The sequence below is a fragment of the Schistocerca nitens genome, chromosome 2 (genome assembly GCF_023898315.1).
Source record: "Schistocerca nitens isolate TAMUIC-IGC-003100 chromosome 2, iqSchNite1.1, whole genome shotgun sequence".
NCBI classification, from domain to species: Eukaryota; Metazoa; Arthropoda; class Insecta; order Orthoptera; family Acrididae; genus Schistocerca; species Schistocerca nitens.
In genome coordinates, this window is record NC_064615.1 from 626,596,033 (window position 1) to 627,159,487 (window position 563,455).

Below are 563,455 nucleotides of genomic sequence, written 5' to 3' on the forward strand. Positions count from 1 at the left end.
AAGTTCCCTTGCCGGTCTAGGAATGGTAGAACGATGGGTTCGATGACGGTTTGGATGTATCGTGCACTATTCAGTGTCCCCTCGACGATCACCAGTGGTGTACGGCTAGTGTAGGAGATCGCTCCCCACACCATGATGCCGGGTGTTGGCCCTGTGTGCCTCGGTCGTATGCAGTCCTGATTGTGGCGCTCACCTGCACGGCGCCAAACACGCATACGACCATCATTGGCACCAAGGCAGAAGCGACTCTCATCGCTGAAGACGACACGTCTCCATTCGTCCCTCCATTCACGCCTGTCGCGACACCACTGGAGGCGGGCTGCACGATGTTGGGGCGTGAGAGGAAGACGGCCTAACGGTGTGCGGGACCGTAGCCCAGCTTCATGGAGACGGTTGCGAATGGTCCTCGCCGATACCCCAGGAGCAACAGTGTCCCTAATTTGCTGGGAAGTGGCGGTGCGGTCCCCTACGGCACTGCGTAGGATCCTACGGTCTTGGCTTACATCCGTGCGTCGCTGCGGTCCGGTCCCAGGTCGACAGGCACGTGCACCTTCCGCCGACCACTGGCGACAACATCGATGTACTGTGGAGACCTCACGCCCCACGTGTTGAGCAATTCGGCGGTACGTCCATCTGGCCTCCCGCATGCCCACTATACGCCCTCGCTCAAAGTCCGTCAACTGCACATACGGTTCACGTCCACGCTGTCGCGGCATGCTACCAGTGTTAAAGACTGCGATGGAGCTCCGTATGCCACGGCAAACTGGCTGACACTGACGGCGGCGGTGTACAAATGCTGCGCAGCTAGCGCCATTCGACGGCCAACACCGCGGTTCCTGGTGTGTCCGCTGTGCCGTGCGTGTGATCATTGCTTGTACAGCCCTCTCGCAGTGTCCGGAGCAAGTATGGTGGGTCTGACACACCGGTGTCAATGTGTTCTTTTTTCCATTTCCAGGAGTGTATGTATTGGCTATCTATGCAAATTCCCAGTTGGAAGTAAGTTTGCTATTAATTCAGATAGAACACTGCTGTATAAATTGAGATCATGCCTTATGACATGTAGTCCGTAGTCTTGTCATAATGCTGTGACATAATCTCTTCTGGTTTTGTATTTATTATGACTCAAAATCACCCCCTGCCCCCTTGCCTCCACCATTTAGTCACTATTTATTTTACTTATACCCTTGACCATACCTCCTCACCTTCTCATTGCTCTTGCACAATCCAACCCCCCCCCCCCCCCCAACGAACATTCCGTATATGAAATTAAGTCAAATCTGTTGAAGAAATCATCAGCCAAATCATGAGGACAAAGACACAGAATGGCTTCCATTCTGTGGTGCAATGGGTAAGTTAGAATGTAAACAGGCAAGGAATCAGAGGAGTCTTTTTGTCACCAAGGAAAATTAAAGAAAGGTTGTGACCTGACAAACATACTCTCAGGCTCTGTGTACGAGGGATTTATAATATTCCTTGTGAGTATGGTATCAGCTATGTGGGACAGCCTATATAAACTACTGCTAATTGCTGTGTTGATCATCACCTCAAGCATGAAAAAATGAAAATCAATAGTTTCTGAGAACTGTTTACTGAGTAAATGCAAGATAGCCTTTAAGAAGATGAGGATCTGGCCCATATTTCTAGCTGTTGGGTCTCTGTAATTATGGAAGCAGCTGAAATTAGACTGTATGATCACAACAATACATACACTGACTATGTAATTATCAGTTTATTTATTTGCTATTTTCTAATACAAGAACAGACCACATGTTGCACATGAGGCAGTATATATGAATATAACACAATATTTTCACACAATTTCAAATTAATTAGTATAATTAAGCAATGCGTGTAAGCATGCACGTCGGAAAGAAAAATTACATAGAAAAACTTCACATAGTTCACCACCTATTACAAGTGACGGCACTGCAAGCTATGCCGGACAGCTTGCAAAAATGTGACCTACGGATGCAGAGGGTGTTGCTTTAGCATATGCTTCCTCCATGATGTAATTTAGCCAACTGCACTGTCCACTGGGTGTAAGTGTGAACCTCATTAATTTTATGACAGTCAGACTTGGCCCCTGACAATAGTGATGTGGAATCTTATGAGAGAACTTTTTATCAACATGAATAAGATTATTGTGTAAAAGTGATAGTTTGACATCTTACAGAAGCCTTCTCATTGTCCTTAAGTTTTACACTCTCATGTCAATATATTAACCCCCTAATTTTATTTGGTGTTAATAAGAAGTGTGAATTTAGGATTATTTGTGAAATTAAATGCCATAATACTTGCATAGACTGTTTCTCTGCCTTGGATTCAGAACAGAAATTTACATTCTGGTGCAAAATCAGAATTTTATCTGTGATGGATGGTGCTGATCTCCATGACTGTTCCTTTATTTAACACCCTGTAGTCTAACAGGTTGCTGGCAGGCATCAGACAGAAAACTGGAAACCCCAGATATTAAATAAATGTAACTACTTCTGAAACAGCGATTTACTGCCATATGGAGTTCTACTCCACAGACAGCCACTGCCAATGGGTCTGAGGATGACCACATAAGTGGTTGAACCAATGCCCACAAATAAATTCAAATTGTGATCGAGAATGATTTAAAGTAAATTATCCAAAATAAATATAAAGTAAAAGAGTATCTCATTAGCCTCCTCTCCTATAATTAATCATAATGTTTGGACTCAAGGATGCATGTACTGGATAACAGTAATGTTCATATTAAACAGATTATTAACTTTACAGTTATACAAACAGCTGATGGTGCTCTCTAAAAATTATAAAATGGTTTGTATGAACTATTAGAGGAAACAACAGTTGAGAAAAAAAACTATTTCTAGCTTTCTGTACTCGTAGTTCCTTCCTCTGGGAAGATGAATACATTTGGGAAGACGGAATGAGGGGTGTGTCGTTCAGACCACAAGTTGAGAGAAACCCACCTGTATTGAACACTGATGCAATTCATTCTGGAGTACCACTTGAATTTTTGGGATTCCCACCAGATCAGTTTAAGGAAGAAACCTAGCAGTTCAGAAGTGGGCGTCTAGATTTCTTACTGGTAGGCTCAATCAACATGCAAGTATTATGGAGATGCTTCGTGAACTCAAATGAGAAAACCTTGGACAAACATGTTCTTTACATGGAACACTATTGAGAAAATTTAGAGAAATGTCATACAAGGTACCCATCACCACATACCGTATTGTAGCTAGCAGACTAGGTCCTTTGTTTGTAATACAGAATATGGAAAAGAACTATGAGTGAACGTCTAATACATTAAAACATACGGTATCACTCTGAAACTTTGTGATTTATTTTAAATGTTTTGTTACACATTTCACTGTAACTGATAAACTTTGATTACCAGTGACCTACATCTATAACAGCCTCACGATTTGGAGATGTGAGTATTGTCTACACCTATTAATAATTCCTCATTCAGCATTGTTTTTCACAATGCCATATGAACATAACCCGGATTCTGGAAAACTAGATAATGTATAGGAAGATGCAGTTCGTGCATAACACTGACATATAGTTTTTTGTTTACATAACAACGACCAAAATTGAAGCATAACTCATACTTTTCCAGAAGCACAATATTGAGACCCCCCCCCCCCCCCCCTGGAAATCTATGGACTTCTCTATAATGTTGTCTGAGGCCTAAGTTAGTTGAAGGGTGATAATTTCGTTAGTTGTGGAGCTCGTAAAGATTGAGTGCGAGATAATTGTTGTGGTGACAAACGGACATATGGCATTGCCAAATATTTACGTTTGCGTTATATTTGAAGGTACCATATTTATCGCACTTCTCGCACTAACACCTAAAAGAACAAGGTGAAATCGGAAAAATATAATTAATGAAAAAGCATTCAAAAATATTTTGATATATATTATGAAAAATGTCATACATAAACTGCAGAAAATGCAAGGAATATGTATGTAACTTTTACATATATTTGGTCCGCAATTGCCACAGCTGCAACCGGGTTAGTCTGTCACCGCATTCGCGATTATTTGCATCCGAACCAAGTTTTTACATTTGATTCCCATAAGTTAAGCTCCATTGAATAATCTGGACTTATTTGACGTTCCAGAATGACAGCTGTGTGCAGATCTACATGTAATGGCTTTTTACACAACGTCGCTAATGTCGATAGATCTCATTACCCTTCTTGTGACCAGGCGGCACTGCTACACAAGTTCTGTCTCCCTGATGACGTCATGAGCCTCAACCAATCAGCAGACCCAATTCCTTGGCGTCCCCTATAGTTCAATTCTTTTATCTTGGCGGCTCGCGCATGCCCGCCTAGACGCGGGAGATTGCTGCGTTGCCAGTTGCACACGACGCACGCGCCAAGAGAAGCAGCGCCATAGTATAGCATAGTTCGCAAGCTTACGTTTAGGGGGGAGCGCGCAGTTCATGAAGTAAAGCCACCACGGCCGCATTAACCCTTTCGCTGCTACAAAGACGTGCCCCCTGCATTCCGCGCTGTGGGCGATTTTGTCACTGCACTGCTCGCCTGTGCAGACACATTGTGTTCCGACTGCTTTGACACTCTTTATCATTCGATTCCTAAAAAACTATTTTGCTCAAAAATTAGATTTTTACCTATCTTCTTGACTGATACCTTCCCCCCATAAATGACTTAATTTTGTTTCGATGTTCAACGCAGTTATTATGCAGCATTAAATATAGTAAACCATTGCACGAAATTTTGAAGAGTTTGCAGAGGTAAAGTCCATAGAGTATACTTTCCGGATGGTCGATTTTAGTTGCCACAACGTTGAGAATGAAATGTGGACAAGATACCTATATATTTCATTTAAGTACCACATAAGTGTTGTATGTAATATTCAGAAGTATTCCACCTTTCGCGACTGTAACAAAAGTTTTACTTACACTGGGCACGATATACCGTCTGTCAGTGAAGTGCTCAGAGCTATGTCAAATATAATTTTGTGTGTGGCACACACAAACAGCATTTATTTGCTAAAACACTGATGAACCAACACAAACGTTGAATATTGTGCTACCACAGCACAAAACTACGAAAGGTGACTTAGCAATGGAGGACACAAAATACAATCCTCTTATGATGCTTCAAAAGAGAGAAACGCATCTGGTCTAAATAAGTCGCTTATTACAGTTGCAGAAGAGGGATACATTTCAATACCATTGGTAAAACTGCGACTGTGGAACAAAAACAAGAAATAGAACATGAACACCATTGTGTATGTGCCATACCTTTTCACCTTTCACTTTAAAACAAAAGCCAAACGCGCCCTGTGTAAATAAAACTTTTATTACAGTCGCGAAAGACGGAATATTTCTCAATATTACATACGACACCTATGTGGTACTTAAATTAAATGAGATATTGTTATACAGTAAATATTATATGAAATTTAGGTATCTTGTCCACATTTCATTCTCAACATTGTGGCAACTAAAATCGACCATATGGAAAGTATACGCTATGGACTTTTACCTCTGCAAACTCTTCAAAATTTCGTGCAATGGTTTACTACATTTAATGCTACACATCAAAACAAAATTAAGTCATTTATGGGGGGACGGTATCAGTCAAGAAGACGTGTAAAAATCAAATTTTTTGGCCAAATAGTTTTTGTGAAATCGAATGATAAGTGTGTCAAAGCAGTGGGAACACCATGTGTCTACACAGGCGAGAAGTGCAGTGATGACAAAATCGCGCACAGCGCGGAATGCGGGGAGCACTTGTCTGCAGGAGCGAAAAAGTTAATGAAGAGGCAAAGCACTAGAAATTTCATTCAAATGAATAAAGATCGTGAAGTAAGGCACTCCAATATTGTTTTTAAATAAAGAAAATATTAAGCACCTCATAAGGTTTGAATTCGTAACCTTTCACTTGGGAGCCCAACACCTTAACCGTTCCGCTACATCGGCTCATCGAACAGTGTAACTCCATAAGGACTCTAACAGCTCACGCAACTACTTATAAACACTGTTGGTAAGACTATGAATTACTCACGCTTCGTCGAAGTACAATAGGAAATAAACAATTACCGCTGTTCTTTATTGCAAAAAAGCAGTTCGTGAGATTCAAACAAACACCTTTCCTTGCTATCGCCTGAATTAGGAGTCTTATTGTTTGTTTGGTTTAATTAATTAATAGAATATGAAGCAATTGGTATAAAGAATGCTTTTTCCAAACTTTCTATAAAAGAAAATCTGCTATCAAGACATTGCTTTTGTTCTATTACTGTATTTATGACTGAACGTTTCTAAAACTGAAGAGACTCGTCCGTGCTCTGCACTGCAGTCCAGATCTGGCAACGTCGTTCTCTGTTCATTGGCTGACTGTGTTTTCTGACGTCAGATGCGCAGAACGAACCTAAACTCGGCCGCCAAGATATATGACGCGCACTTTAGACGCAAGTTAGTACACGTGATGTAGTCAGCTAACAGCAACATCACTGTTAAGAAGCACGAACACTCAAACAAAGAAAGTTAATAGTTTAAATTAATATACATAGTGTTGCTACAAGAAAAGGTTAATAAGGTGCAAGAGAAGCTAATCTTTCGCATATACTGTTGATTTTTTTGCGCGTGTAACACTTTAAGATATGTCACACAAATGTGCCAGTAAAATTTTTAATAATGACATAAATGTCTGATCTTCAGGGTTCGAAATTCTTCTAAAGGGCGCGTCATCAGAGTTGATTTTTAAATGAGAGTCAAACGCTCTGCGATTTAAGAAATTCATGGTACATTCTTGCACATAGTTCAACTTACGTAAAAGGACATTTACCTTGAAAGTAACGCTTTTCAAACCACTATTCACATTATTTTCCCGCGAACTGTTAGAAATAGGTTCGTTTCAGCGGTTGCCAGAAAGCGCAGATAACAGGCGACACCGCGCTAGGGTAACTATCATGAAGTAGGAATCCCTTATGTACGTACGTGTAAAACACTGAAAGATCATACATTACGCCGTAAAAGAAACAAGACGTCAGAGGATACTGCAAGAGCATCGGAATTTCGTGAACAATATTAAAATATGCATATTTAAAGTGCATACTTTAAGTACACATTCGTATGTCCGGATTCCCAATGAAGTAGACCTCGACCTGATATTAAGCTTTTCAGTGTGGTTTTCGGGATGTAAATTTTCTTGGAGCACCAGTACTGTATTATATCATGTTTGGTTCTTTATTATGACATAATGCCATACCGGTACGTGCTAGAAAATGAAAATGTGCACTTGAAATGCAGCGAACAGTTGAAACTAGTCAGTACTGTGGAATTAAACATTTCGTTTCAAATACATTGACTGCCTCTTCGGGAAAGGTTAACAAAAGTCAAATTTCTTTACCAGACAGACAAAAATAACTTCATTGTTGAGCAAGGCGATTAATGTCAGAAAGGTGGAAATAAAATAAAATCTGAAACTAATGACATATTTTGGCCTTCCGTAATTATGTGGATGTGTTTTAATTCACTTGATAGCTTCCGGCCAGAGATTCCGTTTTGTTTTCATTTGACGTGTAAACGAAGGGGGAACAGCAAAATCACTAAATGTAAACACGGGTCATGTGGAGACTACCCACTATAACTCAAACTGCTCTGCGCATCAGCCCCGGATCTACATTTGCGAACGGAGTCAATACTAAAAAAAATCTAATTTTCAAAATATGTTCATCTTGTAGCGCACATCTTTCTGAAAAGTCAAACATAAAACATATGTATTCGAGGAAATGTAAGACATATTATTTGGTCTTAAGTATGCCAAAGTGCACTGCCACGCCTCTTCATAAAGCATTTTTCTACCGTACGTCCAAACTGTATTCAGGCGAGTGGAAATTGAAATGTCCTGTGGTGCCTCTCCTGCTCCCAGTCGGCCGGTTTGACAGCCTGCCCCTCTTTTTTAACACTCGCAATTAATAGCGGATGGGATTATTTATAATCGAGAGAACAAGAACTCTTCAGAAAGTCTGAACTCTTATTACCTATTAGTTAATAACTTGCTCTTTTGTGTGACATAAAACTAAATATAGGCTATATAAAACAAATACTGACAAGAGATAAGCAAGAAAGTACACATTTCTTCAAACCTTAGCTCCTAGCATTTTTTTTTTCTCTCTAATCTTGCTACAGCTTTACATGGCGTGCTTTCCTTTCTGCGAAAATCTATTACCTCATCAAAGTTCGTCAAACGTTTTGCTACATGAAAAATCGAAATGTCATTATCTAATACTGAAAAAGCTGTTAATACAAATAATACCCGAGACTGGTGTGGTTTCTCGATCTGATTACGTCTATTTTGTCACTGTCTGCTAGATAAAACAAAATAGGCCTTTCTAATATGGCAGCAATTTTGTAACAAACCAAATAAACGATACTATTTTGGCACAAATGGCCACTTAAATGACACGACAGAATATAATCCACGAAGTACCAATATGAAATGCCTATTAGTCCGACTACAAGCAAAAGGCTTTACGTTAGGAAATAGTTTCACATTTCATTCATACGCACCAGCTTCTCAAGCATGAGATCGAAAAGTAGTATTACGAAATTTTTTATATTTGGAATCGTCTTATTCTTCCATAATTTGTGTGATGTCCCCGTTTCTTCTCCTTCCTCGTTCTAACAAACTTGTCATCACCAATTCTGTAGCTATTGCTGCCATTGTCAAAATTTGTTCGCCGATTAACTTCACTAAACCTATCAGAATCATAGGTTTAGTCATCCTGCGATTATTTGCCGGTTAGACGTAATTACGTGTTCGAACAACACGTTTTCTGAGTTACTTCCAGAATAGAACTTACGCGTCTGCTAGCCGGGGACTGTACAACTGGTCCTTACTAGTGTAGCGATCTGGCCAAAAATTTTCTGTCAAAATTTCATTTTCTTGGATACACCGAGAAGATAGTACGTAATCTTTCTCACCTGTTATTCCTGTTAGTCGTTAATTTGAGTTCTGGTAGTCTGAATCTTATGGATTTCGCTAGTAATTATAACAATGCTGATCATTCGCAAACCCAATCAACCACATAATCAGACAGCGATTGGCATTCATCCGTTCGGCTTTACTCCCTCAGCTCGTATTGCCCCGCCCCCTTTTGTCTGCGGAAAGTTTATTTCTAGATGCGACGAGGACTCTCCTGACAGACACATCACGTACACTATGCCTGCATTCAAAAGTCAACTTATGATTCATTCAGAAATCAACTTAAAATATGTTCAAAAATGTTCAAAAACCAACAGGGAAGCGTTTCAAGATCATATGAATAATCGATATACAGACGCGCGCTGGATGCTCGGCGCTTTGTGAAACAAGTTTCTTTCCCTCAAGAATATGAATTTGGCGCCCCCTTTTCCCGGTAGCATCTAGCTGCTTGCTGCGACTGCTTGCACAGCCAACAGCCACATTCCTGTAGCCAGAAGCGGGAGAATCTACTACTCAAACGTGACTGAACTGCGCAAGCGCATGAGCCCGCGCGTAGCTGCTAAAACATATCGAATGTAAACAGTTGCGACTTCACGCTCATTGGAAGCAATTTGTTGTTATGAAGCACTGCAGAGTCTTCCTAAAGCCTTTGACACATTTTCAATTGGCAGACGCTTGCATGAGCACTGTGTGTCGTTGTTGTATATGGCGCATTTCCTTTGCAGTTTAAGTTATTTTCGTTTGTTCTCTCGTTTATGCTTTATTGTTGAAGTATTATTCTGCAGTAGCGGGATACATTAATATCCTTTGTTAGAGTATCGGTTCTTACCAGTCAAAATTACAAAAATTTAACTGAAAACTCAAACAATGAAAAATTCCCCGAATTCTAAAAATATCCCGGGTTTTTCCCGGTTTAAAAAATTCCAGGGTTTTTCCCGGATCTCCCGGATCGTATACACCCTGCATTGTCACCTCCCCTCACTTCAGAAGCCCACTGTCCCCCAAAACTAGTCTTCAAATACCATAGATAAATCGTAGCTAAAATCCAATCTTAACTGAAACAACATTAGCCACCTATATTACACACCGAACATAATAAATACTGATTACTTCCTAGGCGTATCAAACATTAGGTATCTAGCCGCCTCCTCTCTTTGCCCATCCCTTCCCTGGGTTCTTTCTTATTTTTATTCCTACTTCCTAAGGAATTGCTCCTTTCCGAGTATAAGGACTGGATAACATTTCCCCACGTCCGACTCTATTGTGGCAATATTCCCACTCGCTTCACTGTGACCTTTTTTTTTTTTTTTTTTTTGCAATGCCATTGTATTTGCTCGCTGGATCCTTCTCCACACTTACTTCCCTTTCTCACAAATTTCTGGACTGAATCACTGTCCCGGCCGCCCTTTCATCTAATTGTAGAGAATGATGCTGCCATCTTTTTCCCATAGAACACCTCAAATGCTGACAATATTGAGCTAGTGTGTACATTGGAGTTCACTCCCTACAAAGTTGAAATATGTATCCCAATCTGAATTATGTGCATTCATGTAATAACGTAGCATCTTCCCAATCACCAGATGAACTTGCTCTGTTCCGTTAGCTTGAGGATGAAATGGACTTGTTCTTAATTTTTTTGCTCTTAGCTACCAACAGAACTCTTTCATCAGGTCTGACATGAAGTTTGACCCGTGGTCCATAACTGTTGTCCCCAGCAGCCCAAACGTCTGTATGCTCATGTTCAGCAATGGTCGTATAATTGTGACTGCCTGTTGGTCTGGCATTGCACCATCTCTGCGTAATGAGGAAAATAATCTGTTGTAGTTGGCAGAAAACGATTAATTACTGGTATCCAGTTGAATGATCCTATTATGTCCAAGTCAATAAAGCTAAATGGTTTTGCAGTTTCTTTCGACCTTTGCAGTAGCACCCGTTTCCCGTACATATCTGCCTGCTAGGTACACTCTACACAAATTCTAATGTATTGATCCACATCAATTTTTCTACCCTCAACCAGTATTTCTCTGCCTCTCTCCAATTCATTGCTTTGCAATCCCCCTGACCATGCAAGACATGATCATACATCTCGTGTAACACATTTCTTTCAACACTCCTAGTATAACAACTTACTGACCTAATTTTGGCTCTCCGTACAACGAACCACCAAGCACAATGAACTGCTGCTGGTGCTAGCTGTATTGCTTACTTTCCTCATTGTTGTTCTTTGCAGCCAGCCATTCTTCAAAAGTCCTGACCAAGTGTTTTATCACCACTGTCTTTCTCCTCAATCTGACAATATTTATGTATTTCTTTCCAGGTTTGTGGTGTATTTCATACTCGAGTTCACTGAGTTTCAATGTACATCTTGTCAATCCACTGGATGGGTCCTTCAGACCTAGTAACAACCACTACAAAGCAGCAAGGTCCATCACTACTTTGAATTTTCTGCTGTATAGGTAACACCGAAAATATGTTAATCCATACAGCAAGCTAACCATCTTTCTCTCTGTTGTGGATTAATTACCCTCTGCTCCATTTAACTGCCTTGATGCAAGAGCAACAGGATGTTCCTGACCATCCATTCACTTAACCAAACCACATGATTTTCTGCATCACATCACAATATGAACTCCTGAAAATCAGGAAACAGCAACACTGGAAGATGGTATCTGTTCTTTCAGACATGTCCGAAAGAACAGATGTGTCCGAAAGAACAGATGTGTCCGAAAGAACAGATGTGTCCGAAAGAACAGATGTGTCCGAAAGAACAGATGTGTCCGAAAGAACAGATGTGTCCGAAAGAACAGATGTGTCCGAAAGAACAGATATGTCCGAAAGAACAGATATGACTGAAGGATAGATACCATCTTCATATAGGTAAGGCTTACCGGTCAATGTTCTTCTTCGGTGCGGATGCACTCACATTGCTCAATCACTTACGGGAATCGGTAGATTGACTGCCGTAAGAAATGAGTATAGCGGGCAGGGGCGCTACAAATGTAGTGTGTCGACAGTAAATGTGTGTGTGTCTTAGGGAATGTGCCAGTGATATGTCCCTGCAGTCACATTGTCCTCTGTGTGCTCGATGGCTGAGTCGGATAGGGCGTCTCCCATGTAAGCAGAAGATCCCGGGTTTGATTCGCGGTTGGGGCACACATTTTCAACTGTCCCTGTTGATTCTCAATGCGTGTAAGCAGCTAATGTTTTGGACTTCATTGTATAAGGGGCGTTCGAAAAGAAACAAGCTGGAGGCATTATGGAAACCAGTACTTGTATGTTAGAATTATTGACCCTGGCTGTTGAGACAGTTGTCCCACTGCGACACAAGGTGGTGAATGGCCGTCTCATAAAATTCCCTCAGAGCCTTTTTAAGAGGACCAAAAACGGGGTAATCACAGGGAGAGAGGTCTGGTCTGCATGGAGGGTGGCCAAGAACCTCCCCTTTGAATTTCTGCAGGAGTGCCGTGATTGTGTTGGCCATACGAGGCTTTGCATTGTCATGGAGCAGAATGACCCCAGCGGTGAGATTGCCTGGTCATTTTCATTTGATCGCTTGGCAAAGGGTGGTCAATGTTTGCAAGTAACGCTGGGCATTCACCATTGTCCCGTGCTGCAGGAAGTGAATCAGAAGATTACGCCTTAAAGAGGCTCTGAGGGGCAAACTATTCACTCCATACAACGATGTCCAGCTGTACGTGCGTAACTGGTTAACATCACAGCCTTGGAAATTTTATGAAAGCCAGCCATTCTGCAACATATTAAAACCTCCACCCTAAAAGACAAAGGACATGCGCTAAAACCTACATAGAAGTATAAAACCCACTCACACGGATAACATGTAAAACTAAAGCTGCTGTGGGGGCATTGTCACCTAACCCGAAGGCAGGGTGCTGGGAAACTTTAAAGTCTGCCACAGAGCGGCTAAAAGTGGGCAGTCCAGCAAGAGGTGGACGACTGTCATTTGGGAGCCACAGTGACACTAAGGTGGGTCCTCGCGATGGACTAGGTAACCATGCGTTAGACAGGTATAGCCAATGTACAGCCAGCAGAGGAAAACCGATTCCCTGCGAGAGGCCTTCATGGAAGACTTCCACACATTCATAGAGTCCTTAATGACACGCAGTTTGTTGTGCGTACTGTTATGCCATTCATAGTCTCCTTAATGACACGCAGTTTGTTGTGCCTGCTGTTATGTCATTCCGTCTCCCAAATCTGGAAAACCCTGTGGTGTAAGACAGAACGCATGTCAGCTTTGGAGATGCCTATCTCCAGAAGCGGTTTCCGCGTCGCCTGTTTGGTCAACATGTCAGCAAGTTCGTTGCCGGGGATTCCGACGTGTCCTTGAGGCCACACAAACACCACAGAACAGCGGGACTGTTCCAGGGCATAGATGGCCTCCTGAATGGAACCTACCAGAGAGTGGCGATAGCTTGTAGGTCGTTAGCTTGTAGGCTGCTCAATGAGTCAGTACATGGGAGAAATGACTCGCCAGGGCATGAGCGGATGTACTCAAGAGCACGAGATATGGTCACCAGCTCCGCAGTGAAAACAATGCAGCCAACTGGCAAGGAGTGCTGCTCAATATGTCCCCCATGAACATATGCGAAGCCTACATGACCATCAGCCATTGAGCCATTGGTGTAAACCACTTCAGAGCCCCAGAACACGTCAAGAATCGAGAGGAAGTGACAGCGGAGTGCGGCGGGGTTAACAAAGTCCTTAGGGCCATGCAAAAGGTCCAGACGAAGCTGCGGCCAAGGCGTACACCATGGATGCGTACGTGAACTTACCGCAAGTAGAGGTGGTAAAGGGAAGGACTCCAGTTCGGAGAGAAGGGACCGCATGTGAACCGCAATCATTAGCCCCGATCTGGGCCGCCGATGCGGGAGATGGACTGCCGCGGGTGGGAAAAGGAGGCGGTAATTCGGATGTCAGGGGAACTATGAATGTGTGCTGTGTAACTGGTGAACAGTTGCGCACGTCTGATCTGCAGTGGAGGGACACCAGCCTCCATCAGTACGCTGTTCACCGGACTCGTCCTAAAAGCTCCTGTCGCTAATCGAACCCCACAGTGGTGCAAAGGGTCGAGTAAATGCAATGCTGAAGGTGCTGCCGAACCATAAACCACACTCCCATAGTCAATTTGGGATTGGACAAGGGCTCTGTAGAGCTGCAGCAGCAAAATGGCTCTGAGCACTATGGGACTTAACTACTGTGGTCATCAGTCCCCTAGAACTTAGAACTACTTAAACCTAACTAACCTAAGGACATCACACACATCCATGCCCGAGGCAGGATTCGAACCTGCGACCGTAGCAGTCGCGCGGTTCCGGACTGCGCGCCTAGAACCGCTAGACCACCGCGGCCGGCTGCAGCAGCATACAGCGATCTACACCCAAACTGGTGGTGTTCAGGCAATGGAGGGCATTGAGGTACTGCCAGCACTTCTACTTAAGCTGATGAAGATGAGGGAGCCAAGTCAATCGAGCATGAAAAACCAGTCCTAGGAACTGATAAGTCTCCACTACAGTGAGTGGATCGTGATTAACTTTAAGTGCGGGTTCCCGATTAACGGTACGACGCTGACAGAAGTGCATGACACATGACTGCAGCTGAAAACTGGAAGCTGTGGGCTAGAGCCCACGACTGCGCCCTGTGGATGGCTCCCTGGAGGTGCCACTCAGCAACAACAGTACTGGAGCAGCAGTATGAAATGCAGAAATCGTCTGCATACAGAGAAGGTGAGACGGAGGGCCCCGACAGCTGCTGCTACACCACTAATGGCCACTGAAAATAGAGAGACACAATACAGAGCCCTGAGGAACTCCATTCTCCTGGATATGGATGGAACTATGGGAGTCACCAACTTGGACAAGGAAAGAACGGAGTGAGAGGAAGTTTTGGATAAAAATCGGGAGTGGTCCCCAGAGACCCCACTCTTACAATGTGGCAAGGATATGATGTCACCAATCCGTGTTGTATGCTTCACGTAAGTCAAAAAAGACGGCAATCAGGTGTTGCCATCTGGAAAAGGCTGTTCGGATGGCAGACTAGATGGACACAAGATTATCAGTGGTAGAGCAAGCCTAGTGGAAGCCGCCCTGAAATGGAGCCAGTAAGCCACGTGACTCCAGGACCCAACCCGACGGCCAACATACCATACATTCCAGAATTTTAGTGAGGCTGATGGGCCAATAGCAATCCACATCAAGCTGGTTTTTACCGGGTTTGAGCACCAGAATGATGGTGCTCTCCCGCCATTGCAATGAAAAGATGCCATCGCACCAGATCCGGTTGAAGATGACGAGAAGATATCACTTGTAGTCAGATGAGAGATGTTTAATCATCAGGCCCAAGAGCTGTGTCGGGGCAATGTGCAAGGACACTGCGGAGCTCCCACTCTGTAAATGGGGCATTATAGGATTCACTGCAACATGTAGTAAATGAGAGGACATTCCCTTCCAGCCGCCGTTTGAGTGTGTGAAAGGCTGGGGGGTAATTCTCCGATGCAGAGGCTCGAGCAAAGTGCTCAACAATCGCGTTTGCGTCGGTACATAACCGCCATTTATGGTACCACCAGGGACAGCTGCTGGGGTCTAGTACCCGAAAAGACGTTTGATCTTTGCCCAGACTTGGGAAGGTGACATGTGGCACCCAGTGGTGGAGACATATCTCTCCCAACACTACTTCCTTTATTTGATAAGGTAGCAAACATGGGCACAGAGCCGTTTAAAGGCTGTGAGGTGCTCAAGAGAAGGGTGCTGCTTATGCCACTGTAGAGCTCGCCGATGCTCCCTTAATTGCTTCAGTGACTTCCGGTGAACACCAAGGGACTGCCTTATGCCACGGGTACCCTAAAGAGTGAGGGATCGCATTTTCTGCCGCAGAAACAATTGTGCTAGTCACCTTCTCAACCATCACATTCAAGTTACCATGTGGTGGAGATTCAGCAGTGACAGCAGAGGTGAAAGTTCCCCAGTCCCCCTTGTTCAAAGCCCATCTGGGCAGGTGTCCACTGGAGCAGTGACAGGAAGATGGGGAAGTGGTCACTACCACACAGGTCGTCATGTACGGTTCCTGCAATATCCCTTATAGCCGCGGACAGCAGGGGTCCTCGTTGCTGGGAACCAGGTTTCCTGGAGGGCAATGCAGATAGCAGGTGTAAAGCGTAACAGTTGTCGTAGCTCAGCCAGGCGTTGGAAAAAACCGCCGCAATTCCACTGGAGGATGACATCGTGAGACTGGGAAGACATGGAACATTCAATGAGGCAGTTAACGCCTAAGAGTCACCTGCTGCCACCGATTTATTGCCTGAGCAGTCTATATCCATTGTGCCTGAGGGTCTGGCAAGATCTAGGTCCTCAGCGGACGCCAAAGTCTCCACCCCACCTTCAGCCGCAGAGCTTGTAGGTAGCAGTGGTGAAGGTGCCACTGTGATTTCCTTGGTCTTAGGGGTTTTCTTTTTGGATTTCTCTTGCTGCTCCTTGGGTTTCCCTGGCTGGGAGGACTTCACTGGCTCAGTCTCCGGGACTGAGGATGAGTGTGAAGCCCTACAACCAGCTGCTTTTGGGCTCTTCAGCCACTGGCAGGTGTCGTCTTTCCCCCTAGAAGAAAAGAGTGAGCCAAGGGACACCTTCCCAGCGAGAGAAGCTGAAGAAGACTTACGCTTCTCCAGCTTAGAAGTTGGGACGGACGTCCCCAATGGTTTGGGGGGGGGGGGGAGGGTTGTTGCTCCTGAAGTAGGTGGTGCAGGAGCAACAGGGAGGGAAATACCCCTCACCATCAAGGGGGCACGTGTAGTCTTCTGGCTCTGAGAAGTGACCTGGGTTGGCAGAGCTGCTTGCGCCAGAACTGTTGTAGCACTGGCATTCAAATTTTCTCTTAGCGTTAGTAAGTCAGTCTGTCCAGGGTCTTGTACTCCATGATTTTCCTTTCTTTCTGGAGAATCCTGCAGTCAGGTGAGCAAGGCGAATGGTGCTCTCCACAGCTGACACAGATGGGAGGCGGGGCACACGGAGTATTGGGATGTGACGGGCATCAGCAATCTCGGAATGTGACGCTGGAAATACAGCGGGAAGACATATGGGCGAACTTCCAGCACTTAAAGCACTGCATCAGGGTAGGGATATAGGGCTTTACATCACACCGGTAGACTATCAGCTTGATCTTCTCTGGCAATGTATCACCCTGAAAGGCCAAGATGAAGGCACCGGTGACAACTAGATTATCCTTCGGACCCCGGTGGACACGCCGGACGAAATGTACACCTCGCCGCTCTAAATTGGCGCGCAGCTCATCGTCGGACTGCAAAAGAAGGTCTCTGCGAAATATCATACCCTGCACCATATTTAAGCTCTTATGGGGCATGATGGTTACAGAAACATCCTCCAGCTTGTCACAAGCGAGTAATTCCCGTGACTTGGCAGAGGATGCTGTTTTGATGAAGACTAACCCAGATCTCATTTTGGACCAGCCCTCCACCTCCCCAAACTTGTCCTCTAAATGCTCAACAAAAAACTGAGGCTTCATTGTCATGAAAGATTCCCTATCAGCTCTCTAACATAGAAGGTACCGGGGTGAATAAGATCCGCTGCCATCCTTAGCCTGACATTCCTCCCATTGCGTGGCCAGGGAGGGGAATGATTTGAGGTTGTACTTCTGTGCGTTGAATTGAGCTCGTGATCGCTTAGAGACTGCTGGTGTTTCACCACCAGCAAGAGATGACGGATTACACTTCATCACGTGTCATCCGCCCTGATGCCACCCACTCCGACCAGGGGCCCACCCCACGGGCGCCACCCAGCCGCAGAAAGGCCACCTGGCAGGATGGCCATTGCCGGGAGTCCCGATGCCCCAGGAGGATGGGCATCTACCCCTTGGCATACGTGAGGAGTTAACGGCGCAGGCATCAGCAGAGCGATCCCTGTGTGGTCATGGGGTTACAACCAACAGGGTACATGGTGGCCCCACCACAACGGACTAGCTACCTTGCTGGATATCAGGTGCAAAAGAGTCCATGGTCATCATTGACGCAGAAATCGACACTGCATAGTGGAAAACGCACACAGGTAGGTTTCCTCGCCCAAGAGATGGAGAATGTGCAGGACTGCAATGCAACGATGAGAATGTGGGCTAAAGATGTCAATGCACAATGGACATGATGCACCTTCTAAGGCGCCCTTCCCCAATTGGCTCACTCTTCGGGAAAATTTTGAAGAATGGGGGTCAAACCCTACAGGGGACCATCATATAAAGGCTGAAATGTGTGAAACTGCTTGTAGTCGTCTTGTACGACAGACAGGAATACCTCGGGCCTATTCTAACCCCAGAACCTGCAGGGGGACTTTAGGAACTGAGAGTCATATGCAAAGTTAATTCTACATATTGCAAGGCAACATACACAAATACTATGCATTTCCACAATACTTTGTGAGTTATGTTGGACAGTACATTGTCTTAAGCAACACTATATGAACACAATAGTGAGAAAAGGATAGACTGCTACTCATCATAGAGTGAAGATGTTTAGTCACGCAACTTTCAACAAAAAGGCCTTCTGAAATAGACACCTCCCCCCCCCCCCCCACATACACACATTCATTCAGGCAAATTCAACTGATATGCATGACCACTGTCTCTGGCTACTGAGGCCAGTCAGAGACAGTTGTCATGTATGTATGAGCTGTTGTGTATGAATGTGTGTGTATGTATGATGTCTAATACCGAATAAAGCCTTTTGGCTGAAAGTTTACTTGTTTAGCAGGCTCTTTGTTGTACCTGTCTGCAACTAAACATCCTCACTATGTGGCGAATAGCAATTTATCCTGGATTTTCCATTGTTTTGCTGTATGAGCAAAGTTTAAAATGGTTGCCAAAAATATTGTGCACAAATTAACAGGGGCAATTTGCGGAGCACAACTAGAAGCAGTTATGACTTCAGCACTTGGCTTGTGATACGCTATGATCAAATGTGTATGCCCTGTACGGTGTAAATCATACCATAACAAAGCAATAGATGTAACTATCAACACAACATGTCACATCATTACAGAAGGTCTACAGCCCACTCCTAAAGGGAAGGTGGAATTGCTCATCCTGAGATTCTATGAGAGGAAGTACCCAGGAAAAGACAAGACCAAAGCAATAACATCTGAAGTTTGTCTAGTTAGCAGCAAGCATTTTCATTTCTGAAGTTGACAAAGTTTTATTCTGACAAACGAGGCACTCCCTGCAAATGAGACTAAAAATGTCATGAATTATGAGTAATATCTGACAGAGGACTCCCTCGTGATCACACACACATGGACTATCTAAATGCATTAAAAAAAAGTCTCATGTCATAGGAAACGCAAGTAATCTCCAGAGATGGTAGTCCCAGTTTTAAATCTGTGGTTTGTAGCTGTGGGGCTTGCAGTATTGCCTCTGGCCAGTCTTGTGCAGGACAACTTGAGAAAAATGATTATTATTGCACTTAAGGTTATAATGTTCTGATCCACAGTTGTTTAAGATTTAAAATGTTTACGCAGGGTGTGCAAAAAGAATGACCCAATTTTAAATAGAATTATTTATTAGGAAGAAGGGCTTAACACCAACAAATTCCGCACTAAATTACTCAGAAACGACAGAAGTTTATAAAAATCCATCACACATGTTCAATATGTCCTCCATTGGATGCATGGACAACATCTAGCCGATACCCGAATTCATCCCAAACTGAGCGTAAGGTGTCTTCTGTCACTGAAGCTACAGCAGCTGATATTCTTGTTTTTAGTTCATCAATGTACGAGGTGAGAGAGGAATGTAAACACATTGTTTAACATATCCCCACAGGAAGAAATCACATGATGTTAAGTCAGGGGACCTAGGAGGGCAAGAGTGTAAAGCCTGGTCTCGCGGTCCTGTATGCCCTATACAATGTTGAGGCGTGTTGGCATTGAGGAAACTGCACACGTCCAGGTTGTAACACCATGGCTCTAATGATCTATTTTGCCTTTGTTTCATTTAATGTTACATCATTGAGCTTCTGTAAATGTGTTTGTTTGAATCGATAACATAAAATTGTATACTCCTTTCTTTGTACAAACTTTGATATCATGATTTGATTGTATGCTGTGTAGCATATCTCTCGTTTAAATGCTTTGACCCATTTGGAGGGAACAAAACTTACTGTATATGATTGTAATTTTGTGTGAATAATTTTTGGTAGAAATGTCAATATGTGCAAATGTTCTGTTTTGTTTAAAATGATTGTTTACTGTTATGTAAACTGCTGATCCTCACTTAGGAATCTTAGTAATTTTGTGTATAAAAGGTGTACTGGTTCCCCTCGGAACAGTGTAGCGCGCGCAAATTGTGGTTGGCCTAGGCAGAAAAGGTGGAACTGATAGTCAGTCGGGGACGAGCCAGCAGTCAGAGATGAGCTACGAGTCCGTGCACTGCCATGTAAAAGATGCATATTGTGCTGGTTCCGAGAGCGGCTTTTCCTGCTACTTTCCAATGCCTCGGATGGATGGATAAATAGCTGGAACTATTCTGGAATTTGTATCTGTCGTCGCCACCAAGAAATGACATAGTCCAGCAATTCAGTCTGCGAATCCACCTACCAACATGCAGTTGCCACCACGTTGTGCAATCACTGTAACGTAATACTACAATGATGTACAGTGAAGGATCAGCTTAATGGATGTGTTATTGTGCTCAAATATAAGGTAATTTATATCTGAATTTATGTACTAACCTTGATTTTTCTCCTCATCATAACACCTCTCAGGTTCCTTTCCGTTTGAACTAAAGTAATCACCGAGTGTCCCTACTGAAAGAACTTTTATGACCAATGTTATGCTAATTAATACCTCTTGAACTTAGTAAAAAGAAAGTTAAAGTTAATGTAGCAAGAGAGTGAGTTAAAGTAAATATTGTTTGCTGAAAATAATTTTCCTATTAAAACTGCTTATTAAAGTGCTGTTGCCAACTGCAAAATTAAAAGTTCTTAAGGCTGAGGCTTCTAAAGTTTTGCTTAGCTAATGATCACCTTGATATCTGTAGTAAATTCTAAAAGGTGAGCCAGTTTCTTGCAATTTTGTTAACATTGTGTTTCGATGTAGTAAAAGTGAGAAAGCTGCAGTTGTGAAACGTTATACACTCTTGTTTGCTATGTGTTTGTCTCTCTTGTGTATTAGAAGTGCATATTAATAGTAATGTTATAAAGACCATTCACTTTGTGTAAGACCTGAAAGTAATAGTGTGTTTCGGTAGCTGTTATAATTTTGCAAATAGTTTGTGCTGCTCCAACTGTTAGTTTCAATCTTACCGTAAACATATGAGTGTGTCAGAGTTCATTGCACTCGCGTGTGGCCAAGTATAGGTTGTGTTTATCCGTTAAATTTACTAATAACCATTTTCTTCAACGAGAATGTTAATCATTCTTTTGCCTAGTTAAGCTGGCGACCGTTTTCCATTATCAGTTAAACAGTGCAGATAGGCAAAATTTTGTTTGTTACTGTTCAAACATTTACGTAATTTTGACTCTCATTTCCGATAAGCCACCTCTGTTAGGTACAACACGGTCAACATAACAAAATTCCTCTCAGAGGGTAACACTGCTCTGTCACTTTATACCATAGTTGCTTTAACAAGATAGTGTTACTTCACGACCTGCTTCCAACTTTAAGGTTATGCTATAACAGTAGCAGACAGGAGTGTTATACGTGGCTTTTCCGTGACAGGACTGATTTGTTCTGTTGGGGCATCGTACGTGCTAAGCCAAACTTGGTATTTGATTGAATAAGCTACGTAAATACGCTGTTGTAGTGTTATAAGATCAGTGCTCGTAGCAACATCTGACAGATTTTTTCTGAAACTCTAGACCAGGCCAATTACATCTAGCACTTTTTCTGTTACCTAGAAACATTTGTCTTAATATTATTACAAGTTAAGATCGGGTCATTCTTTTTGGGACACCCTGTATTTTATAAGTAGTTAAAATTTGTGTTGTAGGTTTCCTTCCAAATTGATAACTAAACAAGCCCGCAGGGAAATTTAAGTAGGTAGTAGATAGGGAAAGGATAGTAACATACGTGACAAAATGAAGTGGTACAAAATAAGAAACCACGATTACGAAATATGTATTATGAGTAATTTGACTAGATAGTAGATTGCTGCAGGATTCGTTAGCAAAACAAAGAAAGGTCTTCGGTTCCTGATGACAGTTAGTAGCTGTGTAGTCCACTGTTTATTCTGATGTGCTTAATCCATACCCATTCTGTGCAACACATATTCACTCTGTGTGACAATTTGATACAGTTAGTTCTCTCAAAAATGGAAATTTTGCAACAGAAGGACTGTCGAACCTTGCCACAGATATCAGTAAATGAAGGCTGAATTCTATGGACACATTTATAGACTCCCATTTTCAATGCTACCTCACCAAGATTTTGACACACATTGCAAAACTGAAGAACGTTCCATGGATAGAAGAAGTCAAATATGACTTGGAAAAGTCACAGATAGGAACATTGGACATACTAGACAGGAAACTTTACCGTGAGAAGATAAATAGATGGGTAGTAAAGCCAGAGAATGAAGACACTAAAAGATCAGGGACCAAGTGGTCAGAGGAAAGGAAAAAAGCACAAAGCGAAAGAATAAAAGCTATATGGGCTATTACAAAAGTGAATCATAAATGTACTGCATGATTCGACAGGGTTCAGAGGCACTTTTTAATAATGCATTAAAAGAAAGACCTTTTTGCTGTTTTGTTATAATTAAGACAGGGTAATTTGTATGTGATGCCAACATACGCACAAGGTATTTCATCCTGAGATGCATTTCAGTACATAGCGATAATTACAATAAAGCATTTTGGATAGGTTCCATAAATGATAAAATATGTCGTTTAAAGATGGTGGTGTATAGAAGTTTTTCCTAATGTAATTTCTCTCAATACTTCAGACCAAATTTTTTATAATGCTTTTACTTTGAAGACAATGAATGTAATGTACTTTGCAACTGATGAGGAAGAAGCATATTGATGCATGAAGCTAGCTCAAGAAAAGTAAATAGCTAACAAACTTGGGCTTTTTTCTAGAACTGACCTCAACTCACAACACAATTACTATGGTCAACAATGTTTTCAGTGGGCTGAATAAAAATATCATTCAGTTTTTGATTGGTTCAAAATTTTTACTTTACAAAATTTTTTAAACAATTTTATTATGACTTTAAGAAATAGTAATGTTCCATGCTTTCCCTAAAATAATTAAAAAAAGAGCTGATGCCTAACTGCATTACTTACTGGAACACTGCAAAACACTGTTGTTGAGGTACTTGAAATCAACACACATTACATCCATTAACAAGGATTCCTGCATGCATCCAAGTAGTCCTTGCAGTTCATTTCTTCACAGTGGTGGCTACTTCCTACAGGGTACTAGAACATGGAGGTTCTCCCATGCATGGTGAAAGTGGTGTAGCCTCTCTTGATGGTTGTAATCTCATTGTCCTTCCCACACGTTGTCATCTGCCACTGGCACAGTGGTGTGGAGGAGGTCGTTGGGCAGATCAATCAAGCTGCTTGCGTGTGCAGAGCTGCTGGTCAAGAGCTACCCCCTGCTGAGCAGCTGAGGGTGTGGCTGCTTCCATAGCTATCTTCACGGCAACAGTCAACTGCTGTGATAGCCACTCCATCGTGCCCGCCATATGATCGAGCACGCTGGAGAGCATGACGACCAGCTGCTGATATTGCCACTTGTCACAGCATCGGCTGCCTGCTGTTTGGCGCCAAGATGGTCAACTTGGTGGATTCAGCATTGCTACCATTGCTGCCTTCTCAATGTTGACATCCTGCCTGGTCTTCTTCTGTACAGTGGAGGTGGATGATAACACCAATGCTGTGTGTGGGCCAACCTACAAGTCCAGATCACGGCCTGCAACATGCACTTTCTAGCATGTACATAGATTGTCTTTGGTGGGGTGTGGCCACATCTGCTGCATCAGTCAGTAGCAGCTGTGGCAGCTCCGTGTCTATGACATGGCCCGTCCTCCACACAATCGGAGGTGTGTATGGGTGTGGACAACAGTCAGAGTGTGCCGCTGTCTTCACAGGTGCCCTGTGTGGTATTCCACATTGGCGAGCTAAGCTGATTTGAATATTTCGCAGCCTCCTTCACACAATCGGAGGTGTGTATGGGTGTGGACAACAGTCAGAGTGTGCCGCTGTCTTCACAGGTGCCCTGTGTGGTATTCCACATTGGCGAGCTAAGCTGATTTGAATATTTCGCAGCCACGACAACTCACAGTGTGTGGCTCACCACGTGCAGCTCAGTTTGCACACATTAGCTTTTCCTCCTGTTTAAGGGTACATTGGTCGCTTGGGGTGACTGCCAGCACACTTCATACTGATGTCAGGCATCAAACAGTGGTGTGCCACATGCCCAACAACGTGACATCTGAAGCACTGTGGCATTTCATGTTGCAACTTCATGTTTTCTACCATTACTGATGTCTTCAGCACCACTGTGATGGCGAACAACCCCCAACTGATAGTGTTGTCCATGCCAGTGGCCAAATGAAGAGGTCCCTCCATGTCAGTGTCTGCTGTGTACCCTGAACCCCAGGTACTTGTGCTCTTGATGCAGGTGATCAGGCTGCTTTGCCACAGGAAGCTGCAAATTACAGCCTTGATCACCTAGTTTGACTGTAGCATATGTGTAGAACAACCACTGGAATGTGGTGACTCCAATCAGCACACTGTGGTAATCTTTGGAGTCGTAGGGGCTAATCTGTAAGAGCTCTTTCCCCACAGATTTCGCAGTGAAATTTGACTTGAGCTACTGTGATACTTGCTGCAAGAATCTTCTGTTATCATCTTTCATTTGAAAGATGATTGATGGTGGCTTCAACTCCTACTCGCCACAGATTGTTTGGCCGAAGTATCATTATGTGTGGTGTTTGCAGCCATGGTATCACTGTCAAATTTTTAATCCAGGACTATAAAAGTGCCTTCAGAGCTGCTGAGCTGTGACTCCATGCCCGGGTCCCATGATCATGACAGACTCGCTTGACTGGCCACAAGTCTAGACAAGCTATACTTGTCAACCACAACCTCCTGCTTGCACCCCTTGTTGTCGCATGGGAAGCTGTACTTGCCGTAATTACTTGCCACTGTGGCACAGTGTTTGTGGTGTTGTCCTTGGTGCTCTTTATCGAGTCTATTTAACTCAATGAGCTGCTGCTCCCTGCTGCAGTCACTCCCTCTTGCATTTTGCTTCCCAGTACAGCCAAGTGGTTAACTGTTTGTGATTCTTCTTTCTCACGCGAGCATCTGCTGGATATGACATGATGGGAGCAGTTGATTCCACCGTAAGTCAAGAGTTTTGTTGTGTCCTTTGGCGTGTAGCAGTAACAAGACAAGTGGGTGCAGTAACACCACACATCTCCATTCCATGTCCTCAGTGAGGCCCCTCATCTTCACAGGAGCCATCTTGCTTGAGGAGGCCACATGAGGCTGTTGTCCGAGCAGTCTCAGCTTAGCAGTGATCTGCCACACCCATCTTCTTATTGAACGTTCTGCAGTACTCTCTTCTCATCCACATCTCCACACTACTGCTTGCCAATGCAGAGTGTAAACCTGAATTGATGAACCCAAATACTCCTTTGATCATTCTATCAGCTATCATATTACCCTTTGTTCCAACATCGAATATACACTGACACTTACAAGATCCTGAACCACAATATGTTCAGAGTATAAATACCGCATGGACAGTGCAAACAAACAAAATGACAGGAGGAATGAATGTGATGCTTGTGAAATTACACAGTGCAGCAGCAAACTGTAATTTTAAAAATAAATGTTAAAATTGTGGAAATAAATGGGAAAATAATCATTGTGCAATTCTTGAATATGTGATATACGCACTTTCTCAAACTTATAATTTGACATCAACAATATTACTTCTGGAGCACAGTGGCTGGAGGCGTATGATAGAACACAGGTTAATTATTCAGTAGACTTTTTCAAAATAAACAAACAATGCTATGAAACAGAACATAAAACAATGATTTAGACAAACTAAAACACACACACACACACACACACACACACACACACAAAGCCTTACAAATATGTGTTTGCTGCCACTCTCTTGGAACGTTGGGAGGGCAAAATTGAGTAATATTCTCTTTAAAGGGAAGGATGAAAGATTAGATTTATTGCCCCCACAAACAACATAATTAGCGACAGAGCGCAAGCTCGTATACAGAAGTTTAGAAAAGGAAACAAGCCATACCCTTTTTGATGGAATCATCCTGGAATTCGTCTTAGGTGATTTAGGGGAATCAGGAAAACCTAAATCTGGATGGCGGGACAGGGATTACAACTATTGTCATCCTGAATGTGAGTCCATCATGTTAACCACAACACCATATTGCTTGGTATATTCTCCTGCAATAGTTGAATATCAGGGTTACTTTGAGTTATCCTTTCTGGTCATTTTGTGCAACTGTGTGAATCTTTAGCATTTTCAGTAAATCTGTCAAGAAGCATTTCATGGAAAAATATTACTCTGTTCAATTCAAACTACCACAAAAATTGTAACTGATTATCAAGACAATGTGCACATTTACATGAAACAGTAATCTGAATTTCCTCAAATTAAGCACTTAAAAGGAGCAATATATGTTTTACTTGGGAAAAGACTTTCAATAACCAAGAGTTTATTGTTGACAACCAATTTCACAGCTGTCAACAAGAAAGACTAATTTATGCAATCTTAGGTGTAGAAAGCTATTTTTTTCCACGTGGAACTGTAATCAGTGCACTGAGTTGCAGAATGTGGAAATGAGGCTGTTAACAATGGACACATGTACTTTGAAATCCCAGAGAGGTTCTTTCCTCCACAAATCCTGTAAATTTCATTTTTGAGATGCAGCTTTGTCAGTATGAGGTGACATCACATTACAGTTTGAAGCCCTGTACCGAAACTATTAGCTCTGTCGCTTGATAAAAAAACTGAATAAAAATAACATGGGATGTTCATAATTGGTCTTACAGAATACAGCTGAACAAACAGCTGGTTAAATGGTTGAGGGGGAATTTGAGGAGATAACTCTTGACATAATGTAACCCTTGTCCACGCAGTTATTTTGAAGTGGAGACAAATAGTTATAGATGATCACATATGGCATACATGAGAAACAATAAGCTTAAATTTATGAAGTTATCTCCACCCAGTCAGGAAGACCACTGTTCTTAAGGAATACTTCTGTAAAGGCTCCACTGTTTTACATATGAAAGTTTATTGCCTGTTACTACACTAATGATACTTTACATATATTTCCACTTGCTTTTGGTGTATAGAAGCAAACTGTATTTTTGAAGTGGTAGCATAACTTCCAAATTACTTCATGCTACTGAAGAGCAGCTACATGTATATTTCTTCTGTAAAGTAGATACCTCCACAAACAGAACATTTTGAAATAAACTTTGACTTCTGTTGAAAAATTTACCTTTAACAGCCCATTTCTGTAAAAGTGAAATGCTGATAATGTTGTATAAAACAATATTTATTACTTGGTACTTGGTCTGCAATGTACATAATTAAAAAGAAATTCCCTCTCTAAGCAGCATTTTAACAATTCTGGAAAAACCAATTACAGAGTCAAAAATGACAGCTTGCTGTGCATTACTAAAATCACTACACAAGTTTTGCTCTTGACTGATGTCTGTCACTCTGCCACTATTACGAAACTAATACCAATTTTAAATACATGGAAACAAGATTAACAACACACAGTGATGCACATAAGGAGCAATGACTTGATGACAGACATGACAGACTAAACACAAGGATAGTGTGAAAATTCACTATCATGTGCAACACGAATAACTACAACTTATCTACTTGTATCACACAATAACATTGTAAATGGAGATTATTTAATGTTTCAATATAAGGCATGTACGTTCTGGTACGTAACACTATAAATTATTCTACTGTAGTATAAGTCATTCATACCAATACATGATATGACACGTCATCTGCAGCCAAATTCAAATGATGAACAACAAATTTGTATCAGTTCATCACATAAACCTGATAAATTTTGCTGCGAGATGCACAAGGTAACAGAAAATTTCATACTCTATGCAACATGCAATATGTTCTAAAATTGCGCTTCATCACTGTAAAGTTTGGGAACGGCTGCCAAGAGCTTTAACACAATATCTTGCATTTCTGCAATAAACAGAAGATGGATTCTTCTTCAATGTATGTCAATTATAAGGTTGACATACTTTCACTCTGCATTTTTTGCTGCATCTGTACTTGAGTCCATCGCTTTTTTCATAGTCTTTTCAAATATTTTTTTTGAATCACAGAAACCTTGTTTTGTTTTACCAAAAGAATTTGGTCCGGCTGATGTCGGTGTTTCTCTGAAACAGTGAAGTTTACTTACTAAATCATTTACCATAATGTTATCCTACACCAGTTTGTAAATAAACTGCAACAAATAAACTCTCATGCAGTGATAGTTGTATTAAATAAATGATAATATTAAAGAAATAATCTGTAATAGTAAACCCTGCAATGTTATTCTTTAAATTATTTAGTAATCAATGCAGTTACCATCATTTTTTGTCTGGTGCAGAGATTCTCAGAACTGTAGGAAATGAAACCCAGCAAAAACAACACATTTTGGAAAGATATTCGTTGCATGGTAATGTATACAAGGCATATTTTCCTATTACGAAGCATAAATATGAATTCCACCACATACTTCACAGTAGCTTTGGAAGGGTAACGTACAGTTTACAAGACTGTGCAAAGATGACATCATTTTGATGTCAAATGCACTTATCAAAGACCTCGTGAACTGCTATCGACTTTTGTTAACATTCGATGCTGGGTGCTTGGGAAACGCCATATTAGATTTTGTAATTTCGTAGCCATTTCAAAGTAGTGGCACTGAAGATTTATAATCATATGTCATTCTTGGTATGATTTGTTATACCTAAACATCACATAATGACGTATAGGCTGTTAAAGCCTTCTTGAGGTCTAAGCTACAATACACACAGCAGAATTCCACTAGTTGATCATGATGTTAGTGGTTATAAGAAAGCTCTTGTGAGATCTAAGCTACAATACACACAGCAGAATTCCACTAGTTGATCATGATGGTAATGGTTATAAGGACAGATTTATGAGCTATATGTCGGCTATGAAGGTTGTCCATATCCTGCCATATCTGACCCCTCCCGTTTCTGAAATGTTCTGTGACTTCATTATTAAGCTAATATAAGTATTCTCCTCCTGTAATTTCAATGTTGTGCACAGAGTGCTCCCCCCCCCCCCCTCCTCTTCAGTTGGTGTTTTGAAACAGCCTTATTCATTGGATATAACACAAATGAGTTGTTGCTTTAATTCATCTGCTAGAATGTTTACCTATCATTTCTAACTAGCTACAGACCTAATCCTGAAACTAGTTTCCAGAGTTTCTAAAAATACTCTTATTTTGTTGAGGTACCTTAAGGAACACTTTTGAATATATACTTTGGTGGAGTCAATGCTGGCTGGCTCCAGCATTTCCCCCTCACCACTTGATATGACTTTCGGGATTGATGAAAGCATATTAGGAAAAACTGTTAGCACAACTTTTTCAGTACATTTCAAAATTAAATCTCCCCAACACTTTAATCTCTCCCTCATCTACAACCCATTCCACATGAAAGCAGAGCTTTACACATTTATAAATGATGGATCTTCCAGGTTAACATACAATGCAGTAAATGAAAAGTGTAACCTCTGGTTCTCTCTACCTGAGGTGAATATTATTGTCTGGGACATTATGTTTGCTTCGCATGTTGTGAACCAAATGATTGCGAAAGCTGATTATCTCGCTAGCCGACAGCAGTATTCAAAGTGTATGACATGGAACATAGTCAGGCAAGCAACATCACTGTTAAGGAGGGCAAACACAGTTTGAATTAATATATATACAGCATAGCTACAACAAAAACTAAGTGTTCACATATAATATTGTGTCATCGAAAATGACCCCCCCCCCCCCCGGGGGAATGGTTAGGAAGGATCTGAAGTCCACAGGTTAAATTTCAGCAGCTGAATACTTCGGACAAAAATTAATTTCACTGACGTGAACTGAACATTTCATGGGTTCCTGAATGAATACATGTTCTGTCGAGCAATTCGTCTTTTCCATGTAAAAGTCAATTACATGTAAATAGCTTAAACACCCACCTCACCCTTTTTTGGTGCAATAATTACACTTTTTGCTATCATAATTGCATGATTTGTAATCTATGAAAGAACTAAAATAAATATGAAAAACTAGCCTTGAAGCTTGGTCTTTTATAGTGTGTGAACCCTTTAAGAGATATGAAACACAAAAATCCCCATGTTTGTCCCAGATTTCACAGCTGTCCCAGGCAGTATAGACCCTGTGATGCAAATGAGTGACAGCGTTGAGGTAGCAGTGATTAAGCTCCGTCTCCTTGTGAGAGAATCAAAGGGCACGTATTTGGATATGAGCAAGACCCTTGCTTGTTGAAGAGACAAGCTCCAGCCTCCAGTAATCTCAACCTGATCCTACAAGGCGTTCATAATTTTAAATATTGTACAGAACCAGCATCATGTGAGGCGTAAATCAACATGAGGATCCATGCAGCAAACAGATCATACTTAAGTCTCAGCCAGCTTTTTAAATCACGCAGCCTGTCAAGGAATTTCAGACTCCTGCTGCACAAAGCACCAATCCAACCTGTTAGGCTATATGGTTGCAAAATATGGATTGTTCAGAAAAAATATTCAAACTTATATTATCATTTTTGAGCAAAAAGTCGTAAAGAAGATCTATGGTCCAGTACAAGATGAGATCACTGGAGACTGAAAGATCCAGCGTAATAGGTGTTAAAAACATGGTTCAGATTGTTGTTATTTTGATAACATTAGATAGCAATCTTCTCACAAAATATGTTACTTTTATGTAATTAAAGCTTAAAAATCATTAAATATCAAAATTTTGTAACGCGATTGAAAACACCCCGTTATTGGCTGTAGCCCTAGTAGTGTCAGGAGTAAGATGAAACTATATGTGTGTTATAAGTGTTAGCCAAAGCTATGAGGTTTTTATATGCTTTTTCTGGAAACAGTTTACCTGTTTAGTGAAGGAAAACGCAATTACTACTTTTAAACAAATTTTGTGAATGCTGATAGTGAAAACCATGTGAAAGTTGATGCGTTTATGCTCCACCCATTTAGAGTGGCGATACGTGAAGGGACAGACAGTCGCCTCCCTGCTCTCTGCAATATCATTAATGTCACTCAATACGAAGAACTTGTACAATTTTTGCAAATGTGTCCATATATTATATTAGATTGTCATTTATCAGTCATGAGCTACGATCCAAAGCACAATAAACTAATTCTCGGCAAATCTTAGCGCTGATTTCCTGTCTAAAAGTCACTCCAGCAGAGGTATTCCTCTCAGCACGTGCTTTGTGGCACAACGGATAGGGTATCTGACTGTGGATTGAAAGGTCACATGTTCAAATACTGGTTGGGTCTAATATTTTTAAAGTTTTACATGAAATATGAAAATAGCGTTAGCAAGAACTGATTGTAGCAGTTATTTTGATGGTGCAAGGTATTATATGTAGCTTCACATTAATCTAAGCCTGAGAAATGGACAACAGAGGATAAATGCATTTACTTTGCGAACAAACAATTCACTTGTTTCAAAAGCATTGCTAGCAGTCAAGATATTACCATACACCCACAGTACAAAAGGTATACGATGATGAAGTTTTCCATATGGAGAGATATAAAGCATGTATGGCATGCAGTTAACACAAACGTAAGGGCTGTGATGTTTTTGAGTGCAAACTAAAATCAGTGTCTGAAGCAGACTTACTTTATCTTTACATAAGATGATGAAACTTCAAAGCTGGACAGTAAGAAGATAAAAAAACATTGTTCCCAATAAAGTAAAAAATTTGTGGTCACATGAACTAGGCAATATCTTTTTGAATGTAGTGTAGGTGAACAACGATTGGAAATGTAAAAGCATGTAGACAACAAGGAAAACACAATAATACTCTTGTTTCTGATCGGCGAGGTGAAATTTTGTAGCGGTGATTTGGTTTTCATATGAGAGGACTGTCGAGGAATTTTACAAGTAGGTTAAAATAATCTTTTGGATTGGATTCGAACCAGCGATCTATGGACATCATCTTACAAAACTAGACACTCTTCCGCTCTAACAACAGAGATACCAAATAATTTATGTGAAATTGGATAAAATGACAATTTTCACGAAGAGTTTAATTTCGGTGAATGATGTTATCCTCCCTTGTAACAGTGGAAAAGCGTATCTTGAAAGTAGATTAACTTCTTAATAAAATTTTAATTGCATAAGTGAACTTCTGCGTCGACATGATGGCAATCTGCCAGTACAGTGCAACCATATTTTACGCGTCTTCTCATTCTCTGGTATGCTCAAAAACAACTTTCCAGGAGTTTTTGTACATGTGTCGTACAGAATGGTACAACACGCTCTTTGTTACCCATTTTCTGAAACGTAAATTCCAAAATAGGACATCGCTGTGAATTAGCATTATGACAGTAAGAGCAGTGAGCTATCCACTGACGTCACAGGCATCACATGACTTGAATGGAGCATTTTAGCAGGCTTTCAAATTATTTGAATTTCATTTCTGTTTTCATAAAAGAATACTGAAATTCAAGAGGAAAAAAAGCATGTTAGGGCATAAAATGGAATAATTAATCATTTAAGTAAACAGTCAAATACCCTATTGTGAGCTGGGAGAGATCTGCAATGGACCAAACATTGAAGGTTTGATGAGAACCAAACGGCTTGTATGATCAAAGCATGTCACTTAGATGGGCAAACACCGATGGCCTTTAAAATCCATGGAGTTTACTCCCTACAGATGAAGACCACTAGGCAGACCAAAGAAGAAGTGGAGAAATGGAATCCACAAGGACTTGCTGCATATCAGCATACACGGTGAGTGGAGACAAAAGACAGGAACAGAATCCAGCGCAATAGGAGCATTGTAGCTGTGCATGGTCCTCTGACCCTGATCGCGTAAAGTAAACAACATAGGTTATCCGCACCTTGAAAACACTGTTTTGACAATCTGATTTAATTCAAGAACAAAACCTTTTGAATGTGTGCAATATATATAAAAATTTTAGTATTATGAATATTTTCAGTAACAATACTCTCACCTTCCAATATTCCTCATCCTCATACGTGCTTCTGGGGGCATTTCCTCTGGCTCATCATCCTCATCATCATTAAATACAGCTGCTACTGCTTGTGACTTTGCTTTCATAGTATTTGTTGTAATCAAGTTTTTCTGTAAGCATGAACAAAATGAAAGTGAAACTGTCATAAAAACTAAGCTACTAAGGTCTCTGGTGGAACATAAATAATGAAAGATGTGAAGTTAACTCACTGGACAGATGACTCAATACACACAGAAACACAACTGAATGTTGCCAAGCTTTTGGACAGTGTTGTCCTTCCAGAGATTGCTACATATTACAAATACTACACAGCTATATAGTCCTAGCTGACTACAGTGCACCGACACTGCAGCAGTGGGGTCAGGCAAAAAAGGAAGTGGGGAGAGGAAGGTAGGAATACAGGGAAGGATGGTTGACATCTGAGAGAGAGAGAGGTGGCACTTGCATGGGATAGGAATATGGCACCAATGTGGTTCTGATTCAACATATGGTCTTTATCTAACATTGATTAACTCAAACTGGTATGTTTGTGGCAGTAGATAACAAGTGCTTGGGTATGGAAGGTGCTCAAAGTTTTGCACTGTCACCTACTGCGCAAAATGTGAATCTATAGCATGTTAGACCAGTTCCGTGACTAGATTCAGGACTTCCTAGCACATAGAACTCAAAGCCTTGTTCTTTAGTACAAAACCTCTGGGTTTAGAAGTAATTCTGGCAGTGTCCCACAGCAGTGTCAGGGCTGTCACTGTTCATGGTATGCATAAATGATTAGGTGGACGTTGAATGATCCATGAAGGTGTTCACTGATGATGCTGTGATTTTTGGGAAGTCTTGGCACCAGAAAATTCGAGCAAAATGTGGGTAAATCTGTAGATGATTGAAATTTCAACAAGTAAAATGTAATAGACTGAATAAACAGGTGGAAAGACCCATCATTATTCGATTACAATACTGGTAATAAATCACTAGAAACAGTAAAATAGTAAATTATTCTAGAATAACAATCCAGAGAGAGAGAGAGAGAGAGAGAGAGAGAGAGAGAGAGAGAGAGAGAGCACAGCTCCTGAAGAAAATGACTGGATCAGTTGTCGAAATACTGGACATTAAGTGAAATCAACAATTCAACTGCACACCCAAAGCACAGCACACCATTAAACAACATATTGCATAAACTTTCCAAAAAAGTACAACCCCAAATAACTCATGCACATACTCAGAATTCCACAATACCAATTAACCATGAAACAGTGATATTTATCGGGGAACGAAAAACTGGTACCAATGTACTCACTCAAACTAAGCACCTAACCTAAACACAATATGCATCATTCACAATATCTGCAAAATAATTAGCCAATAATGGCTTAATACTGGTACTGATATTTTCTTTTAACCTATAAAGCTAAAATTAATCCCACAGTATCACCCACTATGAAAGAGTGATATATACAGGTTAAAGAAACACTGGTATTGACATTCACTTAATCTACACCGGTAGAATGAACTGTTACACTTGCGCAACTACAGAACAGATCTTGCAAATAAACAAATGAAACTCATAATATCAGTAACTTCAATTACAGAAATGTGAATCTATTATGGAAAGATGTTTGCTGTAATTAGATGGAGTCCACCCAAATTATCTTTAATAGGAACATCAGTAACCCTTTCCACTCCACCATGCGTGATGCTAAACATCACAAATTTTTTTTTTGTAGTCTGATGTTGAGCCTAACAATACTTTTGTGGCACTCACATGCTTCATTCTCAAATCTGCCTGTACTAGGCAGCAATGCATCTAGGAAAGCCTCTGTTAACTCAATGTCGCACTGCAGCATTTCCATAAAGGGAAAGGTTGTTCTTCAATAGGTGTCAAAAGGGCTAGTTCTCTTAGATCTACATCCATACTTTGTTAAGCATCTTACAGTGCGTGATGGAGCGTACCCCATACCACTAGTCATTTTCTCTCTTGCTCCAATCACAAATAGAGTAAGTGAAATATGACTGTTTAAAAGTCTTCATACATCCCCTAATTTCTCGCATCATATCTTCACGCGCCTCATGCAAAATGTATGCTGACGGTAGTAGAATCATTCTGCAGTTGGCCTCACATTCCAGTTCACTAAATTTGTGCAATACTACTGTGTGGAAAGGGCATCGTCTTCCCCCCAGGGATTCCCATACAATTCCAAAGAGCATCTCCATAATACTTGCATATTCGTTGAACCTACCAGTAACAAATCGATCACCCCACCTCTGAAATTCGCCTATGTCTTCATTAAATCTGATCTGGTGGGGTCCCCAACATTCGAGCAGTACTCAAGAATGCATTGCACTAGCATTCTATACACCATCTCCTTTACCAAGATTCTCCCCAGAAAATGGTGTTCAACATTCACCTTCACTACTGCCAACCTGACGTGGTCATTTCATTTCATAATGTTACGTCTAGATATTTAATCAAAGTATCAGTGTCAAGCTGCCCCCTTCTAATGCTATATACGAACATTGCAGATTTGTTTTTCCTCTCATCTGCAGTAATTTGCATTTTTCTACTTTTAGATCAAGCTGCCAATCATATCTAAGTCATCTTGTATATTTCTAAAGTCACTCAATGATGAAATCTTCTAGTAACTGCAGCATCATCAGCAAAAAGCCCTAAATTGCTGCTCACCCTGTCCCTCAGGTCATTTAAGTACACAAAGAATAAAAGTGATCCTATCACTCTTCCCTGGGGCACTCCTGGTGATACCCTTGTCCCTGATGAACACTCGCCATTGAGGACCATGCACTGAGTTCTATTACTTAAGAAGTCTTGGCCACATTCACATCTGAGAACATATTCTGTATGTTCATACCTTCGTTAACAGTCTGCTGTGAGCCATCATCAAGTCAAAAGCTTTTTGTAAATATAGAAATATGGAATCTGTCTGTTGTCCTTCATCCACAGTTCTCACTATGTCATGTGAGAAAAGGGCAAGCTGAATCCGCACAAGTGATGCTTTCTACATGTGTGCAAAAGGTTTTCTGTCGCATGGACATTTACTATTCAAGCACAGTCCAATCTGAGGAAGGGGTTGGAGAGCTTTTAGAGAAATGTCTATATGAAAATGAGAGCAACTAATGATTTTGACAATGACAATGATTCATTTGCAAACAACTGGAGTGAAATGACAATGGAGACAGTCCACCCCCAGAAGAGTTTGAAAAATATCATGCATGGCAAGTTTTGTACTGTAATGGTTCTGTCAATATATCTGAATGACAATGCACTTTTTTTTAATGCCTACCCTCACTGTTCGTTAGTGACTTTACTGTTTCCACAAAGAGACTTGTGCAATTCTTTGTGGTGAAATCACTGCCCACATGGTAGCAATTTAAATAAGAATGCACGGAGACACCTTGTGTCTACAATACAGAGTGCAGAGGGTTAATTACTGTACATTGTAAAAGTACAGTTATAAAACTATAAAAATCATAAAACTATAATTGTAGCATACAAAGAATGAACATCATGAAATTAAAAAGTAGACAATTGCCAGCAGGACTCGTGCTCTGAGGGTTCCGTGCAAACTTAATTATGTTCATTGACAAATTCATCTACAGACTTTGACGAGTGATTGCAAGTATTAAAATATGTGACACCGAGGGCTGTATCTTGATTGCATTGAATTACAAGCTTAATTTTCTTACATCACCAAGGAATATCATACATTAGGATTTGACAAATTTCAACTTGATAACAAAGTCCACTCTTGAGGAAATGGGGCTTTTAAAGATGGACAACAGAGTGGTCTTATAATTTTTCCGCTTTTACTGACTGAGGTACGGAACACTACTAATGGGGAATGCGACACACAAAAAGTTAAATCGTAACATGTGATAAATACTATTACTCTCGATGAGATGACCTAAGCAAACATGAAACTATGAAACAAGAACACTGATAACTAGGCTACATCAATTTTCTTAATGAACACTTGCACTCAGTACCTAGCTGTTGGTAAATTTCCCAAATTGTATGGTTGGCATCCTTGAAACTTTTCTGTTCATAACATTTCAACCAGAGCTGCACTGAAATATATCATGATTCCCTGCTCCAAAGAATGGCACGATATTACTACCATTGTTATCTATCTGTGTGAAACATGAGGAACAGAAAAGTTTCTTGGACCACGGCTATACAACCCCAATAATTTACAAGCAGCTAAGACCCAGTCATAAACACCTTCACAGTGTCAAGACACTACATACCTGGTTCATCCCAAGTTTGATTTGAATTCCTTTCTTTGCTGTCTCATCATTGCCCTTTTCACTTGGCTTTCCAAAACCCATAGAAAACTTTTTCTTCTTTGAGCTGTCATCATCTGACTTATCCTTCTCATCTTCTTTCTGGTCTGGCAATGACTCTGGTCCGTTCTGGGGCGACCCTGAGCAAGGTGAAACACTGGCAAAGTTGAGATGATGAAGCAATTAGCCTTATACACAACCCACAATAACCTATGACTTAAAACCTTAGCAGAAGGTGACATTTAGTAATATTCAACACATCTTACTACTACTTCCGCAGCAATGACTATATTCATCAGAAATAACAAAAGGTAACAGGAAAATCTATAACAAATTATCAAAAACTTTTCAATATATATGTTACCTCTTTTCTCAAACAACTAACCATTTCTCATGCTGCAGGGAAAAACAAACTGCCTGCATCTCTAATCACAGTTACTGAATCACATTAGAGTGGTGTTGACCTTAACCCCATATTAAGGAAAGAAAATTTATAGGTATATGACCAAAAGGGCAAGACAGGTAATTGTTTCAGATCATTGCTGAGCACACATTATATTCCACAATTTTTGCAGTAGGGCCTATGTGTACATGGCACAACAGATGATTGATACACCTTGTAAGTAAAGGTTACCATAAAAATCTATGTTTGCATTTTTTAAAACTGGAATAGATACTAAACTTAACATCTGAGTTTCCTGCTTCCATCACCACCCAAACTAACAACACTCCAGCAACTATTACAGCACTACCAAGTCAATCAGATAGATAACAATGGTAGTAATATTGTGCCATTCTTTGGAGCAGGGAATCATGGTATATTCCAACCAAATACAAAACTGAGCTTTTACTGTATCAATATTTACAGTTCTCATTACTTTCTTCTCTTGAGATGAAATACAGAAGGGCAAACACGAACTGTGGATATTGCACAATTGGCTTTAAAATAGTGATACAATTTTTCTTCCAGAAATGCATTTTCCTTGGCCAGGATATTTACTGCATTTTATCTTAACTCACTGTGAACAACAAGATCATCCACCAATTTTTGGGACAAATTTGGAACTTGTGTACAAATCTACTTTCAACCTACATGACTGACTACCTGCATCCACATGCAAGCCATTAGGCCTAATGTAACACAAGCATTATACATTCCTAATAGAACTATTTTAGAACAATTTGATGTAATTAATTACACAGAAGCATATAATTTTAAACAAACTGAATACACAACTCAAAACATATTTGAAACTTTATTTACACTGTCTAAAGACGCAGCAGTATCGCACAAAAAAAATTATACTGTACAATAGGAGTCATGTCAGCCGAATGACTCTTTCACTCCACAGCAGTGTGTGCATACTTTTGATCAGTTCAGTTCACTAAAGCAATGCCTGTACAAGGCAAGGTTCTGGGTACAGGGTCCAGCCCAGCACACTGTTTTAATCTGCTAGGAAGTTTCAAGTTGCCAAGACACAAAGATTAAAAGTATATTAATTTATAAAATTGTGTTAAAAATAAATTAATGGTAAACTCTGGTGATTCACATTAAGAATCTTTATACACATCTCGAACAAAGAGAAATACATACATGCAACTCAGTAACTTGCTAGCCTTAAAATGGTTACCGACACTGAAGCCAAAAATTCATTTCATGTTGTCATGTAGTCAACAAACATTTTAGGGTATAAAACTTAAGCTTATGGCAAAGCAGATGGTACGGATAGGGAGGTAACTGACTGAAGTCTCACTGAAACACAGTATGTTACGGTTGCTTCACCCAGGATCACTCACACAACCAACCAACTAACTTTGGTACATGACTAACCCTCAATAATAAAGTTTTTATTCTGCAGATAGCAACAATTTTTGTAACGCAAAAATTATTCTCTAGAAATAGCTTTTGTCTTTGTGCACAGAACAAGAATCATTTGAAATGTATTTATGTCTGAATTTAAACCGAACAATGTCGGGCATCCGATTACTGAATGTAAAATCTGGATATGTCAAAATCATGTTGTCTCTACCATCTCTTCAACTAACACAGCTTTAACCGCAATCTAAAATACGGAATCAATGCTTCGCCAGTTTAATTTTTTCTTTTTTATTTCAGTTATTTATTTTTCTAAGGAATAACTACAAGAGGTAAATGCTATGCGGGTGTCGTACTTATAGGACAATGGTGCAAATTTTTTGGCTTACAATACAATGAAGTTAACGTGTTGCTTCAATTGATTAACACTGGTAACAGCTAGATATCAGTCAGAACCTTTCATTCCGAACAACCTGCAGAACGGATACGACTTGCCAGTAATGCGGGTATTTTGTACTACTACTTCCATAGTCACTTAACCTAGCCCCACAAGAAAATTTCTCATATAATTGCACAAACATCGCAAAAATATGCGACAGCGTAACAACCTTTCGTTACTTCTCCTCTTGAGTTTCTTTTCGACATTGTGTATTGATGCTTATTTGCCTATTTGTACACTCCACTAAATTTCATTTACAACTCTTGTTAACACAAACAAGCGATCATCAACACTTCAAAGCAAAGAGATCCCTCATGACATCATAGATACAGTGCCAGAGCACAGACATCATGATATCTGTGTGCCGGCGTCGTCGCTACGCAAGTACAGATAAAATGCATACAGTGCACGTAGGCAGTTTAATTCTTGGAACGTCTGAAGTGACAGTTACATTATCATTTGAGAGTTGGGTTATTTATTTTGTTTATTGAATTTCATGCTTTGCGATTAGAAAAATAAATAATTTATAGTCTCCGGAAGGTTATTATTTTATCTTTATGTGGAAAAAACAAAGCAGGATCGCTATTCGCTATAAAGTGGTGACTCCACAAACAAACAGAAACGTATAAACAGATATGCATATGCAGTGGATGTCATCAGGCAAGTGACCACACGGAAGTGCACGGAGAAACAGTTAATAGCCCTTCGCGACAATATCCAGAGACAAATCGAGGAACTATAATTGGCAATGGACGAGCAAAATACTTCAGCAGGCAAGCTGCACATGAGAATGTGCACACCACAGTTTCTGCCAGACAAACCATAGCTATGGTTTGCGATACATTCGACCAAAACGAGGTAGCGAATGAACGCACAAAGTTTGCCATGGCTGTGAATTCGTTAGATGCCAGAGCGGCTGCAGTTGGCATGGATATCATGCTCAGCCCCCTGACGGATCACCAATAGACGTGTTTAAAAATATATTAATCAACAGAATGTGTAAACGTATGCAGCAAATGTGAAGAGTGAACAAACGGGAGACAGGACGCCTTCCGAGTACTGGTGGCACCTGCGGGGTATGGTCAGAAAAACTGACTTACCAAACACGGTGCTGAGACACATATGGTTCTTATAGTTGCCTGGTATGAACAAGGCAGCAGTGGTAATTTGCGAAGAACAAGATTCCAGGAGTTAATAACAGCTGTTGACAAAGTTAACACAACATCAGGCAGTATGTTAGCAGCATGTGTAACAGTGGCAGCGGATGATTGTGAGCAACAAGAGACAGCATCAGTACAGAAGGGCCAGCAGGCAAGAGTTTAGAGGGCAATTTACTACACTGCAAAGGCAAGTGTCGCGGTTATTGGAGAGGAACTCATCTTGGCAAAAGGCAAGAAACAACGATATTATGTAAGTTAGCCAACAAGGGCGTATGTGTTGGTATCACCCGCCGTTCGGTGATTGAGCGACAAAATGTACAGCACCATGTAGGCACCCAAATGGCAGTAGGTGCGGCATGCCGCGGTAAACGACAAGAGTGCATTCAGTGAAACGTGGGTACACCGAGAGACACAGAAATATGAGTAATTTGACCGGCTTACATACTCCATAATAGAGATTGTATGCCAAGGACGTGAGATTGGGCCACTGTTATGTAATGGGCTCAGGAAGACACTTTAGTGCACTGCCACTCAGAGACTGTCAGACCTCAACCACATCTCTGTGAATGCAGCTAACAGCAACAAATAAATCACCAACAAATACTTAAGGAGGTTATAATTTGGATTTAGTGTTGGGGTTTCTACATAACTGCAAGTGGAATTTTTTGCTGGTGGAGCTTTCAGAGTCCATATCAGATACAGATTACTTGTGCTACATGAAGATGGAAGTAAATACCAGGAAGGCACAGATTAAGAAAGACCACGAAGTAGTCACAGGTAAGGTTAGACGATGCACATGACTCACCATGGACTGCATGCATAGTGGGATCGCACAGGGCAAAAAAGCATTTCAGTGGCATCTATACCAAACGTGTTGCACAACACAGTGCAGCACATTTGTATTATACCTGGTCAGCTGGTATTGCAACAACCTCAGAGATTAGCTCAAGATAGTTTTGTAGCAGCCAAGACTGAATTTGAGGGTTTGCTTTAAGCAGGTTTGTTATGTCGATCTGACAGACATATTGAAGACAGGTGTCATAGAACCATTCAGGTTATGGCGGTAAATGGAATACGTCCTCTTAGTGGTAAGACAGCTGTAATTGAAGAAGTACCACGATCAGCTGACCAGCTGATTATCGACAGCTTAGAAGATGTTTAGGGGTGGTAAATGTTTACTGGCACCACTTGCCAAGAGCAACTGAGATCCAAGGACTGTTGACAGTAACACAAGGAGAAAAGAGTACAAGTGGCCTTGGCTCTTATAGTGGTCCACAGAAATGCAGAAATCGTTTGAACAAGTGAAGACAGATTTACAAAAGTTGTTTCTGCTGGCACACCCAATACCAGACACACCATTGTCTATAGTGGTCGAAGCTAGCCAATAAACATTAGGGGCAGCACTCCATCAATAACCGAATAAACATTACTAACCTTTAGGTTTTTTTATCACACAAACTCATGGAAGCACAGATGAAGTGGAGTGTGTGTGACAGGGAACTCTCGGCAATTCATCAAGCTGTGAAATAATTTCGTACTTGCATAGAAGCTACGACTTTCACAATTTATACTGACCACAAATAGATAACGTTCGCATTCAGTAAATTGTAGGGCAGCTGTTCTCCATGACAATTCCGACAGTTGGAATTCTTTAGCCAATTAACAACAGACTTGTGTTATATAAAAGGGGACTGAGCAAAAACGATTTCCCAGACCACCACTTATGAAGAATTGGCAGCAGCACAGGCCACAGACCAGCAACTATTGACAGTTCTGGCGTTATGACACTACCAAACAGCAGCTTCGGCAACTATGTCTAGCATGGGCAAAAGGTCAGCATTTGGTGTGACATAACATGAGGCAAACCTAGACATCTCATTCCTCAGGAAATATGGAAGCCTGCCTTTCATAATTTTCATGGACTGGCCCACCCAAGTGCAAAACACAATGTGAAACTTACAATGGATCCCTTTGTGTGGCAATGCATTAACAGGGATTGCTGTAGGTGAGCTAATGTGTGCTTGGCATGCACGGGATATGAGGTCAGTTAGCACATTCAAAAACGAGTAGGAGAGTTCATGTAGAGTACAGAAAGATTCACCCATGTCCAGCTGGACATTGTGGGACTACTAAGGCCTTCAGAGGGGTACTGTTATTTATTGATGACCATGGACCAGTACATGTGATGGTCAAAACGCTGCCACTTGCAGATACAGCAGCAGAAACATTGGCACAAGCATTCTTATCTATGTGGATCATGCAGTTCAGATGTCCTTTGCATGTGACCACAGACCAAGACCACCAGCACGAATCGACATTATTTTTGGAACTAGCCAAACAGTGCAGATTCTCACATCACCATATGGATCTCTACCACCTGGTGAGTAATGGCATGGTCGATAGGTGGCATAGACCACGATTTGCCACATCGACAACTGGACTTTGGCATTGATGTTAGTGTTGTTGGGCCTCAGGACAGCTTGTAAAACAGAGTTGCAAGCTTCCACAGCAGAGTTAGTTTGCGGGAAAGTATTACAACTGCTGGTGGAGTGTTTGCTGCACCACAGGAAGGAATGACAAGCAACACGCAATGCGTCCTGCAGCAAGTGCATGGATGTATGGTCAAGCTCTGCCCAACACAGGGTTCTCGACATGACATAGGCAAACAGTCCATACACAAAGAACAAGGTTCTTGCTCTCATGTATGGTTGCAGATGGATGCAGTGGTACCATTATTGCAACCATTTTATTCCAGTCCATGTGAAGTATTAACAAGAGGCAAACGTACAATTCAGATAGAGAGCAATGGAAAACAGCAAACTGCCTCAATGGACAATGTGAAACCAGCACTCTTGCTGTTGGCAGATGACGACATAGAGCACAAACAACAAAACGAGATGGCGCCCTTGCAGTCACAAAGGCAAGAAGAGGTGACGACATGAGATAACAGCCCACCACCTCCAGCATTCAAGGCGTGTCAGAGGTGGAAGACATTGATTCCTGCGAGATATTCCAGGACGGACCAATGAATAACCTTCAATTTCCCATGTGTCCCCAGAGCTGTGTGGGAATTGCCATCACTCAAGTGAAGTGCACACAGTGCACTTCAGCAGTTTATTCCTTGGAACTTCTGAAGTGGCAGTTCCATACAATTAGTAAAATAAATAATTATAGTCTCCTGAAGCTTATTATTTCATTTGTGTGTGGAATAGGGCTAAGCAGGATTGCTATGATAGTAAAGAAAACTCGAAAAATTGTGGAAAAACGTGAAAGCTCCTAATCTGCTTCAACACAAATATATAAAAAAAATAATGTTCAGAGCGAGTACTTTTTGTGTGTTCAGTAAGTATTCTGATATTGATCAAGAATGTTTCATATTTTTGGTGCGAAATCACTGTGAACCATGGTCATGAAACCTGAAGAGAACCGGTGGAAAAAGGCTTGAAATTTATGAGAATTTACACACACACACACACACACACACACACACACACACACACACACACACACACAAATAGTCAACACGCATTAACATCAGGAAAAGTATCATTCATTGACAACTCTGAGAAAGCGTAGGAAACATGACAATATTCGCGTTTGTAGTTCTTCTACTTCAATAGACAGGAATTTATCTACATCTACATCCACATTTATACTCCGCAAGCCACCCAACGGTGTGTGACGGAGGGCACTCTACATCTGAAGCTTATGTGTAGCTTAGGTGTAGTACCAGTCTGAACGAAAACGTCTTTGTGTGTTTGTGTGCGTGTACATGCGTGCATGCGCGTGCGCGTGTGTGTGTTTAAAACAGTCGATTTTTAATTCACTGATTGTATCGCCAAGTAATAACTAAGTTAGTTAATTACATTACATTTCTTGAGTCATACTTCATGGATCCCATGAAGAGTGGTCTCTGGGACATAGAAGGAAGCCAAGGATATACACTTAATTTGAGTACAAAACAATGAAATGACATATAAGTACTGTATTATAGTACAAATTCTAAATAAACATTAACCTAAAATAATAAGTTTAAAGAGTTTTTGAAAGATACTATTCAATGCAGTACAAGCGGTTACCCAATACAAAGTTCATTAATTCAGTACAAACATTCTTAGCTACATGAGATTTATTGTGCTCAGCTAGGTTGCTGAATATATGTGTACCCTAATATCTGACTGCTGTCTGTACTAATTTTAGCCTCTTGATGTCTTTCTAGAAATTGTTTTTGGTCCTGGAGTTATATTAATGGTTTTCACGATTTTTTGTGAAAAGATAACTGTGTTGATAATGACAGGTATCCTTATATATAAAAGGGAACGTCGTGACTGACTGACTGATTGACTCATCATCGCCCAGCACAAACCGCTGAGAATAAAAACTTGATATTTGGAGAAGGTGCAGATCTTATATTGTAGGTGTCGTTTAGGAAGGAATTTTTCGAAATTTCAATATTAAGGGGTGAAACAGGGGATAGGGTTTTTGAGAAATGTTGCTATTAAGACAGTTTTGAAGCTAGACCTACGAAAATTGGTATTTGGTTTCTCAGTTAGAAATAATGAAATACATGTTCCAGCATTTTTGGAAATTTAACACTATGGGGGTGAAACCGGGTGAAATCCTTTATTGGAAGTATACCATTATTAAAGAACTACCGAAGTACTTTTAAAGCTACAGCTATGAGTATTGATATATGACTTCTCAGATACCAATTTAAAAAAGTGAAACTTCCTAGGAGATTAAAACTGGGTCTGGCACACAGTTTTAATCTACCAGGAAGTTTCATATCAGTGCACACTCTGCTACACAGAGAAAATCTCAGTCTAAAAAAAATATGTGTTTTAGCGTTTTTGGAAACTGAATGTCTATGAGGGTGAAATAGGGGAGGAAACTTTTTATTAAAATATTTTATTATGAAAGCATTTTTAAAGCTAAAACTATGAAAATTTAAATTTGGCTTCTCAGTTAAAAGTAAAAATATATATTTTTCACTTTTTTTTGGAAATTCAAACCCTATGAAGGTGAAATGGGGGATGAAAGCTTTTATGGAAATATTTCAGTGTGCAAACATTTTTGAAGCTAATTCTATGAAAATTTGTATTTTGTTTCTCTGTTAGAAATAAATCATATGCATGTCATTGTTTTTGGAAATTCAACTCCTGAGAGGGTGAGATAGGGTCGCACCAGACTGACTCGTCATCATCCAGCCCAAACTGCTAAGAATAAAAACTTGAAGTTTGGAGAGGGTGTTGATCTTATATTGTAGGCATTGTTTAAGAAGGGATTGTCGGAAATCCCATTCCTAAAGGAGTGAAATAGGGGATGAAAGGCTTTTTGAAAGTATGTCACTGTTAAGAATATTCTGAAGCTAGAAACATGAAAACTGTTATTTCATTTCTCAGTCAGAAAATAAAAAATACGTGTTTCACCATTTTTGGAACTCCAGCCACTAATGGGGTAAAACAGTGGGTGAATTTTTTTGAAAATAAATATTTACTAACGAACTACAATGATTTTACAGGCTACATCTGTGTCAATTGGCATTTGACTTCTTAGTTAGAAATAAAAAATACATGTTTCAGTGTTTCTGGAAATGCAGCCACTAAGGGAGTGCAAGAAGGGATCAAAATTTTTAAGAAAATATTTCACTATATCAAAAAAAATTTAAAGCTAACTTCATAAAATTGTTATTTCACTTCTTAGTTAGATATAAAGAAGTATTTCTTATGGAATGAAAACGGCTATGGAAATATCTCCACAAGAACAAAAAAGATATAATTAACAAAAACATCTCCTAGCATCACTTCTTGGTCAAAAGGACATTTGGAAAAGACCATGCTGATATGGTCTTGATAAGCGTGAAAAATTTAGATGATGTTGCATTTTATGAAGAACATAGAAATTCGATTAAATAAAAACAAAAATAAAATCTCTGCAGGCCATACAGTCCATGCAAGCAAAGTAGCAGGTGCTAAGCTAGTAAACGTACATACCATGATGCAGTTGTCAAAATACCCATTTCTTTGAAGACATTTCTGCAGTGTGTTCTTGAATTAACACCAGATATGATTCTTATAATGCGCTTCTCTATGCTGAAAATACTATCCTTGCAAGTTGAATTTCTCCAGAAAATGATCACATAAGTCACTAGTGAATACAAACATGTAAAATAATCTAGGATCTTCATATTTAAATCTTCTATATCAGTAATCTTGTGTTAGATGGATCAAGGTGGGTTATTAATTCTAGCTATTGGGTTTACCAATGGACAGTTTTATCTGTCTGCATTTCGTAAAACACAACACTGTCTACTTCTTGTTAGTATTGTTAGAGATACTTATTTTTATAGCTTTGGTGTTCTGTGAGAAGTACCACACTGTATGTACTGTAGTGGTTCAATGATAATCTGTTTTCTTTGAATCATTTGTTGATATTTTCTGAAATCTCATTAGCTGCCATTTATGTTGCTACACATTTTATGAAAATGCAAGTACAGTACAGCAGTATAGTATTTTGAGTCTTCTGTTAAGAAGACTCAAAATTGAAACTTATGGTGCACCATGTCTGATTGGTTCGAATTCTGAATGTGATTGATACAGATTGTCTCCCATCCTTCAGACAAGAAAAAAAAACTGTGGACCTGCTGTGTCTACTATTCTGTAATATCTTAACTTTTGAAGACCACTGTTTCGCCAGGTTGTATTATAAAATTGTACTTCATTATGCACTACTAGTTTCGAGCATGGCTCAGTTACATTTACAACAGACATTAATGCATCATCCTCATCAAACAAAAATTGTATCCCATGCACAGTTGTGCATAGCATGGTTGAAAAAGTGTGTGATATCATGATGCGTAGTCACAGAGCACACCTACACACATTTGTTTGCAGTATACATTTGTACTCTCTACATCTATGATCTGCAGATTGCAGTTCATCTAAACAAATCAGAAATCGATGATGTTATTTTTCAACCCACAAATAGTTTGATACACTAAGTTTGTTTTATCCATCTTTTTATATTCACATATTTTAAGTTCTAAATTTTCAGTTATATTTACTTCTTTTGATACTTATATCCTGGAATACGAGTTTATCTTAAAAAGGCGATCCCCTCAACCAAGTGACGAAGATTCTGTTACCAATCCAGCCAATTTTCCTGTCCCTTTCCCATTCCTACTGAGATGTGGGCCATGTCTTGTAAAACTCCACCTGCCCACAGCATCAACACAAACTGAACCTCTGTTCGACCCAGTAACTGACAGAAGCAGTTGATCTAATTCCATGCTGAACTGTGCTGTGAAACTGGCGCCAATTGTAGTATCTCAATACAGAAACAAACTCAGCATCTGTACACCTTGCTGCTGGAGCTATCTTTATCAAGTCATTCTTGATACTATGGCCATGTTCACTGTTAATACTCTCCTACTCCACCGACTATTATGTAGGGCTGCCAAATCTTGTTGCGTATTACTGTAGAAACTAGCAGCTCAGCTCCAACAGCTGCAAAAGCCATATACTGTCGGTGGGCATTGAGGTTTCAGCATGCCAGGTGCAGCAGTAGGGCAGCTTATATTTTGTGAGGTAAACCAGGCCGAAAACTTCAATCTTGGCGATGTAGCAAAAAGAAGGGGCTATTGCAGGGCACACTAGGCAGTTACCAGATCACCACCTCGAGGGTATGTTACTGTGAATGTGACTGGAAGATGAGTATCGGTACAACAAAAGAACTGCCAATTTTAGCAGAAATGTCAGCAGTCCAGCAGGAGCTACCATGACCAGAGGGCTAGTCTAGGCAATGGAGGAAATTGAAACAACAACAGTCACCTCAGGGGTGCGCCTCTACATCCACTGCGCCCTCCTCTAGCACCAAGTCTATGTTCCCTGACATGGTGCCTCTCAACTGGTGGGCCTCTGCAGGTACACTACAGCAGCAAATGGCTCTGAGCACTATGGGACTCAACTGCTGTGGTCATCAGTCCCCTAGAACTTAGCACTACTTAAACCTAACTAACCTAAGGACATTACACACATCCATGCCCGAGGCAGGATTCGAACCTGCGACCGTAGCAGTCGCACGGTTCTGGACTGCGCGCCTAGAACCGCGAGACCACCGCGGCCGGCCACTACAGCAGCAGTCTGTCTCTTGCTTAATCGGGCAGCAGATCACAATTTGTGCAGTACTGGCCGTCGTCCTCCTACTTTGGGGTGGGGGGGGAGACGAGCACTCTGGTACCATGAGCAAGGGCTAAATCCACAACTGGAGGCTGTCATCTGATGCAAGTATCCTGTTGGTCTTCTGTGCCACTGGCACCGATTCTGAGCAGCGACGTCACACTTACCGGGGCACGCATTCCTGAGTGGGCTTCTTTAGGTCATTATTCTTGGGCATCAGTGCCACTGTTGGCCAGCAGGCTACATGGGCGCGACAGGGCTCGAACACTACACTCACATACATAATTTTGTGAGTCTGCCACACTCACAAAATTTTTAGTTCCATAAAAACAAAATAAAATAAATATTTCTCACTGGCCTTTATCAAAAAGTAATGAACTATTAAAAGACTGGGATGGAAGTTAAAATTTCTGACTTCTAAAACATACCTGTGTTTTTCAGACGTCTTTGTGGAATGCAACCAAGCAACACACTCCGTTGTTTCTTGCCTTTCTTTGGACAAGTCAAAGGCATTCCCCAGAATAAGAGGGACACTATACTGTGAATGGAACCCCATCCTTTCAGCTGACTTTCAGGTTTCGTTACAAGTGTCACGCTACATCACTCCCACTCCATTCATCAGAAATTGTTTTAAAAGGTCTGCTTGCCAGTATTGAGCTATAACAAAGAATAATCTGAGATATGAGGAAGCTGACTATTACAGATTACCTCAACAATTTTTTTTAACATAACAGCGGTGAGGTTTAATATTTCAGTGAAATTGCTTTCGCATAATCTGGATTGTTATCATTTTGTTTGTTGAGATAATGCCTTTGAAGGACTGGGGGAGTTTATATCGTGGACTGAAGGGGTGTTGTCGCATTATTAGATAGTACAAAGATGAGGATCTATTGATAGGATGCGTGGAGCAAAAGCTCTTCGCCAAGAAATAATGTTCGCAGTCTTCAAACGTTGCGCAATTACTGGATGCATATGGCAATCTGAAGCACAATCTTGAATATAGCTTTTATATGTACTTTTTTAGTCGCTATGGATAAATTCGTCTTACGTTTGTCATCATCATCAGAGGTGGATATAAGTAAGACTGACAGTAGAGAAAAGCAGGTTCAGCCAAAAAATAAGGAACCTGAGAATGTGTCTTCTGCCAGTTCCTGTAATACATTAGCAAGAAGTGTCAAGAACAGTCACACACGACATACCATGAAGGATGGAAAAACATATTTCCTTGGATTTATTACGACAAAGAACTGAACAAAGTGTTTTGTAGCATTCCAGATTAATGCACAACATTTTAATTGTTTTTAACTGTTTCTGTTGCTGTTTCTTCGTCTGAACGCTTATTTCTGAAGCTCATACTTATAAAGAACGATCTGTGGAATTCTATGTCCCAAAACTAAGTTAGTGAACTCAGTCTCCACAGTATCAAAAGTGATCTACTGATGCCAGTGACATAATCAGTACCTCCCGTCACAGAAAGTATTTTGCATGTTCCAGTTTCACTAGAGATCAAGGTGAGTACAGCGAGGTTTTATAAGAACAAATCAATAAAATAACAGATAGAACTATAGGCCTAGGATTATTAATATTACCTGTCGCTCACTATCATGCGTTTGATTTTTAATAACATTTATCAGTGTTACTAATTTTTGTTTAATACTTTGAATATAGTAAGTGATGATCTCGTTGTTTATGTTACATGGGATTTTACAACACACTACCTGTTGTAAGGAAAGTTATATTAGTTACTGATGGGTTTTGTATTAGAGATCAGGATTTTTAATTTTTGTAGGAGGGTGTGTATTGGGTACATTACGCTTCTGGGCCTGTGGGATCGTCCAAGTAGATTTGAAGCCCAATTTGATCTCATTTTTGTTGCTTCTATGTCAACTGTGTTACCAACTGAACCAGGGCAATCTCAATGTAGTCTTCTATAATTCAATTCTTTTATCTTGGCGGTTCGCGCATGCGCTCCCAGACGCGGGAGATTGCTGCGTTTCCAGTTGTGCGCGCCAAAAGAAGCAGCGCCACAGTATAGTTAGCAGACTTAGGTTAGGTTAGGTTCGTTTCGGGGCGGGGGGGGGGGGGGGGGCGCAGTTTGTGAAGTAAAGCCACCACGGCCGAATTAACCCTTTCGCTGCTACAGAGACATGCTCCACGCATTCCGCGATGTGCGCGATTTTGTCATCATTGAACTGCTCGCCTGTGCAGACACATGGTGTTTCGACTGCTTTGACACTTAATCATTCGATTTCACTAAAACTATTTGGCCCGAAAATTTGATTTTTACGCATCTTCTTGACTGGTACGTTCCCCCCATAAATGACTTAATTTTGTTCGATGTTCAACGCAGTTGTTGTGCAGCATTAGATGTAGTAAACCATTGCACGAAATTTTGAAGAGTTTGCAGAGGTAAAAGTCCATTGCGTATACTTTCCGTATGGTCGATTTTAGTTGCCACTAGAAATTTCAAAAAATCATATTCAAACGAATAAAATTCATGAAGTAAGACACCTCGATACTGTTTTTAAATAAAGAAAATATTAAGCACTGAATAAGATTTGACCTGAGAACCTTTCGCTTAGCAGCCATACACTTCAACCATTACGCTAACGCAGCTCATCATTCAATACATTTCCTGGTGGACTTTAAAATATCACGCAAAATACCGAGAAACACTGTTGGTATGACTATGAATTAATCACGTTTTGTCGAAGAACAATAGGAAATAAACAATTACCACTGTTCTTTATTGCGAAAAAGCGGTTAGTGAGAATGATACAAACACCTTTCCTTGCTATCGCTATTAGGAGGCTTATTGCTTGTTTGGTTTAATTAATTAATAGAATATGAAGCAATTGGTATAAAGAATGCGTCTTCTAAACTTTCTATAAAAGAAAGTCTACTATCAAGACATTGCTTTTGTTCAATTACTTTATTTATGACTGAACGTTTCTAAAACTGAAGACACTCATCCGAGCTCTGCACTGCGCTCTGGCAACGTCGATCTCTGTTCATTGGCTGACTGTGTTTTGTGATGTCAGATGCGCAGAACGAATCTGAACTCGGCCGCCGTCATAAATGATGCGCACTTTAGTATCGGTATATTATACTGTATCACATCACAGATCTTTATGACACAGGCTGTGTTCACAAAAATTATAAATGAAAGGTAATCATTTTAAAAAATATCGAGGCTCCACTGAAAACATATACCAAATTCCGCCATTGATATGCAACCACAGAAATTTTGGAAAGTTGGCACCCTTGCATGCAGCTGGCCCCATCAACTTACTATGCGCCATCCCCTTCATCTGATGAAGGGCTAATGGCAATGTTGCAGAACTGCTACTTGCACAGTAGCACAAGTTCTAATAAAATATTTTATTTTTGATGTTGTTCCTCTGAGCTGCCATTGGCCTGCATCCTCTCCATGAGCCACCACTGCCTTGCAACTCTGCACAAAAGTGGCCTTGCAAGCTGGGTCCACATCAATTGGTGTCAGAAGTCTTCAGGCTATTCAGTTGGTGTCTGAGAAGTCGACCTCCACACAGCACAAAGTCATATCTGCAACTCGTATTGTCATTACTGTGGGGTGAGTGGAGATGATGGGGTCTAACGTCAAGATTCAGCGAAGCTTAAAGGTCACATAAATACAGCCTTGAGAATTGGCTGACACGTTTCATTTTAGGGGCAGTACAAGGGAATGGTATTTGCAATCCATAAGTGTTCTCAGTATAATTTGCTTGGGCACACTGCACCATATGCTGAGTCAATGGCAGTAGTGTGTTTTAGTTGTCACCAGTAAGGGCATATGGTGTGATGAGGTATAAAGTTCAAACTGTTGGAATTGTGAGTGTGTGAGCTAATGTTGAGTGATACTGTGTAGTAGTTACTTGTGGACTGAGGATAGAGGTTCCACAGTTTCAGAGTCCAGGATGTAGAATTTGTCCTGCAGGATATGACATAGCACAACTGTGAGCTGGTAATTTGGGGCAACTTGCGATTAAAGTTGAGAAATTAGCAGTAGTCAGACAGGCTGACCTTCAGCCACCACCAGCTTAATTACTCCTTTTCCTAGCATGTCAACTGAAGGCATAATGTTTATCTTGGATGACATGGTGTCATCGGCAAAGATGGGAGATTGGTTGGATTGTCAGTTGTTGCAAGTAACGGTCCATTGGGGAGACAAAAGCATTCGTCACGTGTACAGAGAGGAAAGGTTGTGGAATGGATATGTATTTAAGGGAGGTCTTCTAGAATGGGGTAAAACATGAAATAGAACCTGATTTTTCCGTGAGTAGTTAAGTAGCGTGACAAACAGGCATAATGAAACATTTGAGGCTCTTGCAGATAGATATGTGAGATTAATGTGCAAACATATGAGCTGGGCGAGAATGATGAGGCACATAAGATACTCCATGAAACTGAACATTTACGTGTTCCTCAGGGATTTGTCATCCAGCATGTCGAGAAGGATTCAGACAGATAGCCCAAAAGGCTCATACACTGCTGTCAGTTTGGCTACCGAGTTTGAAGAGATTATTAGTACAGTAACAGGGTGTGGGACAAGCAAGAACTGTTTTCAACAATATGATATGTTGTAGGTGGGAACAATTGGGATACGTCCAGAAGAAATCTAGGTATCTTCAGTGGGGTAAGACGTGTAGGTGGACACCATCAATGGGATTGTAGGAGTAATTGTGGGGACAGACAAAAGGAAGCGGACAAAAAAATGCAAAAGTGAACCCCAAGCCTGCCAAAAGCGATCTTCCAATTAAGATACATACACAGAGATGGACTGTGGTATATTGGGAGTTGTGAAGTGCACAAAACATAAGTTTTTGTTAGACACAGGGGCGCATGTGTCAGTGGCTATTTGGTACCTCTTTGGTTGGAAACGATTAAACCCATGTGCTAAAGGTTGCATGAGGTGGGAGACAATGACATGAAGTCATTAGGGTCACCATTATTAAATTTTCAGATTGGGGTGGCTCAGTTTGAACGATGTGTGGAAGTAGTGCCTCATGTCAGTGAAGATTACTGTATGATCCTGGGGGTTACACTTTCCATCAGAACGTAATACTAAAATTGACCTTTGGGGACATATTGTGGAACTTAGTGGGATAATATTCCAGCTAGGGGAAACTGACGCCAGTGAAGTACTGTCCCAAGGTTCAGCTAACTCAAGGGACAAATGGATTAAACTGTGTACAAAAGTCCTTAGCCAAAAGGTATTCCAACAAAGGGCAATGGATAGTTGCTTTGGATCGGCGAAGAATCTGAGTTACCTGCTGTATCTTATGTACAATAGAGCCATTAGGGTAGAACAGTGTGTTAGAACATCACGATGCTTTGTAAGAAACATATACAAGGGAGAAATATAAGGAGTGTGAGTTAGGATAATTTTAACGCTGATGAAATGAAGCTGACAGGGGGACTGGTAGTAGCGAATTCGGACATCCAGGAGGAGGATGATTTGGACATGACGAGTGTAAGCCATGGTCGACACTAAGATTGCATTATCTAAGAAGGTAGAGGATGTGGCAGATACAGAGTGAGCAGCCAATTATGGAGGATTTTGTTGGCCAGCTGCTAGCCAACGGAATACTAGACGAGAGTACTAATCCATGAGGACCTGGCATTGTGGCCATTCCCAAAATACCACTGGATGCTCCAAAGAAATATACATTTTGTCGACATCTTAATAGTAAAGCAGTAACAAACAGTAACAGTATTGCAAAGATCATCGATAACTTGGGGTAGTGCAGGTAGTGGAGAGACAAAAAGTGATCTTGGCAGATAAAGTGACCATTGGTGTCCTGGGAGCTATAAGTTTAGATTTAGTGAGGGAAATGCTTTAAGTTGTTCTCCCTGGATGTCTCAGTCACCCCATGAAATCTAATCTATTTGCAGTGCTGCTTCTCAGAGTTATAATAATTTGGTTTATTTTACTTATCCTCATGTAAGGTAAGCAATCAGTTCATGTATATATTGTGGGGAGGGAATGTGACCTACGTCCTTTTAATGAAGCTGTATTGAATGTGTCATAGCTTGACTCCATAATCCTACTTTAGTTAGTGAAATTTCAGTCATGCTATTAGAATATGTACAGCTTTTGTGTAATGGCGTTAATGTGGGCAATGTGGCCACCTTTGTGGTGTGTTCTGGCCACTTTGTATAGGGGGAAAACTTGAAAGCAGTGGCCTGACGAAGGGCTCCACTGGAATACTTACAAGTCCTTATAGCAATGACTGACAAATGGCAAATAAAGAAAGACAAGAAAAATAAAGTAAATAAAAGTAAAAACAGAAAGCAGCCAAAGATAAGAAAGGCAGTAATAAGAAAATTGTGAAGAGGTCCTAAGAAGAACATCAACAAAAATAAAACAATGGTAAAGGAAAGTAGTCAAATTAAATCAATTGATGATGACAGAATTAGATTGGGAAATAAAGACACTAAAAATTGTTGGTTGGTTTTCCTATTTGGACTGCAAAATAATGACGGCTAAAGTAGAGATGATATAAAATGCAAACTGAAAATAGAAGGGCAGTAAGTTCTGGAAAAGTAAAATTTCATAACATCGAATACAAATTTAAGTGTTAGGAAGTCTTTTTCGGAGGCATTTGCCTGGAATATAGCCTTGCATGGAAGTGAAAAGTGGACAGTGCTTTTAAAATTTAGTGTTACAGAAGAATGTTTGAAAGTACATGGAGAGACCAAATAACTAACAAGGAGGTACCGTAATCAAAATACATAATGATATAGGTTGGTGTACAACATTGCTTCTACATGTGATAATAGCAGTTATTAAGTGAGGTGACATAATAAGCACAACGTAAACTGTATTATGAATTGATAGTTAGTAAAATTTGGTAAATGGTGTTCCATAAATTCGGACAAAGAATAAAAGCAGTGGTCAAGCAAGAACTGTTTTAACCTTTTTTGAATGCATTTAATGTTGGTATGCATTAGAGGTAAGAAGGCAAATGGTTACATAACATAGCTCCAGTATCATACCCTCTTCTTTTGCATAAGTTTGTATTTCCTGTGTTCATGTGTAGGTTCATCTTAAGCCTAGTTTCATAAGTGTGTATATAATAGTTGTGTCTGAAGAGATTTTCTTTTTTGCAGATACTCCCTTTTGTGAAAATTAGTATTTCGTATATATACAAGCAAGGCAGCGGCAATATTTTGAGAGTTTTCAAAAGAGGTCTGCAGGAATCCTTGTATTTATCTTTTTTGTCACCCTGATAATATTTTCATGTATTGTAAATGTTTTTGTAGAATTTGTGGAATTCCCCCCAAAAATTATTCCGTACATAAGTAGCAACTGTATACTGAAATGGTACATTGTCAGCACTGATGAGCAGCTTGTATTCTGAGAGAGGATCCTAACAGCATATGATAGTGAATTCAGTCTCTTATTTAAATTGTTTAGCGGCATCTCCCACTACAGATCTGCCTGAACATGAGTGCCTAGAAACTTTATATGACTGACCTTTGACACATTTTTTCCTTCGATAGTGAAAACAGGGTTTGCAGGATGGAGGTTTTGTGTGGTATGGAGGTTAACTGCCACAGTTTTTTCAGAATTTATGATGAGCCTATGGTACTGAACCAGTGCATTAAGGTATGCATAACTGATATTGCAGCCTCCTGCAGATGTTACTCACTCTGTGATTTAATTAGAATATTAGTGACATCTGCAAAGAGTACTGTGGTTCCATCATGTATTTTACTAGCCAAGTCATTTATATACAGCAGAAATTGGACAGGTCCCAGAACTGACCCTTGTGGGACTACATGCTTGATTTTCTCCTCATCACTGTAAAAACTAGGATTTTTTTTGTGTTTCACTATCTTTGTGTTTTATTTCTGTAATCTGCTGACGATTACTGGAGCCACCTTTCAGACTGGCTTCTAAGTCCATAATTACCTAATTTACGCAAGAGGATACCATGACCAATAACATCGAAGGCTTTATTTAGATCCAGAAATATCCCAGATACGTGTTGCTTATCATCCACTGCTTTTAATACTTCATTTAAACGAAAACTGTTAATCTTCTAAGGAACATTTTTTCCATAATTTTGCTGAAGCCTGACAATACTGAAACTGGTCTATAATTAGCAATATCACTTTTCTGCCCTTCTAATGCAAATATGTTACTTTTGCAGTTTTTAGATTATTTGGAAATACACCACTCTCAAAAAATGAATTTGCTATGTCTCTTAGTGGTTGCACAATAAATTTTGTGCTAACTTTGATAATAGCATCTGATGTCTCATCAACAGCCACTGAATATTTATTAGGTTATTCTTTTAGGATTTTTGTTAGTTCCTCAGGTGTTGGATGCATGAATAATGTGTTTGGATGAATTTTTTGATCTGAGTGACAGGTTGGCTGTTTGTCAAGGTGTGTGTTTATCAACTGATGTGCTGTATGAGAGAAATAATTGTTGAAAGCACTAGCGACATGTTTGGGGGTCAGTTAGATTATTTTTATTCATAATCAGCTCTAAATTACTGTGATTAGCTGGCCTGATGCCCATTTCTTTCCTTATAATTTGTCACATTGCTTTAGTTTTATTCTTGGAATTACACAATATTTTGTTATTTTCTAGTTTTTTTTTCTTTTGAAATAACTAGTGTTAGTGTTCTTTTGTAGCGTATTTTTAAGTACTCATACAATCTCCTTTTATTTTGACACAATATCCTTATCCCTTTTGTAATCCACTTGTTTGTTTTTTGAGTACACTTAAATGTAGTTATTTTCTTGGGGAAAGCCATTTCATAAAAACAATGTTTGATTGTAGCCATAAACTTATCATATTTCTCTTTAGTATCATTACAGTCATACAACAAAAATATTCCACACTTTGTATACTGAAATTCCTTACAGAGTGTCATATCCTACTGGGAATTGAGTGTCCTGAAATATTCATAGCAAGAATTTGAGCACTGTGATCACTAAAACCTGTGTTTACAACTTATATGTTATAGGCACATTTGCATGCGTTTATCAAGATCTGATCAATAATAGATGCAGAGGTTGGTGTTTCTTGAGCTGGTTCAGTTACTGTTGCACTGATGTTGAACGATTGTAGAAGATTTATAATGTCATCTCTGAATTTATTGGATTTCGAGAAATCAATATTAGAGTCACCGCATATATTTATATTCTTTTTGGGAGAGGGAGTTTCTTCCAAGAATTCCTCCATGTGATTGTAAAACACTTTTATGTCTCCATTTGGTGAACTGTATACACAAATAATAACTGTATATTGCCTTGGTAGTTCAGCTATAAAGAGTTCTGTATCTTTTTCATAGGACAGCTATGGTTACACTATTGAATTCAATATTCCCTCTAACATATGTACAGGTACCCCCATGATTCAATATTTTCCTACAAGACATGCTTGCAATCTGAACTGAGGAATGCATGTTTGTGCTAACATATCTTGTTTGAGCCAGTGTTCTGTAAAGCACAGTACAGAAATATCATTTAGTTCATGTAACATTATTTCTATTTCATTTAGTTTATTCGAGAGTGATGAACACTTTGATGGAGTTATTTAAAATTAGGTACAGGGAGTAAACACCTACCTCACTATTTGAGCTAGTGTACTTAGTGCGAAAAAATCGTCAAGTTTTCCAGAGATGGCATTCAAGGTGCTTGGCGTATGGCTTGCTGGTTCACCGTATGTGGGTTCCTACCTTTCTCCTGTTGAAACGTTCTGCATTTCCACTTTCGTCCTTTTTCACCCAGCTGTCCACCCATTGAGGTAGAGGATGTCAGGCTCAGATTCATGTCGCAGAGAACAATGGTCACAATAGTTGGTACCAAAGAAATGGCATAGGTGATGTCACTCGGCTGTGTTAAGGGCCTTCTTCATAGCCAGCCTCTGGATTGAAAGTCATCAGTCAGAACAACATACAGGAAACACCAATTTGATTCACCCTATATTTCAAGATCATCTCATTCAGCTCATCAGTTTTGGCACACACAAACAGTCATACCATAGAATTATTATCACTTAGAGCACGACCCATGCAGCACATAGTAAGGATGGGTTATTTTAATTATACAGATAATGTTTTACATAAAATAGGAAGTGCATACATATTTACACATACAGTTATGGAACCATATTATATGTGGGAAATTTTTAAGTTTATTAAGATTAGAGCATGACTTCACGGCCACATTGGTTATGAATGAGTTCATTCACTCTAAATGAGAATTTTATTAATTGTTTAGCAAGCTCACTGTGAGTATCTTTACTAAATTTCCTCATAAGGTCTGAGTCAAAATATAAGTCAATAATGACGGTGGACCAAGTAAAGCCATCAACATTCAGAACTGGTGTCACAACATGCATAGCGGTTAGCTCCCATTCAGTACATACTTGGCTGTTGCTTGACGGCTGTGCAGAATTCTTTGGGAGTGCTTGTGGTGGCATGTTCCAATTCTCTATAATTCATTTACTTAAATTTTATCAAATTTTATTTAAACTTCCACACATGTGCCGTTTCCCTTGGGTCTATGTTTTTTATATCCTGCCAGTCCATGTATGCTGCGTTCTATCCCATTGTGACTTCAGCTGAGATACTGTTGACTCTACATTTCATTTCCCCCCTCGCCCCACTTTTTCTGGTCCTTTTTATAATCATTTCTCTCATTTGTTGATAGGTTCCAGTTCAATTGCCACTTTTTAATCCATTACCATCGCTTTCTTTTTAAATTTCCAAAATTTTAAAGACCTGGTTTAGATCACACTGTAAAAAAGGCTTGACCCCTATAATGTAAGTATTTAGTCTTACAGGCACTTTTTATCATGGTGATATGGTTTCTGCATAATATTGTTTATGGGCTTTTTCATCTTTTTATTCAGATTTGTACCTGATGATATACAACAAAAAACCAGTCCAGAGTTGCAAATTTTATTTTTTGTAGTCAGGTTATGCTAGTTTTGGGCCGAGACCCATTTTCAAATACATTGTCTGTATGTGCTGTAAGTGTTCATTGCGCATTTTTGACATGGTTTCCACATTTTCGGAAATACCATTTTTGACTATGTTACAATGATTTGAAAATGGGTCTCGGCCCAAAACTAGGCATCAAATGAATAAAATTTTAAGCTCTGGACTGGTTTTTTGTTGCATGATTAACAAAAGTTGTTGACCCTCAGCTAGAAGATCATACACCTCATGACATAATTTAAATTAAGAAACTGGTCATGCCTTTTATAAAGGATTTATAACAGCTACATTGCCCATTATTTGACATCCTATTGAAAGCATTCACAACAAAGTGCCAGAGTTTAAAGTGCTCCTGAGAAGCAGTGAAGGTCACATAATACTAACTACATAAAGCTGGTTAAAAACCAATGCTGGCAGCAGTGAAATTTTGTGGAAAAATTTAAGTGCATATCAAAAGGATAGGCTAATGAGGAATGGAGGTGGTGTATCTGTAGGAGTAGATACTTCACTCAAATCCACCAACATAAAAACTGAAGCCACAAACAAGACTGTTTGGGCAAGACACTGTAAAAGGGGCGGGCATAAAACTGTAATTGGATCCTTCTATCAACCACCAGAGTCACATCCCTCCAACAAAAAAAATGTGCCGAGTAGTTGGAAGAAAGCAGAAGTCACCCCAGCCTGGAGGAAGGTTGGTTCAAATGGCTCTGAGCACTATGGGACTCAACTGCTGAGGTCATTAGTCCCCTAGAACTTAGAACTAGTTAAACCTAACTAACCTAAGGACATCACACACATCCATGCCCGAGGCAGGATTCGAACCTGCGACCGTAGCGGACTCGCGGTTCCAGACTGCAGCGCAAGAACCGCGCGGCCACTTCGGCCGGCTCTGGAGGAAGGGTAACAGAAATAATCCACCAAAGTACTAACCAATATTCTTGACACCCATTTGTTGTAAACACTTAGAATATATTCTAAGCTCAAATGTAATTAGGTGTCTTCAACGGAATGACCTCCTCTATGCAGATTGGCATCAATTCCAAACATATCAGTCATTTGAAATACAACTCCCACGTTTCTTACATGACAGTCTGAAAGCCACAGATCAAGACATTCAGGCAGATGCAGTATTTTTTGATTTCTGAAAAGCATTTGACTCAGGACCCCAACAACACTTACGAGCTATGCTAAATCTATGGAGACAAGAGTATGAGCGTACAACATATGCGCAAATGGTGCAGAGAGTTCAAGAATGGGCGTAATAATGTCCACAGTGAGGAGCGTTCCAGACGGCCATCTGTTTCTGACGAAACAATTGCAAAACTGGAGGCAGCGGTGCTCTCAGATAGAAGAGTGACGGCACATGAGCTCTCCTAAATGATCCCTAATGTCAGCAAAACCTCTATTGACAAGATTTTGATGGAGCATCTAGGGTATGCTAAGGTTTGCACGAGGTGGGTGCCAAGAATGTTGACTGAAGACCACAAACGTCAACGTGTTGAAGCGGCCCAAGAACTTCTTCAAGATCATGGAACTCATGGCGAGGAATACCTCGACTCCATCATCACTGGAGATGAGGCTTGGGTGCACTACCACACAACCGAAACCAAAGAACAGTCCGCGAGATCATGAAAATTCAAACAACCGCAAAGTGTCGGCAAAGTGATGGCAACATTGTTTTGGGACAGGTAGGGGTATTGTTATGCGAGTTCTTGCCCACCGGTACAACAATCAATGCTGCTGGGTACTGCGAGACACTGAAAAAATTGCACCTTGCAATTCAAAATAAGATGAGGGGTATGCACCCCCTTGGTGCGTTTGCATCAGGATAACGCTCGACCACACACCGCTAAATCCACCAACAAGCTCATTGCAAAATTTGGATGGGGTACTGTCAAACACCGACCCTACAGCACGGACTTAGCCCCAAGTGACTACCATCTCTTCCCTGACACGAAGAAACACCTGGGTGGAACGCATTTCGGCGACGGAGAAGAGCTGGGAGAAGTGGTTCTCAGGTATCTGCGCCACTTGGCGGCAGATTTTTTATAACTTGGGCATTCAAAAGCTCATACAATGTATGCAAAAATTATTGACCTCAGTGGCGACTACGTAGAAAAATAGGTTAAAGTCTGAAATTTCCAAAAATGTGCGAATTCATGAAATAAACATGTTCTACACTGTGAAAAAAAATTGGGAACCTTATTTTACAGACACCTCTCATATTATCAAAAGTAGGAGATATGGTGTATGAAGCAAAAATAGTGACTGGTCTCAGGTTTTTTTTATTATTGATGAAAGATTCTGAAAGTATCTTGGCTGGAGAGTCATCAGTGGATGTAGAAGTAACTTCAGGTGTCCCCCAGGGAAGTGTGTTATTAGCTTTACTGTTTCCTTTGTATACAAATGACCTTGCAGATAATATTAGTATTAATCTCAGAGTTTTCACAGCTGATGCAGTTACATATAACACAGTACTGTCTAAAAGAAACTGATAAATCTTCAGTTAGTTCTTGATAAGATTTCAAAATAGTGTAGGGGTTGGCAACATGCTTTAATGTTTATGAATGTAGAACTGTGCTCTTCACAAAATGAAAAAAAAAAGTATTATCCTATGTCTATGACATCACTGAGTCACAGTTAGAATCAGTCAACTCATTCACTTATCTTGGTGTAATAATTTGTACGGATATGAAATGGAATGACCATAGTCTGTCATAGGTAAAGCTGGTGGCAGGCTATGATTCACTGGCACATTAGTAGGGAAATATAATCAGTCTACAAGAGAAACTGCATACAAACCACTTGTGTGACCATGTGTGGGCCCCATACCAAATAGGGTTTATGGGAGATACTGAACAAATACAAAGGATGGTGGCATGAATGGTCACAAGTTTGTTCAACCTACAAGAGAGTGTTACACAGATGCTGAAAGAACTGAACTGGCTGATGCTTGAAGACAGATGCAAACTATCCCACGAAAATCTACTTCGAAAACTTGAAGAACCACTTTTAAGTGATGAATCTGGGGATGTCTTACAACTCCCTATGTATCGCTCCCCTACAGATCACCAAGACAATACTAAAATAATTACAGCATGCACAGAGGCACTGAATCAATTGTTTCTCCCAAGCTCCATATGTGAATGGAACAGGAAAAATATCAAATAACTGGAACAATGGGATGTACCCTTGCCACACACTTTACAATGGTTTGAACAGAATGGTTATAAATGTAGAAGTTCTTCGCTAGATTCCAATATGCAACAGAAGATCAAGATGATGATCTAATGGAAGGTAGGTAGATGACAGAAAACTTGCAGGTGGATCCTCAAAATACCTGTGCTTACATATTGAGATCAAACTAAACTAGCCAACCACAACCTGGATATGTGCAAAAGACTGTTCTGCAGATTATGCTTTACACATTGTTTGCTCTTGCAGAAATATGGAAACTGTTAAATTAGCTTATTATGGTTATTTTCAAGCCATTATGGTATATGGAATCATATTTTGGGTAAATCAGCTGCTGACTAGAAAAGTGCTATATCCACAAAAAAGAGCCATATGAACCACAAGTGCAGTCCACTTCAGAACTACATGCAGCAACATTTATAAGGAACTGTGTAGTGACTGATAATTCGCAATTTGTAACAAACACAAATTTTATTTAGGTACATTTACAAGGTTGATGACTGAACAACAAAAGAAAGGTATCAATAACGATGCCTGTAAAAGTCTTCTAAGTGAGGCAAACAAAAGTTCACTTCTAATTTTCCACCAAGGTTCGTGGTAATGCACACACACACTATTAAAAGTCCAATTCAGAGATGAAGACGTAATCTTCAGGGGTCGAATTCCACACGGTCGGCATCCGGAGTGAACTGAACTTTGGGGCTGGTTCTAGCCCCTAAATAGCTGTCTCCAGCCAATCAGGTTTTGGCATAGTGATACTTCCTGCAGGCCGTGGCTCGAGCTCCCCCTGCAGGAAGTAGTGCTCAGAATGTCTGTTTCCATTAGACTGTATGTAAATAGACAGTGTTTACCATGATGCTTTTGGTACGTCTTGGACATAGACAACCCTGTCCTCTGTGGTGTAATATGGGTTACCGGCCCCCAGGGGCCACCTTGGCTCAAGCATAACACCCCTCCCCCCTTGGAAAAGCTGGTGCGGCACAGGGGACTGTGGGGGTGAAAGTGCCAATATAGTCCGGTGCCGTAGGCTGATCTGCAGCTAAGTCCTCCTGAAGGAGTCAGTGGAACCTGGCCGCCAGTGAGTAGGGTGCCGCCTTCTGCACAAGGCAGTGGCGGTTGCAAGGCGACGTCAGGCTGGGCACAAGCAGTGTGGGGATGTCTGCGTCATCCAACCGAGGCAGTGCCAAAGAAGGGCTGGGAAGTGGGCTCATTGGGAGGTCCCAGAGCTGCCCCGGGTCTGGAGTATGCGGCGGCATGGGGCTAGCAGCCGGCGTCTGCTGGCTGTCTCCAGGAAGATCATCCATCAACTAAGGAGAGGGCATCAACCTAGGCCCCAAGGAAGGGGCTGGCCATGGGAGAGAGAAAGGTGCTGGTGTTTGGGGCTGCAGCTGCTCGAGGAAACAAGGACGCAGTTGGTTGCGGTGACATGAAACCACCCAGTCGTCCAGGCGTATGTCGAACAGCTGTCAACCATGGGGCCAGATAACGACCCCCGGAAGCCAGCTGGGCCGGGGCCAGAAACTGCGAGCTCACACCTTGGAGCCAGATGAATATCGAAAAATGGTTCAAATGGCTCTGAGCACTATGGGACTCAACATCTATGGTCATCAGTCCCCTAGAACTTAGAACTAATTAAACCTAACTAACCTAAGGACAGCACACAACACCCAGCCATCACGAGGCAGAGAAAATCCCTGGCCCCGCCGGGAATCGAACCCGGGAACCCGGGCGTGGGAAGCAGGAACGCTACCGCACGACCACGAGATGCGGGCGAAGAATATCGAGAAGTGCCGGGAAGGGCGCAAGGTCCAACCTGCAGCAGGAGGAGATGGAGTAGGGTCCGAGGTTGGCAACCATGGAGCAGTTCAGCTGGACTCTTGTCACCCACCAGCGTGGCCCTGTAGGTACTGAGAAATAAAGTAAAAGTTTCTTCTGGAGAACAGTCCTCCATGTACTTCTTCATCTTAGTTTTAAAAGTGCGAACAAGGTGCTCCGCCTCTCCACTGGATTGGGGATGGAAAGGAAGGGTAAAGACGTGGTGGATACCAATATCATGGCAGAATTTGGCGAATTGCATGCCATTGTCAGGTACCAAGGTGACGGGAAGGCCTTCAATGGAAAATTTTTGACAGTGCCATGATGGTATTCTCTGTGGTGATAGAGGAGCATTGGATAATTGGGAGTAGGCATCCGTGACGAGTAATCAGTAAGTCCCGCAAAATCGACATGGATGCATTCCCATGGGAGGGAAGCAGCCAGCCAGGATTGTAAGGACTGTCATGGTGTGGGAAGGGCCTGGGTACATTGCTGACAATCCCAGACCATTCGCTCCATATCTGTGGTCACACCTACCTAGAAGACATGGCGACGTATGAGGGTTTTCGTCCGGGCAATACCCCAGTGACATTTGATCATACAATGTAAACTTTCACGGCCGGTATTGTCTTCACTTAAAACTTCCGGGCTGATAGGCCGTGGTCGAAGTATAAAACTGTCTCCTGACGTTTCGTCTCCGACTGCGGGAGACATCCTCGGAGGTAAAGTGGCAAACTGCGAAGAGAACTCGAGGAAGCGCTGATTATATAGGCAGTACAGAGGGCGCCACTGTTGATGTCAAAAACCTCGCATTATTATGCACGCTTGTATAGAGAGGCTATCGAGATTGATAAACATCGTAATAATTTTAACAGGAAAGATGAAGGTGTTAAACTGGATAAAATTTGGATGTCAACGTTGCACCGCAAGCGTGACGATCGATTACTTTCAATCGAGAATGTTGGCATTACCAGAGACAATCTCATAGCCGACGCCACGTGATCAACAGTGGCGCCCTCTATACTTCCTATATAATCAGCGCTTCCTATCCATATTCACCTACTACATTTCCTTCTCTCCCTTTTCCTACTACCGAATTCCAGTCACCCATGACTATTAAATTTTCGTCTCCCTTCACTATCTGAATAATTTCTTTTATTTCATCATACATTTCTTCAATTTCTTCGTCATCTGCAGAGCTAGTTTGCATATAAACTTGTACTACTGTAGTAGGCGTGGGCTTCGTGTCTATCTTGGCCACAATAATGCGTTCACTATGCTGTTTGTAGTAGCTTACCCGCATTCCTATTTCTTTATTCATTATTAAACCTACTCCGGCATTACCCCTATTTGACTTTGTATTTATAAGCCTGTATTCGCCTGACCAAAAGTCTTGTTCCTCCTGCCAACGAACTTCACTAATTCCCACTAACTTTAACCTATCCATTTCCCTTTTTAAATTTTCTAACCTACCTGCCCGATTAAAGGATCTGACATTCCACACTCCGATCCGTAGAATGCCAGTTTTCTTTCTCCTGATAACGACGTCCTCTTGAGTAGTACCCATCCGGAGATCCGAATGGGGGACTATTTTACCTCCGAAATATTTTACCCAAGAGGATGCCATCATCATTAACCATACAGTAGAGCTGCATGCCCTCGGGAAAAATTACGGCTGTAGTTTCCCCTTGCTTTCAACCGTTCGCAGTACCAGCAAGGCATCCTACCCACCAATTTTTACACATTACAGTAATAGAAATTCTTCTGCAGAATAGGAGGTGTTATCAAGAAGAAACTTTTTTAAGATGTTTTCAAATTTTAGTTTGCTGTCTGTCAGACAGTTCATATCCCTGGGTAAGTTATCAAACAATTTTGTTGCAGCTTTGTGCACCCTTTTTGTGCCAAAGACAACTTCAGTGTGGAGTAACGAAAGTCATTTTTCATTCTGGTATTTAATTATGTACAGGATTGTTCCTTTTGAAGTACAGTGGATTATTTACATTAAACTTCATGAAGGAATAAATATACTGTGTAGCAGTGGTCAGAATGCCCAACTCTTTAAAGAGACCAGAACATTATTCCATATCATATTATTGAATGAAAATATGTAAATTATATCACCTTACTGATTTATCTCCCCAATGTTTACAATGATTCTACATGCAAATGTGGCTGAACTAAGTTGTTGGAAGTGTTTCAAAATGTGCTTTTTCCAGTTTGAATTATCATCAATATCAACACCTAAGAGTTTTGAGGGTCCATCCTATTTATTATTTCCTCACCATGTGTTACACTTTCCATAGGTTTAGTACCCTTAGATATTCAGAACTGAATATATTGTGTCTTTTTAAAACTGAGGGTGAGACCATTCCCAGAAAACCAGTCAATGATAATAATAATAACAATAACAATAATAATAATAATAATAATAATAATAATAATAGCTTTATTCAACACCGAATGGTACACTGCACATGTACAAAGAAACAGTAATGATTACAGTTATTTGTACAATACACAAGACACATTCTTCTGAGTACGTCATTAATTTACAACAAAATTACAATAAGGTGTTTACTTATTTCTATTCACATAATTTCACAGAGCATTTGTTGTTCTTCATATAAGTATGGTACTCTTCTAATGTGTAGAAAGGGTGTTTTACTAAAAATTTCTTAAGCTGATGTTTCAGTTTAATTGTAGGAAGAGCCATGACTGCTCTAGGCAGTGCATTAGCTAATTTTATACCTGCATACTGAGGCCCCTTTTCGTAAAGTGCTGTTCTGTGGCTGCCAATGTAAAATCTTTCTTTATTTCTAGTATTGTACTGGTGGAAATCTGAATAAGTGTTTGGGTGCAGTCTTTTCACAAGCAATATGGCTTTTAGAATGTATGTGTTTATAACAGTTAACACCTCTGTTTTTGGAAACAAGTTGCGACAAGATTCCCTATATTTTGCTCCACAGATTATTCTCACACCCCTGTTTTTAAGAATGAGTAGCTTATCTAGATTAGCTTTGGTTGCTGCCCCCCAAATTGCAATACCGTAGTTCAAGTGAGAGGAGAAAAGAGCATGGTATGCAGTCTTTAGGACTACAGTGTCTCTACAGAACTTGCTAACAGTACTGATTGCAAATATATTTTTTGACAACTTAGTTGCTAGAGAGTCAATATGTGTGTCCCATTTCAGGTTGCTTTGGATTGTTACGTCAAGTTATTTTACACTAGACTCTTTCTTTACCAATTTGTTGCCCATGTATAATTTAATTTCATTATTCAAACTACTTTTGTTTTAAGAACAGTGTTTACTACTTCTTTTGTTTCTGTGTGTATGTTGGATTGATTACAATACTAGTGTCACCTGCAAAAAGTACTAATTCTTCTTGTATATTAGACAAAAACTCATTTAGATATATCAGGAACAATAGTGAACCTAAGACTGACCTTTGGGGAACCCCATACTTCATTTCTCCCCAGTCAGAATAAAGTCACCCGATTACATTAGCTGAACTACTAACAATAAGTACAACTTTCTGCATTATTTTAGTTATATATGACATTGTCCATTGGTTAGTTATAGCATCAATCCCACAAAACTTCAATCTGTGTCAGAGAATACTGTGATTCACACAGTCAAGTGCCCTGGATAGGTTGCAGTACATACCAACCTGCACTATTTTATTATTTAATGCTTGTAACAATTTAGTGGGTGAACATATAAGTGGCATTCTCAGTAGAGCAACTCTTATGAAATCCAAACTGTGATTTGCTGAAGATATTACTGTTGCTCTCATGAGAAACTATTCTAGGATACACCATCTTCTCTAAAAATTTGGAAAATAATGTCAGCAATGAAACAGGTCGGTACTTATTGACATTTCTTCTGTCACTTTTATTAAGGAGGGGTTTCACAGTGGTACCTTTCACTCTCTCTGAAAAATGCCTTGCATTAGTGATGGATTACATATTTCAGATGACAGTGTTCATTATATGCGAAAAAACTTCAGTATTCTATTAAAAACACCATCAACCAGGTGAGTTTTTATTTTTGAGAGGGCGTATAATTTTCTTAATTTCATAAGAAGCTGGTGATACATTAATTTGACTGAATTCTTTGAGAGCTGCTTCTTCCACATACTGCTGCAAATTTTCTCTTGAACTATTTACCCCTATACTTTCTACTATATTTAAGAAGCAATTATTAAATATATTTTCGTCCCGTGACTCATCATTTGTAGCTCTTCCATTCAGTTCTTTGGTGATGGTATCCTGTTCTCTAGTTGGTTGTCCAGTCTCTTGGTTCACTACATTCCATATAGCCTTAAGTCTGTTGTCAGAATTACTGGTTGACATAATGTGCAAGTTCCTTAATTTTTTATAACTTTTCTGAGTAACTTTGAGTAGTTTTTGTAGTGTGCAACTACAGTAAAACCTCACTTAATAAGCACCTCCCATAAAGCGCAATTCGCATAATGAGCAAAACAAATTGTAAAAAAATGACTTGGGTTCTTTCTGCTACCATCTCAGTGCAGCTTGTGATCTCACCTTTTCCTAAACTTGTGTTCACACAGTGTTTTTTGTATCCAGAATGTCCCTGATGATAAAGCCACAAGAAGATGACCAAAAGAGAAAGAAAATGGCATTATAAATGAAATGTAAAATCACTGAAAAATGCGAACATAGTGTGAGTGTTGCTGATTTTGCACACACATACAATCAGTCTACATCAACTTTTGCACTATCCTCAAGAAAAAGGACAAGATTACGGAGACAGATGCTTCAAAGGGAGTCACATGAGTATCTAAACAACAGTTTCATAATTCTGGACGATGTTGAAAGGTTGCTCCTTATATGGATAAATGAGAAGCAATTGCAAGCCAACACTATTAACGAGAACATCATTTGTGAGAAGGCAAGAATGATTTTCACTGACTTTATCAGCGGCTGAAGAAGTGTTTAAGGGAAGCTATGGGTGGCTCAAGAAGTTTAAGAAAAGAACCACGCCCACAGCATTGTGAGGCACAGCAAAGCAACAAGCTCCAACACAAAGGCAGCAGAGAACTTAATCAGAAACTTCAAGATGTTCGTAGATTCTGAGGGTTATCTGCCCCGACAGGTTTGTAATTGTGACAAGACAGGTCTGTTCTGGAAAAAGAAGTGGAAGCATACCTTTGTAATAGAAGGGGAGAATGCACTGCCTGGTCACAAGCCAATGAAAGACTTTCTCACACTGCTATTCTGTGTCAATGAAAATTAAACCACTAATTGTTCATCATTCAGAAACTCCGTGAGCCTTCAGGAAGTTTAAAGTTCAAAGGAGCAGGTCACATGTGATGAGGCTAGGGTGAAGTGATCTTTTTTGTGATTGAATCACTGAAGTGTTTGGTCCTTCGGTGAAAAAATATTTGCTTGAGATGAATCTGCCATTCCATGTCTTGCTTGTTATGGACACCACTCTTGCCCATTCTCGCCAGGCCTACAAGACCACCTTCTTGAAGAATTTCAATTCATCAAGATCCATTTTCTGCCTCCCAACACTACTCCATTATTCCTTCCAATGGACCAGCAGATTATTTCTAACTATAAGAAGTGTTACATGAAAGCACTCATTGAGCATTGCTTTGAGATGACTGAAGCTACCAATCTCTCTCTCTCTCTCTCTCTCTCTCTCTCTCTCTCTCTCTCTCAGAGAGTTTTGGAAATATCACTTCAACATCGTTGCCTGTGTCAAGATGAACAAAAAGGCATAGGAAAAGGTGAATTCTCACTTCTGCTTGGAAGAAGCTTCGGCCAGAGTGCATTGTCTCTGAGGCATTCGAGTCAGTACCTGTGGAGCCTGTAGTCAATGAGAGTGTTTCTTTCGCCAAGAGCAAAGGTTGTGGATGATCACAGCCAAGAAATGATCACCGAAGAGGTTATGGAGTTGCAGTGTGTTTCACAGCAGGAAGCTATGGAGAGTAGTTCTTCAGAGGAGGAGGAGGAGGAGGAGGAGGAGGAGAAGACAGTAACAAACCAGCAATCTTCTGGATTAAGGAGAAAAATGCTGAAAACATGGGAATCGTTTGTATTGTACATTGAAAACCATCAATAAAATAAAGCAGAGGCTACATGTGCTACAAATTTATTTGACGATATTGCTGTGATGGCAGAAACAAATGACTATAGATAGCTTCCTAACAAAAAAGAATTAGTTATGCATTGTGAATAATAAAGTAAATAACACTATATGTATAATTTTCTTTGAATAAATGGCATGAATAGGATAAGACTTTTAGTACTTTTTCTGCATGGAACGCATTATCATATTTTACATCAATTTATACAGGATAAAATGTTTTGCTTAACAAGTGTTTTGCACTACAAGTAAGATTCTGGAAGGACTTTTGCTCGCTAAGCAAGGTTCCACTGTACTACAGGGTCTCTACTTCTTGCCAACAGATTCATTTCCCTTTTCTTTTCACAAGATACTTTAACTCCTTTTGTGATCCATGGTTTTGTACATGACTGTTTAATGTGTTTTCTGATTAAGCTTTTGTGGAAAGTGATTTTCGAATAATTATTGTGAATTTATCATGGAACAGAACAAATTTTATGTTAGCATTTGGTTCCTTATATATTTCGTCCCAGGCCTTCTCTTAAAAACATTTGTCCTGGAGTCAGTGTATAGTAGACATGCACCTTAACACTCAGATACATTCCCAGATCCTTATCTGTGTGCATGGTTTTATTCAATACTGTAACAATACTTAAATATACTTCTATTTTATCTGTAATAAAATCTTATGTTCCAGATACTTCAGTAGTTTACATAAAAACATACAATATAATGACAACAGACTTGTGACATGTCTCATATCCTGTGATGTATTCACAAATAGGTTGAACTGTACATGAAATAAATAAATAAAATAGCTCTTACCTTTCTCTCTCTCTCTCTCTCTCTCTCTCTCTCTCTCTGAATTACACTTTTCATTCCTCTTCCTTCTAATCCATTTTTGCTTCTTATTCAACCTGTTTCTCTGTCCTGATGCTGGCTCAGTGGTTACTAGTATACAATCTTTAACAACATACTCTCTTTCTCTCTCCGCCCGCATCTCGTGGTCGTGCGGTAGCGTTCTCGCTAGAGATGGGCAAAACTGTTCTTTTCAGAGATTGGATCAGAACTGTTCACTCCCTGAAATGAATTAGCTGTTTTTCATGACTCACCACTCATTTACAAAAGAAAATAAATGAAAGGCACATTGCCCTTTAAACTTGGTTTATTCCAGTACTATACCTGTATTTTGATCTTATTTGATCCTATTTTGAAGTAACATAGATAATGAGTAAGAATTTTGTATTGTTTATTGAAATTTCCACGATATGACAAAGTTTTTGATTATTGATTTATTTTGCACTAGCGTGGTTTTTTGGGTGATCGGAAAATGTTGTAACTTGAGATTTACATTAACAATATATTTGGCTATAATGTATTAAAATTTCATTAACCTCATACAAATACATCGCAAGCCATATATTTTTCCTTTCGAAGACGCCTAAAATCGCAAAATCCGTACCAGAATAAGAAAAAAAAATATAAATTTGACTGTAAAACGAAAGTGCTGCATATAGCCTTACGCAGAATAAAACAAGGAAAATATTGGTGTATCACATTTTGCGATACGTTTATCGGTTCGCTCGTAATTAAAGCGTAAATTCGAGTGTCCATAATAAAAATCCTATAGTAAGAGTAGTCATCAGGAACCTAATCTAATCAGTTTAAACAAATAAAAATAAAATAAAAACAATTGATGTATACATAACATAATAATGTAATATACATAGCGGTATTACTATGAAGAACAATATCCAGTGGGGACAAACTCCGATGCAGAGGCGCTGAGTCGAGCAGGTCGAGCCGCGAGCTGTATTACTGCGTGAGCTGAGACCGCAGAGACCAGAGTGACACCAGAGTCGCTTTGCTCGACGCTCTGGCTAGAGTCGAGACGGTGGGGTGAGCGTTGAGCGGGCGAGTTCCGAGGGTGGGGGGAGCTCACCCGCTCCGAGACAAATCGTCCGCTCCCTTGCGAGCAGGTTTTTGCATGTAGTTCCTATGTTATCCGCTAGGTGGCTCTCTGTCCTGTTGCTGGCATCAACTGCCCAGAGGGCAGGACGTGCGACTGAAACGATCGCCGACAGAGTGCGATGCGAAGTTCAGCTGCGCCAGACACTGCACAGTGCACACGGCAGACGACGCACAGAGACGGCCCGGCATATGTGAAACACAAAATCCAATGGGGCACTGCACAATGCAGGCAGCCAAGGTAGAAGCAGGGCAGAGGCCGGCGCTGGCTGTGTTGTGTGGCGTGCACTGTGCTCTGACCAGCAGAGGCGCTGCTGATATGCTCCGTCTCTCTCTCTCTCTCTCTCTGCCTGGGAAACGTTTGGAGCTACCATTCTTTTTTTCTGAATCACTGATTGTTCACTCCTTTGAAAGATTGAACTCTATGAATTAGTTCAAGAGCGGATCCCCCATCTCTAGTTCTCACTTCCCACGCCCGGGTTCCCGGGTTCGATTCCCGGTGGGGTCAGGGATTTTCTCTGCCTCGTGATGGCTGGGTGTTGTGTGCTGTCCTTAGGTTAGTTAGGTTTAAGTAGTTCTAAGTTCTGGGGGACTTATGACCACAGCAGTTGAGTCCCATAGTGCTCAGAGCCAATTTCTCTTTCTCTCTCTCTGACACCCCCCCCCCCCCCTCATCATCATTTGTCTCTCCATGTGCTCAGGAAAGGTGCTTCATCTCACCTACAAGTCCAAGTGGACTGTTCATTCTTAATCTTATCTCTTTCTCTCCTTGAGGAAGAAACTTTTAGTTTTTAGTTCTACTGTTGGCAGTACTCAAAGTTCATCTCCTTATGGTAAGAACGTATTCGTGAGGCGCATGTTCACTTGTACGCTATCTGCTGAAGTCTTTGTTTGGATGAAGTTAAGGTTCTAAATGACTGTAGTCTTTTCTGAAATAACTATACTCTTCCTTCTTTAATTAATTGTCTTTAAAACAGAAACACATTGGTAATTGCATAACATATTGCTCAGTGGTGATATAATTTCTGCTAAGATCATTTAGAATAGTGATGTGGGCCTAGCAAATGTCCAGTGGGCAGGTCATTTATAAATGGGCATTTGCCTGGGAATTTGCCCAAAGCAGTTTTAAATGCCCAAAATCTGGGGGCATTAATAAAAAAAAGTACTTTGTAAAATATTTACAGCTACAATGTGTAATTTACCAATTAAAATAGAGGATGGGACAATATTCCCAATATCATAAGTTAGTAAATGTTTACATTTAAACATATGTATGCCATTCTTTGCCTTTATTACACACACACACACACACACACACACACACACACACACACACACACACACACACACACATTGTCCTTCGGCCATCGCTTCGTAATTTAAAGCAGTTTATAAGCTGTGTCAAATCTCTAAATATTACTGAAGAATGATTATTGATAACAGAATTATACTAAGGTATTAAACAGCTGGCATGTGTTTCTTGACAATAAATGTATTCTTAAATGTTAAACAGTTTTCACAGATAAACAACAACAACAACAACAAAAAATAAAATAAAATAAAAATGCTTTGTTGTCAGATGTAGTGACACTTGAGCCAAACTACAGTTTCCTGTTCTGCTCCTTTCTTTATCTTCTTTCATATGACTGCACTGCTGTGAAGGTAAAATGAGAACACTAACATAAAAAAGATTTAATAACAAAGAATCAATGCCAAAGATGCTGGAATCATTTGATCCTGATACTACTCGATTCCTAGATAATCAGCGATTCTTGGACTCGTGGAATCGGAATCGGCACATGACTCATTCCTAATTAAAATCATTATGGATGAACTTTTTTTACTCTAGTATTTTTACAGTAGTATAGTATAAGTAAAAATACTACATACTGGCTACCAGCTTAATATAAACTATACCTTGCTCCAAGAATTACTTTTAGAGTTGAGTTTCATTTTCTCTTTTTATTGTGTACTACCCCAAGAACTGACCTCATTAAAAATGTATAGTTATGTTTACAGTCCAATTTATTTCCCCTAATGACTATTCCCTAACTCTCAATCAGTTCTTCAACTTAGCTACCCAACCACTACAGAAGCACTGTTGCAAAACACTGTTTTCAATACAAAATATCAGTTTAAATTTTTTTATAACTGCCATTTAGAAATTAATCTTTAAAATGCATAAACTCCCAGGCATTTTACATCACCATTTAGGGGACAGCAGCACATTATTGTATCATGTTATAATTATCTGCAATACGGAAGCCACCTGATAGTGCTAGTTGGACAACACATACACAGTTATAGGTCAATTATAATATTTTCAGTAGTTCATATTTTCGGCTCTATGCACTTCTGTTTTCTTGGCGGTAACATTATTGACGAGTGGACCACTTGGTTGTGGTGAAAGACTACTCTATAGTGTACTGTTCATCCTCAGGCTGAGCTAGTTTGGTAGGTAATAAGGAGGCTGAGACTAGGCGAGAACTGGAATGAGAATATGAAATAATGGTTGTGGTAACAGATTGATCACTGGCATGGCACGACAACATTCATACCATATATAACATACCTGTCTTTATCAATCAGAAGATAAATTCACAAACCTCTTACTACATACTAGATAAATCTTGGAGGGGTACTTTGATGCTGTGACTCAAGAATTCTGTACTTAGCTAGAGAAACTGAAATCCGTGTGTTGATAATGGCATGGAGACATTTACAGAAGTTGAAACAGGTTATTAATGGCACAGAGAAATAAAACGTTTTGTTCTTCATTCCTATGTAATATTTCACAATGGCATTCTCAAACTAGAATCAACAAGCACAGAAACTTAATGAACTGTAAGATCCTTGAACTCACAATACACTGAGTAATAACTTTACAGCAGTATTAATGCAGGTTCCATGTTGTTGTTGTGGTCTTCAGTCCGAAGATGGGTTTGATGTAGCTCTCCACGCTACTCTATCATCTCCAAATAACTACTGCTACTTACATCCTTCAGAATGTACTTACTGTATAAGTGTCTTGGTCTCTCTCTATGATTTTTACCCCCCACACTTCCCTACAATACTAAATGAAGTACCTTTTGTGTCTTGGAATGTGTCCTATCAACCGATCCCTTCTTTTGATCAAGTTGCGCCCCAGTTCTGTCCAGTACCCCCTCATTAGTTACGTGATCGACCCATCTAATTTTCAACATTTTTCTGTAGTACCACATTTCAAAAGCTTCTATTCTCTTTTTTTCTAAATCGTTTATCATCCATGTTTCACTTCCACACGTGGCTACACTCCAGACAATTACCTTCAGGGAAGACTTCCTAACACTTAGATCTAAATTCGATATTAAAAAATTTCTCTTCTAAGAAGTGCTTTTCTTGCCATTGCCAGTCTACATTCTATATCCTCTCTACTTCAGCCATCATCAGTTATTTTGCTGCCCAAGTAGCAAAACTCATCTACTACTTTAAGTGTCTTGTTTCCTAATCTAATTCCATTAACATCACATGATTTAATTTAACTGCATTCCATTACCCTTGTTTTGCTTTTGTCAATATTCATCATATATCCTCCTTTCAAGACACTGTCCACTCCGTTCAAATGCTCTTTCAATTCCTTTGCTATCTCTGACAGAATTACAATTTCATCAGCAAAACTCATAGTTTTTATTTCTTCACCCTGAACTTTAATTCCGACTACAAATTTTTGTTTGGTTTCCTTTATTGCTTGTTCAATATAGTTTGAATAAAATCGGGGATAGCCTACAACCCTGTCTCACTCCCTTCTCAACCACTGCTTCCCTTTCATGCCCCTCAACTCTTATAACTGCTGTTTTGTTTCTATACAAGTTGTAAATTGTCTTTTGCTCCTTCTGAATTTCAAAGAGCATAGTCCAGTCAACATTGTTAAAGGCTTTCTTTAAGTCTACAAATGCTGTAAATGTATGTTTGCCTTTCCTTAACCTATGTTTTAAGTAAGGTCTTAGGATCAGTGTTGCCTCACATGTTCCTACATTGTTCCAGAATTCCAAACTGATCTTCCCCGAGATCAACTTCTGTCGGTTTTTCTATTTTTTTTAATTGACACACCGCCATTTGAATGTATTGTTGTTTATTTAATTTACAAACCAAGTTTCAGCCTTTTATATCATTTTCAAGTGATTGTGTTTATGTCATTAACACATATTGCAGGACATCAAACTCAAAAAAAAATGAAATGAAATGTCATGTGGCTAGGGCCTCCCGTCGGGTAGACCGTTTGCCTGGTGCAGGTCTTTTGAGTTGACGCCACTTCGGCGACCTGCACGTCGATGGGGATGAAATGATGATGATTAGGACAACACAACACCCAGTCCCTGAGCGGAGAAAATCTCCGACCCAGCCGGGAATCGAACCCGGGCCCTTAGGATTGACAGTCTGTCATGCTGACCACTCAGCTACCGGGGGCGGACATCAAACTCAAAATTAGCCATAAATTAAGAAAAATATTTGCTCCCCAGTTTATGACCAGACATTAAAAGGACAGACATATGCAAAACAGATGAGGCAATCCAGCAATATTAGCAAAACAGCATGAGCATAGTAAACAAGGAAAGCAGGGGAACTGGCAATGTAGTATGCAATAAGATAATAATAAGAGGCAATGAAAAATTGCTGAGTGACCAAAGGAAGAATGAGAGAGATTTGTAGACCAATTTTGTAAGATGAGTGGGGAGGATGTGATTGACCCACCACAAGTGCTAAATCCCAGTTATGTCAGTAATTCATTCTTCCTGAGGAGTGTTACAGAATTGGAAATCCTGAAAACCATTTCCAACTTAAAAGCAAATACATCCAGTGGCTGGGATGACATCTCGGCCAAATTTCTGAGAGACTGCAGTAACGAATTAATAAAGCCACTACAATATTTAATAAACAGATCTTTCAGTCAGGGATCATTTCCTCACTTGTTAAAAGTCACTGAAATAAGACCAGTACACAGAAAGGGAATGACTACAGACATGCAAAATTATAGGCCTGTTTCATTGGCATCAATACTCATCTAGTAAGTTATTGGGAAGGCTTCTTCTTGATCAATTTGAGTCATTTTTCTGCAAGTACAATATACTCAAAAGCTCTCAGCAGTTTCAGAAGGGCAGGTCTACGATAAAGCCGGAGCTACATTTTTTCAAGTGGCACTGGATAAACTTGATGCTGAAAACAAAGTTATTGGCACCTTTTTAGGCCTATTCAAAGCATTCCATTCTCCTATATAAATTAGAAACTTGTGGACTCAGAGGAGTAGCATTTACCTTGCTGACAGGTGACAATGTGTTAAGCTGTATAATACAAATGGTGGACATACACAAACAGTAAAATTATCTTCTAAAATTCTTAACTGTGGAGTCTCTCAAGGAAGCATTATTGAGTCTTTGTTGTGTATTGTGTACATCAATGACATAATAATTCCACAAAATTATGCCGATGATACCTCCTTCATAAGCTGGGGATCTACAAAACGAGTTAGCAGTGCAAAATAATACAGAGAACATTAACCTCATCACAGAACATCTTACTAAAAACAATCTGAGACTAAATAAGGACAAGACAATTGTGATGGAGTTTCTGCTAAATTATAAATCAAGACAAGTGGATACTAAGCCAGAGTATTCAGTTGAAACAACTGATAAAAATAAATTCCCGGGTATTAAAGTAAATGAAGATCTTACACAGAAGGAGCACATCAACTATATGTGTAAAAAAATCTCCTGTAATACATACCTGCAAAAATGCTTCTCTGGTATAATAGCGCCACCTGTCTTAAGACAAATCTATTTTGAAATCATACACTCCCATCTACAATATGGTATTGAGATTTGGGTGGGACACATGTATCAGGTTTTCAGCGGCCAGGAAAGAGCAATTAGGATAATAGCTAATATTAGTCCTGTAGAGAATACTTCATTATGTATAACATACTAACTGTGTACTCATTGTATGTTCTCAGGACTATACTGTATGTAAAAGAAAATATGGAACATATTAAATAGTGAAATCCATAATTATATACAAGAAAAAGAGAGGATTGCCACATAAAATTTAGTAATAAAAGGGCACCAGATCATAGTCCATTTTCTGCTGGAAGACATTTTTATAACAGACTGCCAAATAATATAAAACTGTTAAAGGGAAACATATTTAAGACAAAAGTAAAGCAACTGTTAATTGCTAAATATTTCCATTTCATCAAGGATATGTAATGTGTGTTATGTATAATTTATCTTTATTTCTAAACTCTTATTTATGTTCATATGTTTATAAACAGACTATGTCCACAACTGTAAAAGTTATTATGGACAAATAAACCATTTATTTATTAATTATTATTATTTATTTATTTTTAGCTTGATGTTCTGCAATATATGTTAATGACATAAACTCGATCACTAGAAAATGGCATAAAAGGCTGAAATCTGGGTTGTAATTAAATAAGCAACAATACAGTCAATGATGATGTGTTCATTTAAAATTATTGTATGACTGTTGCTCAGCAACATCAAAAATAATTTTTCCATCCTTCCTTAACAAATTCGTGTTCATATTTTGCAACCATGTCAGCAACTGCTTTCTTTGGAATAGATATCTGGCTCTACTAAGGCTATCAGTAATTGTGATGGAATATCGTCTGACCCACGGGCCTTCTTTCAACTTAGAACTTTCAGAGCTCTGTCAAATTCTTCTGGCAGTATCTCATCTTTGTCTAAATGTACATCCGTTTCTATAATACTACCTTCAAGTTCATCTCCCTTGTATAAACCCTCTATATAATCCTTCCACCTTTCCCTTCTTTGCTTAAACTGGTTTTCCATCTGAGATCTTGATATTCATACAGCAGCTTCTCCTTACTCCAAAGGCCTCTTTAATTTTCCTGTAGGGAGTATCTATCTTTCCCCTAGTGAAATATGCTCCTAAATACTTACATTTGTCCTCTTGGCAGTCACATTTTCAAACGTTTGTATTCCCTTTCACCTACTTCATTTGCTGCATAATTTAATGCATCATCAATTAAGTTCAATATCTCTTGTAATATCCAAGGATTTCTACAATGCCTTGTCTCTTTATGTACTTGATCCTCTGCTGCCTTCATTATTATTGCATCTCTTAAATCTACCCATTCGTTTTCTACTGCATTCCTTTCCTATGTTCTAGTCATCTGTTGCCTAATACTCCCTCTGATAAATAAACATAGAATTCTGAGTTATTAGTCTCACTTACTAAGATGACTAAGTAGTATTATGTAATTTCTTAATACCTTGCAGTATTTTGTATGTGGAGCATGTGGATAAGAAGTACCGTAGAAACTATTGTATTTACCAAACGAAAAACATGTTTGCCTTGTTTGATTTCGTGAGACAAGACACAAAAGTGTTTCGTTTAGTTAATGCCAAACGCAAATACATTGTTTCACCAAGTACATACTAATGAAGCAGTTAAAAAACAGAAAGTATGTTAAAACAAAATGAAGATAATATTCCTATTTCCCTGGATTAACATGTATGCGCATGAAATTTATTTTCCTTTTGGGGAACTTTCAAGCCTTGTAAATCTGCAACTAAGAGGCGAAATAGCATCTACGGCCTACACGAACAGACTTGACGAACATTAAGTGACGTCATTTTTTCATTTATGGGTTTCTAATTATGAGAGAAAAGTCAGCTGATTCAGTCCCTACAGCCTGTTTCAAGGGACCCTATAGACGAAACAATGAATGAAAGAAAAAACAAGTGTGCATATTCCCACAGAAGAAATATGCACCAATTCCATTCCTTAATTTGTTTTTGTTTCGGCCGAAATCAGCTGACTTTGTCGGACGGCTAGACTTCTTACTAATAATTACAATCTAATAAGGGGAAAAAATTACTCGCTTAATAATTTTGTAATGGCTGTGGATCTTACTTCGAATAAACTATTAAACTGAGTAACATTATATAATTCCATCCTGCAACATACAATGAATTTTAGGTTTATGTTGTGCAATCAGAAACACGACATGAACGAAGAGCTATTTCCAGCATGCAGAAAGCCCAAATCAATGCAGGTCGATTTTAAAAACAAAGTTAACAACACGAATGTCCTCAAAGGCCAGAATGTACCGAATAAACATGATAAATTACGAGCGAACGTAATTCCGATTGTGAAAGCCCACTAGCGTTAACGGGAAGTAATAAAACCACTAAACGAAAGGATAGCTCGATGTAGGCCTAGTCCGCCCAATACGCAGTAAAGTGGCCTAGTAACGTCGTAACTGACGATTAACTACTGCACAGCTACTTACGATAAGACGAAGATGAATTTAGTCATCGTCGAATGGTTCATGTGCTCATTTACGTACTTCATCTAGGAATATTAGTTGCAATTTTTTTTTTTTACCGCTATGCGACGACCTTGTTTAGCCCCAATGTAAAACTGCCTAATAAAAAACAGTGTATGGAAAACCCCGCAAAGATAACTGATGAAGTATTAAATTGTTTACTATTAATCTACAAATTGGTTTACGTCGTCCCCCGCAGAAGGAACCATATACGGCCTCCTATTCGGCACAGCCGCCGTCGTCTAAAAATAGATTTCACAGCTGGTATCCTTTTCCACTTCAGTTCGGAGCTTACGAAACCTCGCCTTTTTCGCATCCAGTACATCAAATGTTGCATAGAGGTCATAAATAGTACGAAAGGGGAATTCCATAACATTTCGTCTAATGGAATGGAATCTTATTACTACTGTTGTAGATGGCGGAATGGTAGTAAGCAAAGGAAGGAAAAATTATCATGGCGCAGCAAACGCGCGTACTCTAGTTAGCAAATGGATAACATTCGAATGCATATTTCACATTTTGAACGTTGAAGTGAAAGAAGTGACGGTACAGACTACTTCTTTTTAATAACTAAGAAAAAGTCTACTCAGTTCCTTTTCATTCTTCGTCAGTAATTTACGTTAGAAACTTATAAGACATGATTTTGCAAGTACAGTTGAATGTCCACTGTCCTACACTGAGCAGACATTTGGACACATTTATACACTCATAAATCCAGCTTTAATATGCGGATTATAGTGAAAAACTGAAAATATTCTTCTAATATTGTTTTAAGACGCCACTCTATTTTGTACTCCATGTCTAATGATGTACTAACACACATTTTCCATCCACAATACAATTGTCACTATTACATGAGGAACAAAGTAGGACTGCCACCTCTTTCACTTTGTTGGGAGGTACTCACCCTAAAATAAATCGTATCTTCGCGCCGTTCAGCTTAATACATGAAAGATATCACAGTTTCAAAGATGATAACCAAACTTACATGTAAAATAACGTATCTGCCCTAGTTTCACGCGTTGATTTCTTACGCTCAAAACTCTGTCATATTAAGCAAATTCAACACACAAAAATTGAAACTTCAGCTATAACTGAATATCTGTCAACACTTTTTAACGAGAAAACCTCTTCAAATCTCATAGCTCTCAAGGTGACGAACGCTCTGTCTTCTTCGTTATTATCTTTGCTAACCGCGGAGTTACGATTTTCGCAGTAGCGGGCGGACCAACGGCGGACGAGGTGGGGTGGGCAAGATGTGGAAATCTTTGTTAGATTCTGCGGCAGCAAATCCGTTCTGCAGCCCATTTAATACAGCATCATGTGAAGGAAGAATACATGCCGTTCCTGGTCGAAACATAGCAGCTGCCGCAGTATATAGTAGCCCAGAAGATTCGTGTGAGTTCGCCTCCGGAAAGTACTTCGCCTTGTGTGGATTGGGAGGAATATTGTCCTGTGGAATTACTCATACTATGGTTGTGCCACTTGATTTAGTGAAGTGTAGATTGCAAGTGGATCCAGCGAAGTACAAGAACGTTTTTAACGGCTTCAAGGTCACTGTGAAAGAAGACGGAATGCGAGGTTTGGCGAAAGGCTGGGCCCCAACATTTTTCGGATATTCCATGCAAGGATTGTGTAAGTTCGGACTATACGAAGTTTTTAAAGTATTTTACTCTAATATTCTTGGCGAAGAAAATTCATACGTTTGGCGTACATCATTGTATTTGGCAGCTTCTGCCACAGCCGAATTTTTTGCGGACATTGCGCTTAGTCCAATGGAATCAGCGAAAGTTAGAATTCAGACTCAGCCAGGATTCGTTACAACGTTAAGGGCAGCAATGCCGATTATGTACAGAGAAGAAGGTTTAAATAGCTTTTATAAGAGCCTTGTTCCTTTGTGGATGCGGCAGATCCCGTATACAATGATGAAGTTCGCTTGTTTCGAGCGGACGATTGAAATATTATACAAATATGTTGTTCCAAAGCCAAGATCGGAGTGCACCAAGGGGGAGCAATTGGTTGTTACTTTTGCAGCGGGTTACATAGCGGGTATCTTCTGTGCCATAGTGTCTCATCCAGCTGACACAGTTGTCTCAAAACTGAATCAAGATAAAGGTTCGACTGCCCTTGAGGCAGCCAAAAAATTGGGCTTTGCAGGAATGTGGAAGGGTCTGATGCCCAGGATAGTGATGATTGGTACACTTACAGCTGCGCAATGGTTTATTTATGACGCTGTGAAGGTCTGGTTAAGACTACCACGGCCGCCACCTCCAGAGATGCCAGAATCACTGAAGAGGAAGTTGGAAGCCAAGGCTCAATAACTAGCTTGAGAAAGCAATCCGAGGTTGTCACAAATGCTGCACTTGGCTTGTACTGTAATGTAGTACTGTAGTGCAAACCAAAGATAAACAGGTATATTGTCTACTTATTTATTTGTTGTTATAGCTCTGTGATGAGCAATTGTTGTATTGTGTGTAATTAAAACTTGTTTAAAAGTGCTTATGGTTTTTGTTCCATAAACCTCATATACACCATGATACTGCCTGTAAGATAGGAAAGGAGTGGTGTACTTACATTTAATGCTGTGTCCATACAACTTTGCAATTTTTGTGGTGTCCACTCTGGTAGTCGTTTGCATATTAATTCCTCACTATGTAGGCTACATTTTTGCAATCAAAATTACATGTTGTTTACGGAGAAACTGGATAGGGTAGAGATGCATATCCAAGCCAGACATTTGAGTACACCCAGAATTAAGAAATGAGTGCATAAATTAAGATTTTCTCTGTTAAATTTCATATCTCACAAGCGTAATGTATTAAGCAAAACATACATGTTAAAGGTGTTTGGTTGTGACTTAAATGTCGCTGCAAAACACTAGCTCTGGTTAACAGGGCTTAAGTTCAGAGTTTGCTTAATCTAATAAAATTTTATTTCTTGTTGCTCATCATTCATGACAGTTATTAGTAGGCCTATTTAGGGATGACCTAATAGGGTTCATCAGAGAATGGATGGGTGTGGAACTACTGCTAGGTCTCTTTGAACAGATTAGGTATCTGACTTACTGAGTAGTTTGTATGAAGCAGAAGCAGCTCTGCATTCAGTAGTACTACAAAGAGTTGATCTTTGTTTAAGTAAATGAAGCAATCTTATTGCTCTCCAAACATAGTACACGTTTGTGAATTATGGTGCTTTCTTCAAGTGATATTGGCTTCTCGTCTAAAAATATGGTGACTGTAAAACACTTATTAATATTACTAAACATATGGATTCATGATTTTGACTCCCATCAGTAGAAAATAGCCGAATACCATTTATCTAGTATTTTCACAGTGTCAGTGTGATACACAGGCAGGACGAACATCCCCAGTTTTTGCGGTATGTTGCCAGGCCATTCCAATTGTTTCTATAAAGTATTGTTTCTTAGTAATGTAACAGAGAACCCTTGAAGAATATTCCTTAATAAAGTGAAGTAGTGCATACAGTATCTTTGGAAGGCGAATTAAAGGTACGCTTTTAGTGTTAACTTAGAGATATTCAATCTCCTTGGCTTGCATCCGGCGAACGGTCTGCCTGATGGGAGGCCCTAGTCTCACGACATTTACATTTATTTATCTCCTTAGCAATAATGTTAAATCATGAGCGTTGAGTAGCTTAGTGCGCACAATAATTATTACTTTTTACTTTTGAGGATTTTATTTGAAAAGAGGTATGTAGAATTAAATATTTCTTGTTTGTATTTCCAGTAGATAATATTTAATGACAAAGTGCTGCAAAACTTTTCAGTGCGTGCGCGCGCGCACACACACACACACACACACACACACACACACACACACACACACACAAAGGTATTTAAGCATTTTTTCTTCACTTGCTCCACATATGAATAGGGTGTAGATGTAGGACTGCAACAGGTAAAGGTGTGAAACATGTTTATGTTTAGCTTGATATTTATCAGTGATAGGAAGTAAGATGCAGAATGCATTGCTGGATTAATGTTTATATACAGGTGGAAACTCTCTAAGGCAACAGAATGTGCGCTTTTCCGAGACTGAAACACTGACAATATTTTTTTGCATCTAAATTATTTTTTTTAATGTAAATTGTGGTGTCACTTCTGAAGAAAGCAGCTGTGAATATTCCCAAACCTTGAGTTTAATAGGTCATTGTTGCAGAATACTGATGTAAATTATTCACAGAAGAATGGAAAACTTGTAAAATCCGACTTAGGGGCAGGTCAGTGTGGGTTCTGTAAAATATAGGAATATGTGAGACAAAACTGACTGTACGACTTATCTTAGAAGATCGGTTAAGGCACAGCAAACCTAAAGATGTAGCATTTGCACACTTAAAGAAAGCTTTTGAAATGTTGTCTAGAATACACTCTTTAGAATTCTAGAGGTAGCTGGGTAAAATTATCAAACGGTTGTTTCCAACTTGTCGAGCAGCCAGATGACAGTTCTAGGAGTTGAATGGCGTGAAAGAGAAGCAGTGGTTGAGAAGAGAGTGAGATATGGATTTTGAAGAAGGATTAAAGTTCATGGAGAAGAAATAAAAAAAAAAAAAAGTTTGTAATTTTGTCAGAGACAGCAAACAACTTGGAAGAGCAGTTGAATGGGATTGGCAGTGACTTGAAGGGAGGATATGAGATGTTCATCAATAAGACCAAAATGAGGGTAATAAAATTTAGTTGAATTAAATTAGTCAATACCATGGGAATTAAGTTTTTCTATTGGGGCAGTAAAATAATTCATCATGGCTGAAGTAGAGAGGATATGAAATGTAGACTGGCAAGGACAAGAAAAGCATTTCTGAAGAAAAGGAATGTAACATCTGATATAAACTGAAGTGTTAGCAAGTCTTTTCTGAAGGAATGTAGCCTTGTATGGAAGCGTAACATGGACAGCAATTCAGACAAGAAGTGAACAGAAGCTTTTGAAATGAAGAATGTTTAAGATTAAATTGGTAGATCACATAACCAATGTGAAAATACTGAATAGAATTCAGAAGAAAATAATTTTGTGGCATAATTTGAATAAAAGTGGGGATTGATCAATAGAATTATTTTGAGATATCAAGGTATCAAAAATTTAGTGTTGGAGTGGTAAACGTTGTAGTGGGAAACCAATGCTCAAATACAGTAAGCAGGTTCAAATGGATGTAGGTTGCAGTAGATATTCGGAGAAGATGAGGCCCGCACAGGATAGAGTAGCATAGGAGCTGCATGAAACCAGTCTTTGGACTGAAGATCACAGCAGTGCTAAGTTGTGGTGGCAGACTGATTTGTACCATTGTCCAAAGCATAGGTAAGAATGAAAGGTGACAATTTGGTTGTGAGTTGGTGAAGCCAGTGGGTGAGAATATGAAATTTTAATTGTGTTGATATAGCCTACGGATCTGTAGTGTTGCTCAAGGTTAGGTTAAAAGTGAAGTCAGCTCTATCAAAGGTTTTAGTTGATACAAAGATACTATACCGTTAACAAAATAGACAATGAAATCAAACATATGAACTGAAAATGAAACTACTAAGCTGTGTTTAACTGAATTGTCTACCTTTCTGGTAGCATACTTTGACCGGTAATAACAGTAAGACAAATACAGAAGTAATCTGTTAACATTTGGAATTGGGGAGCTATTTTAAGGAAGTGAAGAGAGGAAGGTAAGAGAATGGTGCTAGCAGTATTTCCACTTAGCATCCTCAGTTCATGGTAGGCTGTGTTGGGATATTTTCTACCAATATTTATTACACCCTTCGTCCTGTCTTTGTACTGAGAGGAAAAGTCTGTTCATATATATACCATTTTCTTGTAATTTAGTCTTTCTACTAAATATAATGAATGCACCAGAATATTACAGTCTGCTAAATGGTGCTTTTTATATTTACCCAACATACAAACAGAACTGTGAAACCAGCCTGGATAGCCATGCTGCTTTTGAAATTCGGAAAGATGTGGTCCCGAATTGAATTTGCCTGGCAGGTGAGGTTTTTAGGCAGTTTTCCTCATCCTACTAGGTGAATAGTGTGGTGGTACCCACATCCACTTTAGTTAAATGATTCACAAACATGTAGAAAACATTCGAGCACATTCACATGGACAACATTAAGTGCAAGCAATATTGGTATACAAATTCCAGCCCAAGGATGTAAGGGAATGGCAAAAGGAAAGGTATACAGCCGTCTTCCATTGTCAACAGTGTCAGTTCTGGTAATTAACATGCCAACACTATATAGATATGGGATAAAGGCAAAAGAAGAAGATGACAAAAAGAACAGTGTCTTTCTTCCAACAATTTGCCATTCAATTCCTTGATATTCTTCACAAGTAACATTTATGGTACATAGCTTATACCTTCATTATTTCATTGTGTTGATATGTCGAGGATCGTTAAAGGTTCAGTTTTGTTAAAGAATGTTGCTCAGTAGCTTCATTTGCACACTGACTCCACTTATAAAATATGCTACCACTCAAATAAAATGTGTTCATTCTGTTTCATTTCGCATCTTGACAAAAATGCCTTGACACTTCATTCATGTAACAAAGTTGAATGTGATAATTAGTGGTATAATTGTATATTAACATATTTTTCTTTTGCATTTATAAAGTTTATGCACCACATTTGATAGAGTGTTTGTCTGATGCAGCCTACAAGATTAAGCTGTTTGAAAACGAGTAAATATTCAACAAAATACAAGAGCTGTAGTCTAAAAGTATGCTCTGCAAGCTACCAGATAGGGTGCAGTAGTCTCATATAGTGTTACAGACCCATTGTGTACCCAACCTTCCACCCTTCCTATTCTGTTTTTGCATTGTACTCAGGAAGAAAGTGTTTCGATACACTTTAGCAGAAAGGAGAATTGTTTTATTTTACTAACATGGTCATTATCCACAAAAAAAAGTATGTTGTAAGAAGTAATGTTGCTTCATACATATTACAACATAGGCACTTCTGATCTCTAGAAGAATGGCCTCTGTGATACAAAGGCTTTCATGTGTAGACACGCACTGGTGTTCATTTAGCATTTTTGATACACGCTTGCACTAAGTGAACAAACTTTTGAGAAATCACACAGCTCTTTAAACATTCTCTCTCTTCTCCATCAACTCAGCAGATTGAAAAACAATATTCAAGAATAATTAATAACAGTTTTATAAGTGACTGTTGATTGTGAATTACACCTATCTTACCCCAAAGTTATATTTATGTAGTCTCTCCTCCCTAAATGTCTGTGGAATGATGCTACAAGATGTTTGATGATTGACTGATTCTGATTGTGTAATCAAATGTAATTGTGTCTGTTTACAACAAGTACTGGTTGTCTTCAACTCTTCAGGCATTTCCAAACTATTTTCTGACAGATCTTTGCTATAATCTGTGGTACAATCTTTATAGGCAAGGTTATTTGTAATTGTATAGGCAATGATGACAGCCCACCAACTCTCCCTTGGTGTATGTTAGGCAAAATTTTCAGTTACAGTGATATCTCGTCTAACTTGCTGAGCTATGATTGCTGGGAAGTCTTTACTCCAAAATATGTATTTGTTCTGATGTTATTTAGAAACAGGACTCCCAATTTCAGTAGTAAGTAGTTCAAATAATTCACAGTAAAGTGCCTCAGTAAATTAGTCTAAAAGTTCCCAACATTTCAACAAGTAATCCCTCCATAATTTTTTTACTTTGAAAATGATAGAATGCGTCAACTGTTGAAATGTAGATATTTTGTACTCTCATGTGCTGTCATATTTAGATGACTTTGAATCTTTCACAGCAAGTAAATAGATGTTTTGGATAGTTGTTAATTTATGATGACCTGTGTATTCTAATGCACAACATCGCTATCTATGCCATGATTGTTGTTTAATATTGCAGTGACAAACAAGTTATGCTGTGTGCTGTGTTGTGTTTAATTTGTTGTCTTGATATCTGGCAATGTGTAATTGATTCAAAACGGGAAGTCCTAAACATTAAACAAGGCTGATTATTGGATATGTTTAATTGGTGTGAGTGCTTAAAGGTTACTGATAGATCAGGTGTATTTAGAGAAAAAGGATCCAAAATAATAGTGGCAAATAAATTACTATCATGTCTTCATTGTGAATAATGTTGTACAAAAGTGAAATATAAGAGGTTGTATAATATGACACAAGCTGTACAAAAACGCTCAGAGAGCATGCGTATTCATTAATCTAGCTTCAGTATTTTTCCAATATATATCATGTTCAAATAATTCACAGTAAAGTGCCTCAGTAAATTAGTCTAAAAGTTCCCAACATTTCAACAAGTAATTCCTCCATAATTTTTTTACTTTGAAAATGATAGAATGCGTCAACTGTTGAAATGTCGGTGGTTTTAAAATAATTTACCCAACCTCATTTCTGCAAGTTATTCAGACTCATCCATCCATTCTATTTGGAAGGTTCCATAATGAAGATTATATTCAAGACTGGTATATAGTGAGATACACAATTAAGAGGGGGAAGTAGCCACCAGAAATTGTATTATGTTTATTGCATTAACAAATAAGTATCATTAAACTTTTGCAGCCCATGTTTGTTCATGCACACACTAAAATGAATGAAATACTACTCTGAAAAAGGTGCCACTACTTCTGCTCTACAAAGTTGTTGCTGTTAAGTTCTACAGTCTGCGTATTTACACAAGTACACTGATAATTCTTACAGATCAACAGTTATCTGGATGCTGAAAGACTAACTTGTGTGCAGATGATTTTGCCACTTGTCACACTGCTGAAAGAAGTTTTTAATCCTATGATCTAGATACTCATGTAGGTTTTGGGTAGGTATCTAGTAAGATATTCTGGTAATCACCTTTTTCTTACTTTATCCTGTTCTGTTGTCAGATTTTTAAGAAACTGTGCATTAGACTAAAGAAATTTTCTTCGAACTCCCAACAAGAAATGACAGTCCACAAACAGATAATTCATGTAATGTATTATCGGTGTGTAAACCACAGCTATTCTGAAATTGGTTTTAATATTACCAATAGAGGACATTAAGGAGTAAATTTGCTAGAAACTATATGTACAAATTGGGAGGTAAACAGTGAGGCATGTTAGGTGTAAGATTACCCTCATTTTGAAGTGTTGCTACTACTTGTTTACGCTGTATGAGTACTTTTAGTTGGCTGCGTTCCTGCTAAAGGTAATGCCATTAGGCATCAGGACTGGACGCTGTCTTCCTTGTCTTAAAATCCTGAACAATATTTTAAGTGCAAATCGTGCCACAGTGAACCGTTTGATTAATTTAGCTGTGTGTTGACACAACTTTAGTTCGTTCTCCAGCTAGACACCAAGATATTTTGCACATAGTGTTTCATTTCTTGCATGCTCATTACTCTCAATTTAAAGTACCACAAATAAATTTTAATTAATTTCCAAAGTATAATTGGGTCCTTTTGAGACTAGGGCTTAAACTGTTCACTCTGAATTACTTACAGACCTGTTCAGTTATCATCTAGGCTTCATCTAGTTTGGTTGAATTTCAGTCTAGTGTTTGTGTGCTTGTAACATCAATAAACATTGCAGTTACTGAAAAGTCCTTTAAATTATTGGAAAGAATGTGTACAGTATTAAAAGTAGTAGTGGACTCTGCATTGAACATTATGTGACTCAGTTTTTTTTTTCCCCCCTATTCTGAGTTTAGTTTCACTCACATAATACTGTTTATAGAGGTGACCTCATCTTTATATTATGGAAGTAAGACCCATCAGTACACAAGATACATAATTAATATCATAACATTTTAGCAGTTCTATATACCATGCAATTACAGGTTTTGACTAGATCCCAGAAAATACCATTGAGAAAGACAAACTGGGAAACATTCAATGAGTTTTGCTGTGAAAAATGGTCAGTATTCTGTTGTGTGGTACTTTTGCAAAACTGAATTGATTGAAACAATGGAAGATAATGTAGTTTCAGCTCTTCTTGTTGTTTTCGATGTTGTTATGTTACTCCTGATGTCTCTTCATCTCTGCTCATGTTTCTTCACCCCTCCATGTCTATTGCAACCTATATCCACTTGAATCTGCTTAATGTAGTCCAGAAGCCTTGGTCTGTCTCTACAATTTTTAGCCTCCCACCATGCACGCATGCTCGCACACACACACACACACACACACACACACAACACACACACACACACACACACACACACACACACACACACACACACAAACAAACCTCTCCCCTCAATTACCAAATTGACTACTTTCTTGACACCTCAGAATCTATCCTGTCAAACTATTACTTCTGGTAGAATATAAATCATTTAAAAGTGAAGGAGACAACTCTCGAATATCAGAAGTGTGTAGAGTAATTGACAGGTTTGTACGTGTCGACAACGCAACACTTCTGCTGTTCATTGGGTGATCTCCTTTACTCTTAAATTATTTTATGTTCTACCAGAACTTTCCTGCTGAATTAAAACTACCTCTTCTTTTGGTCAAGTTGTACCACAACATTCTTTTCTCCCAACTCTGATAGTCTCTCTTCATTAATCACTCAGTGGAACCATCTAATCTTCAGCAATCTTCTATAACACTGCATTTCAGAAACTTATTTTCTCTTCTTGTCTGTACTATTTAGTGTCCATTTTTCTCCTTTTTTTTTAAAAAAAAAAAATCCTAACCCTTAAAATTTATAATAGACACTAGAGCATTGCTGTTTGCTAGTCTGCATATAATACCCTCTCAGCTCTGACAATTGTCAACTATTTTGCTGCTTGAATAGTAAAACTCATCAGAACTCATCTATTACTTTCACTATTTCATTTCCAAATCTAATACTGTTGACATCACCTGACTTTATTTTACTACGCTCCAAAAGATTCTGTAACTTACCAAACAAAAGCATTGGTACGTTGATAGAAACAATAACAAACACACACCCAAATTTCAAGCTTTCGCAACCCACGGTTGCTTCATCTGGAAAGAGGGAAGGAGAGGGAAAGATGAAAGGATGTGGGTTTTAAGGGAGAGGGTAAGGAATCATTCCAATCCCGGGAGTGGAAAGACTTACCTTGGGGGGAAAAAGGGACAGGTATACACACACACACATATCCATCCGCACATAACAGAACAAGCAGATATATGTAAAGGCAAGGAGTTTGGGTAGAGATGTCAGTCGAGGCGGAAGTACAGAGGCAAAGATGTTATTGAATGACAGGTGATGTATGAGCGGCGGCAACTTGAAATTAGCGGAGGTTGAGGCCTGGTGGGTAACGGGAAGAGAGGATATATTGAAGGGCAAGTTCCCATCTCCAGAGATCTGATAGGTTGGTGTCAGTAGGAAGTATCCAGATAACCCGGGCGGTGTAACACTGTGCCAAGATGTGCTGGCCGTGCACCAAGGCATGTTTAGCCACAGGGTGATCCTCATTACAAACAAACACTGTCTGCCTGTGTCTGCTCATGTGAATGGACAGTTTGTTGCTGGTCATTCCCACATAGAAAGCTTCACAGTGTAGGCAGGTCAGTTGGTAAGTCACGTGGGTGCTGTCACACATGGCTCTGCCTTTAATCGTGTACACCTTCCGGGTTACAGGACTGGAGTAGGTGGTGGTGGGAGGGTGCATGGGACAGGTTTTACACCGGGGGCAGTTACAAGGGTAGGAGCCACAGGGTAGGGAAGGTGGTTTGGGGATTTCATAGGGATGAACCAAGAGGTTACAAAGGTTAGGTGGACGGCAGAAAGACACTCTTGGTGGAGTGGGGAGGATTTCGTGAAGGATGGATCTCATTTCAGGGCAAGATTTGAGGAAGTCGTATCCCTGCTGGAGAGCCACACTCAGTCTGATCCAGTCCCGGAAAGTATCCTATCACAAGTGGAGCACTTTTGGGATTCCTCTGTGGGAGGTTCTGGGTTTGGGGGGATGAGGAAGTGGCTCTGGTTATTTGCTTCTGTACCAGATTGGGAGGGTAGTTGCGGGATGCGAAAGCTGTTTTCAGGTTGTTGGTGTAATGGTTCAGGGATTCAGGACTGGAGCAGATTAGTTTGCCACGAAGACCTAGGCTGTAGGGAAGGGACCGTTTGATATGGAATGGGTGGCAGCTGTCTCAATGGAGGTACAGTTGCTTGTTGGTAGGTTTGATGTGGACGGATGTGTGAAGCTGGCCATTGGACAGATGGAGGTCAACGTCAAGGAAAGTGGCATGGGATTTGGAGTAGGACCAGGTGAATCTGATGGAACTAAAGGAGTTGAGGTTGGAGAGGAAATTCTGGAGTTCTTCTTCACTGTGAGCCCAGATCATGAAGATGTCATCAATAAATCTGTACCAAACTTTGGGTTGGCAGGCCTGCGTAACCAAGAAGGCTTCCTCTAAGCGACCCATAAATATATATGAAGACAGTAACTGTTCTCGAAAGAACAGATTACTGTTGTTGACCGTGCAGCTTTCCCCTGGAATAAATGATGACTAACTGAAACCCTCAGCTACCGACAGGTGTTGTTGATATACCTCGATGTGGACAGCTGAAAATGTGTGCCCCGACCGGGACTCGAACCCTGGATCTCCTGCTTACATGGCAGACACTCTATCCATCTGAGCCACCGAGGACACAGATGAATAGTGCGACTGCAGGGACTTATCCCTTGCACACTTCCCGTGAGACTCACATTCCCAACTGTCCACAATTCTATATATAAAGTAAAAGTCTCTATATAACACATGCTTCATCTGTCTCTGTAACAGACCTCATGACACCACACACCATGGAACATTATCCAAATACTCTTTGACTTTTTGAGATATATATATATATAATAGAGAGAGAGAGAGAGAGAGAGAGAGAGAGAGAGAGAGAGAGAGAGTGAGTGAGTGTAACTGTTCTCGTAAGAACAGATTACTGTTGTTGACCGTGCAAGGGATAAGTCCCTGCAGTCGCACTATTCATCTGTGTCCACGGTGGCTCAGATGGATAGAGCATCTGCCATGTAAGCAGGAGATCCCGGGTTCAAGTCCCGGTCGAGGCACACATTTTCAGCTGTCCACATCGAGGTATATCAACAACACCTGTCGGCAGCTGGGGGTTTCAGTAAGTCATCATTTTGACCCATAAATAGGTTGGCGTACGAGTGTGCAGAAGAAAGTTACGACCCTCAGTTTAGTAAAAAGTAGGATGTTCACATTATCAGTTGTATTTTTTAATGCAACACACGCTGATAGTAAGTAGTATTTTATTCTAACGCTTTCTTGGACGACAAGAGGCAGTGCGGTGTTTGAGTTGCACGACTCGCACATCTCTTCCAGTTGACTTACACAATGTGCATGCAGCTGATCCTCTTCTTTGGGTTATCAGCTATGTTGCTCTCACTGTTTAATTCATCTCCGAAGACTGTATCAGTTTAAGGGGAATATTATTAAGCAGCTCTATATTCTTGAAATAAATTATGTACTCATAGACTCTTGTCAGTTCAACAACAATGTATTTTCGACTCTTGTCCCAAAGTAACAATTATTCTGTACAAACTCCAGTAAGCCAACTGGTTCCATGATAAATGCCAGAATCTACTAAACATTCACACAGTTATATATGTTCTGCCTAATGCAGAGCCAAGACATAAAGTAAAAGTCTCTACTTAACACATGCTTCATCTGTCTCTGTAACAGTCCTCAGGACACCACACACCATGGAACATTATCCAAATACTCTTTGACTTTTTGATATAACTTCTAGGGTGCTGCTTGTAACCACTTGTTGGGGCCACTCGTCTGACACAGCTCCTGGCTCCTCGTGACAGCTGTCCCTCCTGCACACACAGACATGTGTGGCACAGTAAAAAGGCACTCTAACCCTTGTCATTGGGTGTTCGAGACGGTGGAGAGCCAAGTGTTTCTAGAATTTACCCTGAAATTATTGAAGCACTACAATATGCAATACTAGAGCATATGGCTTTTAAAGTAAGTTATTCCATCTTATTGTATTTCTGTCATTGTCTTCAAATTTAATCAAAAATATAACATGCCACATCTCAAAATATGCTCTAGCTTTGTGCCTTTTTCTGCCAACCCCTTCAGTTATAATGGTATTGTCAAATTCAAATTTCTTATTTCTCTCAATGTACAAGTTGTAAGCAACCTTTTGCCTCCAGTATTTTATCCCAGCTATCTTCAAAATTTACAATAATGTCCCAGTCATCATTCTCTAAGTAATCAAGTGCTATAAATATAGTATTGCCTTTCCCTAATCTATCTTCTAAGATAAATCATAGTGTCAGTATTTCCTTGCATGTTCCTATGTTTCTCCGAAACCCAAACTAATCTTCTCCAACCTTGGCGTATACCATCCTTTACATGTTTTGTAAATAATTTGTATTAATATTTTCAACTGTGACTTATTAAGCTGATGCTGAAGCAATGTTCTCATCAGTCAGTATGTGTCTTCTTTAGAATTGGCGTTATTACGTTCTTCTAGAAGTGTGACAGTACTTCCCATCTCATATATTCTGTTTATCAGGTAGAACAGTTTTATTGTGGTTGGTTCTCCCAAGGCACATAATTAATTCTGAGGGAACATTGTCTACTCCAGATGTCTGATTTCAGTTTAGATGTTTCAGTGCTCTGCCAAATGTTTTCTCCTAGTATCGTATCTTACCTTCATCCTTTCCCCCACTTCAGTAAATAGTTGCTTAATGCTACCTATGAAACTTGCAATCACCTCCGGTTCTTTGAGTTGATCCAAGTTGCAACTCCATATTTTAGTGTATACAATCTTTGTGAGTAATTATTAAACCAAGTAATTACAATGATTAAGTTGCTGCCTGTGCAAAATGTTAACATGTGGCTTACCCTTCCATTCCTCCTCCTCCCCCCCCCCCCCCTTTCCCCATCCTTGTTCTCCTACTATTTTTTGTACTCTCCCTTTTCGAACTATTGAATTCCAATGCTCATCGCAATTAGTTCAGTCTTGTCATACATTTTTGTCAAACTGTCCTCTGTAGAGCTAGTAGACAAATATCCTTTTACCACTGTGGAAAGTCTTGGCTTTGATAATGCATTAACTATGCTGTCCATGTTAACACTGATGCATTTCCCTTCTTTTATTCATTATTAACCCTACCCCTATGGCCATTTGATTTTTAGTTGGTAAACCTGTACTTACATCACTTCAATGTATCAATTTCTCTTTTGAAACTCTCTGACATTTCCTCCAGATTAAAGGACCAACATCCTGAGTAGTCTCTGCCTGGAGATGTGAATGGAGTACTATTCGACTTCCAGAAAGCTTTAAGGAGGATGATGCCATCATCACATAACCTTAGAGTAGACCTGTGATGTCTCAAGAAGTATGATGGCTGTAGTTTTTTTTACCCATTTGAAGCACTAGTAAAGGAAGGTAATGTTGGCTAATGATATAAAGTCAGATCAGTCAGCCACACAGGGTGTTCTGCCTGCAGCTTCTGAGAAGGTTGCTGTCCCTCTTCAAGAAATATGTTAGTCTGACCCCTCAACACACAATACTCTGTTGTAGTTGCACCTACAGTACAGCTATCTGTACAACTGAGACATGTAAGCTACCCCATCAAAGTGGTCTGTAGTCTGTGTTACTGTGATAGCACTGGAAATCATTGTAATCATAACACTTTCTTCTTGGCACTAGACACCACAATATTTGATGTTACCCATTCTTTCACTGTACTTTGTTTCATTTCAGCCTTATCTATTTTTGGGGACATTTGAATTCAAATCTATTTTTGGATACATTTGAATTCAAAGTGTGATAAGAAAATGTTAACAGCAGGGTGAAGTTTCTATCTACTGTGCTGCTTTGTGGACCTAATCTGTTCCTACAGGCACCCTGATGTGATGACCATGTCATTAGTTACAAATTTATTGTACAATAATTTTATTTGATAGTGTAAACATCTCAAACTGGCATTCTTTATTCCCTTATGCTTTACCCTTATTTTTACATCTAATCTATTAACTGTACCCCACAGATCTTACCAAACAAGGTGGTGCAGTGTTTAGCACACTGGACAATAGTCGTCCATGTCAGTGGTATCTGGGCGTTTCCACTAGGCCTGTTGAACTTCCATCGGCACCTCCTCTGATAGGAGGTACTCCAGATTCACTTTCAGAATAACCAGTGTGTCTTGAGTGGAGTTTTCTCCCGGTCAGACAGGGACATCAGAGTAAGTTTGTCCTAGGTAGGCAGAAGCTGGCGTGGCTGTCTCTTCTTGATTGGGATCAACCGACGAGGCAACCAGCATAGCTCTGGCTTCTTGGGTAGCCAGGTCCAGTGGCACAACACTCTTCAGGGCCACCTCCGGCGGGACAGCAACATCTTGAATCATAGCGCTCAGCAGGGATCCTGATGGTTGCATCGCCTCATGTGTAGCCATGCTCGGTAGGTCATGCGGCAACTGGTATTTCTGGTAGACCTGATAGCAACTTGCATCCTCTTCTCGGCCTGGATATTCATACATTTTAGGCATCCGGTGTATAATAATGTAGAGCTCAGAGCTCACAAAAGTCCTGAGGTTAAGCCAGTGTGTGTTCCTGTGTCGTCTGCCTAGTTGTCGTAGATCTGGGGACTGCCGACAGGGCCGGCTCAGTTGCTTGAGCAAGCTCCGCCGGACAGTGATCAACCGCACCCTTCGCTTTAATACATTGTGTACTCTCCAATGTCTGAAATGTGCGTCCGTGCATAGTCTGTGGTGTGTGACACATGTGTACATTCTAACATTAGTCACAACACTCCGTATATATGTTGTTACCCACTGCGATAGCAGTGAGCCAAGTGACCATCAAGAGAAACTTCTGACTGCAAAATCGCATGAGTGCGAATGCTATCATTTATATTGAATTGCAACATAGTTTATACAATAGACAGTGTATTAAGAGCAAAATAATCGACAATAATTAAAAAATTATAGCACGTTTCTCATTCTTTATTTTCCCAAGGACCCTGGGAGATATGAAACAGCACCTTACAGGATGGCGTATTTCTTATTCTCTTGTAACGTACAGATATTTACTGAAGAACATCATTCTCTTTTAATAACAAAAAATTGCTAGTGAACATCAGAAGACTTGATCTTTTGCAGAAACACAGCTTATATCTATCCAACAAGGTGAAGTTTTATTTGCTACATTTATATCAAAATCAGTGAGTGTAGAATGTAGGAAACATGTGCGGACTGTAATTCCTACATTATTTAATGGACAAAGTAAGCCACCACACCTGTAGCTGAATGCAAAATCACACACATGTGATGATAAAACGTCAAAGGAAATAAAACTGTCTCCCAACACAGAAACAAATTCCACAATAATTGTTACATCTGAACAAAAGTGGCAAGAATCTTAAACATGTTCCCTTTTGAAGCAAAAGTAATTACACTTATGAAAATATTTGTTTTAAAAAGTCGAGTGAACAATAGGAATGTGTGAATCATTAGACTCCATAAACATTTTTAACACGTCAATAAAAGTCATCATCATAATAACAGCAGGCAAAAACAGGAATATACACTACTCGTGCATGAAATGTGTTTTTATACACTTGCTTTTAGTGGAGGAAGTTGCAGTTACACAGATATTCGGAAGTATTTCTTCAGGAGTAAATTGTCATTTGTCATTGAATCAGTGAAATTTGGCTGTTTTTACATTTACTTTACGTTAATTTATGTCTCTTGGTAATTTACTAATACATGGAATGCGAAACATAACTATTTCTTTGATTAAGCAGAAAATATTAAAAACAAACGTCGTTGCCACACAGGTCACTGCTTTTTCACCACTTGGAATGCTAGTGTTGCTCCACCTGTCAAATGGTTACAACTTCCATACCATAGTGTGTGATGACCGTTACGTTAGACTGTGCTGGCACCACGTACAGGCTATGTGATCAAAAGTATCCGGACACCAGGCAAGTTTGTGGCGCCCTCCCTCGGTAATGCTGGAATTCAATATGGTGTTGCCCCACCCTTAGCCTTGGCGATAGCTTACCACTCTCGCAGGCATACGTTCAATCAGGTGCTTGGGGAATGGCAGCCGATCCTTCACGAAGTGCTGCACTGAGGAGAGGTATCGATGTCGATCGGTGAGGCCTGGCATGAAGTTGATGTTCCAAAACATCCCCAAGGTGTTCTTGTAGGATTCAGGTCAGGACTCCGTGCAGGTCAGTCCATTACAGGAATGTTATTGTCGTGTAACCACTCTGCCACAGGCCGTGCATTATGAACAGGTGCTCGGAAGGTGCTTAAAACATCAATGTAGGCCTGTGCTGTGACAGTGCCACACAAAACAACAAGGGGCAGAAGCCCCCTCCATGAAAATCATGACCACACCATAACACCGCCTCCTCCGAATTTTACTGTTGGCACTACATATGGTGGCAGATGACGTTTACAGGGCATTCGTCATACCCACCTCTGCCATTGAATCGCTACATCGCACTGTTCAATCGTCCAATGTTTATGCTAATTACACCAAGCGAGGCGTCGTTTGGCATTTAATGGCATGATGGGTGGCTTATGAGCAGCCGCTCGACCATGAAATCCAAGTTTTATCACAACCCGCCTCACTGTTGTTGTACTTGCAGTGGATCCTGATGCAGTTTGGAATTCATGTGTGATGGTCTTTATAGATGTCTGCCTGTTATACATTGCAACCCTCTTCAACTGTCGGCGGTCTCTTGTCAGTCAACAGACGAGGTCGGCCTGTGCACTTTTGAGCTGTACATGTCCCTTCACGTTTCCACATCACTATCACATTGGAAACAGTGGACCTAGGGATGCGTATGAGTGTTGAAATCTCGCGAACAGACGTATGACACAAGTAACACCTAATCCCCTAACCATGTTCGAAATCCGTGAGTTCCACAGAGTGCCCCCCCCCCCCCCCCGCCCTCTCACCATGTCTAATGACTACTGAGGTCCTTCCTGATATGGAGTACCTGGTAGCAGGTGGCAGCACAATGCACCTAATATTATTTTTATTAGGAAATAATTTATAAAAATTAAAATATGATTCATAAAATTATATAAATCTTACCTTGTTATTTGCTTATCTTGGCAGAAGGCTTAAAAATAGAATGTACCATCTTCTTCTTCTTCTTCTTCTTCCTCCTCTTCCTCATCTTCGTCCTGCTACATTCTCTTCTGGATGCCCAGGAACAGAAGAACTGGAAGTGAATGGCTGTGAATATTACTGCATTTCCTTCATGCTACTGCACATATTTTCAGCAGGAACTAATTTTTTTTCTTGAGCTCCTGCTCCTCACACACTTAACTGGTAAGCAGACAGCCATTCTCTGTGTAAGTAACAAGCATATCCCTATTTTTTCACTTTTATAAGAGTCGTCATTGCATATTTTGCACAGAGCACAACTTAATCATAGCTAACACTTGGTTCAAGAATCATAAAATAAGGTTGTGTACATGGAAGAAGCCTGGAGATACTGGAAGGTCTCAGATAGATATTATAATGGTAAGACAGAGATTCAGGAACCAGGTTTTAAAATGTAAGACATTTCCAGGGACAGCTGTCGACTCTGACCACAATCTATTGGTTATGAAATGTAGATTAAAACTGAAGAAACTGCAAAAAGGTGGGAATTTAAGGAGATGGGATCTGGATAAACTGAAAGAACCAGAGGTTGTACAGAGTTTCAGGGAGAGCATAAGGGAACAGTTGACAAGAATGGGAGAAAGAAATACGGTAGAAGAAGAATGGGTAGCTTTGAGAGATGAAATAGTGAAGGTAGCAGAGGATCAAATAGGTAAAAAGGCGAGGGCTAATAGAAATCCTTGGGTAACAGAAATATTGAATTTAATTGATGAAATGAGAAAATATAAAAAAGCAGTAAATGAAGCAGGCAAAAAGGAATACAAACGTCTCAAAAATGAGATCGACAGGAAGAGCAAAATGGCTAAGCAGGGATGTCTAGAGGACAAATGTAAGGATGTAGAGGTGTATATCACTATGGGTAAGATAGATACTGCCTACAGGAAAATTAAAAACAGCTTTGGAGAAAAGAGAACCACTTGTATGAATATCAAGAGCTCAGATGGAAACCCAGTACTAACAAGGGAACCTCCCCATCGCACCCCCCTCAGATTTAGTTATAAATTGACACAGTGGATAAAGCCTTGAAAAACTGAACACAGATCAATCGAGAAAACAGGAAGAAGTTGTGTGGAACTATGAAAAAATAAGCGAAATATACAAACTGAGTAGTCCATATGCAAGATCAGTACTAACAAGGGAACCTCCCCATCGCACCGCCCTCAAATTTAGTTATAAATTGACACAGTGGATAGGCCTTGAAAAACTGAACACAGATCAATCGAGAAAACAGGAAGAAGTTGTGTGGAACCATGAAAAAATAAGTGAAATATACAAACTGAGTAGTCCATACGCAAGATAGGCAACATCAATGACAATATGAGCTGAGGAGCGCCGTGGTCTCGTGGTTAGAGTGAGCAGCTGCGGAACGAAAGGTCCGTGGTTCGAGTCTTCCCTCGACTGAAAGTTTTACTTTCTTTATTTTCGCAAAGATACGATCTGTCCGTTCATTCATTGACGTCTCTGTTCACTGTAATAAGTTTAGTGTCTGTGTTTTGCGACCGCACCGCAAAACCGTGCGATTCGTAGACGAAAGGACGTGCCTCTCCAATAGGAACCGAAAACATTTGATCGCAAGGTCATAGGTCAACCGATTCCTCGACAGGAAAACGTCTGATATATTCTATACGACACTGGTGACGGCATGTGCGTCACATGACAGGAATATGTTGTCGACCCACCTAACTTGCACACCTGGCGAATGGGTAAAAAGATTCTTCTACCTTGCCCGATTTAGGTTTTCTTGTGGATGTGATAATCACTCCCCAAAAAGTGATGAAAACATAAGAGTTTGTCACATAAACTGCAACAAATGAATGCAACAGTTTCACAGTCGCACGGTTTTCGCAGTGCTCTGTCAAAACATATGTTTTTTACGTTTTTAAATGTTAACGTGTGTAGACCGTCAAATCCTGCATATGTCCAAGCAAATCTGAACATGTCCTGGAATTTTGGAGAGCGAAGTTGATTATGTGTGAGTGCCTGAACTTCGATAATTGTCTGAAAATAAAAAATTAAACTTTTCACTCGAGAGAAGACTTGAACCAAGGACCTCTCGTTCCGCAGCTGCTCATGCTAACAACGGGACCACGGCGCTCGTAAGCTCAGATTCTCCTTGATGTGGCATACCTCGCGCATGGACTACTCGGCTTGTATATTTTGCATATTTTTTTCATAGTTCCCCACAACTTCTTCCTGTTTTCTCGATTGATCTGTGTTCAGTTTTTCAAGGCCTATCCCTGTGTCAACTTATAACTAAATCTGAGGGGGGTGCTATGGGGAGGTTCCCTTGAAAGCAAAGAAGGGAAAGTAGGTGGAAGGAGTATATAGAGGGACTATACAAGGGTGATCTCAAGGACAATATTACAGCAGTGGAAGAGAATTTAGATGAAGATGAAATGGGAGATACGATACTGCGTAAAGAGTTTGACAGAGCACTGAAAGACCTAAGTCGAAACAAGGCCCCAGGAGTAGACAACATTCCATTAGAACTACTGACAGCCTTGGGAGAGCCAGTCCTGACAAAACTCTACCATCTGGTGAGCAAGATGTATGAGACAGGCGAAATACCCTCAGACTTCAAGAGGAACATAATAATTCCAATCCCAAAGAAAGCAGGTGTTGACAGATGTGAAAATTACCGAACTATCAGTTTAATATGTCACAGCTGCAAAATACTAAACACGAATTCTTTACAGACGAATGTAAAAACTGGTAGAAGCCAACCTTGGGGAAGATCAGTTTGGATTCTGTAGAAGTATTGGAACACATGAGGCAATACTGAACTTACGATTTATCTTAGAAGAAAGATTAAGGAAAGGCAAACCTACATTTCTACCATTTGTAGACTTAGAGAAAGCTTTTGACAATGTTGACTGGCATACTCTCTTTCAGATTCTGAAGGTGGCAAGGGTAAAATACAGGGAGGCTATTTACAACTGGTACTGAAACCAGATGGCAGGTATAAGAGTCGAGGGACATGAAAGGGAGGCAGTGGTTGGGAAGGGTGTGAGACAGGTTGTAGCCTCTCCCCAATGTTATTCAATCTGTATATTGAGCAAGCAGTAAAGGAAACAAAAGAAAAATTCGGAGTAGGTATTAAAATCCATGGAGAAGAAATAAAAACTTTGAGGTTTGCCGATGACATTGTAATTCTGTCAGAGACAGCAAAGGTCTTGGAAGAGCAGTTGAACGGAATGGATGTCTTGAAAGGAGGATATAAGATGAACATCAACAAAAGCAAAACGAGGATAATGGAATGTAGTCGAATTAAGTCAGGTGATGCTGAGGGAATTAGACTAGGAAATGAGACACTTAAAGTAGTAAAGGAGTTTTGCTATTTGGGGAGCAAAATAACTGATGATGGTCGAAGTAGAGAAGATATAAAATGTAGACTGGCAATGGCTAGGAAAGCGGTTCTGAAGAAAAGAAATTTGCTGACATTGAGTATAGATTTGTGTCAGGAAGCCTCAAATTAGCACCGGCAACTTAAATCGACTTCTGTCGATATATGGAGCGGAACTGTGGTGTCTGAGAACACTAAAACTTGAAATAAAACAAACGTGACTTAAACAGCGTAATGATTACCAGAAACTTGAGACCAGTGACGCTCAAATGGTGGATGTCGCTCTTTCTGTAGTGTAGTGCTGCTTTTGAGATGAAGTATATAAATAATTGTATAAAAAAAACAAAATTAAAAAAAAGTACAGTCGGACCAGAGTGTTTGTAGGAATGCAGCAATGTTCCAGTTCGCACATGGAAACGGAACATGGGAAAAGCCGTTCAAACAATGCCGCACACGAACAGACTATTTTCTTTGATTTACCGACACTGCACGGAACTTATTCGTTGTTGTGCATCCGCACTTGATGCTCCGTGTAACTCTTGTTCAAACAAACAATTGTGCAACTTTCTTGTCAATTTGACAATGCTACACCGCACTGGCCATATAGCAGAAAGGATTGAGATGCGACAGTCAGTAGCCAGTCACATTCGCAGGTAATAACATGGCTACTTTTCTCTGCGGAGTGACATTATTTAGGTATTATTGCTGGTATCCTAACAGTTTCAAAGTGCCGTAATCTCAGAAGTGGAAATGCGAAGCAGAGAACAGAGTGTTTAATAAAGAGTGGGAGCACAAATTCCTACTTGTAGAGAGGAACAGTAGGCCAATGTGTCTTTTGTATCAAATGATACAGTCCAGCACAAGAACAGTAATCCCAAACGCTATATGACACTAACCATAGTGGTGTCAGGAAAGACTTTCCTCTTTGTTGTCAGTTAAAGCTAAATTGTCATTAAGGGAAACATTTCAAGAGCAGAGCAGGGTTATGACAATGTTTACAAGGGAAGCAGACTTAAGGTGACTCAAATGGCTCTGAGCACTATGGGACTTAACATCTATGGTCATCAGTCCCCTAGAACTTAGAACTACTTAAACCTAACTAACCTAAGGACATCACACAACACCCAGTCATCACGAGGCAGAGAAAATCCCTGACCCCGCCGGGAATCGAACCCGGGAACCACTTAAGGTGAATTCACACTTGATGGAACGTCACCGTCACCGTCCTCGTCCTCTGTGGCTCTAATGGCGGCATTCACACACGTCGTCAACGGAACGTCATCGACCCGCACGTCACGTCACTGTCAAGCAAAGGTTTCTCGGGAAGAATGTCTCGACGAGCCATTGACAGAGTCACATGATATTTCCCTCTTGCTGCCGGCAAGTATCACCTTAATATTTGTTTTGTTTAGTTCAGTAAAACGGCCCATATAGAAATACCTTAGACAAACCATGACGTGGTGATATTGGACGCCTAAATCTTGAATTTCTCTTCTTAATTTTTATTTCTGTCTTGCTCAACAGATAAAAACTAATTTTGTTTTTTAGACATTCTGAAATATTTATAGAACTATGACTCCTCCTCTTCCAGCTCCTTGTAAAGAGTGTGGAACTCTCCTTCGCAGTCTCGTTTTTTTTAAACATATTTTTTCTGTCACAGACTCTTTTTGCTCGCTGTTGCTGTTTCTCGTCAAGTGCAACAACAATACTTACAAGCTGCTTTAGACTAAAGTTCTGCATTTTATGACGTTCTACCATCAACTACGAAATAGTGTATCTCGTGGGTATTTTATGAACCACTTGTAACGTCACGACGTTCTTTCGACGTTGACGTGCCGCATAGGGCACTGTATGGTGCTTTCGTGCCATGTAGTGTGTATGCTTAGGAATTCCTGTACCGTCAACACTCAAAAACGTAAAGGTTACGTTCCGACAAGTGTGAATTTCACCTTTAACAACCGAAGATGGCTTCGAGTTGGCTAAAGAATGCAAAATCAAAGAAAGTATACACGGAGGGGGAGTTGCACAAGTTATTTCTTTTTTGTACCCAGAAAATATGAAACTATAAAATCTGGTTGACCAAATGCGTGCTTCTAGACATTCAATGGGGATGTAAGTTCCTACTATTTGTGATGATATTGTAAGTAACTTGCAAAAAAATATAAGTGACTGCTCAGCAGTGAGTCTGGCTCTGGACGAGTCTGCAGATATCGAAGATAAACCGCAGCTTGACATATTTGTAAGATGTGTATCAAATGACTTCTGGGTAGTGGAAAAGCTGTTAGATTTTATTACATTGAAGGGTACCCCTCGAGGTGGTGACGTTAAAGGAGCCCTGGATTGTGATTCAGTGAAATATTAAGCGCCTGCTGAGAGGACTGCCAATGGTGCACCGTATGTGAGAGGTAAAAATCAAGGCTTTCTGGGCCTTTTGAATGCTAAAAGTTCATACCCTAAATTCCTATCTGTACACTGTACTATCCATAGAGAAAATTTAGCAATTTTCAATACCCACATGTTATACAGGTGGTGGTAAAAATGGTGACTGCATTCGCTCAGATGCCAAAACACACTGAGTTTAAATCACTCGTAGAAGAAATCAACTCTGGCGACATTCCTGATGCTGTTTTGTTTGGTGTATTGTTTACGGAAATGGCTATCAGTAGGTAAAGTTCAGGCAGATTTATCCTATTACGAAATACAGACAAGCAATTTCAGTAAGAAAAAGAAAAATTTTTTCCTCAGCTTGATGAGCCGCAGTGGCTGTTAGATATGGCCTTTTTTGCTGACGTTGTTCAGTATTTAGAAACACTGAACACATCATCCGTAAAGTATGGCCTTGTTTGCTGATGATGTTTAGCATTTACAAACACTGACCGCATCATTATAAGGAAGAGGTGAACTTATTTCTGACTTAGTGCAGTTTGTATTCAGCTTTCATAACACATTAAGATCTTTCGGAAAGACTTTGAGACTGAAACATATGCTTGAAGAAAAGTACTGACACCCTCCCTTTAGTTCAAGTACATATGCATTGAAGAGCCAAAGAAACTGGTACACCTGGCTAATATCGGGTAGGGCCCCGAACACGCAGAAGTGCCGCAACACGACGTGGAATGGACTCGACTAATGTCTGAAGTAGTGCTGGAGGGAACTGACACCATGAATCCTGCAGGGCTGTCCGTAAATCGATGAGTACGAGAGATGGAGATCTCTTCTGAACAGCAGGTCGCAAGGTATTCAAGATATGCTCAATAATTTTCATTTCTGGGGAGTTTAATGACCAGCGGAAGCGTCTAAACTCAGAAGAGTGTTGTAGGACCCACTCTGTAGCAATTCTGGACGTGTTAGTTGTCGCTTTGTCCTGCTGGAATTGCCCAAGTCCTTTGGAATGCACAGTGGACATGAATGGACGCATGAGATCAGACAGGATGCCTACGTACGTGTCACCTGTCATAGTCGTGTCTAGACGTATCAGGAGTTCCATATCACTGCAACCGCACATTCCCCACATCATTGCAGAGTCACCATCAGCTTGAACAGTCCCGTGCTAACATGCAGCTCCATGGATGCATGAGGTTGTCTCCATACCCGTCGACGTCCGTCCGGTCAGTACAATCTGAAACAAGACTCGTCCGACCAGGAAACATGTTTCCAGTTAACAGTCCAATATCGGTGTTGATGGTCCCAGGCGAGACGTAAAACTTCGTGTTGTTTAGTCATCAAGGGTATACGTGTCGGCCTTCAGTTCTGAAAGCCCGTATCAATGATGTCTCGTTGAATGGTTCGTACGCCGACACTTGTTGATGACCCAGCATTTTGCGGAAGGGTTGCTCTTCTGTCACGCTGAACGATTCTCTTCAGTCGTCGTTGGTCCCGTTCTTGCAGGTTCTTTTTCCGTCCGCAGCGATGTCGAAGATTTGATGTTTTACCCGTTTCGTGACATTCATGGTACACTCGTGAAATGGTCATATGAAAAAATCCCCATTTCATCGCTACCTCGGAGATGCTGTGTCTCATCGTTCGTGCGGCGACTAGAACACCACGTTCAAACTCACTTAAATCTTGATAACTTGCCATTGTAACAGCAGTAACCGATCTAACAACTCCACCATCCACTTGTTGTCTTACATAGGCATTGCCGACTGCAACGCCGTATTCTGTCTGTTTACATTTCTCTGTGTTCGAATACGCATGCCTATACCAGTTTCTTTGGCGCTTCAGCGTACAAGATTATGTAAGTAGGATGTTTGCCCTTGCTGAATAAATGATTGTCAGGGTTACTGATCTGAGGGTGCTTAAAAAACTAATATTCATTCTTGGAAATTCCTTTCCTTGTGAATGTTGTAGAAGATGGCTTTCCCATTTCATCGCCAGTTATTAAGGATTCAGCAGCTGTACGGTTGGAGCTACTGGAACTCTTAAGAGGGTGTAGGACTAAAGAGTCTGAAACGTAGAAGTTGTTCAACTGTTGAATTTTGGAGGAATGTCCCATAAGAAAAAAATCCATTAATAAGAAAGGGTGTAAGAGATTGATTTGTATTTTTGGGACCACGTATTATGTGAATCACTATACTCAGCACTCAAGTTTTTCAAATCTAAACATCGATCTCTTGTATCCCATGATCATTGAAGTGAACTTGTGCTAACTGTGCTCATCAATTAGCACCAAAACAGCTCACAGCAAAGGTAAACACTTGGGAAAGAACATCACAAATATAACTTTCAATTTCTTATTGTGTGATAAAATGGTTCAATAATGTTATTTTTAATATAGTATTTCTTCCTTTATGTTGATTATTAGTCCCTAAAAATGCGGCTCGCTTCTAAACAGCTCCATAAGGTAGCGCCTTGCAAAAAGGAGGCCGCCGTTGGATAAGCAGCTGCCAGCAGAAAGTCGAATACTCCTAGCTCACTCATTTGTTACATAGTTTAATTCTTAATTTCTTTGCGTGTTTTTGGTACTTGCATTGTTTCAATTCATAAATTTCGGGCGTATTATAATATTTGAGAGTTGTAGCATCGCGTTTTAGTACCTGAATAGTGTAAATTCGCGTAGTCGTCTGTCTTCTGCTTTTGTTTTGAACGGCCAGTGTCGGTTGGTCACAGCCAGTGTGCTCCCTGCCGCCGTTGGATAGGCAGCTGCCAGAGGAGAGTCGTGTGCTCCTAGCTCACTCATTTGTTACATAGTTTAGTTCTTGATTTCTTTGCGTGTTTTTGGTGCTTGCATTGTTCAAATTCGTGAATTTCGGGCTATTGTGGTATTTGGGAGTAGTAGCGTCGCGTTTTAGTACCTGAATAGTGTAAATTCGCGTAGTCTCCTTCCGCCGCCAAGCAGTGTGTCAGCAGTGCGCAAGTAGCAGCATTACTGCATTTACTAGGCAATCTTGTATTTTAATAACCGTTTAAATTTTGTGTCGATTTGTTTGTGCTCTCTGTAGATTAGTTCAGACGTTCTTTGCACAACAGTTTTTAGCATGAATAGGGACTGCAACTGCTGTGTTCGGATGCAGGCTGAGTTGGCATCCCTTCGCTCCCAGCTTCAGGCAGTGTTGGCTTCGGTCACACAGCTTGAGGCTGTTGCCAATGGGCATCACTGTGGAGATCCGGATGGGGGTTTGTCGGGGACGGCCAGCTCGTCCCATGCATCCCCCGATCGGACTACGACTGTGGCTGCCCAGATTACTGCCCACATTGAGGCTGATCCCTCACCTGTGGTAGAGTGGGAGGTCATCTCGAGGTGTGGCAGGGGGCGAAAGACATTCCGGAGGGCTGAACGGAAGGCCTCTCCAGTATGTCTGACGAACTGGTTTCAGGTTCTGTCTCCGGCTGATACTGATGATCAGCCGGACATGGCTGCTTGTCCTGTTCCAGACGTTGCCCCTCAGTCTGCAAGATCCGGGCAGTCGCAGAGGGTGGGCTTACTGTTAGTTGGGAGCTCCAACGTCAGGCACGTAATGGGGCCCCTTAGGGATATGGCAGCAAGAGAGGGGAAGAAAACCAATGTGCACTCCGTGTGCATACCGGAGGGAGTCATTCCAGATGTGGAAAGGGTCCTTCCGGATGCCATGAAGGGTACAGGGTGCACCCATCTGCGGATGGTCGCTCATGTCGGCACCAATGATGTGTGTCACTATAGATCAGAGGAAATCCTCTCTGGCTTTCGGCGGCTATCTGATTTGGTGAAGACTGCCAGTGTCGCTAGCAGGATGAAAGCAGAGCTCACCATCTGCAGCATCGTCGACAGGACTGACTGCGGACCTTCGGTACAGAGCCAAGTGGAGGGTCTGAATCAGAGGCTGAGATGGTTCTGCGACCGTGTCGGCTGCAGATTCCTCGACTTGCGCCATAGGGTGGTCGGGTTTCGGGTTCCGCTGGATAGGTCAGGAGTCCACTACACGCAGCAAGCGGCTACACGGGTAGCAGGGGTTGTGTGGCGTGGACTCGGCGGTTTTTTTAGGTTAGATGGCCTCGGGCAAGTACAGAAAGGGCAACAGCCTCAACGGGTGCGGGGCAAAGTCAGGACATGCGGGGACCAAGCAGCAATCGGTATTGTAATTGCAAACTGTTGAAGCTGCATTGGTAAAGTTCCGGAACTTCAAGCGCTGATAGAAAGCACCGAAGCTGAAATCGTTATAGGTACAGAAAGCTGGCTGAAGCCAGAGATAAATTCAGCCGAAATATTTACAAAGGCACAGACGGTGTTTAGAAAGGATAGATTGCATGCAACCGGTGGTGGCGTGTTTGTCGCTGTTAGTAGTAGTTTATCCTGTAGTGTAGTAGAAGTGGATAGTTCCTGTGAAATATTATGGGTGGAGGTTACACTCAACAACCGAGCTAGGTTAATAATTGGCTCCTTTTACCAACCTCCCGACTCAGCAGCATTAGTTGCAGAACAACTGAGAGAAAATTTGGAATACATTGCACATAAATTTTCTCAGCATGTTATAGTCTTAGGTGGAGATTTCAGTTTACCAGATATAGACTGGGACACTCAGATGTTTAGGACGGGTGGTAGGGACAGAGCATCGAGTGACATTATACTGAGTGTGCTATCCGAAAATTACCTCGAGCAATTAAACAGAGAACCGACTCACGGAGATAACATCTTGGACCTACTGATAACAAAAAGACCCGAACTTTTCGACTCTGTAAGCACAGAACAGGGAATCAGTGATCATAAGGCCGTTGCAGCATCCCTGAATATGGAAGTTAATAGGAATATAAAAAAAGGGAGGAAGGTTTATCTGTTTAACAAGAGTAATAGAAAGGCAGATTTCAGACTACCTAACTGATCAAAACGAAAATTTCTGTTCCGACACTGACAATGTTGAGTGTTTATGGAAAAAGTTTAAGGCAATTGTAAAATGCGTTTTAGACAGGTACGTGCCAAGTAAAACTGTGAGGGACGGGAAAAACCCACCGTGGTACAACAACAAAGTTAGGAAGCTACTGCGAAAGCAAAGAGAGCTTCACTCCAAGTTTAAACGCAGCCAAAACCTCTCAGACAAACAGAACCTAAACGATGTCAAAGTTAGCGTAAGGAGGGCTATGCGTGAAGCGTTCAGTGAATTCGAAAGTAAAATTCTATGTACCGACTTAACAGAAAATCCTAGGAAGTTCTGGTCTTACGTTAAATCAGTAAGTGGCTCGAAACAGCATATCCAGACACTCTGGGATGATGATGGCATTGAAACAGAGGATGACACGCGTAAGGCTGAAATGCTAAACACCTTTTTCCAAAGCTGTTTCACAGAGGAAGACCGCACTGCAGTTCCTTCTCTAAATCCTCGCACAAACGAAAAAATGGCTGACATCGAAATAAGTGTCCAAGGAATAGAAAAGCAACTGGAATCACTCAACAGAGGAAAGTCCACTGGACCTGACGGGATACCAATTCGATTCTACACAGAGTACGCGAAAGAAATTACCCCCCTTCTAACAGCCGTGTACCGCAAGTCTCTAGAGGAACGGAGGGTTCCAAATGATTGGAAAAGAGCACATGTAGTCCCAGTCTTCAAGAAGGGTCGTCGAGCAGATGCGCAAAACTATAGACCTATATCTCTGACGTCGATCTGTCGTAGAATTTTAGAACATGTTTTTTGCTCGAGTATCATGTCGTTTTCGGAAACCCAGAATCTACTATGTAGGAATCAACATGGATTCCGGAAACAGCGATCGTGTGAGACCCAACTCGCTTTATTTGTTCATGAGACCCAGAAAATATTAGATACAGGCTCCCAGGTAGATGCTATTTTTCTTGACTTCCGGAAGGCGTTCAATACAGTTCCGCACTGTCGCCTGATAAACAAAATAAGAGTCTACGGAATATCAGACCAGCTGTGTGACTGGACTGAAGAGTTTTTAACAGACAGAACACAGCACGTTGTTATCAATGGAGAGACGTCTACAGACGTTAAAGTAACCTCTGGCGTGCCACAGGGGAGTGTTATGGGACCATTGCTTTTCACAATATATATAAATGACCTAGTAGATAGTGTCGGAAGTTCCATGCTGCTTTTCGCGGGTGATGCTGATGTATACAGAGAAGTTGCAGCATTAGAAAATTGTAGCGAAATGCAGGAAGATCTGCAGCGGATAGGCAATTGGTGCAGGGAGTGGCAACTTATAATGGGATTTATATACTGTAAATGATGAAAGTATGTGAATGCAACTTGCCGCTAACTTGGTGTAATGTCTCTCACACATAAACCTGTACACTAAAGTAAGGGCCTCCTGTTTTATCTTTGGGCTGATCCGTGATAAGACAGACAAACAATTATACTAATGGAGGATTCTGCGTATTTTCTCTAATTTCATTCGCTCTCTCTCTCTCTCTCTCTCTCTCTCTCTCTCTCTCTCTCTCTCTGTCCTTTATCTATATACAGTTTTAAATATATTATTTAATTACGTGAACTCAGCCCAATAGAATCTCTGGTGGAGCCCTTCGTCTTAATATTCAGCGGCTGGCTTGCTGTAAAAGATTTTTATATCTATTATTTTTGTTAAGCGCTGCATTCAGTTGGGAAAATCGATCGTTTGAACAATTCGTTCATTTTACGACAGATTTAGAATTTCAGATGTGTCCGAAGCCTTTTTGGACGATTTTATAAAATAGCGGTGATTGCAGGCTCTCTTCGTCACAACTGAAACTTCCCCACTAATTACAGGGCCAAGACAATCATCAATGATTCAGACAGAGAACTCATTCGTCATTCACTCTAGAATAAAAAGGTCACAAACCTTATTTCTGAGGAAAAATTGTATATTCAATCCATCTCCAGTACATTTTCCGTTTTCTGTTGATTCCAAGTCTTACTTAATTTGCGTTTACAGTTTTTCTCTCTCTCCAAATAACCCGCTAGTGGCACAAACGTTAATAGCTCGCTTTAGCGAGAAGAAGCGCAAATATGTCTCTTTTAGCCGCCCGACAATATTCCAACAGATACTTCCGAAGCTGTTCTCCTTATTCCTCCCTAACAACCATGGAGAATACATATATGTATCTCTATTCTTCCAAAGAATAAACGTACTAGAAAAATACCTTGGCGTCGACGAGCTGTCGGCGCATATATTACTAGAAAATCCGATCAGATACTTTCCAAGAGTGAATAAATGTGGATGATTTGATTGATAATTATTAATTATTGCTTGGTAGAGGGTAATTTTCCGTGGGGAGATTACAACGCCCCTCGCAGCGAGCGAAGTTTGTGAGCTCAATTTTTATTTGCCGAACACACTTCGCGAGCTATCTATTAGTGTGGATAACCCGGAAGTGATAATTGTCAGTCCTCCGACTGAAAAAGAATATTATGTTTAAGACAGACGAAGAAAAGAAATATTGAAAACAGAAGAAATGAAGAGACAAGTACCGCGGCTGTATTGCTTTTACGTGCATCAAGGTGTTATGTCTGCTGTGCACAACCAAGGAAGATGATCTTCCATGAAACTGTTATCAGGGTCTACCCATTCGGGAACTTTCTTAAGCAGAGAAACCTTGGAAAACCTCTTAAGCCTAGACCCCCAGCTTACGGTACATAGAAGATAGGAAAGCCTATAGAAGAAAAAAAAAATAATTTTGGAAATAGATCTCTAAAGGAAAGATAGGAATCGATCTATATAACGCTTTGGAGAAGAGTGATTTGTGCCTCTAGCAAAAAAAAAAAAAAAAAAAAAAAAAAAAAAAAAAAAAAAAGAAAAGAAAACAAATATTTTACAATAAATAACGTAAGTTTTCGTTTTACAATCTTGTTCCTAGGACAATCTCTTCCGGTGCTAAAACTCCCCCCGGGTCTTGCATGTCCCCGACGTCCACATTTGTAGGCGGTCTTTTACGCGGCCCACTTTGTGGTCGGTCTTCTACGCGGCCCACTTTGTAGTCGGTCTTCTACGTGGCCCCCAATGGGAAGAGTAGAAGGAACAGGGATACCCGATTTCACATGCAACATTCATTCCGAAAGAATTAGCAATGACCAAAGGAGAAACTCTTCCTGTAAGAGAACTGGTTAGGTTGCACCGTCCAAGATTCTCCTTTTTGAAAGCAAAATCCTTATGGCTTCATGCATCCTTTTTCTTACGACGTACTTCAAGGAATTTCACCATTAACTAATGCTGTTGCCAAAACATCCTCAGATTTATTCTAGTTTGAATACTCTTTCGGACTTTGCATCCCCACTTGTGCTTATAAGTCCGAAAGTTCTGACACATTTCTGTCAGTGATTTGTTCTTCGTAATTTAAAGGATTCATGCAACTTACAGTAGATTTTGGATTCAAATCATCGAATAATGGAAAGTGTGGTTCATTTTATACAAAGACATAATCCCTGATTTCCTTGAAAGTCATATAATTTATCTATACTCAAAAACTTTTTATCCTAAATACACATATTTCTCCAATTGATTGTTGAAATGTAAAAGTTATTAGCATTGAGGAATGCGGATTCACTTCTTTCATTTATTCTCTGATTCATACGGCGTTCACACATGCACATATATGGAAATGGATTTTTCTCTTTCAAACAAAAATTCCAAACGAACACGATCCATTAAATAACTACTAATTCTATGAATATTACTTTCTTTAAACATTCAATAATAAATTAAAAACTCTTAACTTCTAATTATAACACCCTTTCCTTTTAAAGTTCCACATGAATCAGTTTACCCTCGCGTTTGGTGCGAGTCTCTTACAAAGCATATCTGTGTCGTCTATATCGATTCTAACTCTCGCGCCGACGTCAACTGTTTTGCGCGGGAAATCATCTTTGCGGCGTTAACCGTCACTCATGATTCACTGCCTTAACACATCCCTTCACACGTTTACACATCTAAGTGTGGACTTGAAATTATATATGAACCTTCACTCGGAACCTCTTTTGATTATTCAGCGTCATTTACGGGAAACATTTCATTGTTCTTGAAGGTCAGTTAGATCCTTTATAAATCTTGATGACATTAGCAATGCTAAAGTTCCATGTTCACCCAAACACAGGTGAAGCCTATCTTCACTATCTTCTTTGCAACACTCGATAGTAATAGTTAGTCACTATTTCTATAGTCTATGTCACTAATTAATTATTTCAATTTAAAGTTTTCTAACACTACACACGCAGTTTATTGTTATGTTTTTTACGAGCGTTCATCTCTGTCACTCGCAACACGATTCCTCCCTATCTTCTAATCTTCATTAAATTTTTTCAAGTCGCTATGGGAAAATAACCCTTTTATTTTGTTCGATCCCGGGTATTCTAATAGATAAGCCCCAGGATTCGGAATTTGTAGGATAATGTATGGGCCAGTATATAGTAACTCCCATTTCTTCATACTTTTCTTTATTAAGGATGATTTGGTATGTCTTTTGACTAGTACCTTTTCTCCGACCCGGTATGTCTGTACCCTCTTGATTAATTTGTCAAATTGTTGTTTTCTCTGATCAGCTTTTTTCGTCATATTTATGATGGCTTGTCTTATTTTTTCTTCCCAAGGCATCTCAGTCTCCTGAGTTTTGGGAATATGGTCAGTCCAGAAGTTTTCCTCTTTTGCTTCGAACATCAATTCGTGAGGTGTATATCCAGTTGAGGAGTGGGGCATGTTATTATATATCTGCTCAAACTCTTCCACATAATTTGCCCACGCAGTCTGCTTATTATGGCAATACGTCCTCATAAATCGATTGAACTCTCTAAAAATTCTCTCAACTAAATTGCCTTGTGGGTGGTAAAATGATGTTAGTATGTGTTTCTCACCGACTTGAGACAAAGTCTGTTTCCATCGGAGTCCCGTGAATATCTTGGCATTGTCTGTTATGATCGCTTTAGGGGTACCAACATGTGGAAGATAATCCCTTATCAATCTTAATACAATTACTTTGGCTGTAGCCGCCTTTATCGGGTATAGCTTTACGTATTTCGTACACACATCGAGAAAAGCCAACACATATCTAACACCACCTCTTGAAGTAGGTAACGGTCCACACAGATCGCACGAAATTAATTCTTTTGGTTCTTGGACTAATATAGAGCATAATGGGTGCTTACTCCCTTTTGAATCCGGCTTGGTTTTTTGACAGATTATGCATTTCTTTAAAACCTCATGCACTCTGCGCTTTATGTTTGGAAAATAACAGTACCCACTTATCTTGTCTGCACATTTCGTCGCACCGAAATGTCCCCAGGATAAATGAGTGAACCATACAAGTTTCTCTATTTGCGCCTCAGGTATACAAACACACCAACGGACTTTGTTTGGCCTTCCACAGCGGAAAAATAATACGCCATTTACTAGTTTGTAATAATTTGTCATCTGATCCGAAGGTTGCTGTTGTAACCTCTGAATGACACTTCTCCATTGAGCATCTCTTTTCTGCAACTGGGCCATATGCGCACACAAATTGACGTAGTACGTTTTAAATGGATTTTCGTGCAGCAGCAATACAGGGAATTCTGAGTTGTTATTTACTTCAATCTCTTTGGTTAAACCCTGCGGTGACCTTGATAGAGCGTCAGCAATAATGTTTTGTTGTCCTGAGACATGCACGATCTTAAATTGGTATTGTTGCAGAGCGAGAGTCCATCTAGCCAGTCTGGGGTGAAACAGTTTACACGTTTGTAAAAACGTTAATTATTGATGATCGCAATATACGATAGTCTTTGACCCATATAGATAATAATGAAATTTTTTAAAACCCCAGACGACCGCAAGAGCCTCTACTTCTGTCGTCGTGTAAGCTCGTTCACAATTGGACAAAACACGATTGGCAAACGCAATAGGACAGAAGGTGAGTTGTCCATTTATCTTGCGTACTTGGAAAAGGCATGCTCCAAGACCCACATTCGACGAATCTGTTGACAAGTAAAATTCTTCTTGCATGTCCGGATGGTACAAAAGTGGTGCATTTACTAATTGCTTCTTTATCTCCTCGAATGCTTCTTGACACTCTAATGTCCAGAGCCAGGGCACATCCTTCTTCGGCAAACTATTTAGAGCTGCTGCATTCATGGCCTGATTTGTTATAAATCTTCTAAAGAATGTGGCAAGATCCTTAAACCCTTTTAATTGCCTCCTATTTCTGGGTGTTGGAAATTTACTAATTGCAATTAGCGTCTCCTTGGTTGGTAAAATTCCCTTTGCGTCAATTATATGCCCCAGGAACTTGATTCTGTTTACTGCAAAATGGGATTTCTGTAGGTTAGCAGTTATTCCCATGGTTTTGAACACATCCAACACCCGGCTCAGTAAGGTAATATGCTCCTCCCAAGTCTTCGATGCAATCAGCAAATCATCAACAAACACTGTTATCCTGGTTCTTAGTTCTGGGCCTAGTGCATAATCTAGAGCTGCTATAAAGATTCCAGCACTAATGTTGAGTCCGAAAGGAACTACAGTAAATTGGTAACTTCTTCCGGAATAAATGAAAGCCGTATATTTCATTGATGACTCATCCAGCTTGACTTGCCAATAAGAACTCCGCAAATCAATGCTTGTCAAATATTGGACATCCTGGAACCGTTGTATAAGTTCGTCTATGTTTTCCGGATGTGTTCTCACTGGAATTATAATTTTATTTATTTCTCTGGCGTCGAGTACCAGTCTCACAGTCCCATTTGCTTTTGGCACGACCAACAATGGGGAGCAGTATGGGCTTGTAGAGGGTTCGATCAAACCCCATTTCAACATGCGATCTATTTCTTTCTGAACTTGAGCCTTTAACCTCCAGGGAACAGGATAGAAAGTTCTACAATACGTTTCGTGCGGCTTAACGTAGAGATGGCATATGTATCCCTTAATAACTCCTGGCCTTTCATCAAACACGTTTTTATACGCTAATAATAATTCTTTTAGCTGCTTCTTCTGATCTTCAGTAATGCAGTCGGATTCATTTAACTTCTCGTACACTAATTGACCGAAATCTCCTTTGACTTGGAACTCACTAATTACATGCTGTTTAGAATTTTGTGCCGTCCTGATTACTTGCACACTGACCCCACAATTATATTTTCTCGTAAGGCTTTCTTTTTTCAACAACTCCAACTCAATTCCTTGTTTATTAACATTCAACCAAATTTTTCCTGTTTTAAAATCTATTCTGCATCCCTATTGACGTAGGCTGTCGACTCCGATAATGCAATCTACCACCTAATTTTTCACAACAAGGAATGTGCTTAATATTGCTACATTTCCGACTTCTACACTAAGTAGTGACTGCACTTTTACATTAGCCGATCTAGCCCCAACGGCGCCTATTATTCTGCAATTTTGAACTGGAAAAATTGGTACTCATCTTATATTTCTGATCTTGTTGAATAGTGCCTCCGAAATAACATTTGTGGTGGCAGCTGTGTCTAAAACCGCCACTATAGGTACAGTCTCCAAAATGACTTGCACTTCGGCTACTGCCACCTGTTCCTTATCCTCATCCTGTGGTTCTAAGTCCTCGGTCAGTTCATCTGCCAGTAATCGTCCATCATTATACGTTAGCATGGGTACACATATCCTGTTGCCCCTCAACCAATTGTTGACCGCTCCTCCGGGGCACGAGTGGGTCCTTACAAGTTTGTTGGATTTTGATTTGCCTCCTGGTTGACGTCATCCGTCACTTCGGTAATTACCGGTTGATTCGCAGATGTCCGTCCCCACTGATGTTGGTTATTTGAGTTCATTCCCCCCGGTTGATTCCACTTTCTATTACTATTATTATTCCAGGCTTGAGGTCTAAAATTCCTTTCGTTCCCCCACACGGGATTGTATCTTTTCCCTTTCCTGTTGTTCCTTGGATAGCCCCTCGCAAGACTATTGCCGGTATTACTATTGAGATTTTGAGGGGTTTCTCCACTATTTAACGATCTCTGTCCATTCCCTTGCCTACCGTTTGGCGGAGGTTCTATCTCCCTATATTGGAATCTGTTATTACGGGCTTTCTGGTTGTTCTCTTCAATAATATCTATATGGTCTAACGTCGTGAGGAACGACTCCAAGTCTTTATCATTGCCGTAAATCAATTGATTCCGGATGCTAATTGGTAGTCTTGCCTTAAGTATGTTTATTATGTCTGGCAATGGCATAGGTCTGTCCCAGTATCTAGTTTTATTTATATATTTTTCAAAATACTTCCTAAGGCTTCCTTTTGAAAAGGAGAAAGGCTCTGGGTAGAGCACCTCCTGCCTTAGGCGTTCCTGTACCCCTTCTGACCAGAACTTTGCTAAAAACGCCTTCTCAAAATCGTCATATGTCGAGCAAACAGAAGTCATGTCCGAGGCCCAAATCGCCCCCGAACCTTGTATATATCCTGTAACGAAACTGATCTTCTGCCACTCCAACCAAGTTCTGGGTAGCACTCCTCTGAAACTTCGAATAAAAACAATTGGATGGACCCCCCTTTTGTCAGTGTTAAAAATCTGGAATTGCCGATGCTTTATCATTTTTTCTTCGGCATGGCAAAGGCTTTCGTAATCTCCGTTAGATAAGACTTCACGCGAACAACTAGCTCGAGGCAATTTCATGTTTGAGTTACTTGCACAAGTCGGTATCGCGTGCGAACGTGCAGTAACTGGCTCTATAGTCGCTGCCAACTTCTGCTGCTGGCCTGTATTCATTTGTTCTGAGCCTTGTTGTGAAACGCGTATCGACTCTTCTATCGTTTGTTTCCAATGCTCGAAATCAGCACCTAACTGCTGTCGCCCTCAAGTCCTTTCGCAAACAAATTCTCTTCCTGTTTGCCAGATAGACTCTGTAATGCTGCCTTAACATTTTGCTCAACGTTTTCACACATTAGCCTTTTGTTTTCTAATGTGATTTCGGATAATTTACCCGTTAATACATTAATTTGGTGGTCTATAACATCTTGACGCTCTGTCAGATGTTCAACACTTTCCTTTAGGTTAGTCTGTGTACGTGCCAATTCAGGAAGTTGCGCAATTGCACATGACATGGTATCTTGCTTTTGTACTAATTGCGGTACCATTTCCACCTGTTCCCGTACGGTATCTATCTTAATAGCCACATACTCCTTCATTTCTACACGTACGCGGTGAGTAGATTCCTCACATTGAGCTTTCACCAATTCTATTTGTGCAGTTAATTTTCGTTCCGTCTCTTCGGCCTGATCTTTAAGTTCCTTTGTCTTCGCCTCTATCCGCTGCTCTAATTCGGAAAAACTGTCTTGTAACTGCTGCTTAATCTCAGTTTTCAAATTTTCCCGCCCTTCCGTAACTGAGGCTAATTTCGCGTTAATGTCGGTTTTCAGATTTTCCTGCCCTTCAGTAACTGAGGCTAATTTTGTATTCAAATCATTTTGCCCTTCAGTAACTGAGGCTAATTTTGTATTCAAATCATTTTGCCCTTCAGTAACTGAGGCTAATTTTGTATTCATATTATTCATGCTCTCGGTTATCATCAGCATCTGTCTCATGATAATGACCAATGGATCTAACCCATGTTGCGTACTTGCCGTTTCATCTCCAGCCATACCTACAGGGCGTTCTATTGCGCTATCTGTAGCGATCGGTTCTACAACACTTCTTACTACATCATTATTATCAGTGCTAACAGCTGAAGGCTGTTGCGTGCTGCTCTGCTCTGCTTGACTCATCTTAAACATTGCCCTAGTTATCCCTTCTACTGTCACTATATGTGATTCCGTTCACACAAGAGTACTTCTGTGGCTAGTTTCTTACTGTACTTATACAGATAAATGCAACTGGGGCAGGTCAATCAAACTACATCTAGCATGAACACAACTAATCAATGTTCAAATATCCAATAATACTAAATAGAAAAGCGTATACTTCATCTATACTAGCAAGCTTTAATAATAAAATTATAGATCTGGCCTTTTCTCTGCGCCCAGCGTGTTGTTTTATGTTCTTATTTGTAGATCCACTTAATGTGACTGCGAGTATTTCTTCTTTTTTTCAAGTGTCAGTTAAGTTGGCTCGTCGTAGTTCACATGAAACAGAGAACAAAATTATTTTAACAACGTCCAAAAACGTGTCCTGTCGCGGATTGGCCATTATAATGCGATTTATATACTGTAAATGATGAAAGTATGTGAATGCAGCTTGCCGCTAACTTGGTGTAATGTCTCTCACACATAAACCTGTACAGTAAAGTAAGGGCCTCCTGTTTTATCTTTGGGCTGATCCGTGATAAGACAGACAAACAATTATACTAATGGAGGATTCTGCGTATTTTCTCTAATTTCATTCGCTCTCTCTCTCTGTCCTTTATCTATATACAGTTTTAAATATATTATTTAATTGCGTGAACTCAGCCCAATAGAATCTCTGGTGGAGCCCTTCGTCTTAATATTCAGCGGCTGGCTTGCTGTAAAAGATCTTTATATCTATTATTTTTGTTAAGCGCTGCATTCAGTTGGGAAAATCGATCGTTTGAACAATTCGTTCATTTTACGACAGATTTAGAATTTCAGATGTGTCCGAAGCCTTTTTGGACGATTTTATAAAATAGCGGTGATTGCAGGCTCTCTTCGTCACAACTGAAACTTCCCCACTAATTACAGGGCCAAGACAATCATCAATGATTCAGACAGAGAACTCATTCGTCATTCACTCTAGAATAAAAAGGTCACAAACCTTATTTCTGAGGAAAAATTGTATATTCAATCCATCTCCAGTACATGTTCCGTTTTCTGTTGATTCCAAGTCTTACTTAATTTGCGTTTACAGTTTTTCTCTCTCTCCAAATAACCCGCTAGTGGCACAAACGTTAATAGCTCGCTTTAACGAGAAGAAGCGCAAATATGTCTCTTTTAGCAGCCAGACAATCTTCCAACAGATACTTCCGAAGCTGTTCTCCTTATTCCTCCCTAACAACCATGGAGAATACATATATGTATCTCTATTCTTCCAAAGAATAAACGTACTAGAAAAATACCTTGGCGTCGACGAGCTGTCGGCGCATATATTACTAGAAAATCCGATCAGATACTTTCCAAGAGTGAATAAATGTGGATGATTTGATTGATAATTATTAATTATTGCTTGGTAGAGGGTAATTTTCCGTGGGGAGATTACAAACTGACCCTTAACATAGACAAATGTAATGTATTGCGAAGACATAGAAAGAAGGATCCTTTATTGTATGATTATATGATAGCGGAACAAACACTGGTAGCAGTTACTTCTGTAAAATATCTGGGAGTATGCGTGCGGAACGATTTGAAGTGGAATGATCATATAAAATTAATTGTTGGTAAGGCGGGCACCAGGTTGAGATTCATTGGGAGAGTGCTTAGAAAATGTAGTCCATCAACAAAGGAGGTGGCTTACAAAACACTCGTTCGACCTATACTTGAGTATTGCTCAACAGTGTGGGATCCGTACCAGATCGGGTTGACCTAGGAGATAGAGAAGATCCAAAGAAGAGCAGCGCGTTTCGTCACAGGGTTATCTGGTAACCGTGATAGCGTTACGGAGATGTTTAGCAAACTCAAGTGGCAGACTCTGCAAGAGAGGCGCTCTGCATCGCGGTGTAGCTTGTTGTCCAGGTTTCGAGAGGGTGCGTTTCGGGATGAGGTATCGAATATACTGCTTCCCCCTACTTATACCTCCCTAGGAGATCACGAATGTAAAATTAGAGAGATTCGAGCGCGCACGGAGGCTTTCAGACAGTCGTTCTTCCTGCGAACCATACGCGACTGGAATAGAAAAGGGAGGTAATGACAGTGGCACGTAAAGTGCCCTCCGCCACACACCGTTGGGTGGCTTGCGGAGTATAAATGTAGATGTAGATGTAAGTGCCCACCCCTGCTTTAGTGTCTCAAGAGTTTAATTTGTAGTGATGTAACAACAGTATACCCATAGGCGTCGGCAAGGCGAGGCAATAGGGTGCACTTGGCCCCTGTAACGTAGAATGCAGAGTTTTTATTCACACATTGAGTGAATAATCTTGTGATATGTGTTTTTTATGTTATACGTTCAATTTAATTCTTAGAGCATTTCTCGAAACTTTCTAACTCATTTACGTAGAAAATCGGAATTCTAATGCTTTTTCCTCTCCCAATCCTGAAAAAATTTCTGTGAATGCCAATGAGTACTTCTGATACATATGGTGGACGTATTCCCAATTGTGCAGCAACACTCCGTGGCTGTGTCTTAGGGTCACTGACCAATCACAGAGCTTGTGTTTGTTTACTTGATGGTAAAACAACGAATAGAGTCTGCGAAACTTGTAAAACGTTTCGTTACTCTGATAGCAAGAAGGGAGTTGCAGTATTTAGCGTGACTGAAATTGTTTTCTTTATCTATTTCACCTGAGATGATATTTCACGGTAAGTTTTTTATTTATATTTTAGAAGAGTGAAGTGTCGTTAAATAATTGTGTTAATTTAGTCACGTTAACCTTACATAACAATAAATGTAACTTATGTGTTACCACTTGTATAAACCAGAAATAGTCTCTTTCTAAAGCTGAAGTCACAAAAGATGGTGGTAAAGTTTAGGCTCGTTCTGCGCACTTACGTCACATTTTCACCGATAGCCAATGAGCGATCAGTAGTGTTCTGAGCGCTCTGCTGTGAATGTCGTACCCAGTGAGAGCATTAAATATGATCGTAGGGAATTATTCAGTGAATTTTTGCTCTATTTTTTGCTAGTTACCGTGGCTGACGGTGGCAGTGAGCGACATATTCTACACAAGCAAGTGCGAGACGTCATTTCCAGGATACGCGCGTATGCGTGTATCGCAGCTGTCGCAACAGTGTAATCCCCGTCCATTTCTTGACATGCGCGAACTGTCATCGTTCGTGAAACCGACTAGTGGCCTTTTAAATGCACTAAGAATGAGAGAATGCTCCAGAAGACAGACCCCTTGGGGATAAGAACGAAAATATGACTTTTTATGTACTATAACGTATAGAATAATATTCGTAAACAAAAGAAAAATGCTCATTACTTGCTTAATTACAGAAATGTAATTACCATGGCCAAGGGATCAGCTGTGTGGGGGAAGGGCGAGGCTACAAAGAAGCCATCTCATCGTTTGGTACACCTAAATGAGCGCAGCAATAAGCTATTTGCATCTTGTGGTTGACACAAATAATGCGATATTTATAACCTTTTGAAGAACGGCACTGTGTGTCTTGAAACCGGTTAACGAAATAAAATTTCTTTCATGCAACTGGTTACTTATTGTTCCGATAAATACAACTACAACTGCTGAAGATAGATAAGATACTAAAGACATAATTTTGGGTTCGAATCAAGTTTAATTCTGTAAAGGTTTCAAAGGGCTGTTGATCCTTGCCAAAATTACAAATCATGCCTTAAAACACACAGGTTTGAGAGTGCTTTCAAATTGTATTCATCGAGAAAACAGTAGAAATTGATAACATGGTGAATGAAACGGAAAACCGTTGAATATGACGAATCCATATAAACCTCGCATGACGGACCTGTTTAATTGCTGCAAGTCAATTACAGTATAGCTTGTTCAAAGGAGTGATGTAGGGGAAATCTCAACCAGTTTCTAACAGCATTTGCTGCTCAAGTCACGATCTGACCACTTACTGTGATCGAAATGACACAAGAAAGTAACAAGTTTCGTGAGAGCGCGTTACAGCTATGGTCATGTCCACATCTAGTACTTATTGGTAGTTACGAATATGGAATGAAATAAATGCCACAACTCAAGGTCAAGCAGTTCATGTGCAAAGGCTAGTGTAATGCCATTTATTGTCAGATCGTATAGATTGGCAAGCGTCCCGAAAATTTACGCGTTCTATCGACGTATTGTGAACGGTACTAGGGGGCATCGCCTCGAGGTAAGTTGGACAAGCTACATAGTAGGGTCACGTTACGCGAATGCAGTGGTCCCTACAGTACAAAGTAAGAAACTGCAAGGTTACTTGATGCAAACATTTACATATGTTGTGTCCTATTGTTTGGATTGCCGCTACATGAGTGTGAAAGAAATGGGAATGTGAACACTGGCATATACAGGTGGGCAGATAAATAATGGAAACTGATTAATAATTGCTGCTTGAATATGTGTGCATCTCTACTTACCTTATGAATATGAAAGATAAAGTGTATTAGGGGCGTGTTGCGACCTCTTATTCAGTTTTCCACTTATATTGTACTCGCTTATTTACCTGCAGCAAGCATAATTAGTGCATGCACTTTCAATACTTAAATTTGCAAATATTGTATGTATAGAGATAATGTATATACTAGCATAGCTTAAGTAAATATCTCGTAGTTTAGCGGTCCTTTCCTGTGTATATAATCCCTGAACTTATCTTTGTATGTGTGTATTGTGTAGATAGTCACAGTTGTAGCATAGACTCTCCCTTAATTTTCTATGTCCCTGTTTTAGGCGTTAAAAATGCTAGTATAGGCTGTAGCTCATCACGTTTGTTCGTTTTGGGCGCTCCAACACTCCCACCTGTGCCTGTTTGGCTTGCACGTGCTTGCAATTTGTTGAGTAGCATGCTCCCCAATGCGCATGCACTATGTCGCTCTGGTATCACTTACTATGCGTCGAGTTGTGTATTGCATTGCGCGCTACTGTGCGTTTCACGAATTCACTTATTTCTTTACAGCTAGGCTAAGCGCAAGGCGAAGCGTTGTATTTAGGGTCTCTAGACACATAAAAGTAAATTTCTTCCTAGTTACAACCACTCATCGTTTACACAATTGATATATAAGAAAAAATAAAAACAAAAATTTTCCTTATCAAATAACAATATAAATTCTGGAATGTGATTTTCCAGAGTCCTAAAGCTAATATTATTATACAGACATACATAAAACTTAGAGGGTATACTGCCCTCCTTTCTATATATAAACGTTTTCAAGTCTTTGTGTAGGAAAAGATCCTTGTCCTTACCGGTGTTCATGTGTGCCAATCTGTATGGCCCCAGGTAGGGGATTTTAGTAATTATATGTGATACAGTGTATAGTAATTGCCACTTACAGTTCAGTTTTTCAATATTTGTGGGTTTAGGATGTGTTCTAAGTAACAGCTTTTACCCTATATAAATTTGTATTGTACATTTCAGCTTTCTGTCATGAATTCCTTTCCTGTGTTTAGCGCAGGTTCAAGGTTGATTACTGCTTGTCGTATTTTATTCTCCAGTGATAATGCCTGTATCAGTATCTTGGGCAAAGGTTTTTCCCACGCGTCTATTTGTTTGCAGTTGAACATCAGCTCATTTGGTGTAAATCCAGTTGATGCATGGGGAAGGTTGTTAACAGCTTGTAAGAAGGGAGTGACATATTCAGTCAACTTGGTATGTTTATGAGGTATACAGGTCCTCACAAACCTGTTGAATTCCTTTAACACCCTTTCTATGGGGAACGCTTTGGGATAAAATATGGATACTAAACTGTGTTTGATTTAGTTGAAATCTACAAACTCTTTCCATTTACATCCAACAAAATATGGGACATTATCTGTTAACATGATTTCTGGTTTTCCTACTCTTGCAAAATAATCCTCTTTCATTCATCTTGTAATTGAACTGACTGTAATGTTCTGTACCACATACAGTTTTATGTATTTGATGAAAATATCATACAGAACTACTATATATTTCACTCCCCCCTTACCTGTTGGATAGAGTCCAGCCACATCTAATGATACCTTTTCTAGAGTTTTTTTTAGCCATAATTGAATGTAGTTCTATTTGTTTGGAGATATTAGAATGTTTTGCTTTCTAGCAAACAATGTATTTTCTTGCCAACTGTAGTACTCGTCGTCTAAGATTGGGGAAATAACAATATTTACCTATTCTGTCAGTGCATTTATCAATGCCATAATGGCCCCAAGTATTGTGGGTGTATAAGATAAAATCATCCACATATTCCTCTGGCAAAGAGATGCACCATTGTTCTTGTTAGAGATGGTTCCTATGGAACAAAACACCTTTGTGAATAGTGAACAACCTTTTTAACTTTTCATCACCATTTTGCATAAGTTTCGCTTTTACCTTACTCCAGCGTTTGTCCTCCTGCTGTAACTGCTCCATGTGTTTACACATGTGGAAATAGTATGGTTGGAGTGTTTTGTCTTCCAACAACATAGCTCTTATTTCACCTTTCTGCTCTAAAAGATCGTTGAATTCCTCTAAGCCTCGTGGTAATCGAGAAAGAGCATCAGCTATTATTTTTTGGTTTTGGCATTTCAAAATCTAATTCTTGAAGATACATGCACCACCTGGCTATCTGTCGGTGTAGCAATTTAAAAGTTAACAAAAACGATGGGGACTGATAGTCACAGCACACTTTTGTGTGTTTACCCCAAAGGAAAAATTGAAACCTTTTAAAAGACCAAATTACAGCCAAACCCTCCAACTCCATAACTGAATATGGCCATTCTGCTTCAGATAAGATGTAGCTGGTGAAGTTAATTGCATTAAGGATGAGATTTCCCCCTACTTTTACCATCTGAAAAAGGCATGCACCCAGACCTTGAGAAGATGTGTCGGTGTATAAACAAAAATACTTCTTCATGTGTGGTTGAGATAAAATATTAACATTTAATAAGGCTTGCTTGATGTTCTCGAAATTGGTTTGACATTGATTGTCCCAGAACCAAGATCTGATTTTCTGAAGAAGATTGAGTAAAGTATCACTGCTCATAGGTTGGTTGGGGATGAATTTCCTGAAAAATGAGAGTAGGCCGAAGCATACCTTCAATTGCCTCTTGTTTTGAAGACCAGGACTGTTCCTAATGAAATCAAGTTTTTTTAGGATCTGGCGGTATGCCTTCCAAAGAGATTATATGTCCTAAAAATTTTACCTTCTCTTGTCCGATATTAGATTTATTGAGATTTGCTAATACTCCATTTTCAGAAAAGAGGCTCAATACTTTTTCAGTTGATCTTAAGTGGGTGTAGCACTAAAAGGTCATCCATGTATACTGTTACTTTACTCAAAAGTTAGAGCCATAGTACTTTGCCCAGTGCAGAGATAAATACACCTGCACTTACATTCAGTCTGAAGGGTAATACTTGGAATTAGAAACTCCTACCCCCATATACAAAGGCGGTATACTCCTGACTTTCTTCATGTAGCTTTATTTGCCAATATGAATACAAGAGATCGATCATAGTAAGAAATTTAGCATCATGGAATTTTATAAGCTGTTCCTCTAATTGTCTGGACGTGTTTGGACTGGTACAACAATATTATTATTATTGTTACATGCATCGAGGACCAAGCACGTCTTGCCATCCAGCTTACTCATGGCCAAAATAGGACCTACAATAAGGGGAAAGTGATGGTTTATTATGCGCCATCCAAACATCACGTTAATCTCTTTCATTACTGCTTCCCTCTTTGTCCATGGTATAGGGTATGATGTAGAACAAAAGGTTTCATGACGGTATGCTTCCATTCTGTACACAAAATTCTTAGTGATATCTGGTCTTTTTTCAAATACATGTATATAAGCAAGTATCACTTCCCTAAGTTCCGCTTGCTGTTCTTGAGACAAGCACGTTGATTCACTAACCTTTGTGCTTATAGTGTTGATGTTTACTTCTTCTGATGCCAACTGTTTGTTATAGTATGTGTTGACAAACATAATTATGGGATTTACCAACTGAATCTCAAAATCGTGAGTAACTTCAGTTTTACATGTATTAGTACATCCTCTGATTAGGTCTATTACAAATAATTCGTTATTTACTGTGAATTGACATCAGTCCTTTCCTATACCACTAGTACTTGGTATGTCCTAAATGAATCCATACTGATTAACAATCAACTACTAATTTCTCTACTATCAAAACATTGCATCATACAGAAAACTGTCCTAATTGTACAGGATTTAAGGCTTTATTTTGACTCCTTTACATTTCTGAACAGCGGCAGTTTGTACCTTGCAATTTTGTGCCCGTGTTTCTGCAGTTCTTGAAAGATATCAAATTAGTTGTACCACCTGTGTCAAGCACAATGTGTACATCAAGGACAAATATTTTGGCTTTGATAGTAGCTTTTACCTTGCTCTGTGTCAAGTTTTTCTGTGTACCCTCATTTCTTTGACACTGATCATCTTTCACATCATTACCTTGATCGTATCTGATAAAGCAATTGTCGATCAAGCTCATACCTCCACTCTCCTCCAGGGTCACAGAATGGGGGCCTACTGTGACCTGTTCAAGTTTTCTGGCGTTGCAGTGGCATTGGTCTCTAGGTTAAGTGTAACTTCCACTATACGGACTGCTGGTGTCTGATTATGTCAATTAGCATCCTGTGAGGCTCTGGACTGAAACTCTCTTTGCCTTCGCGTGTTATTCGGCACATGTGCGTTACTTTGCTGGCGAATCCCGCTGTCTGGGATTATATGGCTGTCTGGTACTGTTTTGTGTTTGCCAAACGATCGGCTGATTATTGTCTGTAGCTGGTGTCTGTTCATATTGTACAGACTGGCCATACGCTACTTGCCCATTGAAGTTGTTTTTGTTAAATTTTTGCCCATTTCTTTAATATCCAGCCTTGAATTTATTGTTTTCTCCATTGCCGTTGTGACTACCATTACCGTTACCATAGGTTAGTATGGGGTAATGCTGCCATCTGTGTTGTACTACGAATCCGTTGTTCACTTGTTGTTGTTGTGGTCTTCAGTCCAGAGACTGGTCTGATGCAGCTCTCCATGCTACTTTAACCTGTGCAAGCTTCTTCATCTCCCAGTACCTACTGCAACCTGCATCCTTCTGAATCTGTTTAGTGTATTCATCTCTTGGTCTCCCTCTACGATTTTTACCCTCCACACGACTCTCCAATAACAAATTGGTGATCCCTTGATGCCTCAGAATATGCCCTACCAATGGATCCCTTTTTCTAGTCAAGTTGTGCCACAAATTTCTCTTCTCTCCAATTCTATTCAATACTTCCTTACTAGTTATGTGATCTACCCATCTAATCTTCAGCATTCTTCTGTAGCACCACATTTCGAAAGCTTCTATTCTCTTCTTGTCCAAACTATTTATCGTCCATATATCACTTCCATAAATGGCTACACTCCATACAAATACTTTCAGAAACGACTTTCTGACTCTTAAATCTATACTCGATGTTAACAAATTTCTCTTCTTCAGAAATGCTTTCCTACCATTGCCAGTCTACATTTTATATCCTCTCTACTTCGACCATCATCAATTATTTTGCTCCCCAAATAGTAAAACTTATTTACTACTTTAAGCGTCTCGTTTCCTAATCTAATTCCCGCAGCATCACCCGATTTAATCCATTATCCTTTTTTTCATTTCATGATACTGTTCATTCCAAAATCGTGTTTCAATCACATAGTGATCATCTTCAGTGCTGTGGTGTACAAATTAAACTGATAGGCACTGGTATCAAGTTATTATCAGTAACCAAAGCTAAGAAACCAGTGCCTATGAGTTTAATTTGTACACCACAGCACTGAAGATGATCACTATTGATTGAAAATCGATTTTGCTATCAATAAACCATCAATATTACGGCCAATGTTGACCTTCTGTGTAATTTCACATATATGGTCGTTGTGCACACAGCACTCCATGGAGTCGCCTATCAACTGTCCATTCCGTTCAGCTGCTCTTTCAGGTCCTTTGCTGTCTCTGATGGAATTACAATGTCGTCGGCGACCCTCAAAGTTTTTATTTCTTCTCCATGAATTTTAATTCCTACTCCGAATTTTTCTTTTGTTTCCTTTACTGATTGCTCAATATACAGATTGAATAACATCGGGTATAGGCTACAACCCTGTCTCACTCCCTTCCCAAGCACTGCTTTCCTTTCATGTCCCTCGACTCTTATAATTGCCATCTGGTTTCTGTACAAATTGTAAAAAGCCTTTCGCTCCCTGTAGTAGGGTCAGTATTGCCTCATGTGTTCCAACATTTCTACGGAATCCAAACTGATCTTGCCCAAGATCGGCTTCTACCAGTTTTTCCATTTGTCTGTGAAGAATTTGTGTTAGTATTTTGCAGTTGTGGCTTATTAAACTGATAGTTTGGTAATTTTCACATTTATCAACACCTGCTTTCTTTGGGATTGGAATTATTATATTTTTCTAGAAGTCTGAGGGTATTTCGCCTGTCTCACACATCTTGCTCATTAGGTGGTAGAGTTTTGTTAGGCCTGGCTCTCCCAAGGCTGTCAGTAGTTCTAATGGAATGTTGTCTATTCCCAGGGCCTTGTTTCGGCTTAGGTCTTTCAGTGCTGTGTCAAACTCTTCACACAGTATCACATCTCCTATTTCATCTTCATCTACATTCTCTTTCATTTCCATAATATTGTCCTCAAGATCATCGCCCTTATATAGACCCTCTATACATTCCTTCCACCTTTCTGTTTTCCCTTCTTTGCTTAGAACTGGGTTTACATCTGAGCTCTTGATATTCATGCAAGTGGTTCTCTCTTCTCCAAAGGTGTCTTTAATTTTCCAGTAGGCAGTATCTATCTTACCCCTAGTGATATGCGCCTCTACATCCTTACATTTTGCACTTTGTGTCGATCTCGTTTTTGAACCGTTTGCGTTCCTTTTTACCTGCTTCATTTACTGCATTTTTGTATTTTCTCCTTTCATAAATTAAATTCAATATCTCTTCTGTTACCCAAGGAGATCTATTAGTCCTCGTCTTTTTACCTACGTGATCCTCTGCCGTCTTCACTATTTCATCTCTCAAAGCTACCCATTCTTCTTCTACTGTATTTCTTTCCCCCATTCTTGTCAATCGTTCCCGAGTTCATGTACCTGCATATCTGCAGCAGAATCAGAATCGACAGTGTGTGTGTAAACAGAGAGATGGCCACCTCTGTGACGCAAGTACGTATAAGTCTGCCCTGTGATCTTCTCAGACCACTGTGCCTATCAGTGCAAACTCCATCTACTAAGAAGAAAGCTGCCAGCAGGAAGAGGGACGTGGAAGCTGAATACAAGCCACCTCACGGACGAAAAGTTAAGGCAGGAAATTGTTGACACGATTTATGCATGCAGACAGAGGCGAGGCGAGTATAATTCTATTACTGAGTGGTAGGTAGAACACGCCAAAACGCAAATAAGAAGGGAACTGATAAGGTACAGTGCTGAGAAGGCTTTCTGGAAACGAAACACGGCAAATTTCTACACAAGATGCCTACGAGACGCAATGGGCGCCCCTGCGGATGACGAACTGCTTCTGCCGCGGATCAAGAGACTCAAGCTCAAAGCACGTATACTGAGCACGAAAAAAGGGACAAAATGAGAAGTGTCATCCCCCGCAGCCTGACAAACGGCGAAATCGAGGATGAACCTGCCACGCTGCACCACCTGCACAGGGAGAGACAGAGGGCTAACAGTAAGTAAATAAGGGAACTCGTTGACAAGGACGGCAACAAACTATCGACGAAGAAAGAAATCATGAGCCACGTCGAAGACCATTGCAACAACCTGTTCCGACGAGAAGAAAACGACGACGCAGAAATGGCGAGGATTCTGCAAGAAACCCACCGGATCCTTACCAACGCAGACTGGGCACTATTAAATGAAAATGCGACAGATGACGACGTGAGAGCCGCCATTAAAGACACCAGACCCGGAAGTGCACCAGGCGCAAACGGAATCCCAATGGAATTCTACACTGCGCTCTGGGGCACAGTCGGCGGCATACTTACTGAAATAGTAAATGAAGTCTTAAAGGGGGCAGAATTGCCATCAAAATTTCTGCAAGGGACGGTGATTCTGCTCCCCAAAAAGGAGGGAGCCAACAGAATCGAAGATTTTCGGCCCATAACGCTCCTAAATTCTGATTATAAAATAGCAGCAAAGTGTCTGGCTTCCGAACATCAAAGTTGCACTCAAGAAAGCCATTAGCCCATGGCAAACCTGTGCAGTGCTTGGCAGGAACATATTCGGCGCCGTCTGCACATATAGGAACATTATAGACCACGCTACAACAACTAGGAGACCCGCAGCCATAATCTCTGTCGATTTCCACAAAGTTTTCGACAGGATCAGTCACCGGTACCTAGTGAAAACTATCTCATGCCTCGGATTCTGACGAAAATTCACAAGAACCATCAAGAACATCTTCACAAATGACACCTCTAAAATAATAGTAAACGGGTGGATTTCCAAGTCTATACGATTAGGAAGATCCGTCAGGCAAGGGTGCCCTTTATTGATGGCACCATTCGCAATAGCCCTGGACCCTCTATTACGAAAACTAACAGCCGATATCAGCGGCTACACATCAGGTACGACAAACATCGCAAGTATGGCCTATGCCTATGACATGGGCATTTTCATTCAAAACGAAGAAGAATTAGAAAAAAATCAGCCTACCATGGAATCCTTCGAAAGAGCTTCAGGCGCCAAAACGAATCCGAGGAAGACAGCGCTACTGCCGATAGGCAGCGGCAGTTCGCGAACAGTGAGACAGTGGTAGCGAGTGACACTCGGAGTAGAACTATAACAGTACCCACTGAAAATGGCAGCACAAAACTAGCGCAGCGTCTTGAACACAACAAGAGGGCTCGTGAGGACACACGCGAACAGGAACCTGAAGCTGAGCCAAAGAGTGCAGTTGATAAATGAAACGCCGGCCGAAGTGGCCGTGCGGTTAAAGGCGCTGCAGTCTGGAACCGCAAGACCGCTACGGTCGCAGGTTCGAATCCTGCCTCGGGCATGGATGTTTGTGATGTCCTTAGGTTAGTTAGGTTTAACTAGCTCTAAGTTCTAGGGGACTAATGACCTCAGCAGTTGAGTCCCATAGTGCTCAGAGCCATTTGATAAATGAAACGATCCTGTCGAAAGCGTGGTCCATGGCCCAAATACTGTGTGCACGGACAGAAATTGCGCGAGCGACAACAGGTGCGGCGTACTACCTGCTGTGCAGGCGGGAAATTTTCAAAGTCTTCCAGGCGACATGCTTCATGTCCAGGGATGAAGGCGGACTCGGGCTGACGGACGTAAAGACCAAGTGCGCGGCACTGCTCCTGCAGCGAGCGATGAAAATGGAGAACCAGAACGACAACAGCAAAACGTCCAGCCTGATCAACGACTACAAACCGGAATCTGAAGAGGCACCTGTAGACACCGCCCACATTCCGTTCAAGTTGCGGCACATTAAACAAATGAAGATCGACAAGAGCTACATCATCGCGGTTGTTGCCAACCCACAACAGAGAACGGCGAGGAAGATATACAGTTTTCTGAGGGGGAAGGCAAGCAAGATCAAAATAGATATGAGACTTCCAGATCACGACTGGTCAAAGGTCTGGAAGAACGTCTCTGAACGGATACTTCCCGAGCACACCAGGGACACCTGGTACAAAATCATTCACCAGACAGTGCCAACCAACGAAAAACTGACACGTATAGACATGTGGGAATCGCCAAACTACGAACTCTGCAACCGGACCAACACCATCGAGCATCGCTTTGGTTGCAGAGAGAGCAGGGATATATGGGCGACAGCGAGAAGAATGATCACCCACATCAACAGAATTGACGAAAGGGCGATACACGTCACAGCTGTCACTGTCCCAGAAGCGAAGCCTTTCCCCAACCAAAAACGCCTGGCCACGGATCATCGCCAAGACAGCACACGCCATCGTCAGCAAATGGCAGACCGTTAGGCGCAGTTCCTCACGAACGTGTGGGAGGAACACAAGAGGGCCAAACAACGCTCCAAGTACCACGAGATCTTCCAGATCTTCCTGCAGTTCCCACTGGACGCCGCCTTCCGAGACGCCTTCAACACGCCGTGACCGATGCCCTCCCACGACACCCACTCCCCAGTCGCTGAGGACGTCACCCACCCATCCCTCCAAAGCCCTGACGTCAAGAGCGGTGTAGTGCGGAAAGCGTTTGCTAAAATGTGTACAACGTGAAAGTGTGTACGTGTCGCAATACCAAAGTGAGAGTGACGTATGCGAATTATATCGATACAGTATCCAGTTTCTCATATCCAAATAAAACAAGCAAAAAGGAAATGATCAGCCATAAACATAAAGCAAAGGGTAGCAAACAAGTGTAGCAATGTAAGAACGAAATTTAAAATAGTGTCTTTCATATACCAATGTGCTCACCCACATTCTCTCTCTCTCTCTCTCTCGCCCTCTCTCTCTCTCTCCATTCAAGTTACGGTTTTCTTCTTTTTTTTGTTTCTACTTCTGCACATCATGTGCCTAAATTTAGCCTGCTTCTTTGTGACTTATAATATTTTTCACTTTATACATCCTTTGCCTCAATATATGTGTGCAAATTGATACGTCCACCTAAAGGCAGTACATTAGTAACCTTCATTTATTTATTCATATATATTTTTCTTGTTTCTTCCTTTCGCCTTTGTCAAACATATAGCGAACATGTTACAATGTGTGTCGTTTAAATACAAGAAATCAAAATAACGCAAATGTGTAAAAAAATTATCTGAAGGATACTCAACGAATAAAAGTATTGTTACTTACCAAAAGACTATTCAGATAACACTAACAAAAGAAAAATGAGAAAATGTCCATCACCGATTAATAATAAAGCAGATCATTTCAAGTAAAAATCTGTAATTGTTAAATCTTTAAATAAAAGTTTATATACGTTACAAAAAAATGACGCCAAACGCTCATTTCCATTTTACCAACTAATTTAAACTCCCTGGAAGTTACCGGTAGGTTTTCATCTGTCTCAACAACGCTGGTGCACACTGAATCGGATCAGATCTGGCTGGGGCAGAGGTGGAGCACTGCTGTACCAATGAGAATGGAAGCCCTTTCCTCTGCGTAACTGCGACGAAGAGCAACAAACTACTGTAACATTTGAATATTACGTCTGAACTTTCTAAGGGACAATGGAAGATCTGTGCGGTTTCTCTGCAAAAGCTTCTGACTGGATTTCAGACCTCGACTTAGCTGTGTACTTAATGTAAACACTTGTCTAGAATCCCGCCCCCCCCCCCCCCCCCTCCCCGCCGATCATCATCCATAAATAAATAAATACTTAAATAATTGTTTTTATCATATCAGATATGTTTCTCACGTTCTTCAGATCTCCATGTATATTATGTGAAATTTTGTCCGCAATTGCCATCTTGAATAACCGGCTATAAATAAAAAAAATAAAAATAAAAACAAAAACAGATCAGCCGAAACACCTCTGACCTGCGAAATAAAATCTATGTATATTTGAAGAATAAAAACAAACTTCAGAAGTCATATCTTTGGAAGGTACACATTGCGATGTAGATTGTGTGGTGGTAAATAAACTAGTGTGGTTAGTGACACAGGTGTACAACATGGGTATTTTGGAAAAGATATCGGAAATTGAGAAAGAAATCGCCAGAACCCAAAAAAACAAAGGTTATTTTTTGGTTATGGTATGGTTATTGTCATTTGGATATTAAATAGATTTCCTCCAATGCGATCAACGTCAGCTACAAATGTTTCGCGGTGGAAGTCAGTTTTCAATTTTATATTTTGCTTCTATAGGTAGAATAAGATGACTAAGACCTTACATTACCGGTACCGAATTGTCATATTCGAAAAATTGTGCTGGAATAAATTTCTCAGTTTAGTTCTAAATTTATATCATTCTTATGTTACTTTCTGGTGTTACCAAATTAAAAGCCACGTTTGTTCAGAATAAAGGTTTGATTGCTTACATTTTCAGTACTGTTAATTACTTTTCATCCGTAGGTGTCTATTACAACATATGATATTGTATGATCTTATCATCAGGTATCGTACGCTGAACTTCGTGTTACTGTATACACCTGGACAGTGAATGATGTTTGTGACTTAATTTACGTGCTACTTTTTCACGCCTTAGTAGGTAAAAAAGTCTTTCAGACTTTAAATGCAGTGGCACAATAGTGAAACCGGGAAATGCACCACAGGGGTTAGCACACTGGAATCGCGTTTGAGAGGATGACTGTTCAATCCCACGTCCGGCCATCCTGATTTAGGTTTTCCGTGGTTTCCTTCAGGCAAATGCGTGGATGGTTCCTTTGAAAGGGCACGACCGACTTCCTTCCCTGAATCAATGGGACTAATGACCTCACTGTCTGGTCTCCGCCTCCAAATAAATCAAACGCTACAATAGTGAATCAAGAAATACACAGGTTATCGGTGCTGGTACTGACAGTTCATAGGCCACCAGCAGGAAACGCATTATGCTGCTTAAAGTAGCTACAGACAATTTGATTAATGTTGTGCAGACAGATTATCATTGTTTGTGGTGACTTTGAAGTTGACTTTCTGTCAGATAGTACTAATGGAGTGCTCCTTAACCTGGTGATGTGTGACTTGGAATTAAGAGGACAGTGCAAGAACCATTGACAGTTTGTTTCTGGGCCAAAATACCCTGTGTGATGCAGATGCAGAATCAATGATCAAATGTTAACTAAGATTGATGGCCAGTTAGTTTCAAATAATTAAAGTTATTATCTCACAGAATCGTAGCTTTTATCCTGATCAGTATCTAGAGAGGAATTACAGGAAGACTGCAGGGAAGAGACATATGGGGCAGTGTAGATGCAATATTAAACCCTTTCTTTAACTTATACCTGTTGTACTTTGAGTCCTTGTTTCTTATAAAAAAAAGTAGGTAGAATTAAACAGAGGCAAAGACTGGAAATGAATCCCTCTGGGTCTTGAAATACGTCATTCTAAGAAGAGAGGGTGATATCTACACTACTGGCCATTAAAATTGCTACACCAAGAAGAAATGCAGAAGATAAACGGGTATTCATTGGACAAGTATATTATACTAGAACTGACATGTGATTACATTTTCACACAATTTGGGTGCATAGATCGTGAGAAATCAGTACCCAGAACAACCACCTTGATGTGCCTGGACATTGGGTCAAACAGAACTTGGATGGCGTGTACATGTACAGCTGCCCATGCAGCTTCAACACTATACCACAGTTCATCAATAGTAGTTACTGGCATATTGTGACGAGCCAGTTGCTCGGCCACCATTGACCAGTCGTTTTCAATTGGTGAGAGATCTGGAGAATGTGCTGGCCACGGCAGCAGTCGAACATTTTCTGTAACCAGAAAGGCCCGTACAGAGCCTGCAACATGCAGTCGTGCATTATCATGCTGAAATGTAATTGGAGGGATCGAATGAAGGGTACAGCCATGGGTTGTAACACATCTGAAATGTAACGTACACTGTTCAAAGTGCCGTCAATGGGAACAAGAGGTGACCGAGACGTGTGACCAGTGGCACCCCACACCATCACACCGGGTGATACGCCAGTATGCCATTGACGAATACAGTTTCTAATGTGTGTTCACCATGATGTCGCCAAAGACGGATTCACCATCATGATGCTGTAAACATAACCTGAATTCATCCGATAAAATGACGTTTTGCCATTCGTGCACCCAGGTTCATCGTTGAGTACACCATCGCAGGCACTCCTGTCTGTGATGCAGCGTCAAGGGTAACCGCAGCCATAGTCTCCGAGCTGATAGTCCATGCTGCTACAAACGTTGTCGAACTGTTTGTGCAGATGGTTGTTGTCTTGCAAACGCCCCCATCTGTTGACTCAGGGATCGAGACGTTGCTGCACGATCCGTTACAGTCATGCAGATAAGATGCCGATCATCTCAACTGCTAGTGATACGAGGCCGTTGGGATCCAGCACTGCGTTCCGTATTACCCTCCTGAACCTACCGTTTCCATATTCTGCTAACAGTCATTGGATCTCGACCAACGCGAGCAGCAATGTCGCGATATGATAAACCATAATCGTGATAGCCTACAATTCGACTTTTATCACAGTCGGAAATGTGATGGTATGCATTTCTCCTACATTACATGAGGCATCATAATAACATTTCACCAGCCAACGCCGGTCAACTGAAGTTTGTGTATGAGAAATCGGTTGGAAACTTTCCTCATGTCAGCACGTTGTAGATGTTGCCACTGGCGCCACCCTTGTGTGAATGCTGTGAAAAGCTGATCATTTGCATATCACAGCATCTTCTTCCTGTTGGTTAAATTTCACGTGTAGCACGTCATCTTCGTGGTGTAGCAATTTTAATGGACAGTAGTGTAGTTCAGTGGACTGGCTATAATCAAGGGTTTAAACATCTTCATCTATATTCTGCAAACCACATTCCAGTGTGTGGCGTAGGATGACTCTGGGTCCACTTTATTTTTCTTCCCATCCCTGTTTCATTCATCAGTGGCATCTGGGGAGATTGTTGATGTATTCCCATATTAGCTCTAATTTCTCTGATTTTTCTTGTCATCTTTTCTCGAGATCTTTGTTGGAGTACTATGTTGCTTGATTCTTCCAAGAATGTACTCTAAATTTCAATAGCAAGCTTCTCTGTGATACCCAGTGCCTATGCACCACTCTTCACAGGATCTTCTCCACATCTCTCTCTCCCTCTCTTGTTGGTAACAATCTCTGGCTGATGAGCTATCCACAAGAACCCGTCAAACAATTGTTTGTAAGCTACTTGTTTTGGAGATGAATTTCTATTTAAGATTTTTCCATTGAGCCTGGGATCCGTTTTCCAGTTCTTTTCTTTTTTCTGCACAATATATTACATTTATCATGGTTGCCACAAGCTCTGGAAGTCATGGAAATATTGGGGAAATTTGAAAAAACACTGGAAAAATCTTCTTTCTGTCTCAGTTGCATGAAATTAATTGTTTACTGAGATGTTGTGCTTCGTTGCTGGCTGGGCGCAGCTGAGTTCATACACCGCCTCCCTACTCTCTTATTCTTAATGCATCTTGTCTTCCCACCCCTCCCCTCAGCTTGCAGTCAGTGCTGCCACCCCTCCTTGCTGCTAGCCTAGCAGATGCCAATGAGAGGCAGGGAGGTGTGAGGACTTGTTTGGTTGGATCTGATTCTCAGAGCTTGTCAATGCAGCAGCCAGAGACAACGGTCATGTGTGCCTGTGTTGTGTCTGAGCTATTGTGTGAATGTGTGTGTGCTCTCGTTTTCTGACAAAGGTTATGGCCAAAAATTTAGTTGTTAGAGTGTGACTGTCTTCTTTGTGTGCCTCTCTGTGGCTCAGCGATCGTCTTTACGGTGAGTTGCTACCTATCCTCATTAGTATTGATTCTCAGAATGTTTGTGCAAGTTATCTGTTGTGTGGGTGATCACTGCAGTCTCATTTCACTAACATGGTGTCTGTGAGATGTGAATAGCTGGCCACACCTGTGAACCTCCATGACGGGCCAAAACCGCAGGTCATTCTGTGGGTATCTCTAACATATTGGGACTGCCGATCTGAAGCCATAGTTTCCCACTAATGTGTGGCTCCTGCCTTTTGGATCTAGTCTCACCAATCTGCCCACAGACTGAATCTGTCTGTGTGTGGCGCAATGCGGCAGATTTTCATGTTGTATCCATGGACCCAGGACTGTGCTGCTCCTTGGCAGGCCAGAGGCCATGGGTAATAGATTTCAGGAATTGCAACTGTTTTGCCGCAAGTACATTGTGCAGTGCAGTGTTTTATAGACATTTTATTTATTCTAATACATTTTGGCACTTCAAAAGTAGTGTATATAGTACAAAATATGGACGATAAGAAGAAAATTGTGGCAGTCACTGGCAGTTTGTACGCTGTGTATTCATGTATTTCTCGAAAGAAAAATTACACAATACCTGTAGAATAATAGACATAACACAGTGGGTAATAAACAACAATAGCAAACATTGTAGAACCAATGTTTCATTGACAGTCATCTATAGTGTTGGTTTACACAACTCCTCCCCAGCTTATCAATTTTTATCAAGAGGCCTACTTTTTTCTGAGGTTATTTCTGAAAGGAGTGAAGGTATTTTAAATCTGTCTTGCGACTCCAACAAAATACTTATTCTTGTCAGCAAATGTGTTTCACTTTATTGAAATAAAATAACATCAGTGGTCTTAATGAAACATATATACTATTTGGTTTGATTTCTTCATCTAAAAACAATTCATTACAAAAGATGTTGATGTTGGTACTTAAGATTTTTGCTCACATGTTGAGGAATACAGAAGTCCTTACATTTTTTTTGTCAACTTGTGTCTTTACTTACCCTTGAGATTTCAAAATTTGCTAGGGAAAAATGCTAAAAATTGTCTGGAAATCGGGGAAATATCGGAATTTCACTTGGGGAAACTTGTGGCAGCCATGGATTATTTATGTCCAGGGTCAACTCCATTGCTGACCATTGCAGTGTTTATGACTGAGGGGAAATAACACACTAGGATTTAGTTGCCAAGGTATCCAGGAATAATTGTAGTTTTTTAAGTCTAGTAAATGGAAAATAATTACGTGGTTTCCTTGGGACATCAGTCCACACAACTTTGTTCTGGCTGAAAGTCAGTGACTTGGGTTGCAATGAATGTTCTATAAACAAGGTCAGGCTGTGGTTGGTGGTGGGAAGTGGCTGCTCGAGAACGAATTGAAGCTAGCATGCAGAGAGATTAGCTCGAGGAAGATTGAGGCGAGGTTCAGTGAGGTGAGAGCTTGAGTGTAGACTTCATTTGATGGGCTGCTAAGCACAGGCCTCCAGTTGTGGCCAGTGGAATCCTGGAGTGTGTACTTGTTGCTGAATGGTCAGTTGGTGACCTAAATACCCGCCTGGTAGAAGAATACTGGCTTGGCACTCCAGGGGCAGGTGGATTGCAGAAGTGAGTTATTGCCACAATGGCAGTGCTGTTTCTAGTGATGCTTACACTCTGGCGGTGAGGCTGGAACCACACAGCTGCAGGAGCTTCAGTTGTAAATTGTCCAGGATGTTTGTGTACTTGTGAGGTTGTTTTCGTTTGATCTCCAGAGGAAATGTCGTTACTGGACTGTAGCTTCAGCAACTTGCAGTACGCAACTGTATGTAGGGGGCTGTATTGTGCAGGCAGTAGCCAGGGGACACAGCAACTGTATTGTAAAATTCTATGAATTGTTATTGTGATAAAAAAAACCCTCTCTCCAAGAATAAAGTTCAAACTATAGATTTTATTTATGCTGTAAAAAGTAGGAAAAGTTTATTCATAGCTATCAAAACTATTTGTTCCTTCATCAGGGAACAGAGAGGGATAGAAGGGACAGGTCACTCAGACCCCAGGATCTGCACACTGTAAATTGTGGATTTTCTATGGGCTAGAGTAGAAGCAGCTGTATCTTTATGTCCCACATTGTGTAACTAGACTTAATTTTGCAAGATACTAAGTAGCTTAGCTTAGTATGTTTCAAACACAATGTTCACTTTTCCTTAGCTCATTAGTTTCAAAATACATTTTCCCAGTTTGAGTTACTGACTTCGCATCCAACACACACCACCATAGGTACTCTGAGATTCTCTGAAACATGAAGAGTGTGGTGAGGCAATAACTAGTACATAATCTCAGCAAATCTTTAATCTCAAAAATCATAATACTTTGTGTCTTGGTCTGTATTATGGAAATGTTTTGGTGTTAGCTTGCCACTCTGCAACTTCATGGGCACTGACAGTGATGGAAATACCAGATTTTCTACACTCCCTGTAGCTAACATTAGTGATGGGAAGTGTCAAGAGTCCTTGGCCGCTTTGTGGCTTGACAAGAAATTCATGTAACTATTGCTGGTTCTTTCCGCGTCAGTTCAATGCGGAAAAGTAATATTTTGAACCTGACTGTCTTAGATTTCTTTCAAACTTGGTGCATGCAATGATTGAGATAAGAGATTGAAAACTACCAATTTTCACAAGTATATGACAATTATGAAGGAAGTTACAGGCCTGCAAAGTTTAGAAATTGTGTTAAATTTACGTGCATCTACCTCAACATAAATGGCTGTAATTCTGGTTCAAATCGAGATGCAGTAATGAAGCAGTAATGAACCTTGTATCATTGAACACTAATGAGTAGAGCTTTACATCAATATGCAACATAGCAGATTTTCAAGAATTTTCATATTCAAGGTCATTGACCTTGAATATATGAAAACACTCCACATTCATTTTTATAGGCAGCAAAGGGCCTAGTAATATACATATAAAATTTTTTTGTGTTGCTCTAGTATGCCACTAACCCAAAAATTAATTTTGTCATCATTAGTACATTATCAAAAAGTAAAACACAAATTATTAAAAAATAAAATTTGTAAGTAATGTCTCTATAATAAGCTACAAACTGGTGAATTGAAACCTGAATGTTATTCGAGAGAATATGGTTTATATTATTGTAGGGGTGTTTGGACCATTTACAGTGTAGTTTCAGTGAACAGTCAATAAAAAGTGGTTACATCTTGTTTCACAAGTCTCTGATTAAATCGTTAATGTTCACCAGATCTGATGCGGGGAGAGCGTATGTGCTTCCAGTAGGTGTCACTGGATCCAATCTTGTGAGAATGTTCCATCTTCTGATTACACAAGTGTCTGGAAAGGCAGGAAACACAAACAATGGTGATGGTTCATGTAGGTGCAAGAAGCTGACCTCTACTCTCTATTCATAAGTTTGTAAGACATATGCAACCCACCAATGACTGTCATACCCACAGGCACATATCTACATATGTCTATGAACAGCATTTCCTTCCACACAGCAGTTACTGACTCGTCACTGCTCACTAAAGAAGCTGCATACCTCCTTGTTTTTACTGCCTCTGGTTAGTTGGTATTATACAAGCCTGTGGGTACCTAGAATTTTACTTGTACTCCTGAAATGTTACTTTATCTTGGCCTTATCTTAATCATAATGGGAAACCAATGTATAGTTGAAGACAGATGAAGGATTTTTTTTTTTTTTTTTTTTTTTTTTTTTTTTTGCACCACTGAAACACCTGTTGTGATTGGTTGTCTTGTGGTTGCTTGAAGGTGGCAAGTGTGGCTAATTTCTTTACAGTCTCTGCAACCACATTATTAGGTCCTTTGCAATGTGCTGAAGCAAAATAATGCACTTGAAAATCTTCCTGATAGTAGGGCCAATTCATGAAATTCTTTCTCTTTTTTTATTGGGCAGCACATCCATCCATAAAGTGGTAAATGTTCTTTGGAATTGAAAGTGACTTTTTAAGAAGTTGGTGAAATTGTGCTGGAAAGAATACACGCATACTGTATCATGCTGAAGACAGTTATTTTCACAAGACACCTGGTGTATTTCAGTAGCATTCATGTGTCTATAATAAGCTACAAACAGGTGAATTGTAACCTGTATATTATTCGAGGGAAATTCCAGTACTTCATCCTGACTGGTGAAAGGGCAGTTGTCTACAAAATCACGAGCAATGCAATATTCATTTACTTTGAGTTCGTCTTTAGTGACTCTAAAGATCCATGACTGCTGCTGGGTGATATGAGTGTTGTAGGAGCTATTGTAAAATCACTGAACTCCTCTGTAGATTTTGTTATAGTCTCTAGAAGTACCCTGCCTGTGGTTAATCAACACTTGTATGTACTCATAATTTCATCAGTGCGGTTCATACTGAACAGTTCAACAGGTAATAAATTAGTCTTGGGTCAGACTTATACAGTAGGGACATGCACTTAAGAAACATACTTGTAACAAATGCTACACAGTGCTTTTGCAATGGTAACATGTGTTCTTCACATTGTGTTAGTTCTTTAAATTTACACCCTTCAACCATTAAGTTACAGTTGTGTGACACACACAAACAGCATAGATCCCACTGACATACACAAGAACAAAGTGCTTTGGCAGCAAAATTTTGAGAATCCAGTCGCTCATCTCGGTATGTGTCTTTGAAATATGCATACAATTCCTTAAGATTGCGCAACCCTAGATGCTTCTGCATATGCACACTAATTACATTTTATTTCACCGACACACAGTCTTTTCTCCCTGGGATCACATGGATAACACATGTTGAACTGTTTTTTTTCTTCACAACATCTTGCCTGGTTTTGGATTTGGTGTCACTAATATACCATGGTATGCTAACTGCTTTGCTCCTTGTACTATGTGACCTGAAGTGGAAAATTCTTTCATGGTTTTCCTTCTACTCCACCTCTTTGGAAGTACTGTCAAAATTTATGTTTTTGTCACACATACATTTTGTATAGTGAAACTTATCTTTCAGCTTAGCTGAGTTCTCCTCCTCCATTTTTTCCACACACTTCTTTTTCCAGTTATGCCACATTAGTACACTCCAACACTGAAGCAACCATTTCAAATTTCTGCTTTGGGTATTTTTTCTTGCACTGAAGCCTTTTTTTATTTTTATTTTTTATTATTTGTTTTACAGGAGATTCACCTAAAAACTGAAGGCTGGTACTTAAAGAATCCACTGCCAGATCTGATGTCGTTTCATCTTCACTTAACATCTTCACTGGAAGTTCCTAGCAGAGCTGAGGCAACACCTGACAGGAATTCACGGGCTTCATGATATTTGCTTTGCACATTTGTTGCAAATTTTTCTATCTAGCAATATTTTAGGACACTTTTACCATCCACTCCTAAACATACTTCAAATTCTTCAGTACAATTCCAAGACCAAGATTGCAACAGTACAATTTTGACTTGACAGCTATTTGTCACAAACTGTTACTGAATATTACTTCATAGCACATGTCCACTGCAGTCTGAGTAAACAAGCCGCATCCATGAAACAAGCTACTGATGATTGGTTGAAATAAAAGGCTTTCTGATTGGCTGCCCACAGCAGGAAATTTTCGCCAATGTGTCAGAATAATGGTAACTACTATTGTCCATTGTCCTGGAGAAAACCCAGATACATAGCTGCTTACCACAACTTGTTAGTATAGTGATATAGACAAAATAAATTTTTGGTCATAATGCCTTGGGGTGTTTTGAGATATTCGAGGTTGAAGATTGAGGTCAGTGTCCTTGAATGTGAAAACTCATAGGATCCCTCCATGTTGCAAATCAGTGTAAAGCTCCACTCTTTAGCATTTCATTTATACAAATTTCATTGCTGTATCTGGATTACCAGCAGAATTGTAGTCATTTATGTTGAGACAGGTGCAAGTAAAGTTCACACAATTTCCAAACTTCGCAGATCTGTAACTTTCTTCACAAATTTTGTATACCTCTGCATTGTTCTAGTTTCCATCTCTTGCGTGGTTCATTGGGTGCATCAAATCTGAAAGAAATCTGTGTAAGTTGGGTTGTATGCGGTGTTGAATTGTCATGGAGTCTCCCAGCTAGTAAAAGAAAAAGTAGAAGATAGGCTAGACAATTTTGAATGCTTCATCTTGTTCTTCCTCCAGGCCTTGTCACTTTTGGAAACTCTAACTGTAGCTGTGCTGTTGGTGGAATGTTTATCAACTCCATATAAACTCTCATACTTATCGACCTTCATTGAGTTTACTACATTAAAATGTTGGAAAGAGGTCACTGTTTACATTCTTCAAATTAAAATTTGCTTGTGAGACACTGTCCACATTTGAAGCGGCAGAAATAAAGCTCAGTTTTATGCATACAATTTTCTCAATGTTTACACCACATATTGTTTAAGTTGAATTGCTAGCTTTTGAAGGTACTCGTGCCTTTATCATTCCTTTTTTTTTACTAATTGTTGGGGTTGATGGCGCAATTTGAGCTCTGAGAAAGTTTTATGCATAGATTTAGCCACAAAAAACTTGGAGACCGTTAACTTAAGTTATTGACAATGAACTTTGACATGGGATATTTCATTTGTAGTTGGTCGTAGAGATTGGAATTGATGTATGTATATGTGTTGGCTATAGTCACATATTTAACAGACTACGGGACTATGTATGTACTTTTCTTCAACAGATATCAGTTTCTCAATTTTCAATTTACATGTTATCTCTATAATGTTATTGTCATGTGGGGTCTATGTATAAATGACACTTGTTACCTTAATGTGACAAAACTGAACATATCATCCCTTATTCAATGCAAATGTGGCAATCACTTATTTTTGTGTTTCTAGTACATTAGTATCTTCATTGATAATTTAAGTGTTTTATATGTGATGAACAACTAGATATTTGCAACAGTAATCTTGACATATTCCATACCTAAAGCAAGTTTATCACTGTATAGATTATAGTACACACATTCACTAAAATAAATAAACCTGCATGTATTCTTTTTGGAGTTATAACTGTCTGAGTTAGCTTTCTTTAGATTAATATTCTTATTGCAAAGAATTTGATCAATCAACACATTCATTCCACACAGCAACTGAATATCATCTTGGTTTGCTGAAAGCAAAACTAGCTAAATACAGGTCACAACTTCTTGAACCACCAAAAAAATCAGAGAAAGGTGAAGGTTTCGATGTATTAAAATCGGGCGATGCTCGTGTTGCCTTGATAGGATTCCCTTCAGTTGGAAAGGTAAGTAAATTTTTGCTTCCAAGTAAATAATACAATGCGCATTTTCTTGGCTACAGTCATATGTAGTTTTCAAAAACACAGTATTGCTGTAAAGGTAGGAATTCTTTACATATAAATACTGATGTTTCAGCAAACTGGTGATTAAATATCCTAAAACAGATGTTGCATTTAATTCAGTCTTAGTTTCAAGAACAATTTCATATTAGCCTTATAGAATGTTTTTCAAATTCAGATTTGACATTTAAGTAATTTTTTTTTTACGTCTATGCTCATATAGAAATAGGATATACTCATATATAAAAATCAGTTACTATGTTGAATGCTCTGTAAACTGGCTTGAAACACAGCATCCAGTTTTTTAGTTTTCACAAGTATTACGAAGAAAGTTTAAATCAAATTCTACAAATGAATACCGATAACCTTCATTTTCAGTGGTTAATCTGATGACCTTCTTATGTTATTTCTACATAGTGTATCACTTCCTCATTTTTAAATTATATCAGCATGTAAATATGATAATCATTTGTAAAAGCCATTTACCTCAGTTCAAAGAAATCAGTTTTTAAAAAATGTGTGGGTGCTACATTTTTATTACTTAGAAGAAATAGCTGTTTATGTGACATTAGCATGTAAGGTTGAGCATATTAATACTAAACAATAATATTCCTAAATTTGTCTTTTGCCATCCATTACATTCTCGCCTTGTTTGTAAACTTTCAGTCTACTCTTCTCAGCACACTAACAACTACACAGAGTGAAACTGCTTCGTATGAATTCACAACTCTTACTTGTATACCTGGAGTTATTGAATACAAAGGTGCAAACATCCAACTCCTGGATTTGCCAGGTATCATAGAAGGAGCTTCACAAGGCAAAGGAAGAGGACGGCAGGTGAGAATACAAATTTTCTTTTCTGTGTCTTACATATTTTTACTTCTTTTCTTTTAATATTAAACAGATTAATTGATTTTGATGCAGCTATAATTTTTACCGGTTTTTGCTGGATGCTGATGCACCTGTGATAGTTTATTTCAGTTTCATAAAACTATATAAATTTTTATTTTTTATTTTTTTTTAATTTTCAAAGTCCTGGTATTATTTATACACACATTTCTGTGTTCAGTGTAAAACAAGCCATGTTTTGATGATAAATTTTGATAAAGTGTAAGTGTACCCTTCATTACAATGTATTTCAGTTAGATTTATGAAATGGCTGTACATTACAAAAGTGAAAACTTTAAAGCAAGAAATTAAAATGATAGCTTCTTGTAGAAATTAAAATGTTGCACAGAAATTATGAGTCTAGGCTACAGGTGTATGTTTCTGACCACACTGAAGTACTCAGCATCATCGTGGACCACAAAATTGTAGAAAAATATTCTGATGCTGCAAATTATACTTGAAAATTTATGGTTGGCAACTTAGTAACCCGCAGGATACAACACAAGTGGCTTAGGATAAAAGCTGTGCACTTGTCAATCTCTTAATCAGTTCAGTTAACTATGTTAAGATCGAACAAATGTTACGAACATACAACTAAAAATTGAAGCCATGTTGATGAGCTTTAGAATGAGAGAGCATTCACACAAGCAAGCACATCTCACATACACATCACTGTTAGCACCAGTAGCTCAGACCATAGCTGCCGGTGGTAGTGGTCGTGTGTGCTTGCTTGTGTGAATGTGTATGTGTTTTCTTTGCTGAAGAAGGCTTTGGCCGAAAGGTACAATATGTAACAGTTTTCTTGTTGTGCCTGTCTGCAACTCAGCGGTTCATCTGTACAGTGAGTAGCAATCTATCTTTTCCCAGTAATGTAGACTATTTGTAAACAAAGGGAAATCAAGAAACATTGCAGGATTGATTTAATAAGATGTATATGATGTGTAAGCTTTACAAACAGTGAACTGATAGTGGCCTGCTGTGCCATCCACTACATTTTGCGATGTGGACGAGAGACTTTGCCCATTGGAGGATAGCAAATCCTCCCCTTCCCCCCGCCACCCCATTAACTAGTGTGAGGTGACAATATTGGCCACAACCAGGCTTTCTCCTAATGATGCTGCAGACTCATTCATCCACAATGTTGGCTTAGGCATAATTGTTGTGAATGCAGAGTTTCATTTTGTGTTGTCATCTCTTCTTTGTCTATAACAGGAAAGCTTTGGATTTTCATGCAGAGCAAATTAAAAATACAGGGGGCAAGGGTAGCCAAACTTTTGACTTTAAGGAACATCAACCTTGCAAGGAAAGGTTCCCTTGCTACTGTGACCAAACTGTCTAGACCTAAATCCTGTTATTTGAAATCTTTCAAGTATAAGGGTCTGTGTACAGATGACTTAGCGCATTCACAATACTAGGTCACCTGCCAAGTGACTATGTCCTGTTGGCGAATATATCCCTGGTGGGTTGCATGTTTGAGTGTTGGTTATGGATTGCCTGGTCCCACTGTTGCTGTTCACTGGTTCCTGAGGGCCTTTACTATTGCTGGTCACCACCCAGTGTAGGCATGTGCCTTTGACTTTAGCAATGCTGGATGTTACTGATTATCACTGTCTATCCCACTGAGATATGCAGCGACCACCATTTAGTCAGGCCACCAGGAGCTGCGCCTGGCATACACTGTAGGAGGTTCACTGATGCCAACACCACCCCTGCTAAAATGAGCCGTTTTCAGAGCCGACAGTCCTCATCTCATCTCAGCTCTTAGCTCACCAGCTACCACTGCCATCATAAAGGGGTAATAGCTTCCTGTCTCCTGCAATCCTCTCTCTACATTAAAGTGAAGGAAGGACTATGTGAATAGGGATGCTTCATTAATGGCTCGCCGAGGAGTTCCAGTCCCCATAACCTGTACACCCCACATCCAGGTGAGTAAGCAGCACCTTCTCTTGATTTGGGAATTGCCAATTCCACCACCACAGCAGTGTCATGCCCCAACCTGAACAACGTGCACATCTTGTCATCTAGCCTGGTGCAAGCCTTTCTACATACTGTTGCTTTGGCAACTTGCATGTCAATTACACTACTTTTACATTCTAGCAGCTTTTCAAGTGGCATCACAAAGCTGAAGAGTCCTCCTCCCTTTCGCTAAAGAAAATTTTGATATTGTCACCTGGACTCTACTCAGTATCTTAGCATTAGTAGCCGAAAATGCTAACTAATTGTGCTGTTAGTTTGCATTTGCTGCTGTGACATTAGAACAGGGTTACTCAAACCGTAAATTGCAATCAACCAGTTGACTGCTGTGGTGCTATAAGTTGATCTTTCAAAACCTTTGTCTGAAATCTTTTTAAATGAGCTTTCTTTGTAAAAGACAAGTTTTTGACAATGAGTGTTTTGCACAGTATTTGTAGAAGCTAAACCTGACAACACTGTCTCCACTTTTGTCTCCATCTGTATTTCATTGCCTATAATGTTTGTGCCATCCAACAGTCTTTCCTCCTGCATGGTGAGACAACTGTTGCTCACAAACTGTAATTAAATGTGGAACACTTTCCTCAAATACTGTCAGTACTGTCGGATCAACAAACATCATTGGTTTAAGTAGCTGCAAAGAAGTATACAGCCAATGTGACAGCAGTGAAACAGAGTTTGAAAACCAATTTTCATATCTCAATACTACAGAATCTGTACTACCAGTCATAGCTAAACCTTTCCAAAAACTGGGAGATATTTTATATAAAGTGAGTACTCTTCTTGTAGTGAGACTGAACATCAAGAGGAAATAATTCGATTTCAAAATGACACTTTCTTACAATGAGAATACAGTGAAGATAACTTTTGGAAATTAATGAGTGTAAAAATCTTCCTTAACATTGTAAAAGTGGAATCAACTTGTCTGTGTGAGGCAATGTGTTCAGTGATGCACACAGTGAATTATAAATGTAGAAATAAATTGACTGATCCTCATGTTTTAGACTGTGTAAGATTGGCTCTGACAAATTACTCACCAGATTATAATAATCTTGCCAGTAATATGCAAAACCAAGCAGCTCACTAAACGTTTTCAACATTTATGATGGTGTATATTTTAATTTTTTTCATAATTGTAATATCTTATTAGACCTGCAACTTTTGATCGATAGAAAATTACCTTTTATGTAGTTTGTGTATTTAAAATGGCTAATTTTGGCTATGTTTTTTGGGCTTAAATGTTTTATGATTTTGTAAGTTGGTAGATCTCTAAATGGACTAAATTGCATGTACTAGATCTTGAGCCTATAAAGGTTGAGCACCCCAGCATTAGAAGAATAGAAAGACCATGTATCAAACCAAAAATTTGTTTGATGATTCTGGAGGAGAGAGATACTTTAGCACATAAGGAAAATGAAAATATAATAAAAATAGTCAACGTTATCAGTTGTGACTAATAGAACAGATGACAAACAACAGACACAGCTGCGGACAGTCGTAACTTCACAAGGGAAGGTAGGATACTGCCAGTGTAGCTTTATGAGTAGACAAGGTGAAATATGGTTTACACCCTTTTTCTGCCCTTGTTATTAATAGGCAGTTCACTGTGTGGCATGTACAGATGCATAGCATGTGACAAAATTCAACTTCTAAGAGCAGTGTGGTGTTGCTACCTCTCCTCCCTTCTTCTATGGTTAACATGACGGTGCTGCCACCCTTTTCCAGCTAACCAGTTCCCCTTGCTGGATAATGAGATGCCTGCATCCAAGCAGTAACTCTGCATGGCTGCAATCATTAAGAGGATGGATTTATATGTTATGAGGAAACTTGTCAGCACTGTTTGGAACAATGCAATGGTCAGGTGTTGCTTATCATTGAGTTTACAGAAATTCTCGAAATCTGAGGAAACGAATTAGAGGCTATTATCACTGCAAAAATTTTGGCTAGAGCTGGCAACACAGTAGCTATAGCCATCTGGAACACCAGCTGCATTTGCAAAGTCTGTTTGCACTAATGTGTTGGTTCTTACTTTGGGCCTCTTCTTTTTTCCTCTTCATTGCTCATTTTAGGCTGTTCAATGCCTGTTACAATTTTCTTGTCTGTTGATTTGTAATTTACTGTTTCAATTGCGGATGTAATGCTGATTCTGTGTTCAAATTATACTTTCAGTTTCTTTGTCTGTCAAAGTATGTCTTCCCCTGGTAGTCTTCACAAACTTTTTTGTCATGATACATGGCTTTGAAGTTTTCAAATGTCACAGCAGTAAAAGCTTATGTCACAGCACCAAAAGCAAACTGGCTATGTGGTTTAGTGATGACCATTCTTGGCTAGTAGTGCTGAGCTCCCAGGTTCGATTCCCAGAGGCTGCCTCAATTTTTCTCTGTTGGAAAGGTCTGGAAGAAGGGACACTCAACCTTGGGCTATCAACATAAAAGATGCTTGGGTATAAAAGTAGCAAAATTGTCTTGCAAGATGCTGTAGTAGCAAAATGTCAAAAGACTTTCACGAAGCTGCGTCATCAGACCAGTTCTCTAGGATTTAGGCCTAGATAGTATGATGGCAATGAGAAGAGAACCATTTAATTGCAAAGTTTCGTCAGTAGAATGAAGAGGGGTAAGTTGGTGCACCCAAATTAATGCCAAACTTCAGCTTTCCATATCCTGCATACTTCTGATTTTTGTATGTTGATGTTTACATGGTTGCACAATGTTTTCGTGTTATAGAGCAGAAGTGAACACGAAGCAAAACTATGCTCACAATGATGAAATGTTGCAGGCATTGTTGTTTGCAGTGTTCATCACAGATTGTTACTTCGCAACATGTATCCATAGTGTAGTGTGTGCGAGTCCATGGTTCATCTAAATAAACTACTGGCTACTTTAATTCTGATGCTTTATTTTTCATTAAAAAAACCTAATATATTATCCCTTTTTTTGTTCCTTTGTCAGCATATGACAATTTGACCATTCTGGCTCCTTCTAAAATCAAATCCCATAGACGGAAATGTTTTTCTGGGTTCCTTTACTAGCTTGGAAGTCTAGTTTTCTGTGACAAAAACTATGAAGTTTTAGCAAATATGGTATTTCCTTGTATTGTTCATAATATCTCAGAAATTGCTGACTAATGACACATTTATTTATATCATAAATTATACATTTATTGTGTACATTTTAGCTGTTCTGCATTGAGGCAGATGCTTAAATCCTGCTCCACTCAGCATGAATGACTTAATTTTTGTGTGTAAACATTTGCTTGCATCTTCTGTCACTTTCTTTACTATCACTGTCCCACCTGTCTGCTTCTCATTATCAGTAGAATTACTGAAATTAAGAGCAGATTGCCTTGGTGTCCCACGAAGATATTTTCCAATAAGATATTTTTGCGCTGCCACTGTGAGTAGCAAAATGGCCTACTTTCAGTTGGATCAGGATTGTACATTGTCTTGTGACCAAGTTAGTTCCCCCTATGCTTGGGTTACCAGTTTGCCTTGCTGAGTATTATATGATAATGTTGGTAGAGCAACAGTCTTGTGAAATGTAAATTTCCTGTATTTTATTAGTTTCATTTCTCAAATTTTTGTTCTGCAAGTGTTGCTAAACTAATTTCTTGTGCTTATAACTTATTACTATTGCCACCCAAATTTTTAAGTAATTAAGTTCGCCTACCTGTAATGTCTTCAGGGCAAAAGTGATTGATTGGCATGTGCTCTCAGAATTTTTGTTCAGTGATTGGCATTTGCTCTCAGAATTTTTGTTCAGTAAGATAGCTCCAGGTCCATACAAGGAGGGGTCAGTGAAGACTGTCACATTTTCGTGACATCAGTGTGTCTAATCAGGGAGAAGATTTGGGTTTTATTAAGATTTTTGTACAGATTTTTGATGTGGTTATGTATAGCTCTGTCACAGAAGAGGTAAAAAGCTTGCCTGTGTCAGGATTATAACCAAGAACAAATCACCCTTTACTTTGCAGTGCAGACATGTTACCTCACAGCTAGCAAACAACTGTGGCATTTACCTGTCCCTCATTGTCAGACAATTCACAACATAAAAGGCAAACTTAGTTGTAGTTTCTGTGTGGAACTACTTTTCTGGGGTTTAAACCATAACCTGATAACTGGATGCCACACCTTAAGTAAAAATCACTCAGATTATTCAGTGGAAATGACAAGAAAATATCATGCGAATATAGCAGGTTAATCTTGTTCCATCCAGGAAATAACTTGATGATCACAAAATTGCCAAACATATTCTGTGTTGTTTCTATATTTGGGTTATACTAGCGACAAGAAGAACATGTTTCCACAACTGATGTGTTTCATGAGCAAGCTCAAAAGTGAGGGGTACAACTTTCTTCTCAAAGACACGGCCGCCATGGGCCTGAATACCAAGTGTATAAGCCAGTGAATTTTATTCCCATTACTGTAACAAGGCTTAGGGGTAGAACGTAGTTATCAATAATATTTAAATGGAAAAGTTCATTCACAGGACATGATTCATTATTTTGGAACATCTTTAGTGATTGTACTTTAAACATTATGAGGAGGTAACAGTCTTTTTATCATTGTAGACCTAAAAAAGGTTAGTTAAGAAAGTTGCCACAGACAGTACCCCCAAAATGTGATCACCAAGTGTGATCATCCACAGAGCAATTTTGTCAGGTACTAATAACATATAGTTTTGAAATTAAGAAAGGGTAGTATGCAAGGCATTTGCAGTGACCAGAAAAGTGGTTTCAAAAATCAGTGTGGAAATGAAAACAATGAATGTGTGCAATGCATGCCAGATTCTAGCTGCTGTTAACATGAAAGGAGAATGATGTAGGGGGGGGGGGGGGGACGGGACGCTGAGAGTAACGGCTAAATGTGCCATCCTTAAGGAAAATTTCCATTTATTTTATTAAAAGCAAAAGAACGAAAAGTATAAAACATTCAAATGATTTAAATATTGTCGCTGCTGCTACTTCATCAGTAAAATAGTAAAGGGTCTAATGAACATTTCGATTGGCAATACATTTATGACAGAAAGAAACCAAAATAACAATAAAAGGGTAACCAAGTGAATGCGCACCTTGTAGTAACATCATCACAATTAAAACTGACATAGGAAAATTGGTTGATGTAAACCTTCATAACATTTGTTTGTTGTTTTGGCATGATTGTTGCTATGTCAGGTTCATTTGAAGTTCTAGTATTTTTCTTAAAAGTATTTACGTACTAGATTTTGCATGTCTGAATCTTAAGAATATAACAGTATTATAAGAAGGAAAGTTGCCACCCACCATATAGCAGAGATGCTGAGTCACAGATAGGCACACCAAGAAGACTGTCAAATAAATAAAGCTTTTGGCCATTAAGGCCTCTTCAACAATAGATGGTCACACACACACACACACACACACACACACACACATACACACACACACATACACACACACGAGAGCAGCTCACATGCTTAAGAATGTAATCATCTTATTTAGTGAGTCTCAAGTGGTATAGGACTAATATTTGTGACATTGTTTACCAGGGATTTAATAGATAGATGAAAGAAACAGAGGAAATTCAAAACATTTGTTCCATGTGAACAGCAAGTCCCACTGAAGAAATCACATCAGAAAGTGATTTTCTTGTCTCAAGAAGGATCATTCTCACATGAGTGACTTTCCACATTCAGGAATCCATCAGGATTTTAATGTAGACCAGTTAGACACTTTAATCAGTTATGGCCCATATAATTGCCAAATTCAATAAAGTGCACTCATTTAATCCTTATGTGACATTCGTATTAAAGAGGCAAGATTCAGGAGACTGCATGCTCCTATTCGAAGCAAGAGAATTTTTGCTTGAATGTCAGCATTTCACTCATGGAGTATTTCTATGCAATATTGTTGCTAGAGCACGACTATTAAAAATTGTAGTCATCTGGCATAATGGATCACTAACATTTGAATAGTCTTCAGGCATTTCAGCACAAACTGACCATCTGCACCATCCTGTTTGTATCCCCTGATATTACTGAGGGGGCACTGTTTGTAAATTCCACTCCAAACCACATGGACTTGATTTTGTTGTGCCTTTTAGTACAGTTAGTGCTATATTATTTTCTAACAGGCACCTGAGGTCTATTCTAACAATTACTCAATAATTCTCATGTAAATGTTGTGATAGCCTAGAGCCGAGAAACCATCATGCTATAAACTAGGAGTAAATTGTGCCAGCTGAGAGGCATTGCATTGAAAATGCAATGTATGCACAGCTAGGCGCACCTCTTATTGCTACTTGGTTTCTGTTGGTTGTAAGTGTGCTGGAAATTGAAAGTATCAGCAGCACCTGTTTTGTAATCATTACAGGGAGAAATTAATTGTCACTCGTGAGTGATTATTATGGACTGAACAACAATTTTGCTTAAGAAAGACATAATAAAGACTTCACTGTCAGTATATTGTGTTGCTGCTTACATTCTCTGACATCATTTCTGAAAGTCTTTTCAGGACATTTTTTCAGTCATTGTACATTGTTTCTTTGCACATTTCACTTTCCTCATTAGAAACTTAATATTTTTATTTGCAGCTTATGGAATTTATACGCAGATGTTCACATTTCTGAATCAATGCTGTGTTGTTGGATTTTTGTTTGTATTCTTCAGTTTTGGTTTAGTGCCAACGATAGCATCTTTAAGAAAACCTCTTTAAATTGTTGCCCTGTTCTTTAGGCTGAGTCTGGTTTGATGCAGGTCTTCACACTACCACACCCTGTGCAAGCCTCTTCATCTGTGAGCTGCAACCTACAACCATTTAAACCTTGTTACTGTATTCACCCCTTGGTCTCCCTCTAAAATTTTTCCCCCTTCTCCCTTCGCACTTCTGTCCAGTACCAAATTGATGGTTCCTTCATGCCTAAGGATGTGTCCTATCAAGTGATCCTCTCCTCTTGTCAGTTTGTGCCAGAAATTACATCCCTCCTCCCTCCCAATTCAATTCAGCAACTCTTCATTAGTTACTCGCTCTTCCCATCCAATCTTTGGCATTCTAAGGTAGCACCATATTTCAATAGTTCTTATTCTTTTCTTGTCTGAACTGCATATTGGCCATGTTGCATTTCTGCACAAGGCTACATTCTGGACAAATACTCACAGGAAAGATTTCCTAACACTTAAATTTATATTGATGTTAACAGATTTCTCTTTTTCAAAAATGCAAACTTATCTTCCCTCAGGTCAACTTCTACCAGTTTTTCCATTCTCCCAAAAAATAATTTGTCAGCATTTATCAAGCATGGATCATTAAGCTGATGTTCGGTAATATTCACACGTAAGGACACTACCTTCTTTGGAACTGGAGTTTACATTCTTCTTAAATCTGAAGGATATTTTATCTATCTCATATCTTGCACACCAGGTCAAGTCTCTGTCAAGTGTACAATGATCAAATGATATGTCACTTACTCTTAATGTTCACTGTATGACCATGTAAGATGTTCCAGAACAGTGAATTGCATTTGGTGAACAATCTTTCCAGTCTAGAGTATGCTTAAGACAGAAAAATAAAAATAATTGTGACAGTTATCAATTTATGATTTTTGGTTTGTAGCCTGTATATAAGAGGTGTGATTGGAAAGTTTTAAGAATGGGCTTGTAATTGTACAATGGTTGTACTTACATGCTACTGTGATGCATCTCCTTCAAAATAGTCCCCTTCTGACTGCACACACAGACTCCAACGGTGTTTCCACTTTCGGAAACATTCCTGCAAAATTTTTTCCTGAAGTTTGTTAAGGATGCTCTCCATATTTGCCTGGATGCTTTCAATCGAGTCAAATCGCCTCCCTTTCAGTGAAAATTTCAGTTTAAGAAACAGGTAGAAGTCCGCAGGGGCCAAATCCGGGGAATATGGCGGTTGTGGAAGCACAGGAATTTTGAATTTGGTCAAAAATTCAACAATGGAGAAAGCACAATGAGCCGAAGCATTGCCATGGTGTAGCACGCAACTCCTGTCATTCCACAATGCAGGCCTTTTATTCCGCACCTCTTCACGCAAACACTCAAGAATACATTTGTAGTATTCCTGGTTAATTGTCTGTCCTCCAGAGGTAAATTCATGAAGCACAATACCGGTAGAATCGAAAAAAAATCACCAACATTAACTTCACCTTTGATTGACTTTGCCATGCTTTTTACAGTTGTGGTAAAACTGGAGTCTTCCATTGCGAAGACTGCACTTTGGTTTCAGGATCATATCCATATACCCACCTGTAATTATCCTATTTAACAAATCTGGGATATTTTTAGTCTGATTAATCAGTTCTTGGTGTTGTCTCTGGTCACTTGACAACACTTTTGGGATGAATTTTGCGGACACTTGATGCATGTTCAGATCTTCAGTTAAAATCGACTGAACTCCATAGAAACTTAAATTAAGTTCATCAGCCGTCTCCCTAATTGTAAGTCTACGATCAGAGCGCACTAAGTCACGAACTTTCACAGCATTTTCATTCGGCCGGACCGTGGTTCATCTTCAAATGATTTGCGGCCCTTTTTAAATCTGTTGAACCAGACAAAAACATTTGACTGGCTCGTACAGTTATCTCCAAAGGTTGTTTTTAATAGTCCGTAAGTCTCAAAAGCTGATTTCCTGGTTTTAAAACAAAATTTCACACAAACTCGTTGCTCCGTTTCGTCCATTTTCATGCAGACAGGATCCGGCAACAAGCCCTAACAGACCCACATTCAACTAGCTGCCACAACAAACTGAATAAAGGAAACACAGTCTCCTGTCAGAAGTCATTCAAGGACAAGGCAATGACTCACTCCCCACCCTTTGTGTACCTGCCCGCCCAGCCAGTAAGCTATAGTGGATCCATTCTTAAAACTTTCCAATCACACCTCATATGACTATTATTTGTAACTATGCTCCACCCCAATGCCTTGTTTTTTTTTGCATTTGGTATTTTGGCCTTCGGCTGCAGCATTATTTAGATGTAAGTTGCACTTCTCATTTCTGGGCCCACGTAATATACACTTTGGCTGTGGAAATGTGTTGTTCTAGCTGCTGGTATAACCTAGACTTGTAAACAATGCAGAATATATCCAGAATGAGATTTTCACTCTGCAGTGGAGTGTGCGCCGATATGAAACTTCTTGGCAGATTAAAACTGTGTGCCAGGTCAAGACTTGAACTCGGGACCAGGTGGTAGAGCACTTGCCCGCGAAAGGCAAAGGTCCCGAGTTCGAGTTTCGGTCTGGCACACAGTTTTAATCTGCCAGGAAGTTTCAATGCAGAATATGTCTGGCAACTCTGTGATTGTCAGTTTACTTGCTTGATGCCACATGATTACCGTGCTAAATTCACTTAATATTTTCTGTCATTTCCATAGAAAATAATCTGAATGATTTTCAGTTAAGGAGTGACATCAAGTTATAAATTTAAGGTTTTGATTCCAGAAAGGTGGTTCCATGTAGAAACTACAATTAATTTTTTCTTTAACATTGTGAATTATCTGTATTAGCAATGAGAGAGAGGTAAATGCTGCAGTTATTTGCTGGTTGTGAGATAATGTGTCCACGATGTAATGCAAAGACTGCATTAGGTCTCAGTTCCAATCTAGAGGGAGAACAGCATATTACCTCTTTTGTGACAGAGCTACAGGCAACCAGTTCAAAAATTGTTATGGGAAAATGTAATAGAACTTCCTCATCATAAGTCTTCTTGTTACTTCCAGTACCTCATAGTTCGAAGTTACAAATATTATGATACTTCTTTTAAAGGAATTTTTTTTACTCAGTTTCTTTATGTATACACTCCAATTGCCATATTTCCAAACTAGTGGAGCTTGACATTGCAGTGTATAAACACGACTGTTTTGAAATCTAAAGTACATAATGTCTTATTAATTTATAATGATTTTGGTGTCCTGGTGTTACAAATACTTTGTTTTATTAAATTAGACTTTTTATAGCCTTTTCCATTAGTTTATTGATCACAGCAGGAAACATCAGGGAGAAATAATCATAAAAACAACACTTGTCTCACATTATTATAAACAGTCTACAAAGCTCATGTAGTTTACAGAGTCCACACTTGTAGAAACGTACTGATTTGTAGGTAATGATATTGTCAAGCCAGGTTCAGAGTGCATTTTCATCCAGAAAGTAATTTTCTTGATAGCCTCTTTGTAAATATATATATGCTCTTTCAAAAAAAGAAATGAATTCCCTTTTTTTGTCAGTGTCATCAGATTTTATAGCCTGGAGCTAACAAACTGATAGGGGAAAGCCACTACTTCTCAAAAAGAGCACACAAAATAAACAAAAGGAGAAAAAAAGACTTTCCTTATCCAGGTCAGGTAAATTACTAGGACTACGAAGTCTTTCGCGGCGGAGTCCTTGCATAAAAAGTTCTCTGTTTTACTTGCCACACCAAATTTGGATAAAATCCCGAGATTTCGATGACTACCTCCATCATCTTCATCCCATCAGTTTTACCCCTGACAAAAATGATGGAGGTAGTCATCGAAAGCTCGGGATTTTATCCAAATTTGACGCGGCAAGTAAACCGAGAACTTTTTATGCAAGGTAAATTACTGGCTTTTATCTAATTTTGATATTGAGAGAAAAAAGTAGCAAATGCAGTTAGATATGAAAAAAATTGGTCGGTATAGGGATTTAGGAAATATAATTGATCAAAAATAGTAACAAGATTAAAAGAATCTTGAAATAAGATGATACCTGACTAGAGTGTTACTGTATTTTAGGATTGTCGCTATGTTGTCGACAAAGATAAAAATAACATTTATTACAGAAGTATTAGCTTGCATAATGTTAGCGCACTGAGAATGAAAGAAAATTTTAGTTACTGAGGAATAATAAGATAAAAGATGCATGACAACCCCCCCCCCCCCCCTCTGCGTTTAGCAATGCATGTTAAAGTGCCATCTCCAAGATGAGAAGGTGCACTGGCCCTGGATCGAATCCATCCAGTAGATTAGTGACAAGGTTTGGTGTGCCGTCCAGCCTGAATGTGGTTTTTAGGCAGTTTCCCCACATCCCACTAGTGAATACTGGGCTGATACCCAAGTGTCACCTCAGTTACACAATATGCAAACATTTAGAAGACTTTCACTCAGTTTCACATGCATAACACTACATGCAGACTGTTGGGATACATGTATTTCAAGTGAGAGGGTGATTTAATGTGGCGGTGACAGGAAGGGTATTTGGCCACCCTTAAATTCACCAGGCCAAATCAGACCATAACAGTGCCGACCCTGTGCTGATGCAGGACGAATGTATAAGAAAAAGAAGTGAGCAAGATAAAATCTGTATTACCTAGTCCAGTATTAGTGAATGATGTCGGAGTTTACTCCTAGACTACTGTAATTACTACCGAAAGTATTCCATCATTATAGCATGCTAAAATCTTTTGTGTGCATTATATTAAATTTTTATAAAGTAATTTTATACAAGAAAGTAAATAAAGGCAGTAATTGTTTTCAGCTAGCATTGGGTCATTGTATTCTAAAAGAAATAGTATAAGTGGACCTATATAAAAATTCACATTAATTGATAGAAGGTGCTGATTTACTGTTGACCACATGTATTCTGCTTATACAAAGAGATAATTTATGTAATGCTTCAAAAAGGTAATAATGAAGCAGGGAAGCATCAGGACATACTTAGGGGAATTACATATGCTGTACATGATGTCATTATACTGAAACCAACATTTTGAACAGCCACAGATGAACTTTGAGTGCAGGCAGCACATTGAAGCATTATTTTTCTCTTTATTGTTGTATTTTCAATATTTTATGATGGTGGAGAAGTTTTGTGCAATGTTCAGCTGCACCAAAAACTGCCTGGAAGAAAGTAACATTTCATCACACAGATGGGGCTGATTTAAAGGTGCAAAATTGCTGCAAACATAATTTTTGAGATTGATTCAATGAAATATAGTCTCAGTCTTTGATGTTGTTACTGAGCAGATGCATTCTGCTTCTGTTTGTGAGGAGTTACTTGTGTACAAATATTATGAAAGCAATGATATATTTCTCGTAAACATTCATGCCGAAATTTGAGGAATATTAATTTCAAGGTGTTACTTTTTTCTGTTCATGTTGTTGTAAACTTCAGAACTTCTTTTTACATAATCTCAGTATTGATGACCAGGTTTCATACTGATGCAGTGCAAAGGAATATTTGAACTCTTGCCATGAAAAGAAAGAATTTTAAGGCAAGTAACCTCACTAAGCAGTACTTGTAAGAACTATTCACCTTACTCTTTCAACTGAAGGCCTTAGGTATCAGAAGAAAAGTCAAATGCATTGCCATCAGTGTTCAATTTTCCAAAGCATTCGACACCTAAACACCGTAAGAGAGAAAATGGGTATTACAGCGAAATATGCGAGAAGTGAACTGCATTGGACAGTGAAATGTAAGACTCATTTTATTTGTACTTTCATTGATACAGCAGCAAAGAAAATTGACAGCAGCAAAGAAAATTGACAATGACTTTAAGATGAAAAATGTTAATATATTCAAACACTACAGCAATTTTCTTAACAATCAGTTTTCCAATTTATTCTGCCTTAACGTTGTTTTATTATCTTTCCTGGATTTAGCAAATATCATGAAATGTTAACTAACATAGTTTTGTTTCATTTATTTAACATTTTAGACACATTTTGAGAATTCATCTGAAAACATCATGCACCCTCTTGAACTGATGTGAAAGATTAGCCAGCTGATGGACAATATAAGGAAAAAGGGTATTCATATACATAAAAAATTAACTCACCAAGCGGTGGCTGCAGAACACTCATATACAGGTATTTAAAGTTGCAAGCCTTCGGAACCAGTGGTTGCTGCTTCTGCCAGAATGGTTGAAAGGGAAGGAAGAGGTGTGAAGGAACAGCACTGCTGAGGTTTAGGAAATGGGGAGTATTCGGAAAAGCAGCCCACAGCCCCATGTCAGCGGAGACTTACCAGACGGGATGAGAAGGAAGGGCTGATTGGGACTGCACTGGACGAGATTTAAAATCCTGAGAGTCTTAAGGGAGAAGGTATGCAAGATAGAGATTACTGCCAAAACATCATGCACGAGTTAATGAGAGTAGAGGGCTAAGTGCATTGCATGTGGTAGAGGGGGAGAGAGGGGGGAGGCAAATAGACAGGTTAGAAAATAAAAGATATAAAAAACTAAAAACAGGTACAGAAAGGAATTGTTGTTGCGAAGAAATGCTGAGGCCGAACAAATTAACATAAATGGAGACAAGGTGGATGACAAGAACCAAGGATATGTTGTAATGCCAGTTGCCGCCTGTGGAGTTCTGAGAAACTGATGTCTGGGGGAATAATCCAGATGGTCTGTGTCGCCGAGGCCACGACTGTTATAATGGGATGTTGTGGTTGCCAGTATTTATCCTTTGCTTACGCTGATTCATCCTAATTGATAACTTTGTGGTAGTCATATCGATGTAAAAGGCCGAACAATGTCTACATAATAGCTAGCATCGGGGTGTGTTGTTTCACATGTGGCTCTCCCTATGATAGTGTAAGTTTTACCATTTACGTCGCTGATATAGGTGGTGGTAGGATGGTGCATAGGGCAAGTCTTACAGCAGGAACGGTCACAGGGTAGCAGCCATAGTGTAGGGAAATGGGTGCAGAAGGAAAGTAGGGTCTGACAAGGACACTGTAGAGATTGGGAGGGTGACGAAAAGCTATTCTGGGTGTGGTGGGCAAAAATGGTTGACAGAATGGACCTTATTTCGGGAGATGATTTTAGGAAGTTGTCGAAGTAGCTGATTAATTCATTCAAGACCAGGATAATACTGAGTGATAAGAGGTGTACTCCAAAGTTGTTTTTTGGAGGGATCAGCAGTACCAGGATTGTATGTGATGGTCCAGGAAATCTATTTTTGAACTAGGCTGGTGGGGTAATTAAACCCTATGCAGACTGAGATGAGAATGGTGGGGTATTGCTGTAAAGAATCTGCATCTTAACAGATAAGTGTGCTGTGAATTCCTAGAGTGTATGGGAGGGAACATTTGATGTGGAAAGTATGGCAGCTGTCGAAATGTAAGTATTGTTGTTTGTTTGTAGGTTTAATGTGAGCAGAAGGGTGTGTTGACCTTCACTCAGGAGAAGTCAGCGTCAAAAACCAAACTAGGGGCTGAATGCTTATGGATCCCAGGGAAACCCCCTCCAGATGACACAAAAAAAGTTAGCATTGGAAGGAGCCAACTTTGTTCTCATGACTATGCCCCTGATCTGTTTGTATGTCTGCTCCTCAAAGGTAAAATAATTGTTGTAAGTATGAAGTTGATTAAGGCGAACAGGAAGGATGTCATAGGCTTGGAATCAGGTGGGTGCTGACTGAGGAAATGTTGAACAGTAGACAGACCATGTATACAGGGTGTTACAAAAAGGTACAGCCAAACTTACAGGAAACATTCCTCACACACAAATAAAGAAAAGATGTTATGTGGACATGTGTCCGGAAACGCTTAATTTCCATGTTAGAGCTCATTTTAGTTTCGTCAGTATGTACTGTACTTCCTCGATTCACCGCCAGTTGGCCCAATTGAAGGAAGGTAATGTTGACTTTGGTGCTTATGTTAACATGCGACTCATTGCTCTACAATACTAGCATCGAGCACATCAGTACATAGCATCAACATGTTAGTGTTCATCACCAACGTGGTTTTGCAGTCAGTGCAATGTTTACAAATGCAGAGTTGGCAAATGCCCATTTGATGTATGGATTATCATGGGGCAATAGTCGTGACGCGGTACGTTTGTATCGAGACAGATTTCCAGAACGAAGGTGTCCTGACAGGAAGACGTTCGAAGCAATTGATCGGCGTCTTAGGGAGCCCGGAACATTCCAGCCTATGACTCGTGACTGGGGAAGACATAGAACGACAAGGACACCTGCAATGGACGAGGCAATTCTTCGTGCAGTTGATGATAACCCTAATGTCAGTGTCAGAGAAGTTGCTGCTGTACAAGGTAACATTGACCACGTCACTGTATGGAGAGTGCTACGGGAGAACCAGTTGTTTCTGTACCGTGTACAGCGTGTGCAGGCACTATCAGCAGCTGATTGGCCTCCACGAGTACACCTCTGCGAATGGTTCATCCAACAATGTGTCAATCCTCATTTCAGTGCAAATGTTCTCTTTACGGATGAGGCTTCATTCCAACTTGATCAAATTGTAAATTTTCACAATCAACATGTGTGGGCTGACGAGAATCCGCACGCAATTGTGCAATCACGTCGTCAACACAGATTTTCTGTGAACATTTGCGCAGGCATTGTTGGTGATGTGTTGATTGGGCCCCATGTTCTTCCACCTATGGAAGCATGTTATCATGATTTCATACGGGATACTCTACCTGTGCTGCTAGAACATGTGCCTTTACAAGTACGACGACCAATGGATTGGTAGAGGCGGACCAATTCCATGGCCTGGAGGGAGGAGTGCCTAAGATGAGAAGAGTGTACTGTTGTGACTGGTTTTTCTGGTCATGAGTTATGTGTTGCTCTGGGAGGCAGTGGTGAAGACTGGGGTATATTAAGAAGGTTGGCCAAGCTCAGTTTGTCGGAGACAATTGGTGATTGATGGTAAACAAAGTCTGGCATGTTGTTGCAGTTTGAAGTTGTCTTGGCAGATGGTACCATCCAAAGAAACATGACAGACAGATAACTGCAGGATTTTGTAGGAGGAGAAACCACCTAATACAGGCTATTTCACAGAAAGTTTGTTAATTGTAATGCTACATACATAACACGAGTACCGTAGACAACACAAATGTTAAAAATCATACGTTATTTCAGCTTTAAATTATAAAAGTAGGAACAGTCTGCTCCACGTGAAATAGTGCATAGTGACTTGGCCTTATTCCACCTCTCACATGACTTTGATTTTGGTTACAGATCTCAGCAAGGTACAGGTATGGACAGGCATGATCTGTGTGCATCGTCATTATATTCTGTAGCCTCAGTTAGTAATTATATGATTAAGTTATATGGTGGTGATTGTTGTTACTGATGCCTTTGGGTGAGTGACGAGCAGTACGTTACGTACATGTATGCATAGATACAGAGGTTCGGTATTGACCTCTTAATTTCGAATACTCATACAGCTGAAGCCACCATTCTCTCTTCCCTCCGTCCCTCACTCCCTCTGTTTCTTCCTTTCTCTTTCCTCCCTCCCTCCCCCCCTCTCCCCCTCCGCACTCTTTTCTGCACTTAAAAATTCATTGCCTGCCATATCGTCGTATAAGGATATTTTATCTAAAAGAATCTCGGATTACCCTTAAATGTAGGCTACTCCAAACAAAATTTAATCTGTGCAGTTATTGCCCTAATTCATACTAGTGAGATATATGAAAAACACCATATTTACCTGGCTACAAGATGACGCTGAATATTAGAGAACTACCTACTTTGGAGAGGCTTCTTTTAATTATTAATTAATACATTCTCACTAGTAGTGGCAGCCATGGGCAGGTGGCAGTACTGCAGGTTCGTGACAGTTAGCGAGTAAACAGTCCGCCATTTCAGTAATCATTGATCAGTGAAATGGACAACAGTGTGTGTTAGCCATAAAAATGTTTTATAAAAGCAATGGTAGTTTGGTGGTGGCACAGAGGGAGTTTCGACATTTCTGTAATTTAGGACATCATGATGCCATAACATCGAAACACGTGATAAAATGTTGGATTTATAACTTTGAAGAGACTGGATCTGCTCTCAAGAAGAAACCAACAGGACGACCAAGAAGTGTGCGTTCTCCAGCAATCATTGATGTTGTGTGCGAGTCTGTCTTACGGAGGCCACAGCGATCCAGTCATAACCAAGCAGCAGTGGTTGGAATGTCCTGGGAGAGTGTTCGCAGAATTCATCATCTTGATTTAATATTTCATCTGTACAAACTACAGATGGTGCAACAGTTGAAGGATGATGACTACCAGTTACGATTAGGATTCTGTCAATTGATAACAAAAATAAACAGTGACGATGAATTTCGAAACAAGTTGTGGATGTCAGATGAGGCATATTTTCATCTCACCAGTTAAGTGAATGAACAGAACTGCCGTTACTGGGCAGGCACAAATCCTAATGACGTTCATGAGCACCCTTTACATGCTAGCAAAGTGTCAGTAGATGTGGTGTTTCATCACATGGGATTATCGGACCGTATATTTTCACAAATGAACAGGGAAGCACAATAACTGTCAATGCCAATCATTACGTGGAGATGTTACGAACTTTCGTTACACCTGCATTGAACAACTTTCCAAACGTTCAAGAAGTCTGGTTTCAACAGGACAGAGTGACATCAGACACTGCATGGCAAGCAATGGCATATGTGTGAGAATTGTTTGGCAACCATGTTATCTCACAATTTGGTAACATTCCCTGATCCCCTAGATCACCAGATTTATCCGTTTGTGATTTTTTCTTGTGGGGTTACCTCAAGAGCAAAGTCTACACAACTCGACCAAGAACCCTGGATGAGTTAAAACAGAGAATTCTGCATGCAATTCACATTATCCCAGCTGAGATGTAGCAGCGGTCAATGAGGAATCTCAACAGCAGATTTGTACAGGAGGACGCCATTAAAAAAAAAAAGATAAATTCCATCAATATTTCGTAAATGGCAAAGTTGTAAAGTTTTAATTACTGTGAATATAATTTCTTTCCTTCATCACTTACAGTTTTATTGAATTGTGGAAATGTTCCCATTTTTCTGACACCCTGTTTAATTGTCCACAACTTGGTGAAAAAAAGAAATAAAACTAACAAATGATATGGTTCACATACATTGTTGTCACCACAGACAGTTTTTCACTTACTATGTGAACCAGGAGTCTGCGATATCACAATATATTTTAAGCATCTGAAAACAGCTACAAGTCACACTTTGTACACACGTCAAAAAAAGTTTTGCATCACCCCGGTTCCCAGAACTTCTGAAGATAGACGTTGACTGTGGGTATTGTATCACAGACAGAGTCCCTATGGCTCATGTTGTCTGTAGTTCAACCATGCCTAGACGGCAGTGTGCGATTTGCAGGGGGGGATGGGGGGGATTTCCCCCCCTCTGCATCAGACCATCCCCTCCTCTGGTTTTAGTTTATGCGTCCCAACCTGAAACACTATTAATATGCTTCAGTTTTCTATCATCAGAATAAGTACAGCTTTTCACAAATGTTCCTCTACTTTTTGAATTCCCCTCGTATACCTGTATGTAGAGGATTTTGTAAATAAGCTTTACCTATAATGTACTTTTAAAGATATAACAAGGGATGGCTTTTCTGATAGTGCATACGCATGAATAGTGAGTTTCAGCATTAACATCTATTTATAAATAGCTGTTTAACCATGCGTAACGCCACAGTCCAAGCTAGTAACATATATAATTCTAATAACCCCGAAGACATCCCCCCCACTGGTAAAAGCACAAATCGCACCCTGCTAGACGGTCAATAACCGCGGTTTGATTGTGTCCACATTGTTACTTTGTGCCAGGAAGGGCTCTCAACAAGGGAAGTGTCCAGGTGTCTCAGAGTGAACCAAAGCGATGTTGTTCGTACATGGAGGAGATACAGAGAGACAGGAACTGCCAGTGTCATGCCTCGCTCAGGCCGCCCAAGGGCTACTACTGCAATGGATGACCCCTACCTACGGATTATGGCTCGGAGGAACCCTGACAGCAATGCCACCATGTTAAATAATGCTTTTCATACAGTCACAGGATGTTGTGTTAAGACTCAAACTGTGCATAATAGGCTGCATGATGCGGAACTTTGCTTCAGACGTCCATGGCAAGGTCCATCTTTGCAACCACAACACCATGCAGTGCAATACAGATGGGCCAAACAACATGCCGAATAGACCGCTCAGGATTGGATCACGTTCTCATCACCGATGTGTTTGGAGGCAACCTGGTCAGGCTGAAAGCCTTAGACACACTGTCCAGTGAGTGCGGCAAGGTGGAGGTTCCCTGCTGTTTTAGGGTGGCATTATATGGGGCCGACGTGTGGCGCCGGTGGTCACGGAAGGCACTGTAATGGCTGTACGATACATGAATGCCGTCTTCCGACTGATAGTGCAATTTTATTGGCAGCATATTGACGATCATTCGTCTTCATGAACGACAGTTCGTGCCCCCATCGTGCACATTTTGTGAGCGACTTCCTTCAGGATAACAACATCACTCGACTAGAGTGGCCAGCATGTTCTTCAGACATGAACCCTATCAAACATGCCTGGGATAGATTGAAAAGGGCTGTTTATGGTCAACATGATCCACCAACCCCTCTGAGGGATCTACGCCAAATCGCCATTGAGGAGTGGGACAATCTGGACAAACAGTGCTATGATGAACTTGCAGATAGTATGCCACGACGAATACAGGCATGCATCAGTGCAAGAGGACGTGCTACTGGGTATTAGAGGTACCGGTGTGTACAGCAATCTGGACCACCACCTCTGAAGGTCTCGTTGTATGGTGGTACAACATCCAATGTGTGGTTTTAATCAGCAATGAAAAAGGGTGGAAATGATGTTTTGTTGATCTCTATTCCATTTTTCTGTACGGGTTCTGGAACCCTTAGAACCGTGGTGATGCAAAACGTTTTTTCAATGCATGTATTTTTTATTTACCAGATTCGTTCTTCAAATGAACACGAGAAACCTTAGAATATGAAGTTTGAAGTTGTCAGACAGTAGTAAAGACTGAATTTAAAGTTGGCTTACTGTTCTAAAGATTAAACTGACTGTACTTTAAAACTTATTTTTAAAGTAGAGTGGCAAATTATGACATTGATTGCACCAAAGAAGAATTTGTTTGTTTGTTGTTTTCATTCGAAAGCCTACAGCAATTTCTTACTTTGTGTCACGTGTTCTGGTATTATGTTGTTTCATAAGCCATTCATGTAATTTTATATGCAGAACCATTTGAAACTTTTCATTATAGTCACTTGAGATTCCGCTCCAGGCAGTAAGGATCCACCACCCCAGCATTGATATTGAGGGTTTCTTTAAGGTATGGTCTTCTTTAAGAAGGCACTCATCGCAAAGCTGTTGGAGGTGAGCTTTAAAAGCTTTATTGACAACAACATCCATTAGTTGGAATTTCTGTGATCATACCAACAGGAATTATTATTGAACCTGTGGCGTTCTTTGTAATGTTTTGGATGAAAGAACTTAGCTTCAACATTCTCTTTCTGTTAGGAAAATAGTCTAGTATTCTGTTCCAAGCAACCTTCAGCCACTTTTCTTGACATAGGAAGATAGTTCTGCAGGCAGTTTTCTCTTTGGGTACTTTTTTCCCCGCATATAGCCACATATGGGTCAGTTTCCTGTCATCAAAAGTATGATCATAAGGGGTATCCAGTGTAATATTTAAGTGGAGGATTTTTTGTAGGGATGATGCAGCATGTTATTTTGGATGGAGAGTCATTGTCAGATGTAGAAGTAAGTTTGGATGTGCTTCACGGAAGTCTGTTGGAACATTTGCTGTTCATGTTGTATATTAATGACCTTGCGGATAATATTAATAGTAACTTAAGAATTTTTGCAGCTGATGCAATTATCTATAATGAAATATTGTTAGAAAGAAGCTGCACAAATATTCAGGAAGATGTTGACAAGATTCCAAAATGGTGCAAAGATTGGCAAGTTGCTTTAAATAATCAGAAATGTAAAATTATGCACTTCGCAAAATGAAAATAATAATAATAATAATAATAATAATAATAATTAGTATTCTACAACTATAATAGCAGAGAGTCACAGTTACAATCACATAACTCCTAAATCAATTTTTTAATTTTATTTATTTATTTATTTATTTTTGCCAAATTCAATGTTATTTTGGCTAATTTTGGCGCTATTTTCATCATCATTTCAAAGTAAATTACACGGAAAATGAACTGTCAGTTTAAGTCCCTATGTTATGAATATTAATAAACTGCCATTCTCAGATTTATAACTATTTTATACAACAAAATCATGCAGTTTCTTAATAAGACCGCCAGTTTTGCATTATTTTGCTAAAACCACTGATTTTGCTTGATTTTTTACATTACTGTTTCCACCAAATTTTCCTGTTTGTAGCTATCTCACAACACAACAATACTTACCTCAGCAACAGAAGTTTAATCTGTGAATTTAAGATGATCCTGTATTTTTCAGGCGATGAATTTGGGGAAAATGTTTTCTAGAGGGGGTAAATACTGAAACCTAGCATTGTTCTGTTCACATAGTAGCAGCCTATACTATCACTGTTATTGTTTCACAACTTCCCATGATTTTCATGTTTTGTTAATTTGCAGTTGTTATGTGATGCTTTTTATAATTTTCTAAAATTTTTTCCTGTCTATTTCTGACACACAGTTCTGTTATCTATTGAAAAAACATACACTGTTGGGCATTAAAATTGCAACACATGAAAGAGAGCAAATAATGAAATTCTCTAAATAGAGTGTATATAACACAGTGGGAAGAATACATGATTAAATTTGTAAGGTGATGTTGTGGGAGGGAACTATCCATGAACTGAAACAGAAGATTGGAGATAAAATCACTGCTTTTCCCCAAGATATGCTACACCCAGTATTCAGGAGTTCCCATAACAGGCTATTAGAATGTGAATATCAAAAGGGACATCTCACCTCTTTCTGATGTCATCTTTAAGACAGAAAGATACAGTTTGTAATGAAAACTTAAATGGCATACTGTATACATGCTTTTTTGTCAGTAAAATTGTTTTTCCTGTGTTTATTCATGCAAATTACATTACTTCAAAATTTCCCATTTTCCTGCGCTGTCCTGTATATGTCTGTCCCCTCGGGCACAAGTGGCTCATAGCCACCGAGATTGTGCATGGTATTGACCGTGGTACTCATGAACTCAGAGTTTCCACATTTGCATGACAGCAGTAATATTGCAGAATGATGAACTATGTTCTCTGTAGGACATGATCCTGCTGCTTTAGAATTCTGGCATGTACTGGTAGATGTTTCCCTTACTTGAAGTACAACATGATCCCCTCACAACAAACAACATTCAGATGTGATTTCTGAATGAGAAACCCATTTCATAATCTTTCTTTGCATACAGAACGTGGATAGCTTGTAGTCCAATTTGATTTGTGCAGTTGCACTGAAATGCTAATTATTTCCATATCATAGCATGTGGTACACATTGTGGCGAATCCTTCCAGTGCCTCTATCTGTAGCAGCAGGTGACGGGCTACACAGATTGGAAACCAGCCCACCAACACACTCGCTGGTCACTTGCACTGGTGGGAGAATTTAGACAGCTACCCTTTCCGCATGTAAGGCATGCCAAATGGTCGCTTGAGAGGTCTCTTGTTCCACTCCGATGAGGCACCAACCCCGGTTGTGCTCTCGGCAGCTCGTCCATGCAACACCACGTGACTAGTGTCGTTGTCTGCCACATTTTGCCAGGGTATGTGCGAACCGTAGAATTCTTATCCCACATTCGGTGTCAGTGTTCTGTCGCACTTCGTTTGGCAAGAGGAATGTTACCGCATTTTTCTGCACCACCTTCCTGAGCTGCATATCCTCTAGGTGCTTCTGTTGACTGCGGGTGTACAAAGCCTGGTTCGTCCTCCTGGTATCAGCAATTGGAATACTGTGTGCAGTGTAGTGCAAATAGTGCAGTGAAGTGCAGTGCATGCTGGGAGTAACAGACAGGTTATTGTTATTCTGTCCCCAGCTGTTTTGGTGCCCTTTTGCTGTTAAGCATGTCTTTTTTGAAGTGGGTCTTCCCGGGCCAAACAAAGGCTGTAAGCCATTCATAGTCTGCCTGGTGCAGAGTCTTCACCCTGAGCAAGGGCCCTCCTTGATTAAGAGGTATTAGCTCATGGAATTTTACTGTACTTATTAGCTTTTAGGTATAATATGTTAGAACTAGCCTGCACGGCTTTTCCAGCATGCCCCATCATTTTTTGTCATTTGTCTTAACTGGCACAGTGCTTAGTCATGTATGCCCCGTAGGAGTACAGAAAGGAACACAAATCTTTCCATCATCATGGCAATTTGATGTTTGTCAGATTCATGCAGTTGCAATTTTAATGGGCAGCATATTATTGCAACTTATGGTTGCTGTTTAGGGGATGATAAGAACAAGCAAGGAGAATGGGGGAAGGGCAAATACTTTAACGATCCATAATCATCCAGGGCACATAACATTAGGTAATGTGTATATCCTATAATAGTTGTATGATTTTGAGGCCACTGTAAAATGGAAAATTAACAATCACGTGAATCGAAATTAGTAAGTCGCCTAGAATACCTTTCTGCAAGTTCTGAAAGGAGGTACAGCCTTCACTGACATGCTTGCAGACTAAGTTACTTTACTCACAGTGATATGTATTTCGAGTTACCAGAATGACTATCAAAGATAATGATAAGCACCATTGCTGTTATTTTATTTCCTGAATTTAGGTCTTATTGACTGTATATTAGCCTAAATTAATCCATTGATTGAAGTTATGGTTATTTAGGGAGGTGATGTAGTGATTGAGGCACTGGATTTGCATTTTGGGAGGACAGTTGTTCAAATCTCCATTCGGCTACTTTCCGTGGTCTCCCTAAACTGCATAAGACAGACACACTGGTATAGTACTTTTGAAAGGAAACAGCTGATCTTCTTCCCCAGTCAGGCTAGTGCTCCGTCTAAGGACTTTGTCATCAGTGAGACACCAAACCTTAATCTTATTTTTTTAATGTGCGGTATTATGTATTGATATCACATGTAACTGTGAATGTAAGCGAAAAATTTTAACATTTGATTGAAGACTTGTTTCTGGTCGAAGGTAAATGCTTCATTATGAAAGATGTTGTTATTGTATACAATTTCCGGGTGAAGAATTAACTTAAGCTTTGTACAATAATATTTTGAGGAAAAAACAGAATATTTGTTGTGGGCTGAAAGATTAAATAAAATAACTTTCAAAGCTTCTGATTCCATTTGGCATAGATACAGCAGTACATTTTCTGTTTATTGATATTGTACTACACAAGAATTTCTAAATGAATTGTATACTATTTGAAAATAAATAATTCTAAGAATGGTGAAGTATTAAATTCTGTGCTTTTTTCCTTGTTACTGAAACTAATGACTGTTGTTTCACTTGTAGGTGATTGCTGTAGCTCGAACTGCAGATTTAGTCATGATGATGCTTGATGCAACCAAGCAGGATGTTCAAAGGGTCCTGCTGGAAAAGGAACTGGAAAGTGTTGGCATCCGATTGAACAAGAAGAAACCAAATATATATTTCAAGGTTAGTCTTCAGAAATTGTTATAAAGGCAATTTTTGAAAGAGTTCTACTAAATGAAAAATTGTATTTCTGAAAAATTCTAGTCATTGCTTAAAAAAGAATCTTAGAATTAATTACTGATTTATAAATGCATAGGTGCGGGGCTCAATCTTCAGTCACACCAGTGATATTTTTTTTTATTTTTATTTTTTTTCTGTCACATGCTGCTTCTTTCACTTTTAGCAATTATTTACATCTGAAAAACTTTAAATTTGGCTGTGGTTTTGATTTAAACTGTAGGTCCCCATATAAATTGCTGTAAAAGTCAGCTCAAAGGTCACGTGTAAAAAGCAGTATGGTGTTCAAAGTAATGTGATTAACAGCAGTTTTAACTTTTATTATTAAGAGAAGTGATAGATTGTGGAAAAAGTAATCATTGATAAATGTGCCATTATAGAACAATAAGTTCAGTTTTGAATCCAGTGAAGATATCAGGAATGTTTCAAAACTAATGATAATTGTGTAATTTGCATTAGCTCAATTCACATGACATTTTTGCATTGTTGTGTTGGTAAACATGTCTGAAAAGTATCTGTACAATGTTAGCCACATTCAGTATTTAGTCTGTTGTCAGCTGTCAAAAAGATTATATGTATTTTGGTAGTACTGACGATCATTTATTTTGGATGGAAATGGGTCAAAGAATTTGTATTAAATTTTGCCGTAAGTATGGAATAAAGTGCAGCAAAGATTTAGGAATGTAAAATAATGCTTTTTGTGAGTGTGCTGCGAAAAAACAAGGACTTAAGAGTGGTGTGACTGTAAGGATTGATATCATATGCCTTTGGGCAAATGCATGTCTACTTGAAATATTTGCTTGTTACCATCTTACAGTTGAGCTGTGCACAATTTACTTTATGTCCACAAAGCCAAACTTGCTGCACATAGATGTAACTCATTGCCCTGGAGTGTAAATTGTGTAATATTTACAAATTTAATTGAAGTACAAGCTAAATAACTAGAATATTAATATAATTAATAAAATGTTGTATCCTTCTGGATAATTGATTGTTAGCAACACCTATGGGTTTAGATTTGACAAAAACCAATTATTTATTCATCCAGTTAAAATACACAGATAATTGAAATGGTGATCCTAGTAATCCACATACAATCTGTGATGTAACATGTGAATTTTACAGAACAACACCTAAGCCAACGAAAGATGTTCACGGAAACCGGAAATATTGTCCAAGTGATGGTTATAGTATCACTTCATAACGGGTAATGCAGACTATGACATAAATGTAAATACTGCCTGAATTCTCGTTTTTGCCTGCAAGGGTGCAGCATTGTAAATAACATCGTTGGCTTGTTATTGTTCCATGAATTTTAACAAAATTGTGTATTCCAAGACTTTACTAATGATTTCTTTTTCTAATAGTAGATTTGACTACGGAAGGACGTATTTTAAAAGGAGGTGTACTCCTATTGTTAAAAAAAGAAATGACAGCCGCCATTGCTGCTTGATATCAGAAAATATTAATTTTTGTCAATATATGCTCTTATAAGAAGCTGAATATATACTGTAATATACCTGGGCCGGTGAAACATGTCACTTGACAGCTCGTGTGTGGTTGGCTACACTGCGATTGTGAGGTTGCAATATCTGCCAACGCACATGCCCACAACTCTGAAGTACGTTTTGTAAATATCAACATTTATACGTAAGTGCAACAAAGTACATTTTTCTAACAATGGAGAGGACGACGACGGAGACTCAGCGTGTGATAGTATATGAAACCGGGAAATAAAAACACCCGAAGTTAATGACAATATCTAAGAAAAGTTGTTCCAAATTGTTACAGTAATAGCTGCATGTAAAACGTTATATAATAATGTAAATCTAAGCATACCAAATAACACGCTCTCCACATTCATAGAAAGAAATAAAGCAAAACATGCATAGCCTACCGGATTGCAGAGAGAAAAAGAATTAATTCTGTATACATTTACACTTACCAATTTACGATGTCAATGGCGCAATACCATCCAGTTCTCCTTCACTATCATCAGAATTGGCACCAAAACCATTGTCTTCGTCATCATCATCGTCATTAAGAGAAATAATTAATTGTTCGTTTTCATTTATAATGCCATCTATAGCCTGTGCTTCTCTTATCAGTTTAGCAACATGGTCTACTTTTTTCCTCCATGAGGTAGTGTCTACAGTAGCAAGACCTTCATGTAGCAGTCTTTCCACTTCTGTTACAGAAAAAGTCTTGTTGTTACTTCTAATGTACGCCCTGACTTCACTCCAAACCAATTCAATTGGATTAAAATGGCAGTGATAAGGCGGTAGCCTAATTACCAAGTTCACTTGCAATTTCATCTACAACATATTTAGGTGTCACAGGCTTATTTTGTTTCATGAGCGAGTATAACAGCAGCTTTGTCATGCTCATGTCTGCAGCAATGTCTCTCACCTGCAACCACTGCACCATAGTTTCTTTACGGCCACTAGTGGTCGGAGTTTTATCTAAAATCACGGAATGGTATGGTGCATTGTCCATCACAAAAACTATCGGAACACTAAACTGGAGCAACAAATTTTTAAACCACTGTAGAAACCGTGGGTGGTCCATATCCTCATGATAGTCACCGGTTTTTTTTAATCGAAAAACTAGAAGTCCTTCAGGCACAAAGCCGTTTGAAGATCCTGCACATGGGCCACAATTAATCGGGATCCTCTTCCTGTTGGCTGATGACCGCTGTTATTCGGAGTATCATCTGTCCAGCATTTCTCAAGTGATTCTCCACCTTTGACCCAGGTTTTGTCTAACCATATGACTGAGAGTATGTCCTTTCCTACAATTTTGTGAAAGAAACTGGTACGAGCTGCAACGACATGAGCTCTTTCTAGTTACAGTTTTCGTCCATCTAACTTTTTAAAACGGAAGCCCATACTTTTTAATATCATCTATCATCTTAAGTGAGGCCCCCACCCCTAAGGGGTTTGACCACTACCTTTCCAAATTTTCCATTAATGCGTACCATTTGGGGAAGGACGCCTTATGTGGTACACCTTAAATCCATCTTGCCCTAAGATCTGCCACACCCGATATTGTCATGGAGTTGGACTTACATCGAGCTTCTGGCCACATCAGCTGCAGTGTGTTCCGGGTAGCATACATTTGTGCACTTCCATCTCCGCCCTTGTGATGTACATGGATATTCAACACCTGACATCCCGCACGGTAGCCAGTCCGTTGTGGTGGGGTCGTCATGTATCCTCTTGGTGGTAGCCCCCTGACTATACAGGGATCGCACTGCTGATGCCTGAGCTGCTACCTCCCCACGTATACCAAGGAGTTGATGCCTATCTCCCTGGGGCATCAGGACTCCCGGCAAAGGCCATCCTGCCAGGTGGCCTTTGCTGTGGGTGGGTGGCGCTTGTGGGGAGAGCCCCTGGTCGGAGTGGATGGCATCAGGGCGGATGACCCGCAATGAAGCATGGTACATCATCTCTCGCTGGTGGGCCCCCACCAGCAGTCTCTAAGCGATCAAGGTCTACCCTCAATGGCAAGAAATATGATCCGAGATCATTTCCCTCCCTGGCCACTCCATGGGAGGAATGTATGGCTACAGAAGGCAGTGGAGATTATTCACCCCAGTACCTCGTCTGTAAGCAAGTTGATGGTGAATCATTTATGTCGACCAAGCCTCAGTTTTTTGTGGAGCATTTAGAGGACAAGTTTGGTGAGGTGGAGGGCTTGTCCAAAATGCGCTCTGGGTCAGTTCTAATCAAAACAGCATCCTCTGCCCAGTCACGGAGGTTGCTCACTTGCGATAAGTTGGGGGATGTTTCAGTTACCATCATGCTCCATAAGAGTTTAAACATGGTCCAGGGTATTATATTCCACAGGGATCTTCTGCAGTCGGACGATTAACTACGCGCCAACCTTGAACGACGAGGTGTTCACTTCAGCCGGCACGTCCATCGGGGTCCGAGGGATAATCAGGTAGCCACCGGTGTCTTCATCTTGGCCTTCGAGGGTGACGTCTTACCCAAAAAGGTCAAGGTTATGGTTTACCGCTGTGATGTGAAACCATATATCCCTCCTCCGATGCGGTATTTGAAATGCTGGAAGTTTGGGCATTTGTCATCCCGATGTACTTCCGGCATCACGTGGACGTCCTTCGCATCCCAATACTCCATGTGCCCCACCTCCCGTCTGTGTTAACTGCGGAGAACACCATTACCCCTGCTTGCTGGACTGTAGGATACTCCAGAAAGAACGGAAGATAATGGAATATAAGATCCTGGACCTACTGACCTACTACGAGGCTAGGCGGAAATATGAGCGGCTACATCCTGTGCCAATGCCATCAACCTATGCCACTGCTGCAACAACGGTTCTATCATCTCCCGTATCGTCACATACAGTTGGCTCTCTGCTATGTCAGAATCCACCGGCTCCCTTGATTGTGGGGGGCACTTCACTCCCTGTTGATCCTGCTCCATCTACTTCAGGAACAACATGACCTCAACCATCTGGGACATTAGTTCCCCCTTCCCAGCCGGAAAAGTGTAAGACTTCTTCAGCTACTCTCACCAGGAAGGGGTCCCTTGGGGCCCTCCCATCCCAGGCTTTGCCCAGTGCCAAAGCAGACATCTGCAAGTGGCTGAAACAACCACTGGTCGCTGGTTGTAGGGCCTCACGGTCCTCATCTATCCCTGAGACTGACCCAGTGAGGCCCTCCCAGCGAAAACCACCAAAGGCACAGCTCGAAGCAGACAAAGAAAAAGGCTTCAAAGAATCCCGACATTGCGGTGGCACCCGTCCCACCGCCACCTTCCAGCTCTGCATCTGAAGATGAGGTGGAAATTCTGGTGTCTGCTGAGGACCTGGATCTCGCCGGTCCCTCAGATGCAATGAATAGCTGTTGCACAGTTAGTCAATCGGTGGCAGCAGGTGCCCAGGAGGCATAATCTGCCTCCCCAGTCCCTTCACACCTTTCTCGGCCATGGACAATGTCATCCTCCAGTGGAACTGTGGCAGTTTCTTCCACCATCTTGCTGAGCTCCGACAACTTCTCAGCCTTCACCCTTTCCTCTGCATTGCTCTTCAAGAAACTTGGTTTCCAGCAATGCGAACCCCAGCCCTCCGTGGCTATCGGGGTTATTATAGGAACCGGGCAGCTTATGAAAGGGTATCTGGTGGTGTCTGCATTTGTTCTTCACTCTCTTCACAGCGATTCTGTCCCTCTACAAACACCTTTAGAGGCTGTCGCTGTTCGGGTGTGGACGCCACAGGCTATTACTGTCTGCAGTCTGTATCTTCCACTGGATGGTGATGTCCCGCAGCATGTTCTGGCTGCGCTGATAGCCCAATTGCCGCCACCTTTCATGTTACTGGGCGACTTCAACGCCCATAACCCTCTGTGGGGTGGGTCAGTGGCAACAGGTCGAGGCGCCACCATTGAGAATGTATTGACACAGCTCGACCTTTCCATTTTAAATGATGGTGCCTTCACGCATTTCAGTGTGGCGCATGGCATGTACTCCGCCATCGACGTTTCAATCTACAGCCCTAGCCTCTTACCATCTGTCCAATGGAGTATGCATGACGATCAGTGTGGTAGTGACCACTTTCCGATCTTTCTGTCACTGCCATAGCGTCACTCTTCTGGGCACCCTCGCAGATGGGCTCTGAATAAGGCAGACTGGGACTTGTTCTCCTCCACTGCCGCCATTGTGCCTCTTTCTAATGAAGCCATTGATGCTGTGGTTCACTCGGTCACCACCGGCATCATTACTGCCACAGAATCTGCCATTCCCCGTTCTTCTGGGTCCCCTCGGCGGAGGACTGTGCCTTGGTGGTCGCCTGCGATCGCCGAGGCTATTAAAGATCGCAGGCGAGCGCTCCAGCGTCACAAGCGGCATCCCTCATTAGAAAACCTCATCGCCTTTAAACGGCTCCGTGCGCGGGCCCGCTGCATCATTCGCCATCACAAGCAGGAGTACTGGGAACGGTATGTCTCCACCATTGGCCTCCATATCTCTCCATCGCAGGTTTGGGCCAAGATTAGGCTCCTCTATGGCTATAGGACCCCTGTCAGCGTCCCTGCCCTCTCACTGAATGGAGCAGTTTATACTGACTCTGACATAATTGCAAACCACTTAGCGGACCATTTTGCTCTCAGTTCTGCTTCTGTGAATTACTCACTGTCTCTGCTCCATTAAAGAGCGGTTGGAACATCGGAGCCTTTCATTTCACACCCGCCATGCTGAATCCTACAATGTTCCATTCAGGAGTGGGAATTCCACAGTGACCTAGCCGCTTGCCCTGATACAGCTCCCGGGCCAGATCGCATCCACTGTCAGATGCTGAAACACCTCTCCGTGGACTGCCAGCGACGCCTCCTCGACCTTTACAACCATATCTGGGTCGAGGGTGAGTTTCCGTCGCATTGGCAGGAAAGCATTGTTATCCCCATTTTGAAACCTGGCAAGAAAGTATTGGGGGTAGACAGCTACCGCCCCATTAGCCTCACCAACATTCTTTGCAAGTTGCTCGAACACATGGTGAGCGGGAGGTTGAGTTGGGTTATCGAGTCTCGGGGCCTACTAGCTCCATCTCAGGGTGGATTCCGTAAAGGCTGCTCTGCCGCCGACAATCTGGTGAGTCTGGAGTCAGCCATCCGTACGGCATTTGCCCGCCGTCAGCACCTCGTCGCTGTCTTTTTTGACATGCTGAAGGCGTACGATACAACATGGTGCCATCACATCCTCTCTACACTTCATGGTTGGGGTCTTCGGGGTCCGCGGCCAATTTTCCTACAAAATTTTCTGTCGCATCGTACCTTCCACGTGCAAGTCGCGGCCTCCCATAGTTCCCCCCGAGTTCAGGAGAACGGGGTACCGCTGGGGTCCGTCTTAAGTGTCTGCCTGTTTTTAATTGCAATTAACGGGCTTGCTGCGGTGATGGGAACGTCTGTCTCGGCTTCCTTGTATGCTGACGACCTCTGCCTCTACTATAGTTCTGTTGGCATTGCAGCTGCTGAACGTCAGCTGCAAGGCGCAGTCTTGGGCTGTAGCGCATGGCTCCCAGTTTTCGGCTGCCAAGACCTGTGTTATGCATTTCTGCCGGCGACGCACTGTTCACCCTGAGCCGTGGCTTTATGTTGACGGCGAACCTCTTGCTGTGGTGGAGACACATCGGTTTCTGGGTGTGGTTTTCGATGCCTAGTTGACTTGGCTCCCACATATTCGGCAGCTTAAACAGATGTGTTGGCGGCATCTTAATGCTCTACCATGCTTGAGCCACACCAGCTGGGGTGCCGACCGATCTACCCTCTTACGGCTCTACCAGGCGTTAATCCAGTCCCGTATGGATTATGGGAGCCTGGCTTATGGTTCAGCATCCCCTTCTGCATTGCGGGTGCTGGACCCAATCCTTCACAGCGGAATCTGACTTGCCTCTGGTGCTTTCTGGACCGGCCCTGTGAACAGCCAACTTGTGGAGGCAGGTGTCCCTCCACTGCGGTTACGGCGCCAATGATTGCTGGCTGCTTATGCTACACATGTTTGTAGCATGCCTGAGCACCCAAATTATCGTCTCCTGTTCCCTCAGTCGGTCGTCCATCTCCCAGAATGTCGGACCCGGTCGGGTTGTACAATCGTGGTCCGCGTCAGAGCGCTTCTCTCCGGCCTTGGGGTTTACCCTCTTCCACCTCCTTTCCAGGCCCCCTTGCATACACCCCTGTGGTGTGCCCCGCCCTTGCCTTCGGATTGAATTGGCACAGGGCCCGAAGGACTCACTCCCTCCGGAGGCCTTCTGCCGCCGCTTTCTTTCCGTCCTATCCATGTATCACGTCTCTGGCGTTGTTTACACTGACGGTTCGATGGTCGCTGGTCGTGTCGGTTATGCTCTCACTCTAGGGGACTATTACGAACAACATTCATTGCCGGCTGGCTGCAGCGTTTTCACTGCTGAGCTGGTCGCCATTTTTCTTGCCCTAGAGTATATCCGCTCCTGCTCAGGTGAGTCCTTCGTTATCTGTAGCGACTCCCTGAGCAGTTTACGAGCTATCGGCCAGTGCTTCCCTCGCTCTCGACTGGTGATGGCTGTCCAGGAGTCTCTCCATACTCTTGCCCGTTGCGGCTGCTCTGTGGTCTTTGTGTGGACCCCAGGCCATGTTTGGATACCGGGCAATGAACATGTTGACCGCCTGGCCAAACAGGCCACCAGTAAACCATCTCTGGACATTGGTCTCTCGGAGACTGATTTGCGAGCGATCTTACGTCGCAAAGTTTTCAAACTTCGGGACACTGAATGGTGCAATCTGACCACACCAAACACACACTGTCCTATCAAGGAGACGACGGATGTGTGGCAGTCATCCATGCAAGCCACTCGTAGGGACTCAGTAGTCCTTTGTCGGCTCCGCATTGGCCACACCCACTTGACACACAGCCATTTACTGCGCCATGAGGACCTGCCGCTATGTTGCTGTCGGTCGGCTTTGACAGTGTTCCACATTTTGTTGACAGTCCCCTTTTAACTGTGCTCAGGCAGACATTTGCGCTGCCTGATACGCTCCCTGCCCTTTTAAAAGATGACACTGCTATGGCAGGCTTAGTTTTGCGTTTTATTCGGGCAGGGGGCTTTTATCACTTAATTTAAGTGTTTGTCCTTTTTGTATTGAATCTGGCCTTTGACCTACAATTTTAGTCTGAGTTTTTAGTGTGTTTCTCGGTGGTTGGCTTTTCCTTTTTTCTCTCTATGGTCGGCCAACCACCGTCACATTCTGTGTGATTTTAATTCCTTTTGTGTGGTCTCAGTCTGTGTCTTTCTTGTCCTATGTTGTCTGTTGTCATGTCCATTGTTCGTTTTTTATTCTTTGTGAGTGTTTGAGGGTTTTGGAATAAGGGACCGATGACCGTAGCAGTCTGGTCCCTTCAATCCCACAAACCAACCAACCAACCAACCTCCCTGGGAAAAGTTCACTTTCTTTTAAAGAAATTAGAAACTTTGCTATTGTGGAATATTCTTTCCTTTTATAGTATCTGTATGTGTGCCAATGAATTGTATCACATTGCCTGGAGTACTTAAAAACACACTGTTTCTTCCACAGGGACTTCCTTCCACACTAATCATAGCGTGTAGGCTTCCACACTGTTTACTTCACTGTCTTGTAAGTCTTGAAGTAGCACCCCTTTCCTTATAACTTTTCTGTTCTTTCACTGAGTACTAGAATTTTCAAGGTATGCTTTAAGACTTTATCGGCAGGAATCGACTCATGCCCGTGAACAGAAACAAATTTTTGTCTTGCTCATAAAACTCATGCGTCCTCCATAGCAATTCCAAAGCCTGACTATTTTTGGCACTCCATGGTGCAATGGATTGTCGCTTGGTGAACGACATTGTTTTGGTGACATTGTTTAACAAACAAAAACTTTAGTCGAGGTGGTAACACAACACAACAGCAGGCATTCGCGCACTAACATACAATGTTTACATGGAAGCCGGCAACGTGGTAGCGTCGACGCCAGAGCTGGCTTTTGTTCGGTGATGTTATTGGTTTAGAAGATGCGGCGCCTCCCATTCCTCACTTGATTGTTAGTTACACTGCCAACTCTATGGCGCTTGGGGAGTGACCTTGAAGTGACATGTTCCAGTGGCCCGGGTAGAGTTGAGTACTGAGAAGAACGTTTTTATGAAATAATAATTGTTAGCTTAAAAGGTAAAATTTTTCTCATTTCTGAAGTGAATATTATGCTCATCTTTCCTTTCCTAGTAATTACAATACAAAGTGCAAACAAGGATTTTGAATGCTAGTTAGTACTGTGGGATCCGTGTTTAATAACATGGTCTTTTGTAATGAACAGGTTTTCTTTTGTGAAAAGCAAAAATTTGTGGAACTTGCCCTAATGACACAGACTATCATAGCTGTTCAGAATCGTATCTGTCTGACTTGCTTCAATAACAGTGTCAAGAATTTTTCAGAACTACATTATGACGCAGATCTTGAAAAGGTGTTTCTTACACTGGCTGCTAAGAAAAACTTTAACCTTGGGTGTGCTCGATTGCACTCTGGAGATGCTGTGCATTACTGCAAAATTAATAATTTACACTTTTTCATCCAAGAAGACAGTAATTAAGATCCACAGCACTAAATATTTTATTTTTGATGAAAAAGTCAGTTTCAATTTTCATATTCAAAAGTAACACCAAAGGACAGATTTAAATAAATCATTTAATACCAGAGGACCTGGTAAGAGTAGGGAACAGTAGTTACGATCAATTTTGCAGTGGAAGGTTTCAAGGCTGCCTGTCTATTTGTTCTTTTTGCTTTTATCAGGAATACTAAATAATTTTTCAAGTGGCCAAGGGAGGGTCATCAGATGGTAAAGTGTGGAACACCCCATTGTGCATGCTCTCGTTTGCTGTATGCGCAGATTTGGTGTAAAAGGCATAAGCTCAGAACATCAAGGCATGAAGTGCGTGAGCATCTCCACCTGCTATGGAGGGGCCACTTAAGCTATGGTGTTGCGGATTGGAAGTGTTGTGGAAGCCATGGAGCTAAGGCTGTGGGTGATAATGTCAGTGCCAGAAAAATTGAAGAATGTGGAAGAACTGTCATTCTCTAATGTCAAATGAGAGCAGCAGTACATGCTACATCTACATCTACATCTACATTTATACTCCGCAAGCCACCCAACGGTGTGTGGCGGAGGGCACTTTACGTGCCACTGTCATTACCTCCCTTTCCTGTTCCAGTCGCGTATGGTTCGCGGGAAGAACGACTGTCTGAAAGCCTCCGTGCCGCTCTAATCTCTCTAATTTTACATTCGTGATCTCCTCGGGAGGTATAAGTAGGGGGAAGCAATATATTCGATACCTCATCCAGAAACGCACCCTCTCGAAACCTGGACAACAAGCTACACCGCGATGCAGAGCACCTCTCTTGCAGAGTCTGCCACTTGAGTTTATTAAACATCTCCGTAACGCTATCACGGTTACCAAATAACCCTGTGATGAAACGCGCCGCTCTTCTTTGGATCTTCTCTATCTCCTCCGTCAACCCGATCTGGTACGGATCCCACACTGATGAGCAATACTCAAGTATAGGTCGAACGAGTGTTTTGTAAGCCACCTCCTTTGTTGATGGACTACATTTTCTAAGCACTCTCCCAATGAATCTCAACCTGGTACCCGCCTTACCAACAATTAATTTTATATGATCATTCCACTTCAAATTGTTCCGCACGCATACTCCCAGATATTTTACAGAAGTAACTGCTACCAGTGTTTGTTCCGCTATCATATAATCATACAATAAAGGATCCTTCTTTCTATGTATTCGCAATACATTACATTTGTCTATGTTAAGGGACAGTTGCCACTCCCTGCACCAAGTGCCTATCCGCTGCAGATCTTCCTGCATTTCGCTACACTTTTCTAATGCTGCAACTTCTCTGTATACTACAGCATCATCCGCGAAAAGCCGCATGGAACTTCCGACACTATCTACTAGGTCATTTATATATATTGTGAAAAGCAATGGTCCCATAACACTCCCCTGTGGCACGCCAGAGGTTACTTTAACGTCTGTAGACGTCTCTCCATTGATAACAACATGCTGTGTTCTGTTTGCTAAAAACTCTTCAATCCAGCCACACAGCTGGTCTGATATTCCGTAGGCTCTTACTTTGTTTATCAGGCGACAGTGCGGAACTGTATCGAACGCCTTCCGCAAGTCAAGAAAAATAGCATCTACCTGGGAGACTGTATCTAATATTTTCTGGGTCTCATGAACAAATAACGCGAGTTGGGTCTCATACGATCGCTGTTTCCGGAATCCATGTTGATTCCTACATAGTAGATTCTGGGTTTCCAAAAATGACATGATACTCGAGCAAAAAACATGTTCTAAAATTCTACAACAGATCGACGTCAGAGATATAGGTCTATAGTTTTGCGCATCTGCTCGGCGACCCTTCTTGAAGACTGGGACTACCTGTGCTCTTTTCCAATCATGCTATGACCTGTTGTGAGTTTGGTCTGTATCACCCGCAGTTGTAAACAAAACTGTGCAGAGGAAACATTGCAATTATAATACAGAAGGGGTTTCACAAACTGATTACGTCATATTAACAGTTAGTACATGTGAGCTGTCTTTCAGCAACTGCCCTCTTCAAAAGGTGAAATCACACATGACGGTTTAGCGGCACTGCATGGTAGAACCACTACAGTAAATAAATTCAAAAATGGCAACTGCAAAATACCTGTAAGGTAAAAATTGGCACACACATCAGCAGGCTGACAGGTCATGTATGGAGTGGAATACAACATACAAAAAAACCATTCGTATATGTCATCCCAAGCGTGTGAAATAAAAATAGTGATAATAATAACACAATAATTTCAGGAAAAATTGCATATAAACATATCCAAGTGGTAGCAGATTCCCAGAAAAATTAAGTTAAGATCTCTGATTCATGAAATATTAGGTCCCATTCTGCTAAACAGTTCAGAAAATAATCAACAGTTTACAAATAATTAAATTTCAGTATAGTGATCAAAATACTTGAAAGCATATAATAATCTGTATTTAAACAGTCTAGCCAGTAACTATCCTTAAATGTAGCCAAAATAACTCGGCGTCCAAAGGTACACATCACTAGACATTTGTGAAATGTTAAAGCTCCAGCTCCCTCGTAGATTCTAAGTTCAACTTAGTCGGGAATTCTCCTAGGTTTTAACAAAAGTTAAAGTACACACATCAAAGTAAGTTTTGCATCACCATGGTTCTGAGAGTTCCGGAACCTGTACAGAAAATTGGAATAGAGGTCAACATAAACATCATTTCTGCCTTTTTTATTGCTCATGAAAACCACACCTTCAGAGGTGGTGGTCCAGATTGTTGTGCACACCAGTTCCCTAATACCCAGTAACATGTCCTCTTGCATTGATGCATGCCTGTATTCATCGTGGCATACTATCTGCAAGTTCATTGAGGCACTGTTTTTCCAGATTGTCCCACTCCTCAATGACAATTCGGCATAGATCCCTCAGAGTGGTTGGTGGGTCACGTCATCCATAAACACCCCTTTTCAATCAATCCCAGGTGTGTTTGATATGGTTCATGTCTGAAGAACATGCTGGCCACTCTAGTCAAGTGATGTCATTATCCCGAAGGAAGTCATTCACAAGATGTGACGATGGGGGGCGAATTGCCGTCCATGAAGACGAATGCGTCGCCAATATGCTGCCGATATGGTTGCACTATTGGTCAGAGGATGGCATTCACATATCATACAGCCATTGCGGCATCTTCCATGACCACCAGCGGCGTATGTCGGCCCCACATAATGCCACCCCACAACAGCAGGGACCTCCACCTTGCTGCACTTGCTGGACAGTGTGTCTAAGGCATTCAGCCTGACTGGATTGCCTCCAAACATGTCACCAATGATTGTCTGGTTCAAAGCATATGCGACACTCATCGCTGAAGAGAACATGATGCCAATCCTGAGCGGTCCATTCGACATGTTGTCGGCCCCCTCTGTACCGTGCTGCATGGTGTTGTGGTTACAAAGATGGACCTCGCCGTTTACGTCGGGAGTGAAGTTGCTCATCATGCAGCCTATTGCGCACAGTTTGAGTCGACTGGAACTAATCGGCTGTCAGACCCCCTCTGTCTAATAGGTGCTGCTCATGCATAGTTGTTTACATCTTTGGGCAGGTTTAGTGACATCTCTGAACAGTCAAAGGGACTGTGTCTGTGTTACAATATCCACAGTCAACATCTATCTTCAGGAGTTCTGGGAGATGGGGTGATGCAAAATTTTTTTTGATGTGTGTATTTGTGAGGCCACTTGCTGCCAAAAACCTGTCACTTTACAACTCCCAAAGCCAAACAGCTATCCAGCTAAATTAATTAAGTGACTGCCTGGAACGGAGTGACCAGCAGTGATCGCTTGTGTGCTGTTATATGCTCTCATTAAGCTTCCCAAATTTTACAGTGATCACAAAACATACAAAGTGGACCCCCATTTAAAATACTGTATCTATTGTTCATAAATACTACATGTTCAAAGAAATCTCTCTCCCTGCCTGCACCCCATTAGACCAAACACGGTGTCCTAAGTCAACTACCGGACTCAGAATTAATTTATATATAAAATTTCTGCGTACATGTTCAACATTAACCCTTTAAATCTCACAGGCTAAATTATTAGCCACCACATTTATCTCTGAATGGGAAAATTATTTTCTTGTTATTCAGAGGGATCATTTTTGGGAAACTTAATTCTAAGTCACTCAGGTTACAATAAGCTGTAATTTTCTAGTGAATATTATTCCTAATAATATTCGTATTGGTTCTCCAGCTAGAACATAACGTCATCTTGTCACAATATTTCGCCAGTCCACCCGGCCGCCATATTCAGGTGAGTAAGCTGTCACATTAACTCACTGGAACTGACATCAAAGTGCAGGGGCAGCTCGTTTATACACCACCTGTAGGTCCACCGCATGTGTGAGCATATTTGCCCTCTAGCACAAAGCACGAGAGCACACAGGTGACGAAAACTCGCAGAAACAATAAATCAATATCAAACACTGTTCATACTTTTTCATGACTTTTAATGTAAAACAGAACAGTGCTCCAACTCTTACTTAAATGATACGCGTTATCTCTGTTTATAATACACCATCAGTAAGCAATCTTCAAAGTTTCAAGTGCTTTCTTCTCAGTTTACAATAATAGATGATACCTGTCAATGTTGTTGTTGTCTTCAATCCTGAGACTGGTTTGATGCAGCTCTCCATGCTACTCTATCCTCTGCAAGCTTCTTCATCTCCCAGTACCTACTGCAACCTACATCCTTCTGAATCTGCTTAGTGTATTCATCTCTTGGTCTCCCTTTACGATTTTTACCCTCCACGCTGCCCTCCAATAGTAAATTGGTGATCCCTTGATGCCTCAGAACACGTCCTACCAACAGATCCCTTCTTCTAGTCAAGTTGTGCCACAAACTCCTCTTCTCCCCAATTCTATTCAATACCTCCTCATTAGTTATGTGATCTACCCATCTAATCTTCAGCATTCTTCTGTAGCACCACATTTCAAAAGCTTCTATTCTCTTCTTGTCCAAACTATTTATCATCCATGTTTCACTTCCATACATGGCTACACTCCATACAAATACTTTCAGAAACGACTTCCTGACACCTAAATCTACACTCGATGTTAATAAATATCTCTTCTTCAGAAATGCCTAACTTCCCATTGCCAGTAGTATACATTTTATATCCTCTCTACTTCGACCATCATCAGTTATTTTGCTCCCCAAACAGTAAAAATAATTTACTACATTAAGTGTCTCATTTTATATTCTATGAGTAATTCCCTCAGCATCACCTGATTTAATTCGACCACATTCCATTATCCTCATTTTGCTTTTTTTGATGTTCATCTTATATACTTCTTTCAGGACACTGTCCATTCCGTCCAACTGCTGTTTCAGGTCCTTTGCTGTCTCTGACAGAATTACGTCATCGGCGAACCTCAAAGTTATTATTTCTACTCCATGGATTTTAATAACTACTCCGAATTTTTCTTTTGTTTCCTTTACTGCTTGCTCAATATAAAGATTGAATAACATCGGGGAGAGGCTACAACCCTGTCTCACTCCCTTCTCAGCCACTGCTTCCATTTCATGTCCCTCAACTCTTATAACTGCCATCTGGTTTCTGTACAAATTGTAAATAGCCTTTCGCTCCCTGTATTTTACCTCTGCCACCTTCAGAATTTGAAAGAGAGTATTCCAGTCAACATTGTCAAAAGCTTTCTCTAAGTCTACAAATGGTAGAAATGTAGGTTTGCCTTTCCTTAATCTTTCTTCTAAGGTAAGTCATAGGGTCAGTATTGCCTCACATGTTCCAATATTTCTACGGAACCCAAACTGATCTTCCCTGAGGTCGGCTTCTACCAGTTTTTCCATTCGTCTGTAAAGAATTTGCGTTAGTATTTTGCAGCCGTGACTTATTAAACTGATAGTTTGGTAATTTTCACATCTGTCAACACCCACTTTCTTTGGGATTGGAATTATTATATTCTTCTTGAAGTCTGAGGGTATTTCGCCTGTCTCATACATCTTGCTCACCAGATAGTAGAGTTTTGTCAGGATTGGCTCTCCCAAGGCTATCAGTAGTTCTAATGGAATGTTGTCTACTCCCGGGGCCTTGTTTCAACTCAGGTCTTTCAGTGCTCTGTCAAACTCTTCACGCAGTATCATATCTCCCATTTCATCCTCATCTACATGCTCTTCCATTTCCATAATATTGCCCTCAAGTACATTGCCCTTGTATAGACCCTCTATATACTCCTTCCACCTTTCTGCTTTGCCTTCTTTGCTTAGGCCTGGGTTTCCATCTGAGCTTTTCCCTTCTTTGCTTAGGCCTGGGTTTCCATCTGAGCTCTTGATATTCATACAAGTGGTTCTCTTTTCTCCAAAGGTCTCTTTAATTTTCCTGTAGGCAATATCTATCTTACCCCTAGTGAGATAAGCCTCTACATCCTTACATTTGTCCTCTAGCCATCCCTGCTTAGCCATTTTGCACTTCCTTTTGATCTCATTTTTGAGACGTTTGTATTCCTTTTTGTCGGCTTCATTTACTGCATTTTTATATTTTCTCCTTTCATCAATTAAATTCAATATTTCTTCTGTCACCCAAGGATTTCTACTAGCCCTCCTCTTTTCACCTACTTGATCCTCTGTTGCCGGCACTACTTCATCCCACAAAGCTACCCATTCTTCTTCTACCATATTTCTTTCCCCCATTCTTGTCAACTGTTCCCTTATGCTCTCCCTGAAACTCTGTGCAATCTCTCGTTCTTTCAGTTCATCCAGATCCCGTCTCCTTAAATTCCCACCTTTTTGCAGTTTCTTCAGTTTTAATCCACAGTTCATAACCAATAGATTGTGGTCAGAGTCTACATCTGCCCCTGGAAATGTCTTACAATTTAAAACCTGGTTCCTAAATCTCTGTCTTACCATTATATAATCTATCTGTCAATATGTTGTGATTAATCTCACAACCAAACAACTGGATAACGCTATGCTGGCTGTATTGGAAATGGGATTAAACTTTGCCCGTACATCCAGGAATGTTCCCATTACTGAATTCATTTGCGCAGTTGAAGAAGCAGTGTCCAATTTTCCTGAGTATCTTGCTGATGAAGTTAGGCAAGAGGTCACGCACACGTTGCGTAGGGTGCCACCCCCGCAAAGTAACATCTCTCTTGAAAGAGCAGTGCGATCCAGTCCACCATAGAAAACTAAGATTTAGTAATTCTACAAGCAGACAAGGGCAGTGTAAAGATTCTTCTTTTGTGGAATGATTATTTTGGTACAATGTATCTGTTACTTGCAGACTCGACATACGAAACATTAGAACAATCCAACTGAACCTGTAAAACTCGAGACACTCATTTTTGAAGGAGAGTTTCATTATACGACTATGTTCTTAAAAAACTTCAACCTGCTGCTACAGTCCCTCCGAGATTATACAATTTGCATTAGCTACACAAGCAAGGGGTTCCTCTTCAGCCTATTGTTAACAGTTTGGGTACTCGTACTTACAACTTTGCAAAGTATTTAGACTCCATTCCCATACCCCATGTTGGAAAATGTGAACATCTTATTTGCAATTCTCTAGTTTTTATTCTGCATTTGAAGTCTTTTGTGCTTCAATTCCATTGGTTTGCTCATTAATTTTGATGTTGTGTCACTTTTTATGATAGTTCTGCTTGAAGATTCTTTGCAGTTAACTGTTGGAAAATTGGACGAAGAAACAATTGTGCTTTGTCGACATGTGTTGACGTTGTCATATGTTTTATTTAATGGCAAGTACTTTGAACAAACTTACGGAGGTGGCTATGGGGAGTCCACTGTCCCCCATAGTTGCCAGTTTGTTTATGGAAGATATTTTGAGGACACAGCACTGAAGATGGTGTTCTTAAAACTGGCTTGCTTTTTGAAATATGTTGATGATACATTTATGGTATGGCAACATTGGAGGGGTGCTCTGAATCATTTCCTAGATCATTTTAACTGTGCGCATCCCAATATTAAGTTCATGATGGAAATTGAAAAGGATGGAAAACTTTTATTTTTGGAAGTCTTGGTCTACAGGAGGGATGATGGGACATTAGGGGACAGTGTTTATCAAAAGCCCACACATATGGACGAATACCTTCATGCATCAAGTTGTCATCCATTGTACCAACACAAAGGGATCCTATCTACATTATCTCAGATGCAGATAGGGTGAAACAAGAATTGGAGCATCTAAAATTAGTGTTCAAGCAGAATGGTTATAGCGACGGTCAGATCCGTCTTGCTCTACAGATTGGAACTTCATGGGAACCAACAGAAGACACAAGCAAATTGGTGGCATTCCTACCTTTAGTGGGGAATACTCTGGAGGCCACTGTGAGATGCATGGCAGCGGGTACATCCCATTGCACCAGTTACTAAGGGGTTTCTTCCTGTTCCATCAATGTATGGAGTGTGGGAAGAATGATTGTTCGAATGCCTCTGTGTGTGCAGTAATTTTCTGTTCTTATGCTCATGATCCCTATGTGAATGATAAATAGGGGGTTATATTACATCCCTAGAGTAATCGTTTAAAGGCGGTTCTTCAAACTTCATTAATATTCTTTCTCGGGATAGTAGACAGCTGTCTTCAAGAGTCTGCCAGTTCAGTTCTTTCAGTATCTCTGTGACACTCTCCCATGGATTAAACAAACCTGTGACCATTCATGCTGCCCTCCTCTGTTATGCCTATCTGGTATAGGTCCCACACACTTGAGCAAAATTCTAGAACTGGTTGCACAAGTGATTTGTAAGCAGTTTCTGTTTTAGACTGATTGCACTTCCCCAGTATTCTACCAATAAACCAAAGACCACTACCTGCTTTACCCATGACTGAACCTATGTGATCATTCCATTTCATACCCTATGAAGTGCTACACCCAAGTATTTGTATGAGTTGGCTGATTCCAACGGTGACTCATTGATATTATACTCATAGGATAGTATATTTTTTCGTTTTGTGAAGTGCAAAATTTTACATTTCTGAACTTTTAGAGCAAGCTGCCAATCTCAGCACCACGTTGAAATCTTATCAAGATCTGACTGAATATTTATGCAGCTTCTCTCAGCTAGTATTTCATTATAGATAACTACATCATCTGCAAAAAAGCCTGATTTTACCATTAATATTGTCTGCAAGGTATTTAATATACAACATAAACAGGAAGGTCACAATACGTTTCCCTGGGGAATACCCGAAGTTACTTCCTACGTCTGATGAACCCGAAGTTACTTCTACATCTGATGATGACTCCATCCAAGATAACATGCTATATCCTCCCTACCAAAAAGTCCTCAATCCAGTCACAAATTTCATTTGGTACCCCGTATGATCATACTCTCTTGATGACAAGTGTAAGTGCGGTACTGAGTTAAATGCTTTTTGGAAATCAAGAAACACTGCATTCACCTGGTTGCTTTGATCCAAAGCTTTCAGTAAGTCGTGTGAGAAAAGTGCGACTTGGGTTTAACGTGATCGATGATTTCATAATACATACTAGTCGGCATTGGGGAAGTCATTTTGTTCAAGATATGTCATTATGTTTGAGCTACCAAGTGAGGTGGTGCATTGGTTAGCGCACTGGACTTGTAGCCACGATGATGATGGTTCAAACTGATGTCTGGCCATCCTGGTTTAGGTTTTCCATGATTTCCCTAAATCGCTTCAGGAAGATACTGGAATGGTTCCTTTGAAAAGGCATGGACGATTTCCTACTCCATCCGTACCTAATCTGGTGGGACCGATGACCTTGCTGTTTGGTCCCGTCCCTCAAATCGACCAACCAACCAATCTATGTTTGAGCTCAGAGTATGTTGTAAAATTCTGCAACAAATCGATGTCAAGGATATGGGACAGTAGTTTTGTGAATCACTTCTACTACCCTTCCTGTACATGGGGGTGACTTGTGCCTTTTTCCAAGAACTGGGCATGGTTCTTTGTTTGAGAGATCTATGATAGATTATAGTTAGAGGGGCTAACTCAGCCACAAATTCAGTATAGAATCTGACAGGGATTCAGTCTTAATGATTTCAACTGTTTCTCAACAACACTGATACTAATACTTATTACATTCATCCTTTCAGTGGTATGAGGGTTAAATTGGAGCAATTCTCCTCGGTTTTCCTTTGAAAGGAATATTTGAAAATGGAGTTAAACATTTCAGTTTTTGCTTCGCTACCCTCATTTTCAGTTCCTGTCTCATTCGCTATGGACTGGACTCTTTTTAAGTTTGGTGCCACTAATAGCCTTTACATATGACGAGGATTTCTTTGGATTTTATGAAATGTTATTTGACAATATTCTGCTGCAGTAGTCATAGAAGGCATCACGCATTGCTCTCTTGATAGCCAACCATGTTTCACTCAGCATCTATAGTCCTATGCTTTGTTTTACACTTATTATGCAGTAATCTTGGTTTCTTTAGAAGTTTCTTTACAGTGACTGTATACCATGGAGGTTCCCTCCCATTCTGAACTGTTCTACTGGGTACATATCTATACAGTGCATGGTCAGTTATTCATTTAAACTTGATCCAGAGTTTCTGTACATGCTTCTGCCTTGTGCTGAAAGTTTCAAGTTCCTCATTGAGATATGTCACTATTGCCACAACCATGTCATGCTCACTGCTACCAGTTTCGGTGTGGACATCATCAAAGATTTTGGGTCTATTTGTTGCCATTAGATCCAGTATATTTCCATCTTGAGACGGGTTTCTAGCTATCTGTTCTAGGTAGTTTTTGGAGAAGGTTTTTTGTAAAGTGTCACAGGACGTTTTATCGTGCGCACCACTAACGAAACTGTAATTTTCCCAATTAATTGTTGGATGATTAAAGTTTCCACTGATGATTACAGTACATTTGGGGAACTTGTGTACACATGAACTGAGGTTGTCTCTGAAGTTTTCGGTTACATCAAGAAATGAGTCTGGTGGGCGATAGAAGGATCCACTTATCATTTTATACCCACCCCATGATACTAAGTCTTGCCCCTATCTTCGAAAATAGGAAGAATTTTAAAGAGATTTGTTATTAAAAGTGTATTCTATCCACCAACTAATACTAGACTGCTGCTTGGCAACTAAGACTAGACTGCTGCTTGGCGCAGTGAAGGATGATTTGGGTTTGAGGAAGCCTAGTGCCTACAAAATTCCCTGCCATTGTGGGAAAGCCTATATTGGACAAACAATTTGTACAGTCCAAGATTGATGCGTGAAGCACCATTGCCACTTGCATTTATTTGAGCCAGAAAAATCTGTGGTTGTGGAACATTATCTTACTGAAGGAGATAAAATTTTGTATGATGAGACACAAGTAGTTGCTCTTGTGATGCGGTATCGGAACTATGTGCTGAAAGAAGCTATTGAAATCTGGCTGACTGACAATATTATAAACAGAGATAAGGGGTATCCTTTAAGTAAGAATTGGAACCCTGTTTTGTTGGACACTAGAAAACGATGGTCTTTATTTTAGTTATCAGAATGTGTCAACAGTGCTTGATATTGATTTACCGTTTCCGCGAGTTTTCACCAATGGTACACTATCTTGCTTCGCACTAGAGGGCAGAAATGTTTGCACTTGCAGTTGACTTACAGGTGGTGTATAAAGGAGCTTCTGCTGCCGTGATTTGATTTCAGTTCTGGTGAGTTAGTGTGATGGCTTACTCTGCTGAAGATGGTGGCCAGGTAGACTGCTGAAATATTGTGTCAAGATGACGTTATGTTTCGGCAGGAGACCAGATATGAATAGCATCAATTACTGTGCCAGGAAAGTTTACGGGGCCACAATATTATACTCAGTTTTCTCAGTATTGAGTGATTTATTATTTAGCCACTGCTCCTTTAAAGTGCCATGCAGTAAGTGGCCCAATATATGGACACCTTCTTCTGATCTTGTCATTACCCATATTTATTCAGTATTAAAAAGAACGCATTGCTTAATTGCCAAATGTAATTTGATGTAAATTTTAAACCATACCATTAGTGTTTCAAAAAAAGTCTCTTAACACCATACTGAACTTATCACAGCATATGTAAAATCCCAAAGGAAACTGACCTGAAATGGTACAAAACAATCTAAACACAAAGCCACTTCACGCAGATAACGTTAGACCTTTTGACAACTTTTTTGTAGTGCAATAGGCACATCTTCTGCAACTACCTCTGACTGGTAAATGATTCTCAACATTAATAAATTGCTGCAGTGATTTTGTAGCTCTGCCACTCCTCATTTTTAACTTGAACTTGTTAATACAACATTTGGTCTTCTCTCTTTGTTCCCCCACTGCAATAACTTCCTATCAGCTCATCTGCGAGCAAGTTACGGAAACTTAAATGAATCATTGGCTTTTCCCTGCTTGTTGACAGTTGCCTAGTTGTCTTGTATATAATGTATGACTTCACAATAGCAGAACCTATGACCACGTAGAACAGTTTCATCCACCATCTCCTAGACTTCCAGGAACTAGAGTTGCAAGACATAAGTTGATCAAACAGTTCGACACCCCCCTCCCCTGCCCCCCCCCTGTATTTGTTGTAATCACATATACTCAAAGGACATCGAATGTTCTCTTTCTCCACTGACTTTTTCCTTCTCCTGTCAGCTGTCAGTGCACTTGCATTGTGCATATTTGATCCGATTACAACACATTTTTTGCCTCTGTCCTTCCATTTACAGGCTGCTGCTCTCCTGCTACTGCAAAATCCCTCTCCCCAATTTTTTTGTCAGTGTCTGTGCATACAAACAGGCCCTGAGAGAGTAGATTTTGAAACAGTGGTACAGTTGAAAAAAATCTGTCAAAGACTACACAGTAACCATTTCACTGGATCTTGTATGTCAACCTTAGCACTACTCCTTCACCTAAGGTAAATTTATTAAATTCTGCACTTTTCCCTTCATATATGCCAGATGCTAATCAAAATACTGTAACTGCACAAGACGGTGCCCATACCTGGAAATCACACAACAGACCTCAGAGGTGACCCACTTTTGAAATCTACCATGCACTCATCTACCTACTGGGATTGAAAACATTTCTGTGCACCTTCTTAAGATGTTCTACTGCCAGCCTAACTTTGTACAGCTTGTCAGTCTTTGTTACTTCTTTATGGCATTTTTTCATTGTCATTGAGATTACGTTACTCATAATTTTAAGAAATCTGGTCGGTGACATTACCTTAGAAATCCTTGGCTCACTAAAATTATTATCCACTGACCATTATAGCCTAAAATGTGGTGAAACAGGCTACCATATCGTTAGTAGTACCCTGAGAAAGACCTGCAGTTCAGTAGCAGAAACACACAAATCAGCACCTCTCTGTTGAGCATACAAATTTGCCTCTTTTACAATTGTTTCCATCATGAGTTCCATACAAGCTAGACAAATCTGTAGTTGTGATGATAAATCAACTGGGACATTTGACGCATTTGGCTGAGTGAAATGAAATGAGAAAAATCTTTGAGGCGCTGCTGCAGTTTTTGAAAAACTGGAAGTAATATTGTTTTCATGCCCAGAAACATCATTAATAGTATCAGATACTTCATCCTAACTTCTAATTGCCCTGTCTTGAGGAAGGTTGGTGCTATTTCATCTTCACAATCACAATTTGAATCCCCTACTCTCATGTTTACGCAGTACAGTGGGGAGAGTTGGCTCATAGTGATCGTCATTGCCTGCTGACAGTGTTGGGCTGACACTGCCGACAGTCATATTGTTGACATCAATCACATCACTGTCACCCCCAAAGCAGAGCTGAAAGCGTCGTTAATTTCTGGACCTTCTGTGAAAAAATAAATGAAAACTTAGCCTTTGAATAATATAATTGCATTACACACAATACAAAATATGTACATAACAACACATAATTTGATACAAAATATGTTGGAAGTCACAGCATGAAAAAGTAGGTTTAAAGCCATCATGCCTTAATGCATTGAGTGATTTATTTTTTTCCATAACTCATTAATGCAGAATGTAAGAAACACGTAACACAGTAATGAATGATCATGATCTATACTATAAGTAGCCGAAAGTTTAGTTCAGACACTTGAATTGTTACTGCAAATTGATCTGAGAAGTACACAGATATTTTCATAAAAGTTAACCCTTGACAGAACATAAATCAGTTTTTACTGTTTTATCAATGTGAAACTGGAAATATCATAACTTATGTGAGAACATCATCTGTATATACGCAACAGCAAATAACGAGTAAATGAACTGTCTGCTCTCCATTTTTGAGTGTTTTCTATGTAACATCAATGATAAGCAGCACCCCAACTTGCAGGAATGAACAGTGGACAGGTAGTTAGCCACATTTCAGGTAGGTGGCAGCAGTAAGTAGAAATGACTGTCATCAATAAAAATGGATACATATTCAACCACAGAATGTTTGGCTACACTATTGTAAACTATAAGGTTCAAATTTAATGGTTGCTTGCAGATATTCTAACATAGCAGAAATGTCTAAATATTTACCCACCATCTGTTAACCACAAAATAACATTGAGTATTGTGAGTGTTAAAGGGTTATTCACAAAGGAAATGCCAGTAAAGATGGGCTACTCAATAGAGGCTTCTCTTTGCACTCCATTTAACAGAGGTATCAGATATTTCATTTAAAAGTTTTACTTTGAATGTTTTGCATCTTCATTATAGGCTAAATTAACATTTAAGTAATTAATTAAGAGTCACTTTATAAATATGGCTCACAGGTAGGTCAAGGTTCAAGAAAATTTCTTGATCCATGTACTTTCTGTGAAAGTGTGAAGAATACAATATTCAGTCACATTTGTATAATTAAAAATCAAGACAATATGGTATTATTCAATAAATAAAATAGATACAGGAGCATGACTTTCAGTGACGATAGCTAGTGTCCACAGTTTTTATTCAATAAATAAAATAGGTACAGGAGCACGACTTTCAATGATGATAGCTTGTGTCCTCAGTTGTTATCCAGCACCTTGATTATGCAGATTGTTTGAAACATTCAAGCATTAATTTTTTAAGGATTGTATAATATTACACATTTAAAGTGCTATCTTAACTTCTGTAGTTTTTACAATTTAACTTCTGTTATAGAATGAATGCAAGCATCACAGTGCTCTGACTGTGTACATAATTTCAAAGCATTCTTTAGTCAATTTGTGGAAGCCAACATGGGTAGAGCCTCAGCCATCTTCACCCTTACTGTCCAAACTGCAAACCAACTCTCCCATGCCCAAGGATCTGGGAAAACCACCCTTACTTGCCGCCTTACCTGCCACTGTTCTCCTGCCGGTGGCTATGTGGCTGCTGGCTACCATGACCAGCCCAGCTCAACCCCAACTGTGACAATGCTTAAGATTTCAATGATTCTGTTCCAGCTCATAGCTCACCACTGTACATGTTAACTCACAATAATGTATTTATTTCAAAGAAAGCTGTGAAGGCATTCAAGATTATGAATTACCTGGATGCCCCAGGAAATCATTAACAATCGCCAAATCATAATCAGAAAAGTTACTGATGATGTTGGTGTATGAATTGGAACATGCTATGAATTTTTTGGTGTGAAATATGTGACAGCAAAGTTTATTCCAAAATCATTGAATTTTATGGTGGGGAGGGGAAAGGGGGGGGGGTTGTGGCAAACAGAAGTTGCTCAAGAATTGCTTGATGTCTGCAATGATGCAGAACTACTGAAACACGTCATAGTTGATGAAACACAGGTTAATAGATATAACATTGAAACTAAGACTCAGTTGTCTCAGTGGAAGCCACAGTCTAACATAACAGTCGCGACACTTCACCTTGATTTTGTTGCCTACTGCACCAGCAGTGCACCAAGCGCTCAGTAAGTAAATCTGTTGGGTTTGGCGCGATCGTGAAAGCAAAAGTGAATAGTAGTTATTTATTTTGGTTTGTACGATGATTCTTTACAAACAGGAGTATCTGTAATGCAATAAATTGCAGCAGCAGCAACAACAAGAAGATATCACATCTGTCTCTTTTTAGGTTTCCTAAGGACCATGAGAGGTATACACCATCATGTTACCAAAGTGTATCATTGGGATTTGCTTGCAAACTACATGTGTATTAATGATTAATGTTTCATTTTAGGAGCGGAAAATAACTAGTGAATACCAGACAAGATCATCTTCTAAAAAAGGACTCTGTTTACCTTTATAATAATGTTAATTTTTGTTTGCTACACTTTGAACAAAAAAAAAGTTCGTGAATGCAGACAGTAATAGACTCGTGTGGAATGCAGTACCCACAGTGTTTGACATCCCTAATAAGCCACCCGATGTGCAGATTGCTAGACTTTGTGCAAAACTATTACGGGACAAGGAAAGTGCCTATCATTTTAAGTACAGACAACAACAAAAACTGTATCAGAAGGATCAAGTGAAGAACGACAAACAAATTTTGAAGACTATAGGATCCCAATATTTAAAAAAGAAAATGCCCTTGACTTGTTCTTAAGCCGGATTAGAATGCCATTGAAGGAGAAACGTGCTGCAAGATGGAAAGATGAAAATAAGCTGTTTGCTCCTAATTTATTATATTACAGCACTCAGGCATACAGGTTTTGTCAAAATGTTTTGTGTTTCCATCAGTGCATACATTACAGAGGTACGTGGAAGGCATACAAATGAAACGTGTGATAAGTGACAACATATTTCACCTTTTAAAGCAGAAGGTACAGCATTTCTCTGATACTGATAAACTAGAGAATATGTCATTGGATGAAAAACACTCTAAAGGCACATTGAACATACAACAGCCTTTCTGACATTGTTATTGGCTTTGAGGACATGCACAGCATATTTCTCCCACTATCTGGCAGTTGATTGTCCCACTTAGAATAGTATGAAGATGAAGGTCATACTTGTGGAAACGGGAGGCAATGACTAAAACATAGTAACCTAATCGGATGAGCCTCATGTAGCTGAAGCTGTAGAAAGGGCACAACAAGCTTTCAAGGACTTGAAAAAGGTAGGGAAATTTGTAAAGAGAAAGTTCTGTTGTTAGGTAGTTCCCATGGTAGAGTTGTTGGCCAACTACTGCAGGAAAATCTAGGTCCAGAGTACTAGGTCACAAACTTTTTCAAGCCTAGTGCTGATGTGGGTCAGGTAACAGAGGATGTAGGTTCTTTATGCAAGGATTTCACAAAGGAGGATGCCGTGGTTATAGTGGGTGGTCTGGGAAATAGCATTGACAGAGACTCTGAATATTCCATAGAGAGTGGCCTGGTGAAGATAGCATCAGCAACGAAACATACGAGTGTGGGATTTGTGTCTGTGTTGAGACGCCATGATCGGCCTCATTTGAACTCTTCCGTCGGGAGGGTGAACTTGGAGTTGGAGTGGCTGCTTAGGATGGATACAGGGCCCCATATTGGTTTGATTCCTGTGGACGCTATCGATAGGTGGGACTACACTAGGCATGGCCTTCACCTCAATAGGAAAGGGAAGGGAAAACTGTCTGGGTTGATTGCAGAAAACTTAAGGGGGGACACTGTCACAAGTGGTAAAATACCAGTGGTCACAGGTGTCAGAGGGATACCTTTTTTAGGATAGGGAAGGGGGAAAGAAAACAAGTTTTAAGAGAGATTGGTAGACACACTCAGTTTGAGAAAACAAATGAGCAGGAGTCAGATTTTAGCATACAGCCTACATTTAAGCAATGTTCAACAGAAAGTAATCAGAAACTGCCAGTTCATCTTCGCCAAAGCAGTTATAATCCCATTAGTATGCAGTATCAGTTATCTTTATTACACCAGAACATTCTGGGACTCAGAAATAAAGTTGATGAACTACTCATTTGTATTGATGAAATGAATTCATCTAACCAAATTGACATAATCTGCCTCTCTGAACATCAAGTGACCACTGATATAGATATGTTAGACATTTCAGGATTTAAGCTAGCTTCCTACTTCTGCAGAGTAGATATGGAGGGAGGAGGAGTTGCCACATTTATTAAAAACTGCCATAAATTCAAGAACATTGACATTAATAAATTCTGTTTGGAGCAGCATCTAGAAGCATGTGCAACAGAAGTAGAGTTCCATAACAGATCCTATATAATAGTAACTATTTACCGAGCACCTTCAGGAAATTACAATCTATTCATAAATCATCTAGAAGCTCTAGAAATTTTGATTGCTGGTGACTTTAATACAGATTTTCTAATGCAATCTTCCAGTAAACAATTATTGCTGTTAGTAATGTTGTCTTTCAATCTAACTCACACTGTAAACTTTCCAACTAGGATCACTAAATCCTCAAGGACAGCCATTGATAACATTTTTATAGACAAATCAAAGGAACAAAATCATATCATAAAACCTGTAATAAATGGATTATCAGATCATGACATGCAGCTCCTTGTTTTAGATGTAAATTCTAAGCAGATTATCAGGACTGCTAAATCTGAGTTCAGGAGAGTAGTCAATCAACCTAAAATTGAGTGTTTTAGAAAACTGCTCAAAGATATGAATTGGAAAGATGTTTATAGTGCTCATGACATGAATGAAAAATATAACCCATTCATGAACAATGTCAGTACCATGTTTGGAAACTGTTTTCCTCTAAAAGTTACTCAAATTAAACAGAAGTCTATAATAAAACCATGGATTACATAAGGAATAAAGATTTAATGTAAGACAAAAAGGAAAATGTATCTGTCGACCAAGAATAGCTCCAATGCTGATGATTTAGCTAAATACAAGGAATACTGTAAAATATTAAAAAAAGTAATTCAGACATCTAAACAAATGCATTATGAGAAGAAGATAGCAATGTCAGGGAACAAAATAAAAACAATATGGGGTATAGTGAAAGAGGAGACTGGTAGAACCAGAAAGGAACAGGAGCAAATAGCATTAAGGGTAGATGACACATTAGTAACCAATGGGCATAGTGTGGCAAATCTATTTAACAAGTACTTTATATCCGTTACTGATGGAATGGGATTGTCAGGATCAGTAAATAATGCCCTTGAATATCTGAAACTAGCCTTTACAAATAGCTTCAGATACACGAATATGTCACTCACTTCACCAAAAGAAATAACTTCCATAATAAAATCTTTAAAAACAAAGCATTCTAGTGGTTAAGATGAAATATCAACAAAGTTAATTAAGGCATGTTCTTGTGAGTTTAGTACAATTCTAAGTTACTTATGTACCCAGTCAATTATAACTGGGACATTTCTTGACTGGCTAAAATATGCAGATGTTAATCCTCTATTCAAGAAAGGGGATACAACGACGGACCGATTTCACTTTTGCCAGCATTCTAAAAAATTTTAGAAAAAGTAATTTACAGGCAGCTTCTCAACCATCTGACCACAAATAACATATTATGAAGAACACAATTTGGATTTCTGAAGGGTTCTGATATCGAGAAGGCTATTTACACCTACAGTGAAAATGTACTTAATTCATTAAATAACAAGCAGCAGGTATTTTCTATGATTTGTCAAAGGCACTTGATTGTGTGAACCACAACATCCTTTTAAATAAATTAGAATTCTATGGTGTCACGGGCAGTGCTGCAAAATGGTTCAAGTCATACCTCGCTAACAGGAAACAAAGGGTGTCAGTGCAAGGGACTAGTGAATTAAGTCATCAGTCATCATCAGAATGGGAAGAAATTGCATGTGGTGTCCCACAAGGATCCATCTTAGGGCCATTGCTTTTTCTTGTGTGCATTAATGATCTCTCATCAGCTACATTGCCAGAAGCAGAGTTCATTTTGTTTGCAGATGACACAAGTATTGCAATAAATAGTATGTCGAGTGTAGTTCTAGAAAGATCTGCTAATGATATTTTCATGGATATTAATAAATGGTTTAAAGCCAACTCACTGACATTAAACTTCGAAGAGACTCACTACATGCAATCCAGAACCTGTAAGAGGTTTCCACCCAGCATATGCATAAAGTATGAAGAAGAGCAGATAGAAGAGGTTGACAGTCTTAAATTCCTGGGATTACAACTTGATAAGAAATTCAGTTGGGTGGAGCACACCACAGAACTGCAGAAACACCTTTACAAATCTGTATTTGCAATTCACATGTTAGCAGACATAGGTGACATAAAAATGAAAAAGCTTGCATACTTTGCCTACTTTCATTCCATAATGTCATATGGAATAATATTTTGGGGTAACTCTTCAAGTCAAACAAAAGTTTTCAGAGTCCAAAAGCGTGTAATACGTATTATCTGTGGAGTAAATTCACGGACGTCCTGTAGAAACCTCTTCAAGGAACTGGGTATACTAACTACTGCCTCGCAGTATATTTACTCCTTAATGAAATTTGTCCTAAATAATATATCTCTTTTTCCAACAAACAACTCAGTTCATACATACAATACCAGGAACAAAAATGATGTGCACAAGGACTTAAAAGCACTTACTTTAGTCCAAGAAGGGGTCCACTACTCAGGAACACTCATCTTCAATAATTTGCCAGCAAACACAAAAAATTTAGTTACAAATAAAGATCAGTTTAAAAGGAGCCTGAAAGACTTATTTGTGGCCAACTCCTTCTACTCCATTGACGAATTTTTTAATAGAAACAAATGATGTATTGTATCTACTCATATTATTAGTATTGTTATTTCAGCTAAAAAAATGATGTATTGTATATACTCATACTATTAGTATTGTTATTTCAGCTTAAAAAAAAAAAAAAAAAGACATGTTCCACACCCACGAGGATTTCCTCTGCACGGATCTATGGAACCAAAAACTAATCTAATCTAGGAACGACAAATGAGGCATTGATCCCATTTGCATGTCTGTGCTTCTTACGCGTGAAACTGTGTGTTTGTATTCCTTTGATATCAACGTGGTAAGCAGCAGTTCTATCCAATGTCACAAGTGTTTCTTCACGAATGTGTTGTAGCTTGCCTTTGGATTCATGATTTTATCCCTACTTGTGCTTATTTTAGAATCATTTTTAGAAACATCTATGTCTTCTGATACTACACAAATCTTGGAGGCAAAACAGTAATTCAAATATTTCATAAATCACTTAAGAAAGGAATGCAAAACAAACATTATGCTTATGACGCATCTGACATTTTCCTTTCTTGCCGCTTGGAGCGCTAGAGTCGACCCAGCTGTTAAACAGTAACTACTTTTACAGCAGTGAATGTTGTGACTGTTACGTTAGACTGTGGTGCAAGTATTCTAAATCACCGAGACTAAATAAAGCTCTGTCAAATGTGAATTTGTGCTCATTACGATGATGTTGAACAATCAGTAAGAAGTACTGCTTAAAAGCTCAGTGCCATTGTATGAGGCGGTAAAAAAAAAAAAAAAAAAAACCTTATTTGTAGTGATAATGTGCAGCTGCTCACACTTTGTTGCTTGTTCGTGATTTTTGGCCGAATACAGACTGTAATAATGTCCCTGCCTGCGTGTGTGCCAGACATGGCCCCATGTGATATTTTTTCTGTTTCCAAATATTTGAAATGGTGGACTATTGCTTGGTGAGACATAATAATTACATTGTCCAAGAATGTTTGGGCAAAATCTTATGGGTAGTAGATGATAAGCATTAAATTTGATTGGTTTCTGAACTTGGACTTGTTTAACCTCTGCATTAAAATCTGATGTTGTTGAAATATGTATGCTGATCACAAAAATGTATGAAGAAACCACACCCATTTTGTACTGTTTGATGGATATATTAATTACAGTTTGACAATGAAAAGTTCATGATAATTTGCTTAAATTCTTAGTCACTTTTTTTCATAAGTAAACTCAACTAAATGAATGACTATGAGTTGCTGTATGAAAATTGGATAAAGAATTTCATTATACAGGAGTTTGTCCAGAAAGTGAAGTCATGAATAAAATAATAGACTTAGCAGACATAATAAAGCAATAACTGATTGATTTGTTTACCTACGATATGCCAGTGTATGGAAATGGAAGTTTTTTGACAGTGGATGACAGGGAACCTAATGAGAGAATTGTGAAGAACAGATTAAAATGGATTGGACATGTAAAGAGGATGGAAGGTGGAACAATACCAAAACAAATGATGGAGGCCAAGTTTTAGGGCAAGAAGGAGACATAAAGCAACATGAATTAACTGATTAAAGACCAGTTTAAGAAGAATGAATCTCGATTGAAACAAAACAGTTAAAGTACCATAAATATCCCAACTTGGCCTGGTGCCTGATAAAGGGGAAACAAAGATGAGTAGAAAGCCCTTTAGAAGTGTATAAAATGTTGATATTGAGAACGTTAGTAACAAATACCATATTGAAAGCTATGAACCCACTGCAATCAGCCACTAAGTGACACTAAGTGAATATTCATCAAGAAAAATTAAAATAAATAAGCAGTTGTAGAAATTCTTGAGGGTATTTTTGGTCTTTTGTTGCAGCTACAAAAATGCGTGGTTTTTTCACCAGATGCGTTTCGCTTTATTGAGGTAAAGCATCATCAGTGGTCTGTAATTAAGTTATTTACATTTTGATTTCCTTTTTAGACTGAAAAATAATTCATTAAGAATAGGTTGATTTGTACTTTCAGTGATTTTTCGGCTGATTTCTTGCTTACATTGGGAAATGTGGTCTGCTAGCACATCAATGTTTTTCTGTTTTTGACACTGATAATTTTCGTTTAATTTTTGAGATGTTCTGCAGCACTGTGCATTTCGCACACCACACTCTTAGGCGCACCACTGTATTCTTTTTTGAGGTTCAAATGGCTCTGAGCACTATGGGACTTAACATCTGAGATCATCAGTCCCCTAGAACTTAGAACTACTTAAACCTAACTAACCTAAGGACATCACACACATCCATGGCCGAGGCAGGATCTGAACCTGCGACCATAGCGGTCGCGCTGTTCCAGACTGAAGCGCCTAGAACCGCTCGGCCACACCAGCCAGCCTTTATTGAGGTAAAGCATCATCAGTGGTCTGCAGTTAAGTCACTTACAGTTTGATGTGCTTTTTAGTTTGAAAAACAGTTTGTTAAGAATAGATTGATTTGTACTTATGACGATTTTTCAGCTGATTTCTCGCTTAAATCGGGAAATCGGTCTGCTACCACATTGATGTTTTTCTGTTTTGACACTGATAATTTTCGTCTAATTTTTTAGACGTTCTGCAGCGCTATGCATTTTGCACACCACACTTTTATGCACACCACTGTATTTTGTTTCTTTTTGTACTTCAAGTATGTGTTATTGTTTGTGTTTTGTAGTGTTGCCAACATGACCTTTCCACTACTCTGTCTTTGATCTACAACATTTTTTTTTTTAAATTTTGATTGTTGTACGTGTGTAATTCCATTTAATGATGATTCTGTATATTTATGTACTGTGTAAGAGTATAGAAGCAATAACGATGCAGAGTTTTTTTCAAGTGGAGGGGGAAACTGTGATGAGTGGGCATAAGCATATAGCAGTGTGATGGAGTGTGAGTTAAAGGAGAAGGTGAGGAGCGAGAAGTGTGAATTGAAACTGTGGGGTGATGGCGGGGAGGGGGGGGGGGGGGTTGTAGGGTTGTGGGAAGGGGTGAAGAATGGAAAAGGCTCTTTTCTTTTTCATGTTATTTCATTAATTATTCTATATACAGCCTGGTTTCCCATATTTATCTGGTCATTGAGCAACTGTTTATTTTGTGTTAATGCTTTTTGTACGAGGAAATTTTCTTGGAAAGGGAGGAAGTGTCTGCCTTTACGATTTTTATGATATTCATATCGTTTTCAATATTGCTTGGTCTATGGTGTTCTTCTTTTAGATGATCCGCAAATGTTGAATGATTTGTACCGTATTTGAGTGCTCTGATATGTTGTTTATGTTTTGTGTCAAGTGTCCTGCCAGTATATCTTCTCACAACCTCTGCAACTGTGCTGGTAGATACCACGTTGTTGGTATCTGTCTGGTTTCGATTTTAGTAATGTACAGTTGCATCCCTGTTAATGAAACCATAAAAATAATTGAAGAAAATCTGGAAACCCACAAATAGCTACCTCATGAACACACAGATGAAATGATAAAATTATTACAGTTAATAACAGAACAAAATTATTTTGAATTCAATCAAGAATACGACACACAATAGAAAGGTTTACCCATGGGTTCACCTATCTCAGGAACATTAGTCAACATTTTCATGAATCACATAGAAAAATTAATATTTGAAGACACAATCACAAAGAAAAGCTACAGTGTCATCTACTGGTACAGATACATGGATGACATAATATGCATGGTAGATGAACCTAAAGCAGAATACATCAACTACACAGAGACACAAATACTGTACACAAAACATGAAGTTCACAATTGAAGAAGAACAAGAAAATACACTCAACTTTTCAGACATAACCGTAAGAAAAGACAATAATTAACACACATTTGACATGTACAGAAAACCCACAAGAAGTGACATTATCTTAAATGCAACCTCAAACCACCCACAGAACCAAATACAAAATAAAAAGACAAATAACGAAAAAACTAATCAAACCACAGTAACTCGTACAACTTGCCCTACAATAAGAAAATGGCATACAATGACATACCACAACAAATTTACTTATAAAATAGGAAACATATTCAAAAAACAAGGCATAAACATTGCTTACAAAACATCCAATTCCATACAAAAGCACATCCCAAAACTAAAATCAAAACCAGACAGATACCACCAATGTGCCATCTATCAGCTCAGTTGCAGAGATTTTGAAAAGATATACAATGGAATGACTGGCAGGACATTTGACACAAGATATAAAGAACATATCAGAGCATTCAAATACCGCACAAATCATTCAACATTTGTGGATCATCTAAAAGAAGAACCCCATAGACCAAGCAATATTGAAAACGATATGAATATCATAAAAATCAGTAAAGACAGACACCACCTCGCTTTCCAAGAAAATTTCCACGTACAAAAAACATTAAGACAAAATAAACCTTTGCTCAATGACCAAACAAATATGGGAAACCAGACTCAATAGAGAACAATTGATGAAATTACATGAAAAAGAGAAGAGCCTTCTCTGCATCGCTATTGCTTCTCTACTCGTACACAGTACATAAATACACAGAAACATCATTAAATGGAATTACACACGTACAACAATGTAAATAAAATAATGTTGTTGGTCAAAGACAGAGTAGTGGGAAGGTCACGTTGGCAACACTACAAAACACAAACAACACCACATACTTGAAGTACAAAAAGAAACAAAATACAGTGGTGTGCATAAAAGTGTCATGTGCGAAATGCATAGTGCTACAGAGCAGCTAAGGAATTAGACGAAAATTATCAATGTCAAAAACAGAAAAACATCAATGTGGTAGCGGACCGCATTTCCCGATGTAAGCAAGAAATCGCCTGAGAAATCATCGTAAGTACAAATCACTCTTAACAAACTGTTTTTCTATCTAAAAAGCAAATCAAAATGTAAATGACTTAATTGCAGACCACTGATGATGCTTTACCTCAATAAAGGACGGCTGGTGTGGCCGAGCGGTTCTAGGTGCTTCAGTCTGGAACCTCGCGACCGCTATGGTCGCAGGTTCGGATCCTGCCTCGAGCATGGATGTGTGTGATGTCCTTAGGTTAGTTAGGTTTAAGTAGTTCTAAGTTCTAGGGGACTGATGACCTCAGATGTTAAGTCCCATAGTGCTCAGAGCCATTTGAACCCAATAAAGCGGAAAATGTCTGGTGACGAAAACCCGAATTTTTGTAGTTTCAACAACAGACCAAAAATACCATCAAGAATTATAAAGCAGCTATGGACACTATGGCCACACAAATGAAGAATTTAGCTGTAGAAACCTTACACTTAAAGTACAGAAAAATAAGATAAAGTTTTAGGCATTTGTTTAAATGTAGTTTTCCTGTATACAATTTGGAAGCAATAAAGACAAGAGAAGTGGCTAAGGAAGTAATAGAGACGTACTATTGGTTGCAACTGATAAGAATTGACAAGAAATGAAGAGAATAATAGAAATAAAATGTGAATTATTCCACTGACTCAATGTGGGCATTGGTAGCAATTGTTACAAGGGATGAGCATTTATAGCTTATGGTGTCAGAAGGGCACGTACTTCACAGTAAAGCTGAAGATTCACAATAAAGCTGAAAATATCCAAAGCAATGAAATACTTCTGAAAATGGAGGACAGTTTTTGTTACAATGAGCTTTTTTTTTGTTTTTTTGGGGGGGGGGGGGTAGAAGAGCTTAATTAAGAAGAAAATGTGTGACTAGTTGAGTACATTTTGAAGAAATGCTGTAATCTGCAAAGCAAGTGTCGAGCACTGTACGGTTAGAAGCCTCATTTAGCAGGTAGCATCCATGGGGTAAGTAATCAGTATCTTTAATTTCCGTACTTCAGAATTCACCTGTTGGGTATTAGATGTATGATAATTTCAGAATTTTCTTGTGGGTGACTGTTTCTTCAATGGTGGATGTATTGGAATCCGTAATGACAAAAGTAGGTATTTTAGTAAAGGTGAGACACTTGATGTGTGATATTTTTAGAAAAGTAATTGAAAAATTAAATAATGACAGAGAAAATCAATGTCTAATATGGAGATTAATTTGGCCTTAATCTTATCTTTGATTTAGTATTAATGAATGTCACGAACACAAAACATTCCAGGTGAAAGTTTTAGTTATTATTCCACCATCTTATGTAAATTTTTCCTTTTTTTCCCATAATTTACAGTCTCATACTGTATTCCAATCTTTTTCTTTGTCATTCTGTGTTCCATTCTTTTTCGATGTTGCTTTCTGTTTCATTCATTAAAGCACTTCGTTGCTTTTCACTCACAGCTTCAAGTGTTAACCTTTCCTCGTCTCTTTATATTAATTTCACATCAAACCAGTACAGCTTCCTCTTGCAATTCACAATGCAGCTCCACACACACAATTTTATGGTAACTCTGTAGTTTCATTTGTATTTTTGCTTAAGAGTACCATTAGGTACCTGGTATTATATTAATATATTTTGTTGACAATATCATGAAAAGGATAGAGTGCTACTTGCCATATAGTGGAAATGCTGAGTCGCAGTCAGGCACAACAGAAAGACTGCTAAACAAGTAAGCTTTTGGCCAAAAGGCCTCCTTCCAAACTAGAAAACATAAACATACATCCACGCAAATGCACACACACGACCAGTGCCTCTGGCACTGGCAGAGACAATGGTCATGTGTGTGAGTTGCGTTTGAGTGAATTTGTGTGTGTATTTTCTAATTCAAAAGACGGCCTTTTGGTCAAAGCTTACTTGTTTAGCATTGTGTGTGTGTGTGTGTGTGTGTCAGTATCTCCACTATATGATGCGTAGCAATCTATCCTTTTCGTAATGTTCTTATTATTCCATCCCCACAATTTGTTTCTGAAACTTCAGCTGTCATTAGTGCCCCATCTGTATTTATATCTGGCTTAGATTGAAAATAACTTAGGAAATCATTAAAATCAATCAATGGAACATCAAGGATAGAATGTAACAATATTATGAAAAGGATAGTTCCTACTCACCTTATAGTGGAGGTGTTGAGTCGCAGATAGGCACAACAAAATGACTTGCAAAATAAGCTTTCGGACACACACACACACACACACACACACACACGCACACACACACCACCAGCTGCCAGAGACTGTGGTTGTGTGTGCAAGTTGCACTTGCGCGCGCGCACGTGTGTGTGTGTGTGTGTGTGTGTGTGTGTGTGTGTGTGTGTGTGGGAGGGGGGGGGTCTATGTTCGTATTTTCGACAAAGGCCTTGTTGGCCAAAAACTTATTTTGTGACAGTCTTTTTGTTGTGCCTATCCGCAACTCAGCATCTCCGCTATATGGTGAGAAGCAACTATCATTTTCATTGTATTGTTAAGAAATCATTATATGCATTACACATGTACTGAGTTATTTGATTGTAATCTCTGAAGGATGGACCTCACATAAGCGGCTCCAAGGATTGTCAGTTTTCACCTGACATCTTTAGTCAAACAGTCTGAAATCTAAACTTTCCTGAGCTTAGTTTTCCTGATGATGATGACTAGAAGGTATATAGCCTGAATATATTGTTAAGTCGATAGGAATTTGCAGATGATGTGAGAATTGCTTTGCAATGTTGATTTTAAGATAAGATCGCAGTATGCAAATAATTGTGTTGTGTATAATTCATGTAGCTTATTGTGTCCACACAATTTTAATAAACTTTAATCACATGAAGAAGAAGAAGAAGAAGAATTTCTCTTTACATTATTATGAGGGTCAGTTCTCCCTTTGTGGGTGACCACCAGCAAAATATTTTTGTGTTTGGAGGAGAAAGTTAGTGATTGAAATTTTGTGAAAAGATTACACTCCAATAAAAAATGCCTCCTTTTTAATGATTGTCACCACAACTCATGTATTGTACGCGGACTCCTCTATTTTGTGATAATATAAAGGAGCTGCCCTTCTTTGAACATTTTCAATGTCCTCCAGCATTCCTGTCTGATAAGGATCTCATAATGTGCAGCAAAACTGCAGAAGAGGGCAGACAAGCATCGTGCATGCAGTCTCTTTAATAGATTTGTTGCAACATTCTGCCAATTACATGTACTCTGGTTTGCCTTCCCCATAACAACATCTGTTTGATTGTTCCAATTAAATTGTTTGTAATTGTAATCACTAGGTTTTTAGTTGAACTGACAGCCTTTATATTTGTGTGAATTAGCATGTAACCTAAATTTAACACGTTTCTTTTAGTAGTTGAGCAGATGACCTCACAGTTCTTATTATTTAGAGTCAGTCATATTTCTTGCACCGTACAGATATTTTGTCTACATTATTTTGCAATTGGTTTTGAACTCCTGGTGATTTTACTAGCTGGTAAACAACTGCATCATCTGCAAAGAATCTAAGAGGACTGTTCAGATTACCTCCTAAGTTGTTTATGTAGCTTAGGAATAGCAGAACCGTCCCTTGGAGAATGCCAGATATCACTTCTGTTTTATTCAATGATTTTGCATCCGTTACTATGAACTGTGGCCTTTATGACAGGAATCATTAATCCAATTGTACTACTAATCTGGTACACCATAGGCATGCAGTTTGATTAGAAGTTGCTTTGGAAAGCCTTCTGGAAATCTAAAAACCTGAATTAATTTGAGATCCTATTGATAGCATTCATTACTTCGAGTGAATAGAGAGCTAGTTGTGTTTAACAGGAATGGTATTTTCTGAATCCGTGCTTGATGTAATTCATAATGTTTGAGCACAGTCTACGTTCTGAAAATGTACTGCAAATTGACATGAGTGATGTGAGCCTGTAGTGCATTGGGCGAATCCTATTTCCTTTCTTGACTTTTGGTGTGACCTGTGCTACTTTCCAGTCTTTATGTACGGATCTTCTATTGAGTGAGCAGTTATACGCTGAAATGAACCTAATTGGTGTAAAGTCTGGAGTGGAATACTTGCCATTATTAGGTAAGTCAAGCTGTTTCACTTCACTGAGGAGATCTACTTCTAAGTTCACTCATGTTGGCAGGTGTTCGCAATTCAAGTTATAGAATATTTACTAGGTTTTATTTGGTGAAGGCATTTCTGTTTAATAACATCATTTTAGAGGCATGTCATCATAATATGGATTGAAGGTATTATTGTGTCTTTTTGCAGGTGTACTTTGCATATGACAAGAATCTTGTTGGATTTTCTGCCAGATTTTGAGACAAGAGTTTCATTGTCGAAACTATTAAAAGCATTCAATTGAAGTTTGTGTCAAATTTTGAACTTCTGTAAAAGGTTGCCAATCTTGAGAATTTTGCTTTCTCTTAAATTTGGCATGCTTTTTGTTGCTTCTGCAATAGTGTTCTGACTTGTTTTGTGTTCCATGAGAGATCAGTTGCATCTCTTAATATTGGTATAAATCTCTCAGTTCCCTTTGATACTATTTCTTTAAATTTAAGCCATATCTGCTCTATGCTTTCATGGTTAGTTTGGAAGGAATGGAGCCTTTCTCTTAAAAATGCATTCTTATCTGCTCTTTAATAGAAATATTTTGCATTTATTTTTGTTGGATGTGGTTGTTGCGGTATTCAATCTAGTTGCAATGACCTTGTGGTCACAATGCTCCCTATTTTCTCAGGACTATTTGTTGTGAAGAGGTCAATATGTTTTTGCAACCATTTACACTTCGAGTAGGCTCCTGAGCTAATTACTAAAAATTTTTGGAGAAAGGATTTAGTATAATTTCGGATGACTTTAAACATGTATTTTTTCAAACAAATCAAGGGTAAATTGAAGTCACAACCAGCTGTAACTGTATGAGTGGGTACCTATTTGAGAAGACTCCAGTTTTCTTTGAATGTTTCGTAACTGTATCGTGTGAATTGGAATTCATTAAAAGGAACCAGATATTAATGTATTTCAGTTGTCAAGTATAACTTGCACCCATACTAACTCACAGGAACAATCTACTTCGATTTCACTATAAGATGAACTACTTCTAACAGAAACAATGCTACCACATACTTAACACCATCAGGCATTTTGTAAAAAACGTTTGTTGGACTTAACTCCAGTTTTAGCCAACTTTAAGTACCTATAGTGATTTGAGCTCCAGTGCTTTCTGTTAACACTTGGTGCTCAGCTTCTTCCCCAACTTAGCTATGACAGTTTACAAATATAATACCAATTGTTTCTAGCTCTACTCTCATCCTATGTTTGCTCTGCTTCCTTTCAGCCTGAAACTCTTTTGTGCCTTTCCAAGACACTCTAATCTAAAGAAACTGGTAAGTCCAGTCCATGCTCCACCTGCTACCCATGTAGACACATACTGTGTATAATGGACTGCTGACCTATTAAGCAGAACATGAAACCTCTCCACCATATGGCGCAAGTTGTAAAATCTGCAGCCAACCCAGTTGCAGGACTGTATGGGCCTCTGATTCAGTCCTTCCACTTAGCTCCTTGCCAAAAGGTCCCCAGTCCCTCTTGATAATGCTACACATGGCAAGCCCTGCCTTCATCTCACAAGCAAGCTGTGCAATCTTTACCACTTCGGATAGCTGCCCAAAACCAGAGGGAATCTTTTCCAAACCGAAGTGACACACATAATTAGTACCAAAATGAGCCACCACAGCAGTTGGCTGTACCCTGTGCTCTTCCTGGCACCTATGATGACTCTTTCCACCAACTCAAAGGGAACAGTTCAGTCAAAGGATGAGAATAGACCTAGAAAACATTGTTATTATAGTTGTAAATTATCATAGCTGTATTGGGAAAGAAACAAAGTAGCTGATGCCTGTAGAAGTACTGAATCAGATACAGTTACAGGTACTGAAAGCTGACTTAAGCCACAGAAAGTTAAACTGAAGATTTTACCAAGGACCCAATGGTATACACAAGGGATGGACTGAATTCTGTTAGTGCAGTGTGTTTGTTGCTGTTGAAAGTAGGTCGTCTTGTAGTGAAAATTAGAGAGACAATTTCTATGTGTTAGTATAGGTAGATTCCTCTTACCTACACCCTGATTAAAGGAAAATTTAAGTCTCATTTCAAACAAGTATCCAGTTTGTGCAATTACACTTGCTCTACGCTCAATATGTTGGCAAAAATACATTTTTAAAGTCAGCGGTAGGTATAAAGCATCATCCAAAATTGTATTAAATGCTTTTTCAGAAATTTGTTTTGAGCAGTCATTTCAGGAGCTCAAGGGAAGTGTAAATGGTTGTGGTGACAAACAATCCTGAGGAAATTGTGTGTTGTGATGGATACAGGAATTAGTGACCACAAGGTCATTCTAGTGAAATGGACTGTCATAACATCCAAACTTTCCACAAATAAACACGGAATATATCTATTTAAGCAGCAGATAAAAATTCACTTGACACCTCACTAACAGACAATCTCTGTTCCTTCCATTCCAACTATGTAAGCATTGAACAACTGTGTTTCATCAGTTGCGAGTTTTATTCCAAGTAAATTACTGAAAGATGGAACAGATTCCCCCTGGCACACAAAACAGGTTAAGACACTGATGCAGAAACAAAGAAAAAGCACATCAGATTTAAAAGAACACAAAATCTTTAACATTGGTGATGATTTACTAAAGCTTGAAACTTAAGTGTGAATTTGAGTGCAAGCTGAAACTCTGTTTTTTAATCTGGCAGAATATCCAGAGAGATTCTGTAGAAGCAACAAAATACAATCAGTACCATCACTGCATGATAACTATGGAAATGGTACCGATGACAGTGCTAATAAAGCAGATTACTAAATACGGTTTTCTGAAATTCCTTCACCAAAGAAGAGCAATAAATACTCCAAAATTCGAATCAAGATCAGTGCCAACATGAATAATTTATGAAATAGATGTCATTAGTGTAGTGAAACAACTTCAGTTACTGGTATACACAAGGCTTCGAGTTCAGATCTTATCCCAAGTAAGTTATTTTCGGGATAACAAAATAGCTTCATTTCTAGCACTCACATGCAACTGCACATTCGATGAAGGATCCGTACTGACTGGAAAGTTGTGCACATCACACCAATGCACAAGAAAGGAATTCTCTGACCTATAAGCTCAAATAAATAACATTGATTTGTAGTAGAATTTTTGTTCCATCATCGTGTAATATTTCAAACAGGCTTGCCATAAGTTCTGGATGTCAGGAAATTTCAAACATTCCAGGGAAATTCGTAAAAAAAAAAAAAAAAGGGAAAATCTCATTTTTGCCTCTGTAGATGAAATGGTTTGTTTACCGAGACATCATGCATCGTCACTGGCTAGGTGCAGCTGGTACGTGCGCTGCTTCCCTACTCCCTCCTGCCTACTACTTCTCCCTTTCCTACCACTCCCCTCAGTTTTTGCACATAGTGCTGCCACCACTTCTTGCTGCTAGCCTAGCAGCTGCTGATGAGGGGCAGGGAGGTGTGAGCAGTGGTTTGTTTGGATCTGATTCTCAGCAACTGTAGAAGCAGTGGACAGAAATGGCAGTCATGTGTGCATGAGTTGTGTCTCTGTGAATGTGTGTGTGCGTGCTTTTGTTTTCTGACAAAGGCTATGAGTGAATATTTAGTTGTGATAGTGTGACTATCTTTTCTGTGTGCCTATCTGTGGCTCAGCGATCATCTTTAGGGTGAGTGCACCTATCCTCAATATTATTGATTTTCAGAGTATTCACACAAGTTATCCGTTGCATGGAATGATCACACAGTCTCTTTTCATCAACATGCTCTCAGTGACTCGTGAATAGTTGGTCACACAAGTGGATTACCACGATGGGCCAAAACTGCAGGCCATTTCTATATCTCTAACAGATTGGTCCTGCCGATCTGAAGCCTGTCATTTTCCACTAATGTGCAGGCCCCGTTCATCGGACCTAGTCTCATCAATTCGCCCGCAGGTTGGGTGTGTACATGTGTGACGCAATGTGGCAGATTTTCACGATATATCCATGGACCCAGGACTGTGCTACTCCTCGACAGATCAGAGACCATGGGCAATATATTCCAGGCATTGCGACTGTTTCATCACAAGTACCTTGTACGGCGTGATGTTTTATAGACATTGTATGTATTCTAGAACATTTTGGCACTTAGAAAGTAGTTCAATGTATTAGAAAGTATGGCCGATAAGAAAATTGTGGTAATCACTGCAGTTTGTATGCTATGTACTTGTATATTTTTCGAAAGAAAAATTGCACACTACTGGTAAAACAATAGGCATAATGCAGTGGGTAATAACCGACAATAATGAACATAGTAGAACCAACATTTTTTGGTGTTCACCTATAGTATTAGTTTACATAACTCTTCCCCACCTTTTACATTTCTTTCAAGAGCCCTACTTTTTTCCGAGGTTATTTCAGAAATCAGTGAAGGTATTTTAAATCTGTCTAGCGACTTTAAGGAAATGTGTATTTTTGTCACCAGATGTTTCATTTTATTGCAATAAGGGGGAAAAAAAAACACGTTAGTGGTCTTTATGAAACACACATACCATTTGGCCTGCTTTCTCTACCTAGAAACAGTTTGTTACAAAATATGTTGATGTCAGTACTTAACATTTTTGCTCACATCAGGAAGCACTATCTGCTTGAGAGTTTTTTTTGTTTATATACCTGGCCATTAAAATTGCTACACCACATAGATGACGTGCTACAGATGAGAAATTTAATTGACAGGAAGAAGATGCTGTGATATGCAAATGATTAGCTTTTCAGAGCATTCACACAAGGCTGGCGTTGGTGGCGACACCTACAATGTGCTGACATGAGGAAAGCTTCCAGCCGATTTCTCACACACAAACAGCAGTTGACCGGCATTGCCTGGTGAAACGTTGTTGTGATGCCTCGTGTAAGGAGGAGAAATGCATAACCATCACATTTCCGACATTGATAAAGGTCGGATTGTAGCCTATCGTGATTGCGGTTTATCATATCGCGACATTGCTGCTCGTGTTGGTCGAGATCCAATGACTGTTAGCAGAATATGGAATCGGTGGGTTCAGGAGGGTGATACGGAATGCCGTGCTGGATCCCAACAGCCTCGTATCACTATCAGTTGGAATGACAGACATCTTATCCGCATGGCTGTAATGGATCGTGCAGCCACGTTTCGATCCCTGAGTCAACAGATGGGGATGTTTGCAAGACAACAACCATCTGCACGAACAGTTCGACAACATTTGCAGCACCATGGACTATCAGCTTGGAGACCATGGCTGCGTTTACCCTTGACGCTGCATCACAGACAGGAGTGCCTGGATGGTGTACTCAACGATGAACCTGGGTGCATGAATGGCAAAACGTCATTTTTTCGGATGAATCCAGGTTATGTTTACAGCATCATGATGGTCGCATTCGTGTTTGGCGTCATCACGGTGAACGCACATTGGAACCGTGTATTTGTCATCGCCATACTGGCGTATCACCCGGCGTGATGGTATGGGGTGCCATTGGTTACACGTCTCGGTCACCTCTTGTTCACATTGACGGCACTTTGAACAGTGGACATTACATTTCAGATGTGTTACGAACCATGGCTCTACCCTTCATTCGATCCCTGCGAAACCGTACATTTCAGCAGGATAATGCACAACCGCATGTTGCTGGTCCTGTACGGGTCTTTCTGGGTACAGAAAATGTTAGACTGCTGCCCTGGCCAGCACATTCTCCAGATCCCTCGCCAATTGAAAACATCTGGTCAATGGTTGCCGAGCAACTGGCTCGTCACAATACGCCAGTCACTACTCTTGATGAACTTTGGTATCATGTTGAAGCTGCATGGGCAGCTGTACATGTACACACCATCAAAGCTCTGTTTGTCTCAATGTCCAGGCGTATCAAGGCCGTTATTACGGCCAGAGGTGGTTGTTCTGGGTACTGATTTCCCAGTATCTGATGATGATGATGATGATGATGATGATGATGATGAGTCCCATACTTCTTTACAGAGCGTAGGGGAGCAACGCGGGGGACCCGTGCCCCCTTACTAGGCAAGGTCCTGGTGGAGGTGGTTTACCATTGCCTTTTTCTGACCGCAATGGGTATTCTCAGGATCTATGCACCCAAATTGCATGAAAATGTAATCACATGTCAGTTCTTGTATAATATATTTGTCCAATGAATACCCGTTTATCATCTGCATTTCTTCTTGGTGTAGCAATTTTAATGGCCAGTAGTGTAGTTCCTCTTTTTTTTTTTTTTTTTGTACTTGCAAAGACAGATTTAAAGCACCTTCAGTTATTATAAAGTAGCCGTGGACAATATGGTCACACAAACAAAGAATTTTTTTCTGAAACTTCGTTTCAAAGTTTGTAGCTATTGTTTTTATAACAACACTGTAGTTCACAGTTGGAACACTGTCTAGAAAATTTTCAACCATTTCTTGGTACACCCTATATTTTATATTGTTGTTTGTGTAATGTTTGTCTGTCAGTTTTCACACACAAGTCATTGGGACAGCCCCTTCATTATATTTGTAACAACTAAAACTTGCTGTCTCTTGAAACCTACTCACTCAGAAGTGGTGCATTTTGAGTAACAGCTACATTTCTCTTGTTTCCTTGTTAAGATTTAATTCCTTTGGCAAAACAAAATGGAGTTTGCACAGTGTCACCTAGATAGCTTCCTAACGCACTTGCAGGTGTGACAGAATAAGTATACAGTTACTAATATAATGCGGTAGGTAAGAAAATTCCGCATGCTTATCATGTTGAGGGCATCAAGACCCTCAAGACATCAGAATTCCAGGCATATTGCACAGTATGCAGCAAGTCTTTCGCTCTCAGCAATGTGAGGGAGATGGCCATAATCACCAACGTGGAAGGAGCTAACACTTGAAACGCATTCGCGGCAGTTAAGAAGACAGCGGACATTTGTCTTTTACATCAGTCCTCAGTAAGTGAAGTGCTATGACTTTTAAGTGATGCATAGCCTCTTAAAGGCTGCACAACATCTCGCTGACCTTAATGGGTCAATGACTGCATTGCGTTTTGACCCTGCCATTTTGGTGAAGTGTTAGGCAATTAAAAGGATATTCCAATAATGCTTTAAAATATAAGTGAGGAGAACAGGAACATCGAGCAAGCTGGGAAACCTTGCTAACAGAGCAGAGTGGCACTCAAAAGTGAGCGACAGACTTTGGCATTTTTGTCATAGCCTTGTGCAGCTTGATGTAACCCATCCTTTCTAATGTCAAGTTTTGGCATTCATTATGGAAATTTGCCACTTCTTTTTCAGTGAAGAGGGAGGATTGGCAAAGTATGCCTCATCGCCCTCCTTTCCCGAAGTTTCTGATCTTCTTGCTTCTTTAGACTAGGGGGTTGATTTCATCAACCCCTTCTTCATCGCGCATCCTTTCTGAAACCAGACATACCCATCTATTGACATCTATTGTTCTTCCCTTGATAGTACATTCCTGCCAACTATCCTGATTTAAGCAGGAGACCCCGAGTTTCAGCTTTTTCTTCTGCCTCCCAATTATTCCAGTATTTCTTCCGATTTTTAGCTAATGATCGTCAAACCTAAGATGGTTGTTTAGAAAAGCCATCATTTAGGTTTTTGGCCAACTATGGAAAGTCCTTTGCATATTAATCTTTTTAATCGATGTACTTGTTGGAGTTTATAGAAATCAGGAAGTTGCACCCAACTTGTTATAGATTGTACTTTTCCTCTTTCCTGCGCATTTTGCAGACTGTATACTCATATTGTACAGTTTTGTGCTCTGTTTGGACCTAAGTTTGTGGCTTGTCACTGTGCCAGTACTGCCAAGCTAGTGATTTTCTCACTAATTCTGGGGTTTTGAGTATCAGTGTAGTGGCTAGTGGGAACTATGGTAGATTTTTAAAATATTAGGGTGGTTTTACAGTAAAATTGCTTTTAAAACTCACTTGATCCATTCAATGTGCAGAAAGTAGCACTATTTAATTTATTAACATTTACTAGCTCTTGAATTTATATCACCTAAATATTTATAGTACAGGGTATTTTGTCTTTGTTCCTGTGTTGTCATGCGTTCTAGTATTAATAAATCTGCAGCTGCATGCATTTTGCGTACATATAGCGCCGATGTTAAAGTGGTGTTTTTTACATCATTGGATAGTATTTTAGGAGTAAACATAGGTAAACTGAAGACATAGAATGCCCAAAAATGTCTTGCTGGGTGGCTACATGATAGTAAATTTGTGGACTGGTTAGAAAGAATTTTTGGCAATGACACAAGTGCATCTTGTAAATTTTGTCGTCGTATTTAGTTAGAATCTTATGCCGACATATAAGCCATTGTGGCACAAAAAAATACAAGACAGCTGCAGCACCCTGACAAAAGTTGTTGTGTCTATTTCATACAGCATAGACACAATGAGGTAGCTAGGTGCACGCTAAACTAACGCAGACGGGCTTGAAGTTCTGGAACATGAGACTTATTAATGAATAAGAGGAAAAGTACGTAGATGCGTTTAATACTTATCTTTATTCTCTTGTTGGAATACATCTCTCTTGAATATTAGCACGCTATTAGCACTGATACAATTGGCGCCTTGCTAGGTAGTAGCTATGGACTAAGCTGAAGGCTATTCTATCTGTCTCTCGGCAAATGAGAGGAAGACTTGGTAGGTCTAGTCGCAAGCAATGTCGTCCGTACAACTGGGGCGAGGTCTCGTCCGTGTCTTGTGACCTGCCATGTGGTGGCGCTAGGATTGCGATTACACAGTGGCGACACGCGGGTCCGACATGTACTACAGGACCGCGGCCGATTTAAGTTACCACCTAGCAAGTGTGGTGTCTAGCGGTGACACCACAAAAGTACCTCTGAGAACCATTAAAAAATCTTTAGAAGTGAACCAAGCTGAGTGTTCCCTTGCATTTTTTGCCATTGTGCGATCATAGCATATGGTCACTAAAGTGAATTGTACATGAGTAAATTTAGGTAATGAAGTTGCCAGAAAACTTCAGGTGCACAGAACAAAATGTAGTGCAGTTATAAAATGAGTGCTAAGGTCCTATTTTGTGGAAAATTTGCGGCAAGATATCGGTGACAGTACGTATAACATTGTAATCAATGAATCAGCAGACATTAGTGTCACCAAATTTTTAGGAACAACAATAATATGTTACAGTGCTGCAACCAGAGCAATCATTTCAACATTTTAAAAATCAGCCGACCTCAAACATTAGCATTTTGTTTTCTTGGAGAAATATTGCAACAATTTCTGTGCATTATTTGTCAAGGAAAGATCCATTTTTTGTATTTTATGACTTTTATGTACACGGCTAGCCTGAAGTTCATACATAAGGCATGGCAGATGGTTCATTGTACCATTTTCAGGTTATTCTTTTACTTTTTTGCTTGGAACAGTGCGCAGGAGAAACGACCACCGAACTCTTTTGTGTTCATGCTCTGATTTATTTTATTATGGTGATACCTTCTCCCTATGTAGTTGGAGGTTATCAAAATATTTTCGTATTTGGATGAGAAAATTGGTGATTGAAATTTTGTAAGTAGCTTTCATCGCAACAAGAAATGCCTTTGTTTTTAATGTTTGCACCCCAACTCCTGTATCGTTTCCATAACACTCTCTTCCCTATATTGGGATAATACAAAACGAGCTGCCTGTCTTTGAATTTTTTTTATGTTCTCCGTGAGCCTTATCTGGTAATGATCCCATACCATGCAGCGGTACTGTAGCAGAGGGCAGACAAGTGTAGAGTAGGCCATCTCTTGAATGATTTGCTGCATCTTCTAAGCATTCTGCTCACTAAGTGCAGTCTTTGGTTCGCCTTTTCCACATATAGTCTTTCAGTTAAAGTTGTTCGTAATTGTAATTCCTAGGTATCGTAATACCTGAACATGAAAATAGAAGTACAGATTAATATTAATTATACAAGGAGGTCAATGAAACTTACATAATTTGAAAGGTACTTTCCCACAGATTTGCCCAAAAAAATCGTCTGCGTACATAGGTATAAGGGAGGTAAAAGGAAGTAGACACCTACTACGTTTACATGAAACCATTTTCCAAAAGACAAAAACCGAATTTCTAAAATGGTTTTTCGCTGTTGTATTATGGTCTGAAACAGATTTGCTAGCCCAGTTAAATATGGCACCTGGAAAATCGCTGTAACATTTTCTGATTTAGTTAGCACGATCATTATTTCTCTTCAGTTAGATGAGCCGTAAACAGCTTCAGTGTAATATTTCTAGTTATACTTTACTGTACAAAAAGCCACCCTGCCATATTAGCCAAAAATTTCTAGAAACAAGACGAGATCTGACAGCCCAAGCGCGTTTCAAAACTGGTTGCATTTACGTGGGAGTGAAAATCGATTGAAGAATTCGAAAACCCGCAATTAGAAATGGATTTCCAGAATTTATTTTGAAGTGTTTACATGATCATCCAGAAATGATATTGGGAAATTGGTTTATGAAATCTGGTTTTGAGAGCGCCTTGTAAATGGGGTGATAGGCATATAATGAAAGTCGATAACAGTTTTGCTATCTCTCACGTTGACACCATCTTCCACCATGCGTACTGATGAGTTGCTTGGGTACCAATGACACATGACAGTAACATTTCAACATTTCATGAAATCGCTTTCTAGGAGGTTCATGTTTTAATGTTGTCTAGGGATGTTCATGTTTTAATGTTGCAGATGGTTCACGTCACGCATAGCAGGCAGCTACAGTGCCGCAACTGCTACATCATTGATGTCAGCAGTGGAAAATGAAATTTAGTAACGAAGTCCTTAGAGGCAAAAAAGTTTATTAGCATCATTTTTTCCCTTACTTTCATCGAAGAGTAAACAGAACTAACTTCATATTCAGTTTCTGCTGTCAGTGCAAAATCTGAAATGTTTCTAATTTTTAATTTCTTCATTTTGATTAGCAAAAGCTTCCCTTATTGTGTAGGAACTATATTTATTTTAGGCTATGCCGCAAAGAACAACGCTATTGGGTTGGACAGAAAGACGAAGAGCTAGAGAGAGAGTATTTTTACGTAGGCAAAGTAACAGGAATAATGTGGACGTTGATAACAATAATCATAGTGTAGCTTTGGAAGATACATTTAAATGTGCACTGAGCGTAATTCCAAATAATTCAGTTATATTTGTGGTTTACAGTCAAAATTTTGTAATCCAAACCAATACATATCTCAGGTTTCTTTACACTATATAACAGCATTCACATTGTGTTGTCATGAGTTAATCTAATACAAAACTTATTTTTCAACACTCTGTATCAAGGACTCTTTTAAAAGGATTGAACAGTAAAAGAGAAATCAAAGAGTGACTCCAAGAATCCTCATAGCTACAATGGAGCATTTGCTGTGGGTCACATTGAGTGTATCACTTTAAGACATATGGCTTTTTTTAATCACAGATCAGGTCCACTTACCCAATTGGTCAAATTTCGATCACAGGCAATACTAGTTTAGCTAAACTGACACCTTGAGATGCGTACGATTTAGCTTCTAGCAGAAATTTGATGGATTTCTTTTAGTACCCATGTGGATGACCACAATTTTCTTCATTTGCGGTCAACTGCCATTTTGCACACCATACAGATATTGACATTTGTATACCACATGGTGGAAAAATCGATGTTTCAGACCACTGAGAAAATATTAAGTTTGCGACTAATAAAGAAAATAATGGAATTCGGTCTTAGAATTATTTACATCATTTACAATTTGCCAATTAATTTCACTGACCACGCTAGTGACCTGTTCAGGAAAATGTTACCGGATAGCAGTATAGCGAAAAAATACAGTTCTGCAAGAACAAAAATGGTCACAATCATGGGAGAAATGGTCAAGAAAATATCCCAACAGTTGAACAATGCTGCAGATAATGGTTAGTTCCAGTGTTTGTATTTGTAATTTTATAGCCATTATATAGCTTTTTGACGTCACAGGAAAAGACTCACATCAGTTGTCTTGGGACTATACTCAAAAGAGTCATGATTTTTGATGAGTTGTATCTTCTAATTTCTTAAAACGACATCTCCCAATTTTTAGATTTTAAAGGTTGCAGGTATGTAGTATCACAAGGGTCATGTCATTGTCTTATCTGGATATTTTGATTGTTTTGGGGGTGCTGGTACTTCCAGATCACACTCTCTGTTATCTGGTGAGGTAACTGTGCATCATAAATACGCTCCCTTGACTCCTGGTAAAATCGCGGTGACTGGTGAATCGGGAAGCTCGCAGTTGACAGTTGGTTTGTTGACCACCCAGCTATTGCACCCTGGCATCACATCCACCACTGCCACTAACGCTGCGCTAACAGTTGTATTGTCACCTCCACCAATGCTCCTAACACTGCATCGGCTAACAGTCATATCAAAGTACCTGATTCAGAATGACGACACAAGAGCAGATATATTATGAACTTTGCATGCTGTCGAAAATCGCCTGCCCTTTTCTGCTACTGGAAAGCAGACTGCTTTGTTTCCGGTCCTGTTCCCCAATGCTAATGTAGCTAGTAAGATGCAGCCTGGGCGGCCCAAGACATAGTACAGTATTGTTCACTGCTTAACTCCACACTATAGGAAAAACATTTTTGAAGATCTTGAAGGGGATATTCCTGTTGTAATCTTATCTGATGAGAGCCTTAATCAGGTGAAAGAGTTGCTGCAAGTAGATATTGCTCTCAGATTTGGACACAAACAAGTTGAAATGCACTATTTTTCATCTGCATTTTTAAGCCATTCCAGTGCTTCCAATATGCTGTATGGTTTTAAGACAGAAACTTCTGATCTGAATGTTATCACCCTGCTTCAAGTATCAACGGATGGGCTTAACGTCAGTTGGGCAGTCTTGAACAATTTGCATCTTGATCTGAAAAGTATTCGTGGGAACAGTGCATCAGTTTTTATTGATATGGAATCTTAATACAATTCATCAGAGCTTCAAGAATGCAGCCTTAAAGACTAACTGGGGCATTTTACCTTTCTGAGATGATTTATAATGTGTTGAAGAATGTACCTTCAAGAAAAGGTGATTATAAAATATTTAATAAACCTGAAAATCCACCAAAAAATTTTGCTCCTTGTAGTGGCTGGAAAACGAGGATGCAGCCGACCAGGGTTTAAAAATCATCCTGTATCTAAAGACTTCTGCAGACAAAGTAAAGGAGCACAAGATTAGAATAGATACTTACAGCTGGCGAACAGTGTTGAAGTACCTTGCAGGGCCACTACTGCCAGCTAAAATATCTTTTTTTTAGCTTTGTTTTGGTGCAGGTCATACCCTTTTTGAGGAAATTCCAATGTGGTGCCCCCATGCCACCTTTCCTGTACAATGCTTTGTTGTCTATACTTGCTGATGTGATGTCCTTAGTTATTAAGGCTGCAGTATTATCTGCCACAAAACCTGTATGTGATATAATACTTGATAATAAAGCTGGTCTTATTCCTGCAATAGGCATGAACGTATGTCATGTTGTATGGTCTGAGCTCAGAAAATAAAAGTGCATGCCAAAGGGGCACTGATGCACTTTCAGGACTGAGTGCAGGGATTTTCTAATCAAAATGTGCTCAAACTACCACCTTACATCACCTTTGAAGTACAGCATTTGTAGATACATAAGCTTTTGTGATCCAGTTGTGATAAATAGCAGTGCAAGAACTAGCAAGGCTAGAGTCTTTAATGCCGTGCAGAAATTCTCTTCATAGAATTAGATAGTACTGAGGACTGTGATAAAGTTGAGAAAGAGTTCATACGGCTTGTTGCTAAGGAGGTATTTTTGGATCTCCATGCAAACAACTGGAGGACTGAGACGAGAATCGATCACTTTTGAAGAGACTTATTGGATGGTGATACCACATGTCAGTGTTTGTATAACTTTCTTTAAAAGATTCTCATTTTGAGCCATGGTCAAGCCTTTGTAGAGCAAGGTATTTCCATTAATAAAGACTGTATATAGTCAACCAAGAAACCAAGTCATTGGAAGCCATACATAAAGTATACAATGACCTTAAATCAGCTGGTGGTATCTTCAAGATTGACATTAACAAGAGAATGATTGTGGACTATTTTGGTGCTTGAGATTGGTATGGTGCAGCTTTGAAGCAGAAGCAACACGAAGAAGAAGAAGAAGAAGAAGAAGAAGCTGAGAGATCTAGACAGAAAGGGTCCATTGTCCAGCATGTTAAATAATTGCTGGCCAAAGTGTCATGGATACTGGCTGAAAGAGCCACTGTACTGAGTGGAATTGATGGAGAAATCGCTTCTCTCACAAACGAGTTTTGACTAGTTTTCATTGATTGATTTGAATTGTTTGTTTGACAAAATACAGAATATTATTATTTGGCAGGGAAAAGTCACATAACATACCCCAGTGCTGTTCTTATTTTTTAAACTTTAATGTTGTATTATACAATATATTTCTTTTGCATTTGTCTGGTGTGATTCATTATCTTGCTTGGATAGTTCATAAATCCTATATTGTAGTGCAAGGGTGTTACCAAAGTATGAAACCTAATGAAAAAGATGACTGAAAAGACCTACATTTTGATGTTCAGTTTACCAGACTCCTCAGAATATGAATACATGTTTTATACGGTCTAGTTTGTGTCCTTTTTTTCCATAATCCCTTGTAATATTTAGTGCCAGAATTTTGAGCATAGGGCAGAGCCCATAACAATCCATGCTAATTTAGGGAAATAATGGCCAGGCAGCTTATGTGCCAGATGTAAACTGCACACAAAGAAAAGAAAATTCATAAAGTAATTAGTTACAAAATGTGTGACACAAACTGTTGCTAAAAAGTATTTCAAGCCATGTATTGTAAAACATTTGTTACTTCGTTTCCATCAGTTGTGAAGGAGCCTCACAACCATTCTGCAGATGAATATCTTACTTCACAGCCTTTTCAGGCACACATCATTACCCACATCTTTCAGTACCTATCTCAACTTTCCAAATTTAGTTGTTCTGTGCAAGAGTGTAGGTTTGTGTCATAAAACAACACACACTGCTGATCTGTCAGGAGGGTGTGTTACAACTGATAATCATCTGTGTAAAGAAAGATGTATCCTAAGGAATATTTTTTTGATGTCATCTGTGCTGCAATATTTGTCCTCAGCCCATTATTTGAAAAATTTCTTATATGGTTTGAGACAAAACTTGAAAACGAGATAGTAGTAAATCAACATTGTTATTGTACATGTGAACTTCCATTTCTAGTAGGGTGTTGCAAGGGATGTGTACTATAGTTATGATGTGAATTGTTAAAAATTCTTAGTTTCTTTCTCAACAACTTTTCAGGTACATTGTGTAAGATGTTGGGCAGGTAAACATTCTGTATTTTCTGAAAGTTAACTTCAAGTACAAATTTTAAATTTCCTATCCCTGCACATAATAAAATATATGATAACCCATGTATACAAAATATGAAGAAATGTACTGTTATTATTTTTTTTTTTTTTTTGTTACATTATTTTAGCACTTGTATATAGTTGTTCCAGTTGCTCAGTCCTCCAGCCCCAGATGGTAATTATTGGGACTGCTGATAATTATCAGGACTGCAGCTATGTAAAAATACACATTCTATCACTGAATATAATGTCTGAAACCATTGACTGCCCATTTTATACATGTAGTGTGTTTTCTCACAGCTTAAAATTTGAGTTTTACACGAAAGGACTGAAGGTGTCACCTAATTTCCTGAAAATTACTGAATTTTCACATATTGCAACATCTAATTAAAAGGCAAAACTGCTTAGTTTTCATGTAATAGTAAGATTGTGAGTGTTTTAGATATAAAAGCTGTTGTGACATACTTCAAATTTGTTACTGAATTTAATCTGGTGAACAGTTTTCTGTTCATATTGAATTCTTGCACTGTGATTAAAATAATTTGTATGATGATTTGATGCCATCACATATGTTAAAAAGGTTTGCATCCATGGAAAACATGTTTTATCTTTAAAAGCATTGATGGAAGCTATAATATGGTCTTAATATAAACACCTTAAAATCAAAGTATTCAATGTGATGTATGAGATTTTGGAGTGATAAATTATAATTAAATTTTAGGTTCTGTCATAAAAGATTCTTTTAAATTATGATTTCATAATGTCACTGCCACAATTATTAGATGAAAAACAATTTTAGCCAAGTAAAATTTTCTGTACACACTTCAATATTTTGCTTTGATGAATTTGTGTTTTTAGGGATACAGATTTGTGTCAATACTTGTTCTGCATTTGAAGAGGACTGATATGTTTGCAGTATTTTTACCTGAGTGTCTTACAATTTAATGTTCAGCTCCTGTTTATTTAAAAACTAAATAAACCAACCAAAAAAGTAAGCTAACAGAAACAGAAGCCAAGTTCTTGAATAAAATGTTTTTGTCTCAGTTTTTCCTGTTTCAGTGTCAGCAATTACAGGATTGATATTAATTCAAAGTTAGAGTTAACTCGTTAATAAAAACAGAAATTCTTCATCCAAAAATTGCCTTTATTTACACGAACTTACTCTCTTGTAAAGTTTTTTTGTAAAAAAAAGAATTAAAAAAATCTTTACATATTTGTGCGATAGTTACGGTCGAAAAATAGTCAAAATGGCTTCAAGTTCTTCTCCTTACCTGTTTACTTACCCCTCAGATCACAAATCCTGTAAAGGAGGCAACTTGCTGTTTATTCTAAACTAGAGGGTTAGTAACATGTGTAGAAATACAGAACTCCTTACATTTTTTTGGTCAACTTACATATTTACTTACACTTGAGATCTCAAAATTTGTCAGCGAAAAGTGGTAATACTTGTATGGAAATCAGGGAATTTCACTTGGGGAAACTTACAGCAGTGTTGTTCAAAGAAAACAATCTATTGACACAAAAGCAACACGGATCCAGAAAGTATCTTTCTTGTGAAACACGTCTTGTTCTTTATAAACATGAAGTAATGAGTTCTGTTAACAGGGGATTTCAGGGTAATTCCATATTTCTAGATTTCCAAACGACTTTTTTTCCTATCAGAAAGATTACAGCTCTTAGTAAGTGACAAGATGTTACGTTGGGGTTTTCTAATGAATTAGTATAGGCTCTCTGCTGTTCTTAATCTATATAAATGATTTGAGAGACAGTTTGAACAGCCCTCTACAGTTGTTTGCAGATGATAAATCAAATCTAAAGGCTGTAAATTTAGCTAAATATCTAGGAATTACAATTATGAAAAATGTAAACTGGAAAGAATACGTAGAAAATGTTACAGGGAAGGCGTAGAAAATGTTACAGGGAAGGCAAACCAAAGTCTTCGCTGTATTGGCAGAACACTTAGAAGATGCAACAGATCTACTAAAGAAACTGCATACAATATGCTTGTCTGTCTTCTCTTGGAGCACTGCTGTATGGTTGGATCCTTACTAGATAGTATTAACGGAGTACATCGTGAAAGTTCAGAGAAGTGCAGCACTCCAGAACATAATTGAGGTGGGATGCTTCACAGTATGGCATACACAGTCTTGATGAAATCCCACTTCCCTCCTCCTCACATACTGGCTACTTTCTTCTGCGAACACAACATTGATTCATCACTGAAACACACCTAGAAGTAAATATTAAGCCTTTCATTGGTATCATACGTGAACACAACATTGATTCATCACTGAAACACACCTAGAAGTAAATATTAAGCCTTTCATTGGTATCATACATTGCATTACTAAAAAAATTTAGTGATATTCATCGGCAAATTTTGCTACCCATGTCGACCATATCCACAATTTTTTCAAGAGCAACATTTAGGAATGATTTCATTTAGTAAAATATGTACCAATCACATATTAATTTTTTATTTTATTTTATTTTTTCATTTTTTATTTATTTATTTATTTGTAAATACCTTTTTCCAGTCATCAACAGTCCATTGTTGCAGTGAGTTTCTTCAGTTCAACCATTTGAAGGCAATTCCTGGGGTGATCTTGGTCTTAGGACGGGGTCAAAGTGCTGGCAGATCTGTGTTACACAGAACTCTCCTTCCAGTTGTAGCTGACACTTGTCACTCCATAATCCTCCAACTGCACAGAGAGTTGCATACTGGTAACTTTGCAATTGGAAGTGACAGTATTTTTCAATTTTCACAGAATTCTAGGGCTCAATTTTGCTTCCCTTCCGCATCTGCCTGTGCTTTGTTGTCGATCAACAAATTTTTTGAGTTTAAATTTTTTAGTGATAATCACTGTCTGTTGAGAGATCCTAAGTCTGGAAGCAATTTGATGCTGTGTGTAGTGCCCTTCTGCCAAAAGTATCCTAACAACGGCAACTGTCCTACCCGTAACCTGAAATTGCGTGACTCCAAAAGAACTGAAATAAACACTCACTTGGCCTCTGATCTTGTACTTGAAATTAATTCCAAGTAGTTTACTTAGATCATTATACACTGTTTAAACAATTCTCTACAAATGCCCAAACTTACGTCTGAACACTCCACATTCACGCCAAATTTTATCTTACCTGATTGTGTAAAATGCACATTAAATACAAAATTTCAAAGTAAATGTTGATGCTACAGCTTTACCATAATAATTTGGTCACCTCTGTAGATGCTTTCACTTCTCATCTATTAAAGTCAGCAGATGATCCTAACAAATTACGAAAGTGATTTTAACACTTTATCTGCATGGTATGAAAAGTTTCAGTTGACCCTAAGCAATAAAAAGTATGAAGTCCTATACATTAGTACTAAATAAATTCCATTCCATGATCAATGTCACAAGCTGAAAAGTTGCCAATTCAACTAAATACCTTGGATTTACAATTACAAACAACTTAAGCTGGAAGGATTGATGGATTACACTGAAAAAGTTCAGAGAATGGCAGTTCATTTTGTATTATCACAAGATAAGAGAGGGCAATTGGGGTGGCAATCATTGAAACAGACTTTTGTTGTGGTGAACTTTTTTTCATGAAATTAAAATACCATCTTTCACCTTCGAAAGCCAACATGTTTTGTTGACTCCCACCTACAGTGTGGTAAAACAGGAGCCTTAACTTGCACAGAAATGTATAGGGGTTCATTTTTGCCACATACTCATAGGGATTGAAAAAGCTGGAATATTTAATATATATATATATATATATATATATATATATATATATATATATATATTAAATACATAGTGACATGTTGAGAACAGACATCATTACAATAAGCTTAAGGAGAGGGAGTGATCGAAATGATCTGCAAACTTTTGTTCCACGGGTGATTAAATGTACTTCCAGCTCTACATCTTTGATTACACTGCAATTTACATGTACATGTTTGGCAGATGGTTTATAGAACCACTTTCATACTCTATTCCAGCTTTTTCAATCCCTATGAGTATGTGGCAAAAATGAACCCCTATACATTTCTGTGCAAGTTAAGGCTCCTGTTTTACCACACTGTAGGTGGGAGTCAACAAAACATGTTGGCTTTCGAAGGTGATATATATATATATATATATATATATATATATATATATATATATATATATATATATATGAGATCCATCCTTCATGAAATCCTCCCCACTCCACCAAGAGTGTCTTTCCGCCGTCCACCTAACCTTCGTAACCTCTTAGTTCATCCCTATGAAATCCCCAAACCACCTTCCCTACCCTCTGGCTCCTACCCTTGTAACCGCCCCCGGTGTAAAACCTGTCCCATGCACCCTCCCACCACCACCTACTCCAGTCCTGTAACCCGGAAGGTGTACACGATCAAAGGCAGAGCCACGTGTGAAAGCACCCACGTGATCTACCAACTGACCTGCCTACACTGTGATGCATTCTATGTGGGAATGACCAGCAACAAACTGTCCATTCACATGAATGGACACAGGCAGACAGTGTTTGTTGGTAATGAGGATCACCCTGTGGCTAAACATGCCTTGGTGCACGGCCAGCACATCTTGGCACAGTGTTACACCGTCCGGGTTATCTGGATACTTCCCACTAACACCAACCTATCCGAACTGCGGAAATGGGAACTTGCTCTTCAATATATCCTCTCTTCCCGTTATCCACCAGGCCTCAATCTCCGCTAATTTCAAGTTGCCGCCACTCACACCTCACCTGTCAGTCAACAACATCTTTGCCTCTGCACTTCTGCCTCGACTGACATCTCTGCCCAAACTCTTTGTCTTTAAATATGTCTGCTTGTGTCTGTATATGTGTGGATGGATATGTGTGTGTGTGCGAGTGTATACCCGTCCTTTTTTCCCCCTAAGGTAAGTCTTTCCGCTCCCGGGATTGGAATGACTCCTTACCCTCTCCCCTAAAACCCACATCCTTTCGTCTTTCCCTCTCCTTTCCTCTTTCCTGATGAGGCAACAGTTTGTTGTGAAAGCTTGAAATTTGTGTGTGTGTTTGTGTTTGTTTGTGTGTCTATCGACCTGCCAGCGCTTTCGTTCGGTAAGTCACATCATCTTTGTTTTTTTTATATATATATATCCTAACTCTTTCCTGATGAGGCAACAGTTTGTTGCAAAAGCTTGAATTTTGTGTGTATGTTTGTGTTTGTGTGTCTATCGACTTGCCAGCGCTTTCGTTTAGTAAGTCACATCATCTTTGTTTTTGGATATATTTTTCCCACGTGGACTGTTTCCCTCTATTTATTTATTTTTTTTTTCAGGTGAAGAAAGGTGGTGGCCTGTCGTTTAACTCTACTTGTCCTCTTACACGAGTGGATGAGAAACTTGTGCAGATGATTTTACACGAGTATAAGATATTCAATGCTGAAGTGAGTAAAGAAAGAAGCAAGTAAACACAAAAGAAAATATTTTTGTTTGATTGGCTTGTCACTAGGCTATCAGAGCATTATGACTACCCCCATTACTATGAAAAAATCATGTGCTCGAATGTAGAGGTCATATGATGTGATACAAAAGATGCTTTGCAGATACCAGGATTGCCAAGAAATCATCTGGTCAACTGGGTGTACAAAAATGGGAAAAGCTGCAGGTGGCACTAACAAAAGTCTACAGCAGAGTCTTATGGAAACTGCAGCTTCATTAAATTTGTGTCAGGTTGTAACTATTAATTCATTAGTGAGAGGTGAGAGAATGGTGGTAAAACCGCAAACATATGACAAGGTTCCAGATGCCAACTCTGATTCGAGAGCATGTAAGAAGCAAGAGTATTGGAGCACACCATTCATTTCACACTGGTGCAAATAAATCACCAAAAAGATGATGTGTGGATCCATTTTGAATGTGAAAAAAGAACTGTTCACTGGGATTTCAGTGGGGACAAGAACATTTTGAAACAATGGGAATGAGGTTCCTGATCACATGAATCACACTTGATATTAAATTGCATCATTGGCATGACAGGATACTTTCTTTCTTGTGAGAACAACTTGTCTGTAGTTGCACTCTGGGGTAGACACAGACCAGAGGCGATTGTTTTATGCAGTGTAGGGCAGTTATATACACCTCCTTGAGATCTGTATTTGTTACAGAAGGAACTATGAAAGCTGTAGTTTTTGAGTGTATCGAGGGCAATTTCTTCTCAAATCACACAGGTCAAGAGTGAATGTGTCACATCACTATTCCAAAGTTTGCTGAAAAAATACATGTTGAAGTTCCTCATGATACCTCTCCAAAACTACAATATTTTGATTTTCTGATGATTTGTTAAAATGTTACAGACCTCTCTAAACGAGAGTATTTGTGAAAATATCATAATGAAAGGGAACATTGAAAAATTATAATAAAGAAAGTGAAAGTGATAGACAACTGAATTTATTTTCAATAGGTATTTTGTTCCCAATACTATGAGACATGATGAATACATACACATGTCTGAGCTGTTTCTTTCTTTCGGTGTTTTAAAATAAACTATGAAAATTTGTAACTTTTTGTGAATTTCAAAATTATTTTTTGAAAATATGGAGTCACTGGATGTTAACTGTCTTGGGAAATGATAAAGTGGATGGACTGCTAACTGTCAGCTACGACATTAAGGCATGAAATTCTTAATCTGTCAAAAATTGTACATAAAGATGAAAGGATCTAATAGCTTTTGGTTATTTAGAAATTATTTTTTCCAAAACTCCCATCCTAAATGTTCTGAAAATTTCATGATATGTTAGTCAGTCATTGCAGTTAGGGAATGTACAGTCAGAGTGGGCAATACTTGTCTGTACAAAATGTGAGAAATTTTTAGGTGGACCTAGCTCTACTCTCAAGGTCAAAAAAATCATGGACACTTAAATATTTAAATTGATCACTGATTTTAAGCAAATGTCATGCAAAACTGGTATTTTCAAATCAAAATAATTACTTTACAACATATAAGTGAGTGGGAAAGCAGTTTATAATTTTGTTTGAAAGCATTTCATAACAAAAATGAGAGACAGAATATTTATACCCATTTTTCTTTTTATGAATTATTCACAAATTATAATTGTTTTGTGTCATGATTTTACTTCTTCATAACTGTCCATGAATTAAAATTGCCTATAATGTAACAATCAACACTGCACTATTGAAAAGAGTGCATTTGTTTTTTCATCTGCTTCTCATTGAACTTGTACAGCCAACTGAATTTGCACATGGACAAGGATGGTCCAACAAGATTAGCACTTGGGAAATGGGAACTGCACACTAATTTTTTGATGCTGGCCATGCTGGCCATTTGAAAGCATTAGCAGGACCATGAGGTGTCATAAAGGAGACTGTTAAATCTTGCAGTTCATGAGAGGCACGTATTAACTGTCCCACCCACAACTGAAATGAAGTGGCTCACTACAAGTCTTCTAATGTATGCATTTTCACACGTAGCAATAGGCTGCATTTTGTGGAGAATAGTTCTTGCAATGTATGTGCCACACCAGGATGCAGCCCAGTTGTGACTTGATTGAATTCCTATGACCTCTCTTTTTAAACAGAATTCCCTTAATGTACTTTCATTTAGGATTAAGAGTTTCATGTTTGTTATTAAAGTTGATCTGGTATGTACAAATCCAGTAGCATCTCTTATAACATCAACAGCTTCATGCTGGAAATTAAATCTTGTTACAATATGTTTACAGAGACTTCCTACCCCATCACAAGCACTTTTTCCATGACTTGTTGCTGAAAATATCCATTTTCTTGTCTTATTTCCTGTACTACAATATTGACCAAGCACATAAAGCTGAAAGCAGTTTTTAAAGTGAAATTCTGTGCCATCAGTCACATACATATGTTGAGGAAATGCATGGTCTCTAGATGATATGTCATCAATTATCATGCTGACAGCATAGCATGCATGTGTACTGTCGAGAATGAGATCATCACTGACAATAGCAAAACAGTGTGACGCTTCAATGAAGTGAACAGTACATATGAATATTGATACCAGTGATGTGTACCAGTGTTAACTTTGAATTTTGTTTTGCAAAGCAACAGACCAGTTTTTAGCAAAGTAGAAATGAAGAACAAATGTGTCAGCATTCTGGGTTGTGGCTGATTTTACTTCTGCTATGGCCTGTTTCTGAATCCTCCGGATATGATGGTGAGCTATTTCTTTCATGATCCAATGCCTAACCTCTGTAACAAACTTCTCTGGCTCTACTGTATTCTTCACCATCTCTCCTCCCTCCCACAACACATAAGGTATGTCATTGCCAGTGTCCTGAAGGTGTAGTGCTGAAACAGTAATCACTTTAGCACCAGGACGCGTTGCACACTTCAGCAACCAACATTTATCTTGCGGCTCTTGACATATACTCATAAGCGTCCGGTCCATCTCTGTGCACTTCTCTCCTGTGACACTGCCTGTGGGGAGACGAACAAGTTTCAAATTAGTGCAGTAAATACATGTGTATACTCCCTTCACTTACTGGCATTTTACCCATTTTCTTTGTAAAGAGTAGAATACTAAGAGAACAATTTTTAAATTCGATTTCTCATTTTTCATTAGGAGGTATGCTTCTCTTATTAATTTTGTCATATTTTTTCTCCATTTTAACTTTTTCACCGTTTTCACTAACAGATATGACATCAGCCTGGTTAGGACTTTGCCTGCTGCAAACTTTGTCATCATTTAGGTAATATTCCAAAGCAACAGTAAGCATATCATCTTGCAACGGATGCCTACAATAAGAATCTGGGCTTGCCCAAATACCTTTCTCATTCTTTATTTTACAAGCTTTTGAAATCGAATAATGTGAGGAAGTGGGTATCTATTTCTATATCTGCTGCTGAGAGCAGCTGCCTGGTATCAGTGTCAGTAACTGTACCCTCTCAGTATAGGTGGCTGCGGAGATAGTAATATTTAGGTTTTGAAACCACACATCACAGTTTGTGCACATACGACCATATTAAGTTCTGCACCAAGTGCATCTACATTGTACATTCCTCAAAGTTTTGAAGATGTTAATAATAATAATGAGCGTATGGCATCGTTGGCCGGGAGACCCCTCGTGGGGCGGTTCGGCCGCAGCTTGTGTAAAAGTTGTTTCAGTTTCTTCCACTTTTTTTTTACATAGTTTTCTTCTTGTGCTTCTTACCTTTCGTGGACATTTACAGGGATATATAGTAGGAACTACGGCAGAAATGGTAACATTCAATGCATCAACAGCTTCATACCCAGGAATATAAACACCTGCCTTGTCTTCTTCAGTTTCATATTTGGGCTATGGTGATTGTTCAGGTGGCTTGTGGCTAAATTTCTTCTTGTAGTGGGTGTATCAATTCCTACACAGTGGGTGTGATGGTAATACCATTACTTGAGGACCAAGATATTTCTGCAATACCTTTAACATATTTCCAACATTTGTGAAGTGTTTTTCAATTTCTTAAACACCACCTTCTTGTATCTTTTTCTGTAGTCCAAACAACTCACTCTTTCACTCTGTATTTCCTCACTGACATTGTATCTAACAAAAAGTTCAAACCAAACAGAAAACTCGACACAGAATGGTTTATGTGCAAGTTCTCACTTATTTGTTATAAACAGAAGAGTGCTGGATACAGGCCAACATGAATTTTTTCACTAGAAATTCAGTGATGCAAAATATGCAGAATCTTGAAAATTTTTTAATATTTTACACAGAAAAATATTGCCTTCTGTGTTTGCACTGACTGCTAACACGTTAACCAAACAATATTTTGTGTAATTCTCAAAGGTTTTTGGATGGGGGTTTTGGAGTAAATAATTCATAAAAACTCATAAAAATGCAATTTTTTTACTTTTTAGTAATAAATATTTACATAATACAGATAGCTGGAGCAGAGAAGATACTGTTTATAATTACATCAGTAGTGTCTGGAAATATGACAGGAAAGACAGCATTCTGTGACTTTCCAAATTGTAAAAAAAAAATCTTTTTTGAGTGAAAAATTTTGTATTTTCTTATTAAATTTGTAAGTTAAATGAAGCCCATATATATATATAAACAAAGATGATGTGACTTACCGAACGAAAGCGCTGGCAGGTTGATAGACACACAAACACACACACAAAATTCAAGCTTTCGCAACAAACTGTTGCCTCATCAGGAAAGAGGGAAGGAGAGGGAAAGACGAAACGATGTGGGTTTTAGGGGAGAGGGTAAGGAGTCATTCCAATCCCGGGAGCGGAAAGACTTACCTTAGGGGGAAAAAAGGACGGGTATACACTCGCGCACACACACACATATCCATCCACACATATACAGACAGAATTTTGTGTGTATGTTTGTGTTTGTTTGTGTGTCTGTCGACCTGCCAGCACTTTCATTTGGTAAGTCACATCATCTTTAGGGAAACATTCCACGTGGGAAAAGTATATCTAAAAACACAGATGATGTGACTTACCGAACGAAAGTGCTGGCAGGTCGATAGACACACAAACAAACACAAACATACACACAAAATTCAAGCTTTCGCAACAAACTGTTGCCTCGTCAGGAAAGAGTGAAGGAGAGGGAAAGACGAAAGGATGTGGGTTTTAAGGGAGAGGGTAAGGAGTCATTCCAATCCCAGGAGCGGAAAGACTTACCTTAGGGGGAACAAAGGAAAAAAGGACAGGTATACACTCGCACACACACACATATCCATCCACACATACACAGACACAAGCAGACATTTGTAAAGGCAAAGAGTTTGGGCAGAGATGTCAGTCGGGCGGAAGTAAAGAGGCAAAGATGTTGAAAGACAGGTGAGGTATGAGCGGCGGCAAATTGAAATTAGCGGAGATTGAGGCCTGGCGGATAACGAGAAGAGAGGATATACTGAAGGGCAAGTTCCCATCTCCGGAGTTCGGATAGGTTGGTGTTAGTGGGAAGTATCCAGATAACCCGGACGGTGTAACACTGTGCCCAGATGTGCTGGCCGTGCACCAAGGCATGTTTAGCCACAGGGTGATCCTCATTACCAACAAAAACTGTCTGCCTGTGTCCATTCATGCGAATGGACAGTTTGTTGCTGGTCATTCCCACTTAGAAAGCTTCACAGTGTAGGCAGGTCAGTTGGTAAATCACGTGGGTGCTTTCACACGTGGCTCTGCCTTTGATCGTGTACACCTTCCGGGTTACAGGACTGGAGTAGGTGGTGGTGGGAGGGTGCATGGGTCAGGTTTTACACCGGGGGCGGTTACAAGGGTAGGAGCCAGAGGGTAGGGAAGGTGGTTTGGGGATTTCATAGGGATGAACTAAGAGGTTACGCAGGTTAGGTGGATGGCGGAACGACACTCTTGGTGGAGTGGAGAGGATTTCATGAAGGGTGGATCTCATTTCAGGGCAGGATTTGAGGAAGTCGTATCCCTGCTGGAGAGCAACATTCAGAGTCTCTTCCAGTCCCGGAAAGTATCCTGTTACAAGTGGGTCACTTTTGGGGTTCTTCTGTGTGAGGTTCTGGGTTTGAGGAGATGAGGAAGTGGCTCTGGTTAATTGCTTCTGTACCAGGTCGGGAGGGTAGTTGCGGGATGCGAAAGCTGTTTTCAGGTTGTTGGTGTAATGGTTCAGGGATTCCGGACTGGACCAGATTCATTTGCCACGAAGACCTAGGCTGTAGGGAAGGGACCATTTGATGTGGAATGGGTGGCAGCTGTCATAATGGAGGTACTGTTGCTTGTTGGTGGGTTTGATGTGGACGGACGTGTGAAGCTGGCCATTGGACAGGTGGAGTTCAACGTCAAGGAAAGTGGCATGGGATTTTGAGTAGGACCAGGTGAATCTGATGGAACCAAAGGAGTTGAGGTTGGAGAGGAAATTCTGGAGTTCTTCTTCACTGTGAGTCCAGATCATGAAGATGTCATCAATAAATCTGTACCAAACCTTGGGTTGGCAGGCCTGGGTAACCAAGAAGGCTTCCTCTAAGCGACCCATGAATAGGTTGGCGTACGAGGGGGGCCATCCTGGTGCCCATGGCTGTTCCCTTTAATTGTTGGTATGTCTGGCCTTTGAAAGTGAAGAAGTTGTGGGTCAGGATGAAGCTGGCTAAGGTAATGAGGAAAGAGGTTTTTGGTAGGGTGGCAGGTGATCGGCGTGAAAGGAAGTGCTCCATCGCAGCGAGGCCCTGGACGTGCGGAATATTTGTGTATAAGGAAGTGGCATCAATGGTTACAAGGATGGTTTCCGGGGGTAACAGACTGGGTAGGGATTCCAGGTGTTTGAGAAAGTGGTTGGTGTCTTTGATGAAGGATGGGAGACTGCATGTGATGGGTTGAAGGTGTTGATCTACGTAGGCAGAGATACGTTCTGTGGGGGCTTGGTAGCCAGCTACAATGGGATGGCCGGGATGATTGGGTTTGTGAAGGTAGAAGGTAGGGGTGCGGGGTGTAGGTGGGGTCAGGAGGTTGATGGAGTCAGGTGAAAGGTTTTGTAGGGGGCCTAAGGTTCTGAGGATTCCTTGAAGCTCCGCCTGGACATCAGGAATGGGATTACCTTGGCAAACTTTGTATGTAGTGTTATCTGAAAGCTGACGCAGTCCCTCAGCCACATACTCCCGACGATCAAGTACCACGGTTGTGGAACCCTTGTCCGCCGGAAGAATGATGATGGATCGGTCAGCCTTCAGATCACGGATAGCCTGGGCTTCAGCAGTGGTGATGTTGGGAGTAGGATTAAAGTTTTTTAAGAAGGATTGAGAGGCAAGGCTGGAAGTCAGAAATTCCTGGAAAGTTTGGAGAGGGTGATTTTGAGGAAGAGGAGGTGGGTCCCGCTGTGACGGAGGACGGAACTGTTCCAGGCAGGGTTCAATTTGGATGGTGTCTTGGGGAGTTGGACCATTAGGAGTAGGATTAGGATCATTTTTCTTCGTGGAAAAGTGATATTTCCAGCAAAGAGTACGGGTGTATGACAGTAAATCTTTGACAAGGGCTGTTTGGTTGAATCTGGGAGTGGGGCTGAAGGTGAGGCCTTTGGATAGGACAGAAGTTTCGGATTGGGAGAGAGTTTTGGAGGAAAGGTTAACTACTGAATTAGGGTGTTGTGGTTCCAGATTGTGTTGATTGGAATTTTGAGGTTTTGGGGGGGAGTGGAGCTGGAAGTGGGAGATTGAGTAGATGGGAGAGACTGGGTCTGTGTGCAATGAGAGGAGGTTGAGGTTTGCTGGAAAGGTTGTGAAGGGTGAGTGAGTTGCCTTCACACACACACACACACACACACACATCCATGTGTTTTTTATTGTGTCTATCTACCAGCGCTTTCCCGTTTGGTAAGTCACAGCACCTTTTTTTAACATATTTTTCCCATGTGGAATGTTTCTTTCTATATATATTCTCTACCGTTTTAAGAGTTGTTTACAAAATACAAAATAATTTTGTGTACCATTTACAAAAATTAAGATAAAATGAAAATACTTCATTTCTTAACGCTTATGATATAGAGGTCTAATACATATTTTTTCCAGAGAAATTCATGACCATGGGTTGACAGGACCTGTATGATTTGAGATGAAATCACCCTCATTGCTGGTGTCTGGTATCCCTTTGGGATATCTTCGCCACCAGACACAGCATTTGATTGAAATAAATGATTTAAGGAGTATGATGGCAAATTGTAATTGAAAGCCTGCCCTTCTAATTTGAAAACACGTAGTACATCTTATAAGTGCCTCTTTACATGCCACAAATCACCACCCGATGCTTTGCAATATTTGTTCCATGTTAATGACGCCATATGAGCACTGTGCAGATGTACTATATGTGAGAGAGTAACCAACATGTGGTGAAATGTGTTGTCATAATGTCCTGGCTAACAGTTGTGTTTTGAAATTTTTCCAGATTTACACAATCCAAATTATACGTCATTTTTAATGCATTAAACATTGGTTGAAAATTTCATTTTCTGAGTGTTAAAACCTCAAAGCTGTGCATTTCAGGCTAACCGATTTTCATTTATGAAGATAGTATTCCATTCTTTGTTTCAATGACAGTTCAGATTAGGATGTTCTTTGCCATAATTACATAGAATTGAGTATAGAATAGCATAACCAGAGCATATTTTTTGAAGTGATTAGTGCTGGGAAAGTGGGCGGTCCATTATGCACGCACCGTCTGTGCTGTGCTGTGCTATGCTGCGTGTGTGTGTGTGTGTGTGTGTGTGTGTGTGTGTGTGTAAAGTAAAATTTACAGTGCTGATACTTCAATAAACAAGCAACAACATTTTTTGTGCTTTGTAGACTCAAATACTATCATCAGATCATGTGACCTAAGTCGTGTATTAGATAGGACAGAAAACCATTTCTGAATTGTTCAATGCATCTGCCAGTCTTGCTCCAAGGGAAGTCGATTTACTGACTATGATCTAGGTATGTGACAACTGACAGAATCGATTACCATTTACTATGACCACATGAACCTGAAAGAAATCAGAAATTCACTCTGACATTTTAGGAATTGCATAAAAACTGAATTTTAATTTGCTGAGTGTTTCATGTTTATTTCCTAAAACCAGACATTTTGTTAAAGCATGGTTCATTAGAAGTGGGGAGGAATAATAAAGTTCTTATGGAAGTTTTGCTGGGTCATACAAAAATATTCACCAAAAGCATGATTTCCCTAAAATGGGGTTCATTAATTTGGGGTTTTTCTGTTGGAATAAGTGACAAAAGAAAATAAATAGCTTGCGTTTCATACATTCCAACTTTGACTATTCTGAAAAATCAATGCACACACCACTGAGAACAGTTATGGTATTTCCGACAATTTTCAGGCACAAAGACACCACCACAGTGAACACATAGTATCATTTCCAAATATGACTATCCAGTCAATCTGTTTTCAAAGTTCCCTAAAATCCCGTCTGACCAAAAACCTCATGCTAGATACCTTTATTGGGTGGCGTGAACTGCTCTCATACATTTGGCAATAGCATTGTAAGGATTAAGAATAAAGATTCCAGAAGGTGCTGCCAAGAGAAACATCAAGAAATACAAAGTGCTGAGCTCTCATTATCCATACTGCAATATACAGCCAAAAAGTAATCAGAGGACACTCTCCAGCAAGTGACCAGACTAGGTAAGTAAAAAAGTCCAACTAAATGTCTGGGACGCTCTAGAATCCACTGCCCCTTTTCACTCAACATTTTCTATCCTAATTTAATGGAGACAAAGATGATTTTATGTTCATAATTGATATAATTGTATGAAATTATTCCACAAATCGAACTACAATGTTATGATCAGGGACTGACCCACTATATGAAAACACTAAACTGTTAACAGAAGAGGTATTGCACAGTATCAGTATCTGTAAACCTAGAAAGCATACAGTTCAGCAAAAGCTGATGATGCAGGTGACAATTTTGACATAAAACTTTCTGACTTGCCAAAGAAATATAATTTATCACCATTTACATATGTAGCATACTCAAAAATAAGGAAGCATTTGTAAATAGTGAAGCTAACAACTCATGTGGATCCAAAAGGAAGAACATTCATATATCTGCATTCAGTGATGTACAAAACATTGTTTTAAAGTGGTTTCAAGGACTGAGAAGTGGCAGCATTTGTAAAAGCAGAAACATACTGCAAGAGAAGGCTTGTGAAATTGCCTTGAAGATCAGTGTTGAAAATTTAAGTGCCTAACAGTTGGTTGGATGGTTTAAAAAAATGCCATCTGTTATTTTAGAGTGTAAGTAGAGAAAGTGAGGCTCTGGTTGTAGAAAATGTAAACAAAGAGCTGCCACAACTGATACAGGGTTATGAGCCTAGAGACACGTCCAAAGCTGATGAAGCTGGGCGTCTTTTATAATTTACTTCCTGCAAAATCATATTCTGTTAAGAGAGAAAGTGTCATTGTGGTAAAGAGAACTAAAGACAATATGACAGCACTATTGTGTGTAAATAGTTGTGGGTGTGAAAAGTTGCCTTCACTGATGACAGGAAGATTTAAGATTCCCAGGTGTTCCAAAAACAAAAACTCTACTTTATACCCAGTGCTTGGATGTTATCAGAAATCTTAATGAGATTTTTCAGGCATTTAGATGCCAAGATGATTGCAGCAGATGAGAGAATTGTACTTATTGGCTGATGCCCCATGGATCCCAAGGAAACAGTTTCTGCTTAATGTAAATGTTGTGTTTCTTCCTCCATACAGAGTAGAAGTTGCGCGGAAGTCAGTTTCATTCCTTGAAGGCAAGGAACTAATGAGACTCGGTATTGTACTGGCTACACATATATTTGCTGCCTGGAATTCTGTGACACATGTAACACAACAGCCTGTGTGACATTGATTTGCAAAGGCTGGCTGTGGTACAACTGTTGCTGTTAAAGACTCTATTGTTCCAAAAGTATGTAGTGGAATTACTGATATTTTTGGAAATGTGAAATTTCTAGGACTTGGTTGTGATAATGACATTGGTTTCCACACTCGAGATTGATGCAAGTGAATTGCTCGTGAAGGAACAGTGAGGTAGGAGCTGGTGGTGGTAATGGCTGTCAGTGTTGTTGTTGAGAAGGAGGAGCAGGAGGAAAGGGAGACGCCACAAAAAGTTGTGCTCCTTCTATGCAAGGAATTGATACCACCAGGAATTGCTTTTCCTTTTTAATGTAGATGAACCAGTTCTAACTGGAGTGACAAATTCTTTCATTACAGTACACTGAAAGGACAAAATAGTCAAGTTTTTAAAAAATAGTGGATGTGTCCTGTAAAAAGTAATAATACTATATTTACTGTATTTAAATTTGTAGCACAGGATATTACTAATTTTGTAATTAAATACTAGCTAAACATGCTTCAACTACAATTCTGGGTCACTCGTTATATGTATTGCGGCAAAACCCCGTTTAGGGAAACCTCTGTATAAGGAAAAAATATTTAGGTCCCCAAAGATTCATTAGAAAGGGATTTCTCTTTATTTTTAAACTGCTGTATTCTTTAGATGAATATTTTGAGAACAAATTCTATTTCCTATTTTTGTTTATTGGACCATTGTGCTAATATTCAGTATTTGATAATTAAGTTATCCTTATCAATATGAAACTTTTTCTTATTTTGGATACTTTTACTTATTCAAAACATTTAGTGTATTTTCTATTTAAAAATTGCACTCTTTTTTAATCTTCGTTTTGTCTGTTATTAATAAACAGGTGAAACATGGTTTTAGACATTCCAGTCGGATATTCTTTATCTTCAGTTATTCAGTAACTAATGATAAATTAAAGCAAAGTATACAGTTTTCTGTCCTTTTGCATGCTATGTGACTAATTTGTAATACATAACTTGTTAGTGTTGTTCCCATTACCCATTCCACATCTAGCAAACAAAGACCTCCTATAGACTTATCCATGCGTTATGGTCTTCATCTATAGGCTTCAAAGTTCTCTTTGTGCGTTTCCTAATATCATTATATACCTTTTAATAGATTATAGTCAGTTTTATTCTTAGTACTGTTTGTCCTTTGACTGGTCCATATGATCTGTCTTGATTATGATGTAATTGATTAGTTATTTAATTACATGTTCCATGGGTCACTTTGTGTGATATATAATACAGACACACAATGAGTCAATATACAGAATATTTACTTCATTGACATTTAAATATGTCTCGATAGATGGATGGATGCTGGAAATTGGTTGCAAAAATTCTCTCTCTCTCTCTCTCTCTCTCTCTCTCTCTCTCTCTCTCGTGTGTGTGTGTGTGTGTGTGTGTGTGTGTGTGTGTGTGCGTGCGTGCGTGCGTGCATGCGGTTCTTTCCTTCTCAAAGTACTTGATAAGTAGACAGTAGCTTTATAAATCATAATTAGCTGCATAACAGTTATGCTGATGCGAGATAGGCAAGCTTTACATGTTTTGTCATATTTCTCCTGCTTTATTGTTTTAGCTGTATTCTAGACATTAACTGGACTGCTTTAGTATAATTTTGCTTTATGTTTCCTGAACACAGCTATTATGAAGACATGTCCAATTTTAATTTGTCATTTGTGTATTAATCCAAAGAACTGTTTTATCATAGATTTAACTTATTTTCTTGTTGATCTTTGATTATGCAGGATGAAGCTCAACCATAGTTTCTGTAGAGGTGTCTCCAGTGATATATTAATTCCACATACATCAATTTGTGTGGAGTATGTGTCAGTTGTTTGTATCAACATTTGTAATGTATTAATTACCATTTTACTCCTTGTTCACTAATATGTTCTAGGCCTCCATAGATCAGTAAATGTAGGGGATGAAAGGGTTTTTGAAGGTAATTCTGTCTTGAGAACATAATTTTTTTTTTCGTGTATTGGCATTTGAAGTGTGTCTTGTTGACAAAATCAGTGAATATTTACAAGAAGAGGCTGATTACAATAGTTAAACTGCGCTTTTTTATGGGAACTGTACATTTTCTAAGATGATTACTTACAAAATATTGAAACTTTCAATGCAACCAAATTTGGCAATCCATCGTAAACATTATTTGAAGAGCTAACATTCAGTGCAAGCATAATTTTGCAGTTCTTTTAGTAAATGGACTAAGGGATATTAGCCTCACAGGAGTGAGTTAATAGTGATTTAGATTCTATAATTGTCCACTTATTTAAAATATTTTTCTTCTTCATAAGTTTTGCGACCTCTTGAATGTTGTCTCTTACCTTTTTAAGCAATTTCTGAATTGGTTACTTTGGCATTGCCCATCTTTCTTGAAGTTAATTGTGAAATCCTATTGGTAGCACTCAAGTATTAAGTGACACTTTTTGTAACTATTCATTAATGATAAATGTATTATTTACTTGTGTATTTTAACCACACAGCCTCTAATTTAAGAATTTCAAAGATCTTGCCATGCAGAAGGAATAAAATTATCAAGAATGCATTTTAGCTTTTTTTAAAAGGTTTCGCAATATCAAATTTGATTTAAATATGGTAGCCCATTCCCTCCACTGAATTAAAATTTATTAGTTCCTTATTTAAATGTTGAAATAAATGGAATTAGTAGTGTAACGTAATACCTCTCTTGTATAATTTTTTTTTTTTTTTTTCAGGTTCTGTTTAGGGAAGACTGTACACCAGATGAACTGATTGATGTTATAAGTGCTAACAGAGTCTACATGCCATGCCTTTATGTTTATAATAAAATAGATCAGATATCAATAGAAGAAGTAGACCGAATTGCTAGACAGCCAAATAGTGTTGTCGTGAGGTAAGGGCTTTTAGTTGTTCTACTTTATTGCATTATTGTTCCTGGTGTTCATAAATTCCTTGACTGCCAGTTAACAATATGTTTGTGATATTGGGCAAGCCAGTGTCTGATAAGAGCTACAAAGTTCAGTTTCGCATTGTCCATAGTCTCCTCAATTTAATTTTCCTTCATTACACAACTGCATGATTTCCAAATATTCATGTGAAAGAACACAAATTTTGTAAATCATTAAATATCTGAAAGTAATTATACTTATCATGATAGCTGCAAGCTTACCTTCCATCAACACAACTGCTGTTTATTTTAGCAATACCCCTTATCCTTTGGTGAAATGACATATTGATTCCTTGTACTGGTAAATCAGCAAAGAGTGTAGTCATTTCGTTTATTGTCTCTTCCCTCTCAAACTTACTGGTTAGCTAATTCTTCTTTCAGTCAGCTTTCTAGACAAAGTGGAACAGGTGCTTTCTTGGCAGCTGAAATAAACAACCACTGACTTATAGTATTGTAACTCAGCAAAAAAGTGATTGGATGAAGAAACCAGCACTAATCAGAGAGTAGAGAAACTAAGGGAAAAAGTAAGAGAAAACAATTGGAAAAAAAAATGTGACAATGGAAAGAAGAGAAAACCAACCAATAAAAAATGTTTCTGGAGAGGCAGAGAATGGCTAGCTTCTATAGAGAAATATACAGAGGAGAAAAGTGAGGAAATGTGAAGAAAAGAGAAAGTGACTAGTGTGGAACTGAAAACATAACAATGCATATTTCTGTGTCTTTGGAAGCAAAGTACTGGCAAAGCCTCCTGCTGTATTTTTATTGTCATATTTATCCATCAAAGACACATCGGCCATGAAGCTCCACTGCTGAATGAACCCCCCCCCCCTTTCAGACTTGTTCATGCTTTACAGTTTCATTTATCACATCCATGTTGTTCTTGCACACTTTATGTCATCATGTACCTATCTTTCAATAGGTTGTCATCATGGTCCTTTTTTTCCAGAAGAAGGCTGCAGCTCCAGAAGTCCATTCTCATGGGATGGGTGACACTCGAGTTCTGAAGTAACAATGTTAATTATTTCACCATCACTCACAATGGATCCATTCCTTACAAGTTACTCAACTGTATTTCTACTTGTTTCACTACCAGGACAATTATTTGTATGTGATTAAAGCAGAGAGCAACTTGCATCTTTTTTGTTGTTACATGACAGCAAACATGTATACAGTAAAGAGGCAGCCAATAAAGTAAATTAAATTCAAATTTGATACTATTAGTCACAACCGGTTCACAACTTGAAGTTCACTAAAGACTTGTGACTGAATTTCTTGCCTCTTCAATACTTAAAGGAAGTGCCTGGTCCTTTTCAGCATTTACGTATATGAACCTAGGGATACATGCAGAAATGTGCCATGAGAGTTGTTGTAGACTGTACCATGGGATCACAGTAACTCAACCACTACATTGATTGAAATCATATTCACATTACTTTGAGACCTGGAACATGTCTTCTGTTTTCCATGCATTTTAAACGAATGTACAGAGCTGTTTATCCTGAACAGTCTTTATTTGGTATAATCTACCCTACCAGCTACTATTAAATTAGTAATATGCTGATAATGTAATTCCTGTAAAAGGATACTTCTTTGACTGTGATCTTGCCTAATGGAAAGATATTTTACTAATTTTTTTCTCCTTAAAGATTTCAGTTGAAAGGAAGCAGTAGCAAGATAAATGGGAGTTGCGTATTCTTGATTGCTGTTTTTGTTATATGACATTTAAATCTGGCTCAACTGTCAGCGTGGGGATGCAGAAACTAATCTATCCATAGATTCAAATTGTGACTGAACACTTTAGTCACACCACAATTTGGGAAACACTGTTAACTACGTAACACATGAAGTTATAAATAGGCTTACTATTATTTGAATAAGCAAAATCTTTGAACCGAATACTTTAACTGTCACTTTATGAAAACAGTGTGGAATATTTCAAAACTTATGCTCACTGAATAATTATGTATCTTACAACTTCAGAGTTTTGTAACTTTTGTTAAGGAAGACAATTGTTTTTCAGCTTAGTAAAATAGGATACTCTGATTCATCGCAGCACTTGGGATAGGATACTGTCTAGTTGAATGACTAAGCATAAAAAACAGTGACTCAGCATAAAATTTACCAGACTCAAACTCATTATTGAAAACGAAACCATATAACTGGTTCATGCCATTATACAGTACACATCTGATAATGAGATGAAGGTGGTGTCAATGTTGATCTCCTGTGCTATTCAAAAAAGGTGGCAAAAGTATCCATGACTCCTCCAGTGTAACAAGTTCTGAAAATTCTCTTCTTAGTGTCAGATTTTCTTAGTACAGAGCTAACCAAAGCACGCCATGAATAATATGCCACGTTACTACCGCATCTGAGGCTACGTTATATAGTCTTGCAGCTTTTCTCACCTCTTTCAGTTCACAAGATGTGTGCTCTTTGCTTGCTAGCCACAAACTAACTCATGCCACAAAGGAGCTTTGCAGTTTGTTTGCCAGATCCACCTTTTCAATCCCCACCTATCTAGTTCTGTTGCAGCGGGTGGTAGGTCTTTCCCCACCCCCCCACCCCCACCAAGTTTTACACGATTACACACCTACTTTTCCTGTGCGTGAACCAGTGAAATTTAACATCTTCATTCTTTTACAGCACATACTTTATACATTACATCCATAGATTAATTACAGTGATATAAATTATCATAAGTAATCAGTAAAGCATTTACATGGCTGTTACATCAGAGAGCAGGACTATACAGAAGTCACATTAAGTAAAAACCTGCCAGAGAAGTGAGATAAGAGCATTATAGGTAACATTGATAATAATACACTACTGGCCATTAAAATTGCTATAACAAGAAGAAATGCAGATGATAAACGGGTATTCATTGGACAAATATATTATACTAGAACTGACATGTGATTACATTTTCGCACAATTTGGGTGCATAGATCCTGAGAAATCAGTACCCAGAACAACCACCTCTGGCCTTAATAACAGCCTTGTCTGGACATTGAGTCAAACAGAGCTTGGATGGCGTGTACATGTACAGCTGCCCATGGAGCTTCAACACGATACCACAGTTCATCAAGAGTAGTGACTGGCGTATTGTGACGAGCCAGTTGCTCGGCCACCGTTGACCAGACGTTTTCAATTGGTGAGAGATCTGGAGAATGTGCTAGCCAGGGCAGCAGTTGAACATTTTCTGTATCCAGAAAGACCCGTACAGGACCTGCAACATGCGGTTGTGCATTATCCTGCTGAAATGTAGGGTTTCGAGGGGATCGAATGAAGGCTAGAGCCACGGTTCGTAATGCATCTGAAATGTAACGTCCACTGTTCAGAGGGCTGTCAATGAGAACACGAGGTGACAGAGACATGTAACCAATGGCACCCCATACCATCACGCCCAGTGATAGCCAGTATGGCGATGACGAATACACGCTTCCAATGTGCGTTCTCCACGACGTCGCCAAACATGCATGCGAGCATCATTATGCTGTAAACAGAACCTGGATTCATCTGAAAAAATGACGTTTTTCCATTCATGCACCCAAGTTCGTCGTTGAGCACACCGTCGCAGGCGCTCCTGTCTGTGATGCAGCGTCAAGGGTAAACGCAGCCATGGTCTCCAAGCTGATAGTCCATGCTGCTGCAAACGTCATCGAACTGTTCGTGCAGATGGTTGTTGTCTTGCAAACATCCCCATCTGTTGACTCAGGGATCGAGACGTGGCTGCACGATCCATTACAGCCATGCGGATTGTGGTGTCACCGCCAGACACCACACTTGCTAGGTGGCAGCTTAAATCGGCCGCGGTCCTTTAGTACATGTCGGACCCGCGTTTCGCCACTGTCAGGATCGCAGACCGAGCGCCACCACAAGGCAGGTCTCGAGAGACTTACTAGCACTCGCCCCAGTTGTACGACGACTTTGCTAGCGACTACACTGACGAAGCCTTTCTCTCATTTGCCGAGAGACAGTTACTTCATGAATCTAAAGAGTCTCACTTGTATCATCAAGAATGCTGTATACCAAAGGACGATATAAAAGTTAAGTGTTCTAGTAGCTACGTTCTTTTCTTTATCACATTCATCACATATCCTGTTTCAGACCTCACTCCATCCTTCGTGAGTTAGCGCGTGCATCTTGGCCGCCTCTTTCAATTAGTGTACGTAGTGTTGGCAAGTCTGCCGACACTACACGGATGAGATGCCTGTCATCTTGACTTCTAGTGATATGAGGCCGTTGGGATCCAGCACAGCATTCCGTATTACCCTCCTGAGCCCACTGATTCCATATTCTGCTAACAGTCATTGGATCTCGACCAACGCGAGCAGCAATGTCACGATACGATAAACCACAATTGCGATAGGCTACAATCCGATCTTTATCAATGTTGGAAATGTGATGGTTATGCATTTCTCCTCCTTACACGGCGCATCACAACGATGTTTCACCAGGCAACACCGGTCAATTGCTGTTTGTGTGTGAGAAATCGGTTGGAAACTTTTCTCATGTCAGCACGTTGTAGGTGTCGCCACTGGTGCCAGCCTAGTGTGAACACTCTGAAAAGCTAATCATTTGCATATCATAGCATCTTCTTCCTGTCGGTTAAATTTCACGTCTGTAGCATGTTATCTTCGTGGTGTAGCAATTTTAATGGGCAGTAGTGTATTACAAAGTGTCTGAAACTGTGCACTGTTACAGAAAAAAAAAATTTTCACACATTATTTTTTCAGTTGCAATATGAAGCTAAATCTGGATTACCTATTGGAGAAACTGTGGGAGTATCTGTCTTTGATTCGTGTGTACACTAAGAAGCCTGGTGAACCTCCAGACTTTGATGATGGCCTTATTTTAAGAAAAGGTGTTACTGTTGAGCATGTTTGCCATGCTATTCATCGTACATTGGCTGCCGCATTCAAATATGCACTTGTTTGGGTAAGTATATAAACTCTCACATGAATCCACTTTACAAATGAGCAAGGACTGAAACACAACTCAGCTTTTTACATGATCTTCAAAGCTGACTATTAGTGTAAAACATTTTTGACAACATGACAAGTACTTCAGATCATCCAAAACAAGCTACTATAAAACAGAACACAATATTTCTTTATAACTTCAAAAGCAAGTAGTTAAATTGTGTTACAGACTTATTCCTGCTTTTGAAAAGGGCATATAACTCTTAATGACTGAACTGATTCTTTAATACTTTTGCTTATCCTCAGTTTCTAGAAAAGTCTATGACCTCATTGATGAGGAACAGTCAGTACTGAATGCCCCAAACCGTTAAGAACATTTGCTACACTATAATCAAGAACTAGAAAATGTTACTGTTAGGGATATAATTTACTAGACCATCACTACCTAAAATATGCTAAATAAATGTAGGAGATTTGAAAAGAAGAGGAACTGCAATTGGCTCATGTGATTTTAATATATGTAGATTTCTATAAAAGAAATTTAAGTAAATAAAAGCTCTTCTCAACCCAAAGATTGGTTTAAACACCTCAGTGCTTTACTAGACATGTTCATATTGGAGATGGTATGTTATTGCCTTTCTCCAATCTTGGAGCTGGCTTAGCCTGTTACATGGGTGCCTAAAGTTCAATATGGGTTCTGAACTGTTGTGCGAATTGAATTTTTCATGTTAATGAATCATTGCCTGAGGCAAAGGAAATTATAAGTGACTGAAAAATCCTAGGACCTACTCGAGTGTGAAACTTGGACGTCTTTAATCGTAGTGCCACTGTCCCGCACCAAAATCTAGGGAAGGGATGGAGGAAAAATACATAAACTTCTTGTGACTTTCAGGCCAAAGCATTGAGTATACTAGAATTTAGTTTATCAGAGAGTTCTGAGAGTTTGTTGAGAACACTTAAAAAATAATATATGCTATTGTTGCAATCAGTTTTATGCTGGTTTTATCATTCTTGAGTATTATGCACAGCACTTGTGGCAAAATGCTGTCACTGCAGACAAATTGAGGGTATAAACGAATTGTCAGCGATTAAGAATATCAGGTATTGAAGAGGATAAACATAAAAAGTGCTGTCACAACTTTGTCAAAATTCTCCAGTGAGTTTTCAGAATCCACCGTGGTCCTTCAAACCACCAATTACTGCAAAGAATGCATAAGTACGATGGAAATGGCAAACAGTAATTGACAGTGTAGGAAAAGTCAGATTACTACTTACTGTAAGGAAGACACGTTAAGTTGCAGACAGGCACATTTAAAAGACCCTTACATAAAACTTTTGGCCACAGAGCCAAAACAGAAATGCACACAACTCAGCAAGCAAACCTCATGCACCCCGCCCCCCCCCCCCCCCCAGGGGGCTTGTCACTCTTTGGTGGGTTCTTGCTTGTCTACCACGGAGCCCTAGCATTTGCAATATTTTTTTTCCTTTCCGTGCTGCATGTGTATCGTCTTGCTATTCTTTTTCCCCTCCCTTGGCGAACATGTCTGGGATGTTATTGGGAATGTTATGCATTGTCTGTCGATGATGTAAGAACAGTCTGTGTTGTAACTGCGACCAGGACGGTCGCGGGGTAGCACTGACGAAAGGCGCGGCGGGACCCGCGGAGAGGCCCACGAACAACAACACAAGAAAAAGGATGGACACGACCAACATAGGACAGAACGAATATGACAAGACCGAACAACAGAGTCACAAGGAAACAAACTCGTACGCGAACCAGGAAGAAAGCAGTCTAGCGCAAGCGAGGTGCAAACCGACATAAGCGAGATAAGACTGACTTGATGTGCGAGTGGCTGGCGCTTAAGTATGCTCTCGGGGACACCGCTATTGGCCTCAGGGACCAAGTGTTCCACTGGTGGCGCCCCCACACTAAAAGCGGGCCAGGCGGTGCACGCCGCCACAACTTATGGTGCAGCGACCTCTATGGGTCTTCGACGTCCATGACGTCTGGCGCGGATTCAAATTCCACGGCATGCGGTACCAGAGTCTCATTGTTTTTCGCTCCCTTTTCCTTTCTTTGTTTCCCTTCTCCTCTCATTCCTCTGCTTCAACGTTTGAGGTTCCTCTTTTTCTTCTTCTTTCTTGTCTGCTCCTGAAGGCCGGCCCATGTGTCTGATGTGTAACAGGTGACTGGGTAATGCGTAATTCCCAGCCTCGGGTTGACAGGTAGGGTTCGTACGTACCCCCTGGTACGGGCCAGGCCCAAGGAGGGGTGAGTGCCTGAGCTGAAACCTTCCCAAATTGTCGATTGCTCCCTCTGTCAAGTGTTCGGGAGGTATGACCTGAGATGTGAACAATTACTTAAGGTGGGTGCGCCCCCTTTTGAAAGGGGGCCCTCAGTTGGAAGGAGCACGCCATCGGAGATGCTGGCAATCATGGGGGATTTTCTCGCAATGAGTCAATCGTCTTCACAATCAACATCTACGAAACATAAACATAATGAGGCTAACAATTCAAAGATTGTTCCCGCTGCACCATGGTTCCTTGTGGTCTCACATGCTGAAGATGATCAGTCCTTTGCCAAGGTAAATCCATTTATTATTCAGAAAGGTGTTGATGCAATTGCTTATCGTGTGAAAACCTAATCTCGTGTACGGAATGACACTTTGCTGTTGGAGACTACTTCTGATTCTCAAGCACAACAACTGCTTGCCACCTCGCTTCTCCATTGCTACCCTTTTCAAGTCAGGGCCCATAGAATTTTGAATTCTTCCTGTGGTGTTATTTACACTAGGCTGCTCAACGGTTTAGCTGAGGCCAAAATCCAATCTTACCTCTCTGATCAGGGTGTCATTGCGATCCAGCGGGTAATGAAAAAGGCACATTATTCCTTAGTGACCACCCACACTCTTTTTCTCACCTTTGATACTGTGGTGCTTCTGTCCAAGATCAAAGCAGGCTATGAAATTATCACAGTGCAGCCATACATTCTGAACCCAATGTGCTGCTACCAGTGTCATTGTTTCAACCACACTAGAATGTCTTGTCAACACCCAGCCAAATATGTAACCAGTGGTAGGGATGAGCATGAGGGCGATTGTATGTCTCCTCCTCCCCTCTGTATCAACTGCAATGGCGGCCGTGCCACCTCCTCTCAGGGTTGTCCCGTGTATCTTGATGACCAGGCTGTCCAACAGATCTGGGTAAAGGAAAAAGTGCTGTACTCAGTCGCTCACAAGTTATTGGCTAGTCGCAAACCCTGGCACCTATATTTCTGTTCTTGCTACCCCTCGCTCCATGAAGGACATGACCACACAGACATGTGATCTCCAATTCAGCTGTGAGGTTCTGAAATCGCCCAGTGTCAAGGTAGCATCGCCATCCCCTCATTCAGCTGTGCAACAAGCCATTAAACTCTCGCCTTAAGGGGCGTATCGCCATCCCCTCATTCAGCTGTGCAACAAGCCATTAAACTCTTGCCTCAAGGGGTGAGCCACCAGCTACGCAACCAGTAGGCCAAAAAGGACAGAAAGAGTACTTCCATATAGACTTCCTATATCCCTCCAGACAACCAACACCTGAGTCTACCTCTAACTGGAAACACTTGATGAAGTCCACCATAGGCAAACTGTCTTCTCCTTTGACAACTCGAAGATCCTCTTCAACGGTGTTGCAATGTGATACCTTAGTCCAGCCAGCCTCCATGTCACCGGTGCTCACCACCAACATTTTTCAGCATTGAACTCCACAGACCAACTGCACAAGCAATCCGATGCTTCTGTGGAACCCATGGAGCAGGATCCTCCTGCTTCTGTGCCCTGTAATAGCAACTCTTCACAGGCTGTCACTCGGCAGCCGCCGAGGTGACACCCTTACACCTCTTCCTCATCATGCCTCTCCTCCAATGGAATGTTTTTGGCCTTCGGTCCCACAAAGAGGATTTAGCTGCTTTTAGCATTGCAGTGTCCCCTTGTACTCTGCCTTCAGAAAATGAAATTGAACCCTCACGACTGCTTTGAGCTTTCACATTTCTTCCCAGTTTGTTTTGACCTTCCCTCTGAGATCGGCACCCTATCTCATGGGGGCATCATGCTGCTCATATGCGATGACATTCATAGTGAACCCATCTCCCTGAATACCCATCTTCAAGCTATTGCAGTTCGCCTTTTCCTTCCCCACCTGATTTTTTCCGTCTGTACCATTTATGTCCCTCCGTCATTCAATGTCACCAGGGCAGACTTCCTTGAGCTTATTGGGCAGCTACCTCCCCATCTTAACACTGGACCACCTATTTTTCTTTCCTACTCCTTGCACACCTATTATCATTTGGACCCCTTCTTCTGCACTGCCCACCTTGCCCATCGTCTTGAGTAGTCTGTTCTTTCTGGTGACTACTCGAGCGACCATTTCTCTTGTGCTATCTGCTTCCTGACTCCTACCCCACCTGCATGCACATCCAAATGGCAACTTACTAATGCTGACTGGCAGCTTCTTACGAAGGCTGACTGGCAGCTTTACTCCTCCCTGGTGACCTTCAAACCACAAGATTTCCCCAGTTGTGATGACCAGGTGGAATATCTCACAAATGTTATACTTACTGCTGCAGAATGTTCCATTCCTCGCACTTTCTCTTTACCACACTGTGTCCCAGTCTCTTTTTGGACTGAGGTGTGCTGTGACACAATTCATGCGTGCTCTCCGTGTTTTAAACCGTCAACCTATGATGGCAATCTGCATTCCGTATAAACAGATGCATGGAAAGTGTCATTGCTTTCTTTGGGAAAGCAAAAAAGCTAGCTGGATTTCATTCACTAGTTCTTTTAACAGTCCCATTCGTTCCTCTGTCGTGTGGGCCAACTTCCAATGGCTCTCTGGGACCAGGATCCATTCGCCAATTTCTGGCCTGACAGTAGCAGACAATATTATTGTGGACCCTATTGCTGTCTCCAACACCATGGGCCACCATTTTAAGGAAGTTTCAAGCTCTTCCCACTATCACCCTACCTTCCTCCATTCGGATGTTGCAGCACCTTTCTCTTGCATGCATGCACTTTCTGCTTAACACGTACAACCGCATCTGGGCAGAGAGCGCATTTCCTGGACTTTGGTGTGAAGCCACCGTCATACCCATACCTAAGCCCGGTAAGGACACAAACCTTCCTTCTAACTACCACACTACCGCCCCATCTCTCTCACCAGCTGCGTTTTCAAGGTGATGGAATGTATGATTCATGCCTTGCTGGTATTGTGACTCGAGTTGCACAATTTACTAATGAATGCACAATGTGGATTTCTGTCTTGTTACTTTGTCCACCCATGTGCCTGTGGAAATCCCAGATTGTGGCTGTGTTTTTCGATTTGGAGAAAGCCTACGACACCTGCTGGAGAACTGATTTCCTCTGTACTCTTACACGTGGGGCTTTCGTGGCCATCTGCCGTTTCCTTCAGGAATTTTTAAAAGACCAAGTTTTCAAGGTGTATGTGTGGGTTCTGCCTTGTCAGACACCTTTATTGAGGAAAATGGTGTGCCTCAGGGTTCCGTCCTGAGTGTTGTCCTCTTTGCTATCGCCTTTAACCCTATAATGGCCTGTCTGCCGCTGGACATTTCCGACTCCCTTTTCGTTGACGAGTTTGCCGTCTATTGCAGTTCTCCACTAACCTGTCTCACTGAGCGGCATCTTCAGCAATGTCTTGATTGTCATTACTCGTGGAGTATCAACATTGGCTTTCATTTTTCCCTTGACAAAACCGTCAGTATGAATGTCTGGCAGGTTTCTCCCATCATCTTTACATCTTGGGCCTGTTGCCCTTCCATTTGTTGAAACTACGAAATTCCTGGGGCTCAAGCTCGATAGGAAACCCTCTTGGTCCTGCCATGTGTCTTACCTGGCAGCTTGCTGTATGCGGCTCCTGTGTCCTACATGTCCTCAATGGTTGTCCTACATGTCCTCAATGGTTGTCCTACATGTCCTCAACGGTACTTCCTGGGGTGCCGATCGAACCACCTACTCCGTTTGTGCTGGTCCCTTGTCCGTTCGAAACTCGACTATGGGTGCTTTGTTTGTACATCTGCACGTCCATCCCTCTTATGCTGTCTCAACACTATCCACCATCGTGGCATCCTTTTGGCAACTGGTGCCTTTTACACTAGCCTGGTTGAGAGCCTGTATGCTGAAGCTACTGAACTACCACTGTCCTACCGCTGTTACTTTCTCCACAGCAGGTATGCATGCCATTTGTCTGCCATGCATGGCCACTCATCCTATGCGTCCCTCGATGATTCCCTCAATCGCCAGTATGGGGCGCATCCCTTTTCTCTGTTACCACCTGGAGTCCGCATTCAGCACTTGCTATGGCAGCTTAACTTCAAGCTACCGGCAACTTTCCTGGTGGGTTCATGAAGTGACTCATGTTAACCTTGGCCTTCATTTGCTTCCTACGGACACTACTCCGGCCTCGCTCTATTGCCTTCAGTTTCACAACCTTCGCATGGAACTTTGCATTAGTACTTTTGTATACACTGATGGCTCTCTGACTGACCATGGGGTCGGGTGTGCCTTAGTCATTGGCACCTGTGTTTTTCGGTATCGGCTTCTGGCACCCTGCTCAGTTTTTAGAGCCAAGCTCTTCGCCCTGTATCGGGCCATAGAGTGTCCTCTGCTCGACTCACCAATACCTTTCAAAGTCAATGTGCACTGAATACCACCCATCCCTTAGTGCAGCGGGTTCAGGAAAACTGTCACTTGCTCAGTCTTGGTAGAGCCACTGTGATGTTTATGTGGGTTCGTGGTCATGTCGGTCTGCCAGGAAACGAGGCTGCTGACACTGCTGCCAAGGCTGTAGTCCTCGTACCTCAGCCCACTAGTTCCTACATTCCCTCTGATAATCTATGTGTTGCTGTCTGTCAAGAGGTGGTGTCCCTTTGGCATTGTCAATGGTCCTCCCGTCACAGGAATAAGCTCCAGTTTATTAAGCCTCTCCCAGCAGCTTGGATGACCTCCTCTCGGCCCTCCCACCAGGATGATGTCAATTTAACTAGGCTGCGTATTGGGCACTGCCTTTTTAGCCATCGTCATTTGATAAGTGGCGCTACCCCACCACTCTGTACACATTGCGTCCAAGTTTTAACTGCCCACCACTTCCTGACGGAATGTACATTTTTTAACCGTTTACATTCCCGCTTGGGTTAGTCATCTGAGTTATCGGCCATTTTGGCAAAAGATGTGGGGGCTGTTGACGGCATTTTACTTTTTATCTGCTAAAGCAATATGGCAATGGCCATTTAATTTTTAGTTTCGGAGCTCTGTTTCTGCATGGTGTCTTTATTAGCTCTTTCTCCACGCCCCTGTTTTTAGCTGTCTTCTCTTAATGTCACTTGGGACTGACTTATAGCCATTTTTTAACTCCTCTCTGTTGTGTTCTATAGTTTTGACTTGGGCACGTATGACCCCAGTTGTTGTTTGCACCCTAAAGCAAAGCAAAACAAAACTACCTCTTGCATACATGAGAGCAAAGTCCAGCATCTCAAGCATTTTGGCCAGCCAAGTCCAGCATCTCAAGCATTTTGGCCAGCCAAGTCCAGCATCTCAAGCATTTTGGCCAGCCAAGTCCAGCATCTCAAACATTTTGGCCAGCCAAGTCTAGCATCTCCAGCATTTTGGCCAGAGGTGCTGGAGTCGGTGGTCATGTGTGCACGAGATGTGTTTGCGTGTCTGCATGAATGGTGTGTGTTTCTCTTTTGCTGATGGAGGCTGTGGCCTAAAGCTTTATGTAAGTATCTCTTAATTGTGCCTATCTGAATCTTCACATGTGTTCTTTGTGGTAAGTAGCAATTTGTCTTTTCCTACATTCTTGATATTCCTACTTGGAGTTCCCATTATTTGATTTTTCCAAACAGTAATTGGAAGCTCCCTGAAACGTCCTTCACTTTATTTGAAATAATGTGGCAACAATGCACACAGTTGATGCCCAGTTAAATTTGTGTATAACTGCTATACCATCCATTATACAATTTATAGTTAAAACCGCGCATGATGGCATTAAATAAGTGTCGTGAATATCTTAGATAACTGTAACTGTTATTTCACAAATATAGTATAAAGCTGGAAGTAGCTGTACAAATAATTTGTGCTTTCACATCCTGGTAATCATTAACAACAAAGAGAAAGTTTAGCTTGATTATCATTTGGGTTTTTTTTTTTTTTTTTTTAGTTTGACATGGAAGGCCTAATTAATTGTCACAAAGAGTGTTATACTTTCAGATTCTGTTGTTCATACTAGGTGCCCATGTTTTCCCTCAGTTATTTTCGTAGATTTATATTGATATAGTGGGTGTTGTAATTTAATTCAAAGGAAAAGTGTCAGACAATTGTTGTCACAAACAGTTGCATATATTGTGCAAGTTTGCAAAACATTGAGATTGAAACCTGGTAATATTTTACTGCAGTTATTGACATATATTAAGTGTACATTGGTATATAGGTTGATTTTTCTAAATGGAGACAGACAGCAGGAAACAAACCCTGAGAGGATAAGGAGCAAAAACGGTCATGTGGACATATGGCTGGAAATATGTTACAGAGGAGGTACTCACACTTGAAGATGGAGATAAAATATCTTTTGACAGTGATCCTGGTATCAACACCAGGCAGACACCTCACATGCAAGGGGTAAGTCAGACAACCATGTGGAACATTCTCCGTGACAACAGCCATTATCCGTATCACTAACACCACATGCAGGTGTTATTACCTACAGACTTGCCTCTGCAGTGATGATTTTGTCACTGGTTCATTGCAGAGGCACCTCATTACTGGAGTTCGTTATCCATCCTATTCACAGATAAGGTTACCTTTGCTTGGAGTTGTATCGCCAACCTTCATAACGCCCACTTGTTTGGCCAGGCATTACTATTATGGCTTACTACATGGTGGTGTTTGAGCTCCCAGCCCTGTTGAGTGTGGAGATAAGACAGAACATTCCCACTCGTTGGCATGTTCCCACATGTGCATTCAATAATTTAAACGTATACTATCAAAAATCTTTTATCTGTGGCTTCAAGTAAGTGCTCCTCAATGTAACACATTTCTGGTTATATATACTTATGGCCTTTTTTGCTCCTTATCCTCTCAGACGTAGTTGCAGTGTATTCTCATTTAGTAAAATCACCCATACAGAGACTGTCAGGCAAAGGGCTGTAGGTGTAATAGTATGATAATGGAAGGAATAAAAGTATGTGCTCACCATATAGTTGGGGGCATTGAATTATCGACAGGCATGTAAACAGGACTGAGAATGGTGCTGAGCTTTTGGATGAATCCTCCTTCAGCCATGTACAAGGATTTATCTGAAAGCTCAGCGACATTTGTAGTCTTGTTTGTGTGCCTATCAACAACTCAATGCCTTATCTATATTCCACCAAGAATGTTCTGGTACCATGTTATGATATGTAGCATAGAGTTTTGGGAAGTATAGGGGATGATATCTGTAAGAAGATTTTACTTCATCGAAATATGGAGATTTCATGTGTATATCTTTCACCATAAAATAAAAGTTATCTATTGGAGACTGAGCCATAAAACTTAAGTGATCTGAAAAATCTGTAATTTCTTTTTGTGCAGGGGACAAGTACAAAATATTCTCCACAGCGTGTTGGTTTGCATCATGTTATGCATGATGAAGATGTTATACAAGTTGTAAAGAAATAATTATGCGTGTGTGAAGTAAAAGGATCCCAAGAGATACTCAGTGCTTCCATTAAGAGCAAAACCTAACCATTTGGCAAGAGATGTATTTTACTTCTGTAACAAGAGATTAAATAAAGTTATCAAAACAATATCCCGTCTTGTGTCTTATTGCTCTACCTTCTCACACCCTGTGGAAGATTCATTTCCACAGAATACTTCAGTAAACACCCCTACTCTCATCTGTGTATAGCAGTGAGATCACATTGTGGATAAAGAGGTAAATGTGTTCTGTATTGTGCCCTGTGTCTCTGAACTAAAGCTGACAAAGAGGTAGTTTCTGGATACAGTCCTTCTCCAGAGCATAGAACTTACAAAAATGTGGGGCATGGTACTGGGGAGGGGGAGTTACCTCACTCAAAATGGGATTGGTCCAATAGCTTTTCTGGTAATTGCCATTTCCTATTTGCCTGTTTGCTCCATAATGACTCTTCTTTTTGGTGAGTAACAATCTAGCCTCGTATAGCTGCTTATATTACCTACCACTGAATATAAGTTCTATTAAGCCCTGATGTATGTTCATGAATGTCACGCTGATTCCTCATTCATAAAATAACAAAGACAGTCTTTTATATTGACTACACTGTTGATCAGTACTATCTAGTAGCTTTGTGAATCATTGTATAGAAAATTAGCTAAAGTTTCCTAGTACAGCTACAAAATGCTCTGAATGTCAGTTGATGGACAGAACAAAACTAATGGACGTCTTCAAACACAGTCACTCTAGATAATCCAATCCTTACACAGACATCTGTATCCAGCCATGAGAAATTGCACTATCATGTAAATAAAAAATGTGTGTAAGTATAATGATATGCATGAAACAGAAATGGCTTCCCTCAAATGAGCAATGTTAATATAGGAAACGTAACTATGTGAAAAATACTGAGAAGATCACAGACCAAGTAGTGTTGACCAAGAAGTGTTTAAAAACATGTCCCTTCTACACTCGATGATTACTTCTTCTTGGTGGCAGCAAACACTGCACCTGCCAATAATACACCAAATACATAAGCATTAGATTTTCCTTGACAGATGCTGTTTGCAAAAATTGTTGCATCTTTTGGCAATGACAATCTTTCTAATTGACAAGAAGAGGTCCCCAGTGGTAGGATTGACCTTCGAAACCATTTATACAGTGTGTAGGTTAGGGTCCCAGATATTACACTCTGAAGCAATTCATCAAAATGAGCCCTTGTTTGTCAGTAATATACAAAAAAGAATTTTGTGTCATTCTGGAGTCCCTTAAAAATAAGTATTTTGCAGCTTTGTAGTGTAGTGGAGTGGTTACAATATATTCCTGATGTGCAGAGAATGTTGTGGGTTTGAATCCTCTCAGGTACATTGAAATTTTATATTATGACTTTGGTCACTATTTTCATCCAGTTAATTCATTTAAATGTAACCTTCTTTATTTATAATTCATTGTCATGTCATTTTAATCATTGTATTAATTTTATTTGTCCTTAGTTTTTCTTCCTGTAATTCTTTTTTTTTTTTTTCATTTGGATTCTTTGTCTGTGTGATTTAAAGTATCTTTTTCTGTGTTAACTTACATTCAGTTTCTTTCAATTTATTATTTTATGTATTTGGCCAAATTGTTGCATTCATTATTTATATTCCTCATTTTGCTTGAATTTAGTTTATTTACAATCCTTTACTGTTCTTGATATACATTAATGACTTACCATTCCACATTGATGAAGATGCAAAGTTAGTTCTTTTTGCTGATGATACAAGTATAGTAATAACATCCAAAAACCAAGAACTAAGTGATGTAATTGTAAATGATGTTTTTCACAAAATTATTAAGTGGTTCTCAGCAAACGGACTCTCTTTAAATTTTGATAAAACACAGTATATACAGTTCCGTACAGTAAATTGCACAACTCCAGTAATAAATATAGACTTTGAACAGAAGTCTGTAGCTAAGGTAGAATTTTCAAAATTTTTAGGTGTGTCCATTGATGAGAGGTTAAACTGGAAGCAACACATTGATGGTCTGCTGAAACGTCTGAGTTCAGCTACGTATGCTATTAGGGTTATTGCAAATTTTAGTGATAAGAATCTCAGTAAATTAGCTTACTATGCCTACTTTCATTCACTGCTTTCGTATGGCATCATATTCTGGGGTAATTCATCGTTGAGTAGAAAAGTATTCATTGCTCAAAAACGTGTAATCAGAATAATTGCTGGTGCCCACCCACGGTCATCCTGCAGACATCTATTTAAGGATCTAGGGATCCTCACAGTAACCTCACAGTATATATATTCACTTATGAAATTTGTTGTTAATAATCCAACCCAGTTCAAAAGTAATAGCAGTGTGCATAGCTATAACACCAGGAGAAAGGATGATCTTCACTATACAGGATAAACTGACTTTGGCACAGAAAGGGGTAAATTATGCTGCCACAAAAGTCTTTGGTCACCTACCAAACAGCATCAAAAGCCTGACAGATAGCCAACCAACATTTAAAAATAAATTAAAAGAATTTCTAGATGACAACTCCTTCTATTCATTGGCTGAATTTTTAGATATAAATTAAGGGAGGGGAAAAAAAAACCCAACTTAAACATTAGTGTCTTGCATTATTTTGTGTAATGTAGTATCTTGTACAGACATCTTTTATTAACCTGACACGTTACACATCATTACGAAGTGTCGTATTCATGATCTATGGAACAAGTATTAATCTAATCTAATCTAATCTCTTTTTCCAATTAAATTTTCATCTGTGTTGGCCAAAGTGCAGCTACAATTTATGTTTGAAATGTTTGTATGACAGTTACTATCCAAAAAAATGTATATCTTGTAATGAAAAACACATTTTAATCACTTTGAACAAACAGTGTAAATAGATTATCTCATCTTTCATTTTTTAACCAATAGATCTGTATTTACAAATGTTTAAAAATTATCATAGGTAAACAAAAATAATTAAAATCACGTGCACGATGACTCCAAATGAAAAGAGAAGGATAGTGAAGAAAAAATTTAGAGCAAATAAAAAAAGTCAACATAATGGTGCAGCAGATGACTAAAAATTTAAAAAAAATGCTTTATACCAATTATTTGAATAAAAATAATAATGAAAGTCATTTCAATAAAAATTTAATATTAAAAAATTGAAAGCATCTGATGAGGTTCAAACCCACAACTTTCTATGTGTCATGAATGTATCTTAGTCACTCTGCTAAGCTACTATAGATCACATAATAATGATTATTTTTTATTATAAATGAGGGCCCACTCTGATGAATTGCTTCAGGTTTTGAGACCTGCAACTGTAACCTACACCATCTTATAGATTGTTTTACCTGTGGACCTCTCCTTGTGAGCATTAAAATTTTTTGCTGATTTGGGAACACCAAAATGAGCAGCCACCATTGTAGTAGGGACTGTAAAATGACAGCACATCAAGAGATTCAAGAACTTCCCAATGCATTTTTAGTAAAGGATAACTCATGAGGCTAAGGAATGTAACCACACTTCTGACACGATTCCTTTGCACTCTGAAGAATGAGAACAACAACAGGATATTGTGCAGTGGGCCAATAGGCTGAGTGACAAATGAATCAGTCATTGCAGAATGGAGATAAGGCGAGGAAAGGAATTCAGCTTTTGAGACACTGAAAGAAAATGTGTTTATTCTTCCAATAATTAAGTAATATTTGTAGCCCCGTTTCTCAGGCTAAGTTTAGCGCTCAAGAAGCTTAAGTGTGCAACAAACCATGTTTCCAGAACATTATTTTATCAAACCTTGACTTATTCCATTTGTGCAAGGAAGTGACAGATAATGTCTTAAGAATGTTTCAAAATATGTGTTTTTAGCAAGTATAATTGAAAATGAAAATGGTTAATTAAAAAAAATAGAAAGTATACAAGTGGTATAACCTAAATTTCACACTACTTTTCAGTTTATTTTCTCCTGTAAAAAGAACATTATGGCACTGCATACAAAATAGAATCTATTTTATTGTTCTCCAATTATTATTAATAATAATAAAAAAAATAATAATTGGAACCAAGCAATGAAAAGTGCAGGATGGAATGTAACAATATTAGAGGAGGAAAGATGCCACTCACCATCTAGTGGAGATGCTGAGTCGTAGATTCTTACTTCTTACACACACACACACACACACACACACACACACACACCCGCGCGCGCGTGTGTGTGTGTGTCTATTATTGACCTGCTATATGGTGAGTGGAAACTATCCTTCTCTAATATAATAATAGGAACATTAGATGCAGTAGATTCTATGTTACTGTTCTTCAATTAATAATAATAATAATAATAATAATAATAATAATTGGAACATTAGATGAAGTATTTATGTAAATCAATAAACAGTTAAGAGTAGTACAAGATGAAATAGTTTAATGTTAAAGTACAAGTCAGACTTCGACTAACCATTTTTACATCTTAATAGTTATTTCAGTCTTATTTGCAAATATTTCAAAGCGAATAGCCACAGTTAGTTGGAATATTGGATATGTGCAGTGTTATCTTCTTGAACATAATGGTCAGTACATTTCTTACCACAAGACAGCCAATTCAATATTCTTCAGGGGAGGAACTGTGTTCTGTGGAAATGTACTGTTTCACTTTGTGATTGTCTTGGAGGTTTTTTTTTCTATTAATGGGAATTTTCTCAGCTAATGCTTTAGGTGAGGGCAATGCTACCTATACAGTGCAGGTTTTCACAAAGAAAATATAGGCCAAGTAATTTCATTGCCTTTGTAAACATTAGCACTTACAAATACATGTGTACCATTTGAGTAAACAAATTCATCAAATTGTGCTGGAGAAAACATTATTTTCTCTTTATATTTTGATCCCAATTGTGACTATTGAGCAGTAGGTTCTCTTGTAAACTTCTGGCAACCAGTCTTTAAACTTACGAACATAATTAGAAGTGACTGCTTTTACATCTGATTTATTGTTTACATTTGGGTGGATGACAAAGGCTTTATACTGTTCTGGCATGTACACCCTGTCTGATCTTATCTCATGGCACTGAACCCAAGGTTGATGGAAGAAATGAATGACCTTGTTGTGAGAAATAGCAAGCAATCTTCGAAACCATCCCATGTCAAATGACTCTACGAATTTTTATTTTTACCCCCAAAGTAGTTGTAAAAAATATGCAGTTCTTTCACTGTTTAGAGGATACTACCTATTCTGAACATAATGAAGCAGAACTTAACATACCTCATTTGAAAATTTTGCGGCCAGTGCCTTATAGATATGAACAGAAATGTGCCTTATTGTCTTAGAGATTATGATTACAAAATATGGTCCACCCATAGTTGCCTATAATAAAAATTTTCTTGCACTAGTATATTCAGCAAAGGAAGAATCTGTATGAAATTAGAATATATTCAAAGTATATCGCCTCGTTCTTCACATTTTTCCTGCAGATCTTTCATTTTTTTAATAAAATTAATTATGGCAACATTTATAAACCATAAGTTTTCCAACAGCTGCTTTCCTGGAAGATTTGTACAAATTTCAACTTTTTTTTTAATTTTAACCCCCAGCTCACACATTCACTTATGGTCAGCCAAAGTGCACAGGAAAATGTTCACAGTATTAATTTAGATAAAACCCATAGTTCTCACCACTACCAGTATAAGAGTATTTTGCATTACAGTTTTTTTTCCCCTGTAGAGAAAAGCATCTAACACTTTACTGTTTTGATGCAATAGTGTGTATCTTTAGCTGAGAAAAACTGAATATGTTCCTGCATTTTCCTCTTGTATGGTATCCATTCTTCATTCAACCACCCTTCTGTCTTTGAAGAGTTCTGCCTGTTAGAGCAAATTACCCAGTTGCTCAATTTGCTTCTTCCTTGTACTGTATAGACTAGCAAATACTTTCTCAATCTTTGGCCTTGGTTGTCTTGATTTTATTTGTCAAAGATCTGTTAGTTTTTGAAAGTGAATATCCTGTTAATTTTAATTAGTGAACAAGTTCTTTGTTGTAACTGCATACATGGAATCTTCATCATTTAGTCTTTCAAAACATTATTTTGTATCTGAAAAGATTAAAACTTAGGTGTTAATATTATATTGAGCCTTTTAGTGTAATGAAAAGATGGCCATATCCATTCGTGAACTGTGTCCAAGTTTAGGGTGCAATCCTTTCTTAAGTCAGTTTGCTTGTACTTATCCACATGGTTCTTTCCTGTTCTATGGCTGACTGTCCGCTCCTGGTAGCTGAATGGTCAGCGCGACGGAATGTCATGCCTAACGGCCCAGGTTCGATTCACAGCTGGGTCAGAGATTTTCTCCGCTCAGGGACTGAGTGTTGTGATGTTCTTATCATCATAATTTCATCCCCATTGACACGCAAGTAAGTGGTGTCAACATGAAAGACTTGCACCAGGCAAACGGACTACCCGACGGGAGGCCCTAGCCACACTTGCACCAGGCGAACGGTCTACGTGCCGGAAGGCCCTAGCCACAAGGCATTTCCATTTCCATATGGCTGACTACAGTCTCTCTAGCCCATCGGACTTGTTGCATACTGTAATAAATGTAGCCATGTTGGAATTTCTCCTCCCAACCGAAATCTACAATACCACTTTTTTTTTTTTGGTCGTGTTTGAACTTCTTTTTATTTATAAAGTATTTAATTCGTGATTCTGGACAGCTATAAAGTTTTGTATTACTTGGACGAAGCTTTATGACATACATATTTTTCATTTATATCAATAGTTACTTATGCTACAGTATTATACCATGAAAATTAGTTGGACAATAAATAATAGTAAATGCATGTTAATCAAGATATTATCACTTACTCATATTGTGCAAAGTTATTTTGATGTTGTTCAAGAAGCTTGTTGCTTTTTGTATTTTCATCAGTTTAACAATTGATATCGGATCAAATTTACGAGGGTAATCCAAAAAGTAAGGTCTCCCATGTTTTATAAGTACATAGACCTGTTTATTTCTACAATGGTTTACATCAGTTTACAGCTTGAACATTTAGCTATTTTTCGATGTAATCACCATTTCTGTCGGTGCATTTTTGTAGACGCTGTCTGTGGCAGTTTTTGTATGCCCATGTCATACCAACTTGCCGCCATGCTGTTCAGAAAGTTATGAACCTCTTCTTTCACCTCGTCATCGGAGCTGAATCACTTTCTGGCCAAATGTTCTTTTAACCTAGGGAACAGGTGATAGTCACTGGGCGCCAAGTCAGGACTATAGGGTGGGTGGGTGATTATGTTCCACTGAAACTGTTGCAGGAGAGCAACGGTTTGCCGAGCGATGTGTGGACGAGCATTGTCCTGGAGAATGTGTACGCCCTTGCTCAACCTTCCTCTTCTCTGGTTCTGAATTGCCCGTTTAAGTTTTTTCAGAGTCTCACAGTACATGTCAGCCGTAATTGTAGTCCCAGCGATTCAGCTCCAACTACGAGGTGAAAGAAGAGGTTTATAACTTTCTGAACAGCATGGCAGCGAGCTGGTATGACATATAAAACATCATATTCTGCAAGCAAGTAGTTATTCTTCAAGCACGTCATTTATGAATCCCAGGAACTATTGAAATACCTTTATGCTATGGAATGAAGACCCCTGGACACTGAAGCCATCTGCAAGTTAAATACATAATTAAAAATATGCGTGAAACCTTTATTAATAAACATTGCTACCAAAGTGATTATCCCTCAAGTAATGCCATCAACTTTTAATAATTTCAAAATAAGTAATATAGGAAGGATCTTGACAATAAACTTTACTTTTCTATTCTTGATTACTTTTTGTGATAAATCACTTTTATTGCACTTACGTTTACCACTAAATCAAACACACTTATTTCTGTGATTGCTTGCTACATCCAGCTTATTTATCATTATGTGTGTGTCCATCAGTTACTTCAGTGCAGAAATGAGACAAGTCTCTGACTGATCCAAATCCTAAAAATGAGCAAGGTGCCTGTGGTAGTCTGCACTTGATTTAAAAGTTAAGAGACTTGTCCTGTTCTTGCACAGAAACTTGTACAATGTCAAAGAAACTTACAGTGCTTTTAATGCTCCCCCAACCCCCAATTTTACTTTTGCTGTGATTAACTGAATTGGAGCTATGGCCTTCTACAAAAATTTTAGATTTTAGTGTCTGTTTAAAATGCAAATAAGAAACAACATACTGAATGTGTGTGTGTGTGTGTGTGTGTGTGTGTGTGTGAAATACACATCAAGTCGCACGCGCCCACACACACACACACACACACACACACACACCTGTCAACTCCAGCATTTTGGTGGTCGTGTGTGTGTGAGGTGTCTTCTTTATGGTGAGTAGCTCAATCTATCTTTTCCTACATTGTTGATACTCCTACCTGGTGTTTTCATTGTTTGATTATAGTGGTTTGTATGATCACGTAAGATAAATCAACTTAAAATATTCTAGATATTTTGACAAAGCAGTTGACTAGGCTCTGGTTCATTGATAGAATGGGAAAATGCAATCACTCTGTAGAGGATTTCCATCACAAAACACTCGTGGGACTCATACCATGTAGGAAAAAGGGGATATTGGATGTATACAAAGAAGGGCATTGCAAATGGTCACAGAGATGTCGAAAATACTGAACTGGTTTACACTGGTTTTCATCCTATATAAGTAAAAGAATGTAGTGTGTTACATTAAGAAGTTTAGTGAGTGTACACAATGAAACAGCATCTTCAGAATCAGGAATAACCATTCAGTTGTACCACACAGATCAATATTTGGTCTGATTCTCGTCATACATAAATTATCTGTCAATTATATACCCAAGAAGCAGTAGAAGTTCTCTTTCCTTATGATGCAAGAATTGTAATCAAATCTAATGAAGAAAATAATAATTTCTAGAAAATTAATATCTGTTTATCTGCAGACTTTCAATAATCTTAAATAAAACACGATACTTGGAATTCTGCACTGCACAAGGCATGACCACACCATTAAAAAAATTATGGTACATCAATAAATGAAACAGAATATGCTAAATTCTTAGACACTTTTATTAATAATAACATGAAGTCAAACATTACAGATCTTAAGCCACTAAGCTCCATAACTTCTTTGGCACAGGTATCAGATTGTGGAGATGAAAATGTCAAAAATGTTGTGGACCGTCTATGGTCGAACCTGGGACTCCAGTTGGCAGAGCTGAAACCAGGCCCCACCGCGCCGTTTCTCGTCAGGAGGCCGAGCACGTTCAATAGCGTCAAGGGGCAGTGCAGTGTGATACAGCGGCATTCAGAAGTATTCCTTTATTCAGCTAGTTTACAGAAGCGTAGTCGGCGCACCGTCCACGAGTCCAGCTGTCTCAGTACTCCTGGACTGCCGACACCGCTGCTGCGGTCATCAAGGCTGCCTGACGATGGAAGTCAGCCGCGCTCGCCCAGTTGCCGCCCGCTGAGGCATAGCAACTGGCACTGCTCTACTGCCTGTGGTTCCGGAAACTGTTACAGTCCCTGGTCCCTGTCGCTCTCCGCCCCGTTTGGCCAGCTCTGTCCAACCACGGGACATGGGTCATAAATTATCTGTCAATCATATACCCATTGCTGCTCCCAGGACGGACTCGAACCTGTGCCCTCCTGGACGCCATGCCGCAACTTGCCCCTAGTGGTGCTCACTGGATGGCAACACCTGCCACCGTCCCTAACGCTGTTTCAGCACTGCTGTTCCTCCTGCAGCATACGCCTCACCCGGACCCCAGTACGCTATATGGGAAGCGAACATGGCCTGTCCTGGACTGGCTACAGACCGCTGTCACTGCCCTCCTTCAGGCAGACTGTGGAATCTCAAAGTACCTGGCTGCTGTTCCATCCCGCCCTGGTGTTGTGTCAACGGAGGCGGAATACAGCCCAAAAAAGTACAGAGAAACAAAGTACAGGTTTACATGGAATATTTACAAACTTGTCAGACTGGCCCCTACAAGCGTAGACCAGCACAGGTCCGACTCGACTCTGGAACACACCCTCTCAAGCTAAAAGTGCCTGACTATTTATACTGCTTTTCCCCTCACTTCTGAGGCAGTGTCAGAGAGGGACAGAAACTATGGCAGGGATAAATTCCCATACGTCATCCACTTACACATCGCCACTCCAAGCTCTGGCCTTCTACCTCGCCTCATACATTGCAGTAACTTAAAGCAATGCTGCATTTCCTGGCTCGCTGTTGCTTCACTCCATGTTTACCCTGCCTGGCCTACTGGCTGCCGCCTGTTACCACACACTGCCAGCGGCCCCAGACTTCATTGCCCAACCGTGCCTTTACTGAATTTTAACAAAATTCCCCTTTCCTATGACTAAGACTAATACTAGCACAGCAAAAAGATTACCTTTTTATTTTCATTCACTAATGTCTTAAGGCATTATATTCCAAGGAACTCATTTAGGAAAAAAATGTTTATTACACAGAAGTGTGAAGGCAAATATCTTTAGTGCAGGGTCATAAGGGCGCAAATCACTTTTTGGTTTGTTAAATGAAATTGACAAGGAAAACACAAGCTTTGGTGTGGTATAAAGGGCTTATGTCAGGGTGCAATACAAGGCATACTGACTCAAATTGTCACTGTGCCTTAAGTCATATTTGCTAACATTTGTTTTGTATTAAGGGCTTATGTCAACTTATGCCCTTTGTATCAGCAGTATGACATAAACTGAATAACTTTTATGTTGGCATATGCCTTTAGTAACACTCAACCGAGCGAGGTGGCGCACTGGTTAGCACACTGGACTCGCATTCGGGAGGACGATGGTTCAATCCCGCGTTCGGCCATCCTGATTTGGGTTTTCCGTGATTCCCCTAAATCACTCCAGGCAAATGCCGGGATGGTTCCTTTGAAAGGGCACGGCCAAATTTCTTCCCTGTCCTTCCCTAATCCGATGAGACCGATGACCTCGCTGTTTGGTCTCTTCCCACAAGCAATCCAATCCAATCCTTAGAAGTAACACTCAACTTTTTAATTTATATTTGTTATTCCGTAATCTTTCCCAGGGTTGGCAATACTTTATTATTGAGGAAGCTTGTGCATATAGGCCTCTTCATAAAAGTTGTGACAAATTGCACTTCTTGTAAAACTACAGAGACAATAATTAAGGATACTGAATATGAAACACGATTAATTTCTACAAAACATTTTATTGTTTATTTTTAAATGAATGCAGTGATAACAATTTAATATTGTCTTCACAGCTATCCAAACAAGATAAAGTACGGGGTGTATTGGAGGGAGCCCCTGACAAACCATCAATGAACAAACTAGCATCTTCACTGTCCGATAGTTTGGATTATGATGATGACAGTGATCAAGACAAGACATATGTACCAATTCAGAAAATGAAAGCAGCCTCGATGATGAAATAATAATGAGAAGAAAAAGTCACGTTACTAAGAAACTAAAAGCCCCTCTTGATTCAGATCAGCAGGAAGAATACATTGCGTAAAATGTTCCTGCAGACCTTATGGCGGAGACATCTCTTTCAAGAGATGGAATTGAGCAGCCTTCTACAAGCAGTGGCAATGGTGAAGGTACGGCTATTCAACATTGTTGGGCTAGAGCACTGCGCAAGGAACGAACTGTTCTTTTGCATACTGGACAGTTGTACATTAATGTTAGTGGGAAGGAAGTATGTGCTAGAAAGACGAAAGCTCTTACACAGTGCAAAAAGAAATGTTTTCTGATTCTGGATAATCATATTCACAAAACTATTTTTTCGCAATGCTGGGGACTCGGTACACATGATGAAAGAGTTGTGTTTATAACAAAGCATGTCACTACTAAACATGTGGCAACCAGGAGACCCAGAAAGGAAACATGTTCTACAAACAGGAGTGAAACCCATGAATACTGTTTTGAAATCAACGATCAAAGGAAACCTGTATGCAAACAGTTTCCTCAGCACACTAGACAAGGATGAGAAATTTGTTAGACACGCCATTAAAAATAAGACGAAGTACTACTGGAACACCCCCCAGTGACAGGTGTGGAAAACATACAGTGAAACATAAGAAGAGTGAGAAAGAACTGAATGACGTAAGAGCTCATTTATTGTCTTTCCCCCTGTATGAAAGTCATTACACCAGGAGGAGCAATGACAAGAGGTATCTCCCTTCTCATCTGAATTTGCAAATTATGTACCAGTTATACACAGAGAACAAATCAAAACCTGTATCCAGATTTATCTATGAAAGGGAATTTCATACCTTGAAACTCCCCTTCAAAAAACCCAGAATAGATACATGCCACAAAAGTGATGTCTTACGTATGAAAAAACAAGTTACAAAAGAAACTGGTAATACAGCAGATTTACTAAATTACTCAACCAAACAAAACCTACATCAAGAGGCAGCTGACTTTGCTTACTTATCAAAAGCAAAAGACAAAAATATGTGTAAGCAAGATGATTCTAAAAAATGTTTCAGCTTTGATCTGCAGCAATGCCTTCCCACACCATGCCTTGCTTCTTCCGTAGCTTTCTGCAAATGTCAGCTGGGGACACGTAATTTGACAGTACACATAGTGGTGCAGGACAATCCACCAACTATATGTGGCGTGAAGCTTTAGCTGGTAGGGGAGCAAACAAAATAGCTTCGTACTTATATATGCATTTGTCTAATATGCCCATAAATATTTCAGAAATAATCTTTTATTCTCACACATGTGCGGGTCAAAATAAAAAAAATCCCATATTGCAGCAATGTTCATTGATGCTTTGAAAGACTTCCCTCACATCAGGGTCATCAATCATAAATTCCTAGTTGCTGGACACAAGCACATGGAATGTGACATCGGCCATTCCATGACAGAGAAACGGAGGAAAAAATGCAAGGTACCAGTTTACTAGCCTCATGATTGGTACCAGTTGGGGAGGAGCACTGGCAAAAAACAATTCAATGTTGTTGAATTAAACAAGGATCAGTTTTATGACTTCGCTGGACTGCTCAAAACTAGTTTTATTTCTAGAAGGAAAAACAGATGGAGAACATTACTCATGGCATGTTGGTCAATGGCTGCAGTATACTGACAATGAAGGAATGGTCAACTACAAGAATTCCTTGGGTGACGAATCTTTCAAGATGTTGAGTTTCAGAAGAAGGGGCAGGCCATCAATGGACCAAGTAGAAAAGGACATACAAATCACTCGTGCCTATATCCAACGAAAAGGAGGAGGATTTACTTCACCTGCCGCCTCTTATACCACCAGTGTTTCATGACTTTTATAGAGTCTTCCTACAGATCCTGATGCAATTGCACACGGTCCAGATCTAAATGAAATTGAGTCGGAGTAGCATTCTTGTTGTATCGTGTTCGATTTATAACATCAGGCTGATTTCTGAAATAACTGAATCTACAATATTGTTCTTGTTCATAACATCCATAACATGTTATAGAAATATTTACACAGTATGTACTTTCTTGTTTAATATTTAGTGCTACTCATATAATGTTGTCCGAATGTGATAATTATTTGCAAATAAAGTTGTTTCATGTCACACTCATTAAGGTCATAAAATTATTATGCAAATGGGCTGGAGCACATATCTACATTTACTGGATGAAAAGGGGGGGAAAATAAACTTAAGAGCCCAAGGAAATTTGGGCCATAAAATAGGGAATATTTACTATGTAATGATGTGTTATAGTCTAAATACATACATATTTGGATTTAAAAGAGGATTGTGAACTTTATTGTGGCTCTCCTAAAAAAGTCATAGTTTTTGACATGAGCCCCTTTGACCCTGCACCAAAGATATGTAGAGTCGATTCTAGAACATCTTAGAGATAGTTCTTTAAACAGTTTGGCATACTGACAACAGCCCCACTGTATACTTTCTCCCTTATGAAGTTTGTTGTCAACAGTCAATCATAGTCTGAAAAAGACAGTAATATTCATAAATATAATACTTGAGAGAGAAATAGCTCCCACTATCCATCACTCAGTCTTAGGTTTGCAAAGAAGAGAGGGTGACTTATTCAGCCACAAAAATCAACCACCTACCTACTGATGTACAGACTTTAATAGATAGTACAATTAAATAAATGCAAACTGAAATATCTGCTTCACAGCTCCTCCTACTCCATGGAAGAATTTCTTAATATGTAATAGTTGATGTGATGTGAAATTAAATAATACTCATATAAAATCAGGGAATGAAATAAATTAACAAAAATGACATATGAAGCACTGAGGAAAAAATGGGACATAGAAAACTGTGGATGACAGACATCATAATAGACTTAGTCCAGGAAATGAATACCGTAAATACTGGAAAACACACGGTAGATCAAGAAAAATTACACAATAATGCAGATAGGTTCAGGAACATTGGTTTAATGATATGTGCAGGGGATGAAATGAGTAATAAAGTCTACAGGAAGATTGAGATATTACAATTCAAGACAATGAGAAGATTTGTGGTTTTATAAAGAAAAAAAGACATCATCATGGAAGAAGGAGAAGTAGTGTTAGCAGATAAGTTCTTTTAATTATAAAAATAGATATGAGAGCAAAGAAACCTCTAGTTCCAGATGACCTGCCAGCTCAGCTCTGACAGAATTATGGTCAAAAATGAAACAAAGTTGTAAACTATTATGGTTATTGGTCTCTTCCAGATGGCTTTGCAGGAAGTAAAGCAATATTCATTCATAAGCAAAGACTGCTCTATTTACAGAACACCAAGCCCAATTTCATATGCAGCAAAAATAAATTCAACATAAAACATAGCACAAAATGCAGAATAGAACTTGAAGAGGATCACTTTGGTTTTAGACAAAAATCAGGAACAAGAGAAGCTTTCAACCACTCAAGAGCTGCTAAAGAAAACATTGGAATTAGTGATACTGACATGACCTTTACTGGTATAGAATGAGCATTTGACAGAATTAGCAGGAAGACACACTTAAAGATCCTGAAAGATACACTGAAAAGATAGAACATTATCAGATATATACAAAAACCAGTGGGAGAGGCCGGATGTTAATGGAGAGCAATGTAAAGTCAAAATCAGAAAAAGAGTAAAAGGACATTCAGTATCATGTTATTGTTTTAATCTTTTCATCACAAAGCTATGAGACTATACGAAGAAAAAACCACATGGAGTTAAAATGAACTGTAATTCAAATTCATCGTATAGATCTGCAGATGATTTTACTGTAATAGATGATAGTGAAAAATATTTGCAGTATATTTTTCCTAAATTTTCAGCAGCCACGAAAAAGTTTGAACTTAAAACTAATAGTAAAACTCTGATAATTATGATAGTAAGCAAATAAAAATGACACCTGGCACCTAAACTAACAGAAATAAACTGGGATACTTGATAAATTTTATTATCTAGGCACTTAAATTACAAAAGACAATATACACAGTATGTAAACAAGAAAAAAAAACACAACTACTAAATGTGCTTTCAAAGAAAGAAGACAACTACTGGTAAACAAGTTGTTAAGTACTGAAGAAAAAACCTAATCTGTTAGGACATTCATCTGGGTTGTGCTCCTGAAAGACCATGAAAACTGGGCACTCGTTGACAGGAAACACTAAGAAGCGATGAGAATGTAACTTTGGAGAAGACTAATGAAGACTAGCTGGACAGGAAATAAACTGAATTAGATGTTTCGAAAGATATCATTGAGAAAAGAAATCTTGCAGCATATATCCTACAGAAAAAAAAACCAAAGCTGTGTGAACATTTATTTAGACAAAATTTGTCAAAAAATTATAAGATCAGCACAAAATGCAGAAGAGTGACAAATCATAGCTGATTATCATGATGTTTCACCATAAGTATGGTATACATTACATTGCCATGAGCTCTGGTGTATGCAGTGTGCTGTTGTGGTTAGAATCTCTGGCTGGCTTGCTGCAGGCTGCTGGTTCAAAACCCAACCATTAGTAATTTGTTATTTTGTATTTTTTCAATTCTGGGAGGTTCTGTAAATATCTGTTGTTTGTAATGTTTGTATCTATGGAATATTGATGGTTGTATAAATGCTAACATTCTGGAACACTTGATGTTTCTTTTTATAAACAACTGCACACACTGTTCAGATCAGTTCTGTTCTGGCTGTAAGCTGATGTCAGTAATAAATATGATTTCAGTTCCAAGTGTTGGACTTCATTGTGATTTCGACATGGCATTGTTTGGTGGAGACATCAGGTATTTCGAAACATCTGGATCATCATGCTCCTATTAGGCAATGTAAAAGTGGTCACCTACATGGACAATAGCCAGAATACAAGCAGTACATCAATAATAAGGTCCATATATGCAGGAAACAGATGGATTCCAAAAGAGCAGCAAGTCAGCTTCACAGCACGCATCCATCAGTATTTTCTGGAGTTGTTGTTCAGGACCCAGCAAAATGGCTGAAAGGATTCAACTGAGTTGACAGATACAACACGTGGGATGACATGATGTGTTTAGCAAATGTATACTTTCACTTGGATGGCACAGTCCAGCAATGGTTTGAGAACAATGCAGAGCAGCTCAGTAGCTGGGACAAATAAACTTGAGCTGAAGAAAACATTTGATGACAATCAACAGCTGGTTTGTGTAGCAGAACAACAATTGAAAAACAGGGCTCGAGGCCATGGCAAAATGACACAGGCATAAGTACAGAGCGTTTTGGCCCTTTCCATTGTGGACACTCTGGATGTTGTACACTATTGTACAGAAATAAGACGAGTGTTCAACAACTATTATGCCACAAGGCATCAACTACCTTAACAGTCCTATTCACAGCAGTCAACTGCAGGCATCATAGTCGACTGTAGGCAGAAATTCATCGCCTTACTCAACATCCCATAGTCATTCCCTGTTGCCATAAACAAATACCATTCGACTTGCCAGCTGCCAAATCAAGGAAAACTAAGTGAGGCAACCACCATGGACAACAGTTGCCAAGATGACAGAAAATCTAGTCAGGGCATACAAAAGTGGTTGTGCTGAAGATCACAAATGGGAAATAATTCCAGCCAACAGGAACATGTATTGCAAGAATAATTATCAATAACAGAACACAGTGTTTCAAATTTGACATTTTAACAGAATGTAATCATGACAACATTCTCAGATGGGACTTCTTGCAGGCATCAAAGAAATCATAGTGTGCGGACAGACTGACAAAGCTATTCCAATAAGCACACAGTGAAGATTGCTCTGGGTGGTTTTTTGCCTTTGAAGGCATTGTTACCATCATTATCTGAGATGAATTCCAGTCACCAGTCAAGATGCATATTTAAACTGTGAAGCATCTGTCAATTGCAAAAAGCTACTCAGGCTTACAAAAGAAATCTACATGCCAGTGATGGTCGTAAGCATTGTGGGTGGTTAAGGAGAACTTTGGATCATTAGTTGTCATGAGCAGCCATAACTCATCCCTGCTGAACCATAACAGGAAGGGCATCTTAGTGTCACTGAAGAATTGTGCTCCTGTACCACTGCAGATTATGCATCAGAGGCAGCTAATATGTCAAACTGCCAATAGGATCTGGTCTGACCTAGGAATGATGTCAGCAAATAATAGCCATTTTGCATCAGTTTTTAGTTGTTTTCAAAACCTGAGTAGATAAAATACAGACCAAGCAGCCCATGATAAAACACTGTATCAACACTAAGGATCATCCACCAATTAGCCAATGCTCATTTAGAGTTATGCTGGCTGAAGAATGAATAATCCACAAGGAGGTGGAGAAAATGCTGCAAGATGTCATCACTGAACCTTCAGAAAGTCCTTGGTCCTCTCCGGTAGTCCGTGTGAAGCAGCAGCACAGCATATGGGGTTTCTGTGTCGCCTGCTAATGACTCAACAAAACCACGAAGAAAGAAAAGTGCCTCTTCAGTGCCCAAGAAAGAAAAATCTTGGGGCACCTGATGAATGGTAATGGAGTCCGTCCCGATCCAGAGAAAATGAGAACAGTCACAGATTTTCTGACTCCTTGGCACCTTCATGAAGTGAGAAGTTTTCCCAGAATGTGCTTGTACTACCAGGATCTTCTGTACCACAGCACATCCCTTGTAAGAAGTACTGCAAGGAGACACCAAAATTTCAGAGAATGATGTAGAAGAAAGATCTTTCCTTGTCCTTAAGGGGGTGCTGACATCATCTCCATTTCTAGCACTGATGATGAGAATGCCAAGACAGAGCTTCACACTGATGCTAGGGATTTTGGAATAGGGGAAGTTCTAGTACAGATTCAGAAAGGTATAAAGAGGGTGATAACTTACAGTTCCAGAGTACTCACCAAGTCCGAGATGAACTCTACAAGCGAGTTCTGCCCATATTTTTTTTGGCATACCATTCATCTCTGTGATGGACCACCATTCTCTATGTTGGCTGACTAGTCTGAAGGATCACTCGGGTCAAGTGGCAAGATGGTCATTGAGGCTTCAGCAGTACATCATCACAGTGGTACAGAAAAGTGGATGCAAACATAAGGACACCAACTGCCTTTTAATGAATCCTTTGGTGGAACATGCCAATGTGGATTACTGCATTAAATGACATTGCTGCTGAACAGAAGAAAGGTATTGCCATCCTGAAGTATTCCCATGACGCTCCAGCATCTGCTCATATGAGATTCCTGAAGACTCTAGACTGAATCTGATGCAGGTATCACTGGCTAATCTTTACCAATCCGTTAAACACTACATAGGGCACTGTACGGAATGCCAATGACAGAAGCATGTACTGCAATTACTTTTGAGGCATGTGACACCAATCCCACCTGGAGCAGCACCCTTCCATCAAAATGGAATTGGGGTAGTTCCCGAAGTCGACAAATGGGAATTGATGGATATAAGACACTGGTAGATGTCAAACACAGAAACTAGGATGCAATACTGCCCTTTGTGAAAATGTTCAAATGTGTGTGAATTCCTAAGTGATCAAACTGCTGAGGTCATCGGTCCCTAGACTTACACACTACTTGAACTAACTTATACTAAGAACACCACATACACCCAGCCCAAGGGAGGACTTGAACCTCCGGTGGGAGGGGCTGTGCAATCCGTGGCATGGTGCCTCAAACTGCATGGCCACTCCACGTGGTGCCCTTTGTGACATTCACGAACAACACAGAGAACAAGACACTAGCTTCACACAGTTCTTTCTGCTGCACTGCCCCTATTTTATCCAGACAATACTCATGAGAACTATGTGAAACAGCACATTACCAAGACTGAAGAAGCACAACAGCTGGCTCATGTACAGACCTGGACTACAGTCCAAGCACTGACCAGTGAGACACAGTCCAGGAGAACTAGCTTGGATTTTTGAACCTGTGCGGAAAGTAGGACCATCAGCAAAGTTGTCAAAGAGCCTACTCTGGGCCATATCGTATATCTTTCATTGCTTATGACATGTCTCATACAAAGTTGAGAATTATGACCCTTCATCCAAAAGACAAAAATGCAGAGATGTTGTCCATGTCCTCCAGATGAATCCCTAGTACACACCACAGGCACAAATCAATGATGGGAGATTCAAGGAAACTGAAGACCAATTCAACAACTGTGAAGCTTTGACAAGAGGGAGGCTACTTACGATATCACAATGAAGAGGATGTGACAACACCGCCAGAATACAAGGATCCACCAGCTCTGCCATACAGAAGACCACTAATGAAACAGCAGGTTGTCGTTGCTCAGGAGAGTGACCAACGCTGCAGCTATGGTGCATACAGTGTGGTGTAGTGGTTAGCATAGCTGGTTGGCATCTTGCAGGTTTCCAGTTCAGACCTGGCCGGCAGCAATTATTTATTTGTTTATTCATGCAAGGGCCATATCACAGTGATATAGGATTTGTCCAGGTAATACAATGCCAGCAATGGGCCAAAATATAACACGCTTTTAGAGGATAGGACAGGTAGCCTATGGGGATAGGACAGGTAGCCTATGGGGATAGAACAGATGGTTATATTTGTTAAACATGTTGATGTCCTTGAAATACGTTATTTTTGTATCTCTAGACGACTCTACAATTGTGTAAATACTGGCATTCTGGAAAAATTTGATGTTTCTAGAAATATATACACTCTCCATACAGGAGATTGGCCCTGTTCTGGCTGTGCACTTAACATTGGTAATAGCCATGCTTTCAGTGCTAAGTGTTGTACTTCATTACCACCCATGTCTTCAGATTTAGACTTGATTGTGGTTTCAATGTGACAGTATTTACTTTCTTTGTAGTGGACTTTTGTAATTACTTCCTTGTTTACCTACCTTCTGCTCTGTCTTCACAAAGTGTAAATGTATTTGAGCACCTACATATTTCTGGATTGGAGCTTGTTTAGGAAATAGTTCACTGTGTTAAGAATAAAGCGTGCCACTGATTTTAGATGATGATGTGTTTATTTTATACATGAAGTACACAAAATAATTCAAAATAAAACATTGCATAAAATAACTTTATGCAGTTGTCAACTTCAGACTAATAACAATTATTCTGATGCTAAGGTTCCTTTAACAGTTCTTGTTCAAATCCTCATGTTAAAGTAAACTGAATGTATCACAAAATTTAGGAACAATATTCTGGTGCAAAGGCAATTTGATGTTGAAGATTGAATTGCTGCAACAGTATCAACATATAAAGGAGTCTGAAAATTCAAAGCAGTGACTTTTATTTAGAAAACACACATAGAAAACAGACAGATACCTTACATTATTCCACCATAGACAGATGTCTTGTTCCTTCTGTGTCAGTACTCTTTGGAAGTATTTATTAGTTGATTCAATCAGTTTTGATGTATCGCTGCTGACATTTTGTCCCATGCTTGTGGACGTGGCTTCATCATACTGCTTTTCTTTCAAATATGACTGCTTTTAGTGCAGGATTCTAAGTTGTACCACAAATTTTCTACATAATTACAGTAAATCAGGAGACCAGGGGTGTCTTCAACTGTTTAGGATTTGTAGCTGTATGCTTAGTAACACTGCATGTTGGAAGATAGATTGTTTTCATCTACATCTATATGTCACAGTCCACAATATTGTGTGAGGCAAAAGGTATTCTATATACCACCGCTTTCAGTTCAAACCTAGTTTTTTCACACTCACACATGTTTGCCTTCATCATATCAGTATGTCACATTGCACATTATTATTTAAATGAGATGCTAGTTTCTGATTCCAGGCCAACTTACTAAGTGCCTAAAACAAGCACTAACTCACTTCCATACTTCATGGTTGGAATTATTAAACATGTTTGGGCTCCATGCCTGTATATGATAGGTGTAGGGGTAGAATTGTAAGGGAAATCACTTAACTAAATAATGTAGGTGATGTAGAAAAAATGATGATATTTTCATTAAAAGCTGAAACACTTATGTTCTTATATCACTTATTTTATTGGTCTGCTGCTCTGTTGATCTTTGTGTTTATTTCACTCAAAATTTATGATTTTGAGCACAAAGTTTTAAACAAAGACAAATCCTGGGCTGATTTAATTGAAGAGCAAATATAATTTAAAAAAATATTTATCTCATTTAGTGTTCTGAATGCATCTTTATCCTGTACCATCTGATCTGTGACCAATTTCCTGAAGATTTCTTTCAGTTTTAAGCATCCAATTGTTCTTAACTGCCAATGAGATTGTAAGATGTCATCTTTCATTCTAAGAATATGACCAGTAACTGTTTTTCCTTGAAAGTGTCAGATCTTTTCAGTGTGCTGATACGATTCCTGAGATTTCCTTTTCATCCACGTTCCATCTCTGCAGAACAGGCCAAAAATTTTTCTTTTGATTTTTCTTTTTGGCTTTTGTATATCATGAACTAGTAATCTCCCTCTAATTATTAAGGTTTATCATGTGGATAGCACTTGCAGTTTGATTACTGCTTTCTCAGAAAATTATTTTGAAGCATTAGTACAAGATCCCACTCGAAGATAAATAATCCTGGACAAATAGGGAGTGTCATGACGGTTACAGCAACCACAAGGCAGTTGCTGCTAGGCTAAATACCGTTAACACCCACAACCATCAAAAAGAAATGCAAAGTAACATCTATTTAAAAAAGCTGATAAAAATGCTCTTAATGCCTTTTTAAGAGACAGTCTCCACTCCTTCCATTCTGATAATGTAAGTGTAGAAAAGATGTGGAATGGTTTCAAAGAGATAGTATCGACGGCAATTGAGAGATATATACCACATTAATTAATAAGTGTTGGTACTGATCCCCCATGGTACACAAAATGGGTCATATTGCTATTGCAGAAGCAACGAAAAAAGCATGCCAACTTTGAAAGAACACAACATCCCCAAGATTGGCAAAGTTTTGCAGAAGTTTGAAAGATAACATGTACTTCAATGTGAGATGCTTATTATAATTTCCACAATCAAACTCTGTCTTGGAATCTGGCAGAAAACCCAAAGAGAGTCTGGTCATATGTAAAGCACACCAGTGGCAAGATGCAATCAATACCTTCACTGCGCAATAACAATGCTGAAGTCATTGATGACAGTGCCACAAAAGCAGAGTTATTAAACATGGTTTCCCGGAACTCCTTCACCAAAGAAGATGAAGCAAATATTCCTGAATTCCAATCAAGAACAACTGCCAAGATGAGAAACATAGAAGTGGATTTCCTCGGTGTAGCAAAGCAGCTTAAATCACTTAATAAAGGCACGGCCTCCGGTGCAGACTGTATACCAGTCAGGTTCCTTTCAGAGTATGCTGATCAATAGCTCCATACTTAGTAATTATATACAACCGCTCGCTCACAGAAAGATCCGCATCTAAAGACTGGAAAATTGCTTAAGTCACACCAATACCAAAAAAGGGAAGTAGAAGTAATCTGCTGAATTACAGGCCCATATCACTAACATCGATTTGCAGTAGGGTTTTGGAACATATAATGTGTTCGAACATTATGAATTATCTCGAAGAAGAAAACTTATTGACACATTGTCAGCACAGATTCACAAAATATCATTCTTTTGAAACACAACTTGCTCTTTATACTCATGAATTAATGAGTGCTATCGACAGGAGATATCAAATTAATTCCATTTTTTTAGATTTCCAGAAGGCTTTCGACACCGTTCCTCACAAGTGTCTTCCAACCAAATGCGTGCCTATGGAATATCGCCTCAGTTGTGCGACTGGATTCATGATTTCCTACCAGTTTGTAATAACAGATGGAAAGTCATCAAGTAAAACAGAAGTAATATTGGGCGTTCCTCAAGGAAGTGGTATACATAGGCCCTCTATTGTTCATGATCTACATTAATGACATAGGAGACAATCTGAGTAGGCCTCTTAGATTGTTTGTAGATGATGCTGTCATTAACCATCTTGTAAAGTCTTCAGATGACCAAAACGAATTGCAAAATGATTTAGATACGATATCTGTATGGTGCGAAAAGAGGCAACTGACCCTGAGTAAAGCTTAGTGTGATGTTATTCACATGAGTACTGACAGATATCCGCTAAATTTCGATTACATGATAACTCACACAAACCTGAAAGCTGTAAATTCAACTAAATACTTAGGGATTTCAATTACAAATAACCTAAACTGGAATGACCACATAGATGGTGTTGTGGGTAGAGCAAACCAAAGACTGTGATTCATTGGCAGAACACTTAAAAGGTGCAACAAGTCTACTAAAGAGACTGCTTACATCACGCTTGTCTACCATATTCTGGAGTATTGCTATGCGGTGTGGGATCTGCATCAGATGGGACTGACATATGACATTGAAAAAGTTCAAAGGAGGGCAGCTCATTATGTACTATCGTTAAACAGGGGAGATAGTGCCACAGACATGATATGTGAATTGGAGTGGCAATCATTAAAACAAAGGCGTTTTTTGTTGTGACGCTATCTTCTCATGGAATTTCAATCACAAGTTTTCTCCTCCGCTTGCGAAAACATTCTGTTGGCACCCAACTACATAGGGAGAAATGAGCATCATGATAAAATAAGAGAAATTAGGGCTCACACAGAAAAATTTAAGTGCCTGTTTTTCCTGCGCGCCATTTGAGAGTGGAACGGCAGAGAGACAGCTTGAAGGTGGTTCATTGAACCCTCTGCCAGGCACTTTATTGTGAATAGAAGAGTAATCATGTAGATGTAGTATCTTAATTTTGCATTACAGGATAACATTTTGACTTTTTGTAATTCAGAGATTCTCTGTTTGTTTGCTTCATGATTTAATCCTGAAAGTTAGATGATTTCACCTAGGTATCTGAGTTTAGGTGCCTGAAATATTTTGTCAAATTGAGCTACTATAGGATGTCCATCTACCTTCCGAGGTGTTTCTTCCATGGACTGAGTTTTTATGTATGAGATCTGCAGTCCAGTTTTAGCTGCTATTTCATGACATTCTTTTAGAAAGTATATAATTTCTTTTGCGTTGTTTGAGAGAATTATTAGGTTGTCTGCTTTTACTCAAGCTGCTAATAGTTATTCCTTTAACTTATATACCCAGGTCCTGATAACATGACCTCGAATATGACACACAGATGAAATAGTTGTATAAAAAAGCATAATATATTATGTGAGGAAAAAACAATGAAAACATAGAGTTTGTAGGCAAGTACTCTGATTTGTTTAACTGTTTACAATAGCAACATGTAAATTTTACAAAAACTTTCATTCTGTTGGTGAACAGTAAAAAAATATTGCAAGAACTGTTATTTGAATCCATGTGCATGGAAGTGAATTGTTATCTGAACACAGGGCTTTACCACTCTGCCACCATCACACCTAACAAAGACTTTATTTAGAGTAAAGAAAAGGCAACCACTCACCTATAGCTGACTGATGTGTGGCACATAGAAATACACAAAAGAAAAAAGTATTTTATTCATAACTACTATTTTTCAGCAACTGTAGTATATATTTCAGAATAAAATTTGATTGTCAGTTACACAGATATTTTCATTTCGCTTTGCCAGTGATTACACCAACCACACAGAATATGTAGAGTTTGGAGATATCGCGGCATTAGGCTTCTGTGAAGAAGCTATTATCTGCTAAACCAATACTAAGCTTCTGAAAAAACACAACTTAATCTACTGAAACTGGTAAAGTGAAATAAAAGTATCTGTGCAGCTGATGACTGAATTTTATTCTGAAAAACATTATTCACACTAGCTTTCAAGCTTTTGCTCTTTCTGTAATAGAAATACACACATTCAGAAACATAGATACCCCACCAAATGAACAAACCCATGGCCGTGACAAGACAGACTGGTTATTATCAATAATAGTAGTTGCCTTGGCAGACGGATGGGAAGGGAGTATGGAAGAGCGCATGAGGCGGGGGAAGGGGGATGGGGGCAGGGGGATATTCTGTAGTGTGAGGCTGATTTTTCAACAGATGACTCACTGGCTGCATGAATTCAGAGGGAAGACCATGTAAGAGAGAGAGAGAGAGAATGCCTGCATGAGGGGTGGGAGGGGGGGGGGAGGAGGAGAAGGTAGTACATGATCTGGATGGAGAAGGAATAGTGTGAACAGAAGAGAGCGGAGAAAAGGTAAGACAAGGCAGTGGAAAACAGGTTAGTGGAGATGTAGGCCAGAGGGAATGCCAACAGCACAGGGTGTGCTGGAGGAAAGGGTCCCATATGTGTAGGCCAGAGAAACTAGTGCTGGAAGGAAGTAGCCAAACGGCTTTGGTGATGAAACAGCTGCTGAAGTCATCTGTGATGTGCTAGAAAACATGTTCATGGAACTGGATGGTGAAATCTATGATTTGCCACAGTTTAGCGACAGCCATTCATGTGAGGAAACAGTTGATTACTTGTAATGCCCGTATAAAGTACTGCAAGATAATTACATTATACTGAGTATTAATAACCACTCCAGCTGTATTCATTACTGTACCACTACTGGACTCGTGGCGGTAAAAGCCATATCTTCAAGTGACATAAGATTAAAACATTAGAACGGAAAAGCTCAGAATCTTTTTTCCTAACATTTGTTGAAAGACGGTATGTCCTGGATTAAAAATGCCAGATTCCTATATAGTGGATAGGTCCAAAACAAATCATATCATAGTGATCGTTTCTCCGATCTATATGAACCACATACAGGAGATGCTGTTCCATATAGATAGGAGAAACGATCACTATGATACGAGGGTTCACTGAAAAGTAATGCCTACACCTTCATAAATCTTCAACAGTTGGCAGCATTGGTATGCGGCAGGTACTGGCTTGTTCCGTAGCCTCTTTTCTATAGCTCCCACTGGTGGAAAGCTTTACCACTGAACAGTTATGTTGTTACAGTGTAAAGTATGGAACCCTGTGCAGATGGTAGGTCAATATGATTTAAGCACTGTGCAGTCATTGAATTCTTGACAGCAGAAGGTGTCACCTCAAAGGAGATTCATCAGAGAATGAAAGCAGTTTATGGTGATTGTTTTGATGTGAGTACTGTGAGTCATTGGGCGAGTAAGTTTAAAGATGTTGAGGTGGGAACATCTGACCTGTGTGACAAACAAAGAGTTGGACGTCCTGTGACAACAACCACCGAGTTTCACAAGCAAAATGTTGACAACTGATTCAGGTCAATCGTTGTATCACTCATATAGAAATTGCAAGCACAATTGGCATTTCACAAGAACATGTGGGTCACATTATTGCTTTTCTTGGCTATCGGAAGATCTGTGCACGATGGGTGCCCTGGATGCTGACTCCTGAAATGAAAGCGCACAGACGTACGGCTTCCTCCAAACTGTCCGTATTTAGCACCATCTGACTTCCATCTGTTCCTGGTAATGAAAAACGATCTGCAGGGACATCATTATACTTCTGATGAAGACACTGAGAGAACTGTGACACTGGTTGCGGAAATAGTGTGTTGACTTCTTCCGTGACGGTTTCAGAAAACTTGTTCATCGTTGGCAGAAATGTTTCCAAAAGTGGATACGTATGTGGAAAAGTGGATATTGGTTATTAAAGATCACATTCTAAGGATTATTTCCGTGTTTGAAATATTAAAATATTCCCATCCAAACCCAATGAACGAAGGTGGAGGCATTACTTTTCATTCAACCCTCATATAATTTGTTTTGTATCCATCCACTATATTGGGATCTGGCAGTTTTTAATCAGTGTTTTGTTTTGACAGACAACTAATGTTGAAAAAGATTCTAAGCTGTTCCACTCTATTTTTTTAATGCTACGAAACCAGTAGTAGTACAGTAATAAAGGACCAAATACAACTCAAGTGATTATTAATACCCAAGATGAATATTCATAGCTCTGGTTGCCCCATCTATGAAGTTGTCTGCAATTACATCATAGCCGGTATATAACATGGCTGCTTTCACATGGGTCCTGTCTTTATAGTGTAGGAAATACCTGTGACTGAACTTCAGTAAGAGGTGGTTAACTGATTCGGTCAATTTTGCACATTGGTTGACCCTAAGAGAGTGACCCATTGGGAGCAGGATTGGAATACGGATGGACAAAGATATTCTATAGATTGGATTGGTGCTAGATCATTATTTTGGGAAATTTGGGGAGGCTTTTTGATAGGATATCCCTCATCTCAAGGCATGACAAGAGGTAGTGGAAGCCCTAATAAGGATGTAGTTGAGCTTTTCAAGCCAGGCTGATACCAGCTGCTGGTCAGTGGCTGCAGGTTTACTGGTGTCAGAGGAGAAGATGGCATGGAAGATCTATTTACAGATGAGCTGGTTAGGATACTGTCTGTCACAAAGGCTCTAATAAAGTTATTGGTGTATTTCAACAAATCTTGTTTTACACTGCAGATGTGGCATCCATGGGTAGCGAGGCTGTAAGGAAGAGACTTTCTGACATGGAACTTGTGACAGTTGTCAAAGTGAGGGTACTGTTGGTGGTTGGCATGCTTGATATGAACAGACTTATTTATGAAGAGGTGGAGATCCACATCTAGGAAGGTGGCATGTTAAGTTGAGAAGGACAAGGTGAAACAGATTTGGCAGCAAGTACTGAAGTTTTGCCATGAGTCCAGAGCATGAAAATGTCGTCAGTGAATCTCAACCAGACATGGTGTTTCAGGTGGTGAATGGATAGGAAGCATGCCTCCAGATGGCCCATAAATAAATTGGTGCCATGCAAGTACCCCTGGCATTACACTGACACTTCCTTCGCACATTTCCACAGTTCTTGTGCGATTACCACCAGACTCCTTGTTGGTCCCTGTGGATGCAACGTCCTTATACACCAACATCTCGCGTGCCCAAAGCCTTGCTGGTGTGGAAGACTGTCTCATGATACCAAACCCAACATTACCTTCCTAATCCTTCTAGTCAACCACATTCTGGCCCTAAATTATTTTGCTTTCGAAAGCCAAAACTATAAACAAGTCCATAGTACTGCCATGAGTACTCGCCTGGCACTATCCAATGCCAACTTATTTATGGGCCCTTGTCACGTTCAGATACAATGATTACATTTTCATGATCTGGACTGATGGCAGGGACAGCCTTTGCCCTTTCCTCCATGACCTCAAAACGTACTCCCAAATAGCCTTCATCTGATTCTTCTCAAGTCCACAAGCTACCTTTCTAGATGTTGATACTCACCTCTCAGATGGCTTCATAAATACGCCAGTTCATATAAAATGCACCAACCAACAACACTACCTCTATTTTGACTGCTGTCGCCATTTCCATGTCAGAAGGTCTCCTCCTTATAGCCTCACCACCTGTAGATGCCACATCTGCAGTGAAAAGCAGTTGTCTAAATATACTGATAATCTTGTCAGAGCCTTTATTGACATGACAGTATCCTGTCCATCTCATCCATTAACAGATCTTCCATGCCATCTCCTCCAGTTAGTATTACCCTGGCCTTGGAAAACTCAACCACATCCTTCATTAGGGCTTCAACTATTTATTATTGTGCCCTGATGTGAGGGATATCCTACCCATATCACCCAAAGTTGTGATCCGTGGCCCATCCAACTTACAGAATACCCTTGTCCATCCTGATAGCAATCTGCTCTCAGTCCTACACCCTATGGGGAAATTCCTTGTGATCTGCCCAGGTGGCAAGACTGGTCTCATACATTCATCCACTGCCTCCTATCACAGTCCAGGCACATATATTTTTTACCTCCACGTGTGAAAACAGAGCATTCCATGTCAGTATAAGTAACCAACTGTCTACACACATGAATGGCCACTGCCAAACTGTGGAAAATCACAGACTTCAGCATCCAATTGGCGAATATGCTGTGCATCACAACACAAATGACTTCAACAGCTACTTTAAAAAGTGAGCTATATTTATAATTCCTTTCAGCACTAGTTTCGGTGAACTACATAGATGAAAACTGTCTCTACATTGTATTCTGCACTCTTGCAATTCTCTTGGTCTAAATTTCTGCTAACCTGTTTCACATTGCTTCATCGTACCTTTCCCCTTCTCTATTCTGTAGACACCACACCTTTCCCGTCTAGAGTGTATACTGCCTTCTCTCACCCCCCCCCTCCTCCCCTTACAATGTGGTCTGCCTCACTCCTTATCTCCACCTTCCTCTCCCTTTGTGCCCTCTGCTTCTCTCTGCCTGTCACTTGCTCTTGCCTCTTAACTCCTTTCGTCTTATTGTTCAGCTGCTGAGTCATCTGTCAAAAGACCTGTCTCACACTACAAACTATCCCGATACCCCCTCCTAAACTCCATCTGCCTAAGCAACTATGTTGTTGTTGTGGTCTTCAGTCCTGAGACTGGTTTGATGCAGCTCTCCATGCTACTCTATCCTGTGCAAGCTTCTTCATCTCCCAGTACCTACTGCAACCTACATCCTTCTGAATCTGCTTAGTGTATTGATCTCTTGGTCTCCCTCTACGATTTTTACCCTCCACGCTGCCCTCCAATGCTAAATTTGTGATCCCTTGATGCCTCAAAACATGTCCTACCAACCGATCCCTTCTTCTAGTCAAGTTGTGCCACAAACTTCTCTTCTCCCCAATCCTATTCAATACCTCCTCATTAGTTACATGATCTACCCACCTTATCTTCAGCATTCTTCTGTAGCACCACATTTCGAAAGCTTCTATTCTCTTCTTGTCCAAACTGGTTATCGTCCATGTTTCACTTCCATACATGGCTACACTCCATACAAATACTTTCAGAAACGACTTCCTGACACTTAAATCTATACTCGATGTTAACAAATTTCTCTTCTTCAGAAACGCTTTCCTTGCCATTGCCAGTCTACATTTTATATCCTCTCTACTTCGACCATCATCAGTTATTTTACTCCCTAAATAGCAAAACTCCTTTACTACTTTAAGTGTCTCATTTCCTAATCTAATCCCCTCAGCATCACCCGATTTAATTTGACTACATTCCATTATCCTCGTTTTGCTTTTGTTGATGTTCATCTTATATCCTCCTTTCAAGACACTGTCCATTCCGTTCAACTGCTCTTCCAAGTCCTTTGCTGTCTCTGACAGAATTACAATGTCATCGGCAAACCTCAAAGTTTTTACTTCTTCTCCATGAATTTTAATACCTACTCCGAATTTTTCTTTTGTTTCCTTTACTGCTTGCTCAATATACAGATTGAATAACATCGGGGAGAGGCTACAACCCTGTCTCACTCCTTTCCCAACCACTGCTTCCCTTTCATGCCCCTCGACTCTTATAACTGCCATCTGGTTTCTGTACAAATTGTAAATAGTCTTTCGCTCTCTGTATTTTACCCCTGCCACCTTCAGAATTTGAAAGAGAGTATTCCAGTTAACGTTGTCAAAAGCTTTCTCTAAGTCTACAAATGCTAGAAACGTAGGTTTGCCTTTTCTTAATCTTTCTTCTAAGATAAGTCGTAAGGTTAGTATTGCCTCACGTGTTCCAACATTTCTACGGAATCCAAACTGATCTTCCCCGAGGTCCGCTTCTACCAGTTTTTCCATTTGTCTGTAAAGAATTCGCGTTAGTATTTTGCAGCTGTGACTTATTAAACTGATAGTTCGGTAATTTTCACATCTGTCAACACCTGCTTTCTTTGGGATTGGAATTATTATATTCTTCTTGAAGTCTGTGGGTATTTCGCCTGTCTCATACATCTTGCTCACCAGATGGTAGAGTTTTGTCATGACTGGCTCTCCCAAGGCCATCAGTAATTCTAATGGAATGTTGTCTACTCCCGGGGCCTTGTTTCGACTCAGGTCTTTCAGTGGTCTGTCAAACTCTTCACGCAGTATCTTATCTCCCATTTCATCTTCATCTACATCCCCTTCCATTTCCATAATACTGTCCTCAAGTACATCACCCTTGTATAAACCCTCTATATACTCCTTCCACCTTTCTGCCTTCCCTTCTTTGCTTAGAACTGGGTTGCCATCTGAGCTCTTGATATTCATACAAGTGGTTCTCTTCTCTCCAAACGTCTCTTTAATTTTCCTGTAGGCAGTATCTATCTTACCCCTAGTGAGATAAGCCTCTACATCCTTACATTTGTCCTCTAGCCATCCCTGCTTAGCCATTTTGCACTTCCTGTCGATCTCATTTTTGAGACGTTTGTATTCCCTTTTGCCTGCTTCATTTACTGCATTTTTATATTTTCTCCTTTCATCAATTAAATTCAATATATCTTCTGTTACCCAAGGATTTCTATTAGCCCTCGTCTTTTTACCTACTTGATCCTCTGCTGCCTTCACTACTTCATCCCTCAGAGCTACCCATTCTTCTTCTACTGTATTTCTTTCCCCCATTCCTGTCAATTGTTCCCTTATGCTCTCCCTGAAACTCTCTACAACCACTGGTTCTTTCAGTTTATCCAGGTCCCATCTCCTTAAATTCCCACCTTTTTGCAGTTTCTTCAGTTTCAATCTGCAGCTCATAACCAATAGATTGTGGTCAGAATCCACATCTGCCCCTGGAAATGTCTTACAATTTAAAACCTGGTTCCTAAATCTCTGTCTTACCATTATATAATCTATCTGATACCTATTAGTATCTCCAGGATTCTTCCAGGTATACAACCTTCTTCTATGATTCTTGAACCAAGTGTTAGCTATGATTAAGTTATGCTCTGTGCAAAATTCTACAAGGCGGCTTCCTCTTTCATTTCTTCCCCCCAATCCATATTCACCTACTACGTTTCCTTCTCTCCCTTTTCCTACTGACGAATTCCAGTCACCCATGACTATTAAATTTTCGTCTCCCTTCACTACCTGAATAATTTCTTTTATCTCGTCATACATTTCATCAATTTCCTCATCATCTGCAGTGCTAGTTGGCATATAAACTTGTACTACTGTAGTAGGCATGGGCTTTGTGTCTATCTTGGCCACAATAATGCGTTCACTATGCTGTTTGTAGTAGCTAACCCGCACTCCTATTTTTTATTCATTATTAAACCTACTCCTGCATTACCCCTATTTGATTTTGTATTTATAACCCTGTAATCACCTGACCAAAAGTCTTGTTCCTCCTGCCACCGAACTTCACTAATTCCCACTATATCTAACTTTAACCTATCCATTTCCCTTTTTAAATTTTCTAACCTACCTGCCCGATTAAGGGATCTGACATTCCACGCTCCGATCCGTAGAATGCCAGTTTTCTTTCTCCTGATAACGACGTCCTCTTGAGTAGTCCCCGCCCGGAGATCCGAATGGGGGACTATTTTACCTCCGGAATATTTTACCCAAGAGGATGCCATCATCATTTAATCATACAGTAAAGCTGCATGTCCTCGGGAAAAATTACGGCTGTAGTTTCCCCTTGCTTTCAGCCGTTCGCAGTACCAGCACAGCAAGGCCGTTTTGGTTAATGTTACAAGGCCAGATCAGTCAATCATCCAGACTGTTGCCCCTGCAACTACTGAAAAGGCTGCTGCCCCTCTTCAGGAACCACATGTTTGTCTGGCCTCTCAACAGATACCCCTCCGTTGTGGTTGCACCTACGGTATGGCCATCTGTATCGCTGAGGCACGCAAGCCTCCCCACCAACGGCAAGGTCCATGGTTCATGGGGGAAGCAACTACTATTATCAATAATCAACAGTCAGCCTCACCATGGCCATGGATTTGTTCATTTGGGTGTATAGGTGGTTGTGTTTGTGAATGTGTGTATTTCTGTGAGAGAAAGAGCAACAGCTCGAAAACTAGTGTAAATAATGTTTTCTGTTGTGTGTTCTATGCACCACACATCAGTCATCTGGAGGTGAATGGCTGCTTTTCCTTCAGTTTATGTACTACTTCATCCAGGAATTTCTGTTGTTATTCAAGACTTTCCTCTTTAAGTATATCTGCAGTGGATCAAAATCACAAAGTCTTCAATTTATCAGAAAATATTAGGTTGCAATCCTACTACATACCAATAAAATTTCTTTATTTTCAAAGTGGTTAATGATTCCATCTGGTACAAAATGGATCCTCAATTATAATTTTTGACCTAGATTTTTAATGGGAAATTAGTGACTTTAAACTCAACAAAATTTATTCACAAAACAGGAATTAGGGGATCACAGGGTCTAGCATCTCCTTTGTAAGATTACCATCGCCAAAATGCAATTATGGCAAGAAAATTGTAGTTAATGACCAGGTAAACATTATCAACTAGCTATATCTGAAGATAGCTGCAGACATACATAAATTAGGGGAGTGACAAGAAAACGCACACAGACACAGACTCTCTCTTCGCAGTTCGACTATCCTTGCCAGACTGGGGTGCTTTGGATTATATTTTATTTTCACACAACTGAAAAGGCTTTTGAAAATATAAAGCAAAATGCTCTCTTGGAAATTCAGCTACAAAAGGCGGTTACCTCTTTCAGGATAGGTGGTACAATGTGTGTACCACTATTCGTCCTTGCTTTAATGCATGGTGGTACAAAAATTGTACCACTTATTTGTAAAGTCTTGACTCGTCCAGCATGAAGGTATGTTTTCTGAACCACCCACTGTGTGTAATTTGGTAGTTCCCACTATGACAAAGAGAGGTCAGAAGTAGCATTGCTCCATGCAGTTTGTCCGTGACAATTGTTGTTTCCTGCAGCATGCGCGGTGTTGCTGGTTTTTGCCCAGTACAATCGAGTGTGTAATTGTTTCCGCCTTTATGTGATACAGTGTTGATTCAGCTGTTTATTACAGGTACGATAATGGTTGTTATACATTCAGAATCACTGTAGAAGTCACAGTTCTTATATATTCTATAGAAGACGAGTATTTTGTGAATAATTCAGAATCCAGAATATGTACCGCCATGCATCAACGTTCCTCCACTAGGTGAGTTATTGCTTTGAATATCGAGTAGTGTTAGACATTTCATGCATTGTTTGTGCAATCAAGTTGCATAGGAGTGTAAATGAAGTTCATACATATAATTTGAGGCATTATCTTCCATTTCAGTTTATAATGAATCGCTTTATGGAAGTACTGAAAGATACTCCATGCTGAAATACCTTCAGGTCAGAGTTCGTCGGATGAAGATGCAGATTTTAGGGGTGACGACCCAGATTACTGTGTACCACATTCAGGAATTCTTATTTCTGAAACAAGCTCTTCAGATGAAAGTCATTCACTTGAGAAAATACACAATCAAACAAGGGACTTGTTCTGGTGGAACTGTATCCAGTTCAACTGCTGATCCACAGCAAGTACAGCACAGAATGCACGTGATGAAAGTGTAATTTCCACGGACATAACATCATGTAAACAGCCTCCCCAGTGCGGGAAAACAGAAAAACCCTGACAACCTCTACCTTTTCCTCAGAAACTGGTCCTGCTGTGCATGTGAGAGACTTGGAGGATTCCACTCCCTATAATTTGTTCAAATTGTTCATATCTGATGATGTAATTCAGGGGATGCAGACTAATTTTATGCTGAACAGGAGAACCAGAAAAATGGGAAACCTTACTAACACACAACATGTGGGAGATGGAAACTTTTCTTGGCTTGAACATTCTCATGGGCATAAAACGACAGGCAAGTTACAGGGATTACTGGAGCTCATGATACCTACATTAGTTCAGTGATGCCTGTTAATCATTTGCATCTAACTAACAACAGCTGCATGCCAAAGCAGGGCAAGGAGGGTTATAATAAGCTGAACAACTTACAACTATTTTTGCCCATGGTGGGTGACGATTTCAGAAGTGTCTATCATCCAAGTGAATATGTAGGTGTAGATGAGTCGATCATCAAATTCTAAGGCAGGTCATCTTATCTTTCTTTTTTCTTTTTTTTTCTTTTTTTTCTTTTAACACCAATCAAATGAGGCTACAATGTGTGGATGTTAGCAGATAAGTCTGGTTATGCACAAATATTTGACATTTATACAGGTAAAATAGGCAACACAATGGAAAAATGCTTGGAGAGAGGGTAGTAAAAGAGCTGCTGACAGGTCTCGAAGGAAAAAATCATAGAGTTTGCTTTGACAGTTATTTAACCAGTGTACAACTGATGGAGGATCTCGAAAGGAAACAAATACATGCATGTGGGACTGTCAATATATCACGAAAGATTCTGCCTAAGCTGAAACAAGACAAAGAATTGAAATGTGGTGAATACAACTGGGGTGTGTATTGTAAAATGGAAGGACAAAAGAACAGTGTATTTGTTGTCAAGCTTTGATGACCCAAGAACAATGTAGAAGTACTGCGGAAAGAAAAGGATGGGACTGTGACAAAGCTGCCTTTCCCACTACTGTTAATTGATTACAATGAAAATATGAACTGTGTGGATAAATTTTATCAAAGGAAATCAACATATGAAATTGATAGGAAGAGTATGAAATGATGGCCTTGTATCTTCTGATACTTTACTGATGGAAGTGTGTTGAATGCCTTTGTGCTTCACAAGGAACTGAAGTTTGAAACAATGACGATCAAGAACTTTCAGTGGGAAGTGTCTAGAAGTCTTGTGAGCAGCACCCTGGTTGCTTCAAGGAAGAGAGGCAGGCACCTGAGCAATCCAGTAGAGATTAGCAAAAAGAAACCTCAAGTGCCCAAAACTGTGAGAACAGAAAGTTCAGCACACCAGCCACAAAGAACTACATGACAAAGATGTGAAAATTGCAGCACTAAGGAAAAGCAGGTAAGAACTGAATTGATGTTTGTGTGTGCCAGATATCTCTCTACTTAGGAAAAAACAAGTCTGGCTTCAATGACTACCAAGCTGCTTGAAGTGTTACAAGTGGCAAGTTCCCCTATTTCTGCAAAAACAGATCCTGCATCCAATACTGCAATGTAACTTCAAGGGTGGTGGTACACATAATGTACCACCATTGTTTTTGAAAGACTCTTTTGAAATACATCATAATGTCTACCAATGTTTTTATTCTAATGTAATCATATAACTTTTAACCAAATTTTTATAAATTTGTTCAACAAATAAAAGTCTTGTGCAAAAGGGTCAAAATTTGTCTCATACTCCTGTGCACAAAAGCGTTAAACAAAGTGAGTGAATTTATTACTAGAGAAATGAAAAGGCTGCACTGCAAAATTTTATCACATTTGCCACCACTATGCTATTTATTTCACTGACATTTCAGGTACAAAAAAATAGAACTGTCCATGCAGAATCACAAAAATATGTTCCCTTCAAACAAATGTAATTTTATAGTTATATTGACTGTAACTTTTCAATAATTAGCTTTAATTTTTTTGCTTTATTTTTAATTACTGACTCAGTCTTTGGTTCTGTCTTCAATATATCAATAAGTTTCGGTGAAATCAGCTGCGTGAAGTACGATATTGGCACTATATCTGTTCTCAAAAACCATTCGACAATCAGAAGAGCAGGCAATATTTGCTTTTCACTGTAGTTATGGACAGATAATGACGTTTCCAGGACATCTCTTGCTGCTCTTATTACGTCCACACAGTTCAATGCACAGCATCTGGAAAGAGCAGAAGTAATTTTTGTTTTCATTCAACAGTTCCACTATTTGGTAAGTTGTCTCCTTTATTCATAAATTATTTACAGAGCATTTAAAGTTGCAGACTATTGGAATCTGCGTTGAATGTACTGGATACACAGTCACAACACAGAGTGGGATTTCAAAATGGCTGTTAATTAGAGCTTACGGATTACCGATATGAACAAGTGATGTTTGCCACTAATGTAACAAATCAGTCTGGACTTTTCACATGCCATCAAAAAATACCCAACTCCTCTTTCCAGCTTTTTGGTGAAACAGAAAATACTGGAATGTCAGCAGCCCAAAAGGTGAAAAGAGTAATCTCACATTCTGATGTCAAGCAGCCACTGAGAGTTGATGTATTTCTGATAAATCATCAGTTTTCCATCCAGCACTAACTTGCTTCATAACATATCAAACTATGCATTAGTCCATATACATATCCTTCCCACCTCCACCTCATTTTCATTAAAGCCATAGTTACATTTTCTACAACAGTCTGTTCTCTTACTCATTTTTTGTTTTCCTGTCTCTCCTAGTAATCTCCACATGCATCTCTCCATTGATTGCTGAAAAACCCTTAGTTTTTGAATGGATTTCAGTTAAAAGCCTGTGCCTCACTGCCACAAGTCAGAAATGATAATATACATTGATTGTAAGCTTTTCTTTTCAGACTCACTAAAAGCTTAATTTTAAAACCCTATTTTACCGAGCGAGGTGGCGCAGTGGTTAGCACACTGGACTCGCATTCGGGAGGACGACGGTTCAATCCCGTCTCCAGCCATCCTGATTTAGGTTTTCCGAGATTTCCCTAAATCGTTTCAGGCAAATGCCGGGATGGTTCCTTTGAAAGGGCACGGCCGATTTCCTTCCCCATCCTTCCCTAACCCGAGCTTGCGCTCCGTCTCTAATGACCTCGTTGTCGACGAGACGTTAAAACAACACTAACCTAACCTATTCAGTTTATCACATGCATACCAGACTATCTTTCTGTACGTTCTTTTGCATATTTCTTTCGCTGTCCATCTGGTCATTGTCTTCAACTACCCTAAGTACAAAACTCATCAATTAGTTCTATGAATTCGCTATTTACATGTATAATTTACTTGTCAATGTGTTCATTGTACATTACTTTAATCTTATTATAGTTCTTTCCAGGCCTTTTTCTTTTCAAACTTGCCGTTTTAATGTCTTCTATAACATGTTTGACAGTATAATGTCGTAAGCAAAATGAAGGTGGTTATTTAACACATATTCCTTCTTTGGTATCCCTGTATAGAGATCCTCCATGACTGAGAATAGATTTGGTGGTATTCTCCCTCCTTATCTGGCTCCTATTTAAATTCTGAATTTCTCTCAGCCCTGGGGAAGTCTAATGGAAACACTGACATATATATATTCTCCAGTATGCTACCATCTGTTGAATCAATTCCCTGTTCCTCGACGGCTGTTAGTGTATTTCATTAAAGCCACATGTATTGTCTCCAAAGCTTGAAGAATCTTCATAAACATAAAATTCAGTCTTCATTCTGAAATCCATCATTATTACAACTACTAAAAAAGAAAGAAAAAAGGGGGGAGGAGGCTACTCTTCTCCTTTACGTCTGGCATGAATGCACCTGCTGTGACAAGTAATCAATAAGCAGTGACATGGCACAATTCTGGACTCCTAGTCTTCATTTCATTCTGACACGAATCACCAAGTGAATTTCCATACACGATATCTCCTTGGACTTCAAAAAGCAAAACAGAAATCTTCTTTCATGTTAGTGTACCAGATTCTTGAACAATTTAGCCCCAGTCACCACCATAATTTGATTTTCTTACAGCAAGGCCAAACTAAAAGATTGCCAACACAAAATTTCAACACTATAGGAGACTGGTATTTTGTCACACACTCCTTCCAGCTACTTCACCAATTGCTTATCTTTTTCTCTGTCACATCTTACTTTAGTTTGGTCATGGACATGAAGAACCAATCTCAGTTGATTGACTTCTTAAAGTAATCACATTTCTCATATTTCAATGCTATGGCATAAGAATATGAAGTCAACTGAGTGATGCAATTAAAATCTTCAGACAGCAAAAGTTAACCATCAGAATATGTGTATGTTGTTCATTTTAGAAGAAGGCCTCCCGACCGAAAGCTTATGTGTTTGGTAGTCTTTCGGTTGTGCCTGTCTGCGACTCAATGTCTCCACTATATGGTGAGTAGCAATCTATTCGTTTCACAAAACTGTCATTACTCCATCCTGGATTTCCCATTGTTTTATTAATAAGTCCTATATTGCAACACCCATCCATTGGTACATAATGGCTAAAGGCGAAGGATGTCAGCAGCTATCAGAAACATGTGGATCTTTTCCTTTAATGCAACCACCTCTGATCTAAGTACCATTTATACAGCTTATGAAAAGGAAAGCTGCTACTCACTATGTAGCAGAGATGTTGAGTTGCAGATAGGCATAGCATGATGGGAGTGGCAACTGTGCGAGGGTAAGTAGGAGGCTGGGGTGGGGAGGGGGAGGGATAGCGGGGTGGGGTGGGGTCAGTAGTGAGGAGTGTGCAAGGATGGGGTGGAGAGACAGTAGGCCGGCTAGGTGCAGTCAGGAGGTTAGACAGAAGGCAGGGGAGAGGTTGGGGGGGCGGGGGGGGGGGGGGGGGTTAGTGGAAAAGTAGAGAAGTAAAAAGACAAGGTGTGTAGGTGGAATGAGAGCTGTGTAGAGCTGGAATGGGAACAGGGAAGGGGCTGGATGGATGAGAAAAATGACTAATGACAGTTGAGGCCAGGAGGGGTTATGAGAACATAGTAGGATGTGTTGCAGGGAGAATTCCCGCCTGCACAATTCAGGAAAGCTGGTGTTGGTGGGAAGGATCCATATTGCACAGCCTGTGAAGCAGTCATTGAAATGAAAGATGATGTGTTGGGCAGTGTGCTCAGCAACAGGGTGGTCCACTTGTTTCTTGGCCACAGTTTGTCAGTGGCCATTCATGTGGACAGACGGCTTATTGGTTGTTGAGCCCACATAAGATGCAACACAGTAGTTGTCCTGCCTTTGATGGGACGGGTGATGTTTGTGACCGGACTGGAGTAGGTGGGAGGATCTTGCATCTTGGTCTGTTACAGGGATATGAGCCATGAGGTAAGGGATTGAGAGCAGGGGTTGTGTACGGATGGACAAGTATATTGTATAGGTTTGGTAGACAGCAGAATACCACTGTGGGAGGGGTGTGAAGGATAGTGGGCAGGATATTTCTCATTGCAGGGCATGACGAGAGGTAGTTGGAACCCTGGCGGAGAATGTGATTCGGTTGCTTCATCCTGGGTGGTACTGAGCTGTGAGGGTAATGCTCCTCTGTGGCCAGACTGTGAGACTTTGGGAGGTTGTGGGAGGCTGGAAAGATAAGGCATGGGAGATTTGTTTTTGTACAATGTTGGGAGAATAATTAAGGTCAGTGAGACCCTTGGTATATTTGGAGAGGTACTGCTTGTCACTGCAGATGCGACGACCACAGGTAGCTAGGATGTATGGAAGGGACTTCTTAGTATGGAATGCGTGGCATCTGTCGAAATGCAGGTATTGCATGTGGTTAGTAGGTTTGATATGGACAGAGGTACTGACATAGCCATTTTAAGGTAGAGGTCAACATCTAGGAAATTGGTTTGTTGGGCTGAGTTGGTCCAGGTAAAGTAAATGGAGAAGAAGCTGCTGAAGTTCTGGAGGAATGAGGACAGGATGTCCTCACCCTCGATCCAGATCGCGAAGATGTTATCAATGAATCTGAACCAGGAGACTGGTTTAGGATTCTGATGGCCCATGAATAGGTTGGCGTAGGATGGTGTCATGTGAGTGCCCATAGCCATACCCCAGATTTGTTTGTAGGTAATGCCTCCAAAGGAGAAGTAATTGTGGGTGAGGCTATAGTTAGTCATGGCGACTAGGAAGGAGATTATTGGTTTGGAATCCGTCGGGCGCTGGGAAAGATAGTGTTCAACAGTGGTAACGCCATGGGCATTAGGGATGTTAGTGTACAGGGAGGTGACATCTACACTGACGAGCACGGCACCATACGGTAAAGCGTCATGAACTGTGGATGATCGGTGGGAGGAAATGGTTGGTATCTTTTATATAGGAGGATAGGTTCCAGGTAATAGGCTGAAGGTGTTGGTCTACGAGAGCAGAGATTCTCTTAGTGGGGACACAGTAACCAGCCACAATGGGGCATCCTGGGTGGTCGGGTTTATGGACTTTAGGAAGCATGTAGAAGGTAGGAGTGCACAAAGTGGTAGGGGTGACAGAGAAATGGGCTCAGGGGAGAGGTTCTGGGATAGGCCTAAGGCTATGAGGAGAATCTGGAGATCCTGCTGGATTTCTGGAATGGGGTCACTGAGACAAAGTTTGTAGGTGGAAGTATCTGACAGCTGGTGGAGTCCTTCTATCAGGTAATTCTTGTGGTTCAAAACAACAGTAGTAGAGCCTTTTCCGTAGATAGGATCATAAGGTTGGGGTCAGTTTCTCGATGATGGACTGTGGTTCTTTTTGCGGATGTAAGATTAATTTGCATGTTGAGGGATTTGGGGAGTGATGGTGAGGCTAGATTCTAGGTTAAGAAATTCTGGAAAGTTAACAGGGAGTGATTTGGGGGCAATGGGAGTGGATCACAGTTGGGTGGAGAAGTAAACTGAGTCAGGTAGGGTTCAATATTGGTCTTTGGTTGAGTCTGACTGGTAGAGTTGGTGTTGAAAAGAGTTTCCACTGTGGCGACCAGGAGAAGGACAGAAGGTCTTTAACAACTCCAGCATGATTAAATTTGGGAGTAGGGCAGAAGGTGAGGCCTTTGGAAAGGACAGATATTTCTGTGGGACTAAGGCTTCTGGAGGAAAGGTTCATGACTGTGTTTCGGGTCTGTTTAGGTTCTGGATTCTGTGTTGTGGTGGGAGGGAGTGTTGGAGGGTGGGGTAAACGTGGTATGTCTGCGAGACAGGGTTTGTCAGATATGAGGGGACATAGGGGAGATTTGGAGGTTGTTGTAAAGGTGGTGAACAATGGTATGCCAAAGTGGGAGTAGGAAGTGAGCAGGGTGGAGAGTTTTTTGAGGTGGCATTGCATATGTTGCTCTAGTTCCTGGAAGGCAAGATTTTCAAAGTGTGTTATGGGTTCCGGGAATTTAGGATTGCACAGCAAGAGAATTTTACAGATGGAGAGAAGGTATTTCAAGGAGGTTTGGGCTTGGTTTATATGGTTTTGCAGGACTATGTTAGTGAGGGCTAAGGATTGGTGGAATCTGAAATGTGGTATTCTCGGCACACTCTTAACACTGTGGATTGTGGAATATTGAGTAGTTCCAACTATTCCACATTCAAAGTCTGTTAATTCCCTACAAGCAGCCATAATCACTTCAGAAACCTTTTCACGTGACCACCTGAGGAGAAATGACAGCTCTGCCAATGGACTACACTTTTATACCTTTATTATGTGATACTACTGCCATCTGTATAGCGTCTCATGATTTTTGCCACCCTCATGAATATTAACCACATCGTAGTGGAGGCAGGCATAGACAAAGGTGACAATAGATGCTTGCTTTTTGCAAACAGGAGATTGTTCCATGCAGAACAGGGGAAAAGTTGTTGGAAAGGTGACTATCGAACATCTAAAGAGAAAGCTCGTTCAGGTTCTAGTATTACATCAGATGCAGCAGTACAAGGCAAGGCAGAAATCTTAGTACAAAATGAAAGCAAGCCAAAATACAGGGGAAAATTAGAGAAGTGAGGACCAGAAGGAATGCTGAATAATTTTTTAAAGTATGCTTCAATAATTTAACTATCAATATAAAGTCTTTTGAGAATTTAGGATATTTAAGTCTGATAATTTTCTGTTTTTTGGATCAAAGAACTGCACTTTCATTATCACAGTAAAGATTTCCTGAGATGCAGCCAACCTGTGCTCTCTCTCTTTGAAAACCAGGCCACATGCCAGGATAAAGGGTGTGTGATGGAGTACGTAACATAGCAGGTGGGACTATCCTACTTGTTGTGATATACCACTCCTGACATCAATGTAATTTTTTTCCTTTACTTGATAGTTTTGTTAACAGCACACATACAATTCACACAAAATAGCTAATTTCTTATTCATGCTTTATTTCACTGAACTTTATTATTCACTGTACAGTTTCTCAATTACTGATGATAATATTAGTCAGTTCACTTGGATATGTTCTTCCTAAAGAAATATCCAGGATTTCGATTCACACAAAGTAAGTGGATGTGAAATTTTCAGTGAGCAAATAGCTTTTTGTTTCTAAATTGAAATAGTTCATTTGAAATCTGTCATCCTACTCCTCTCCACAAACATTTTACTTTTTGCAAAAGCTTCCTATCTGAAATGTGCCAGAAAGCTCCAATCTTAAATACTGATTATTTCCAAAATTCTTCTGATTCCATAATTGCCAACTTTCATTAGAATATCTTGTTAGTTTGTTGATTGGTTAATTTGGAAAATTTAATGTTCTAGAAACTTTTTAGTACACTCTGGGAACCGTTGAGTAAAGAGAAATCATTTTCATAAAATGATGCCTATAAATTTGCCTTTTCACTAGTTATACAGCTCACAGTTAAAACAGATTCGCTGTTCCTCCTATTGTAATTGTGTGCTCCTCAATTTTATGTTAATATTTAAAATGCGACAACAAATTTTCTTTCTTAATCTCAAACATGTCTACATAAGATGTGCAGGACAATGAGTCAGTCAGTTAATGCCCAATATCTATACTATCAACACCACTGTGTTGTTATCATTTATTTGGAACTTACCATTCCTTTTTTTATAAAAGCCAAGAAGACTACTGTGCCAGTAAACTGTGAAGTTACTGTATGAGACTACATATGTAAAGCATTCTGTACTGGGTCATCAATCTATATATTACAGGACTGAATAGTAACAATTATTGTGCTAATCTTCCAGAAGATAAATGCTTAACATAGTGTCCATTACAGTGACTGACAACCTGGTATGTACACTTGAAGACTATTAATTGTGACAAATCTAATCATCAGACCATGAATATTGATTATAAGTAAAAGTGAAAAAATTTAAAATTCATTACTACATTGTGGCATATTTCATGTCACATAATTCTGTAAGATACATTCACAACAGCAAGATCATCAACACCATATGCCAGTGCAGCTACCAAAGGCTCGATATCAGGTGAACGAGGTTACTAGTAGTAACACTATCTTAAAAACTTTGTTCAGTTGACCTAGTTGGCAGTACCGGTACTTTATAAGGGCCTCTTGGCAGATTTACCATGTTGACTGCAATAGAGAGGCAAATGGGCCTAGCAAATCACCAATGCAACTCAACAGAAGAAGCAGCAGTGGCACACTCTTTTGGGGCTCATATGCAGATAAGTTTCAAGCTGAACAAAAGGAACAATTCCTCCAGTAATTACATTTGGTGGAAATCAAAGAGATTGGAATGACAACTGTGATACTACCTGCATGCATGAACAGGATACATTTAATGGCTGCATTACTGTGAACTGGTCTGTAAGTAAATCTGGAAAATTAGAAAATATACAGGTGGAAGTGGAATGGGTGTAAATAGATATTTTAGGAATCACTGATATGTGATGGACAGAAGAGAATGATTTTTGGGGTGGAGATCATAGGTTTTTCATACTGGACCAGAAAATGGTAGAGCAGGAATGGGGAATATGCAATTGAGTAAACATAAAGATGACATTTTGAGTTGCAGACAGGCACAACAAAAAGACTATAAACATTAAGTTTCTGGTCAAAGCCTTTGTCAGAAAAGAGAAACACACACACACACACACACACACACACACATACATACACACACACTTTCACAGAAGCAAGCCCACTTTATGCACCACTGCTATCTTTCGCTGGACTGAGCGGCCACAGATACAGCAGTCGTGTGTGTGTGTGTGTGTGTGTGTGTGTGTGTGTGTGTGTGTGTGTAACAGCAATCTATCCTTTCCATAACTGTTGGTATTCCAACCATTCCAACCTGGACTGTCTACTGCTCGATAGAGCAAATGAGTATCTGTGGGGAACTGAAAAAACATTGACTGTGAAACTAAATGGATATCCAGTAGATATTGCCCTTTCATGTAAATAGATTTTACTTTCTTGTTCAATAGTGTAAATGGTTACCTGTGAGGGAATTGAAATAACAATGACTCTGAAATTGAATGGACAACCAGCAGATATTGCAATTATACACATTGACCACAAATGCAGATGATACACAGCTGAATAAGTGTATGATAATATAAATGAACTTGGGAAATGTGTCAATTTCTAATGTTTAAAGGTGACTAGTGGGTGTTGACTGCAGGCTCATCTCAACATTTAAACCTGAAAAAATTGTATCCATATTTTTAGTTTGCTCCTTCTCAATGATCAGTGTTAAGTGATAATGGTGAACAATCTGCACTGTTCATAAATTTGTTAAATGGCTTACAATGTTGGGTCCACACACATATTTTCTGCTATTCATGCATTTTCATAAAAGAAATGTCCTGAAAGTAAACTTACTGTAAACTATAAACACAAAATAGAGAAACTATTTCCATAAAACAAAAGTACTTCCAGTAAATCCAGCAACAAATGTGCAGGAGTTGTAAGCAGTGATACAACACACAAATATTACTGACTCCTTCATAAAAAGTCATGCAAGACTGTGTATACGAACACTGTCTTCTTTACACGAAACCTCTTTAGTAACCTAATGGCTGCTGTTGACCACTTTTTGCTCCTCTCTCACACATCTTGTAGTTAACATTCTATTTATTTTCTTTCTTTCATTAATCAGTTTACAGTTTGTGCCCCTTAGTCTTATTCCTTCTCTCCTCTGAGTTCCTGTACAAGCCCTTAGCAGCCTATCTCCTTCCTTATAGATCGCTATCTGAACCATAACCATCTCCTCTTTTTTATGATACATCGTTTTCATACCCCTCCACATTAGCTTCCTCTCTCTAATAACCACTGCATACAAAGCAGAAGGAGTTATTTACACACTAAAGATAATAATGCCAAAATGCTCTATCAATCTTACCTTCATCATTGAGTAACAATTTATCATTCTCACAATAAGGTACTAACAGACTGTGAAGATATCGGAGAAAAGTTTTTCGATCCACTGTCATGTGACTGCCCTGCATGACAGGTGTGTTGTGCAGGTAGTCTTGGCATGCATTGCTGGGGCTACATTTGCAGGTGGGCATGACTAAGCAAAGAGAGGGGAGGAGGAGAAGATGGATAGTGAGAGGGGAGAGAAGATTGACTGTGAGAGGGTGGATGGGGGGAAGGAGGAGGAGGAGGAGGAGGAGGAGGAGGAGGTGAGGAGATGGACAGAGAGAGGCGAGGATGAGACAGACATAGAGACAGGGTGGATGAGATGGGCAGGAATAGGGGAATGGAGATGAGAGATGGAAAGAGAGAGAGAGAGAGAGAGAGAGAGAGAGAGAGAGAGAGAGATGGGGGGGGGGGGGAAGGTGAAATGGATGGACAGAGGTTGGAGGATGAGGATGAGGTGGAGAGATGGACGGAGAGCTGGGCAGGCAAAGAGGGTGGCAGAAGGAGATGGATAGAGAGAGAAGAGGGGGTGGAGGAGGTGGGCAGATAGAGGAGGGGGGGGGGGAGGAGGAGGAGGTGGACAGATAGACAGCCTACTAATGAATACAGTGTAAGGGAAGTCCTCACAGTTGGGAACACTTCAGACAGCTTTTAACTGTGAAGCACTCTCAACTATAAAATCAAAATTACAGCCACTATCATCACTGTACCAATACAACATCACTGTAACAATACAAATGTCATTCACACCTAAAGCTGTGCACATTGCACACATTTTTGTACTGCCAGGCACAGGTGACAATGTACACAAACCACTGACATGCAAAAACTTGCATCACACTGGGGTGAAGAAAAAAAGGCATTCACAGAGAAAAAAGGGCAGGGTGGGAGGGGGAGGGAGAGGAGGCCAGGGTAGACAGAGAGGGGGAGGAGGATATGGACAGATATGAGAGGAAGAGGAGATAGGCTGTGAGAGGGGAGATGGGCAGAGAAAGGGGGGTACAGGAGGACAGAGAGTAGGGAGGACACAAGGACAAAGGAAGTGGGGGGAGGAGATGGTGAACTGAGAGGGGGTTGAGGAGAAACTGCATGTAATATACGTGAGGTATGCATGTTTGGGCAAAGATGCAGGGAAAAGGCTAGTATTTTGAATACATACTAACCCATTTATAGCAGTCTTGAATATAAAATTAGATGCGTATAAGCATAAAACATGTTCCTGTATTGTTTGCGTGTGAGAGATGCTTGCAGATGTATCAGGAGTTCCATTTCATCGCATATAAATATCTCCCAGATGAGGACACCTCCACTACCTGCCTGATAATGCTCTCTTGGCAACATACTCATAGCCTATCACGGGCCTGCATCCACATGTACTGCAACCAATTGTGGTGTTCCTGCACGCACACTAATCTCCATGTCCTGACACTGGCAGTGAGCACATGTGTGGTGATAGTGAGTTCTGTACCCCATTTTGAGGTGATATGGATGGTAAGATTCTTCAACCTTCACCAGATGTTCCTGTTGTCCAGCACCAATTGTTGCACAGTAGCCCTTCTATCGATTGGTTTCACTCTGAAGTTAATTTAAAATATTCACGGTGAAAACATTATCAATTGTTTTGCACCATTTAACACAGTGGCTAGAGGCCCCTGGGCTATTATATTCACATTATGCAATGTTTTACAGCTTAGTGGCTGCTATTAAAAGTTTGCTGTTCTGTGAGAACTTCCACATGCTCCAACTTACTGATCTCATTTTAGTTATCTTTAATAATGACAAAATTGTAAGTTCTTTTTAAAAAATAAACCTGCCACATAATACAGGGTGACAATTATTGAACTATATGAAATAAAATCATCATAACTTCTGAACAGTTTGCGTTAGGACGTTCAAACTGCATGGTTGGCCGTGGGCCAGGATGGGAATTAGTATCATTTGGTTTGACTTGGTTTAGTGACGAAGCCCACTTTCATTTGGACGGGTTCGTCAATAAGCAAAATTGGCATATTTGGGGGGACTGAGAATCCGCATTCCTCAATTGAGAAGTCTTCTTCACCCTCTACTGGTGCCTGTGTGGTGTGCAATTCCCAGTCACAGAATAAACGATATGATATTCGTTGATGTCATGGCAACTATAGAATGGTGTGTGAAGGTTTTGGAAGATGATTTCATCCCAATTATCCTGATTTTGACAAGATGTGGTTCATGCAAGATGGAGCTAGACTCCATCAAAGCAGGAGAGAGTTTGATGTCCTGGAGGAGCACTTTTGGTACCACATTTTGGCTCTGGAGTACAAAGAGGTCACTGGCACATGCCTTGATTGGCTGCTGTATTCTCCTGATCTGAACACATGTGATTCTGTTTTTGGGACTATATTAAAGACAAGGTACACAGCAATAACCCCAAAACCATTGCTGAGCTGGAAACAACTACTAGGAATGTCATAGACAGCACTGATGTTCCAACACTTCAGTGGGTCATGCAGAATTTTACTATTTGTCTGCACCACATCATTGCCAATGATGGCAAGCATATAGAACATGTCATAACGTAAATCCAAATACCTCTAGCAACACTTACATGTTGAATAAAGCGTGTGCATGCTGTAGTTTGTAACTAATTTATGTTTTTTTTCATATAGTTCAATAAATGTCACCCTGTACATGATTTTGTATTTATTTTATGTTTCAATCAATCATTCATAACAGTGGATGACTGACAATAAATACATGCAAAACAGTCAAAAAAATGATTTAAATTTTTGTCCATATTATAGCTGCTGTTATTGTAAAACTTAAACGCATGGTGATTACTCTAATACTGCTGTTATTGTAAAACTTAAACACATGGTGATTACTCTAATAGATAAAGAAATATGACTTACCTCTTGCATAAATCATTGAGTTTGCGCACTGAATATAATGATCCTAATTCGTTACAATATTCTGTTACAAGCTGCTTTTCTACAGTAAATTCATTATTTTCTTGTGATTCTATCCTGTAAATAAGTAATAATTTTGTAAAAAAAGTATTTCCATCCTAAAAAATATTACTTCAGTGAAAAATTAATATAAATGGATAAAAGGGTGAAAGTGGAAAGATAACATTGTAACAGTTTGCAAGAGACTTTTGAAATGGATGCTAGGAATTACTGGATGAGATATTGTGAGGGGGTAAAACTGGAATGGATGTTCTGCACAAAACAAATAAGAAACACAAGTATGAGACTTGCTGTACTGGCAGTATTTGTATGTGTGGCCAGGGATGCTATTTTTTAAGCATGCATTGATCTCGTCTGCTGGTGTTTACTTGGGGATAACTGTGTTAATCAAAAATCTCCTGACAACATGAGTAGAGCTCCTCCCATCACTTCAGAGTTTCTTCGTAAGTCTTGTAATGTTCTATCAATGGCTTTGAGCAATTTTTTATGTGCCATTGTGCATTCATCCCAGAAGATAATTTTAGCCTTGTTTAGAAGTTCACCCCATACAGATTCCCTAGAGCTTTTACATATTGCAAATTGTTCTTTGGCTATTTCAATGGTAATTGTCAGGTGCAGCGGGCAGTTCGTCGTCCTATAAGTGTGGTTGTAATGCCGGATAATGTCAGTATTGTTTATTATGTATTTTGCCAGCAATAGATTTATTAGAAACATTTTCCCGGTGTCACCTAGTGCATCCAAGTACATAATTCCACTAGTGTTGTTGTTGATCAGGTCCATCATAATGTCATAAATTTCCTTTTGATTGTCACTGAGGAGTGGTTTGTTGTGAGAAATGTATTGAAGCAGTTCGTTGATGATGGAGCTATTTTCCTTGGTAATTTCGAAGATTAGCACACTGACAGCATCATTTCATGGTGCTTGCATCCCAAGTTGTACTAAGGTCTGGTTGTTTATTGCTAAACATTTGTCTTCTGGGTGACTGAGTGTTTCACTGAAGATGTCGTTATTGATTTCAATAGTCATGTCAGGATAAGCTTGTCATATTTGATACAGTATGTTGTCACTCATACACTCTTTGAAGGAGTCCCATAGCTGTGTTGGATTCGATGGGTTACATGTTGTCAGAATTACAGCGAATAAGTCTCTCACTTTTCAGCTGAGTCTGTGAGTGAGGCTTCTTGTAGTTTTAGTTCTCAGTGATTGTCATTTTCCTATACTCCTAAGCATTGGCATGCTTCTCTGCACGTCTGGCATATGTAACAGTCAACAGTCTTGGGATCTGTGAAACTTGTTGGTCCCCATATTTCATGTGGCAACGTCCGGTGATAGAAACATTCAGCATTGTTCATCTACAGTGTATAGTCAGCCTAGTGCACCAGTTTTTATGTTTCCTGGGTATACTTCTACTGGAATTCCTTGCTTTCATCATTGAAAGATTTTTCTTCTTGTGTTCCATGTATAACAAGTAGGGACGCTGACATATTGTAATGTTTTGTGAATGGATCCACTTGGCACAGTTGATAAAAAGCTGTTAATGTTGCATTCTGAGGTGGTTTGCTTGCAATTTCTCTGGCAGTGTCTTTTGCGACATAAACTCTCTGTCCACTCTCCAAATGCACTGCTAGACAGTACGCAGCTGGTTTGTATTTCTATATGAGAAAACGAAAATGCTGATGTATCTTTCCATTTGCTACATGAGGAGCTTCTCATTTCTGTTTTGTTATTCACTGTCTTTGACTATTTGAAATACTGCCATGTCACTGCCTTTGTTCACATACTTACAGACCTATTTGATGGATTTCACCGAATTGCAGTATTCTGTGTTTACATGTGCTTGGAATATTTTGGCAAGTAGTGTGTTACATGGTACTACCCGTTGATTATCTATTTCCAGTTTCTCACAGCCTCATATTCGTAATTTTGCTATGAAGCCACCATTTTTGGGTTATCATCTTCTGTATTTGGGATAGCTGTCAACTCCGGTTTGTGTGTCGTCCAAGTATGGTTTTGGTTACTTTTTTGTACATTTTCCTTCACTTAAACATGGCAAATTGGGGTTTAATGGCTTGCTTGGTCATTGACTTATGATTATCACTACTATTTTGTCCAGTTCCGGAGCTTCTTGTGGATTGGGAAATTCAACCTGGACGATTTTGTCGATATCCATGGGATGAATTCTGTCATGAAGCCATATGAAATTGTGTGAGTGAGGCACTCGTTTTTGCCATTCAATTGTGTACATCCAGCACCTAATGGTTCCAAAGATGTGGTGTTTAGTGACGACTTCAAAAAATCTCATTTGTTTTTGTCAGAAAACTCAGGCTATTATGTACTGTTGATGCATGGCCGCTTGTCTGTATCTTGGTTGTTCTTTGATTTATGGCCATGATGAGTTGCATGTGAATGTTATGGAGAGGTCAGGTCATCGATATTTTCTTATGTAGGTCATGGCATCTTGAGTGTATTCATGCATGTGTCCAGACTTCCTATGTATGATGAGGGTAAGATTGTCATTGTTCCAGTAGCATAAATTTTTCTGTCATTTCTGATTCAGTCTTATGTAAAGCACCCGTTCCACTTATATTTTTGTATACATGTCCAACAGGAAGTGTTGGAACGAATAGTGAGTGTTAAGAATGTGATTATATGTTTCATTGTCTCTGATCATTAAGAGTTAAGAAAGAACTCCTTGGAAGTGATTTTTTTATCTTTGTTTATATGCCAATTTCAGGTTGGATTTGTTTCACATTAAAATGATATCCATCTTCTTCGTGTAGAAATATTAATGGGTATTGAAGGGCACCTGTTCTTCGTTGTACAATTATGTCATGGCTTTGTTTTCATAGTCCACAATTATGATGGCAACTTCGTCTATCTGAGGTGCATTAAATCGACATTCATCTTATCTAGGTGATCTTTTGTTGGCTCGAATTATAACTTTATAGTCGTCAGAAATCATTTGGTCTAGTGCTGTTTTGAATCAGTTGATTGTATGATATTTGTGTACGATCCTCTGTACATCTAGGAACTACTACTCATCTCAATTCACTGATATATGTGCATTGTTGATCAATTTCTGTTTCTTTGTTTCTGATGAAATATGCCTGCAGAAATTTATGGCCTTCATTGAGTAGTGGTAGTAAAGATGCCATATTGTGATAGATATGTCATTGGTTGGGGGGGGGAACCAATTTCATGTCTATTAGCGTCTATAACAGGGACACTTAAAGAAGTCATTTCGAAGAAGGTGTTGTATGCTTTTAAATTTTGTAAAAAGTGTTTTGATTCATGGGTTTTCCTGTTCATGTAATGTGACAACTCCTGCGGAGGTGCTTCCAGTGGTGGTAATTAAAGAACAGAATCCTGATGTTTCTCTACAGAATTTTTTCCTGTTGCAAAATTGGCAGATATTATCCATTTTTCAATTACGACTTGTTTGTGTTTATTACATTCTTTCACTGGATCATAATAGAGTGCTTCAGTTGTTAGGTTCTCATGTTTACTTGTCCTCGTCAGTGCCTCTAGTAGGGCGATATTTTCATGGCTGGCTTGAGTTCACAGTCTTGTATTATAAGATTGCATCGCAAATCTTGACTCTTCAATCCATTCATTTCATTGCTCTTTGGTTTATCTGCTTCTCACAGTGCTCATTCTTATTTGTTGGGAACTTAAATGTGCTTCGTGCTCTTCGCCAGTTTAGTTTTTTCGCTGTTCTTTTTGTTTTCGCCATTTTGCTTCAGAACTGGCAAGATCTCCTCCTCTTTTATGCCTGGGCACTGTCTAAAATGTAAATCAAATCAACTTTTTACTAACAAATACACTAAGTACACTTTGCACACTTTATTTTCGATCCATATTCAGTCACTATGTCAATTTGACTACTCACACTTCACTGTTCATTTTTATTCACTCACCGCACTAGTTTTTCCGTTACTCCTTTCGTCACTGATAAGAAACTGTGGTTTGAACCCATGATGGGTCTTGCTTTATATACCCCAATATCAAATACCAATGGGTAGCTCCACCAGTGGTGAATTCCAGAACGTACCAAAAAGGCTTTGAATGATCCACAATATTCCAGAACATTCCACAACCTTTGAGATTGTTCTGCAATGCTCCACAATGATCTGGAATGTTCCCGAACATTCTGGATCTTCTCAAATGTTCCCTACTACTCCCGAATGTTCCAGAACATCCCAGGTCAGTGTGGAACATTCTGGAATATTGTGGAATACTTTCAAATGTTCTTGAATATTCTCAAATGTTCTGGAATGTTCTAGAAATTTCTAGAGGGAGAAACTTGCCTGCTCTTATGTCTTCAACAGCACACCATTCAGGTAAAAATAGGAACCTTCTTCATGGATAGGGGATAGAGGGCTACCACACCATGTAGCTCCACTGATCATACCAGGACTCGTTTCTGAGTTTTAGTGGCATGCAAACTGTACACTTACTTTTATAATATAAACATTATATATATTGATTACATGTTCCACAAATCATATTCACATTAAATGTTATGTAGATGATGTTGACTGAACAAAAATGTAGCAAATATATTTATTTTTAAATGCTGACTATTTACAAGCTTCTTTCTGTATATATAACTACTTAATTTATAGTCACGAATTTCCATACAAGGAGTTGTTAATATCTTAAATCTACATTTGGTACACTTCTGCCACCTGGCAGACACTTTATTCCTATGGTTAGTCTGTTAACGTGATTTATAGCTGCATTTTACCCATTTCTGTGCCAAAGTTAGAATCGTTTAACAGTAAACACAATTATTTTTCCTTTTGGTGTTGTACTTGAGAATGTCTCTTACTGTCAAACTCAAGTGGATTGCTGAAAAATGTACTGAGAGGCTGCAGTTATCATTTCCAGCTTCTTAAAGAGACAGCTGCAAGGCGTACATGTGTGAACCCCAAAAATTCCAATTACTGTCTTTTGTGCAAAGAAAATATTTTTTGTCAAAATGATGAGTTAGCCCAAAATATTATCCCATATAACATCAGTGAATGAAAATATGCAAAATGTGTTAATTAACTGACTTCTGTATCTAAAAGTATATATATATATATATATATATATATATATATATATATATATATATATATATATATATATATATATATATATTGCAATTTCAAATGTGATTGTATTCAGCACACTGGAAGTATGAATTACAAAATGTCTTCAGTCACAAATTTTTCGTGTTTTATTAAATACACAATGCTTTTCAGAACTTGTGGATCCATCATCAGATGTAACTTGTCTTAATATATGATTTATTTTTGCTCTTGAATGAGGTGAAAAAGTTTGTTGTTAGGTTACGAATTTCGTAAGTCAAATGCGGAAAACACGTGTGAAATAGTGGAAATAATGAACAGTGTAAACTTGCCACATAATCCAAGAAAAGTGTTTTTAACACCATTATACATTCTTTTCATTCATATCACTTCACTCAAAAAACATATTGCATACACATGTTAGTAAATACATCACAGATGTTGTTGCACATGGTGTTATCAAAACTGAATTTATTTTTAGTGCCAGAGATCTAATTATTAAACAAATGACATATGCAGGGAATAACTTTAGCATAGGTCTTTAAAATTACTGAAGTAACTATGGCTTGTGAAATCTGGTTGTTCATTTAACACATATTGTGGTTTTTTTATTTTATGGAGGTGTATCTCCAGTTGTTCTAACAGATTTAGGGTGTTACCATTGGCTTCATTATGTAGTACTATCAAATTGTTTTCTTGACTGTTGATGATATGTTTTGTTTCCAACGTATGTTGTGCAATAACTGATTTTTTTGAAGTAGTTGAGCCTGAAAGCGGGTTTTGAAGTTTCTGCGTGTTTTCCCTACGTAGTACACAGAACAACTGCAGCAAAGTACACTCTACTGTTGTTGAATTTTTGTGTATTTGATTTTATGTTATGGACAGCTAAGTTTCGTAACTTATTAGTAGTTAAGAATGCAAATATTACATTTGTTTTTTTGAAAAGGGTAGCGATTTTTGTGAAATGGGCTCCAGGTATGAGATACTGGCAAATATTTTCTCTTCTTTCACAGTGTAGCCATTTGCTGTCTTACTTTCATGTATTTGTCATTGCAGAACAAAATCAGAAAAATGGTTAACAGATGCAGTTTCCACTTCACAAAAAAACAAGCAAAAACATGCATTTTAATGAATCCCACTGCCTCAAGACTGAGAGCTCAACCGAAGACCCATAAACCTCATATTCCATTGAGGCCTACTGTTAATTCTAAAAATACACTTGCCTCCAAAGTCTCTCAATTACTGAATGAAATTCTGAAGAAACACTATTGTCGCAAGTTATGTGTGTTGCACTTGCGATCTCATTATTGCGTTCTTGCCCGCAGCGAGAATAAGATACATGCGACGTGTAATTCTGTTCAACACTTTATTTAGATGAGAAGTTTATTTTAAGATCACATAAAAGCAGGGAAAACATTATCAACATTTCCAGTGCAATGAATATTACCAGGTTTTTTTTTTTTTTTTTTTTTTTTTTTTTTTGTAACTAAGTGAGGAAAACAGTAACAGGAATACTAAACAGTAACAGGAGTACTAAAAATTATTAAATTCATGGAGCATGGAGAAAGCGTCTCACAACACTCCTGGTGGTCAGTGCGAGAACCATGTTGACATGCGCCAGCCCATCAGTCGATTAACTGACATCTGTTTTGGCTGACGCCCGATGTCACTACACCAGCCCCCCTTGGGAAAGCAGAGCACTGTCCTTGGATTAAGCCAGAAGTGACGTCCCTGAAGCATGCTGGGAAGTGTACCCATTGTCTGGAACATGTTTGCCATTCAATTGGAACTGGTGATGTTGCTGGTGGAGGTCACTGAGTGGCATGTGGAGGTTACACCTCATTGCGTTGCAGAGGTGAATGTGGAGAGTCTAGTAGGACGAACGCTGGTTTCACTCTATCAATGGAAACAGTATTCATCTTGCCACTGACTATGATATCAAATGTTTTGTCACTTCTAATGATGACACAAAGCGGACCGGTATAGGGCAGTGTGAGTGGTGGTTTGACGCCCTCTACTCGCAACATTACGTGTGTACAGGATCATAACTCTCAGGGCATGAAAGTTTGCGATGTATCATGGCGCAATGCTTGTCACAGTCAGATCTGCATCAGCCTTTCTCTGAGGTGGGTGACAAATACTGGTACATTAACATCATCCAATGAAATTGTTTGTGGGTCCACGAACTCACCGGGAGGCCGGAGGACTTTTGCTGGTGAGGCATCTAGATCCGGTGTATACATGTTATGTAGGTTGAGCAAAACCAATGGTAAGGCAGAGGTCCACTGTGATTCATGACACACTAAGGCAGCTTTAAGTGATCGGTGCCAGCATTTAATCACACCATTACTGGCAGTTGTGTGATGTAATGCACTGCAAAATTTACTTAGTTAGTCAAATAGGTCAGATTCAAACTGCTGTCCTCTGTTCACGGTTATATGAAGCAGAGAACCAAAATGGGCGCTCCAGTGTGACACAAATGCAGTGGCTAGTGTCTCAGTAAAAATGTTATCTACCAGAATGGCCTCTGGCCAGCTCGTGAATTGGTCTATTACTGTCAGTGGTAGCGTTGCCCTGCTGAAGGGGGCAGCGGACCTACTACATCAATATGAATATGGCAAAAATGTGCTGTTGTGTCTGGAAATTTGTCCACTGGCACAGAAATCTTGGTGCACTGGCCCTGCAGCGAGCCCATGTGCAACAGCGTTTTTTTATTCCAGGCCACACAAAACAGCCAACTATTAGTTTAATTGTTGCCTTCACACTGGGGTGACATAAATTATGTAGACTTTCAAAGGCTTGCTTGCATAGCGCCGTAGGAATGAACGGACAAGTTTTCCCAGTTGAAACCTCACAATATAGCTTTGTGTTTGTAGCTGGAACATTGGCTGAATTTGAAGGCCAGACGTGGCATCTTGCAAACAATCTCGAAGTTCCAGGTCAGACTCCTGTGCTTGGGCTAGCTGTGTGAAATCTATAGTCTTCGTGATACTTCTCAGCCGTGATAGACAATCTGCAATGACACTGTCAATTCCCAATAAATGCCATACATCAGTAGTGAATTGTGCGATGAACTCCAGTTGATTATATTGTCTCGGAGAACATTTGTCATTATTTTGCCAAAAGGCATAGGTGAGGGATTTATGGTCTGTAAAAATGACAAAAACTCCAGCCTCCAATTGTTTACAGAACTGTTTAATGGACTCATTAATTGCCGACAATTCACAGTTGTATGCACTCCACTGTTGCTGTGCAGGAGACAGCTTTCATGAAAAGAATGCGAGAGGCTGCCAGGCTCCGTCTATATACTGTTGCAAGGCAGAACTGATTGTCATCTGGCTAGTGTCTACTAGAAATGGGAGAGGTGCTTCCAAAGCCGGATGCGCAAGAAGGGCTGCGTCTGCTATATTTTTCAAGGCCGCTTCGAACACGTTTTTCACCCACTCTATCCACAATAATGGCGTTTTGTCTTTAAACTTAGGACCAGCTAAAGCTGTGGTAAGAGGCTCTTGGTGTTCTGTTGCACGCGTAGGTGATCTCAGTAGAAATTAAGGACTCCCGAGAACCGTTGCAGTTCTTTAGCAGTTTCTGGCCGTGGAATACTCAATATATCCTCTACTTTCTCCGGTGGTCTAAAAATGTAACCTCTGTCTGGCCAAAAACACACACTGAGGTGTTCAACACTACTCCGTATTTGTCAAGGCATTTAAATACCTCAATCAGGTGCTGTTTGTGTTCTTCCGGGGTCACTGAAAAGATGAGTATATCATCAATATATGCAAAACAGCACTGAAAGCCTTGCAAAATGGAATCTATGAGTCTTTGCCACATTTGGGCAGCATTTTTCAATCTGAAAGGCATAAACAGACAAAACGGCATTATAATGACCATTTTCGGAATATTTCTTTCAGCAACAGGAATCTGTATATATGCCTTTGCACAATCTAATACGCTAAACACCTTTTTTCCACATAATGTGTAATTATAATGTTTCAAGATACGAACAGGGTACCGATCCGGTATTGTCTTAGCATTCAAGGCTCGGTAATCACCACAAGGACGCCATGCATCGTACTATTTTGGCACTAAATGGAGGGGTGACGACAAAGGCCCCGCTAGATGGATGAATGAGGCCTTCCTTCAACATTGTATTAAATTCCTCCTTGGCAACAGCCTTTAGGTCAGGAGCAAGACAATTTGATCTACACGAAATTGAAGGGCCTGCGGTAGTATTGATATAATGTACAGTGTGGTGACATACCTTTTGTGGGGCCCCAGGAGGCCTTATGTTAGCCGGGAATAGGTCCAGAAGTACGGTATACTCATCACTCTTCAACTGGATCAATTTCGTGCCATATATGCCATGCTACGTCGGAATCCATCGTTAGATAGTCCCTTGACACTGTCTATTATGCGGGCATTGGCGACGTCCGGCAGCAGTCAATAATGCATTAAGAAATCGGCTCTGCTTATAGGCTCGGTTACGTCTGCCACGGTGAAATTACACTTCAAGGTACAATGTAATCCCACGTCCACCTCAATGTGCTGCATTCCATACGTCGTGATAGTTAAATTATTAGCTATGAGAAGGCAAAACGAGGTGGCTGGCTGATACTTGTGTAACAGGGTCCATGGCAAAATACTTAAGTCAGAACCCTTGTCCACCAAATACTTGTGCCCTGTCTTGCGATCTGTCATAAAGAGACACAAGGATGGTGACTGACAGTCTGGAGCAATTACTTCTGCCTGTCACTTACAAATGAGAAAGGTACATGGCAAAGTGCACTAGTGTGCCTGATCTCCGAATTTCCTGTGGCACCAACACATGTCTATCTGGGTTGAACCTTCGGCTATGGCAGAGTTCGCTGAGGAACGTCATCTAGATCTTCTGTAGAATCATCCTCTAGTGTACCTGTCAGACAGTAGTTCACCCATCTGCTCACTCAGCATGTCAACCTTGCTCACGAGACTGTGGTAATCCGCCCGCTTTACCACCGAGGTACTATTACACACCATTGTAATTTCAGGGTAGTAGGTCGGTACGACTGAAACCTGGTAGTTAAGGAAGGCAGGATTCGGTTACGATTGTGGATGGGGCCATAATCAATTACTATTGGTTACCTTTTACAGTTCCACGCATTTATTTTTAAAACAGTAATTCCAGACTTGACAATAAATAAAAAATACCACACGTTATTAAAATAACTGTGTAAATAAATGTGTTTTCAGTGCATTACAATTTAGCGAATTACCATAAAATAAAGATATAAATAATGTTTTAAAAAAACAAGGCATTGTGATCATGGCTGAAGGCCTTACACGACAAGAATGGCAATAAATTAAGAATGTTTAAGAACTCGCTGCAATTTACAACTTACAGGTATTGAAATATTAAAAGGTAAGTGGTCACAAACACAGCAGAAGGTGTCAGAGGCCAGGAATGGCAGTAAATAAGGTTTTAAGGCTCACTGCTAAAATACAAACACCAAATTATTATTATTTTTTAAGCAAATGACCACAATCACGGCTGAAGGCCCTACATGCCAGGAACGGCAATATATAAAAATTTCTTTAAAAACCTGCTGTAAAACAGCCAATACAATAGCAAAGGTTAATTTAAAAGGACAAGCAACTGATCACTAAACGGGTGAGATAAAATGATGGTAAACTTGGTAACACAACCATTTAAAACCTGCTGTAATGCCAAAAATGGCAATTATATCAAAAACTTAAAACCCTGCTGTAAAACAGCAAATACAATAGCAAAGGTTAATTTAAAAAGACAAGCAACTGTTCACCACATGCCAGGAACGGCAATAATATTAAAAAATTTAAAAATCTGCTGTAACCAGGCAATGAAATAGCAAGGTTAATTTAAAAAAAAAAAAAAGCAACTGACCACCACAGGGAGAATAAGACAATAAAACACAAGAACCAAGGGGCCACAGACAGTGCTCCAGGAATCGACCTCTGAGAGGATTCGGCAACAAACTTTTTCGCGAGGGATGAGATAGGCAGCCAAGAGTTGCACTCACTTCACAAGATGGAAACTCAGACCAGTGGCAGACTAGGAATGACCAATGATAATCTTACTGAGGCTACCTGATGTCCGAGAAACCAAATGAAACGATAGAACAATATGCCAAAAGCACTCCACTCACTGCACTTCGCCTCGGCGATAGTACGAGCAGCAACACGAACCCAAGTCACTGGAGAATTGCGAGGTTTCTGTTCTTGGTTTGAAATGCACTCATCTTAAAGCTTGTTGGATCCAGTTTACCACGAGGTCATGCACCCTCGTGACCACAATCCTTCCATGCAGCAGCCCATGCGTGCCGCCAGCGAACCTGAGTCCCCAACCAAACTGCCACATGACACAGACAAACAACCACGTCGCCCCAAAGATAGGGCAACAGTTACTACATATCGATAGCCGCTGCTGCTGCCACTAGCGGACAGGCAACGCTTGTGAAACGAGTGGTGCCAGTCAACAAGAGAAGAAGACAAAATAACCACAACTATGCTAACCAAACGATACGGTCTGGCCTCCAATAGAGGGCGGAAACCTACCAACAGCACCAACACGAGCCGCAGCATGGCTCAACGATGATGTCTTGAATTCAATCCGCCAGGTCTGCAACAGCATCTAGCAACATGTCAATTTGCGATGCTACACTCCTGGAAATGGAAAAAAGAACACATTGACACCGGTGTGTCAGACCCACCATACTTGCTCCGGACACTGCGAGAGGGCTGTACAAGCAATGATCACACGCACGGCACAGCGGACACACCAGGAACCGCGGTGTTGGCCGTCGAATGGCGCTAGCTGCGCAGCATTTGTGCACCGCCGCCGTCAGTGTCAGCCAGTTTGCCGTGGCATACGGAGCTCCATCGCAGTCTTTAACACTGGTAGCATGCCGCGACAGTTTGGACGTGAACCGTATGTGCAGTTGACGGGCTTTGAGCGACGGCGTATAGTGGGCATGCGGGAGGCCGGGTGGACGTACCGCCGAATTGCTCAACACGTGGGGCGTGAGGTCTCCACAGTACATCGATGTCGCCAGTGGTCGGCGGAAGGTGCACGTGCCCGTCGACCTGGGACCGGACCGCAGCGACGCACGGATGCACGCCAAGACCGTAGGATCCTACGCAGTGCCGTAGGGGATCGCACCGCCACTTCCCAGCAAATTAGGGACACTGTTGCTCCTGGGGTATCGGCGAGGACCATTCGCAACCGTCTCCATGAAGCTGGGCTACGGTCCCGCACACCGTTAGGCCGTCTTCCGCTCACGCCCCAACATCGTGCAGCCCGCCTCCAGTGGTGTCGCGACAGGCGTGAATGGAGGGACGAATGGAGACGTGTCGTCTTCAGCGATGAGAGTCGCTTCTGCCTTGGTGCCAATGATGGTCGTATGCGTGTTTGGCGCCGTGCAGGTGAGCGCCACAATCAGGACTGCATACGACCGAGGCACACAGGGCCAACACCCGGCATCATGGTGTGGGGAGCGATCTCCTACACTGGCCGTACACCACTGGTGATCGTCGAGGGGACACTGAATAGTGCACGGTACATCCAAACCGTCATCGAACCCATCGTTCTACCATTCCTAGACCGGCAAGGGAACTTGCTGTTCCAACAGGACAATGCACGTCCGCATGTATCCCGTGCCACCCAACGTGCTCTAAAAGGTGTAAGTCAACTACCCTGGCCAGCACGATCTCCGGATCTGTCCCCCATTGAGCATGTTTGGGACTGGATGAAGCGTCGTCTCACGCGGTCTGCACGTCCAGCACGAACGCTGGTCCAACTGAGGCGCCAGGAGGAAATGGCATGGCAAGCCGTTCCACAGGACTACATCCAGCATCTCTACGATCGTCTCCATGGGAGAATAGCAGCCTGCATTGCTGCGAAAGGTGGATATACACTGTACTAGTGCCGACATTATGCATGCTTTGTTGCCTGTGTCTATGTGCCTGTGGTTCTGTCAGTGTGATCATGTGATGTATCTGGCCCCAGGAATGTGTCAATAAAGTTTCCCCTTCCTGGGACAATGAATTCACGGTGTTCTTATTTCAGTTTCCAGGAGTGTATAATGGCCTTCACCTGTGCTGGCAGACGGCTGCTCCACAATGTACATAGTAATGTATCAGGTACCGTGCACGTGTCAACCTTGCTTCTTAAATGATGGAGGTACTGATGTGGTTTTCTGTGACCAACATCCTCTGGTGTGATGAGAACCTGCCGCACCCATTCTCCCTGCAAAGCACACACTCTTCCTATTAATCCAGTCTTTAATTTCTTGTATAATTCTGTGTCTGAAAGTGAAGTTGTAATATGTTGAACCTCAGCTGTGTAGCCGTGGTCCAGCTGGCTGACCACCAGAGCAAACTTAGTGGAGTCAGCGGTCACACCAGCACAGAGGAAACTCGCTTCCACCTGTGCAAACCATAATGCTGGGTTGTGGGGCCAAAATGGCCGTAGCCACATGACCAGTCTTGAAATGGTTGGTGGGCCCATCCCCGCACCAATTTCTGATTCTTGAAGTTTGCCGCTAGCCATTTGTGCTGCTGATTTATTCTCTATCTAGCTGTGATCACGTCATCGGCCTTGCTGTGCTGGTACTGTGAATGGCTGAAAGCATAGGGAAACTACAGCTGTAATTTTTCCCGAGGGCATGCAGCTTTACTGTATGGTTAAATGATGATGGTGTCCTCTTGAGTAAAATATTCCAGAGGTAAAATAGTCCCCCATTTGGAGCTCCAGATGGGGACTACTCAGGACGACTTCATTATCAGGAGAAAGAAAACTGGCGTTCTACGCATTGGAGTGTGGAATGTCCCTTAGTCAGGCGAGCAGATTAGAAAATTAAAAAGGGAAATGGATTGGTTTCATTTAGATATGGTGGGAATTAGTGAAGTTCAGTGGCAGGAGGAACAAGACTTCTTGTCAGGTGTATACAGGGCTATAAATACAGAATCAAATATGGGTAAGGCAGGAGTAGGTTTAATAGTGAAAAAAAAGAGAGTGCAGATAAGTTACTATGCATAGTGAATGCATTATTGTAGCCAAGACAGCCACAAAGCCCATACCTACCACAGTAATACAAATTTATAGGCCAAATAGCTCCACAGACAATGAAGAGATTGAAGAAATGTATGATGCGATGAAAGAAATTATTTGGATAGTGAAGACAGATGAAATTTAATAGTCATGGGGGCCTGGAATTCTATAGCAGGGAAAGGAAGAGAAGCAAAAGTAGTAGGTGAATATGGAATGGGAGGTAAGCAATGAAAGGGGAAGTCACCTGGTAGAATTTTGCACTGAGCATAACTTAATCACAGCTAACGCTTGGTTTAAGAATCATGGAAGAAGGTTGTATACATGGAAGAGGCCTGGAGACACTGGAAGGTTTCAGATAGATTATATAATGGTAAGAAAGAGATTTAGGAATCAAATTTTAAATTGTAAGACATTTCCAGGGGCAGATGTGGACCCTGTCCACAATATATTGGTTGTGAACTCTAGATTAAAACTGAAGAAACTGCAAAAAGGTGGGAATTTAAGGAGATGGGATCTGGATAAACTAACAGAACCAGAGGTTGTAGAGAGTTTCAGAGAGAGCATTAGGGAATAATTGACAAGAATGGGGGAAAGAAATGCAGTAGAAGAAGAATGAGTACCTTTGAGAGATGAAATAATGAAGGCATCAGAGGATCAAGTAGGTAAAAAGATGAGGGCTGGTAGAAATCCTTGGGTAACAGAAGAGATATTGAATTTAATTGATGAAAGGAGGGGCAATAAATGAAGCGGACAAAAAGAATACAAACGTCTCAAAAATGAGATTGACAGGAAGTGCAAAATGGCTAAGCAAGGATGGCTAGAGGACAAATGTAAGCATGTAGAGGCATATTTCACTAGGGGTAAGATAGATGTTGCGTACAGCAAAATTAAAGAGACCTTTGGAGAAAAGAGAACCACCTGTATGAATATCAAGAGCTCAGATGGAAAACCAGTTCTAAGCAAAGACAGAAAAGCAGAAAGGTGGAAGAAGTATATAGAGGATCTACAAGGGCAATGTTCTTGAGAGCAATATTATGAAAATGGTAGAGGATGTAGATGAAGATGAAATGGGAGATATGATACTGCAGGAAGAATTTGACAGAGCACTGAAAGACCTAAGTTGAAACAAGGCCCCGAGAGTAGACAAATTCCTTTAGAACTACTGATACCCTTGGGAGAGCCAAACATGACAAAACTCTACCATTTGGTGAGCAAGATGTACGAGACAGGAGAAATACCCTTAGACTTAAAGAAGAATATAATAATTCCAATCCCAAAGATAGCAGGTATTGACAGGTGTGAAAATCATCGACCTGTCAGTTTAATAAGTCACAGTTGCAAAATTCTAACACGAATTCTTTACAGACAAATGTAAAAACTGATGGAAGCAGACTTTGGGGAAGATCAGTTTGGATTCTGTAGAAATGGTGGAACACATGAGGCTCTATTGACCCTACAAATTATCTTCAAAGATAGCTTAAGGAAAGGAAAACCTACATTTCTAGCATTTGTAGACATAGAGAAAGCTTTTGACATTGTTGAGTGGAATACTCTCTTTCAAATTCTGAAGGTGGCCGGTGTCAAATACAGGGAGCTAAAGGCTATTTCCAATTTGAACAGAAACCAGATGGCAGTTATAAGAGTCGAGGGGCATGAAAGGGAAGCAGTGGTTGGGAAGGGAGTGAGACTTGGTTGTAGCCTATCCCCGATGTTATTCAACCTGTATATTGAGCAAGCAGTAAAAGAAACAAAAGAAAAATTTGGAGCAGGAATTAAAACCCATGGTCAAGAAATGAAAACTTTGAGGTGTGCCGATGACATTGTAATTCTGTCAGAGACAGCAAAGGACCTGAAACAGCAGTTGGACGGAATTGACAGTGTCCTCAAAGGAGGATATAATATGAACATCAAAGAAAGCAAAATGAGGATAATGGAATGTGGTCGAATTAAATCAGGTGATGCAGAGGGAATTACTCATAGATTAGAAAATGAGACACTTAATGTAGTAAATGATTTTTACTATTTGGGGAGCAAAATAACTGATGATGGTCGAAGTAGAGAGGATATAAAATACAGACTGGCAATGGCAAGTTAAGCGTTTCTGAAGAAGAGAAATTTGTTAACACTGAGTATAGATTTACATGTCAGGAAGTCTTTTCTGAAAGTATCTGTATACAGTGTAGCCATGTATGGAAGTGAAACATGGATGATATATAGTTTAGACAAGAAGAGAATAGAAGCTTTCAAAATGTGGTGCTACGGAAGAATGCTGAAGATTAGATGGGTTGATCACATAACTAATGTGGGGGTACTGAATAGAATTGTGGGGAAGAGAAGAGGAATTTGTCGCAGAACTTGACTAGAAGCAGGGATCGGTTAGTAGGACACATTCTGAGGCAGCAAGGGATCACCAATTTAGTACTCGAGGGAAGCGTGGAGGGTAAAAATTGTAGAGAGAGACCAAGGAATGAATACACTAAGCAGATTCAGAAGGATGTATGTTGCAGTAGTTACTCAGATATGAAGAAGCCTCCACAGGATAGAGTAGCATACAGAGTTGCTTCAAACCAGTCTCTGGACTGAGGACCACAACAAAACATAGCAACATCTGAAATTAAAGTTATAGAAGTTCCTTCAGGTATCAGATTTGCCTCTTTTGATGTAACTAACCTATTTACAAATGTACTGACTGAAGAAACAATAGATATAATCTTTGAAAACTTAGTAAAACATAAGAAAATGTCAAATTCAGAAATATCAGGAGTCAAGGACATGTTGCAGCTAATATTCTCACACAATTACTTTACATTTAATGAGAAAGTTTACCAACAGAAGGATGTCTTGCCATAGGCAGTAGCATAACAAGTTTGCTGGCAGAGATATCTTTCAATCATCTGGACAGTAAGTTCTGTAAAGAAAACAATAGACTCAAAAGTGAAATAATATATAAGGAGCATTCAAACGAAACCTGGTCAATTGCGTAAAGTAACGGTAATGATTTTATTACCTCAAAAATTTAGTTACAGACAGTACACATACTAAAAAATACGCCAAAACTGTTGGCACATTTATCCCATTGTGACACTAGCTGGTCGATTCCATCCTTGAAGAAGCTAGTTGGCTGCTGTTGGATCCAGGCCTGGACCTAGTCACACACTCGTCCATTGTGAATTGCTGTCTGCGAATAGCTTGTTTTAGAGATCCAAACACATGAAAGTCACACGGTGAAAGGTCGGGACTGTACAGTGGATGTTCCAGCATTTTCCACCGGAACTGCTGCAATGTTGTTTTCACCACATTTGCCTTGTGTACGCGGGCATTATCATGCAGGAGGATTACGCCATTTGACAACATGCCTCGGTGTTTAGACTTGTTGGCTCGTCTAAAGTTCTGTAAATTGGCTTGATAGCGCCGCTAGGCATTAATGGAAGTTCCCCGTTCTAGGAACTTGACAAGCAGTGCGCCCTTGTGGTAAAAAAAGAAGGTTATCATGAATGTACCAGAAATGGTGTGCACGGCCTTTGATTTCTTTGGAGGTGGTGAAGTCACACGTTACCATTGCTTGCCCTGACGCTTGCTTTCTGTTTCAAAATGGTGACACCATGTTTCATCACCTGTGACAAAACGCGACAGAAAGCCGTATTCCTCCTCATGATAATGTTGCAGATGACTCAAAGACAGTGCCATTCAAGTATTGCACTGTTCGCTGGTCAGTTGGTGGGGAACCCATTCCACACAGATTTTTCGGTGACCACACTAATACCCAATAAACAATGGATCTTGTCAACAGTGATTCTGCGGTTATCCAAGACTAAAGCATTCACTTCTGCGACCATTTCCGGTGTGATGACACAATGAGCCTGTCCAGTCTGAGCATTGTCTTCCAGTGACTCACACCCCTCAAGGAATTGTTTGCCCCATTCCACAACACTTGAATGACTCAGACTGTACTCACCGTACACAGCCTTCATCCATCGATACATTTCACGGCCTCTAACTCCCTCTGCCGCCAAAAACTGAATCACTCCTCATTGTTCCTGCTTAGTCGCCTGCACGTTCAGTAGTGGACGATAACTTGTGTGATTACCTTCTCTTCGGCATGAAACCACACTGGTTCTATGCAACATCAAATAGTGCTCTTTAGCAATAGATGGTGCCACCATACCCGCAGTTATGTGGTGCCATCTTACGTGCAAGGCAAAGGTAGACAAACTAACCATGTTTCATTTGAACTAACCTCATATTACTGGAGATATGCTGCTATTCGATGGAACAAAAGAGGAGACTGAAGAACTAATTGCAGTATTCAATTCTTTACATAAACACATAAAATTCACAACATAACATGAGGACAGCAAAAGCATAAATTTCTTGGATCTAAAAATCACTAATCACCAACAAAAACATAAGTTCAGCATACACAGAAAACACACATACACAGACATAACAATGGACAACTCAGCATGCCATCCCACCACACAGACACGTTACATTTAGGTCCATGCTACACAGAGTACACTCTCTTGATTTAGAAGAAAACAGCCTCAGGAACGAGCTAGATACAATATAAAGCATTGCCATAAACAATGGTTACACAGCCAAAATAATTGACAATTTAGACAGACAAATACACAAACATAAGACAACAAATGGCCACACTGTGAAAGAAGCTAAACATTTGCCAGTACCCCATACCTGGGGACCTTATCACAAAAAAATTGCAAACCTTTTCAAAAAAACAAATGTAATATTTGCATTCTCAACTACTAATAAGCCAGGAAACTGACTTGTCCATACCATAAAATCAAATACACAAAAATTCAACAACAGTGGACTGTACAAAGCAACATGCTCCAGTTGTTCTGCCTACTACACGGCGAAAACACGCAGAAACTTCAAAATCCGCTTTCAAGAATATATTAGGAATCCAGCAAAACATCAAATTTCTGACATCACTGCAGCTGGAAGAAGATCCTGCAAGAACGGGACCAACAACGACTGAAGAGAATCATTCAGCGTGACAGAAGTGCAACCCTTCCACAAGTTGCTGCAGATTTCAATGCTGGGCCGTTGACAAGTGTGACTGTCTGAACCATTCAATGAAACATCATCAATATGGGCTTTCAGAGTCGAAGGTCCACTCATGTACCCTTGATAAATGCATGACACAAAGCTCTACGCCTCACCTGGGCCCGTCAACACTGTAAATGGACTGTTGATAACTGGAAACATGTTGCCTGGTCGGACGAGTCTCATTTCAAATTGTATCGAGCAGATGGATGTGTACAGGTATGGAGACAACCTCATGAATCCATGGACCCTGCTTGTCGGCAGGGGACTGTTCAAGCTGGTGGATGCTCTGTAATGGTGTGGGACGTGTTCAGTTGGGAGTGATAATGAGACCCCTGATACGTCTAGATAAGACTCTGACAGGTGACACACACATAAGCATCCTTTCTGATCACCAGCAACCAATACTGTCCATTGTGCATTCTGCGGACTTGGGCAATTCCAGCAGGACAATGTGCCAACCCACACATCTCAAATTGCTGGAGAGTGGCTCCAGGAATGCTCTTCTGAGTTTAAACACTTACACTGGCCACAAAACTCCCCAAACACGAATATTATTGAGCATATCTGTGATGCCTTGCAAAGTGCTGTTCAGAAGAGATCTCCACCACCTTGTATTTTTAGAGATCTATGGCCAGCCCTCCATGATTCATGGTGTCAGTTCCCTCCAGCACTACTTCAGACATTAGTCGAGTCCATTCCAGGTCATGTTGCGGCACTTCTGTGTGCTCGCAGGGACCCTACACGAGATTAGGCAGGTGTACCCGCTTCTTTGGCTCTTCAGTGTAAATAGTTGTATGAGTAGTGTGGCCATTTTGAAATCTAAACTGTGATTGGCTAAGTATCCCTTTTAGCACAAAAGTACGTGACAACCCAGGAGCAAAGTTTTTTTTAAAAAAATTCACATTTCAATGTACAAACCAGTTGCAGACTGTGATGTTTACATAGTGTTATTAATCTACAATTCTCCATACAGTCCTCCTGCTCACTCCAAAATGACATTTTCTTTTTGTTGTGGAAAAATTTGAGTCAATGTTTCTTACAGCATGAAATGCAGCATTTTGACGCTCTCTGATATGTGTTCTGCTTTACTTGCAATGATTGTGAGCCGTTTTCACTGTCATTATTGCAAAACTGTGTCCTTAATCATCAAAAAAACTGCCGTGAGAGGCAGGGATGATCCTGAAATTTCTTTTCATAAACCCACTCAACTTGTTGGTAATTCTGGTGCTATTCTCAGACTACCATAAGTATAATGTGCCTTCATTAGAATACATCATTACTGTACAAATAACAAAAACCCAATAACGAAAAACATAAAAAACTTTTACAGTGTTCTGCTGAAAGATCTGTTGGACATGACTAGACTTCTGTTGGACATGACTAATGGCACATCAGTTTCCATTTGCTTCAGTTTAACTGGTGTGGCACAATGCAAGGAAGAGTTTCTGAAGACATCATCGAATCTGACAAAAATCCAGACGATATTTTCAAACAAAACATATTCAGTTTTCAATGGTACTAACTGTGTACTATGGTCCCATCTGAAATTTTATCGTTCTACCATTTTAAATTTAACACAGCGTCAAGGCTATGTAAAGGTTAACATTCAGTTCACCCTCACAGGTTTGCCTAAAATAGATTTTACTGCTGAAAAATTGATTGCAATGCTTTCAAGAAAATGCTGGTATGGTATGTCTAAAGCAAGCACATTATATACAGTTTCATTTCATGTGTTAGGATGCAGAAACATTTGATCCAAGTAAGTATGCCAGATGCTGTAAATTTTTTATGACATTAGTAATGACTTTCTGTTTTATGATGTTCAGTTATGGTAGCATATTTAATGTGGCCGCAGTCTATACTCACTAAAACATAACAGGTTTTATTATAATGAACTGCAACATTTAAATGTACTGGAAAATGAAATGCAACTGGTGGAAAGATATTTTAAAACTATAGTGGTTCACTAAATCTGGCACTGAAGGAGTGTAAAATGTAGAAGACACTGTAATGTTACAGTTTCTGCAGATGGAATCAAAATTTGATGTACAAATACCAACTAAACAGCTACATACCTTTCCAAGGAGTCACTTGATAAATTACTGTCACTGTTTACAGACTGCAACAGTGGATGTGGCAATGACTTCTCATCTTCATCTGATTCCCAGCCACCTCCAGCACGTCCAGGTACATGTGCTTGCGAATGACAGAGATACATAAGGCTATACAGTAACATGTATTAAAAGTTGTAGACGAAACTAAAACAACTAACTCATTAAGCAAGCCAAAGTAAAACTGGATTTAAAATGTATGCAGAAACGGATATACTAAAGATATCAATCTGAATGTAAAATTATGAAACCAATCCTATACATCAAGTCACAAGCATGTCAATATTATACTGGGCAGACTACAAAGCTTACAAAGCTCCTGAAATGAAAGGAAAAAGAACACAGTACCAGTATTTGCTAATTATAGCAGTGTTACTGATAGGTACAAAAAGAAATATTTATACGGAAACGTACAAACTGAGGTGTGTAGCTTCACCCTGGTTAGCAGATCTGAAACATATTTACTTGGGATAAAATTAATATTATTAAAATCAGTCACAGATATTACAGCTGGAAGAACTATGTAAACTGTTCAGTGCTGTAGTGGTACGGTTCGAATAAAGCTGACATCCACTTAAGCAGTTATCAGTTGCAGAATGAATAGCTATCATCAGAATGGGAATGCTGACACACACTTTCAGTGGGCTGTATGAGAAGGCTAAAATATTTAAAACTTGCTTCTGGAATTCTTTCCCTGAATGAAATCATATTAATATTCTCCTTTTGATCATTGCATGTATTCTGAAATGACAGACACATAGATAAGTGACTGTGGGTTTGAAAATTCACCAAAAATACTCTTCAGATGTAAGGTCACTAGGACAAGATGAGATAACGATTCGATTGTTTATAGATTACCTGAAATTTATTACCTTCTAGCAGCAATATATTGTAGATCATTGAAGGAACAAAGTATTTCAATAAATTTGAAAAATGTACAGCTCAATCTATTTTCAAGAAATGTCAGTGTGCCATTCTCAACAGAGAGTAACTTGCGTCAAGTGTATCCCTCAGATTGCTACTGCTCATTGTTATTGATGTTGTGGTCTTCAGTCCAAAGATTGGTTTGATGCTGCTCTCCATGCTACTTTATCCTGTGCAAGCCTCTTAGTCTCCGAGTAACTACTGCAATCTACATCCTAAATCTGTGTACTGTCTTCATCCCTTGGGCTCCATCTACGATTTTTACCTCCCACACTTCCCTTCAGTAGTAAATTGATGATCCCTTGATGTCTCAGAATATGTCCTATTAAACGATCCTTTCTTCTAGTCAGGTTGTGCAACACATTTCTTTTTTCCCCAATTCTGTTCAGCACTTCCTCATTAGCTACACAATCTACCCATCTAATATTCAGCATTCTTCTGTAGCACCACATTACAAAAGCTTCTATTCTCTTCTTGTCCAAACTATTTATCGTCCATGTTTCACTTCCATACATGGCTACACTCCATACAAATACTTTCAGAAATGACTTCCTGACACTTAAATCTATACTCTATGTTAACAAATTTCTCTTCTTCAGAAACGCTTTCCTTGCCATTGCCAGTCAACATTTTATATCCTCTCTACTTCGACCATCATCAGTTATTTTGCTCCCCAAATAGCAAAACTCCTTTACTACTTTTAAGTGTCTCATTTCCTAATCTAATTCCCTCAGCATCACCTGACTTAATTCGACTAAATTCCATTATCCTCGTTTTGCTTTTGGGATTACCTACCAGTCATTATATACATCATGAGCAGTAGCATCCCCTCCCCCCCTCCTCCCATGAACCAGAAATCTTGCCATTGGTGGAGAGACTTCTGTGCCTCAGCGATTCAGATGGCCATACTGTAGGTGCAACCACAACGGAGTGGTATCTGTTGAGAGGCCAGGCAAATGTGTTGTTACTGAAGGGGGGCAGCAGCCTTTACAGTAGATGCAGGGCAACAGTCTGGATGACTGAGTGATCTGGCCTTGTAACATCAACCTAAAAACAGCCTTGCTGTTCTGGTACTGAAATGGGGAAGCTACCACTGTAATTTTTCCCAGTGGCGTGCAGCTCTACTGTACGGTTAAATGTTGGTCAACAGGGGTAATGCAGAAGCAGGTTTGATAAGCAATAAGAAAATTGGAACGCAGGTAAGCTACTATGAGCAGCATAGTGCACACATTATTGTAGCCAAGATAGACAGGAAGCCCATGTCCATCACAGTAGTACAAGTTTATATGCTAACTAGCTCAACAGATGATGAAGAGACTGAAGAAATTTATGATAAGATGAAAGAAGTTATTCAGATAGTTAAGAGAAATGAAAATTTAATAGTCATGAGAGATTTGATTCAACAGTATGCCCCCCTTCTTGCAGCGGTGTACCGTAGGTCTCTAGAATTGCTAGCAGTACAAGCACATTCCACCAAAACTTCTCAAAACACGAGTTTGCCAAGGAGTTGAAAATCTGTGACTTATCTTATTTTCTCTGGGTTGAGATGGACTCCATTGCTATTAGCTATTAGCTATTTTCATCTCTTGGGCACTGAAGAGGCACTTTTTCGTTTTTTGATGGAGGCTTGCAGCCTGATGATACTTTACCCAGTTGTCAGACAATTTGGATGTTCTTCAAATACCTTTGAAAAGTGAAATTGGCAATTTGACAGTAACTTCCTACATTTACCCATAGATGTAGCAGAACATGATTCTTCATCAGTGGAATTGAGTGCATCTATCCTGAATTGGTAAGGCTGTTACTATGCACATAGCTTTTATGGCTGCTTGTGACTGTAGTAACCAAATAACATCTACATCTACATCTACATCCATACTCCGCAAGCCACCTGACGGTGTGTGGCGGAGGGTACCTTGAGTACCTCTATCGGTTCTCCCTTCTATTCCAGTCTCGTATAGTTCGTGGAAAGGATTGTCGGTATGCCTCTGTGTGGGCTCTAATCTCTCTGATTTTATCCTCATGGCCTCTTCATGAGATATACGTAGGAGGGAGCAATATACTGCTTGACTCCTTGGTAAAGGTATGTTCTTGAAACTTCAACAAAAGCCCATACCGAGCTACTGAGCGTCTCTCCTGCAGAGTCTTCCACTGGAGTTTATCTATCATCTCCGTAACACTTTCACGAGTACTAAATGATCCTGTAACGAAGCGCACTCCTCTCTGTTGGATCTTTTCTATCTCTTCTATCAACCCTATCTGGTACAGATCCCACACTGCTGAGCAGTATTCAAGCAGTGGGTGAACAAGCGTACTGTAACCTACTTCCTTTGTTTTCGGATTGCATTTCCTTAGGATTCTTCCAATGAATCTCTAACATACAAAGCTGATCCACATAGCACAAATAAGGCTTTGCCCATAAATCTCTGAGCAATAACAAAAATACACCTCTTGTGACTCCACACAAAACAAGATAAAAGAATCATACAGAAGGTGTGACAATAGTGATATACACAACAACTGATGTCAGTGGTACAAACTAAAAGAACATAGTGAGAGTGAGTCAGCATTGCTCTGCACGTATACAAGTGCGAGTCACCGGTTGACAATGTGATGGAGACTGTGCCGTGTACATGCTTCCTACAGGCGGCTATAGTGGTTGGCTTGTGCTGATACAGTTGGCAGTTGATTTAAGTACATACACGTGGCACATTACATTCAGAGCACTCATATTCACATGCACTAGTAGCAGGATACAGCACACTTCTCCCTCATGAAAGGAGGGCACCCTGGTGATTGAGGAGATGCTGGTCGCCTGATGAGAGAAACATTCACCGGGTCCAGAGTGGCACCAGCCGGTGCCAATGGCGAGGGCGGGACGATGTACTGGGCAGGCACCAGTGCATAGGGCCAGAATGCATGGAGACACACGCATGCTCGATGACAGTGGTACGTTGCTATGCACAACGACAGCAACAGGGAGGAGGGTGCCATTGTTATCCCTGCATCCCCATCTCGGGCAGGTCCTGTGGAGAGGAGATGGTGCTGGACCCACCGGCGAAGATGGTTGAGGCGATGATGGTAAAGGGGCTGGTCGAGGTGGCTTGACTGGAACAGCAGGCTGTGGCAACAGAACGGAGACCAGAGACAGACCAGCACCTGGCACCTTGAAGCTGTAACCCCAGGGCGCCACACGTGGAGGAGGCAGCCAATGGGATGTATGCGCCTCCACAGCAGGTGACAACGGGGTCAAGGCAGGACGGTTGGGCTGTGGCGACAGGAGCCATGAACCGGTAACTTCTGGCAAAAGGGGGGGCGCACCTGATCAAAGTGGCATACAACCAGCCCGTCAGCTGTATGGACGTCACAAAGACAGCGTCACCAACAGTGGACAACACTGGCTGATATCCACTTGGGCCGGCAACCTAACCCTTGCGTCCATACCAGCGATCCTGGCGTGAAGTGGCTGGACGAACCCAACCATGGCAGGTGCATCGGAGGCTGCTGCATAAGTTGGAGAACCATGTGTGGCTGTTGGCCATGGAGCTTAGCCAAACTCTGCTCCCTCATAGGCATGAAGCAACAGGTGCTCAGAAAATGGAGAAGGGCGTCGTCCAGTAAAGAATCCACAATAAACTTTTTCATTTGGGATTTGAACGTACACACTAGCTGTTCCAACTTGCCATTTGACTGAGGGTGGAATGGGGAGCCATAACATGACCAATGCTGTGGTGGGAACAAGACAATTTAAGTATGTGAGAAATGAATTGAGGTCCATTATCGCAAACTAAGGTACAAGGCAACCCCTCAAAAATCCCACAAAAGCTCATGAATGGTGAACTTAGGTAATGTAAATGCACGCTAGAGAATGTAAGAAAACTGGGAAAATGCATCCACAATCAAGAGGCAATAGGAATTCAAGAATGGACCCACAAAGTCTACATGAAAGTGTTCCCTTGGGTGGTGTGGAGGGAGTCAGGGGGACAGAGACACTGTGGGAGCTGCCAGTTGTCAGGCACACTGCTCACAAGCTGTGACAAAACAGATAATTTTGTCATCAATTCCTGGCCAAAAATTGTGCCTCCTAGCTAACAGTTTAGTGCATGAAACTCCCCAATGGCCCTGGTGGAGAAGGCATAGAATCTTGCGCATAATGCGGCAGGAGTGACTACTCTGGAAGAGGTCTTCCGAGGACAACAATGAAATCCCATCAAAAACGGAGAAGTGATATTGTAACAAAAATAGTTGCACAGGGAGTCTGAAGCCTGACCTGGCAGTTTACTGGCCAGCCCTGTTGAACAAACCATAGCATCTGGTAGAGAATCGGGTCAGTCTCAATGGCAGCTCCCTTGTGCGAGCTCATATTTGGGAAACCCTCAACTATGGTTTCTGCTTCAGTTTAAAGATGGAACAAAGCAATTCTTCCCAATCAAAGTCTGGATCAAGACCCACAGGAAGGTGGGATAAGGTGTTCACTTTGGCATGTTTAGACATGGGTCAAAACCAGATTTCATAATTATAGCAAGACAAGAACAGAGTGCAGCATTGTAAGTGATGTCCTGCCTTGTCAAGCAAGGAAGTGTGATGATTAAATAAGGAAACAAAGGCTTTATAGTCAGTAATAAAGTGAAACTTGGAGCCATACAAAAAAAAAACATGAATATTGTAAAGAGCACAGGCTATGGCAAGAGCCTTTTTTCCCATCTGGAGTAATGCTGCTGAGCTGGAGTAACAGGTTTAGAGGCGAAAGCAACAGGTAATTCAGAGTCACTGGCATATCAGGGCGCTAGGACCATGTCGAGGCCATACTGTGTGTTATCAGTTGCCAAAACTATGTGCTGGTCCCGAGAGAAGGTAGCTAAACAAGGGGCTGAGAGTAGTTTGGATTTCAACATTTGAAAAGTGTGTTTGCAATCTGGGCTCCAGCAAACAAGGGATGCTATGGATGGGCCAGTGTGGCCACCCCCAGCAGGAATTTAATGGTAGTAGGCTGTCTTCCACGGGAAGGCCTGAAGCTCGTTCGTGGATGAGGAATGAGACATAATTTTAACAGTGGAGATGTGGTCCGTCAGAGGGGAACCCCCACCCCGTGAGAGCTCGAACTCCAAATAAACAATAGAAGGTTGAAAAAACTGAGATTTTGTGAGGTTACACCATAAGCCTGTAGACTGTAAGACATAAAACAAAGTGTGGAAATTTTTCAAGTGCCTGACTATGGAGGAGCCCATGACAACAATATCATACAGATAATTAATGCAACCCGGATCAGACCTAGTCAATTGCTCTAAAACTCATTGGAAAATAGCAGGGGCACTAGCCACAGTAAAAGAAAGGAGAGCAACAGGAGTATTCAAAACAAGAATTCACTGAGACACTTCATCTACAGGAATTTGCAGATATGCTTCAACAAATCAATTTTAGAAAAATACTGGTCACCCGATATTTTCGGCAACAGTTCCTCCTGGTGGCAGAGAGGATATGTATCCATGATCAACTGCGTGTTGACAGTATTTAGGTTGGGTTGTTTGAGGGAAGAGACCAAACAGTGAGGTCATCGGTCTCATCGGATTAGGAAAGGATGGGGAAGGAAGTCGGCCATGCCCTTTCAAAGGAACCATCCCAGCATTTGACTGAAGTGATTTAGGGAAACCAAGGAAAACCTAAATCAGGATGGTCGGACGCAGGATTGAACCGTCGTCATTGACAGTAGTACTGAAAGTGCCAAAGAGGTGAAGTTTCCTCTATGCCTCCCAAACTAAAACCACTGGAGACGACCATTCACTAGCCATAACAGTTTGCACCACCCCTAGACATTGAAGTATGTCTAATTCTGCTGTCATTTGATGTTTCAGTGTGACAGGAACAGGGCACGCATGTTAAAAACGAGGCTGAGCCATGAATTTCAAAGGAAAAATTAGTAACACACCATATATGTGGACAAAAGGTGAACTGTGTCAGTGACAGAAAACCCAAATGTCTGAAATGCACCCATCCAAAACAAGTTCTCAACACTGGCATCAGCAACCATCAAAAATGTAACAGAACGAACCAGTGACTTGTACAAGGAAGATGCCATATATTGTCCCAACAGCGCAAGGTTCTGCTTGTTACAAAGGCCAGCTTCTGGGTGACCAGTGTCAACACTGACAAGCCTAAACTCACATGGGTTTGAGAATTCAATAATGTCACTGCAGCACCTGTGTCAAACTGTAGCCAGAGCACTTGGTGAAAAAAACATAACTCGATAAACAACTAGGGAAAAGTCATAAGCATCGGAATTAACACTGTTTACATCCATGTCCATATCATCAGCAACCTTCAGTAAATGACACACAGAGATGATGTGGACTTTCTTCTGAGAATCAATATGTGTAGCCCGCCGATTGTTCATGCTGGACAAAGCAAAAAGGACAAGACAGAAATAGAGAACAGTGATGCTGGTGCTTTGGCAGTCACGGAACTTGAGCCAGCCTTGGTCTGCTTGGCGCTGTGTCCGCATGTTTACCACTGCCAATGCCACTTCCTCATGCAAGCTATCTGTTGTCCTAGTGGGCACATCTTGTGACATGACTGCCACATCGCCCCATGCTTCAAAAGATTGTGCCACTCGCAAAACTTCTGCCGAAGGGCACAGAGTACAGCCTTCTGGTGCACTTGCTCATCTGGAGTTACACAGATAATTGTGTCATGCACACAAGGTCTGCATAGAAGTCATTATGAGCATTAGTAATGAATGACACTTATGGCTAAGGCCGTGAAGTTCGACTGCCCCAGCTCTGCACGATTGGTTTGGTCATACATTCAACTCACGCTGCTACGACATGCATTCGTTTGCGATGGTAGCTGGACAATAAACAGCACGTGTGATCAAAAGTAAGAGCAGCCAGTTCTTGTAAAGAGGCAAGCTAACACAGTTCTTGATACACCTAAGGTGGAATAAAAAAAGAGGAAGAAGGCTTCACACAAATTCTAGTCTGTTACACTGAAAGCCAAAAAATGTTGTGTGGGTCTTTTTTGTAAGATTCCCAATCCTCATCTGAATCATCATGCAGAGGAAAAGTCGGTAGACAGACTGGTGGAACAATGCTCTGTCTGTTAATTGAGGCCGACAAAGTGGTCACTGCCAAAGTTCAGTCAGGCCCAGTAGCATTATATCCATAATGACTAAATCTGATGAAACCGCACTTAAAGACTGCATGTGCAGAAACCGTTTCAAACTCATTGCTGATCTTGTAGTAATCAAGTAATACATGAAATTGAGCCAAGTAAAACAAATATGGTTTTATTCTAAACCTCTGACTAATGGATGAAATAAATCTCTCATGACTCCACTTGTACCAAGACAAAAGAATCATACAGAAGGTGTGACATAAGCCACGCACAGAACAGCTGATGAGAGCAGTACAAAATAAAAGGACATAGCAAGGATGAATCAGTGCTGCTCTGCGTCTCTACAGGAGTGAGTCTTTGGTAGACAGTGCAGCAGAAACCATGCCATGTGCAAGCCTCCTACAGGCAGCGTCCAGAGGCCGGCCCCCGCTGATAAAGTTGGTGGTTGATTTAAGTACGCAGGCACAGTGACATTACACTCAGCACACGCGCGCACGCGCCCACACACACACACACACACACACACACACACACACATATATATATATATTCACCAGTAGCAGGATGAAGCAGTGACAATAAGTGATCCAAAATTCTCCGTGACCACTTGCAATGCTTATGACAACCACCCAGACAAGGGCACAGCCAGGATTTTGTCAAAAGAGGGAGTGTTTCCAATTAAATGGACCTTAAAAAGGCTCATGTTTCTCATTTATTCTGAAAACACATTTATTTATTTTTAATTTTATGTACATAATCTGTGTTCAGGAGGTCTTCCTACTGCCAAGCAAAGATTCACTATTGCAGAACAGAAGATTCTTAATGTTGCGTGAATAACTTGTAATGTTACATGGATTCAAATCTCTTTTGACAATAGCTATCTTTCCCCTACCACAATCTTGTATTTAAATTTAAAACTTATCTGAAACCAAGTTAGAATTCCTTCAGCACATCAAAGCATCCGAAGTTCCTCAATTCAATTAAAAATTTTATTAAAGTATCTCTCATCTGATTAGAATTCTTCAATTTTCTACCCGACCAAGAACATTTTTAAAAATTATTGTTTAATAGTCAACTTGAAACTATAGCTACCAAATTTATGCATAAAACAAAAAGGAATATACAAATACTAGGAGCTGCACTTTTGGCATCTTAACAAGACTCATGCATTAATTTCAAATTGACCTCTAAAGTATAAAACCTCATAAATGAGTTTGTATTTTCTATGATAATATGGTTATACCATCTTTGATGATGATAACACATCTATGATGTACAACACCCTTTGTTGTTTATATGAAATTTATTTTCTTTTAGGTATGAATGAAATACAGAATGTGCTGTCATCACCCCCCCCCCCCCCTCTGCTCACCACTGACCCCTCCCTATTGATCCTATCGGAACTGGTTTTCATAACTGAGTACTGCTCAGGTGACCAGATTGGGCAATATCTTGCCATTTGGACTACTAACAACAGAATTTTGATCAGTTTTTTTAAAGACATGAAAGCATCACTTTTCAGGTGATATTTTTGTTGATCAACACGATTTTTGGCTGACACAGGCAAATCCAAGTGTATTTTTATGCGCTGATTTTAATTTAATATATTTGTAATGATGTGCTGTCTTTTGAAATATTGAAATATTGCAATCCCTAAAGTTCTACCAGTCTCCAAAATAACACATCCAGTGCTAACATTACAGGTTATAAATAGGTAATTAGGCTATTATAGCACTGCGTACACATATTTAACTTACCATAATACTAGAGGACAAATCCAAATCAGTTTTCCTCTTCTTTCTTGTTACTGACTTATCCATAATTAGAAACTATCATAACAGTACATAACATAAAATCAATAAATGGCAGCACTTACATTAAATTCAACTGCAAACAAGAACTGAAAAGATTAACAAAACAACTGACCTCAATTAAGGCCAACATTGTACGGTAGTTGGTCTTGGCTATAGTAGGGATGGGCAAAAGTCGACAGTGTTATAGATATAGTTTAAATTTAGATACAGTGTTATAGATATAGTTTCAATTTATTGATGGTCTTTTTGACTATCAGCAGTGCATATTCCTTTTTTGTTGCATGTGTGAAAATCGAAATATCTTTCGATTTCACTACACGGAAGGAAGGAAGATTGGGTTTAATGTCCCGTTGATATCAAGATCATTAAAGACAGAGCACAAGCTCAGATTGTGTCAAGGATGTGGAAGGAAATTGGCCATGCCCTTTCAAAGGAACCATTTGCCTGGAGTGATTTACAGAAATGACGGAAAACCTAAATCTGGATGGCCGGATGTGGGTTTGAACAGATCCTCTCAAATGTGGGTCCAGTATGCTAATGACTGTGCCACCTCAATCAGTTTCACTACGTGGGAACTTGGTCATGTGTAATTTCATTTAGGTGATAGGAATGGGGTCCGGACCCTCCCCCACTGGCTATGTCCTTCGCCAGAGCAATCTTTGTTATGTACATTGGAATGGCTTCTCCAATCTGGAGCTCTGATCTTTTATAGTCTATGATGCCTGCAAGAAATCCCATCCAAGAATAACATTATGACTACATTCTATTAAAATGACAAAATCGAAGGGCTGTGTTCTGCCTTTGGCAGTCCAATAGCAGCTTCCTTTTTCCCTGTCGGCTGAGCGTAGTATTTTCCATATGTAATCCTTAGCACAATAGCTTTTGTATTACAAACAATAGTCTTTTTTAGCTGGAGATGATAAACATTCAACACTACAGAAAAAGAAGCCTCCAAGTCAACCAACACCCGGACTGGTTGGTTGTCAATGAAATTTCCTGACATCTTGGTCACTGTCACCTATGGAGGATATTTGTCTGTGGCGACATCACTTCCATAGATGGTTTCCCCGGTCAGTTTTTCTGTATTCAGTGGCTATGTGAGTGACTGGTATCTCTGTACAGTGATGGGGAATGGTTATGGCATGCTGGAGAACAAGCTTGTCAAGCGTAGGGGGCTTCATCCCACAAGTTGACTGTAACTGCTTCCAGTTGACTGGAATGAGTAACACTACTGTGACGTTTTTCGCCACAATAGTCAATGAATGCTGCAGTAGCATACAAGTTGTCCAGAGTGTCTAAGAGTGGAAACATATCAATGTGTTGTCATCAATCCTACAAATATCTGTTCTTCTGTGGGATGTAATACTCGGCGGAGGGGTTGATTGTACCTACATTGTTCACATGCAGCACCGTCATTACATCAATACACCTCTTCTTCAACATTCTCTATTACCTCCTGACAGATGGGTATTGACATTCGTGGCTACTGTCTCTTGTGTAACGTGGTTCAACATTTCTGTCTGTTATACACTGCTGTATCTTCTTTCTTATTACCTCATATATGTGACAGATGAGGTCTTGGTGGTCTTCCACAACGGTCATGGGGACAATATTTGGAAGTCAGTCATACCTCTTTCATCCAACTTTTTTGTTGCTTTTGTCAATACATTGGAACTACTTGATGAATTTCTCTGTTTTTGTGGCATCCTTTACCACAAGAGCTTTTTACATGTCTTCTATGAGTTCTTTCATAAAATGTGAGATTTTTCAGCTTCTGTCCTATTCAAATTCACAGTGTGGCATAGGGCCAAAACTTTCTGTATATAAAATTGTCTCATTTCCCCATGATGCTGTGCTCTGTTCTTCAACAGTCATCTGCTAAAAGGACCTGCTGCTGATTGTCATCAAATGTTTTCTTCAGTTTTGTTCGGAATTTGTACAAGTTATTGAGTTTCCAATCCTTTTTCTCGAACCACTGCTGGGCTGTGCTGATCAAGTGAAAGTACACTTTTGTCAAGCGCATCAAGTCATCTCACCAATTGTATTTGGTGACTGGGTAGGATGCCTTCTGCCATTTTGTCAGGTCCTGATGGGCATCTCCAAAAACATTGACAGGTGCCTGATTTGCAGTTGACATATTGCTGCTTTGTAATCCATTGGTCTCTTGAATATATGTACCTTAGAAACAATACAGTGCTTGTATTTTGGTTCTCGTCTGTGTAACCAATGGCTTTTATGTTGCCTAATTGGAGCCACGATGACGTAGACGTTTTGAAGCACCCAGCATCTCCACAAAACAATGTCCTGTTGTAATCACAATCAAGTCCAAATCCAAATGCAAAGGTCGTCAATGAAGTACAACACTTAGCACTGAAAACGAGTTTATTACAGATGTCAATGTTCAGACAGAACAGAACTGCCTCCTGGACAGATAATGTTGCTATTTATACAAACATCAAATATTTAAGAATATCCAATAAATACAAACATACGAAATTTCTGGAACCTTTTAGAAATTATAAATACTAAATAAATATTTGCTGGTAATCAGACTTGAACTGGCAATTTGTAGCACACCAGCCAGAGACACTAAACCATGTATTGCATGCAGCATAGCTCACAGCACTATTATTTTCTCCTGCATGTGTTTCACATAATTAGTGTGATTGTAAAATCAGTTATATTCAAGCTTATACATACTTCCCGCATGCTGTCACTGTTCATGATTGCGTCAGGAGTGGAGGAGGGCAGAGAACAGATTGTAGCAGTGTACGACACATCCACCACACTTTATATGATGACTGGTGAAATACAAACGTAAATACAGATATGACTCAAGCACGGTTGTCAGAGGGAAGCCAAAGATCTTTGGCTTCCCTCTGACAACCGTCCTCCATCCTTGCTACCCTCCCTGTTTTCCTTTCCCTGTTGCTTCATAACCTGGGTTGTGAATAACTGAATCCACTTTCCCTTCTTCCCTTTCTTTCCCCTCTCTCCTCCCTGATGAAGGAACAAAGTTCTGAAAGCTAGGAACGTAAACTTTTCTGTTCTGTTTTTTGTATCTATCGGCTGTACTGAGCTGAGGTAAGTACTGGCCAGCCCCTCTATCTCTTTGTTAGTAAAGGTGATTCTTAATATGTCAACATCACTGAATTCATAAATGACTTTCATTTTCCTCCATCATATCAGGATTTTAGACAAACCAAGAAAGAAATATTCACATATTTTCTTCAAAAAGCATTATGATTTGTGTAAGACTTACAAATGAACTTCAGAGGTTTTTATTAACAAATTTCACATTCCCATTCACTTCACAAATATCACATGGATGAGGTCTTGTTCAATTGGTATCAAATGTTTCTCTCTTAGATTCTTCCTTGTACTTTTCCACAGCATCCAGCAGTAAGGTGCTATCACTGAAGTATTCCATCATCCTTGGTATCTCCTCTCCACTTCCGGAATATTCTGGTGGAAATTCTGTCCATGTTCCTCACTAACTTCCCCAGGCTGTCAGACAATACACCCAAATGTGAAAACAGAAAGTTTCAGTTGAAACTCATGTTGCAGTCCAATGTTTTCAACTTCTGTAGCATCTTGTTCACAATTTAGACATAATCTGGATGTTTATTTTTTCATAGAAAATTGTCCATAACTTTTTTTAAATGCACTTCAAGCACTAGTCATAGCAGCTTCAAATTTTCTTTCTCTAAAGAGCTCGGATTTGAGGACCCATTAAGTTTCCTTCTGTAATTTCAGATTTTCAGACAGAGCAGGAACTTTGTCATTCAGATGTTTAAAACTATCACCATCTGGATCAAGAGTTTTCATATACTGTTTCATTACACCATGTTTTATTTGAAGAGGTGGCACAAGAATTTTCTTAGGATCCATTAGGCTACCCCATATTATGTTCTTAATACCTGGTGTTAAACTTTCTCTTTTGTGACATTGTCTTTGTTTCCAATTTTAGTCTCCTGTCTAGCTACCCCACTCACAAAAATAACATGAATTTTTGTGAATCCCTGTTGTTGCCCAAATATCATACAAATTACTTTAAAATATCCACATTATGACCAATGATGTTCAACATATTTTTCTCCAAAACATACTTCAAACTTCAGGCGGTAGAGCACTTGCCTGCGAAAAGCAAAGATCCCGAGTTTGAGTCTCAGTCCAGCACACAGTTTTAATCTGGCAGCAAGTTTCATACCAGCACACACTCAGCTACAGAGTGAAAATCACATTCTGGAAACATCCCCCAGCCGTGGCTAAGCCATGTCTCCACAATATCCTTTCTTCCAGGAGTGCTAGTTTCGCAATGTTCGCAGAAGAGCTTCTGTGAAGTTTGGAAGGTAGGAGATGAGGTATTGGCAGAATTGAAGCTGTGAGGATGGGTTGTGTGTCACGCTTGGGTAGCTCAGTCAGTAGAGCACTTGACCACAAAAGGCAAAGGTCCTGAGTTTGAGTCTCACTCCGGCACACAGTTTTAATCTGCCAGGATATTTCATATCAGCACACACTCCGCTGCAGAGGGAAAAACTTATTCTAGAAAAGACATCAGTTTGCTTGACGATATTGTATCTGTACTGCTACAACTTTGCAAATGGGTAACCTCTTCTGAAGATGCAAAACAAAGACTGGGATTTAATGTTCCAACAATGAGAAGGTCATTAAAGCCAGAATACATGGTCAAAATTGAAAATGATATAGATATAAATAGTCTGTGTCCTTATCAGGGGATGCATAACTGCATTTGCATTAAGTGATTTAAAAAAATAAATAAAAAATAAAAAACCTAACTCTGCATGATTATCCTGAATGCAAGTCTAGTGCCTTTGAAGAATCACGTTTTCTGCTACATGGGTTGGCTGGACATTAGGACAGTACAAGCATAAGGCAACAGGGAACACTATAATTGTCTGGGGAATGGTTTCATGGCATTCTCTGGGACCTTTAGTCCATATGGAATGCATTCTTGACCTGCTTACTATGAACATAGTATTCACATTATTTTCATATTATCGTAGCCTCCTTCGGTGATGACAGGATCTTTTAGTATTATAATTCACCTTTTATGTGGCTGGAAATGTATGAAACATGGCAGAAGAGCAAGACTAAAACTTCAAAGTCCCTAATATTGAGATCACCTGGATCTTAACTCAACTGAACATCTGTTGATCTATCTCAACACTCAACACTCTTTGACTAACTGTAGAAAGCACTGCAAGCATCTTTCGATCAGATATCAGTTGATCCAGATGTTTAAACTGGAAATAACATTTATTTTGAATACTAACAGACATTCACAATAATGTGATTTAGTGAAGTATGTCATTCTGTGTGCATCCCCTTTCTGGTTCAAAAAAGAAAGAAAGCTCAAAAGCCCAGTAGTAATCAATATTATTTCTGCACTTATCTGTTGCTCATAATTTACCTCTAAGGTGAGTGACAGTTCATTCTTTCAGTCATTATTTCCACTGTACCTTTATTGGGGAAACAAGAAACATTAAAAAGTGAGAAATAAGTCTACTCAGACAACGGATTACAAACTAGCTGTGTGATGAAATAATAAGTTCAGTCTCAATACTAACATTTGACTTTGAACTTCTGAACATCAGTGTTGTGTGGTGCATCTTGACTTTGTGAGCTGGACAAGGAATCAATTTTTACTGGTGTGTATTCTCCAGAACTGCTGGTCAATGCCTGTTTTATCATTTCATTTGAGTCATCAGTTGGATGTATTAGTTTTATTAAAATGTCCATAGCTTTGTCCTTCACTGTCTCTGAAACAATATACCTGAATAGATAAGCAAAATTATCGGGTGTGATACACAGCATAAGTAGTATGTGATGCTTTCATTCACCTTCTTTTTCCTTGGCAGTGTACCCAAAACCTTCATATTTTCCCTTGGAGCTAACAGAAGAACCAAGTCCTGTCAACTGTTTCTTCTTTGTAGAACCGGAAGTTGAAGTCATATGTTTCTCCTCATCCTCATTTATATGGTCAGCATCAAATAAAATCTCTAGAAGCTCCTAAAGATGAAAAGTTCAGTAACTATGTTTAAATTATAATATAACAATAATCATGTTGAGGATAGAAGAAGACAGTCTTGTTACAAGTTGTCAAAACGTGAAAAAATGAAGAAGATCTGGCAAATATGAAAAAGTACAGAGGGATCCTCAAAATCAAATTTAAATCTCTACTGTCAAAAAAATTACTAATTAAGGTGGAACAAATGCTTGATGCCAAACTGGCAAATCGTAAATCTGGTCCCCTCTCCAGCTGTGCCCCCGCATCCCAGCAATGGCTCTATATCTCAACCATGGGCAAGGGGAAAAAATCCAGAAAACTGTTTCATTATCATTAACATTTCATAAAAATTATACACAATACACTTTATAAACTCTTAGTACAGAACAACATACTCAGCAGCAAACACTCACTTTCAAAAAGAACTATCAACTGAACATGTTATACTTACCTTGGCATGATGTACTAGACTCACAAAATCAGAAATTATCATCACTGGAAATATTTTTCAACATAATTAAGGCATTTGATTGCATGAATCACAACTTCCTCATGCAAAGATTAAGAAATTATGGCAATGGAAAGTCTTTGGTAGAAAATAGATACTGGAAGGAGTAAAGGTAACAACTCGCCATACAACCGAGTAGCTGAGTTGTTGATAGGCACATGAACAAAATTTAAAACACTGCTGTGCTTTTGGGCGACATCCTTCTGGAGAGTTAACTACAGATGGTTCATATATTTACGCAGCTACACTGTCCCAGCCAACTGAGTGAAGAGTTGTACCAGGTATCAGGTGAAATGGGTGAGGGGAGAAACAGCTGCAGGGGTAGGGAAGGCAGGCTGACAGTTGGAAAGAAAAGCAGCGTGCGTGGGTACAGGAATGTAAAACCAGTTTGGTAACTCCGATACAGGCATGGGAGACGTGTGTGGTGCAAAATGACATGGAGAATTGGACAAGCAGGCAAAGGGTGGGATAAAACAAAGGAAGAGAGACAGGATTATGTAGAATGAGTGAGAAGAGGGAGAGCAAGGCATGGGGACAGGGTGAAGGTGGGTGTAGGACAGGGCCAAGAGGAGATTGAGGCCAGGAGGATTGCAGGATCGAAAGGTATTCTGTAAGCACAATTCCCATTTATGTAGTTCAGAGAAGCTAATAATGTGAAGGGGGGATCCAGGTGGCAGAGATTGTGAAGCAGCCTCTGAGATGAGCATGTTGTGCTCAGCGGAGCGTTCTGTCACTGGGTGATCAACTTTACTCTTGGCAACAATTTGGCAGTGGCCATTCGTTCGGGTGGACAGTTGATTGGTGGTCACACACACATATAAAGCTGTGTAATAGCTGCAGTGGAGATAGTATAAAATATGAATGCTGTCACAGTTGGCAATGCCTCTGATGAGATAGGATACGCTTGTGCTGGGATTGGAATAGAAAGTGTTGGATGAGTGCACAGTGCCTAGCTTGGGAATATACACTATGTGGTCAAAAGTACCTGGACACCCTCAAAACATACGTTTTTCACATTAGGTGAATTGTGCTGACACCTGCTGCCAGGTACTCCATATCAGCGACCTCAGTAGTCATTAGACATCGTGAGAGAGCAGAATGGGGCGCTCCACGGAACTCACAGACTTCGAACGTGGTCAGGTGATTGGGTGTCACTTGTGTCCTACATCTGTACATGAGATTTCCACACTCTTAAACGTCCCTAGGTTCACTGTTTCCAATGTGATAGTGAAGTGGAAACTTGAGGGGGCATGTACCGCACAAAAGCGTACAGATCGACCTCATCTGTTGACTGACAAGAGACCACCAAAAGTTGAACAGGTTGTAATGTGTAATAGGAAGACATCTATCCAGACCATTACACAGAAATACCAAATTGCGTCAAGGTCCACTGCAAGTACTATGACACTTAGGCAGAGGCGAAAAAACTTGGAATTCATGGTCGAGTGGTTGCTCATAAGCCACACATCATGCTGGTAAATGCAAAACGATGCCTCGCTTGGTGTAAGGAGCATAAACATTGGATGACTGAACAGTGGAAAAACGTGGTGTGCAGTGATGAATCGCGGTACACAATGTGGTGATCCGATGGCAGGGTGTGGGTATGGCGAATGCCCAGTGAATGTCATCTGCCAGCGCGTGTTGTGTCAACAGTAAAATTCGGAGGCGGTGGTGTTATGGTGTGATCATGTTTTTCATGGAGGGGGCTTGCACCCCTTGTTGTTTTGCATGGCACTATCACAGCACATGCCTACACTGATGTTTTAAGCCCTTCTTGCTTCCCACTGATGAAGAGCAATTCAGGGATGGCGACTGCACCTTTCAAATGATCAAGCACCTGTTCATAATGCACAGCCTGTAGCAGAGTGGTTACACAACAATAACATCCCTGTAATGGATTGGCCTGCACAGAATCCTGACCTCCCTATATAACACCTTCAGGATTCTTTTAGAACGCTGAATTCATGCCAGACCTCACCGGCTGACATCGATACCTCTCCTCAGTGCAGCACTCCATGAGGAATGGGCTACCACTACCCAAGAAACCTTCCAGCACCTAACTGAACGTGTGCCTGCAAGAGTGGAAGCTGTCACCAAAGCTAAGGGTGGGCCAACACAATACTGAATTCCAACATTATCGATGGAAGGCACCACAAACTTGTAAGCCATTTTCAGCCAGGTGTCCAGATACTTTTGATCGCAAAGTGCATGTAGTATAAGGATGGTCTAGGATATTTCCTATATTAGATGGGTGGTGGAATGCCACTTTGCAAGAGATGACAAGGATTGTAGGTAGGTTGTTCCTTATTTCTGGGCATGATGATAAGTAATCAAAGCCCTGACAAAGATTTGGTTAAGCTGTTCCACTCAGGTGTGACACTGACATAATGAGAGTGGTGCTCTACATTTTGTTCATAGGCATGGCCAGAGGATTAGAGGCATGTGTGTTCATGGCACAGAAGATCTGTTTGTGGCTTATTATTATTATTATTAGTAGTAGTAGAAATCAGTTGCCCCCCCCCCCCTCCACATCATACTCATGACAGAGAGTGGGCTGAAACCCGAAGCAGAGAACAGAAAAATTATCAAAAACTTGTGGATCGTATATTGGATAGGTGGATTAGATTCTCCACAAGGAGGAATGTCTACAGTGATGAACAAAGTTTTAAATCTAACAAGTTTCAAAATTAATCCAACTGCAAAGTAATATTGAAAACAATAAGTAGAACTGGAGGAAGTAGATTAATTATTGGATGTGTATAACAGCCACCAGATTCAAACACCTCAATTGTACTGTCATTAAAAGATATTATTTATTTAGCTTACAGCACTAGGAATACAATAAAAAATACAAGATGAAGAGACATAAATACAAATCATACATTAAACTAACAGCTGTTAAAAGCTAATATCCAATCTTTTAATCCAGTCAAGGCTTGATGGTGTAGCCATGAGCATGTTGTTTGGATCACCTGGGTAGGCTCTCAATTTATACTACTCAACAATGTGTACAGTATGGTCTGGTTTGGTGCTCCATAATCATAGGCTGGGCTGGAATGTTCACCCCATTTGTGCAGGTTTTATGGACAAACTTCATTATGTATTGGGACAGGATTTATATCCTTCTGCTTGTGCCATATGAGTTCAAAGCCCTCAGACCCACATAAGAGTGTCAATAAGATATTGTACTTTAGATGGAACATTTGCAGTCCAGGTTTCAAGTTATTTCTGTCAATGATGATGCTGCTATCAGCAAGCTCTTGGGCCAGTTACAGTCTGGAATGAAGTCGATTTGTTGTCAAGCCATCAATATCTTCATAGATGAAGTTGGAGATTATTAATTATTTGTGAATATTCTTTCAACAGAGCTTCTTGTCTTAACAGAGGAGGCAGTAGTAAGGATCAAACTGAGCCAAAGGCTGAGTAGTATTGTGCATTATAATCTATGCTATGAGGACAACTGGCGGGCCGCTTGAATTTGCATGTGCAATGGCCTGATAGGCTAACTTCAATGCTAATTAATTCAGAAATGGCACAACATATTGAATTATTTTCTTAACAATTATTTCTCAACAACCACTCCGCAACTACCTTACAAGCTATTCAGACTGTTTCTGACCACCCTCTATACGTAAAAAATGGATTTAAAAAATGTACTTGCAATATTATCAACTCGTCAAGAATTTTTGTTTTTGATGGAGTTAATGAGATTCTTAATTTATTTGGCAAAACATAATGTAATTGCGATTTGACTGTAAATGAAGTGCTGGCATTGCTTCCTGCATTTATTCTACTGCTTTATCCCTTGAACTGCCCACACCCATCATCTGGTTATTAAATATCTTGATTTCCTGTCTGCTGTCATTTATTATTTGCCTTTCTCTTCTAATAACAAATACAAGATGAAGAGACATAAATACAAATCATACATTAAACTAACAGCTGTTAAAAGCTAATATCCAATCTTTTAATCCAGTCAAGGCTTGATGGTGTAGCCATGAGCATGTTGTTTGGATCACCTGGGTAGGCTCTCAATTTATACTACTCAACAATGTGTACAGTATGGTCTGGTTTGGTGCTCCATAATCATAGGCTGGGCTGGAATGTTCACCCCATTTGTGCAGGTTTTATGGACAAACTTCATTATGTATTGGGACAGGATTTATATCCTTCTGCTTGTGCCATATGAGTTCAAAGCCCTCAGACCCACATAAGAGTGTCAATAAGATATTGTACTTTAGATGGAACATTTGCAGTCCAGGTTTCAAATTATTTCTGTCAATGATGATGCTGCTATCAGCAAGCTCTTGGGCCAGTTACAGTCTGGAATGAAGTCGATTTGTTGTCAAGCCATCAATATCTTCATAGATGAAGTTGGAGATTATTAATTATTTGTGAATATTCTTTCAACAGAGCTTCTTGTCTTAACAGAGGAGGCAGTAGTAAGGATCAAACTGAGCCAAAGGCTGAGTAGTATTGTGCATTATAATCTATGCTATGAGGACAACTGGCGGGCCGCTTGAGTTTGCATGTGCAATGGCCTGATAGGCTAACTTCAATGCTAATTAATTCAGAAATGGCACAACATATTGAATTATTTTCTTAACAATTATTTCTCAACAACCACTCCGCAACTACCTTACAAGCTATTCAGACTGTTTCTGACCACCCTCTATACGTAAAAAATGGATTTAAAAAATGTACTTGCAATATTATCAACTCGTCAAGAATTTTTGTTTTTGATGGAGTTAATGAGATTCTTAATTTATTTGGCAAAACATAATGTAATTGCGATTTGACTGTAAATGAAGTGCTGGCATTGCTTCCTGCATTTATTCTACTGCTTTATCCCTTGAACTGCCCACACCCATCATCTGGTTATTAAATATCTTGATTTCCTGTCTGCTGTCATTTATTATTTGCCTTTCTCTTCTAATAACAAAGTATTCACATTTCTTAACTTATTTCCCACTCCATCTTTCAACTATTGCCCATACAATGTCTTTGTTCTTGGACCTGATACTTTGATTCATTTCGCAATCCAGACCTTTTCTGATGTCTTATTGTTTCCATAATTGATTGCTTTCTTGGAAAAGTAGCTGTAAGGCTAATGGGAACGCATCTATAAATAAACTAAATATGAAATTTACATCTATCATTTTTGTTGGAAAATTATAAGACCACCAAGAAGTGCATATTTCTAATGATATACTAGTTTTCTGATGTCTGCCATTACATTATAACTAAAACAGTAATTCAACAAAGTTTCCATACTTGTGCATTTTTCCGCACTGCTTCATAAGGTGAAGTTCCTAATAGTGGGTGGGGTGGTCCACTATATGTCGTAGCCTCCTTGATAGAAGTGTCGTGATTCCTTAGATATTTCCGGAAAGTAACATGTCCATTTCTGACTAGATGAGACATTATCTTAAGAACCTGAAATGATAAATACAAATACAACATATGACACTGTCCCCCCCCCCTCCCCCTCCAGTGAAAGTAGGCTTCAATCATAATGATACTCAAATACTGCACAAAGTACATAAGTGCACAAGTTAGTCCAAAACGCTTTTACTTAAATTACTAAATTAAAATGAATTATAATTTAAAATTATATGCAAATTACAACAAAGAACAACAGTAAGAATGATTGTCTATGTGTCACCATACACGCTCAGGCACATCTCCACACAGTGAAAGAAAAATACTAGTAGTCTCAACATAAATTATTGTTTCATGAAATGGAAATTACCTACATAGTTTAGCGTAGTTATCTGTATGTTTCATGGAGCACAATTACAGCATCTTTTGGTGACATGGAATGAGTCAGTCTTTTTTAAATTATAATTCACGTCTTCAGTGAAAATTATGGCATCATGTTGATCTGTTACAGGAATGTCTTAAGCTACCTCCTCGTCTTTATTCATTCAGTGACGTATACTCAACTATGTTCAGTCCCTCCCTCCCTTCCTCCCTCTCTTAACCCCCTCTGCCCTCCCCTTAAAAAACACACATCCAGAATTTTCTATGGACTAGAAGGAGACTTCAATTTCGTTACAAAACTGCAACATTATGAAACCGGTATGTAGTAAACATCAAAGTTGCATTGCATGCTCGCATATGCAAATGGTTAGTATTTCAGTGCAACTGGGCAAAGTAGGCATGCAGAAGACCATCTACATTCTGTAACTCACAAAAGATTATGCATCTGTCAACAGCCTGAATAACTACCTTCTGGAGTGCAGATCACTACAAGACACCCAGGAAGAGAGTCAATGAGGTTCTGGAGGGTACGAATAGGAATATGGAGCCACACAGACTCCAGTGACATGACCAGCTGTGCCAGTTTCCTCAGTTGATGAGACCAGCTGTGCCAGTTTCCTCAGTTGATGATCCACGGTGCAAACAGCTCAATCATGGTGACCCCGAAGACTTTCGACAAGGTTTAACCCGGGGAGTTTGGTGTCCAGGGGAGTACAGTACACTAATCCTGGTGCTCTTAGAACCATTCGTGACACTCTGAACTGTGTGATGCACTGTATTATCCTGCTGGTATATGCCATCATGCCGAGGAAAGAACAAACTGCATATAGAGGTGGACATGGTCCCCAAGAATAAGTACATCCTTATGTTGATCCAGTGTGCTTTCTAAACGATGAGATCATCCAGAAAATGTTACAAAAACATTCCCGAGACTACTCTCTCCTCTGGCCTGGATCCTTACAATGATTGTTGCAGAGTGTTTGCTTCCAGACAGCCATTATGTCCAATGGAGTATTCAACATCATGCATGTGCAAAGAACATCTATCATCATTCAATGGACATCCAATTGCCATGCTGGTGTGCAAATCCCAGCCTTTATTGTCGATGACAAGCAGTCATGGAGAAGTTTATTACTGAAATTTCGAAAGAGAAATTTCCGGCAAGAGTCGGACAACACATTACTTCATGTGACATACATCTCATGAAATGGTGATCATGGTGGAGAAATTAGAGATAATAGAGAGGCTTACCGACAATCATTCTTCCCACACACCATTCACAAGTGGAACAAGGAAGGTGGGATCAGTTACCAGTACCAGAAAAACCCTCCCTCACACACCATTAGCTGGCTTGCGGAATATGATATAGATGTCAGCATGAGTTCATGAACTAGGCTCCTGCTGTGGGGGCCCACATGCAGCAATGTTCGCTGAACAGTCATTGAGGACACACTGTTGGTAGCCCCTTGCTTCACCTGGGAGGTCAGTTGCTTAACAGCTGCACGTTTATTCACACACACACACACACACACACACACACACACACACACACACAGCTGTTGTTCGCCTTGTCATCTATGACTTGCGATGTACCACCGTTGCCTTGGTGCCAGTTTGGGCTAGTGCCATTTAGCCATGCAAGGGAATACTTTAAACAGAGTGACACACAGAAAGTTTACAAATGTAGCTGTTTTGGAAAAGCTGCCACACTTGGCCCAAAAGACAATAATCATGCCCTTTTAGATGTCAGATTTTTGAATTACCACAAGGACTGCATTGTTTTCCGAGTCCTCCCTTCTGACGTGTTTTATATACCCTGCACTGCTAGCACTGCCGTCTGTGAGTGGTTACTGCACCCTCAACATATACAGCTCAAATGATAGCTGGACATGCCAAACCTGCTAACATTTTAAGCATTAAACTCACAGAGACTCATATTAAGCAATTTTAAACAAACAAAAATGACCAGCAAGCACAGAAGTAGAAAGTAATGGCTTATGCCATTGTAGTGTGGCGTAGAGCGGTGTTGCACAATTTCAGCAAGACTAGAACAAAACCAATAACTTAACATAACATGAGGTTTTATTTAATCACTACTTTTCCCAGCTAATGATCATTATTTTGTTAAAGAAATCTCCACCTGGCAACATGTAGCAATGTTGTCTGTCAAGCTGTGTATGGCACTAAGTTCATGGACAAAAGTGATCATATACAAGCAGCAAACAAGCTAAATGCAGGATAAGTAATCACAACTATACAAGAGTAATGATTTTTAGCGAATCTTCAGTGCTGCTGCATAATAATCTTATTACTAGTTGCAGATCGTCTATCAAATTTACCGCTACTGTTATTGGAGGTGGCAACACTTTTCTTTAAGCAAAATGAACAGTTTTGTCACACAATACCATACACACACAACACTAATGTATTGTCTCCTGTCAAAATATTTCATAAAAGTTGTTACAAAATAACTAAGCTTCATACATCAGCAGAGAACAATTTTTATCATGTAAGATACTGTTTGCATAGACATAAGTTCACTATATTTAAAGATTATTCACAATCTAAGCAGAATTTATTATGTCTGAGTGGATTCTGGGCCACCAATACACAATTATTATCACAATAATGACTATCAAGATTTATGTCTGTACAAAAATTCAATTTAAAACTGCCACTGCAACATTCAACTAAGATGGCGGCTAACATAAGACAGTCACTTATTGATTCTCCTTCGGGTGCTGTTTTATTACTAACAAACATTGTATATTAAATCTTTTTTGCACCTTTACTATATGCATTAACATTTAAAAGTATTTCTCTTTGTTAATCACTTATTATTTAGCATTTACCAATAAACCTTGCTGTAGATCAATAGCGCTAATGGCTGCGCTCGATTGTAGCTGATCAGAAAACTTAACATCTATATAGGATGAGAATCATAGTGAAATAAAAGTCCAAACAAAGTGGATTAATTTCAATGACACAGAAACTCTATTTTTCAAATATTACTTAACAACATAATACAGTATGTTACAGACCTCTGTGTTACGATACATCAATCACGTCCAATCAGTACAACAGTTCAAAAAAGGACCAGGATTATTCTAGAAGAACCATAGATAACAAAAAGATTGAGATTTTCATTATCTTTTTCCATGAGTATTGTTGAGATATCATTTCTTACAGAATATTAAATTATGTTGTTGTGACTGGCCGATCTTTCAAAGTGCCGCCGCGCAGTTACGCGTGTCCTCTACATGTGGCGCTGTCAGCCAGCCATGCAGCAGCAGCGCCACCTAAGCGACCAGCCAGCCAGCGGCTGCTACACTTGGACTCAGTTATGATTTGACTGTTAAAGTGTACACACATCTTACTCTGTTTACTTGACCTGTGACTTTCATGTATTGCGTCTTCCTTGAAATATATTTGTTCAACTTGAAGTTATTACAATTGGCGACGAGGTAGTGATTTTTCTTTTCCATCACTGACCCACATCTTTCCATGGCTACTTTAGAGCAACTACTGCAAGGTATCATAGAACAGCAAACGCTTCTCACAAATGCGATTTGTGATTTTGTCGCGGCATCAAATGCGGGGCCTCTCTCGTCGTTGTCTCTACCTACTTTTCCTCCTTACGACGAGACGGCGGAAGACTGGTCTGATTACGAAAAATGTCTTCGACAGCACTTCTTGGCATTTCATGTCGCGGACGAACAAACATGTAAGTCTCTGTTCCTTTCATGGATTTCACCTCAAATGTATCAGTTGTTGTCGCAATTGGCTCCTTTGAAAGATCCTGTATCTTTGTCCTTTGCTGAAATGTGCTCACTTCTGTCCATCTACTTTCAAAAGCAAATGCATGTGGTAGCTTCTCGTGTTGCCTTTTATCGTTGTCGAAAACAACCAAATCAATCCTATTGCGCTTGGGATGCTGAACTTCACGGCCTCAGTAGAAAGTGCCAATTTGTTACTGAAGTTCACAAAGAATCCTACGTCGATTCCATGGTACGGGATGCTATTATCCGATTGGCGCCCGACAAAGAAGTTAGGCAACGTGCCCTTCAGTTGGCAAATAAGACTCTAGATGAAGTCCTATCCATCGCTCAGTCTTTTGAAATTTCTCATGCCGCTGGAGCGCAAATAGAGGCATGGGGCGATGTCGGGGAAATACAATCTCTGTGCGATGTTGACGAAGCATGTGGCATGTCCCTGCCAGCCGACGTGGCCGCAGTACGGTCCCAAGCGCAGCCTCAGCCAAACCGTACACAAACCTCTAAGAAACTGCAGCAAAACCCACGGCAACTTCCTTCATGTCCGCGGTATTTTACGAAGCATTCACAAGAAGACTGTCCACAACGTTGGGCCGTGTGTCACAAATGCAAAAAAAAAAGGTCATGTGTTATCCGTTTGCAAATCCGACCGCATACATGATGTTCATGAACATGTCGCTGATTCTGATTCTGTGTTGTCTGTCAATTGTACTTCTTCCCTTTCAGGGAAGTTGTTCCGCACTGTCCAAATACTTGGTCGAGATGTTTGCATGCAGATGGATACTGGTTCATCTACATCTACATCTACATTTATACTCCGCAAGCCACCCAACGGTGTGTGGCGGAGGGCACTTTACGTGCCACTGTCATTACCTCCCTTTCCTGTTCCAGTCGCGTATGGTTCGCGGGAAGAACGACTGTCTGAAAGCCTCCGTGCGCGCTCTAATCTCTCTAATTTTACATTCGTGATCTCCTCGGGAGGTATACGTAGGGGGAAGCAATATATTCGATACCTCATCCAGAAACACACCCTCTCGAAACCTGGCGAGCAAGCTACACCACGATGCAGAGCGCCTCTCTTGCAGAGTCTGCCACTTGAGTTTATTAAACATCTCCATAACGCTATCACGGTTACCAAATAACCCTGTGACGAAGCGAGCCGCTCTTCTTTGGATCTTCTCTATCTCCTCCGTCAACCCGATCTGGTACGGATCCCACACTGATGAGCAATACTCAAGTATAGGTCGAACGAGTGTTTTGTAAGCCACCTCCTTTGTTGATGGACTACATTTTCTAAGAACTCTCCCAATGAATCTCAACCTGGTATCCGCCTTACCAACAATTAATTTTATATGATCATTCCACTTCAAATCGTTCTGCACGCATACTCCCACATATTTTACAGAAGTAACTGCTACCAGTGTTTGTTCCGCTATCATATAATCATACAATAAAGGATCCTTCTTTCTACGTATTCGCAATACATTACATTTGTCTATGTTAAGGGACAGTTGCCACTCCCTGCACCAAGTGCCTATCCGTTGCAGATCTTCCTGCATTTCGCTACAATTTTCTAATGCTGCAACTTCTCTGTATACTACAGCATCATCCGCGAAAAGCCGCATGGAACTTCCGACACTATCTACTAGGTCATTTATATATATTGTGAAAAGCAATGGTCCCATAACACTCCCCTGTGGCACGCCAGAGGTTACTTTAACGTCTGTAGACGTCTCTCCATTGATAACAACATGCTGTGTTCTGTTTGCTAAAAACTCTTCAATACAGCCACACAGCTGGTCTGATATTCCGTACGCTCTTACTTTATCAGGCGACAGTGCGGAACTGTATTGAACGCCTTCCGGAAGTCAAGAAAAATAGCATCTACCTGGGAGCCTGTATCTAATATTTTCTGGGTCTCATGAACAAATAAAGCGAGTTGAGTCTCACACAATCGCTGTTTCCGGAATCCATGTTGATTCCTACATAGTAGATTCTGGGTTTCCAAAAACGACATGATACTCGAGCAAAAAACATGTTCTAAAATTCTACGACAGATCGACGTCAGAGATATAGGTCTATAGTTTTGCGCATCTGCTCAATGACCCTTCTTGAAGACTGGGACTACATGTGCTCTTTTCCAATCATTTGGAACCCTCCGTTCCTCTAGAGACTTGCGGTACACGGCTGTTAGAAGGGGGGCAATTTTTTTCGCGTACTCTGTGTAGAATCGAATTGGTATCCCGTCAGGTCCAGTGGACTTTCCTCTGTTGAGTGATTCCAGTTGCTTTTCTATTCCTTGGACACTTATTTCGATGTCAGCCATTTTTTCGTTTGTGCGAGGATTTAGAGATGGAACTGCAGTGCGGTCTTCCTCTGTAGAACAGCTTTGGAAAAAGGTGTTTAGTATTTCAGCTTTACGCGTGTCATCCTCTGTTTCAATGCCATCATCATCCCGGAGTGTCTGGATATGCTGTTTCGAGCCACTTACTGATTTAACGTAAGACCAGAACTTCCTAGGATTTTCTGTCAAGTTGGTACATAGAATTTTACTTTCGAATTCACTGAACGCTTCACGCATAGCCCTCCTTACGCTAACTTTGACATCGTTTAGCTTCTGTTTGTCTGAGAGGTTTTGGCTGCGTTTAAACTTGGAGTGAAGCTCTCTTTGCTTTCGCAGTAGTTTCCTAACTTTGTTGTTGTACCACGGTGGGTTTTTCCCGTCCCTCATAGTTTTACTCGGCACATACCTGTCTAAAACGCATTTTACGATTGCCTTGAACTTTTTCCATAAACACTCAACATTGTCAGTGTCGGAACAGAAATTTTCATTTTGATCTGTTAGGTAGCCTGAAATCTGCCTTATATTACTCTTGCTAAACAGATAAACCTTCCTCCCATTTTTTATATTCCTATTAACTTCCATATTCAGGGATGCTGCAACGGCCTTATGATCACTGATTCCCTGTTCTGTGCTTACAGAGTCGAAAAGTTCGGGTCTGTTTGTTATCAGTAGGTCCAAGATGTTATCTCCATGAGTCGGTTCTCTGTTTAATTGCTCGAGGTAATTTTCGGATAGCGCACTCAGTATAATGTCACTCGATGCTCTGTCCCTACCACCCGTCCTAAACATCTGAGTGTCCCAGTCTATATCTGGTAAATTGAAATCTCCACCTAAGACTATAACACGCTGAGAAAATTTATGTGAAATGTATTCCAAATTTCCTCTCAGTTGTTCTGCCACTAATGCTGCTGAGTCTGGAGGTCGGTAAAAGGAGCAAATTATTAACCTAGCTCGGTTGTTGAGTGTAAGCTCCAACCATTATAATTCACAGGAACTATCAGCTTCTACTTCACTACAGGATAAACTACTACTAACAGCGACAAACACTCCACCACCGGTTGCATGCAATCTATCCTTTCTAAACGCCGTCTGTACCTTTGTAAAAATTTCGGCAGAATTTATCTCTGGCTTCAGCCAGCTTTCTGTACCTATAACGATTTCAGCTTCGGTGCTTTCTATCAGCGCTTGAAGTTCCGGTACTTTACCAACGCAGTTTTGACAATTGACAATTAAAATACCGATTGCTGCTTGGTCCCTGCATATCCTGACTTTGCCCCGCACCCGTTGAGGCTGTTGCCCTTTCTGTACTTGCCCAAGGCCATCTAACCTAAAAAACAGCCCAGCCCACGCCACACAACCCCTGCTAACCGTGTAGCCGCTTGTTGCGTGTAGTGGACTCCTGACCTATCCAGCGGAACCCGAAACCCCACCACCCTATGGCGCAAGTCGAGGAATCTGCAGCCCACATGGTCGCAGAACCGTCTCAGCCTCTGATTCAGACCCTCCACTTGGCTCTGTACCAAAGGTCCGCAGTCAGTCCTGTCGACGATGCTGCAGATGGTGAGCTCTGCTTTCATCCCACTAGCGAGACTGGCAGTCTTCACCAAATCAGATAGCCGCCGGAAGCCAGAGAGGATTTCCTCCGATCCATAGCGACACACATCATTGGTGCCGACATGAGCGACCACCTGCAGATGGGTGCACCCTGTACCCTTCATGGCATCCGGAAGGACCCTTTCAACATCTGGAATGACTCCCCCCGGTATGCACACGGAGTGCACAGTGGTTTTCTTCCCCTCTCTTGCTGCCATTTCCATAAGGGGCCCCATTACGCGCCTGACGTTGGAGCTCCCAACTACCAGTAAGCCCACCCTCTGCGACCGCCCGGATCTTGCAGACTGAGGGGCAACCTCTGGAACAGGACAAGCAGCCATGTCCGGCCGAAGATCAGTATCAGCCTGAGACAGAGCCTGAAACCGGTTCATCAGACAAACTGGAGAGGCCTTCTGCTCAGCCCTCCGGAATGTCTTTCGCCCCCTGCCACACCTTGAGACGACCTCCCACTCTACCACAGGTGAGGGATCAGCCTCAATGCGGGCAGTATCCCGGGCAACCACAGTCGTAGTCCGACCGGGGGATGCGTGGGACGAGCTGGCCGTTCCCGACAAACCCCCATCCGGACCCCCAAAGTGATGCCCATTGGCAACAGCCTCAAGCTATGTGACCGAAGCCAACACTGCCTGAAGCTGGGAACGAAGGGATGCCAACTCAGCCTGCATCCGAACACAGCAGTTGCAGTCCCTATCCATGCTAAAAACTGTTGTGCAAAGAACGTCTGAACTAATCTACAGAGAGCGCAAACAAATCGACAAAATTTAAACGGTTATTAAAATACAAGATTGCCTAGTAAATGCAGTAATGCTGCTACTTGCGCACTGCTGACAAACTGCTCGGCGGTGGAAGGAGGCTACGCGATTTTACACTATTCAGGTACTAAAACGTGATGCTATAACTCTCAAATACTATAATACGCCCAAAATTTATGAATTAAACAATGCAAGTACCAAAAACACGCAAAGAAATTAAGAATTAAACTATGTAACAAATGAGTGAGCTAGGAGTATACGACTTGCTGCTGCTGCCACTATCATCAATTCTCAGACGTATCTTCAGTTGGCTTATCCAATCCTGTCACCTGTCACTACCCAATTACGGACTTACAATAAACAGAAGATTTCTCTCTTGGGACAATTTGATGCTGGAGGTATCTTACAAATCTGTTGTTTGCACTGTTCCCATATTTGTGGTCGACAATAGTAATGTGGAGAATCATTTTGGTTTCGATGCCTTTCGCGTTTTTGGGTCCTCCATAGATGACTCTGTCAATATCGCCTCTGATGCTATTCCTTATGCTCAATTGGATTCCTTGTCGACAACATTTTCGTCCCTTTTTTCTCCTGGGTTAGGCCGCGCAAATGACTTTGAAGCTCATATCACGCTCAAACCCACTGCTCGGCCTAAGTTTATTTGGGCTCGGCCCACTCCTGTGGCCCTTCGTAATCAGGTCAAACGGGAGCTGGATCGTCTCACTGCTTCAGGGGTCTTGCTCCTTGTCACTTCCAGTGAGTGGTCCTCACCTGTCGTTGTCGTTGCTAAGCCAAATGGTGATATTCGTCTCTGTGGCGATTTCAAAGCCACTGTAAATGCTCAATGTCTTATCCACACTTACCCTATGCCTCGACCTGAAGAATTGTTCACTAAACTTGCTGGAGGCCAGTATTTTTCTAAACTTGACCTGTCAGAAGCTTATCATCAACTTCCTCTCGACGCTGCCTCCAGGCAGTTTGTGGTCCTTAACACGCCTTTCAGCCTCTATGAATACCAACGATTGCCATTCGGGGTTGCCAGCGCCCCTGCTCTCTTCCAGCGATTCTTGGAACAATTATTGCTCACTGTCCCTGGGTGTATAAATTACCAGGACGACATTGTTGTCACTGGATCCACCACTGACGAACATCTTCAAAATCTCTGCACACTTTTTCATGTCTTACAGACTGCTGGTCTTAAGTGTAATCTTCAGAAATCAAAATTTTTTCAGGCATCTATCACATACTTGGAGTTTCAACTCTCTCGGGATGGTATTCGTCCGCTTCAGCAAACTGTCGCTGCGATCGATGCCCTTCCTCGCCCTACATCTGTTAAGGAACTGCAGGCCTTCTTGGGGAAAATAGCATACTATCACAAGTTTTTACCGTCTGCTGCTTCGGTGGCTCAGCTGTTGCATTGCCTGTTACATAAACATGTGCCTTTTCACTGGTCCGCATCATGCGATGCGGCTTTCCAGAAATTGAAGACAATGCTGAAACAGGCCCCGTGCCAACATCTTGTTCTTGCCATGGACGCCTCTCAATACGGGGTCGGTGCAGTCCTTGCACACCGTTTTTCTGACAGTTCTGAACAATCCATTGCTTATGCCTCCAAAACGCTCACGGATGCCCAACAAAAGTATTCTCAAATTGAAAAAGAAGCTTTGGCCATTATTTATGCTCTTCATAAGTTTGGTGTTTTTCTCTATGGATCCTAATTTCATCTTGCTACGGATCACAAACCACTTGTTTCCTTGTTTCATCCATCAACATCCCTTCCCGATAAGGCTGCACACTGCCTCCAGCGTTGGGCTCTTTACTTGTCTCGTTTCAATTATGACATTCATTTCCGGCCGACGGCTCAACATGCAAAAGCTGATGCACTGTCTTGCCTTCCCATGGGTCCTGATCCGGCATTCAATAGGTACGAACTTTTGTGTTTCCACCTGGATGTTGCCGAGCAGCGGGTTGTGGACGGGTTCCCCATCATCGGGGACCGGCTGGCGGCTGCTACAGGTTCTGACCCTACCCTCTCCCGGATTTTACGCAGTATTCAGAAGGGTTGGCCAGATCGTCCATCTGCTAAGACTTCTGATCCGTTGCGGAACTATTACGCTTTGCGTTACTGCCTCACGGCTAGGGATGGTGTTATCCTCCTTTCCACCAACAATGCTTCGCCACGTGTTGTGGTACCTGCGTCCTTGCGTGCTTCGGTCTTGCGCGTCCTTCACCAAGGGCACTGGGGTGTCTCTCACACAAAATCTCTGGTGCGCTGTCATGTGCACTGGCCCGGCATCGACACTGAAATCGCACACATGGTCGCTGCCTGTGGCCCTTGTGTGTCACAGGCCGCTACTCCAAAGTCGCCTTTGGCACCGTGGCCTTCGCCTGAGAAGCCCTGGGAGCGTATTCATGCTGACTTTGCAGAACCTTTTTAGGTACTTATTGGCTTCTCATTATTGACGCCTACTCAAACTTTCCTTTCATTGTCTGTTGCATGTCGCCTACCACCGCGGCAACCACCAATGCCCTAGCTCGCATTTTCTTTTTGGAAGGCCTTCCCTCTACTCTTGTTACTGATAATGGTCCGCAATTTGCCTCTTCCGATTTTGTGGATTTTTGTGCCCGTCACGGCGTCATGCATGTCATGGCCCCTCCGTTCCATCCACAGTCAAACGGTGAGGCTGAACGACTGGTCCGTACATTTAAGGCTCAGATGAGGAAACTCCTGACTTCTTCTGCTGCTGATGATGCGCTTCTCCAATTTCTGGCTTCTTACCGTTTCACCCCCATGGGCGACCACAGCCTGGCTGAGCTCTTACATGGCCGACAGCCCCTGCACGCTACTTCATCTTCTGCGGCCTTCCACCTCATGGCCGCGGGTGCCTTCGCTTGGCCGGTTCACCGCCGACGACCTTGTATGGGTACAGGGATATGGCAGGCGGCCAAAATGGAGTCCTGGCCGCATCTTATGACACCGTGACCGACGCCTGTATGAAATCCAGATGGACACGGGTGTTGCAGTGCATCATTCGGACCACCTTTGGCCTCATGTGCCGGCAACGTCTGTTCCAGATGCCGCTACACCACCTTTGGCTCTACCTGATGCTCGGGATACTGGAATCTCTCATTACTCACAACGCAGTCCTCTCACCATCATATCGGTGCCAGCACAAGAACTGACGCCACCAGGAGAAGTGCCCATGCAGGAACCAGATGACCATCATCTGTTGGAGCAACTCTACTCGCCTCCTTCTCCTACGGACACGGACAAATCGCTCATGTCTCCTGTTATAACAACCGGACTTTCCGCAACGGGCAGATTGGTGCACAGGGCCCAAGCAGATTCGACCCCCACGTCTCCTGTCATCTCGACCCGTTATCATCGGGGACACTTCCGTCCGTACGGGAAGTGTCCTCCTCGAGACTTTACGGCCAGTCAAACAACACCTATGGATGTTAGCAATCTACAGGCCACCTCCATCAAGACCTGTGCAAAAAATTCAAAGGGAGGAAAAGTATTGTGACTCGCTGATCTTTCAAAGTGCTGCCGCACAGTTACACGCGTCCTCTACATGCGGCACTGTCTGCCAGCCATGAGCCAGCCAGCGGCCGCTAGACTTGGACTCAGTTATGATTTGACTGTTAAAGTCTTACTCTGTTTACTTGATCTGTCACTTTCATGTATTGCGTCTTCCTTGAAATATATTTGTTCAACTTGATGTTATTACATATGTCATTGACAAAAATTATTTTATTATCGATGAAGTCTTTTTTATCAATACACAAGAATGTTTATTTGCGTTCCACATACAACGCCGTCACAAATATGATCCTGAATAAAATATAGGGGTGGATACTACACCATGTTTCTGTATGAGTCTACCGACCCTTCCATATACTGGGCTGGCAAAAGGTAGATAAACAATTCTTGGTTTCTCTTTCTCAGTCCCAGTCTGAACCTTTTTCTTAAGTGTTCTGGATTTTTATTGCTCAATTTGGCAATCTGAGTATCCATTCCATCAAACACTATTTCTAGGTGGTTTAATTCTTTGGGAATGCTCTCTTTGTCTGAAAGCGTTAAAGCTCTATGGACCAGAGTCTTTAGCACAGAATTTCTTTGTGGCACTGCTGGTTGGTGGCTTGAGGTGTGGTGACAAAGGACAAATGCCAGAGAAAAAGAGAGAGAGAGAGAGAGAGAGAGAGAGAGAGAGAGAGAGAGAGAGAGAGAGGAACACTTCAAGTTTTTTCGTTCCATGTTGCCACACAGCAAATGTGCCATCCCTATATAGACAAAAACACACTGGATTGAACACTGGGGATTCTAATGCCTTTGTTTCAACATTCCATTTATAGGTTTACCACAATATCTCTGCTGTACACCTCGAAGTACACTAATCAAAATCATGGAAAAAACCTGCAAGGTAACAATTTTCATACAGATTTTGACTTTTTGTCTAGGGTCCTGAGAGGAGTTAAGTACACTGGTTGAAAGCTATTCAATAAGCTTCCATCCAGCACAAAGCAAGATACTGAGTATCAGAACCAGTTCAAAAGAAAAGTAAAATTACACCTCACTAACCACTCTTTCTACAAATTCTCTGAATACCTAAATTCAAGGAAAGTTCTTTAGTTCAATGAAAGTTCTTTAGTTACATGGCAAGTGGCAGTGTTTGATGTAAAGCTGCATGACAAGAAGTAAAGTACTGCAAACAGAACTCAATATTTTCTTTGGGAGATACTGATGTGATCAAGCACATTACCTACTACAGTAGCCATTAGTATAAGTAAGGCAACAGCAATTATTTTCAAGGTGATACTGGAAAAAAGTGCATGCAACTCCTGTATATAAGAAGGGCAAAAGAACAGACCCACAAAATTACAGAGCGATATCCGTTACTTTGATGTGGTGCAGAATTCTTGAACACATTCTCAGTTCAAATATAATACATTTCTTGAGACTGAGAATCTATGTCCATGAATCAGCATGGTTTTAGAATGCATCACTTAAGTGAAACTCAGCTCGCCCTTTTCTCACATGATATACTGTGAACTATGGATGAAGGGCAACAGGCAAATTTCATATTTCTAGATTTCTGGAAACCATTTGATACAGTCCCCCACTGCAGGCTGTTATAGAAGGTACGAACATATGTAATAGGTTTAGAGATAACTAAGTGGCTCAAAGACTTGTTAAGTTACAGAATCCAGTTTGTCGTCCTCGACAGCGAATGTTCATCAGAGACAAGGGTATCATCAGGAGCACCCCAAGGAAGTAAACTATGTGATCAAAAGTACCCAGACATCTGGCTGAAAATGACTTACAAGTTCTTGGCGCCCTCCATCAGTAATGCTGGAATTCAATATGGTGTTGGCCCACCCTTGATGCCAGCTTCCACTTTCGAAAGTATACATTCAATCAGGTGCTGGAAGGTTTCTTGGGGAATGGCAGCCCATTCTTCATGGAGTGCTGCACTGAGGAGAGGTATCAATGTTGATTGCTGAAGCCTGGCACGAAGTCGGCATTCCAAAAAATCCCTAAGATGTTCTATAGGATTCAGGTCAGGACTCTGCGCAGGCTAGCCCATTATAGGGATGTTACTGTCGTGCAACCACTCTGCTACAGGCCATGCATTATGAACATGTGCTTGATCGTGTTGAAAGATGCAATCGCCATTCCAGAATTGCTCTTCAACAGTGGGAAGCAAGAAGATGATTAAAACATCAATGTAGGCCTGTGCTGTGATAGTGCCACGCAAAACAAGGGGTGCAAGCCCCCTCCATGAAAATTATGGTCACACCATAACACCACCGCCTCTGAATTTTACTGTTGGCACTACACACGCTGGCAGATGACATTCACCAGGCATTCGCCATACTCACACCCCACCATCGGATTGCCACATTGTGTACCATGATTCGTCACTTCACATAACGTTTTTCCACTGTTCAATTGTCCAATGATTATGCTCCTCACACCAAACGAGGCATCGTTCGGCATTTACCAGCGTGATGTGTGGCTTATGAGCAACCGCTCGATGACGAATTCCAAGTTTTCTCACCTCCGCCTAACTGTCATAGTACTTCCAGTGGATCCTGATGCAGTTTGGAATTCCTGTGTAATGGTCTGAATAGATGTCTGCCTATTACACATTATGACCGTGTTCAACTGTCGGTGGTCTCTGTCAGTGAACAGACGAGGTCGGCACGTACTTTTTTTTGCTGTACGTGTCCCTTCAAGTTTCTACTTCACTATCACAGCAGACATAGCGATGTTTAGGAGTGTGGAAATCTCGCGTACAGGCATATGACACAAGTGACACCCAATCACCTGACCACGTTCAAAGTACGTGAGATCCGTGAAGTGCCCCATTCTGCTCTCTCATAATGTCTAATGCACCTAAAAACGTATGTTTTTGGGGGTGTCCGGATACTTTTGATCACATAGTGTATGATAGGACCACTATTATTCTCTATATGCATAAATGATTTGATGGACACAGCGGGAAGCAATCTGTGGTTGTTTGCTGATGAAGCTGTGGTGAACAGTAAAGCGTCAAATTTGAGTGACTGTAGGATGATACAAGATGACTTTGACAAAATTTCTAGTTGGTGCGATGAATGGCAGCTAGCTCTAAATGTAGGAAAATGTAAGTTAACGTGGATAAGTAGGAAAACAGCTCATAATGTTCGGATAAAGTTATATTAGAAAGCATTGTCAGTGTCGTGCTTGACACAGTCACGTCATTTAAGTATTGGGTGTAACATAGCAAAGCAATACAAAATGGAACAGCATGGGAGAACTGTGATAGGGAAGGCGAATGGTCGACTCTGGGTTATTGGGAGAATTTTAGGAAAGTGCAGTTCGTCTGTAAAGGAGACTGCATATAGGACACTGGTGCGAACTGTTCTGGAGTACTGCTTGAGTATTTGGGAGACAAGACATCAAAGCAATTCAGAGGCGGTCTGTTGGATTTGTTACTGGTTAGTTGAAACAGCATGTAAGTGTTATGGACGTGCCTCAGGACCTCAAATGGGAATCGCTGGAGGGAAGGCGACATTATTTTTGAGGGACACTAGTGAGAAAAGCTGACTACAGAATGATTCTACTGCCTCCAAAATACACTCCTGGAAATTGAAATAAGAACACCGTGAATTCATTGTCCCAGGAAGGGGAAACTTTATTGACACATTCCTGGGGTCAGATACATCACATGATCACACTGACAGAACCACAGGCACATAGACACAGGCAACAGAGCATGCACAATGTCGGCACTAGTACAGTGTATATCCACCTTTCGCACCAATGCAGGCTGCTATTCTCCCATGGAGACGATCGTAGAGATGCTGGATGTAGTCCTGTGGAACGGCTTGCCATGCCATTTCCACCTGGCGCCTCAGTTGGACCAGCGTTCGTGCTGGACGTGCAGACCGCGTGAGACGACGCTTCATCCAGTCCCAAACATGCTCAATGGGGGACAGATCCGGAGATCGTGCTGGCCAGGGTAGTTGACTTACACTTTCTAGAGCACGTTGGGTGGCACGGGATACATGCGGACGTGCATTGTCCTGTTGGAACAGCAAGTTCCCTTGCCGGTCTAGGAATGGTAGAACGATGGGTTCGATGACGGTTTATGTACCGTGCTCTATTCAGTGTCCCCTCGACGATCACCAGTGGTGTACGGCCAGTGTAGGAGATCGCTCCCCATACCATGATGCCGGGTGTTGGCCCTGTGTGCCTCGGTCGTATGCAGTCCTGATTGTGGCGCTCACCTGCACGGCGCCAAACACGCATACGACCATCATTGGCACCAAGGCAGAAGCGACTCTCATCGCTGAAGACGACACGTCTCCATTCGTCCCTCCATTCACGCCTGTCGCGACACCACTGGAGGCGGGCTGCACGATGTTGGGGCGTGAGCGGAAGATGGCCTAACGGTGTGCGGGACCGTAGCCCAGCTTCATGGAGACGGTTGCGAATGGTCCTCGCCGATACCCCAGGAGCAACAGTGTCCCTAATTTGCTGGGAAGTGGCGGTGCGGTCCCCTACGGCACTGCGTAGGATCCTACGGTCTTGGCGTGCATCCGTGCGTCGCTGCGGTCCGGTCCCAGGTCGACGGGCACGTGCACCTTCCGCCGACCACTGGCGACATCGATGTACTGTGGAGACCTCACGCCCCACGTGTTGAGCAATTCGGCGGTACGTCCACCCGGCCTCCCACATGCCCACTATACGCCCTCGCTCAAAGTCCGTCAACTGCACATACGGTTCACGTCCACGCTGTCGCGGCATGCTACCAGTGTTAAAGACTGCGATGGAGCTCCGTATGCCACGGCAAACTGGCTGACACTGACGGCGGCGGTGCACAAATGCTGCGCAGCTAGCGCCATTCGACGGCCAACACCGCGGTTCCTGGTGTGTCCGCTGTGCCGTGCGTGTGTGATCATTGCTTGTACAGCCCTCTCGCAGTGTCCAGAGCAAGTATGGTGGGTCTGACATACCGGTGTCAATGTGTTCTTTTTTCCATTTCCAGGAGTGTACAATGCCTGCAAGGACCATGAAGATAAGTTATGAGAAATTAGGGATATGTGAAATTAGGGCTTATGTGCAGGCGTTTTCCCTCACTCTATTTGCAAATGGAATAGGAAAGAAACTGACTAGCAGTGGTACGAGGTACCCTCTGCCACGCACTGTATGATGGATTGCTGAGTATCTATGTAGATGTGACGTAGATGTAATAGCTTTCTTTATAATTTACTTGACTAAACTTACGTGGCAGATGCTTGAATAGCATTAAGCAGTAATAGTTTATTGTTAATACACTACACAGGTTAAGTTCCTATGATTTACCAATCTTCTGCTAATGTGTCCCTTCCCTTGTTCTACATCACTGAATATTTTTGTTTTTGTTGGGTTCTGTGGAGCATCATCAATCAATGAATGAGAAAAAATGTGTTTATGTCAAATGAATCTACCAATCCTGGATGTCAGTTTCACAACGTGGCGTGTGACATCACACGTGTACAACGAGAGAGAGAGAGAGAGAGAGAGAGAGAGAGAGAGAGAGAGAGAGAGACAACGACACTGACAATATTTCTTTTGTATCTGTTTTATTTTTTAGAGTGTAGGTTGCAACAGATTGATCTGTAGTGTAGCCCAAGGTCTACGTTAGTTTGAAAGGTGAAAGCTTGGTTGTGAGTTGGCAAAGTGATATTGAACATTTTGAGTAATCCAAATTTTCCATAGTGAGGATCACAATTATGATCCACAGAACACACAAATAACTAAATCAAACAGTTACAATCGCTATCTGTCTCTCACACTCCCTGTCATCAACATCATGAAGCCCACAGCAGCTGACCTTAACTGTGGAGGCCTCTGAATAGAAATTACATCCTTGGCATGTTGATACACAAAAAGTATGTTGCCTTGTAGATGGAATGCCTCTTGTATTGAGCAGCCTCACAGCACGACTTGTCCATTCTGCATTTGACAACCAGTACAAAGATGGACAACAATCCAACCACATGAATCCTGACTTAAATTAATCATGGCAATATGAGCATATTTTCTTAGTTATTTCTTGCTGAAGATGATTGACAGCAATAACAGAAGCATATGACACAGCTCAGTAAACTGCATTAGATTTCTCTCTCTCTCTCTCTCTCTCTCTCTCACACACACACACACACACACACACACACACACACACACAAACTCTTCTTCGTTTATGAATCGTTGCCCAAGTATATGGTTAGGAAAATGGGAAGGCAGCATGTTCTGTGCAACACTTACCAGCAACAGTTTTTTTTTATCCAATTGCCAACTGAATCAATACCCACTTTTTTGCTGTCACCAGTCTTCCAATTCATTTCACATCACATCTGTCTCAGTTGATAGTGTGCTATTGTTTTCAGCTCCACCTCTTGTCCTCAATAAACTGTTTTACATAATCATGTGTTTGTCCACTCCAGTAATTTCTCTCCTTTGCTGCTTTCCAGACAGTACCAAGTTAACAATTCCTGGATGTCTTACCATATGTCCCACTAACCTGAGCCCTTTTTAAGTCAAGAGTCTTCCAGAGACTTCCTTCATTTCAATTGTTTCTAGTACTTCTTCATTTTGAACTTTATCTGTTCAGCAGGAGCCAATGAGAAGTTGCAGCCTTGAGTTCAGCATATACAATGAATACAGCATATCATGACTGACGAAACAATACCACAGAACTGACTGTATGTCGATTTGCTGTCTAAATGCAAAACTGTGCACAGCCACAGCACACTGTTGTTGTTTATTATGTATCTCTTGTGCTAGAAAGTAGTTCTCAAGTCCAGGCTTCAGTTAATGGCAATGGACAGCATTTCATAAAAAATAAATTGTTGTGCACTTGAAATAACACATGAACACGGATTTTTCTTTTTGAGTATTATTAACATCTGCTGCCACTGCAGTTGTTGAACCTCTGCAGTTCTCCTGGGCACTTTGTTATCGACTTCCAGTGTTGCAGTCTTTCCATAGACAACGTCAGTGTCCTTGAACAGCTTTATGCTACTTTCAATGCTACAGTTAAGCATGAGTAAATTAAATCTTTCTTTTTACATTTTTTAACTTAAGTGATATTTTTTCACTTTTACTTTCATTGTAAAGATCTGAAAATTCACCAACCCTGCTGTAACAGTACATGCATTAAGTCAAGTTTGCCAACTGGCCAAAATCCAGAAAGTGTGTTATATGCTACTGTTTCTTCAACGATGATGTACTGTAACTGAGTAAGAGATTTCATTCTCAGTAACTACTGAGAAGCTGTGATATGTATAACTTCTCTATATATTGCACCCTTCAGGGATACTAAGCTCAAAGCACCATTTGAGAGCCTCTGCACAATCTTGAAGGAAAGGGAAGGAGCCCATGACATACTGAAGCTTTGATTTGGTTCATAAGAAACATTCAGGTGGTGTAATTGGTAATGAGCTAAATGCAAAAACAGGGAACTGGGTTGGAGTACCAGTCCAGTGAACAATTTTGACTTGTCACATACTATTACAACAGTTCTGTTACATTATTGAATTATAATGCCATTCTCCGCTGCAGAGTGGCACATTCATTCTTGAAACAACCTACAGGCTGCATCCAGGTCGTTCTGTCATACCGACTTTCCCAAATGTGCTAGGGATGCAAAGTATGCAGGAGAGCCACTGTTCTGACACAGACTGAATCTCTGAGTCAGGCCATGACACATGAGCAAAAATTTCTGTTGCTAACAGTTTAAGGGTCTACATTCAACTCCCAGGCTAGTACATGTTTTATTATTCCGTCAGGTTAGATAAATTTTGATGCACGTTGACAATCATTCTATAATTTTATGCATGTCCCGCATTGTAATGCTATAGCTGTTAATACTTTATGGAGTATGTAGAACAACACACCACAGCTGCTGTTAAGAAACACTTTTATTTCCTCTACCACTTATGTTAAATGAATATCTCAGCTCACTTCTTAACAGCGGCTGATGTGGTGTTCCAAACCCCTTATGCAAGTTGTTAAGTGTGATGTATATGTACAGGCAAACAAATAATTACAATTTCAGAAAAATTGGATGATTTATTAAAGAGAAACAGCTTCACAAATCGAGCAAGTCAATACTGCACTGGTTCACGTCTGGCCCTTATGCAAGCAGTAATTCAGTTCAGAATTGATTGAAAGAGTTTCCTACTGAGGCATATCGTCCCAAATTCTGTCCAACTGGCATGTTAGAACTTTGAAATCCCAAGATGGTTGGGGGACCCTGCCCATAATGCTCCACAAATTCACAATTGGTCAGATATCCAATGACCTTGCCGGCCACAGTAAGGTTTGACAAGCATTCATGCTGTGTGCAGGCAGTAATAATCTTGCTGAAATTTAAGCATAGGATAGCTTGTCATGAACGGCAACAGAATGGGGCATAGAATATTGTTGACATATTGATGTGCTGTAAGGGTGCCATGGATGTCAGTAAAAGGGGAACCACTGTTAAAAGAAATGGCACCGAAGACCATCACTCCTGGCTGTCGGGCCATATAGCAGGTGACAGTCAGCTTGGTATCCCATCACTGTCCAGGTAGTCCCTAGACACATATTCGGCCTGAATTTCATTGACTGGAGTTAAATGTCTTTAGTGATGAGTTCCACTTTGAACTGAGCCCCAACGAACAGTGTGAAGATGTGTCTGGTGACGTCCCAGACAATGGGGGTACCACCCTGACTATCACCCGCCAACACAAGTGATCATCTGGGGCGCTATTTCTTTTCATAGCAGGATCCCTTTGGCTGTCATTTGCAGTACTTTTACAGCACAGCAGTAAATTGATGCTATTATAAATCCTGTTTTGTTGCCCTTCTTGCATGGCAAGATTTTCTACTACTTGTCTTTGCGATTGTCGAACCCTACCTAGGCCAACATGGTCGTTGGATCTCTCCCCACTTGAGAATGTTTGGAGCACTATGGCTAGGGTCCTCAAACCAGCTCGGGGTTTCAATGATCTAACGTGTCAATTGGACAGAATTTGGCGCAGTATTCCTCAAAAGAACATCCAGTAACTCTATCAATCAGTGCTTGCGTAAAGGCCAACGTGTGACTGACTTGTTCATCTTGTGAAGCTCTTTCTCTTGAATAGCTCATCCAATTTTTTTCTGAAATTGTAATCATTTGTTTGTCTGTACATGCACATCACATCTACCAATTTCCACCGCATTTGGATAGTTCAATCACAATGCATCAATGTTTTGAGTGTACATGAATGGAACAGGAAAGAGTGGTGATGTAGGGGGGTTGAGTAGAGCTGCATGATATTGGAACACACATTACACCACTGGAAAAATGCTGCTGTTGGAGCACAAAAAGGCAAATATGTTCCTCTTCAAAAGACTCTGACAGAAAAGTTGGGAAGCTGCACCTCAATCCTCATTCCCCCTTCTTCACCAAGAATTTTGGCAAATGAATGTATTCAAATTCTTTTATCACACCAACATTCTAAATCCTCTTATCCAGTCTCTGTCTGTACTTAAGACTTCATACTCATAATTTCCCTCTGACTGTCACTGTCTATATACATTTCTCTCCCACTGCCTCCTTTTTCTCCCATTGATTTACAGAATATCCTACTGCCACTGTCTCCCATCTCACTTCTTTTGTCTTTCTTTTCCACTGCCACTGCCTCCACCACAGGTATCTGGGCAGCTCAAAAATTTTGGTTGGTTAAACTTATTTTTTCCCTATGCCCATGTGCTTAAAATTTCATCCCAAAATGTGACCTCACCTAGGTCTGGGAGAGTCTATACCCTCCAAGTCTATGTACGGTCTCCACTCATCTGTATTTTCCATTTCTAGTAACTCCTCTCTCTCTCTCTTTTGCTCCCACTGCTTGTATTTCCGTCCACCTCTCTTTCTCTTTGACTGCCACTTTCTCCTTTCCATCATCACTCTCCTCTCCCTTTCCTTCCCACTGGCACTGTCTTCTTTCTCTTCCACTATCGCTGTGTCTCTGCTGCTCCCTTTCAGCACAAAAAAGTGTGAATATGTTCACATGCAAAAATTTTTGGTGAGGAAGGCAGAATGAGAATTTAGGCAGCTAGTTCCCCACCTTTTTGTCAGAATCTTTCGAAGAGGGACATATTCACCTTTTTTGTGCTCTGACATGAGCATTTTTCCTCTGGTTCCCTTCTTTTCCCTGCTACAGCTGGGTGTGCTACTTATATAAAATAATATCTATAGATCAGTAAATTGTTGGCAGTTTACTTCAAAATGGTTCAAATGGCTCTGAGCACTATGGGACTTAACATCTGAGGTCATCAGTCTGCTAGAACTTAGAACTACTTAAACCTAACTAACCTAAGGACATCACACACGTCCATGCCCAAGGCAGGATTCGAACCTGGGACCGTAGCAGTCGCGGGGTTCCTTCCGAACTGAAGCGCCTAGAACCGCACGGCCACCACGGCTGGTGGCAGTTTACTTATATAATTCAGCACATTTACACATTTTGACACATATAAACAACAAATAAGTATGCATAATATAAGGTTAACACGAAATCATCTCCCATCCAACTCAAGTTCACTTTAGACTGTTTTACATAAAAATGTGCAACTTTTTAGGCTACACCTACAGTACACCAAAGGATGCAGTGGTTTGTTTTGCAGGTACAAAGAATTTCGTTCAACAAAATAATTTTTTGTAAGGTGTTTATGCCACTAGGTGGCACCATCAGGTAATTTCTAGGTCAAGGCAGCTTAATAGGCATGAAGTGTCCATTACACAGGCAGCACGTCAAAGTTTTATTGGTGAAAAAAAGGGTGATAAAAAACATAGCTTGGTGACCTCAGAACTCTTGGGATGACTCCAGAACCCTTGCCATGTGTCCATTATGTCAATTAAAACTATATTTACACCTCAGACCAGGTACTATTTACAAAAGTAGTGTAAGTTTGAACCTCTGGATCTGAGTAATGGATAACGATTCCTATAAAAGTTTCAAGGTTCCCTGAGAATGTCATCTTAAGAACATGTGATAAAAATTTCTGCAATTTGCCATGAGCTTAAATTATACAAGTGATCGTCCCCACAACTGGTACTTTTGGTGCCCAAAAATCAAGGTTTCGTGGGATTTTCTCTGAACGGCCCATGAGTGCTTTTAAGAGCTACCTAAGATCCACCCCAGACTACACCGTATGCAAAAGAACCAACCATCTGCTCAATTGGCCTGGACTGGAGGAATGTGTAATATTTAAATTCTGACTCTGTACTGTAGGATAGCTAAAGTATACCCATTCTTCCATTAGGTATACAAATGGTCGCTAGGCCAAGGGCTATCCAAAAAGCTTGACCCCTTATCTCTATGATCAATAGAACATGAGATATTACCCCCTGAAAAAATTGCAGTTTTGCACATATTGGTACAGCGCACCTGTTGTTCATGGACCGATAGCACTTTGCAAAATAAAAGTAATTGTATTGCTGTGCCATCCCAACTATACATGCTACAATACTTCTGTCAGAAATTAATTTCCCACAGATTGAACAAATGTGTGCAGAAATTTATCACTTTGCTGAAAATCTACACAAGGGCAATGTTGTAAATAACTGGATCTCAACAAGCAAGGTGATGCTGAGGCAAACGGGACTGACATTTGTGAGGACGGATGTACAAGACCCCATTTGACCAGCCAGATTTAGGTTTTCCATGGTTTCCATAAATCACTTACGACAAATGCCAATACGGTTCCTTTGAAAAGAACACAGTAATTTTCCTCCCCACTCTTCCCTAATGTGAGCATGTAATCAGCCTCAAGACCTCATCATCAGCATACCATTAAACCCTAATCTTCTTTCCTTTGAACGGGGAGTGACTGTTGTATTGCACACCTCCATACTCTTTCCAAGAGTACTGTCAGCATGGATATGAGAACGAAAGGGTTTGTGAATAGTGGAAAATGACACGAGTGCTACAAGGTTACAATGATAGGTTTAGTTAATTTTTATGAGATAATAATAAATTTTGTCAAGGACAATGACTGTTAATAAGTGTCATTTGAATAACAGTTTTGCACAAAATCTCAAACAAATGAAATACATTACTGTTTGCTGACAGTGAAGTGACTGGTGTCAAACATTTGATGGAAACACACAAAAAAATGAGTATTGTTAAAATGATAAAACTTTTTCCTTAAAAAATATACAGCCTCTTCAGTTCAGAAACAAATTGAGCTGAGGTATGTTCATGGAGTCGCAACATCTTGATATCAAGACAGTTTATTACTTGATAAATGAATTTTAATCATAACAGTATGAGAGTACAGCTTTGATACATTCCAGACAACCAAATGAAATTTCCTTTGATGCAATTGTAAATAAAATTTATCTTGTGATGATAGAAGTCTATCTCATTAAAATTTTTCAAATAATAAACACCTCAAACGAACGAGTAAATGCACCCTTCTAACACCACCTACACTGGCTCTGGAACTGGCAAAACATGTACTATCAAAGGGATAGCCACAGTTTGTGAAATAACACATGTTGTGTACCAGCTGTTACGTAAACACTGTCTGGCCTTCTACATTGGTGTGACTACCACCAAATTATCAGTTAGGATGAATGGGCATGGACAGAGGGTGTATACGGGCAACACACAATATCCTGTTTCAGGGCATGCTCTACAACATGACAGACCTGACACTGGTGCCTGCTTCACCACACATCCCATCTGGATTCTTCCATCTGACAACAGTTTCTCAGAACTCTGCTGGTGGAAACTGCCATTACAACATGTCCTTGGTTCTTGCCACCTACCTGGCCTTACTTTACATTAATTTCTTCATTCTCAACATTTTTTCTCATTTTTTTTCACTCCCTCTTTTCTTTCTTGACCACTCTATTTGCCTCCCCTCCCCCAATACCTACTATGTTTAACACACTTAGCATCCCACTTTTATTAACTCTTGCACAATACTTTGTCACTTATCTCCTATCTTCCACCTTTAAGGCCTCAGGTTGTAACATTCCAGGCTTATGGTTACCACCCCTGCATTATGTATTACTAGTTCAATACTCTTATATCTCCAGCTATAATTAAATTCTATTACTTTTCGATAATAGGAAAAAGGCTTTTAGAAGAATAATAGCAATGCCAAGCAATAGTAGTTACAATACCCTTTGTACCACAAACAATCAAAATCAAATTCAAGAAATTAATATATGGAAAATGTTTAGATAAAAAAATAATATATTTTGTTCTCAACATCTGTAAATGGTAGGAAATACATCTCAAACCTAATTAACAAAATAGGCAATAGATCGTTTGGCATTGTTAGAATGCTTATTTCTGCAATTTCAATATTAATGTGATTTTTGTGTGTTGAAAATGTCTTAAACTTGTTCTAGCAAAGTAGGGAATATTATAATGTGTTCGATAATGTTGTTAAACTATTTCATATTATAAATTATGTTCTGCATTATTATAACCAGTAGTACATTGTAGAAGAGTATAAATACTCAGCCTCGAGTACTGTTAGGACACATGAGTGTTGGACCCACTAGAGGACAGATCTGTGCATACAGTTGAGGTAAGTTCTTGGTGCATTATTCAGGCTTGAATTTACAATAGAGCAACTCGTGTGTTGGACATTGTCAAAAACAGCATATTAGAACAGTGTGGTGTGTTAAACAGTTTGATTTAATATTACAAAAGGCAGAATGATATGTCACTTTATATTTGTACTTTGTTGAGTATTAGTGTTGAACAATCAATGGATCTCACACACGCATATCTACCAAATTACTGCATCTGGACTATTTAATATCGCCGTTGTAGTATGTGCTACCATCGGTTAGCTGTAGTAGTAACAACAAGGCTTATTATAACGAAGATTGATCATGAGCTCATAAGATACAGGTTTTGAAGTGAATAAATCTACATACTTACTTTACTTCAGATGTGGTCTGCATCACTGTAGTGAAATCCATTATGGCATCCTGTATTTATTGAACAAGCATATTTTAGCTCATGTATGCAGTCGTCAGGGACACTGAAGCCAAGATATTTGCAGGTATTTAAACCATTTTTAACTACTCACTTCTCATTCAGTCCGGTGAATCTCCTCTGACCCAGGGTTCTGGGTGACTTTTCCATAACTCTCTTCATTTCCTAAACCTCACCAGTTGTTTTCCTTCACCCTTTTCCCCCCTCAAACCCTTCTGCCAGGCAAAGGAACCACTGCCTCCAAAAGCTTGCACATTTCCTTAACTTTTATGTGTTTTCTCCTCCTGCCGCTCAGTGAATAGATTTTTTATCTATCCAATTATATTTTTCAAAATTGATTTTTTTCATTGATATACACTAACCTACCAGTTACACTTACCTTAAGTTTCACACATGACGAGGGTTTGTCTAGTTTCCTTGCCAAATACTCCCCTAACAATTCACTGTGAGGAGGTGGCTGAAAAGTGATTTCTTTGATGCTCGTTAAAGAAAAACAATTTTTTGACATGTTTTTAGTATAGCACTTGTCAATGTGGTGTCATATGAATGAGTCAGCAGAAGAAAGTTTATTTTTTCCCCACCATTCTCTGGTAACAAGTAGTTAGTAGTTTCATTTATACTGCTAGAAAGTGCTGTCTATTATATAAATTGTCTCATCCTACTGTGAATGTTCTTCTCTTTGAATTTAATCAATGTGTAACTCATAATGATGTCAGCGCTTTCTTCTGCCGACATCTTCATGTTGGCTGATGGTGCAAAAAGGCTACATCATTTCCATGAGGCAGTTGTTTACCGGTGACATGCAATATGTAGGTGGCAAACACAGGGAAATGCAGTCAGTCTACAAATGAGACAGTCCTAGAATATTGCTCTAATGTGTGGGACCCATATCAAATTGGACTAATAGGGGATACTGAACAGATACAAAGGAGGGCAAAATAAATGGTCACAGGTTTGTTTGATGCATGGGAGAGAGTCACAAAGATGTTGAAAGAACTTAACTGAGGGATACTATGAAAACCTATGTATAAAGTTTACAGAACCAACTTCAAGTGATGAATCTACGAATGTATTACAACCCCGTACTTATCTCCCATGAGGATTGCGAAGACAGGATTAGGCTAATTTACAGCAAGCACAGAGGCACTTAAACTATCATTCTTCCTGCACTCCATACACAAATGGTATAGGAAAAAGTCTTTGTAACTTGTACAAATGGACGCACCAGTATCAATTGAAAAATACTTCTTTTTAACACATTCACCTCTAAGCATTATCATACATGTTACGTTACAGCTATTGTACAGTTCGAAATAACTGTTCAAATATCCCATCATCAACTTCGATGCTTTTGCACACTCCTGGGAGAACATGTGTTGCTTGTGCAAATGATTCTGCACATTCCTTAATGAGGGCAGCAGCATCAACTATGCAACCAAGCAGTTCATCTAGTGTACTCACCTTTCCTATGTACACCTCAGATTCATCCAATCTCACAAACAAAAATCTAATGGCCTAAGGTCTGGTGATTTTGGTGGCCAGTTAATTGTAGTATACCATGACCAATCCAACAACTAGGATAATGGAGTTGAGATGGTCCATCACATATTTTGTAAAATGTGGAGGGGCTGCATCATACTGGAAGTGCAATGCAGCCCGCTTGGTGACTGGAACATCCTCATGGTGTTTAAAAAAGAAAAAAAAGGCCAGTAATTCTGCCCTAGCATCTGCTCTTCAAAAACAACTGCACCTATGAATATATTACCGTTTAAGATGAGACAGGTTGGGCTACAATAAAATGTCGCAGAGGTTGGGTGGGTAAGACACATATGTGCATACCACTACCCCAAAAACAAATGTGTATTAACGTTATTCTCACTTGAAAACCATTTGGAACAGGGCATATGCCCATATGAAGAGTTTTGCTTAAAATGAGCATTCCCATCATATGCCTGAATATTGACATTTCCCTCTGGGACACCCTGCAGATATAGAAGTTTATCTAGAAGTACTTGTGTTTACTCTATCCTATGTAGCTGTGGATGTCATCTATTGGTCAGGCCATAAGGACCATGGAGGAACAGTGTATAGATCATAAGTGTCACAATGCTTACGTCTGTGCAAATCCACTATTGCAGAACATTGCAATGGTATCAGTCATCGTATGGAATTTAACAACACAGGCATTTTGGACTGCACTTCTAGCTATTGGGATAGTGTTATTAAGGAAGCAGTTGAGATTAAATTAGCAAGTGACCTTATGAACCGATATGGAAGAGTTTGCTTAAATCCTGCACTCACCTTGGACATATGCCAGAGGAGCAGAATTAATGCTACCTCACCTTTTGGTAATTAATATTCACTACTGATAACATCTGACATTTGTCATCTTGGATTGTGCATTAATGCTAGTTATTTTCACTGTGTGTGTTGTCTTTATGCATATGCCATATTATGGTTCTTAATGGTGTAGCCCAGCTGAACAAGGGTTTAGATTGCCTTTCACAGTGTTGTCTCATTGCATTTTTGCCTTGAAAATGATGGAGTGTTCATCAGCTGAAATATCAGCTGTTGTCAAAGACATCAGCTTGCTATATTCTCATAAGTTGCTTGAACAATCAATACACCAGGAGATACTCTAGATAGTTTCGTGTGATGACTGTTGATCTCAATTTTGTTCCTAAAACTAAGGCCTAGTGACCTAAACCTTGTATGGACACACTTAGAGAAACTAAAAACTGCTTTTCAAGGTCACATTATGAGATAGGGAACATCATACTGGAGTAACTTATCACAATGGATGTTATTATTGCATCTGGCGGTGCATTATGTCAGTCATCGCAACACTCGTTCTTTAATAGCCAATGACACCACATGATTTAAGATGGTACCTGAATCACCTAGCTTTGAGTGTTGAAAGTTTATTCACTAGCTATGGCTCATCATCAACAGGCTACTCATGACAGCATTACTCCTTTTGTGGATGAAGGGAATTTAATGGCGTTGGAGGCTGGGGTGCAGTACATGATTCCTGAGGACTAAAAATTGGCCTATGATGATAACAACTCCACCAATTAATGTTTATTGTGGAAAATAGCTACTGAAATCCACACAATGTAATACTTTCTGATGAATCAGTATTTCCCACAGGGTATGCCAGTCCAGTACAAGTTCAAAGGCTGCATGGTGTCAGTTTCAGTCTCAAGTATATCTGCAAGGCACATCACAGTAGCCACGCATCTGTGGCAGTTTGTGGCGGATTCGTTCTCATGGAGTCATGGAGTTGGGATGCTTCACAGCATAGGTGGCCAACTTGATGATGCCCCCCCCCCCCCTCCTCATAATGCAGGTAATGTTATGATCTCATCAATGCAAAAATTATATCCTGTAGGATTAATCTGTTCCCAACTGTGTCTTCAATACAAGTGGGTTGCGCAACAGAATGAGATTTGCACTGGCGACATTCTGCACAACTCAGTCCCAATGAAAATGTATGGGTGGAGATGAATGGGCCACATGAGACGACTAACCTGACCTCGCACCATGAACCCTTAATGACCACAATGGCACTCTAGCTCCCTGGGGGGAGGTGGCTAGACTGGCTTCTTTGTCGGATGTAGATTATCACTGAAGTACAAGGCATTTGGATAAGTTATTAAGTGGTAAAGAAACTACAGGCTGAGTCCTTTAGAGTGCCGAGAATGTTCGTTCTATTAATTATGTGTTTTGCACAAATCAAAAAACTAACATAGTAAAACAAAAAATATATCACAAGTCATATTCAGTTTTATTCCTGCTCTTCAGTCTGCCAACTATGCCACCAAACTACGGTGTCAACATACTAACTAATGCAATATTCACACTTTTCTTAATGTTTATTTTTTCCCCATCACTGACTTCACCTCATGACTCTGTTGTCTTTTCCACCACGACTCATTCACCAGTAACAGGATAGAAAAAGACATCATAAAGAAAACACCACACAAATGCACACAGAATTAGCAATTCATCATCAGAATGCATAAGATTGAAAATAAAATACAACAACCTGAAATTGTATTACAGTCTTTGAACAATGCAATGGTAAGCATAATACGACACTGATGTAGAGAGAGCGAAATACAGCATGTGGTGCTTTTGCCATGTGAAAGGAAAAGCTGCTGCTGGAGAAGTACTGCAACAGGTGAGTCTCGTCAGTTATATGAGATATTGGGCACATTTTAAAGCTAGACGAGACCTGATAACAGATAGTGTAGACAGACATTTTGAAATGTCAGCCACTGAACCAACAAAGCTAAATATCTATAAAAAAAATTAAACACTTATTTAGCATTTACCTTAAAACACAGCTACAGATATGATAATCCCTGCAAGTATCCACACAGCCACGAACATGTAGATTTCCATCTGATGGTGCATCACCTCATATTTGTTCCACTATCTGAATCAATCTTTCAAACAGAACTACAGACCATCCAACGTATTTCTTTCAGCAATGGCTATAGCTCTTCCCTGATTGATAATATATTATGGAAAAAAAAGAAAAAATCAGACAGTACTTGCAAAGCCTGGTGTAAAATACCATATACTGGCAACATTTCAGACAACCTTGCAAAAAAGTTAGGCTCACAATTATTTTTATTTGACAATAAGGACAAACTGCAACTCTTGACACAGAGTGGCGTGTATAAAATCAATGCAAGCAGTGTGAAAAAGTATAAACAGGTTAGCCAGGCAGATTTGTGACAACTAGTCTATCTGAACATGAGAAAGATGGAGATCAAGGATAAAAGATTCAACCTTTGCTGGTTATCTTTTAACAGAAAACCACCACTAAGATGTAGAATATGATTAAGAAATGCAGAAAGGTGACCTTACTGGAAATAAAATATTCTAGGCTATTATGCTGTGGTCTAAGGGATTTCACTTCAAATCCCAACGTTTCATCCCCATCTGTGGAGGACATTTTCAAGGGGGATCATAGCTTTGATGAACATCTGGTTCCCAACCTGGTTTGCAACTCGCTATTTTATTAATTGTGACAATTCTGGCCGTGAAAATTCACATTTTACAATACGACCTTACTGGAAACAAACAAACATTGCACAGAAAGCCATCTTAATATTAAATGATCAGACTCAGTGTCATTGTCCCCTTCATTAAATTAAGTTTTCATTACAAATACCAGATTGAAACTGAAAACGAATCCTATTACATGTTGTTAAATATATCTCCACATAAAAACTTCATTCCCCCTCTTTAGTTAATGTAATTATCTCTTCATGACAAAAAATGTAACATTCCTTTGTAAACACCCTTTTTCATTTTTGTATCTTCCGCACACATAATATCTGTGTAAGTTGCACATCATATTTACCTGTGTTTGCGAGATTCAGTTATCACCTGAACATTATCTAAGAAGCTGATAGTTGCTTCATGACCAAATAAATACAATTTTGCAGAACATTAGTAAGATTCTTTTTTTCCTTTTTAATATAAACCCAAGTGCTAAGGATAAAATTCATAAACATTCTGAATTATTTTGGCATCGTAAAACTGGTAAACACTGCTGCAAGGGTAATCAAAAATTCAGCATCGGTCTTAGACAATGTTCTTACAGATATCGACAAAAGTTGTGTAGTGAATCCCCTATAGCATTTGTTGTAATTTATGTATGAAATATGCACTCAATATTCATCAGAATACTTCTTGAAGCTTTGTCCATTATCAAATATAGGCTGCCTAAATTTACTTGGCAGTTTCAGTTTTTATAAGTGCATTAAATATGGCATGAATGTAGACTCAGGCTATGCTATAATCAACCTGCTGCCACAATCTTTATTTCACACTGATATTTACCAGCTTCACCAACTCTGTAGCCAAATTATAACCATCGGCCCTAAGCTAGACATTGAGTTAATTTACAGATCAGTCTATTACAACAGCCATGACTTTGGGAGGAGGAGGAGGAGGAGGAGGAGGAGGAGGAGGAGCAGGAGGAGGAGCAGGAGAAGTCCACTACCATCACATATCAGCAATGTTGACTGCAACATATATATAAAAGATCTTGGCCTCTCAGACCTTTACTGCCATACAATAAAGCTAATGTTAGGTTTAGAAAACCCCACAAAATTATAAAATAATCTTCTCAAAAACTGCTTTGGAAACTTCTGGCAGTATATAAACAGTTAGAAGTGCGAATTTAACAACTCACTGAGCAGTTAAAGTGATGAGTTGTCAACAAGTATACAAAAAAGAATGAACCCATTTTTTACCATTCAGTGAAATGTTGCTTTCATGTTTCTCCAAGTGTAAAATACATACTTTTTTCAGGGGTACTGAAAACAAAACCTGGGATGAAATGCATGCAGAAAAAAAATCCTGCACATAGTTCAAAGTCATTTTCAGGAAGTCTTTCCAAAAGTGGCCACTTTATTAGTAGTAGCTACGGAAAACAAATGTAAATTGTGGGTAACAGAAACATCACTGCTCTTTATAAAAAAACACTGTGTTAGTACAGTATTCCTAACTAATTATCCCAGTTACAAAAAGAGCCACAGGAAGCTAAATTAATCTTCTCATCCTCTTTGTCTTTTTCCATTGCTTGACAGGGTCAGCACTGTTGTATTGGTTGTGGCACTGTTAATGGTAGATGATGACCAGATGCCCTTCCTGACGCCACCACTGCCCCTGAGGTGGAATTCACGCACCCTCTCTCTCTGCTCTCTAGAGTAAATCCAGCTCACCAGCCCTCCTCTCTCATTTGCGAGGTGGGTTTCAACTGAAGCAGGCTCCTCTTCCTGTATGACGGAAGTGGCATGTTAATACGCTCTAGCTATCCAAATGGGTTAGGAAGGTAATTTAACGACAAAATAATATATAATACAAAGCATAAAAGCAAAGTAGTATGAGAAGTCATAAAAAAAAAGAAACTGGGATAAGCATGCACAAATACCATAACACACAAATCAAAGGTGGGAGCACATTAATAGAAAATCAACAAGAACTAGCAAATTGTTTAAATGACTTTTTTCGAATGTTGCTGAGCAGCTGCATCAAAATTTCCTTAAAACAGGTGTACTGCCCCAATAAATTATGCAGCCAGCACTATGATGTATACCATAACAGAGCGAGAAGTCATGGATAGCATACAAAATCCATTAACAAAAACAATGAACAAGTATTTTAGTTCAGACATTTTTCTAGAGTTGCTAGTTGTGCTACCACTAAAGAAAGATTATGCAGAAAATACTGAAAACAACAGGCCAGTTTTCCTATGATGAAGCACAGCCTCATGCATAAACTGAATAAATATAACCAATCTCAAGAAGCACTGTTTACATTTTGAGGTAGCAGACATAGAGTATCATCCATAACAGAGTTCAGAAAAGTAGTAATTAAAGTTCTCAACAGGGAAGAGCATGTTACATGTATAGATCCAGACCTGTCCATGGCTTTTGACACTGTTGGCTATAAAATACTAAGCAAACTAGAAGCACCAGGCACAAAAGGAACTGTTAATGAGTGGTTCCAATCATACCTGAAAAACAGAGTGTAAACGGTAGAGATGCCCACACTTCAGATTATGTTAAATTTATAGCGAAACAATTATCAAATCCAAAACTTATTTACGTAGGAGTTCTGCAGGGGGTATATTAGGACTAATTCTGTGCTTAAATTACATCCTCTGCATCTACGTGATTACTCTGCTATTCACAATAAAGTGCCTGGCAGAGGGTTCAATGAACCACCTTCATGCTGTCTCTCTACCATTCCACTCTCGAGCGGCACACGGGAAAAATGAGCACTTAAATTTTTCTGTGCGAGCCCTGATTTCTCTTATTTTATCGTGATGCTCATTTCTCCATATGTAGCCGGGTGCCAACAGAATGTTTTCACAATCGGAGGAGAAAACTGGTAATTGAAATTTCATGAGAAGATCCCGTCGCAACGAAAAACGCCTTTGTTTTAATGATTGCCACTCCAATTCATGTATCATGTCTGTTACACTATCTCCCCTACTTCGCGATAATACAAAACGACCTGCCCTTCTTTGTACTTTTTCGATGTCATCCGTCAGTCCCACCTGATGCGGATCCCACACCACACAGCAGTACTCCAGAATAGGGCGGACAAGCGTAGTGTAAGCAGTCTCTTTGGTAGACCTGTTGCACCTTCTAAGTGTTCTGCCAATGAATTACAGTCTTTGGTTTGCTGATTACCCACAATATTATCTATGTGATCGTTCCAATTTAGGTTATTTGTAATTGTAATCCCTAAGTATTTAGTTGAAATTACAGCCCTCAGATTTGTGTGACTTATCGCGTAATCGAAATTTAGGTCATCTCTTTTAGTACTCATGTGAATCACTTTGCACTTTTCTTTATTCAGGGTCTAATGCCACTTTTTGCACCATACAGATATCTTATCTAAATCATTTTGCAAGTCGTTTTTCTCATCTGATGACTTTACAAGATGGTAAATGACAGCATCATCTGCAAACAGTCTAAGACGGTTACTCAGATTGTCTTCTATGTCATTAATATAGATCAGGAACAATAGAGGGCCTGTAACACTTCCTTGGGGAACACCAGATATTACTTCTGTTTTACTCGATGACTTTCCATCTATTACTATGAACTGTGACCTTTCTGATAGGAAATCACGAATCCTGTCAGTCGCACAACTGAGGCGATACTCTGTAGGCACGTATTTTGGTTACAAGACGCTTGTGAGGAACAGTGTCAAAAGCCTTCTGGAAATCTAAAAATATGGAATCAATTTGACATTTCCTGTCGATAGCACTTAATACTTCATGAGTATAAAGAGCTAGTTGTGTTTCACAAAAATGATATTTTCTGAAACCATGCTTACTATATGTCAATAAATCGTTTTCTTCGAGGTACTTCATAATGTTCAAATACAGTATATGTTCTAAAACCCTACTGCAAATCGACGTTAGTGATATAGGCCTGTAATTCAGCGGATTACTCCTACTTCCCTTTTTGGGTATTGGTGTGACTTGAGCAATTTTCCAGTCTTTAGGTACGTATCTTTCTGTGAGTGAGTGGTTGTATATAACTGCTAAATATGGAGCTATTTTATCATCATACTCTGAGAGGAACCTGACAGGTATACAATCTGGACCGGAGGCCTTGCCTTTATTAAGTGATTTAAGCTGCTTTGTTACACCGAGGAAATCTACTTCTATGTTTCTCATCTTGGCAGTTGTTCTTGATTGGAAGTCAGGAATATTTACTTTGTCTTCTTTGTTGAAGGAGTTTAGGAAAACCATGTTTAATAACTCTGCTTTAGTGGCACTGTCATCAGTGATTTCACTGTTGTTATCGCGCAGTGAAGGTATTGATTGTGTCTTGCCACTGGTGTGCTTTATGTATGACCAGAATCTCTTTGGGTTTTCTGCCAGATTTCAAGACAGAATTTCGTTGTGGAAATTATTAAAGGCATCTCGCATTGAAGTACGTGCCATATTTCGAACTTCTGTAAAACTTTGCCAATCTTGGGGATTTTGCGTTCTTTTAAATTTGGCATGCTTTTATTCATTGCTTCTGCAACAACGATCTGACCCATTTTGTGTACCATGGGGGATCAGTACCATCACTTATTAATTTATGTTGTATATATCTCTCAATTGCTGTTGATACTATCTCTTTGAAAACATTCCAAAACTTTTCTACACTTACACGATCAGATCGGAAGGAGTGAAGACTGTCTCTTAAAAAGGCGTTAAGAGCATTTTTATCAGCTTTTTTTAAACAGATATACTTTGCGTTTCTTTTTGATGGTTGTAGGTGTTACGGTATTCAGCCTAGCAACATCTGCCTTGTGGTCGCTAATCCCTGTATTCGTCACAACACTCACTATTTGTCCAGGATTATTTGTTGCTAAAAGGTCAAGTATGCTTTCGCAACCATTATGCTTCGATTGGGCTCATGAACTAATTGTTCAAAATAATATTCTGAGAAAGCATTCAGTACAATTTCGGATGATGTTTTATGCCTGCCGCCAGCTTTAAATGTATAATTTTTCCAGCACATCGAGGGTAGATTGAAGTCACCACTGACTATAATTGTATGAGTGGGGTACTTATTTGAAATAAGACTCAAGTTTCCTTTGAACTGTTCAAAAACTATGTCTTCTGAGTTGGGGGGTCGGTAAAACGATCCAATTAATAGTTTAGTCCGATTGTCAGGTATAACCTCTACCCATACTATTTCACATGAACTATCTACTTCATTTTCGCTACAAGACAAACTACTTCTGACAGCAATAAATACTCCACCACCAACCGTATTTAATCTATCCTTTTTGAACACTGTTAGATGGTTTGAAAACATTTCGGCTGAACTTATTTCTGGCTTTAGCCAGCTCTCTGTACCTACAACTATTTGAGCTTCAGAGCTTTCTATTAGGGCTTGGAGCTCTGGTTCTTTCGCAACACAGCTACGACAATTTACAACTACAGTGCCAATCGTTTCTACAACTACCATACTGTGTTTTACCTGCCCACTTTCTGACAGACGCCCCTTATGTGGTTCCCTGAGACCCTCTAACCTAAAAAACCGCCCAGTCCCTTCCACACAGCCCCTGCTACCCGTGTAGCCGCCTCCTGTGTGTAGTGGACTCCTGAATTATTATGCAGAACCCGAAAACCCACCACCTGATGGTGCAAGTCAAGGAATCTGTAGCCTACACAGTCACAGAACCGCCTGAGCCTCTGATTCAGACCCTCCACTCAGCTCTGCACCAAAGGAGTACAGTCAGTTCTATCGACGATGCTGCACATGGTAAGCTCCGCCTTAATCTCGGAAGCAAGACTGGCAGTCTTTACCATTTCCGCTAGCTGCTCGAAACCAGACAGAATCTGCTCCAATCCAAAGCGACACACGTCATTGGTACCGACATGAGCCACCACCTGCAGTTGGCTGCACCCTGTACTCTTCATAGCATCTGGAAGCACCCTTTCAACATCCAGAATGACTCCCCCTGGAACGCACACAGAGTACACACTGGCTTCCTTCTCCTCCTTGGCAGCCATGTTCCTAAGGGCCCCCATTATGCTCCTAACGTTGGAGCTCCCAACTACCAGCAAACCCACCCTCTGTGAATGCTCAGACCTTGCAGGCCCAGAAGCTTCCTCTGGAATGGGGTGGACAACTGCGTCTGGCTCAGAAACATTGTCAGCCACAGATAACGCCAGAAACCTGTTTGTCAAACAAACCGGGGAGGCCCTACGATTGGCCCCACGGAAAGTTTTTCGCTGCCTGCCAGACTTTGGAATGATCTCCCACTCAACCACGGGTGAGGGGTCAACCTCAGTGCAGGCAGTACCCGGGGAGGTCACAGCAGTGGACCGATCGGAGGACACGTGGGATGTGCTTGACGTCCCTCGCATCCCTGCGTCCGATCCCCCACAGTGACACCCCTTGGCAGGACCCTCAAGCTGTGTGACGAAAGCCACCGCAGCCTGAAGCTGTGAGCGAAGGGTTGCCAGCTCAGCTCGTATCCGTACACAACAATCACAGTTCCTATCCATTACTGCACTAGTCCTGCTTGAAGCTTGTAAAAATATGTAATAAGCAAACGGTGTACTCGCCTTAGTAGTAGCAGGAACTAGTGGTGTGCTCTCGCTGATGGTCTAAACTGACATCAATGACTTTCCAGGCAATATTAGACATGGAGGAAAAATTCTCTTTGCAAAAGACAGCAAAATTATAGTCACTCATAAAACACTAGAACTGCTAGTTGAGAAGGCAAATGAAGCCCACAAACTGTGTACAACTGGATTGTATTTAATAAATACAAATGTTGTATTCACACTTTTACAAGCATTAAAATTATGTATTTAGAAGTCTAAATTTCAATAACAGCCCCCCCCCCCCCCCCCCCAGAAGGTAATAGTACTGGAACCTCTGATTTTACAAATCAAGCACTGGGTAAATCTATAGAGCTTGTAATTTTATAATAAACACTGACAATTGACATGAAATAAACACATGAAGACACTAGCAAAAAGAATGTCATTACCCTGTTGCACCTTCAGGGTCCTGCCATCAGTAAGTAAGTAACTAAATTGGTCAATGCCTTGTTGTGACATACTATTCGTCTCAATTCTTACCTATAAGATACTTCTCTTGTATCAAATGCACAAACTTGGACATAATTTTCAAATGTCAGAAAAGGTCCATAAAAAAATAAAAAAAATTTAGATTGGCTCATTATGAGGAAATATTTCCAAAATTGGATATCCTTACTTCCCAAATTAATTCATCCCTAATCTGTTGTGCACAGCAGGAAAAACGTTACCACGTATGTCACCAACAGTTCTTTATATAATGATGAAACAAGAGATAGTTCGAACATATATTTACCAAGGAAAAACATACGAAAAACTTTAAATGTCACTTTCTACCACAGATTAAAATTATAGAGTAATGTGGCAAAGGATACGAAAGAGGCAACTAAAACAAACATTAGAAAGCCCAGGATGGAATAACAACAATATTATGAAAAAGAGGCTAGTACTCATCATACAGAAAAGATGTCGAGTTGCACACATGCACAACAAAAAGACTGCTATATATTTTAGCTTTTGACCAAAAGGCCATCTTCTGAAGAAGAAAACACACACATATTCACAGGAGAACAACTCACACACATAGCCATTATCCTGGCCACAGGATTCTGTTTGGTCAGCTACTAAACACGACCTAGACAAATATCATTTAATAAGGGACAGTCAAATGGAAACACCGACATGTTGCCAAGCTTCAAGTGTGTGCAGAAGTTTCACTGGAAGCCCTTAAACATCCTCTATTACGTCCCCATGCAATTTCCATACTTTTGGAGCCCTGAAGAAATCCATTCATGGCTGATGATATGCTTTGGGTGAAGGTGCGCACGTCTGCAAACATTTTTGCACGAAGAGACTGGCTGTCTTCATATCAGTGCACACTCCGCTGCAGAGTGAAAATCTCATACTTGACTGGCTGTCTTGTCTCACAGTAGGGTCAATGTTTTCACAGCTATGATGATTACTTCTGAAATAATGAACAATTTACTTACTTTTTTCCATGTGTCTTGTTTTCATTTAACTATTGTTTATAGGTTGATGACATGTTAATTTTCACAAGACAAAGAAACCTAAAAAAACTCAAAGAGCAATTTAAATTAAGAGAGTCAGGAGAAGTGTCAAATTTCTTGGGCATCAGAATCACAAGAGGTTGTAAAAGGGGACTGTTACAGATGGATCTACCTCACTACATAGAACAAATCTTAAATAAATACAACATGAAAAATTGCAATCCAGTGTCAACACATCTAAACAACTATCAAATATTTCCACATGGTTTGAGCCCCAGGACAGGCAAAAAGAAAAAAGCCATGTGAAACATTCCCTACAGAAAATCTATATGGAATGTGATGCATGCGCAGTTGGGAAGCACACCTGACTTCATACACACAATCACAGTTGCAAGTTGCTTCAACAATAATCCAGGCATGCCTCACTGGCAGCCAGTTACAAAAGGGACTAAGGACTTCAGGTTGCAATTGTACAGGAAAGAGAACCAAAACATGACATAATATAGTAATGCTGACTGAACAGGAAAAACAGAGGACAGGAAGTCAGTCACTGGTTTTCTGTTTAAATCTCAAGAGGCTGTAATTGCCTGGAGCAGCAAGAATTGACCCACAGTAGCTTTATCATCTACTGAAGCTGAATACATGGCCTTGCCCTCAACCTGACAAGAGACACTCTGGCTAAAGAGATTAAAATGGGAAGTATCTCCATTCCCCGATATTGAGATAATGGAGGTGCGGTTGAGTTAAGCAAAATAAGTGGCCACAGTGGAAGAACAAAAAATATTGCTATCAGACTCGTTTTAATGGAGAAAAGACAGACTCAGCTCAAGTTACAGTGAAACAAATCTAGATGGATCAGACACTCGCTGATATGTTAACTGGCGCTACGGACTGATACCACGAAGTTTCTTTTAATTAGGCACTGATTCTAGAGTTATAAATGAAAATCTATATCTGTATGGATACATATGTTCCTTGGCATTCATTTCCATGTTTGTTCTTTATTCTCGTTCATATTTGTGTGTTTTGAAAATTATGTGCATGCACTAGTAAAATAAAATGTTTCTTGTGATTACTTAAAACTGTGACCACTTTACTTCACTGTTTAAGGCAAAAGCAACTACAAAGAAACAAAAATGTAATGATCCTCATGACATTACAGATACTACTCCAATTAATGAAGATGAATTTTGGAGATAAATCGCACATCTTTGTTCTGTGCTGAATAGCACAATACAGTAACAAAGAAAGTTGGCCTCTCAGTACTTATTCTAAACAGTCTAGATGGCTTTATGTGATATTTTTAATTCATTTGTACATAAGTAGGGCTAAACTTAAGAGCATGTCTAGATGAAGGGCAGTTGGCAATATTCTTGGTTCAAGAATCATGAAAGAAGGTTGTGTACATGGAAGAACCCTGGAGATACTAGAAGGTTTCAGATAGATTATATAATGGTAAGACAGAGATTCAGGAACCAGATTTTAAATTGTAAGACAATTCCAGGGGCAGATGTGGACTCTGACCACAATCTATTGGTTATGTACTGTAGATTAAAACTGAAAAAACTGCAAAAAGGTGGGAATTTAAGGAGATGGGAACGAGTAGACTGAAAGAACCATTGGTTGTACAGAGTTTCAGGGAGAGCATAAGGGAACAATTGACAGGAATGGGGGAAAGAAATACAGTAGAAGAAGAATGGGTAGCTCTGAGGGATGAAGTAGTGAAGGCAGTAGAAGATCAAGTAGGTAAAAAGACAAGGGCTAGTAGAAATCCTTGGGTAACAGAAGAAATATTGAATTTAATTGATGAAAGGAGAAAATATAAAAACACATTAAATGAAGCAGGCAAAAAGGAATACAAACGTCTCAAAAATGAGATCGACACGAAGTGCAAAATGGCTAAGCAGGAATGGCTAGAGGACAAATGTAAGGATGTAGAGGCTTATCTCACTAGGGGTAAGATAGATACTGCCTACAGGAAAATTAAATGGACCTTTGGAGAAAAGAGAACCACTTGCATGAATATCAAGAGCTCAGTTGGAAGCCCAGTTCTAAGCAAAGAAGGGAAAGCAGAAAGGTGGAAGGAGTATATAGAGGGTATATACAGGGGCGATGTTCTTGAGGACAATATTATGGAAATGGAAGAGGAGGTAGATGAAGATGAAATGGGAGATATGATACTGCATGAATAGTTTGACAGAGCACTGAAAGACCTAAGTCAAAACAAGGCCCCGGGAGTAGACAACATTCCATTAGAACTACTGACAGCCTTGGGAGAGCCAGTCCTGACAAAACTCTACCATCTGGTGAGCAAGATGTATGAGACAGGCGAAATTCCCTCAGACTTCAAGAATAATATAATAATCCCAATCCCAAAGAAAGCAGGTGTTGACAGATGTGAAAATTACCGAACTATCAGCTTAATAAGTCACAGCTGCAAAATACAAACGCGAATTCTTTACAGACGAATGGAAAAACTGGTTGAAGCCGACCTCGGGGAAGATCAGTTTGGATTCCTTAGAAATGTTGGAACACGTGAAGCAATACTGACCCTACATCTTATCATAGAAAATAGATAAAGGAAAGGCAAATCTATGTTTCTAGCATTTGTAGACTTAGAGAAAGCTTTTGACAATGTTGACTGGAATACTCTCTTTCAAATTCTGAAGGTGGCAGGGGTAAAATACAGGGAGCAAAAGGCTATTAACAATTTGTACAGGAACCAGATGGCAGTTATAAGAGTCGAGGGGCATGAAAGGGAAACAGTGGTTGTGAAGGGAGTGAGACAGGGTTGTAGCCTCTCCCCAATGTTACTCAATCTGTATATTGAGCAAGCAGTAAAAGAAACAAAAGAAAAATTCAGAGTAGGAATTAAAATCTATGGAGAAGAAATAAAAACTTTTGAGGTTCGCCAATGACATTGTAATTCTGTCAGAGACAGCAAAGTACCTGGAAGAGCAACTGAACGGAATGGACAGTGTCTTGAAAGGAGGATATACGATGAACATCAATAAAAGCAAAATGAGGATAACAGAATGTAGTCGTATTAAATCAGGTGATGCTGCAGGAATTAGATTAGGAAATGAGGCACTTAAAGTAGTAAAGGAGTTTTGCTATTTGGGGAGCAAAATAACTGATGATGGTCGAAGTAGAGAGGATATAAAATGTAGACTGGCAATGGGAAGGGAAGTGTTTCTGTAGAAGAGAAATTTGTTAACATCAAGTATAGATTTAAGTGTCAAGAAGTCGTTTCTGAAAGTATTTGTATGGAGTGTAGCCATGTATGGAAGTGAAATGTGGATGATAAATAGTTTGGACAAGAAGAGAATAGAAGCTTTTGAAATGTGGTGCTACAGAAGAATGCTGAAGATTGGATGGGTAGATCACATAACTAACGAGGAGGTATTGAACAGAATTGGAGAGAAGAGAAATTTGTGGCACAACTTGATTAGAAGAAGGGATAGGTTGGTAGGGCATATTTTGGGGCATCAAGGCATTACCAATTTAGTATTGGAGGGCAGCATGGAAGGTAAAAATCGTAAAGGGAGACCAAGAGATGTATGCACTAAAGAGATTCAGAAGGATGTAGGTTGCAGTAGGTACTGGGAGATGAAGAAGCTTGCACAGGATAGAGTAGCATGGAGAGCTGCATCAAACCAGTCTCTGGACTGACGACCACAACAACAACAACAAAATTATGCTAAGCAGGCTTACACCATACACAGACGAAATTGTGGGGGATTACCAATCTGGCTTTCAGAGGAACAGATCAACTATAGACCAAATATTCACCCTGTGTCAAATTTTGGAAAAGAAATGGGAATACAATAAACCAGTTCATAGCATTTTCATAGATTTTACAAAAGTATACGATTCAGTATTTGAATCAAAATTGTACAGAATTCTTCTGGAACTTGGTATACCAAAGAAGTATGTTAGACTTATAGAAGCGAGTTTGAAAAACACAAAAGGTAGAGTACGCATGGGGAAATTGGAGTCAGAAGAATTTGTAATAAAGAACTGACTTAAGCATGGAGATGCCCTGTCCCCGCCACTTTTTAATTTAGTCCTAGAATATATTGTACAAATGGCAGCAGATAATTCAGAGGGTGTGGAGTTAAATGGAAATATTAAGGTATTAGGGTATGCAGATGATCTATACATCATTAGCGATAGGAAAGAATCTGTAACAGCAGATGCAAATGCATTAATCAAGGCTAGTGAAGATGTGGGTCTAAGGATAAGTGAAGACAAAACTAAATACCTGGTTACTACTAGAATGCCAATAGCAGTAGATCAGGAAATGTTAAGAGTTGGAGACATGCAGTTTGAAAAAGAGAACACACTTAAGTATCTAGGCGTGGACATCACTTCGAGAAATGAGATTGAATCCGAACTGAAGAAGAGATTACGGGTGGGAAATGCGTGCAACTTCTCACTGAATACATTACTTGCATCACGGATATGGTCTAGGAATTTAAAGATTAGAATACTCAAAACTATTATTCTACCAGTTATGCTGTATGGGTGAGAGGCTTGGTCTCTCACTGTGCAAAATGAAAAGCCGTTTCGAGTATATGAAAACAAAATTTTGAGGAAAATTTCCGGAGCAAAAAGGGATCACATTAGCGGAGAGATGTGAAAACTGCACAACGAAGAGGTTCACGAACTCTATTCAAGCCCTGACATAATCAGTATTATTAAATCACATAGGCTGCGATGGGCGGGTCACATAGCTCAAATGGATGAGGGCAGGGCAGTGCGCAGAGTACTGGTAGGGCACTTAGAGGGAAAACATCCTGTGGGAAGACCGAGGCGTAGAGGGGACAATGTAAAGGCTGATTTGAGAAGCCTAGGTATTGAAGGTGAATGGAAGGAAATAGCCCAAGACAGGGTCAGATGGTGAAAATACGTTGCTGTGGTAATGGACTCTCGAGTCCTGTATGACCAGTGAGTGAGTGAGTTTTATTACCTGCTTTACAATTTGACAACCCAGATGATGACTGGGAGGGGGAAAAAAATGAAATATGACAGTTAATAGCAATTTCACAAAGCTTTCTAGTTTTCATTGAAAATAGTTAGTAGTGCATTGATTAAATACTTGTACCTTTCTGTGGAAGGTGTGGGTTTAGATTGTATATAATGAGCTAACTGGCAACAGATGGCTTGAAAATTCAGTGCTTGACTGATACATGTACAAATTACCTACATAAAGTGTAAATTTATCTTGGAAAAGGTATTGATGGTTGCAGCCTTCCAGCCTATGAGAAAGGTTATGGTACTGCCACACAAGCTCTTCTTCGGTAACCTGTTGAAAATGTGGAGAAATGTCACATGTGACAAGAGGTACTTATCAGTAGAACTGATCAATGAAGTTTTTTTCCTTTTTTTTAAAAAAAAAAAAGAAAAAAAAGAAAAAGAAGGCCTCACATACATCAGTACACTGAAAGGAAACAATAATTTCTATTCAATAAAAATTGAATAGTGAAGACAACTGTTTACACTTTTACTGAAAACATTACACTTCTTTCCTTTTTGCTTAAAATGTCTAAAGGTGCTATACTTGTCTCATCTGTGGAACATTCAGCAAGTAATGATCCTGGATGAGAAAACCCCAAGATGAACATGTTTTGTAACACAACAAAAGATGGCATGGAATGTCTTGACCAAAACTGTGCAATTTATTTATGAAGTCACCAAACTAGACGATGGCCTTTGGCCATTTTCTAAACATTAGTGGATGTTGCTTGTGCTGTGAATTTTTATGTTATATCGAGCTTATCCTAAAGCAGAAGTACTGACAAGACTGATCTTAACGAAGACTCTAGTAATGGACCTTGCTTAGCCTCTTATGTGCCATGAGAGTTGAGTGACAGCATCAGAAGAATGCTACACATGCACAAGATGAGCCCCAAACACAGAAAGAATTGTTTTAAAATGAAAAGCCCTCTTTGTTTGCTGAGGAAAAATATTCATGTAAACAATGTGGTGTTCTGATTTGTTTGAGGAAGGTCTACATGGAGCACACGCAGTAAGAATATATAATCATTGCCTACTTCATCTTTTAAAATGTGGCATAGTTTCTCCCTTCATAGTAACAATGAGTGGCACTCTTAAAGCTGCTTTCATATACAATTATTGGTCATTAAATGAAATGTGTTTTTCCGCAAAGTTATGTTGTGAATATGTAATTTTACATCTATGATGATAATCTGCGAGTGTGTAGAGTGTTATTTTAATTATACATAAAATAAAAATATATTGTAAAAATCGCTGTTTTAAATGCTGTGTTAAAGTTACGTATTGGGCCCATCTGAAATCTTGGTTATGGTGACAGACTAATCTGTATTGTACACAGTCAGGGGTCTAGGTTAGGTTGGAAGGTCACAATTTGGTTGGGAGTTGGTGATGCTAACTAATGTGAAAACAGAAAATCTGGTAGTGGTAACGAATTGACGGGTAGAGAAGCCAAATGTCTACGAGTTTCCATATAGTCTACTTTCAAGAGGTGTAATGAGCAGGAATGCATGAAAGTTTACATTCGCCAAAACAATGGTTTTATACATGGAAAAAAATGTGATGGGAAGTCTGAGAGAACCCTCTATAATAACTGCAGTCCTGCCTACGTCCACAGTATAACCGGGTCAATTTCTTTTAATTGGTCCGGACCTAGTCTTCAGTCTTACCCTTAAGTAGTTGAAGTGATGCGATTGCTTATGCTGACAGTAAATATATATATATTTATATATCTTTAAAGGATACCTTCAATCTGTGCGAACATATATCCTGGAGTTTGCTCATCACTGTCCGATGTTGCTCTCGTCAAAAGAGGCAGCTGTAAATAAAATATAAAACATTTGAAGAATATCTTACATGTAGATTTGGTACACAATTCTGTTGCGAGGTAAAACTGAACTCTCACATTAACAGAAAATGACATTTTCTCCACAATTTCTGAAGTCATTGTAAACGCAATTAGTTCGAACTGTTTATCCCTACGTATCTCGTGGTTGGAAATCCCAATACTATGCAAATTTGTTCTCTCTTGCAGAGTGGCAATTCGATGGCTGTGTTCAAGATGCCCTAATGTCACAACAATAATTGCATGTGTCTGACGCTCTGTTTTTCGCCTTGTAGCATTTAAGTTGATGGCATTCACCACCCAAAAGCTAATTCTTTGTTTACATTCTCATGCATCAGCGAAAACTGAGTGAAGCGAAACATTTCTTACTTCAGTTCTTTGTTTGTCACCCAGTGCTGCTCTCTGGATTGCGTTGTGATTGACGAAAGTGAGAAACGCATAAGAAGATGGAGATAGGAGTAATGTGCTGTGATGTGAGGGTGAAATAGGGAGAAAGAGACAAGATGCAGTCTTATTTTTGCGCCATGGACAACGAATTATAAGTGAAGTGTGTTTTGTAGTGCAAACGGAAATAACAGTAGCAGATTTAGTAAGCGGACGCTGAAAGATATATTTATTATGCGCGAGAAAAACAAGGGATTGTGTTATGGCAGTGGAGCCAAGACCAGCTACTCAACAAAAGCAGTATGATTATTTGTTAAAATTTTTATTAGTAGGTGACAGTGACGTAGGTAAACAAGAAATACTGAGTGGTCTAGAGGATGGATCCTCGGAATCGCCGTTCTGTAGTGGAAGTGGTAATACTTTGTAACTTCATTACGACTAATAACTTAAATAACGCGAAGACATCGCTGAATGTCTGTTAATAAATATGTATAACTTTCAGCATATAAGACCACCACTATACTCCTTGATGGAAAAAGAGTTAAACTACAGCTGTGGGACACTTCAGGACAGGGCCGATTTTGTACTATCATCAGGTCGTATTCCAGAGGTGCCCAGGGTATACTCCTAGTCTATGACATCACGAACAAGTGGTCATTTGATGGAATTGACAGATGGTTGAAGGAAGTAGAGGAGGTAAGTTATCATATAGCTTTAAGATAGTTTCATGCATCCAGCCCTTTTTGTTGTGAAAATGAGTTACACAGCGGTTTTAAAATTTTACCACCTTTAATTGAGAAATCGAAATAAAATCATATTGACAACCCCATTGACAAATCTTCGAGCTGTAATAAGGAATGCATTTTGCTATGTTTATACTTACAGTTAAATTGAACAACTCGTGCATCCTGTGCCTTTACTTGCCACTTGCGTAAGTGGTTGTTGAAAGCTAACGAATTCCACACGTGTGATAGGTGTACAAGACTTTCATAGTGTTGCTGTATACCTAGTTACCAAGTGACATATCAAATTAGAATAGCACTAGATTCCACAGTATGGACGCTGCCTGCCATGTCATGCTGGTATGTTGCCAAAATATCCAGAGATTTCTGCAGTTTCTGGCATATTTTGCAAATACTCGTGTTTGAAGAGAAATGGTTAATATTCATGGATATGACAAAAACAGTCATTTAAAGCAAGAAAGTCTAGTAAGCATGGGATCTAAAATGCATCCCTTAAGAACTATGAGCACTTCATCAACTGATGTGTTTCCCAGTAGTGAAGAAGTAGTGCTCATAGCTCTTAAGGTATACATTTAGAGCCCATCTTTTTTGCTTTGAATGATCGATCTGTCTTATCCCTTAATAGGTACCATTCCTCCTGAGACACGCTGTTAGTCGTAAGTTGTACGTCAGCTATGAAAAATGCAAGGAGGGAGGTGTTTACACTATGTATGTAATTCTTCCTCCCAATTCCTGCCTGAGCAACTTTGGAAACAGTAATTAAGCATTGTTTGATGGACATATAACCCATAAAATGTATTATGTGAGTCACTTCTGGAAGTTTTCTTCTTCTTCTTCTTGCTAGTCTTCTTCTCATTCTTCTTCTTTTGTTTGTACATAAGGTGTAGCCAGACTAATTGAAATAAAATGCTCTGGTAGACAGTCACACTGCAGTTTTATCCACACATGCAGATTTGACTCAGTTACAAATCATGTAAGTGGTTACACTGAGAACAGGAAGGACACACAATCAAACAACATGGTGGATAATAACTTACTTCCTAATTCTATATGTTTTAGCATTTTACCATGATGTCCTAGTCATAACCACTCATAGTTTGGATGAAGAATTTGTAATTGATTCAAAACTAGTTGACAGTAAAACTAAAATATAATTGGCAACTGGAGTATTTGTTTGCAATAAATGTCCAATCAATAGTTACAGAAGAGCTCTGGTGGTGTGGGGAGTAGCAGCTTGGTTACTTTCTCATAACAACCATAAGTGAAATGTATAATTGGAAGCTCAACATGTTATTTTGGAAATACTTTACATAAAATATTCCCAGGGCTGCTGCTTGAGTACTAGTAACACTGGCAGTGTTTCACAATTGCTAAATATGTATGGAAGTACTGTCATCACCTCTGCCACTGCCTCTCTATTTCCTCCTGCCTCCGTCTCACTACATCTCTTTCCACCTCTAACCCTTCTCCTCCTGCTTCTTCTTCTTCTTCTTCTTCTTCTTCTTCGTAATCCTATTCATGGGAGATTAATATATACTATTAATTGTTACAAAAAGTGAAAACTGAAACACTCCATCTGTTGTTCATGACCAATTTCCTATATGCTCTGCTCATACCAAGATTAGGGTCAACGGAAGCGTCCGATTCCACCTGTCTGCTTTGACCCATGGCGTAAAGGTGTTATGGTGTGTGAAGTCATTAAGGCGTGGAGTTAATGAGTTTGTTGTGTTTGTAGTTTCGTTTTTCTTGGTTGTAGGTGTTGGTTTTTTTAGTATCAATAGGTCAAGGGAGATGACCAATTCTAATTTTCATGGTTTTATGTGTAGGTATTGGTGTTTCAGTATCATCAGCTGTTGTGAAGGGAAATGTCTGATTCCAATTTCGGTAGTTTTTGTTTTAGGTGTTGGTGTTTTGATATTGTCAGCTGCGGTTGACCTACATAGGTCAAGGGGAGTGTCGGAGTCCAGTAGATTTTGTAATTATTTATTTTGTTCATCATTTTGTGTGTTTTGGGATTGTGGTGGTTTATTTATTTATTTAGCTTGTCCCATCCCTAAAACCCACAGTTTCCCGCTGTTGTACCATTAGTTTGATTGTATTTTAGGAGGGAGATGTTATTGTCGTATTTATACTGATTTTCGTGTTTGTTGCTGTGTGTATGTAGTGACATCATTAGCGCCATATTGGAGATGCTTAGAATAGCCATTTCCGCCATATTGATGACGTTATGGGTGAAAGCAGACGGATGGAATTGGACACTTTCGTAATCCTCAAGATTACATGCCACTTAGCTGAGCTCTGTATGTATCTATCATTGGATATAGGGTCAATCCATATGAAGTGGTCGAGCGATGGTTGCTTGACCATTTTTAAATATTTTAATTTTTTTTATATGTGATTGTCCTATATTTGAGAAGTTCAAAACAATTTTTTTTTTAAATAATTTATCTTGCACATTTACTGGATGGCGGCCATTTTTATTTGTAGGCGCATGACGATTTTTCAGTTGAGACGTTAGCAAAATATGAATATCTCTGCACTGGGTTAACTTTCAACATTGCAATTGACATGATTGTTTTTAGAAAAGTGTCCTCCACAACGTTGTCTACTACACAAAATACCCTAAATTCAAAAATAACCAGTCAAAATGACCTCCAAAATTTGGTATCCAAATTTTCAAAAATCCACTTTTTAGGCCCAAAAATAACAAACCAGGAGTGATTTATGAGTGTGTATTTCTTTCCTATATTTAAATATCATACACTACTAGTCTCATATAGAGGAAGAACACTTACAAATGCTTCCTTAATTTTTCATGAATTTTTGAAATTTGAAAATTTTCATTTTTTGTAAAGTTTGGGGTTAGTTTTATCACAGGTGGAACTGAATATAAAAATATGATTTTTGCGCAGTTTGTACACCCATATGATGGCAACGTACTGTAAAAATTTCAACATTGATATCTTACTCTGAACTAAGGTATGAAAATGAGGAAATAATTCACATTACTCTACAACTGATCTTATGGCTGTTGCCTATTTAAATGGTTTATTGTTTCATTGTAATAAAATTTAATTGTGACATATATTTAGTTAACACTATCACTCAATATTCATTTAGTTTATCTATTTTTAATAATGCAATATTAAACAATAGGTGCTTTCCCTTTTGTTCTGTGGGAATAAAAATGCTCATTTACGTTTTGGTTTATTGTCAGTAAAGAAGTACATTATTGCTGGGTGTGGCATTGTTGTAGTCACATTGTTGTAGTCAGTCTGTTCTGAAACCTCTGTTAGAGTTGGATGTACATACATCATCGAGAGTGTAGAATGTGTTATGTGCTTCGTTCTGTGTGTAATTTGTAATTAATTTTGAGAGATTAACTGGAATGCAATAACATGGATGAACAGTGCTCTGTTGGACAAATAGCAAGTGAAGTGTGTCACAAAACAGTTTACAGTTTAGTTTAAAAAAACTTGAAAAATGTCAATGGCTTTGATGAAGTTAGACAAACTTTGTTTAAATTTTGAGTATGTTCTTCTGTAACATCAATGTGTGTGTATCATGAGAGGAAATATATTCCGAAGTACAACCACATTTTTGGAAGAAAGTGCTGTGAGCCACTTAAAAGTTCGTAAAAAGTCTATTAGTAAAGGTTCGAGGGAAATGAAACTTGAACATTTGTCCTTGTTATGTGAGAGTGAAACAGCTTCCCAAGTGAAACATAATGTGACTCCTGGAAATTCCCTGTGCCCAAATTGTTGCACAAAAATATTTGTTGTGAATCCAGAATCGTGTAACCTTGTTAATGACATTCATATTCATAATGAGGAAGCTGTTGGCATTTTGTAGTTTGCTCCCTGACTCATGGTCAAGGGGGGGGGGGGGGGAGAATGCAAAATTGGAAGGCCAAAATTTTGTGATCTCTGCCCTGAGTGGTGTATTCTGGCTGGATCCTCAGGGACACACTCCGTATGTGTTTGTTTATATCATCAAAATGTCAAACTGATGATGCAGGTGATCTTAATTACAAAGAGTTACTAGATGTAATTGTCTGTGACACGAACGGTTATGACTGCTTCATGAGTTTGTGTAATAAATGCCCTGGTAAGGAAACCATTATTGAATTGTTTCACAAATATGATGAGGAAATGCCAAACAGTATTACCTTCAAACAGTGGGTCACAACTGACAGGACAGAAATGATAACAGTGGTTAAATCTCAGGAAGAGTACTTCGAATCGTTAATTGATAACTTACAAAAACTCAAGTCACCACTATGTTTCTAAAATCCAAACTTCAGTTTTTGAAGGACAAAAAGGCACAACTGCATGAAACAGAATGCATAGTGCTAGCTGATTTTGCAGAAAATTTTACATTTGTGATTCAGGACCAAGCGAGGTGGCGCAGTGGTTAGCACACTGGACTCGCATTCGGGAGGGCGACGGTTCAATCCCGCGTCCGGCCATCCTGATTTAGGTTTTTCGTGATTTCCCTAAATCGCTTCAGTTAAATGCCCGGATGGTTCCTTTGAAAGGGCACGGCCGACTTCCTTCCTCATCCTTCCCTAATCCGATGAGACCGATGACCTCGCTGTTTGGTCTCTTCCTCCAAATCAACTCAACTTAACTCAATGTGATTCAGGATGCAATACAAGGACACCACTGGGTCAATGACCAGGCAAAAGTGCATCCATTTATTCTCTACTTTAAAAATGGGAAAGATGTAATTTGTAGTTCTTCAATTTGCGTTCTAAGTGACTACTTGCAGCACAACACTTTGGCTGTACACGTGTTTCAAAAGTATGTAATAAATTACAGTTTACTTTCTTTTCAGACAGTCTATGCATTACTAGACATGGTCCTACTGGGGAAGTGCCAAAACATAGCTGCAGCTACTGAGTGAAAGATCAATACTGATTTACTGTCACCAGAGTAAATTTGTGTCCTAGCAGATGATGTGGGAACAGTGCCCAGGAGTACACTACCAATGAAACATTCAAGTCTCACATTGTAAACTGCTGTTTTCTGTCTCTCAGTGTCTGCGTCCTGTTCTGTTATAGAAATTTCCATTAGCTGTGGCCATTTTTCCACATTGATTTGTTCATTACAGATGTATTCATCACTAGAGCACCTGTTTACTTTCTCACTCCCACCCATCCATTGCCACATTATATTTAAACTGCTCTGCAAAACTTAGACATTTGTGTTAACTGCCAGGTGGAAATAAATTAAATTGCAAGAGCATGTTGCTGGAGCTCTCCCAGTCATGCACAGGAAGTGCACATGGCATGAGGTCAGCATGACTAGCACCAAATGAGGCTGGCTCCACAACACAAGGTAGTTGGAGAAACGGAAAAAACAGTATGTGTCAATCAGTGAGCCGTTACACACGGTGATGATGTTCTTCATTACAACATGGCCAGGAGATAACATCTGGATGACTTAACACGGGGGAGAATCATCAGGAAACAGAGGATGTATGAGCATGGCAAGTTTGATGGTATTGCTCATAGCATTGTTTCACGTACATGGTTAGCATCTTGAACCACAGGCACTGCTGCCCAAAGGAGACGAGGTAATGGACCATGGTCAATTACAGTAACAGATGACTGCTAATTTATGCAGTGGGCAAGAAGGAGCCCATGTCAAACAGCAGGTGCAATTGCAACCACATTTAACAGGACTGCAATCTCTCACTCTACAGTGGCACGGTAACTTGCATGGGGTGGTCTCTGTGACCACTGACCAGTACATTTTGTTCTGTTGGGCCCCGCACATCAGCGGCACCATCAACAGTGGCTCCACGTGTGCTTGTGCCAAGAGCATAAGATTTGGGCCACTGAGGAGTAGGGTCGCATGCTCTTCTCAGATGAGAGCAGATTCAGTCTGATCAGTGATTCTGAACATACCCCCATGTGAAGGGAAGTGGGAACACTTAATGCACCCAGGAATACTGTCGAACATGATGTTTCTGATGCCCCTTGTTTTATGGTGTGGGGAGGTGTAGTATTGCATGGGTGTACTGAACTCTAAAGTTTTGAACACTATACACTCACTTGTCACCATTATTGTGATACTGTAGTCCTTCCACATGTGCACCTTTTCATGGGTGCATTCAGCACTTAGTCCATTTTTATGAACGACAGTGTGTGACTGCATCAAACAACACAGGTGGATGAGCTCTTGGAATGAGAGAATATTTGGCAAATGGACTGGCCTGCCCGTTACCCCAACTTAACATCGAGCACATTTGGATGCAGTGGGGAGATGTATTGCTGCATGTCCACATGCACCAAAACACTCTACAACAAGAACTTCTTACCAATCTTGTGCCCAATGTGGGAGCATATAAAATTAAGCAACAAGTTCAGCCTCTTGGGGATTGAAGTTTACACAGACATAAATTAAAAAAAAACGGTTACCATTTTAGCAGAATAATTTACAAGCACTATATGATTCAAATGAATATGTCCATAACCCACACATTAATAAAATAAAACTGTAACATGTGCTCCTATTAAACAAAGTAAAAAATAATTGGAGTTACCTAATTTACATTGTAGAAACATAATAGATGCTTTAACAAATGAGGTGTGAATTCTGAATTCTCACAGTTTGACTGATGTGCTTATAAAAGAGTAAAGTAAGGTGTGGGTATGAACACAGCAGAAGAAAACAAATCTAAAATATATCTAGTCAGGTAGTGATACAAAATAGTTGATAGTTTCAAGTAAATAGTAACAGGAAAGTAATGAAACAAAACTACACAGAAGTGCCTTAGAGAGGATATGAATGCGGGAGGAACGTTGAAAACACTAAGAGACTGAAAAAGGCAAAACAGAAACACAACATTTCAGCACTTAGGTGGCAGATGGCACATTAAATAATCAAAGAAGTTATGAGAAAGTTTCAACAAATCTGTACTTAGTTAGTTATTTGCATGTTCCATGGGTCTGGAATACGGAAAAAGTCTTTTTTGCAATTATAGTACATTTGTTCAGCCAAAAATACAGCAACACTCGTTACAGTTAATGCATATGGTGGTCTATGCTGAACTCCATTCATTTATTCTCTCTCTCTCTCTCTCTCTCCCCCCCCCCCTCGCTCCCTCCCTCCCTCCCTCCCTCCCTCCCTCCCTGACGGGAGGGAGGGAGAGAGTGCGCGCGCGCGCACACACACACACACACACACACACACACACACACACACACACACACACACACACCCTTGTGGCGTAAGAGGAGTTGTGAAGCAGACATGATTTCAGTTTGCATTTGAAGTTAATATTATTATTCATTAAATTCATTACATTCCTAGCTACATTGCCAAAGACACTAAGGCTGAATTGTCAGTGTAAATCATTTCTCCTTCTAGTATTATATTTATGAATTTATAACTGTTGTTATCAGACTGTAATTGGTTGTTGACAACGAGAGTTAAAAGGGAGTAAATGCACTGTGGTTTTTGTCATTAGCCCAACTGTTTAAAAAGTGATCTACAAGAGGATCTAAAATGGATGCCACACATAATCCTAATGATACATTTCTGTGCAACAAATGTCCCCCCTCCCAATGATGAGTTACCCCAGGATATGATGCCACAATACATTAGGGAATAAAATTAACTATTTTTCAACATTATCATCTCCAAAGTCTGGTGTAATCTGTAACACGAAAGTGGAACAGCTAGATGTTTAAGGTCTTTAACACATGACTTCCAGTTCAGGATTATATTGAATAAATACCTAAGTATTTAATATATTGTTTCATTTACTGATTTACCCTTGTTTCTAATGGTGTCATCAACCCCTGTGCATTACAATATTGCATATATTTTAAAATTTTTATTTATTGCGGATGTGGACCACAAGAATTGTGACAAATAAAGTTATTGCTGAAAACCTTTGCATGAGTGACAGTCAGTTTGCGGAGAACCAGATATTAATTTTCTAGAAAATATTATTTATATTTTCGTATGAGGAAGGTTCTCTATTAGAGTTGATTTAGTACTTGCACCATTAACTAAGAGAACTAATTCTGTTTCTTGAATGTCTAATGGAAGATCATTTATTTACAACAGGAACACTGCAAACACACTGTTAATTCCTGTCGTTCACCTGTTGTGATTATTCACCATTCTGAAATTATTATTTTTTTTAATTCTTTTTTAATCTCACATGTGCACATTACTTTCTTAATGCATCATCCAGCATCCTTTTAGTAAGATAGGTAGAAAACTGGTTACAAGTGATATTTGAGGTTCCCTAGTAGAATATTGTGAACTGCATGATCAAACACTTTTGGTAAGTCACAGAAGATACTAGTTTCATATTTTGTCATTCAAATTTTGTTTTAGATGTTTTGCGAATTGAAAACTACCGTATTCTGTAAAGAGACCCTTTTCAAATCCAAACTGAGACTACAGATCTGATTTTAAGAGAGGTGTATTATGGTTTTTGCATACTTAATTTCTTCCAGCTCCTTTGGGGAGGAGATAAATAGTGAGACTGGTTAGTAATTAACAATATCTTACTACCTGTATTGCAAAGCGGTCTGACAATAATATTCATGTTTATCTGAAAGTATCCTGTGTGATAGTGATTTGTTGCAAATGTGACTGAAATCATTGCATACATTTAAAAAAAAGAATTTTAATGCTGGAAATATTATTAATTCCACGGGAGTTTTTGTTTTTGAGGGGTTAATTGTTTTTAATTTCTTTGGCAGAGCAAGGGGCAGTTGCGATTTGCTTGTATGTGTGAAACATGGCTTTATGCATATGTTTTGTTATTGTATCCCTTGAACTGCCCATGCCAATCTTCTTTTAACCTACTACAAGGAAGTAAATTATTTGTGTTGGCTGTCTCACTGTCATTTAATATTTAACTGATTTCCTAGTATGTCTTACAATTGTTGACTGTAAGATTTAAATTTAGCATCTGAATTATTTATTTCAGACATTACACAATTTTTTGTAATCACTTACAGACTTCGAGAAACAAGACATTTAATTCAGTGCTACAGCTTACATTAAACTTGAGTAGGATAGTGGGAAATTCAGTATTGGAATGGAAAGGTGGTCAAGAAAAAGAAAAAAAAAAAGCCATAACACTTATTCTCTGCAACCCAGATTGTTAATGTGGGGAAAAGAGGAAGAAGTGTGTTAATGAAACCCATCTGAAACACCTTTGTATATAGGGCGTTGAAAAAAAGTGTTCCCTATTTTCAGAGATTGTAGTGGGTACCAAAACAAGGAAAAACTGTCCAGTAAACATGGAATCTTTAATGCTTACTGTAAGAACTACAAGCAAGTGTTCACCTTCATTGTTGTGAAACACATATCTCAAGCTCATTGCTATTATGAACAATTTACAGAAGGCAGTAAACAAATGAGAGCACATTATTCTGTTACTGTGAAGCAGCAGAGTGTTTAATGTAATGTGCGTGCTATTACATATGACCTGCACTGATAAGGCATCGTTAAAGGAGATGCTCAATATAGTGTCCATTCATAGCAAAGCGTGCTCCTCTCAGGCATCGTAGGGAATTGCGCACTCCCTGGAAAACACCAGGTTTGTTACAGATGCCCTGGGAGGCATTGAGATGTGCTCCTGTAGTGTTTATAACTCTTCAGTGGGCCTTGCATACACCAGAAAATGCAAGTTACACCACAACCAAAAATCTGAGGGACTAAGATTAGGGAAATGAGGTGGTCAGTGTACTGGATCTGTCTGACCAATCCATTGCCTATTAATTGCGTGTGTGAGGTGTTCTTGGACATTTCAGGAGAATGAGCTGGTGCCCCAGCATGCATGAACAACTTACCGAGCCATTGTTGGAACAGTGCCTCCTCTAGCAGGACAGGCAAGTCATTTGATGGGAACTAATATGTAACAGCATTTCCCAGACTTATCAAACACAAACTGGTTTCATTAGAACTACTGCATGCGCTATACGTACCCTGAACTGCGAGTAAGATTTACAGTAACAGCATTAACAGATGTTTACTGCATGCCATATCCAACAACAGTAATAGAGGAATGTGCCCTCATTTGTTAACTACATTCTGTACCTCATTCATAATATCAAAGAGCTTGCAATCGGAGAGATGTGTGTCACAGTAGTGACAATGATCAAGAGCTTGTAGCTTTTATGGCATGCATTCTAGAGCCCATTTTTACTGAACTTTTTTGTCTTGTTTTGGTCCATACTACCGCCATTGCCGGTCCCAAGCCCTGGGGCCCCATCTCACAAGTCATGGGGTAGGAGGAGGGGGAGGAGTAACAACCTCGTAAAAAGAAAACCTGGGTCCATCTGGCTCTGGATGGTAGCACCCAGTTAGGGCCCCTACCTAGGGTTACAGGCGAAGCCCGGCCAACGGTCTCAAAGGCGGAAGAGGAATGTCGCTTCCTAACGGCAGAGAGAGGGGAAGAGCCACTGAAACATATCAGGTAGCGGTGGTACTCCATGTTAGGGGCTGCTACCAAAGGCGTCTGTGTCCCCATGTCAGGGGCGGCCTGAACACATTTTCTGAGGCTAACAACTTCAATCGTATAACTGGATGGACATGAGCTGTTCCATCAAAAAATTTTTTAGCTCATGGAATGGATCGCACTATGGAATCGAGATTACCCCAGGGGGACAATCCCCTGTTGACCAAGGTTGACGCAAGCAGGCATTTGGATTCTGGGGGACCTGCCAAAAAGTGCATAAGGGAAGAGTCGGAGCTCCCAAGAACCTCAAAGAAGATAAAAACTAAAAAGACTTCCATAATTGGAACCATAAATGTACAGACAGTGATTAAGACTGGTAAACTAAAACAGGTAATAGGTGAGATGAAAGAGAGAAGCATTGGAATATTAGTGATGCAAGAAACAAGATACACTGACGAAGACACAGTGGAGTCAGAAGGCTTCATAATACTTAAGGGGAAACCAGGAGTTAAAGTGGGAAAGGAAAGACATGCACCTAGATGCTTTGGTACAGGGTTCATAGTAGACAAGAGATACGAGGATGGCATAACTGAAATAAGAGCAGGTCAGACAGGATATCAACACTGACTTTTCAAGCAGGGAACAAAAAGTATACAGTCATAAATGGACATGCACCTACAAATGACAAGAACAGGAAAGACAAAGTTGCTGATAGTTTCTGGGAAGAGCTAGATGGTACACTGAAAAACATACCATATAGACATGTAAATATACTAGTAGGAGAGTATAATGCACAGATTGGAAGAGAGAAGCAACATAAAGGAGTAATGGGCGAGTACCCTGCACACCAGTGGACAAACAAAAATGGAGAAAGGCTAATTGAACTGTGTCGAGAACACAAAATGAGATTGATGACAACACACTTCAGACCCAAACCGTGTAAGAAAAAGACATGGGCAAACCCATGCACCCGCCTTGGGGAATTCCAAATTGACCATATAGCAATCAACTGGACAAATGCTAAAGAGATCATGAACACAAAGGTCAGGAAGAACACAAGAATAGAATCAGATCACTATCTTACAGAAGTTAAGTGCCTTTGGATTCCGAACAGGGACAGAAGAACAGAAAACATTAAGGTAGACAGAGACAAATTAAGACACAATCGATCCAGATATGAGGAAGGAATTGAATCATTCAATGAATGGGACGATATGAAGCGAAATATGGCGAAACAGGCTGAACTATGGGGAAAGGAAGAAAAGAAATGGAAGCACTGGTGGTGGAACAAGAAATGTGAGGAAGCGGTGGAGACTCGCAGGAAAGCCTGGAGAGACTGGAGCAGCAAGAAGGACCCAGAAAAATTGGAAGTTTTCTTAGGAGCAAGAAAGGAAGCAGCCCGAACAATAAGATGGACCAGAAGACAGAAGATGAAGCAGGAACTGGACGAGATTGAGACCAACTTCAGGAAAAACAACAGCAGACACTTTTTCGGGAAATTCAAAAAGAGTCTGATTAGATACAAGGGTAGAGAACTGTTCATAAGAGATCAGAAAGGGGAGCTGGCTTTCAGTGCAAAGGAGAACTGTCGGATTTTTGCAGAGCACTTTCATGACCTGCTGAACTGTAAACCACCTGAAGAAGAGCTGGAACTGGGGACTGACACAAAAGAGAGAGAGCCACACCCTCCAACCAGGGATGAAGTCGCACATGCCATAAGCGATCTGAAGAATAATAAGGCAACTGGAGAAGATGGTATAGTAGCCGAGATGATAAAGTGGGGAGGCAACAAAGCAATAGACAACATGACCAACATAATTCACCAGATCTGGGGAACAAAGAAGTTGCCAGAAGGATGGAAGAATGCAATTGTAGTACCAATACACAAGAAGGGGGACAAGAGAGATGCAAACAACTACAGAGGAATATCGCTACTAGAGATTGGATACAAGGTGCTGTCAAAACTATTGCTCAAGAGAGTAGAAGAACAGGTAGAAAGTACAGTTGGCGACTAGCAAGTGGGATTCAGGAAGGGAAGAGGTTGTGTAGAACAGATATTTATCCTGAAGCAACTGATAGAACATAGGGCTTTAAAAAACAAAAAGATAGTAATAACCTTCGTGGACTTCACAAAGGCATATGACTCCATCGACAGACTGACTCTAGTTAGGATCCTGAAGAAGAGAGGACTTGATGGAACTACACAAGAACTCATAAAAGAAATTCTGACAGACACAAAAGCAAGGGTGAGATTCAGAGGAGCACTGTCAGAAGAATTTGAGATCAAGACTGGTGTTAAACAGGGAGATGGATTGTCACCATTGTTGTTCAATATAGCTCTGGACAAGGAAGTAAATTATTTGTGTTGGCTAACTCACTGTCATTTATTATTTGAGTGTTTCCTTTTAATAAGAAAGTATACCCATTCTTTTAACTGATTTCTTAGTATGTCTTACAATTATTGACTGTAAGATTTAAATTTAGCATCTGAATTATTTATTTCAGACATTACACAATTTTTTGTAATCACTTACAGACTTCGAGAAACAAGACATTTAATTCAGTGCTACAGCTTACATTAAACTTGAGTAGGATAGTGGGAAATTCAGTATTGGAATGGAAAGGTGGACAAGAAAAAGAAAAAAAAAGCCATAACACTTATTCTCTGCAACCCAGATTGTTAATGTGGGGAAAAGAGGAAGAAGTGTGTTAATGAAACCCATCTGAAACACATTTGTATATAGGGCCTTGAAAAAAAGTGTTCCCTATTTTCAGAGATTGTAGTGGGTACCAAAACAAGGAAAAACTGTCCAGTAAACATGTAAACATGGAATCTTTAATGCTTACTGTAAGAACTACAAGCAATGTTCACCTTCATTGTTGTGAAACACATATCTCAAGCTCATTGCTATTATGAACAATTTACAGAAGGCAGTAAACAAATGAGAGCACATTATTCTGTTACTGTGAAGCAGCAGAGTGTTTAATGTAATGTGCGTGCTATTACATATGACCCGCACTGATAAGGCATCGTTAAAGGAGATGCTCAATATAGTGTCCATTCATAGCAAAGCGTGCTCCTCTCAGGCATCGTAGGGAATTGCGCACTCCCTGGAAAACACCAGGTTTGTTACAGATGCACTGGGAGGCATTGAGATGTGCTCCTGTAGTGTTTATAACTCTTCAGTGGGCATTGCATACACCAGAAAATGCAAGTGACACCACAACCAAAAATCTGAGGAACTAAGATTAGGGAAATGAGGTGGTCAGAGTACTGGATCTGTCTGACCAATCCATTGCCTATTAATTGCGTGTGAGAGTTGTTCTTGGACATTTCAGGAGAATTAGCTGGTGCTCCAGCATGCATGAACAACATCCCGAGCCATTGTTGGAACGGTACCTCCTCTAGCTGGACAGGCAAGTCATTTGATGGGAACTAATATGTAACAGCATTTCCCAGACTTATCAAACACAAACTGGTTTCATTAGAACTACTGCATGCGCTATACGCACCCTGAACTGCGAGTAAGATTTACAGTAACAGCACTAACAGATGTTTACTGCATGCCATATCCAACAACAGTAATAGAGGAATGTGCCCTCATTTGTTAACTACATTCTGTACCTCATTCATAATATCAAAGAGCTTGCAGTCGGAGAGATGTGTGTCACAGTAGTGACGATGATCAAGAGCTCGTAGCTCTTATGGCATGCATTCTAGAGCCCATTTTTACTGAACTTTTTTGCCTTGTTTTGGTCCATACTACCACCTCTCAAAATATGGAATTTTTTTTTAACTCTTTGTAAGTTTGAGGTGTGAGTGGCTTGAAGACTTTTTAAGTAAGAGAACCCATTATGTTATCATGGATGGCGAGTGTTCTTTGGAGACGGAGGTGTTAACTAGAGTTCCCCAGGGTAGGGCTGCTCTTGTTCTCTATATACATAAACAGTCTGATGGATAGGGTGGGCAGCAGTCTGTAACTGCTGATGGTGCTGTAGTCTGTGGGAAAGTGTTGTCTTTAAGTGAGTGTAGGATGATACAGGATGACTTGAATAGAATTTTTTTTTTTTGGTGTGGTGAATGGCAGCTTGTTGTAATCAAAAAATATAAGTTACTGCAGGTGATTCATGAAAATAATCCTTTAATGTTGTGATACAGTACTAGTGGTGAGCTGCTTGACACAGTCTTGTTGTTGCAAAGTAGCACGAGATGGAACGAGCTCATAAGGTCTATTGTAGAGAAGGTGAATGGTTGACTTTGGTTTATTGGGAGAATTCTAGGAAATTGTAGCCAAGTTATACACTGAGGTGACAAAAGTCGTGGGATACCTCCTAATATCGTGTTGGACCTCCTTTGTCTGGCATAGTGCACCATCTCAACTATGGACTCAACAAGTTGGTGGAAGTTCCCTGCAGAAATATTGAGCCATGCTGCCTCTATAGCCATCCATAATCGCGAAAGTGTCACGGATGCAGGTGTTCATGCATGAACTGACCTGTTGATTATGTCCCATAAATGTTTGTTGGGATTCATGACTTGCGATCTGGGTAGCCAGTTCCTTCGCTGAAATTGTTCAGAATGTTTTCAAACAATGGTGACCCATTGACAAGGCACATTATCATGTATAAAAATTGCATCATTGCTTCAGAACATGAAGTCCATAAATGTCTGCAAATAACCATTTCCAATCAATGACCAGTTTAGTTGGACCAGAGGACCCAGTCCATTCCGTGTAAACACAGCCCATGCCATTGCACCACCAGCTTGCACATTGCCTTATTGACAATTTGGCCTCATGGGGTCTGTGCCACACTCGAACCCCACCATCAGCTCTTACCAACTGAAATTGGATCTCGTATGACCAAGCCATGATTTTCCAGTTGACTAAGGTCCAATCAATAAGGTCACAAACCCAGGAGAGGCATTGCAGGCGATGTCATGCTGTTTGTAAAGGCAGTCGCATCAGTCATCTGCTGCCAAAGACCATTAATGCCGGATTTCACCACACCGTCCAAACAGATATGTTTGTCATACATCGCACATTAATTTCTTTATTTATTTCACACATTGTTGGTTGTCTGTTAGCTCTGACAACTCTATGCAAACACTACTCTCCCAGTCGTTAAGTGAAGGTCATTGGCCACTGTATTGTCCACGGTGTGAGGTAATGCCTGAAATTAGGTATTCTCGGCACACTCTTGACACTGTGGATCGTGGAATAATGAATTCTCTAACGAATTCCGAAATGGAATGTCCCATGGTCTAGCTCCATCAAAGTCTGTTATTCCCATTGTGCAACCATAATCATATCAGAAAACTTTTCACATGTATCATCTGAGTACAAATAACAGCTCTGCCAATGCACGGGCCATTTATACCTTGTGTACGCGATACTACCACCATATGTATATGTGCATATAGCTATCCCATGACTTTTACCAAGTCAGTGTAAAGGAGACAGCATACTGAACACTTGTGCGACTCATTCGTGAGTAATGCTTGCATTGTTTGAGATCCCCACCAGGATGGATTAGAGGAAGACTTAGAACCAATTCAGAGACATGTTTTTAGTTTTGCTTCTGGTAGGTTCATTCAGCATGCGAGTACTACAGGTATGCTTCAGAAACTCAAATGGGAATTCCTGGAGTTAAGAAGTCACTATTTTTGTGAAATACTATTGAAAACATGTAGAAAACTGGCATTTAAAACAGACTGGAGCGCAATCCTACTGCCACCAGTGTACATCTTGCAAAAGGATTGTGAAGATAGTCTAAGAGAAATCAGAGTTCATAGAGAAATATATAGACAGCATTTTTCCCTCACTCCATTTATGCGTGAAACAGGAAAGGGAATGATTAGTAGTGGCACAAGGTACCCACCACCTTGCACCATATGGTTCCTTGTGGGGTATATAGGTAGATGATTGCCTCTAGTGCAAATAAACTACACCTGTGAGTAAAAGAACTTAACAGAGAAGGTTTGAAAATAGACCTTAAAATCATTTATAAGAGTAAAATATTTATTCCACCAGATCAGATTAGGGCCTTCTGTTAGATTGGACCATAGTTTCACACATACTGTACGTTTTTTCACCTCAGATTTCTGCAAAAAAATAACAGTAATTTTAATATGAAAATAGTGTTAATCTGTAGTGGATGATATAATTTTGACTGTCATGAAAATTAAATGTACAGTCTTAGACATAAAAATTGACCGCCGACCGCCCTTCACAGAGACTAAGTCCGAGTCGTTCACTTAAGGTGGCCAATAAAACTGACCGCCCCTGACAACTCTAAGTCCGACCATCTGCACAATCTGGCAACACTGTAAGATGGGGAAGTGTTAGGAGGAAGTGTTATCTACTTCCGAGTAGATATGGATGGAGTGAGCCCGTGGTCTTGCGGTAACCGTCGTGCATTCTAAACTTAGAGTCGCATGTTCGCGTCCAACTGTTTTTTTTTTTTTTGTTTTTTTTTTTAACCACATTTCGGTCTAAAGTTATGAGTCAGATTGAACATCGAAGACAATTCGCTTAACATTCTACCCACCCGCAATAATAAGTATTCCAGAAACAATTCCGCAGGAAAGCTCGTGGCTGCATCGCGATCATACCAGCTTACACTCGAGCGTTTCCTCGCGCTGCAGCGGCTACCAGCCACCGGCCAGATGCCGCCCGCCGCCTGAAATCCGGTGCCGCCCATTTGAAGGCGGAACCACGCTGTCAGTGCATGTATCAATGCCATTTTCGAATTTGAAGTTCTAGTTATCATCTTGCAGTTAAGCATTGGGTTTTGCATACTTGAAAATCGTGAACTACAGTTAAGCATTGTAAAAATGAGTCGCAGGTGGAAAAAGGTGTAACATCTGCAACACAACGCTTACTTTGGTATAACAGAGGGGTGAATGTAGAGGAGGCAGCTAGAAAGATTTGAACTGTGTGTGGAGTGAGTGCTTTTGGCAAAAATACGCCAGAAAAAGATATTCTTGTTTCAAAAAAGATCGTTCTGGCATGAATGATTTTCCACATTAAGAAAGTCTCGACTACTGATATATGTGACAGATTACCATTTTACCATCATGTGACATTTGCATTGAACAGGCGAAGTTCAGAAGTCTGGTGTAGGAGTACTGCATGCTCTAATTCGAAACAACAAAAATCAACGGAGTGACTATAACTGAACGTCATGAGGTCGCTCATTGAGCATTCCTATCCAGTACTGTTACTGGTGAGGTGTTACGATACCTTTATCGTTAACTTCCTAAGAAGAAATGAAAGGCTGAGCCCCACCAAAAGACGAAGACTAGAGTAAAGTGTAGTGTGAACATAATATTTTACATTTGATAGCTCCATAAGTGTGTTTTGGTCTACGAATTGTGCCCCAAGGGGTGTGTGCAACACAGCTGGAATTTGTTGTCAACAACTGAGACCTTTCGTTCGCAGTGTAAGAAAGTCGAGCAACAAAACTAAATCACCCGTGCTACTGCATGATAACTCACTCTGTTGATTTGAGAAACAAAACTATCCAGGAGATTGATAGGAAAGTCGTCTCTCAGACACTTGTATTGATAGGGAAGTCCTCTCTCAAGAACTTGTCCCTCTCGTCATATATTCGTAAAATTTTACCTTTCCCGGTCTTGATCGATCACCCGTCAAGACAATTCATTTCTAGACGAAAATACTTTTAAAACTACACTGGTTTAATGACATCGTTAGAACCAGTGGGTTTCTACAGGCGTAGAATTTGCAAACAACTTTAGCATAGTCAGATTGTTGTAGATATGGTGAAAGGAAATTCGGCAGCTGATTAATTTCACTTTGATGATTAATGTTGCGATTAGTAAATTAATGGAAAATGCAATTAAAATATTCACTGTACTAATACAAATTAAATTCAGCTTACTACAGAAACATCACGATGGCAATCTATCTTAATAAAGCATTATGTGTCTGTAAGACGATTGAGCCTACTTTAACACGAATTAGTAGAATATTACCGACTTTTAACTTCGAAAAGATCTGTATTTACTTCATTTCCTGTATCATTCACAAGTATTATGAAAATGTGGCATTTCATAGATAAAATTATGTATTCACAACAACAAAAAATATGTCGGCATAAAACAAATGTGGCATTATGAAATTGGCAGTACCGTACGGTTTTCGCTCTGATACTAAGGGTTGATTCCCTTATTGAGTTTGTATCTGCCTGCTTGTGGCTCTACTACAAAAGAATAAAAAATCTGGTGTTCAGCGAGTCTAGAAAGGCGAACGACGGCAGCCTGCACCTGGTAGCCAAGCATTTTACCTGAGAAATGGTATTTTCCTAAAGTGGGAAGACATCCTTTTGTAGTTGAATTGTAGGCATATATCAGTCAGACATGTGTCGTTGGGCTAAGCGTTTCGGTGTGTTGAATTTGTACCATTGCTTTTTCTACAGGTTTTTTCTGTCCCAAATAGAGAGTTGAAGTCTCCCTTTAGTATTTTCACGTCATCTAGGTGACCTTTGCTCATAGTATTTTCGAGTGTGTTCCAGAATTTTTCGACATTTTTGGTGTTTTTCTTATTATCGATGTTGGTGGGGCCATATGCATTGATGAGTTTTTTTTTTTTTATTTTTTTTTTTTTTTTTTTTTTTTTTTTTTTTTTTTTTTTTTTTATATTCGACTGGTGATGGCTGTGATTTCTTTGACAGACCTGATAATAGATCTGTGTTCGAAAAATGCCATGGCCAAGATTGGTACGCCTTTCGCTACCTTTTGCTGTATTTTGCTCTTGAAGATGCAATGGTTTCCGTAATGCAAGGTTTCACTGTCAGTTAGTCGTGGTTCTTGAAAAGCAATGATGGAATTTTTTGTCGGTCGATTTATTATGTTACATTATTTAGTTCTCATTATTTGGATCAATGTATCGAAATTTTGTTATAAAAAAAAGGTCTTATGTGTGAGAAATCTTATGGGACTTAACTGATAAGGTCATCAGTCCCTAAGCTTACACACTACTTAACCCAAATTAACCTAAGGACAAACACACATACATCCATGCCCGAGGGAGGACTCGATCCTCCGCCGGGACCAGCCGAACAGTCCATGACTGCTGCGACTTCGACCGCTCGGCTAATCCAGTGCGGCGTGTAGTTTTCAAATGAATGTTTTCTGCTTGTAGGGAAAATTTACAAAAGATCTTCAATATTCTCTGCCGTGCTAACCTGGTCTCCCCAGAATCCGAAATTCCAACTGCCGCCTGTCGACTGTTTGCACAGTTCATGTTTGCTTGTGTTTCATTGGTTTGGCCTGGGTGATTCCAGGACCGGACAGGACCAGAGGGTGTTGAAGCCTTGGGAAGCAAATATTTTCAGCCGAGCTCATTGACCTAACAGACGGTGACCAGAGTAGCGGTGGTTTTCACTCAGACTTGCGTGGATTTTGAGTTCAACGGATTGAGTAGTCGTTGAGGATTGTGTTAGTATTTGGTTCACCCCAAGTATTTGATTTCCTCAGTACCACCCATATGGGGGAGGGTTTCCCCTATCGGCCCCACGGGATTATTATTATTATTCTTTCTTTTCTCAGACGTTATGTCTGGTCTTATTATTATTATTATTATTAATAATATTATTATTATTGTCATTATGTCATCAGCAAATCCCACCACTGAAATAGATGTGCATTGTTCGACTCAGTATTTCCATCACATAGATATGGGTTATCATTACGTTACATTGCTGCTAGTAGACATATTTCTAACTTTTTCTTGGGCATCCATCATAGCAGAGCAGTGCGAGATTGGTTTCAGGGCCAAGAGAGGATAAAGCTGTTGCCATTTGTTCCACAATCACCGATCATCAACCAGATAGAGAATATGTGGGCAGAGGTAACAAGGTCATTGCCATGTGGACCTACAAATGCAAGCGACCTTTGGACGAATATAGAAAACGTATGGTGGGAAGTAAACCATCACTCTACACTGTCGACGACTTAATGAAAACAATGCCCCTACGCCTTCGACAAATCTTACGTAATGATCGTGGGTGAGTTGGTTACTAAAAGTATACTCGTCCACAAAACCCATGTGGACAATTATCTGATAGTCGGTCAAGCTTTGCTTTGTCGCAGCTCTTTAGATACAAGTCCATTTACTTTCAGTCTCCTCCTTACAATTCTTGCAATGCAAGGTAATTGAAAAATGTCACCCACTCGACGCCAACTGAGGAATTGACTGGTGCGTGTGTTGTTCAACACACAGTAGTTGTCACCCTCACTGGAATCAATGACTGTGTGTGTGTGTTTTCGTGTTCACGCACAATCTGAATCAATACTATTAACATTAGAGAGACAACCAACAATAAATATTGCATCAAATTTGACCTTTCTCAGCCTCGTGATGACTGGGTGTTGTGTGATGTCCTTAGGTTAGTTAGGTTTAAGTAGTTCTAAGTTCCAGGGGACTGATGACCATAGATGTTAAGTCCCATAGTGCTCAGAGCCTATTCCTATTCAAATATGACTGTAAAGTATTTTAATGCGATGGGAAGTTACAAACTGAATTTTTACCCAACCCACGACCTGCATATTACGTTACATTAAGTAAGATGTATTAACTCCATAGTATCGTTAGCAGAGACAGTGCGCTCTTGTTGTCGAGGCTCGCGACAAGTGCAGCGATTAGCAGTGCCCAATGCTTCCACGATTTGTTTATGTTGGCTGAGCGTGGACACTGCAGCAGACGCTTCGCCGTAAACGGAAAGAAATCACCTTGGCTCTGACTGCAGTGAGCGGATATCACTGCCTACGTGTTCTTATGGTAACCACCGTGAGACTCTATTCACAGGTGCCATGGAGCAATTGCAACGGGTATCATGTCATTAGTCATCAGAATATTAACCAGTGATGAAATGTCCACTCTATTTGAATCCCAAGAAAATAGGAACCTTCTCACAAAGGAATGTGAGGTGATACCAAAATTTATCCAACATACGAAAATTAACTGCAGGGCTTTCATGTATGCAGTAGTAGCACACAAGGAAATATTATGTCTTGGAAGCGTATATTTCATTTCCTCTTCTCATATTAACGCCCTTGTTTTAGTATGAAGTGAGAAAAAAACATGAAAAACTAAAGTTCCTGAGAAGCATATCAGTCATTTCCTCTTCTCATATCATAACTTTTATTTTAGTATGAAGTAAAAAAACAAACAGTTTAAGTTTGTGAAGCATAATATGACACAAGATTCTTATCGTAGGCGCTATCGGAAACGCAAAAATCAGGGAGCTGTCCATTCTTTTGTCCAAGAGACTGTCTCCTTTCATGCATTACTCTCTCTGGGAGATTCTTATTTAAGGACTTGTGGGCATCAAGTTCTTCAGCAGAACAAGCCTTATGTTATTGTGCTAATTACGGTATGGAAAAAATGCAACAAAGACGATTTCCCCTAAAGCAGTGGGGATATTTGCAAATGTCTGTATTCAGCAATGACTGCCAGCTGCCATAACACTTCACAGAATCCATGCGGCAGGCAATACAACTGTGCGAGCACTTCAGACTTCATTCAGTAAGACGTCAGGAGATGGATGGAAACGTCGCTTTCCTAGTCGTAATCAATCCAGAATGAGGTGTTATTAAGGTAGTTGAGCGTTCTAGCAATTAAACTTTTATGATTCCCAGATGAGTATTCCGATAGCCAAAAGAATCCGTTAGTGTGAAACTATCGGGAACTGCTTTAATATCAGACTGCAAGAATTTGAGACAATACGTGGACTCTTCTCTTCGCTGGGTGACCTATTACTGTTATTTAGGATTCTCTCCGTCCTAGGCGTAATGCAAATGGAACTTCAGAGGCGCTTTACGCTATTCTTGACAAACATCAGCAACTTGTAATCACCGCCAATTACAAAAAAATGGTTCAAATGGCTCTGAGCACTATGGGACTTAACTTCTGAGGTCATCAGTCCCCTTAAACCTAACTAAGCTAAGGACATCACACACATCCATGCCCGAGGCAGGATTCGAAGCTGCGAACATAGCGGTCACGTGGTTCCAGACTGATGCGCTTAGAACCGCTCGGCCACTGCGTATTACAACTGCGTGATGATATGGCTCAGGTTGTCAGTAGTTGTGTTGGTGTTATGCTGTCAAACTGCTTACAGTAACGTTAATGGTGGCACACATAATTTAGCGCTGACTACCTACTTAAGTAAAGATGGTGTTGTGGCGGCATCGCTTCTCTTTATTTGGCCTCAGCTTGAGTAATCCGATTTAACGAACATAGTAATCCATTCGCAGGCTGCTAATGATACAGTATGACTACAGAGATCATCGTGCGGGTATTACATTAATTCTGCAATGAATTGCTTAACAAATATTACCCTCAGCTATGCAGCTGGAATGACTCATTACATAGGTACTCTATGTAGCACTTGGTTAAGGGATCAGTTCGCTGCAATCCTGCTTCTACTGTACGTAAATACTCGTATACTTCATAAATGGTTCAAATGGCTCTGAGCACTATGGGACTTAACTTCTGAGGTCATCAGTCCACTAGAACTTAGAACTAATTAAACCTAACTAACCTAATGACATCAGACACATCCATGCCCGAGACAGAATTCGAACCTGCGATCGTAGCGGTCGCGCGGTTCCAGACTGTAGCGCCTAGAACAGCTCGGCTACCCCGGCAGGCATACTTATTACTCACCATTCGTTATTGACTAAATAAGAACTAGAATCTGATTCGCATATATATGACATGGGTTAGCGCCGGCACAAAGCAATGACTAAGGGTTGGATGCCGTTGAAGTCCCGTTACACTGATGGCAAGACAAATGTTCGCAAATCGCCTCTATTGCCTCAAGAAACAATTGCATCTTAAATATCGAAGGACCGACGTCCACACTGTCACAGCCCGTTGAAATACAGCTAAGACGGCAGATGAATATTTGTGACCGACTGGGCTTCGAACCTGGGCCTTCTGCTTACTAGACAGACATGCTGATCACTGCACTATTATTTTTTTAAAAAAGTTTGAGAAGACTTTCAGCACCAGGTAGGCGGAGGCAAAGAGGGCAGGGGTCGAAGATCCGAGGCCTGGCCTCAATGCCTCCCCCATACCTGTCACTGAGCAGCTGCATTATTCCCATGTATTCCATGTTTGCACCCATATATACCTTTAAATTGTGGAAAAAATTGAAGCAGTAATTAAGGTAAAATAAATTACAGATTGCCGCCTCCAATGGCGTGCGTTCCTTGTAGAACATAACTTATAACAGTGAAAAGGTGGACGGAAAAATACATAACAAACATTCATTCAGAAGTATATTCACAATTTAAGTTATTATGCTCTTAACCACAATCTGAGTTGGAGTCTCTCTTCAGTTACAGCTAACCAGTGCGCACCTATTGCACTGTCGCAAGAATCGAGATGCAGTATTTTGGATTTAAAATTTTGTAAATTCATTGTAAGAACTTATGAGACCAAGCTGCTTTAGTCATCGGTCCCTAAGCTTACACACTACTTAATCTAACTTAAACTAACTTACGCTATGGACAACACACCCACGCATGCCGGAGGGAGGACTCGAACCTCCGACGGTGGGCACTTTCGGGACGCAGCAGCCAACCTCTTTTCAGCACCTATCTACACACGCTCATCGTCAGACGCGAATTCCCATCTTTGCCGCATACCACATGCACGGCTCTTTCGGGAATGTCCAAAAGGAAAGACACTACGAATCCGGGTTCGAACCTGATCAGGCACAAATTTTCATCTGACGCCGTTGTTCTGTTTTAATGCGCTAGACAGCCTGGACATCTGTCCTTCAATCTTTAATTGATTAACAAGGCTGTCTATTTCGATTCGTACTGTCTGTTCTTTAGGACCACACACACCCACGCATGCCGGAGGGAGGACTCCAACCTCCGACGGTGGGCACTTTCGGGACGCAGCAGCCAACCTCTTTTCAGCACCTATCTACACACGCTCCTCGTCAGACGCGAATTCCCATCTTTGCCGCATACCACATGCGCGGCTCTTTCGGGAATGTCCAAAAGGAAAGACACTACGAATCCGGGTTCGAACCTGATCAGGCACAAATTTTCATCTGACGCCGTTGTTCTGTTTTAATGCGCTAGACAGCCTGGACATCTGTCCTTCAATCTTTAATTGATTAACAAGGCTGTCTATTTCGATTCGTAGTGTCTGTTCTTTAGGACCACACACACACACACACACACACACACACACACACACACACACACACACACACTCTTTTATTCGGAAAATGTTTGGCAACTCAGTGCCGGACTGGAGCTGCATCAACCTACTCATTTCATTAGATATAGTTGTAATTTTCTGAACAATTGCTGCTTAATAAGTGACAGCGACAGTGTCTCTCATCGTTTACTTCGTTGGAAACCTGCTTCTCTCTGCCCTAGCCTATACTATAGCAATGAGTGATTGCTCACATTCTTGATACCTCACTGGACGTGCTAATGCAACTGTAGCCAAAGATTCAAATCCCGCTGGAAAAGTATGTTTCAAGTCAGATGGTTTTGCTCCTCCCGTACTGTCATTGAAAACGATCACAACGGAATTAAGTATAGATATCCTATGAAACCCTTGAGTTCATACTGTGGTGCTGTGAAGATGAAAAAAGTAGTTTTTCACAATTATCAGATGACAGATGGAATTTGTCATATTCCACTAATTATGATTGCATTATTAACTGTTGATTCACAGGCGCTTTACTGCCGCTTATTGTAACTGTTAATTGAATGTTAGAGCTGGAAGAATAGAAACATCAAATTTTCGCCTTATGGAAGGTTCGAATTCACCCTAAGTCTTCACGTTTCGAACAAAGGCGGAATATCCGTCAGGAAAGCTGACAACAATAAGACAGGCCATGCCTGTCTTCTGGTGGATGTGCCAATGACAGTGATCTCAATAACAAAATTGTACAGCAAATATACATTGCCAACTCAACCACTGGAGAAGTTCCAAAACTGTGAATCGCGTCTGGTGAATACGTTTTCAAGGTTTCTGTCCGATTAACTCAGTAAAACACAAATAATTGCCGCAGTCATAAATTTATGACATTTAGTTTGCATTCAGTGGATCGATGTATTACAAGTAATTGCACTCTAGCCCCTAAACCTAGTTACAGAAATGCGAATAAGACTCATTGACATATAATGAGGATCTCTGTGACCGACGAGTTACTTCCTTGATGGCACAGAACTATCCTGCTAAATTCACTTGACATTATCGTGTCATTTCAATTTAATAGTGATTTTCGCTTGAGACGTGACATAAGGATATCAGTTAATCCTTCCGAGTCCACGAAAGTCGTTCCACATGGGAAGTACAACTACTATCGCCTCTTATGTTGCGGTTTATCTGCCACAGCGCTTACTGGGTCAATAAGTAAGTGGAAGACACCGCGCCTATTCGCTAGCTCGTAGGTAACGTGCTTACTTGTCAGGTGCATGCTGCTTCTGTTCGCCTTTCGAGCCTCGCCGAAAGCTAGATTTTTAATTGTTTTGTAGCAGAGCTACAAGCAGGCAGATACAAATTCAATGAGGGAATCGTAAGACAACGCTCTAGCAAAATTCGTCTTGCTTCTTTTAGTAACCCTTAGTGTCAAAGCGAAAACCTTGAAGTACTGCTAAATTCATAATGCCACGTTTTTGTTTCTGCCGACATATTTTTTGTTGTTGTGGATACATAATTTTGTCTATGAACTGCCACATTTTCATAATACTTGCGAAGCAAATCATGTGAAGTAACACTTCACCAACTTGTTGGGAAGGTGGAAAAAGCACTACCCTTTCTGGATGCTCTCTGTCTCTTCCTGGATGTCGAGTAATATGACCTTCGAGTAAATAGTTAGAAATGAAGAACCTAGTGGTGAATGAACTCATAGATGAGCTGAATGCGGGAGACTACTCTTGAAAATAATAAGTAGACGATCTACTCACAGTAAGACTTAGAAAATTTGCTAGTATTGTTAAACCTATGTGCAGTGAACATCATGAAAAAGTATTTAAAGACGAGCCCCACGAAAACTGGTGTAGTATTATTTATGGGGAAGTATGTCCAGCGCACATACTGAAAAAGTATGTTTCTCGATGAAACTTTAGAGAGGGTTGTAGTGTATCTAGGGGTAGCCCTGGATGGAAAATTATTATGAACACCTCACATAAAGAATATTTTCCACTGTGAAAGATAATATTACAAGCACTAGAAGCTGCTGTAGGGTAAACTGGGGTCTAAACCCAGTACGTACTGGATATACATCCCTGCAAAAAGACCAATTATAATTTATTGGCCTATAATATGAACAAAGTCGAACAGAAGGTGGCTGCTAGGGAATCTGGCAAAGTGCAGAGACTGGCCTGCTTTCACAAACAGATGGAATTAGCAGGATATCCACTCTTGCAATGGATACTATGCTAGACATGCCCGTCTTACACCTGTGGCTTAAAATGGAGGCAGCGGTAGGGATATAAAGGCTAAAAATTGGAAATAACTGGATATAGTTAGAATATACGGAATCCCAAATCAGGAAGGCGATGGCTGGGGAAATGCCGACTAACAACACAATAACTTCTAGCTGTTTCAATAAACTTTGCCATGTAACAGTTGGAGGCAGAGATCAGTGGAAAAACGAACCACAACACCGTGCAGGAGACATAATATAGTGGTTTACTGACAGGTCGAAAACAGATGAAAGTACCAGATCTGGTGTACTGCCTAGAATCTCTTTAAGCAAGATGGCCACAGTATTACACGTTTTTTTCTGTCAGCGTGTGCACGGAGGAAAATTAGAGTAGACCCTACAAAAATCGTAGCATCTACTTTTATTCAGACACCCAAGCATCTCTGAAATCTGTATCAGCCCCTGCAACTAGATCGAAGGTCGTTGCAGAATGCCATGAAGCATTTTCTTTCGGACATGTCCGAAAGAACAGACACCACACATATATCCATATCCAGGGTGTTTCAGGAGGAATAGTACATATTTTCGCAGGTGGTAGTACAGACAAAAAGCTTCCATATAAATGCGTCCACTTTTTATTGAGTACAGAGATGCAGTTGTTACTACGTAACTCTAACAAACTCAAAGCAAAGGCAAATGATGACGTTCAAAGTTCATTCTCAAAAATTCACCAACCAACTTCAATGCACATTTCACTTCTCTTGATAACACCTCGTGTAGCCTTACTGAGGTCGTCTTTGCGTTCTTTTATGAGGGCTGCACTATTCATAAACCGAACGATCAAATCGGCTCTTGGGTTTACCTTTTATTTGTAGACTTCGCCTTTAACCATCCACGCAGGTAAAAATCCAAAGAGATAAGGTCCGAGGACCTTGAAGGCCAAGAAAAGTGTCATATCTAATGATCCACCTTCCGGGAAATGAATGTGCAGAAGCCCCGTCATGCTCGAGGAACGTATGCATTCTTGTAGCCAAATGAACCTGCATCTCAGTTCTTACAATAGTGCAACAGGTGCGTACTGGTTAGATGTAACTGAAGAGAGACTCCAACTCGTCTTGAGGTTAAGGGCGAATCCCAAGCGCATGGCCACGAACAATTGGGAGCGGAAACTTAATGTCATCGGAACCTTGTTGAAGGACCATGACATACGATTGTTAGACCGACTGCAGAAAGTTCACTTTATAAATACAAACATACTTAGCAAAATATATCATGTCGCAGCAGCCTTACCGATACTGCAGGTCGCTGCACATAAAACATTAGCTGTAGCCTCTTGGTATGTGTGGAAACAAAATATCTTCAAAGTATCCCTCCACACGGCGACTTTGCAGAGGCAAAATGGAGGACTTGGAATTAAAGACGTGCTTTTAAACTAATACATGCCACTAAGACAAGCATCACAAAACTTCTGTTCCTCTCGTTAGATCCTGGAGATAGGAACGCTCCTGTTAATGTAGCATGCCAGCCTAGATTATGTCCCAAAGCAATATGGCGAATGGAGCTGTATAAGACTTCCACTAGCACAAACCAACACTAGAACCGTCTATGATTATATTACCACACATCGTCTTCACAAACCAATTCCGGTAAATTAACCTACAAAACTGGACGAACGTCTGGAAAAATATCAACAATAAAATTCTACCAACTAGAGTCAGTGCCGTATGGTGCGACGTTGTAAACGAAACCATATCCTCAGCGGAACGATTATGAAAAATCAAATTGAGACCATCTCCATACTGCGACAAATGTCGGCTTGTAGAAACTGTAGAGCACATCTTCTTATGTGCAAATAGAATCAGAATTTGGAACTGGACTAGGAAGAAATTAGCACTATCAACAGAACCGCAGAAAGTCATATACCGATAACTGAAGCTTTACAACCCGACTGGAAATGTTACCCGTCCGCAAAGAATAACAGTTATTCGTGGCTTATGGGACAGTTTGTGTTTTACGTCGTAACAAACAGAACTTAGAAGAGTACATGTTTTATATCGCAGAAGAACATTTTAGGCTGAAGAAGAATAACAAATATAAGGAATGGTTTCAAATTTTTTTAATCTATTGCTTTATGTGGGTTACGAAGAGGTGGACAGTTTTTTTGATTAGAAGTAGAATAATATTCTTTCACTTTTTTTTTATTCCTGGAATATTCTTTTACGTTGGTTCTAAAATCAGAACTGTTCTAATTTGGCAAAACCCCTCCGGCTCCGAAATTTTTTTCATTTGCGGAAAAAAAAGGCTTCCTTACAGACCTCATAAGCATCCAGTGCAAAATAACTTAAATTGTGAATATATTTCTGTGTGAATATTTATGTATTTTTCCGTCACCCTTTTCACCGTTATAAGTTAATGTTCTACAAGGAGCGCACGCCATTGGAGGCGGCAATCTGTAATTTATTTTACCTTAATTACTACTTCAATTTCTTTCCACAGTTTAAAGGTATATATGGGTACAAACATGGAATACATGGGAATAATGCAGCTGCTCAGTGACAGGTATGGGGGAGGCATTGAGGCCAGGCCTCGGATCTTCGACCCCTGCCCTCTTTGCCTCCGCCTACCTGGTGCTGAAAGTCTTCTCATTATTTTTTTAAAAAATAATAGTGCAGTGATCAGCATGTCTGTCTAGTAAGCAGAAGGCCCAGGTTCGAAGCCCAGTCGGTCACAAATATTCATCTGCCGTCTTAGCTGTATTTCAACGGGCTGTGACAGTGTGGACGTCGGTCCTTCGATATTTAAGATGCAATTGTTTCTTGAGGCAATAGAGGCGATTTGCGAACATTTGTCTTGCCATCAGTGTAACGGGACTTCAACGGCATCCAACCCTTAGTCATTGCTTTGTGCCGGCGCTAACCCATGTCATATATATGCGAATCAGATTCTAGTTCTTATTTAGTCAATAACGAATGGTGAGTAATAAGTATGCCTGCCGGGGTAGCCAAGCTGTTCTAGGCGCTACAGTCTGGAACCGCGCGACCGCTACGATCGCAGGTTCGAATTCTGTCTCGGGCATGGATGTGTCTGATGTCATTAGGTTAGTTAGGTTTAATTAGTTCTAAGTTCTAGTGGACTGATGACCTCAGAAGTTAAGTCCCATAGTGCTCAGAGCCATTTGAACCATTTATGAAGTATACGAGTATTTACGTACAGTAGAAGCAGGATTGCAGCGAACTGATCCCTTAACCAAGTGCTACATAGAGTACCTATGTAATGAGTCATTCCAGCTGCATAGCTGAGGGTAATATTTGTTAAGCAATTCATTGCAGAATTAATGTAATACCCGCACGATGATCTCTGTAGTCATACTGTATCATTAGCAGCCTGCGAATGGATTACTATGTTCGTTAAATCGGATTACTCAAGCTGAGGCCAAATAAAGAGAAGCGATGCCGCCACAACACCATCTTTACTTAAGTAGGTAGTCAGCGCTAAATTATGTGTGCCACCATTAACGTTACTGTAAGCAGTTTGACAGCATAACACCAACACAACTACTGACAACCTGAGCCATATCATCACGCAGTTGTAATACGCAGTGGCCGAGCGGTTCTAAGCGCATCAGTCTGGAACCACGTGACCGCTATGTTCGCAGCTTCGAATCCTGCCTCGGGCATGGATGTGTGTGATGTCCTTAGCTTAGTTAGGTTTAAGGGGACTGATGACCTCAGAAGTTAAGTCCCATAGTGCTCAGAGCCATTTGAACCATTTTTTTGTAATTGGCGGTGATTACAAGTTGCTGATGTTTGTCAAGAATAGCGTAAAGCGCCTCTGAAGTTCCATTTGCATTACGCCTAGGACGGAGAGAATCCTAAATAACAGTAATAGGTCACCCAGCGAAGAGAAGAGTCCACGTATTGTCTCAAATTCTTGCAGTCTGATATTAAAGCAGTTCCCGATAGTTTCACACTAACGGATTCTTTTGGCTATCGGAATACTCATCTGGGAATCATAAAAGTTTAATTGCTAGAACGCTCAACTACCTTAATAACACCTCATTCTGGATTGATTACGACTAGGAAAGCGACGTTTCCATCCATCTCCTGACGTCTTACTGAATGAAGTCTGAAGTGCTCGCACAGTTGTATTGCCTGCCGCATGGATTCTGTGAAGTGTTATGGCAGCTGGCAGTCATTGCTGAATACAGACATTTGCAAATATCCCCACTGCTTTAGGGGAAATCGTCTTTGTTGCATTTTTTCCATACCGTAATTAGCACAATAACATAAGGCTTGTTCTGCTGAAGAACTTGATGCCCACAAGTCCTTAAATAAGAATCTCCCAGAGAGAGTAATGCATGAAAGGAGACAGTCTCTTGGACAAAAGAATGGACAGCTCCCTGATTTTTGCGTTTCCGATAGCGCCTACGATAAGAATCTTGTGTCATATTATGCTTCACAAACTTAAACTGTTTGTTTTTTTACTTCATACTAAAATAAAAGTTATGATATGAGAAGAGGAAATGACTGATATGCTTCTCAGGAACTTTAGTTTTTCATGTTTTTTTCTCACTTCATACTAAAACAAGGGCGTTAATATGAGAAGAGGAAATGAAATATACGCTTCCAAGACATAATATTTCCTTGTGTGCTACTACTGCATACATGAAAGCCCTGCAGTTAATTTTCGTATGTTGGATAAATTTTGGTATCACCTCACATTCCTTTGTGAGAAGGTTCCTATTTTCTTGGGATTCAAATAGAGTGGACATTTCATCACTGGTTAATATTCTGATGACTAATGACATGATACCCGTTGCAATTGCTCCATGGCACCTGTGAATAGAGTCTCACGGTGGTTACCATAAGAACACGTAGGCAGTGATATCCGCTCACTGCAGTCAGAGCCAAGGTGATTTCTTTCCGTTTACGGCGAAGCGTCTGCTGCAGTGTCCACGCTCAGCCAACATAAACAAATCGTGGAAGCATTGGGCACTGCTAATCGCTGCACTTGTCGCGAGCCTCGACAACAAGAGCGCACTGTCTCTGCTAACGATACTATGGAGTTAATACATCTTACTTAATGTAACGTAATATGCAGGTCGTGGGTTGGGTAAAAATTCAGTTTGTAACTTCCCATCGCATTAAAATACTTTACAGTCATATTTGAATAGGAATAGGCTCTGAGCACTATGGGACTTAACATCTATGGTCATCAGTCCCCTGGAACTTAGAACTACTTAAACCTAACTAACCTAAGGACATCACACAACACCCAGTCATCACGAGGCTGAGAAAGGTCAAATTTGATGCAATATTTATTGTTGGTTGTCTCTCTAATGTTAATAGTATTGATTCAGATTGTGCGTGAACACGAAAACACACACACACAGTCATTGATTCCAGTGAGGGTGACAACTACTGTGTGTTGAACAACACACGCACCAGTCAATTCCTCAGTTGGCGTCGAGTGGGTGACATTTTTCAATTACCTTGCATTGCAAGAATTGTAAGGAGGAGACTGAAAGTAAATGGACTTGTATCTAAAGAGCTGCGACAAAGCAAAGCTTGACCGACTATCAGATAATTGTCCACATGGGTTTTGTGGACGAGTATACTTTTAGTAACCAACTCACCCACGATCATTACGTAAGATTTGTCGAAGGCGTAGGGGCATTGTTTTCATTAAGTCGTCGACAGTGTAGCGTGATGGTTTACTTCCCACCATACGTTTTCTATATTCGTCCAAAGGTCGCTTGCATTTGTAGGTCCACATGGCAATGACCTTGTTACCTCTGCCCACATATTCTCTATCTGGTTGATGATCGGTGATTGTGGAACAAATGGCAACAGCTTTATCCTCTCTTGGCCCTGAAACCAATCTCGCACTGCTCTGCTATGATGGATCGGGCTCTGCTCCTGTAAATAAACTATTATCTCGTTCGTTCATATATTTATATTTAAATAAAATGTTAGTAATAAACACATGGTATTATTATTTATCACATTGTTTAAGAATTCAGGCCCTGTCATAAATAAGTGATCTAGATTCAACCGTCCGATTAAGAATGTGGTTTACCCATGATGAGAGTCGTATTCGGATATCCACATTAAGCCTGACTGGCTGAATCCGATTAGAACGATCTGGTATCGAAATGAAATTACAGAAATCGGATAATTTGAATGTCTGTATTGCAACAATGCTGCGCACCTAAATTCCTATGATGGAGTAACAGGTAGCAACTGCCCAAGAAAAAGTTAGAAATATGTCTACTAGCAGCAATGTAACGTAATGATAACCCATATCTATGTGATGGAAATACTGAGTCGAACAATGCACATCTATTTCAGTGGTGGGATTTGCTGATGACATAATGACAATAATAATAATAATAATAATAAGACCAGACATAACGTCTGAGAAAAGAAAGAATAATAATAATAATCCCGTGGGGCCGATAAGGGAAACCCTCCCCCATATGGGTGGTACCGAGGAAATCAAATACTTGGGGTGAACCAAATACTAACACAATCCTCAACGACTACTCAATCCGTTGAACTCAAAATCCACGCAAGTCTGAGTGAAAACCACCGCTACTCTGGTCACCGTCTGTTAGGTCAATGAGCTCGGCTGAAAATATTTGCTTCCCAAGGCTTCAACACCCTCTGGTCCTGTCCGGTCCTGGAATCACCCAGGCCAAACCAATGAAACACAAGCAAACATGAACTGTGCAAACAGTCGACAGGCGGCAGTTGGAATTTCGGATTCTGGGGAGGCCAGGTTAGCACGGCAGAGAATATCGAAGATCTCTGGTAAATTACCCTACAAGCAGAAAACATGCATTTGAAAACTAAACATCGGTACATTGGTCCAAGCACAAAAACTAAATAATCTCACAAAAGAAATCGACCAACAAAAAATTCTCATCCTTGCTCTTCACGAACCACGACTCACTGACTGTGAAACCTTGCATTACAGAAACCATTGCATCTTCAAGAGCAAAATACAACAAAAGGTAGCGAAAGGCGTACCAATCTTCGGCATTGCTTTTCTCGAACACAGATCTATCATCAGTTCTATCAAAGAAATCACAGCCATCACCAGTCGACTTACGACTATGCTCATTCAGAGCCCCAGTAAAAAATATACACTCATCAATGCACATGCCCCCACCAACAACGAAAATAAGAAAAACACCAAAAATGTCGAAAAATTCTGGAACACACTCGAAAATACTCTTAGCAAAATTCACCAAGACGATGTGAAAATACTAATGGGAGACTTCAACTCTCTATTTGGAACGGAAAAAACCTGTAGAAAAATCATTGGTACAAATTCAATATACCGAAACGCTTAGACCAACGGCACACGTCTGACTGACATTTGCCAACAATTCAACTACAAAAGGATATCTTCCCACTTTAGAAAAAACCAGTTCCCAGGAAACATGCTTGGCTACCAGGTGCAAGCTGCTTTCGTTCGCCTTTCGAGACTCCCTGAAAGCCAGATTTTTAATTCTTTTGTAGCTGAGCTACAAGCAGGCAGATACAAACTCAATAAGGGAATCGTAAGATAACGCTCGAGCAAAATTCGGCTTGCTACTTACAGTAAGCCTTAGTGTCAGAGCGGAAACCTTACGATACTCCCAATTTCATAATGCCACTTTTGTTTTCTGCCGACATATTTTTTGTTGTTGTGAATACATAATTTTATCTATGAAATGCCACATTTTCATAATACTTGCGAATGATACAGGAAATGAAGTAAATACAGATCTTTTCGAAGTTAAAAGTCGGTAATATTCTACTAATTCATGTTAAAGTAGGCTCAATCGTCTTACAGACACATAATGCTTTATTAAGATAGATTGCCATCGTGATGTTTCTGTAGTAAGCTGAATTTAATTTGTATTAGTACAGTGAATATTTTAATTGCATTTTCCATTAATTTACTAATCGCAACATTAATCATCAAAGTGAAATTAATCAGCTGCCGAATTTCCTTTCACCATATCTACAACAATCTGACTATGCTAAAGTTGTTTGCAAATTCTACGCCTGTAGAAACCCACTGGTTCTAACGATGTCATTAAACCAGTGTAGTTTTAAAAGTATTTTCGTCTAGAAATGAATTGTCTTGACGGTTGATCGATCAAGACCGGGAAAGGTAAAATTTTACGAATATATGACGAGAGGGACAAGTTCTTGAGAGAGAACTTCCCTATCAATACAAGTGTCTGAGAGACGACTTTCCTATCAATCTCCTAGATAGTTTTGTTTCCCAAATCAACAGAGTGAGTTATCATGCAGTAGCACAGGTGATTTAGTTTTGTTGCTCGACTTTCTTACACTGCGAACGAAAGGTCTCAGTTGTTGACAACAAATTCCAGCTGTGTTGCACACACCCCTTGGGGCACAATTCGTAGACCAAAACACACTTATGGAGCTATCAAATGTAAAATATCATGTTCACACTACACTTTACTCTAGTCTTCGTCTTTTGGTGGGGCTCAGCCTTTCATTTCTTCTTAGGAAGTTAACGATAAGGGCATCATAACACCTCACCAGTAACAGTACTGGATAGGAATGCTCAATGAGCGACCTCATGACGTTCAGTTATAGTCACTCCGTTGATTTTTGTTGTTTCGAATTAGAGCATGCAGTACTCCTACACCAGACTTCTGAACTTCGCCTGTTCAATGCAAATGTCGCATGATGGTAAAATGGTAATCTGTCACATATATCAGTAGTCGAGACTTTCTTAATGTGGAAAATCATTCATGCCAGAACGATCTTTGTTGAAACAAGAATATCTTTTTCTGGCGTATTTTTGCCAAAAGCACTCACTCCACACACAGTTCAAATCTTTCTAGCTGCCTCCTCTACATTCACCCCTCTGTTATACTAAAGTAAGCGTTGTGTTGCAGATGTTACACCTTTTTCCACCTGCGACTCATTTTTACAATGCTTAACTGTAGTTCACAATTTTCGAGTATGCAAAACCCAATGCTTAACTGCAAGATGATAACTAGAACTTCAAATTCGAAAATGGCATTGATACATGCACTGACAGCATGGTTCCGCCTTCAAATGGGCGGCACCGGATTTCAGGCGGCGTCTGGCCAGTGGCCGGTAGCCGCTGCAGCACGAGGAAACGCTCGAGTGTTAGCTGGTATGATCGCGACGCAGCCACGAGCTGTCCTGCGGAATTGTTTCTGGAACACTTGTTATTGTGGGTGGGTATAATGTTAAGCGAATTGTCTTCGATGTTCAACTAGACTCATAACTTTAGACCGAGATGTGGAAAAAAAAAAAAAAAAGAAACTGTTGGACGCGAACATGCGACTCTAAGTTTAGAATGCACGACGGTTACCGCAAGACCACGGGCTCACTCCATCCATATCTACTCGGAAGTAGATAACACTTCCTCCTAACACTTCCCCATCTTACAGTGTTGCCAGATTGTGCAGATGGTCGGACTTAGAGTTGTCAGGGGCGGTCAGTTTTATTGGCCACCTTAAGTGAACGACTCTGACTTAGTCTCTGTGGCGGGCGGCCGGCGGTCAGTTTTTATGTCTAAGACTGTACATGGGTGGGACGTGAAGCCAGGCTCGTAGTATTTGGACAACAGATGTTTTATGCAGGAATCCCAGCAATTTTTTTTTTTAAGGGGTGACAACAACTAGTTTGAAAGTGGGTGGATGACATTAGAAAACGTGGGAGGAGCATGGATGTGTTTAGCTGAAGACCACAACTAGAAAAAGTGTAGAGCAAGCTTGTATCCATAAGTGAATGTAAAATGACTAATTATTATGAAAAAAAAAACTTTTCATACACCACACGAGAGAGAGAGAGAGAGAGAGAGAGAGAGGGAGAGAGAGGGAGAGGGGGGGTGGGGGATATTGTTCTCTCCCAATGCTGTGCCTTAACCACTTTGTGTAGTGATCGTCCAGTGGAATGGGTAGTGCAACACAATGCAGAAGAGGTGTGAGACATCCATGTTACGGTCGTGGCACAGGATATCTGGAGTTAGGGGGAACATCACAAAGAAAACAAAATAAGGAAATAATTCCAGAGACAATAGCCAGTAAGCTGACAGCGACGTTCACTGGTTAACAAACAATCCTAATGATGTTTTATGCTCTGATCCACAATTTTATAACACATAAGGGACATTTTAATTTATTTTGTCACTAATTTGAGGTGTCTGTCTCAGATATGAATGGTATTGATGTAACTACCTTTCTTGTGGCCATTAATCTCTTATAATCATTACTTCTGTTATACACATGAAATGGTGCATCTTTATTCAATAGTGAGAATTGACTCAGGTTTGAGTGCTACTCGTAAAATTCGTGACACCTATATTCAGGTGTATTGATTATGACTCATTTGAGTTTCCAGGATTGTTGTGAGCATCAAAAATATGTGACATACCATTGTGTGGAAGATTAAAATACATAATAGAACTGTAGAACATGTAGCACATGCTTCTTACAAAAGTGAATTGTTTTTATGAAACTTCAGAGTACCCTCGTAGCTGTATTGGAACCAAGCTAAGCGGAATATATTCAAAATTATTAAAGTTTATGAAATTGATATTAGGTTGTAGATGGACACAATGCAACAAATGCTACTTGATAACAACAGCATTAAAAGACTGTACAGCATACTGTCACATGTAATTAGATTGAACGCTCTATAGGTAATCCCTTACAATGTTCCCATTTGTCACCCGACTTATTGATATTTAATATCCATCAGTGGTCCTTACTTTTGTTTTGTTTATTTTTTGTTATCTTGTTGCAGAAATATTTCATACCAGTCCATATTCATTAATTTATTTTTGTTGATAGCATGCTCCAGGTGTTCCAAAAGTACTTGTTGGCAACAGGCTTCACCTGGAATTTAAAAGACAAGTGGATGCAAGGGATGCAGAAGCTTATGCAGCAAAAAACCGAATGGCATTTTTTGAAGTTAGTCCACTTTGTGATTTCAACATTCGTGAAAGTTTCAGTGAGCTTTCTAGAATGGCTTTGCACCGTAATGGGATGGAGAGACTGTGGCGATCAAATAAAGGTATAGTTTTAATTTGTATAATTTTATCATTTTTCAGTCAATAAGTTTTGTTTAATGAGTTGTATACTATGTAGGTGCAGATGAATTGAATTCTGTGAAAATTATTTAAATTGCATATGTAATATATACTACACTTGAGTGAATATTGGAATTGGAAAACAAATCCAAGCTACTGCTTTGGTAATCAATTAAAAATGGATTATAGTAATTTAGTTGTTTCATTGTGTTTTCTGCTATAGAATTTGGCTTCAGTATTTGGCTGTATAACCTGAATACCAAGTTTTGGACTTTTTACTTGCTTCCTGCCAAATTATGTTACTGTGGGATTACTACCATTTCTTTTTCTTCTTTCCTTGCCCCCACCCCTTCCCTTCCTGGTTTGTTGTTTGTTCTCATTTTACTTTATTTATTTTCCCACTGTAATGGCAGATAAAAGGATAGAAAGGTGAAAAGACTTACTATTCTCAAACACTAAAATAACCACAAGAAATAAAAGTTTCAAAACTGGGGTCTTATTTCCTACAAAATCTGAGAACAGTAATTACATGAAAATGTTGAGAGGGAGAGAGATAGAGAGAGAGAGAGAATTGCAGCTGTCATCAGTAAACAAATGCAAGTAAAATGAGGAGGAGGGGAAAATCTCATTAATGAAAATGCAAAGGCTCACACGCCCTCCTCCCCACAAAAGAGTATCATAAAAAATAAATAACGGAAGCTAAAGCTGACAAGTGTTAAAACATTCATACCTTCTTCAGAGAAGAGGTAAAGAATGCAGTGGCACTGAAGCATTTGTCACCCTTTAGAATATATTTTTTTTTTTTTTTTATTTCTGCCAGTAGTTTTGACTGACTCATCAATTCTATCACTTATTGCAATATGCTTTCACCAGTCAGCCCAACGGCATCACCATTAAAATTGTTGCAATTTAACTGAAGTGATAGAGGAGATGGTTAAGAGAGAGACCAGTTTTGTGGGGGGTACAGATTGGAATTCTCATCTGATCATTTTGATTTAAATTTCCTGTGATTTCTTGGGACTACTTACGGGGAATGATCAGACACGCCTCAAAGGACAGGACTATATACTCCCACCATATTTATATTTGACAAAACACTTAGCAACAGCATATGGGATTTTTCCAGTGAAGTTAGTTTATATGTAGCCCTTTAACCCTTTCCACTCTAAATATGAGTGGTGCTCAGCATTGTGAATTTTGTTTTCCACTCCGACTGTGAGCCTCATTCGACATGATTTTTCATAGCACTCACATGCTCCATTGTCGAACCTGACTGTAAAAGGCATCAATGGTGCATAGTACTGCCCTCTAAGGAAGCCTTTGTTAAATCGGTGACAAACTGTAGTAGCTGTATGACAAGAAAGGTTGTAATGATGTTCATGTTAGCTGGCACAAAATGGCTAGTTCCTCACCCACACTCAATTTCTGAGGGAGAGATTGTAGAGCTTTCAGAGGAATGTCTAAATGGTAACAAGAGTGACAAAGATTTTGATGACAGTGATTCACTTGTAAACAGTTCAAGTGAAACAACTATGGAAAAAGTCAAGCCAGAACAGTTTCATAAAATATCACACAATGAAGAGTTTTGTACTGTAATGCTTATGTTAATACATTTTAATTAAAGTGCACTTTTTGTTTTAATGTATACTGTAACTGTTAGTCAGTTGCCTCATTTGTTCCACAAAGAGACTCAAGCAATTCTGTGTGGTGTGCTAACTGCCCAGGAGGTGGTGATTTAAATAAGATGCCCTGTGTCTGAGTTACCGAGTGCAAAGGGTTGATTCCCTTTCCATTTTTTCTCTTTTATTTATTTATGTTGAACTTTTTTCTTTCTCCCTTCCATCTATCTCTTGCATAGAACAATTTTTGATTCACGTTTCTTTAATTTGAACTTTAATGTATTACACATTCACCACAGGCTTTTCCTTCATGTTTAACTCTCATCTTTGATTTACCAAGTACATAAAACTCATGATTACTTGCACACTTTAATTTTAATCTTGGCTGTTACTTCCTCTTCATTTCGTGAACCCTGTTCTGCCTGATGCATTGTTTGAAGAGATTTTACCTTTCCGCTGGAGTAGGTGCATATATCCTGTCCCTTTCATGTTCCTCTTAATTATCCTGCCAAAAGAGAAAATTCTGAAATTGAAAGACTTAACAGCATTTTCAAACTTGTGCTTATAAGAGCCAAGGTCCAATCATTTTTACTTTGTTATTTGGTAAGTAGACTGTACTGATATTACGACTTTCAATTGTAATACATTCATATGCTAAGAATGAAATATTTGTCTTTCAGTCCTAAGCTTACAGGAGCTATGCTGCCGTGCTATAGTGGCTCGAACGACTGTCTACAGCATTGATCAGCTCCCACTTCCAACATCTGTCAAATCACATCTGAAGTCTTATGCTATGACAACTTACACAACAACATCAATGCAACATCGATACTTGTTAAATCACAGAAGCTTAGGAGGCAGCAAGGGTGTTATTTCATCCCATCACAAAAAACTAAAGTTTGTGGTTGGCACTTCTCCAGGAATAGCTTCTCCTTCCTCATCAATGGGCTCTCCACCAGGAGTTGACTCAACACGAACAAGTTGTACAGGGCGCAACTCTTGTATAATTTCATAAAATGCTCCCAGTCTGTGAACATTGTATGTGGAAGTGTGCTACAACTTGTAAATAGTCCTTTTATACTGTGTATGTGATTGTGTTGAATGTGGAGTAGTAATTTCAGTGTACCCACTATTTTATAATGTATACATTCAGAATATTGAAAGATTTTGATAGATTTTATCATCTGCCCTATTGATTTATTATTTTTGAATGTAAACATGTTTTAGTAAGTGGTAACTGTCTCCATTAAATGAAATGTGACTACTGAAAAGAAAAATCTGTAAGATATGTTTTGGAAATTTTATCCTTTGAACTGATTTTTACGTCTCCACTGATAGTATCATCTCTTATGGTTATTTCAGCAAGTAAGAAATTCTGCAAATGCCCTTCTTGGACCAAGTAAAAGTTGATTATTAATATTGATATGGCATTCTTTTTAACAAAAATGTGACATGAGGGAGTATGTTTTGTAACCACTACTTTTTCAGAGACATCTTGCTTATAAGGAACTATTTAACTGAAAGTATAGTATTGAATGTAAGTGCAGTTTTGAGTGATCATTTTGTGAAGAGACTGTGAAAGTTTCTTAGAATTTCCTCTTTTAAAATCCATCCATGTAACAGTTTTTGCATTTGTATATTTGAGCACTACCGTCCATTGCTGTGTTAACTACCATATTAGTTGTAGAAATTGCTTTTCACATCATCAGGGTATTTTTGTTGTATTGTAATGACTTACTGAAAGTTTATTTGTCTATGGATACATTTACTGATCTGTGTCTTATAAATGTGTCTACTGCAAAAATATTGATGTTATAATTGAATATTCTGTGCTGTTTTCTGGGTCACAAAATTTCACTGCATAACTTTGGACTTCTCCTGTTCTTTGATTTTTGAAGTCAGGAGAGACTGGTGGGGAGGGGGGGGTGGAGGGAAGGGGGAACAGACCTTAAGGGCATGTATAAAACACATTAGACCTGAACTGTCACACATTGACTTCTTTTTTCCCAATGGTACCTTGTTTGAGTGACACTCTGTTTATGAATGCAGGAGAAGTTTTTCCATAATTAGAAGTGCTTTTTAAAAAGCTGTTTTTAGTTTGTATAAAAATCTGTGAAATATTTCACTTTCACATTGTGTAAATAACCCTTCCAGCCCAGCTGTTATATTATGTAATATTCTTGTTTTTTATTATTTTTTCTAATGTACAGTTCTGTTGTTTATTTATGAAAATGGAGAACAATATTTTTAACTTATTGAACATGTTTTATTATTTATTACATCCAGAATCTTAGGTGCATACTTTGATAAACAATGTCAAAACTGTAAGGAAGAATTATTTTGTGTTGTGACTTTAATACTTCCTTGTAGATATGACTGCCAAATGTGGCAATTCTCCATTCATTTGTTAGTAACAATGTTTTGTTTTACTTGTACATAACAAACGATATTTTATGAAAATACAGTTTTTATTAAAGTACTCATATTTTGGCGTAAACTGCTTAGCATAAAAAAAAAGCCCCTTTATAGATAATGGGTTTCTGACCAAATGGTTAATCTCCTTTTCCATACTGTCTGTAGCTGTGCAGAATTAATTCATTAATTACACTCACTATCTTGATTCTGCCCGTTGTCCTGTTTCCTTTGATCCCTCCTTAATTTTGTGAGGAGTCAGTGGTTCAAATGCCTGTCCTTCATCCAAATTTAGGCTTTCAAAAACTTAATAGGCTTTCAAAAACTTAAAGGAGTAAATATAACACAGTTGGGCTGTAGCATCAGCACAATGTAGCTGTATGCATATACATTTGTTTTTGTTAGTCTCATAGTTCCTATGGACACTGGAATTCTAACTTTTAATTTACAGCATGTGCTTTTCCACAGTTCAGTGCATTGATTATATTGTTAGTTGTTACCTTTACTCCTTTCATTTTTGGTGTTCCACCCAGCACTTTACAGTTTTTCATTGAGTCAGGTTTCCCTTTCTTTCCTTTAATGACATCAGATATAATGAAGATGTTCCTTGTGAAAACTATGACCAGTTTCCTCTCCATTTTTATTGTATGCAAGCTTGCAGATTCAACCTAATGCTGTCTTTCTCAGTGGGTCATTAAACTCACTGTCTTTCTTGCTTCTATTTTGCCACTTCATTGAACATTAGAATCACAAAGCTAGCGATCTCTTACTGTTGGTTGGTTAGTAGACATTTTTGCATTTATTATTTTGTTGCAGTTCCCTCTCTATCTGAATAGATTTAATCATTCAGGTTGTGGCAGTGCAACGTGTCACTAATTATGAAATTCCCACCAAATTCATTACTTTTCCTTGTATCTGGGTAATGTGAAGCCTCCTTTTCTTTACTTGTAGTAGTATAAAATATTTATGTTGAGCTATGCATATTACTTTGGAAGTTAGTGAGAATCGTTAAGATTATGGAAGATCCAGGATAAAAGATGAAGAATCTGTAGGATAACTGACCATCCCCCAAAATAAGCATTGAGCAGTAGATACCTGCACAAAAATGTGGTAATTACAATTAGCTGTGTTATACATCAGAGTTTACATCTGCACACTCCCTATTATAAACCTGAGACACATCTCATGTGGTATTTAATAGTTTTCACGATACTTCACCTTTATTGTCAATGCTGCATCATTTACTAGTCTTGGTTGGACATAGTTTTAAAACAGTTCTACAATGGGGAAAAATTTGGGAAAGTAAAGGAATATAATTTTTACTATGTCCTTTTGAATACTTACAGTTGTGTGTGTGTGGGGGGGGGGGGGGGGCGGGCTTTCACTGTATAACTTGAATAACAGTGTGCATATTCTTCAGCAGGTAGCTGTACAAAATTATATCTACATTAGACACTTCACTTTATCTAAACTGACATTGTGGAGATTATGTATTATAATACAAAATTTGTGAGAGCTTACAAGAATACTGTCATACATTCTGTACTTATAAATAACAAATGTCCCTCTACATCACCTTAATTATAATCATAAAACTTATTCTGTGGTGCTGTTAAACACATCCAAGTTTTCAGAGAAGTAGTTGGTGTCATCCTTTTAACAGCAATTGTAGCACTGTTATCGAGGCAGTATACCTCCCTCACAAAATCTACATATGAGGGTTGGAACTTTAATAGTGGCAACTATTTATTAACAGCTCATACAAAATAGATACGTATTTCGAAGTTTTACTGACCTTCAAAGTAGTCACCAGGATTGTGTATAACCGTATAACCCATTGCCAGCGATGTGGAAGTCGTAGGATACTCTTAGCAGTGCCAGTTGTGTTGACAGTTCGAGCGGCGCAGTCTATTGCCCGATGAATTTGTAGCAGTTCTGAAGCATATACTGTGAAGTGTTTCCTTCAATTTAGAAATCGAGTTGAACTCATGAGGGCTTAATTTAGGGCAGTGCAGTAGGTGGTATAGCACTTAGCAGCCCCATCATTAAACAAATCAGTAACAGCTTGCACCGTACATGCTTGAGCATTGCCCCGCAAAATGATGGTCAGGTCCTTCAGAAAGTGTCATCACTTCTGTCTCTATGCTGTTCATTTTTGGAACACAACCTACAACCAGCTTAGAGACAGAAGTGATGACACTTTCTGAAAGACCTGACCATTTTGCGGGACAATGCTCAAGCACGTACGATGCAAGCTGTTACTGATTTGTTTGACTGATGGGGCTGCTAAGTGCTATACCATCTACTGCACTCCCCTGACTTAAGCCCTCATGACTTCAACACGATTTCTAAATTGAAAGAAACGCTTCACGGTATTCGTTTCAGAACTAATACAAATTCATCGGGCAATAGACTGCGCCACTTGAACTGTCAACACAACTGGCACTGCTAAGAGTATCCTACGACTTCCACATCGCTGGCAATGGGTTATACACAATGCTGGTGACTGCTTTGAAGGTCAGTAAAACTTTGACACACGTATCTATTTTGTACGAGCTGTAAATAAATAGTTGCCACTGTTAAAAGTTCCAACCCTCATATTTGCTGGAACAAAATTTAAATTTCTGATGCATTGAGTAGTTGATACACACATAAACTAGATTGAAAATTTTGCTCATATTTTTTGCACTGTCGTCCTTCAGAATTGACTAATACAAAACACATGCTCATATCTTCATTGCTCTGTCTCCTGATTGCCTGGGGTGAGAGGTCGTGTCAAGTAGAGTGGGTGAAGTGAGAAAGGGTGTGAGGTTGGGGAGGGCAGAGTAAAAAGAAGAAAGGCTGTGGGCTAGCATGTGAGTCATTAACAGATGTCGCCTTCTGCCTCTGGGTGTGGTGGAATGCTAGAATACATAGGTCCTCTTGCAATCGCACACAGAATGGCAGGTTGAGCAGCCTACTGTTCATCTGTGGTCAGGTGGAAGCTTAGCTGTTTGTGCAGCAATCTTCATTATATCAGACATCTGTTGGATCATGTTCATCATTTGGCTGAACATCTTCATGAGCATGTTGACCAGACTGCCAATGTCACCCCTCCTCAGTGCATTGACATAGCTCTTGATGGGTGCTGAGATGTTGTGGCCAGTGGCTGCTAGTGCCACCTTCTGCAAAGCTGACATCCTGCCTAGTTTTCTTCTGGCTGGTGGCACTGGAAATGGTCTTTTTCTCATTTACTACAGCTCATAGTCCACACCACAGTCCCATCTCATGCAGGCTGCCTGCCTGCTCATGCAGTGTGTGCTTTCAGAAGTGCATGCATTCTATTGGGAATTATTTTGGTCATGGTTACTGCATCAGAGGCAGGCAATTGCAGCAGCTGTATGTCCTTGAAATTGCCCAACCGGCTAGCACTAGGTGGTGTGTCAGTTAAAGAGTGCTCCTCCAGGTAGTTGACATCATGCAAAGGCCGCACACGGACAGTGCTGAGAGCAGACAGTCTCCTAGTTCTTTGATGCTCTATAGGGTAGCACACATTGGTAAGCTAATGCAGCTTTGAATTTCGTGCAGCTGCAATAACTTCCCATGTCTTCACTGCCACAGTTAATGCATGTTGGCTTGTCTCCTCTTCGAAGAGGGCTTGGATGGCCACCATCACACAGACATCAGGCATCAAGCTGTGGCATGCTACGTACCCATAGAACTGATATCTGAAACATTGAGGCTACCCTAGCCTCGACTGCAGATTATCCACAGTGACAGTTGTCTCTTGCCCATCTTCACCTGTGTTCAGGTATGCACCATGCACTCTCTAAACATGAAGTCATCAGTTTTTTTCTTTAAGGTGATCAGGCTGCATGGACCATGGGAAGCTGTGATAAACAGAATTGATTACATTGTTTGGATGTGGGGTGCGAGATTAAAACAGTCACCAGTGTGCTGCCATTTTTGTCGTGCTTCTACAGTCATCACAGATACGCAGGTTGACTCCCAGTAGGTCCTTCCTTTACTGATTTCTCAGTGAAGTCAGACTTGAGCTACTGTGTGGTGACATGCAGGAATCTTTGTTAGTCATCTTTCACTTGTATGACAACAGGTGGAGGTCACGGCTACTTCTGCTTGGCAGGTTGTGGGTGAAAGGTGTTGGAGCCAAGATTATCATCTGCTGTGGCTGCTGGTGTGTAGCAGCTTCTTCTTCATCCAGGACTTTGAAGACACTGCTGCACTGAAACTAAGTTCTGCTCTCCACAATGTGCATGCCGGCTCAACTCATTTGGCTGGCTGCAAGTGTAGACCAACCTTTGTTTTGCACCCCTTGTTGGAGTGTGGAACACTGGTAGCAGGTCTTTTCTTCTGCTCACCATCTTCTGGTGGCACTCTTGATATTCTTTGTCGAGGCGGAACTCCTTGATCTACCTTTCCCTGTGTTCCTGCGGACTCTCAACTTCTAGCCTCTAAGCAGTTCCCTGATGTTCACCACTCCATTTTTCATGCTCCTTGCCAAAGAGGAGCTTGCCAGTCTGCCTCTCCTTGGAGTTCTTCGCCGAACTCCATCATAGTAGCTGCAGTTGACCAGCGTCTGTATATGTATTCTCCAAGTTACTATTTAGTGAGTGGTGGAGGTTGCCTTGTACCACTACTAGTCATTTCCTTTCCTATTTCACTCACAAATAGAGCATGGGAAAAACGACTGTCTATATGCCTCCATATAAGTCCTAGTTTCTCTTATCGTCATGGTCCTCATTCAAAATGTACAATGGTGGCAGTAGAATTGTTCTACAGCCGGCTTCCAAATGCCGGTTCTTCTAAATTTTCTCAATAATTCTCTACAAAAAGAACATTGTCTTCCCTCCATGGATTCCCATTTGAGTTCACAAAGCATCTCTGTAATACTTGTATGTTGTTCAGACCTACTGATAACAAATTCAGCAGCTCATCTCTGAATTGTCGTGATGTCTTGCTTAACCCTTCCCTCACGCATTGCTCAAGAATGGGTCACGCAAGTGTTCTATACGTGGTCTCCTGTATAGATGGAAGTTGACCATTTGTCATATCTACTACTTTCCTTCATGTTCATCCATTTGGTATTGCTTTCCAACATTATGCCTGGATATTTAATGTGTGTCAAACAGCACACTATTAATACTGTATTCTTTTTCCAACTCACCTGCATTAACTTACAATTTTCTACATGTAGAGCAAGCTCCTACAGTCAATGGTGACTGCTTCCCTTACATCATAGCCTCATCAGCAAACAGCTACAGATTGCTGCTCACTCTGTCTGTCTGATCATTTACGTATATAGAGAATAAGAGCAGTCCTATCACGCTTCCCTGGAGAACTTCTTACAATACGCTAGTCTTTGATGAACACTTGCCATTGAGGACAACACACTGGCTGCTATAACTTAAGGAATCTTTGAGCCACTCACATATCTGGAACCTATTCTGTATGCTCGTACCTTCATTAATAATCTGCAGTGGAGCATTGTTTCAAATATTTTCTGACCCTATAGGAATTTGCAATCTGCCTGTTGCCCCTCATACATGGTTTGCAGGGATATTGTGTGAGAAAACAGGGTATCCTACATTCTGGAAAACTTGGGGAAGGTTAGTATATTTTTGTTCTAAAAACCCTGGAAAAGGCACGGTACCCAATGTGGTTTCGGGCAGAGGCATTTGCTTACCTTCCACTTGGTTGCATACAGTGCCGCTTTTGCCATTCAGTCATAGCTCGGTGCTGTGCAGCATCCCACTGCCATTATTTTTGGCATTCTCAACCCCCTCCACCAGTCAGTCCAGCACAATGGCTCCTTAGCCTGTCCTTGGCACATACTGTCACTTTATTTACTAACAGAATGTGATAACAAAGGCATATCTTTTAGGGGTTTTTGTGGTCTATTTGAATACATTTATTTTAATCATGGAATATTAGGGCACAATAGATTTGCTTGTGGATATTCAATGCCAAATGGTCTAGAGGATCCATCGTGGATTTTGATGAAATTTTTTGGGAACATTCACATGTTCCCAGTACACGTTGGTAAAGTTTTACAAACACCAATTCAATCTTGCAGAGATTTCTTTGACTCGATAGCACAGGATCAACAGTGCACCTCTAAAGAACCTCCTAATCGTTCAGTAATATTGCACAACAATATTGTGCAGTGTTGAAATTCTCACTATATTACTCAGTAATATTGTGGTTCAGACCATTGGACGATAAAGACGCTGCTGTTGTGATAGTTGCTGTATTTTGTTGCAAGCAGGTAAGAAAAGGGTGAATGAAAAATTGGTTCAAGGAGTGTCAAAGTTCACTCATGAAAACTTATTCAGAGAATTGAGATTGAACAAAAAAAGTTATCATAACTTTTTACCTGTTGATGGTCCAAAATTTGATACGTCACTGGAACTGGCTGTCCCCATACATAAACACTTCTCCCTTCCCCCTGGAAAACCAACTGAAAAAATATCAGCTTGAAAAAAATTTGAACTTCAGTTTTTGATAACTCCTGAGTAAGTACATAATATGCCTGAAACTGTGCATGTAATAATTTACAAACACAAGGTCTCGGAAAATTTCATTCTCCTTTTGCTTTCCAGTAGTTTACAAATTGAGGGCAAAGCTAACAATTTTTATATATAAAAAAGATGTTTTAGCCCACTTTTACAAAAAGTATTTTCCAAGCACCTTTTAACCATTTTCATTAGAAAGACCAAGTTCTTAACCACCTAACAAGTTTGTTGGGTTTTGCAAAATGAACATACGAGGGGTAAACAAAAAAAAGTTATTTTTTAAAAGCTATATATTTTTCAAATTGTTTACAAAACAGCCTTATCCCCTTCAAAATAACTCTCAATTACAACTAATACATTTGTCCCACTAATGCTTCTACTGTTTGAAACATTTTTGTAGTCATCTTTAGAAATGGCTGACCGATCTTCCCTCATTTTTTTCTTGATTCTTCAGTGTTGTGGAATGAGTGTTCTTTCATGCACCTTTTCACACGCGGAAATAAGAAAAAGTCGCGCACAGAGCCGGGTTGGGAGAGTGAGGTGCATGGGGAAGCAGGATCATTACCATTTTTAGCCAAAAACTGTCTAATAGAGATGGCTGTGTGTGCAGGTGCATTGTTGTGGTGGAAGAACCAGTATCCTGTCTGCCGCAAATCGCATCCTTATTGACAAACAGTGTTGCACAATCTTAAAACTTCCAAATAAAAGGCTTGATTGATGGTCTGACCTGGGGAAACAAACTCTGAATGAACTAAGTCCTTGGCATCAAAGAAACAAATTAGCATTGTTTTGACATTTGATTTGAATTAACTTTTTTTTTCTTTAATGGAGTGTCGATGACGTCTTTCATTGGCTTCATTGTTGCTTTGTTTCCGAGTCATAAGTCAGTCAGAATTTGAGGGACAAACTCGGCAGCAACCCTTCTCATACCCATATCTTCCAGTAAAATTCACTGAACCGAGCTCCAAGATAACCCACTAATCTCTAACAGTTCATCAATTGTCTGCAAATGGTCTGCGAGCACAAGCTCTCGAATTTTTTCAATATTTTTGTCGATTTGGGCAGTTGATGGACATCCAGAATGTTTGTCATCGATCAACATGTTGCCATTTTTAAATCAAGCAAACTACTTGTATACTTGAGGTTTTCCCATAGCGCCATCTTCGTAAGCTGTTTTCAACATTAAAAGAATTTCAGCTTTTTATTGAATAGAAAAAAAAATCACAGTTGCATGTTGTTCACATAACTTGCCATGATAAAAAACAGCGCTAGCAAATAAGTCACTGCATATAGACAGAACAAGCCAGGTCAACAAGATAGGCAGCACTGTACTGACAGTAGGTTGCCCTGTACACGCCTAGTGGCAGAAAAGTGTACTACACAAGCTCTGCCCACGCCAGTGTTGTTTCAGTTCTTTTTGGGTACCCCCTTGTATAAGACCCTAGAAAGCAGCAATGAACTGAAGGAATAGTGAAAATGTGCCCATGTTGTGTGTGTTGGTACTCAACTGAATTCTCTTATCTTTTATTATGTTTTACAATTGTTTACTAGTCTACAGAGAGGGTAATATCATAAGTCTTGATTAACTGCAAGTGATGTAGATTCAGAATAACCTGAAAAACTGTGGAAAAGGGGTGTCATATGTCATCATGGCATATTTTAAACAGTGGGAACTCCATACTGCAATGTCAACAATATGTGTTGTTGTTGTTGTGGTCTACAGTCCTGTGACTGGTTTGATGCGGCTCTCCATGCTACTCTATCCTGTGCAAGCTTCTTCATATCCCAGTACCTACTGCAACCTACATCCTTCTGTATCTGTTTAGTGTATTCATCTCTTGGTCTCCCTCTACGATTTTTACCCTCCACGCTGCCCTCCAATACCAAATTGGTGATCCCTTGATGCCTCGGAACATGTCCTACCAACCGATCCCTTCTTCTAGTCAAGTTGTGCCACAAACTTCTCTTCTCCCCAATCCTATTCAGTACTTCCTCGTTAATTATGTGATCTACCCATCTAATCTTCAGCATTCTTCTGCAGCACCACATTTCGAAAGCTTCTATTCTCTTCTTGTCCAAACTATTTATCGTCCATGTTTCATTTCCATACATGGCTACACTCCATACAAATACTTTCAGAAATGACTTCCTGACACTTAAATCTATACTCGATGTTAACAAATTTCTCTTCTTCGGAAATGCTTTCCTTGCCATTGCCAGTCTACATTTTATATCCTCTCTACTTCGACCATCATCAGTTATTTTGCTCCCCAAATAGCAAAACTCCTTTACTACTTCAAGTGTCTCATTTCCTAATCTAATTCCCTCAGCATCACCCAACTTAATTCGACTACATTCCATTATCCTTGTTTTGCTTTTGTTGATGTTCATCTTATATCCTCCTTTCAAGACATTATCCATTCCGTTCAACTGCTCTTCCAAGTCCTTTGCTGTCTCTGACAGAATTACAATGTCATCGGCGAACCTCAAAGTGTTTATTTCTTCTCCATGGATTTTAATGCGAGGGCAGTTCAATAAGTAATGCAACACATTTTTTTTTCTGAAACAGGGGTTGTTTTATTCAGCATTGAAATACACCAGGTTATTCCCCAATCTTTTAGCTACACAACACTACTTTTCAACGTAATCTCCATTCAATGCTACGGCCTTACGCCACCTTGAAATGAGGGCCTGTATGCCTGCGCGGTACCATTCCACTGGTCGATGTCGGAGCCAACGTCGTACTGCATCAATAACTTCTTCATCATCCGCGTAGTGCGTCCCACGGGTTGCGTCCTTCATTGGGCCAAACATATGGAAATCCGACGGTGCGAGATCGGGGCTGTAGGGTGCATGAGGAAGAACAGTCCACTGAAGTTTTGTGAGCTCCTCTCGGGTGCGAAGACTTGAGTGAGGTCTTGCGTTGTCATGAAGAAGGAGAAGTTCATTCTGATTTTTGTGCCTACGAACACGCTGAAGTCGTTTCTTCAATTTCTGAAGAGTAGCACAATACACTTCAGAGTTGATCGTTTGACCATGGGGAAGGACATCGAACAGAATAACCGCTTCAGCGTCCCAGAAGACTGTAACCGTGACTTTACCGGCTGAGGGTATGGCTTTAAACTTTTTCTTGGTAGGGGAGTGGGTGTGGCGCCACTCCATTGATTGCTGTTTTGTTTCAGGTTCGAAGTGATGAACCCATGTTTCATCGCCTGTAACAATCTTTGACAAGAAATTGTCACCCTCAGCCACATGACGAGCAAGCAATTCCACACAGATGGTTCTCCTTTGCTCTTTATGGTGTTCGGTTAGACAACGAGGGACCCAGCGGGAACAAACCTTTGAATATCCCAACTGGTGAACAATTGTTACAGCACTACTAACAGAGATGTCAAGTTGAGCACTGAGTTGTTTGATGGTGATCCGTCGATCATCTCGAACGAGTGTGTTCGCACGCTCCGCCATTGCAGGAGTCACAGCTGTGCACGGCCGGCCCGCACGCGGGAGATCAGACAGTCTTGCTTGACCTTGCGGCGATGATGACACACGCTTTGCCCAACGACTCACCGTGCTTTTGTCCACTGCCAGATCACCGTAGACATTCTGCAAGCACCTATGAATATCTGAGATGCCCTGGTTTTCCGCCAAAAGAAACTCGATCACTGCCCGTTGTTTGCAACGCACATCCGTTACAGACGCCATTTTAACAGCTCCGTACAGCGCTGCCACCTGTCGGAAGTCAATGAAACTATACGAGACGAAGCGGGAATGTTTGAAAATATTCCACAAGAAATTTCCGGTTTTTTCAACCAAAATTGGCCGAGAAAAAAAATGTGTTGCATTACTTATTGAACTGCCCTCGTACCTACTCCGAATTTTTCTTTTGATTCCTTCACTGCTTGCTCAATATACAGATTGAATAACATCGGAGATAGGCTACAACCCTGTCTCACTCCCTTCCCAACCACTGCTTCCCTTTCATGTCCCTTGACTCTTATAACTGCCATCTGGTTTCTGCACAAATTGTTAAAAGCCTTTCGCTCCCTGTATTTTACCCCTGCCACCTTCAGAATTTGAAAGAGAGTATTCCAGTCAACATTGTCAAAAGCTTTCTCTAAGTCTACAAATTCTAGAAACGTAGGTTTGCCTTTCCTTAATCTAGCTTCTAAGATAAGTCGTAGGGTCAGTATTGCCTCATGTGTACCAATATTTCTATTGAATCCAAACTGATCTTCCCCGAGGTTGGCTTCTACTAGTTTTTCCATTCGTCTGTAAAGAATTCGCATTAGTATTTTGCAGCCGTAACTTATTAAACTGATAGTAATTTTCACATCTGTCAACACCTGCTTTCTTTGGGATTGGAATTATTATATTCTTCTTGAAGTCTGAGGGTATTTCGCCTGTCTCATACATCTTGCTCACCAGATGGTAGAGTTTTGTCAGGACTGGCTCTCCCAAGGCCGTCAGTAGTTCTAAAGGAATGTTGTCTACTCCCAGGGCTTTGTTTCGACTCAGGTCTTTCAGTGCTCTGTCAAACTCTTCACGCAGTATCATATCTCCCATTTCATCTTCATCTACATCCTCTTCCATTTCCATAATATTGTCCTCAAGTACATCACCCTTGTATAGACCCTCTATATACTCCTTCCACCTTTCTGCTTTCCCTTCTTTGCTTAGAACTGGGTTTCCATCCGAGCTCTTGATATTCATAAAAGTGGTTCTCTTTTCTCCAAAGGTCCATTTAATTTTCCTGTAGGCAATATCTATCTTACCCCTAGTGAGATAAGCCTCTACATCCTTACATTTGTCCTCTAGCCATCCCTGCTTAGCCATCTTGCACTTCCTGTCGATCTCATTTTTGAGACGTTTGTATTCCTTTTTGCCTGCTTCATTTACTGCATTTTTATATTTGCTCCTTTCATCGATTAAATTCAATATTTCTTCTGTTACCCAAGGATTTCTACTAGCCCTCGTCTTTTTACCTACTTGATCCTCTGCTGCCTTCACTACTTCATCCCTCAAAGCTACCCATTCATCCTCTGCTGTATTTCTTTCCCCCATTCTTGTCAATTGTTCCCTTATGCTCTCCCTGAAACTCTGTACAACCTCTGGTTTAGTCAGTTTATCCAGGTCCCATCTCCTTAAATTACCACCTTTTTGTAGTTTCTTCAGTTTTAATCTACAGTTCATAACCAATAGATTGTGGTCAGAGTCCACATCTGCCCCTGGAAGTGTCTTACACTTTAAAACCTGGTTCCTAAATCTCTGTCTTACCATTATATAATGTATCTGAAGCCTGTCAGTATCTCCAGGCTTCTTCCAGGTATACAACCTTCTTTTATGATTCTTGAACCAAGTATGATTAAGTTATGCTCTGTGCAAAATTCTACCAGGCGGCATCCTCTTTCATTTCTTAGCCCCAATCCATAATCACCTACGTTTCCTTCTCTCCCTTTTCCTACTGACGAATTCCAGTCACCCATGACTATTAAATTTTCATCTCCCTTCACTATCTGAATAATTTCTTTTATTTCATGATACGTTTCTTCAATTTCTTCGTCATCTTCAGAGCTAGTCGGCATATAAACTTGTACTAATGTAGTAGGTGTGGGATTCGTGTCTATCTTGGCCACAATAATGCGTTCACTATACTGTTTGCAGTAGCTTACTCGCATTCCTGTTTCTTTATTCATTATTAAACCTACTCCTGCATTACCCCAATTTGGTTTTGTATTTATAACCCTGTATTCACCTGACCAAAAGTCTTGTTCCTCCTGCCACCAAACTTCACTAATTCCCACTATAACTAACTTTAATCTATCCATTTCCCTTTTTAAATTATCTAATCTACCTGCCCGGTTAAGGGATCTGACATTCCACACTCTGATCCGTAGAACGCCAGTTTTCTTTTTCCTGATAACGAAGTCCTCTTGAGTAGTGCCCACCTGGAGATCCGAATGGGGGACTATTTTACCTCCGGAATATTTTACCCAAGAGGATGCCATCATCATTTATCCATACAGTAAAGCTGCATGCCCTCGGGAAAAATTACGGCCGTAGTTTCCCCTTGCTTTCAGCCGTTCGCAGTACCGGCACAACAAGGCCGTTTTGGTTAATGTTGCAAGGCCAGGTCAGTCAATCATCCAGACTGTTGCCCCAGCAACTACTGAAAAGGCTGCTGCCCCTCTTCAGGAACCACACGTTTGTCTGGCCTCTCAACAGATACCCCTCCGTTGTGGTTGCACCTACGGTACGGCTATCTGTATCGCTGAGACACGCAAGCCTCCCCACCAACGGCAAGGTCCACGGTTGATTGGGGGGGGGGGGGGGGAGTGGGGTCAACAATATAATGAAAAGGATACATTGCTACTCACCGTAAAGATGACATTAGGTTCAGTAGAACTCGAAAAACTACGAAAAAGTGGTGTCACATGTCAGTATATCATCATGACGTATCTTAAACAATGGGAACTCCATGTTGGATCATCAGCTGTATAACGAAAAGAATACATTGCTACTCACCGTAAAGATGACACATTGAGATGTATACAGACGCAACAAATACATGTACACAAGCAAGCACACCTCACGCACATGATACCATCCGAGCTGCCGGAGATTGTGGTCGTGTGTTCGTGAGATGTGCTTGCTTGTGTAAATGAATGAATGAATGGTGTGTGTGTGTGTGTGGGGGGGGGGGGGGGGTTCGACGAAGGCCTGAATGGCCAAATGATTTAATTGTGTGAGTCTTTTTGTTGTGCCTACCTGCGTCTCAGCATCTCCGTTATGTGGTGAGTAGCAACTTTCCTTCTCACAATATTGGTACATTCCATCTCAGATTTTCCATTGTTCGCCAAGGAAAACTATACTATATTTTTGACAACGAAATCCATTACAATAGTGTCCATATCTGCATCCACGCCTGTACTCTGCAAACCAATGTGAGTTGCACGGCAGAGGGTACATCCCATTGTACCAGATATTGGGGTTTCTTCCCATTCAATTCATGTATGGTAAGTGGGAAGAATGATTGGTTGAATGCCTCTGTATTTGCTGTTAGTTATTCTTATCTTGTCGTCATCCCCAATGTGAGCGGTATGTTGGGTGTTGCACTATATGCCTAGAGTCATCATTTAAATCTGAGTCTTGAAAGTTTGTTTGTAGACTCTCTCAGGAAAGTTTATGTTGATCTTAAAGAGACTGCCCGTTTAGATTCTTCAGCATCTCTGTGACACTCTCCCATGGGTCAAACAAATTTGTTGCCATACGTTCTGCCTTTCTCTGTGTACCTTTGGTATAGGCCTCCACCACTTAAGCACATTTCTAGAATGGGTTGCATGAGTGATTCCTAAGCAATCACCTTTGTAGACTGATCGCACTTCCCCAGTATTCTATCAATAAACTGAAGTCTGCCAGCTGCTTTACCCATGACTGGGCCAATGTGATCATTCCATTTCACATCCCTAGAAAGTGTTACACGCAGGTATTGGTATGAGTTGGCTGATTCCAACTTTGACTTTATGATATTATAATCACAGGAAACTTTTGTGTGTGTGTGTGTGTGTGTGTGTGTGTGTGTGTGTGTGTGTGTGTGTGAAGTGCACAGTTTCAGTCCTGATCATTTACCAGTGTTGCAATCTTATCAAGACCTGACTTAATTTTTATGCAGCTCCTTTTAGACAGTACTTCATTATAGATAACTGCATCAGTTCCAAAAAGTCTGAGTTTACTATTAATATTGCCCACAAGGACATTAGTATATAACATGAACAGAAAGGGTCCCAACACACTTCCCTTGGGCACAGCTAAAGTTATTTCTACATCCGACGATGACTCTCCATCCAAGATAAAATGCTGGGCTCTCCCTACCAAAAAGTCCACAATCTAATCACAAATATCACTTTATACCCCACTGGGTCTTACTTTTGACAACAAGCGGAGATATGGTAGTGAGTCAACTGCTTTTTGGAAATCAAAAAATACTGCATCTACCTGACTGCCTTGATCCAAAGTTTTCAGTATGTCGGCAGAAAAATTATTGGGCTACCAGTTTTGGCGATATGTTATACCACCTTCAGCCCTCCTGATCGACTTGAAGGAAGACTCCAACCTTGGTTCTGATGAAAATAGGGGCCAGCATTCAAAGACTGGTATCTGTAGATTTTTGAGACAGCAATCACTTCCAACATGATTGATGTTTTCAGAGTCCATGCTGTAGGAGGTCATTCCATGTGACATACCTCATTATGTTTGAGCTCAGATTATGTTCTAAGATGCTACAACAATTTGATGTCAAGAATGTTGGGTGGTTCTTCCGTGGATCACTTCTACTATCCTTCTTGTAGATGGGTTTGACCTGTTCTTTCTTCCAACTACTGGGCTCTGTTTTTTGTTTGAGAGGTCTGCAATAGACTGTAGTTATGAGAGGGGTTAACTCAGTTGCAAGTTTAGTATGGACACAGGTACGAATTGCATCAGGCCCAGGAACTTTGTTAAATGTTAATCAGCTGTTTCTCAACACCATTGACAGTAATTCTTATTTCTTTCATCTTTTCAACGGTACGAGATTAAATTGGGGCAATTCTCCTGGGTTTTTGTTTGTAAAGGAACATTTGAAAGCAAGAGTTAAGCGTTTCAGCTTTTGCTTTGCTACACACTGTTTCAGTTCCTGTCTCACTCAGTAGGAACTGGACAGTAACTCTGGTGCCACTAATAGCTTCAACATATGACGAGAATTTCTGTGGTTTTGTGAAAAACCATTTGACAATATTCTGCTATAGAATGTCAAATCAAACACCTTTCAGCTGCCTTAAGTTTCCAAACTGTTCTTGGGCTACCAGTTTTGGCGATATATTATACCACCTTCAACCCTCCTGATCAACATGTAGGAAGACTCCAACCTCAACTCTGGTCAAATTAGAGGCCAGCATTCAAAGGCTGGTATCTGTAGATTTTTGAGACAGCAATCACTCATACATCACTTACATTGTCATTGATCACAAAATGGAAAGCGCAAGTGATATATGCAATGTGTTGAATCAAATGTGGGGATCACTCACATGAGTTATCAACACTGAAAATGCTTCACAAATAAAAGAAGTGAAACATATATGGCAATAAACAAACTACCTTCAATTAGTTGCAGAGATGGAACATACGTCAACGAACATCTCATACATCTTGATCAGAGGGCCACAAGACAGTATAACATATCGCCGAAACTGGTAGCCCAATGAAATAATTTGGAAATTTAGACAGCTGAAATGTGTTTGATTTGACATTCTGTATTGAACAGCTGTGATCCTAAAACCATCTCTGAGAAGATGGACTTACAGAGACATATTCTGCTGTGGTAGTCATTGAAGGCTTCACTCATTGCTATTGACAGCCAAATGTGTTTCATTCAGCATCTCTCTTGTATAATCCTGTGCTGTTTTTTACATCTATTTCTATATTCTGAAAACCACTGTTGAGTGCGTGGCAAAGGGTATGTTCCATTGCACCAGCTATTAGGACTTCTTCCCATTCCATTCATGTACAGAGTGCAGGAATAATGACTGTTTAAATGCCTCTGTGGGAAACTCTGTAAGTAGGCTTTCTTAGGAAAGTTTGTACCTGTCTTCATTTGTCTCCCAATTCAGTTTCTTCAGCATCTCTGTGACACTTCCCTGCATGTTAAACAAGCCTCTGAACATTCGTGCTGTCCTTCTTTGCATCCATTCAGTATCCCCTATTAGTCTTATTTGGTATGGATTCCACACACTTGAGCAATATTCTAGGATGGGTCACGTGTGATTTGTAAGTAATCTCCTTTGTAGACTGATTGCACTTTCTGAGTATTCCACCGATAAACTGAAGTCTGCCACCTGCTTTACCTATAACTTAACTGATGTGAGCATTCCATTTCATACTCCTACAAAGGGTTAGTGCCAGGTATTTGTATGAGTCTACCAATTCCAACTTTGATTCGTTGATATTTTAGTCATAGAACACTGCATTTTCTTGTTTTTTAAAATGCACAGTTAGTTTTACATTGCTGAACATATAAAGCAAGTAGCCAATATCTTTGCACCACTTTAAAATCTTATCAAGGTCTGAATGATTATTTGTGCAGCTTCTTTCAGACAGTACTATTATTATAGTCAACTGCACACATCTATTAAAAGCCTGAGGTTGCTTTTAATATTGTCTGTCATATCATTAATATGCAGGAAGTGGCTGCAGGGGTAGCGAGGGCTGTTTTGAGGGGACTGGGTGATTTTTAGGTTAGAGGATTTTGGGAACAAGCAGAAAGGGCATGCATTTCAAAGAGTGCAGGATGAACACAGGAAGAGGGTGGACATGGGAACAAATCATTACTGTAGTTGTAAACTGTTGTAGCTGTGTTGGAAAAGAGCCAGAGCTCCAAGCACTAACAGAAAGCACTGAATCTCTTAATTGCAATAGGTACAGAAATCCGGAAAAAAATTCAGCCGAAATCTTTATGAAGAATCTAACCATATTCAGAAAGGATAGATTAAATACAGTTGGTGGTGGAGTGTTTATTGCTATCAGAAGTAGTTAACCTTGTAGTGAAACTGAAGTAGATAGTTCCTGTGTGTTAGTATGAGTTGAGGTTATACTTGACAACCAGAATAAATTATTAATTGGCTAATTTTACTGACCACCAGACTCAGATGATAGTCACTGAACAGTTCAAAGAAAACTTGAGTGTCATTTTAGATAGATACCCCACTCATACAATTACAGTTGGTGGTGACTTCAACTTAGCCTTGAGATGTCAGTGAAAATACATGTTTAAGGTTGATGGTAGGCGTAAACATCTTGCAAAATGATACTGAATGCCTTTTCAGAAACTAATTCAGTACCCACTCGCAGCATAAATGGTTGCGAAAACATACACTTGACATCTTAGCAACAAATAATCCTGACCAAATAAGGAGCATCATAACAGGTACAGGGATTAGCGACCACAATGTGGTTGTAACTAGACTGAATACTGTAACATCCAAATCCATCTAGTTAAAAAATCAAATAAAAATTTGCTTGGCGCCTTCCTCAGATACTGTCTCCCATTCTTCCACTCTTGACTATGTACATGTAGACCTGACGTTTACGTTCAAAGAAATAGTATCAATGGGAACGGAGAGATATGTACCAAATACATTAATAAAAGATGATACTGATCCCCCATGGTGCTCAAAACAGGTCAGAACACTATTGAAGAAGCAACGAAAAAAGCACGCTAAATTTAAAAGAACATGAAATCCCCAAGATTGAGGTTTTACAGAAGCTAGAAATTTAGCACAAACTTTAGTGCAAGGTACTTTTAATAGATTCCACAACAAAACTCTGTATCAAAATTTGGCAGAAAAGCCAAAGAGATTCTCACCATATGTTAAGTACATCAGTGGCAGGACATTTACATCTACATGATCACTCTGCTATTCACAATAAAGTGGCTGGCAGGGGGTTCAATGAACCACCTTCATGCTGTCTCTCTACTGTTCCACTCTCGAACGGCACACGGGAAAAATAAGCACTTAAATTTTTCTGCGTGAGCCCTGATTTCTCTTATTTTATAGTGATGGTCATTTCTCCCTATGTAGGTGGGTGCCAACAGAATGTTTTCGCAACCGGAGGAGAAAACTGGTGACTGAAATTTCATGAAAAGATCCCGTCGCAACGAAAAACGCCTTTGTTTTAATGATTGCCACTTCAATTCACGTATCATGTCTGTTACACTATCTCCCCTATTTTGCAATAATACCAGGGTGTATATGCCCCGGCAGATCCAGGAAAAACCCAGGAATTTTTTCATCCGGGAGAAAACGGAAAAACCCAGGAATTTTTTAGTATTCCGGGAATTTTTTGTTGTTTTAGTTTTCAGTTAAATTTTTGTAATTTTGACTGGTAAGAACCGATACTCTAACAAAGGATATTACTGTATCCCGCTACTGCAGAATTAAAACATGAATGAGAGAAAAAACAAAAATAAAACTTATGTTGCAAAGGAAATGCGCCATATAAAATAACACAGTGCACGTACAAGCGTCTGCCAACAGCAAAATGTGTCAAAGGCTTTAGGAAGACTATGCAATGCTTCATAACAACAAATAGCCTCCGATGAGCGTGACGTCACAACTGTTTACATTAGATTCATTTAAGCAGTTACGAATGGGCTCATGCACACGCGCAGTTCAGTCGCATATGAGTAATACCTTCTCCCGCTTCTGGCTACAGAAATGTAGCTGATTGCTGTGTAAGCAGCAACATGTGGCTGATTACTGTGTAAGCAGCAACCAGCCAAATGGGGTACCAGGAAAAATTTTACTAGTACGCCCAAGCAGCCAAATTAACGCGAATGCCGCAGGCCTGGATCTAGTGGCAGGGGGGAGCGGGGGGGGGGGGGGGGGGGGGGGGGAGCGAGCGAGCGAGCGAGCGAGCCTTCAAACCGGGATATCAGAACTGAGCGGCAGTTTCGGGGGGAGGGGACAAATCTATATTCTAGAGGGAAAAAACCTTGTTTCACAAAGCACCTAGCATCCAGCACACGTCAGTCTATCGATTATTCATATGATTTTGAAACGCACCCTTGCTGGTTTTTGGACATTTTTGAACACATTCTTCTAAGTTGATTTCTGAATGAATTATAAGTTGGATTTTTGAATGCATGCATAGTGTACATGATGTCTCTGCCAGAGGAATCCTCGTCGCATTTAGAAATGAACTTCCTGCAGACAGAACGGGACGGGGCTATACGAGCTACCGTGCGGGATTAGCCGAGCGGTCTAAGGCACTGCAGTCAAGGATTGTGCGGCTGGTCCCGGTGGAGGTTTGAGTCCTCCCTTGGGCATGGGTGTGTGTGTGTTTGCCCTTAGGATAATTTAGGTTAAGTAGTGTGTAAGCTTAGGGACTGATGACCTTAGCAGTTAAGTCCCATTAGATTTCACACACATTTGAACATTTTATACGAGCTGAGTGGAATAAAGCCGAATCGGTGAATGCCAACTGCTGATTGTTTATGTGGTTGATTCGGTTTGCAAATGTACAGCGCTGTTATAATTACTAGCGACATCCATGGCTTCAGACTACCAGAGTGGAAATAAACGACTAACAGGAACAACAGTTAAGAAAGATTATGTATTATCTTCTCGGTGTTAAAGTGAAATTCTGACAGAAAATATTTGGCCAGATCGCTACACTAGACAGGGCCAGTTGTAGTCCCCGGCTAGCAGCAGCTTAAGTTCCATTCCGGGAGTGCGTGGAAAACGCATTGTACGAACATGTAATAACTAACCGGAGAATAATTGCTGGATAACTAAACAGGTGATTGTGGCAGGGTTAGTAAAGTTAACCAGAGAATTTGTTCTGACAATGGTAGGAATAGTTACAGAATTAGATATGACAAGATTGATTGTTAGAACGAGGAAGGAGAAGAAACGGGGACATCACACAAATTATGGAAGAATATGACGATTCCAAATTTATACAGAAATTTCTTTCTACTACTTTCCTGTCTTTTGCTTGAGAAACTGGAGCATATGAACGAAATGTGAAACTATTTCCTAACAAATCTTTTTGATTGTAGTAGGCCAAATAAGTATTTCGTATTGGTACTTCGTGAATTATATTGTCGTACTATAAAAATGATCATTATTGCCAAAACAGTCTCGCTTATTTGGTGTGTGTTACAATTGCTGCAATATTGGAAAGGCCTATGTTGTTTTATTGGCCGGCCGGAGTGGCCGAGTGGTTCTAGGTGCTACAGTCTGGAACCACGCGACTGTTACGGTCGCAGGTTCGACTCCTGCCTCGGGCATGGATGTGTGTGATGTCCTTAGGTTAGTTAGGTTTAAGTAGTTCTAAGTTCTAGGGGACTGATGACATCACCAGTTAAGTCCCATAGTGCTCAGAGCCATTTGAACCATTTTTTGTTTTATCCAGCACACAGTGATAAAATAGAGGTAAACAGATCGAGAAACCACACCAGTCTTGGATGCTATTTGTATTAACAGCTTTTTCAGTATTAAATGACGACATTTTGATTTTTCATGTAGCAAAAAGGTTGACGAACTTTGATGAGGTAATAATTCTTTCGCAGAAAGCAAAGCATGCCATGTAAAGCTGCAGCAAGATTAGAGAGAAAAATCACTAGGCCCTAAGGATTGAAGAAATGTGTACTGTCTTGCCTGTCTCTTTCTCTGCTGATTTTATGTATCCTATATTTAATTTTGTCACACAGAAGAGCCAGTTATTAGCTAATAGGCAATAAAGAGTCCAGATTTTGTGAAGAGTTCTTGTTCTCCCGGTTACAAATAATCCCATCAAGTATTAATTGCGATTTTTATTTTTTTTTATTTTTTATAAGGATGTCAAACCGGCCGACTGGGAGCAGGAGAGGCACTACAGGACATTTTAATTTCCACTGTTCTGAAATAGCTTGAGGCATCCATTACAAAATATACACATTTGAGTTCCACAGAGCGAAATACAGTGACGAGCGGTATAAGAATGTTGTTGAAGAGGCGTGGCACTGCACTTCGGCACACTAAAGACAAAATAACATGTCTTACATTTCCTCGAGGATATATGTTTTACGTATCAGACTCTTCAGAAAGATGTGCGCTACAAAATGAACTTATTTTTGAAAAGTCTTTTTTTTTTTTTTTAATTTTTGATGTTCTGGTGATCAGAGCAGTGGCATTAATTGCCTTGCTGAACAATAAAGATATTTTTGTCAGTTTGCTAAAGAAATTTGGCTTTTATTAAGCTTTCCTGCTGAAGCAGTAAATTTATTTGGAATGAAGTATTTAATTCCACACTATTGGCTAGTTTCAACTGTTCGCTGCATTTCAAGCGCATGTTTTCATCTTCTAGCACATATGGCAATATGCCATAATAAAGAACGAAACATGAGATAATACAGTACGGTACTGATACTCCAAGAAAATTTATGTCCCGAAAACCATACCGAAAAGCTTAACATCAGGTCAAGGCGTATGTCATTGGGAATCTGAACATACGAATGTGCGCTTTAAGGCGAACTATGCAGTTTAGTATGGTTCACGAAATTCCGACGCTCTTGGAGTATCCTCTGATGTCTTGTTTCTTTTATGACATAATGTAAGTAAGATCTTTTAATGTTTCACACTTTCGAACATATGGGCTTCCTAAGGCACCGTAGCTGCGCAAGCGCGGTGAAGCCTCTTATCTGGCACTCTCTGGCAACTGCTGAAATGAATCTCTTTCTAACAGGTCGCGGGAAAATATTGCGAATTGTGGTTCGAAAAACGTTATTTTCAAAGTAAATTTCCTTTTACGCAAGATGAACTATGTGTGAGAATGTACAACGAATTTCTTAAATCACAGAGCGTTTGCTCTCATTTAAAAATCAACTCTTTCATGATGAGCCATTTAGAAGAATTTCGAGCCCAGAAGATCAGAGATTTATGTTGGTATTAAAAATTTTACTGGCGTGTTTGTGTGAGATATCTTAAAGTGTAACATCCGCTAAACAGATCAACATTCTATGTGAAAGCTGCTTCTCTTGTAACTTATTAATCTTTAAGACAAATATTATATACGAAAGCTTTTCTTTTCTTGTAGTAACACTATATATAGTAACTTAAACCATTAACTTTTCCTGTTGATGGAACTAGAATTTATACTTTTGTAATACGGAAATATGCAGCGCACATGTTGCTGCATATCAAAGATCTTTCCAAAATGTGTTTTTTCCTCCTGAGTTTCGTTTTCTAAAGTGTCGAGAAATTCTACTCCACTGTATAAAACTACACCCATTCAAAGGACTGATAAGTTTTACAGGTCCGACAGAAAGTATACTGTCACTTAACACGGAAAAAGTGTATTTTCATCCGGGAGAAAATGTATTGTTAACCGGGAGATTCGGGAAAATACCGGGAATTTTTTTTCCTTGTCCGCTTATACACCCCGAATACAAAACGAGCTGCCCTTCTTTGTACTTTTTCAATGTCATCCATCAGTCCCACCTGATGCAGATCCCACACCGCACAGCAGTACTCGAGAATAGGGCAGACAAGTGTAGTGTAAGCAGTCTCTTTGGTAGACCTGTTGCACCTTCTAAGTGTTCTGCCAATGAATCACAGTCTTTGGTTTGCTCTACCCACAGTATTATCTATGTGATCGTTCCAATTTAGGTTATTTGTAATTGTAATCCCTAAGTATTTAGTTAAATTTACAGCCCTCAGATTTGTGTGACTTATCGCGTAATCGAAACTTAGCTGATTTCTTTTAGTACTCATGTGAATAACTTTTATTTATTCAGGGTCTATTGCCACTTTTCGCACCATACAGATATCTTATCTAAATCATTTTGCAAGTCGTTTTGATCATCTGATGACTTTACAAGATGGTAAATGACAGCATCATCTGCAAACAATCTAAGACGGCTACTCAGATTGTCTCCTATGTCATTAATATAGATCAGGAACATTAGAGGGCCTATAACACTTACTTGGGGAACACCGGATATTACTTCTGTTTTACTCAATGACTTTCCATCTATTACTACGAACTGTGACCTTTCTGACAGGAAATCACGAATCCAGTCACACAACTGAGGCGATACTCCGTAGGCACGCAGTTTGGTTACAAGACGCTTGTGAGGAACAGTGTTGAAAGCCTTCTGGAAATCTAAAAATATGGAATCAGTTTGACATCCCCTGCCGATAGCGCTTATTACTTCATGAGGATAAAGAGCTAGTTGTGTTTCACAAGAACAATATTTTCTGAATCCGTGCTGACTATATGTCAATAAATCGTTTTCTTCAAGGTACTTCATAATGTTTGAATAAAGTATATGTTCTAAAACTCTACTGCAAATCGATATTAGTGATATAGGCCTGTAAATAAGCGGATTACTCCTACTTCCCATTTTGGGTACTGGTGTGACTTGAGCAATTTTGCAGTCTTTATGTACAGATCTTTCTGTGAGCGAGTGGTTGTATATAATTGCTAAATATGGAGCTATTTTATCAGCATACTCTGAGAGGAACCTGACTGGTATACAATCTGGACCGGAGGCCTTGCCTTTATTAAGTGATTTAAGCTGCTTTGTTACATCGAGGATATCTACTTCTATGTTTCTCATCTTGGCAGTTGTTCTTGATTGGAATTCATTGCATTAACAATGGTGACGTTATTGAGGACAGTGCCACTAAAATAGAGTTACTAAGACCTACCTTCTGATATTCCTTCACAAAAGAAAACAAAGAACATACACCAAAATTCAAATCAAGAACAACTGCCAACATGAGTAACTCCAAAGTAGATATTCTTGGTGTAGCAAAACAGCTTAAAACACTTAAGAAAGGCAAGGTTTCCAGTCCAGACTGTATACCAGTCGTGTTCCTTTCAGAGTATGCTGATACAACAGCTCGATACTCAACAATCATTTAAAGCTCCCTGCTCATAGAAAGATCTGTACCCAGAGACTGTTAAGTTGCACAAGTCCACACGAATACCCAAGAAAGGAAATGGGAGTAATCTGCTGAATTACAGACCCATATCACTAACATCGATTTGCAGTAGGATTTTGGAACATACACTGTGCTTGAACATTATGAATCACCTTGAAGAAAACAATTTACTGACAAATAACTAACACGGATTCAGAAAATATTATTATTGTGAAACACAACAAGATCTTTATTCTCATGAAGTAATACAAGCTTTTGACAGGTGATGTGAAATTGATTCCACATTTTTAGATTTCCAGAAGGCTTTTGACACCTTTCCTGTAGTAACCAAGTAATACACAAAACCAATCCAAGTTGCACAAATAGGGCTTTATTCATAACCTTTGAATGATAACGGAAAAGCCTCTTGTGACTCCACAAGACACAGATCAACTGATGTGTGCAGTACAAACTAGAATAACATAAAGAAATCAGTCATCACTGCTCTGAGCATATATATATGTGCAAGTCACTGGCAGATGGCACGACGGAGACAGCGCTGGATGCATACCTCGCACAGGTGGCATCCACTAGCTGGCCTGTGCTGATAGAGTTGGTGGCTGATTCAAACAAATGTGCGTGGTGTCACCACACCCGGCACACTCAAACTCACATGCACTAGTAGCATGATACAGTACACCACACCTGCATGCAAAGTGGGTGCCCAGGTGATAGAGAAGACGCCAGCTGCCCGACAAGAGACACATCCATCAGCTCCAGAGCAGTGTTAGCTGGTACCGATGTAGGGGCAGGGTGCTGTGCCTGGTGGGCTCAGCAGCATAGGGCCAGAACACATGGCGACACAGGCACACCAAAGGGTGGTGGGCCTGCAGCACCTGACAACGGCATCAAACTCATTGAGACTCTTCATCCACAGGAACCTGCAGGTACGCTTCAGACAAATCAATTTTAGAAGATTACTGGCCACCCAATATTTTTGCCAAAAATTCATCATAGCATGGGAGAGGATATGTATCCACAATTGACTCTGCATTGACAGTAGTACTGAAGTCGCCACAGAGGCTAAGTATGCTTGACAGTTTGTGAACTATAACAGTGGAGATGACCATTCACTAGCCATAACAGGTTGCACCACACCTAGAGATTGAAATCTGTCCAGTTCTGCTTTCACTTTATCTATCAGGGTGACAGAAAAGGGACATTCGTAACAAAAATGAGGCTGAATGGCAGATTACAAAGAAATATGAGCAGAAAAATTCGTATCACATCCCATACCTTCTGAAAACAAGTCCGAAAACTACTCACACAGTGTTTTCAATTGAGAATATGGTATTTGATCAGACAAAAGGTGAACTGCATGGGTGATAGAAAATCCAAATGCCTGAAAAGTGCCCATTCCAAACAAGTTCTCAACACTGGCAAAAGCAACCACCAAATACATTATGGAATTAACTGCTGAATTGTAAGAGGTAGATGCTGTAAATTGTCCCAACAGCGCAATGTTCTGTTTGTTATATATGACCAGGTTCCACGAGACCAATATCAACGGTGGCGAGCGTAAACTCACATAGGTTTGAGAATTCAATAATGTCACTATAGCGCCTGTGTCAATCTGTAGCCAGTGCACTTGGTGAAAAACAGTTAACTCAATAAATAACTTGGGAGAAGTCGAAAGCATTGGAGTCACACAGCTTAAATCCATGTTCATATCCTGAGAAACCTTCGACAAATAACACACGGAGGCAATGCAGCCTTTCTCATGGGAAGCTGTACAAGTAGCCCAACACTTAGGGCATGCCAAATGTGTGTGCTGGACAAAACAGAAAGGACCAGACAAAACAGAGAGAGAATGCAGACAATGGCGCTGTGGCGGTCACGGCTGTTTGTCCTGGCCTTGGTCTGCTCAGTGTTGGGCCCGCATGTTTACTGCTGCCCTTTCCTCGTCTAAGCTGTCTGGCACCTTAGTGGGCACATCATGTGACACTATTGCCACAGCACCCCATTGCCCCATGCTTCAATTTGGTCACCTGCTGGCCGAGGAACTTCAAAAGATTGTGCTATTTGCAACAAAACTTCTGCCAACGGGGTGGGGGTTTACAGAGTAAAGCCTGCTGGCACACTTCGTTGTCCTGAGCTAAACAGGTAATTGCATCATGCACCATAGAGTCTGCAAAAGAGTTGTTATGGGCATCAGTAATGAACTGACACTTCCGTCTAAGGCTTGAAGTTCAGTTGCCGAGGCTATGTATGACTGGTTTGGTTTCTTGTAGCATTGGCAGAATTCAACTTGCACTGCTATGACATGTATTCATTTGTGATAGTAGTTGGACAATAAACTGCATATGATGAAAAGTAAGAGCTGCCAGTTCTTGTAAAGATGCAAGCTGGCACAGTAACTGGCACACTTTAGGTGGAATCCACAAGAAGAACATGGCTTTGCACAAATTCTAGTCTGTCACACCGAAAACCAAAGAATGCTGAGGGTTTTTTTTTAATTTTTTTCTTTGTGAACTTCCCAATCCTCAGCTGAATCATTATATGGAGGAAAAGTGGGTAAATGGACCCACGGAACGATATCCCACCTGTTAATGGAAGCCGACAAAGTGATCACAGCCAAAGAAAGCTGTTCACTCAGGGCCAGTAGCATGGCGTCCATACTGAATAAACTTCATGAAGTCACATTTAAAGATTGTGCATGTGGAAACCATTCCAAACTTGTTGCCAATTATGTAGTAACCAAGTAATACACAAAACCAATCCAAGTCACACAAGTAGGGCTTTATTCATAACCTCTGACCAATAGTGGTAAAGCCTCTTGGGACTCAACAAGACACAGAACAACTGATGTGTGGGATACAAACTAGAATAACATAGAGAGGTCAGTCAGTGCAAGTCACTGGCAGACAGCATAGTGGAGACCGCGCTGCCCCGAAGCCTCCCACAAGCACCTCTAGCAACTGGCCCAAGCTAATGCAGTTAGCGGCCGATTCAAATACGCACACAGTCACACTGCACTCGGTGCACTCACACTCCAACACACTAGTAGCAGGTTACAGCAGTTCCTCATAAGTGACTTCCAATTAAACTGCGTGCCTATGGAGTATTGTCTCAGCTGTGTGACTGGATTTGTGATTTCCTATCAGAAGGGTCACAGTTCATAATAACTGACAGAAAGTCATAGAGTACAACAGAAGTAATATCTGTCATTCCCCAAGGAAGTGTTAGAGGCCCTCTGTTGTTCCTTATCTACATAATTGATTTAGGAGACAATCTGAGCAGTCCTCATAGATTGTTTGCAGATGATTCTGTCATTTACCATCATGTAATGTCATCAGATGATCAAAATGAATAGCAAAACAATTTAGACAAGGTACCTGCAGGGTACAAAAAGTGGCAATTGACTCTAAATCATGAAAAGTGCGAAGTCATCCACATGAGCACTGCAAGGAATCTGCTAAATTTCAGTTAGACAGTAAACCACACAAATCTAAAGACTGTAAACTCAACCAAATATGTAAGGATTACAATTATGAATAACTTAAATTGAACTGATCACACAGATAATGTTGTGGGGAAAGCAAACCTAAGACTGTGATTTATTTAGAGTCAATTTTCTATTAATGATGTTTTACTTCCTTTGCAACAAAGTGTCATTCTAGTTCTTTTGACACATAATAATGACGACAGATTCTGGTATGTTAATTTCTTTGTTCGCTTTTAAGTGTTTTTTTTTCTTTTAACTCAGTGTAAAGCCTCTATTATGTTCTTATATATCTACAAAATTTGTAGATTTTGTCATAAAATGTGTTGAAATTGCTTAGGGACTAAGCACAGTTTCATACAAGCAATGATTTCTAAATCTCTTGTTTGTACCCCAGAAAAAATGAACTGTCAAAGGAATCATGAGTGTGAAATATGAAACAGTGTATCACATTGGCTGTTCTGAGACAGATTCAAAAGAAATGTGTCTGTGGGCAAAAATAAATTCAATAATGATAGCAAAGGTAAATTATTACTGTCTTTGAATATATCCAGGTGTAGAGATAAATATGAAAAGCCGTGATAGTCCAACATACACATAGTTTGCAAAGTAAAGTGTAACACGCTGTGATAGAAAGATAAGTGTAATAATGGCATCATAACAGTGTACCAGCTCCAATTCTGGAAGTGGTTCATATAAGATAACAAGATCTGGTGACCAGCAATGGGAAAAATGCAAACAGGACATGACTTCTGTTACTGTGAAACATGTTGAGTGTCAGCAAAACAAGAAGGAGCATGTGAAAAGATGCTCCATTTCTTAAAGAGAAATGATTTTGATTTAAACCATTATATTAGCACACAACCCAGAGATTCCAAAATGCCAAAAAATGGGAAATTTTTTTGTACTGTTTAGCTATCATGAAGGTGGGATTATTTCTCATATTAATAGGACAATAGCTTGAAAAGCAACAGCATTAAGCCTGGCATGCATTTGTCTAAAATGAGAAAACTTATCCACTCATCCAGATCAGTATGTCATTTCACAATGGCTTTGCTGTGTTGTTTGCAGGGTCAAATTATGTCTTCAGAATGGAAATTCAAAGAGAGTCAGGGAATTTGAAATGCCCTGATAATAAATATTCCACACTGATATGGTTTGCCACTATAAATAGAAAAAGAAATGCTGCAGTTTATTATTCTTAAAATTGTGCATGAAGCTCAAAAATATTGAAAACCTAGATCTTTGCAAGGGTACCCATACCTGGGGCAAGGAGGAGGCTGCACCCTCCCCCCCCCCCCCCTCCTCACTCTCAGGGAAAGGAAAAAAATAGTGCATTTAGGTGTTTTTCTTTCAGGAAAATGATTGAGAAGTCAGTATTACGTAGGTATTTAACAGGGCAGAACTGGACTTTTTCAGTGGCTACTCGTAAGTTATCAGTGATCTTCCAAAATATCTGGTCTGCTGTCATCTCTTCTTTGCTCTTTAACAGAACCACAACAAAAGCATCGTCACAGGTAGAGGATGTAACAACATCAACTAAACCACCTGCAGCTGAAAGAATAAATTTTAAATCAAAACTGATTACAACAAAAATAAATATTTTCACTACTCCCTTGTAAAAAAAAAAGGAAAATGTAGTATCTTGGTGGAATACTCCTGACAAACTTCACCACTAAGATTTAGCAGATGAGACAGTGTCAAAAATTTCTCATCAGTGTTCATTAATTTGTATAAGAAATGATTCCTATACAGACATTTATTTTCACAGCATATGGGGGTTAAGATTGAGCCAAATGAAACAGAAGCTTTGACAAACAGTGATGGTGAACAAGCAGATGAACAAATGTTATATATCTCTGTGCATCTACTGTGTCTCATTTCAACTTGGTACATCGCTTTTCAAGAAAAAGTATCAAGTGTGAAGGAATCTGCATAATTACAAAAGATAATATTATAATTGTAGCCCTAGGGACACACAGCTGACATAGCACTGGAAAAGATACAGCCTAGAGCTGTTCAATTTCTAAGCCACAGACAGCAAGAATTTTGTAATGCCAGTTAACAGACCTTTGTCTGATAACATTAACTCCTTTTAAATGAATTTGGCTTTAATAGTACAAACACTGGCAACAAATAAAATCTATAATTTTTGTCTCTGAGGACTGCAACATAAATTTACTCTCAGAACACAGTGATATTATACAAATTGTTACAACTTTGATTTGATGATTAAATCCCCAAATGGGCTAACAAACTACATTCAACTGTCTTGATTGAGTAATTTCTAATATGGGTTGCACCATATGTTCAGTGAATTTAACATTCTTCGACAATAATGCATTAATTATATAGATTAGTTTAATGAGGAGGTAATAATAAAGGAAAAAATAAAATACAAAGTAGAAACTTATATGAAAGCAATTAGCCCCACACTGCTTTCTACACTGTATGCAGAATGCATACAAGTTTCCTACTATGGATTGCAAATATGAAGCTTTCTTTAACATTTTCTGCTACTGGAATTTCCAACTATCACTTTCCTTTACAAACTAAAGTAACATGTGTCACCAGGAGAATCTACAAACAGATCACCACAGGTGCCATCATGTCAGCAAAAATACCATACACAACCTTAAAATGAATCCAGACATAATCATCCTACCTGCAGACAAAGGTTCCACCACTGTTGTTATGAATCGCAGTGACTGCCTGGCGGAAGGCCTCTGCCAATTATCTGACTCCTCCACCTACAAATTTTGCCGTAGTGACCCCATCCTAGAAGTATGAGATAAACTCCAGTTCTTGCTTAAAGCCTTAGGCCCTTCCCAGAATTTCTCCCCTGAATCCATTTCTCTCCTAACCTCTATGACACCCCGACACTCACCTTCTGTGTGCTCCCCAAAATCCATAAACCCAACAATTCTGGATGCTTCATTATTGTTCCCCCCATTGAAGGAATTTTGGCCCTCAATGACCAACACCTCTAACCAACTGCCTGTAATCTAGCCCCCTCCCCCCGCATCAAAGACACCAACCACTTCCTTCACCGACTCTCCACATCCCCACCCCTTTACCTCTTGGATCTGTACTTGTCACTGTTTATGCCACCTCCCCATACACCAACATACCTCATGCCCATGGTCTTACTGCTACTGAACACTACCTGACCCAACATTCTTCAGACTCCAAATTCACAACCTCATTCTTTATACACCTTACTAACTTGATTCTAACTCACAAGTACTTCTCCTTGGAAGGGAAGGTACAAATCTGCAGCACAGTCATGGTCACCTGTATGGCACCCTTCTACACCTACCTGTGTACAAGCCATCTAGAGGTGACCTTCCTAGCCTCCATAAAAGCCAAACCCCTAGTCCGGTTCAGTTTCATTGATGGTATCTTCATGATCTGGACTCGTGGTCAAGACATGCTATCTTCATTCTTTCACAACCTCAACAGATTCTCTCCCATCCACTTCACCTGGTCTTCCTCGACTCTGTGTGCCACCTTCCTAGACATTGACTTCCTCCTCTCAGATGGCTCCATCCACACCTCTGTCCACATTAAACCCACCAATCGCCAACACTAACTGCACTTCAACAGCTGTCATCAATAACTCCCTTGCCCAGTATGCTGAGGGTCTCACCTAAGCCTTAACAGACAGGCTCTATCCCCCAGATCTAGTCCGCAAATAGATCACTCATGCCATTTCCCCACACACCCCCAATCCTCCCACCATCCACAAGAACCAGCTACAGAGGAGTGTCCCTTCATCACCCAATGCCACCCTGGACTGGAACAACTGAACCTGATCCTTCCTCAGAGCTTTGATTATCTATCACCATGCCCTGAAATGAAGAACATCCTACCCAAGGTCCTTCCCTCCCTTTGTAAAGTGATGTTCAATCACCCACCCAACCTCCACAACATCCTAGACCATCTCTATGCCACTCCCAATCCCAACCCCTTGCCACAAGGATCATATTCCAGTGGAAGACCCAGGTGCAAGACCTGCCAAATTCAGCCACCCAGCACTTCTATTCCAGTCCTGTCACAGGTTTATCCTACCCCTTCAGAGGCTGGGTCACCTGTGAAAGCAGCCATGTCATATACCAGCTCTCCCGCAGTCATTGCACAGCGTTTTGTATTGGTATGACCACCAACAGCAGCCCACCAGGATGAATGGGAACCTCCAGACTGTGGCCAAGAGCAAAGTAGATCTCCCTGTGGCACACCATGCAGCTGAACGTAACATGCTTGATTTCAGTGCACTGCCTCACTGCCCGAGTCGTCTGGATCCTCTCCTCCACCATTAGATTTTCTGAACAGTGCAGATAGTAACGGTCCTTACAACATATTCTCCACTGCTGAAATTATCCTGGTCTGAACCTATAGTAATCCTACTGTCCTCACACCCTCCATTCAACCTCCTCCCTACTCTCATCTCCAAACCTCCTTGCGTGCTGCCTTCTGCCAACACACCTACCCAACTTTCCCCACTCCACTCCTTTTTCTCTCCCTGTTTTCCCCTTTCCCACAGTCCCCCAACACTGTGCCTGTTAACAATCTAGTCCCTGAAACTTCGTCAGACAGTGCTCTTCTCTCCCCCCACCCATACACTGCTATCCCATCCCCATCCTCACTTCCTCCAGATTGCTGCTTCCATTCTACAGACAGTTGCATTCTGGTCTGAGCCGCCAGAGGTGGTGGTAATGTGTACATGAGGTGTGCTTGCCCATGTGAATGGATGTGTGGTTCCTTTCCTGTTTCCTTTTCTGCTGAAGGCTGTGGCTGGAAGGTTGTAAGTGTTTTTTAGTCATGCTTGTCTGCAATCATGTCATCTGTACAGTAAGTAGCAATCTATCTTTTATTTACATTGTTGTCCATATGGGAGCCTGTTTGATGGTCACACAATGTTATGTTTGTATTATTCTCCTACATGAATGATTTCTTGAATACGAAATGTAGAACTTTGGCTTCCATTTTGCTATCTTCACTGCCACACCAAAGTGGACAACAAGTGACTGGATGGAAGCCTTACATCCACTTAACGATTTTACATAGGACCAGTCATACCCAGTTTATACTCGGTAGTTTATGATCGCATTCAACTAGTATTGCATGATCTGGGTATGCATGCACTACTGACCATAGATTTTCTTTGAATGACTCTAGAACTGTCACAGTGGATTTGGGTGGGTGGTAAAAACATCCCACAATTAACCTGGTTTCACCTACACCTATCATACGCACCCATGTAACTTGTCTGTCAGACTAACTGATCTCAATAGAGACAATATTTTTGTCAACTGCAATGAACACTCCCTCTCCTATGCTCCTATAGCCTCTGATCTGTCTTTCCAATATATATTCCATGCCTTACTAAATATCTCAGAGCTTTCCACTTCAGCCAGCTCTTGGTCCCAAGAATAATTTGAGCTTGAGAACTTCCCTAGAGTGCAGTAAGTTCAAGATCTTCATTACAAGTACTTTGAAATTTAAAGATAAAATTTTGATGGTCAAAGGGTCTTTACTCTGAACATGGTCTGACATCCCCTGCTGTGTAACAACTGGCGAGTGTACATCAGAGTACCTAAAACTACCACATAGCCTAAAAAACCTCATGTGCACTCCACAAGTACTCTGCTTCTCAAGTAGCTGCTTCCTTTGTGTTGTTCACCCCTTACCTGTCAAGAGGAGTCCTACATATCCCCACCTGGCCCAAAAATCTGCATCCAAGTCCATCACAGAGTCAATGAAGCCTTTGGTTGAGACCCTCCACTTGGCTCCAAACCAAATGACCCTGATCAACTCTGGGAACAATTCTGCAAATTGTGAGCTCTGCTTGCACCTCACACACAAGGCCAAGAGCCTTTGCCATCTCCACTAGTCACCTGTATGAACTGAGGATGACCTCAGAATCCATGTGACAGATGTTGGTACTGACATGAGCCACAACTTGCAGGTGATTGCACTCAGCATGCTTGATAACTGCAGGCAGGTCCATCTCCACAGCTCAGATGATGTCCCTGTCCCCTGACACTGTCCCCTGTGTACTGAGTACACACCGGCTTTCTTTCCAGCCTTGAATGCTATCTGTCTAAGGGAATCAACATACATAACATTGGAGCTCCCAATGACTAGTAAACCCCTTCCCCAATGTGTCTGCTCGGACCCTGCTGAATCAGCGGCCACATGTCCACTCACAAGATGAATGGGCAAGACCAGATGGCCAGTCTCCACCTCGGCTCTGGGCCTTGAGCAATGCAAACACATTACCACTCGCCACTCACATTGCTGTGAGGGCAGATCCACCACATTGGGTACACTAGGAGGCAGCAGAGCCCATAGGCAAAACAAGTAACTCCTGAAGTGTCCCATGCAATGCGCCAGTTTTAGGGTCTCTGTCACTGCTACACCCTGAGGCAGCAGTCTGAAGGTGACTGACCATAGCCAAAAGTGCATTCAGCTGTTCATGAACTGTAGCCAGCTCCTTCTGCATTCACACACAGCATGCACACTTTCTACCCATTATAGCAAGTCTAACTGAATAAATAAATTGTAAAAGCAGACAGAATCATAGATATACACCTTGCTACCCTACCCTCCTGATGTGTCACCAGTGGATGCGGATGAGCTATGTAGCTGGCAGTTCAGAAGAAATGAAAACTGTGCTACAGACTGAATGAATTTCCACTTACCAAATGTGAGATTAAACTTGCTAAACAGAAAAACATGCACGAACTTTAAGAAATATACTATGAGGAAAACACAGGAAAAGATAAATGCTGAACTTTCTGCTCTGAAGATGTATGTCAACTGACTGGCTTACTAAATGAACAGACACTTATCTTCAAAACAAAACAAATGAGCAACTACTGCACTAGCAACTGAATGAATTTACAATTAAACCTCTTAAACAGAAAAACATGCACAAAATTTAAGAAATGTACTAAAAGGGTAACACAGGAAAAGATTAAACACTTAACTTGTCACTCTGTAGATGTGTATCAGCAGAGAGCTGGGGCCTGAGCAAAACAATATCACAAACTGAAACCATTTTATTGAAATAAATGATCTTCCTTTGAATTTACTCACAGGCAAAACATTTCTGTAGATGACCGTATTATTAGGGACAGTCTCAGGTTTTTTATTTTCTAGTTTAACTGTATTTGTCTAACAAATGATTGGTTGTAGGTTTCTTATGTATTTTTTATTTGTATCTGTATCCTATTGGGATCACAAAAACAACAAAACATGTAGACAAAATTATTTTTTATCTTTTGCAGAAGTAATATTAGCATTGACCAAGATCTAATAAAATAATTTCAACGTTTAGTGATGCCACCCTTTGCTGCTATAAGAACATCTTTGCATTGGGGAATGCTTTCTGTACATGCCTTTGCAATTTTCTGTCATTCAAAGTTGTGATGCCATTCTCTGATGAGAGTTTCAAGCAACTGGTTCTTGGTGGTGTTCAGTTCCTTCACAATTGACCGTTTAGTTAGCTCCCACATTTTCTATGAGGTTCCTGTCAGGCAAATTCCCTAGCCAAGGCAAATGAGCAGTAACATTTCTGGCTTTGTGACATGGTGCCAAGTCATGCATAAAAATGTAGGTGTCGTCATCAGGAAACCATTCATTGAGCTGTGGAAGTAACCAGGTTTCTAGTACTCGCTTGTACTGATCTCATTTCATTGCCCATTCTACAGTGCCTCTGGCTGAGATGACAGACCACACCAAGGCACTAACCAGGTGTTTAACCCTCTTCACTTGGCAATCTGGATGGAATAGATCTCGAGAGCATTGTCTGACAAAAGAACTTTTGTCAACCAAAATTTGGGATGTTCATTCTTCAGAAACACTTGTCTGTAAAATATTAGAATTGGCAGTAGGAAATCGTTAATGATAAACTGCTCTATTCAAAAAGTTATACTTACTTGACTCCATTCTACAACAGTCATAGTTTGTTGTTGTCTAGCCCATTGCAGTTGCTTCTTCTTCATACTGTCAGTGAGGCAGGGTTTTTTGGTAGACTGACAACCCATCAAATTCTCTTCAACCAATGATCTCCAGACTGTCCTTTTTAAAACTTTTATACCCTCATCATTCATCTTTGTGGTCAAATGGGCAACACTCATTTTACGATTTTTGAGGCAGATATCCTCATTTCCTGACCGGTATGAGGAGTGGTGATCCTTTTCCTGCCACATTTTCCTGAACAATCTTTTTTGAGAGGTCTTTTATTTTAAATTTTAATTTTAATTCAGTTATGACAGACTTCGAAACCCCTCCAATAGTTGCTATAGCTCTCTGAGAATTTGTGGAATGCAGGAAGGATGTTTCTGTTTCTCAACAATTTCTTGGAAAAGTGTCCAAAGCATTGCCCATTCTAGAAGGATCAAATTTGTGGCTATCAAAAATATAAAACCATAGGTGAAACATAGAAAAAGTATTGTAATAAGTATCAGTACTTATGTTTTGATTACTTTGTGTACAAAAACTAGGAAAGCAAATAGACTATATTAAACCAATAATACAGTGAACCACAACTTTAATGAACAATAATCAGTTGAGAAGAAACACCACATAATTGACAAATGATGCATCTTTCCAGTGTTGCAGCTTCTCAAAAACAATAATAATGAAACCAGTAGCAATATCAAAGTAAAACAATCCATTGAAAACCACTTTGTTTGTTGAAACTATAATATGAGCACTAAGCCACCTACTGTACTAGGAAAATCCACATAGACTTAACTGGCACTAAACTAAGTAATATGTTTTATGACTGGACCAGTTGAAAATTTGCAAGGAGACAAAATGGCTGGCCATGACTTACCTTCAGGAGGTGAAATTCTAAGTACTGTTGAGTAAAACATATGAAAGCACAAAAAGTACCTTAGTTTTTGGAACTATTAGTTCCTTTCTCAGGGAGAAAGGAGGATAAGTAGTAAAAAGTTAGAAAGGAGAGGCAGGTAATTCAGACCTTAAGATGAGAAGGACTCATCTGATATGAGGGCTAGGAGCATTCAGTAAGTAATGCGACACATATTTTCTTGACCAGTTTTGTTTGAAAAATTGTGGAATGTTATGGAATATTCCTCCTTCAGCCTCTATAGTTTCATGAGGTTCCAATAGGTGGCAGTGCTATAAGCACCCTTTAAAATGGCACCTGTAATGGAGGTCTATTCCAAGTAGAGAGCTGTCAAGTTTCTGTTGGCTGAAAACCAGAACATCACAAATATTTCTAGGCACTTGCAGAATGCCTACGTAGACTTGGCAGTGAACAAACGCATGGTGAGTCATTGGGCAAGGCATGTCATCATCACAACACAGTTATGCAGACCTGTACAATCTCCTGCCTGGCAGATGGATGCACACAGCTGTGACTCCTGCAGTGTTGAGACATGCAGACACTCTCATTTGAGGTGATCAGTAGATCACAATCAAACACCTCACTATTCCGTTGGATATCTCTTATGGTAGTGCTCCCAAAACTTCATTGAACTGTTCTTACAGCCTCACACCTTCAGACTTCCATCTGTTTGCCCCAATGATGGATGTACTGCACAGGAAGCAGTACATGGATGATGGGAAGGTTACAGATGTAGAAAGGTGTTGGCTCTGATGTCGACCAATAGCATGGTACAATGTGGGCATACATGCCCTTCCAGTAAGGTGATGTAAGGCTACTGCATTGAATACAGATAATGTTGAAAAACAGGGTTTTGTAGCCAAAAGAATGGGGAATAATATGATGTATTGGAATCCTGAGAAAAACCAAACTGCTTAAAAAAAAAGTGTTGCCATACTTACTGAATGCACCTCGTAGATTAAATACCTTTCCTCCCTGAGGAATTAGCTAATAGATCCCATAGCAGGGATAGCGGTTTCTTCTTTTCTATGTACCTACCAGTGCTACTTAGAATTACACCTTCTGGAGGTAAGTACAGCGCTGCCATTCTGTTTCCTTGTAATTTTATATTTGTGTCTAGCTCTCTTCTATTTTATTCTCGGTTATGGCTTTATTCTTTGGGATTAAATGCAATAGATCAGTGAAGTTGTTTAAAACACAAACAATACTAGTCAGAACAGCACTGTTCGAGTGACAAAAAAAAAAAAAAAAAAAAAATCCAAGCTACCATAATGCCCCTTCCATTCCAATACATGATAAGATTACTATATTTCATAGAATAAAAACATTTCCAGAAATGAAAATTTTCTGATAAACTAGTGTCAGACCAAAAGTTGAACACAGATTTCTTATTTTTCTCAAGCAATTGCTTTAACCATTAAGCTAGCTGAGCCCACTTCCAGGTATGTATCAGTTTTCATTGTCATTGATGTTTCCTCCTTGTTTCTGAGGCCTATAGCCAATGTACAAGGAAAACTGATAAAGATACGGCATATCGAAAAAATACACCATTACAATAATCAACAGAATTTTAATTACTGTTACATCCACATAGCTACAGAGACATACACTATGTCAAGCAATAGACACTAACAGTTACATCTGACCACAATATTTTGGAGATTCAGAAGTTAACTAAGGGAAACAAGTACCAGAGAAATCGAGTACATCATACACATCCATTATATATAAAAGGGGTGACAGCAAAAATACTCAAACTATAGGATAGTAAATGTGACAAATTCAGTCTCTAGATTATTTGGGAAATTATAAAGGCAAGAACTGAATTATAGATTGAGTTAAAAGAAGAACATAATGTATTCCATGCCAGAGGATCATGCACAGACAATATCTTTGGCCTAAAAGAGCTCGTGGAAAGAAGGCTTTTAAGAAAGTCTGTGATGGCATTTCCATCCGTAAACTGTAAACTGCAGTGTTAGAGAAAACGTGAGTAATTTATATATTCAAGCTATTAGAGCTTTACATCATGGCAAAACTTGTAGAAATAAAGTAGGCACAAAAATATTTGGAGAGATTCCAGTGATCAAATGATTATGGCAAAGATGTACGGTAGCACTGACATTATTTAATATATTCTTCATTTCTGTCTTAAGGTTATGGATCAGGTCTGAACATACGTTATTTAACTAAAATGCCTTCTTGGCATGCGCTAATTTCCAAGTGCAACAACAACAAGAAACTCAACAATTCTTGTGGTGGCAAAAGCCAGACAAGAGTACAAGACACTGAAAAGAAATAATAACCAAAATACTATGCTACACAATTACAAAGTGACATTACGCGCAACAAGCTACAACTTTCTACTGAGGGCTACGATGAGTGTCTACTAGGCTAGAGCCAGCATAGGTATTGGCCAGAGCTGTCCTAACTGTAGGTACACACTGCCGGTCTGATTCTGGTGGCATGCTTATAACACTGATTTGGCAGAGTGGTACATGCAGTCACATTAATTGCAACTTGTGCATCTCTGTCACATGGCTTTTTGTGAAGTAGTGCTGTATTTATGCGGAAAGTCTTTTGATGTTTACATCCACTGGTGAGCTCTTGAAGGAAATTCGACAGCCCACCTTGCTTGTCTGTTGTGCAGGCCCTCTAATTGATAAGGGGCCACTACAACATTTCTCCCCCTGGAAAAAAAGAGTGCATAGTCCACAAACATCCATAGGTTTAGGGGCATTTTGATAGATGTCCATAGGTTCATGGCCAGCAGGGGCTTGAGGTGGTGACGCAGTGGGGACAGCTGGCAGTGGCTGAGGTGGAGTTGGGTGCAGAGATTCCGTCACAGTGCGACCGGTGACAGGCACTGGCAGCTCCCTCAGGGCGTTGTGGTCCATCAGACATGTGTGGAGGTAGTTGATGTGATGGCGGGTGGCACTGGCGAGACACCATTGCCCGGCCGCAGAGCTTGGTGATGACAGCAGGTGCGCAGCTTGCCTGTGGGTAAAAGAAGATCCGTGCCCAGACCTTCTGCCCGATGTGGAAGGAGTGTGCCAGAGTGCAGGCGAGAGGGTGAGAAGTCTCGGGAACAAGGACAGATAAGGGAGAGCAGAATGGTTGGCCGTGAAGTATTTCCACTGGACTTTTACTGGCATGGGGGGGTGGTGCAGTATGTAGCCAAAAAAAGAAGCACGGCTTCTTCCAGCAGGTGATGGCTCAGCAGCTTATCAAGCTGGATCTTGAACGTCCACACAAAATGTTCTGTGCCTGGCCATTTGATGCAGGGTGAAATGGGGCAGTGTGGACAAGGGAAATCCCATTTGCAGCACAGAATTGCTTAAACTTGGTCAAAGTAAACTGTGGACTGTTATCCGTAATGATCTTTTTGGGGAGTCCCTCAGCAACAAAGAGGTGCCAGAGAATTTTGATACTCTCAGCAGAAGGGGTGTTCATCATGCAAGATATGTAAGGGTATTCCAACCTGGTGTCAATCAGGATGAGCCACTGGGAACCATGAAATGGCCCTGCAAAATCGAAGTGGAGACGTTCTCACAGAGCAGCTGCATCTGGCCACGAACAATGGTGGTGTTGGGGTGCTGCCTGACGTGTCTGGCATGTGCTGCAGGCTGACTCGAGGGAGGCAATGTCTTTATCCAATCCACACCAATAAAGATGTCAGCGGTCCAGGCCAGCATAGAGGAGGTTGAGGACACAGCGGCACAATTCATGCAGCATGACCACCCAGGGAATGTCCAAATCACTATGCAAAAGGATGAATCCACTGTGGAAAAAGAGACTGTGCCGATGATCCAAAAATGCTGGACTTCTGCATCGTGGATGCTATGATGGCTCGTCAGCCAACCCGCAGCGATTTGGCAGTGGAGAGCTGATCCTGAGTGCTGGCCTGCCAGACCGCATCAGCATCCAATGGAAGCACATCCAGAGCTGCATCCACGTTTGGTTCCACCTGGAAACAAACTAAGAGGGGGTATCAAACTCGTGGACCACTCTGACAGGCAGCCGGCAAAGGAAATCAGCGTTTGCATGCCGTTCAGAGGTGCGATACGTAATATCAAAGTCAAACATCGCCAGGAAGAGTGGCCAATGCTGGAGACAGCATGCTGTCTGGGTAGGCACTGTGGCACCCAGCTGAAACAAAGAAACCAAAGATTTGTGGTCAGTCTGCAGAGTGAAATGATGGGCATACACGAAATTGTCCAGCACCAAAGCTTCCTTTTCAATTTGACTATATTTTATTTGAGCGTTGGTCAGTTTTTTAGAATGTGAAAGCCACTGGCCTCTCAAAGCTATAGACCACATGCGAGAGGACCGCAGGCCATAGTTTAATGCATTGATGGTGAGGATGGGGGCCGGGAAAGGGTCGTAAGTGGCCAGACAAGGAGGGCAGGAAAGAGCCGACTTGAGACTTGTGAGAGACTGCTCACACGCCACGTCCCAAATCCAATGCACACCCTTGAGCAACAACCTGGTCAGGGGTGCCAAAATCTCTGCAGAATGGTGTATAAAATGCCAATAATAAGTAATTTCACCAAGGACAGTTTGCAGTTGCTTCATATTGGTGGGAGGAGAGAGGTTTTGAATCACATCCGTGGGCATCAATCATGAAAATGAGATAAGTGACCTTGCGTGCAAAAAATCACACTTTTCTTTCCAGCAACGCAGGTTAGCCTTGGAAAAAACCTGAAATAGCCTATCCAGCTTGTCTGCAAGGTCTGCCATGGACGAGCCACAAATGATGACGTTGTCCAGATAATTTACCGCACCGGGCACCTGACTTCTGAGGTGCTTCAAATAACACTGGAAAATGGAGGGGGTGCTGGCAATGCCAAACGGGAGGTGGTTGTAGTGGAAAAGGCCACACAGGGTAGTGATGACCAGGATCTGCTGTGATTCCTCATCCAGCGGCAGCTGCAAATAAGCATCGTGCAAATCAATTTTGGCAAAAACGGTTGAGCCCACAAGACGTGTGAGTACGTTATCCACCCATGGGACAGGATATGCATTGTTGACAAACTGAGAATTGACCGTGACCTTAAAATCGTCACAGATGCGTAAAGCACTGTTCTGCTTCTTGACTAACATGATAGGCATCACCCAGCAACTGTGAGTGATGGGAGAAAGGATGCCTTCATCTTGTAAGCGGCGAAGTTCCACCTGGAGCCTGTCTCAGAGAGCAAAGGGGACCGGGCGATCATCTTAAAAAAATGAGGGACAACAGAGGGAGGAAGTTGAACATGTGCTGTGAAACCCTTCACTCCTGGTGTGGAGGATGAAAACAACAATTCGTATTTGCTGAGCAATGGGGCAAGGAGGGTATCTGAGGAGCGGATCAAAACTGCCTGTACCTTGTCCTGCACTGACAGATCCAGACAACCCAAAATGCCAGGTGGATCGACCACCAATAACTGAGTGGTTGTATGGAGACAAAGCTGGTGAGCCCAAGCATTGGTATGTGGCACCATCCACAATAGAAATGGAAGATGTCGTGTCAATTTGGAAGACCACAGGAATATGCATGATCTCCAAGATAAGAAGGAAAGGAGCTGTCGACTGGGGAATCATGGAGAATACTTTTCCATTAATGGATGATGATGATGTTTGGTTTGTGAGACACTCAACTGCACGGTTATCAGTGCTCGTACAATTTCACAACCTCTACTCACTCCAGTCTGGCTTCTTTCATAAATGGTGATGAAATGATGAGGACAGCACAAACACTCAGTCATCTCGAGGTAGGTGAAAATCCCTGACCCCGCCAAAAACCGAACCCGGGACCCTGTGCTCGGGAAATGAGGATGCGACCGTGAGACCACGAGCTGCGGACACCATGAATGGAATGTGAGGCTTCCAGGTGCTGCGGTGATGATTTGTGATGAGCCTGTGCATCCACAGGAAGTGTGGCATCTATGTGATGTCTCTGCAAAGCCTGACACACAATGGTGATATGTCCCATTCGGCTGCAAGCCATGCACTTTGCTTGATGATGGGGGCACTCTGACCATTGGTGAGTCCAGAAACAATCTGGACATGATGGAAAATGGGCAAAAGACTTTCTATCACTGGATGTTCCCATTGGACCGATGAGACTCCTACTTGGCACTAGGCAACTAGCGACAGGTTCTGTAACTTCAAAATATCAACCTGAAGACCCTCATCTGGTGTGTGAAACATCACCATATCGTGAATCAATGAAGAGGCATAAGACTGCTTGCAGGCAATGTCGGCGCACCGGAACTTGCAATTGTGGGAGAGACCCTAGAGCATCGTAATCCGTTCCTGATATGTCTGACTTAGGGTCTTTCAACAAGAAAAGAAAGTCTGATGGGTGGAGGTGTCATGTATTTGTGCATCACAGTACTCAAAAAGGCAGCTCTTAATATGGGTAAATCACAGTACTCGAGGGGACTTCTCAGGGTTCAACTGTTCAATTAAATGATACACCTGTGGACTGACTGTTGCTTTAAAAAAAGCCTGACTTCAATTTTCGTTGTAGATCTCAGGTGCCAGTAAATGTTGTTCCAACTGTTTGACATAATTTGTCTGTGGTTCGACAGACATGTCGAAAGCCAGAAACATCAGTGTAGCCACATGCAAAGTGTTCAATTTACCCAATGGAATCAACTCTATGAGCTACCTCTTGCAACATTGGGGAGTGAGGGCGATGTTCTGACCTAGTGAACGCTGCCTGAATCTGCTGTAGAGTTTCCATCAAGGACTGAAGAAATTCCTCTAAGGAGGCCATATCATGTGAAAATAAAAAGTTTTATCCTCGTCGTCAATAACTGTTGTGTCCTGTGGTTAGCAGGAAAGAAGTAATGATCATGTTTGAACACACTTTATTTAACTAAAATGCCTTCTTGGTGTGCAGTAATTTCCAAATGCAAGACCAACAAGAAACCCAACAATTCTTGTGGTAGCAAAAGCCAGATAAGAGTATAAGACAATGAAAAGAAATAATAACCAAAGTACTATGCTACACAATTACAAAGTGGCATTACACCTAACAAGATACAACTTTCTACTGATGGCTACAGTGAGTGTCTAATATGCTAGAGCCGGCGTTGGTATTGGCCGGAGCTATTCTAACTTTAGGTACACACTGCTGGTCTGACTCTGCTGGCATGTTTATAACACCGATTCGGCAGAGTGCTATATGTAGTCACATTAGTTCCAATTGGTGGATCTCGGTCACATGGCTTTTTGTGAAGTAGTGCTATGTTTATGTGGAAAGTCTGTTGATGTTTACATCCACTGGCAAGCTCTTGAAGGGAGGTTGGCAGCCCACCTTGCTTGACTGTTGTGTGGGCCCTCTAATTGATAAGGGGCCACTACGACAGTGATGACAAAGACAGTTTTGCTGAGGATGAGAATGAAACAAATTACGTGGTTAGGAAGCTGTACGGAGAACATGAGATGTGGGAATTTAACCATCACTTGGAGAAAACAGAATATTTATTTACTGGAGGAGTGAGTCAACACCTGACATTAGATTTTGAGTCAGGTTTATGGGCTCATATAAATGTCTGGGAGTCATTATTAACAAGTACAAGCGAAATTAGAACTGCATTGACCAAGGTAGACAAGAAATCAAACAATGAAATGGAGTTTTATGGAGCATACATATTAAATCAGAAACGAAGATAAGCATATTCAAAACTACTGTAGAAAGCATAGCAATGTATGGAGCAGAAACATGAGAAATAAATGAAAGAATTAAGAGGAACATACTGTCAATGGAGATGGGATATTGGAGGTATTGCAATAGGCTGACTCTATGGAATAAAATTAAAAATTAAGACATATGTAAGAGAATGAATCTGGGCAGCCCTGTAATGGATACAACTGAAGCAAAATGATAGAGATGGTATGCACATGTATCCTGTTAGGGAGAGGACAGATGGCATAAGTAAATGATGGAATGGATTCCAAAGAGCAAAAGAAGAGGACACCTGAAAATAAACATAGGGAGAGGCAGAAGGACTACTTCAGAAAGGAATTTGCAATTAGGAGACTGGACAGATATGAGACTTTGGAAGCTAGGATCTATATTTACATCCACATCTGCACACCATGAAGTGTGTGGTGGATGGTACATCCCATTGTACCAGTTATTAGGTTTCTGCCTATTCCATTCACGTATGGAGTGTGGGATGAAAGGTTCTTTGAATGCCTCTGTGCATGCTGTAATTATTCTGATCTTGTCCTCATGATCTCTATGGGGGGTTTGTAGTATATTCCTGGTTATCATTTAAAGCCAGTTCTTGAAACTTTGTTAGTAGACTTTCTTGGGATAGTTTACAACTATCTTCAAGAGTCTGCCAGTTCAGTTGCTTCAGCGTCACTGTAACTCTCTTCCATGGCTCAAACAAACCTGTGACCATTTGTGCTGTCTTTCTCTATCTATATTCAATATCTCCTGTTAGTCCCATTTGGTACAGGTCCACACACTTGAGCAATATTCTAGTTGGGTCACATGAGTAACATGTAAGCAATCTCCTTTGTAGACCGATTGCTCTTCCCCAGAATGCACCAATAAACTGAAGCCTACTGCTGTAACTACCAGTGTTGTGTGTGTACTACTTCATAGTTCATGCTTGAAGTTTATACTTTCATTTGGCCATTAGAGGCCACAAAGGCTGCTGATACTTGTATAACAGCAGTTGCTTGTGCAGACTGCCAGTTGTGTTCCCTGTTAGAACTGTTTACTACACTCCTGGAAATTGAAATAAGAACACCGTGAATTCATTGTCCCAGGAAGGGGAAACTTTATTGACACATTCCTGGGGTCAGATACATCACATGATCACACTGACAGAACCACAGGCACATAGACACAGGCAACAGAGCATGCACAATGTCGGCACTAGTACAGTGTATATCCACCTTTCGCAGCAATGCAGGCTGCTATTCTCCCATGGAGACGATCGTAGAGATGCTGGATGTAGTCCTGTGGAATGGCTTGCCATGTCATTTCCACCTGGCGCCTCAGTTGGACCAGCGTTCGTGCTGGACGTGCAGACCGCGTGAGACGACGCTTCATCCAGTCCCAAACATGCTCAAAGGGGGACAGATCCGGAGATCTTGCTGGCCAGGGTAGTTGACTTACACCTTCTAGAGCACGTTGGGTGGCACGGGATACATGCGGACGTGCATTGTCCTGTTGGAACAGCAAGTTCCCTTGCCGGTCTAGGAATGGTAGAATGATGGGTTCGATGACGGTTTGGATGTACCGTGCACTATTCAGTGTCCCCTCGACGATCACCAGTGGTGTACGGCCAGTGTAGGAGATCGCTCCCCACACCATGATGCCGGGTGTTGGCCCTGTGTGCCTCGGTCGTATGCAGTCCTGATTGTGGCGCTCACCTGCACGGCGCCAAACACGCATACGACCATCATTGGCACCAAGGCAGAAGCGACTCTCATCACTGAAGACGACACGTCTCCATTCGTCCCTCCATTCACGCTTGTCGCGACACCACTGGAGGCGGGCTGCACGATGTTGGGGCGTGAGCGGAAGACGGCCTAATGGTGTGCGGGACCGTAGCCCAGCTTCATGGAGACGGTTGCGAATGGTCCTCGCCGATATCCCAGGAGCAGCAGTGTCCCTAATTTGCTGGGAAGTGGCGGTGCGGTCCCCTACGGCACTGCGTAGGATCCTACGGTCTTGGCGTGCATCCGTGCGTCGCTGCGGTCCGGTACCAGGTCGACGGGCACGTGCACCTTCCGCCGACCACTGGCGACAACATCGATGTACTGTGGAGACCTCACGCCCCACGTGTTGAGCAATTCGGCGGTACGTCCACCCGGCCTCCCGCATGCCCACTATACGCCCTCGCTCAAAGTCCGTCAACTGCACATACGGTTCACGTCCACGCTGTCGCGGCATGCTACCAGTGTTAAAGACTGCGATGGAGCTCTGTATGCCATGGCAAACTGGCTGACACTGACGGCGGCGGTGCACAAATGCTGCGCAGCTAGCGCCATTCGACGGCCAACACCGCGGTTCCTGGTGTGTCCGCTGTGCCGTGCGTGTGATCATTGCTTGTACAGCCCTCTCGCAGTGTCCGGAGCAAGTATGGTGGGTCTGACACACCGGTGTCAATGTGTTCTTTTTTCCATTTCCAGGAGTGTATATAGGGCAGAGCACAAGGCTCCACTACCCACTTGAGTATTGCTAATGGTATTAAACCTTGTCTTCCATGTGTGTGTATACTGTTCAACAATAAATTACCTTGTTCTTGGGTTAGAACACTTTTTGATGACGAGTAAGGTTTTTGACTCCAAGTGTTCCACTTCAGTCATTGGTTCTTTGAGTTTAATTTCCATGGACACAGTGCTTAAATCTCTTCTCAAGCAGCAGCAGGTGCTGACAGTTGCTGTTTCCAATTTAACGAATACACTGGCACAACCTGTGCCCCGCCAACAACATATCCACCACTGTTCCCTGCATATGATGATGCAGCAGAAAACTGAGATGTTTACAAAAAATGCCTGCTGCAACATTTCCAGGTATTTGAGGTAACAGACATAAACTTGTGCAAGGTCCCTTTTTTTGTCATGGAGCTCACCTTGCATCTATCAGTTGTTGTGTTAGTCCGCCCTCTTACAAAAACCTTCAAGTTTTTCTTTCAATCAGATGTGTGAGTTGCTTTCTACCTGTCACTGTAAATTTACTCATGTTATCCCTGCTTGTGTGGAGTTTACAACTGCTGGAAGCAGCCAAAATAGGCATAGAGGGCATGGGCAGCAGTACTACATTGACTTACCCAGCATTGTAGTGTTTTGACTAATGTTTATAAGGAATCTATAATATTGTGCCCTGCCATGATATAATAACATACTATTTTCTTTTTCTATCGAAGAATTAAGATTTAATGATATAATTTAAGCACTAAGTCAATGAAATGCGCTGGAAGTCAGTGAATATGTACGCTCAGAATAATGTGAGTGGCATATCATTATTAATTGTTTTTTGTTCTATGTAAGAATGTGCACCCGTCATTTCTTTCTGTTCTTCTTCTTTAATTGCGCGCCTTTCCAACAGCATCTTACGCTTTCAGGCTCCTATTTTCTTCCATTTTGTTCAAATGAACTAAACTTGTATTCCTGTTATAAATTTATTTCATCATTCCTTTATTATTGCCAAATGTGACTACTGATAGGATCTTATCATGAATACTTTATTCTTTCACTCCAGAGTTGAGCTAAGATTATTGTAATTTCCAAGTATTTCGCCGAAATACGGCACTATTCTTTGTTATGTTCAAAACTGTGAGACTTATTCACAAAATGTTAGATTTCAGTGCAAAAAACTTATTTTGTTAAATAATAATTGTTTAAGTTAACATTTCTATTTTCATCTCATAGTAGCAATCACAAATTCCCAATTTATAAATGTTATTGATTTGTTTACTACATTTTTTTCTTACAATGCCAACGCAATACTCACAAGATTAAATTAAATCATTCTGAATCTCTCACGAGGTGAGAAGCTAGTTATAAATTTCCTTGAGTTTACAAAAACCCAAATTAAATGCTTCTGATAAAATAATTTTTGTTCTAAAAACTGAAGAGTGGCATGTGTGAAATACTTAATTCATTTACTTTTAGTTAATTATAAGAAGTGATACCTCTAATTAATCCACATACTAATAGTTGTGTGCGAATTTAAGTGATAAAAATAACTAACCTCATGCTCATATTAAAAAAAAAAAAATCAAGAATAATTGGGATACATTAAGTTGAAGAAATTCTGCTTCATAATCACAAAATGCTAATTTGTCTGAATTATGATAAGAACTTGAGATTTCGTCAATCTGCTATTTAGAGACATAATTAGTTTGAAATATTTATTCCATTACTGGATTATTTCAAATATATGAATATACTTAAGCTTATTTTACATCCATTACAATTTATGCTAGCTGAAGCATAAATTTTCATAATTCCATAATCATATCCACCCATACTTATAAAATACAATAGTTAAAGCATTAGTATAAATCCTATGCAAATCAAATGGTTCATGATATCATACTTTTTGCCCTTGATAGGGAAGTTTTAGAGTGAGCTCTACAGTGTGAAAATCCCTTACAGTAGTATTAAATATAGTTCAGTCATCTGAAGTTTCATAGATTAGTTCCTCTCACCTGTCCCAGTGTTCATTCAGTTTGCAAGGAAAGTAGACACTAATGCAGTACCTACCATCTGCTTTGCCAACAACAAAGCTTATGTGATCATTCCGTTTCATATCCTTACACAGTGTTACACAGAGGTATTTGTATGAACTGGCTGATTCCAACTGTAACTTGTTGATACTATAGTCATAGGATTCTATGTTATTTTTTAATTTTGTGAAGTGCACAGTTTCACTTTTCTGAACATTTAGACCAAGTTGCCAACCTTTTCGCAATGTTGAAATCTTATCAAGATCTGACTGAATATTGATGTCTTATATTGTATTCCTTCCCCCGTTTCAGTCAATCATAGCCAAATGCTCCATTTGAAACTCTCAACAACCTCTAGTTCCTTCAACTTCTAGAGAGCCTATCTCCTTAAGTTTGTGTCTTTATACAGTACTTCAGTATGAGGTTACTATTAATATTGTCCACAAGGTCATTAATAAACAGCATGGACAGCAAGGGTCCCAATGTGCTTCCCTGGGGCACACCTGAAATTATTACGTCTACATCTGACAATCAGTCTCCATCCAAGATAAGATGCTGTGTCATCACTATCACAAAATCCTCAGTCTAGTCACAAATTTACATACCTCATATCATCAAAATTTTGATAATAATTGAAGGTGGGGTACTGAATCAAATACTTTTTCGAAATCAGAGAATACTGCCTCTACCTTACTGCCTTGATCCAAAACTTTCAGAATCTCATGTGAGAAAAGTGCAAGCTGGGTTCCAAATGTTCGAAGATTTTGGAATCAGAGCTGGTTGGCAATCAGGGTTATTTTGTTTAAAGTACTTCATTATGTTTGAGCTTAGAATATGTTCTAAGATTCTACAACAAATTGATGTCAAGGATATTGGATCACTTCTACTAGCCTTTTTGTAGATGAATGTGACCAGTGCTTTCTTCCAACTGCTGGGCACAGTTTTTTGTTCAAGGGATCTCTGATAGGTTATAGTTAGAAAAGGGGCTAACAGCCGTAAATTCAGTGTAGAATCTGCCAGGGATTTCATTGGGCCCTGGAGTTTTGTTCAATTTTAATGATTTCAGCTGTTCCTCAACATATAGTATGGTAGTTTTATGGATCACTTCTACTACCCTTCTTGTAGACAAGTGTGACCAGTGCTTTCTTCCAGCTACTGGGCACGGTTTTTTGTCTGAAGGATCTACAATAGATTATAGTTAGAAAAGGGGCTAACTCAGCCACAAATTCAGTATAGAATCTGACAAGGATTTCATGGGACCTTGGAATTTTGTCCAGTTTTTAGCTGTTCCTCAACACCACTGAAACTAATACTGATTTCAGTCATCATTTCAGTTCATATGAGGGTTAAATTGGGACAATTCTCTTGGGTTTTTGTTTATAAAGGAACATTTTGAAACAAAAGTTAGGCATTTCAGTTTTTGCATTGCTACACTCAGTTTCAGTTTCTGTCTCATTCACTAGGGACATATGACCAGAATTTTTTTGGGTTTTGTGAAAGATTGTTTGACAATACTGTGCTATGGTAGACACTGAAGGCTTCCTGCACTGCTCTCTTGACATCAAAATGTGTTTCATTCAGCATCTTTCTATCTATAGTCCTATTCTTTGCTTTGCACCTATTATCCAGCTGTCCCTGTTTCTTTAGAAGTTTCTTTACACTGACTATATACTATGGAGAATCCGTCCCATTATGAACTGTTCTACTAGGTACATACACTCCTGGAAATGGAAAAAAGAACACATTGACACCGGTGTGTCAGACCCACCATACTTGCTCCGGACACTGTGAGAGGGCTGTACAAGCAATGATCACACGCACGGCACAGCGGACACACCAGGAACCGCGGTGTTGGCCGTCGAATGGCGCTAGCTGCGCAGCATTTGTGCACCGCCGCCGTCAGTGTCAGCCAGTTTGCCGTGGCATACGGAGCTCCATCGCAGTCTTTAACACTGGTAGCATGCAGCGACAGCGTGGACGTGAACCGTATGTGCAGTTGACGGACTTTGAGCGAGGGCGTATAGTGGGCATGCGGGAGGCCGGGTGGATGTACCGCCGAATTGCTCAACACGTGGGGCGTGAGGTCTCCACAGTACATCGATGTTGTCGCCAGTGGTCGGCGGAAGGTGCATGTGCCCGTCGACCTGGGACCGGACCGCAGCGACGCACGGATGCACGCCAAGACCATAGGATCCTACGCAGTGCCGTAGGGGACCGCACCGCCACTTCCCAGCAAATTAGGGACACTGTTGCTCCTGGGGTATCGGCGAGGACCATTCGCAACTGTCTCCATGAAGCTGGGCTACGGTCCCGCACACCGTTAGGCCATCTTCCGCTCACGCCCCAACATCGTGCAGCACGCCTCCAGTGGTGTCGCGACAGGCGTGAATGGAGGGACGAATGGAGACGTGTCGTCTTCAGCGATGAGAGTCGCTTCTGCCTTGGTGCCAATGATGGTCGTATGCGTGTTTGGCGCCGTGCAGGTGAGCGCCACAATCAGGACTGCATACGACCGAGGCACACAGGGCCAACACCCGGCATCATGGTGTGGGGAGCGATCTCCTACACTGGCCGTACACCACTGGTGATCGTCGAGGGGACACTGAATAGTGCACGGTACATCCAAACCGTCATCGAACCCATCATTCTACCATTCCTAGACCGGCAAGGGAACTTGCTATTCCAACAGGACAATGCACGTCCGCATGTATCCCGTGCCACCCAACGTGCTCTAGAAGGTGTAAGTCAACTACCCTGGCCAGCAAGATCTCCGGATCTGTCCCCCATTGAGCATGTTTGGGACTGGATGAAGCGTCGTCTCACGCGGTCTGCACGTCCGGCACGAACGCTGGTCCAACTGAGGCACCAGGTGGAAATGGCATGGCAAACCGTTCCACAGGACTACATCCAGCATCTCTACGATCGTCTCCATGGGAGAATAGCAGCCTGCATTGCTGCGAAAGGTGGATATACACTGTACTAGTGCCGACATTGTGCATGCTCTGTTGCCTGTGTCTATGTGCCTGTGGTTCTGTCAGTGTGATCATGTGATGTATCTGACCCCAGGAATGTGTCAATAAAGTTTCCCCTTCCTGGGACAATGAATTCACGGTGTTCTTATTTCAATTTCCAGGAGTGTATATATCCAGTGCATTGTCAACTATTCATTTAAACTTGAACCATAGTTCCTCTGCATGCTCCTGCCCTCTGCTGAAACTATCGAGCTCCTCATTGAGATATGACACTACTGTTTTTTTTTTATCTATTTTACTGAACATATACATCTTTCTGCTTGTTTTAGTTGTACTTTGTACTTTGGTATATGTTGTTGCCACCACCACATCAAAATCACTGATACCAGTTTCGATGTGGACTTGCTCAAAGAGGTCAGGTCTGTTTGTTGCCATGTGAGAAACAACTATAATGTTCTATTAAAATGCAATTGTTGTTGTTGTTGTTGTTGTTGTGGTCTTCAGTCCTGAGACTGGTTTGATGCAGCTCTCCATGCTACCCTATCCTGTGCAAGCTTCTTCATCTCCCAGTACTTACTGCAACCCACATCCTTCTGAATCTGCTTAATGTATTCATCTCTTGGTCTCCCTCTACGATTTTTACCCTCCACGCTGCCCTACAATGCTAAATTTGTGATCCCTTGATGCCTCAGAACATGTCCTACTAACCAATCCCTTCTTCTGGTCAAGCTGTGCCACAAACTTCTCTTCTCCCCAATCCTATTCAATACTTCCTCATTAGTTATGTGATCTACCCATCTAATCTTCAGCATTCTTCTGTAGCACCACATTTCAAAAGCTTCTATTCTCTTATTGTCCATGTTTCACTTCCATACATGGCTACACTCCATACAAATACTTTCAAAAACGACTTCCTGACACTTAAATCTATACTCAATGTTAACAAATTTCTCTTCTTCAGAAACGCTTTCCTTGCCATTGCCAGTCTACATTTTATATCCTCTCTACTTTGACCATCATCAGTTATTTTGCTCCCCAAATAGCAAAACTCCTTTACTACTTTAAGTGCCTCATTTCCTAATCTAATTCCCACAGCATCACCCAACTTAATTCGACTATATTCCATTATCCTCGTTTTGCTTTTGTTGATGTTCATCTTATATCCTCCTTTCAAGACACTGTCTATTCCGTTCAACTGCTCTTAAAAGTCCATTGCAGTCTCTGATACAATTACAATGTCATCGGCGAACCTCAAAGTTTTTATTTCTTCACCATGGATTTTAATGCCTACTCCAAATTTTTCTTTTGTTTCCTTTACTGCTAGCTCAATATACAGATTGAATAACATTGGGGAGAGGCTACAGCCCTGACTCACTCCCTTCCCAACCACTGCTTCCCTTTCATGCCCCTCGACTCTTATAACTGCCATCTGGTTTCTGTACAAATTGTAAATAGCCTTTCGCTCCCTGTATTTTACCCCTGCCACCTTTAGAATTTGAAAGAGAGTATTCCAGTCAACATTGTCAAAAGCTTTCTCTAAGTCTAGAAATGCTAGAAACATAGGTTTGCCTTTCCTTAATCTTCCTTCTAAGATAAGTTGTAAGGTCAGTATTCCAATATTTCTACGGAATTCAAACTGATCTTCCCTGAGGTCGGGTTCTACTAGTTTTCCCATTCGTCTGTAAAGAATTCGCGTTAGTATTTTGCAGCTGTGACTTATTAAAATGATAGTTTGGTAATTTTCACATCTGTCAACACTTGCTTTCTTTGGGATTGGAATTATTATATTCTTCTTGAAGTCTGAGGGTATTTCGCCTGTCTCATCCATCTTGTCAGGACTGGCTCTCCCAAGGCCATCAGTAGTTCTAATGGAATGTTGTCTACTCTCGGGGTCTTGTTTCGACATAGGTCTTTCAGTGCTCTGTCAAACTCTTCACGCAGTATCATATCTCCCATTTCATCTTCATCTACATCGTCTTCCAGTTCCATAATATTGCCCTCAAGTACATCGCCCTTGTATAGACCCTCTATATACTCCTTCCACCTTTCTGCTTTCCCTTCTTTGCCTAGAACTGGGTTTCCATCTGAGCTCTTGATATTCATACAAGTGGTTCTCTTTTCTCCAAAGGTCTCTTTAATTTTCCTGTGGGCAGTATCCATCTTACCCCCTAGTGAGATAAGCCTCTACATCCTTACATTTGTCCTCTAGCCATCCCTGCTTAGCCATTTTGCACTTCCTGTCGATCTCATTTTTGAGACGTCTGTATTCCTTTTTGCCTGCTTCATTTACTGCATTTTTATATTTTCTCCTTTCGTCAATTAAGTTCAATATTTCTCCTGTTACCCAAGGAGTTCTACTAGCCCTCGTCTTTTTACCTATTTGATCCTCTGCTGCCTTCACTACTTCATCCTTCAGAGCTACCCATTCCTCTTCTACTGTACTTCTTTCCCGCAATCCTGTAAATTGTTCCCTTATGCTCTCCCTGAATCTCTGTACAACCTCTGGTTCTTTCAGTTTATCCAGGTCCCATCTCCTTAAATTCATAACCAATAGATTGTGGTCAAAGTCCACATCTGCCCCTGGAAATGTCTTACAGTTTAAAACCTGGTTCCTAAATCTCTGTCTTACCATTATATAATCTATCTGATACCTTCTAGTATCACCAGGATTCTTCCATGTATACAACCTTCTTTCATAATTCTTGAACCAAGTGTTAGCTATAATTAAGTTATGCTCTGTGCAAAACTCTACCAGGTGGCTTCCTCTTTCATTTCTTAGCCCCAATCCATATTCACCTACTATGTTTCCTTCTCTCCCTTTTCCTACTCTCGAATTCCAGTCACCCATGACTATTAAATTTTCATCTCCCTTCACTACCTGAATAATTTCTTTTATCTCGTCATACATTTCTTCAATTTCTTCATCATCTGCAGAGCTAGTTAGCATATAAACTTGTACTAATGTAGTAGGTGTGGGATTCGTGTCTATCTTGGCCACAATAATGCGTTCACTATACTGTTTGCAGTAGCTTACTCGCATTCCTGTTTCTTTATTCATTATTAAACCTACTCCTGCATTACCCCAATTTGATTTTGTATTTATAACCCTGTATTCACCTGACCAAAAGTCTTGTTCCTCCTGCCACCAAACTTCACTAATTCCCACTATAACTAACTTTAATCTATCCATTTCCCTTTTTAAATTATCTAATCTACCTGCCCAGTTAAGGGATCTGACATTCCACACTCTGATCCGTAGAACGCCAGTTTTCTTTTTCCTGATAACGAAGTCCTCTTGAGTAGTGCCCACCTGGAGATCCGAATGGGGGACTATTTTACCTCCGCAATATTTTACCCAAGAGGACGCCATCATCATTTATCCATACAGTAAAGCTGCATGCCCTCGGGAAAAATTACAGCCGTAGTTTCCCCTTGCTTTCAGCCGTTCGCAGTACCGGCACAGCAAGGCCGTTTTGGTTAATGTTGCAAGGCCAGGTCAGTCAATCATCCAGACTGTTGCCCCAGCAACTACTGAAAAGGCTGCTGCCCCTCTTCAGGAACCACACGTTTGTCTGGCCTCTCAACAGATACCCCTCCGTTGTGGTTGCACCTACAGTACGGCCATCTGTATCGCTGAGGCACGCAAGCCTCCCCACCAACGGCAAGGTCCATGGTTCATGGGGAAGGAATTAATAAAATGCAAATTCAACTAGAACACTAATTGAGACATATTCATAATAAGATGACAGCACAACATTAACATACACATTACCTACCTTCCTATGCATAAATTTTGTAGGTACAAGATTGATTTTATGGTAAAATTAGTACCCAAAAGGGGAGCAAAAAATAGGAAGTTTAATAGCACCAAAGGAAAGCACATAAAAAGCCACTTCATATATATATAATTTGTGATTCAAAGAAAATTGACGGATATAAGGTCACAAATGACTTTTGTTGAAGTATAAAGAAACTGTTGTTGCACGCTTAATGTACTAATTGTCTGAATTTAAATAAATGGTCTCTCTCTAAATTTTATTCTTGTTGGTTGGAACAAATCAGTATTGGGGAGGAACAGACAACATTTAATGCACTGCATTCCACAGCTCAGGGCTAACTGTTGTTGCACTTGGTGCAGTACATGCATGTCTGTGGCCCTAGGCATTCAGCCTTTGGAACTGGTAAAACTGCAGTCTAAGACAAGCAGTAGAACTATTTCTGAGTGGACTATAGTGGAGTTTAAATTAGAAAATTTCTGTGTTGTAGTTAAACTCAGAGGACCAAATGTGAATCCAGGACACTGAAATTTTCATGAGGTGGACTTCATAGTTTCCACGATTGTACAGGATTGTCTTCTCTGAAGGATTGGTTTGGACTTGGCCATATTTTCAGAAATAGATGTTGAATGAAACTTAAGTTTCTTGCAATACTTCAACATCTTCTACTTCTACATCCACATCCATGCTCCGCAAGCCACCTGACGGTGTGTGGCGGAGGGTGCTTTGAGTACCTCTATTGGTTCTCCCTTCAATTACAGTCTCGATTGTTCGGGGAAAGAAAGATTGTCGGTATGCCTCTGTGTGGGCTCTAATCTCTCTGATTTTATCCTCATGGTCTCTTTGCAAGATATATGTAGGAGGGAGTAATATACTGCTTGACTCCTCAGTGAAGGTCTGTTCTCGAAACTTCAACAAAATCCCGTACTGAGCTACTGAGCGTCTCTCCTGCAGAGCCTTCCACTGGAGTTTATATATCATCTCCGTAATGCTTTCGCGATTACTAAATGATCCTGTAACGAAGCACGCTGCTCCTCATTGGATCTTCTCTCTCTCTTCTATCAACCCTCTCTGGTACGGATCCCACACTGGTGAGCAATATTCAAGCAGTGGGCGAACAAGTGTACTGTAACCTACTTCCTTTGTTTTTGGATTGCATTTCCTTAGGATTCTTCCAATGAATCTCAGTCTGGCATCCGCTTTACCAACGATCAACTTTATATGATCATTCCATTTTAAATCGCTCCTAATACCTACTCCCAGATAATTCACAGAATTAACTGCTTCCAGTTGCTGACCTGCTATATTGTAGCTAAATGATAAAGGATCTTTCTTTCTATGTATTTGCAGCACATTACACGTGTCTACATTGAGATTCAATTGCCATTCCCTGCACCATGCTTCAATTTGTTGCAGATCCTCCTGCATTTCAGTACAATTTTCCATTGTTACGACCTCTCGATATACTACAGCATCATCCGCAAAAAGCCTCAGTGAACTTCTGATGCTATCCACTAGGTCATTTATGTGTATTGTGAATAGCAATGGCCCTACAACACCCCCCTGTGGCTCACCTGAAATCACTCTTACTTCAGAAGACTTCTCTCCATTGAGAATGACGTGCTGCGTTCTGTTATCTAGGAACTCTTCAATCCAATCACACAATTAGTCTGATAGTCCATATGCTCTTATTTTGTTCATTAAATGACTGTGGGTAACTGTATCGAACATCTTGCGGAAGTCAGGAAACACGGAATCTACCTGGGAACCGTCTCGTGGACAAATAGCGCGAGCTGGGTTTCACAGGATCGTCTTTTTCTAAATCTATGCTGATTCCTACAGAGTAGATTTCTAGTCTCCAGAAAAGTCATTATACTCGAAAATAATACGTGTTCCAAAATTCTACAACTGATCAACATTAGAGATAGAGGTCAGTGTCAAGATTACTTTGCAGTTGGTATTAACATGGCTTATTATGTGTCGGTATACTGCACATGAACTTGTATAGTATTACACCCTAAACTCTGGATCAAATGATTCTGTAATTGGAACTAGATACTGTGTAACCAAACTACTACTTTAGGACATGCAAACAAGTGACATCAGTAACACTGTTTGCCACTGAACAATTAATGAATAAATTACATTATTCAGTCAAGCTATTCACACTGTTCCAGCTGCACTTAAATGTTTTGGGCTGTTATTTGTAAACAGATCCCATAAACCAATTAATTAATTTGCAAAATAAATTTATCTACTGGTAAGGAGAGGTATAAATGAGTGTTCATTCCAACCCTATGTTATCAGTAACAAGAAATGACAGTTCATTTAAGGTTTACACAAGTTAGTCCAGCAGTGTTTAGGGTGAACTTAAATGTCCTCCCTTGCTCCTCACTGGTTGCACCCTTATGGGTGACAACAAACCAAAAATGGAATTGGGTGCCTTCCTTGCAGTTACTTTACACAGACATCTGCCTTGAGGTCATTACATTGCTCCTTGCTCCTTCATGCCAAAAATAAAGAAATCAGTTTATGCAGTGAGAACAATGTGACAGGTTCAGAATTATGAGAAAATAGGTAAGGCGTATCATGCATCAGTGTATCCAAAATTAAGAAGTGGATGTGCTGCACTCAAGCATATAATTAGTTATACTTTCATCTATTTATTTATTTTGAAAGAGGCATTTAGGATTCAATGTAATCTCAGTTGTAATGAGTCATATACAGGAATGGTCAGGAGCAAGAACTTACTTAAAATCCTGTCAGTAGACAGGATGAGTCACATAAGATGTAACACTCCTTTTATTTCATGAACATTTTCAGGTATCAAAGAGAGGTTTTCCACAATTTAGAGTATGCTTAGGGGCCTGTAATGTTTTGTATAGATAATACTGCTGACATTTTGAAACTGCAAGATAGTAGGCCATTTTGCCCTTCCACACAGGTGCAGGGCCGAACTCTACATATCTTTCATTTTTTGATATTTGCAGTTATGTGATACATTTCTTGATATGAACAATCAGGGAACATCATCAAGCTAACATATATAATCTGTAATCAGGTCCAAAGTACCAAGAGAAGTAATATTGTATGGGAAGGAATGGAGTAAGTTTTAAGCTTTCCTGTGTTTGCAGAAGATCCCTCCAGGTGGTCACGTCATGGATGCAGAGTTCACCTGCTGCACACAATAGAAGTCAGCAAGTGTCCAATAGGATGGGGGCTTATGGACTGACAAAACTGACCACTGACCAGGGAGTCTTTGTGCTCACCTGCTGCCAGTGGCACCCTCCTTAATCTTGAGATTCAGAGAATCGGGCAATGAACTCTCACAGTTGTCTGATGGCAGAAAGGTGCTTTTGGGTGAGAGACTTGTGTTGTGAGCAAAAGGCCATGGCTTAGTACCACAAGCCGTGGGCCTTTTCAATAACAATTCACAGAAACAGCCATGAAACTCCAGGTGAACCAGCAATGTAGTGCTGCACACACACAACACTCCTAACAGGTTCTGTTAGCACCATAAACATCAAGAAGCTTCAAACGTAAGCTTCTCACAGTAGCTGGGATTGGATAGACGACATTGATGTCAGCTACAGATTCCTGCCTCCAGAAGAATTGGAGGGAAGGTCACTCATTGGCAGGAAAATTAATGGAGAATGGTAGTGGGAAGCTTAGAGCACCTGTCAAAGTGCTAGGATTGGTGCTTTAATTGTTGAATGGTCACCATTGGTCAGCTTCTCACACAGTGAAGCAGAAACTCACCTTGTGCTGGATGGAAGAGGAGTTCTTGGGGACTTGTTTTTTATTGTCATGCCAGACAGTTGTGGCACCCTGCTGCTTCCACTGCAGAGGATTTCTGATAGAAGTTTGCTTGTTTGGCTATCCAGGCAATACTAATAATGTTAATGGATGCACATCTATTGGTCTCCAGTCCAGAGGCCACCTGTGTGGAATTCAGGAGATTTCATCTAGTAGCTCTTATTACTGAGGCATCCTCATGCAAAATACTTGGTCAGTAACATACACAGCTCTGGCTCGTGATGTTCTGATCTGTTGTTAGAGCTCCGAAAATAAGAGCTTAGGGTTTTTACATGTTGCATTCAACATACCACTTCACCTGGATATGTAGTAGTGGGGTACCCTGTATCCAATCTACACTTTCTTAACTCAGTTCACATTTAATTAGCGTCTTTTTGCCTCCCTTGTTTGCACCAGAGGAGTCTTTGTGGCTTTTGTGCAGTATTAATAGGGAGAGTGATTTGCTGACTGGTCATTCACTTATTCTCTGTTTGCAGATTATGTACTTTTGTCATGATAATCATTATTCTGATAAAATATTATTCTGAACCACTATATGTTTAAAGACAATAAATGTAATAATGTGATAGGAGGATTTCATTTATCATTTCATCACATAGTCCTACCTTAATTCCTGCCAATCACTATTTTTAGAGGGGATTTTTTTTTCAGTCTATTAGATTATTATTTGAAGCTAGCCCCCCACGCAGGTCTCACATCAGGATCAAATTAAGGTTGAAGATTGCCTTGTGCTAATTAATGTGGAATCTTCTGGGTGGAACTTGCATTGGAGCATCATGCTTCCATCATTTGCATTCCTTATAGGTCCTCACTGAGACAAACTTTTGGCTAGTTTCCATAATTGGTGACCCTTTGCCTTAGGAAAGGACCCATCAAAATCTTCGAATTATATATAAAGTTTTTCTTTCCCCCATCAATCAATGGAAAACATTGTTTTCTTTTTAATCCCATGTCAGCTATAGCCTTGCAGGCATGAATTTAATAATCATTATGTCTTCTTTACCATCTAGCAATTACCTTACATAGCCAAAGTTCAGGTGAAGTTAGCAATTCCTGAATGCTAATGAGGAGCAATGCACACTTTTTAAAAGGGAGAACTGAGAAGGATTTAGTTATACAGTGGAGAAATTTGACTGCCAGGGTGAGGACTTTTTTGGGGAATGATATGGAATTCACAAATAAGGAACAGTCAGGACCACATGCTGTTGATTTCTATTCTGAAATGTTCAAGTGACATGGAGCACAGTCAAAGTGCAGTGATGGGCATATTGAAGAACAGGACATAGAGAATTTGTAGAGATGATCGTAATGATTCAAAACCTGTTATCAATTGTGGCATTTTATTTGTGTCGGCTCGATGGTGATGGTTGTCCCAGTCTGGTTGACATGGAACAGCGTGTGTTGATCACGATGACTCCAATCGTTAACTGTTAAAAACAAACTTCTTGCTTGGTTGATTAGTTTCAAACGCTATCTCCCATAGACTGATATCAGTGTATTGATGGAGCAGCACACCAGAGCTGTTTCCTACTCAAGGCTAATAATAGAGTTTATGTCGGCGGTTGGTATATTGCTGTGTCCTTTTGTTGTTTGTGACAATCACATATCATGAAGGCTAAGTCCCAGAATTTGATTTACTTTTCTTGCACACATAACTGCTCCGTTGTCTGGCTCAACCGCAAATGTTATTTTACTTCAGTTCGAAATTTTGACTAGCACGTCAAGTCGATACTGGAAAACTTTTAAAACTTCAGAAAGGTTTGAAACAATCTAGTAGCATTCAATAGTCTTACTACTATCGCAACATCTACAAGAGAGACTGAATTAACATCTCCACTGCAGTGTTACATTTTAGTCGCAGCGAACTTACAGCTCAATGCGGCTAAAACTCTCTTCTTGGATAAATGTTATCTCTGATCTATTTATGGTCTGGGCTTTAATCTTCATAAAGAATATATTTTGAATTATTTATTTAAAGTTTCAGGCTTCTTATCATCTGACAGTCTTTCATTTAGTCCTTTCTTTACAATAAATGTTATTAGTTACATAGTACTCCTGTTAGTCAAACTAGCAATAGTGTTAATTTCGTTGTCAGTAGCTCATGTCACTGTCAGGATAACTAATTTTTCTATTTCTTTTGCTACCAAAGGGCTTTCATTAGTGGTTCCATATTTGGGGTGTTACACAATGGAGAATAGATCAGTCAATAGGTGTCAATATAATAGAGCACCACAGCTCAGAGTAGCATCCCCGATAAACTATAGCGATTGCAAACCGCCACAAGACTCCATAATCATTCTCCTCAAAGAAATGGACAGAAAATAAGAGAAACCCAAAGAAAGAAGGGAAACAATAGAGAAAGAGCAAGACATGAATTCGAAAAAGCACCAGAAATGCATTTTCAATCAGATCAGTGAAATCAGGGACAAAATGGTACAATTTGTCAAAAAGTGTGTGGAGGCACAACAGACTGCCCTAGATGCAAAAAGGGATTCATGTTTGACTGGGGTGGAGACAACAGGAGCAGAGAAGGTTGCCCTTATCACGAACAACTGAGCGAAAAGTGCAATCCTGATGGTGAACAAAATCACAAAGGCACACGGTACTGGATGGAAACAGGGTCAGGAAATGGTCCAGCAGACTTTGAGTAAGATTTCAAATATAGATGATCTGGTATCTGATCTTGAACAAGCATTTAGAACAGGTATAGCCAGAAGAGTCAGCCAGAACTGTGTTCGAAGTACCTTACCCTAATGGAGCAATCATTACCAATGTCTATGGAGTACAAATTTGTGGTAGATCTACAACAAGTGCACCCTCACTGCCACACTGTGGCCAGACCGTAAAGCAATGCTGGAAAGATTTAGCAAGACGTCAGTACATTGTGGTAGTAATAGGAGACAGAATGCGGCCCATCAAGTTGAGATTATACATGTCTCAGAGTTCTCACATACCAAGCATGAAAAAAGAACCGGCATTCAACTACAAACATTTCCTAAGTATTTTAAAGGTGGAGGGGGAGGTGTTCACTACACTCTGAGGCTTGGATTGTGCAGTTTACAACATCGGTCATACCTTCATGGCCAGTCAGTGCAAAGCTGGACTTGTACACACCTAAAGGCCGCTGAGGCAGAAAAAATGTGCAATGTTGCAGTATGTTGTAGTACATGTGACCAGTTCCAAGATGCTTTCCTCATGCCTTACTGGTCAAGGGAGACATGGAATAGGATTAAGTGTATGATGTGGCCTGATCTCAAGGCATCATGCTATAAGAGCCCAATAAAAATGTTTGATGCATTGATTCCAAAAAAAATCAATTTTTAGATGCACCTTACAGGACTGCAGAAATCATCTGCTTTTGCTATACCAAACAACAATCCAGCTATCAACAACCTTTAGTTGGAAATCGTGGTGAGGACATAGGAGTTTTGAGAAAACCTGAATTAGTTCTTGAATAGCAAAACACATGTAACAGATAAAGGAATAACTACCAGACTCAGGGAAATAACAGACATGTGCCACAGGAAAGAATGGGACAGCATGAATGGGTAAGTCCTGAACACCAACATTATGGAGAGGACAGTACCTGTAGGTTCAATAGCAACTGGCATGAACAAGTACATGGCCAGCAGGTGGACAATGGATGGTATGGCCAATGGTACATTCAAAACAATGGCGAGGTAGCGTAAGTCAGGGGATTAAACCTATCTAATGGTCCACAAAATCATGGTACAAATAATAACTGATGTCTGAGATGAGTCAAGCCAGTTTGTAATGACTCAGCTGATAGATTTGGAAATAGCTGGATATAGCTAATAGGGTATGATTACAGACAAGAATTACTCTTGAAAGAAAAGGAGGAGATAAGCAGAGAGGACCTCCATCCTGTAAATTCAGTTAAGGTGGGAAAGGTAGAGATGCTTGCCATTATGGACAGCAGCAGCCACATACAGCCATCTCTGGAGATGTGCGGCAGATAGAAGTCGGCCGACTCTTGCCACACACAAGACAAAGATAAAAGGTCTGATCATAGTGACTAGCATCAAAGTCAGTCTGCAAACTATGCTGGAATTCATGTGCCAAGGGAACCACCTGGTATCAAATTTTCTATTGTTGCCAAATCTTCAATACCAATCGTCATCAGCACGAAGTTCTTGAAAGATCACCACACAATACTCGAACTAGAAAGAGGCCTGTTCATGCTAATCAAGGGGAGCGAGATCATCATTAGGTTCAATGAGCAGGCGATCATAGCAAAAACTGCCAGCAGTCTAAATCTCTGTTATAAACAGAATAGTGGAGACAGAAATAACTGGCCAGATAGTGGTCTTAAGGATATTTGTGTTGAAGAAAAGACCCGCAATGAACAGATAGGAAACATAATCAGAGAGAAAGTAGATAATCAGAGAGAAAGTAGAATCTGCTCAGAGAATAGAGGCAAAACAAAGAGAGGAACTACATAATGTTCTGATGGCAAACACTGATGTGTTTATGCTGAAGCTTGACTGCATAAAATATTCGTGTACCAGTTTCATGTCAAACCACACATAGTTCATTTGTTGGCATATGTAATCCCATATGTTAAGGGTGAGGCTTGTGGCTTGCTGCAGGCTGCTTCTGCAAGGGTGTGGTGCAACAACCCCTTTCATCCACTTCCCCTAGAAAAGGCCATGAATTTGGTTGCACTTGTGTGCCCCACCTGGCTTGGCAAGGCACAGTGCCAGCTAGTCTGACCCACCAAGTGTATGTGAAGTGGTGGGTCTTGAAAGCAAGAGTTGTGATGAACCCGGCATAGTTCAACCTGGCTTCTCAGGGATCCCCTTCAGGCCAAGCATACCTGTCAGTTGCCCAGGTAACTTCCTCCACTATCTCTTCCCTCCACAATCTGCTCGAGAGGTGGCTTCTCCTCTGTCCCTGCATGTTCCTCAACCAGCACACAGATGCTAGCACTCGCTTCCATTTCTCACAAATCCAACAAGGTATCTTGGTCAACATTAACATATTGACACTAGTACATGTCCAAAACCCTGCCAATGTTAATAAAAGAACAAGTCATGTCTGAACAAAGTAGCAATTGAAGAAAGTAATGTTTTAACAAAGTAATGTTTGAGCACAGTAACATTAGAGTGAAGTATGGTTACCCCTGCACTACATAGTATTCCAATGAACATGAAATCAAAACATAACCTAATGTGTAACTTTGAAATATATTATCTATAGTATAATGTCGTTATGAAGTGCTACTAACATACAGATCAGAAAAGGTGTAGAGGATTCCCTTTAATACTACCTGAGACTACCACTTAGTTTTGATAGGGATAAGAATATAACGTTATAAACCCACCAACTACTTCTTAATGGTGAATGTATGAAATGTAATGGAATACATAAGGAATATAAAAAGAAACAAGCATTATTCTAGTGATATTAAAAAATTAAAACTAACTAATGTTACTTACATACTTGCTTGTATTGTATGTATTGTGTGTTAACTGGGGGCCTAGAAACGATGGAGAGGCCCCATCCTCACCACGGCCGCAGTGGTCCTCAACCCCACGACGACTGCTGCAGTCCACTTCACCCCTCACCGAACCACTCTTTCAGGGTTCCCTGTCCCTATATGGTCATACAAGTCTATTTCCCACTCCACGTAACAACATTCTTTGGGAAATCCTCTCTTTGATGTTACCTGCATGTACGATGAAGTCTTTAATGCCAGCAATGTCACTCATTCAGAAAAACAGGGCAGGTGGCCAGCCTCTAGTTTTTCTTGATGTTGAATAAGTAGCACATATTTTACCTATGGTGTTAACTCCTGTTTTTGTCTTATTGTACATTGTTATAAGCTTTGGTTTCTTCTCACTGGCAGTATCAGTGTCAAGGACATCGTCATGATTCAAAGATGAAAGGAGGATGATGTTTTTCCTTCCTTTAGCACATAGGAAACTATGGTACTATCCTTTCTGAACCCAAAAAGGCTGGTTTCTAAATCACAAGCAACCTCTGGAGGTAGCTCCCTCTTATTCCTATTAAGAGTTCCTACTGCCATCAGTTTCTCCCTCAGGAGTTCTTCAGCCAGTAGGATGGAACAAAACCATTTGTCAAGTGTCACAGTTCTCCCTGTCCCTACATGGTCATACAAATCTATTTACTATCTCCTTAGGTGAGTTTGATAATGAAACAGACCCTCTGGTTGTTTCTCAACATAGATTTCTATCCCTGAGAGTATACCACGTTCTTGCATCACACAAGGTGAAGATCTCCAATCCATATTTTGCTTGCTCACTTGGTATATACTGACAGAAACAGCATTTGCCTTTAATTGCAACCAGTTGTTCATCCACAGTCATATTTTCAGACACAGTATAATTATTGTCACAACTGAACAGAAATAGTTCAAACACTTCTCTGAATGCAGCATGGTGATCAAGCTCTCTATGCTGTGGTCTGTCTCGAATATCATCTAATCTCAAACAGCGCAACAAGAAATGTAAATGCTGCAAACTCATTGTCACATGAAATATCATAATTCCAAAACCATTCCTATCCCATAAGTCTTCCAGATTTTGATGTACTGCTTGGTAATACCCTACCAATATCAATAGACCAAAAAGAGATTTACTTTCCTCTCATTAGTTGATTTGTCATCACAGTCTCTTGTGAAATTTGATCCAATGTGCTGTACGTAAATTTTGTGCACAATGTAATTAGTCTAATGATTATGTCATTCATCAATTGTAACAAACAGTCCTCAGCAGTTTTTGTAGCTTTTGAGACAGCTTTCACGCCAGGGAGGTGAATTACAAGATCTACCTATTGTGTTCTAATGTTATGACTGGGGCAGTTTTTCAGCCATTTCACAGACTTATCCTTTCCAACAAAGAAATCATGCATTTTTTGATTACCAGGTGTACTTACTTGTGGTTCTAGGTTGTCTTCATCCTCTGTTCTTGGTTCTAGGTTGTCTTCATCCTCTGTTCTGTGTGGCTGCAATGAGAGAGAACTTCTCATCTGTCTGTTTCCTCCCCTTCAGAAGATTCATCTAATATTTCTTGCATAGCCTTCCGAATTTTTTTTTTTTGTGCTACTTTGTAAGGATCCATTGCTGAATTAACCACACAGAGTGACAACAGACAAGCAACTGCTATGGAATACAACTGTAAGCTTTCTTAGTGCACAATAACATAAAGAGTCGCATGGGGTGTTGACAACACCCCATAGCTTTATATATTTTCTTGGAGCTCAGGCTTCCATTGTAGATTCTATTTTTACTCAAGCTTGCACGTAACTTTCTAGAAAGGTTGTGAAGGTACACTCCTACTCATTACGTAATAAGTCATCGATAAGAATGTCTGGGGTGTTGTAAACACCCCGCATGACCACTAAAGGGTTATTTGTGTATTTACTTTGTGTATGATGTATGTATTTCCCTTGTTCACATCTTTTTCAATCTTAATGTATTATCCTATATGCCATATTTTGTAGAAGGCACTTTTCATTTTTTTATACTCCATTAACTACCCGACCCAAATGGTATCTGATATGCACAGGTTAATGCACATACTCTTTACATACACATTTTTGTATAAAATCCTTTGAGTACTTTTTTAAAAACAATGTAACAGAACCATGTTAACGACATTTGAATAGCAACATTTTTTCTCACTCATGTGGCTTTTAAGATCATATTTTGTGGACTTTTGTCAATTTTCATAATCTTAAATATTTATCACAATTATTTCTCATCAATTCACAAGATATATCTTGTATTTTTGTTTTACATCACTTAGTTATACATCATATTTGTTTTATTGTGTGTCATTGAATTCATTCTCTTCAATGCGAGTGCATGATATCTGAAAGATACTATGGAATTGATTTAAGTGTAATTCATTCTGAGAGGACATTATGACACTTTGCATTGTTAAGTCAGCAGCTCGTCCTGGGACACACATTGATATAATGGGATGCCATTTGGTCCTTCCACACAGATTGCTAGGTCCACCTCACATGCACACCTTTAATTCTTTTTTTACATTTGCAGTTATGAGATTCAATCCTTGATTTAAAAAGTGGGGAACATCCTCACACTAACTCGCAAGTCACATGCAATCTGTAATCGGGTGCAATGTACTGAGAGAAGAGCTGCCCCCCCCCCCCCCCCCTCCAAATAAAAAAAGAAGGAAACAAGAGGAGTGAAACCAGTGGATCTGGCCGGCCATTTTACTGCAGAATTCCATCTTATCCAAAAATCAGGAAAGTTTTTATTCAATATCTTTGTTGCAATGCAGGAGCAGCGAGTTGGACAACTGTTGTGTTGAATTTCGTATGATTCTGCAACATATGTTTACACTGCATGGTTGTTGGCCTTATACCTGATGAAGCCAGCATGGATTTCCTGCTGCCCAGTAATGCATGTTATGTTAATTTACATTACTGTGGTTCGTAAATGTTGCTTTGTCAATAAAGAACACAGTTTGGAAAAATGTGTCATCTCCCAGGTGCTGCAGGGCAAACTGACAAAATTCTCTATGATGTTTAAAACCACGTCTCTGCAGTGTGGTACTCAAGCGTCAACTTTAGGTTACAATATCTCTGGATGTAATTAACATTTTACAATGTAACAAATGGCACTGATTACGTATTTGTTTATATGTTCAGATGTGCTAACAAAACTAACGGGGTTCCATTTAAAAAAAATGTAGGTTTGTGTTAAAAAACATACTTCCGTGCATTTTTGTATCGTTTGTATTAAACAATTACACTAGCCCCTCTCCTCACGTTTGGTCTGCGGAATCGGTTCGTTAGTATTTGATGTGGTTTATGAAATATATCCAGCAGTAATGTTAGGTGACTCACCCTGTATAGTATGTGGCACAGTTTATTAAACAAAAATATATACATATTACATACACATTTTGCATGAACAATACATACAGTATACAAAATTAAAATCGGAATAAGTGGTTGCAGATTCACCTTCTTCTAACCTTTTAATAATCTCATACTTGTCCCTCATAGAAAGGACAACACGTTTACGTTTAAGAATTTTGTATCATTAAGTTCACTTCTTCGCGCAGCAGCACACAAGTGGTCGTAACAGAGAACAGAATGTGACTGTTTGCACCATGAGTAGCTCTTCTTGGGGGCACGCAATCCTTCAAACTGCGCGGAGCGGCACGCCTCAACTCTAAGCTGGCGCAGCTGTTGCTGTGAACAGCTTTGATACTGCCGCTACTTCTACTGCCAGTGCCAAGCTGACAGAAGTGAGCTGATTGTTGAAACACAGCGATTGGCGGCTTGGCCGGTCAGCAGCGCCTTGTGAAGGCCCCATTAGAAGCAATGTTCCGCCAGCAGTGGCCCAGTGCGGCGACTACTGTGGGAAATTTGGTTTGGGAGTGAGGGGGATGATGGACGGTAGGGTTGGAGAGTAACAGGTGCGAGCGAGTACAAAGTTCGGTTAAGCGGTCGTTCGGTTGACCGACGTTCAGATAATCGACGCTCTACTGTATGTCTAATTTCTCCCCATTGGTGTACTTGTCTGCATCAAAGGATGGTCAAAGCAGAAATGACATGCTGATAGCCAACACAGTTCCTGACAGTTCTGTTGTGCAGAAAAGTACACAGTCGAAAGGAATGGTACAATGGCGTAGCCTAGCATGAGCACAATTACAACACAATAGCTGATTCTGGTCGAATTGACTTTCAGTCTACACATATACAGGAGGAGTCAAACGGGACTTTACAAGTTTGGAATGATATAGGAGTTTACAGAATTGGTAGATGAGTCATTTTGTAGCAAACAACCCTGTTCCACCACCAGAAGTGCCAGTGTAGCGCACAGATAAAATGGCTACTTTCACTGGTATTGTGTATCTGGACATGCTTGAAAATATTGTTCCACAGATTAAAGAAGATGATCGAAATGGGATTGTTTACTACCAGCAAGACAGTGCACCACCTCATTTCCTCATGGAAGTTCAAGGTTTCCTCAATAATTGCTTCCCAGGTTGGTGGATTGGCCATGAAGGGCAAATCACATGGCCATCTGACTCCCAGTCTTGACACCACTGGATTTCTTTCTCTGAGGTTTCATTAAAGACCGTATGCATGTTCCTCACACCAAATAATTTAGCCAAACTGAAAAATGGACTCCATTCTGCTGTTGCACAAGTTACACCCAATCTGCTATGAAGAGTGTGGGAAGAAATTTGTTACTGGTGGGATGTTTGCTGTATCATAAACAGTAGTCACACTGAACCAAAGTGCAACTTGACACTTTTGTGAAACTTGAGGTTGTTTGCTACAAAATGACACATCTACCTATTCTGTAAGTTATCTCAATAAATTTCTATATCATTCCAAAGTTGTTAAGCCCTTTTTGATTTATCCTGTATAAACCAGCATGTATGTACATATGCCTGGAATCTCCTCTCAAAGTCCTGGATTAATTCTGACCAAGTTTGGCACATAAACAGCAAACTTCTTGAGGATCAGCACTGTTTGGTACATAAGCTCCTAGGTCCCATAGGAACAGAGTTACAGTCAAAAACGTGTTTCTTTTTTTCAGCCCGTGCTGTGTAGTCTCTTATATGACAGGCGTGTTGAGTGGGAATAATCCTGGCATGCTTTAATAATTTGCTTTGCAGGGCAGCCTATGTGTCAGGACAAGGAACATTTTCCAACCCCCAATTTATAGCTGCCCTTGAGGTATGTTGTGAGAGTAGTATCGATGGCTTTATCAACCTGTTTGGACAAAGCAGGGATAAGGTCAAGGTGGGTAAAGAAGGGAATCAATAGGAAAAGAGGAGTTAGTGGCAGCAGGGGATCAGTAGGGAGAGTGGGGTGCAGGGGGGGGGGGGGGCAGATAGAAAGGGAGGAGCTAATGGAAAGAGGGAGGGGGAGGAGGTGATGGACAGAGGGGTGGGGAGGAGGATATGGATAGAGAGAGGAAGAAGAGATGGACACAGAGAGAGAGCAAGGGAGTAAAGAGAAGAGAAAGGGGGGAGGGGGAGGAGGAGATGGACAAAAAGATAGAAAGGGAGAAAGAGATGAACAGAGAGGGGGAGGGGGCAGGAGAGATGGGCAGGAGTTGATAGGCACAGAGAGGGGGAGCACAAGCAGACAGACATAAAGAGAGGGGAAAAGGAGGTGCACATAGAAGGGGGGAAGATGGGGTTGGCAGAGAGAGGGATGATGAGGACATTGGTAGAGAGTGGGGTGAGGAGGAAATGGGCACAGTGGGGGATGAGGAAGAGGTGGGTAGAGAGGGGAAGGAGATGGATAGAGAGTGGAGGCAAGGAGGAGACAGACAGAGAGGAGGTGAGGGATGGTCAGAGAGAGAAAGGAGAGAAGGAGGAGGAGGAGATGCACACACACACAGAGGGGGCAGGAAGAAATAGACAGAAAGAGGGGAGGAGGAGATAGGCAGAGAGAGGGGGATGAGGAGATGAACAGAGAGATAAATGACAGGAGGGAGAGGTGTAGGAGACATGGAAGATGGAGAGGGGTAGTCATCAGGACAATAGGAAGAGGGTATGAGAATGCAAGATGGAAGACAGAGAGGTTGTGAGGAGGCATGTGGAACAGGTAATAACGAAACACCCGGGCAAACTATTTCTTAGACTCTTTTGTGAACAGTTTCAGCCGCAAAATTAACAAGCATTACGTCACTGTATTTCCAAGGTTTTTGGTTGCCATTAAAGAAAATATATCATTCTATTTTTTAAAAAATTGGAGAGCAGAGAGCAGCATGTATGTACATATGCCTGGAATCTCCTCCCAAAGTCCTGGATTAATTCTGACCAAGTTTGGCACACAAACAGCAAACTTCATGAGGATCAGCACTGCTTCGATACCAAAGAGAAGTATGTGCCCCTTGAAGTACTATCATTTGCTGAAAACCTCATTTCAATAGCTGGAACTGTTTACAAAATGAAAGAGGTGTTACATCTTATGTGGCTCTCCTTGTATTTTTGTAAAACTATACAACTAATTTTAAAATAAAACCAATAAAATAGTTTAAACCAAGATTTACATATTCATAACTCTAGAAGAGATGGAGGTTATCTCTAGACAATATGAAACATGAAAGCTACAGACAACTCCTATCAGAAGGGGATCAAACTGTTGAAACAGACTTCCAAAGTATTTAAAAAGTTTAAGGAAGATATATTTGAAGGGTTATCTTACTAATAACTGTATTAACAAATACCCCATGCCAAAGGAGATTGTCATTCATCATTCACAGAATGTGTTCCAGAAATCCCACCATGATACAAGTAAAATTATATGTTAGCAGACAGAAGCAATCACTGCTGGCTACTTCTATTGTGAATATTAAAAATAAATTGTGCTTATCAACTCATAATTAGTTGTAGATGACTTTGTATATTAGGAGAAAAATAGCTACTTTGAGAAAAACCATTGCTCCTCTCCTGTACCACTCAACTGTCATTTTTATGCGAGAGCGTTTGTGAGTCTTTACACAGACCCCTATATATATATACACTACCGCAACCCTGCCACTTCCTGGCACCAGGCTGTGGTGTGAGAATGCCGAGGTTGCATTGTGATCAGGAGGTTTAGTGTAGAGTGAGGGTGATTGATTCAGCGCATGCCTGGAGGGGCCAGTGATACAGCAATATCTGTAGTAAAATTTTTTCGTTGAGTGCAGTTTGCAAAAATATAATTGTCTTAAGAGGTGCAGCTGATGGTTGGGCATAAATGCATCTGGCATGAAGGAATGCTGACACCTCGTTAGTGACTTCTGATGTCACTGTAACAGATCAGTGCCATGGTCATGTGCTATACTGATGCTGGTGGTGGGGTGAGGATTGTGCTGTCTGTACAGGTGTTTTGCAGTGACCCAGTAACGCTACCACCTATAGCATTGCCTCCAGTAGAAAAAATAGTAGAAAAAAATTCCAGAGGCTTAAGAATGGAGAGATGTTATCTGCGCTATCAGAATTACAATTTTGTAGGGGAAGAATGAGTGTTTTTTGTTTCATTGTCTCATCGATTCTGAATTAAATGTTGCCCTGGCCATTTTTGTGTAGGCTCATTATTGCGATGCCATTAATGACAAAAATTATGTAAGTTCTACCAACAGTCATATAATGTCATTCTCAATGGAGAGAAGTCTTCCGAAGTAAGAGTGATTTCAGGTGTGCCGCAGGGGAGTGTTGTAGGACCGTCCCTATTCATGATATACTTAAATGACCTTGTGGATAACATCAGAAGTTCACTGAGGCTTTTTGCGGAAGATGCTGTAGCATATCGAGAGGTTGTAACAATGGAAAATTGTACTGAAATGCAGGAGGATCTGCAACGAATTGACGCATGGTGCAGGGAATAGCAATTGAATCTCAATGTAGACACGTGTAATGTGCTGCAAATACATAGAAAGAAAGATCCTTTATCATTTAGCTACAATATAGCAGGTCAGCAAATGGAAGCAGTTAATTCTGTGAATTATCTGGGAGTAGGTATTATGAGCGATTTAAAATGGAATGATCATATAAAGCTGATCGTCAGTAAAGCGGATGCCAGACTGAGATTCATTGGAAGAATCCTAAGGAAACGCAATCCAAAAACAAAGGAAGTAGGTTACAGTACACTTGTTCGCCCACTGCTTGAATATTGCTCACCAGTGTGCGATCCGTACCAGATAGGGTTGATAGAAGAGATAGAGAAGATCCAATGAGGAGTAGCGTGCTTCATTACAGGATCATTTAGTAATCGCGAAAGCATTACGGAGATGATAGATAAACTCCAGTGGAAGGCTCTGCAGGAGAGATGCTCAGTAGCTAGGTAGGGGCTTTTGTTGAAGTTTCAAGAACATACCTTCACCGAGGAGTCAAGCAGTATATTGCTCCCTCCTACGTATATCTCGCGAAGAGACCATGAGGATAAACTCAGAGAGATTAGAGCCCACACAGAGGCCTACCGACAATCCTTCTTTCCACGAACAATACGAGACTGTAATTGAAGGGAGAACCAATAGAGGTACTCAAAGTACCCTCCACCACACACCGTCAGGTGGCTTGCGGAGTATGGATGTAGATGTAGATCGTAGAAAACCCTGAGGTTCGCCGATGACATTGTAATTCTATCAGGGACAGCAAAGGACTTGGAAGAGCAGTTGAACGGAATGGATAGCGTCTTGAAAGGAGGATATAAGATGAACATCAACAAAAGCAAAACGAGGATAATGGAATGTAGTCGAATTAAGTCGGGAGATGCTGAGGTTATTAGATTAGGAAATGAGGCACTTAAAGTAGTAAAGGAGTTTTGCTATTTGGGGAGCAAAATAACTGATGATGGTCGAAGTAGAGAGGATATAAAATGTAGACTGGCAATGGCAAGGAAGGCGTTTCTGAAGAAGAGAAATTTGTTAACATCGAGTATAGATTTAAGTGTCAAGAAGTCATTTCTGAAAGTATTTGTGTGGAGTGTAGCCATGTATGGAAGTGAAACATGGACGACAAATAGTTTGGACAAGAAGAGAATAGAAGCTTTCGAAATGTGGTACTACAGAAGAATGCTGAAGATTAGATGGGTAGATCACATAACTAATGAGGAGGTATTGAATAGGATTGGGGAGAAGAGAAGTTTGTGGCACAAATTGACTAGAAGAAGGGATCGATTGGTAGGACATGTTCTGAGGCATCAAGGGATCACCAATTTAGCATTGGAGGGCAGCGTGGAGGGTAAAAATCGTAGAGGGAGACCAAGAGATGAATACACCATGCAGATTCAGAAGGACGTAGGTTGCAGTAGGTACTGGGAGATGAAGAAGCTTGCACAGGACAGAGTAGCATGGAGAGCTGCATCAAACCAGTCTCAGGACTGAAGACCACAACAACAACAACAACACTTACTCCATTACATGGTCGAAAAAAGGAGGCAGTGAAACTAGAGGAATTTAAGATGTTTGGATGGGGAATAATTGAGCCGTTAATGTCACCTTATAGCAGTCCATTACTAGTGGTTACAAAAGATTGTGGGAAAATACGTCTGGTGTTAGATGCTCATGAATATTAATAAAATTATTCTTCCAGTAAGGACTAGGCCAGAGAATTTGGAGGAACAGTACCAAAAGTTGTTTGGAGTAAAGTATCTTTCACCCATAGGTTTGTGATTTTCATACTGGCAGATCCCCTTGACGGATCATCGAGAAATTATGTATGCAATTGATGTAAGTTTAGGCTTCATAATATTTCTTTTCATTAATGAATTTTCAATTTCTGCATTGTCCAGATGAAAGTTTTATCCTAGTAAGTAGTAAAAGTTTCATGCAATTAACGTCATGACATAATCTGTTAGAAATATGTAACGACAAATGCAATGGTATATCTAGAATTTAAAAAAAAGGACTAAAGAAGTTATTAAATGAATATGAGCGTAGTACAGGTAACAGTACAAGCCTTGTATCAACTGAATGAAAATAATAATAATAATAACAGTAATAATAATAATAATAATAATAATAATAATAAACAATATCCACCAGTCCATCAGTGCAATACAGCTACATCCAAACATATATATACAACTACAGAAATCCGTAATTATTGATACATGTTCAATTACCCGAAAGTTCCTAAATGCAATATAACACATACCGTACAGTTAATAGGAAGTGACGCTTGATCAAGGTCCGCGTCACTTTCCATTCTCAACCAGACTTAACGTCTGAGAAAGTAAAGAAATAATAATAATAATTAAAGGTCAATAGGTAGAAACTAGGTAGTTTTATCTACTGAATTTATAAAGGTAGAATATCATTAAGATACATTCATGGTTTGAGTGAACCGGTGATTTTAAAAGTATCACGGAAGCAGAGAGATATTCAGGATTGCTGTATTCAGTGATTATATATTTATATGTATCTTAATACGTCACCAACTGAGTATTGTATTAACCAGACCAATGTCGAAAAGTCCAAAAAATAGTCTAATTGGCCAAGCACATGTAACAGGAAGATACTAATGCTACCCCTACCTAATGTGGATTGTAATGAGCTATAATGTGCTTACAAATACATTGTGTAATATGTCATGTAAGTAAAATGTGAAAGTTTTCATGAACGATTTAATGTGCCACAAGAGACTGTGTGGGCATGGACCAGAATGAACGTCATTTACAGGAACTATAGTGTAATGAATAGTGTTCATGAAATGCTATAAACAGTACAATGCCAGAGTCAGTTTTATTATAGTGTAGTAAGGTTAAATGTAGTAGATAGATTACCAATGGGAATCTGCTCATGCAAGCAAACAGAACAGCTGATCTGTGCCGGCGTGTCTGAAGATACCTGTTTGTGACATTATAGACAGTGTGGTGTGTAACAGAAGTAGTGGGACTGTGTAAACAGCCTACTCTGCAGCACAGCAACTGTATGAAAATACACTCCTGGAAATGGAAAAAAGAACACATTGACACCGGTGTGTCAGACCCACCATACTTGCTCCGGACACTGCGAGAGGGCTGTACAAGCAATGATCACACGCACGGCACAGCGGACACACCAGGAACCGCGGTGTTGGCCGTCGAATGGCGCTAGCTGCGCAGCATTTGTGCACCGCCGCCGTCAGTGTCAGCCAGTTTGCCTTGGCATACGGAGCTCCATCGCAGTCTTTAACACTGGTAGCATGCCGCGACAGCGTGGACGTGAACCGTATGTGCAGTTGACGGACTTTGAGCGAGGGCGTATAGTGGGCATGCGGGAGGCCGGGTGGACGTACCGCCGAATTGCTCAACACGTGGAGCGTGAGGTCTCCACAGTACATCGATGTTGTCGCCAGTGGTCGGCGGAAGGTGCACATGCCCGTCGACCTGGGACCGGACCGCAGCGACGCACGGATGCACGCCAAGACCGTAGGATCCTACGCAGTGCCATAGGGGACCGCACCGCCACTTCCCAGCAAATTAGGGACACTGTTGCTCCTGGGGTATCGGCGAGGACCATTCACAACCGTCTCCATGAAGCTGGACTACGGTCCCGCACACCGTTAGGCCGTCTTCCGCTCACACCCCAACATCGTGCAGCCCGCCTCCAGTGGTGTCGCGACAGGCGTGAATGGAGGGACGAATGGAGACGTGTCGTCTTCAGCGATGAGAGTCGCTTCTGCCTTGGTGCCAATGATGGTCGTATGCGTGTTTGGCGCCGTGCAGGTGAGCGCCACAATCAGGACTGCATACGACCGAGGCACACAGGGCCAACACCCGGCATCATGGTGTGGGGAGCGATCTCCTACACTGGCCGTACACCACTGGTGATCGTCGAGGGGACACTGAATAGTGCACGGTACATCCAAACCGTCATCGAACCCATCGTTCTACCATTCCTAGACCGGCAAGGGGACTTGCTGTTCCAACAGGACAATGCACGTCCGCATGTATCCCGTGCCACCCAACGTGCTCTAGAAGGTGTAAGTCAACTACCCTGGCCAGCAAGATCTCCGGATCTGTCCCCCATTGAGCATGTTTGGGACTGGATGAAGCGTCGTCTCACGCGGTCTGCACGTCCAGCACGAACGCTGGTCCAACTGAGGCGCCAGGTGGAAATGGCATGGCAAGCCGTTCCACAGGACTACATCCAGCATCTCTACGATCGTCTCCATGGGAGAATAGCAGCCTGCATTGCTGCGAAAGGTGGATATACACTGTACTAGTGCCGACATTGTGCATGCTCTGTTGCCTGTGTCTATGTGCCTGTGGTTCTGTCAGTGTGATCATGTGATGTATCTGACCCCAGGAATGTGTCAATAAAGTTTCCCCTTCCTGGGACAATGAATTCACGGTGTTCTTATTTCAATTTCCAGGAGTGTATGTATGATGTAGCTGCATGTGTCAAAATTGCTCATGACAGATCAATGACACCCACTAACATATGTTTGGCTTTCAAGAAATTTGGAATATTTCCTTTCGTTGAAATCTTCACTGACAAAGACTTTATAGTCAGCAAAGTAACAGACAGGGTCATGGAGGCAAACAGAACAACCTCAGATGTTAATTCTCTCCATCGTATCAAGGATGCACAACATGCAGGACAAGCCTCAGTACATGATGGCTAGTCACAAGATCTGCAGCAAGCAGGCCCATCTGCAGTGCTTAACACCCAAACAGCTTTTCCTAATGGAGTTCCTCCTGAAATAATTCGAGGATATCCAAAATCAGAGAACAGAAAGAAGAGCAATAAATGTGAGAGAGGACGAAGTTTAATTGCAACGGATACACTGGAGAAAGATTTGTTGTAAGCCACAATACGTCCCAATAAAAGCTCAACCGGAAGCTTTATGAGCAGGAATCAGATGACGCCATTAGTGAGGTGCATTATGAAGAGAGCGATGCCAACGTGGATGTGTCTTGTGAATCTGAGAACAACTTTTAAGACTTGGAAAAATTACTAGAAACAGGTGATTTCGTTTTGACCAAATTTGAACTGAAAAACAAAACACCAGTTTACTATGTGGGGAAGATTTTGAAACCAAAGGATGACGTAGGAGACTATCAGGTATTATTTTCGAGAAAAAGTGGGAGGGAAGTTTTATTTTCCCCAGGTAAAGAATGAAGCTTTTGTTGCAGCTAGCAACATACTTTACGTGCTCTCACGACATGCTACTGATGGTGTAGCAAAGAGACAAAAATCATATTTCAAATTTGTAATCAGCTTCGAGTCCATTGATGTTCGGTAATTCCAAAATAAGTTACATGATTGTGTGCCTACAGATTTAATTATATGATTCACATGTGGAATATATGTAAACATTATGTTTAAAGTACATTTACACTTACTTTGTATGCTAAATAGGTTCTTTCAATGAAACTGTTTAAAGTGGTTCATTGTACCCCACATGTGTGGCACAATAAACCATTTACCAATTTTCTTCAAAGGCGTGCAGCTAAAAAACAATTATTGACAATGCAATCATATAAGGCCATTTGAACTTGAATGATTAAACTGTAACGTAAATCACACCTCTGTAATAAAATTATTGGATGAGTAACACGGAGAAATATTTTTTATGGTTCAGTGTGCCCCAACCTCCCCTAGATTCTCCCACTTCTGGCTACAGGAATGTGGCTGGTAGTCTGTGCAAGCAGTCACAGCAAGCAGCTAGATGCTACCGGGAAAAGGGGGCGCCAAATTCATATTTTCGAGGGAAAAAAACTTGTTTCACATAGCACCTAGCATCCAGCGCACGTTGGTCTATCGATTATTCATATGATTTTGAAACGCACCGTGTTGGATTTGGAACACATTTTAAGTTGATTTCTGAATGCGTGCATAGTGTATGTGATGTCTCTGTCGGGAGAATCCTTGTCGCAAAAGAGGACGGGGCGATACGAGCTGAGCGGATTAAAGACAAACGGATGAACGTCAATCGCTGTCTGATTATGTGGTTGACTGGGTTTGCAAATGTTCGGCATTGTTATAATTACTAACGAAATCCATAGATTCAGACTACAAGAGTGGAAATAAATGACTAACAGGAATTACAGACGAGAAAGATTACGTATTATCTTCTCGGTTTATCCAAGAAAATGAAATTTTTACAGAAAATTTTTGACCAGATAGCTACACTAGTAAGGACCAGTAGTACAGTCCCCGGCTAATATCGGGTTATAAAAATGACCATATGTGCCAAAACTGTCTCGTTTATTTGGTGTGTGTTACAAAATTGCTGCAACATTAGAAAGGCCTATTTTGTTTTACCAAGCAGACTGTGGCAAAATAGACGCAATCAGATCGAGAAACCACACCAGTCGTGGGTATTATTTGTATTAACAGCTTTTTCAGTATTATATAACGACATTTCGATTTTTCATGTAGCAAAACGTTTGAATAACTTTGATGAGGTAATAGATTCACGCCATGTAAAGCTGTAGCAAGATTACAGAGGGAAAAAAAGCTAGGAGCTAAGGATTGAAAAAATGTGTACTTTCTTGCTTGTCTCTTGTCCTTATTGGTTTTATGTATCCTATATTTAATTTTATGTCACACAAAACAAGAAGTTATTAGCTAATAGGCAATGAAGAGTGCAAATTTCGTGAAGAGTTGTTGTTCTCCCGATTACAAATAATTCCATCCGTTATTAATTGCGAGATCATTTTATCTTTTTCTTTTTAAAAAAAAAAAAAAAAAAAAGGAAGAAAGAAAAAGAGGGGCAGGCTGTCAAACCGGCCGACTGGGAGCAGGAGAGGCACCACAGGACTTTTCAAATTCCGTTGTCCTGAATATAGTTTGATGGCATCCGTTACACAATATACACGCTCCAATTCCACAGAGCGAAATACAGTGACGTGCGATAGAAGAATACTGTATGAAGAGGCGTGGCACTGCACTTTAGCACTCTCAAGACCAAATATCACGTCTTAAATTTCCTCGAACACACGTTTTATGTTTCCGACTTTTCAGAAAGATGTCCGCGACAAGATGAACATTATTTTGAAAATTCGATTTTTTTATTTTTGACCCGAGTAGCAAATGTGCTGATGTGCAAAGCAGTCTGTGAGTTAAAGTGGGTAGTCGCCACGTGGCCCGTGTTAACATTTAGTGATTTTGTTGTGTCCCCTTCGTTTACTCTCACGTCAAATGAAAACAAAACGGATATCTGTGGCCGGGAGCTATCAAGTGAATTAAAGTACATTCACATGATTACAGAAGGCTAAAATATGTTATTAGTTTCAGATTTTATTTTATTTCCATCTTCCTTACAGTCAAGCATTAATCGCCTTGCAGAACAATGAAGTTATTTTTGTCTGTTTGCTAAAGAAATTTGACTTTTATTAACATTTTCCGCAGAGGCAGTCAATGTATTTGAAATGAAATGTTTAATTCCACAGTACTGGCTAGTTTCAACTGTTCGCTGCATTCAAGTGCACGTTTTCATCTTCTAGCACGTATGGCATTATGCCATAATAAAGAACCAAACATGATATAATACAGTACTGGTTCTCCAAGAAATTTAAATCCCGAAAACGACACTGAAAAGCTTAATATCAGGTCGAGGTCTACTTCATTGGGAATCTCAACATACGAATGTGCACTTTAAGTATGCGCTTTAAATGTGCATATTTTAGTATGGTTCACGAAATTCCGATGCTCTTGGAGTATCCTCTGATGTCTTGTTTCTTTTATGACATAATGTATATCTTTCAATGTTTCACACGTAACGAACATACGGGCTTCCCTACGTCATGGTAGCTGCGCAAGCGCGGTGTCGCCTGTTATCTTAGCTCTTTGGCAATTGCTGAAACGAACCTATTTCTAACAGGTCGCGGGAAAATATTGCGAATGGTGGTTTGAAAAGCGTTACTTTCAAAGTAAATATCCTTTTACGTAAGTTGAATTATGTGCGAGAATGTACAATGATTTTCTTAAATCACAGAACGTTTACTCTCATTAAAAAATCAACTCTTTGATGACGAGCCATTTAGAAGACTTTCGAACCCTGCAGATCAGACATGTATGGCATTATTAAAAATTTTACTGGCACATTTGTGTGATATATCTTTTAAAGTGTAACACGCGCAATAAAGACCAACATTATGTGCGAAAGTTTAGCTTCTAAATGGCTCTGAGCACTATGGGACTTAACTTCTGAGGTCATCAGTCCCCTAGAACTTAGAACTACTTAAACCTAACTAACCTAAGGACATCATACCCATTCATGCCCGAGGCAGGATTCGAACCTGCGACCGTACCGGTCGCGCGGCTCCAGACGATAGCGACTAGAACCGCTAGGCCACTCTGGCCGGCGCTTAGCTTGTCCTTCAGCTTATTAATCTTAGAGACCAATATTATATGTGAAAGCTTTTCTTTTCTTGTAGCAACACTATGTATATTAATTTAAGCTATTAACTTTCCCTGTTTGTGTGTTCGTGCTACTTAACAGTTATGTTGTTGTTGACTGACTGCATCACGCGTCCTATCCTCTGAATATCCGCTGTCATCGGCTGGCGAGCTACGACTGGCTTACAAAAGTGCATCGCAATCTCCATTTCAATGATTCGGAAAGCAACATGCGGTGTTTGGTGCAATTCCAATGTATACTTTCGTAATACGAAAATACGCAGTCTACATGTTGCTGCACACCAAAGATATTTCGGAAACGTGTCTTTTTCCCTGACTTTCGTCTTCTAAAGTGTCGGGAAATTCTACGCCCATGTATAAAACCATAACCATTCAAAGGACTGATAAGTTTCAAATGAAATCTGGCAAGGCTGAGCAGTTTCGTGCACTTTCAATTGGCGATCCTCCATGACAGTTTTGTGCACTTTTGCAATGATATCTGGAGTACTGACACATCTTGGCTGACCATTGCGCAGATCATCATCTAAGCTCTCTCGACCACATTTAAGTTCATTTGTCCACTTGACAACAGTTGAATATGAAGGAGCTGAGTCCCCCAAGGTATTCTGGAAATTGGCATGAATGTCCTTTCCTTCCATACCTTTCTTTGTGAAATACATAATCTCTATTTTTTCCATCTTTCAAGAGCACTGACGTGGCACGTGTCCAATGAACATCATGTGAACAACTCATTGCACTAGTGATGACCTCTCTTGGTGATTCTGAGAACTTTTCAAACCACCCTCGTACAAGTGAACTGAAGTTTTCTCTAAAGGTTTCAGTTACATCAGGAGATGAGTCTGGTGGGCGACAGAAGGAACCAATTATCATTTATGTCCACCTGTGATAGTGAGTCTTGCCCAAACACTCTCATGCAGCTTGAGTTTCTGTCTCGGTGGATTTGAGTTTCTTGTATACTGCAACAAATACACAACCTCCATTTCCCATTTGCCTGGCCTCCATATATTCTTAAATTTTCCCCAAAAATCTCACTGCTATCAGTTTCAGGTTTCAGCCACCTTTCTGTACTAGTATTATGTGAGCACCTTTCTGTACTAGTATTATGTGAGCTTCACTACTTTCCACAAGTGCTTCAAACTCTTGCACTTTGTTGTGAATGCTTCGGCAGTTCACCTTTAGGATTTTAATACTCTCACCTGTGGGAGGCATTTCATTTGATCTTACAGTGATACTTCTGGGTTTGCTACAGCTGGGTTTGATTGAGTGGAGAGTCGCCTAATCTATATTAAAAAAAAAAAAAAAAACCTTGTGTGCACCCCACCCACAGTAAGCTACCTGTGTAGCAGCCTCTGATGTGTAGTGCATACCTGACCTATTTATGTGAACTGTAAAGTTCTCAACCTTATGGCACAAGTCCAGGAAGTCGCAGCCTAGCTTGTCAGAGAATGTCCGAAGTCTCTGGTTAAGTCCTTCCACTCAACTCAGAACCAAAGAGCCAGGATCAGTTCTAGGGGACAGTTCTGCAAATTGTTTATTTCATTGAAACTCCACATGCCAGACAGGTCTTCTCTGCCAGTCACTGGAATGACCCAAGAATAACTTCAGAGCCCAGTCAACAGGCATCGTTTGTTCCAATGTGCACCATCATCTGCAGTTGGTTGCACTCTCTTCCCTCAGTGGCTGCCAGAATAGCCTCATGCCCTCAGGCATACACACAGAGTGCACCTGGTGTCCTTTCCTGTCCTTTGCTGCCATTTCCCTCAGGGGTACAATTATTCACCAAACATTTTAGCTGCATACAATTAACAGACCCTCCTTTTGCATTTGCCTCCTCCCGACACTGGACAAAATAGGTGAAGTGAGTCCCACTGGCTCAGTTTCAGTGAAAGCACCTCAAACTTGTTCATTAGGGGGATCGGTACAACACCCTGAGTCATCTCTGGTCCCCCACCGTGAACAGGATACCTAGATCTACCATTGACATGCCACATGCTGTCAAGTGGATGGGTAATGGCAGCTCCTGAACTTTCTGCAGAGGAGAAAGGATCACCAGAAGAGGACAGTACTTGAGGTACCTCTGGTACAGGTATAACAGGTACACGACTCTCGGGAGCTCTTCCAACACACCGATTTGTAGCAGCTCCCAATAATTTGATAGTAGTCAGGGCAATTTACAGCTGCTTGTGAACGTCAACCAACTCATCCTGAGTTTGAGAACAGCATTCACAGTGGGGCTGCATTTTGCCTGGTGCAATGTAGTACAAGGCAGTGAACAAACGATGTTAAATTAAACCTGCTGATTATCTTTAAATTGACTTGTGAGATAGCTGGGATGAACTTCCACCTCCCAACTACACTCTTGGGTATGACTGTACTCCAAGTAACTCCCTCTGCATTGCACTGACCAGAGAAACCGTTTGAGGTACTGGCGACACAAAATTTAACTTATCTTAACACCACCCTGAATCCTAATCTCATAAATTACTTAGACAACTGATAGCATCTCAGCAGGTCAGAATTACAGTGAGGCAAATGTTGCAATATATTCAACAGTATGAGGAGAATGACGCCAAAGTGTGGTAACCATAAGCATTACGATCACCAAGTTAAATGTGTTACTGACAGCAGTTTGCATTCTTTACTTTGTCTCAGACGTAGAAGTACCCATCATCCAAATTTACCAACCCATCAGATAGCTGTCAAGCAGTTAAATTGCATAAACCGATAAACATAGAATAAGGGAACTGTAACTTAATGTAACTTGTAAGTAAAAGAAATAAGGATAATGGAACATAACTGTAAAAACGACTCAAACTTTAAAATGATAATATGGAATTATCTATTCAATGAAATTTTGTATCATGTACAATTGCGATAGCAGGTCTAAAAAGTGTTTTTTGAATTTTATTAAGATTATTCTCTTTATACTTTTAGTATTATATGACTGTTGGAAGAACTTATGTAATTAATGGCGTCGCAATAATAAGCCTACACAAAAATGCCGAGGGCAACATTTAATTATTATGCATTGAATCATATACAGCATAGGTACTCATTGTATCAGTTACAGACCTTGAACAGTTAATGTCGGTCAGTGAGAACAGCAGAATCGATAAGACAATAAAACAAAAAACACTCATTCTTCTTCTACAAAAGAACACAGATAATAATGTTCGTAATTCTGACAGTGCAGATAACGCTTCTCCATTCTTAAGTCTCTGGAACTTTTATCTATTGGAGGCAATGCTATAAAAGCCCCATGGAATGCCATTTGCATACCGGATTCCAAAGCCTGGGCTACTCTCTGGTTGGAATCTTCGCTTTCGAAGATTGTGTCTGTCTGTCTGTCTGTCGGCCCGCCGCTTACTGTTGTAGCTGTTCATTCGTTCGTGTGTCCGCCTGCCTGCCTGCTCGCTGTCCGTCTCGCCTGCTGTCCGTCCGTCTGTTCGCCGCCTGCTGTCCGTCCGTCCGTCCGTCCGTCTGTTCGCCGCCGCCTACGCCGCCGCCGCCAGCCGGTGGTCGCCGCCAGCCGGTGCTCGCCGCCGCCGCCGTCGCCGCCAGCCGGTGCTCGCCGCCGCCGCCGCCGCCGCCGCCAGCCGGTGCTCGCCGCCGCCGTCGCCGCCGCCCTGGTCTGCGTCCGTCTGCGTCTTCGCCGGTCTTCGTCCGTCTGCGTCTTCGCCGGTCTTCGCCCGTCTGCGTCTTCGCCGTTTCCCAGTTTGTGTCCTTTCCTTTTCGTGCTGTGCGTTTTTTCTTCCTGTCGTCATGTCCGTCCCCACCACCACCGTCACTACTACCACCACCGCCATCGTCTATACATCCCCTTCCGCCGCTTCCACCACTATAACTTGGTGTGCCCAGTCCCACCCCCCTCCTTCCATCCCGCCTCTCCTCTCTCTCCCTTCACCCTCTATCTTTGTCGCCCCCTCTCCCGCTTCTTCCTCTCGCTCCTCTCATTCTGATCCCTTCCCCCCACTCCCCCAGCCTGTCACTGCAGCTCCGGCTCGGGTGGTGGCCCGCCGGGCCACTGTCCACGCCCAGCTCTCCCCGTCACCTTCGCCATCACCGCCGCCCCTGCCACCGTCATCGTCATCGTCGCCGTCGCCTTCACCGTCACCATCTCCGGCGCCGACTCCGGCCCCAGGACTTGCCCCTCCCCGCCACATTCCCGTTGTTCCCGTCCCCCACACCTCCTCCACCGCCGTCAAGCGCCCCAGTGGCACCCCTGCTTCCTCTGCTTCCAAAAAGGCTCCGCCTCGTCCTCCTTCCCCCACCTATGATGCCATGGATGTGTCCCCGCCTGTCCCTGCCCCCTCCTCCTCCTCCTCTACCCCCTCCTCCTACCGCTACCTCCTCTCCCGTCTTGATCCCTCTCTCCTTGAAGCCCGGAACCTCACCCTCTTCCTTCGCCAGCATTGTCCTGGTGCCCCCATCTCCCTCCTCACTCCTCGCCGTGATTCGGTCCTCATCTCCTCCCCCAGCCCAACCCTCCACACCTACCTCCTTTCCCGCATCCCTGTCACCCGCTTTGGCCCTCATGCCTCTCTCACCCCTGCTCCTTCCCCACCTCCCTCCCGCCAACCCCAACCTCCGCGTCGCCCGCCAACTCTCACCGCCGTGATCACTCGGCTTAATCCAGTGATCACGGAGGAGGAGGTGTTGGCGGAGCTCAAGGCGCATCCCCATTTGGAGGTGCGTGCGGTTCGCCGCATGCATAACGCTGCCGGCCCCACCTGCCTTATGCGGGTTTTTTCTGAGCACGCCCCCTCCATTGACCGTCTCCTGAAGGAGGGTGCCCTCCTTTTTAACCAGCGGTACAAGGTCAACCCCTCCCGTTCCCCTCCTCAATCCCTGCGCTGCCAGAGGTGTCTGCGCTATAACGCGCACCCCACAGCTGAGTGCCGCGAGGCCCCCACCTGCCCGCATTGTCGGCAAGCGCACTTCCTCCGGCAGTGCCCTAACCTCCAATCCCCTCCTTCCTGCAATACCTGCAATCTCCTCCATCCCACCTACTCCCAAAAGTGTAAAGCCCGACCCCCTCCAACCACTCCTGAACTCACCGTCCCTGTCCGTCCCCTGGACGCCCCCACCCCTCCTGGCAATTCCCTTCGTCCCCCCCCCCCCCCCCCGCCCCCACCGCTGAGGACATCATCAGGTTCCTAACCATCGTCCTCCAGAATGTTCATCCCTTTCAGCGCCCCCACACCCTCCAGCAGATCTCCCTTGCCGCCCGTTCCGTATTCCAACTCAAGATGTACGCCACCTACTCCAACAACCAGGCCCATTTCACCTTCTCCCGCCTTGACACCTTCGTCTAAATCCCGATCATGGCGCGACAGCAACGTATCCTTTTCAACAACATCCGCTCCCTACCCGCCAACAGGAACCTCTTCCTGCACACCCTTGCCACCCACCGCGTGGATGCCTTCCTCCTTAATGATACCTTCCTCCAACCCCACCACACCATTCACACTTCGCCCTACCTCCTCCACCGCTCCGATAATCCCCTCCCAATTGCGCGTGGCGGAGTTGCCATTGGTCACCACCGCCAGATCCCCGTTCGGCTCCAACCTCTCCTTCCCGACCCCACCGAACACCTGATCCTTAGTCTCTTCTTCCCCGGCCTTACCGTTACCTGCGCCACCATCTATGTCCGCCCCAACGCTCCTATTCCCTTCGACTTCCTCTCCCACGTCGATCGTACCTTTTCCTCCTACCTGATCGCCGCCGACCTCAACATCCATAGTCGTACCGCCGCCCAGTTACGGCGGTGGCATCGGTTCCTCTCCTCCCTTCAAGGCGACCTCATTCCCATCCCCCAGCACACCCGTCCCGAATCCAACTCCACTCCTGATGTTATCCTCTCCTCCCCCAACCTCCTTGGCCGCATAACGGTGGATGTCCTGGAGCCTCTTGGCAGCGACCATCTCCCTGTCCTCCTCACCGTTTCAGACGGTCGTCGCCCCCGCCCCGACCCTCGTAATGACCCTCCCCCTAAGTATGTCCATGACTACTCCCGTGCCGACTGGAATGCCTACCGGGATACCCTTTCCACCCAGGTCGATAGCCACCCCTTCACCTACCACCACCCTGACGATGTTACCCATGCCGCTTCCTTTCTCCAGCAGACCTTGTCTGAGGCCGTGGAGGCCCACGTCCCTACTGTCGCCATCCACCCCCACCGTCCTACCTTACCCCCACAGGCCGTCCTCCTCCTCCGTGAATCCCGTCGTCTCTACCATGCCTTCCTCCGCACGCGTGACCCGGACACACTACGACGCCACCGGCAACTCCAGCGACACATTCGTAATTTGCTCGCGGCTAAGAAACGCCGGGACTGGCGACAGACATGCACCCGTTTAAATGCTACCCTACCAATAAACTCGTCCAAGTTCTGGTCGGCCTTCCGTCGCCTTACTGGAACTAAGCCCTCCCCTTATTATCCTCTTCTCCATGATGATCACCCTTTCCCTGACTCCCTTAGTAAGGCCAACCACTTTGCCTCCTACCTCTCCGATGTATTTTCCATTCCCGATGATCCGCAGTTCGATTACTCCCTCTTCCAGGATGTCCGCGATCGAACTGACACATCTGTCCCTCCCCTCGCTCCTGGTTTCCAGTACTTGGACAACATTGCACACACGGAACTCAATGCCCCTATCACTACACAGGATCTCATTGCTACACTCCGCACGAAACGCAACACCGCTCCTGGCCACGATCGTGTCACCTACCGTCACCTTCGTGAAGCTCCTGTCTCTTTCCTCTCCACCCTGGCCAGGCTCTACAATGTAGTCCTGTCCACCGGTTACTACCCCGACCTGTGGAAAACCTCCCGTATCCTCATGTTCCTTAAACCTGGCAAACCGCCGTCAGCCGTCTCCTCCTACCGCCCCATCTGCCTTACCTCGGCCTTCAGCAAGGTCCTGGAATCTATCCTCACCCGCCGCATGCACCAGCATCTCCGCCAGCACCGCCTCCTTCCCGTTACCCAGTGTGGCTTTCGGCCGTCCTTCTCTTCCGACGACCTTCTCCTTCACCTCACTCATCTCCTTTCCGAACAGCTTAATTCCCGTCGCTCTGCAATCTTCCTCTCCCTGGACCTCGAACGTGCCTATGACCGCGTATGGATTCCGGTCTCCTCTTCAAGCTCCAAACCTTCGCCCTTCCCATTAACTACGTCCGTCTGATCGGCTCCTTTCTCTCCCGCCGTCCTTCCTATGTCACCATCCATAACGCAGATTCCTACACCTTTTTCCCCTCTGCTGGTGTGCCCCAAGGCTCCGTCCTCTCCCCCCTTCTGTACCTTTTGTACACGGCGGACATGCCGCCGCCGCCAGCCCCCGTCCACCTTCTCCAGTTTGCCGATGACACTGCCTTCCTTGCCCTTGCCCCCACCCTGCAGCGCTCCCAACACCTTCTCCAATCCCATCTTGACCGGTTCACCACTTGGTGCAACCAGTGGTTGCTCAAGGTCAATCCCTCCAAAACCCAGGCGATCATTGTAGGCAAAACCACCCCTTCCTTCCGCCTCCTTGATTTCTACATCACCATCTATGGCCGTCCTATCGCCCTCACTCCCACCCTTAAGTACCTTGGCGTCACCCTCGACCGTCGCCTCTCCTGGACTCCCCACCTCCGGACAATCCAAGCCAAGGCACGCTCCCGACTCAGCCTCCTCAAGCTCCTCTCCGGCCGTACGTGGGGTCTGGACCCCTCCACCATCCTCCACACCTATAAATCCCTCATCCGCCCTATCCTTTGTTAGGCCCATCCGGCTTGGATCTCCACCTCCCCTACCTTTTATAAATCCCTCCAAATCCTTGAACGCCATGCTCTCCGCCTCGCCTATCGCATCCGTCTCCCCTCCCCCACGCGGATCCTGTATGATCTCATCCCCTTCCCCCACCTCCTCCTTTTCCTTGAAAGGATACGGATCCTGTACACCTCCCGTAAACTTGATCCTCCTCACCCGCTCGTCTCCCCGATCCTCTCCCACCCCCGCCCGCTGCCGCGCCTGTATTCCCACGTCCCGCCCGGTCTCCATCTGTCCACCCTCCTTACCCTCTCCCAAGGTGGCTTCCGCCAGCTCCCTCTCCCTGATGATGTCCTCGTCCCCTCCATCTACCCCTCCTATCAACTTTGACCCTGCCCCGCCCCCCACTTCCCGTGTCCTTTCCTTTCGGCACCCTCCCTCCTTTCTCTTCTCTTCCCTTCTTTTTCCATCTCCCCGTCCCCTCCCTTCCCCCTCTTCCCCCGGGCTTCCTCTCCCCCTTCCTCCCTCCCCCCTATCTCCCCTGCCCGTGGCATCTCTGCTCTCCCCTCTCGCTCTCCCACTCCCCTTCCTCCTACTCCTCTCTTGGCAGGTCCCCGGACTCGCACACGCATAGTGAACATTTGCGCGCCGGAGATCGTCGCCTTCTGTCTCTCGTGTGTGTGACGTCGTATAGTGTTTTTGGTGTCCGCCGTCCCACTACTACGTTCACTTGTGCCGTCGGATTCATCAGTGTTTTGTGCGCCGTGCCAACATGTTTTCAGTGTTGTTATCGTCACATGTGAACGACTCCGTGTTTTTTGTGTCTCTGTGACCTCTCTCTTTTGCCCGTCATTTTGTTCATTGTCATTCACCATTTTTTATACTCTTGTAAAACGCTATGGCTGAAGAGCGGCGTAGTGTGCCACTGCCAGCCTACCTGATTTGTACAGGTTTTAAAATAACAATAAAGTAAAAAAAAAAAAAAAAAAACATTTGCATAGTTACATACAGTCTTGTAAATGGCATTCCATGATAGCTTATTCCCTTTTTATAGTTTGTCTACATTCAAACAGGTGACAATAGACGTATTTGATTTAATCATGTTATTAATATATTTTAAGTCTGTCTGCATCCAAACAGGTGACTGCAGACACATGTGATTTTAATAGTTACGATAATATGTGTGCTTTCTTACAATTCTTGCACATGGGTGCTTTTACTCTAAAGTTGAGTGCAGGCTTTTTTACTATTTTTCCTCAGAATGATTTGTTTTATGCACCCCCATTGGGGTAAAAGCCACTGGGAAACCGAGGGAAAACAAGGGCAGAGCTATAAAGACTGTACTCTTATTAAACATTTAAATACATAAATACAGACACAATTAACTTCAATTTAGTTTGTCGTTAAGGTTTTTACGTAAAACAGAATATTCATCATTAATTTTCTTTTGTGGTAAGTGGGTGAAGTGGTGGGGAGACTTGCCGTTGGGGACAGCTCGGCTCGAAACGAGACCAACCAATAGAATTTCGAGGTAGCTAGAGCCAATAGGATTGCTTCGCTTTGGATGAACCTGGCGTGGACAACTTTATCTTTGGTGTTTACATGTCATCTTCAATAACATGGAATGCATATGCGCCAATCTTTTGAGATAGTTATTGTTTTTCTCATTTATAACTGAAATTAGGCATTAATTTTAACAATAAATAGTCTTGTCATGTTGCCTTTTCACATATAGATATACAGTTAACGTAGTTACTGCGAAATTCCTTATGTTACCGTTTTTACATGCGGCCAGGTGAAACGTTTTGACAACTCTTTTTACGAGCAACAAAATTACGCGTCATCAGTAAATGCCTGTTTTCCTTGCACCGACAGTCTTTTAGTGGTACGACTACTCAGGAGAGGAAGACAAAATACCTGTTTGGCAAAAGCTTTTTGACGATTTCTCAACTATACTAGTGAAATGTTTCGTTACGTTTTTATAAGAAGTGCTATGGTGTATTTTGTCACTGCTGTTATTTTTGTGAAAAACGGGAGGTAAACATAACGTGGTCCATATTTTCAATACGCGTGTGCTTATCGTGCTGGAACATTCACGTATTGTTTAGATCCACTGATATTTTTGTAATCTGTAGCACTTAGTTTAATGAATATCTGTCTTGACTAACTTTGTTGCTTGCTAATATTATTTGTTTATTTTGTCGTTAAATGATCATTTATCTTATAACAAAAAAATGACAGAGTATATGCCGCGAAAAAATCACGTAAAGCAGGTAGAAAAATAATTTGTAACATTGCAATGTAAAATTCCTTTGGAAGTTTCGGTTTAGTTTCTTGTGGATATATTCAGAGCCATCCACTTCTGCAACTTTTTTGATATCCCTCCAGATTAGTAATAAAGAGTTATTCCTGTGACAAACGTAAATCATTATGTTGTATGCAGTGTCAGTACGTATCGCAAGAAACAATTTTGTACACAACAGAGAATGGACTTTTAGATTAAGGTGATCGACTCTGGTTTGTTGCGTAATTTTCGCACTTTAGACATGTTTTAATTCTCAATATATTTGGGCCTAGTGAAAGTGGTTAAGATTTTACACATAAAGGGTGTAAAGCAAAGTTGTCCCATTCACTAACTGTAGCTTCACACACATGTACTGCATGTAATATTTAGTGGCTTCTGTTCTGAAAGTGTTACAGTTAGTGCAGCAAACTGACTAGGATATGACATGTTCCATGGTAGCTTAACATAAGTAGGGTCGAGGCACCACTGACGGCCCAATTAAGGACAATTCAAGGCAGGTTATACGATTGCTATACAAAATTAGTTTACAGATTACTTCAGTAATTCTATAGTTTCAAATTCTGTGGGGAGCAAGTGTTCTAAATTATATAACAGAAGCAAATGAAAATATTGAAAATGAAATTGCACATTTCCCCAATTTTTGCCACGTTAAACCTCACTATGGCCAGACATTTCGTTGCTTTTGGCTGCTACCTATTATAATGAAACTGAGGCTTTACATAATTTCAGAATCTATTTGCAGAAAAGCAAATTATTCTTTTACTAACATCAGGGTGGCCACCAAATTTGAATTTTCAAATTCAGTGTTGTCATGTATTATATTTACTGTATGGGGTTAGGCATACATACTACACTAGAAAGAACAAATTGCTTGTTTTAAAAATATATGATGTCCGATATGAACCATGTCGAGATGTACACCACATACAGCATGACTGACCAAGTGGAGTGATCATCTGAAGGATAGTGCACATCAAAATGTCACACGGTTGCATTTATGCAACACTATCTGTTTGTTTAAGCCAGACATATTAGGGTCAACTGAAGGGTTAAATGGCCAGTACATGAAAAAAGTGACACAGAACAGACAGATTAAAATCCACAGTCACATCTCGTGGATTAATGATGGTAAAATGTTAGAGTTAATCGTGAAAGAAAACTTGAAGTTTCTTGTTGAATTTTGTTAAGGTATTCATAATCTTACTTTGATTTGTTTACAAAAAAATTCCTTTTGCAACAAATTGTCATTACGCTTACACTATGCAATATGAAGTTACATTAGCTATATTTGAATAAACTGTGGCGACTCATCAATGATTACTTAGTGATGTGACAGTTTGAATGTTTGTCAAGAAAGCTGATTTTTCATCCCATCAAGTCTGTCAAGACAAGTGATCAAGTGTGTGTAACAGGTACAACATACACCCTGCATATCCCTGCCCATCTGCATTAGCTACCCTGCATGTTTGACTTTGACCGGCCATTCTGTAGCACACTTACCAATGTATACTTTCTCAAACATCAATTTCTGACATAATTTTAGGTGCTTCAGTTGACTCTTTTGTTTTCATGGATTGTAACACATTAATTTCAGATTTCATTCCTTTTCTGGATAATTTTTGTTCTTGTTGTTTTTCTGTTTCACTTAGTTGCTTCTTTTGTCATCTACGTACAAGCAACTTTATTACACATACACAGAATTAAACTTCTGTTGATTTTAAAATTGTCAACACTGTGCAAGCATTATGAGCAAGAATATTTTTCACTCTAACTCTCAACAATACACTCAGAAACTTCGTGACAGATTAAAACTGTGTGCCAGACCAAGACTTGAACTCGGGCAAGTGCTCTTATCTGAACTACCCGTGTATGACTCAAACCCTAACCTCATTTCTGCCAGTACGTCACTGCCTACTCAAGTTTGAGTCTAGCTCCGGCACACATTCTCAATCTGACAGGAAGTTTCATATCAGCGCACATGGTGCTACAGAGTGAGCATCAATTCTGGAAATACATTCAGAGTTTATTGAAAAACCTCTTCCCACAACAGCATTTCCAGGCGAAAGTACATTATTTTAAGAAAATCTACAAAATTACAACATTCTTTTGTGGCAATGTAATGAGGTTCATCCAAACAAGTTTCACTTATTTTGAACAATGCCAATTTTTTCTTTTTGAATATGAGAATCGTTACAAATATTGAGAAATTATTGTTTGACACAAACAACACAAATTTTCACCAGAAAGAGAATTTAAAGTCGCAATGTCAATCTTTATGCAGCTGTTTCTTGATTTAATGCTGCCGATGGGTCCGAACATGAAATGGCATGTGTAGGTTTATATTTCAGTGGTTCGCCTTCAAGTAGCTTTTGCATTATACCAATAACACAAGAATGCATTTCTTCTTTTAGCCTCAAGATGTCACTCAGTCAGGTCCTTAACTTTCTTTTGGTACCTTTGCAGTAAAATCCAAAATACACGAAGCATTGTGCAGTGATCAGATTCTTAATATTCTTCATGTCAGCCTACACGAGGGATTTTCCAATTATGCAAAATGTCTGAACTGAAAACTTGCTGCATTAATGAGGTGGTAAAAGTGAACAACTCATTACACAAAAAATAAGCCATAGGTACATCAGTAAAAAATCACATACATATTTTTGAAAGGATGTGCTGTCCCGGGGAAAAAAAGAAGCCAATTTTTGACCTAAGAATTTGTCTCCAACTGCTAAGATAGAGTTTTCAAACACTCTGAATCAGATAAGAGTTTAATTTTAAGCCAATTGAGAAATATAAGTTCTTAGATGTGGGAGAATTTTAAAGCTAGTTTGGCCACATTTTCAATCCATTTTATGCCACATAATTGCAAAGGAAAACCTGAAGATACTATATATTCTGTATATTGACATCTTCGTGTAGGCAAATCGTGAAACACACAATATAAGGCTCTGAAAATGGTGGTCTTTCCCAATTTGTTTGTGACACCCCAGTTTTAAAAGTGCAATGAACTATATACGGGTTACAACCACCTAACTGCAAGAGTTTCATGTTACCAGAAATTTATTTTACTTCATTATTCAAAAACTTCCAAGCTGCAAAATTTTAGGAATATTCAAAGCATAGGCTCTTCGGCATTGAATAAAGGCAGAATCAACGTATCAGGTCGAGATCTGTGACTTATTTCAAATCCCAAAAACTAACATGGATGTCCATTCGTTTGTTTTTTTCTTTTATTTTTGTATGACGTCGGTGCTGTATACAGTCTGACATAAGTAATGTGTGGCCACATAATTTTCTGAAGCTGCTCACATTTGTTGAGTGAAACTACTCAAAATAAAGAAAAATTACATGTGACTTGTGGCTGGTATACAATTTCAATATCCAACAGTCGCTGGCTCCCTGCAGATGATGCTTGCGAACATGAAATTGCGTTTACAGCTTACACTGAAGTAATCTGTAAACTAATTTTGTATAGCAATCGTATAACCTGCCTTGAATTGTCCTTAATTGGGCCGTCAGTGGTGCCTCGACCCTACTTATGTTAAGCTACCATGGAACATGTCATATCCTAGTCAGTTTGCTGCACTAACTGTAACACTTTCAGAACAGAAGCCACTAAATATTACATGCAGTACATGTGTGTGAAGCTACAGTTAGGGAATGGGACAACTTTTCTTTACATCCTTTATGTGTAAAATCTTAACCACTTTCACTAGGCCCAAATATAATGAGAATTAAAACATGTCTAAAGTGCGAAAATTACGCAACAAACCAGAGTCGATCACCTTAATCTAAAAGTCCATTCTCTGTTGTGTACAAAATTGTTTCTTGAGATACGTACTGACACTGCATACAACATAATGATTTACGTTTGTCACAGGAATAACTCTTTATTACTAATCTGGAGGGATATCAAAAAAGTTGCAGAAGCGGATGGCTCTGAATATATCCACAAGAAACTAAACCGAAACTTCCAAAGGAATTTTACATTGCAATGTTACAAATTATTTTTCTACCTGCTTTACGTGATTTTTTCGCGGCATATACTCTGTCATTTTTTTGTTATAAGATAAATGATCATTTAACGACAAAATAAACAAATAATATTAGCAAGCAACAAAGTTAGTCAAGACAGATATTCATTAAACTAAGTGCTACAGATTACAAAAATATCAGTGGATCTAAACAATACGTGAATGTTCCAGCACGATAAGCACACGCGTATTGAAAATATGGACCACGTTATGTTTACCTCCCGTTTTTCACAAAAATAACAGCAGTGACAAAATACACCATAGCACTTCTTATAAAAACGTAACGAAACATTTCACTAGTATAGTTGAGAAATCGTCAAAAAGCTTTTGCCAAACAGGTATTTTGTCTTCCTCTCCTGAGTAGTCGTACCACTAAAAGACTGTCGGTGCAAGGAAAACAGGCATTTACTGATGACGCGTAATTTTGTTGCTCGTAAAAAGAGTTGTCAAAATGTTTCACCTGGCCGCATGTAAAAACGGTAACATAAGGAATTTCGCAGTAACTACGTTAACTGTATATCTATATGTGAAAAGGCAACATGACAAGACTATTTATTGTTAAAATTAATGCCTAATTTCAGTTATAAATGAGAAAAACAATAACTATCTCAAAAGATTGGCGCATATGCATTCCATGTTATTGAAGATGACATGTAAACACCAAAGATAAAGTTGTCCACGACAGGTTCATCCAAAGCGAAGCAATCCTATTGGCTCTAGCTACCTCGAAATTCTATTGGTTGGTCTCGTTTCGAGCCGAGCTGTCCCCAACGGCAAGTCTCCCTCACCACTTCACCCACTTACCACAAAAGAAAATTAATGATGAACATTCTATTTTACGTAAAAACCTTAACGACAAACTAAATTGAAGTTAATTGTGTCTGTATTTATGTATTTAAATGTTTAATAAGAGTACAGTCTTTATAGCTCTGCCCTTGTTTTCCATCGGTTTCCCAGTGGCTTTTACCCCAATGGGGGTGCATAAAACAAATCATTCTGAGGAAAAATAGTAAAAAAGCCTGCACTCAACTTTAGAGTAAAAGCACCCATGTGCAAGAATTGTAAGAAAGCACACATATTATCGTAACTATTAAAATCACATGTGTCTGCAGTCACCTGTTTGGATGCAGACAGACTTAAAATATATTAATAACATGATTAAATCAAATACGTCTATTGTCACCTGTTTGAATGTAGACAAACTATAAAAAGGGAATAAGCTATCATGGAATGCCATTTACAAGACTGTATGTAACTATGCAAATGGCATTCCATGGGGCTTTTATAGCATTGCCTCCAATAGATAAAAGTTCCAGAGACTTAAGAATGGAGAAGCGTTATCTGCACTATCAGAATTACGAACATTATTATCTGTGTTCTTTTGTAGAAGAAGAATGAGTGTTTTTTGTTTTATTGTCTTATCGATTCTGCTGTTCTCACTGACCGACATTAACTGTTCAAGGTCTGTAACTGATACAATGAGTACCTATGCTGTATATGATTCAATGCATAATAATTAAATGTTGCCCTCGGCATTTTTGTGTAGGCTTATTATTGCGACGCCATTAATTACATAAGTTCTTCCAACAGTCATATAATACTAAAAGTATAAAGAGAATAATCTTAATAATCTGAAAACGGTGCCTTGTAGTATTTTTCAATTCATATTAGGCCAGAGGTACAGTTTTTTTTATTAATAATAACGTCAATGAATGTTTATGCTGCCATTGCACATAGGCAGCTATCTTGGGGCATCCAGCGCCACAGAAAAAACAACTAAGCATTGCTTAAATGTATTATCGCGTAATATTAAAAAAGGATCTTTAATCCATTGTGAGTAGGATTGATATCTTCATGTTGGGATATGTATACTTTTGTTGGTGATAGTCCTGAGAAAAATTAGCAGTGGCTTTTAACAAACATAAAAAAGAAGATTCATTAATTCTATTTTTCAAAACTATTTCATACAATAAGAATAACAACACTGTTATCGTTGTATGAAATATTCAATTAAAAATTTAATTATTCATTACGCGATACACTTCAACACTCTCACAGACAGCTCATAGGGTGCTCAGAGACTGCCGACTATGGTCCAGGGTGCTGGATGTCACGAAATCTAGGCCTTATCACTCACCATGCATCGACCAAGACTTCAGCAGATGCCCCAAGTCAGCCCGAAGGCTGCGCAGGTGTGCCTCACCTTGGTGGTGCGATGGCCCAGCAGTGGAGGGGGGCCGACTGCTCACCTGTTTTCTTATGTGTGATAACCCACTAAGCAGCAGTGGCAGACCAAGGCTGTGGTATGCATCAAGTTGGTTGCCTCTCAGTGTTGAAGTCAGCAAGCAATTAGCAGGCTGTCCATCATCGATCAGCTCGTTGTGGTTTCAGTGACACTCGATATATCGCCATCCACTCTGACTCTAGAAATGTGGAACTAATGCCAGTATGACAAAAAGTGTTCTTGAGCTCCGAAAGCATCTCTTATCGGAGTAAATCCCGTACATATGACGTAGTGGATCTGGGTGTAGGAATGCATTTGTTCTCTTTTATCAGAACCATCTACACTCCTTGCCTTGCTGGGTTGCTGAAGTTATATGGTAGTACTTCACAGTGCCTTGTTGAGTAGCACAAAAGTGCTTCATTTCTGTCTGCCCCATTCTGAAGTCTGTTGCTCTGTCTGTACACCTTGTTTATGCAATGATTGCCACACCAGCCCAATGCTAACCTACCCTGTCCCAATCTTGCCTTGTAGAGCTTAAACAAAATTTTAGGCCCCTGCATTAAATTTATTCTGCTGTTCGACACAACTCCCCCAATTCAAAAAACACTTTTTAGACCTGCTATCGCAATTGTACATGATACAAAATTTCATTGAATAGATAATTCCATATTATCATTTTAAAGTTTGAGTCGTTTTTACAGTTATGTTCCATTATCCTTATTTCTTTTACTTACAAGTTACATTAAGTTACAGTTCCCTTATTCTATGTTTATCGGTTTATGCAATTTAACTGCTTGACAGCTATCTGATGGGTTGGTAAATTTGGATGATGGGTACTTCTACGTCTGAGACAAAGTAAAGAATGCAAACTGCTGTCAGTAACACATTTAACTTGGTGATCGTAATGCTTATGGTTACCACACTTTGGCGTCATTCTCCTCATACTGTTGAATATATTGCAACATTTGCCTCACTGTAATTCTGACCTGCTGAGATGCTATCAGTTGTCTAAGTAATTTATGAGATTAGGATTCAGGGTGGTGTTAAGATAAGTTAAATTTTGTGTCGCCAGTACCTCAAACGGTTTCTCTGGTCAGTGCAATGCAGAGGGAGTTACTTGGAGTACAGTCATACCCAAGAGTGTAGTTGGGAGGTGGAAGTTCATCCCAGCTATCTCACAAGTCAATTTAAAGATAATCAGCAGGTTTAATTTAACATCGTTTGTTCACTGCCTTGTACTACATTGCACCAGGCAAAATGCAGCCCCACTGTGAATGCTGTTCTCAAACTCAGGATGAGTTGGTTGACGTTCACAAGCAGCTGTAAATTGCCCTGACTACTATCAAATTATTGGGAGCTGCTACAAATCGGTGTGTTGGAAGAGCTCCCGAGAGTCGTGTACCTGTTATACCTGTACCAGAGGTACCTCAAGTACTGTCCTCTTCTGGTGATCCTTTCTCCTCTGCAGAAAGTTCAGGAGCTGCCATTACCCATCCACTTGACAGCATGTGGCATGTCAATGGTAGATCTAGGTATCCTGTTCACGGTGGGGGACCAGAGATGACTCAGGGTGTTGTACCGATCCCCCTAATGAACAAGTTTGAGGTGCTTTCACTGAAACTGAGCCAGTGGGACTCACTTCACCTATTTTGTCCAGTGTCGGGAGGAGGCAAATGCAAAAGGAGGGTCTGTTAATTGTATGCAGCTAAAATGTTTGGTGAATAATTGTACCCCTGAGGGAAATGGCAGCAAAGGACAGGAAAGGACACCAGGTGCACTCTGTGTGTATGCCTGAGGGCATGAGGCTATTCTGGCAGCCACTGAGGGAAGAGAGTGCAACCAACTGCAGATGATGGTGCACATTGGAACAAACGATGCCTGTTGACTGGGCTCTGAAGTTATTCTTGGGTCATTCCAGTGACTGGCAGAGAAGACCTGTCTGGCATGTGGAGTTTCAATGAAATAAACAATTTGCAGAACTGTCCCCTAGAACTGATCCTGGCTCTTTGGTTCTGAGTTGAGTGGAAGGACTTAACCAGAGACTTCGGACATTCTCTGACAAGCTAGGCTGCGACTTCCTGGACTTGTGCCATAAGGTTGAGAACTTTACAGTTCACATAAATAGGTCAGGTATGCACTACACATCAGAGGCTGCTACACAGGTAGCTTACTGTGGGTGGGGTGCACACAAGGTTTTTTTTTTTTTTTTTAATATAGATTAGGCGACTCTCCACTCAATCAAACCCAGCTGTAGCAAACCCAGAAGTATCACTGTAAGATCAAATGAAATGCCTCCCACAGGTGAGAGTATTAAAATCCTAAAGGTGAACTGCCGAAGCATTCACAACAAAGTGCAAGAGTTTGAAGCACTTGTGGAAAGTAGTGAAGCTCACATAATACTAGTACAGAAAGGTGCTCACATAATACTAGTACAGAAAGGTGGCTGAAACCTGAAACTGATAGCAGTGAGATTTTTGGGGAAAATTTAAGAATATATGGAGGCCAGGCAAATGGGAAATGGAGGTTGTGTATTTGTTGCAGTATACAAGAAACTCAAATCCACCGAGACAGAAACTCAAGCTGCATGAGAGTGTTTGGGCAAGACTCACTATCACAGGTGGACATAAATGATAATTGGTTCCTTCTGTCGCCCACCAGACTCATCTCCTGATGTAACTGAAACCTTTAGAGAAAACTTCAGTTCACTTGTACGAGGGTGGTTTGAAAAGTTCTCAGAATCACCAAGAGAGGTCATCACTAGTGCAATGAGTTGTTCACATGATGTTCATTGGACACGTGCCACGTCAGTGCTCTTGAAAGATGGAAAAAATAGAGATTATGTATTTCACAAAGAAAGGTATGGAAGGAAAGGACATTCATGCCAATTTCCAGAATACCTTGGGGGACTCAGCTCCTTCATATTCAACTGTTGTCAAGTGGACAAATGAACTTAAATGTGGTCGAGAGAGCTTAGATGATGATCTGCGCAATGGTCAGCCAAGATGTGTCAGTACTCCAGATATCATTGCAAAAGTGCACAAAACTGTCATGGAGGATCGCCAATTGAAAGTGCACGAAACTGCTCAGCCTTGCCAGATTTCATTTGAAACTTATCAGTCCTTTGAATGGTTATGGTTTTATACATGGGCGTAGAATTTCCCGACACTTTAGAAGACGAAAGTCAGGGAAAAAGACACGTTTCCGAAATATCTTTGGTGTGCAGCAACATGTAGACTGCGTATTTTCGTATTACGAAAGTATACATTGGAATTGCACCAAACACCGCATGTTGCTTTCCGAATCATTGAAATGGAGATTGCGATGCGCTTTTGTAAGCTAGTCGTAGCTCGCCAGCCGATGACAGCGGATATTCAGAGGATAGGACGCGTGATGCAGTCAGTCAACAACAACATAACTGTTAAGTAGCACGAACACACAAACAGGGAAAGTTAATAGCTTAAATTAATATACATAGTGTTGCTACAAGAAAAGAAAAGCTTTCACATATAATATTGGTCTCTAAGATTAATAAGCTGAAGGACAAGCTAAGCGCCGGCCAGAGTGGCCTAGCGGTTCTAGTCGCTATCGTCTGGAGCCGCGCGACCGGTACGGTCGCAGGTTCGAATCCTGCCTCGGGCATGAATGGGTATGATGTCCTTAGGTTAGTTAGGTTTAAGTAGTTCTAAGTTCTAGGGGACTGATGACCTCAGAAGTTAAGTCCCATAGTGCTCAGAGCCATTTAGAAGCTAAACTTTCGCACATAATGTTGGTCTTTATTGCGCGTGTTACACTTTAAAAGATATATCACACAAATGTGCCAGTAAAATTTTTAATAATGCCATACATGTCTGATCTGCAGGGTTCGAAAGTCTTCTAAATGGCTCGTCATCAAAGAGTTGATTTTTTAATGAGAGTAAACGTTCTGTGATTTAAGAAAATCATTGTACATTCTCGCACATAATTCAACTTACGTAAAAGGATATTTACTTTGAAAGTAACGCTTTTCAAACCACCATTCGCAATATTTTCCCGCGACCTGTTAGAAATAGGTTCGTTTCAGCAATTGCCAAAGAGCTAAGATAACAGGCGACACCGCGCTTGCGCAGCTACCATGACGTAGGGAAGCCCGTATGTTCGTTACGTGTGAAACATTGAAAGATATACATTATGTCATAAAAGAAACAAGACATCAGAGGATACTCCAAGAGCATCGGAATTTCGTGAACCATACTAAAATATGCACATTTAAAGCGCATACTTAAAGTGCACATTCGTATGTTGAGATTCCCAATGAAGTAGACCTCGACCTGATATTAAGCTTTTCAGTGTCGTTTTCGGGATTTAAATTTCTTGGAGAACCAGTACTGTATTATATCATGTTTGGTTCTTTATTATGGCATAATGCCATACGTGCTAGAAGATGAAAACGTGCACTTGAATGCAGCGAACAGTTGAAACTAGCGAGTACTGTGGAATTAAACATTTCATTTCAAATACATTGACTGCCTCTGCGGAAAATGTTAATAAAAGTCAAATTTCTTTAGCAAACAGACAAAAATAACTTCATTGTTCTGCAAGGCGATTAATGCTTGACTGTAAGGAAGATGGAAATAAAATAAAATCTGAAACTAATAACATATTTTAGCCTTCTGTAATCATGTGAATGTACTTTAATTCACTTGATAGCTCCCGGCCACAGATATTCGTTTTGTTTTCATTTGACGTGAGAGTAAACGAAGGGGAAACAACAAAATCACTAAATGTTAACACGGGCCACGTGGCGACTACCCACTTTAACTCACAGACTGCTTTGCACATCAGCACATTTGCTACTCGGGTCAAAAATAAAAAAATCGAATTTTCAAAAATATGTTCATCTTGTCGCGGACATCTTTCTGAAAAGTCGGAAACATAAAACGTGTGTTCGAGGAAATTTAAGACGTGATATTTGGTCTTGAGAGTGCTAAAGTGCAGTGCCACGCCTCTTCATACAGTATTCTTCTATCGCACGTCACTGTATTTCGCTCTGTGGAATTGGAGCGTGTATATTGTGTAACGGATGCCATCAAACTATATTCAGGACAACGGAATTTGAAAAGTCCTGTGGTGCCTCTCCTGCTCCCAGTCGGCCGGTTTGACAGCCTGCCCCTCTTTTTCTTTCTTCCTTTTTTTTTTTTTTTTAAAAAAAAAAAGAAAAAGATAAAATGATCTCGCAATTAATAACGGATGGAATTATTTGTAATCGGGAGAACAACAACTCTTCACGAAATTTGCACTCTTCATTGCCTATTAGCTAATAACTTCTTGTTTTGTGTGACATAAAATTAAATATAGGATACATAAAACCAATAAGGACAAGAGACAAGCAAGAAAGTACACATTTTTTCAATCCTTAGCTCCTAGCTTTTTTTCCCTCTGTAATCTTGCCACAGCTTTACATGGCGTGAATCTATTACCTCATCAAAGTTATTCAAACGTTTTGCTACATGAAAAATCGAAATGTCGTTATATAATACTGAAAAAGCTGTTAATACAAATAATACCCACGACTGGTGTGGTTTCTCGATCTGATTGCGTCTATTTTGCCGCAGTCTGCTTGGTAAAACAAAATAGGCCTTTCTAATGTTGCAGCAATTTTGTAACACACACCAAATAAACGAGACAGTTTTGGCACATATGGTCATTTTTATAACCCGATATTAGCCGGGGACTGTACTACTGGTCCTTACTAGTGTAGCTATCTGGTCAAAAATTTTCTGTAAAAATTTCATTTTCTTGGATAAACCGAGAAGATAATACGTAATCTTTCTCGTCTGTAATTCCTGTTAGTCATTTATTTCCACTCTTGTAGTCTGAATCTATGGATTTCGTTAGTAATTATAACAATGCCGAACATTTGCAAACCCAGTCAACCACATAATCAGACAGCGATTGACGTTCATCCGTTTGTCTTTAATCCGCTCAGCTCGTATCGCCCCGTCCTCTTTTGCGACAAGGATTCTCCCGACAGAGACATCACATACACTATGCACGCATTCAGAAATCAACTTAAAATGTGTTCCAAATCCAACACGGTGCGTTTCAAAATCATATGAATAATCGATAGACCAACGTGCGCTGGATGCTAGGTGCTATGTGAAACAAGTTTTTTTCCCTCGAAAATATGAATTTGGCGCCCCCTTTTCCCGGTAGCATCTAGCTGCTTGCTGTGACTGCTTGCACAGACTACCAGCCACATTCCTGTAGCCAGAAGTGGGAGAATCTAGGGGAGGTTGGGGCACACTGAACCATAAAAAATATTTCTCCGTGTTACTCATCCAATAATTTTATTACAGAGGTGTGATTTACGTTACAGTTTAATCATTCAAGTTCAAATGGCCTTATATGATTGCATTGTCAATAATTGTTTTTTAGCTGCACGCCTTTGAAGAAAATTGGTAAATGGTTTATTGTGCCACACATGTGGGGTACAATGAACCACTTTAAACAGTTTCATTGAAAGAACCTATTTAGCATACAAAGTAAGTGTAAATGTACTTTAAACATAATGTTTACATATATTCCACATGTGAATCATATAATTAAATCTGTAGGCACACAATCATGTAACTTATTTTGGAATTACCGAACATCAATGGACTCGAAGCTGATTACAAATTTGAAATATGATTTTTGTCTCTTTGCTACACCATCAGTAGCATGTCGTGAGAGCACGTAAAGTATGTTGCTAGCTGCAACAAAAGCTTCATTCTTTACCTGGGGAAAATAAAACTTCCCTCCCACTTTTTCTCGAAAATAATACCTGATAGTCTCCTACGTCATCCTTTGGTTTCAAAATCTTCCCCACATAGTAAACTGGTGTTTTGTTTTTCAGTTCAAATTTGGTCAAAACGAAATCACCTGTTTCTAGTAATTTTTCCAAGTCTTAAAAGTTGTTCTCAGATTCACAAGACACATCCACGTTGGCATCGCTCTCTTCATAATGCACCTCACTAATGGCGTCATCTGATTCCTGCTCATAAAGCTTCCGGTTGAGCTTTTATTGGGACGTATTGTGGCTTACAACAAATCTTTCTCCAGTGTATCCGTTGCAATTAAACTTCGTCCTCTCTCACATTTATTGCTCTTCTTTCTGTTCTCTGATTTTGGATATCCTCGAATTATTTCAGGAGGAACTCCATTAGGAAAAGCTGTTTGGGTGTTAAGCACTGCAGATGGGCCTGCTTGCTGCAGATCTTGTGACTAGCCATCATGTACTGAGGCTTGTCCTGCATGTTGTGCATCCTTGATACGATGGAGAGAATTAACATCTGAGGTTGTTCTGTTTGCCTCCATGACCCTGTCTGTTACTTTGCTGACTATAAAGTCTTTGTCAGTGAAGATTTCAACGAAAGGAAATATTCCAAATTTCTTGAAAGCCAAACATATGTTAGTGGGTGTCATTGATCTGTCATGAGCAATTTTGACACATGCAGCTACATCATACATACACTCCTGGAAATTGAAATAAGAACACCGTGAATTCATTGTCCCAGGAAGGGGAAACTTTATTGACACATTCCTGGGGTCAGATACATCACATGATCACACTGACAGAACCACAGGCACATAGACACAGGCAACAGAGCATGCACAATGTCGGCACTAGTACAGTGTATATCCACCTTTCGCAGCAATGCAGGCTGCTATTCTCCCATGGAGACGATCGTAGAGATGCTGGATGTAGTCCTGTGGAACGGCTTGCCATGCCATTTCCACCTGGCGCCTCAGTTGGACCAGCGTTCGTGCTGGACGTGCAGACCGCGTGAGACGACGCTTCATCCAGTCCCAAACATGCTCAATGGGGGACAGATCCGGAGATCTTGCTGGCCAGGGTAGTTGACTTACACCTTCTAGAGCACGTTGGGTGGCACGGGATACATGCGGACGTGCATTGTCCTGTTGGAACAGCAAGTTCCCTTGCCGGTCTAGGAATGGTAGAACGATGGGTTCGATGACGGTTTGGATGTACCGTGCACTATTCAGTGTCCCCTCGACGATCACCAGTGGTGTACGGCCAGTGTAGGAGATCGCTCCCCACACCATGATGCCGGGTGTTGGCCCTGTGTGCCTCGGTCGTATGCAGTCCTGATTGTGGCGCTCACCTGCACGGCGCCAAATACGCATACGACCATCATTGGCACCAAGGCAGAAGCGACTCTCATAGCTGAAGACGACACGTCTCCATTCGTCCCTCCATTCACGCCTGTCGCGACACCACTGGAGGCGGGCTGCACGATGTTGGGGCGTGAGCGGAAGACGGCCTAACGGTGTGCGGGACCGTAGTCCAGCTTCATGGAGACGGTTGTGAATGGTCCTCGCCGATACCCCAGGAGCAACAGTGTCCCTAATTTGCTGGGAAGTGGCGGTGCGGTCCCCTATGGCACTGCGTAGGATCCTACGGTCTTGGCGTGCATCCGTGCGTCGCTGCGGTCCGGTCCCAGGTCGACGGGCACGTGCACCTTCCGCCGACCACTGGCGACAACATCGATGTACTGTGGAGACCTCACGCCCCACGTGTTGAGCAATTCGGCGGTACGTCCACCCGGCCTCCCGCATGCCCACTATACGCCCTCGCTCAAAGTCCGTCAACTGCACATACGGTTCACGTCCACGCTGTCGCGGCATGCTACCAGTGTTAAAGACTGCGATGGAGCTCCGTATGCCACGGCAAACTGGCTGACACTGACGGCGGCGGTGCACAAATGCTGCGCAGCTAGCGCCATTCGACGGCCAACACCGCGGTTCCTGGTGTGTCCGCTGTGCCGTGCGTGTGATCATTGCTTGTACAGCCCTCTCGCAGTGTCCGGAGCAAGTATGGTGGGTCTGACACACCGGTGTCAATGTGTTCTTTTTCCCATTTCCAGGAGTGTACATACATACTGAGAGGAGTGCCTTTCCTGAGTGGGAGTTTTGATTTTAATGCTGAGTAATAAGTTCCCTTGGATGAAGAGAACACTCCTATCTCTAGAGGCTGCAGTTTGTTTGAGGTATGTAGGGGTATAGTTAGCATAACCATCCCACTGGCTTTTGCTACATCTATTACCTCAATTGACAGAGGGCTTCATGATTGTCTAAAATTAGAAGCGCAGGGTTGTCTTTGCTACTACTGGATTTGTGGATGAAATGTTTCATGACATCCACAAAAAGTTTGCTATTCATCCAGCCAGTCTTTGTTGCTAACCCCAGGGTGCCTGTTGGTGCATTTCTTATCATATGTTGTTTAAAATGTACTGAAGAAAATATCATTGCTGGGGGCAGGAAAGTACCACTTGCACTGATTATGCAACAGGTGGTCACTAAGACACCACATTCTCCACTAGTAGCTTGAGAAATCTGTTCACTTCCCTTTTGTGCCACTACCTTTGGAAGCCTATCTGGTACAGTTGATGTACTGCTTTCATCCAGATTGAAAACCCTTGTACCATCAGCGAAAGTAGGATATCTCAGGTAAAGGTCTTTCAAGTTTTTGAAGAAATTCGAAACAGTATGCTGATTAAAGGACGTTGCTCTGGATAAGCTGCAGCCCTCTGGGGTTTGGGTACTTACACTGGGATTTCGTTTCATGAACCCATAGAACCAGTCTACACTAGCCATTCCCTCCGTCCAGTTCTCAGAACATTTCAGACCATTTTTCAAAGCCATCTCACTTGCTAAGTGCCTGAATGTTTTAGTGTTGACACCAAAGCATATCTTAGAAGAATGCAACAAATACTTCACTAATTCTTTCTCCTGCTCCACAGAAAATACCTTACGATTGTCATAGTTTGGTGTTAATCTTTCACTGGAACCACATTTAATGTTTTGAGCATATTGTCAAAGAGTAGGGTAAGGTACTGAATGAGATTTAGCTGCTTGGCGAACTGCCATGCCCTTATTAAGAACATTCTGTACAGCTTCTTGCATAACATCATGGTCAGTTTTACCTCTGTCCGTCTTCCCGCGGTATAAATGAACGATCTTCAAACCTGATAATATAAAACAGGACTGCTGAACGTCTGTAATTTAAAAGCCTTAAATACCTACACATATGTTTTTACCCATGCTAAGGAAACAAAGTACAGAGTGCTTGTATTGAACAATTAAAAGATTCCTGGGGCTCAATGGACCACCCTGGGGCACAATGAACCATGGCTCATTGTGCCCCGGGAGAACTTGGTTCAATGTGTCCCAACAGTACATATATCAAACAAAGCTCATGTGAGGTTATGTATGAACATTGTTAATATTTGAAGATCTATATCATTAAAATACAGTATTTATATTGTTACAATGACTTACTTTCTCTAAACTTTGGTGACAAAAGGATTGAACAAAATCAATCTATCTACGTCTCCAAAAATTACTTCACTGTCACGAAACTAACAGATCACCAGCACAACACTAATGGCAGGAACTAGTTCCTGCAAAAAACAAATGGCAGTCAGTAGAGCAGTACTGACAACACATGTACAGAGGAAAAAATACTTTACCACCTTATACTGAAATTATGCAACCTGATTCATTGTGCCCCATGGTTCAGAGTGTGCCACTCTCCCCTACTACTCAAACACGACTCAACTGAGTATGCACTTGAGCCCACTCGTAACTGATAAAACCAATATAATGTGACTTCACGCTCATCGGAGGCAATTTGTTGATATGAAGCATTGCATAGTCTTCCTAAAACCTTTGACAAAGTTTGCTGTTGCAAGGCACTCGCATGAGCACTCTGTGCCGTTTTTGTATATGGCGCATTTCCTTTACAGTTTAAGTTATTTTAGTTTTTTTCTCTCGTTTATGTTTTATTGTTGAAGTATTATTCTGAAGTAGTGGGATAGAGTAATATCCTTTGTTAGAGTATGAGTTCTTACCAGTCAAAATTACAAAAATTTAACAGAAACCTAAAACATTGAAAAATTTCCGGAATTCTAAAAAATTCCCGGTTTTCTCCTGGATGAAAAAATTCCCGGGTTTTTCCCAGATCTCCCGGGTCCTATACGCCCTGAACTATTTTGCAGGCCTGGAGGAAACTCATTTTTGAGATGGGATCAAGGCACTGGAAATTGATTGTTGGACCAAGTGCATTAATCTACAAGGAGACTACATTGAAAAACAAAAGAAGTGTCAGTGATGAAGTACTTTTTTTCTATTCCATTCCGAGAACTTTTCAAACCACTCTCATATATAAGTTCCCCAATCATACTGTAATCGTCAATGGAAACTTTAATCATCCTACAATTAATTGGGAAAATTACAGTTTTGTTAGTGGTGGACATCATAAGACATCCCATGAAACTTCACTAAATGCCTTCTCTGAAAACTACCTAGAACAGATAGTTAGGAACCCCACTCATAAAGTAAATGTATTGGATCTAATGGCAACAAACAAAACTGACAATTGAGGACGTCCACATCAAAACTGGAATCAGTGCCCATGACATGGTTGTGGCAACATTGCAGGTCAGGAGCATGTACAGTAACTCTGGCTTAAGTTTAAAAGAATAGGTGACCACCCACTAAATAAATAAGTACCCAGTAGAACAGTTCATAATGGGAGGGACCCTCATGGTATACAGTCACTGTAAAGAAACTTCCAAAGAAACAGAGTTTGCTGCAAAATAGATGTAAAACAAAGTGTAGGACTATAGATAGAGAGAGATGCTGAATGAAATATGTTTGGCTGTCAAGAGAGCAATGCGTGATTCCTTCAATGACTACCGTAGCAGAATATTGTCAAGTGATCTTCTGCAGAACCCAAAGGAATTCTAGTCATATATAAAGGCTGTCAGTGGCACCAAAGTTAGTGTCCAGTCCCTAGCAAATGACACAGGAACTGAAACTGAGGGTAGCAAAGCAAAAGCTGAAATGCTTAACTCTGTTTTCAAATGTTCTTTTACAAAGGAAAACCCTGGAGAATTGCCCCAATTTAGTTCTTGTACCACTGAAAAGATGAATGAGATAAATATAAGGGTCAGTGACACTGAGAAACAGCTGAAATCATTAAAACTGAACAAAGCTCCAGGCCCCGATGGAATTCCTGTCATAGTCTGTACTGAATTAGTGGCTGAGTTAGCTCCTCTTCTAACTATAATCTATTATAGATTCCACAATCAAAACACAGTGCCCAATTCCTGGCAAAAGCACAGGTCATACCTGTCTACAAGAAGGGTAGTGGAAGTGATCCGCAAAACTACTGTCCAATATCCTTGTCATCAATTTGTTGTACAATCTTGGAACATATTCTGAGCTCCAACATAATTACATATCTTGAACAGAATGACCTGCTCAATGACAACCAGCATGGAATTCCAATGCATTAATCATGTGAAACTCAACTCGCACGTCTCTCATGACATACTGAAAGCTTTAGATCAAGGCAACCAGTAGATGTAGTGGTTCTTGATTGCTGAAAAACAAACGACACTTTATCACACCTATGCACCTTTCAAGAGTACGATCGTATGGGCTGTCGAGTGAAATATGTGGCTGGATTGAGGACTTTTTGGCAGGGAGGACACAGCATGTTATCTTTGACGTAGTGTCATCACAAGTTGTAGAAGTAACTTCGGATGTGCCCCAGGGAAGTGTGCTGAACTCTTAATGGCCTTGCACACAATATTAATGGTAAAATCAGACTTTTTGCAGATGATGAAGTACTAACTGAGAGAAGCTGCATAAATATTCAGTCTGATCCTGATTAGATTTCAGCATGGTACAGAGATTAGTAACTTGCTCGAAATGTTCAGAAATGTAAAATTGTGCACTTCACAAAATGAAAAACTGTAGTATCCTATGACCATAATATCAATGAGTCACATATGGAATCAGCTAAATCATACAAATACCTGGGTGTAAAACTTTGTAGGGATATGAAATGGAATGATCATATAGGTTCAGTCGTTTCAGTCGTGGGTAGAGCAGATGGTAGACTTCAACTTAATGGGGAAGTGCAATCAGTCTACAAAAAATATTGCATACTAATCACTCATGCTACTGGTTCTAGAATATTGCTCAAGTGTGTGGGGCCCATACCAGATAGGACTAACAAGGGATACCGAATCTATAGCGAGAAGGTCAGCATTAATGGTTACATGTTAGTTTAATCCATGGAGTGTCACAGAGATACTGAAGAAACTGCACTGGTGGACTCTTGAAGACAGATGTGAACTATATCGAGAAAGTCTATTAACAGAGTTTCAAGAACTGGCTTTAAACAATTATTCTATGGATACACAAGTACTACAACCCCCTACATACTGCTCACATAGGGATTGTGAGGATAAGAATAGAATAATTATTGCACACACAGAGGTATTCAATCATTCTTCCCATGCTCCATATGTGAATGGAACAGCAAGAAATCCTAATAACTGGTACAATGGGACATACCCTTTGCCATGCATCTCATCTCATAGTGGTTTGAGGAGTATAGATGTACATATCATGCTATTCATTAGAATGCAACTATCCCATGCTGTGTGGTTTTCCTTCTTTTTAGCAGTTCGCAATATTACAGTTTCTAGTGCAAAGGCTGAATATATGCAACGTGCTCCTATCTTTTGAAAATGAAGCCATAGTGCCAATATTTCTTTGTGACATTTTGTTGACTGTTTCTCCCAGAAATAGCTACAGTTCACATGTTCATGTGTCAGTCTGCACTTCTTTGGATGGACAAATGGTGATATTCTCCTTCAAACACTGTTTAAAGTCCCTTAATGACAAAAGAGCCTGAGCTGCTCCATGCTCAGAAGCAATAGTCAACACCTCTTGTACCTTTACTTAAACCCACTTCCCCATTGCTGTCCAACTTACTGGTGAACAATGTAGCATCGATACTGCTTGTTCATCTGTACCACTGATGGTCAAACTAACATGTATAAGTTTGCTCTGTCTGTAATTACTTCCATGTTTGCCACATAGTTAAACATTCCTAAGTTTTTCTCTTCTGCAACATGGTGAAGCTGTGCAGGGAATTCTTTTTGTGCTCCTTGCAACCCTGTCAAGATTATTGTGGTGGCAGTAACACTAAACTTAATTTTCTGTTTACCCGGTGGTAGACTGCTTCCTGTAGACCCCCCATCCCCCCCCTCCACTTCAATTCTTGCACCATTGAGGCTATGTGCTAATGCTTGTGAAAGTCTGGCTACAGCTAGTTTGCTGTCCAGTAAGCTCAGTTGTTTTTTGTGTCTCTTAAATCATTGTTTTCATTATATCCTGGGTGTATTGGGCTAACCCAACAGTTAACTCATGTACCATCTTGATATTTTTCAGAACACTTAAGTTCGACAATTGCATCATTTGTCTTCCTATTATAGCTTTAGGAGTATCTGACATTTGCACTTGTCTGTGTTATTCAGTTCCTGAATATTTTCGTTATCCACTGTTCGAAATACTGTTAGTAAGATTTTCTGAACAGCATCCAAACACCACCTTTTCATATGAACCAACATCTGTGGTACAATGTATTCGATTTGCGTCAGTTGAGCTCTCAGTTTGCTGTATGACAGCCTCAATTGTTGGTATTCACACTGTACCTCCGTAAGAATTTTGTTAATCTGCACTTCTCTAGGCAGCTCTAGGAGTAATTCCTGCCATTTGCAAACTTCTTTTCTTATTCTTACACATCAAAGGTCAACCTTAATGTCCACTGGTGTCTTGTCGGCACCACATCTGGTTGTCTAGAAAATAACACACCTGCCTCTAACAGCTGAATGTGAACTGCATGCATTTCTCCTCCACTGCTGCAGTGTGGCAATCAGGATTACCACAAATCATTCAGATACTCCAGATGATCCACCGCTTAACAAAAGAATCTTCTGTCATCCCCCCCCCCCTCCCTCCTTCGAATATAAGTGTACACACTAAAGCAACTAAGAAATAATACACGACTGTTATGAACTATAATGACTCACAATGCAACTGTGAATAAATTTGGAAAGAAGAGAACAACATGTAGACATAACACAACTAAAGTAAAATACTACTGTGTGTTGTGTGAAATTAATGCGTATAGTATGCACTGTGCATCCTACTTCTGTACTGATACACTCTTCCAAAGTTTTCCAGCTGTTTTCCCGTACCCAGACTCTATTGCTGGGGCTTGTGACAATGTATCCAACATTCTTCTTAAGGGTTTAAGTCTACTCACAAGGACGTCAGACATACTAAGTTGGAAACTGCATTTGTAACATTTAGTGGAGAGTGATCTCGATGACCTGATAAGGATCCTGGTATTTAGTCAAACATTTTTTTGTCTTTCCTCTAGGCATATATGGATTGGTGACCAATGTTCATTGACATCCAATGTTGCAGTAATTTTGCATACTGTGTGGACTGTTCCTGTCACTCCAAAGCATTAGTTTTGATCACTTTATTTTCTGCCATGCATCTTGTATTCATTTAGAAAATTTCTTAACCAGTTCACAGTCTGGTCCTAACTTGGGAATAAGGACATCAAAGGGCTACAGCGTGCCTATATCGTACACTATCTCCCATTAGTCTGTAGATGGAACAAGCTTTTTCACAATTGCCGGGTATGGAGTATGTGACAACTGTTTCATCAATTCTGACGCAATATTTGAGCTCTGATATACAATTAAGGTATCAGGTACACCAAATTTAGGTATCCATTTGTTAGCTAAAGCTGGGGCTACTGTACTAGCCTGCCGATCAGGAATTTCCACCTTGCAAGGAACCTAGAAAAATACAAAATTGTTAAGGCTATCGTAGCCACTTGTTGACAAACTGCCTACTGGCTTCTGTCTCGGGTTCTTCGGCCGACGTTCATCTAATGATTTTTACTGACGTTTCGCCAGCACGAGTGGCTGGTATTGTCAAAACTTCACCCTCCATTGCCGGTGGTGAACTGGAGTCGAGCTCGCAGCTGCAGATTGTATGTACCTGGCACGCCCACGTCCAAGGGCTTCTCCTCGGTCATTTCCGGTGCGGTTCTCCTCTTGCTACCTGCGACAGTCATTCGCTGCAGTACGGGAAGCCAAGATCCGTTTACCTTAAGGCTTTCCTCTTTCTTGTTGAAACTGTACATGTATTTTTGTATTTCTGCAGCTTCTCTGAACAAGCACGTGTGATAGTGCTTCTCAACAACCAGAACTTCCGTCTCGACGAATTTTATTACGTGATCGGTCTCACTCAGTGTGTGCTCTGCCACGTCCGATTTCTACACCTGTCCCAACCTGCAATGTTGCTTATGTTCTTTGATCCTGGTGTTGATTGATTGTCCAGTCATTCCGACATAAACTTTTCCGCACGTGCATGGTATACGGTATACTCCCGACATTATAAGTGGGTAACTTTTCTCCTTTGCCGATCTAAGGCACTCTGATCTCCTTGTCGGTCTGAAAATAGTCTTTACGCCGTGTTTGCGCAATATACGGCCGATTCTGTCTGTCACTCTGGGAATGTATGGCAGAAAGGCCATACCCGACATTTCTTTTTCTGATTCCTTACTTCGCCGAGTGTTTTGCTCTGATACACTTCTAATATCACTTGTGGAGTACCCATTGCTCCTCAGAACACTTTCCAGGTGTTGCATTTCGCATCTAAGATGCTGCGGCTCTCACATTTGTCCTGCTTACATTACAAGCATAGTAATCACGCCTCTTTTTCTGGCTCGGTGGTGGTTTGATAGTTTTTGCAGGTATCAAACCACCACCCGAGCCAGAAAAGAGGCATGATTAATACGCTAGTAAGGCGAGCAGGATGAATATGTGAGCCGCAGCACCTCAGACGCGAAATGAAACACCTGGAAAGTGTTCTGAGGAGCAATGGGTACTCCACAAGTGATATTAGAAGTGTATCAGAGCAAAACACTCGGCGAAGTAAGGAATCAGAAAAAGAAATGTCGGGTATGGCCTTTCTGCCATACATTCCCAGAGTGACAGACAGAATCAGCCGTATATTGCGCAAACACGGCGTAAAGACGATTTTCAGACTGACAAGGAGATGAAAGAGTGCCTTAGATCGGCAAAGGAGAAAAGGTTCCCACTTACAATGTCGGGAGTATACCGTATACCATGCACGTGCGGAAAAGTTTATGTCGGAATGACTGGACAATCAATCAACATCAGAATCAAAGAACATAAGCAACATTGCAGGTTGGGACAGTTTGAGAAATCGGCCGTGGCAGAGCATGCACCGAGTGAGACCGATCACGTAATAAAATTCGTCGACACGGAAGTTCTGGTTGTTGAGAAGCACTATCACACGTGCTTGTTCAGAGAAGCTGCAGAAATACAAAAACACATGAACAGTTTCAACAAGAAAGAGGAAAGCCTTAAGGTAAATGGATCTTGGCTTCCCGTACTGCAGCGAATGACCGTCGCAGGTAGCAAGAGGAGAACTGCACCGGAAATGATCGAGGAGAAGCCCTCGGATGTGGGCGCACCAGGTACATATAGTCTGCGCCCGTGAGCTCGGCTCCAGTTCACCACCGGCAATTGAGGGTGAAGCTTTGACAATGCCAGCCACTCGTGCTGGCGAAACGTCAGTAAAAATCATTAGATGAACGTCGGCCGAAGAACCTGAGACAGAAGCCAATAGTCCAGTCATTTGAAGGGGGTTTAAACACCTTTGATAGTCTTTGCAATGGGATTCGCTTTATGCACAAAGCACAGAATCCATTACATGTTGCTTGACATTACGTTTCCTTGTTTGCCATTGGAATCTTTCCAATACAATTCTGTCCGTTACCTAATGTCCTTTACGACCTGACAACAGATGGTCATGCACTTGCCACAGCACTTTTTTCTTGAACTTTGCTGGAATCAAAATGTGTGGTTTGCATTTTGTCATTCTGCAGAGCAAGCACTGATGCATCATTAACTGTGGTTGTGACCTGACTGCCTGGCAATCTTTGTTGGCCATATTAACTTTTGCCTGGTGCATTTAATACTGCCACTTTCTTGCTTACTGCACCCGCATTTGTGTGCTTTTTACCCAATTTATGGACCAAACTGTAATCAAACTCACCAAGTTTGAGTGCCAATCTTGTTAACCTACAAGACAGTTCTTTTAGCCAAAATAATCATTTTGGTGAAGCATGGTCTGGGTTGACAAACTTCCGTCCATGTAAATACCAATCAAAGCACACTATTCCATGTATACCCGCTAACGTCTCCTTTTCCATAATGGAGCAGTTATGCTCTGCTTTGTTTCAAACACCTTGATGCAGACACTGCTCAATGTTCCCGCCCATTGATGTTCTGGCTCAAAATACACCACCTCATGATGGCATCACAGGAGGGGATTTTCCTTCTCAAAATCAGGAAAAACTATTACAGGACCAGGAACTAATGCTGTCTTCAATGCCTCAAGAGCTGCTTCACATTCTGCTGATCAATGGAATTTCACACCTTTTCTCAACAATCAATTCAAACATTTTACAATCTATGCAAAATTCTTTACAAATTTGCGATAACAACATAAACCAAGGAATGACTGTAGTTGTTTTGTCGTATGTGGTACTGCGAAGTTCTGGATTGCCTCTACTGAGTGGGGATCAGTTGGAATGTCTTTCCCAATAATCACACCTTAGCTAATTTACCTGTCTTCTCAAAACAGCACTTGTCTATGCTAAGTATCAGGTGTCCAGATTACAGCCTGCTGAGTACATCCTCCAAGCATTTCACATGCTCTGAGAAAACGATGATATCGTCCAAAAACACCCAGAAAGTTTTCAACTTTAACCCACATAGAATCCATTCAATAACCTGTGGAACACGACTGTGCATTTTTCAGCCCAAATGATGGGATTCCTTGATTACTATCCAGCAGTAACCGGCTAACACTGATGCACTCCATTTTTCATTGCATTCTTCTTTCCAGGTCCAAAATTTTCTGGAGAAAACGTTCTCCATGCTCGGCGATTACAGCACCATAGGGTCAGGATAGAAGTTAAAGTGGAAACCAGGAAAAGTAACTTTAAGGACATGTTGCACCCCGGTCTATTGTAGCAGTTAAGAATATTTGTCACGAGATCCCTATGTTTTCTGCCCTTTTCTTATCTAGAAAGTTTGTTGACAAAGGCATCCCTAGCTATCTTTCCATCACCTGTCAGGATGCTGTGCAAATGCTTATTTTTGTAGTTTGAATATCTGGGGACAAACAAAAATATCATCTTATTTTCGCCTAACTAAAATGTAGACATTTCTCATGCACATAGAGAATGCCTCCCCAGTCTTGTCCATGGCCTTAATGAAATCATTCATTAGGCCCAATTTTATATACAGACCAGGGGGAATTATGTTCTTGGATTCAAAAAGTGCTTCAGGCGTAAAATTGTGAGACGCTGGTGCAATTAATTGACACTTATGCCAATCTTACTTTTTATGATGAAATGTTTCGGTGTGGCTATCCCAGCAGTACAGGGAAGCAACAGAATTTGGTGTAGGAACGGCATATGGCGGTTATTGAATGCAGACACATTTACTGTCTTATCACAGCAATTATACTGCTGAAGTCAACAGTTCACCTTTACCTTCCAGCAATTCCAGATCTCTCTCTCTCTATCTCTACGTCATTAAGGTAACAGTGTTATTTTGTTAATCTCTGTACACTCATCTTTACTCACAAAATCAGAATCTTTCGAAGAATAGCATTTTGTAGGTGGTGATGCAGCACGAGTTTCACTACCACCATCATCACTACCACAATTAGGTGGGACAGGACCAGGCAGTCCATCTCTGTAAGACATTGGTCACTTCGCCGACAGCAGTTAGGCTATGTCAAGGAAGACTTTCTCCTTGGAAATACCATTGTTAATGGAGTCATCATAAAAAAGTAAAAATCACTCACATGATATGGTGGACCTTGCTAGATCATGGGTACAGCAAAGCCTGTGGAAGATCTTTTGTGATACAACCTCGACTGAAGACGCAAAGCTCAAGATATGAAACATACATGTGGAGCCCTGGGCTTGTCCTGGTTCCAAATTTCACCACTAGAGGACACTGTACACCTTCCTAATATATAGCACTATTGGCCTCCTTTGCATTTTCAATGTACCCTGTCCACAAATGTAGCAAAAATTGAGAGCAATGTTATGCATCTGCAAGGCATATTGCATCACAGGAATTACAATGACTCCACACATTACTAGACTTCATTAACACATTCTCCCAGTACAAACAGGACACTGCTTTGTAAAAGACTGAAGCTACGCTTAAACGAAACATGATACAACGATCACTTCTTCTTGTTGCTACAAGCTCAGGCTAAAAATGGTGACAAAATACACACAGTTATCTTTGCCTAAACTTAATGACTGTCTACTATCAATGGTATTCTGAGTCCTATACAGGAAGGCATTGACAGTGAATGCTAATAAAATATAATTAAATGCACCCCCAACTCTAACTTGGAACCAAGAGCTAATTCGAGCATTTCATTATCGTTTTTGTTAAAGTGTAGCCAATATACTCAACAAACATTTCATCCTTGTTACATTTTTCGCTGTTGGCAAGCATAATTGCAGAAAAAATTACCAAGAAAGAGATTGTTAATGGAAGTTAAGAACAGGACAGTAGTGGTATGTGAGGATATATTGCAGTTCTCATTTACAGAGATCATGGAGACTAGGATCCAAGAGGAATCTGGTGCACAAGGCACTCGTGTCTTTTCATATCAAACAGTGTGCTCAGCAACTGGGTACTATGAAGTAAACATGCACTTCCAAGTTCTGTGATACGTGGCAGCTCTTTAGGAAACAATATGTCATACTGCATCAAACCAAAAACTCACTTGCAACAACTATGTAATTACAAGACAGAATTGCTGGGCAGTACTTATCCTGAGAAGGTGAAGTATTTAGTACTGTTGACACACACAGTACATACAGGGCACTATCCTAGCTTGCAGAACTATTAGCACCTTTCCTGCGAACGGGTGAGGGGTGACGGACAGGTTGGGAAAGATTAAAAACGAAGAGCAGGTCACTCAAACCCCAGGATAA

At 40.4% G+C, this 563,455-nt stretch overlaps 5 protein-coding genes and 1 long non-coding RNA gene across 9 annotated transcripts; 3 read left to right on the forward strand and 3 right to left on the reverse strand.

Annotated features, from left to right (window-relative positions):
• Positions 1-27,500: 27,500 nt before the first annotated feature.
• LOC126236714 (PEST proteolytic signal-containing nuclear protein-like) lies at positions 27,501-40,101 on the reverse strand. Its single transcript, XM_049946235.1, has 4 exons — positions 39,959-40,101; positions 37,499-37,674; positions 33,224-33,354; positions 27,501-28,386 (listed from the first exon to the last, which is right to left on the reverse strand). Exons 1-4 carry the CDS (start codon positions 39,993-39,995, stop codon positions 28,251-28,253), a joined length of 480 nt encoding a protein of 159 aa, XP_049802192.1. The 5' UTR covers positions 39,996-40,101; the 3' UTR covers positions 27,501-28,250.
• A 42,628-nt stretch (positions 40,102-82,729) lies between these two features.
• Positions 82,730-84,028, forward strand: LOC126236715 (phosphate carrier protein, mitochondrial-like). Its single transcript, XM_049946236.1, has one exon. The coding sequence runs from the start codon at positions 82,787-82,789 to the stop codon at positions 83,849-83,851; it is 1,065 nt and encodes a 354-aa protein (XP_049802193.1). The 5' UTR covers positions 82,730-82,786; the 3' UTR covers positions 83,852-84,028.
• A 52,569-nt stretch (positions 84,029-136,597) lies between these two features.
• On the forward strand, positions 136,598-263,879 carry LOC126236716 (developmentally-regulated GTP-binding protein 2). The gene is made up of 8 exons (XM_049946237.1): positions 136,598-136,760; positions 147,531-147,688; positions 148,409-148,579; positions 174,778-174,921; positions 235,161-235,268; positions 248,911-249,068; positions 253,859-254,060; positions 263,665-263,879. The coding sequence occupies exons 1-8, from the start codon at positions 136,697-136,699 to the stop codon at positions 263,749-263,751; spliced, it is 1,092 nt and encodes a 363-aa protein (XP_049802194.1). The 5' UTR covers positions 136,598-136,696; the 3' UTR covers positions 263,752-263,879.
• Positions 263,880-270,802: 6,923 nt separating this feature from the next.
• Positions 270,803-402,528, reverse strand: LOC126236717 (AP-4 complex accessory subunit Tepsin-like). Of its 4 annotated transcripts, none has more exons than XM_049946240.1 (9): positions 402,186-402,528; positions 402,026-402,098; positions 382,539-382,630; positions 355,665-355,826; positions 349,716-349,884; positions 349,443-349,634; positions 333,968-334,088; positions 312,624-312,737; positions 270,803-271,400 (listed from the first exon to the last, which is right to left on the reverse strand). In XM_049946240.1, exons 1-9 carry the CDS (start codon positions 402,225-402,227, stop codon positions 271,367-271,369), a joined length of 999 nt encoding a protein of 332 aa, XP_049802197.1. In that variant the 5' UTR covers positions 402,228-402,528; the 3' UTR covers positions 270,803-271,366. The 4 variants fall into 4 exon arrangements, with proteins under 4 accessions (XP_049802197.1, XP_049802198.1, XP_049802195.1 ...); XM_049946241.1 differs by lacking the exon at positions 270,803-271,400 and adding an exon at positions 300,234-300,602 and having other exon boundaries at positions 402,186-402,444; XM_049946238.1 differs by lacking the exons at positions 270,803-271,400; positions 382,539-382,630 and adding an exon at positions 300,235-300,602.
• Positions 388,557-401,987, reverse strand: LOC126236720 (uncharacterized). The gene is made up of 2 exons (XR_007544974.1): positions 401,950-401,987; positions 388,557-388,959 (listed from the first exon to the last, which is right to left on the reverse strand). It is a non-coding gene; the product is annotated as an uncharacterized LOC126236720 (long non-coding RNA).
• On the forward strand, positions 402,526-445,315 carry LOC126236719 (ras-related protein Rab-40C). Its single transcript, XM_049946242.1, has 4 exons — positions 402,526-402,922; positions 403,012-403,205; positions 440,973-441,195; positions 443,511-445,315. Exons 1-4 carry the CDS (start codon positions 402,772-402,774, stop codon positions 443,843-443,845), a joined length of 903 nt encoding a protein of 300 aa, XP_049802199.1. The 5' UTR covers positions 402,526-402,771; the 3' UTR covers positions 443,846-445,315.
• Positions 445,316-563,455: the final 118,140 nt, after the last annotated feature.

Excerpts from the sequence above, each read along its gene's own strand:
- LOC126236714 (XM_049946235.1), bottom strand. The coding sequence starts at position 39,995 with ATGTCGAAAAGAAACTCAAGAGGAGAAGTAACGAAAG. Across the intron at positions 37,675-39,958 it reads AAGAGGAGAAGTAACGAAAG|GGTCGCCCCAGAACGGACCA; the intron begins GTTGTTACGCTG and ends CACCTTGCTCAG. Across the intron at positions 33,355-37,498 it reads TCAAACTTGGGATGAACCAG|AAAAACTTGATTACAACAAA; the intron begins GTATGTAGTGTC and ends TCATGCTTACAG.
- LOC126236715 (XM_049946236.1), top strand. The coding sequence starts at position 82,787 with ATGTGGAAATCTTTGTTAGATTCTGCGGCAGCAAATCCGTTCTGCAGC.
- LOC126236716 (XM_049946237.1), top strand. The coding sequence starts at position 136,697 with ATGGGTATTTTGGAAAAGATATCGGAAATTGAGAAAGAAATCGCCAGA. Across the intron at positions 148,580-174,777 it reads GCAAAGGAAGAGGACGGCAG|GTGATTGCTGTAGCTCGAAC; the intron begins GTGAGAATACAA and ends TTTCACTTGTAG. Across the intron at positions 249,069-253,858 it reads CCAAATAGTGTTGTCGTGAG|TTGCAATATGAAGCTAAATC; the intron begins GTAAGGGCTTTT and ends TTATTTTTTCAG.
- LOC126236717 (XM_049946241.1), bottom strand. The coding sequence starts at position 402,227 with ATGACTTCAGAAATTGTGGAGAAAATGTCATTTTCTGTTAAT. Across the intron at positions 349,885-355,664 it reads CAGTGCGGAAAAATGCACAA|GAGCTTCTAGAGATTTTATT; the intron begins GTATGGAAACTT and ends TTTCATCTTTAG. Across the intron at positions 312,738-333,967 it reads TCAAGTGACTCCTTGGAAAG|GATAGAATCACAAGAAAATA; the intron begins GTATGTAGCTGT and ends ACTTATTTACAG.
- LOC126236719 (XM_049946242.1), top strand. The coding sequence starts at position 402,772 with ATGGCAGTGGAGCCAAGACCAGCTACTCAACAAAAGCAGTATGATTAT. Across the intron at positions 402,923-403,011 it reads GCCGTTCTGTAGTGGAAGTG|CATATAAGACCACCACTATA; the intron begins GTAATACTTTGT and ends TATAACTTTCAG. Across the intron at positions 403,206-440,972 it reads GGTTGAAGGAAGTAGAGGAG|CATGCTCCAGGTGTTCCAAA; the intron begins GTAAGTTATCAT and ends TTTTGTTGATAG.